Source organism: Phascolarctos cinereus, unplaced genomic scaffold (genome assembly GCF_003287225.1).
Source record: "Phascolarctos cinereus isolate Bilbo 61053 unplaced genomic scaffold, phaCin_HiC Scaffold_4;HRSCAF=312, whole genome shotgun sequence".
NCBI lineage: Eukaryota > Metazoa > Chordata > Mammalia > Diprotodontia > Phascolarctidae > Phascolarctos > Phascolarctos cinereus.
Window position 1 is genome coordinate 81,970,292 of NW_027555847.1, and position 461,708 is coordinate 82,431,999.

At 39.4% G+C, this 461,708-nt stretch overlaps 3 protein-coding genes, 5 long non-coding RNA genes and 1 pseudogene across 20 annotated transcripts; 4 read left to right on the forward strand and 5 right to left on the reverse strand.

The window, feature by feature from the left end:
- Positions 1-46,186: 46,186 nt before the first annotated feature.
- On the forward strand, positions 46,187-91,677 carry RFT1 (RFT1 glycolipid translocator homolog). Its single transcript, XM_020971542.2, is given in 15 exon segments — positions 46,187-46,329; positions 48,961-49,046; positions 50,196-50,312; positions 50,759-50,948; positions 51,295-51,396; positions 54,590-54,724; positions 62,406-62,484; positions 68,459-68,509; positions 69,045-69,175; positions 70,502-70,547; positions 70,550-70,645; positions 75,724-75,829; positions 85,651-85,900; positions 86,302-86,515; positions 87,397-91,677. Coding segments are annotated over 14 exon segments (1,653 nt in total). The 5' UTR covers positions 46,187-46,230; the 3' UTR covers positions 86,467-86,515; positions 87,397-91,677.
- A 17,865-nt stretch (positions 91,678-109,542) lies between these two features.
- On the forward strand, positions 109,543-130,984 carry LOC144456766 (uncharacterized). 2 transcript variants are annotated; one of them, XR_013485852.1, is made up of 3 exons: positions 109,543-125,904; positions 127,041-127,352; positions 130,439-130,984. It is a non-coding gene; the product is annotated as an uncharacterized LOC144456766 (long non-coding RNA). The 2 variants fall into 2 exon arrangements; XR_013485851.1 differs by lacking the exon at positions 109,543-125,904 and adding an exon at positions 126,294-126,734.
- A 21,949-nt stretch (positions 130,985-152,933) lies between these two features.
- LOC144456623 (uncharacterized) lies at positions 152,934-153,696 on the reverse strand. Its single transcript, XR_013485623.1, has 2 exons — positions 153,151-153,696; positions 152,934-153,049 (listed from the first exon to the last, which is right to left on the reverse strand). It is a non-coding gene; the product is annotated as an uncharacterized LOC144456623 (long non-coding RNA).
- A 43,203-nt stretch (positions 153,697-196,899) lies between these two features.
- On the forward strand, positions 196,900-363,223 carry SFMBT1 (Scm like with four mbt domains 1). 5 transcript variants are annotated; one of them, XM_078152289.1, is made up of 22 exons: positions 198,320-198,439; positions 209,569-209,648; positions 290,959-291,115; positions 302,202-302,296; positions 305,139-305,379; positions 309,212-309,300; positions 310,929-311,175; positions 311,934-312,031; positions 312,586-312,687; positions 314,352-314,502; positions 317,455-317,537; positions 318,244-318,370; positions 320,109-320,222; positions 323,824-323,866; positions 327,800-327,864; positions 331,892-332,031; positions 344,575-344,684; positions 345,614-345,789; positions 350,297-350,475; positions 350,682-350,924; positions 352,093-352,221; positions 353,915-363,223. In XM_078152289.1, the coding sequence occupies exons 3-22, from the start codon at positions 291,088-291,090 to the stop codon at positions 354,053-354,055; spliced, it is 2,601 nt and encodes an 866-aa protein (XP_078008415.1). In that variant the 5' UTR covers positions 198,320-198,439; positions 209,569-209,648; positions 290,959-291,087; the 3' UTR covers positions 354,056-363,223. The 5 variants fall into 5 exon arrangements, with proteins under 5 accessions (XP_078008416.1, XP_078008415.1, XP_020827148.1 ...); XM_078152290.1 differs by lacking the exons at positions 198,320-198,439; positions 209,569-209,648 and adding an exon at positions 196,900-196,998; XM_020971489.2 differs by lacking the exon at positions 209,569-209,648.
- LOC110197507 (H/ACA ribonucleoprotein complex subunit 3 pseudogene) lies at positions 273,892-274,139 on the reverse strand (annotated as a pseudogene).
- A 1,281-nt stretch (positions 363,224-364,504) lies between the features above and the next one.
- Positions 364,505-367,740, reverse strand: LOC110197540 (uncharacterized). Its single transcript, XR_013485861.1, has 2 exons — positions 367,086-367,740; positions 364,505-365,424 (listed from the first exon to the last, which is right to left on the reverse strand). It is a non-coding gene; the product is annotated as an uncharacterized LOC110197540 (long non-coding RNA).
- On the forward strand, positions 366,512-434,174 carry STIMATE (STIM activating enhancer). Its single transcript, XM_020971547.2, has 10 exons — positions 366,512-366,790; positions 392,907-392,955; positions 394,617-394,712; positions 402,977-403,098; positions 416,865-416,977; positions 418,063-418,140; positions 419,166-419,315; positions 420,987-421,097; positions 433,029-433,149; positions 433,401-434,174. Exons 1-10 carry the CDS (start codon positions 366,625-366,627, stop codon positions 433,505-433,507), a joined length of 1,113 nt encoding a protein of 370 aa, XP_020827206.1. The 5' UTR covers positions 366,512-366,624; the 3' UTR covers positions 433,508-434,174.
- On the reverse strand, positions 384,756-391,328 carry LOC144456767 (uncharacterized). Its single transcript, XR_013485862.1, has 2 exons — positions 390,920-391,328; positions 384,756-386,202 (listed from the first exon to the last, which is right to left on the reverse strand). It is a non-coding gene; the product is annotated as an uncharacterized LOC144456767 (long non-coding RNA).
- Positions 416,418-451,372, reverse strand: LOC110197539 (uncharacterized). Of its 8 annotated transcripts, none has more exons than XR_013485860.1 (4): positions 451,187-451,372; positions 441,598-441,709; positions 423,111-441,337; positions 416,418-421,062 (listed from the first exon to the last, which is right to left on the reverse strand). It is a non-coding gene; the product is annotated as an uncharacterized LOC110197539 (long non-coding RNA). The 8 variants fall into 8 exon arrangements; XR_013485858.1 differs by having other exon boundaries at positions 416,418-421,459; XR_013485859.1 differs by having other exon boundaries at positions 416,418-422,670.
- Between the last annotated feature and the right edge of the window lie 10,336 nt (positions 451,373-461,708).

Here is a 461,708-nt window from a genome sequence, read left to right on the forward strand (position 1 = left end):
AAATAATTTGGTACTGGATAAAATGTAGAAAAGTAGATCTGTGGAACTTATTAGATAAGCAAGACTTAGACACAGATTCATATAGTAATCCAATGCGTGATAAACCCACAAAAATTCCTAAGGAAGTACTCTTTATTCAAGAAAAACAGATAGAAAACCAGAAAATAGTTTGGCAGAAAATAGGTTTAGACTAGCATTTATGTCATATACCATAATAAATTCCAAATTGGTAGGTGATCTAAATATAAAAAGTCAGGTCATTTTGAAAAATAAAGAACAGAAAGTCAGACCTTTCACAATTCTGGTTATTGAAAAAAAAATCCATAATCAGGTAAGGAATAGAGGTGAGTATAAAAGATAAAACCAGCAATTTTGAGTATGGAAAATTAAAAGGCTTTTTCATGAACAAAATCAAAGCAGCTAGAATAAATAAGAAAAGCAATAGATTGGGAAAATATTTTTAGTTGGCCTGTTTGCTAAAAGTAGTGGCAGTGTTGGTGAAAGGGAAATGAATCATTCAGTAACTTTTCTCTAATGATTCCAAATTGTCTTCCAGGGTGATAGCTGATCTCCTTTGATACCAAGAGAATCAATGAAGATACCATTTTGTGACTCATTGTCAGTTTGCTCTCCAAAAAAATCTGTAGTATATTACTAATAATTTAAGAGTATCTGCTTTCCCACAGTCATGCCAACATTGAATTTTGTAGAGAGTATAAAATAACATCCTGAAAGGCTTAATGCTCTAATGATATAATGTCAGCCTCAGAGCCAGAGAGACCTGATGTCAAGTACCTAGTTTTAAAACATATTTGCACTGTGAATTGTGAACTGTGAACTTTGGGTGTTACCCTAAAGCAGTCTGGTGTAGTGGACAGAATGTTCAGTTTAGAGTCAGATGACCTGGGCTCTACCACTAACTACATGTGTGACCTTGGGTAAGCCTTAACCTCTCTGGCCTTCAGTTCTCTCATCTTTAAATCGAGACAGTTAAACTAGATAAATTCCAAGGTCCTTTCCTTTTTTTAAAAAAAATTTTTTATTAATTTATTTTGATTTATCAACGGTCACTTCCATATGCTTTTGAGTTTAAAATTTTTCTCCCCCTTCCTCCCCACCACCCTCCCCAAGACAGCGCACAATCTGATATAGGCTATATATATACATTCTTATAAACATATTTTCAGATTAGTGATGTTGTAAGCAAAAATTAGAACCAATAGGAGGAACCACCAGAAAGAGGAAACAAAACTCAACAGAAGAGGAAAAAAAATAGCAAATAGTTTCTTTCAATCTGCATTCAAATTCCACAGTTCTTTCTTTGGATGTGGATATCATTTTCCGTGGTCCTTTCCAAGTGTATATCTAAGACCTATTTATCTCTCAGTGCCTTTAAGCAACTCTCTAAAAGTATAAGTTGTAGAATAGTGGCCCATGCGCATTGGTAGAATGGGCTTGCTCACCAGGGTTCCCTTGCATCAATAAAAACAATAAAAAAAATAGTGTCTTAAATTTGTCTTAATGGGTACTTCTATGATTACTAAGGAGTTTGAATATATTTTCATGTGGTTATTAATATTTGCATATCCTCTTTGAAAAATAATCTGTTCATTTCCTTTGATCGTTTCTCTACTGGGGAGTAAGCATTACTCTTGTAGATATATAACAGTTCTTTATTAACTCTAGATGGTAGCCCTTTATCTGCTATGTTGATATTCACAAGATATAGATATGTACATTAATAATAGTATTTTTTCAACCTTCCTTTTCATTTATTTTACAGATATTGCTTTTTTGTCCTGATAAATGCTTTTCTTCGTATAATTAAAACTATCAAATTTATCTCAAATTCCTCCATTTCTGTGATTTACAAAAACGTTCTTCCTCTCCACTACTGAGACAAATTTCTTTTTCTTCCAGTTTTTAACAGATTTTTAAAAAATATTGGATCATTAATTCATTGATTTATTATAGTGTACAGTGTGAGGTATGAATCAAAGCCCATCTTTCACCACCTAATTTTCCCACTGATTCTATTTCATGTGCTTTTAAAAATCATATGTTTATGGAAGACCAATCGCTTACAGACACTTGGTTTTACTTCCAGGTTTTCTATTTCTGGTCCTTTGCTCTATTTCACAATTTTTTCCCCATTATCAGACATTTTTGGTAGTTATTACTGTATAATACATTTCAAAATCTAGCTGGGCAAGTTCTCCTTTGTTTACTTTTTTCATAGTTCTTTTAGATGCTTGCCCATCTGCTTTTTGCTCATCTGGATTTTGTTATGACTTTACTTCTATAAAGTAACCTATTGTTATCTTGATTTGTATTGCTCCAAGCCTAGACATTAATTTTGGGATTGTTGATGTTTTTACTAAAAGTTGTTCAATTTAACCATTTAACTCTTTCATTTGTTCATTTCTTCCCAATTTTTTCAAAATCCTTTAGAATTTGTCTTTTATACAAAGATATCCTTAATATGTCTCGAAAGGTTAATCACCAGATTCGATGCATTTTGTCATTAGTGTGAATGGTATCTTTCTATCAGTTTCTTCTTCTATGTCTCCTAATCTCCTGTTAGAATATAACCTCCAGGATGGCAGGTACAGTTTCTTAACTCATCTTTGTATCCCAGCAACCAGAACAGGGCCTACACAGAATAGCATTTAATAAATGTTTAATGAATGGATGAATGGTCAGGAGGCCAGGATAGTATGAGTAGGAGAATAAGCCTTGAAAGTGACTCCGCTGGTGGAGGGTAGGAGTTGAGGCTAAGGAGAGTGTTTCCTATTTAAGCCCCAGTCCCTACCCCAGGCACAGTTCCCAGAAGTCAGTATAAGAATCAAGATAAGACAAATTGGAAGGTTTTTACTGGCCTGTTTTTGCCCCGCAGGTCAGATTTGACTAAATCCTGGTGTGGACAGCCTCTAACGCTGCCTTTGGCTGGCTCTGGCCCAAGGATGTCCAGAGAAATGCTAGCAACCCAGTCCTGGGAGAGGGGGTACTCTAGCTGGCCCTGCTCTCTTACTCCAGGGGCAAGAAGGGTCAGAAGATCAGAAAGGGGACACTTCAATATAGACTTTCCTCCTGTTTGGTTTTCGCAGAAAGAAGCCGCCGCCGGTTTTTCAATGAATGAAGCCTCCAGCCTACGCTGGTTACTCACTCGAGAGAGAGAGTCTAGGAGCCAGAATTCATGTGCAGATGCAACTTTTAGGAAGTGGAGGGGTAGGAGGTAGCAGCCCCTTTCCTGCAGCCCCCGGCACAAACTCTCGGCACATGGAGCCACTCTCACCCACGCTGGCTACGGCTCCGGCTCCGGCTCAGCCCCCAGCTCCAGCCCACGACTCCTCTGTTGCCCGAGAAAGAGGAAGCTCCTTCTGGTCCCAAGCCTGTTACTCAGCCTCACAGTTGGGGGTGGTGAGGGTGGGGTGAGAGTGAGGCTGGGGCTGGGGCTCTGCTGTAGCCGACGCTCCAGGCTGGCCAAGAGGATGACGACATCTCTGGAGAAAGGCAGCCTGGATTGTAGAGTTCGGTGAACCCTGGGGAGTTCAGGGCAGCTAGAGTCGGGACGGGAAGAGCTCAGCAGCATCGCTGGTTTCTGTATCCCAGAGACTACTCCAAGAACATAGACCCAGCGAAATCTAAAATGTCAGAGTTTAAAGGGTTCTTAGTTAGAGGCCATCCAACCCCGAAGTCCCTTTTTCCCCCATCTCTTCCTCTCACTTCCATCTCCACTGTTCCCATTATACAGATCGGGAAATCTAGGGCCAGAAAAAGGAAGTCACTAAGCTAAGATCACCGTGTGAGGCAGTGAGCCGCAAAGCCAGCACTAAAATCCAGACACTCTGACTCCCAGCCCAGGGCTATTTCCTTTATACCCAAGGATTCAGAGGATTGCCGGAGTTCTTTAGGGACTTTTGAGTAAGAGGGGTGGTGGGGTAGAGGCTAGAGTGCTGAATTCAGGACGACGGGGGTTCCACTCCTAATTCTGAAGCTTCCTGGCTGTGAGACCATAGACAAGTCGCCTAATTTCTCGGATCCTCAGTTTCCACATTACAGTCATTCAGTAAACATTTATTAAGCCCCTACTATGTGCCAGGCACTGTGGTAACAGCCGGGGATACAAAGAAAGACAAAAAAACAGTCCCTGACCTCAAGGAGATTACAATCTAATTGCATTTCTAAAATGGAGGAAAAAATAGCTTTAAGATTATATATAATATACACACGCATACACACATATGTATACACATATATACACTCATACATATATATGTATATATGTGTGTATGTATGTGTATATAGTGTTTCAAAAACTTAGAAACTATTTAAATGTAAATTATTATTACTACTGGGGGTCCAGTAAGTGGCCTGAACTTGTATATGAGGCCAAAATAATCGGTAGTCCATGTAGTATACGTGAAGGACCCTGCTCCTGCCCAAATTCAGTCAATAATAATTCATTCCTTTGGAGTAAACCTTTGCTCTCCAGGCATCCCTTTTACAGTGCAAATACTCTTACAAAGGATCACACATTAAATGATTATGAAAATTAGTTTAGCCTATAATGTTAATGCTTTGGGGGTCACTTAGTCTAACACTACACTTTTTCTGATGGGGAAACTGAGGTGCAGGAAGCAATAGATACAACCCTGGACTTGCATTCAGGAAGACCTGAGTTTAAAACGCGCCTCAGACCATCCTCATATTAGGGGTATGGCTCTGGGCAAGTCACTTAACCTATATCATCTACCTCCCACAGTTATGAAGATAAAATGAGATAACAGTTTGCAAACCTTAAAGCAGAGTTGTCAAACAGGAAGCCTAGGGGCCTAAATATGGGCCCACAACACTCCAGAGAGAGTATGTCAGACTAAAATATAACTGGGAAATATTTAACAAAATAAATAAAAACAAAATAGAACTTAGATAATGTTAATATGTCGTTTTCTAATTCAATAACCAGCCTGCAAGGACGCTTAGGTACAGTCTTAGTAGCCCTGTTTCTATTTGAGTTTGACACCACTGCCTTAAAGCACTATATAAATGCTAGCTATTATTATAACGAAAGGGATTTGGCCGAGGCCACAAGAAGTTAACAGCACAGCCAGGGACTAGACCTTAGGTTTTGCGGACTCTTACTCTAGGTCTTTTTCCACTGCTCCATGACAGTGAATCCCTCCCTTATTACAAAATAAACAGCAAACAGAAAGAGGATTTTGCATCTAGCATGGGAATCCTCTAGAGGACAGAAGGAAGCTTACCCAGTGAACTGCAGCATCTATCCCCTTCCTTTCTGGCCTTTAGAGGGAGGAAGAAGGCAGAGTAGCAGTGGCCTGGCACTTGGGAAATGGCCTGATGGGCTGTGGTGCCCAACCCTGCTTCACTGCCTGCTCCTGGGTCCCAAGGTTAGCACACATCAGAAATCACCTGGTGGTGCAGTTGAGGGGGTATTCCACATAGCACTTAGAATGGCTTCCGGCCCAGTACGGGCCTATGAGGAATGCTTATTGATTGGTCTTTACCCTATGCCCTTTTGATTTTTGGTCAGTGTCACTTAGAGTGTGCCCGGCAATTATCACTTAATTACATTTTCTTGTATTCCCTCCGTAGCTGGACTGTTACCTCCACAAGGACAAAATGCATGGGTAATAACAATAAAAACTTAAGTTTATATAAGCTCTAGAGCCAGGGAGGTATAATGGAAATTGGAGTCTTTGGCTCTTGGCAGGTCATTTCACCACCACATGCTTCTTCTCTAGGACTTAGCTGCTAAGTCCTGGATGGGTTATGATCTGCATTAGAAGAAGTCCCTATGAGGAAATCATAGGGCGAATTTGTCGGTGAAATCCTTGATGAATTCCTCCAAGAATCTCCACTTTGAGGAGAGGCCCAGATCAGCCATCTTTCATTATCTGGACTTCTACACCAAACCTCTGTGGGTTACCTCTCATCCCCTCTTCTCAGCTCCCTCTTACATGCTGTTTTGCCCATTAGAAGGTAAGCTCCATGAGGGCAGGGATTATCTTTCTTTTTGCTTGTTTTTGTATCCCTGGTGCCCTGGCACATTGTAAATTCTTAATAAATGCTTGTTGACTTAACTCTGAAGGCCTTTCCTCACAAGAACGATGAAAATAAGTAATGCCAGTATTATTGTGGTCATTTAACAAACAAGAAAGGTGACGCTTGGAGAGGTAAAAGGACTTGCCTAGAGTCTTCCTGCTTAGTGTCTGAGAAGAATTTGAATCCAGGTCTCTCTTGATTCTCAGTCCAGTCTCTGATCAGTAGCCCTCTTCTCCTCCCACTCCGAGGAACACAGGGGCACAGCACAATTTAGTGGGCTCAGCACAGGTTTTCTAGCTGCTTATATGTTTTCTCTTGTCTTGCCAAGGTTTGGGGGTGCAGCCATGGCTCTTTTTAGTCCTCCACAATTCAGGCCGGGGGCCCAACTCTTGAGCAATAAGATGGTCACAGGTGGCTATCATGCTGGGGCCAAAGAAAGCACAAAGCACTCATCACAATCCCCTAAGTGCCTCCCTGCACACCAAATCACTTCTCTACCTACTAGGCATAATGATTTCTCAGCACTGTAATTAGCAACCCACTGGGATGACTGTCAGAGGACAGCAATAGGCTTCCGGCAGGGAAACAGAAAGCTCTAAGCTTTTTGAAAGTAGCTGGTGGGCAGGCAGCCTTCTGCAGCTAGTGGGAGTTAGCTTTGTCATAGCAGTCACATCAACAATATCATAATTTGCGTTTTAAAAACAAGACAACTTTTCCCTATTTGATACCAACTGCCAGAATAGTTAATGTTCTAAAACTTACATGCAAAACTGTTCTCCCCCCTTTCCTTTCTCCATCATCATCATCATCATCATCATCATCATCATCATCATCATCATCATCATGATGCCAATTTCATCATTATAATCATCCTCCTTACGACCCCACCCCCACCACAGTAACTTCCCTCTACCCACCTCTGGTGTCCTCTGCATCACCACTTAGACTACTATTACGCAAAAGCATTCACTAGATGTCAAAGTGTGTGGTGCTGGGGTTCAGTCTCAGGTTAGCCCTCATGAGCTTACATTGTATGACAAACAATAGAGGAAATGGTGTTGGGACAAGTGAACATGATGGGGAGGGAGGAGGGGGTGGGTAAGGGGAAATACAGAATGGGAGTGGAGAACAAGGAACTTAATCTGTTCAGAGCATAGCCCATTGGGAATGATAAGGATGATGGGAAAGGGAGTAGAATGGAGATTTCAGATGGGATGGGAATGGTGAAGGTGTTGGAGTGGGAATGATGAGTATGATGGAAGGGACTAGAATGGGGATAGGGAAGGAATGGAAATGGGAGTGGAAATAGTTAAGAGGAGGAGCTAATGATTGGGATGATATAATAATATAATAGCTATCTAGTATTCACATATATATTTATATATGGTGCTTTATATTTATGTAACACTTTAAAGTTTGCAAAGTGCCTCACAAATATTTTCTCATTTGAGCCTCACAAAAACCCTAGGAGGGAGGTTATTTTCCCTATTTGACATATAAGGAAACTTAAAAAGACTAGGACTAGTCAACATGCCCGGGGTCACATCACAGCTAGAAAGTGTCTGAGGCAGGATTTGAACTCAGGTCTTCCTTATTCCAGCTCCATCATCTATGCCACATAGCTGCCTAGGATAAGGTCGTGGTATGAATGGGGATGCTAATAGTGAAGGTAAAGATGAAGATGGGGATTGGATGGAAATGGGTAGGAAACGGGAATGGGAATAGTGCTGTAAAAGGGGGCTAGTGAAAGGGCTATGGATGAGGTACAATTTGGCTGGCGATAGTGATGGGGCTAGCGGAAGTGATGGCAGTTAAGTTGATAAGGATGATGGGGGTGGAGACAGTCATGAAGATATGGATGGGAAGGTAAGAGTGATACGGATGGTGATAATGATGAGGATAGGCAGGAAGATGGTCCAAATAGTAGTGATACTGAGGACAAGGATCCTCAAAATGGTGATGAAGGAAATAAGTGTGAGATTTGTCCAGGGTCTCACTAACTAACCATGTTACCTGGGCAAATTACTTAACCTCTGTAAGCCTCATTTTCCTAAATCTTAAAGTAGGGATAAGAATACTTATACTTATACTCCCTTCCCCCCTTTATAAGAAAAGACCTTAAATAAATGTGAATGATGATGATGATGGAAATAATGGTGTTATTATTAACAACATTAGGAGGGACAGTGAGTCATAGTGGAGAGATAGCTGGCCTTGAGTCGGGAAGATTTGGGTTTGGTTTCCACCTCTGGCACCTACTATCTATGTGAACCTGGAAAAATCATTTAACTTCTCAGCATCCCTCAAGCAATTCTCTAAGACTGTAAATTGCAGAGCACATGTGAACCTTCATGGCAGAAAGAATTTCCTTACTGGGGATGCCCTATAACAATGAAATCATAGGTCCAGTCCAAAAACAAAAATAATGGTGTTAGGGATGGTGAGAATGATGGAAATGGGAAGACTTGTATGAACTGATGCAGAGTGAAGTGAGCAGAACCAGGAGAACAATTTGTACAATAGCAACAATACTGTAAAGACAAACAGCTTTGAAAGATTTAAGAAATCTGATCAATTCATTGACCATTACAGAGGACTGATGATAGAAGAATGCCATCCATCTCCTGAAAAAAAAGGTGAGAGATTCAAGATGCAGAATGATACATTACAATTTTGGACATGACCAATGTGGAAACGTGTTTTGCTTAACTACGCATATTTGTTTCAGGAGTTTTGTTTTTCTTTCAATTGAGAGGAAATGGGAGGAAGAGAAAAGCAATACTTGTTATTTGAAAAAAATAAAATAAAAATTACAAAAAAGAGTAATGATGACATGAACAATGATGATGATAGTGATGATGATGATGATGATGATGATGAGACTAAAGAAGGTTAGGGACCTTACTGTAGGATCCTTTTTCCAAAGGGAGAGAACATTGAAGACCTGAGCCTAGGACCTTCACTTCATCTCCAAGGAAGAGTGACTCTTTGGTCATCAACAGTCCACAGGAGCATATGGTGCCACAGAAGTCACTGTCTGGACATCAAAAATAAAACCTGAAAATTGCTATTCCCACCCAGCAACCAAACGGGCAGCGCCCACCACAAATCGTTGGGCGGGAGGTAATTACAGGCAGCCCTAGAGACTCTCTAGTACTGCCCATCCGGAGCTCAGCCAGACGTGGGGGACCTCAAGGACCCAGCCAGGGCTTGGGCTAGGGTTGTTTCCAGCCAGGCAGAAACTTCTCTCCAACATCCCTCACCTCCCGCTACCACTCCCATCTTTCCTGGGCCAAAGGCTCAGAGAAAGAAACAAAAAAGAGCTCCATAGACGCAACCCCTCTGCCTCTTCAGTGACAGCCAATGGGGCGACACACTGTTTAATGTCGATTTCTGAGTCTGACTGGGACAGCCATGAGGACTGTCCTTTTGTATCAGGACCCTGTAGGTGGAACGGTAAGGGTGGATTTTGCATAGTTAGGTGCCCTCAAGGCCGGATGTTACTGACCTAGGAGGGGTTAAAAAATAGTTGAATTTGGAGTCAGTAGGCAATAAATGTAGTGTGCTGGTAAATGTTTAACAACTGACTCTCTGGTTGAGGGGGAGGGGGAAGTACACATGAAACACTTTTAAGTTTAATCTCCATTATTAAAATTTTCTCCATCACTTTCTCACATCAAGACAATCAACAAAACAATAAATCAAGCCCAAATTTGTATTATTTGCCAATTTCAAGGTATAAATGCCAACACTGAAAATTTGACAATTGGCTCTTGAGAGCTGATTTGCACTGGCTCCAGCACACCCCTGAAGTGCTCCCAGAAGCGGTTTCCCACCCATTTCCTCAGGATGTATGCAGTTTTTTGCACACCCCACCAGAATAGAAGCTCCTTGAAGACAGAGGCTGGTTTTTGTCGTGTTTTTCGTTTTTTGCCTTTCCTTGTATCTCAGCCCATAGCACAATGCTGAACACATAGTAAACCTAGTAAATGCCTGTTGGTTGACTGAATGCCTGCCTGCTTAGAAAACCTAGTCCTATTCATTATTCCTGGAGAGAAAGCTCTGAGCTTCACCTGCCCAACCCCAGAGTTTCTGGTGTTGGGTTCCTCCCCCTCCCTTTGTTTAAGTGTTGTGATTTTAGGCCAGTGACTTACAGAGGCCATATGGTGGAGGGAGAAGTCAGGAAATCTGGGTTCAAGGCCCATCTTTGTGTGACCTTGGGCAAGTCACTTCCTTTCTCTTAGAACTTCTGTTTTCCTCTCTATAAAATGGGAATGATGACATTTGTATTATTGACCTCAAAAGGCTACTGAGAGCAAAATACTTTGGAAACTTTGAAATACATGGTGACCCCAAAGCCTCAGTGCTATTTTAAAACTGAATAGCTTAAAACCACACTAAAACAATATAATTATACAATAGTATTATATTCATGGTTGACTGGCTTGCTTGATGGCTCTTGAACACCTCAAGTCCATAGTTTCCTCTGTCTTTGTTGACACCATTTCTAGAACTTTCTATCTAGCCCCAAATCTTCCTACTCTTCAAGGTCCATGTTGAATCCTCAATCCTTGAAGAGTCAGTATGGCACTACTGAGCCCACAGCAATGGCCTGCAAGACCCCATGTCTACACCTCTTACTCAGGAGTTACTATACACTGGCCAGTATTATCTGTCTCATGCGTGTTAAGTCCTGTCTCCCTGGCTACACTGTCATCTCTTTGAAGGTAAGAGTTGTACCTAACCCCTCTTTACATTCCTCTTAGTATTTAATACAATACTGAGCATGTAAGAGATACTCAAGAAATGTTGTGGAATTTAATTCCATTGAATCAGACAAGTACACCTTCTAGGACTTACTGCCCAGGACTCTGCTGAAGATGTCATCAGAGGAATGAACTTTGCCAGAGACCCGGTTCCCTCAAGGACATCTGTGATATTCATCCCAGTTCAGTTGGGAGGGGAATGAGGTCCTAAGAAATGGTGAGGTCACCTATTTCAGAACCCCAGGACCTGGTGTGTCACATATGGAGGACTCACCAGTAAAAATACCCATTGAAACCCAGCCTCTGGAATGCACCAGTGAAAACTCAGTCCCCAAATAGGACAAACCAAGCCCTTTCTGGGTGACCAGAGCAAAAATACCCTCCCCTGAAGGCCAGATCACAGCTGCCAAGCCTTCTCTGTTAGGAACCTAAAATCTCCTCACCTTATCCTCTGTGCCTGTGCAAATGAGCTAGCCACCATGCCTCAATATAACACTGCCTTGGTCTGAATGTGGGCCACATCCCTAAAGTAGGATCTCTTTGAAAGGAAGAAAAATAAATCTACAGACATACAATGAACAATACTACCAACTATATATAGGCCACCACACTCAGGTTTATATGAGCCAGATTTGGGGAAAAAGTGTGACCTAAATTGAGACCAGTCTGGTAACTTTTCTAAGACTTGATGATTCCCTAGTTAGTGGTCTACTCCTCAGTTTCTCTTTTCTAAGATAAATAAGGACAATTCTTTAAACCTTCAGATGAAATCAGGGAGACTGAGGCTTTCGGGGCCTGTGTTTGACATAGGCACTGAACTGTTATACTGTGGCAGCCAGATTGTGTGTATTGATGAGGAGAACAAGAGAGTCAGATTAGAACTCTTCATACCAGGCCCCCTCTCTCCCACCCCAGACTCTACAGGATGGCTTTCCTGTATTTACAATGTGTCTGTATTTTTGTCCCACTACATTGCACACGTCCCTGGGGGAAACCCATGTTGTGGGCCACCTGAAGTCTCCATCCCATTATTTCCTGGCACCTCATTCCTCTCTCCCCAAAATGCTTCAGTAATGTTGACATTGTCCCAAGGCTCAAGAGATAGCTACAGTCTTTGAGGATATCATCTCACCTCATTCTTCAGAGAATATTGAAGTCAGATCCACGGGACCCTGACAATAGCAACAACAACAATAACTTAACGTTTATGTAGTACTTAAAGCTGGAAAAGTGTTTTCTCCGCAACAGCCCTGTGAGTTAGAGAGTGTAAATATTTAATCTTCCTCAAACAGGCAAGGAGTTTTGAAAGCAGAGACTATTTTTGCTTTTTCTTTGTATCCCTAGGGCCTGGCACATAGTAGGCACTTAATAAATGCTTGATGTGGAGTAGCTAGGTGGTGCAGTGGTTAGAGCTCTGGCCTTGGAGTCAGGAGGACCTGAGTTCAAATGTGACTTCAGATACTTCATACTTAGTAGCTATGTGACCCTGGGCGAGTCACTTGACCCTGATTGCCTCACCAAAAAGCAAAAAAATAAAATGCTTGATGATCTACTGATTTCCCAAGGTCACACAGCCAGTAAGTCAGAGACTCTAGAGGTCCAACAATCATCCCACACTACCATTCCACTGAGTTTGGTCTTGGACATGATGGGAGAGAGTATGGTTCTCTCACCCTCTCAGAATTTCTATTGCTCCCCATAGACCTTTTCTATGTTCTTCTAGCCTGTCTTTAGATCAGCAGGGTTAAGGCATAGGTTGAAAGACACCAAAATCACTCATGTGCTATTTAGAAGAGGGGCAGTGTGGGGAATGAGGACTCGGTGTACATCCTTTGTTCTGCCCTTTGTCCTGATTTTTTTTTAAATGAATCGTCCTTAATCTGCTATTCTGTGTCACTTACTAAGGAAGGTCATCGAATTCAGACAAGACCATCTGTCTTCTCCCCTTTATGCTACAGGAAGGATGACCTGGCTAGTGACAAAACCCAAAAGAGCTACAGTGTCTTTGTATAAAAGGCAGTTTGACCTTAAAAAAAAAAAACAACAAACGCAGGCACAAAGTTTGTCCTTGAGATTTGGGGCGTGTGAGACCCTATGTCAGTTTGCAGAGCCTGGACTGGTGACCATCAGATTCAGCTTGTCGGGTTTCCCAAGGCTCTACATTATTTATGGGTTGGCAATCAAATATTTACATGGGCTTCCGAATGATATATGTTATTTATTCCCCTCGACCGGGACTCCTGGCAAGTAAAATAGGTGACCTAGAGCTGTCCCCCCACCCTCCCAGGATGGGAGGGGGAAGAAAGAGGAGAATGCTCCAAACTGGGTCGGGAGTGAGCCCAGCCAGAAACGAGGACAATACTTGTTCTCAGGCGGTTTCTCTTTTCTTTGTACTAATCCAAGGCTGCCCCTGGCCTAGGGCATCTGCTCCAGATAGCCAGGAGCCTGCTATGTGAGTGCCAGGCACTTAACTAAATGCATGGCATTAGGCAGTAATTAGAAGCAATGAACTACAGCTGCTGAAAAGGTTCTCCCAAGTAGCCCTCCACTCTAGCATATACACTCCTCAGATTTTGGCAGCAACCCGCCCCCACTCCCACCCAGAGTCTTTGACTTTGAAAATCTAATGGATTATCTGGGGAAGGAAGGGAGTTCCTTATTGCTAGAGGTGTTCAAGAAGAGGCCAGATGACCATTTTCAGAATTACTGCAAAGGGAAAGTCCAGTTTCAGGGGGGAGTGGACTTAGATAACCTCTGAGGTCCCATCCCATCACTTTGGAAATCTAGGGTTCTTTTTAAATTGGAGGGACTCACCTGCTCCAGAAATGAGAGACCTTGGAGGCTGGAGAGCTAGCTCTCTGTGTGTGTGTGTGTGTGTGTGTGTGTGTGTGTTGTGTGTGTGTGTGTGTGTGTGTGTGTGGTTACAGAAGCAAAAACCTATACTAAAATCAGTGAAAGAATATTGGTTCTAAAAAAAGCCAGAGTTTGGGTTCATATCCTGACTGTGTGATCATAGGTAAATCACTTTACCTATTTAAGTCTCAGTTTCCTCACCTGTAAATTGAAGGGAGTTGGACTTTAATGATCTCTAAGATTCCTTCTAACTCTAAACCCTAGGAATAGTACTTCTAGCTTCACCAAGCTTTTTATTTACCACAGTCCTTTAACATAGAGAGTAGAAATATTATCCCCATTTTACAGGTAAAGAAACTGAGACTCAGAGAGGTTATGTGACTTGACCACTGCTTATGCAGCTGTTCAAGCCAAATTCAGGTATTATGATTTCAGATTTAGTGCTCTAACCCCTCTAATACACTGCCCAAGAACAGCAGATCTTCCCCCGAAATAATTTCTCTGGTAGTCCTCCACTGGGGCAGCTTCTTAGAACGTAGATCCTGCTCTTTGGGCATACGAGTCATCCTTCCCCGGAGACCCAGGCCTGGCTCCTGACTGGGATGCCTGAGTTTTCTGAGCACCAGATATGGATGCAGCCTGGCTCAGTGCTTAGTGGTCCTGGGGTTATACAGAGTTTACCAAGGGTAGAGGCATGAGCAAAGGAAATGGGAGGTGAGGAAGGTTTCTGGGGTCCTGAAGAAGGCATGGAAAGATGCTGTGGTTCTGAGCTAAAATTTGAGGAAGAGCCGTCCAGGCAACTCAAAAGAGATTCTCTTCTCTTTGACCTTAGATTCAGAGACTCACAGATTCAGAGATGGAAGGGAACTTGGAGGCTATCAAGTACAACTCTCCCCTCCCCCTTCCCATTTTACAGATGAAGATTCAATCCTAGGAATTCAGTCTATTTAGCAGGGATAGGGAACCTGTGACCTTCAGGCCACATGTGGCCCTCTAGGTCCTCAAGGGCAGCCCTTTGACTGAATCTAAACTTCACAGAACAAATCCCCGTAATAAAAGGATTTGTTCTATAAAACTTAGACTCAGTCAAAAGGTGGCACCTGAGGACCTCAAAGGCCAGGTGTGACTTCAAGGCCATAGGTTCCTCATCCCTGCTTAGAGTCTCAATCCCTTTCCCAGAGTCAGAGTTGTAAGGAATCCAGGAAACTTCCAGTCCAAACCTAGCTAGGCAACCAGATGTACAGCAGATAGAGTGCTAGGCCTGAAGATCTGGGCAAGTCATTTAACCTCTGTTAACTCAACTATTGAAATGGGGCTAATAAAAGCACCTGCCTCCTAAGGTTGTTGTGAGGATGAAATGATATACCTGTACACTAAGAACACTATAGCAAAGAGAGTAATGCGGAGTGAAAAAAAGAGTAGAAAGATGGGTTGGAATCAGATGGAAAGATAGCCTGAGCTCCCTAAACCTCCCTCAGACCTCAGCAGGTATGAGAGCTGCAGCTAAGTTTTGGGGAAGATGAAATCTCTCTGGAAACTGGTCCCAGGCATCCCCCCAAAGCCAAAACTTTGAGTGAAGAGGAGACAGTAGAAGAAAGAACAATTAAAATAAGACCCTATTGCTGGCTTTCCCTCCTCTTTCTCTCTCCCCAGTCCCTATGGAAACAAGGGCTCTGAGCCCAGGAGTGGAGAGAGGTGGGGCAGCCACACAGTTGGAATCACATCTGGTCTCCAAAGCCACGCGTCACCTGGGCTGTGTATAGCTGGCTGGCCAGACTTGCTGGTGTCTGCAGTGAGGCGGGAAATGTGGTTCCGACCAGCCAGGGGCTAGTGGCCGGATGGAAGGGTGGGGACCACAAGGTCACCCAAGGTGCTTTCGAGGAAGAGAATAGAGGCTAACTGAAGGAGGTCCCATGTTGCCAAGAAATCAGGCAGCAGCACTTTAAATACTGCCTCCCTAGATAGCACAGGAGACAAGGAAAGAAAAAAATCTTTTAAGTGCAAAGGAGGACCTGAGTCTCTGTACCATTTAATCCAATCCCCTCATTTTATGAAGGAGGTACCTGAAGCCAAATTGGTGAAAGAACTTGCCAAAGGTCAGGCTGCAAGGTGATGCTGCTGCCCATGAAGTTCCCTATGGCGACCTCACCTCCCTCCTCAACTCTTAGAACTAAAAGCAACATGAGAGACATTTAGTGCAACCTCCTAGCCTGGGTCAGAATCCCCTCCCTCTCCCTCCCCTCCCCCCTCCCCACCCTTCCCCTTCCCCCCCCCCAGCCATAGCCCCTCTCTCCCTTTTTTTTTCAAAAGGTAATTGGGGTTAAGTGACTTGCCCAGGGTCACACAGCTAGTAAGTGTCAAGTGTTCGGTCTGAGGCCAAATTTGAACTCAGGTTCTCCTGACTTCAGGCCACTGCTCCACCTAGCTGCCCCAGTAGCTATACTCTTAAGGTGAGAAGCCCACACTCACTGTGCCTCCTCTCAGGGATTGGGTAGGGCACAGCTGGTCCTTTCTTCACCACTGCCATTGAAGGTAGGAATGGATGTGTGGAGTGAATAGAGCTAGCTAAGAAGATGGCATAAGATAAGGGAATTTTGCTTTGCCTCAATAGTGTAAGGTACAGGAATGTAACGGAAGATGGGCCTTTGGCCAGGGACAGAGTGCTTTTACAAGGGCCAGGAAAAATGTATTTGCCTGGACATGCATTGAAGCTTTTCCTTGAAAAGGAAAGAAAAGAGGGAGGGAGAAAACTGAAGACAAATCCCAAGCCAAGGAGAGCAACAAGTATCAGATAAGAAAAAGAAATGTTTCAGACCAGTTCAGGAATTTGCAGAAGGAAATTAATGGAAGGAAATTCAAATACAACAACCCAGACCACGAGTATCTACTATGCCTGAATACTCAGAATCTAAATGATCAACTAAAGTAGAGACGATAATGGAAAGCAGTAAATATGATGTCATAGGCCTTCCCCAAGACATGGTCAGATGGGCAATGGACAGATATACCTTATTCACAAAGAAAAAATTAGATCAGCATTTTCCACCCTGTGGACCACAGATCCTTAGATATCTGCAGGCATCACAAGGGGCCTGTGAATCCATGTGCAAAGTATTGCCCTTTTGACTTTTCCTTAGCATCAAAAAAAAGATGCAGTGCCAATGCCACTACCACCTCATGGGATTCTGCAATTCAGATTTTTTTTTAACATTACACGGGCTTCTCATACTTGAAAAGATTCCATTAAAAGAGGAGCAAAATGGCATCCTACATCATGAATTTCTATTTCTATGGGTAAATCCACAAACCTGCGAGAGGAAGCACAACAGAAAACATATAGGTGAAGGAAAAAGAAGGTAAAGACAGAAGAAATATAAAGAGAATGCATTGTAGACTGCCCAGACAGGAGGAATTGTATTGCTACCAGCTCCTGATAACGTAGCTTCACTCTCCCCCCACCAATCACTTTGTCTCTCTGCCCCTCCCATCACTGTATATTTATTTTGTATATACCCTGTATTTACTTCTCTGTCAACATATTGTACTCCCCCCTTGAATGTAAGCTCTACGGGGACAGGAACTCTCACTTTCGTATTTGTATCCCCAGCACCTCTCCCAGTGTCTGGCATAGAGTCAGGACTTAATAAATGTGGGTTGATAGATGGATACAATCACGACATTCAATTATACAGATGTGTTAAAAGTCTCGCTGCTAAAAAATAATAATGATAATAACAATCTTGCCTTGCTAACAATTTTCTTCCTACCTTTCATCTTCTAGAAGGTAGAGGAAGCGGTGCACAAGACTGCCTATAGACCTTTTCTGACCAAAAAGGAAGTAGAAATACCAGGAATCTTGGGGGGAAGTGGCCCTGCCATCTTACAGTTTGTAATAGATAAAGTAGGGGAAAGCCAGGCCCGTTCTGACATGCACCCTAGACTCTGGGAGGGCGAATTTCAATGAATTCCCTAAACCTGAAACTCTAAAAGGGAAATGAGCTCAAGAAAGATGAGAGGCTTTCAAAAATGAAATTCTTATGATGTAATAAAAAATTTTTCCACTAAGGAAGAAAGGGGGGAGGTGCCTGAAGAAGCTGAGCAGAGAGTTCCTCTGTGAAGTCTGATCTTAAAAGGATATTTTCAGAGACAGAAACAAGGGCAAGTAACGAAGGCCGGGATCCCAAAGAGCAGCGAGGCCCAGTAAGAAGAGCATTGGAAGAGTAAAGCTAAGAATGCGCTGAAAGCCCAGGCTCCTCTGGCTGCTAACCCTCTGTAAATGACCTCTGAGGAATCCAGGAGAATGAGAGAGGGACTGTGGGACTAGAGTACGCCAAATGCGGCCCCAGTTTTCAAAGGGGAGGAAGACTTGAGATCCCTCAAATCATAGACCAAGCTCAACCCAGATACCTAGCAAAATGCTAAGATGAATTATTAGGATCAAATCCAGTCAATAAACATTGACTTAATGCCTGCCATGTGCCAGACACTATGCTAAGAGCTGGGCGTACAAAGAAAGGGAAAAGATAGTCTCTGCTCTCGGGGTTCTCACAATCTAATGGGGGAGACGACATGCAAACGGCTCTGCATGAACAAGCCATATACAGGATACGTTTTAAATAATCAACAGAGGGAAGGCACTAGAAGTAAGGGGGATTGGGAAAGGCTTCCTGTAAAAGGTGGGATTTTAGCTGGGACCTGAAGGAAGTTGGGGAAGCCAAGGGTCAGATATGGGAAAGGAGAGCATTCCAGACATTGGGACTACCAGTGTCCTAACTAGAGAGGGAGATGGAGCGTCTGGAGTGTTGTTCATTTGTGTGTGCATGGGAGGGGAGGGTGTAAGATATAAAGAGTGGAAAAATGGTTAGCACAGTTTATAAACGGCTTTGAATACCAAACAGATTCTATATTTGATCCTGGAGGTAATAGGGAGCCATTACAGTTTATTGAGTAGATGGTTGACATGGTCAGACCTATGCTTTAGGATCAGTTCACTTTGGCAGCTGAATGGAATGGGGAGTGGTATAAGGCAGGAGGATCAGCCAGAAGGCTCCTAGGCTCATAGATTTAGAATTATAACATTCAATATTATCTAGTCCAGGAGTTCTTAAACTTTTTTGGTCTTGGTACCACTTCATTCTCTCAAAAATTATTAAGGATCCTACCTCCTTCCCTCTCTCTTGCCCAACCCCACCCCCCTCCACAACTTTCATTTCTATGGGTCATACCTATTGATATTTCCTGTTAGAAGTGAAAACATCTTAGTACTGTGATGAAAATAGTTTTACCTTTGGACTCCCTGAAAGGGTCTCAGGGACCCCGAGGGGTCTCCAGACCATACTCTGAGAAGTGTTGATCTAGTTCAATTTCCTTATCTTATAGTTGAAGAAATTTAGGCCCAGAGAGGTTGTGACTTGCCCAAGGTCACACAGGTAGTAAGAGGCAGAGCTAGAATTTAAACCCAGGTCCTCCAATTCCAAATCTTGTACTCTTTCCACAGCACTGTTCAAAGAGGGATTTGTGAGCACTTAGGAGAGGAATCAGTGATTCGCACAGGCAAGGCTTGGTTCACCAAGAATAATGCCAGACTAGTAATCTTGTCAAAAAAGCAAAATCTACCAGTATTGGTTGAAGGTCAGGGAAATGCCATAGTCATAACTGTACCTGGATTTCAACCAGGCTCTTGACAAGTCTCTTATGACATCCTTGTAATGAAGAGATGTGGCTAGGAGAGACTACAGTTCAGTCTTTTTTTTCTTCTTCAGTTTTGTCAGACTTTTCCTGACCGTATTTGGAGTTTTCTTGGCAAAGACACTGGAAGAAACTGAGGCAAACAAGGTTAAGCGACTTGCCCAGGGTCACATAGCTAGTAAGTGTCTGAGGCCAGATTTGAACTCAGGAAGATGAGTCTTTTGACTCCAGGGTTAGCACTCCATTCACCGCTTAGCTGCCCCAGGGAGGTGCATCAGGAAATAGTGAAATGAGCACCCAAATAATGGATTGATGTCAACATGGATTTATGTCAACCCAGAAGGAAGGCTCTGGGGGAATGACTCAGGGATCCATCATTGGTTCTAGTTGGTTCAATATTTTCATCAATGACTTCGATGAAAGCCTAGACAGCATGCTTTTCAGCTTTGTTAAAAAAACATGAATCTGGAAGGTATAGCTAATACATTTAGATACTAGATTCAGAATCCAAAGAGATCCTGGCAGGCCAGTAACATGGACTATCATTCAGCTGAATAAATTGAAGAGGGATAAATGTAAAATCCTACATTTGTAGTCAGTCAGTCGACAACCACTGATTAAGCCCTTACTATGTACCAAGCACTGTGCTAAGTGTTGGGAACATAAATATAAGCAAAAAGACAGATCCTTGCCCTCAAGGAGTTTACATTCTAATGGGGGAAGATATCACATAAAAGGAAGCCGAAAAGCCAGAGTTGAGGGTGCAGGGGCATAATAGAGGAAGTCTAGAGTGCAGCCTGGAGGGGAATTTATTAAAAAATAAACTGCCCATCATGGGCTGCATTAGTTAAAGCAGAATGTCCAAATTTAGGCTACTCAGAATCATCTTATCCTCTGATTTGATCAGCGGTGGCCAGTTCTTTGTGCCCCATTTTAGAAAGGACATTAACAGACTAGAAACAATGTGACTAGGGTGATCACCCACAAACCATGTCATGTGAGCAACAGTTAAAAGGAGATCCAGGAGAGAAGACTCATGATCCATGGGGGTGGGGAGGAGGAGATAGAGATATGATGGTTATCTTTAAGTACACAAATGGCTCCAGATGGGAGGTGTATTTGTTTTGCTTGGTCCCAAGAGACAGAACCAGGAGCCATGGGTGGAAGTTACAGACAGACAGATTTGAGTGCAAGGGAAATGGGCTGGATGGTCTTTGAATTACCCCATCCTTGATAAAGCGAAGGCCTATTTTTAATACTAGTATTCTTATGGTAATGTTATATGAGTACAAGTTATGAAATATTATGGTCTCTGAAAAACTGATGTTAAGGTCATCCAAAGGGTAATGGAGAGCTACTTGGTGGTGATCACAGGCTGTAACACATTATGAATGAGGAATTACCAAGGAGAAGCAGTTTAAAAGTGTCATCAAAGTGTAATTGTAAAAAAAAAAAGATGGACTGGTCATATAGTGAGAGTGAGGGATGACTGATGGACACAGCCTCTGGACTCCTTTGGTCTCCACACAATATAAAGAGAACATGAGACAAGCCTCCAGCAACATTGGGAGAAATGAACAAGAGTCACATAGGACAGTTAGGCGTGGGCGGATTGTGCATTGTTGAAGACAATACCTCCCTCAGTGAGATAAGAGATCTAACAGAATATTAGAGTATATGGGGAAATAAAAAAATAAAACAAAGCCTTGCTAACAGTGAGAGTTGTCCAACAGTGGAGAGGACTTCCTTGGGAAAAAGTGGGCTATGATATTTAGGGCTGTAAAACTACCCCCAGAGCTGATGAGGTAGACTGTCTGACGGGTGCCATATCAGACATGCAGCCCTAGCCTATTTCAAGGAGGCATTATCCCCATAGACTCCTCTAATAGAAGACTGGCCTCCAAGCAAAGGGGAAGTGGTTACAACATACAGAATGTCTACAGCAAGGGAAACACAAACGTAACACATATACATAGGTCTCCTGGATGACTCTCCAAGGGTCAGCATCCTGGATTTGACATGTAGTAGCATGCTCACATCAGAGAAGTCTTCTAAAGATCCCAAAAGTGTAATTATACCTTTTTCCAAATCCTAGAGCAGAAATTCTTGCCCTTTTTTGCATAATAGACACCTTTGGTAGTCTGGTGAAGCCTTTAGACTCCTCAGAATAGTTTTTAAATGAATAAAACAAATACTTAAGATTACAAAGGAAACAGTTATATTGAAATATAGTTATCAAATATTGAAAAAAAACAAGTTAAGTGACCTCAGGTTAAGGAACTCTGTCTTTTTAGAGGCTCACCTGACTCTAAGATGCCTTCCTAAGGTAACCAAAACTGCTCTGAAGCTCAGTAATAGGAGCCAGCCTATAACTATTGGCTCTGAGTTGCCAGCCTTCCTCAGCCTTAAAGTTCCCCCTATGTATTTCTTCTCCTCAGGCCCTCAGTGGTTGTGCTGTCTCTTGAAAACTTCTGACTCAGTTCTCCACCTCCCTTTGCCCCTGACCAGAGTGCTGACAAGAGATCTTGTATACCTACAAGCTGGATGATGACTTGATGAGGATATTGTTGGAGGGATTCCACTTGGGTATGGGTTGGACTAGGTATCCTTCGAGATCCCTTCTAACTTTGAGATTCTCTTATTCTAAGCCTCTTTGTTTTTCACTGCTAACAGGACAAAATGTAAATTTAACTCGGTGTTCTAGGTCCTCCAAAGTTTGACCCTAACCTACCATTCCATCCTTTTCTCCCAACCCAATTCATCTAACCTAGACAAAGTAAACTGCTCATTATCATCTCCAAATGATAATGCATTTTTGGTTCTATACCAGTGGTCCCTACATAGCCCTTCAAAAGCCTTTCAAAGATTTTCTGTGGTGGTCCAAGGGATTCATACTAAGAATTCTTTAATGGCATTTTAAGCAGTAAATAATTTTCCAATTATGTGACAAATGTATTTTCCCTCTATGACAAAAAGTCATGTGCATGTTTGAAGCATTATAGGTTTGTTTCTTGCAGCAATTAAAAACCATCACAACCATGCATGTGATTTTGGTATTTATACAAAAATTACATCAAACTTTGACCACTTCTGACTAAGTGAAGTGCGTTCTTGAAGTTTCTCAACCTGTCATCAAATTATTTCCAAACCTCCACAAGTGCAAACTGATTCCCAATGGATAGTCAGATACATACATATGCCTTCATTTGTGCTCTGTAAACTGCATCAGAGCAGCTCCCTTATTCCTCTCTGTCACTCTGTAATTGTCTCATGAGCTGTGTAATCATGTGATCAAGATATTATGAATGTTTGTGTTTTTGCAGCATAAATGGCAAGCCATCTGAAAGCCATGATTGCTGGTTATACACATCACAAGCTATCTTGAAACCATCATGGACCATCACAAACATTTTGTAGAAACAAACCTCATCTTGCCTCATTGTAGCATGAAGGATGTTTTCTAACCTAAACTTATCTTCCATTTATGTTACTATTCTTCTATCTGGAAGATTTTCAAGTGAATTGGATGGCAACACTGATTCAGTAATGTTTCTGCGAGAGTGTAGCAGGGGTACCAATGGTGGAATAGAAGAAAGTCACATCTAAAGAGATTCTTTCCTTACAAGGGCTAATTTATATATAAACATGGTTAAATATGCATATATATTTATACATATAAGTATGCAATAGAACTTCAAGTACATTTATCATTTAATACAATGTTTGCCATTAGCTATAGAAAAAAATAAATATTTTATATCATAACTAGCTATTAGTTTCATGGATCTGGTGGCTAAAAACTAAAAAAAAATTGTATCTCAAAATAAGAGCTTGTAAAATTCTACCATTTTCTACCACATATTTGTATAAACAAACATTTTCACTTTATTCTTTAAATAAAAATTCAGAAATAAAATTGATGCAGAACCATATCTAAGACTGTGTTGTCTGGTGTTTGGCCAAATATTGCAAATCTCTGATCAAATAAAAAAGTCCAATACCAAAATTAAGTGGATATGTGATTATGATATTATGTTAAGCACCTTGCAAGTTGTAGTTTCACTAAACTATTATTTATAGTCAACAAAATTTATAAAATAAAGAAATTTTTAACATGAAGTTTTACAAATAGTAATTATTTTATTATTTTGTTTAGAGTTTTCATAATTATAGATAGAATAAAATTTCATGTTTTATAATTATTATTATTATATAACAAATTTAAATTTGAAGCTTCGGGGGTACAAAATTTATCATTGTAGTTATTTTAAGCACTTGAATAAATCTAAAAGAATATTTTGAGAGTATATTAAATTACCCCAGGGGTTCATCACACATTTTTGCTGTTGAAAAGGATTCAAGCAACAAAAAACTTTGGACACCACTGCCATACATTTTTGTTCACAGTATTTCCCTGACCAGGAATGTCCTCCCACTATACAAAACCTTCCCATTCTTCAAGGCCCAGCTTAAGCACCACCTCATCCTATAAGCCTTCCTAAGCACCCCAGCACACAGTGACCTCTTTCCCTTCTGACTATCCATAACACATAGTTTATAATCTTCATTGATCCTTACCATGCGCTGCTTAGAATTGTTAGGCAATTTCTAATATGTGTAGATTTTATCTTCCAACCTAGACTAAAGACTTTGAGAGGGCTAGGAACCATGTTTCATTCATCTCTAGATCTCTCACAGCATTTTGAACATGGTAGATGCCTAATACATATTTGCTAATTGTTGCTTGATAGATTTTCCCTTCTTATCACCTAGTGGCACAGGCATTTCCCTCACGAATGGGAAGAGCAGGGGGAAAAAAATCAGACAATCATAAGAATTCATGTCTGGAAGGAATCTTAGAGATTGTTTAATTCTAGTCATTCAGCTTAAATATGGGGAAACTGAGTCCCAGAGAAGGGAAGGGAAGGCTATTAGGTGTCATAGTAGGAAGACCTGAAATCAAATCCTGCTTCCCTAGATGATTGTGGGCAAGTCACTTAACTTCTCTTGACCTCAGGTTCCTCATCTGTAAAATGGGGATAACAACACCTACCTTATAAGATGGTTGTAAGGATCAAATAAGATAATAAATGTAAAGTCCCTTGCAAAACTGTACTACATAATACTACATAAATACTAGATGTCATTGTTGTTGTTAGTGTAGGTCATGCCACTAGAAAGCAGCAAAGCCATGACCAGATCCCACATGCTGATTCCCCAGACTAGTGTTTTATGCTGGGGGGCAGGAAGGAAGGTGAGATCCATATCATTGTTCCATCAGCTTTTGACTTCTTTCTCTTTCTCTCTCTTTTCTCTACAACATAATCTCAGGTCAAGCTCAACCCCTCTCCTTACCTCCCTTAAAAGGAATCTTGGGGGATTTTAGCCTTTTGGAGTATTACTTGGCCTATAGAGCATTTGGTGTTGAAGGCAACCTACAATAATATCGAGGACCTACTAGATCCCCAAGACAGACCAGTCTGGCTCATCATGAACTTTACCTTTCTGGGAGTTCCTACCACAGAAACTGCTCGAGACCAGATTGAGTGAGAATGGTGGTCATGGGGCTGCTGGTGGTTACAGGGCTGATGGTTTCTGAAAGCCCCAAGATAAACCTGTGAGGTTCTTTTGCATAAGCTACCCTGTGGAGTTCCCCCTTCATCCTGCCTCCAAGGGTGGGTGGCCTCATGTGGACTTTCCCCTCCTGTGTTTCTCAACCAAATATTCGAGTCAGGTGCTTCCCCTGAGAGTTCACACACTTCCTTTCCTTTGCTTTCTCCACTGAGGGAGCATGGACCACCTCTGGAGAGAGAGAGAGAGAGAGCAACAAGCTGGAACCTATGCTTCTTTTGTAAACGGTCTCATAGCCTTTTGACTTTGAAGGGTCTTTGAACTGTCATTGACCCAAGAAACAGAGAAATACCACTTGCCTGCTTGGTCTCCCCTTATCACACAATTCTTCCCTTTTTGAAAAAAAATATTTGTAAACATTAGTGAAAAAAATGAGTGATACACCTCAGTGCTATCTTGATAAGCCAGGGAGCAGACTTTTTAATCAGACACTTTTCTCCAAAGACCTGAGCAACTTACAGTCCCAAGGCCAAAGTCAGGAACGACTTTCAAGCAATCTACCAATCAGCCAGTAAGCCTACTGAATGTCCACCATGTGCCCACCCCTACATTCTGCTATATGGTTAGAGACACAGAGAAGATAAAGACACAGTCCCTGCCCTTAGATTGCTCACAATCTGTCTAGGAAGACAAGGTCATACATTCATGAAATGAAAGTGAATAATACAGGGTATTTTATGATCAAATTACATAGAACAGGCTATAGGTGCAGTAGGAAGTTGAGAAGGGTGAAAATCAGTATGAGATGATAGAGTCAAAGAAGGCATCTAAGAGAAGGTGAGATTGGATCTAGGCTTGAAGGATGGGTAGGACTTGAAAAAACATAGAAAAGAGGGAAATAACCTCAGTATATGATCATGGTGTTTTCAGAGGACAGCGCTAAGGTTGGCTTAATCTGAGCTGTGGGTATGTTATAGGCATCATGGTGCAGGGGTGGGGAATCTGAGGCCTAGAGTTCTCATGTTGCCCTCTAGGTCCTCAAATTCGGCCCTTTGACTGAATCCAAACTTCACAGACATTCACTGGGGATTTGTTCTGGCCTCGAGGCCTCAGGTTTCCCACTCTTGGATAGGGAATAAGGAACGGTATAGGGATAGAACAATAAATTTGGAGTTGGAAAAATGGGTTTGAATCTCTGCTTTGCTACCTACTACCTATGTGATCTTAGTTAAGTCACATCCCCTTTTTGGGCCTCAGTTTTCTAATCTAAAGTAAATTTTACTTGACATTTTACTTCCCTAAAATGAAACAGTGGGACTATATGATCTGAAACATACGTTTTAGCTCTAGGATTCATTAATCCTACATTTTGAGGAGCTGTGGGAAATAAAGATGAACTTTGGGTCAAGTTTGGATGCCTTGGAAAGTCACCTCTTAAAACTACACCCACTTACCCAGTTCCAAGACTCAACCTGACTTCCTAAACACTCTTTTTTGAGAGTTCTGATTTTTATCTGCTAGAAAAAAGGAAGATTTTCTTTTTAACTTTCTGGTAAGGTCAGGCTAATGGTGTAGTCAAGGCCCAATGTTCTAATTGATGCAAGATTCAGTGTGTCTTTTTTTTTTTTTTGGACAACTCTGTCTTTCCTAAGACATATAAATGGAAGCAAATGCCCAATTATAAATACATTGTTAGGTTTTATGTGTCTGTAGCTCAAAGGACACCTCATATTTCGTTAGATCTGAAATCTCCTTCACACTGAACTCATCAGGGCAGGCAGTTCATACAGTGGAACATATATTATATGTCAAGTACATGAGTGTGTACTTCTGTGTGCAATGTCTTTCATCCAGTGGCAATTGAGGAGTTGGTAAAATCCGCCATAGTTCTTCTCTTCCATAACAGTCTCAGATATCCCTTGACTTCACACACACACACACACACACACACACTCCCTTTCGTGCTGAAGGTTCAAAAAACTATTGCTTTTTCTCATCTCTCCTAAGAGCTCTTAAGTCTTGCAGTTATAAATATCAGAGCTAGTCTTATGTGAGTTTTGGTTTGTCAGTCCCTGGTCCAGTTTCTCCTCCTTGTTGTATTTATTTTTCTTATCTTCAAATGATCATATTTGGAAAAGGAACTATTTTCACCCTCTCAGAAAACATATTTTCCCTGTACCATGAGCTCAGCACACTGTCAGCCATGGGACTGACCCCACCGCCTGCCTACATGCCAAAGGAGTTAGCTGGAAGGGGTGAGAGGCCAGGGGAAATGAGGGCCTAGCCAGAAAGAAGCAAAGCCGTCCTGTTGGGCTTGGCTGTCCAGTGTGTGCTGATCTCCCATCTCCTCAATGCAAGCGTCCACTTACACTGCAGCTGTTTCCCATAAAAAGCAATGATATGTGGGCTCTTAGAACATTTCCAGCTTCCTAAGTTCTAACCCAAAGGGACTCTCAAGATCCTTGCTTAACTAATTCCCTTCTCACTTTCTTCCCAGTCATTCCTAGAGAGCCCAAAAGGCTATTGTAAACCCACAACAACGCTCACTTACAAAATGTTTCTTAATCAGTTTAAAAAATTGTGTTTTAAAATTGCCCCCAGTGAGGTCTTATGGTGTTTGCATCCTCATTGAGCCACAGAAAGTCAATGAGGGGGAAGGGGTTGGTCACTGGGTGCCAGGGGGAAACCACAAAGGGGTCACATGATCATGCCTACAGAGCAGATTGGAATGAAAACTCACCTCCTTCCATTTGTCATTTGCGTTCCTTCTAGGGTGGCTGCCTGAACAGAATGTCGGTGCTCCCCAAGCATACACTTGAGTGACACATAATAAGTAAATCCTTTGAGCTGGAAGGAAACTCAGAGACCAGCTAGTCTAACTCTGTCATTAAGACAGAGCAGGGAGAACCTCAGTAGGTTCAAAGAAGGAAAGGGACTTGTCTTAGGTCACAGAGCCAGTTAGTGGCGGGGTCCAGAATGGAACGATACTTTCTGATTCTAAACCCAGGGTTCTTTCACTTGGGAGAAAAGGGACAGTCTCTGTGTTCAAGTAATACATCAGAGTAAGGTTGGCTGGGAAGCTAGCATAGAGGATTTCGAGCATCATGAAAATAGTGTTGAATTTCAATAGATTCGTTACTTTAAAATAATAATCCCTCATATTGTCCAGTAGCTTCATAGCTTGTAAAACCCTCTCACATGGTATCTCATTTGATCCTTGCACCATCCCAGTGAGACAGAATTGAGTCACCAGGGAACAGTGGAGAGAACACCCAACAGGCAATCAGGAAATCTGAGTCTAATTCTGGCTCTGTCACACTAGCTGTGAGGGATTTTGGATAAGACCCTCAGTTTCTACATCTGTAAAATGGGCAGTTAGGTGGCATAGTGGATAGAGAGGTAGCCTGGAAGCCAAGAAGATCTGGGTTCAGGTTCTGCCTCTGATATATACTGGTAATATGTGGATGGATCTGAGTAAGTCACATAACTTCTCAGTGGTTTAAGCTTGTGGTTCCCACTGTGAACCTCTATCAACCACAACAAAAAGGTATTGCAAATTTCCAGGGTAACTTAATATACCATATTAAGTTATATTATGATACTATGTCATATACTATATAAGTAATAAGATACTGTATACTATATTAAGTTATATTATGATACTATATCATATGCTATATCAAATTATGATACTATATCATATACTATATCAAATTATGATACTATATCATATACTATATCAAATTATGATACTATATCATATACTATATCAAGTTATATTATGATAGTATATTATAATGTTCTGTAATCATTTATTGCTTTAGGTAACATTATTTTTAACACAAACCCCTTGGGCCATATTCTCAAACCCCCAAGAAATTTATGAAACACTAAATGGGAGCCCCTGGTCTAGGCAACTCTCTGAACAGGAGTTCTTCATGTTTTTTGTGTCATAGACCCCTTTAGCAATTTGGTGAAACCTATGGATTCCTTCTCAGAATGATGTTTTTAAATTTATAAAATAAAATATGTAGAAGAAAAATAATTATATCTAAACAGTTACCAAATTTTTTAAAAATTCATGGACCAGATTAAGAACCCCTTACATGATCTAAGACAGTAAGTTGCAGAGAAAGTACCAACCTGCACTGGTATAAGGAATGCCCTCTATCTGTAATGAAATCACAGATCTCATTCCTATCTCTCCATTACTTCAGCTTTGAAAACCCCTTCCAGCTTTGACACCCTACAAAGCTATGTCTACTATCCCGATTTTGCAGTGCAGGAAACTTAGACTTGCCTAAGGTAATTGAGAAAGTTTATCTCAGCTAGGATGGAATGTGAGCCATTGTAAGGTAGGGAATAGGTTTGTTAAATTTGTTGTGACCTGTCCTTCTTTCCCAGAAGGAATCCATAGGTTTCACCAAATTGCTCAAGGGCTCCGTGACACAAAAAAATGGTGACAAACTCCCGTTCAGAGAGCTGCCTAGACCAGGGTTCTAGGACCCTCTCCTCCCTACCCCCTCCCCGCCCCCAGCAACATGGGCAGCAAATTATAGAGCAAATAAATACAGATTAATGCTACTAGATCATAATGTGACTGGGGCAATTTATTTGGATCTTACTGATCTTTGAATCCTCCAAGCCCAGAAATAAAGCTACATACAGAAGGCCTTGATAAATGTAAATTGAACCGAATCGCTGCTGTGGAAAAAAGCCAGTCCAAAAATAAACCCCTGACCGTTTCTACCCCCTTTCTCTCCCCTCCGCATTGTGCCTGCCCCACTGGAGGTGTCAGATTCAAAGCAGTCTCTGAACATTCTTGTAACTTCATGTTCAGCAGCTGATTGGCAGGAGGAAAAAATAACTCTCAGAAGACTGAAGGCACCAGACTCCCCATGTTCCTAAATCATTTTTTCTTTAAATAAGCAGGTCCCTCCCTCCATCTAGGCTGGCACTTTCATAAAGCTCTTTTGTGTGTGCAGCCCAAGACTTGGTTTCTATATTTGCAGGCACAGGTGGTTAAGTTGAAGAGGGCCTGGGGTCCTCTTCCTCCTCCACCAACTAAACCAGAAGTCCATACACAGCATTCTTTTGCATTAAGCCTCATGCCTACTGCCCTCTCCACCCACCCAGTGTACTAGTTCTGGGGAGCCAGGCCCCATGGTCACATTTAAGCAAAGTGCATTTAATGTTATAGCAAGGCAGGGCCTCTGAAATCCCTACTGGCTGGCATCTCCTGCCAGCAGAGAATGTGGCTGCCGAACTGACCTCAGTCCCAAACTCTAGCTGAATGATCTTATTCTACCTCCCACACTGACTGCCGGGCCAGAGCCTGGAGCCAAGGTCTGGTGACTGGAATAAAACGGCCATTTCATGTCTATGAAGCGCTTAAGTTCTTAAAGGCACTTAAACCTCTTACTACCTCATTTCCTTTCTCTGTAAAATGACTAATGGGAGCTGCCAGTGAATGACCCCTCAAAGTACTTCGAGATTCTAAAAGGAAAGTTGTTATCGCAGATGAAACCTCCTAATGGTGGGAGGAGAGTTGAACCACTTCTTCTGTAGCCTGGTCCCAGAGACAAAGCCCTGGCTTGGAAGTCAGGGGACACCTGGATTCTGGTCCTAGCTTTGCCAAAAACTTGTTTGGCCTGGGGCGAATCCCTTCCCTTTTCTGGGCCTTAGCAAGCTCCTTTATTAAAAAAGGATGTTGGAGTAGGATAGATTGTCTCTGAAGTCCTTTCCAGATCTAAAACTTTGGGATTTAGCTATTAGGGAAATATGGATGATAAAGTCCATATGTCTTTGGCACATGCGTGGACGTGGCCAAGTAAGGTCATAGACAGACCCCCTTATTCACTTCGCCAAAAAAGGACAGAGAAGTATTTGCTTTGGGATGACTTAATGCTCCCTTGAAAGCTTGTCTGTAAGTGCATATGCCTGAATGTAGAAGTCCTTGGGTCTTGTCTAGAAAATCCCTACAAACAATCCACCATTTGTCTGGCACCTGGCCAGGTATGTGAAGGCACCAGCACTGCTTTGTGTTTTTACATTTAACTGCCCCTCCATCTTCTCTAGGGCCCAACTACACTGGCCTAATTGCTGTTGCTACTTGTTTACAGGTTGTCTCTTTCATTAGAATGTGAATTCCTTTAGGGCCGAGATAGTGTGTTATCTTCCTTTGTATCTTCAGTGTTTACACTGTATGTAGCAGGCCATGAATAAATGCTTGTTCAATTACTGCCCAGCCAGCTACCTATCACCCTAGGAATTTACCCAGTTTGCATTCTGGGAGGTGGTCCTGAGCACAGGGGATTTATGCAAAGTTAGATAGGGGCCTTTGAGACTAGGCCAACACTCTCATTTCCCACAGAGGAAAAGGGAGTTGCCCATGGTTCCAAAGGAGTCAGAAGCAGATGGAAGACCAGGATCTAGGCCATTTGATTCCCAATCCACTGTTCTTCTCACAGCCCTCATTGTTTCCTCCACACCCACTGCCTTGTCACTTATCTACTTTCATCTCTACTCAACAAACATTTATTAGGTGCCTACTATATACATAGCTCAGTAGTGGATGCTGGAGATATAACGATATGAAGATTGAAAAAAGAAAACATCTCTGTTTTCAAAGATTCTGTGTTCTATTGAGGGCAAAACAACATGTCTAAAGATAAGTTTGTTCAAGGTAGTTTTGGGGGAAGAAGAGAGTGCAGGCAAGGAGAGCTGACCTCAGCAGAAACTTCCTCTGGTGAGATGGCACCAGAGTTGAACCTTGGAGGAATCAAAGGATGCTAAAGATGGAGGCAGTAAGGAGGAAGCACCTTCCAGGCCTGGGGACCACCTATACGAAAGGCTGGAGGCCCAGTTTGGGGAGCAGCAAGTAGGTCAATGTGGCCAGAGCTCAATATGTATAAAGGCCAACAAAATGAAGTCTGGAAAGGTAGGTGGGAGTCAAATTGTGGAGGCCTTTAAAGGTCAGATTAAGGAATTTATATTTTTGTCCCAAGGGCCATAGGGAACCACTGACAAGTTGTGAGCAGGGTAGTGGTGTGGTAAAGCATATCTTATTTGAAGTTCTTTGTCAAGACTGAAGCATCACCATGTGATGAGGAATTGTTTTCTGTGTAGACATTTGGATGCCCACAGAATTTTCTCCCTCTAATTCAAATGTCCAGACAGATCCAGTAAATCAGAGATATTTGCAAAAACTTATCTTCTCTCCCATGACTTTTTGGGACCTAAGAACAACACCCAATGTATCACCTAACTGGCAGTAGACTAACCTTCTATGTACCTGTTTAAATGCTTATATTTCTTCTAGATTCCAACCAGACTGTAACCTCCTCTATTTAATAGAACAATAAAACCCAAACATTCTCAAGTACCTATGTCCAAAGAGAAAAAGAAAAGGAAAAGCTCAACATCCCAGCCTCAGCTTTTAGGTAGACCATTCCCCTTCTGGTCTACCCCAATTCAGGGGCATCCAAGTCAATGTTGGTATCTTCACTCTGAGGCCTAACTTCATGCAAGGATATGGAGGCTCAGAGAGTGAAAACTACTTTTCCAAGGTCACACAGCTAATCTGTAAAATGAAGACAAATGGTTTAGGTGAACTCTAAAATCCCTCTAAGCAGCAGATTTTAGGAAATAACACACATTGTGTCATTTCTGTGGTCTTTGGCAAGCATTTCCTTAAATGAGTGCTTGGCAAGAAGCGTGGGGGGAGACACATGAACTGATGTAAAATGAAGCAAGCAGAACCAGGAAAATCATATATACAATGATGACAAAATAAAAATGGAAAGGACAATGTCCAAAGAATTGAAACTGAATTCTGTGTCATTATAAAGACTGAGATTAGATCCAAAGAAGATATATGAGAGTATGTCTTCCTTCCTTTATGACAGAGGCCAGGATTATGGCTGTGGAATACTGTTTACAATGTCAGATTTGGTCAATATGTTGGTTACTTTTATTGAATTTCCCCTTCCCTCCTTTTTGTTACTCATTTTATAAGGAATGACTCTGGGAGAGGGCACAGGTAAAGAAACACTGGACGTAACAGAAGTTAACAGGTTTCTTTATCAGCTTCTTTTTTCTTTTCTTTATATTGAAATGTTTGTGTTTGATGGTTAAACTTATAAAAGAAAAAGCTATATTGGGAAATGTAGTTGATACAAAAACAAAAGATATAAAGAAAAATGTTTAAAGAAAAAATAAAAATTAGTTTTCAATTTTTTAGATAAGGAAATTGAGGTTCAAAGTGCCCATGGTCACAGTGGTTAATGTTAGATCAAGGTCTAACTTCCAAAATCCAGGGCTATTTTCCTTACTTTGTTCTCTCAATGCCCAGCATACTTTCTCTTCCCTGGGGCTATCCACAGTGTGACGAGGTATGTATGTCCTTCAAAGTGAAAGAGGCTAGATGGGCTCTACCATCTAGCTCCTCCCAGGCAATGACCTCAAAAACCCGGAAGAACTGGCGAAAGGTGAACGCTTCTATCACCCACCAGATTAAGGCCACTTTAATACTTTTCATTCTGAAGTTGATGCTTAATCTATTCCGGGGAAAGGGTAGGGAATTGTATATATTAAGTAAAGAAGGTGATATAAAAACAAAAAAGTTTCAACAACATTAAAAAAACAAAACCAAACCACTGTGTGTGTTTGGGGCCCGAGTGGGAATGGAAAGAGGAGAGACCATAACAAGGGGTGATGGATCCAAGATGCAGAATAAAATATACGTTTCCAGACAAGGCCAAATGCAGGAATTTGTTTTGTTTAACTAGGAATATTAGTTACACGAGTTTTGTTTTTCTTTTTTTCAACGATGGGGATGGGGTGGGGGTGGGATACAGAGAGGACATAGGGATAGAATAGAAAACAAAGAAAGATAAAGCAAAGAAGGCCATTGAAGCTTTTGTTTTTTAAATGCACAGAAGAGAACAGGTCAGAAAAAAAAAATCAGGGACAAGCCTTGCAAGCGACGTGCTGAAGCTTTTAACCACCCTGAGCCGAGCCTCAGTCTGGAGTTGTTACTGTATCTACCGTACATCAGCCCGCCTGGCTCCGGGTTCTGCTTCCTCGGGGAACTTTCGCCATCTAGCGGCGGCGAGCGGAGCCGCCAGGGAAGGAATGAGCTTCTGGCCGCCTCGGACCTACCGCAGCTGTGCCAACTTTTTGGTTCCTGTGTGGGACAAACCGAGCCGCCGCTTTCCTGCAGCTTCCCCTCCAACCCGAGAAAGCAGCCTGCAGGGTTTCTTCTTTAATGACTGCCACCCGTGTGCCCGCCCGCTCCCATCATGGTTAGGTGTGCCTTGAGCAGCCCGAGGGCTCCCACGCCCTCCGAGGGAGTGAGTACAGAGGACACGGACCGTGAGGAACCGCTCTCCCTCCTTCCCCAGCCCCCCCCCCCGCCCTTTCGCCCGCCCTTTGTAATCTTTGCATGGAAGGCTTGGGGTGGGGGTGGCGCGAAAGGGAGGAGAGCAGAATTGAGGACTGGGGCAGGGGAAGAAAAGTCTTCATCAGTCTATGTATGTACGTACACATGCATGTATATAAGTATGTATCCATCAATCTACCTACCTACCTGTATCTATCTATTCCATCCATCCATCCATCTAATCCATCTAACTATGTCGATCCATACATTTATCTTATCTGTTTATGTATAATCCATCTAACTATCCGTCCATTCATCTTACCTCATCTATCTATATATGTTATCTTATCTATCCAATTCGTCTGGCTATCTTTCTGTCTAGGTCTGTATAATTCATCTGTAAGGGCAGCTAGGTGGTGAAGTGGATAGAGCTACTGCACTGAAGTTAAGGAGGATCTGATTTCAAATCCAGCCACAGATAACCCTGTTTGCCTCAGTTTCCTCATCTGTAAAATGAGCTGGAGAAGGAATGGCAAACCACTCCAGTATTTTTGCCTAGAAAACCCCAAATTGGGTCACAAAGAGTCAGACATGACTAAACAACATTTCATCCATCTATTTAACTGTGTAATCCAACTATCTGTCTTTCTATCTAATCCATCTATCTGTCTCTCCATCCATCTATCTATCCCACCTATTTTGTATACACATAGTTGTTTGCACATTGTCTTCCCCTTTAGAATATGAGCTTTTTTCAGAGCAGGGGCAGTTTTTTGCCTTTCTTTGTATCCTCAGTGCTTAGCACAGTGCCTGACACATAGTAAGTGCTTAATATGTGCTTCTTGACTTGATTTGGCCTCTTCCTACTGGGGGAAATAAAAACAAACTCTTAACAAATATTCACATTCATTTCTGAAAGGTGCCATCTCTCCCAGTATGTACAGGGGCCCAGAGAAAAGTAGTTTCTCCCTCTGGGGAATGAACTCTGTAGGCAAATACAAGCAGAAGTAAGGCCTGAATAAGCCCCTACTCATTTGCCTTTTCTGGGAATTGTAACACTACTAGTTCCAGAAGCAGAGACTTTAAAGCTATGTTGATCATAGTCAGCCAATATGCTTTTATTAAGCACTTACTATGTGTCAGGCCCTATGCTAAGTGCCAAAGATACAAATGAAAGAGTTCCTGCCCTTGAGGAGCTCATGATCTAATGCGGGGAAAACACCATGCAAACACTTATGCTCAAACAAGCTATATATGGTATAAAAAAGGAAATAATCAGTAGAGGGAAGGCACTAGAATTAAGGCACCTTCCTCTAGCAGATGAAAGGTGATCATAGTTATAAAGCTGGAAAGGACCTTAGGGGCTGTTGAGTCTAGCTCCCTCATTTTAGGAGCCTTAGAAATGGTCGCATCATCAATTTAGAACTGAGAAGGAATTCACAACCATCTCATCCAGGAGTTTTAACCTTTTTTGTGTCATGGACTCCTCTACCAGACCGGTAGAGCCTATGACCCTGTCTAGCAATAATGTTTTTAAATGAAGAAAAATGGAATACATGGGATTACAAAAGAAACCAAATGTTAATGAAAACCAAAAATGCAATTATTTTCTCATCCCTGTTCTTCACCCCTTGAAATCTAAGCATAGACCTGTGGACCCCAGGTTAAGAACCCCTAATCTAGTCTATTTTGCAGGGAAGGGAAGGGAGGCCCAAAGAGACATTAAGTGACTCTCCCGTGGTCACAGTCAGCCAGTAAGTGATAGAATCAAAACTTGAACCCGGTTAGCCAGGCTCTTTGGCCTTACAGTGAAGCATTTTTATTGATGTTGTGTTTGGGCCTTCTCTACTCAAATTATCATGTAAATGTTACAGTACATAACCTACTCTATCCCTCACCACCCCCCCCCCCGCCCCATGCAATAAGTCCCTGGAAGACGGGGACTGTTTTAAAATTTTGGCTTTGTAACATGAGTGAAGAGAACAATGTGTGGAATATAGTAGGTGCTTAATAAATGCTTATCAAATGGAGTTGAATTGGGTCCTTTGGCTTTTTTTCCTGTCTCTCTTGGATCTCCTACACAGATGCTCTACCTGGTGTTGGGTCTTTGGAATTTACGGAAGTGAAGAGTTATGTCTTCTGCATCAACAGACTTGCTTTCATTTTGTGTTGTCACAACTTTGGCCCAGGATAAAAAGAGTGACAAGACCTCGGGAGAATGTTATGGTTCTGTAAACATGGATGAAATTGGGATGGGCTGTTGCTCTCTTTGCAGGGGGTGACTTTTTCAGTTTGGGGCCCATCTGGATATAAAGATGAGAAAATGACAAAGAACAAGGTTCCTGAGAAACCCAGCACCTGTGCTTAGCTTAGGGGAACACTGTTTGACCCTCTGGCACCAGGGAGCCGTACCCCAGATAATAACACGAGAGAGCAGGAAAGGCTCAGAGACACGTTGCCAGTGCCTCTCTTCTCTGTATATAGAGATTCCCCTTTCCCTTCCTAATCAGTAAATCAGGAAGTATTTATTATGTGCTTCCCATGTGCTAAGAGGGGCAGCTAGGTGGTTCACTGGATAGAGCTTTAGGCATGGAGTCAGGAAAACCTGAGTTCAAATGTGGCCTCAGCAACTTACTGTGTGACCCTGGGCAAGTCACTTAACCCAGTTTGCCTCAGTTTCCTCATCTGTAAAAAGCTGGAGAAAGAAATGGCAAACTACACCAGTGTCTTTGCCAAGAAAACCCCAAAAAGAGGTCAAGAAGAGCTAATAGCTGGAGGTACAAAGAAAGGCAAAAAATAGTTCCTGATTGAAAGGAGCTCCCCACCCCTAGACAAGTGTTGATGCAAGGGCAGGTTTCCTAAGGACCATAGAACTAGAATGGCAGGGTTTCTCCTGTCCCTTCTCCTTCCACTCTGTAGCTCTCAGGCTAAATGCAGACAGAGTTTGCTTTGAGCCTCTGATCTCTACATTGTGCAGGAGAAAGAATAGTAATAGCAAAGATGTGATAGCTCATTAGTGTTCAAAGGCACTGGGCCTGGGGTCAGGAAAACCTGAATTCAGATCCAGCCTCAAACATTTGTGACACTGGATGAGTCACTCAACCTCCTTTTCCCTCAATTTGCTCAACTGTAAAAAGGGGATCACAATAGCACCTATGTCCCAGGGTTGTTGGGAGGATCAAATGAGATAATATTTGTAAAGAGTTGGAATGTAGCCTGGCATGTAGTAGGTGTTTACTAAATGCTTATTTCTTTCCTTCCTTCAACAAACATCTATTAAGCATCTACTGTGTGTCAGATACGGAGACAAAATGAACAGAACTGAAAAAACAGATTGAATATGGGAGTGAGAGAGGGGGAAGAGTCAAAGATAACTCCAAGACAAAGCTGGTGACAGGTAGCATGATGGTGTCAACAAAAATAGTGTATTTTGAAGGAAGGATGGGTTTAGGGAAAATCAGAAATTGTATTTTGGACATGATCAGTTTAAGATGCCATTGAGATAGACATCCAGTGGAGAGGTCTAGTAGGCAGTCAGTGATGTGGGACTGTAGTTTGGGGGGCAGGGCTAAATATATAGATTTGGGAGTCATTTGCCTGAGATGATGCTCTTGAACTCATGGGAAGTGATGAGCTAACCAAAGGAGAAAGTATAGACAGAAGAAAAGGTGAATGCCAAAGCATTCATGGTTAGATGCTGGGACCTATGCTAGAAAAGGAATGGTCAGCCAGGTAGAAATAGAACCAAGAGAAAGCAGGATCAAGAAGGCCAAAGGAGGAAAGGATATTCAGGAGAAAGGGGAGGTCAACAATGTCAAAAGCTACAAAGAAATCAAAGATGAGAATGGAGAAAAGGCCATTACATGTAGCAGTTGAGATTTTTGGTAATTTTGGAAAACCTCAAAGTTTAAAAATCCCTGTCCTGACAACTACTCTTTGAAGTAGGGAATTCAAGTATTATTATCCCTAGTTTACAGAAAAGGAAACTGAAACTTAGAGTAGTAAAGTGACTTCCCATGGACATACTGATAATAAGTAAGTGAGCTGGCATCTGAACCCAGATCCCCCAACTCCAAGCCAGCAGCAGTGATTCCACCAATGAGCAAAGAATCATGGAAAAAAGAATGATGAAACTAGGACAGAGATCATCATGGGGGAAAAGATTAGAGACAGAAGGGGACCTTAGAGATTTTTTGGTCCAACTCTCTTATTTTACTTTTAAAAATAAATTTTATTAATGTCTTTTTTTCATATCACTGTCATTTTTGAATATATCCCTTCTCACCTCCAGTAAATTTTCCCTTGTAACAACAACAAAAAAAAGTTAACCAACACACTAACCATAGTTTGACAGTGTATGCAACATTCCACACCCATAATTCCCCACCTCACCAATAAAAGGAGTGAGGAGCATTTCCTCATCATTCCTTCCAGACCAAGACTAATCATTATAATTACACAGTATTATTTCATAGTATTGTTGTTTCCATTGGCATTATTGAAGTCATTGTTTCCTGGTTCTGCTTGCTTCACTCTGCATCAGTTCATACAACACTTCTTACATTTCTGTGAATTCCTCATATTCACTATTTCTTATGGCACAATAATATCCCAGTGCAATTATATAGCATAATTTGTTTATCAGTTTCCCAATGGATAGATAGTTACTTTGTTTCTAGTTCTTTGCTACCACACAAAAAAAAATGCTGCTCCAAATTTTTGGTGTACAGTATATAGGACCTTTATATCTTTGGTCTTCTTGGAGTATTTGCCCACCAATGGAATCTCTGGATCAAAGGTTATAGAGTTCAGTTACTTTTGCATAATTCCAAATTGAAATCCAGAACAATTAGACTCCTTCATAACTCTACCAAAGGGTATGAATGTGCCTGTCTTCTTTGATCATTGATCATTGATCATTCCCATCTTTTGTCATTTTTGCCTAACTGCTGGATGTGAGGTAAAACCTCAGTTGCTTTCATTTACATTTCCCTTAATATTAGTGATCTGGAGAAATCATTCATGTAGTTGTTAATAGTTTGTAATTTTTCTTTTGCAAACTGTTCATACCCTTTGATCACTTAACAGTAGTTATATAGGAATGACAGTTTTATTTGTGAGAATTCTTCATATGCCTTGGATATCAAACATTTATTAGAGATATTTGATACAAAGATTTTTTTTTCCACTTGAGACTTTTCCCTCTCTCTAACCTCGTTAATTTTGCTCATGCAAAAGCTTTTTGATGTCATGTAATTGAAATAGCCCACTTTATCTTTTCTGAGCTCTTCTGTTCTTTGCTTGGTAAAGAATTCTCCTCCTTATCATAGTTGTGAAAAGAATCTCCTTCCATTTTCCTCCAATTTTTCTACTATATGACCTTTTGTATTTAGGTCAAATAACCATTTAGAGCCTATTGTAATACATTTTGTAAGGTGCTGATCTATATCTACTTTTTTGCCAAACTGCCTTCCTGTTTTTTCCAGCAATTCTTGTCAAATAGGAAATCATTACACAAATAGCTTACGTTCTGGGCTTTATCATATCCTGGGTTACTGAGTTAAGATTGTTTCAAATTCTTGCTTTCCTGGTCTATTTCTAATCTGCTTTTTTTTTTAACCAATGTCAAGTCATTTTTGATTACTGCTTGATAAAATAGTTTGAAATCTGGAAGTGTTTCCCCCTTCATTCTTACTTTTAAAAATTATTTTATTTCTTTTTCAATTTTAGAATTTTTGTTCTTCCAATTGAATTTGATTATGTTATATAGCTCCACATAGTAACTCTCTTGGTAGTCTGATAGGTAAGACATGAAATCTATAAATTAATTTAGGTAGTACATATTTCTTATATTAGTTCAGTTCAAACATGAGCAATCAATATTCCTCCAATTACTTGTCTTCCATTATTTTTGTAAAGAGTCAGAGGTAATCAGGGAGAACGGGCTATGCAATGGGATGGTGATGGGAGATGTAATGTCATATATGCGAAACAACAAAGAGGCTGATTTGGCTGGAATGCAGTATATGGGAAGAGGAGTAATCAGCCTGGAAAGATAGAATGAATCCAGATTGTGAAGGTCTAAATCTTAACTTCTCAACACAGAGACTAGATAAAAATATCCATCTTGCATCTTTCTAATACATTTATGTGTCATTGTGTATTAAGTTTATCTGCATTTATATCTTACCAAGCTATAAAATGTTTTCAACTTTCTGTTTCAATTAACAGACATTTAGTTTTTGTCCCTTTTACCTCTCCCCTCCATTGGAAAAACAAAAACAAAACCTTGGTTAAAAATATCTGTGTATATACATATGGGCATCATCAAGCAAAACAAATTCCCACATTGGCTATATCCAAAAATATGGGTCTTATTCTGCTTCCTGAGTCCATCACCTGTCTATCAGGAGGTGGGTAGCATTCTTCACCATCAGTCCTCTGGCATTGTGGCTGGTCACTACATTGATCATAGTTCTTATATCTCTCGAAGTAGTTTGTCTTAATATTGCTATTGTATAAATTGCTTTGGTTTTCGTTCATTTCACTCTGCATCAGTTCCTACAGATCTTCCCAGATTTCTCTGAAACTGTTCTTTTCATCAATTCATTTGGCACAATGGGATTCCATAGTATATACTATAATTTGTTTAGCCATTCCTGAGTTGCCTGGTAATCTCTTAGTATTCAATTCTTTACCACTACAAAAAGAGAGGCTCTAAATATTTTTGTACATATGGGTCCTTTCCCTCTTTCTTTGACCTCTTTGGGGTATGGGCTTAGTAGTGATGCCACTTGGATCAACAGGTAGGCAGTTTAATGACTTTTGAGAGGAAATATAGGGGTTGCCCCCTGAACCAAGGGAGGAAGCACCTTGTGAAGAAGATCACAGATCTATGGTAAAAATCAAAATCTGGGCCTTAGCACATTCCAAATTGCTTTCTAAAATGGCTGGATCAATTCACTTCATCACCATCAGTACATTAATATGCACATTTAGGCCATTAAATTCATGAAAGCAAGAAAGCATCCTTTATTGAAATTTGGGGCTTTCTCCACTGCCTATTATGTGATGTGCACACAGTAGGAACTGAATGTTTATTGCATGAATGAATGAATCTGAACAAAGGGAGAAAGGGCTGCTTAGGTGAGGGTAGAGGGGAGGGTATCGTAAGCTTTCCCTTGCAGCTGGTTTGAGATCTAGTGCAACCTCAAATTTTCCAGGCAAGCATGTATTGAGTGTCTCCTCTGTGCTCGGTCCTGTGCTGAACAATGTAGGGGTTATACAGAAGTAGCCCAAATGTCCTTACTTCCAGCCCAGTGCTCCTTCTGCTACGGGGAGCTAAGGCCCAGATTTTGATTTTTACTATAGATCTGTGATCTTCTGTACATGGTGCTTCCTCCCATGGTTCAGAGGGCAACCCCTACATGCCCTCTCAAACAGTGCAATTCTTGCTAACTTCTTTCTACAAGTCATCCACGTAGGACCTACCCACCAGATTGAAGGCCTCCCTCTAGCTCTTTTGATATTTCATGGATATCAGGGCAAGGCCACTTCTCTTGTGCAAGTCTTCTTTGGTAATGTGTTGTAGCTCATTCACTCATGCTAGCCATTCTTCACTGACCTCAAGTGACCCCTAACTTTAATTCCTCATAAACTGTGGTATTCCATGACCGACAGTCATAGTCATTGGAAGACTATTAATGCTAACAAGATGAGCCATCATTTCGGGGAGAATCTTAGAGTCATTAAGAGTAGTGAGCAACGTTCTAGAGGTGGTTCATCTTGCCCTGCTCTTCAATTCTGGGCTCTGCTTATTGTGTGCAGGAGGAGTTATATAAGGATGTCATTAAGGTGTTGGAAAAGGAGGTAGGTTAGTTGTGTAGTTGACTATGTAGTCCTGCTCAACTAGTATCCCCACAATGGGGGCAGCTAGGTGGCACAGTGGATAAGGCTCCGGCCTTGGAGTCAGGAGGACCTGAGTTCAAATCTGACCTGACACTTGACACTTACTAGCTGTGTGACCTCGGGTGAGTCACTTAACCCCAATTGCCTCACCAAAACAAAAAACAAAAAACTAGTATCCGCACAATGGTCAAGAATCTAGAGGAAGGTCTCCAACCCCTTGGATGGCTCCCCTAAGGTAGCTTTACAATTGAATAAGAGCTCTACAGGATAAGAAGATACAAAGTCTTATAGTTTCTTACATTTCAGCACCTTCTCTGTGAAAACATGCTCAGCCCTTGGGCCCTTCAGTCTGTCTGGATCCAGTCTGCCTTGGATCATGTCGGAGTTCTCAGGCCTAGGGCTATCACAGTCTGGATGACTGCTTGTTCAACTCCTGTTGGCTGCGTTCTGGATGAGTAAGTTTCCTAGTTGTGGCTGCTTAAAATCAGGCAGTATTCCATAGGTTTGTAGGGGTTCACGCCCAGAGTGGCTGCACAAAGCTCTAGGGTAAGGCTGGTTTGGGGAGAGGGGGGACATCACTTTGGACCCCAATGTCTCCTCACTGATCAAAGCTTTAGTCTGCCTGGTTCAAAGGCTAGTAACAGCTGGGATCACCTAGTCCCCAGGCTTTACTCATACCTGGTTCTCTTCCTACCTGTCTGACCTCTCCTCAGTTTCTTTTGCTGGATTTTCATCCAGGTCACACCTGCTAACCATGGGTGTCCTCCCAAGCCTCTGTCCTGGATCTTCTTCCTTTCTCCCTCTATACATTTTCATTTGGTGATCTCATCAGACATGTTTCAATTATCATCTTTATGTAGATGATTCTCAAATCTATTTGTACAACTCAAATTTCTTTGCTGACCTCTGGTCTCATTGTGCCCCACCCCCACCCCCCACCGACTCCATTCAATAAATTCCAGGGACTCCCTATTACTTCTAGATTTAAATATGAAATCCCCTGTTTGGCTTTTAAAACCCTTTGTAACATTTCCATTTCCTTCCTACATTTCCAATCTCACACCTTACCTTGTACTCTTTGATCTAGGACACTGGCCTCATTGCTTCTCCTCACACACTCATCTCTTGATTCCAAGCATTTTCTCTGGCTCTGGCCTCATGCCTGAAATTCCCTCCTTCCTCTTCTCTGCCTTTTGACTTTCCTGGCTTAGAGTCTCAGCTAAAGTCTCACCTTTTTCTGTCCCCCTTAATCTTAGTGCCTTCCCTCTGAGACTATCCCCAATTTTCCCTGTATATTGTGGTCTGAGGGGAGCTAGGGGGGCAGAGTGGAGAGAGTACTGGCCCTGGAGTCAGGAGGACCTGAGTTCAAATGTGGCCTCACTTACTAGCTGGACAAGTCAATTAACTCAATTTATGTCAGTTTTCTCATCTGTAAAATGGCAAACCACTCCAGTATCTTTGCAAAAAAAACCCCAAAAATGACAACAGCAGCAGCACAAATGGGATCACAAAGAGTCGGACTAAACAACAACAAATGTTGTTTGAATATAGTTGTTGTCATGTTGTCATCACCCCCCACCAGAGTTAGCCTGTGAGCTTCTTGGGAAAAGGAACTACTTTTTCAGCTTTTTTTGTATCCCCAGCACAACACTTGGCACAGAATAGTAGTATGTGCTTAATAAATGCTTATTGATCAATGTCACTCCCATCACATCACTTATTCTACTCCCCTGCTCTACTCCATTTTGTTCCCTCTTACTGCAGGCAGCTTGGGAAGGAGGACATTTGTGGATTATATCATGTCTGCCAGTTTGACGAGGACTCTCAGGGCTTACAGCATCTTCATCTGAGGGTCTGATCTGCCTAGAGGTCTTAGCTCCAGGTTCTTCAGTTTGATGACCTTGACCAGTTACTAGTGCTGCCTGTAGATCAGTGCTGGGAGATGAGGACAGTGAGGCTGATGGAGCAGTTGGCACCCACATCCTTAGCAGAACATGGACTTTGCCACTTGGCACCTGCTAGAGCATCAACTACTCTCCTGCAGAGGTAGTATGGCCTGGGGGAGAGATGGCTTCAAGGCTAAGACACAGGTTCAGGTCTCTTCTCTGCCATAAACTGACTGGGTGGCTCTGAACACTCAGGCCAGTGGTTATCAACATTTTGCTCAAGGGACCCCTTTACACTTATTAATTATTGAGGACCCCAAATAGCTTTTGCTTAAGTGGATTATATCTACTGATAGTTACCATATGAGAAATTAAAAGTCATAGGAATAGATATTCATTTAAAAATAATACAGCTATTACAGGTTTTAAAAATATCTATTTTTGTTTGGAACACTAATGCATTGTTGGTGGAGTTGTGAAATGATCCAACCATTTTGGAGAACAATTTGGAACTATGCCCAAAGGCCTATAAAAATGTGCATGCCCTTTGATCCAGCAATAGCATTTCTAGGGCTATATCCTGAAGAGATCACACAAATGGGAAAAGGACCCACACATACAAAAATATTCATAGCAGCTTTTTTTGTGGTGACAAAGAATTGGAAATTGAGAGGATGCCCATCAATTGGGGAATGGCTGAACAAGTTGTGGTATATGAATGTAATGGAATACTATTGTGCTATAAGAAATGATGAACAGGCTGACTTCAGAAAAACCTGGAAAGACTTGTTATGGTCTGATGCTGAGTGAAATGAGCAGAACCAAGAGAACTTTGTACACAATAACAGCCATGTTGTGCGATGACTAATATTGATAAACTTAACCCTTCTCAGCATTATGAGGATCTAAGATATCTCCAGAGGCCTCGTGATAGAAAATGCTGTCCACATCCAAAGAAAGAACTATGGAAGTTGAATCGCTATCACTTATTTTTACCTTCTGTTGAGTTTTGTTTCCTCTTTCTGATGGTTCCTCCTATTGGTTTTAATTTTTACTTACAACTTCACTAATGTGAAAATATGTTTAATAGGAATGTAAACGTGTAGCCTATATCAGATTGTGCACCATCTTGGGGTGGGTGGTGGGAAGGAAGGGGGAGAAAAAATTTTAAATTCAAAAGCATATGGAAGTGATTGTTGATAAATCAAAACAAATTAATAAAATTTTTAAAAATATCTATTTTTGTGAAAACACATTTTCCAAAACAAAAAAATTCAGTGAGAATGGAATCATTCTATATATTTGTGCAAATCTCTTGAATGTCTGGTTTGATTCTTTATATGTTTGCACTATGTTGTTTTGGTTGAAGTGTATGAAGAAAATCTGGTCTCCCACAGATAGGTAGTTGGAAAATAGCGGAGCACTTTAATAGGTAAGTAATGTTTTAATATTATTATGGAAAATCGTTTTGGCCTCAAGGAAGCCCTGTCAGGTGTCTAGGAGATCCTAGAGGTCCTGAGACCCCTTGGAGAATCCCTCTGCTAGGTAACTGTAAGACTCGAAGTTGAAGAAAAGGTTTCTACCCGCATTGGTAGAGGTAATTTCCTCCTCTGGGAGCTCCCAAAATCACTGAAATTACAGGTCCAGTTGCTGACCCTCACCCCACACACATCACACTCTCTGGCCGTGGTTTCTGGCTGTCTGCCCTGTGGGCCCTCCTTCAGGCAGGACTCCTGGATTGGCAGCAGAGTGAGGAGGAACAAAGGCAAAGGAAGACATTATGGTGTTTGGCAAGAGGGCTGGATTTGGAACCAGAAGCCCTGGGATCACATCCCAGCTCTACTCCTAATTGTCTACGTGGCTTTGCGGAGTCTCAGAGCCTCGGACTACTCCTCCGTTAAGGAGAAGGACGATACAACCCCAACGGCCTCTTGCTCGAAGAAAACCCGCGCAGGCGCTCTGAGGAACCCGGACCCGCCCCCCCTTCGCGGTCTTCGCCAATCAGAGGGCCGACCGCTACGTGACGCCATCTCCGCGCGACGGAAGAAGGGCGGGGCGCGGGCGGCGCACGGTGTTTCCTGTTAACTGCCGGCCCGGGGACGCGGAGAGGATGCACGGCCTGGAGGTGCCCAGAGGCCCGAAGCCTCCGGCTGGGCCGGACGTGCTGGGCCAGGCCGCCCGGCTCGCCTCCTCGGGGCTTCTGCTGCAGGTATTGCGCGCCGCCCCAGGACGCTGAGGCGCCTCCTCGCCTTGCCCCTTGTCCGACCCTGCTGGGCCGGCCTGAGCATCCCCGGGAGCCGGGCCCGGGGCCTCTCTCCGCCTTCCCCGGTTTCTCTTGGCAGGGAGGGAGCGGGGGATAGCCTTCGAACGAGCTGGGATGCCTGGGTTCCATTCGTGGAGCAAGCCCTTTCCCCATTTGGGGCCTCAGTGCCCTTGTCGGGGCAGCTGGTGGTGCAAGTGCCAGACCTGGAGTCAGGAAGATCTGAGTTCAAATTCGGCCTCAGACACGTACTAGCTGTGTGACCCTGGGCAAGTCACTTCCCCTCTGCCCGTCTCTGTTAACTCATCTGTAAATAGGAATAATAATAGCACCTGCCTCCCAAGATTGTTGTGAGGAGCAAATAAGATAATAATTGTAAAGCCTGGCACATAGTAAGTGCTCTCTAAACGTTAGCTATTATAATTAGCTGTTATCTCTTAGAACCCTGAGCTGGAAGGAACTTTAGAATTTCTGTTCTGCAGCCCTCTCATTTTACATGGAGAAAGAAAGGAATTTGCCGCTGGCAGCAAGTGAAATGGCAGACCCCGGTCTCTGGACCCCCACCTTTCCTCCCCTTGGAAAATGGGAATTATAAGAGTTGAACATTGACATAGTCCTTAAAGCACTTTATGTAGACTTTTCTCATTTGATCTTATAAGAACCTTAGAAGGGTCTATACTACTAAGCACTATTCTCCTTTTAAACTGAGAGGGAAACTTAGCCTTGCTGAGGTGTTTTTTTTTTTTAACTTTAAACCACACTACCCTGACACTCTCGTAAAATGGTTGTGAAAATCAGATGAACCCATGGATTAAAAAATAAACACCGTAGATACTTAAAGGATTGTGTGAGGTTTTTAAATTGCCAATTCAATCAGATGAATAAAAGTTTTAAGTGGAAAACACAAGTCGAACCATCCCATGTACCTCTAAACACATAAAGAGTTGTAAGAACCATGTTTGTTGTATTTGTTTATTGTTTTTTATCATAGGTTTTAGAGCCAGAAAGGACCTTAGAAATCATCTTCTCCTATACCTTCAAAATATGAGGCCTGAAGATGATTTGCCCCCAAAGTCCCCTGACTGGATCCAGTACTTGTTCAGCTACACCAAGCTGCCTTTGTTTCCTTTCTTTCACATTCCTTTTCTTTATTAATGTGTGTTTACATCTTGTCCTAGATTTACCCATCTTAACATAGTAAGTTGTTGTTTATAGAACACCCTGTGCAGTGCTTTGTGCCAAGTTGTTTAATAAACATTTGATTACGGTTTGTTTCTTAGATCGAGAGGTACAAGGTAAATATTTAAAAGACACTATCAAGGCACAAATGGTACAAGGACACACTAACCAGCATTAGGCAGAAGGCATCATCTCCCCTTCTATCATGTGCATATAGATTGAGAAGATTATGCAATGCTATCTCTTGCTTTCTTTGTACCTACAAGTTATTTAGCTCCTGTGTTCCTCAAAGCCTCGAATTTCCATGAAAATCTTATTTGACTTTGGAAATAGATTATAGATGCATGATTTCCACTAGTTGGGGGTGGGAGGGTGGGGGAGAGAAAGAGGGAAGATAGTAACACTTCATTTTTGTAGTGCTTTTAACTTTTTCAAATTACTCTCACATCTGGTATTTAACTGAGTAATAACCCAGTAAAGGAATCAGGACATTTATTTGCCCTATTTTACAAATAAGGGAACTGAAGCACAGAGATAAGTGATTTGTTGAAGAGGAGATAGTGAAAAAGTTATTACCCTTAACTCATTTATTTATTTATCTGCTTATTTGTTTAGTCAGACTTTGTAATTTGTGTGTCAGAGTTAGGAATTGAACCCAGGTCTTCCTGGTTCTGGAGTCACCTTGCTTATCTACCACAGCATGTTGCCTTTCCCAGTGCTTTTTTCACTATCCTCAGATACCTACTCTTTCATTAAAGGCTTTTAAGCAACGATGGTATGTTACTTTGCTTTAATTGTCATACCTTTCTCCTAAAATTTTCAAAAGATTTGATTTATTTCATCTTAAGAATGAAATGAGTTAAATCATTGCCGAGTATTGAGTTAGAAAGATTGAGATATTCCAAATCCCTATTTTTACAAATGGGCAGTTTGAAGTAAAAAACATATGAAGTGGCTCATCAGACTCATTAAATGAAACTGTAGCCACACCAACCCAGTGATTTCCATATTTCTTGTACTGAGTTGGCTGAACCCTACTGTATCTCAGGTTCTATATGTATTATATTTATAAACAGAATACAACTTTCCAGTTAGAGGGAATGCCAGTATGGTTCCAAAACTAGGTTTTCTCTTACTTGCCTTCCTTTTTACCTGAAAATAACCACTTAATATCCCTATGATGATCTTTTCTGTACATTGGGAATGGTATAAAATACCTTCCAGGGCACCTTTTCATACCTCTTCATAGGGCTGTTTAAGAAGAAAATGAAAATCCAGTTGCAATATTATGTAAATCCATTGTATGTTATTTACATGGTTTAAGTGAGATTGTATCTTTGCTCATATGGCAGGAATGTCAACATTATTAGGATTCTATTCTGACATTTCTTTGTTTTGTAGGTCTTGTTTCGTTTGATTACCTTCGGTTTGAATGCATTTACACTTCGGTTTCTTTCAAAAGAGATCATTGGAATAGTAAATGTGAGGTAAATAGAGACGTACTTTAGCGTTGCCCATACCCAGTGTCTCTAGTTGTGTTTTTCCTTAGACTTTATAACAGCCTGTCATCTTATTTAGGAGCAGCTCATGTGCCTTTCTTTGTCAATTTTTATGTTGTGGTGGTGTCTTTGTTTGCTTTACTGTTGTGGTATGGAAAAGCCACGACTGGAGTAGCTGAGAAGATAATTGATTTTAGTTTGAATGGGCACATGGATTGTTTTCCCTGCCAGGTGTTCTGTTTTGTGTGCTTTCAGAGCCCCCTAGGGGGTTTGTGAAGGGGAGGAGGGTGATTCAGTATGAACATGTGGAAGAAGGCCCATGAGGAGTGATTTCTGCTGTGGGGAAGGACAGGGATTTGGTTAATCACCGGGTCAAGTAGCTAATCTGTCACCTTTTTTAGGTCATTATGATGAGTAACTGAGGAACAATTGGAATAAAATAGTCTTTAGAGTGGCTCTGTCTCCACTTTTGTTACTGTGGCATAATCTTCCTTTGGCTTTGCTAAAGGATAGCATGCTTCTGAAGAGAACTGCTCTTCTGCCATCCTAGCTTTTGCTACCCTCTCCCTCTATTACGGAAAAGAAGCCAAAGATACTTTTAGGTGTAGACAAGGACTTTGTTGTATTCCCCACAGCACTTAGTTCAGTCTTTAGCTCAGTAAAGGCTTACTACTAAATTGAATTGTACTAATCTCATTCTAATTGATAGTTTAAATACCTGTCCAGAGTGTCACTCTGATTCTGTAGTCTCCCTGCTAAACAAAGCATCAGGTACACTCCCGTTGGCACGAGAGCCAGAGAGCTGACATGGTGGTGTCCTTTACCTCTTCATACTCCAAGACATCTTTTCCCACGGCCATGATGTCAGCAGGCTGTTGAATAGCCCTGGACTTACCTTGAGTCTTAAAGCTGACCATGGTCTATATAGGTGTGTACAAAACTCTCATGTATATACTTTGTCTTGATGCACACCTGGATGTGGCCTCTGGAAAAATTCTGGTGATGACAACTATCTTCTCCTCTACACTTCACCAGTTGTAACAAAATCTTATCTTGTCATGGTACTGGCAAAGGCCTAGGAATTATTATTGTGAAGAAACAAGCATGCTCATGCTGCCCCCTGTTTTTCTTCTTTAGGTTAACATTGCTTTACTCAACTGTCACCTTCTTAGCAAGAGAGGCATTCCGCAGGGCATGCCTGAGTGGGAGTGCAAACCGAAATTGGAGCCAAACAATCAACCTCTTATGGCTAACGTAAGTTGGGATTTGGTAGAGAAAAGAGAAATATCTGATTGTTTGAGAAAACTGATTAAATAATAACTCCTGCTTAATTAAAACCAGGTTGTTTGTGAATCGAGTTTTCACATGTGGTTTCTTAGAACATCAGGTTGTGGCAGGAAGAAGAGAAGCTAGTTGAATGTCTGATGAAGGAGCATCTTTGATTGCTTTAATGCATTGTATGTTTTTGGGTTCCTAGGATTTTGTATTTAATAATGTTTTTGGTCATTTCCACATACCCCGTAAGTCACAAGACCAAAATTTTTCTAGCATTTTTAATTTTCAGGTATATCTTGGGAAGTTAATGTAATTAGTTAATACAGCTGAATTTCTTATATAGGTTATATTGATTTTTAAATTTGTATTATAAATTTATGATAATATTGAATTTCCTTAATGCAGATGTTTAAATTTTCTTTTAGAGTCCCCTTGGGTTTGTTTTGGTCCTTGTTCCTGGGTTGGGTCTGGTCTCAGATCCTCGAAGTGCCTGATCCTAATGTAGTACCCAGTTACGGAGTTGGAGTGGCAGCATTTGGTCTCTCTGCAGTGGTTGAACTCTTAGGAGAACCTTTGTGGGTCTTAGCACAAACACATATGTTGGTCAGGCTTAAGGTTAGTACATGGTCTACTATGACAGTATGAACAGAATGCCAAAAGGAAGAGAAAAGATTACTTTGGGGAGAGAGGGATTTTTGTAGTTCTGTGCTTAAATGAAGTCAGGAAAGAAGATATCAGTATGGTACAGGTAAAGTTCATTAAGTTGGATTCTACTCATTTGATGTCTTAGAAGAGGGCTAGGCCAAAATTGACTTACTATTATGATTTATGAAGAACTGGTTTAATAAGCAAAGTAATATTGTAAATAAGTATATAAGAAGTTTGTGTGAGCTTCTCAGATTTTTCTAGCTGTTCTATTTAGTTTTAGGCTAAGGTTAATCTTTTAAAAATGTTTTTGCAGGTGGTTGCTGAAAGTTTGTCAATAATCCTCAGATGTATTTTGACAGCTGTTTTAGTCGTGTGGTTGCCTCACTGGGGACTTTACATCTTTTCTTTGGCCCAGGTAAAGTTCATAGCTTTTTAGATTTTTATATAATAGCCATTTTTAAAAATTCTCTTCTTTTTTCATGTCATTTATTCTTTTAATTGATTTAAATAAATAGTCTGTGTCCTCATAGAAATGTTAGACTGTTAGTTTTGTTACTATTTCATCTTTGGCTGTTACCTCTATGGGCTTGCAATGGAAGCACAGAGATTCCAGGTGCTTCTTAGTAAACAGGCCTTAGTAAGCCTGGCCTGTTTAGGAATTTTAAATAGGGGAGAAAGGGAAATAGGGACCCTGAGAAGCTTCCTGCAAAGCAGTGAACTTAGAATCAGGTCTTATTTAACCACTTAATGAATAGGCACATAGCCAGTGCAAGAGCTGAAACAAGCAAGAAGAATATGCCTTTTTGTAAAATACTTCTAGATCATCTTGGGAATGTCTGTACCAGACTGATATTTTGTAGTGAGTTTTTCTTTTGAAAACAGTAAGCCTGATGGAGAGGGAAAGAATCAGATTGAATTTATGTTTCTTTTTTGGGGTTTTGCACAAGTTCTTATGAATTAGGTAGAACTTCTTACAAGTTAGTTTTATCCTCATCTTAAACCTTGTCTTTAATAATTAGTTGACCTAAGATTTTTCTAAATCTGTGTACCCTTACTGTAAACTTTTTTCCTTAGGGTGCATTCTGATTTTATTAATTTTAAATCTTAAATTGCGCTGCTTATCCCACAAACATTTGGAAAGTTTTTGACCAGTACATGGGAAGACATTTATTATAATATTTTGAATAATAATTTCAATTTCATCTATATTTATTGATAAAATGGCAAAGTATTGGGTTTAATTCAGAAGACATTCATTAAGCACTTACTTTGCCCAAGGCACCATGCTACTGAGGCTACAGAAGTTTGGTAATTGTGAGCCAAAATTAGGTTTTTTAAAAAATACCCCTTGTATCTTGGCTTTATAATTTATACCTAATGCAAATAGAAAATTACAAAATTAAAAAACTAACTTTGATTAAAAAAAATTGAAGAGTTATTAGTTTTGAAAATGGAAAATTGGTGGGCAAAAATCAGTCTTTGACCAATTGAGATGTTAGATCCATTAGCCTGTGAATTAGCTTGTGATCCCAGGAAAATACTTTTTTGACCACAGTTGACCAAGAAATATATGCTGAAAGAATTTGAAGAACATGAATATGGGATGCAGAAGATGACCCTCTGGCAATTGGCTTCCCTGACCCTCTTCATCCTTCTTCAAGGTGTCACTTAGGTTCTGCCTTTTCTACAAAGCCTGTTTAACCATTGCAGTCCCCGGTGAGCTCTGGCCTTCTGTGAGCTGTAGCATGGATTGCCTCTATCACTCATTTGACACCTATCATCTACTATGTTTTAATTTACTTTGTTATCTTTTTAATGTGTATGAGCTCTGACTCCTCAACTTCAGCCCTTCCCTGAGGGCAAAGACCATTTGTATTGTCCGTGGTACTTACCCTGAGGCCCTGCGCACAGTAGGCATTTAATAGATATTTGTTTATAGTTTGATTGATCCTGCTCGATTAGAAATGGCAAAGCTTTAGTACTGTTCTTCATTTTTGTGATGCAGTTCCTTGAATAGCTCTCTTGGACAGGACCACCCCCTGGCATATAAAACTGTTTTTAGGGAAGGCTTAGTCTTCTTGCTTGTTTCAGTCCTTACACAGGCTGTGTGCCAATTCATTAAGCAGTTAAATAAGACCTGATTCTGAGTTCACTCCTTTGCAGGAAGCCTTCCCAGGGTCCCAATTTTCCTTTCTCCCCCATTTAAAATTCATTTCAGAGATTCTACTAGGTTGCTCTGTAAGTCCAGAAAGAAGCATCACACTTTAGTATAATAGTGAAACCACCACCACCTCCACCCCTGCCCACTACAGTAATATAACCTCACTTTCACTAACCTACCTCCTTCCTTTCCTCAAACTAATTATCTTACTTGTTCCCAAGTATTAGTAGCAAATGTTTAGTAAAATATACAGTAATTAAGATACATTATATTTCAAGTGTTCATAGCTTTTGCCCACTTCTCTATGGTTCCTGGCCAAGGGGAATTGCTGCCCACCATTGTGAACACTTGTGATACTTTTAGTAAAGCTGCATCAGTCTCTAAGATAATAGAAAGGTAGAAGGGCAGGAATTTTCTCTTTATCATATTTTTCCCATGTTCAAGCTTCTTGTCCTTAAGAATTGATTAGAGATTCTTTTGTTAAGGTTGGGTGAAGCAAAAAAACCTGTTGTGGGGGGACAGTTTTTCTCTTTTTTTTGGCTGAGACTTCTCCCTCCATTGCATGAGGGGCATCACTGGTGTTCTCCATAAGAAAGGAAGAGATGGAAATAGTGCCCCTATTCTGAGAGCTGCCATTCGGTTCTGTTCTCAGTGGGGAAAGGAGACAAGTGGGCACTTATGAAAACGTTCTTTCTGTCCCCTCACCCAGCCTGAGAACAAACACTCCTGCCTGCACCTCCTGGCTGGCCTCTGTCGCTGGTCTTTGTTTCCAGGATGGGTGGAGGGAGAAGGGACCTTTCTTATCAGTCCTCCTCCCATCCTGCCAACTGTGTACTTGAGAGGAGAGGAGAGGGCTGGCAGCTTCTCTGCAAACAAAGCATTTGTGGAGTCCTTTTTGTAATCATAAATTCCACAGATTTCCGGAATTTATGAAAAGCACTCATATAAAGGTAGAAAATCCCCAGGCCTCAGTACAATCAGGTACTGAAAAGACAGAGCAATTGTGAATGCCCACAATGTACTTTTTGGTGTTGTAACTATACTACCCAGTCCAAACACTAATCTAGTTTGTCTGTTATCTTATATTGCTATGGAGTGTTGAGTAGTAGTATTGTCAGAAAGTTACTCATGTCACTTTGGCTAAGCAAAAGTTAGGACATTTCTCACTGTTCTGTAATGTTCCTGGGTGCTATTGAACGGTGGCCATGTTCTTCTCTGTTGGATATAGCAGTTCTCTATTGAAGTGAACATTTTATCGATAAAACTGGATGAAAATGTATGATTGATGATCACTGGATGAAAAATTCTATGGAATCTTCAATGGCAATTTTATTTCTTGATTAGCATTTGAAGTTAAATTTAACAGATGCAGCAACTTGATCTTACTTTAGTTTGAAAAACCATTTTATTTAAATTCATGAAATTCACTTTTTTCTTTTTTTCCCAGCTTTTGTATACTACTGTTTTGGTATTCTGCTACGCCATTCATTTCATGAAGTTAACAAATTCCCAAGAATCAACCAAGAAGTCTCTTCCAATCTCTAGAATGACAGATCTCTTACCTCACATCACATCAAATGGGGTAAATAACCAAAGTCGTCTTCACTTTAATCACAGGCACTTGTTCCATTCTTGGGGGAAGGAAACTCCCCTTCTAATTAAGTCAGTCTGTTCCTAACTTCACTTCCGCATAGACTCTGTTGCTTATAGAGTGACAAAGGAAGGCCATAAAAATAATGTTACTTTATCGAATGTTCACTTTATCGAAGTATAGGCCTGTCTTTCTACTGAGGCACTGAAAGCATCTACTAGGATTATTTGTTAAATATGAACAATTCCTTCCTCATTTGGGACGTTTGGAATTCTGGATACTGATATTTGAGAATAAAATAGTCTTTTTCTGTTCAAATCTCTACTTCATAGTTCATTTAACTACTAATAATTGCAGTTTTGGAAGTCATAAAATTCTAGAGTTTAAAGGAACCTCAGAAGTCATTTAGGCCAAACCCTCCCCAAAACACAAATCCTCTGTGTGCCATCCCCAGCCAGAGGGCGACTTGGAGTCTCTACTTGAAGCTCTCCAGTGATAGAGGACTGTCTGCACTTCTTAGTGGGCCCCTCACCCTCTCTCCTCCCCAAGGCATTTTGCTCCACCTTCTCAATGCTCCTTTTAAACTGTGGAGCACAGCACACAGTCTGGTCTCACCAGAGCAGAGGAAAGTCAGACCAGCGTTTCTCTCACGATGGAAATTATACTTCTGTGTGCAGAGCCTAAGATGGCGTTGGCTTTTTTGGATACTGTAACTCAGTGCTGACTCACACCGAGCTTTCAGTTCCCTAAAACCCCTACATCTTTTTTCACACAAGCTGCTGCTTAGCTGCACCTCCCCCGTTTTGTACTTTATTTGTACAGATTTTTTTTTTTAAATCTCAATGACCTTATGTTTATCCCTATTGTATTTCATTTTGTCAGCTTCAGGCCATGAGTTCAGTCTGTCAGGATCATTTAAAATCCTAGTTTTGTCATCTAAACCATTAGCTATCCCCCCCAGATTTTTGTCATTTGTATATTTGATAAGCAAACCACCTGTTTATTCATCCATGTTATTGATAAAAACGTTGAATGAGATGAGGTCGAGGACAAAGATCTGTGGTACTCTGTTAGAGAAGGCTATTCAGGGTGATATTAGTTCATTAATCAATTTTTTTTTTGTTTTTTTGGCTAGGCAGTGGGGTTAAGTGACTTGCCCAGGGGTCACACAGCTAGTAAGTGTTATGTGTCTGAGGCTGGATTTGAACTCAGGTCCTCCTGAATCCAGGGCCGGTGCTCTATCCACTTTGCCATCTAGCTGCCCCATTAATCAATTTTGAGAAACCGTTTAACTGTACCATCACCAAGTCCTCTTCTTCCTCTTGTCCACAAAGATATCCTGAAAAACTTTATCATATTCTTTGCCAGAATTAATGTGTGCTTTGTCAAGGGCATTTCCATCTTTGTGTTTGCCATGATCCCTCAGTCTCCCAGTAACAGGTCAACAATCCCATTTGCAAATTCTTACCATACTTTGGGATATAGTTATTCATTCCAGGTGATGTGTACTTAAAATGAAGGTAATTAGGTGTTCCCTGACCATTTCCTTACTTCTCTTGGGTTTCAGTTCCTTATTAACAATTTTTATTCTGCTGTTACTGGTATGAAGGTCATTGGTTGAGAAGAATAGAAGCATGATACAGTTAAACAGTTTCCCGTTCTGCAGATCTTTTTTCATTCTCCCTTCTCACCTGCCCTTCCCCTGAGCAGATGTCCTATCCCTTCTATGTTCTTACCGTTGACTGTTGGCATAGCTTTAAATAGTTTCTTTTGCTGTGTTTGCCATTTATTACACATCTCGGTTCATAATGTGCTTTATCCTTCTTAATACTATGCCGCTCTTTTAATACCTGCTCGTCTTGCCTCATGAATGCCCTTTTAAAGTCAGTCAGTCAATAAATGTGTGTGGTGACAGTAGTATCCTTTGGTGGCTCTCTCATTTTTCAATATTAGATTCAGTTAGAACTCCCTAGCCTTAATTTCCTTCTTGACAATTTCTCATCTGTCTTAAAAAAAATACTAGATTTTGGGGGGATATCTTTTGTTTTTATGTTGTCTAGATTTTGCCCTGCGTCTTTCTCCCTCACTGGCTCCCCGCTTCCAGTTATTCCTTATGGCAAATATATTTTTTTAAAAAATAAGAGGAAAAAAGTCAGCAAAACCAATCAAGATATCAAGAAAACCTGATAATATGTACAGTGTTCCACACCTGTGGACCTCCACCTCTGTCTTCTCACATTTTTTCTTTGGGGCTAAACTTGTTCTTGATACTTTTGAAATACTTACTTTAAATTATTTTATTGTGTTGTTTCTATTTATGTTGTTCCAGTTATTGTTTATATTATTTTCCTAGCTCTGCTCACTTCATTTTGCATCTGTTCATATAAGTCTTCTCTATAGTCATCATGTTTGTAATTTTTTGTAACACAGTAATGGTCCATTATGTTCATGCACCAACATTTGTTTAGTCAATCCCCCATCAATAGCCATCGACTTTGTTTCTAGTTCTTCACGACTATGAGAAGTGTTGCTATAAATATTTTGGCGTGTATGGAGCCTTCCTTTCTTTTTATCAACTACCTCTCTGAGGTTTTTGTCTAGTAGTGGAGTCTCTGGGTCAGAGAGTATCCCATCTTTCTGAAGCCCAGTTTCTGGTTAACATCTCAGATCACTGGGTTCTACCTGTCTTATATCTGAAACCTTATTAATCTGCTTTCCTAAAGTTTTGGGCATATGGCAGACAATGCCTACTGCTCCCTTTTTTATCTGTCAGGAATTCTAAAATTGCATGATTACTACCTCCCAAGGTGCCCAGTCTTTCTAATCCATGGCTAATTCCTCCTTATTGGTAAAAATCAAGTCTAAAGTAACAGTTTCCCCAGTCGCTGCTTCCATCTTTTGAAAGGAGCATCTTTTGCGTACCTCTCCACATAATGGTGCTATTTACTGCTTTGGCATCATTTACATAATTGTAGTCCTAATCAGATGGTTTCTGAAGAGGTGAGGCCATCCTCAGCTAGTCTGCTTTTCCTTTGCCGTCCTCTTTTTATCTTTGTTTTCTAGAAGTAGAACAGTTGGTTGTATGGGGCAGAGTAGGGAAGGGATTTGTACTTATTCTCTTCCTATAGTTCTTGAAAAAGATAAAAGAACATATAGAATTTAGCCCTCCGAAGTTTAATTCTGTTGTAAAGCTTTCTGTGGGAGAACAGGTATTTCTTAAGCTTAAACCTACTTTATTTATATGAAAACAGTCAAGACCAAATGGCTCTTATATACCTTGTCTAATTCCTTATAATTCTTTTCACTTAAAACAGAGTAAGAAAATACAGGGTCTCTTTTTTTTAAACATATTTTCACCTGAGTTATGTTGTAAGGAAGCATTAGAACCAACAGGAGGAACCACAAGAAAGAGAAAACAGAAAAAAAAAAAAAGCAAATAGTATGCTTCGATCTACATTCAAACTCCATAGTTCTTTCTCTGGATGTGGATAGCATTTTCCATCCTGAGACTTTTGGAGAGCCTTGCATTGCTGAGAAGGGCTAAGTCTATCAAAGTTAGTTGTTGCACAACGTTCTCTTGGTTCTGCTCCCTTCACTCATATACAAGTCTTTCCAAGTTTTTCTGTGGTCCGCCTGCTCATCATTTCTCATAGCACAATGGTATTCCATTACATTCATATACCACAACTTGTTTAGCCATTCGCCAATTGATGGACATCCCCTCAATTTCCAATTCTTTGCCACCACAAAAAGAGCTGCTATGAATATTTTTGTGCATGTGAGTCCTTTTCCCATTTGTATGATCTCTTTGGGATACAGACCTAGAAGTGCTATTGCTGGGTCAAAGGGTGTGCACATTTTTATAGCACTTTGGGCATAGTTCCAAATTGCTCTCCAGAATGGTTGGATCAGTTCACAACTCCACCAACAATGTATTAGTGTTCCAATTTTCCCACATCTTCTCCAAAATTTATCATTTTCTTGTTTTGTCATGTTGACCAATCTGATAGGTGTGATGTGGTACGTAAGGGTTGTTTTGATTTGCATTTCTCTAGTCAGTAGTGATTTAGAGCATTTTTTCATGTGACTACAGATGGCTTTAATTTCTTCATCTGAGAACTGCCTGTTCCTATCCTTTAACCATTTATCAATTGGGGAATGACTTGTATTCTTATAAATTTAACTTAGTTCTCTATATATGTTAGAAATGAGGCCCTTATCAGAGACACTGGCTGTAAAAATTCTTTTCCAGTTTTCTACTTCCCTCCTAATCTTGGTTGCATTGGCTTTGTTTGTGCAAAAAGTTTTCAATTTAATATAATCAAAATTATCCATTTTGCATTTCATAATGTTCTCTATCTCCTGTTTGGTCATAAATTCTTCTCTTCTCCATAAATCTGACAGGTGACTATTCTTTGCTCTCCCAGTTTGCTTATAGTATCAGACTTTATATCTAAATCATTTTGACATAATTTTGGTATGTGATGTAAGATTTTGGTCTATGCCTAGTTTCTGCCATACTCTTTGCCAGTTTTCCCAGCAGTTTTTGTAAAATAGTGAGTTCTTATCCCAGAAGCTGGGATCTTTGGGTTTATCAAATAGTAAATTACAATAGTCATTAACTACTGTGTCTTGCATACCTAACCTATTCCACTGATCTACCACTTTATTTCTTAGCCAGTACCAAGTAGTTTTGATGATTGCTGCTTTACCATACAATTTAAGATTTGTCATGGCTAGGCCACTTTCCCTAGCATTTCTTTTCATTAGTTCCCTTCATATTCTGGACCTTTTGTTCTTCCAAATGAATAATACAGAGTCTTTTTGACCTCATTTTTTTAATCAGGCTGTGTTTTCTTTTATCACACTTAAGTAAAAAACCTATTCAGTAAGGTTTCAGTGATGTTAATTATGCCAGGAATGTCTAATTCACACCAGAACGTCAATTTTGAAGACACTAAGAAAGTTCTTTCCAAGATAGTGTGAATAACTCACCCATGTAGTACCCAACAAAAACTGCCTAACTTGTGAGGCTTTTGGAACTGATTCTTCCTTAAGGACATGCCCAGGACTGTAATATGGTAAATGTTTTCATATGGCAATGATAGAGTTAATAGCACTATTCTGTCACTAAGTGATCAAAGCCAAAATATAAGAGGTAAATAAAGTGAGAGGCAGAGATTTGGGTAAACAAAAGGGTATAAGACAATTTTACAATAAAAAATTTACTTTATAAAATTGTCTAAACTGGTTATTTTGTGAGGTATTTGTGTGTGTGTGTGTGTGTGTGTGTGTGCGTGCGTGTGCGCGCGCGCGTGAAGACTGAGAATTTCCTTGTAGAACAATTTAAAAAACATCAAAGAATATTATGTTTAGAACAAACATCTAAGGTAGAATTATTACATCCTATTTCTTGTTCTTCAAATCCCAAATGAATATGTTAATGAAATGAATGAAGTTATTGGAATTTAAAATTGTTTCTGCCTATGAAAATCAGATTTTTAAAAATCTTTTAATCTTAGGGATGTTTTAGATTGTGGTAAAAGGAAACTGAACACCAGCATGAACCCAAAGGCCCGTAAAAATTCTCCAGGGACATTTTGGCCTATGTAGAGAGAGCCCAGGTAATAACACTATCCTCATGGAAAGAAGAGTTTGAGAGTGAGCTTGGGCAGACTCCAGCTAAAGCACCTTGAGCCTCTGAGTTCTAGTTCTCGTACTTTTCCTGACTTATAGCAGATCACGTTTCTTTTCCCAATGTCTTTCTTTCTTCTGTAAAATGAGGCTAGAGAATGGCATGTTGGTCAGATGCTTTTCTCTCATATGCTAAGTAGTACAAGTCTTCTTCCCTCCTTTCTCTCCTGACAAGTCACTCAGAATACCATGAAGAAAAATTAACTTTCTTCTTCCTCTCCCATACTACTTATCTGAAGCCCTAGAGTGGAGTCCAACCTTGGATTCAGTTTCTTCTGTCTTTAATGAGCATTTTGGAAACAGTAAGTGGTAAGGCCATTCCCTCCATATCACAAGTCTACTTAAACAGAAGAAATTCATCCCTAAGTCAGACCTTTTGGATGAAATGCACTAAAGGAGGGCGTTAGTCACCCATCCACTCTTTCCATGGTCATTTCTATTTCACACTCTTGTAAAGCTCTTGAAAGCTTGCTATGCTTTGATAGTTTTTACATTTTAATGGGAAGTTGAACCATAATTTGCTTAAGAAGAAAGTTATTCTACAGATCCAGGATATTACAGTCATTCCTTGTTTTAAAGAGTATTATGTAAACACATCTGATCACCCTAAAGTTTAATGTTTATCTGAAGAAGACATAACTAACAGCTGTAATGCTTAAGACAGCTGATACATTTGGATCTGGTGAAAAGAGTTTATTTCTTTAGATGAAGTACCCTATGATTTAGCATCAGTTAGCAAGTATTAAGCACCTATTATGTGCTGTGTTAGGGAGACAAGTTAAAAAATGTGTTTGTGTTCAAATGGAGGAAACAATAAGTACATAAAAATATGTAGCATAAATAGTCAATACTTACAAATGTTTACATCACTCCCTTAAATCCATATTATTCAACTGCACATTCAGCTACAGAAAAGAGGACCCCAGGAGGCCAGGGTGATATTAGAGGGACCTAGTTTATCATTTGCCTCCTAGGATTCTGTTGAATGGATAGAACTAGTGAGGTTGTTAGAATTTACCTCCCTGTCAGGGATCCCTCTGTACTGCTATGCTCAGTAAACGTAGACGAATATCTGAAGTATTTTTCACTACATGGAGACTGAGATCAGATCGAGATCAATGTTGTTATTGACAGTTCGTGATTTAGGCTGTAACTGAAGAAAAACTCAGTACTGACTCCTTACATTGTAGCATAAAGGTCATGCTTTGGTTTAGCAATCAGAGGTTTTGGTAGATTGTGAGTGAAAGGTCCTGCAGCCGATTGATAAAGGGTATAAATATGGCCGAAATAGTTGTCTGCAAGTTTGGCTCCAGAGAGTAGACAGAAGATGAGCCTTCCCATTTATTGGAGAAATGGGGGACTGTGGGAGTGGGAGGAACATCGCACAGCCTGTCAGTCATCGTGCCAAGTTTTGTAGAACTGTTTGGTTTTTAAAATCTTTGTTAACAAGGGAAGGCTCAATGAATAAGGGGGAGAGGTATATTCAGAAATGAATGTGATATAAAAACAAAAGCAGCAACAGAACTTTAAAAAATGGTTGGCCTACATGCAGCCTCACAACTTCACATCTATTCAACAGTCAGGGAAATCAAAGAAAGTACTTGCTGTTTATTGATTGTGGGGAATGTTATATTGAATGAAGTGTTGCCGATTTACTCTTGCGATCTTTTGAAAGAAGTGAAGCAATTTCCCAACTGTCATCGATGTGTGGATATTTTGATAGGCTTCTTGTAAAGAGGCTGCCAAGATGGAAGAAATTCATATTTATATTTGATAATGGGCACAATTCAGTTTGGCAGTTATTGAGTACCTACTGTGTGCTCAGCATTGACTGAAGAATTGGGGCAGGGATGGAAGGAAGGTGCCCTTGTGGGATTTAAGAATTTGTAGTTTATAGCTTGAAGGAGGATATCTCTCCCTCTGTTAGCGTATTGTATAAAACCAAAACTTTAAATCTCTTTTTCTCTCTACCCTGCAGACTTTTGTTAATTGGAAAGAGGCTAAATTGACATGGAGTTTCTTCCAACAATCCTTCTTGAAACAGATTTTGACAGAAGGTAAGTAAAATAAATAGCAGGCTTTCTTTGAGCTGTCATGGAGGCATAGTTTGATTTGGATAACAAATCAAAGAGGGAAATTTCCTAGGGACTGAAAGTAACTTAAGTCCAAATTAACAAGTTGTTTAGTATTTCTCAATGGAATTTCTGAAAGTTAAATTTTGAAGTAAGTAAAATATAACAACAAATAGGGGTCCTTATTTAACAATGACTTCACAGAATTGCAGAATTTTAGAGTTGGAAACAACCTGTAGTCCAACTTATGCCTCAGAAGAAATCCCCACTACAATGTGATCTTGGGTTGCATTAAAAGAGGCATTGCTTCCAGGAGAGAGGAGGTAACAGTCCTAGTAAGTAGACATCCATTATCTGCTTGAAGACTTCCGTTGAGGAGGAACCCACTGACTCCCAACAGTCCCTTCCACTTTTGCATGGCTCTAATTGCTAAAACATTTTTTCTTAACATTAAACCTAAATTTTCCCTCTTGCAATTTCTGCTTGCTAATCCTGGTTTTGCCCTCAGGTCAAACAAAATAAAGTTTATCCTTCTTTTACCTCTTAGCCATTTTAAATACTTAAAGAAGGCTGTCATACCTTCCACGTCTTTTCTCCTTCAGGCTAAATATCCCAAGTTCTTTCAGGCAACTTTCATGTGACATGGACTCAGGGCTCTTCACCATCCTGGTCACCCTGTTTTGGATACTCTTCAGCTTATCAATGGCTCTCCTAAACCGTGGTGCCCAGAACTTAATAGAATTCTTCACATGGGGACTGACCAGGGCACTGTAGAGTAGGCCTGTCGCCTTTATACTCGTAGAAGAATGCAGCCTCATTCCACGGAACCTGAAGTTACCTTAGCTTTTTGGCTTTTCCAGCACACTGCCAACTCATCGTCATGGCTCCCAGTTGTTTTTGGACAAATTGCTGCCTAGCCATGGCCCAAGTAGAAGACTTTGCCTTTATCCCTGCTGAATTTCATCTGTTCTAGATTCAGCCCAGTGCTCTGGCCTGTCAATATCTTTTTGGATGTTGACTCTGTCATCTAGTTTTTTAGCTCCTTCACGTGGAATAAGGACTTTTATAATTGAAAAGCGCCTCTGAGATGATCTTGTTCAGTCTCTTCACTTTGTATATAAAGAAAGAGAAGGGAAATCACTTGCTCATTGTCACAGAAACTAATTATTGGTAAAATCAGTACTGGAACACAGGCCTCCTGACTTTCTACTCTTACTTCCCTAGAATTCCATTTTCATATTAAATTATGAATAAGCTTTTAAGAACCAGGTTTTTATTTCATTTGCATAGGAAAATGAGATTCACCCACATGAAGAGTCCCCAGTCTTAACAGAGGCATAGTTGGGGTACAGGCAAAATGATGACAGATTTCTTTGTTAGATCATCATAAAGCTACAAATATAGATTCAGGAAATGTTTGTTGATTGATTCTATGACTTGGCTAAAAAACTCTTCTCTTTTTTTAGACTTTAGTTTATCTGTAAACTTGGGGGTGGACCCTTCTAATTCTTTGGTTTTGTGATATAAATCAAACTTGGTGCTCTCAACCTAAATATAGACACTTAGCTTTTTAAAATTAGGAGGTTTAGAAACTTCCGGAGGAAATAAATACAAATACTCATTTGTGTGACACGATAGGAAAAATCAGCACTTACATTTTGTGAACTTGTTAATGAGAGTGCTGATCAGTTTGCCACATTTTAAAATGGGAAGTCCAACTGATTATTTTTTGATAAAGCACATTTTTGCTTATGTGCACCTTTTCTTGGCCCCACATGTTTAATAGCAATTATAGCAAGCCTATAGGGAGCATATTCAACCTAAGCTGTGGCTTATGTTAGTCTTCTAGACCACAAATGAACACTAAATCCTTGTTTATGTGAGGTAATATAATCCATAAATTTACCAACCAAGCCTTAACGATGACAAATTCATTCTAATTGTTGTAACAGTAGCTAGAACTCACTGAAAAAATACCTTATTGCTAATTAAAAGTATGACATTCTTCGAGTCCCTTCCCCTCAGAACTTCACCTTCTTCCTTTGTAAAATGAAAGAGTTCAACCAGGCTTTCTCTGAGGTCTCGCTTGAGTTTTTCAGTGAAAAAATCAGTCTTGGTAATAGTCATTAACAGTTAACTGATTTATCCTTAGCAATTAGGTGTTATAACCAAGATCGGTGTGGCCAGGTGTGAATCCTGTGCTTATTAATAAGGAGCAGTTAGTGATGATACCACATGTTTGTAAAATTTTGCTTTATTATTTTATGGAATTTGTAAAAGCAACTGGAGTCCAACATGAAAAATTTTACAAACATAAAGCATTCTGAAAAGCAGTTTTGAGCTGTATCCTCAAAGTCACCAAACTGTGTGTACTCTTTGACCCAGCAATATCACTACTAGGTATTTAACCCCAAAGAAATTTTTAAAAGATGAAAGGACTCATATGTACAAAAATATAGCATCCGTTTATGTTATAGCAGAGAACTAGATACTAAAGGGGGGGCCCATACTAAGGAAGTGCTGAACAAATTATGAAATATGAATGTAATTGAATATCATTGCACTATAAGAAATGACAGGGGCAGCTAAATGTCACAGTGGATAGAGCACCAGCACTGGAGTCAGGAGGACCTGAGTTCAAATCTGGCCTCAGACACTTGATACTTACTAGTTCTGTGACCCTGGGCAAGTCACTTAACTCCATTGCCTAGCCCCCCCCCCAAAAAAACATTTTAAGGAAAGAAATGACAAAAGAGTCAGAGAAACCTGGGAAGACTTGAAAGAACTGATGCAGAGTGAGATGAATAGAACCAGGAGAATAATTTATATAATGGCTACAACACTGTAAAGAAAAACAACTTTGAACTCCTTGAAATTCTGATTAATGCGATGTTCAGTCCTGACTTGAGAGGACCAATAGAGAAATGATGGAATAGAAGTGCAGAATGAGACATCCATTTTCACACATGGCCAATGAGTGGATTTGTTAATGCTTGACCATACTCATTCATTTCAAGGGAGGGTTGGCTTGTTGTTTGTTTATTTGTTTTTTAATGGAAAGGATTTCATGGTGAGAAGGAAACTAGTTAAAATGTCAAGAGAAAAAAAGAGGGTCATTGAAGAATCTTTTACAAATTCACAGAAGAGAACAGGAATTTCAGAGAGACACATAAGCAGGACAGCTTTGAATTGAATTTGAATCCAGTACATTAGATCTATTACAGTTTGTTTTTTTAGAAAGTCTGTATATAATTGATAGTCACATATAAAATTCTCTTTTTCTGTTCTTTGGATTTGGAAATATTTGTCTTTGTTGGTGTTTGTCAAATTCAGAATGCCAAAAAATAAAAAGTTTTTAAATGTAAATGTAAATTTTAAACAAGATATGAAACAGTTCTGTACTAAGCACTGGGGGATACAAAGAAAGGCAAAAGACAGGCCCTGTCCACAGGGACTGGGGGAATTCACAGTGCAGCTGGGGAGTCAGCAAGCACACAAATATGTACAAACAAACTCCACACGGGATAAACAAATATTTAACAGAGGGAAGGCACTAGAAATAAGAGGCTTTGGGAAACGCTTCCTGTAGAAGGTGGGAGATTGTCTGGGGCTTGAAGGAAGCCAGGGAAGCCAGGAGGTAAAGTTGAGAAGGGGGAGCATTCTAATCAGGGGGGACAGCCAGAGAAAATGCCTAGAGATAGAGTGTCTTGTTCACGGAGTGCAAGGAGTCCAGTGTCACAGGTTTGAAGAGCACATGGAGGGTAAGGTGTAAGAAGACTAGAAAAGAAGTGGGGTAGGGGTAGGTTATGAAGGGCTTTGACTATCAGAGGATTTTGTATTTGATCCTGGAGGTGATAGGGAGTTTATTAAGGAGGAAGGTGACATGATCAGATTGGGGCTTTAGGAAAATCACTTTGACAGCCAAAAGGGGGATAGATTGGAGTAGGGAGAGACTTGAGGGGAGCAGACCCACCAGCAGGGTCCAGTAGTCCAAGTGTGAGGTGATGAGGGCCTGCGTCAGGATGCTGTCGGAAGAGAAGAGAAGGTGGCATATTTGAGAGATGTTACAGGAGTGAAATTGACAGGCCTTGGCCACAGATTGAATCTGGGGGATAAGAGATAATGAGGAGCCAAGATTGGAGCCTGGAGGACTGGGAGGATGGTGGTACCCTCAACAATAATAAGGTAGTTTGGAAAGGAGGAGAGTTTAGGGAGAAAGATAATGAGTTTAGTTTGGGAGATAATTGAGTTTAAGATGTCTAATGGACATCCAGTTCAAAATGTCTGAAAAGCAGTTGGAGATGCACGATTGGAGGTCAGCCAAGAGGTTAGGGCAGTAAGTAGTTTTGAGAATCGTCATCATAGAGATGATAATTGAAGCCATGTGAGCTGATGAGATCACCAGATGAAATAGTATAGAGGGAGAAGAGAAGGCCCAACACAGAGTCCTGTAGAACAGTGGACTATAAGTGGTTAGTGGACTGACCTAGATTAAGATCCAGCAAAGGAGACTGAGACTGTGGTTATAAATGCTTTTTTTCCCTTTTAAACAAAACCTATGATTTCATTGGTATGGGGAGCTTCTTGCTCCCCATAGCTATACAAATCAATATATTTTTAAAATTCAAATTTTATTATTTTTTTCTGATTAATCAGCATATATTTTCTTTCCTCCTTCCTCCTTTGAACAGTTTAAAAGTAAATAAAAAGAAAACCTTCATGACAAATATACATAATCAAGCAAAAAAATTGTAAATTAGCCATGGCCAAAAATGTGAGTCTCATTCTGCATTTTACGTCCATCACCTCTCTGGCAAAAAGTAGTTAGTGTGCCTTCTCTTTGGTCCTCTGGAGTCATGATTTGTCATTGCATTGATCTGGGTTCTAAAGTCTTTCCAAGTTGCTTTTCTTTATTAAATTGTTGTCATTATCTGATTTTTTCCACAAAGTCTGGTTTACTACACTCTGCATTATCTCATAAAGGTCTTCTTGTTTTCCTCTGAAACCATCCATTTCATCATTTCCTGTGGCCCAATAATATTCTGTTATTTTCATATGCCATAGTTTGTTTAGCCATACCCTAATAGGTAGGCACTCCCTTAGTCTTTGATACTCTGAAGAGAGCAGCTATAAATAACTTTGTACACATGGGTCCTTTTCCCTTTCCCTTGATCTCGTTGGGATGTGTGCTCAGATGTAATATCTGGGGGGAGGGGAGGAGTGTCAAAAGATATGCACAGTTTAGTGACTTTTGGAGCATTATTGCAAATTGCTTTCCAAAATGGCTGGACCAAGTCACAGCTCCACCAAGTGTAGATTAGTGTGCCTGTTTTCCTGTAGACCCTCCAATATTTGTCATTTTCCTCTTTTGTCATCTCTGCCACGGATAGGGATGTTCCCTGCCACTTGATAGTCTTAGAGAATTGCCTAGGGCTGATTAAGTGATTTGCTCAGTGTTAGCTTGACAGCTAGGGTAGAAATAGGATGTGAACTCTGGGCTTTCTGACTTCAGGGCTATCTCTCTATTCACTCTGACATGAATAATTTCTATTACATTTAGACCCAGATTTCTTGCTTTGTCTTAAAACTTGAAGAAATTACCTTAAATTGGAATCTTGTCCTAGATTTCATCATAACCTGTTAAAAAAGTTTCAGGGGCAGCTAGGTGGCACAGTGGATAAAGCTCCAGCCTTGGAGTCAGGAGGACCTGAGTTCAAATCCTAGCTGTGTGACCCTGGGCAAGTCACTTAATCCCAATTGCCTCACCAAAAAAAAAAAGGAAAAAAAGTTTCAAAGTATTTTTTATTGCATTTTGAATCATTAAACCTGGACTCATGCACAAGAAATTACACATAGCTGGAGATTAAAACTTTTCACTTTAAAAGTTCTGCAAGCCAGAAAAGAGAAACTAGAACTCTCTGTGTTTTAAATGTTAATTATTTTGCTTTTAAACTTACAGGTGAGAGGTATGTGATGACATTTTTGAATGTGTTAAATTTTGGAGACCAAGGTAAGCTTTACCATAGTTAATATTTATACAGTAGCACTCAATAAATACTTAATATTGTTCTTTCTGGTTTATTGCTTTTTGTGCAAATGAAATTGTCAGTTTCTAGAGATACCAAATTGTTGTTCTTTGTAAATATATGAAAGGTTTAGAATATCTTTGTAAGTGTCTGTCAGTGGCACTAAGGTATTTTAGCTATTGAGGTACTCTCCCTTACTGCTTTGCTGGGCACAGGATTCTGATATCCCCAAAGGGGGTGTGGTTTACATTGGTAGAGGATGGAACCCGGTGTCTCGAGGCTGACTTGTTCTTGAGTATGTTTTTTGTAGCTAGAGATTCCTTTATGTGTCAGTATGTTTATAGATTATAGGTGATTTTAAAATTGAATACCTGTTTGCTTAAAGTTAACAGAAATGGAGACTGAATAGAAAAATAAAATGTGCATTGTATAAGTTTTTAAAAACCTGCCATTGTAGAAGATTAAAACAGGGGAAAAAGATTAGTAATATTGTATTATGTTCCTTTTTTGTTCTGCTAGGTATTTACGACATAGTGAATAACCTAGGCTCACTTGTGGCCAGATTGGTTTTCCAACCAATAGAAGAGAGTTTTTACATATTCTTTGCTAAGGTTCTGGAGAGGGGAAAGAGTGTCAAGCTTCAAAAGCAGGTAGTTTTTGCTTTCACATTAGTTCTAAATTCAGTTCACTTGTTGAACTGAAGGAAAAAACAGAAATGTCAGTTATTCTTTATGCCTTCTGAGTTGTGTTCCTTTGAGGTTTTAACCTCCCCTTCTCATCTTTCTGTTGCATAGTCCCAGACTCCATATGGTTTTTTGGGGATAGTCCTCCCCGTGACCCCATTTTTCTGTACTGCTTTCCTATTTCTCTAGTTTGCCCCTGCTTCTTTGTTACTTTGGGGACCTGTCCTAATCCCATCTTAGAACTAAAAGAGCTGCCCCGCTACTGTGACTCTTCCCTTGGGAACAACAAAAATTGTGTCACATTTCCCTCTTAGATAGAAGGATATAGGACACCAAAGAAGGCCTCAGGATGGTCTGTAGGATGAAGAAGTTTAAGAATCCCAGCTTAGGCAAAATGGTGAGGAGAAGAGGCTGTTAACATGGTTCCCCTCCCTGCTCTAATGCATGGGAGTTACCAGGACTTGGGCAAAATATTAGATGCTTAGAGACAAATATTCATCTTAAGATCGTACATGTTATATAGCAAACATAGGAAGGATTCCAAGAAATGGAAAAACCGTATATTCTTATGAAACTGCTTCAAAATTCTGATTTGCCTTTGAATTATAATCAGGTTCAGTAATGCTTTTGCCCTGAAAAATCCTAAGAGATTTTGTCAGAAGTGTCAAGATCTATAAATTATGTATATATTTAGTTGTTTGCATGTTGTCTGCCCATTAAAAGGTGAGTTCCTTGAGGTCAGGGATTGTGTTCTTACCTGTCTTTATATACCCCAGTGCTTAACAAATACTTAGTGTAGTTGTTACTGTTCAATGATCTAGTATGTAGTCTGATGTTAGTACACATTGACAATGCCTCCAGAATACTGAAAACTGAAAGGTTTGGGGTGGGGGGGATGCTTCTGCCAGCAGACATAATAACCTACTGCAGTTTTAATTTGATGAAAAAGTTAAAGGGAAAAGTGAGTGTTTCAAAGAATTTAGTCTCCTTGGGTATTCTATAATGTAACATTTTGATAGTTAAAGTTAATTTATCCAAAAGCAGGTGGAAAAAAAACTCACCTCATATATTATTTGTTCCTCTCCATTTCTCTTCATTTGCTGATTGATGTGAAAACACATTCAGGGTACAAAAGCTGGTTCTGGAGATCATTAGACAGCTGTAAGAGTGTATGTACTATATATTGTATATTGATGAAGGAGAAAGTCTAGCTTCTTTAGAGTACCAAAAATGGAGATATGTTCCTTTACATTATGATTCATATGGTTTTCTTTACTTTTCTTTCTGCCCCAGGAGGATATTGCCATGGCAGCAACAGTTTTAGAGTCCCTGCTGAAGCTTGTCTTCTCATTGGTCTGACAATAACTGTTTTTGGCTATTCCTATTCTCAGTTGGCTTTGGATATTTACGGAGGGTCCATGCTTAGTACTGGGTCGGGTATGTTCCACATTTTTACCTAGTTTGTAATTCTTCCTAAAAGAAACCATAATTCATTCATTGTGTACACACAGGTTGATGGTTTTGTCAGTAGAGGGAAAAACTTCCCAGTGGATAGGGCCCTTGTATCACCTACACAAACTGCCAGGTGTCCTAATTAGTGCTTGGATGACTCTGAGATTCTTCGTGATACACAGGCCTCAGCCTGGAGGATAAACCCACCTCAAAGCTATTCTTCTTCCAGACACAAAATGTTTCTTGCAGAGTAATTTTCCAAGTTCCTTTAGAATGACTGTAAAGTGCTAATGAGTTTCTTAAGATAATAAATGCCATTTAAGTCTAATGCCTTCATGCACAAAAGCCGCTAAAGGATAACTTGAAGTAACTGTGTAAGAATTAGATCAAACTATGTGAGTGGAGTATTTGTTCCAGTAACTCTGGGTTTAGGAAGAAAAAGATGGTTGGATAGATTTAACTTTTAAGCAACTCAAGATACACAATTTCTCTTAGCAATTGTTTTATATTATTTTAGTTTATGATTTTGTAAATTAAAGTGCATCCATTTCAAACTGTATCAGATTTATCCTCAGATTGGCCATCCATTTGTAGTTTTTCTTCTTAGGTTTAGAAAAGTTACTTTAATTCCTCAGATTAGTAGAAAAGAACCCCAAATACCTTTTCTTGCCATTGAGTTTTTGTGAAAAGAAGTCTTTATAAATCATGTATTAAAGCTATCTGCTGTAGTGGGGCCAACCTCTTGGTGTTGGGGGGAGAGGGAAGACCCCAGTTTGTGTAAACAAGGACAAAGGTAATTAAGTTTAGAGAAACAACCGCTGTTAAGCAGATGAAGTCACTGGCATCATTCTTAGGGTGTGGTATCAGAAGTGCTTGGAGACCTCGTTACCATCAGCCCATTGAAAGGAAATCTCAGTACAGCATTTATGTTCAGAGATTAGTGACTCAGCTATTTCACTGCAATTTTGCCTGTGGAGAGACGCAGTCAACAAGATACCAGCTTTCTCTATAGCATTACCATAGCAAGAGGGGTTGGCTGTATCTGGTTTGGCATTAATGTAGTGAACTTTTTTTGTTACGAACTCCCTCTCCCAATGCAGATCATCATCTTCTCTGCAATTGATAGTCTTCAAGAACTGTCTCAAGCGCTGACAGTTACCCAGCTTGCCCTGTGTCGCAAAGCCAGTATATGTCAAAGTCAGCACTTGAACTCAAGTCTTCCTGGCCCCACAGATAACTCTCTATTCGTGCTTCCTCTTCAGTAGTTTCATATTCAGGGGCAACTGGGTGGCACAGTGGATAGAGCACTGGCCCTGGAGTCAGGAGGACCTGAGTTCAAATCTGGCCTCAGACACATAACACTTACTAGCTGTGTGACCCTGGGCAAGTCACTTAACCCCATTGCCTAGCCAAAAACAAAAAACCAAAAAAAAAAGTTTCATATTCATATCAAGTCCAAGAGTCAAAACCTTTCACCAGAGTGTACCAAGTGATTTTATTTACTGCCCCTTAGCGTGTCTCCTCTGTTCATTGCAAGCACATCAGTTTTGAGTCCAGACCCTACACTCACTTCACTCTTAATTTTCAGCCTTGTCCTGTGCTGCCATGCATCTAGATTGCCATTTCCTTGTTGGTTTACCAAAGCATCCATCTCTTCTCTCTTGTAAGCCTCAGTTTCCTTATCTGTAAAAGGGAAGATGATCTTTGAGGTCTTTCTCACTTCTCGATTCTTCAAGCTACTTCAGTCCTCCTCCTCAATGAGGGCTTCCTAGATTGATCAGAAAAAGTCTGACAGCTTAGCATCACTCGGCCTCAGCTCCCAAACCAAAATATGGTGTACCCCCGTAGCAGCACGCCTCCATGTTCCACCCAATGATGTAACTCTTCCTGTTGTCACTACCCAGATATGGATTTTCCCTTGTCCTATATATAGGGGATATCCTTCCTAATTTTTCATAAATTATTTTAATCATAAAACTCTAGAGTTAGAAGGAAGGCTAAAAGTCAGTAAGTCCAGTCCCTTTCCCAATATGAGATAATCTGAGAAGAGGAAACAGTGACAACTGGAGGAATCCTTTCTTCCATATTGCTGATAATGCTTTAGTTTAGCCCTCTCTCTGTTCTATATAGTTTCTCTGAGTCTGACATAAAACAAATGGCTTGATAGTCAGTAGATAGAGTGCTAGGTTTGCAGTCGAGAAAACCTCGAGTTCAAATTCCATCTCAGGCACTTACTAGCTGTGTGACCCTGGGCAACTCACTTAACCTTCCTTTACCTCAGTTTCCTCATCTGTAAAATAAGGATAATAATAGCACCTACTTCCCAGGGTTGTTGAGAGGATAAAATGAGAATATTTGAAAAGCCTATTACAGACTTTAAAGCATGATAACTTGCACATATTCAACTATATGCCCAGAAAAAAGGAAGAGAGAGAAATACACATACATACGTACACCCACACATATTACTATATAGGATTATATATACAGAACCATTGAGTAGCCCTGGGTGGTAGGTTCCCACACCCCACCATGGCTTGTTTATGATGCTGGCTGCATCTAGACAATGCCCAGGGAAAGCCCAGGGTCACTACCACCAACTCCCAGGCCCCAAAGTGATTCCTTCGTGATGTCCCCAACCAGGGCAGGTGAGGAGAAGTACCAGGTTGAAAGCACCAAGGGAGAAAGGCAGCAGTAAGGGATGGAACAGAGGAACAGTAGAATTCTAATTGATGAAGAAAAATCTATCTCCCTAGAACAACAAGGCCATGATTGTTCTCTATTGGGTAATTTTTACTCTACGTGATTTTTGCTTTCTGTGCTAACTGTAGAACCTAACCCACATGTTAATCACAGTAAGCATTTATGAAGCACCTGCTATGTATTATGCATTGTGCTAAGCGCTGGTGTTACAAAGAAAGGCAAAAACCGTCCCTGCCCTCAAGGAGCCCCCACTCTAGTTCCCTTTTTATAGCAGCTAGCACAGCACTGTACAAAATCAGGTGCTTCATAAATGCTTCTGATTGATGACATGATTTCACTCACTAAGAGTGAAAAGTAGAAGACTATAAAGATTCCGTTTTAGTGTTTCTAATTTCTTATCCTTTGCACATGAAAGCCAACTAACTCTCCTTTCTAGTGAGAAGAGTCGCACTTAAACTTAGTAGCCAGGCATTTGGAGGGTCGTTTCTGACAACTTCACTAAAGAAATGTTGCAAGTATACTTCTTAAAAAAAAAAGTTTGCTATTTTTAAAGAGCTGAGTTTTTATATAAGAAGCCTTTTCCAATTTCCCTTAATTCTAATGCCTTCCCTCTGAAATTGTCTCTGATTTATCTTGTAAGCATCTTGTTTATGTGTAGTTGTTTACTTGTTGTCTCTCCCTTGCCCCCATATCCCCAGCACTCAGCACAATGTCTGGCATATAGTAAGCATTTAATAAATGCAACTAAAATTGTGAAACACAAAGAAATTTAGGAGGCAGAAGTTGCTCATTTGTCTCTCTCTGATTTGTGCCCATCCTTACATAGCCTTTTGCCAAATCTTTTAATCCACATGCTCTTTGGTGTTTTTATAGGTGCTGATGACTAAGGTCCCATATGGTAATTATCTTTTTTTTTTTCCAGAAGCCTTTTCTACCCAACTTCCCATCCCAAGGGAAAACATAATCATTCCTTCATTTCTCCAGGATGGATCCTCATTGTTACCTTACGTATTTCTCTCTTTTCTCCTCCCAAAGCCAGATTGTTCCCAGATCTGGCCCTTCATCATATATCTGACTTTCCTTCCTCTCTAACCTTATAAGTAAGATTCTGTTCCTGGGTCATGCTTGGATATTTCAGCTTCACCGTCTTTTCCCTTAGGGAACTCTAGTATTGCCTCAATACCTCAGTCCAAATCTGTTCTCTCATGTTCTGTGTCTCTTGGTTTTATTTTATTTTTTTACCACTTGAGAGTGGCCCAGTGTTCTCCAGTCAGAGGAGGCTGGGGGCTTCTAGAATGGTGAAAGAAGAGTTCCATTATCCCTCTCTTTCAGTAGAGAGGGTATAAAGAGCAGGTGTAGGTAGTAGCAATGACAATGAGGCTTGCATCAAATATAAAACTCACTCTTTGACCTTGACCTTTTTAAAAAATCCAAAGGGCTAGCACTGTAGATTCTATTACAAGTGGCTTTTTCCAGCAGAGGTGGCAGGCCAGGGTACTTTGCTTTATCTTGTCTCAGGCAGGTACTACTGCAGGCCCTAAAAAGATATTTGGTGGAATGACTCTTTCTTTAATGAAAACTCAAGATTGAGATAGTGAAATAATTCTTAGTAGTTTTTCAGACTGAATTGTTTGTATTCATTTGACAATTTATGATCTTCATAAAATTTTTTGGGGTCCCCATGAGGATAATTCATGTTAACAACCTTTATAAACAGTGGATAAATTCCAGATTCTACAGTTCTGGTGCTTTAATCTCATATAAAAAAGTTCCCCTTGCCTTGATAGTATCATTTAGAAGCTTGTTAGCTAGTTATGAAATTGGATCTGTTTCATCTTGACCAAGAGTAAGGCACAAGCTATGGTTCTTATTGCAGATATGTATATGTTTTTGCCCAGTTGCTTGCTTTTAACCGTTGGCCCTGTGCTTTTTCTCAAAGTCTGTTCTTCATGATGGCTTCTACACTTGCGATCCCTTAGCTTTCAGGGGGAGTTGCTTCTGTGTGGTGCTGAGACTAGCAAATTTCCATGTTTATTAAAAAGTGAGAAAATCCACTTGCTATCCAAACAAGCTTTCAGCTGTCAGGGAAAAGATCTGGACTATTTATTCATAATTGTTCTTTTGCTTTTGGCTGCTTCCTCTGTTCAGTGCCATGCAATACTAGGAATCTTTCCAAATAATTAGATTCTAGATTTGAATATGAAATCTACAGAAATACTGGTCCTAGCAACAACAGAAAAGAGTACTGGTTTGTTGTTGGTTTTCCTGTGGACACTGAGTAGAACTGAAAGGAAGATGTCATGTTTTTTATCTTTGTGTTTGTGGTTTTGATAAACTTTTGTTTGGCATTTTGTTTCCAGGTCCTGTTCTCCTTCGATGCTATTGTTTATATGTCCTCTTGCTTGCTGTAAATGGCATAACTGAGTGTTTCACATTTGCCTCTATGAGCAAAGAGGAAGTTGACAGGTGGGTAACTTAAGAATTGCAAATTTATGGATGCCCGTCGGTTGGGGGATGGCTAAACAAGCTGTGGTATGATCGTGGTGGAATATTATTGTGCTATAAGAAATGACACAGGCAGATTTCAGAAAAATCTGGAAAGGCTTACATGAACTGATACATAGTGAAGTAAACAGAACCAGGAGAACATTGTGCACAGTCACAGCAATATCGTTTGATGAAGAACTATGAATGACTTAGCTGTTCACAGCAAAACGGTGATCCAAGACAATCCCAAAGGACTAATGGTGAAGCATACTATCCGCCTCCAGAGAAAGAACTGATATTTGAATATAATTTGAATACTGACTGAAGCATGCTATTTTTCACTTTCTTTTTTCTTTTATTCGAGTCTTCTCATACAAAATAACTAATTTAGAAATGTTTTACATAATTGCACATGTATAACCTCTATCTGATTCCTTACTATCTCAGGGAGCAGAGAGGGGAGGGAAGGAAAGATAGAATTTGGAACGCAAAACTTTAAATAAATATGTTAAAAAATTGAGGAAAAGAATTGCAAATTTAGATCTTAGTAAAATGAAATAATTTACCAATCCATCCACCTCAGAGTGATGTTCTGTTTATCTTTGTATCTTTTCAAAATAATACATTGTTGATATCTCCCATGATATAGATATGATACAATTAATATTTTCCATTAATATTGCAATCCATTGAAGGCAGGGATTATCTTTTGCCTCTTTTTGCATCCCTGGCACCAAGTACAGTGCCTGGCACAGAGTAAGTACTTAATGCATTTTTATTGATTGAAGATATCGTATCTATTATGTAGGTAGGCAGCAAATCCTGTTACTGTCAATAATTGAACATGAAGAGGGCATCAAGAAATTAGTCAACTTTTCCAAAATCACAAAGTAAATTTGAAGAGCTAGGAAAAGAACTCAATCCCTTCCCGTTCGGAATCTAAACCCGTTAGGGTGGGTCAGTTATCCCTTTTGCCCTAAATTCCACAAGTAGGGAGTTAGCACAGAAGTACCATCTGTAGGCATGTGTATTTGAAAATGGGAAATCGAAAGAGAAAAGTAAGAGAAAGAATAGAAGAGGGGAAGGGAAGAATGTTGCCTACTGTGGCCTGCAGTAGTCATGGTGTGGACACTTCTGAGGCCTTCCCTATTGGATCACGGCCCTCTCTGTCTCTTACTTAGCTTTGTTGTGTAGTGGATCCTTTGGCAGTCTGGGGAAGCCTACGGATACCTTCTCTAAATCATATCTTTTTAAAAATTCATAATTGAAGGAAATAAGAAATTTCAGTTGGAGGTCAGTGAAAATAAAGATGTAATTTCTTTTCCCCTCCAAGTTCACAAGACCCCCTGAAATCTCTTCTGTAAACATGCATCCATAACCTTAACATCAGGTTAAGAATCCCATGTAATATTCTGGCTTGTGTCCATCTTCTTGAATGGAAAAGTTCTTTTGATATATTGTAATTTCAGCGTTATTGAGGGTTTTTTCCTAGTTTTCTCTATATCTGCATCTACTTATCTGTGTGTATGTGTGTGTACACATAGACATGTGTATGCATACATATACATACATACAAACGTATCACACACACACACACACACACATACAGAGAGAGAGAATGAGAGAGCACTGAGTGCGGTATGTGAGAGAGTCAATTAAATGCCAAACCTATTAAAATGGGAGGTAGAGGGGAGACTTGTTGCAACCAAACTGTGGAATGTAGACACTGGCTATTTGCTTTCCCCCCTCATCTATTCCAGCTAAATTCCATTATAATGAACCAAAGGAAATTCCTTTTATTTTTCTTGTAGTGGAGTTCTACAACATCTACATAATTATTTTCATATTAATATTCAACACTAATGCTAAGCAGAGTGCCTTCCTAACGGAGCTTTCATCTAACTTTTAATTTAACTTTCTTGAAAGTAAAAATATTGGGGTTAGTCCAGCAGATTTTTTTCCCAAAAAATTTTCATTTCTATTCTGTCCTCTCTCAACCCCATTCTTACCTGCTCTTCTAGCTTTATTTCAGTAATGGACTTGAATTCATTTTGACAGACATTTATCAGATACCTCCGTTATAGAGAGTACTATACTAGGTACTGGAGAGGATGAAAACTTTTGCCAATATTCAGTCCTTACCTGCTGTTCAGTCTGGTAGGGAAATAAGATACATACACAAATAATGATCACGTACAACAATACAGTAAATGCACTTGAGAGGTGCAAAATAAATTGCTGTGTGAGGTCCAAGGATTTAGACAGAACTAGATTGGTTAATAGTGTTAAGATCAATAGCAAATACTTTGGATGAAAATAATTGTGGAATGGGCTATTACATACCTTATTCCCAGAGGAGTTGTGTGAAAAATAACTAAAATTATTTCATCATTTGACATTATTAACTGTGAATTTTTTTAACTAAATGGAATAAAAACTCTTCCATTTGGAAGATAAATATAGTGTAGTAAAAAGTTAATGGAAAATGCGAAGGACTGGAAAAGTGAATCTTAAATGAACTAAGCGGAGCGTGGTCAATGTGGAAGAGAACTTTTTGGAGAGGCTGTGTTTTTGCCTTACCATTTCAATTTTATTTCAGTCAGCAGAAGATAAACATAGAGCTCGTGTTCTTTACACCTCTCAGTCAGCTGTGTGACTGTGAAGATGCAGTCTACAATAGAGAGCAGGGTGGTAGCGAAAGTCTGGTTATAGGTACCCTTTCTCATACTTTCATCAAGAATGATCTTGGTACCTACATAGATCAGCCTCTTAAAGATTTAAGAGAGATAGGAAAGTGGGCAAATGGATCATTAGGTAAATTCAATTAAATATTGGTTAAGTGCCTACTTCTGTGTGCCAGACACTCCAGGAGGTACTAGAGATAGGAAGGCAAGAACAAAACAGCCTTTGCTATCAAAGAGGCCACTAGGGGGCGCCGCAGTGCACAGCTGTCCCAGCCTGGGGTCAGGAGGACCTGAGTTCAGATTTGTCCTCAGGCACTTACTGTATGACCCTGGGCAAGTCACTTCATCTCTGCCTGCCTCAGTTTCCTCAACTGTAAAATGAGGATAATAACAGCACCTACTTCCCAAGAGGTAGTGAGAATCAAATAAGACAATATTTGTAAAGTGATTATTAGCACAGTGCCTGGGACATAGTAAGCACTTAAATGCTTATTCCCTTCTTCTGGATAAATCAAAACATGCTTCCTGTAGAAAGTACCACCTGAGCTGAGAGCTGAAGGAAGCTAGGGATTCTGAGAAGCAGAGATGAGGAAAGAGTGCATTTCAGGCACGGGGGAGTGCTTGCTAAAAGGTCCAAGGAAGAGGAAAGGAAGGCCGAGTTTGCAGAATAGGAACTAGGCCAGTGTGACTCGAATATAGAGTTTTTGAAGGGTAAATCAATCAGTAAGCATTTAGAAATTGCTTACTATGTGACAGGCGAGGTGTTAAGTGTTGGAGGTATAGAGAAAGGTGAAAACAGTCCCTGCCCTCAATGGAACTAACATTCTAATGGGAGAGACAGTGTATATGTAAATAGGTATAAACAGGAGAGGATAAGTGGGAGCCACTTGGCCTTAAATACCAGGCTAAGGAGTTTATATTTTATCCTTGAGGCAAATGAGAGCTGCTGAAGATTTTTGAGCAAGGGGCAGACATTTTTCAGACCTATGTATAAGGAATAGTAATTTAGTAGCTGTGTGGAAGCTAGATTGGAAAATGAAGAATCAGAAATAAAGAAACCAATTAAGAGGCATTTTGCTTTTACCGGAGCAAGAGGTGATGAGGACTTGAACTTGGAGTAGTAGCTCTGCAAATGGAGAAGAGGGATGGATGCCAGAGATGTTGTAAAGGGGGAATCAATAGCATTTAGGATCTGATTAGATATGTCAGGTGAGGGAGAATGGAGAGTCAGTTACTTACTCTAAGATGGGAAACCTGGGTGACTGGAAAAATGGTGGTGTCCTCGATGGAAATTGAGAAATTTGGAGGAGGGATAGGTTTAGGTGGAAGATATTAAATTCCATTTTGAGCATGTTAAGTTTGATATGCCTAAAATGGCATCTGGGAAGACATGTCCAGTAGACAGTTGATGATGTGGGACTTCAGGAGAAATTAGGGCTGAATAAACCAATAAATACTTACTAAGCACTTGTTATGAGTGTTATGTGCTAGGCACTGTGGATACAAGTCCAAAGAGTGAAATCCCTACCCTTAGTCTTTTTTTTTGTACTTGAAAGTATTTTATTTTTTTCCAGTTAACATAAAGATAGTTTTCATCATTCATTTTTATAAGATTTTGCATTCCAAATTTTTCTCCCCCCTTCCCCAAGAAGGCATGCAATCTGATACAGGTTATACATGTACAGTCATGTTAAACATATTTCCACATTAGTCATGCTGTGAAAGAAGAATCAGAACAAAAGGGAAAAGCCACGAGAAAGGAAAAACAAAAGTGAAAAGAGTACGCTTTGATCTACATTCAGACTCCCTCGTTCTTTCTGTGGATGTGGATAGCATTTTCCATCATGAGTCTTTTGGCATCGTATCATCGCATTGCTGAGAAGAGCCCAGTCTCTCATAGTTCATCATTGCACAGTGTAAGCAGCTTGCATTCTGGTAGGAATTGAACCCATGGGAATGGATGAAGTCACTAAGGGAAGCAGGATCTGGAGAAATAAGGACCCAGGACGGATCTTTAGGAGGCACAGAAGGAAGTTGGGTGATAATGGATCAGAGCAGACAGAGAAGGGGCAAGCAGGTAGAACAGGAGAGAGCAGTATCACAAGCCGAAGGAATAGAAGGATCCAGGAGAAGGATTTGATCAGTAGTATCAGATGATTCAGAGAGTTCCTTGGAAAGAGCAAGTTCAATTGGGCGGTAGGGTCAGAAGCTTGAATTTGAGAAATTGAGAAGTAAGGCTTTGGAAGCAGCAAGACTAGATGACTCTTTTGAGAATTTTGGCTGTGAAAAGAAAAAGAAATAGAAGGCATCAGGTTAAGGGTTTAGCAGGGACAAATAAGTTTTTTGAGGATAGGGCCACCTTGGCATGTTTTAGACAGGTAGGCAGGAGCCAATGAGTAAGGAAAGATCAGCAGTAATCGAAAGGGAAGAAACAAACAAGGGGATGAGCTGCTGAGAACTAGTGCGAGGCTCTCAGGGGTGGATCTGGCCAAGAAGAAGGGACGTGTGTGGAGGAGAAAGCTGGAAATGACAAAATCTGGTAGGGTTAAGGTGTTGAAGAAGAGAAGAGGGAGTTTGTTACAGATGGCTTCTGTTTTCTCAGTAATATATAAGGCCAGGTCCCTTAGTTAGGAGGTGATATTGGAGGTTGAGGGGGGGAAAAGAAGGCTTAGAATAGCTTTTCTGGGACATATTGTAGTCAGTCAAGGCAGAATAAAAGGATTGCTTTGCAGCAGTGAGGGGTCACTTGTAGTAGTTAATATACATATGTAGTGGGTCTACTCAGGATGATTGTGTGGCTTTGTCTAGCAGTGTTGAGCTGCATGTGAGTAGTTGTGAAGGACGTGGAAGGTGGGGTAACACAAAGAGGGAGTTTGGCAAGTTGTGAACAGTGATGGGATGGGGAGGCAAGGGATTCATGGGGTTGTATTGAGGCTCACTTGAAGTAATCTATATGAAGGGCTTGTAAACCTTAAATTGCTATACCCATTTGGTTATTCTAAGCTCAAAATCATGAAGGAAAGAAATGTGAGACAAAGACAGGGGGATTGGACTGGGAGAAAAGAATGGATTAGAGGGAACGAGGCTCCTGGTGAGAACAAAGAATAGATTTAGGTAGAAGGAAGTGGAGGGAGAGATGGTAATATAGGAGGTTATGATCAGAGGATGGAATATCAGATTTCAAGATCATGAAGGTAGCACAGTTACGGGTCATGATGAGGTCTAAGATATGGCCGTCCTTGTTGTGTATGATGAGGAGGAGTGAAAATAAAGGTACTTGAGGATGTTGATTAATTGGGAGGCCAGAGTGTTCAGGTGAATGCCAATGTGTATATTAAAATTTTCAAATATGAATGGGCATGGATTCAGTTGGAAAGGAAAACTGTGAATACTACTGTCTTCTCATTTGCCCTTTTTTTTGGTATTCATGCCAACCTTTTTTTTCCCCATTGTTTTTGTTCTGTTTTTTCTTTGTGATGTCTTCCTGTGCATTCCAGAGTGCCTTTAAATTTCTGTCTGCATCTATTTAGTTTTGTCCAGCTGCTTTTCCCAATCTCATTTTTGTGTCATTTCCATATCCTCATATGATAGACACACACTAAAGTCCAAATGTGGTAGTTCCAGTGTTGCTGAATGAAGATCTGTTCCATTTCACTTCTATTTATCTTTTTTTCCCTTTCAGTTCTTCTGTAACTGTTCTTGGGATGACCAGGCCTTGTTGGGTTTCACACCAGATATTCTGTAGCCTCATTTTCCCCTGCCCTGCTTTTTTGCTGTTTTGTGAGATGATTCTGTCCTTTGGTCCTCCTCCTTCACAGCATTTTACCAGTGAATTTATAATCTAAATTGGTTTTGACCTTGGTTGATATATCCTGTCAAAGTTTTGTGAAAGAAGTAAAACTATGAAATGTATAACCAGAAAAGGAAGTGGGCCAGTTAATTAACAAGTGAGGAGTAAATAGATGGACAGCTTGAATGTTGCACTAGCAACCAAAAAATATTACAAGGCCCAAAGGAAGGCCTCCAGGAGGACATTAAGTAGATCTTCTATAAATTTATGGAAATCACCTGGTCAAAAATTGCACAGCATGAGAAGACATGAATGGATTGCAATCTGCTACCCACACAGATCCACTGAAGTATTACATCAGTCAGTCAGCAACAATGATTTATTTATGTGACAGGCACTATCCAAAGAACAGTGAATGCAGGGACCTAATTGATATAGTCCCAACCCACAAAGAACTGACATTCTAATGGGGGACACAACAACAGTATGATTGTATACATGGTACATGAAAAGACCAAGTAACCTTAGAGGAAAAAGCCCTGTTCAAAGTCCATTCTTGAAGGAAGCCAGGGATTCTGTGGGGTGGCAGGAGAATATTACTGGCAGTAGGGGACAGCCTGTGCAAAGGCATGGAGCTAGATGGTACATAATGTGTGAAGAACATCAGCTTAGCCAGCATGGAATATGTGGAAAGGAGTTATATGTAAGACTAGAAAGGTAGGAAGAATTTTAAATGCCAAATGGCAGAATTTACATGCAGTCGTAGAGGTAATAAGGAGCTACTGGAGTTTATTGAGTAAGGGCATGACATGACCCAGCCTGCACTTGAAGAAAATTACTTTGGTGGCTTTGTGGTGAATGGATTGGAAAAAGGAGGAACTGAAGGCAGGGAGACGCAATTAGGATGCTAGTGCAATAGTCCTGGGAAGAGATGATGTGAGCCTACACTAGCATAGTGACCATATGAGTGGAGAGAAGAAAATAGTGTATACAAGAGATGTTGTAGAGATAGAAACAGTATTTGGCAACAAACTTGCTACAGGGGGGCACGTGAGAGTGAGAAATTCAGGATTCACTGAGATTGTGGAGCTGGATGACTTCAAGGGTGGCAATGTCCTCACCTGTAATAGTGAAGTTTGGAAGATGTGTTTGGAGGGAAAGATAATGAATTATGCTTTTGATATGTTCAGTTTGAGATGTCTGTAGGACATGTAGCTGGATATGGAATAGTGGGTCCTCTAAATAACAAGATTTTTTAGTTAATTAAGTTAACATTAGTATTTTAGCAAATTTAATAAATTTGTTGAAGTCGACTTCTCAGAATATTTTACACACACACACACACACACATACATATGAGTTTTTGTTCCATCTATTAAGCAATCTGTCATATTTAGAACAATGGAAGCAGTTTATACAGGTGGATAGTGACTCTGAAAGATGCATAAAATGACATTTAATTTGTTAAAACTCCCTCAACTGTTCAAGCACTGTTTCTATTTTTAATCTCAATTTTTCTACTGAGTCCCAATTTTAAGTCTAATCTCTTTTGAGTGTTGAGAAAGAAGCATTAAAAATTAATTTTCTGTTTATGTTAACTAAGCCTTAAAGAACAATAATTACTGTTACCATGTAATGATTTTACATTGATTGAGAAAGTGGTATTTTAATAGCTTCTTTTACATTTGCATTTATGATGCTTTTAAGGCTATAGATGGTGAGCTTTGGTTGGAACTAATTGGGAAGTGCTGCAGCTGTAGATTGCTCTTCTGATGGAAGACAGCAGGACTCTTCATTATCAGCTGTACCAGAACAGCCTGAAAGTTGCTCACTCTAGCATTCTGAACTGAGCAGGGTATAATATGGAATTAATCTCTGCTTTCATGGGTTAGTTATTAGTTCCATCCATTTTACCATTTACTGGGAGACGTGACTCTGAGAGTTTTGTTAAACTGTTCATTCCATACCAAGGAATAGTATGTTATTTAGGCCTTCCCAAGGCATCATTTCAGAGAGATAGGGAATTATAACGGGTAACATAAATAACGGCTTTTAATAGGAAAAAATGTCAAAGTAGGCTATGCTATATCTCACTACCATTGGCCTGAGTATTAGCTGCAGTGTGAAGTTGGTCTTTCTAACTGCTGGTTGTTTAATTAAAAAACTGCCTCATGCATTGGGTTCTAGTTCCAGCCCTGTCACTAGCTTGTTCTGTGACTTGGAACAAGTTCCTTTCCCTATCTGGGTTTTGGTGGTATCTTCTTTAATATCAACAGATTAGACTACGTGATCTCTAAGCACCCCTCCAGCCCTGACAGCTCCTTTTCTAGAAGTCTAGACAAAAGGCCGATCATTGAGACTCTCCTTTCAGTTCCCCCTTCAACCAGGGATCCATGAAGTATTGGTCTGATTTAGCCAAAGAAAAGCACAAAAAGAGACGAACATTAGAAGGGCACAGTTCTGCCAAACGCCTTATTATGTGAACCTAGTACATGTTTGAAGTAGCCCTGAAAGTAACTTTATAATGACAGCATTTACAGACTAGAAGAAATCCATGGGATAAGAAGGTTGTTCATAGTTCCACCATGCCTTACTGTAAGGCTCATTTCCTCTGGGTCTTAGTTTCTCTTGTTTAAGGAATTAATGTCTTAAAATGCCTATAAAATCATGTAGGTAATAGAAACAGTGTAAAACATGGATAGAATACAAAGCATTATATATCTCCATTTTCAAGGTTGTAAAATTGAAGAAATTATGCTAGAAAATCTCTCAGGTCCAGTTAACTCTTACAAAATTTGTGAGTCCTTGTGTATGTGATTAGAATGTGTGTTTGTTAGGAAAGCACCAAAGAAAATTCATTCATTAGGGTATTATCTACATTTCTAGTATGAAATTGAATCCTCATTTTAAAATAAAATATTCTGCCTTGATTAAAACTGTCAGTGCCTGTGACAGTTTTATTGAATTTTGCATTACGTTTGAATTTCATATTCATTCTTGTAACCGGAACTCAGCCAATGTTTTTATGTACGCTAATAAATGGAAAAGTTCCACTTATACCATTAATTTTTGGTTTAAAAATTAGGGGAAATTGTGATTTTATATTTCCTGATTCTTTTCTGTCCTACTGTATCTGTAATATGTGTTATATGTGCAAAACATAATATTGTTGAAACTTGGTGATTTTAAAGGAGTGCTAATTTCTTGTGCCTAATTATTTGCAAAGGATCTTTTCTGTCCTTGAAAAGAATAAAGGAAGGCTAAGGTGTTTTTGTATAGGTGATATAAGTAGATCGTTTAGCTTCCTTCGCTTGCCGTTCTCACAGGTACAACTTTATCATGCTGGCTCTGTCCTTCACATTCTTGTTGTCCTCCTATTTCCTGACCAAGTGGCAAGGCAGCGTGGGCTTCATCTTTGCCAATTGTTTTAACATGGGAATTCGAATTGCACAAAGCATACGCTACATCTGTAGGTACTACAGAGAGAGTCCTTACCGGCCGCTGGCAGGTCTGCTTCCTTCACCGTTTCTAATTGTGGTCTTTGTGCTCAGTGGAGTGGTTACTAGTATTTCAGAGGTAAGCTTCCCTTCCTTTTTCACATTCTGGCTCAGACCATACCCCTATTTCTTCCAGCACTAACTTGAGGTGCCTGCCAATGTAAGTGTTTGCCCTATCCCCCTCAGTTTTGGACTTTGTTATACCTAAATGTTTACTTTGTCAGTGATAGACCATGCAATAAAATGTCAGGCTTGCAGGCATAATAGATTAAATCCTTATTAATTGATTTGAATAAAAAACTAGAGATAACAAGATTTTTATTTTTTTCCATCAGTTACTCCTAGAATATGGGCTGTCTCTCAGGTTCTCTAATGGCATAGAGCTGTTTATGGTCCTAGTGGAATTTCTGGAGTGAAATGTTGGGAAGTTTGGGTTGGGCTACAGGCCGCTGGCACTGATGATGTTTTCTTTCCCTGTAGGTGTTTCTGTGCTGTGAGAGAGGTTGGCTGGCCAGGCTTCTGCACATTATTGTGGGGGCTTTGTGTTTGGGAGCCACCCTTGTGACTGTGTTCTTCACAGAGACCAAACTGATATTCTTTATACGGACTCAGTTCCTACCCAAATATACCCAGAAAAAAACATGAACATATAGGAGGACCAGTTCCTATATTTAGTTCTGCAGGCCTATCAAAGGTTTGTGGTACAGAGACTCATTTCCTGTTCAAAGGAAGAAATGTCATTGAGTAAGAATCCACTGAGGTTCTGGTATTAACAAAACCATGTTTATAAGAAACTAGAAAATGGGAACTCATTGGGAAATAATAGACAAAGTATTTGGTTTATGTTTTCCAGTCTACTTAGAGTTTTAAATGTTAATGAAGGATATAATTTTTAAGCAGAGATCAGAATAATAATAGCATTTTCAATTGTCTTTTCATCATTTTGTACCAATTTGCCTTTTTTTTGTTGATGCTGAGCATCATGGGTCAGCTCTGTTCTTGGGTTAGGCTGCAAATTTATTATATTTATTATAGTAACTAAAGGTAGAAATAAGTGGGCCAACAACTGGGTTGGTCATGTGGCAAGGGCAAAATCTTTCAGGAATAAAATGTCAGAATGGTATTTGTTACAACAAAGGAGAGAAAGCAAGGATTAGTAGGTAAGAGCACAGGTTTGGTTTTGGTTTGATCTAGCTTAATAGCCAAGTGTATAATCTCTAATTTCTCTAGAGTTGAGTAAACTTAGGGCTCTCCAAAATAGATTTGATCATTTCATTGTTCTTAAGAACATTGAATTCAGGGGCAGGTAGGTGGTGCAGTGGATAGAGCACTGGCTCTGAAGTCAGAAGGACCCGAGTTCAAATCCAGGCCAAACACTTGACATTTACTAGCTGTGTGACCCTAGGCAAGTCACTTAATCCCAATTGCCTTAAAAACAACAACAAAAAAAACCCATTGAATTCATTTCTCTAAGAAAGGAAGGATGCAGAGTTTTGCTTACAGAGCAAAAACTAAGTAAGATACTTGAGTGATGCTTTTACTGCTTTTAACTGTCAATGTGGTCTTTTCTTTTAGAGAAGAACAAATGTCATTCTTCCTACAAGCCAGGAAGAAGAAGCATGTGGTCTTTCTGAAAAGTATGTTTCTAAGAAGCTTGAGTTATTAGGAAATAAATAAAGAGAAAGTCAAGAAAGTAAGATATATAATTCAAGGTGGAAGAAGGATGGCATTTACTTTAGTTGATTATAAACAACTAAACTAACCATCTTAAAGAACATGGGATTTTGAAGAAAGAGATCATCAAAAATGAGCTGCCTTTGGTTCTTCAAAAAAATGTTGCCTTTGTAGCTGACCTGCACTTTTTACAGGGAATGAAAATGGTATAGAAAAGCACCTTTATTTCCCTCTTTAAAATGGTTTTAATAATGTTCTAACAAATAAGTCAGTAATCAAATGTCTGTGACTTTTGTTGACATGAAAACTCCCTCCACTGATTCAAATTGCGGCCTGTTTATAACTTAGTAGAGAAGTTTTAGACAGTTGTAGGAAGCTCAGATAGATTCAGTGGCTTGCCTGTGGTCACACAGCTGCTAAGTCTTCCTGACACCAAATCCTATGCTCTTACCTACTAATCCTTGCTTTCTCTCCTTTGTTGTAACACATACCATTCTGACATTTTATTCCTGAAAGATTTTGCCCTTGCCACATGACCAACCCAGTTGTTGGCCCACTTATTTCTACCTTTAGTTACTATAATAAATACGATAAATTTGCAGCCTAACCCAAGAACAGAGCTGACCCATGATGTTCAGAGAATAGAATAGTATATAAAACAGTAATGGAAATTCAATCTCAATCATTCAGTCATCCATTTGACTAAGACTTACAGAGCTCATACTGTGTGTGGATGATAAGACACTGTCATGAATTACACCCATGTTGGCCACGTAAAAAGAGATGAAATGTGGTCCTTATCTGGGGCCTCTAAATAGATCTACCTGGCTTTGCAAAAGTAAGTCTTCTGTCACCTTTGCAAGTCTAAGGAACTCTTGTCACCAGAATAAACTCCAGGCCATACCCTCATTAATCATTGTTCTCAGGCTGTCATTCAAAACTTCTCCAGCAACTTCCTAAGTTCCTCAGTGCTAAGAGGCTTATCAACCCTTTGATACACTCCCATCTCTCCCCCCTCCTCCCCCTCTACCGTGGAGGTGGAGGTAGTAACATGATAAGTTCATTCCCACTTCCATTCTCTTCCTTATATTCCTGATCCCAGTGGGATTCAACACATTTTCCCAGCCTGGCTTGTAGGTTTCCACTTGCCTGTGGTCTGTTGGTCCCAGCTCCCAAAGCCAAGCTCTGCATTCACTTGTATTTTTAACAGATTTTTTAATGATATCTTTTGTTTTTATGTAACAAAGATTTCCCCTTGTAACTCCTCCGTCTCCTGGAAAAGCCATCCCTTATAGCAAAGAATTTTTTGAAAAGGAAAAAAACTGAGTAAGAGAATTTGTATTGCTAAGTTCACCAGCTACCCTACTGCTTCAGGGCATGATCCTTAAAGACTTAGAGTCCTGCCTCCAGTTGTATAATGCACTGGGACCATTTACTTTCATTTTCTTTATGCTGGCAATTCATATTTTCTAGAACCATTAACAATAACCAGGGAAAGTCCCCCTTGGCTTTATTTTCCATATCAATCTCCTTTAGCATCTTCTAGGCTAAAACTCCCTTCAGCCTCCTTTCTGTCCCACTGGAGGCTTGCCTGTGGTCATCATATCAGATCATCCTTTTCACTTCTTCAGAGGAGTCTGCTTCTTTGAACTATCCTTCCCCTACTTCAGAGACAAGAACCATTAACTCATTCAAATACAACTGAACTATCAACAGTTGTAGGTCAAGCATAACTCGGGCCATTCTGATGCTTCAGGTCTGAGACTGGAACAAAATGAGACACTTAAAGGTTATGTAAGAATTAACGAATGGTTTATTTAGCCATAGCGTGGTGAGAAAGCTCAGTAAAGATACAATGCTGGTTTAGTTGGATATTCACCCTACCCTACCCCCAATCTCCATATAGAAACCAATCTAGTCATCAAGTATGTTGAGTTTGGTGACTCACAAGGAGCAGAGACATCTGTCCAGTCTGAAGGGCCCTGACTCCTCTTGGACTGACATTTTATACCCTAGGGAACTAAGACATTATTTCAACGTTCTTTATAGCTCTTCTCCTTTGTTAAATTGTTGGAGGGGAGAAAACAACTTTACATTGTGTTTAGCATCAGTTCCATTAGAGGCACATATTTATCATACATAATCATATCATGCAACTGCAAGAAGAGTGTTCTCCCAGATTGATGGTGACATAATACAGTCAGAGAAAGAAAAAAGTCTTTATACACTCCCAAGATTAATCTCAGCAGTTATTTCTGGTTTAACGTTTACATGTAAAATGTTTCAGACAAGGACAGAATTGTCTCAAGGAAGCAAACTCAAAGTTCTTTTTATAGTGTTAACAGTACAGGACGTGAGGTATAATCTCAAGGATCCTGAAATGTAAAACTTTTAACAGTTGCAAATTTCTAAACAAATAGCTTTAGTTTCTTCTTGTTTTGTGTGCAGAACAATAGCTTTAGGGTTGTTGTATCACTGCCTCTCTACTAACACACATTGGCACTTACTTACATCTGGAGACCTAAGTTTTTTTAATTTCTTCTTAAACAATTTCTTTTTTCTCCCACTATGTGGCAGCCCGTTTATACCTGTTATTAAAAATGAGTCTGTTTCAGGGAGAAGTTTGAAGTCATTAATTGTTAAGTTGTATCTAACTCTTTGTGACCCTTATCATACAAGGCCCTTCAGTCCTCCACTGTCTTCCAAAGTTGTCCAAGCTCATGTTCATTGTTTCCATGACACTACCTACTGCATCCTCTGCCATCCCTTTCTTCTTTTGCCCTCCATCTTTCCCAGCATCAGAGTCTTTTCCAATGAGGACTGTCTTCTCACTATGTGGCCAAAGTATTTCAGCTTCAGTATTTGTCCTTCCAATGAATAGTCAGAGTTAATTTCTTTAAGTGTTGATTGGTTTGATCTCCTTACTGTCCAAGGAACTCTCAGAAGTCTTCTCCAGTACCACAATTTGAAAGCATCAGTTCTGCAGTGCTCAGTTTTCCTTGTAATCCAACTGTCACAGCCAGACATTGCTACTGGAAAAACCAAAGCTTTGACTATATGTACCTTGGTTGGCAAGGTGATGTTTTTGCTTTTTAGATGCTCTCCATATTTGCCACGGCTTTCCTTCCAAGGAGCAAGCGTCTTTTAATTTCATGGCTGCAGTTGCCCTCTACAGTGATCTTTGAGCCCAATCATGTCAAATCTGATACTTCTTCTTTTCCTTATCCCTCTGTTTGCCAAGAAGCAGTGGTACCAGATGCCATGATCTTAGTTGTCTGTTTGTTTTTTTTAACTGTTAAGCTTTGAGTTTGTCATTAGTAGGACTCTGCAGTTTTCCAGAGGTAATCTAGCCCACTCCTTTCATTCAGTACTAGGCCCAACTTGTATTCTATCTGTATTGCTTGTTCCAGATACCGATGGATGAATTCCAGAGGTTGTCCTTTCAAATGTATATTTATCTAGGCAAAAGTCATTCTTCATTCACTTGGATTTTCCTCTGTGGATGGTTAAACTAATCTTTTTTGAACTGGGGTGCTGGAACCAGTTCATATCAGCTCCAGAAAGCCAGTTGTTAAATTTTCAGTATGAGCATATGTACCTTGAAAATAGACAAATGCTACAAATCATGACTTGATTTATTTCTGTTGATTGTCAAGACTTAAGAAAGTGATAGAGAAAATGTTAATAATGAAAATTGAACTTTAAACTGAGTCCTCTGTATGTATGTGTATATGTGTATGTATATGTGTGTGTATATATATATATATATGTGTATATATAAAAAACATAATAACTATTATTATTATGAGAGTTGATTGTTAAACATTTGTCAACATAGCCCTGCTTTGAGGGTGATTTTATATTTTCTTTAGGAGGCTCCCAAAGTCATCTGTAGCTTGATGCATTCAGCTCAATTTAGCCACAGATAGGTTAGAAGGCCTGATTCTGGGTGGGATCTTCACTAGAACAATGGGCAAACAGCTTCAGTGAACTCATGTCTTCTTGTCTTACGCCTTACTTGATATTAATGTTCAGAGGGTCATTGAATAAGTTTATCTCTTTTGCTGTCTCAGGGAATCTTGCATAATTCTGACCCATTCTTAGGAGACATCTTGATGGAGAAGAGCACTTATGGTGGCATTTTATTGTACCAAATAAATGCTTTCTGTAATTAGCAAACAATAGTACTGTGTTTGGTATGTCTTTCACTCATTTTTGTGTTGGTAAAGCCATGGTCTGCAGTGGGAAATATCTTGCCAGTCTCCTTCTAATAACCCTCATCAAGGACATCATCAATGCAAACAGATTATTTTTTATAAAAATTGTATGTATTTTTCATCTTTATTGTAAGAGATTATAAACAGAGTTTTACAATCATTTTTCTAAGGAACGTAGAACTGGGGCAGCTGGAGGCGCAGTGGATAGAGCACTGGCCCTGGAGTCAGGAGGACCTGAGTTCAAATCCGACCTCAGACACTTGACACTTGGTAGCTGTGTAACCCTGGGCAAGTCACTTAACCCCATTGCCTAGCCAAGGAAAAAAAAAAAGAATGTAGAACTGAACCACAAACATAGACATTGAGTTGTATGGGGGCATTGGAGACCAGTTCTCTACCTGCCAAGAGAAGATCCTCAGTCCTTGACTACAAGGATCTCTGGGAGATATAGGGATTGAGTAAGTCTTCAAGCAACTTTGTGTTTCCCCTCACCTGAGGTCCCTGGGACACAAGGGTCAGCAGAGGCAACGTGGTGTATTTAGAAGAGGATGGATGATTTGAAATTGGAAGTGAGGAGAGGACCTTGAAGCAACTGGCCTTTGTATTAGGTGTTTCCTTTCCTGCTGCCACCCCTTCCCCTGGGGTAACCCTGAGGAAGAATGGTTGGAGGGAACTTGTGGAACTTTTCTCTTCTAGAAATGAGGTGAAGGACAGTGGCCTTTTCCTTTTCCCTGCTGTGTCTGGGGGCAAAGTTTTCCTTTATTCCAAAATTGATTTCTTAATTTTTGTGTAGTTCATCTTAAATTTGATAGCTATAAAAGTGATTCATCATAGATGATTTGGATCTGTGTGCTGCATTTTCTGTGAAAAGGAATTTACAAACAAAAAAAATACTAGCAAGGCAGCTAGATAGCACAGTGGATAAGAGCTCTGGACTTGGTGTCAGGAAGACCTGAATTCAAATTCGGCCTCGGATGCTTACTACATCTATAACCCTGGGAAAGTTACTTCACCAACCACTAATTGCCCTAGTTTCTTCATCTGTAAAATGGGAGTAGTAGCACTGACCTCCCACGGTTGTTGTAAGAATAAATAAAATAATATTTATAAGGCACTTAATAAATTTTAAAGCACTTTCTAAATGCTAGCTGTTGTCTTAGGGATGTAATACAAAAAAAGCACAGAACATCTGAATATCAGGGGGGAAAGTAGATCTCTCTTGCTGGGATATCAAGAATTATATGGGAATCTTATTGATTTCTTAAAAAATATTTTGCATAAACATCTCACAGAAGAGTAAAAAGCTGAATCTAGACTTTGAGTCAGTTTTCATCATTGTCTAGTGAGTGCTGGGAAGCTGCTTTGAGTCCTTTTGGCTTTCCCCATTCTTCCTTCTCCATAAATTCTCAGAAGAACCCTCTGAAGGAGTAGAACTGAAGCAGTTACTAGAGAGTAATTCATTCCTGATGTCTCGAGGAGAAGGAGAATTGGGGGACAAGATTGTGATGTTCATATTCCAAAGGTGGGGACTAGAGTCAAGGAATGAATACCCTCCCTTCCTGTTGTATTGCTGAAGGTGAATTTTTCTACGGTAAACAAACAACCCTCACAGATAACCTGACTACATAATATCATCTTGAATGTTTAAATAACTATGTATAGATGGGAAAATACACACAGAGGTTATTGGTTATTGATATTTTCTCAGATCTCCTTTTGGGGGTAATAATAATAATGTTAGCTAACATTTATATAGCACCTGCTGTGTGCCAAGCACTTTTCAGTTATCTTATTTAATCCTACCAACAGCCCTGGGAGGTCAGTACACTTTACAGAGAGGGAAAATGAGGATGAGGGCAAATGGTTGTTGAGGCATCCAAGGTGATTGAGATTTGCAAAATTGTTTGAAATATTCCCAGCATGAAGCCTCAGAGCTAGACTGAAAAAAAAGATTTTATTGGTTAATATTTTTATGGCTTCTCCAAAGCAGAGAGAATCTAGATCTATACCTGGACCCAATAAGCCTGAGGCAGTCCTGATGGGAGCTTGGTTTTGAGAGTCTGTAAGTGAACTTGAGTTAACTTTCCTAAGGCATCTACCTTAGCAACTTTCCTTCCCATTGTTTCTCCAGAGCAACTTTTAAACTCTCCACATGGGTAGAGCCAAGAGCATTGACCAAAAGGAATGTCCTAGTTGAAAGGAGGGGGGAAATGGTGCTAGCTGCCTGAATTTGGGAGCTAGTCAAGAGGTGGTAATGAATTCTTTCATATACATATATATATATATATAACTTTTATATATATGTATATGTATATATATATAATTTATTTATTTTTACTTTTCAGCATTCACTTCTATAATATTTTGAGTTTTGAATTTTTTCCCCTACCCTCTTTTCCCCCCTTCCCAAGGTAGCATACAAGCTGATATAGGCTCTACTTATACATTCATATTAAACATTTTCACACTAGTCATGATGTAAAGAAGAATTAGAACTAATGGGAGGAACCATGAAAAAGAAGAAGCAAAACAAAACAACAGAAGAAAAAGAGAGCAAATAGTATGCTTCCATCTACATTCAGACTCCAAGTTCTTTCTTTGTATGTGGATAGCATTTTACATCGTGAGTCTTTTGGAGTTGTCTTAGATCCTTGCATTGCTGAGATGAGCTAAGTCTGTCAAGGTCAGTCATTGCACAATGTGGCTGTCACTGTGTATAATAGATAATGAATTCCAAATCAAATACCTTTTATTCCTACTCACCGTAAGACAAAAATGCAAATGCATGACCCTGACAGAAAATGGGGAGCAAAGAGTAATAAGAACTATACGGTTTTCAGACTGTCTGTAAGCATTAACTTATCTGATGGCACACTAAATGTGAGATCCTTGTCCAATGACCAATGAGTCAACATTGAACTACTGAAAGGATTGAATCATATCAAGCATGGCATCCTCATTATGAATGAAACCAGAAGACAAAAGAAAATTGCAGCTAAATGAAGGGATAGCTCAAAGTTTGTCCTTGAAGAGCAAATAAAGGAGTTGGGAAAGTTGGGTTTATTATGTATCTAAAGACACCAAAGAAATGTCATTTCATCGAATATTTGCTCATCTCTTTTTACATAGCTCATGATTTGCATGAACTATTTGCAAAGACTACTATGTAAATATTTGCAGTTGATATGCCATCTGCTAAGAGGATAACGAAGTTCTATGAAGAACTTGAAAAAATACTCCAAATAAAATCAACATATACTTTGATGGAGAGGCAGTATGACATGGTGGATAGAGTGTTAGCCTTATCAGGAAGACCTGAGTTCAAGTATTACCCCTGACAGAAATTAGCTGTGACCCTGAGCAAGTCACTTCATTTCTCAGTGTTCTAGTCAATTCTGTAAGGCTATAAATTGCAGGGAAGGGGGGACAGTTCGTCACCTGAGAGTTCCCTATACCTGTAAATACTTGGTTACTGCAGTGCAAAGGTAAAAAGAGACAAGGACAGCGTAACATGGTACCTTTACAAAAACTGATACATCATGAAAGAAAGAAATGTAAAAGAGCAGATGAAGTAAACAAATCCTTTCCAGACCAGGAGGCCATAACAATAGTTATTAAGGAAACTTAAACAAAAGCTGCTGACCAAACTAGAGACTAAGAAGAGTGAGTAACAAGAAGATCCAAGAAAAAATCAGGGCAACAAACTGTTCAACAGGATACCAAAAGTGAGATAACATAAGATCTGTAGGATGAGGCTGAAGCAGTCCTCAAGGAAAAATTATCTCTGAATCCATATTAGGACAATGGGAAAGGAAGATTAGTGAAAAGCATGTAGCTTTGGAAAACTAGAAGTATGATGTGATGATGGAAGCAACAATGAGCACCTACTTGATATGCTGATACATGTAGGGTGCAGAAGTAGAGTCTTACTCACTGAAGATACCAAACTTTCACAGGATCAGTGGCATTCTGGCAAGTTTAACAGCTAACTCTCCATAAAAATGTGTGCTTGGGCACACTTTTAAGTGACCTTTTTAATATTTTCTCCACTCTCTTAAGTCTACACAATCAGCACAACAATAAATGAAGCCCTGGTTTTTAGTGTGGCCAACTTCCAGGATGTGGTGCAACTTCCAGGATGCAAATGCTAACACTGAAAATTTAACAGTGGTTCCTGGGAGTCAATGCAAGCTGGCTTCAGCATATCGCTGTCCCAGATTATGGCTTCAAGGTTCATTAGGATTCTGAAGATCATAAGGAGTCTGAAGATTATTTTTCTTCATAGAGAAGCCAGAAGCAAACCAGGAGTAGAATGTCGTAATTGTACATACACAAAGAGATGAATGATGCACCAGTGGGAATTACTATGTGCACCACTTCAACCACCTACTCAAGTGTAAACAAGCTAGCTTTCCTATTTGCCGGCATATCACCAATAGAAGCATGTCCGGGACCTCTGCAAGCACCAGACCTATGTGAGCCACATAAAATAATTTGTGCAAGAGCAGCATTTATTGGTGGGGCTGAAAGGTGGGAATGGGGAGAAACTTTGACAGGGTTGAATAGTCACAGGTACACAGAAGCCCCCAACTCTGCCCCTATCTCATCACCATATACCAGCTAGATAAACACTGCTCTGACCTTTCTTGCTTAAAAAAAAAAATAAATTATCAACCTCAAAACAAGCAGAAAAAAAAAATCTTGAAAAGTATAGGAGCCATAGGTACAACTGAAAATAAAAGAACTATTTTTAAAAACTAAGAGATCATTAAACAATTAGCTAATTTGGTCCCTACCCCTCTTTTTCCAATGGGAAGAGGAAAAAGAGGGAGAGAAGACAGATTTTATTTAAAAAATTTTCCCTTAGGTTTTTCTCAATTTTCTAAACATTTTTATTTAATGTTATAAGTTCCAAATTCTATCCCTCTATCCCTCCTTCCCTCCTCTCCGCCCCCCCCCCCGATGGTAAGTAATCAGGTATAGGTTGTACATGTATGATTATGTAAAACATTTCCATATCAGTCATTTTGTACAGGACTCAAAAGAAAAAAATAGCATGCTTCAGTCTGTATTCAATCAATATCTGTTCTTTCTTTGGAGGCAGATAGTATGCTTCATTAGTCCTTTGAGATCGTCTTGGATCATTGAATTGCTAAGAATAGCTGTCATTTACAAATTCTTCATCAAACAATATTGCTGTTACTGTGTACAATGTTCTCCTGATTTTGTTTATTTCACTCAACATCAGTTCATGTAAGGCTTTCCAGGTTTTTTCGAACTCATCCTGCTTGTCGCTTCTTTTTTAATTTTTTCTTTTTTTTCCCTTAATATAAATTTATTTATTTTTAGTTTTCAACATTCACTTCCACAAGTTTTTGAGTTCCATATTTTCACCCCATCTCCCCCCTCCCCCCACCCCAAGATGTCATGCATTCTGACTATCCCTTCCCCTACTCTGTCCTCTCTTCTATCTCTCTCCCCTTCTCTTTTCCCCTTCCCCTTCTATTTTCCTGTAGGGCAAGATAGACTTCTGCACCCCATTTCCTATATTATTTCCCAGTAGCATGTGAAAACATTTTTTTTAAACATATGTTTTTAAAACTTTAGGTTTCAAATTTTCTCTCTTCCTCCCTCCCCACCCACCCTCATTGAAAAGGCAGGCAACAATATAAGTTGTACATGTGCAGTTATGCAAAACACGTCCATAGTAGACATGTTGTGAAAAACTAACTCTATTTCCCTTAATCCTATCCTGCCCTCCCATTTATTCTATTCTTTCTTTTGACCCTGTCCCTCCTTAGAAATATTTAATTCTGATTAACCCCTTTCCCAATCTGCCTTCCTTTCTATCATCCCCCTGCTCTCTTGTCCCCTTTTCCCCCTATTTTCCTGTAGGGTAAGACAGATTTCCATACCCAATTGAATGTGTATGTTATTCCCTCCTTAAGCCAAATCCTATGAGAATAAGATTCACTCATTCCCTCTCACCTTCCCCCGTTTCCCTTCCACTGTAAGAGACTTTTCTGGGTTTTTTTGTGAGATAATTTACCCCATTCTACCTCTCCCTTTCTTCATCTCCTAGTGTAATCCTCTCTCATCCCTTAATTTTATTCTCCAGATATGACCCCTTAATCTTCAACTCACCCTGTGCCCTCTATCTATCTATCTACATATACATACATATAATTTTTTTCCTCCAACTACCCTGATACTGACAAAGGTCTCATGAGTTATAAATATCATCTTTCCATGCAGGAATGTAAACAGTTCAATCTTAATAAGTCTCTTATGATTTCTCTTTCCTGTTTACCTCTTCATGTTCCACTTGAGTCCTGTATTTGAAAGTCAAATTTTCTATTCAGCTCTGGTCTTTTCATCAGGAATGCTTGAAAGTCCTCTATTTCACTGAATGACCATTTTTTCCCCTGAAGGATTATACTCAGTTTTGCTGGGTAGGTGATTCTTGGTTGTAATCCTATCTCCTTTGCCCTCCAGAATATTATATTCCATGCCCTGTGGTCCTTTAATGTAGAAGCTGCTAAATCTTGTGTTATCCTGATTGTGTTCCCACAGTACTTGAACTGTTTCCTTCTGGCAGCTTGTAATATTTTCTGCTTGACCTGGGAACTCTGGAATTTGGCTACAATATTCCTAGGAGTTTTCCTTTGGGGATCTCTTTCAGGAGGAGATCTGTGGATTCTTTCAATTTCTATTTTGCCCTCTGGTTCTACTATATCAGGGCAGTTTTCCTTGATAATTTCTTGAAAGATGATGTCTAGGCTCTTTTTTTGATCATGGCTTTCAGATAGTCCAATAATTTTTAAATTCTCTCTCCTGGATCTATTTTCCAGGTCAGTTGTTTTTCCAATGAGATATTTCACATTGTTTTCTAATTTTTCATTCTTTTGGATTTGTTCTACTGTGTCATGATTTCTCATAAAGTCACTATCTTCCAATTGCTCTATTCTAATTTTTAAGGAAGTATTTTCTTCAGTAAGCTTTTGGACTTCCTTTTCCATCTGGCCAATTTTGCTTTTTAGGGCATTTTTCTCCTCATTGGCTTTTGGCCATTTGGGTTAGGCTATTTTTTAAGGTGTTATTTTCTTCAGTATGTTTTTGGGTCTCCTTTAGCATCACTCTCAGTTTTTCCTCTACTTCCCCTTACTTGCTTCTCAAAATCGTTTTTGAGCTCTTCCATGGCCTGGGACCAATTCATATTTTTCTTGGAGGCTTTGGATGTAGGGGCTTTGACTTTGTTGTCTTCTTCTGGTTGTATATTTTGGTCTTCTTTTTTGCCAAAGTAAGATAATATAATCTGACTCTTTTTGCGCTGCTTGCTCATGATCCCAGCCAATTACTTGAGTTTTAAACTCTTTGTTAAGGTACGAATCTGCTTCCAATGTGGAGAATGTACTGTCCCAAGCTTCCGGGGTTTGTACAGCTGTTTTCAGAGATACTTGTAGGGACCTGTAAATTCTCAGTTCTTCCAAGGTGGTATGATAAGGGGCGAGGTGTTCACTCCTTTCCTGGCCTGTGACCACAGGTATTCCTTTCTGTCCTGTAACTGTGAGGAGGGGTTTCTCTCCACAGCCACTACAAGCTCCACCATGCCAGTGCTCCTCCTTACCCCAGCAGCGCTGCCCAGAACTGTGACCCAGATCCAAACATGGGCAAAGCAAGAGATTCCTGCCTCAGCACTGGCAAAGAGATCCCTGCAGTCCCTCTCTGATCAGCCACTGGATTCCCCCTCAGTCTGTGGGCCGGAAGCTCGGGAAGCAGCTGCCCCCCCAGCGCCACGCTCTTGGGGAATGGAGCTGAAATCCCGCCTTCCTTCCTCAGCACCGACAGAAACAGACTTTTCCCACTGACCTTCTAAGTTGTCTTTGGCATTGGTGGATTGAGGAGCCTGGAAACCTCCACAGCTGCCTGAGATTCAGTCTTCTGAGGCCTGCTCCATGTTCGCTGTGGCCTGCGCACCCACGCTGCGGCCCACACCACGCTGCGCTGCACTCCCAGCCCCACACGATATACCTTTCTGATCAATCATCCAGGTTGTCTTGGACTGGAAATTTGTTTCACTCTGTCTTTTTGTGGGTTCTGCTGCTTCAGAATTTGTTTAGAGCCATTTTTTATGAGTATTTGGAGGGGTTTGGGGGAGACCTCAAGCAAGTCATTGCTTTCCGCCATCTTGGCTCCGCCCCTTCTTGTCATTTCTTATAGTACAAAAATATTCTATTACAATCATATGCCACAGTTTGTTTAGCCATTCCTCAATTGATAGGCATCCCTTTGATTTCCAATTCTTTTTTTTTTTTTTTTTTTGGTGAGGTATTTGGCATTAAGTGACTTGCCCAGAGTCACACAGCTAGTAAGTGTCAAGTGTCTGAGGCCAGATTTGAACTCATATCCTCCTGATTCCAAGGCCAGAGCTCTAGCCATTGTGCAACCCAGCTGCCCCTTATTTCCAATTCTTAGCCACCACAGAAACAGCTGCTATAAATATTTTTGTACAAATAGATTCTTTTCCATGTTTTTGGATGTCTTTGAGATATAGACCTAGCAGTGGTATTGCTGGATCAAAGTGTATGCACAGTTTTATAGCTTTTTGGGCATAGTTCCAAATTGCTCTCCAGAGTGGTTGGATCAGTTCACAACTCCACCAACAGTGCATTAGTGTCCCAGTTTTCCCACATCCCTTCCAACATCCAACATTTTCCTTTTTTGTCGTATTAGCCATTCTGATAGATGTGAGGTGATGCCTCAGAGTGGTTTTAATTTACATTTCTCTGATCAAATGTGATTTAGAGCATTTTTTCATATGTCTATAGATAGCTTTGATTTCTTTGTCTGAAAACTGCTTGTTCGTCATCTTTTGACCATTTATCAATTGGGGAATAAGTTGTGTTCTTATAAATTTGACTCAGTTCTCTATATATTTGAGAAATAAGGCCTTTATAAGAGATACCTATTGCAAATTTTCCCCCAGTTTTCTGTGTTCCTTATGATTTTGGGTACATTGGTTTTGTTTGGGCAAAAACTTTTTAATTTTATATAACCAAAGTTATTTATTTTACATTTTGTAATGGTCTCTATATTTTCTTTGGTCCTAAATTCTTCCTTTATCCACAAATCTGACATAAACTATTCCATGCTCTCTTAATTTGCTTATGGTATCATCTATTATGTGTAAATCATGTACCCATTTTGACCTTATATTGGCATATGCTATGAGATGTTGGTCTGTACCTAGTTTCTGCCATACCGTTTTCCAGTATTCCCAGCAGTTTTTGTCAAATAATGAGTTTTTATTCCAAAAACTTGGATCTTTGGGTTTATCATATACTAGATTACTATGGTCATTTACTGTGATGTAATCTATACCTGATCCACCACTCTATTTCTTAGCCAGTACCACATTGCTTTAATAATTACTGCTTTATAATACAGTTTGAGATCTGGTATGGCTAGACCACCTTCTTTTTCATGAATTCCCTTGATATCCTTGAGCTTTTGTTCTTCCAAATAAATTTTGTTATTATTTTTTCTAGCTCTATAAAATAATTTTTGATATAGATTAATTTTAGGTAGAATTGTCATTTTATTGTATTGGCTCAGTCTACCCATGAGTAATTAATATTTTTCCAGTTGTTTAAATCTGACTTTATTTGTATGAAAAGTGTTTTATAGTTGTGTTCATACAATTCCTGGATTTGTCTTGGCAGGTAGACTCCCAAGTGTTTTATATTATCTGCAGTTATTTTAAATGGAATTTTTCTTTCTACCTCTTGCTGCTGGAATTTGTTGGTAATATATGGAAATGCTGATGATTTATGGGTTTATCTTGTTTGCTAAAGTTGTTAGCAATCTCCCCTTTCTATTATCCCTATCCCTTTTTAATTCCTTCTAGGGGGTAAGATAAATTTCTATATCCAACTGAGTGTGTATGTTATGTATGTATATATGTGCGTATGTATGTGTGTATGTCCTCTTTGAGCTAATTTTGATGAGAGTGGGATTTAAGCTTTGCCTGACACCACCCCACACCACCTCCACCATCTTCCCCTTCATTATACTAGCTCTTTCATGCCTCTTTTATATGGGATAATTTACCCCCATTCAATCTCCCTCTTTATTCCAGTGCAATTTTCTTTCTCACCCTTTTATTTTGTTTTTTGGGTTATCATTCCATCAAAGTCACCTTATATCCACACCCTCTGTCTACATATACTCTTTCTAATTGTTCTTATAGTAATAAAGTTATTGAATTACAAATATTATCTTGCCACATAGAAATAGAAATAGTTTAATCTTATTGAATTTCTTATGTTTTTTCTTTCTTGTTTCTCTTTTACCTTTTTATGTTTCCCTTGAGTCTTGTATTTGGGGGTCAAATTTTTTTATTCAGCTCTGGTTTTTTAATTAGAAATGCTTAAAAATCCTCTATTTTACTGAATATCCATTTTTCCCCCTGAAAGATTATATTCAGTTTTTATGGGTAGGTGATTCTTGGTTGTAATCCTAATTCCTTTGCCTTCTAGTATATCATACTCTAAGCCCTCTGATTCTTTAATGTGGAAGCTGCCAAATCCTGTGTAATCCTGGCTGTAGCTCCACAATATTGAACTGTTTCTTTTTGGCTACTTTCAATAGCTCTGGAATTTGGCTATGATGTTCCTGGGAGTTTTCATTTTGGGATCTCTTTCAGGCAGTGATCGGTGGATTCTTTCAATTTCTATTTTGCTTTCTGGTTCTAATATATCAGGGCAGTTTTCTTTGATAATGTCTTGAAAGATATTGTCCAGCCTTTTTTTTCTTAATCAAGGCTTTCAGGTAGTCCAGTAATTCTTATATTATCTCTCCTGGATGTATTTTCTAGGTGAATTGTTTTCCCAGTGAGAAATTTAACATTTTCTTCTTCTTTTTTAAACTTTTTTGATTTTGTTTTTATTGTATCTTGATGTCTCATAGAGTCATTAGTTTCCACTACTTCAATTCTAATTTTTATGGAATTATTTTCTTTTTGGTTGTCGTTCAGACATTTATATTTTTGTTACCCTAAAACCCATCTCCTTTCTTTTCATTTTTTCTCCACTTAATAGTATTTTATTTTTCCAATTACTGTATAGATTGTTTTCAGCATTCACTTTTATGAAATTTTGAGTTCCAAATTTTTTTCTCACTACAAGACAGCGTGCAATCTGATATGGGCTATACATGTACAAGTCTATTAGACATATTTCCACATTAGTCATGTTGTGAAGGAAGAATCAGAACAAAGGGGGGAAATCACAAGAAAGAAAAGAAGAGAGAGAAAATAGTATGCTCCAATCTGCATTCAGATTTCATAGTTCTTTCTCTGGATGTGGATAGTATTTTCTATCATGAGTCTTTTGGAATTGTCTTAGATCAGTGTATTGCTGAGAAGAGCTAAGTCTATCAAAGTTGGTCGTCACACAGTGTTGCTGTTACTGTGTACAGTGTTCTCTTGGTTCTGCTCACTTCACTCAGCATCAGCTCATGTAGGTCTTTCCAGGTTTTTCTGAAATCTGCCTGCTCATCATTTCTTATAGAACAATAATATTCCATTACATTCATATATCACAGCTTGTTCAGCCATTCCCCCAATTGATGGGCATCCCCTCAATTTCCAATTCTTTGCCCCACAAAAAGAGCTGCTGTAAATATTTTTTTACATGTGGGTCCTTTTCCCTTTTTTATGATCTCTTTGGGATACAGACCTAGTAGTGGTATTGCTGGATGAAAGGGGTATGCCCAGTTTAGTAGCCCTTTGAGCATAGTAAGCAATCATTTTCCTCAGTGAGCTTTTGTACTTCTTTTTCCATTTGGCCAATTCTATTTTTTTAGGGAGTCATTTTCCTCAATTTTTGTATGTCTTCCCATGCTATTGACTCTTTTTTCATGATTCTCTTGCATTGCTCTCATTTCCCAATTTTTCTTCTACTTCTCCAATTTGCTTTTTACAATCCTTTTTAAAGTTCTTTCAAGAATTCTTTTTGGGCCTGAGACCAAATTACATTTTTCTTTGAGGCTTCACATGTAGCCATTTTGATACTGTTATCTTCTTGTAAGTTTATGCTTTGAACCCACCTATCACCATCATAAGTTTCTATAGTCAAGCTCTTTTTTTGTTTTTTGCTCATTTTTTTTCTATCTTTTTTTAAAATTTGGTGTTTTTATGTGAGAGTTGGACTCTGATCCTGCACTGTCCCAAGGTTTTTTGCATTGGAGCTCTGGGTCTTACTGCTGTCTTTCATTAGGCTTCAGGGCTTAGCTGCTTGCTTTCTCTGGAGGGTAGGCGGCCCTTCTGTTTTGTGCTGGCGTCTCTGTTGGCCTCCCTTGGGTATGAGGTTTAGCTACTGGCCTGCTACAGGGGTGGGGCCTTGCTGCTAGGTTGTTAGGGTAACAGAGTTTTTCTGGCAGCTGGCCCTGGAACAAGGATCTTGCAGCTAGTCTGCCCCAGGTTTGGGGCCCTACTGCTGGGTTGCTATGGAAACAGGGTCTCTCTGATGGAAGGCCCCAGGATCACAGTCTAGTTGTTGGTCAGCCCTGGGACAAGGACTTACCACTGGTCAGCAATAGGGTTAAGGCCTCTCTAGTGGCTTGTGCCATGGGTGTGGCTACTGGGGCAGGGCCCCACTGTGCCACACAAACTGCTGCTGCTGCTGCTGCTCTTGGACCCCACTCCCCTCCCACTCCACTGAGACATATCCTTCCTGCTGTGCTGGCAGGCTGCTTCCCTGCTCCCAGACCAATTCTGAGGTGGTTTCCCAGCTGTGTGGAGGGGAATCTGGGAGGCCTTCAAAGGGTTCCTTCCCCACTCCACTATCTTGGCACCAGAAGTCCTAAAAATTTTTATGTAATTTTAAAATATATGAAGAGGAGATGAGCTGGTTATGTACAAAGAGTGAATGTTAAATGGACAACCTGTATACTCCAGTGATACTTTCACAATTACAGATGATCCAGAAGAAGGCCAATGGCAGATTCGGTGGAAGGATTTATCAGAGGACAATAACAGGAATCAAAGCATTTTGAACATTATAGATTCTACAAATGCTTATGTTCTGTGCGAACAGCCTTCAGGAACCCTGGTCCCTCCACACTGTCACAGGCATCAAAGTAGGAGCTTCTTTTTTGGGGGGGAAATCAGTCTTTACACAGCAGAGCCCAGGCCAGGGCACAGAATTCTGCCCCATAGCAGCTGAGGACAGATCAGAGCTGAAGTGGCCAGAGCCCACACCAAGGACAGCAGGACTAGACAGGTCTGATAAATCAATAATAATAGTAAAAGAATCACAAATTAAAACAACTCTGAGCTTTCACTTTGTACCCAGAAAATAGTAAAGATGATAAGAGAACTGCTTAGCACCCTGGTTCAAATTAGGGGAAGAGACTACACAGAGAACATTACAGAGTGAAGTGAAGTTATGAGCAGGTGTCATTCAGCAGCCTCTCGCACTGTTGAATATACCTAGAGCAGTCCCTAAATTGGTAGCCCAATCAATCTTGTTTCACTCCAGACCCTAGACTCCCAATTACTGTGAACATGGCAAGCCCTGTCAATAAAGCAAATAGGAAATGCTCAGGCTGCAGTCAAGACTAATGATACCTCCACACACAGAGAGACTCAATATTCCCCACTATCCACAAAGCTTAAAAAAAAAGTGAAGAGCTCAGCTATGGAAGAACAAAGAGAAATGAGCAACGCTATTATTAAGATTTTAACATTGTTAGTATTTGCAGTGTTAGCCGAAAAAGTAAATATCTGCAATAATGCAAAACATGAATATATGTACAGGCTGGAACCTGAGCCAAAGCTACTGGCTAGGTAAGTATCCCACTGAGGCTAAGGGAAGAAACTGTATATGAGAGCAGCAAGAATGTTAGCGTTTAGATGAGCATGGAATAACAACACGACAGGTCACATCTATGTAAATAGTCAATATCTGACATTTGATATGTAAGAGTATGTGTAAGTTATCTAAATACATAGATGATGGACAGTTATGATCTGAATTCTGATCCACTTTTGTATAGTAGGAGAAGGGCTGTGCCTGGACCACCAGCATAATAGCTACAGGATCAGGCAGTGTCTACGATGCTGAGGCTTGGCAATCACTCCTCCAGGCTCCAGGAAGGGTATCAGGCTAGAATTTTATCTGTCTGCCACTCTTCAAATGTCTTTGGTTCAGGTACCTGAGTCTGAGTTTCGAAGGAAAACCACTTCACCGAGTCAATCATTTTGATTTATCAACAATCACTTCCATAGGCTTTTGATTTTTAAATTTTTCTACCTCTCTCTCTTTCCTCCCTCCCCAAGATGGCATGCAATCTGATGATATAGGCTATTCATATACATTCCTATCAAACGTATTTTCACATTAGTGATGTTGTAAGGAAGAATTAGAACCAATAGGAGGAACCATCAAAAAGAGGAAACAAAACAAAGGAAGCCCTTAATGTACACTCATCAGCTTAGCTCCTCTGCACCAAACACAAGTTACACAAAAGACGTCACAAATAGTGAATAGCATGTGAACTCATTTATCCAAGCAAAACAGTCAACAAAAATTGAAGTTCTACAGATTAGAATGTCACAGGAAATCAACAAGTTCATTAGCTCTTCAGGCAGGAGCAAGAAAAGACCTTTGCTCAAACGAGCAGAGAGAATCTCACCCAGGGGAGATCTTAGCAGTCTCTAAAACGTCATGCCCTGGAGGCTGGGAAGATGATGGGGCTAGCTTTCCTATTTATCCACAGCTTAGATAGCTACAGCCCACAACTTCTCTGGAAACTACCTCCCAGGAGGCTTTTTCTTCACATCTCCCAAGAATATATGGCATCAACTAAACTAAGTCCCTTATGTCAGATACGGCATTGTCACAGTTCATATTTCCTCAGTCAGTCTGCTATATCATCTCTTTCCTCATTCTCAGCAGCACACAAAACCTCACTAGACTTGGGTTACATATAATACTTTAAAATTGACACAACACTTCATATACTTCATCTGATCCTCACACAGTATCAAAAGCACTTGTTGATCAGCATCTATGTGCAAAGGATTGTGCTAAGAATAGAGAAACAAAAGTGAAGTAGTCCCTGTCCTCAAGGAGCTATATTCTACTGGGGGTAACCTACTATAAGCCTCAGTAAGCTCCAAAGTAATGTGTGTAAATGTGGAAAATCAGTGGACCACAGAAGGGAGTATCTTTCACAGCTATGGTTTAGGAAGTAATTATATTTGACTTCAATTTTTAAAATGGAGCTTAATATATCTCAGGGTCAAAGGTAGAAAGGTCCACTATAAACAAAAATATTGACAATAATACTTTTTGTAATAGCAAAAAACTGGAAATGAAATGGATATTTCCCCATTGATTGGGGGAGTAGCTAAACAAATTATGTTCTGTAAGTAAAGTGGAATATAGCTGCACTGTAAGAAATGATGAAATATGAAGAATGCAGAGAAATATGCGGAGATTTATATGAAATGATGATAAGGAAATAAGCAGAACCAAGAGAACAATAGACATGATGACTATAACAAGAATATAAATGGAAAGAAAAATAGCAAAAAAAAAAAAAGATTGAATACTGCATAATTATAATGATTAAGCCAAAGAGCCATTCTTTGCCGAAGTGGGGAGGGGGAGGCTTTGGTACATTCCATATACTATTAGATTCCTTTAATGTGCTTATTTGTTTTCAAACTACTTTTCCTCCATCTTTTTTATTGTGTTAACAAAGGATGGCTGTCTAAGGAAAAGTAATGTCCAAAAATGAAGATGATGCAAAAACAAAAGATATCAATGTATTTTTAAAAACAGTAAAGCAGTCTACCTGTGTACATGCACACTTCTTTTTTTTTCTTTTCTTTTCTTTTTTTTTTACAGGGCAATTAGGGTTAAGTGACCCAGCTCGTAAGTGTCAAGTGTCTAAGGCCGGATTTAACTCAAATCGTACTGACTCCAAGGCTGGAGCTCTGTCCACTGGAAGTGAATGTTGGAAACTAAAAATACATATATATTTTTAAAAGATATTTCTTTCTCCTAATTTTTCTATCTCTTAATAATAATAGCATTTACATAGCACTTTAAGGTTTGCAAAGCTTTTTACAAATATTGCCTCATTTTATCCTCACAACAACCATGGGAGGTAGGTGCTATAATTATCTCCATTTTATAGATGAGGAAACTGAGGCAAATAAAGGTTAAGTGACTTGCCCAGGGTCATAGAGCTAGTAGGTATATGAAGCTAGATTTGAACTTAGGCCTTCTGGAGCATAGGCCCAGAATTCTATCCACTGAGCCACCTAGGTACTACCAACATCCCATTTAGCCAGCTTCCGACCATTGGGGTTGTTTTCGGTTCCTGTCTTCCCTACTCTACATTGCTATTTCTATTACCCTTTTCATATCTACCTCCAATCCTCATTTCTCACTTTGGCAAACCTCCTAACTAGTATAGCAGAGGACTGGCTAATAAGCCCAGTCCTTATGAGCCTATGCAGAGTGCTCAGTTGATTCTGTCCTTTGGACTTTGGATCATGTGTAGACATTCTGTAACTAATTTGGTGTGTTAACTACATGGAGGAGAGTCTTTGGCTGAATGGCTAGAAATGGAGAAGCATTCCTAAGGTGCTAGCTAGCCAGAAGCCTCCCCTCTCTTTGATTTGTCTACTTTTTGTCTGGCAGTGTTCAGGTGAGGGAAGGGAACTAATATAGGGAAAGAGGCCCTTGGCCCTCTCCATCCAAGACCAACATGTAGCACATGAGTATGGACCTCAGTTCTTTGCCTTGGTATTTGTTTTTTCATGTTAGTTGAAAGAGAGTGGAGTACATGACCTCATGAGTTCTGAAAGGTCAGGAGAACAAGCCTCCAGTATATCTGGCAGTAGAGTCTGGGGTGGAGTCTGCACCATCTGGTCTAGTCTTGGAAGCCCCCAAGAGCTAGGAGCAACCTTGTGGGGCCCAGCCCAGCAGTCTGAAATTAGGTCTCATCCAACATCAATGTCACATTTCAATGTGAACTTAGTGGGACCAGTGCTGTAGAAACCGAGTGAAGTCTGAGCCTGTTATCTTTAGGAACCGAGGTGGTATAGGTGAGAGTGTACATCTAAAGTGTTAGGAGAGGGAAATGTTGATACCCCTGTTCTTGATATATCATTGAAGTAAATAACCTTTTGTAAAAGCTAACTGATAATAATTGGTTAAATAGAACTGGGGTGCTAGGGTCGTTCAGTCATTTCCATTGTGTCTGGCTCTTCATGACCCTATTTGGAGTTTTCTTGAGGAAGATACTGGAACACTTTGCCATTTCCTTTTCCATTTTATTTTACAGATGGGGAGATTGAGGCAAACAGGGTTAAATGACTTGCCCAGGGTTCACACAGCTATTAAGCGTCTGAGGCTAGATCTGAACTCAGGAAGATGAGTCTTGCTGACTCCAGGCCCGGCACTCTATCCATTGTGCCACCTAGCTGCCCAGGGTGCTAGTTAGTAGTCATTGTCAGTTAATAGTAGGGGAAAGCATACCGGAATGGGACCTCAAGACAAGAGCACTGGAGAAGAGACACCTTAAATCCTCAGAGATACTCCTAGAATCCTAAGGGAGCAATGTAGCCAGAATTATTACTACTCCAATGTTCCAGCTCCCAGGAAAATCTATTCCCTCTTCAATCCATCCTTCAGACAGCTACCTGTGTAATCTTCCTAAGGCATTACTGTATCTACATTACTCCTCTCCTCAAAAACCTTTACCTCTGAGACCAAAAATCCTACCCAGGTATAGACTGGGTAGGAGGAATTGATTTAAGAACTCAGTGTGAGTGATAGAATGTCTCCAGTGGGGAAGTTTAAAAAATTAATGTTGGTGATTTTGTTTTTACTGTTGCAAAATACCCTCTTAATCTACTCATCAATGAGTAATCCATTTGGGATCAAGCAAAATTGGCTAAGAGATTGGAATTTCAATGGGATGGGGACAAACCCAAGACAAACCCAGTATGAATTAGAGTAGGATCAAATAATGCTCTGAGATAAATTCTCTGGAACCGACACTGGGTAAAGCCAGGGCTGGTAAAAACAAAACAAACTACCCATTCACACAGGCACCAGAAGGGAGGCCCTATAGTTCAAACTTTGAGCACCATCCAGCGACTTAATCCACCATAACCACCATCCATTTGGATGACTCTTTTATTTGCACGTGCTTACCAAGTGGGCTGTGGCTGTTTGAAGTTAGACCACCACCTTGTGGCTTACCCAGATATCATACTGTGCAAGTGTTTATGCATAATCTTTTAAATCTCATCTCCCGGTGCTCAGTGATGAATAAATTAAACACTCATCCTGCCTGTGTCAGAATGAAATTCAGTAGTTCATCTGGCTAAAGCCTAGGGAGGTGAAGAAATTTGTCTAAGATCACACAGGTAACATGTAGCAGGGACAGGATTCAAACCCAAGTTTCATAGACATCATAACCCCTTCTTTTTCCATGATACCATGCTGCTTCCACTATTGTCCTAAAGAAGAGGACACGGTTTTGGTGCAGAGGAAATGGAAAGAGCCTTCAAGGCAAGGGGATGTTTTGGGTGAAGGCCTACCTTGGAGAAGGGAGCACTGCCTGTGAGGCAGTTTGTTTGGACAGAGAAGAAATCACAATCCTAGGGCAGCTAGGTGGCGCAGTGGATAGAGCGCTGGGCCTGGAGTCAGGAGGACCCGAGTTCAAATCTCAAGTGTCTCAGACACTTGACACTCGCTGTCTGACCCTGGGCAAGTCACTTAACCCTGATTGCCTCACAGAAAGGAAAAAAAACACACAATCCATAAAGCAGTAGGAGAGTAAGAAAGACGTACATCCAGAAGGAGTAGCTTATCCATGAAGGGCCTCAAAGCTCGCTATCAGCCACTTAATTTTGATTGAGAAGTAAGTTATTATTAGGCCTTTGACAAGGGAAGCAACAACAACATGACAGAGAAGAAAGAGTGTTGGACTGGCAAGCAGGGATCATGCTTACAAGTTGTGTGATCAAGAACAAGCCATGTAATCTTTCAGAGTCTCAGTTTTCCCTATCTGTGAAATGGGGATAATAATACTTGTGCTATCTACAGCCACAGGATCATTGTGGGAAAAGTGCTTTGTAAATCTCAGCCACCAAAATCAAATCCAACCAGCCTTTATTTAGTGCCTACCACGTAGGAGGCAAGAAGCGTGGCCTAGTGGATAGAGAGCCAGCCTTAGTGTTGGTAAGGTGCACACTGGCGCTGTGATTCTAGGCATGTCACGACCTAAGCTGCAGAGCAAGTGGTGGTCTGCATGGGCAGAAGTCCCCATGTCCAGAATGCCAATAAAATCCACAGGTCGAGGTCCGTCGATTTTTAAAATGTGCACAGAATTAGGCGTGCTGACGTGTGCCTGTAATCCCTACTCCTGGGAGAGGCAGAGGCAGCTGGATCACTTAAGCTCAGGAGTTCTGAGCTACAATAGATAGGGCTGAAGCTGATAGGACATCTGTGCTAAGTCCAGCACCAAGATGGTAAGCTCCCAGGGAGAGCTGATGGCCAAGCAAGCTGCCTAAGGCAAGGCGGACCAGCCCCAGAGCATGGTAAAGCCTTTGTGCCAGTTGATGGTAGGATCAGGCCTGTGACTAGGAGCTATATTTCCAGCCCGAGTGAGATAAAGAGACCAGATTAAAAAAAAAATGATGGGTAAGGTATAGGAAGCCTTCCTTATTGAGTGTAAATAATACTTTCAAGATTGGGTTTATGTGAGCCTCTTGGGTGTTAGTACTGGGATTGACCTGAAGGGTCTGCTGTGCTTCCAACCTGGGTGAGATAGGGAGACCCAACCTCAAATAATAAAATAAAATAAAAATGTCCAAGATATATGCTGGGAATAGCGCAACAAAAATGAAAAATTATTCTAGCTCTCAAGGAATTTATATCCTCCCAATGAATAGGTAGCCTTTCTCAATAGAAGTACTTTTAAACCTCTTTGTCGGATTTGCATGGAATTGTCTCAGTTCTCATTATTAATGTCTAAATCTCTTTGGCTTAAAGACTTAGGACTGAAAGGGATCTTTGGAGCCATCGAGTTCAATCCCTTTGTTTTATAAAGGAGATATGAATGACTGTTTGTAACAAAGCTCTCCCAGTGTATTTGAAGCACTACAAAAAGTCCAGGTTATGAGCCGGAAAGGCGGAGGCCATAGAACTGCTGGGGAGGGTCCAGGGTCGAAGGGAAGATAGCTATGACCCAAGCGTCAGTGCCACACTCACAAAGTTCCTCTAAGAAAGTTGTTTGATCCCAACTGAGCAAGTCACTTCCGTCCCCAGCCTCTTTCTCCTTATCTGTAAGAGGAGGGTTTGGGATTTTATGGCCTCTGTTTTCTTCAAGTTCTAAATCTAGGAATTAGAGACTCAGGAGGCAGAGCAGAATGTGGGCAGCTCACTCTGAACCACTGCTTGGCATCGCTGTATACTCTGGGAATGTCCTGGCAACAACAGAGGCTGTTGTACTGAACGTGGAACTTAGACTTCTGAGTCAGGCAGATACAGAGGAGAAGTGATCTGTTGTGCCATCATTTAACCCACGTAGTTGGATTACCAGACTGTTTTCTCTCTCTGACATATGTACATGGGTGAATTAGTCCTTAATATTGTAAATACCTCCTTTGCTAATTAAATCTCAAGGGTTGCAGGAAATATGTTGTTTACAAGAATGCTGAACTGGGGAAGGAGGAGATTCATAACATTGATTTGCATCATCACAATTACCCCAATGTACTTCTTCCACTAGTCAGCCTTAGTTTAAAGTCCAGATGCCATTGGATATCAGAGTGGCCCAACCAAAATGTAACAAATGGGCTCATTAACCTAGCACTGGCTCATCTAGGGGCCTAATCAAGGCTATTAAGCAAGGAAGTCCAATGAACACATTTAATAATCCTCCCAATAAATTAGCAGTAGCTCCCTTGACCATTTTTCCCAAGCGCCGTTGTTTCTTCTTCAATCAGCTTGTCCATTCTTCATAGTCCTAACGATATAGAAATTCTGCACGCTGGAGCATCTGTGCACAATTATATCTTTCCTCTTACTTTTTCATCCTTAATCAAGTAATTGCATTTGTCAGTGGAGCAAGAGAGGAAGTTAGAGTTGTCAGGAAATTGATCTTCTCAGGGCAGACAAAGTTAATCTTAAGTACTTTAACAGAAAAACTGCCTGGGTTTCTCTTACCCCGACTGGCCAGAGGAATAGGGCTGCTTAAGGGACTCTCAGGGTCTTGTCATGGCTGGGTGGAAGTTGAAGATGTCCATGTTGGTGCTGGAAGCTGTTTCAATGTTCCATGTGGATAGGGCCTGATCGAATAGGATGGAAACTCCTTGTGGTCAGGGATAATTTTCATTATTGTTTTTATATCCCCGTTACCTACAATATCTGGAGCCTAGGAAATACTTTTTGAATTAATTTTTTAGAATGTTTCTTATTCTTTCTCCACTAATTACTGCCAGTCTACCATTTACAGCATCAGCATAACCATACTGTGGGGCAGCTAGGTGGTTCGGTGGAGAGTGCTAGGCCTAGAGTCAGGAAGACTCATCTTCTCGAGTTCAAAACTGGCCTCAGACATTCACTAGCTCTGTGACCCTGGACAAGTCACTTAAACCCTGTCTGCCTCAGTTTCCTCATCTGTAAAATGAGCCAGAGAAGGAAATGACAAGCTACTTTTTGCCAGTAAAATCCCAAATGGGGTCATGAAGAGTTGGACACTACTGAGCAACAGCCACGCTGTAAGTCTGGGAGGCAAGGAATAAGGCTTTGATTTTGTCATCTCTGCCCCCTAGACTATAAACTCCTGGAGGGCAGGGACTACGACTTTTCATCTTTGTTCCATCTTTTGTTCTCAACCCTCTGCAGTGCCTCAGAACACCAAACATAGTTCTTTGCATGTAGCAGATACTTAAAGGATGTATGTTGAGTCAATAAATATTAATTGAGAGAAAATGCATTAATCAATCTCCTTTTCAGGCACTGACACAGTGATTCAGAATATAGGCTTCACAGTCCTGGTGTCAGGTTGGGAGAGAACAGAAAGTGGCTCACTCCCCCTCCACAGGTTTTATCTTATTAGAGAGTATATTTGCCATTAGGGAAAGTTCTTATCTCAGGCTCTTAATTGTCCTCTTTTCAATATCTTCTTAAGAATGTGACCAGAGCACTTCCCTCTGCTTCTCTGCAGAGGTGGCAGATTCGTAGATGTGGAACATTACATATAACCTCAGATTTGTTTTCTTTTTTTTAAGTTTTGCTGATTTTTTTTTCTCTTCCTATTTTTCTTTAAAAAAAAATTGGTTTGTTATTAGGGATGGCTCTCCGGAAAGGGAAGGGATGCCAGGATATATCTGGGTGATACAAAAACAAAAGATATGAATAAAAATTTATTAAAAATAAATGACATCAGAAGATGCCACAGTGAATTGGCACAAAAGGTTCTTCCAGAATCTGCCTAGAGCACATGTGCTCTAGCCACATAATCTCTGCCTGTCTCAGTTTCCTCATCTGTAAACTAAGGCAGCAAAAGATGCTAGAGAAGTCCTAGAATAGCAAGGACCCTGATCACTTAAGTCAAAGATTCTTGGTAAGAAAGGACCCATGGGAGAACAAATGGATGGGTTTAATTATAACTCCAGCCTGTAAAATCCTGGAGTGTGTATATTTATAAGGCTGTTGTCAAAGTCTAGAATATACAAGTAAAGAAGTGAAGGCCCAGGGAAAAGGAAAAAAAAAACAGACAACCAACCAGACAGATTTGTGAACACAAGGCTGTTTTTTTCCAAGAACATTAAAATTTTTTCTTCCCAAATAGAAAAAAAAGTTGGTTTTTCCCCTCCTTCCTGATATTTTTTGTTTTTTTTTCCCCCAGGTCTTCACATCTTTAAATACTGTAGAAGATCAGAAGACTGAAGAGTGTATCACTCTCTAGGCTACCAAGGAGAATGAAGTAGTCCTTAAAAGAACAGAAATACTTGAAGGCTGAAAACAGAGAAGAAAAAATTCAGGGGAGCAAAAGGGACTCCTAACCTGATTGAGAAGTTAGAAAATGGAAAAATGCAGCACAGAGAAAGATGGGAAGATCCCTGAGCTTTTGGAGCTACATACATAACAAGGATAAGCTGGTACAGCTGAGGAGGAAGCAGCTTTTCATTCTTCAAGGAATGATGATGGAGCTCCACAGGTATGTCTGGGAGCAAAGTTATCCTTCAATGATTGAAGATGGTCGAGGTGGGAATCATAAACTCTATTCCTTCCAATGACCATGAGGAGAAGGACCATGAAGTCTTATCATCTGCCCTGACTCTACTCCCTCCAGGCTTCCATGTCGTTAATTCAGTCGTTTTCCAGTCCTGTTTGACTCTCCTAACCATTTGGGGTTTTCTTGGCAAATATATCGGAGTGGTTTGCAATTTCCTTGTCCAACTCATTTGATAGATGAGGAAACTGAGGCAAACAGGGTGAAGTGACTTGCTGAGGGTCACACAGCTAGGAAGTGTCTGAGGCCGGATTTGAACTCAGGAAGATGAGTCTTCCTGACTCCAGGCCTGGCACTCTATCTATCCACTGCACCGTTTAGCTGCTTCTAGAAAAGAGTAGATGCTATGTACATGGTTATTTCCTTCCATTCCCCTTCATGATTCCAGATCCCTATGCCACCTGGCTGCCTAAAATACACATTTGATGGAGATGTGAATCTGATCAAAAGGTTATTTCTGCCAAAGCAGTTGTGACAGATTCTCAGGCAACAGTGTCCAAGAGTGAGCAGTATTGGAACTCATGGCCAGGGCTGTCTATACACAAATACAGGGGTACAAGCTACAAGGTGAGCTAAGTAGAAGATACCTCATTGAAAGGGCAGCACCCAGTGAAGGAAACAGAATCAGAACAACCTAGACAATGACCATGGTAGTGGAAATGAAAATAAGACAACTCGACCAATTGCTGTCTTTTGAAGCTGCTTCCTGTATCTAGACAGAGGTGGCTGAATGAGATGGGCATTGTCAGACAGCCAACTTGTTTATTTGTTTTGCGTAAGTGCGCTTCTTTGTTATATGGGAGGGCTCTTTGGGAAGTAATTGAAACATTGAAAAGAGCATCAATTAAAGAAAAAAGAAAAGAAAGGGGTGAGATTGGATAAAAGGGGGAGGAGTATGATAGTACGCCGGCATTTTTTTTCTTCCTTATCAAGGCCATCTTGTCTATTTACACCCGTGATTTCTTTGCCTCCCAGTCTCCTCAAGGAATTTTCTGCTTCAGTCATGCCTCCTCTTTCTAATTATTGATTTGTCTTTTACCACTGGTTCTTTCTCTTTTACCTACAAAAATGTCTAGAGTGACCCGGGGTAAGGAACCTGCAGCCTCGATGCCACATGCGTCCTTGATTCCACCTTTTAACTGGGTCCTGGTTTCACAGAACAAATCCTTTTATCAAGGGGATTTGTTCTGTGAAGTTTGGATTCCTTCAAAGGGCTGCACTTGAGGACCTAGAGGGCCACATGCGGCCTTTAGGCTGCAGGTTCCCCACCCCTGACTCTAGACCTTTCTCATTCTTAAATAAAATCTTCACTTGACCTGGCTATCCCCTTAACATATCCTATATCTCCTATCTTTGACAGCCAAACTCCTGGGGGGAAAAAAAAACCCCAAACCCTTTCTACACTTGCTTTCTTTTGTTTCCCTTGCCCTGCCTTTATTTTTCAATCCTTTGCAAAATGGCTTCTGACCCCACTACCCAACTGAAAATGCTGTCTCCAGGTTTATCCCCCACTCCGCACCATGTTTTCTCCTTCCTGGGTTTTTATGACAAAGCTGTCTCCTGGCTCTCTTCCACCCTGATTGCTCCTTCTCAGTCTCCTTGTGGGATCATCTCCCAAATCTCCTCTCTAAGTGTGGGTGTACCCCGGCTCCCACAGATTTCTACAAAGAGGACTCCCAGATCTCCCTCCTGAGCTCCAGTCCCACATCACCACTGCCTGTTGGACATCTCCATTTGAACATGACTTAGGCATCTCAAATTTAGTGTGTCCAAAACTGAATGCACATCTTTCCTCCTAAACTTACCCTTCCTTCTAACTTCCCTTTCTCAGTCAAAGTTAATGCTGTCCTTCCAGTATGTTGTTGTTGTCCAACTCTTCATGACCCAATGCTGCAGTGGTTTGCCATTTCCTTGTCCAGCTCATTTTTACAGATGAGGAAACTGAGGCAAATGGTAACGCTGTGACTTGCTCAGGGTTACACAGCTAGTAAGTGTCAGACTGCCTTTGAACTCATGAAGATGAGTTTTCTTGAAGCCCAGTGCTGTATCCACTGTACCACCTAGCTACCCATCCTTTCAGCAACCTAGGTTTTAATCCTTGGAATTATTCTCAACTCTTTATTTTTATTTTTTTCTTTCTTTATTTTCTCTGAGTTTGTGTACATATTATATTCGATCAATTACCAAATCTTGTCAATTCTGCCTCTACAGCATTTCTTACATCTTTGCAGCCCCCTGGCTCCATTCACATGGATATTACCCCCTTCTGGAGCCTGATCACCTCTTTTTTTTGGGGGGGCAATTGGGGTTAGGTGACTTGCCTAGGGTCACACAGCTAGTATCAAGTGTTTGATCTGAGGCCGGATTTGAACTCAAGACTTCCTGACTTAAGGGCCAGTGCTCTATCTGCTGCGCCAGCTAGCTGCCCCTCCTCATCACCTTTTCACCTGGATTACTGGAATAGCTTCCTAATTGGTCTCCCTGCCCCCAGTACTTCCCCTCCTCCAATCTATCCTCCATACAAATTGATATTCCTAATGAATTGGTCTGACCAAGTAACTAGCCTACTCAAGAAGTTTCAATGATTCCCTATGGTCTCTAGGGCAAAATACACAATTTTCTGTTTGGCATTTAACACTATGGTTCCAACTCATCTTTTCAAACTAATTTCATATTATTCCCACTTCACACACTATATGTCCCATCCAAATTGGCTTATTTGGTATTCCCTGTATGTGGTATTTCATTGAATGTGTTCCTTCCTCACTTCTGCCTCTTAGGATCCCAAGCTCCATTCAAGGGATACCTTCTACTTTCAAGCCTTTCCTGATGGCCCTCAGTTTTAGTGCCCTACCTACATCCAGAAAATTAGATTTTCTTTATGTATATTTTATGTTTATTTATCTGTGTCCATCTCCCACTCCTGCACAGAATATAAACTCTTTAAAGGCAGGGACTGCTTTGTTATTATCCTTGTAGCTCCATTATTTAGTACATATCATGGCATATTATAAATGTTTGTTGAGTTGAATTGAATTGAGTTGAATTGTCCTAGTAACATGTCACAGACCGCCTTCACTCCCCTAAAGAGAATGACTATGGATTGTGATTCACTTGGCTTATAGGATAGGATGTCTCCATCCACATTGCTTTTCCCTGGCTGGTAATGAACATTGAAATCGAAGTGCTAGCCATCCCTTTTGAGCAGCATCCAGCTAAGCACTTGAAACAATATGAGAGTAGAGTGCTGTCTCTATACTTGAATACATGTCCACATCTTCTTGGAATTTCCTGGTGACAGTCCACTTCAAAGCCAAGAACTCCAACTTGAGATGGGACAATTAGTTTCACTGGCAGTAAACCTTTACCGGCAAAAAGCCACAGCTGGCTGATGACCATGGCCTTCCTGGAATAAAATTGCTACTACACTGTCTACATTGATGTCACCATGTTCATATAGTGGGTTTGTTCTGATCTGGAAAAAAACTAACACCACTATGTAAGTGAGACAACTAACCAAGTCTTTAAAGGCCTTCTCATGTTTCTCACTCTGATTTTGCTGTTGATTCATTTCAGTCATTTCCAGCTCTTTGTGACCCATTTTTGGGGTTTTCTTGGCAAAGATACTAGAATGGTTTACTATTTCCTTCTCCAGCTCATTTTACAAATGAGGAACTGAAGCAAGCAAGGTTAAGTGACTTGCCCAGGATCACATAGCTAGTAAGTGTCTGAGGCTAGATTTGAACTCAGGAAGATGAGTCTTCCTGATTCCAAGCCCAGTGCTCCATCCAGCATGGCACCTAGCTGCTCTGGATTTCACTCCAATATCTAACCCAATAAATTGCTATGTACCAGGCATTTTGCTAGTGCTGGGGATACAATTAATAAAAAAGAGAGTCCTTGCCCTCAAGAAGTTTATAATCTAATAGGAGGAGACAACATACAAAAGGAGGCAGGAAAGGGAAAGGGTCTCTAATTAGTTAGAAGTTGAAGTAAAAGCATTGTGATGGGATTAGAGGTGATGAGCTTAACCTGGGAGAGCATCTTGCTCCATGGAGTTGAAAAAACAAGGCAGAGCAGCAGCTACTGTACCAAGGGGATCACTGCTGATTTGCTTTTAAAAGTTATCATTATTGTTGTTGTTTTCAAGAGTTGCTGAAATGGATTATGGAGACATGCAAGCTCTCACGCCGTTCCTTCCTCAGCTGATCCTTTTATTCCTTAGATATTCAAGAGTATCCAAAGCTGACCCTCTCAGAATCTACCCTTGAGTTGGATAATTTGGTACTTTCCTGATTGTCTCTGCTAATACTGTCCTACAAGCTTCTGCACTGGGCCCTGTCTCAGTGTCCATGGTATTCACCCAATATATTGAAGAGACTGGAATTGATCCTAATCAATACTGAAATTCCCAAGATGGTTTATTGGGTCTAACCATCCCAGAGCCACAACATCTACCTTCTTACCAACATCTCCAACTTTCTTAAGGGAGCTTCATTGTACTAGGGGCTCAGGATAGAAGACTAGAAAACCAATCCCTGCCCTCAAAGAGAAACATCATGCCAACTGCCAAAAAGATCCAAGATAATTTTGAGAAGGGACCGCTAAAAGCTGAGGATATCAGATATAGCTTTGAGCAGAAGGTGGTACTTGAACTGAGCCTTGGAGGAAGCTAAGAATTCTAAAATTCTGAGAGGTGAGGATAGAGAACATTTCAGGTACGGGCAAAGGGACACGGACCCTTCTGTTGTGTTTTGTTTCCTCTTTGTGCTGGTTCCTCCTATTGGTTCTAATTCTTCCTTATAACATCACTAACGTGAAAATGTTTAATAGGAATGTATATGTATAGCCTATATCAGATTGTGCGCCATCTTGGGGAAGGAGGTGGGGAAAGAAGGGGAGATAAATTTAAAACTCAAGAGCTTATGGCAGTGATTGTTGATAAATCAAAATAAATTAATTAAAAAAACAAAGATGGAATGTCATATACAGGGAACACAACACATAAGCCAGTTTTGATAGAATGTAGATTGTGTAAAGGAGGAAATTATTCTAGGAGGATAGTCTGGCACCATATTGTGAGTGATTTCAAAACACAAAGAAATTTGTATTTTACCGTAAGGCATTAAGGAGCTACTAAAGATTTCTGAGCAGGGAAAGTACATGGTCAGACCGTGTTTTAGGAAAATTGAGTAGTTGTGAGGATAAATTGGAGGACAGATTGGAAGAAGGGAGAGCAGTTAGGAAGCTATTGGAATAATCTAGGTGAAAAGTGATGAGGGCCAGAACTGGGCAGGTGTGTGTGTGTGTGTGTGTCTGTCTGTGTCTGTGTCTGTGCCTGTGTTTGTGTGTGTGTGTGTCTGTGTCTGTGTATGACACGATGGAGAGAAAAGGGAGGTGAGAGATATAAAGATAGAATCAACAAGACTTGGCAACTGATTTGATGGGGAAATTGAGGAGGGATAATAAAGAGTTTAGATTAGGAGAACTCTGAATTTGCTAAACTAAGTGACCAGACACAGAGTTGCACCTTTAACAAAAGGAGAAGGGTTTGTGGGAAGGAAAGATTTAGGGGAACATAATGAGTTCTATTTAGGATGTGTTGAATTTGGGAAGCTAGTGAGCACCTTGGTAGAGATGACTGGCCAGCAGCTGGTGACGTGGGATTGAAGCTTAGTCAGGTGATTAAAGCTGGAGGGAGGGTGGGAGGTAGATAGGTGGTAGGTAGGTAGGTAGGTAGGTAAGTAGGTAGGTAGGTAAATGGATGGATGGATGGATTATAGAGTTAATATCTGAACCCACGTAAGCAAGTGAGTCCATGTAAAACAAAGAGTCTAGGGAAAGAAGAGCCAGGAGAGAGACAAAGGGTACACCAAAGATAAGGGAGAAGAAGATGGAGGACAATTCATCAAAAGAGATCGAGGAATAGTCAGCTCATTCTGGTTCTCAAGGAGAACCAGGAGAAAAAGATGTCATAGAAACTAAGGGAGGAGAAAGCATCTAGGGAAGAGAACAGTCAACAGTACAAAAAGTTATAGGAAGGCCAAGAAGGATGTGGACTAAGGAAAAAAATAAAGCAAAACATTGGCTTTAGCAACTAAGAAACCACCTTTAACCTTGAAGACAGTAGTTTCAGTTGAGTGGTGAGAAAGACACACTGCATTTTGAGAGGCTGAGATGTGAGTGGGAGGAAAAGAAATGGGAAGCCACAGGCATAGAGAGCTTCCTGGCGTTGGGGAAGAGAGCAGCAGCAAGATGGGAAAGACCTCCCATGGAGGTCCCTGGGAGCTGTGCTCAGAAGGAAGCTCGGATCCTCAAGGAAGAATGAGAAGGGGGACGACAGCATTTCAGGCATGGGAAACAGTCTGTGAAAAGTCATGGAGATCAAAGTCAGGTGAAGGGAAGAATAGGAAGGGACTCTAAGTGGGTGAGGGGGAGTAACAGGAGATCAATGTAGAAAGTTAGGTTTAAGCTTCATTGTGAAGGGCTTTAAATAACAAATACAGGAATTTGCATTCTGTCCTCATTGGCCATAGGGAGCCACTAATGCTTCTTGAGTAGGGGAGTGACTTTGCCAGACCTGTACTTCAGTAATATTAGTTTAATACCTGTGAGGAGGGTTTGGAGAGGTGAAGAGACTAGAGGCAAGGAGAATGATTAGGAAACGATACTGAAAAGCCTTATGCTATCTTTTTTTTTTTCCTTTATGCCTCTCTTCCCTTGCTCCAGTCTCTCCAATAGATTTAGATCTGAAAGGGCTCTTAGAGATCATTTGGTCCAGCTTCCTTACTCTACAGCAGAGGAGACTAAAGTGAGCCCAAAGAAGCTGGTTAATTGGACTAGACATCCTCTAAGGTTGCTTTCCTAATCTATAAACCTGTGATTTGTCCATTGTCTCTTTTCCCCTTCCCCTATTGAGAACTACCAGAATTTACATGTGTTTTTGTTGGTTGCTTCTTTTTTTTCCTGTAGAAGATTTAATCTGCCAAGTAGGGAAGCAAGGGAGGAGTAGTCATGGCAACCACCTCATTTCAGGGAGTTAATGATCTCTAAGCCCCAGTGCTGGTCAAGAAGATGATTCTTGTGAGGGACTGATTGCAGGGCAGGACTAGGCATACCAGATGAAAGTGAAGACCCCTTTCCTTCCCATGGAAGCCACCACCCCACACCTCCACCCCACACACTCCACTCCCCCAAACTATTGGCTGGGACCAGAACTGGGAGTGATTGGGAGCAGCTCAAGTGCAGGGAAGGTCCCTGGGCTGGGAGCTTGGGTTCTAGACCTGGCTTTGTCAGTGACCTTGGACAAATCCTGCCCTTCTCTGGCCCTCATTTTACTTCTCTGAATATTGAGAAGGCTTAGACTAGATGATGTCTAAGGGCACTTCTGATGCTTATTTGTTGTGTTGCCAACTTGTTGAGAAGTGTAAGAAATCTGTGGTCATTTATGGTCATTTTAAACTTCCCCAACCCCAGTCTCAGAACTATAATGAAGAATTCCAGGTGTGGAGGGATGTATTGAAGGTGTGACCACTCTTGAAGCAGCCTGGAAACAAAAGTCATGGGAGTTGGGGAAGTTGAGGGCCTAGGAGGCCAGAGTGTGGCAGGAGTTGGGGTGGAGAAGAGGGCTGTAAATCAGGTACTAAGGAGGACTGACAGGAGCTGGGGGTCCAAATATAAGAGCAAGGATCTGGACAGGATAGAGGGAATTTTAAAGGAGAGATATACTCCAAAAGTTATTAAACTGTGCATACCTTTTGACCTATCAATACCACTAGGAGGCCTATACCTTCAAGAAATCAAAGTTTCTTGAGCAGAGAAAAAGACCTATAAAGTACAAAATTACTTATAGCAGCTCTTTTTATGATGGCAAAGATCTGGAAATTAATAGGGTGTGCATCAGTTGGGGAACGGCTGAATAAATCATGATATGTGAATACTATTGTACTGTAAGAAATAAGGAAGGAAATGGTTTGATAGAAATTTCAGAAGACCTTTTTGAACTGATTCAGAGTGAGGTGAGCAGAATGAGAACAATTTATACAATAATAACATTGTAAAGACAAACAACTTTTAAAGACTTAAGAACTCTGATTAATGAGATGACTGAGCAAGATACCAGAGGACCTATGATGAAACATACTACCTGCCTCCTAACAGAGAGGTGATAGATTCAGAGACAGACTGGGACATTTTTTTAGATGGTCAATTCAGTCATTTGTTTTTCTTGACCATGAATATTAGTTACAAGAGTTTTGTTTGTCTTTTGTCTTTTTTTCTTTTATGGAGGGAGGGGGAGTGGCAAGGAGAGATAAGAGATTGTCTCCCAGGAATAGCATTCAGTTTTGTTTTTCTTTTTTATTTTTTTTGGGGGGGAGGGGGAATGGAAGGGAGAGATAAGAGATTTCCCTCCCAGGAATAGCCTTCAATTTAGTTTTTCTTTCTTCTTTTTTGGGGGGAGGGGGAGTGAAAGGGGGAGATAAGAGATTCCCTTCCAGGAACAGCCTTCTTGACCAGCACTGGGGCATAGATCACTGATTCCCTGAAATATGGTGGTTGCCATGACTACTCCTCCCTCTCTTCCCTACTTGGAAGATTTAATCTGCTCCAGGAAAAAACAAAAACATGAAAAAAAAAATGAACCAACACATTTAAATCCTGTGAGTTCTCAGTAGGGGAAGGAAAAGAGAGACACTGGACAAATTACAGGTTTATAGATTAGATCTGAAAGGAACCTTAGACATGGCCAATTCAGTAAGTTGTTTTGCTAGACTATGCATATTTGTTACAAGTTTTGTTTTTCTCTTTTCATTTTGGGAGGTAGGAGTGAGTGGGAGTTGGAAGGAGAGGTAACAGACTTTTTTAAGTCAAAATAAATTTTGACTTAAAAAATGGATTTCCATGCCCCTCCCCCCCAAAAAAAGGTAAAGGAGGAGAGGTGTACTTATGGTAGAGGGAGGGTATGAAAGTATCACTGGGCCAAGAACAAGGATAAGAAATTTAGAGCTCGAAGGGACCTCAGAGAATATAAAATATGACTCTCTCATTGTTCGAAAGAGGAAACTGAGTCCCAAAGATGTTAAGTGTCTTGCCCCAAATCATAATGGTAGCACATAGCAAGGCCAGGATTTGAAATCCAGGTCTCCTGACTCCAAATCCAGAATTCTGTCCATCATATGGGGGTTGTCTCCAAATTCATCTAAAGTTGTTTCTTTAGACTTACAATTTTATGGGGTCTAGTTTCCTTTGTTTCTTGACCCTGAGTACACATGCCAACTCTTCCTGCTAGTGTGGCATATCAAAGGTATGAAGGAGTAGCCAGCCTTGGAGAAAGTGACAGGAGGGAGAATCTTTTGTAGAAAGTTAGGGTTTTTTTGTTTGTTAGTTTTGTTTTTGGTTTTGTTTTTTTTGTGGTTTTTTTTGCTGTTGTTTTGGAGAGAAACAGAAGAGCTCCAGGACAAAAGCAAGTTTATTAACAATAGAAGAAAGGAAGAAAAGGGATGCACCTCAATGGTGCAGTGGATTGAGCTCTAGACTTGGAGTGAAGAAGTCTTAAGTTCATATGCTGCCTCAGATACTCACTAGCTGTATGAATCTGGAAAAATTCACTTCAATTTCTTTCAACCTCAGTTTCTTCATCTGTAAAATGGAGATAGATAATAAAAAGCACCTACCACCCAGATTCTTGTGAGAACTAAAAGAGATAATACAGATTGAATATCTTACAAACTTTTAAGATCCACACAAATACTAGTTATAAAAAGATGGAAAGAAAGAAAAGAATATCAGTGAAACATTAAAAAATACACAGAGGAAATAAAGAAGTTCATAAGCAGGATAGTATTGGAACTCCTGAGTTAAATTAGACATACAACTATTGATGGTTGTTAAGCTTTTAAAGTTTAAAACTGCACTGAGACTTTTGGGACACTATACTTAAGAAACCGTATGTAACAGAGAGTCGTAGCCTCATATACAATCCTTCTTCTCATTTTTGTTTAAGGAAATGTTCACGTCTGTTGAATTCATATAAATAAAGTAAAGAAACAAAAAGAAAAGAAACGGAATAAGCCCAGACTTTCGAAAGAGAATAACAGAGGGTTCTTGGGGGCATATTAGAAAGGGAGAGCAGCAGACTATGGGATTCTAGGACTGCGTTTACTATGCGGTGGAAGAATGGGTCCCAGAGGCAGATTCTAACCAGCTGATCCGTAGCGTCTCTCCAGGGTCAAGACCGCAGGTGACAAAGAGCTGTCCCTGGAGTATACGCTCCTACTGGGGGAATCTGACAGCTGTAAGTAAGCCTGAGGGGTGGTCACCCTGGTACGAGTCCCATTACCCTGGCACACACCTCTTCTGCCTGAGTCGCGGTGTGAACGCACACCATCATAAACTGGTTTCCATTTCCCATCTTAAAAAAAAAAGAATTGAACTAAAGGTTTATCGAGAAGAACCAATCACAAGCGTTGTTTGGGTGTTAGAGCTTTTTTGTAATCGATTCTCCCGCTTTCTCTTTGCTATCAACTGGGAGCCTAGCTCTGTCTACGAGGCTCCTAGTGTCTCCGCCGTCGGAAGCCACAGAACGAGAGTCAGGAGTGGAAGCTGAAGGTCCGGGACGTGTGGACGCTTCAGTAACGTGACGGGGCCTGCTGGCCCCTCCTTCTCCCTCGGTCTTCTCGGAGGTCCAGTGACCGCGGTGGGCCCCGGGTGCCTACTGCTGGCGGTTGCGGGGGTCAGCGCGGGCCGAGGCGCTGCTGCGGCTGCAGGTGCTCTGGGCCGCCCGAGTCTGGCACAATCAGATCCAGATCATCCCCGGAGCCGGAGCAGGAGTGCGGGGAGCGAGCTCAGGCGGGCGCAGGTTTCACTGGGGCCCTGGGCTGGCCCTTTCAACCCCTCCGGAGGCTTGGGGGTCGGGGGAATAGTGAGGGGAGAGAGGGCTGGGACCAAGGCCAAGGTCAAGTCCAAATCGTGCCACCAACTCTGGGTCCTGCAGCAGCATGCCGCGCTGGCCCTCCTCTAGCCACGGCAAACCCTCCCCTGACTATGGCAACCCCTCAGAGGCAGTTGCCGGTCTTCTGCAGCCTCGGGAGATGCTGCCCGAGAGGGACCAGGACAAGGGAGGAGAAGGAGGAGGCGGCTGGGGCCTCATCCGGCAGAGGTGGTGGGCGATCACACACTGCAGATCGGGGCTCCGAGAGGCCGGGGGCGGGGAGCAGGGGAGGAGAGTGTGGAAGAGCGTGGGGCGGTTGGGAAGGGGCTGGCAGAGACTGCTTTGGGGAGCCGGTGTAGCGGTGACGAGGTAGCCTGGGCCTACCAGCTCAGAAAGGCCTGAAGGCGTTCGCGTACCCCCACAGCCAGCATCCCCAAACATGCCAGCCCCCAGCCCCAGGCAGAACCGCTTCATCCCTTTCCCCAGCCCCGTCCGCGTCTTCCCAGTCAGGACTTGTTCACCTGGAGCTTCATCCTCTTGGGGCAGAGCGAAAAGGTGACCCTGGGGATGGCGGAAGGGAGACCCTGAGATGCAGTTCTGCTCGGTTCTGGCTGGGCTCTTCCAGACTTCAATTAGACGAATCTGAGCAGCGTCTGAAAGGGGAAGGCTTGCTGAAGTAAGGTCTACGCTTGGAGAATGATAAGAGCAGACGGAGGGTAGAACTCCAGTCTCGAGTCCTGAGCAAAGAAGTCTGGAAGGTGTTTGTCGGCTGCTCATCCAAGCCTACCACCCCCACCCCTCTCCCGCCCTGGGGACCCTATCTCTGCTGTGGGGAGGCTTCAGGCAACTTCCTGTACCGAGGCCCAGGGCAGATGGTACTGTGTTACTCAATATCCCCCAAAGAGAGACTTCTGGAGGTCAGGCTGTCCCTGAGCTATCTCAGTTAGGGGCCTTGGGAGGAGACACTACAGCTGTGGTATTCCCCACCCTCTGTCTCAGGGGGCCTCTTCCACTTACTTGTTTATTGTTACATACTTACCAAGTTCTCCCATTTGCCCAATTAGTGGTAATTGGAGAAGGAGAGAAGAAACGAAGTTATGGGGAAGAGGATGGAAATACTACCTTCCTGGTGGCCTCAGGTTGTCTGCTGTCACAGATGAGGCTCTAACAGAGATGCTGCTGTCTTTTACGGAGCTGTCAATGCCTGCATGCCTGTGCATGTCTGTGTGCACATGCCTATGGGTGTGCATCTGTGTTTGGCCTTGGTGTATTTGTGTATTCCTGAGAGCTGAGTACAGTGGAAAGATCGCTGGACCCCAGATTCAGAAGCCCGGCTTTAAGACTGCATTTCGTAGGGAAGGAGTTTATTTGCACTGGTAAGTGAAGTTTCTCCATAGTTACTCCCTATAGCATTATAATCACAGGAAAGAAAGAAAGAAAAAGGAAGGAAGGAAGGAAGGAAGGAAGGAAGGAAGGAAGGAAGGAAGGAAGGAAGGAAGGAAGGAAGGAAGGAAGGAAGGAAGGAAGGAAGGAAGGAAGGAAGGAAGGAAGGAAGGAAGGAAGGAAGGAAGGAAGGAAGGAAGCTAGCTTCAGGTGCTTCATGGCTGAGAGCCATGGAATATCTGTCTCCAAAGGATACTTGAGTATTGCCCCAAGGGCAAGAGAGAGGCATGTGGTCTTGAGCAGACTGCAACACATCCTAAAAAAGGAATTGCTAAAGAGAAGCAGAATAAAGGATGTCTTCGAAGGAATGCATGACCAGCGGAAGACAAAAAGTGAGCTAGTCCTATAGGTAGAGAGACAGATAACCTGTAGATGTATGTATATACACACTGGTATCCTCAAATTTGTCAACACATCCAACAGAAAGACCCTACAGAAGAACTCAAACAAGAAGCACATACTCAGGCAGGAATGGGTGGGTGGTTACTGCATCCTTGCAGGGAATAGGTAATCCAGTGAGATCAGAGATCAGGCAAAGTGTTCTGGGAACACGACAAGGCTGGGTATCACAGAACTCCAAAGTCCTGAAGAATCAAAATTGTGGGAGACTTAGACCGCAAACACACGAACAAGTTATAGCATATAAACCAATGATCTCTTGCTCATAAGAAGCAGGAAAAGATAGCGCTCAAACCAGGCACGGTGGCTTGTGCCTATAATCCCTGTTAATGGGGAAGTGGAGACTGTAAATTTCTAGAGCTCTGGAGTTCGGAGCTGCAATAGGACTAAAGCTGATTGGGTGTCCACACTAAAGCTGACACCAATATTGTGAAGTCCTGGGAGCAGGGGCCTAAAGAGGGGTGAACCAATATAGGTCAGAAATGGAGCAACACAAAAATTCCATGTCAGCCAGCAGTGGGTTCAGGGCCATAACTAGCTGCTGCCTTCAAGCCTGGAAAAAATAGGGATACTGTCTCCATTTAAAAAAAAATGTCACTCAAGAAATATCTGATTGGAGAGGGAGATGAGTAGAGAGAATGAAGAATAACAAATAGTCTGGGTGCTAGCCTGGTACCCCTAAATTTTAAAAGACATAAGGGGAGATCTCTGGTGCAGTGGACACCAAATATTTTGATCATGCACCCCATCAGTAAAAAAAAAAATTGAGCACATACCATCAATATGTATATATTTACTTGTTTATAAATTACATATGTGTGCTAATGTTCTAATAATTATAGGCACATTACATAACTTACAAAAATAGTCATTCTAAAGGAATGAAAGATAAAATAATGTTTGATCCTGGAGTCACTAGAGTTTATTGAATAAGAGGGTGACACGGTTGGACCTGCTCCTTAGGAAAATCACTTTTTAAGTCATGTCCTACTTTGTGATCTCTTTCGGGGTTTTCTTGGCAAAGGTACTGGAGTGGTTTGCCATTTCCTTCTCCAGCTCATTTTACAGATGAAGAAATTGAGGCAAATAGGGTTAAATGACTTGCCCAGGGTCACATAGGTACTAAGTGTCTGAGGCCAGATTTGAATTCAGGAAGATGAGTCTTGCTTCCTGACTCCAGGCCTGGGAATCCATCCGCTGTGCCACCTAGCTGCCCAACCACTTTGGTAGTTGCAAGCAAGGTGGACTAGAGGGAGGAGAAGCAGTGTAGGAGGAGTTATTAGGAGGCTATTGCAAGAGTCCAGGAGAGAAGTGATGAGGGTCTAAATTTTGGTGGGTAGAGTCAGAGAAGGGAGATGTGAGAGAAATTGTGAAGCTAGAGATGGCAAAACTTGGCAACTGATCCAATATGTGATGAGGTGAATGAGAATGAGGAGTTGAGGGTTACACTGACATCAGTGTGCTAAGCCCTTGGGAGCAGGGAATGAATCACCGGGCTACATGAGGAGGAGCAAACCAACGCAGTGGTGACTGGAGGGATGGCAGTGCCCTCAACAAGAATAGAGAAGCACAGAAGAGCCAGGGCAGGTAACGTCAGGAGGTCTTCCATGCAGATTACAACTCATCCATGGCTGCTGGTTGTGTTTAATTCATAACGTCTCACCCAAAATGAAAAGAAGGGCTCTTACTCACTGACCACTGCCTCGGAGCGGGGAGCCCACCCTCCAACGTGTACCTGCGGCAGCCACAAGGTGATAGAGCATGCACATGCTGGGCAGCGGGAGCTTCCTAGGGACACTTAGGCAGTCGCTGCCCTGGCTGCCTAGTGACCGATGCCTGGCTTTGAAGAGGAAAGGTTGGGACTTAAATAGCAGAAGGAGGAAATAAAGTGGGGTGTGTTGGGGAATAAGGATTAATATGTAATACGGTAAAGTTGTGCTAGAAATAAGACCTAAGCCTGGTGGTCACAGGGAAATTGGGATGGAACCATCTCTCTTTCTCCCTGCCTCCCCTTGCTGTCAATACTCCTCAGGTTTTGCCATGGCCCCCACTTTGGACAGCACTACTCTAGTGCATTGGGTAAGCTCCTCTAGGAACTACCAATAATTCCACAGTTGTTTTAATAAGCACCTACCATGTGCAATGCTATGCAATGTGTGGTCACTGGGTGGCTCAGTGGATAGAAGGCTGGACCTGGAATTCAAATTCAGCTCAGACACTTAGTAGCTAAGTCACCCAGGTCCCTTATTTGTAAAATAGTACTAATAAAAGTATCCTCCTCCTAGGGTTGTTGTGATGATAAAATGAGATAATATTTATATAAATTACTTTATAAACTTTTTAAAATTAATTTTGTTTTCAACATTCACTTCCGTAAGATTTTGAGTCTTCAATTTTCTCCCTTCGCTCTCCTCCCCCTCCCCAAGATGGCATGCAATCTGATATAGGCTCTACTTATATATTCATATTAAACATATTTTCACATTAGTCATGATGTAAAGAAGAATTAAAACTAATAAGGGGAACCACGAGAAAGAAGAAACAAATCAAAACAACAAAAGAAAAGGAGAGCAAATAGTATACTTCCATCTGCATTTAGACTCTTAAATTCTTTCTCCAGGTGTGGCTAGCATTTTCCGTCATGAGTCTTTTGGAGTTGTCTTATATCCTTGCATTGCTGAGATGAGCTAAGTTTATCAAGGTCAGTGATCAAGCACAGTGTGTCTGTTACTATGTACAATGTTCTCCTGGTTCTGCCCAATTTCACTCAGCATCAGTTCGTATAAGTCTTTCTAGGTTTTTCTGAAGTCTGCCTGCTCATCGTATCTTTTTCTTTTTCTTTTTCAATTTATTTATTTTTAGTTTTCAACATTTACTTCCACAAGATTTTGAGTTCCAAATTTTCACCCCATCTCGCCCCTCCCCCCCCCAGGATGGCATGCATTCTGAATATCCCTTCCCCTAGTCTGCCTTCCCTTCTATCTCCCTCCCACCTTCCCTTATCCCCTTCCCCTTCTGCTTTCCTATAGGGCAGGATAGATTTCTATACCCTATTTCCTGTATTTCTTATTTCCCAGTTGCATGTGAAAGCATTTTTTTTAAAAAATAAGTGGTTTTAAAACTTCGGGTTCCAAATTTTCTCCCTTCCTCCCTCCCCACCCACCCTCATTGAAAAGGCAAGCAACTCAATATAGCTTATACATGTGCAGTTAAGCAAAACACTTCCATGGTAGTCATGTTGTGAAAAACTAATTCTATTTCCCTTAATCCCATCCCTCCCCCCATCTATTCTATTCTTTCTTTTGACCCTATCCCTCCTCAGAAGTGTTTGCTTCTGATTACCCCCTTTCCCAATCTGCCCTCCTCTCTATCATTCCCCTGCTCTCTTGTCCCCTTCTCCCCTTATTTTCCTGTAGGGTAAGACAGCTTTCCATACCCAATTGAATGTGTATGTTATTCCCTCCTTAAGCCAAATCCTATGAGAATAAGATTCACTCATTCCCTCTTACCTTCTCCTGTTTCCCCTCCACTGTAAGATGCTCATCATTTCTTATAGCACAATAGCATTCTATTATATTCATAACCACAACTTGTTCAGCCATTCCCCAATTGATGGACATCCCCTCAATTTCCAATTCTTTGCCGCCACAAAAAGAGCTTCTATAAATATTTTTGTACATATGGGTCCTTTTCCCATTTTTATGATCTCTTTGGGATACCGACCTAGAAGTGGTATTACTGAGTCAAAAGGTGTGCACAGTTTTATAGCCCTTTGGGCATAGTTCCAAATTGCTCTCCAGAATGGTTGGATCAGTTCACAATTCCACCAACAATGCATTAGTGTTCCAATTTTCCCACATGTTCTCCAACATTTATCATTTTCCTGTTTTGTTGTGTTAGCCATTCTGAAAGGTGTGATTTGGAACCTCAGAGTGGTTTTGATTTGCATTTCTCTAATCGATAGTGATTTAGACCATTTTTTCATATGATTATAGATAGCTTTAATTTCTTTCTCTGAAAACTACCTGTTCATATCCTTTGACCATTTATCAAGTGGGGAATGACTTGTATTCTTACAAATTCAACTCAGTTCTCTATATGTTTTAGCATTGAGGCCTTTTTCAGAGGCACTGGCTATAAAAATTGTTTCCCAGCTTTCTGCTTCCCTTCTAATCTTGGTTACATTGGCTTTGTGCAAAAAACTTTTCATTTTAATGTAATCAAAATAATCTATTTTGCATTTCATAATGTTCTCTCTCTCTTGTTTGGTCATAAATTCTTCCCTTCTCCATAGATCTGACAAGTAAACTATTCCTCTTTGCAAACTTTAAAGGGCTATATTAATGCTAACTATGATTATATTAATGATTGTAATTTTTATGATGAAAGACAAACATGAAACAGTCCCTGTTCTCAAGGAGCTTACATTCTGCTGGGAGGAAATGTGTATGGATAAGTAAATACCAAACATAAATAAGATGAAGAAGAAATTTGGAGAGGAAAGCTATCCATTAGGAGAGACCATTAGGGTAGGTTTTAAGAAGGTGACATATGAGCTAAGGCTTAGAGGAAGCTAAGGATTCCAAGAGGCAGAGGTGAGGAGGGAGAGCATTCCAGGCATCAGGGATAGCCCATATGAGAGTACCAAGACAGAAAATGAAATGTCATATGCAGAGAATAGTGGGTACACCAGTTTGGTTGGAATGGAGAGAGCATGAAGGAGAATGGTGTAAAATAACTCTGGAAAGTCAGATCAGGGCCAGAAGAATTGCACAGGATGAGAAATTGTGTTTGGGTTATGATCTCCTCCTCTGGAGCTGAGAGATCATGGAACCACTGAAGCATTGATGATCTTTTCTTCTTGGCTGCTCATCAGAAAGAGAGATACTGCTGTTGTTGGTAAAGCTCATCTGTTCCAATCCCCTCGGTTTATAGATGAAGAAACTCAGTCCCTAAGAGTACAAGTGATGTGTTCAAGGCCACATAAGTAGCAAGGAACAGAGTCAAGATTCAAACCCAAGCCTTTGGTGGCAGGACAGTGCTTTCTTCCCCATTACATGAGACATCTCTCACTAGAGCAACCAACCAGTCAATCAATAAACATTTATTAAACACCTACTTTGTGCCAACCACTGTACAAGGCACTGGGAATACAAAGACAAAAAAGAAACAGCCCCTGCCCTCAAGGAGCTTACATTTTATTGGGGCAGACAATATGCATATAACTATGTACAAAACATATACAGGATAAAATTTGAGGCTGGGGAAATCAGTGGGGGACATAAGAAAGTCTTCATGTAGGACATGTCAGTGGAGCAGAGTAGCTAGCCTGGGAGTGCATTCCAGGCCCGGGTGATAGACTGCAAAGGTGTGGATAAGGGAGCAATAGCAAGAAGGCCAATTTGACCTGTAGCTTCTTGGAAGGGCAATAATGTATAATAAAGTTGGAAAAGTTGGTTTCGGGCCAGGGTGTGAGGGCTGTAAAAGTTAAACACAGAAGCAAAAGGGAGGAATTCAAATTTAACAGTCGGGGGAGTAACAGTGTCAGACCTTCAGTTTAGGAAAATCACTTGGCAGCTGTGTGGAGGACGGAGAGGAAGAGACTTCGGCCAGAGCGACCCATTAAAAAGCTATTACCAAAGTGTTGGCAAGAGGTGATGGGTGTCTGAACTAGGATGGTGACCCTGAAAAGTGAATGGATTTGAGTGGTATTATAGATGTAAAAATGACATGATCTTGCAAAAATGGGAGTCCAGGATAATGCTGAATCAGAGGAAGGATGGTGGTGCCCTCAAGGGAATACCCCTATCAATAACATTACACATCCACTAAAGTTGTTCCACATTACTTGTCAAATCATTATCTGGCTTCACAATTATGACAAGAGATGACATGTCTGAGTGAATGGAATTTGAGTTTCATGCCTGCCAGCATTCTTTGAATTCTGGCACTTTTTAATCTGTTCCTCTTTTTTGATATTTCTGGGAAATTTTCATGTATGCCTTCCTGTACTTTGGTGGTCAGAGTCTTTTCTTCTTCAGTTTTTGGGTAGAATGATAACTCTTGAATTTTCTTCCCTTCCTTTGTCTTCCAGATATGTTGCTTTTATCTGCATAGATTTTAAACATTTTTCCAATTGTATAATTTTATGGTCTTACTTTTGTGTTTCCACCACTCTTTCCTCCAGTGAAAAAATTATCTTTTTCATTGTCTTTTGGGTTTTTTTCCTTACATATTCCAAGGATATTTTCTTTTTTTTTCTTTTTTGGCAATTGAGGTTAAGTGACTTGCCCAGGGTCACACAGCTAGTAAGTGTCAAGTGTTTGGTCTGAGGCCGGATTTGAACTCAGATCCTCCTGACTTCAGGGCCATTCATTACCTTTTTTTAATTTAATCTGGTGATGCTTTTTGCCAATTTTCTTCAAACAATTTAATGTGCATTTTACTGTGTCTTGAGGAAATTCTTGGTTTGTTTCTGGCACTTCTGTTGATTTTACATTTTGATTGTATGTTTACATTTTGGTGGGTTTTATGTCTGTCATCCATCATATTGTTCTTTTGTGTTAGAACTCATGTTTATTTTTGAAGGTCTGGAAAGGATCTTAGTTTATATTGTTTTTAAGGTTTCTGAAAGTTTTGCTTCTTTTTGTATTTCTATTGCTGTTTTTGAGGGTCTTTTGAATACCTAAGTTGTCTTGCAACTCACTGTGTCATGTTCTTGGAAGTATCTGCTTCCCTTGCTATGAAATGGGGAATAATAATACTTGCAAATACCTACTATACAGGGTTGTTATAGGGAAAATGCTTTGTCAATCTTAAAACCTATAGGAATGGGAGCTATGTCTGCATTTGTATCTCCTAGTATCTGGTATATGCTTTCTAAAAAGCATGATGCCAATGACCAGGCCCACACAGTGGACACAGAGCCTCAAGGTCCTCATCTATAAAACAGGGATAAAACTACTTACACTACTTACCTCACTTGGTTGTTGTGAGAAAAACATATAATCTGAGTATTACTTTAAGTTACTACCTTTCCCACACTGTACTGTCCAGTAGCTAGGAGGCATAGTAGATACAGTACCAGGCCTGGAGTTAGGATGACTTGAGTTCAAATCCTGCCTCAGACTCTTACTAGCTGTGTGACCCTGGGCAAGTCACTTAACCTTCTTTGCCTCAGTTTCCTCATCTATAAAATGAGCTGGAGAAGGAAATGACAAACCACTCTAGTATCTTTGCCAAGAAAACCCCAAATGGGGTCACAAAAAGTCAGACGTGACTGAAATGATTGAACATCACTGTCCAGCCAAACTGACCTTCTTGCTGTTCCTCTCATGGCACTACATCTCTGTCTGTATGACCCTGGGAAATTCACTTAACCACTCTCAGCTTCAGTTTCCTCATCTGTAAAAACAGGGAAAGTAATAATAGCATCCACCTCATAGGGTTCCTATGACAATCTAATGAGTTATTATATATAAAACCACTTTGCAAATCCTTAAGGCAGTATGTAAATGCTGGTTATTCTTACTCTTATTTATTATTATTATATCCATGTCTTTCCACTGGCTATCCCTTATTCTTCAGCTGGAGGAAGAAGAGGGTATTATTCAGGAATGAGTACTTTATAAATATTAAAGCACTATAGACATTGGCCCTATTGCAGTTATTGATGTTTCATTCAGCTTAAATGTCTTGAGGTTTGCTTAGAGGATAAGCAGCATCACAGATCTGGAAGCTACCTCAAAGGCCAACCAGTTCATCCCACTCACTTTACAGAGGAGAAAACTAAGGCCCAAGGAGACTGATGGACCTGCCCGAGGCCATATTGGCAGAAAGGATCAACTATCCTAAAGATCAAATCCATGTATAAAGGGAAAGGTGAATAGAAAATCCAAAGGAGAGAATGAACTCGTTGGTCAGCTCACTTTTATAGACCACAGGGTAGGACAGTTCTTCCAACAACAATCCATCCCCTTGAGTCATCTCAGAGGCAACCACATGATCTGGACCCTCTCGTAACCTCTCCTTGTCTTTTAGGCAAGGAGTCCATGGGCACACCCATGCTCCGTGAGCCTGTCCTTTAAAAGCTTCCAAACAAAATCCCATACTCCTCACTTTCATCAAGTTTACTGGTGACTCATCAGATGAATCAGTAACTCCCTTTCCATACGGATCCCGCCATCTTCCCGAATTATGTCATTCAATCCTGGTGTCACCCTTGATGAGTACAAGCCAAGTTTCAAGAACACGCATGTGATATGCCTCTCTCTGCGAGGCACTAGAGCTGCAATCTTAAGGATCAAACAGCAGTTTTCTAACCTCTTTGAGACAGGATTGGAGAAGACAACCACCCTCAGGGCAGCATCAATTGATGAATCCTAGAATGAACCACAGAACATCAGAAATGAAGACACCTTCCTTCAGTTCCTCTTCTTTCTCCTCCTCCCCTTCCTCCTATCCATTTCTATAGCTCTTTTATGTGGGGAAAGTGTTCCTTCCCTGGAGATCTCTAAGCAAAATCCGTGCTGCCTCCCCCCTCCCCAGCTGAAGATGTCATCCTGGGCAGGGACAGAGCAGTGTATTTTCCCTACGAGATAGGTAGTAGGAGTCATACTATCTTCATGTCACAAATGAAGAGTCTGAGACTCAGGGAAGTCACATGACTTGTCCCCAGGACACGTAGCCATGAAACATCACAGTAGCAGTATTCCAGAGCTCTCTCCACTATGCTGCCTTCCTTCTGGGCAAGAGGACCACATCCAAACCACCACCTGGGGAAGAAGGAGGTAGCCTTTACTGTTTGCTTGAGATTTGTGGTCAGAGGACCTGACACTGACTTCTGCCTCTTATTAGCTACATAACCTTAAAAAAATCATGGCTCCCCTTTGTGCCTCAATTTCTTCACAAAATAAAGTGGAGGTGTTGGACCCAAACACCTTTAATAGTCCTTTCTCTCTCTAAGTAATATAATTCTATCCAAGGATTCTTATAAGGGGGTTTGTGAACACGTTTACTTAATATTTTGATGATTATAGTTCAATATAACTGGTTTCCTTTGTGATCCTCTGTATTTTATTTTATGCACTTAAAAATATTCTGAGCAGGTGTCCATAGATTTCACCAGACTGTCAAAGGAGTTCATGACACGAAAAAGGTTAAGAACTCTCTTATTTGTGTTCTTATTTCTATAAATATAGTCTTCAGGTCCCTATTCTATCATGATCTCCTTCACAAATGAGGCAGGAGATACAGACGGGATGGGAGTGTAGAAAAATCACCTTTAGCTCATTGGGTTCCCCTATTAACTCCTATATAAAGTGGGCAAGTGAGGGATGGAGTGAGAATGTGAGAAACACAAAGTAAGGGACTGAGAGGGAGAATCCCAGAGGGTAGGACCAGGGCCACTATACCTGAACTTGACCTTGAGAGGCTTTCTAGGCTGTGACCACTAGAGGGCAAGACCTTCCCATACTTTCCCCACAAGGAGAGTGACCCACCACAGGCATCCACTGACTGTGTCAATATAAGCCAAGATGGAAAATAAGTCCCCAGTGAGGAGGAGACAGACCCTCTAATCCCTTCTTCTATAGTCTTCAGGGCTGCTTTTTTCTTCATTAGAAGCTTTCGTGGAGATTTACTGCCCTTTCCATGATTAAATGAGTGATTGATTGAATGAATGAATCAATACTTTATGTGTATCTGTTACATGTATTGCTTTGTGTTCTTTCCTTTCAACTCTACTGTTCTATTCTAGAGGCTAAGCTTGAACACAGAGTCATGAATCTATAAAGACACACCCTCAGTAATAACCATGTACCCACAAGTGTGTGAACATAAAAGCACCCATTTTAAAAGAATATTAGCACTCAAAGAGACCTTAAGACCTTCTATTGCATCTCTTTTATTTGAGAGGATGAAAACAAGGCCCAGAGAGTAGAAGGGATTTGCCCAAGGTCACATAGGAAGTCAATGGCAGAGCTAAAACAAAACTTTTTTCCTGAATTTCAGCTCAGGAAGAAGAGTTCCTGACTTTTAACCAAATTGTAATTAGGCTATAACCAGTGGCTCTAGAGTACATACTCACATTGATTGGGAAATGCCATGATCAATGATTTTCTAAGTTACAAATGAGTTGCTGGTCCACATAGGTGGAGGGAATGAAAATTTCCTATAATGATCAATCTATTAGCCCCTACTCTGTGCCAGTTACTATGCTAGGTGCTGCCCTTGAGGAATTTATGATCTATAGAAGGACATAATATTACATAAGTAAGAATATACAAGATACATACAAAATATTATACTCGATAGCAACTGGGGAAATCAGGAAAGGCATCATATATAAAATGTGGTGCTTGTGGTCCTTGACTTGAGCTTTGGAGGAGTCTGAGGATTCTAAGAGATAGATATGAGAAGGGAATACATTCTAAACACAGGAAACTCTGTGCAAAGTCATGGAGATGGAGGATGGTACATTATGAAGCTAGCTTAGCATCCAAGAACTATCCAGAGTATTGCATCCAAGAAGTGGAATAATGTATAATAAGACTAATGCCTTATATTGCAAGGTCCTATTTACTGAGTACAGAAAAGTAATACAGACAGTATGTACTGTAGTTCAGAACAGGGAAAGATCTCTGGAGGCTACATTGGGCAGGGAAGGAAATATGGAAGAATGAATGAATGTATGGGCATTTATTAAGTCCTAGGTGTCAAGCACTGTGCTAAGAGCTTGGGATACAAATAGAAAAAGAAGACAGTCCCTGCTCTCAAGAAACTCACAATCTAATTGGCAGAAATAACACACATAGGAGGGTTCATATTCTAGTCCTGAATGATCAGTAAATTCTAAGGGTGCAGCATCAGGGCAGATGATAAGGCCCAGGTGCTCTTAGGATGTTTAGCAGTGCCCAGAGGAAGAAAGGAAGTAGAATTAGGGTAGATATTAAGGCCTAGAGTACCTTACAGTTTAGTCACAGGACAGATGGTAAGGCCTAGTAGTCCTCCATCTTACCAAAAGGGTTATAGTTGGTTATTTCTATTTCTTCCAAGGAATGTGAGCAGTCCTATCCACTGGAGGCCCAAGTTAGCCACCATCGGAAAGAGGGGAAAGGACCTAAGGATGAGTGGAGTGAGAATTCTGGTTCCTTTCACACTGGGGAAAAGTAAGGAAATCTGTGTCCAACCAGGATGGGAGAAAGAAAAGGGGGCATTGGTGGAAAGGTTGGGGAAGAAGGGAACCCGGCAAGCCTTGATCCACTGCAGCAACCAGTGCCTGGATAGGCTGTCAGTGTCTGGGGCAGCTAGTGAGAACACACAAAGATAGGAGATGAGACATTGTATGCATAAAAGAGCAAATAGGCCAGTATGGCTAGAATGAAGTTAGGAAATGGCTTTTGAGCTGAGCCTTGAAGGATAGGAAGGAGTTGACCCTCAAAATATTAGATTATCGGGGCAGCTTGGTGGCACAGTGGATAGAGCACTGGCCCTGAAGTCAGGAGGACCTGAGTTCAAATCCGGCCTCAGACCAAACACTTGATGCTTACTAGCTGTGTGACCCTGGGCAAGTCACTTAATCCCAATTGCCTAAAAACAAACAGAAAACAAAAAAAAATATTAGATTATCAAGTTCAACCCTTCCTTTTATAGGAGGGGAAACTGAGGCCTGGAGGGAGAAAGGAAATTATCCAAGTTAGAAGCTGACACATGGATAAAAATTCAGGTCTTCTCGTTCCTATCTCAGTATTTTTTACCTTGCAGAAAGGGAAAGATTTGAATCCTCTGAATGAGGGACAAATGATCTGAAGTATTTGGATGGAATTCAAATCAACTCTCTCCATTATCTAATGAAGATAAAAGTAAACAGCTCCTAGGATTCCTGGAACTCACATTTACCTTAGTGGTGACTCAGTATGAGAAACAGAATGAATCTCATCACCTGTCACCTAGATTACTGTCTTTAAGCTTCTCTACCATATAACACCCCACCGCCACCAAAGTAACTTTCCTAAAGCACAGGCTTGACCATATCACACCCCTACTCGATAAGCTCCAGTGGCTTACAAAGATCTCTAGGATCAAATAGAAACTCCTTTGTTTGGCATTTAAAGCCTAGACTCTTCTTCTCTTTCTAGTCTTCTCACACATTATTCTCTCCTCTTCAATCCAACCAAACTGGCCTTCTCTCTGTCCTTCACATAACAGTTCTTCATCTTTCATCTGTGTGTCTTTGTACATGCTATCTCCCATGCTTGGAATATTCTTCCCCCTGACCTCTGCCTCATAGTTTCCCTCGATTGCTTCAAGATTCAGCTAAAGCACACCTTCTAATCTACATGAAGGTGGCTTTCCTGGTCCTCCCTGCCCCAACTGCTAGTGCCCTTCCTCCTAAAACTACCTTGTATTCATTTTGTATCTATTCTGTGTCTATTTTTATACATACAGGTTTGTTAGAATATAAGCTCCTTGCGGGTAGATGCTGTTTCACTTTCATCTTTGTATCCCCAGAACTTAGCACAGTGACTGGCACACAGTAGACACACAGTAGCTTAATAAATGCTTTTTGATCAACTGATTGATGATAGGTATGCATACATGATGCCACATCAGTATAGTATAAAGTAGGTATGGTTATATTTTTCCTTTGTTTCATGAGATAAAAACCTATTCTATATAAGATTATTTTTGTTATTGTTAAGTCGTGTCTGACTCTTTGTGAACCTATTTGGAGTTTTCTTGATATTGAAGTGGTTTAGCGTTTCCTTTCCCAGCTCATTTTACAGATGAAGAAACTGAGGCAAACAGGGTTAAGTGACTTGCCCAGGGTCACAAAGCTGGTAAGGGCATAAGGCCAGATTTAAATTCAGGAATATGGGTCTTTCTGATTCCAGGCCTAGCACTCTATCTACTTCACCACCAAGCAAGAGTATTAGGAAAACTTAATGCTTCAAGGGTAAGCAGATTATAAACCCTCTTAGTGTAAATGGTGTGGATTGTTGCTTGTAAAAATTGCGTCATCCTATGACTATCCTAGTTATGAGACTCTCTCACTTTAGCTAGGTTGGGCCTCATTCCTTTTAGGGCATGCAGCCAAAAAGACTATAGAAATGCTAAACAGTTTAAGAACTAGCTCTTTGAAAAGACTGGCAAATGTATAGCCTTAACCTGATTAAAAAGAAGGCGTAAAACTGAATCAGTAACATGAAAAATGAGTAAGGTGACATCACAACAAAACCAGAAGAAATAAAAAGAATGAGCAGAACCAACTTGGGACAGTTGAATGCCAACAAGACTAAGAACCACAAAGAAACACAGGATTTTCTTTAAGAAAGGAAACACCCCGGCTAATAGGATGGATACCAATTAGAAGTCTAAAAAATTCAATCTCAGAAAAGGAAATAGCATTCGTTGTCAAGGAAGAAAACAAAGAGAGAAAAAAGGAACTGGTTCTGATGGATTTACAGGAAAATTCTGTCAAACTTTTAAAGAATAATTAATATCACAAGTTATTCTCAAAAATTGAGAAAGATAATACTCTACCAAATTCCTTTGATGAGACAAATATAGTTTTAATACCTAAACCAGGGAAGGATAAAGTAAGGAAGAATTATAGGCCAATATCATCCATGAATATCAATTTAAGTTTTTTAAATAAAAGTCTCAAAAATAGTGGGGCAGCTAGGTGGCACAGTGGGTAGAGCACTGGCCCTAGAGTCAAGAGGACCTGAGTTCAAATCTGACCTCAGACATATAACACTTACTAGCTGTGTGACTCCGGGCAAGTCACTTAACCGCATTGCCTAGCCAAAAAACAAAAAAAGTCTCAAAAATAAACCGTAGCAATTTATCCAAAAAACCATTCTTTAGGACCAAGTCGGATTTATACGAGGGATACAAGAATAATTTAATATTAGGAAAATGATCAACAGAATAATATTAAAAACAAAAGCAGCCAAAACCACATGATTTTTTCATATAGAAAAAGCTCTTGACAAAGTAAACCATTTTAGGGGGAGGAGAGGAACGGGGAGAAAATTTTTAACTTGAAATCTTATGGAAGTGAATGTTGAAAACTAAAAATAAATAAATTAATTTTTTTTAAAAAGTAAAGCATTCATTTAGGCTAAAACCCTATACAATATGGTCATAGAGAGATTTTTAAATATAATTTAAAAGAGTCTAAAACCGAAAGGAAATATTATAAGCAATGTAGACCCACTAGAAGTGTTCCCAGGAAACATAGAAATAAAGCAAACTGCTATTATTTGATGTAGTTCTAGAAATACTAACAATCACAAGAAACAAAGAAAGTTTAAAGCTAGGCGAAGAAGAGATAAACAATCTCTGTTTGTTAATGATATAATTTACATAGAAAATCCTAGGAAATCAGGAAAGAAACTAATTGAAACATTGTCTTCAACAAAGTTACAGGCTACTGTTTTGTACACACAAGAAATCAACAGCATTTCTTTGGGATAACAACAAAATCCAAGAAGCAATAATAGAAAGAGAAATCCCATTCAAAATAACTATAAAATACACAAAATATTTGGGAGTCAGTCTACCAATGCATACTCAATACTTGTGTAGATTCAATTACAAAATGCTGTTTAAAGAAATAAAGAATAAATCCTTCTTTACAACATGACCAATGTGAAAATATGTTTAATAGGAAATATGTAGAGCCCGTATCAGATGGCATGCCGTCTTGGGGAGGGAGGTGAGGGAAACTTAAAACTCAAAAGCTTATGGAAGTGAATGTTGAAAACTAAAAATAAATTAATTTAAAAAAGAGTACAAAAAGAAATAAAGAATAACTTAAACAACCAGAAGGATATTCAGCAGTTATAACCGGACCATGCCAATGTGCTAAAAATGACAATACTACCATAGTTAATTTACTGATTTAGTTCTAAGCCAATCAAATTATTAAAGGAATACTTTCCAGAAGTAGATAAAATAATAGCAAAATTCAAATGGAAGAATAAAAAAATCTACAATATCAAGGGAAATAATTTGTAAAGGGTTGGAATGAAGAGAGGATTCAGGGATGGGGATCCTGTGGCCTCAAGGCCACATGTGGCTTTGTGGCTGCAGGTTCCCTACCCTTGAGACAGCACTTCTGGACTTCAGGCTAGATTATGAGTCAGCAATCAGCAAAGCCATTTGGTATTAGTCTAAAGAATAGATCTATAGAACAAGCTAGACAGAGGTGAATCAGAAATAATGGAACTAAATAACCCTGTGTTTGACAAACCCCCAAACATAAATTACTTAAGAAAGAACTTCCTATCTGATAAGAACTACCAGGAAAATTGGAAAGCAGTCTGGCAAAAATTAGGTTTGGACCAACAGCTCATACACAATAAATTCAAAATGGACATAGAACCTGAATATTAAAAATCATACCACAAAGACATTAGAAAGAGAAACAGATCATATACCTGGCACGACTATGAGTAGGAGATGAATTTTTAACCAAACAAGGGATAGAGGAAATTACAAAAGAGAAATAGATAATTTTGATTGCAAGAGATATATAAACAATTAACAATAATATATAAACAATTAACAGAAATATATGACCAAAAGCCACACCCCAGTAGCTAAGTGACCAAAGGACATGAACAAATGATTCTCAAAGGAAGAATTGCAAACTATTAACAACCACATGAAATCACTAATCACTTCTTAGTGATTTCTCATTCTTATGAGAAAAAAATGCAAATAAAAAAACCTCCAGGGTTACAGCTCACACCCAGCAAACTGGCAAAGATAACAAAAGATGAGAATTGTTAATGTTGGAGAGGGTGTGGAAAGATGTGCACACTAATATGTTGTTGATAGAGGTGTTAATTAGTACAACTTTTCTGGAAAGCAATTTGGAATCATGCAAATAAAGCAGCAAAAAAAGTCTGTAACTTTTTGGCCCAATCTCACTGCTAGGCATAGTCCCTAAGGATATCATTGACAAAATAAAAGGCTCCATATACATCAAAATATTTATTAGCAGCACTTTTTGTGGTTAAAAAGAAAAAGGATTGGAAACATAGTAGTTGCCCACCAATTGGGGAATGACTTAACAAGCTATGGCACAGGAATGTAATGGAATATCACCATGCTGTAAGAAAGAATGGAACATAATGAATACAGAGAAACATGGAAAGATTTACATGAACAGAAGGAAAATGAAGTAAGCAGAGCCAGGAAAATGACTACAACAATGTAAATGGAAAGAACGACAGCCCCTGAAAATGAATGTTGTTAGGTTATAGAGTCAGATTGGCCCCAAAGCAGAGATTATAAGAAGACATATCTTTCCATGTCTTTGCAGAGGCGGGGAGGTTTACAGTTGTGGAGCATTCCATATAATGTCTGATTTTTTCCAATGTATTTGATCAGTTTTACTGAAGTTTTTTCTACTCTTCTTTTCCCCACTTTAATTAAGAAGAGAATGCTACCCTCAAAACACCGGCCTCCACCCCTGGAAAAGGAACCCCAGTGGGGCAGAGGGTCTTTGACAAGTGGGATGGATCCTTGGGTGCTTGGAAGGTGGAGTTCGCAGGCTTTAGCCCTAGACACTTAGATGCGAGGCCTTTCCTTCTGAGACAGCCTGGCTGCTCCTGACCTCTCCTTCCTCCACACTGCAACCAACAAGCATCGGGTTATTACTTTCCACAGCGCCCTGATCCACAGTCATATCCCATTGGCCGGGTCTCTACTCTCTGCTTTCTTTTGTAACCAGGGCACAGGGGGAGGTGGGGCTCAGTCAATGACAGAACTGAGCAGCTGAGCAGAATTTAAAACCAACCTACTCCCCTTCTTAACCTTTGGACAGCTGCAGCTCTGTGTGTGTGTGTATGTTTCTTGTTAGCTCGAGCCTATGGGTGTGTCTACACGTTAGATACACAGAGACAGATTATGTTATGGAAAGAGGACTTGAATCAGAGTCAGGGACCAGGCTCTAAATCTGGTTGTGTTGCTAATTCCCTGGGTAACCTTAACTGGCAAGTTCCCCTCCCTTACCCTCAGATGCAGTGCCTGTCTTCTAAAATGAGTTGGGCTTCTTTCTACAGTTTTCCCCAGCATTTCCCTCACAACTCTTCAAGGTAGGTAGTACAAGTAGATGGGCAGATCCCCACTTTACAGGAAAAAAAAATACAGCTGAAGTTGAGATTAGTTATTCAGCTGAGTGTCCACTTTCTCACTCTTGAAATTACTTTGTTTTGCAGCTATTTTTCTTTGTTTTGGTCTAAACTAATCCAAGCTACAACTGTGAAGTCTGGATTCAGTCAAAGGGCCTCACCTGGGGACCTAGAGGCCCACATGTGGCCTCAGTGCTGCCAGTTCCCCACCGCTGGTCTAAACCTCTCATTCTATCTGTACGACATTGAGGAATTCTTGGTGTGGAAAAGTCTTAACTTTCTGCCTTAATGAGCTGCCCTGGAAGTTAAATGATTTGTCCAGGGTCATGTAACTCGCTGGTTAGTGTCACAGCTAGAACCTGAATCCAGATCTTTGGTCTCCAATACCAGTTCTCTTTGCACTACAATGGGAAACCTCGATAACTGACCAGCTCCTGGCTTCCTTTCCTACAGGGCTATGACCTCATCCTGTTGGTGAGTTTGCTTTTTCTGTCAATAGTCAATCCACAAATATTGACTTAGTGCTAACTATGAACAAGGCTGTGCTAATCACTGGAAGATACAAAGAAAGGAAAAAAAACCTCATTATTCTAATGAGGGAGACAATATACAAAAAAGGATGTACATCTAAGATATATGCAAATAGAACTTTCTTTTTAAAGATACATTTAGTCTTTGCACAAAGAAAACCAATATGGCCAAAATTAGAAGGAAAGCAGAAAACTGGGAAATAAGTTTTTACAGCAATTTTCTCTGAAAAAGGCCTCATTTCTCAAATATATAGAGAACTGAGTTAAATTTATAAGACTACAAATCATTCCACAACTGGTAAATGGCCAAAGGATATGAATGGGCAGTTTTTAGAGGAAGACATCAAAGCTATCTATAATCATATGAAATAAATGCTCTAAATCACTATTGATTAAAGAAATGCAAATTAAAATAATTCTGAGGTAACACCTCATAGCTATCAAATTGGCTAATATGACCAAAAAAAAGAAAATGACAAATGTTGGAGGGATGTGGGAAAATTGGGACACTAATACATTTGATGAAGTTGTGAACTGATTCAACCATTCTGTAGAGCAATTTGGAACTATGCCCAAAGGGCTATCAAACTACATACCTTTTGACTCATCAATACCACTTCTAGGTCTATATCCCAAAGATATAAAAATGGGGAAAGGATCTACATGTACAAAAATGTTTATAGCAGCTCTTTTTGTGGTGGCAAAGAATTGGACGTTGAGGGGATGTCCATCAGTTGGGGAATGGCTGAACAAGTTGTGGTATATGAATGTAATGGAATACTATTGTGCTATAAGAAATGATGAGCAGGTGGACCTCAGAAAAACCTAGAAAGACTTAAATGAACTGATGCAGACTGAAGTGAGCAAAACCAGGAGAATATTATATACAGTAATGGCAATATCATAAGAATGATCGACTGTGAATGACTTAATCTCAGCAATGCAAAGATTCAAGGCAATTCTGAAAGACCTATGATATAAAATGCTATTCACCTCCAGTGAAAGAACTGCTGGAATCTAAATGCAAGTCGAAGAATATTTTTTTACTTTCTTTTTTCTTTTTTTTCTTTTGGTTTGTGTTTTCTTTCACAGCCTGACTAATATGAAAATATGCTTTGCATGACTGTACATAAATAACCTTTATCAAATTGCTTTCGGTCTCAATGATGGAGGAGGTTTTAACCAAGGTTAAAAATTGTTTTTGCAAAAATTGGAAAAAAATAAAATATTTTCAAAAAACTATAGATTTGATTGATTATTTTTGTCTTAAGTTCACAAAGAAGCAAAGCTTCCCTTTCTCCAAACTGAACTTTCCCTCATGACAAAGAAATGCAGTTACGCCAAGCTTGGTGAATTTTTAGTAAAGTGTCTCTACTAGGGCTTCTCCTATGCTTGCACAGGATGGGCCAGGGGCAGGACTCCCTCCAGGGCAGCCCTCGGGAATATAGCCACCTCCCCAGGATAAACAGCCTAGCAATTCAACTCGAATTACCACAACAAATATTTACCGAGCCTTGGCTAAGTACAGTTGTGCAAAAGTGCAACTAAGTGCTTTGTATTGGGAACTAGGTATACCAAGTGAAAAAGAAAACCAGTCCTTGTCATCTAAGAACCTTCACTCTCCTGAGGAGATACAAGGAAGTTCACATATAAGCAAAGACAAAGTAAGGTAAAGCATTATGGCCTAGGGATAGAAGAACAGTAATAGTGTCATAAGGATCTGGGTTCAAGTCCTGCCTCTGAGACATTGGCTATGTGAGTAAGTAATTTGACCTTTGAGTGCCCCAGACAATTCCAACAGTCAAGTAATCAGGCACAGTGGATAGAGCACCAGTCCTGGAGTCAAAAAGACCTGAGTGCAAATTTGACCTCAGACACTTACTAGCTGTGTGACCCTGGGCAAGTCACTTAATGCTCTTTGCCTAGTTTCCTCATCTGTGAAATGAATTGGAAAAGGAAATGGCCAACCACTTCAGTGTCTTTGCCAAGAAAGCCCCAAGTGAGGTCACCAAGAGTCAGACATGACTGAAACAATTCCACAATAATCAACAAACAGGTGAGCCAACCATTGATTTCATCGGTATGAATGCAATGTGTCAATGCACAGTTGGTACCTTCTCTTCCACTTATAGTCTTAAGGCAGGAGTTCTTGACTTGAGGTCCATAGACTTGTTGTTTTTTTAAATAAAATATTTGATAACTGTATTTCAACATAGCTGGTTTCCTTTGTAATCCTGTGTATTTTATTTTTTTGAATTTAAACATGTTCTTCTGAAAAGCAGTCCATAGGCTTCACCAGACTACCAAAGGGAACCATGACACAAAAAAGGTAATTTCTGTCTGCCTCAATTTCCTCATCTGTAAAGTAGAGCTAATAACAGAACCTACCTGTCAGGGTGGTTGTGAGGATGTGTAAAGTGCTAGCTATTATTATTGAAGAATTACCTAGAGCACTGAGAAATAATTTGGCCAGGGTCAAACAATATGTGTCTGAGGCAGGATTTGAACCCAGATCTTCCTGCATGGTTCTCTGTTTAATAATGCACACTGTCTCCCCACACAGTACATGGATAAACTCACAGGTCTGAACCAAGACGACAACAATAACAACCAGAATAAAAGCAAACAAATAAACAACAAAAACCCCAATCTCAAATCAAAGTAATTTCAAGAGGCAAAGAGGAGTGACTGAGCATCCTTCCAACTTCCTCTTTCTATCCTGAGAACTCTTGGCAATAATTAGGCTGCAAAGCAAACTGGTCCCTCCACAAATGGCCCTTAATCTACCTCTAATGGGGTTACCCCATTTTCCATTAAGTTAAATATCACAGCTTGGCTGACCTGTTCTGCTGACATTCGGTAATAAGGATTATATTTATGGGAATTGTAAAAGGAATACCTGTACCACTGTAAAAACTTCCAAATTCCACCAGCCATAAATATCTATTTACATTTTTATGACCCCATTAAATGGTCAGTGGGGTTTCCCTATTAGGTTGTCACTGAATAGGACTGAGACCAGGAAGGTAGGAGATCAATCCATTTCCAAGGATTGTCTGGTTACTGACACTTAAGAGAGGCTGCAGCCCTAGAAGCTCAGCTTCAGACCACTCCTTTGGGGAGAATTTGTGCCCAGACACACCTAGAAAGAGGTGGGCTACAAAAAGGGATTTTTTTTTACCTTTCTGGATTTTTAATCTCTCGTTGTAGGGAAGAGGGAGGAAAAAAGGGGGGGAAAGTGAGGGTCTCAGGGTAGGTAGGCATCCTACTTCCTCAGTATTTCTTGGTCTCATCAGTTCAAGTTTAATTAAGGAGAGGAAAGAGCCATTGGCTTCTGCCTTGGTCAGATCACATCTGAAATATTGTGCCCAATTCTTCTTAGGAAGGACATTAAAAAGCTAGAGAGACAGGTGAGAGAAACAGGCACAAGTGGAACTGGGGATGTTTAGCCCAGAGAAGAGAACCCTGGAGGCACAAGGGATGACTTTCTTCAAGTACTTGGTAGAAAAGTAGATTTGCTTAGCTTGATCCTGGGGGACAGAACTGGGTGAGGTTAGAGATGGGCAGACTTTGTCTCAATGTAAGAAAAACTTCTAGACAATCCAGGCTGTTCAATAAAGGAACAGACTATTACAAAAGGAAAGGAAATCCCTATTAATGGAGGTCAGATTTTGCATTAAAGCCAGTAGAAAGTTGCAAGTGATTGAGTAGAAAAGCTACATATTCAATGACCAAATCTGTGTGCTCCTCCTCACTACTATATTGTCAAAAGAAGAAATCTCTTCTAATTCCTCTAGTAAGCCTGCTAACCTCTATAGATGACACCATTCTCAAAATAGGAATCCTGTCAAGGAAGCTAGCAGATCGGAATGTTGAGCAGGAATTCTTAACCCTTTTTGTTTGTCCTGAACCCCTTGGGCATCTGGTGAAGCTTCTGGCCCCCTTCCAGGAATAATTATAAATGAATAAAATGAAATGTGTAGGATTATAAAAGAAGTAAATTATATTGAACTATCAAAATAATTAAAAAATGAAGTTAGCAGACTGGACTATGAGTCCCTGTGGGAAGTCCTGTGTTGGTGGGGGTGGGATTATTAAATAATCTGTGGTTTTCTTCCCAGCACTGAGATTCCAAATGGAGATTGTTGGGGCCAATGAAGACTCCTGTCTCAAGACTCCCACCCCCACTCTCACTCTCATCCTATTGGATAGTCAGGCTCTAGAGCCAAGAAGACGAGTGTGAATTCCTCCTCAGACACTTATTAGCTGTGTGACCCTGGGGAAGTCACTTAGCCTCAGTTTCCTTATCTGTGAAATGGAGGTAATAATAGCACCTATTTCACAGGATGGCTGAGAAGATCAAATGAAATAATGTGTATTTTGTAAACCTTTAAGTTCTATGTAAATGTTAGCCATCATTATTATCATCTGTTCTGGCAATTCTAGTAAGCATCTTTCAACCTGGCCAGGAACTGGACAAATCCTGATTGTTCCAGAGAGATGTTTTAAGTTTCCCCCATTAATAAAGTTGTTGCTGTTGCCATTTGTCCTTTGTTCTTGAAGAGGACTATGACATCAAGGAGGTGAAGAGACCATTCTCTGCCTGTTAACAAAGAATCCATTTGGAAGGATGCCTGGAAACAGAGGGAAGAGGAGAGTACTGGAGACCTGAGTCCTAGTTTTGGTCGCTGAACTAATTGTGTGCCTCTGGGTAAATACATTACACACAAAGACAGTCAGAGGGTCAGGGAATGGAGGAAAGGTGAAAACACAGACAGTTCTTGTGCTGAGAAATTCCCTTCCTCCATACTAGATCATGAGGTGCTTGGTACTGGGGAGAGTGCTGTCCATATCTGGAATGAGAATGAATGAGCATGGGGCTAGGGGCAGAGGCTTCACATAGAACTCACCCACTAGATGAAGTGACAGACTCTTGGTTTGTGGGCTAATGCTGACTCAGAGACCAGTAAAAGAGAAGTTAGTATCCTTTTCCAGAAGGCAGCTTGCTTTGGCTGTCTGTGTACTGTCTGATGGTGGCATCCCTGACTTGTGAGGACTCAGCTACTATCTCAGAGTAGTGACACCAGAGATGGGGAGCTGGTGGTAGAAGAAATAGAATAAAGAGGAAAAGGGAAGAGGGAGGGAAGAGAAATGGGGGGAAGAAGAAAAGTGGGAAGGACAGTTGACACCTTAAATCCCCTGTTCATCCATCTTATCCAGTTATCCATCCATCCAGTTATGAGCACAGAGAATTCCCACTGAGCAGAGTTTTTAGAGAGCTAGGAAAGGCGAAAGCAAGGACTGGTTGGATTTTTTGAGAAAGTGAAATAAGTAGCTGTCTACTTTGGTGTCATTTTGGAGGTACTGAGGGTTTCCCCTTTCCATACCTTACCTACCCCACAGCCTTTCATTCTACTGTTAGAGATTCATTCCTTTGTTCCTTTTTGTCCTAGATTCATAGAATGTCAGAATTGAGAGAGACCTTATAAGTCATGTAGTGTAATCCCCTTTTGGAAAACTCAAGCCTAAGAGGAAGATTCACATGGCAATTCACAGTGGTAGAATCTTTTACAAGCATCCAGTTCTAACATGGGATTTCCAGCACCATTATGTTTAGGGATAGATCAGGGATAGATCAAGGTCTTTGTAGGCCCCAGGAACTTTCAATTCAGAAACCTTTTGGTGAAGCCATCTTTAGTGTATACACACACAAACACACACACACACACACACACACACACACACACACATACACACAGGGACACAGACACATACACAGACACACATATATCTTGCCGCTAGATATCTCTCTCCAGTGTGTGTGGGGGGGTTGGGGAGAAAGAGAAAGAGAGAGAGAGAGGAGCATGGTGTCATATATATCTATGTATTTGTTATATGTTTATATTAGAGAAACAGAGATAGAGAGAAAAACAGATAGATCTGAGAGGAAGCATGGAGTGGTAAATAGAAAGCCTGCCTTGGGGCCAGGAAGACCTGGGACTCTGAGACTCCTAGCTATGTGATCCTGGCCTCTCTCCGTGCCTCAATTTGATACTAAGACTTTAAGATGGAGAATGCTTACCTGTGTTTGGTAAAAGGCGTTTTCTCACTCAAAGTTCCCAAAGCTCACGAAATCACAGGTCTAGACAAAATGTGTGTACATATACAATATGTTTTGCTTTGTTTTGTTTTGTTGGCTAGGCAATGGGGTTAAGTGACTTGCCCAGGGTCACAAAGCTAGTAAGTGTTATGTGTCTGAGATAGGATTTGAACTCAGGTCCTCCTGAATCCAGGGCTGGTGCTCTATCCACTGCGCCACTTAGCTGCCCCTAAATATGTTCTAAAAGTAATTTGTTGTTCATTAGAAAACAGATTTAGAGCTGGAGGAGACACCTTAGAGGTCATCTGATCTAATGTCACCATTTCACAGATGGGGAAGCTGGACTTATCCATGGTCACCCAGGCAGTCAGTAGCAGAGCCAGGAGTTGAATCTTTTCACATGGAGCCTCTTATTCCATTTTCATCACAGTTTTTTTTAAAAACATGGTCAAACATTTATTTTCCATAGGTCCTAGGCCAACGTCTGCTGTGTCCATTGGATAATCCTACCATTACTGAGGTATCTCTCCGCTAATTCCTTAGTTAAGTAGCCTCTTGTGGGGATTAGCTAAACACAAATGCTCCCCAAGCAGTAGCATAGGAGAGAAACAGATGGCAGTGCAACCCTGGGAAAAGGGCAGTACCCAAACTCTCGTTCATCTGGGGGACCTTTGGATTATTTGGGTAGCCTTCCTCCTAAAGCCCTGTGACATCTGTCCAATGAATTGAGACCTCTCTAGGCTCACTATTCCAGAGTTAGGCTGCCAGTTTCCTTCTACACAACCAAACAATTGACAAGCATCTATTAGGCACCTCCTATATTCTTAAATACTGACCTCCCTGGCTTCCTTTAAGTCTCGAATAAAATCCCACCTTCTATAGGAAGACTTCCCCAAGCCATCTTAATTCTAGAGCTTTCCCTTGGTTAATTATTTCCTGTTTGTCCTATACGTAATTTGTTTTACATATAGTTGTTTGCATGTTGTTTCCTTTTGTTAGATTGTAAGCTCCTTGAGGGCAGGGGCTGTCTTTTGCCTTTTTTCATGTCCCCAGCACAGTTCCTGCCTTCAAAGAGATTACATGCTGGCCTTGACACCCCTCCTGGGATGAAATTTCTAGGAGGAGCCATTCAATCAGAGGAGAAGACCACACAGCAGAGGATATTACCAATAAGTGAATACTTGTGGTGGGAATGAGGTTTCCAGATGAAGAACTACGGTATGGTAGAGAAGGTCCAGAGTGAAGCTTGAAGAGGAAAATTTACTTGCCATAGAAAGACTTAACAACAAAGAAACAATGACAAACAGGAAAATAATCTACATAATGACTACTACATGGTAGGTGCTTAATAAATGTTTATTGATGATGATGATGATGATATTTTCTTCTTTCTGGAAAGGAGAAAAACTTCGGATAGGTTTGGGATTAAGCCTCTTGGTACTCAATCAGAATCACTAAATGGAAAGAAAAGAATGATTCAACCACAACATTCTACTAATTCTACTGACATTCTTCTAATATTTGGGACATGTCCTCTCACCAAAGCACACAATACCTGTGGGGAGAGTGGGCACACACTTACAGAACCATAGCATGGAGGCACATGAGCACAGAATATACACTCCTGGGGACGAATCACAAACACTAGGCAGTTACGCATTACTCCATTTCTGGGCTACTGAGGCAATGTTAAGCTTCTTTCAGGAAAGCAAAGCCCTCAGCCTAAGGACTGCAAAGCTCTTCCACATCTGCTCCCTTGGCTAGTCTCTGAGGGACCATGACTTCTCAGGCAGTCCATGGAAATACAAGGAAAGATAAAGGAAGAACCTTTCCCTTCCAATCAGCTCTGTTCAGCCACGATATTTCCTCCCATCTTCTCTTCCAAGCAGCAGATGGCAGCTTCTGAGACCTCACTTTGAGAATTCTTTTCATGCCCACTCAGAGATTTTGTCTTGCCTCTTAGAAGTCTGCTCTTGACCAACCTACTTCTCTAAAGCAAGGTCTCTTGTGTAAAATGACTCACCACTATCTTAGAAGATGAAACCAAAACCCTAATTTCTGTCTGCCATACCACAAACAGACAACATACAATTGTCCTATAGTCACCAGTAGCTGTAGTTATCAGGGTTTTCCAGCGTTCAACCTCAAAACCCTCATATCAGTCATATGCAAATCAGGTTCTGGGAAACGGTAAACTTTGGCTATGCTTATTCTGAGCATCTGTTCTCTGTGGGGTTACTTTTTGAGTGATTCTAACCCAACTGACTTCTTTTTCTATCCCTTTCTATTGGCAAAATCAGACAAAGACACAACCTTACAAAGACAAACATAGGAAGGCTTGTATTAAGCAATACAGAGTGAAATAAACAGAATTAGTTGGTCAGTCAACAGCTATTCAGTAGTGCTTATTATATACCAAACACTGTGCTATTTGGTAGGGAATTCAAGCAGGCAGAAAGAATCCCTGCCTTCAAAGAGTTTACAGGTTGGCCTTGGCACCCCTCATTGGAGGAGCCATTTAATCTGAGGGCAAGACCACACAACAGAGGATACTTCCAATATGTGAATTCCAGTGGTGGGAATGAAGTTTCCTGATGAAGAGCTGGGGTATTGTAGAGAAGGTCCAGAGTGAAGCTTGGAAAGGAAAATATACTTGCCATAGAGAGATTTCACAACAAAGAAACAATGACAAATAGGAAAATAATTTACACAATGACTGCAAGTAGAAAGAACGATAACAAAATGATCAAGACAGAACATCAAGGTTTTAATTGCCAAACTTGGCCCCTGAGAAGAGATGTAAGAAAACATCTTCTTTCCTTTTTTTTTCCCCAGAGATGGAGGTCTGTGAAAACATTGAATGTCATGTCATATTTGGTTGATACGTTGGTTAGTTTTACTAACTTTTTGCTACTCCTTTTTAATTATTTTTATAAGGGATGGCTCCCTAAGAAAAAGATGTATTGGACATAACAGAAGTTTACAGTTTCTTATACAAACATTTTTCTCCTTTTTTGTGTGTGTTTACATGTTTGTGTTTGTTGGTAATTGTTAAATTCACAATAAAAAAAGAGAAAAAAGATATCTTAGGAAATGTATGTTATATAAAACCAAGATATACTAATAAAACTTTTTTTAAAAGAATCATTGTCCAAATTTAAGAGCCTGAGGTTTAAAGAGAGAAAAAGTGCTTATATTATATTAGATTGGCCAATAGGCCAGAAAAGTAAATGACAAATGATGGATGGGATGTGGGAAAAATGAGACATTAATGCACTGTTGGTGGAGTTGTGAAGTGATTCAACCATTCTGTAGAGCAATTTGGAACTATGCCCAAAGGGCTATAAAACCATACACACCCTTTGACCTAGCAATACCACTACTAGATCTGTATCCCAAAAGAGATTAAAAAACAAAAAGTAAAGGGACCTATGTGTACAAAAATATTTATAGCAGCTCTTTACTGGAGGTAAAAAATTAAAAGTTGAAGGGATGTCCATCGATTGGTGAATGGCTGAACAAGTTGTGGTATGTGATTATGATGAAATACTATTGTACTATAAGAAATAATGGGGGCAGCTAGATGGCACAATGGATAGAGCACTGCCCTGGAGTCAGGAGGACCTGAGTTCAAATCTGGCCTCAGACACACATGAAAAACTTACTAGCTGTGTGACCGTGGGCAAGGCACTTAACCCTAATTGCCTCACCAAAAAAAAAAAAAGAAAGAAAAGAAATGATGAGCAGGATTCTCTCAGAAAAACCTGGAAAGACTTGCATGGGCTGATGCAAAGTGAAATGTACTACAGATCAAAGCATGCTATTTTCACCTTTTTTGGTTGTTGTTTTTGTTATTTCTTTCTCTTGGTTTTTCCCTTTTGTCTTGATTATTTTTTCACAACATGGCTAATGTGGAAACACATTTAATATGATTGTGCATATATAACATATATATGTGTATATATATATACATATATATATAAATCTAGAAAAAAGTTTGGAGCTCAAAATCTTATAAAAGTGAATATTGATGTAATTGAAATGTTACATGTAACTGAAAAAATAAAAGATTATTAAAATATACTTACAAAAAAAAAAAAGAACAAGTGCCTTGCCAGTGAGCCCAGTGGCCCATATCAGACTTAGGATCCAAGCTCAAATCTGCTGATCGAAGCAGGGGCGATTTCCATTACACTGTCCCTCAATGCCCAGTACAAAGTCCCTTCCTAGGGCTGTCCACAAACAGTGTGACTATGTGTGTCCTTCAAAGAGAAACAGGCTAGGTTGGCTCAACCTTCCCATCCCCCAGTCATTACCTAAAACCTGTAAGTCCTGGTCAAAAGTCAATGCATACATCACCCACCAGAGGAAACACCTGGCTGGCCTGCTTGATCCATCTCATTCTGTAGATGATACATCATCCATCCCTGGGAACACAAAGCTATTCATTATTCACAGAGAGCTTCAAGCTCCTTGTCCAGGACCCTGAAGCCTGTCAGCTGCCTGTGAAAATTGGATCATTAAATTGTATTTTCCTTATTAACTGGACCCCTTATCAGCCCTCTCATGAAGCTAGATCCCCTTGCCCTACCCCATCCCTTCACAGTCACATAATGGCCTTGAGTCCCCCACAGCTTGTCCCATAGAACCTCCATCAGTTACATTTCCTCCCAAGCAAATCTTAAGCCCCCCCAAATGTCAGAACAACTAAAGAGCCTGGAGACCATCCAATCCAACTCCTTATTTGCACAGACAGGGAAACCGAATACCAGAGAGGGGAATGGATATAGTAAATGTGACATTGGTGAACGTAGTCTTTGCTCCCCTAGGTTTCCATGTCGTAGCCATTCCCATTTTATGGCACCCTTCCCCAAATAAGGCTTGTTCAAGCAGGTCTGTAACAATCCCTTCCCCCTCCCACCTTCCTCTGTCTACCCATCCATGCATAACAGGTAGTGCCAAAAGGACAAAATTTCCTAGATTTAGAGCTGAAAGAAGACTTAAGACCACCTAGTCCTTTCTCATTTTAAAGAGGAAGAAGACACTGAATCAGAGAAGTTAAAAGATTTGCCCAAGGGTACACAGCTAATGTCTGAACAGAATTAGAATGTAGGTACTACCTTTCCAAATCCAAGGCTTCTTCTGCTATTCCATAACGGTGTATTCCTAGATTTTATTCTGCTATAGGAAGGAGGGAGAGGAAAAAGCAAAGGCAATGGTGTTAGAAATTGCTGCCTCTTAAAGATGAATTAAAGATAAAGATCTCAGGGTAAGACATAAGCAGCAGAGTGCAGTGAAAGAGCTCTGCTTGCAGTCAGAGAGCCTTGGCTTGAATCTCAGCCCTGTTACCTGCTCACTACGTGGCTCTGGTCAAGCCATTTACATTTTTTGGGCCTCCAGGATCTTATCCTTAACAAAAAAAAAAGGAAGAAGAAGAAGAAGAAGAGGGGGGAGGTTGATGTCTTCTAGCTCTAAATCTATAATTCAACAATTTGACAATTTTAACTTTCAAAAATTCAGTTTACATGAATTTTTTTTTCAGAAACATAGCTATTTGGCAAAGGAAGGCACACCTAAACTTTTTCATGATGTCACTGCTATGTAGAAATCAAATCCCTCACCCTCGTCAACTGATCATGGGAGGATGCCCAGAGGATGCCCAGCCTGGCCAGCTGGGTCGGCTGCAACCCTGTGTTCAGACTGTTTACCCAGAGCAGGTAATTGTAACATTTATATTAATTAGAGAGGTTAAGCTGTCCCTTAGCTATAAAAGCATCAAACAAACATATTAAAATGCCCTCATTAAACTTTTATGGAATCATATCAATCCGAAGAGCGTATAAGGCACTGTGGAGAAAAAAAAGAGGGAAACAGACACAAATTCTCTTTCTCTCTGTTTCTGTGTGTGTGTGTCTCTGTCTCTGTGTTTCTCTCTCCCTGTCTTTGCCTCTCTGTACTCTTTCTCTGTCTCTCTATCTGTCTCTCTGTCTCTGTCTCTGTCTCTCTCCCTCTGACTCTCCGTCTCAGTCTGTCTCCCTCCCTCTCTCAATTTCTCTGTGTATGTCTCTCTCTCTCTCTGTCCCTGACCAGAGGGATGAGGGACAAATAGATAATCAGGGGCTCTGGGATCCTAGATAAGGACAGAAATGGAAGGCTGTTCCTATCCAATGCAGCCAGACTGGAATTCTAGCTCTGCCTCTTGACAACTGTGTGACCTTGGACAAATCCCTTCGTGTCCCTGAGCCTTTGTATCCCCATCTATAAACTGGTCATAATTATATTTACACTACTCTCCTCACACAACTGTTGTAGGAAAGGTGTTTTGTAAATGTTTAAGAGCTACAGAAAGGTGAACAGATGTTATTACCATTATTACCTTCACCTCTGACTCTCTGCTTGAACCCAGGAAGATCATAATCCCTTACTGTGTACAAAGCACCAGCCAGTCCTCTGACCCTAAAGACTCTCCTTCTCAACAAAAATAGCTATAAATTCATCTCCATAAAGCCTTCCCAGACTAATCCCAGCCAACTGCATCACACCAACCATGTACTGGGGCAGAGATCTCTAGACAGTGGGAATTAGCTATGCATTCACAACATGGCTGGAGTCTTTGGTAGTTTCCTCTGTGTCTTTGTGTTTCATCTACCCACAAAGTGTAAGCTTTCCCAAGGCTCAGTACTGCCCTCTTTTCATACATACTTCCCACACTTCAGCTTGAGTTTAGAAAGTGCTCAAAGGACTCTACCATAGCAGTGACCTCCCAACTGGTGCCTTTGTTTCGACACTGTCCTCTCTCAAATTATCCAACAAAATGCATTACACAGACAACAAAATAATCTTGCTATTGTGCAGGTTTAATTGTGTCACCACCTCCTGCTCAAAAATCTTGAGTCTCTCTGTATGGCCTCTGGTCTAAAATACAAACTTCTTTGCCTTATTATTTTCCTCCCTACTTTTCCAGGCTTTCACACTGCTTCCCTTCTAACCAAACTGAACCACTAACTGTTCTCCCACCTCATCTGGTTTTCACCTAACTCTGTTTATTTGCGTAGGCCATCCCACATACCTGCAATGTACTCCTTCCTCATCTTTACCAATCTAAATCCTTTTCTCAAGGACCTATATGTAGAAAAAAATTGATAGCAGCTCTTTTTGTGGTAATAAAGAATTGGAGACTGAGGAGGGATTCTCATCGATTGGGGAATGGTTGAATAAGTAATGGTATATGATTGTGATGGAATACTATTGTGCTATAAGAAATGATAAGCAGGAAAGTCTCAGAAAAACCTGGAAAGACTGACATGAACAGTTGTAAAGTGAAGTGAGCAGAACCAGAACATTGTACCAGTAACAGCAATACTGGATGATGATCAACCATAAAGACTTAGCTGCTCTGATCAATACGGTGATCCAAGAAAATTCCAAAGGATCCGTGGTGAAAAATGCTATCCGTCTCCAGAGAGAGAGCCAAGAATCTGAATGCAAAATGAAGTATAATTTTCTTAACTTTCTTTATTTTTTGCTTTTTTGTTGCAACATGGCTAATAGGAAAATATATTTTGCATTATTTCTCATGTATAAATGATATGATATTGCTTGCCTTCTCAATGAGTGAGGGAGGGTGGTATAGATAAAATTTATTTTTTGTTGTTATATTTTTAAAACATCTTTACACACTCTTCCCTTTTTCCAGAGAACCATCCTCTGTGACAAATTAAAAAAATAAAAAGAATTAGGGAAGAAAAAGTAATTCAGCAACCTGATTAATTATGTAGAAAAAATATCTGATATCATATGCAATGTTCACACTCCTGGGTCCCCCACCTGGTGCCAATGGATTTCAAAACAGAAAGTTACTAGGCCTTGGTGCAGCAAGAAATTCAAGATGAGAAGAAAGTCTTAAGAAGTACTGGTGGATAGTCCCCTGCAACCCAGGCAGTTAAAACACAAAGGTTTCTGTATTCAGGCACAATTTAAGGCCTTGCACGTGCCTCGAGAGTACATAAAACTGGTACCTCAGGAAGCTCAAAGCTCCTCTGACCTGGAGGGATCCTCACCTCTTAGCAGGCCATGGAAATCCTCAGACTTGGGCACATCCGAGTGAAGAAGCAAGATGGGGACCCCTAGGATTTGTATCATTACATATCCTTACCAGCTCTATCCTTACAGACTGAGTAAATTCACTTTACAGAATCTACTTGTGTTTGCCTGGTCATGTATGGTCCACAGCCTGCTAACAACAAGCACCAATTGGCACATCCATGCCCACTCTAGGGAGATGCCATGCAGAATTCCAAAGTGTCCCAGGAACCTCCCCAAAACCATTTGGGGGCACCTCACAATCACCCCTTACACCGAAAAACAAAGGATTGATTCCTGATAAGTTCATCAAGTTGATTAGAGAGCTTTTGCCTTTGATCAATCTCCTATATTGTTATTTTGATATTTACTTAGTACCTTAACATTTGTAAAGTGCTTTACATACATTATCTCATGTGAGCTCTACCATAACCCTAGGTAGAAGGTACTTAGGAAGGAGGTATTAGCTCCTACATTTTCCAAATGAGGAAATCAAGGCTCACAGGTGTTAAGTGACTTTGTTCATGCTCATATAGCTAGTAAGAGTCAGTAGGATGCAAACCTACATCTTCTTTATTCCAGGTCTAGGGTGCTAGGATGCCTCTCAGAGGACCCTACCTTAAAGAGGTGTTGTGAGGATCAGTTGAAATAAAGTGCTTCATAAAGGTTAAAGTGATGTGTAAGAATCAGCTACATTTATATCTATTTGTTGAGTGAGGTTTTGTGCTGTGCTAGATATTAGGCAGAGATATAATATTAACATATATTAATGTAATGACAATAATAATTTATATAACAAGTAGAGCTAGGCAGAGATGTAATAATAAGACTGAGACTTTAGCTTATCTGAATTAAAAACTTGAGTCAGTCTGCTTCTGAAATGAATGGAGGGGGAGAGGAGGCATACTTAAGAAATGTCATTCAGAGCCGCCTTTTACAGGATGGAGCACAATGGCAGACTCCTATTAGATGTTGGTAGTAGGAAGAAGGGGAGGGAGTACTTTTCTTGAGCCAAAGGGGGTCTTAAGTACTTGGGCCTTATCCTAATTCTGATAGTTTCATGCTAAAAGATCATAGACATAAAAAGTTGGAAAGGACCTCAGAGATTCTATATTATAAGCAGAATTTTAAGGTTTATAAAATGCTTTACAAATATTATCTGATTTTGTCTTTGAAACAATGTTGGGAGGTAGTAGTATTATTATTCCCATTTTACAGATGAGGAGACTGAAGCAGACAGCAGTAAAGTGACTTGTTCTAGGTCACACAGTTTATTCTGTGTCAGGGGCTAGATTTGAACTCAGACCTTCCTAACTCCAGGTCCAGCACTCTATCCACTATACCATCTAATTGCATGAGGTAAACATAACATGTTCCCCCTCCTCAACTCCTTCTGACAAAACCCTGGTATAAAGCCCTATTCACCCCGTGCTAGTTACATCATCACCCTTCCTGCTATCTCTGTGCTTCACCTTGGAGTCCTCCAGAGGTGAGGGGCATAGTGGCCCCTGTGGGACTGTCTGGGGCTATGGGTCACCCCTTTCTCAGTATGTCAGCAGCTGAATTGTCCTGATTGTCCTCTGCCCTGCTGTGCCCTTCCTCCTCCACCCAGATGGATGTATAACATCTGGGCTTGCTCCCAAATTGATTTGCCTCAGGAGCTAGCTACAGATTTGGTGCTCTGTGCTGAGAAGGCAAAGGTCAGAGGTTCCCAAACTTATTTGGCCTACTGCCCCCTTTTAAAAAAAATTACCCTATGCCCCCCTTGAAAATCTACTTTCTTTAACCTTTAACTTTTTTTTAAAATTTGCAGAATTTCAAAAAATGGTGTATCTTAAATTTAATAATTTGTTGTAAATTTGTGGAGTTTTTTCCTACATTGAAATTTTGGTGATGCAATATTGCATTATATAACTGTATAGTATCATATTGTAAACAAGTCATTACATGCACATATTCCTGCCAATGCATGCTGGACTTCACAACAACGTGCAGTAGGTTTGCTTGCCAACACTTGCTTGTTAAGACCTGTTGGCCCATATGACCAACGATTGGTTAGAACTTGCATTTCGTGTATTTATTTGGAAAATAATGTAACCACTAAGACTTTAACTCTATTACACAAGAAATGCAACATGTGCAAATGGTTTTTCAAATTTTTCACATCTTCTTTCCTTATGTTTTCACTGCCCCCTTTAGTTTTATTCAGTGCCCCCCAGTTGCACCCAAGACTACTACTGCCTTCCTGGATCATTCCATCACCTCCCCCAGGGGGTAGTATCTCCCACTTTGGGAACCTATGGTAGACCATCACTGCCTTCAGGGACCTCCCAGCTTCTTTGGGGAGATAAGACATATATATATATATATTAACATGCTTAGAACACAAAGACCCAAATCAAAGTGTTATGGGAGTTCCAAGGGAGGGTCATATGGGGCGTAAAGATTTCCATGAATGTCTACTCAAACCTCAATGCCTCTTAAATTCTAAATATAAAAGAAGCATGCACATTGGGAGATTTAGACTGTCTGATGAAGAGGGTGAGAGTAAAATATCAGGAATAAAAGTTGGAGATTCTCTATAGTACAGCTATCTGCTCTAGTTTACCTGGATTCATCAAAGCTCTTGCTGAAGTAGGGAGCATGGCAGATGGCGATCTGGTTTCTAAGCCAAGAGGACCTGGGATCAAGTCAGTCTTGGGATGCATACTGGGGACATTCAGCAAGTCATGTAACTTCTCAGTGCTCTAGGCAACCCTCTAAGACAGGGGTTCTCCACTCTTCTTGTGTTTAGGTCATAGACCCCTCTGATAGTCTGATGAAGCAGCATGTAGATGGCCCTGGGGAGAAACCAGGAGCTGGACCCAGAGTAAGGAAAACCTGAGTTCAAAAGCAGTCTTATACCCTTACTAGCCATGTGACCCTGAGTAAGTCACTGAATCTCTGCCTCAGTTTCCTTATCTGTAAAATGGAGATAATAGTAGCACCTATCTCCCAGAGTTGTTGTGAGGATCAAATGAGGTAGTATTTGTAAAGCACTCTATAAATGGTAGCTATATTATTAAGCCTATGGACCCCTTCTCAGAATGGTGTTCTTAAATATATAAAATACAAAGGATTGCAAAGGAAACAAATTATGTTGAAATACTCACCACAATATAAAAAACCACCACAGAATCCCTGGAATCTATAGCTTTATTCCATTGGTGGGATAGGGTAGGTAATGACACAGTTTGTGGATACCAGTTTAGGAACCTCTGCTCTAACATTCTAAGTTCCAAAGAAGGTGCTGACTTGCAATTGGGAGAGGGGGATTTCCTTACCTATGAATTCTTGTATCAATGAAATCACAGGTTTAACCCCCATCCCTTTGAAAAAGCATCTCATATTATTCTTGGGGAGGAAATGAAGATATATGGACTAGATGATAACACACTGAACAGTGATTTAGAATTTTGCATGGCTGAACTCAGAGAGTGGCCGTGAATGGTGTTAGCACAGCAGGAGATATCTGTTTGAGTGACTAAGGAATCTGTGTTTGGCCTTGTCCTGTTTAACATTTTTAATCAATGACTTAGATAAAACCAAGAGATACAATACACATTAAATTTGCAGATGACACCAAGCTGAGTGGGGTAGCTAACATTCTGGATCACAGATGTCAAGGGTCTTGACAGCCAAGGCCAGAGGTGTCAGTCAAACAGCCTGCAACACTCCCAAGCATGGCAGAACCATATGAATACGTAACTGGGAAATATTTAACAAAACAAAAATACAATGAAAAACAGATAATACCACATTTAAAAACTAAGTCAATACACAGCCCATAGGGATTCTTATGCATGGTTTAGTGGCTCCCCTTTCTAACTGAGCCATTGGGCTAGACCAGGTCATTGGACTAAACCTAATAAGATGCAGCTTAATAGGGATAAGTGTATAAAGTCTTATGCTGGATAAAATTAAAAATTAACTTCACAAGTACAAGAGAGAGGAGACATGCCTAGATGACAATTTGTCTGAAAAAGAGCTGGGTGTTCTATGATGGGCTGAAAGCTCAGTAGGAAGCGGCAGGGTGACATGGTAGCCAAAAAGCTAATGCAATATTGGGCAGCATTAAGAGAAGCAGAGCTTCCAGGAAAAAGGGGAGGTCCCCCTTTGCACTGTGCCCTTGTCACAGCTCATTACGAGAACTGTGTTCCATTCAGGGTGCCGTGGTTTAAGAAGGATATTGGTCATGGGGCAGCTAGGTGGCACAGTGGATAGAGCACTGGCCCTGGAGTCAGGAGGACCTGAGTTCAAATCCGGGCTCAGACACATAATACTTCCTAGCTGTATGACTCTGGGCAAGTCACTTAACCCCAATTGCCACACTTAAAAAAAAAAAGGATATTGGTCAGCTGGAAAGTGTCCAGAGGAGGGTAACAGGGATGGTGAAGGCCTTGAATCTATGTCCTCTGAGTATTAGCTGAAGGAAAAGGGTACTTTAAGAAGAATAATAGTCAGCATTTCTATAGTGCCTACTATGCACCAGGCCCTGCTAAACATGTTATAAATATTATCTCATTTGATTCTCACAACAACCCTGGGAGGTAGGTGCTATATATTGTTCCCATTTTGCAGTGGGGGAAACTGAGGTAGACAGGGTGAAGTGACTTACCCAGGATCACACAGGGAGTAAGTTTCTGAGGCTAGGTTTGAACTTGGGTCTTCCTTACTCCTGGTCCAGTGCTCCCCATCTGCGAGCACTACCTAACTGCCTAGTTAAGACTTCAGAGTCATCCTCAAGTATTTGAAGAAGGGCTTCATATTTTTTCTGTTTGGCCCCAGAGGGCAAAACTAGGAGTAATGAGTGAAAGTTGTAAAGAAGAAAATTTAGGCTTGTATGTCAGAAAAACCTTCCTGACAACCAGTGGCCAAAAGTGAAAAGGGTTGCTAGGGCAGCAGTTAGGTGGTGCCATAGTGCACAGAGCACCAAGCCTGATCAGAGAGACCTGAGTTCAAATTTGGCCTCAGATACTTAATAGCTGTGTGAGCCTGGGCAAGTCACTCAACCCCTGTGTGCCTCAGCTTCCTCATCTGTAAAATGGAGATAATAATTGCACCCACCTCCCAGGGCTGTTGTGAGGATCAAATGAGATCATAATTGTAAAGTGATTAGCACAGTGTACATGTACCAAGAGCTATATAAATGTTTGCTGCTGCTGCTGCTGCTGCTGCTGCTGCTGCTACTACTACTACTACTACTACTACTACTACTACTACCACCACCACCACCACCACCACCACTACCTGAAAGGGTTGGTGCTCCTCCTTGGGGGTCTTCAAGCAAAGGCTGGTAGACTCTTTATTCTGTATGTTATGGTAAGACTTTCTTTGGTGTTTAGGTTGTATTAAATGGCTGTCAGAGGCCCTTTCTAAATCTCAAATTCTGTGAAAGCTACAATCCTCTAAACTTTGAGAGGATCCCACAGCTAAGTCATTAACAGAACTGGGATTTGGCTGTCAATTCGTATTTCAAATCCAGTGTTCTTTCTGCGTTAGTATGTGCCCTCCCTAGCTGAGATTGCCTCATAACGAATCCCTTTGGCATTTCATTCATGAAAGTGCCCGGGGTTGGGGTTCAAGATTGAACCTCCTTATCCCAAATTCTGCTCCACAGTCAATATGATGAACATGATGGCTCTGGTGGGACCTTTACTCTACAGAGTTTTCAGTGCTGGAACCTGATTGGAAGTCAGGAAGACAGGACAAGCTGTGTGACCCTGGACAGTTACGTAATTCTCTTAGCCTCATCTGTAAAATTGGGATAATAATAGCATTGACTTCACAAGATTGTTGTGAGGATCAAATGAGGTAATATCTATAAATCACTTTGTAGACCTTAAAATGCTATATAAAGGTCAGTTGTTAATTATTATATGGATTAGTTCATATTTTACACTCTTGCATTCATTTCTGAGCCTTCGCTTACAGGGCTGAAACCTACAGCCTAGTACAGGTGAGTTCCCAGGGAGATCACCCAGAGTAGAATCTGTCACTTACATCACTTATAAGACGGAGCCGTTTCCTGGGGTCCAACCATGGGCAAGAACAGTCTGATAAAAGTCCTCCCTGGTGTCTACATAGCATCATATTTTCCAAAATGTTTTCAAGCTCTTAATTCATCTGATGTGGCAGGAGCAGAAAGTGTTGAGGTGTTAGGAGGTGTGGATTCTAATATTGTCCCTGCCCCTAAATAGCAGCAGTGAATTTAGGTAAGTCTTTCCCTCTTAATTTCCTTATCTGTGAATGGAGGAAGGAGATAATAACACCTCCTTTGCCTACCTCAGGGCCTATTTCACTGTTCTCTTTCTTCAGACTCCTCATTTCAGATTGTGATCTGGAAAACATGGAGATCAGGGAAGGATCTCAATTAATTAAAAATAGTGAGTTGAATATTTATTCTGGTTCCTGTAAGGGGAGTATCCTGGCGCTGGTGGATGAGTTGAAATTAACTTGTGGTGTGAGAGCCTCTATCCATCACACTGAACCATCTTAAGGCCCGCCCACAAGGTAGGGTGCTCAATGATCCCCAGTCCCTACCTCCTGATCTGGTCCCAGGAACCAAGACTGAGCTATTCTCCACTGGGGTCCTGTGGAAGACATGACGAGTGTGAACCATGACAAAAGAAGACAAAAGGTCTTCTGGTAGTGCCACACCAGTGGCAGTGTGTGTTGCTGGTTTTATATTTCACTTTAAGGAAGAAGGAATAGTCCAGCCAGCCACATTTGAGGGCATCCTGAGAAGGTGGCCATGCAGATATCTACTAAGCTCCAATGACTTCCCTTCCTTCGGTTCAAAATCTTAGATGCAGAGTTAGAAGGCACCTCAGAAGCCATGTAGTCTGACCCCCTCTTTTTGCAGATAAAGAAACTATGGCCTAGTGACCTGCCCAAGGTCACTTGGTAGTAAAACATCCTCTTATTCCAGAGCTAGTGGTATTTTCATTGTGCCATATTGCCTTTCTGGGGGCAAAGCCAACCAGAGAGGCCATCGAAAGAGTTGGAAGTCAGGAGACTTGGATTCTAGTCCTATTTCCCCTGACCATGTGCCTTCTCCTTTCTGGATCTCAGTTTTTAAACTTGCATTTGGAGCAGGTGTTCTCAAGGGCCCTTCCATCTCTGTAAATCGGTGGTTCTGTAAGCCTCCATCCTGATGTATATCTGTACAGCTCAATGGGCAGGCACTAATAATTAGGTGGGATTTCCCAGTGGTGCAGCCAGAGCCCATGATTAGCTTTGAATCTTCTTGTGGTTGGAATATTTGACCTGAACAATCTTTGCGGTTCTTTTTCCTGGCACAGGGAGCCATCTACGCTGCAAGACTATGGAGAAAAGACAGAATCATCTCTCTCCAACTGAAGGAGGAAGACTGACTGGTCTCGGCCAGATCCTCTTTCTGGACAAAAGCCACTCCTCTGGGAGATCTCTGTTCAGCAGCTCTTTAGTGGAGAAGGGGAAGGAATCTCTCCATGAAACCCTGAATTTCCTGTGCTTCAGAGTTTTAGCCAAAGTGATCACCCTTGGCCTTCAGACCTCATTCCATCCTCAGCTTCTTAGCCAGCTAGAGGAGAACCCTTGGCTTGTAGACTTCTGTCCATCTAGGATGCCCCATTGTAGGAATGAGAAGAGCCAAATGTGAGTGTCCCCTTTTAAAGGCATCAGGAAGATAGACTACTGTGTTGTCTCTAAACTGATGGATGTCCACTGTTCCCCTCACTCACTTGGGCATTAGGGCTTAAGGGAGGGACTGAAGCCAGGGGAGCTTGTATTCAGGAGCCCTAGATTCTAGATCTGGCCTGGCACTATGGGACAGTTCCTACCTCTGAGAATCATGGAATTTGGGAGCTGGAAAAGGACCTTGAAGATCACCTATGTGCCCTGGGATCCTATGAGGTAATGAATGCAAACAGCTTTGTAGAAAAAAAAAGAGCTATAAACACGAGACTATTACTATTAGCTAATTTTGGCTAATGGTTTGAGTAGTGACTAAAAGATGCATTTAGATTCTCAGAAAAAGGATCTCAGAAGATGGCACAGCAAAAAATCAACAATGGTCATATTTGCCTGGGGCTTTTGTTTGCGCTTTCATATCCTCTTCTATTCTCTCATGCTCCTCACAAGTTGGGGTGGGGGGGAAGCGAGTATTTAACAGCCAGCTCTTTGCCTCAGTCTTGGTCTCCTTCCTACTATCCTCCCTAACCAGTGGAGGGAGGCAAATGTTTAACAACCATCTCTTTGCCCCAGCCTTGATCTCCTTCATACTATCCCCCTGGTTAGCGGAGGATCTTGTGAGCTTTGAAGGGTCCAGAGGATTCTGGACTTCCCATCTTCCCACTGATATCCTAACTGTCCCAGGAATAGCTAACAACAGATGCCAAGGATAAACTGGATGCGGATTCTACGCTCTACAAAGAGCTCAGGATAAAAACTATCCCATACCTAAGGGGAACATTTTGAGGACTCGAGCAAAAGTTTCCAGGAGCTGCATTACCTCTTTGTTCTGCCTAGGTTTGAACTCACCTTCCCCTGGACTCTGTATTGTACTTGTGGGAGATGTTTTACACCAATTATATGGCTATTATAAAACATTCCTTTTTAAAAGCTGATTAAGCTGTGGCTGACTAATTGGCATCCCTTGATAATCACAGTGGGAAGCATACAGGTGGGGACTCATGAGCTAGGGCACTACAAAGACATTCCAGTCCCTTTAGGGATACCCCTAGACCTCTGAGGGGAAATGCAGTGGCTGCTCTCTGGTGTGCTACCTAAGTAAGTAAAAATATATACAAAGTAAATGTGAATTTGGAGTGGTAAAGAGAAGTGGGGAGGATATCAGGAAAGTTTTCATGGAGAAAGCTGTGTTTGAGCTGATCTTTGTGGAAGCCAGGAAGGCAAAGGGGAGTCTGTATCTGTAGTCCAGACTCCTCTACTCCCAGCCCTCCCTTGGTCAGGGACTCCATGGGCCACCTTGCTTGGTTGCCTCGAATCCACAGCCAGCTGGGTCCCCCAGTCTGTTGATGGAATTGGTGATGGATTCTATGCAACCCTTCCTTCCTTCCTTCCTTCCTTCCTTTCTTCCTTCCTTCCTTCCTTCCTTCCTTCCTTCCTTCCTTCCTTCCTTCTTCCTTCCTTCCTTCCTTCCTTCCTTCCTTCCTTCCTTCTTACCTTCCTTCCTTCCTTCCTTCCTTCCTTCCTTCCTTCCTTCCTTCCTTCCTTCCTTCCTTCCTTCTTACCTTCCTTCCTTCCTTCCTTCCTTCCTTCCTTCCTTCCTTCCTTCCTTTTTTCCTTCCTTCCTTCCTTCCTTCCTCTCCCTAACTCTCCTTCTGTCCATATGGGGAATCATACCCTTATCTGCAGGTGCTCTGCCCAAAGGAATATGAATTTTGATTGCTGAAATCTTGCAAGATGTCTTAGCCTTTATGGGTTAGATTTTATTCCCCTCTTCCTTATTTACTCTATCATTAAAAAGCAAAACAAAAAAAATTAAAAAGAAAAAAAAACAACCTCTTTTGCCCCAAGTAGTTTCATTTATGGTTTCTTGAAATATAGCTTGGAAAAACAAACTTTGATAAAGACCTTTGGCATTCAAGTGGAGCTACTTGACCATACCTTTAAACCCAAATCGCTCTGGCTTTCACTGATTGTGGCCAACAATAGGTTCCAACCCAAGCCTCACTTGTTCATTGTTTGGACTTTGGTGGCTCAGGGTGAGTGTAAATAGCAATTGCTTTTGTTCTGGCTCACCCCTCCCGGTTTGATTTTTTTTTTTTTAAGTAGGCAAACTAGGCCATCTTTTGCCTCATTTCTTACCTAGCCTTAACTCACAGAATGGTCGTTGCCTCAGACAAACTGAGACCTGGGAAAGACCCCAGCTTAGAAAGGCCAAGGTCTCCCACTGCATTTGAGGCCATCTCCAGTAATCTTGATCTATATCTTGCCACTACACCCAGATGACTCTGGAGGAGAGAGTGAGACTGGTGACTTTGCACAACCCTATCTCACTTAAGTCTGATTCACTTGCCAGTCAAGACATCACCCTCCCTGCTGTCATTGCTCCTCTTTGAGAATGAAGGACAAAAAAGGACAGCAACAAGAAGAATCCATCACCAAAGTACTTCAGGGGCTCAGGTGCTCTAGTCCCCTTGGTACTTGAGAGGAAGCCCTGAGACCTCCCTCGCATCACACTGATCACTATTGCTGGTCCTGGGAGCCACCGGCACGTGGGGCCTCCCTGAGCCCATTGGGAGCAGCCCGGAGGCAGACAGATTAGAGGAGCCTATTACTCACGGCAATTAACCTCGGGAAGTCATTAGTGTGAGTTACCTTTAGCAAGCTGGCTTATTAAAAGAAGCTCTAGGGCAGTCGGGGTTTTGTTGCTTTCTGGCAGCTTTTGCCCTGCTCCAGAACTCAGTGGGGCGGGGTCTTCCCTTCCCTGGGTGGAGAAAAGGTATTTTGTAAACTGCTGATGCCCTTAATTGGGTGTTTCTTGGATAGGAAAACATTACCACACACTGATCATAAAAGAGCTCGTGGCAGACCAGCAGGATCAGTCCTATGGTTCCCCTGGTCCTGGACTTTGCCTTCTTGCCTGATGATTGGGCAGGGAGGGGGTTCTTGGCTTGGCTAAGATAGAGAACCTGGGAACAACCCCCTGGTGAGGGCAGTGAAGGGATGGATAACCCTTGAGTAAGCTCCTTGCTCTCTCTCTCTGGGTCTCATTTTTCCCATCTGCAAAAGGAGATAGTTAGATGAGATGATTCCCAAAGGCTTCCACCGCTGAGGGGGTATAGTCTATGAACTAGAGACCCTTCTACTCCAACATTCCACTTTCTATGTTCTAAAGTTCCCTCCAGTTCTAGCATGTGTTCTTTGTTCTAGGGCCTGCCTATTTTCCAAGTTCCCTTCCCACTCTGATGTTCTCTGAATCTTGGAACATGTATGACCTTGGGGAGAAAGATTCAGGCATTTCTAAAGTCGGGGGAAGGGGGCTCCCCCTCCAGAAGTAAAGACAAGTGTAGGTGCAGGATGGAGAAGATGCCCTACCGCCATACATACATTTACGCAGTCTCAGAGGAGCACAGCAGGCTCACAATGCCCTAGCAGCCTCTTTGGTCAGAGGATTTCCAAGCCCCATGTCACCTGGCCCACTGAGGAAGGTAAAAGGTTATATCTCTTTCAAATGTAGAAACTGAGGCACAGAAAAGAAAAGAAAAACTTACAGAGTCTATACAACTTGAAGGATAAAAATGGAAAAGGAAAGATTCAAGAGGTATACTAAATGTATATGTGGCTATACATACATTTATGTAAACGTACATGCATATGTATATACACATGCATAGGCATACATACAGGCACACATGCATGCATGCACACACACATACACACATACATATCTTGCCCCTAGGTCTTTTTTGGACCCAAATCAGGGAACTATCTAACTCCCTAGGGCCCTGGACCCAGAGTAATGACCTAGGTTTATCAAAACCTGTTGATAGCTCTGCTAGTTAAGTAAATACTATAGATGGAGCATACTATTCCTAGAGTCAGGAAGACCGGAGTTCAAATCTGGTCTCAGATACTTCCTAGCTATGTAATTCTGGGCAAATCATTTAACCTCTGTTTGCCTCAGTTTTCTCACCTGTAAAATGAGGATAACAATAGCACCTACCTCTCAGGCCCACTGAGGAAGGTAAAAGGTTATATCTCTTTCAAATCAGGATCAAATAAGAGAAAAAAAATTGTAAAGTGTGTGGCACATAGTAAGTTCTATATAAATGTTAGCTATTATTATTGTTGTTGTTACTATGTTCAGAGCCCTGTACAGAGCACTGTTGGGGCACAGGATAGAGCAATAGCCTCCAAATTTTTTTATTGTGTATCCACTATTAGTGAAAAATTTTTGAGCCTGTATTCTCAATATATGTAAATTTATTTGTAAATTATATTCATAGACTACAGATATATAATCAGTGCAATTTTCACTAAGACTTTTGGGATACCCTGTATGTTAAAAAAACAAACACAAAAGTAGAAATTTTTAAGGGTTGCTATAAACAGTATTTTAAAAGTAATTAAATATTTCATTTTTAAATTCACGCTGTTAATTTTTGCTTTGGCTAATATTAACATCTTACTAAGAACAGTATAACCAATATAGTTCATTTAAACATTTTTTTTCTCAATGTAATGCTTCATTGCACATAGGTCCTAAGGTCAGTCTCTTCTGACTGTTGGTTTTAATGGCCTTCATAGCTGAAAAGACTACTTCTCAAAGATTTGGAGATCCAGAAAGGAGAAGGCCCTTGCTGGCTCCACTCATTAAACCATGACACTCATTTTATGATTTGTTGTTGTTGTTGTTCCATCATGACAGACTCTTTTTGACCCCGTTTTGGGTTTTCTTGGCAAAGATACTGGAGCCATTTGCTATTTCCTTCTCCAGCTCATTTTACACATGGGGAAACTGAGGCAAACAGAGTTAAGTGACTTGCCCAGGGTCACACAGCTAGTAAGTGTCTAAGGTCACATTTGAACTCAGGAAGATGAGTCTTTCTGACTCTAGATTTGCTATTCTATCACCCATTTAGGCAAAGGCGTTTGTAGAAACCATTGCATTCATCAAATTCCACCTTCCCTGATGCCAATTACTTGTTCTTGCAAACAAATCTGAAAGAGTTGCATTTTTATGTGTTTTTTCACAAGTGAGTTCAAGACCCCCTGAAGTGCTTCATTTGGAAGGTTTTTAAACATGCCGAGAAATGTTGTTTATAAGCTTAATTGGGCAGATAGGGGAGTTGTTATAGGTGGCACACATCATTTTGGCAACAAAAGCCTAGTTTAAAACATCTCACTAATCTTAATGGCTTGATGCCATCATCAGCTAATAGCCAAAGGCACAATTTACACTTAGGCTCAGGGTTATCATTAAGGAGATTGGAGGTAAATTCATTAAATAAATAATAAATTGTAGAATAATGATAATCTCATCAGAGCTGACAAGTAGTTGTCAAAAAAAATCAAAATTTTCAAGAAAATTGTTTGAATTTTCTTTTTGTCACCTATTTATCGTCTCTGATGAGATTATCTTTGTTGAGACTTTATGTTGGTAGAATTATTGCTGTGCTATTTTCTCTTCACTCAGGCTTATGTCATTAGTATTATCTTCAAACCATGGCTTCTTTGCAGGAATCTTATAAAGCTACTTGTCCATATTGAGGTGAGTTTAGTTGGAATTAGATAATATAATCCATAAATTTACTGTCATATGAACTTTAATATATCAAAATATATTGAAATCATAATGATGCCTACCATTTATATAATTACATATACACATACATTATATATATATACATATATATATATGTACATACATATATATAAATGCTTTTTAAAAAAACTCATTGGAATCTCACACTACTAACTCAGAGGTTAGTTAAGTGGCAGTGGATAAAGCTCTGGGCCTAAAGTCAGGAAGACTCATCTTCCTGAGTTCAAATCTGGCCTCAGATACTTACTAGCTATGTGACCCTGGGCAAGTCACTTAACTCTGTTTGCCTCAGTTTCCTCATATATAAAATGAGCTAAGGAAGGAAATGGCAAACCACTCCAGTATCTTTGCAAAGAAAACCCCAAAATGGCATCATGAAGAGTTGGATGCAACTGAACAACAACTAATACTAGGACATAGGTGCTATTATTATCCTTATTATACAGATGAGGAAACTGAGGCTGAGAGAGGTTAACTTGTTTGCCCAGAGTCATACAGCTAGTGTCTGAGGTGGGATTGGAAATAAGGGCTTCTTTACTCTAGTTAGCATTCTATGGATTGTACCACTTAGCTGAAAGTGAAAGAATGATTAAGAGTGCCTTTTCAATGCTGCCATATTGTGGACCTCCTCTTCTGTAAAAATACCTTGTATAAGATACATAATAAAATGACCATTTGGCATTTGGACCAAGTCAAGGTACCAATATAAATTAATATTAAGCATTACATTTAAAATTTTAAAAGTTTTAATATTAACTATTAAATATTTTTAAAAGCTCAATTTCCCCCTAATATTTTAGATGAAAAATATATAAATGAAAGTTCTAATTTATTCCTTTGCTCTTAGGATATGTGCCCCCACTTTGGAGGCCATTGCTGTAAAGCACCTTACATGATTTTATGACGTGAGCAATCTTTTTTATGTCAAAGACATGGTTTTTAAAAAAAATTGTTTTTACTTATTAAAAGCATCTGATTTTCTTCTACAAAAGTTATCTCACCTTGCCTGCATATTCTACATGCTGACTTTTAAAATAGAAATTGTATTGCTATGTTTTGTTTTTGTATTATATTTATTTCTCACTATGTCTAGGGGTGAAGCTCAAATGAGATAATGGAAATAAAGCACTTTGCAAAGCTTAAAGTGACCTATAAATACTTGTTATTATTATAAGCCCACAGTCACCAGGCCTCTGGTCCGGTGATGACACCATTCCCTGAGTGACTTTGTGCTCAAGCAATATTTATAGGGCTATACAGAAATGTGCGGGGGGGGGGGGGGGAAGAGTATATACAAATACACTTTTAAGTTTTATTTACATCATTAACATTTTAGATAATCGACAAAGTAATAAATCAAGTGATGATTTATGCAGATTGCTGATTTCTGAGATATAAGTGCTCACACTGATAATTTAACAAGGGAAGAGAATAGAACAAGTGTTTATTAAGTGCCTACTATGTGCCAGGCACTATGCTAAGTGCTTTACAAATATTATCTCACTTGATTTTGAACAATCATGCAAGCCAGTTGGAGCTGTTTTCAGCACTCCCCAAAGCATAGTATATCCTTTTTCACTCACATTAACCAAGGTCAATATTATTTTGTATACATATTTTCAATATCTTAAATTTTATTAGATTTCATGACCTCTGTGGCTAAAGCATTTACCAAGTAAACACAATGGTCTTTTCTCTTTCCATCAATAACAGTTTTTATGAATCATAATGACAAAGTGTAGCATATTTTCTGGATTTGTCTGTCTTTGTGTTTCTGTTATTCTGCTAATTAAACTATCTCTACTATATTTCCTCCTTGTTGTAGTTGCTCTGGTGGATTTTCTCTTCCAATAAATTACCTATTTTACCTTTTAAAATAATCAGACAAAAATTTAAGACAATTGAATATAAATTTAATCTCTGAAAATTTCAATAAATTATAACTTCTTATTTCAATTTTTTAAAAAGCTATAGTCTCTTTGGAAACCACCCTATTGTGCTATCCATATAAAAATGAATGATGTTGAGAAATATAACAGGTATTATGATACCTTTAACTTCCACAAAAAGATTGTTTGTTTTTGAGTTTACACATCACTTCAGATAGAGTCAGCTCAGGGGAACCTGTGTCTCAAGGCCACATGTGGCCCTCTAGGTCCTCAAGTTCAGCCCTTTGACAGAATCCAAATTTCACAGAACAAATCCCCTTAATAAAAGGATTTGTTCTATAAAACTTGGACTCCATCAAAAAGCCTCACCCAAGGACTTAGAAGGCCACATTTGGCCTCAAGGCTGCAGTTTCCCCACCCCTGAGCTAGCTATATGACAACACAACTTCAGTATGGTGAGCCTATGCCAATTGACAGGTGGTAGATCACACCAAGGGTACCAACTTGAATTTGTCCTTGTTTGCATATACCAAAATAAATAATCTGAGTGATATTCATTGTCAGTTGAATTCATAGTTTTAGTTTTACTTTTATTGGAAAAGAAATTGATACATTTATGCTAGGAATATACCTGAAAATATCCAATAATTTGGGCCGTTGCTCCACATGAGTAAGTCTTGTACCATCATTCCCTGAAGATCACATTCCACAATTTAGAAAACTCTGCAGCAAGGTTAAAGCAAATAATGACACATAGAGCTGGCTGGTGACTTCCTGCTTGGGGGGAGGGTGATACTGAGTCAACCTTTCATTGATCTGAAAATAATAGGGGATTCTGCTGTGTCTTCAAGATATGCATCCAGGATATAATAGAGAACCTCCTATGATATGTCAGACTTGATGATTGTTATCCATTAATTCACATGATCATAATGATACTTCTCAAAGGAATCTAGGAAGCATTGCAAAAACCTGAGCCAAAAACTTAAGACATTAGGTGCAAAGATAGTGTTTCCTTCACTGCCACCAATTGAAAACAAGGGCTTCAGAAGAGAAAGAGATTTGGAAAAATAACAGCCGGTTAAGAAAACAGCATCTAAAACAGAAGTTGGATTTCTGGACCATGGCTTAAAATACATATATTTGTGCTTTGTTCAGTCGTGTCCCCATTTGGGGTTTTCTTAGAGTGGTTTGCCATTTCCTTCTCCAGTCCATTTTACAGATGAGGACACTGAGGCAAACAGGGTTAAATGACTTACCCAGGGTCTCACATTTAGAAAGTGACTGAGACCAGACTTGAACTCAGTACGATGAGTTTTTCTGACTTCAAGACTGGCACTCTATCCACTGTGCCAGCTACCTGCCCAGGCTTAAAAACAGGAATCACAAATTCTTGGTCAGGGATGGAGTATTTCTAACAAAAGTTAGTAAAAGTGTATTTCGTGGGAGTGTTTTAAATCTAAAATCAGAAGAGCTTTCAATGGAAAAGGAAGTAGAAACCATAGATACATTGTAGGAAAAAGAATAGTAATCAAGATAGCCTCTGAGATGAGATACATTTTAAAAAGATATACTTATTCCTTGTACATAGTAAACACTAACAAATGCTTATGAGATTGGATGATATTGTGAGAATTATCTAGGAACCAGAAAGGAGAATCAAATTAGAAATCATCTGGGCAAAGATCAGCAGAACAAACAAAACCAATGTTGCCATGGGACAATAGTTACTGGCAACGTGGACAGAAGAAGGAAATAGATGGAGAATTCAGGAAACACCACGTTTGTCACAGCTTAATAATAGCTAACGTTTATAGAGTGCTTACTATGTGCCAGCACTTCACAATTATTATCTCAGTTGGTCCTTGCAACAACCCTGGGAGGTGGGGCTTTTATTATTCCCATTTTACTGATGAGAAAACTGAGGTAAACAGAGGTTAAATAACTTGTCTTAAGTAACACAGCTAGTAAGTGTCTGAGGCAGGATTTGAACTCAGGTTTTTCTGACTCTGGACCCAATGTTTTATCCACTGCACCACTTAACTGCCTAGCATGGTTTTGGATTGGCTACTATCTAAGTAAATTGGGAGAAATGAGAGGGGTCTAATAGTCCCAAGCATGGCAGTCTTGATTAGGGATCCTGGGCTCTCTGGTCACTTGAATACCAGAGCTCACAAAATGTCAGAATTGGAGGGCACCTTAGGCCATGGAATGGTAGAAGCGTAGATTCGTACATATGACTTAGAAGGTTATAGCAGGACCTCGGGGACTGACTGGACGATCTACTCACTGTAATTACAGGACAAAAACTGGTCCATGCAGGAGAAGGGATTTGCACCAGGCCACACAGTGGATCACCACTAGAATCATGACTTAGATGAACCAGACTTCTTGCCTCATGCTTCAGGGCCCTCTCCAACATGCCATGCTAGTAGGCGTTGTTGCTGCCGCTATAGTCATCACCAGGCTGGACATTTTAATTTTTTGGTTGTTTTTGTCCCTAGGCCAGGTCGGAACAATATCAACCCAAATTTTGTCTCTTTGGAATGATTATCCTCAAGATTTCTTGGCAATTTCTTAAAAGTAGGGCAAGTTCCTTCTCAAAACAAAAAGGTTGGCAGGGTTTCTTTGAGTAGGGGCCCACCTCCTTTTCTGTGACTCTTTCCTCTGCCAGCCATCCACACACAGGGCTTTCTTGTTATCTTCCTTCTCCTCACCCACCAAAAACTACTCCAAGCAGTTACTGCACAACTTATGATGATGATGGTCTCATCGCTTTCAGAAATGTCTCTAAAGCTGTAGTGAAGGGAATGAAGCATGAAGGGTGGAATTTCAGGCATTAGTCCTGGTGTTCTTTCCATCACACCAGCTCAAAATTAAACAAAGTAACACAGTATCTGTTCTATTTCTCAACATCACTCATTTTGGAAAGAACAAAAATAAATGAGTTTCTTTTTTACCCCTCTACCCCTCCCCAAACCAAACTGTTGCAGCTGCTGTCCTAAGAAAGAAGGAACAAGGAACAAAGTTGCCTGGTTTCACATCTGACCTGAAAACACATCTCTCTGGTATTTCCAGCATACCTAAGCAAGCAACTTACTGAAGTATACAAATGTTTCCTTAGAGTCCATTGTGTGTAAGCACCTGTGCTTGGCACTGAGGGAGGCGCAATGCACGCTAAACCCTGGTCCTATTTCTCATTTGAAGCTTTTTGTAAGCTGGCTCCTTCCTCCTTCTCCAGCCTTCCTACAGAGTCTTTACCTCCCATACACTCCAGCTCCACTGGCTTACTTGCCTGGAGCACAAAATGCCATCTTCCATCTCTGGACTCATGCCTGGAAGGGTATGCCTTTTCACGTCTACCTCTCCATTTTCCTGAATTTCTTCCAGACTCAGCTCAAATCCCACCTTCTGCTGGAGAGCTTTCCTACTTTCTATCTTCTATCTACTCTGTATGTATAATATATATCTGTAATGCATATATTATATACAGACATATATAACATGTTATATATTGTATAGACATAATATATAATGTGTATATACTATATATTATACATAATATCTGTTATATAAAATATATAATAATATGTTATATATAAAAACATACGCTAATAGAATACATATATGCTCTATGTAGGGATACAATATGCTACATATTACATATAGGTATATAATGGATAAGATGTTGTACATTGTATCTATATCTTATACGTATTATATATAGATACATAATATAGCATTTAAAATATAAAATCTATATAAAAGTATACATTATATCTACATATAACATATTTAGAGATATGTATATCTCTAGATTATACACACACACACACACACACACATATCTTACCTACTTATCTAATATACACCTAATTATTTACAAGTTTTCCTTTCCATTAGAATGTGAGCTCCTTGAGGGCAAGGACTGTTATTTTGCCTTCCTTTGCATCCTTGGCACTTAATACAGTGCCCAGCACACTGTCCCTGAAGGCCTTAGGGAGCTCACAGTCTAGTAAGGAGATAGACAGAGACAAAAATAACAGTAGCACAAGACAGGGCATGAGAAACACCAAGGAGAGAGATACAAGGTACAGTGGACCTGAAGATGAAGTTGACAGTTTCAGGATGGCTTCTTCTAGGAATGAACTTGATCTAGGGATTGAAGGATGATTAGGATCTACATAAGTGGAAAGAAAGGAGGAGGGAAGTCTAAGCACAAGGAATGCTACCAATGACGCATAAATACCATCAGGACATGCTGATGAATTTTTAACAACTAGCTCTCCACTCCAAAAATGTACACAGACACGATGACACTTTTAAAAAGTCAAGTATGGATTATCAACATTTTCTCAATCACATTCTTAAATCTTGACAATCAACAAAACATTAAATCAAGCCCTGATTTGTAGTATTTTCTGATTTCTGAGGTATAACAACCAGCTTTTCTGACCCAGTTTGAGGTGACTTCAGCACCATCTTGGAAGGGCTGTTACAGGGCAGTGTTTGACAGTGTCCAGCTGGAGCAGAGGGTCTATATCAGGGAGGAGTAGAGCATATGGTAGGAAAGGTGGAGAGGCTTGAATTCTAGATTTGGTATCACAATATATACATAAAATATGTATATATACATATATGTGTACATATATGTATACACCATATATTATTTATAGATGCACACATGTATATATCTATGTGCGATTACATATATACATACACACATACATACACACATATGTGTATATTCCTGTAGATGGTATGAACCAGGCCTCTTAGAGTAGATTTCATGGGATCATAGGATACTGATATAGAGCTGACATTAGAGATTAACGAATCCATTTTCTCTATTTTATTACATCTTATTTTTACTTTTCATTAGGTGTTTATTCTCTGGCACTTTAAGGTTTTTAAAATGTACTTGTTATTTTGAATTTAAACACATACACACACACACGAACTTTTTCTGCACAAGTGGCAGAACACAAAAAGAGGATTCTCTACAAAACTAGGTATGTCCAATTCATACCACTTGCTTTTTAAAAGTGTATTTTAAAAAAACTCTACACATTACTTTCAAAACTGTCCTGCTTGTCTGTGCTTCCTTCTAAAATTTCTTGTGTTCTCTTCTGCGCAGTTTGAAAAATGTTTTAATGGCCCTCTTTTTTTGCATCATTATTACTAACCCATTTCCCCTCCCACAACCCCAATTAAAAACTGAAAAAACAAACAAAATTACCGTATAACAAATAAGCCTAATCAATCAAAATGAATACCTACAATGGCCATGTCCAAAAAAGCCCATCTCTTGCTGCCCTTTTGGTCCACCAATCACCTCAGGAGGTGTGTGGGTGACATGCTTTGGAGGCATGGTTGGCCATTCATTGATCAGCATCTGTCCTGTAATTTATTGTTTTAGAAAGTTGCCTGGGGGCCCTGAGAGGTGGAGTGATGGTCACCCAGTGATTAGATATCAGAGAAAGGCCTGGAACACAGGTCTTCCTGACTCTGTGATCAGCCCTCTTTCCACTATGCCAGATTTCCTCTCATGCTCTCCCTATTATTTACTGCAACTTATTAGTGCATAAAGTGAGCAGGCCATCTTTCTGCAGTATTTGTATTGTCTAGTGTATTGATTCCTGGTGCCTACAGGACAGGTTGTTATTGCTCTCCCCACCCCTCCCCTAGCTGTATTATGAGCATCCTCTGAGCCCTGCCTTGTCCCATTTTCACCAGCCACTAAAATTCACATCTATTATCACTGTGATCCTTACAACAACTCTGTAAGGAAGACAGGATAGGGATTGTTGTCTTCCTTTGATGGATGAGCAAACTGAAGTTTAGAGAAGGAAAGGGAGCTCCTGAATAAATGAAGGAAGGAATGAATAAATGAAGGAAGAAAGGAATGAGGGAAGGAAGTAAAAGCATTTGTTAAAACACAGCATTATAGGCACTGTATTAACCCCAGAATAGAAATACAAAGAGTAAGACAGTAAGCTTACATTCTAATAGGGAGAGGTAACACATAAGAAGGTCACAATCAGAGAAGAGTTTTGGTCTGGTGAATTACAAGGATAGCGAAATGATCCATAGGTCAGTCAACTGACATATGCTTTCCGAATCAATGGCATAATTGATTTGAATACTATTGGATACCAATAATCAGGGCAAGAGGCAGAAAAGCAGGGGAAGGTGTTTGCGCTGTGGCCAGGCAGATGGCAAGATGGTACTGGGTGGGCAGCCAAATGGGAGGTGAAGCATGATCTGGTGTGGGGCCTGCTAGATAGAGCAGACTAGGTGAGTTTGCACTCACTTGTTCACCAACCAAGACAATTAGCTCAAGGGTAGCCACTGCTAAGATCACACAGACAGTAAAATGGTGGATCCAGGACTTTACTCCAGGTTTCCTGAGCCCCAGGGCAATACTCTTTCTAGAACTTTACATCCAGGATGAAGGAAGGTGAGACTCGAAGGGTTTGGCCAGCTGGGATGGTCCACAGAAGGGTGAATGTCAGGTGTGGGTTTGCCCACAAGTTATTTTCTGAGGGGACACTTCTAGCTCACTGTACCTGGCTTCAGACTTCCATCCTCTATCTCTACCTACCCTCTTTAGCATCAGCTTAATCAGATGACTCCAGACATGCCTGTGTTTGCTTCTAGGCATGGAAACTGAGTGGGTGATGGGTAGGGTGCTTCACCACCTGGACCCAAAACAAGGGCTGCATTCTATTGAAGTACTGGATGGCTCCAATGGACAGAGCTGAGCTTTCCAATGGCTCTTATAGCAAAAATGGAGGACCTCAGAGGGGAGGGGGAAAAGCGCCTAGCTAGCCAGTTTTCCTCTTCTCCCTTCAAAAGCCACCTGTTCCCTGAGGCTTCCTGAGATGACTGATGGTCTGTGGATGCTCTTGCCCGTCCTTCAGGTTGGTGGGTGGACAGTCAGCAGGACTTAACAGACACTGAAGGCAGGTTCTTGGGTGGTGGGGGTGTCTCAGAGCCTCATCGGAGTATGGAGCTCACCATGTTCTCCCAGGAAGAAACTGGGAGGTGTTGCTCTGAAATGGAGAATTGGAACACAGCTCTCAGCTGAAGGAATGCCAGACTGGTCACTTCTGCAGAGAGGCTGATGATGGCTGAGGCTTTGCTGTTGGGGGAAGCCATGGGTAGGGCTGAGAGGGTTGGGAGGACTGTTCCAAGTTATTGAGAAGGGGTGCTTTTAGCTTTGGATCCTTCAGAGGGACCCTCAGCTTCCGAAAGTTCAGACTCCTTTTAAAAGAAACTGAGGATGTGGCTGGTGCTCTGTGTGGCTAGCTATCCTGTTCCAGACAATGGAAGAAGGAATGGCAGCACAGGTCTGCCACATCCTGACATTCTGCCCATGTCCTTTTATGCTTCCCAACCTGAACCCAACTAACTCTACAAGGGCTTTTCTCTCAACTCATATTGACCAAGTCACAGAATCACAGAATCTCAGAGGGACATCAGTGGCTTGGGAACTGAGGCTGATCTATACTCGAACAAAAATACCCTGTATGAAGTTCTGCCTTCACCCGAAGACCTCAAGTAAGAGGGCGTCCTTCCCTTTCCTGGGCAACCCACTCCATTCCCCTGAGTTTAGGGGAAGTTTAACCCTTCATTGGGCCAAAATCTACTTGTCTGCAACTTTCACCTTTTGCTCCCAATTCTGCCTGCCGGGGCCAAGCAGGGCAAATCTAATCTTTTTTTTTTACATGAAAGCCCTTCAAACACTTGAAGACAGTTATCATTTCCTGCTCAGTCTTCTCTTCTCTAGGCTAAACATTCTCAGTTTCCCTCTAGTCCTTATATGCCATGATCTTCAAGTCTTTTGCCATCCTGGCCACTCTCTTATAGAAACCCTCCAGCTTGGATGTTTTTCTTAATGTAACAGAGGACTGGCCGATGAGGTCCCAGCCCTCAGAGGATGTGCAGTGCTTGCTGCTCTCTGCTTGCTGCCAACCCAAGGAGGGGCTTAGTGAGCCTGATTCTGGAAATGTAGAATGATGAATAATGGAGGGGCCCTATACTCAGTTCAGAGCAGGAGCAGGAAGTCTGTGACTGCTTTTTGTTTGCTCACTACATAATGTAGAGAAGCTTTTTAACTGGCTGCTAAGCAGGAACTGAATGTACATAAAGAGACAGGAACAGGCCAGACTGCACTCTCTCTCTCTCTCTCTCTTCTCTCTCTCTCTCTTTTTTTCCTAGTGGTGAATGAAGGAAGAAATCCTGTACGTATCTGGGTAGGGAGAGAGGCCCCTGGACCTTATCTTCCTGCCTGAGATGCTGTGGTCTGTGAGTGCATGGCTCTGATTTTTCTTCTGTTCCTATTGTTTATTCTTTCCTATATTAGGTGAAGATGTATTAGAATCAGAACAGCAAGGATGAAATCTTGTAGACTTTGAAAGGTTGAAAGAGCCATCAGAGGGCCAGAAGCCAAGCTTGAAAAGGAGCCAGACTTGAGAGACTTACTTGACAGCCTAGGAGTAAATTAATCTGGCAGCTAAGATGCCATGTCCTGCAAGCAAGATATCCGTTGACTGGGCCATGCGCAGAACTGGGGGTGGGGTGGGGTGGGGAGTGGAGGAGAAGAATGATTGTAGATTCAGCTTAAGTTTGAACTCACTCTCCCCAAGGACTAAAGCAGTAGAAGAGAGAAAGTGTCTCCAGTCTTTTTTGGGGGGGTGGGGGTAGGGAGTGGGGAGGAAAGTAGGAATATTTGCACTTCGGTTCTTGCTATATCTTTTCAGTAAATATCCCTTTATAAAAGCTAATTGATATTAATTGGTTATCTATGATATAGTAAAGATGTTAATAGGTTAAATGAAATTGGCTTGCAAATCAATTATATTGTGGAGTAGCATCAGATAGTGGTTTGAGCCTTTGGTATTAGAAAAATTCTACTCCCTTTCAGGGGGAGCAGGAGAATCTTAAGGGGAGATGTAGTAAGACAATCCATGGGGATTTGACTTGCTAGTGTGTGTGTGGGTTGGAAGAGTTAAGTCCAAAGTCTCTGTACATTAAAATATGGTGCCCAAAATGAACATAGTACTTCAAATGTGGTATGACCAGGGGAGAATAAAGTAGGACTATCACCTTTCTCTTTCTGGACACAACACCTTTTTTTTTTAATTCAAAAAGTTTTTTAAAAATTAAAACACTTTCCTAATTGTCAAGCATTTATTCCCTTCCTCCCCCAACCAATGGGGGAAAAAAAAGAAAAAAAAACTTCTTTGACCAAATATGTATAGTCATGCAAAACAAATCCCCCTATTGACCATTTCCAAAGATGTGTGTTTCATTCTGAATTAAGTTCATCACCTTTCTGTCAGGAGATAGGTTATTGCATTCCTCATCATTGGTCCTCTAGAATTATGGTTGATCACTGCACTGATCAGAATTCTTAAGTTTTTCAAAATTATTGTTTTTGAAAATTAAATGTATTTATTTATTTTTAGTTTTTAAGATTTATTTTGTTTTATAAGATTTTGAGTTCTAAATTTTCCCTCCTACCTCTCCTCCCCCCTCCCCAAGATCCATGCAATCTTATGTAGGCTATACATGCACAATCATATTAAACATATTTCCACATTAGTCATGTTGAATCAGACCAAAAAGAATCAGAACAAAGGGTAAAAACCAAGAGAAAGAATAAAAAAAAAAGAGAAAATAGTATGCTTCAATCTGCATTCAGACTCCATAGTTCTTTCTCTGGATGTGGATAGCATTTTCTATCATGAATCTTCTGGAATTGTCTTAGATCCTTGCATTGCTGAGAAGGTCTTAGTCTATCAAAATTGGTCATCGCACAATGTTGCTGTTACTGTGTACAGTGTTCTCCTGGTTCTGCTCACTTCACTCAGCATCAGTCCATACCAGTCTTTCCAGGTTTTTCTGAAATCTGCCTGCTCATCATTTCTTATGGAACAATAGTATTTGATTACATTCGTATACCACAACTTGTTCAGCCATTCCCCAAATGATGGGCATCCCCTCAATTTCCAATTCTTTGCCACCACAAAAAGAGCTGCTATAAATATTTTTTGTATATGTGGGTCCTTTTCCCTTTTTTATGATTTCTTTGGGATACAGACCAAGTAGTGGTATTACTGGATGAAAGGGTATGTATGCACAGTTGTATAGCTCTTTGGGTATAGTTCCAAATTGCTCTCCAGCATGGTTGGATCGGTTCACAACTCCACCAACAATGCATTAATGTTCCAACAAAATTATTTTTTTCAATGCTAATGTTATAGTATGAGTTGTTCTCTTAGTTCTATTTACTTCACTCTGCATCACTTCATACATTCTACGTTTTTCTAAAAACACTTCATTATTTATTTATTACAGCACAATAATATTCCATTACATTCATTTGCCATAATTTTCCAACCATTCCTCAGTTGATAGGTAACCCTTTAGTTTCTATTTCTTTGCTGCTAGAATAAAAAAAGGCTGCTATAAATATTTTTGTACACATGTGACCCACAATGCTCTCTTAATATAACATGATAGCATGAGGCTTTTGGAAGACTGCTAAATCACACTATTGTATCATATTGCATTTAGAATCCCTGAAAACCTTTAGATATTTTTCAGATTAGCTGGTATATACTTATGCCTCTCCCATCTTATACTTGTGAAGCTGATTTTTTGAACCAAGTATAGGTATAGCATTGTTAAAGGGAATGTTGTTCTAACTGTCTTACATAGGACTTTTGATACTTAACCTTATTACATTTCATCTTGTTAGATTTGGCACAATGTTCTAGTTGTCAAAATCTTTTTTGGATTTTGTCTTCCAACATGTAAGCTATTCCTCTGGGCTTTGTGGCATCTGCAAATCCAATGAATATGACATTGTTCATATCATTGATAGGGTTATAGATAGGGATAGAGACTGGGCCTGTGATTTCATTGATAGAAGGAACTCTCTGGCAAGGAAATTTTCTCTACCATTTCAGGAGGGCATCTTCTCTGCAAGTTATAGTTTCAGAGTTGCTTTGAGCACAGAGAGGTTAAGGGACTTCTTCAGGGCCACACAGCCAATATGTGTCAGAAGTGGGATTTGTGCTCAAGTTTCCCTGGCCCAGAGACCAACTCCTTATCAGCTACACACTGATAAAAATGTAGTAATTTTTAATATTGTTTTCCTGGATCCACAGAATCAAGGCTAGATCCTTAGGGGCACTCTAGGAGAACCATTTCAAGCTGATGTCAAATCATTAATGATTACAGTTATCCCTTCCACATCATGGGGGTTAGGGGCATAATCCCCTATCTGGTAAATCTACATAAAATTTTTTGACCCTCTCTTCATACCAGAAAAGAAGTCTGGATTTTTTTCTTTTTCTTTTTATGGGGTGTTTACAGTACCTTATTATAAAATGTGGATTGATATTATACAATACTATACATATATTTTATGCGTTTCTGAGTTTCTAAACTTTTTCTGCGTCATCTGCTGGCCTTTGAATATCATCTGCATCTTTTGAAAAACTCCCCCAAAATTCTCATTTAATTTCTTATCCTGACCCATGATATATTGAAACCTTGATAGGGAAAGTCGCAATGTGGAAGGGATAACTGTACTCTTTGGATCCATCCGTTTGACCAGTTCTGGATCTACTTATCTATTGTTATCTGGACCACATCTCTTCATCTTGCCTTCAAACAGAGAATAGGAGGCACTGTCAGATGTTTTGGTGAAAACTAGGCAAACCAGTTTTCTTTAGTATTCCCCTGATCTACCAGTTAAAAAGAGATATGAAGTTACTCTATTATGACCTGTTCTCTATTGCTTCTTTTTCTGGATGTTGACTCACCATACTTTTAATAATATATTCTAGAATTTTTCCAGGATGTCCATCCTGGGATGTTGTTCATATTTTTCTGGTGACTTGAATCCATCAAGACCAATCTATCCCTTACTTATCGTGAATATTGGTTCCCTATTAACCATTTTCGTTCAGTCTTTTCTAGCTTAAAGATTATGCTAGAGGAAACAGAAAAAAAACCAAAACAAAACTAAGAGTTATGGAGTCCTGTCTTCTCGTTGTCATCCATTACCTTTGTTGTGGTCCTATCCTTTCTTTGATTCTGCATTACTCCTCACTTAATATAGCTAAAAACAAACAGACAAAAAAACAGAACCCTGTTCTACTCTCTTTAGCACTCATTGTCAGTCTCAGAGCACCCTAAGCTTTAGAGCTGCTGTTGCTATAGTCACAGAACCATGCTGCCCTTTAGCAGGCATCCTCCATTACCTGTCCTTGCTGACATCTTCTACACATGTCTTTTAAAATCTAAGTTGGCATATGAACTGATGCAGAGTGAAGCAATCAGGACCGGGAGAACAGTGTCAAAAATGACTACATTTACAATCATGTTAACAAAAACAAGGCTTAGGGCAGCTGAACTCATACTACAAACAATGACCATTCTCAGGCTGGGAGAGCAGATGATGAAATACACATCCCTTCTCTTGGTGGAAAGGTGGGGGGACAGGAATTATAGGCATGTGCTTTCAGAATGGTTGTTTTGTAGGCCAGGTTTGCTTAACTTTTTTTTTTTGTTACAAGGGCAAATTCAATGTGGGGGCAGGAGGAGGTACATCAGGAAATTATTATGGTATAAAAATAAATAAATCTTTTAAAAAAGCTAAATGGTTTGATGTTTCCTGTGCTAAACTTCTCTCTCTTTAGATAACTTTTATTTTCGTCCTTCATCAATATTATTTATCTTTGTGTCTTCAGAAGTTTATTCTTGAGAGCCCCCATCCCTCCAAGGCTAACTTCCTCTTTAGAATTTTTGTCTATGAAATCCTACCTATACTTTTTCTAAACACATTTGAAATCTCTAGATTTCTAGAGTGTATGTCAGGTAATCACCGGCTTTCCTCTCCTTCTCTATCACAAATTCTAAGCTAGAGTAGCCACTTTCCCCCAAAGTTCCTGTCCTTTCAGCTTCGGCAGCTGGTTCCCTCTTGTGGATCAGAATCACATCTTCTTCAACCTTTTGAAAGATGAAATTATCATTAAGTCAAGCCAAGAAATTGTCATCTATTTTGTCTTGGCTGGAGAGAACAAGAGCTCTCCAGAGAGCCAGGTAATTGGAATCTCCTGTCAATACTATATCATGCTACCATGTCAGGCGTATGTTTACTGAATTCCTCATTTATTTACTCCTTCTGTGTAGGTAGTCCACGTGCAGAAGTGTCAAATTTTCAGCCCAAAGCCACATGCAGCCCAAAAAACTGCCAAGTGTGGTCCAAACCAAATTAAAATATAATTGAGAAGTGTTTAACAAAATAAATAGAATATAATAATAATATCAAATAAAAATAACAACAGATGATGTTAATTTGTGGTTTCTAAATACTATATGGACAGCAGGGATCTGTTTCTATTTGAGTTTGACACTACTGGCTATACAAATAGCATGCTTCTATGACAACACTGTTTTGGTTTCTTCTTTTGTTGACCTCTGCCCAAATGCTCCTTACCATGATTTTCCTCTCTGGTTTCTACATATTCTCAAGCAGTTATTAAGTGTGTAAGGCACATGTTATTTCTTCCACGTATATCATATTAAAGGCTACTTCTATTGCTATTCTTCAGGCTACAATTGTAGTTTTTCTTAAGCTTATCTTTTCAATTGAAAGTCCTTTTGATTATAGATTTAAAAAATATTTCTACTAGCTCTCGTTAGATCTACTCTGACCCTAGTGAAGAGCTCAACATTCCTAGTTTTTGAACCATCATCCAGAAATCCAAGTTCTGTTCTCATACCATCTTCTTAACCAGTTGTTCTTTTAACAAATATGCCTTTCTCTTCTGAAGCTTTTGCCTTCAATACGTAGCAGTAAAGATAAGACCACCTATGGCCCCAATACTTTTTGTTTCTTGTCCAGGATTTTGGTATCCTTAGCAATCCGTTTTAGATTTCTTTCAACTCTTTTGCCAAAATGTATCACCAGCAGCAGGAAGAAGTCATCAGTACAGCCCCAGACATCTAAGGGCATCACACACCTGTTATTGCCACCTGTCCTTCTAAGAAGTTGGGATGCTGACCACAGGTCACCCGTGCCTGTACGAGTATGGTTGGCATACACTGAGCCAGTCAATGTATGTCAATGGGGTGTATGGGCTGTTCAGGAAAGACTGGCACCTCTGGTCTGATGGCTTGCTGAGCCCTTTTTGGGGCTGCTCTTCCACTTTTGGGTCCGCTTGTCACCTAATTCTTGCCTGTGGATCCAAGAAACTGTGGCATGTGCAGTGGCCACTCCCTGGTAAAACCATCTCAGCAGATGGGCTAAACCACATTGAGGGTAATTGATAACCCTCAAACCTGTTGGCGTTAGGGGGATGTCTACCCCTATCATGTGACAACTTCCACCTGTGGAACAATTTTCCCCTTCTTGGAACAATTTGTTCCAATGACCATGAAGGCGGCTGAAGCAGGTACTGTGGAATGCTTAGAGCTTGGTCAGACATGGAAGATGCCAGTCATTCACTGCATCCAGGACATTACCAGTTGTCTTGATTTCAGTCTTGCCACTGGACTTTAATACCTGGAAGAGAGAGTGAAGCTGATGACTTTGTGGAATTCTGCCTTACTTAAAATATCACCTTGTGATGTCTTTGGTCCTCAAACAACAACAACAGACATTAAGCTTGACAAATCCCTTGAGAAGACATCAGAGACTGCCCTACTGTTATTTTCAAGTCAACAATTGGCCACTTTGGTATTCCTCAGCCTCTAACCACCTCTGTGTGTCTCTCCTCTAAACTTTATCGTAGTTATATCCCCCCCAGATGATGTGATGTACTCTGCCCTCTGGGATTAAGTTGTTATGAAGTGTGTTAAGTTATTAGATATTTTCAGGATATTTTTCAACTCTTTCCTAAATGCATGATTTTTTTTCAATGAAAACAAAGTTCACATCAAAGTCTACAAAAACAAGACTAACACTGAATTCACTCTAACTGGCAGTGAATATGGTTCAGGGATTATTTAATATGATATGTGCAAACAAGGTCAATCTGGATCAGTACTCTGGGAGTGCTGGTTACATCTGGTAGTCAACATAGGCTCATAAAATAGATGAACTGAATTGCCACACTGCTTACTTCATTTGAACATGAAGTGTGTAAACCTGAAGTTAAGCAGCTATATGGAAATTGAAAATATCATAGTATCTGGTATATGTATCAGTGTCTATGATTATATTCAGTACAATGTTTTTAAGTTGATTAAAAAAAAATCCAACTTGCAATATAGATAAAATTGAATTACTCCAAGAACAGTTGTAGATAATCATTAAAAAAAATTTCCACAATTAAACTATATTCCTTTTTATTGTCTATTTTTAAAAAGAAATAATATCTTTTTGTGATGGATAAACCTACAACTAGTTTGAAGACACTATCCCTTGGAGCACCTAATATTAGTACAAAGATAAAAAAAATGATTGGATAAGCAGAAATATGGAAACAGAGTTAGATGCTCAAACTCAGAAATCACACCACTATTCTTATCATTGGTACTTATAAGTACTGTTATCGATGGAGAGGAAAGACTGTTGAGTGTGCTATGACTATTTCCAGTAAAAGGAGGCCCTTTGCAAAATTTCTTAACAACATGGAGTCAGGTTGCTAGGGAGGTAGATGGGAAGATAGAGAGAAAGATAGGGCATCTATTAAGCATTTTCTATATGCCAAGTACTGGGAAACATGCTGACTTTTTGTACCAAAGCACTTTGAAAGATGTTTGACCTAAAGGAAGAAAATGTGATTTGTTATGTTTTCACTGTGGGTGAATAAAGACTATTCTTTGCAACTTCTTACTCATGTGAAATGCAGCTTTCTGCTGTAGCTATTATATCAAATATAGGCAAAATATCAATCTCAATCAGTAGTTAAAGAGTATTACAAGTAGCAATATCATCAATGACACTATGTTCTGAGAAACTGAGCTCGAAAACTTGCTCATTTATCACAATAATATAATGATGATTATCTTACGTTATAAATGTGAATATTGCTAAGGGTGTCACAAGAAAAATATATTATTGTTATTTTATTGTATATTTAAGATGTGTTATTACTTTTTTTGTAATTCTTAATTTTATTTGATGAAAATATGAAGCATACTGGAAGTGCCATGTCCTTTCCCTCTGCACTAAGGGGCCCTCTAGTTTGGACCCATGCATGCACTGATAAAGTTTAGTTCTGGAGGAATCTGGCCTTTAATGAGAAAGTTTTCCATTTCTCATGCTCTTGGCTCTTTATACCTAGACTCCAAGAATAGCTGCTTAAAGCTTAGCTTTGGCTTATGTTGAGAGTCTTTCTAAAGGAAGCAGTAGAAAAGTACTCAATTCATAATATGACACAAGTGTAGGATAGATATTTATTTCCTCCATACAAAAGAATTGCTTAATACAAAGATCCAGAAGCATGAATTGATAGAAAATTTAAACAGGATACTCCCAGGAAGTTAAAACATAAAACAAAAAATATTTTTCAAGATTGCTGAATAGACATTTTTACATTTTTCCTTCACTCTGCACTGTTCAAACAATTTTCTTCAGGTCCATGTCTTCTGACAAGCCAGCTCAGGGGGTGAGCTTCTCCACTTGTCTTTGATATCCTCTTCAATGCAGAAACGTCTTCTGCTTTCAGACATCTCTGACCAATGGACCCACGATCTCTGACTGTTTTGAACTCCCAAGGTTGTCTCCAAGCCTGGACACATCCATCTCAAGACTGATGTTCAGTCACCTATGCTCGGGGAAGGAACATTAAGAGGCAACTAGGGGCCTAGACTCAAGTTCATCCAGTTGATCACCCCGGCTCTATTTGCCACATGGGAGCAGCTTGCGGCCATTGTGGGGAAATGGGCAGTCTCTTCCCCTATCTCTCAAGGGAGATAGCAATAACTTGTCACAAGTCTTGGGATGTCTATGGAAGAGAGAGAACCATAAATAGTCTCTTAGTTTATTTGATAAACCCCCCTACGCCCCTCTCACTGTCATGGACCAAATGAGGACTGACAGACCACCTAGGTTTTGCTGTGTCATACCAAATCACCAAGTCCTTTCATCTACAGACATCATCAGCTGGAAGAAAGCAGTTTTGTGCATGCTCCATCCCCAGTAGAACAAGCTAACAAAATTACACATGACAATTAAAAAAAATAACCTAACAAGCATTTATTAAGCATACACTATATGCAAGACACTTTGTGAGGCACTGGGGATACAAAGACAAAATGAAAACCAGTCTTTGCTCTCAAGGCATACAAAGGATGAACTATTTGTAGATGAATTAAAGGCTTCATTTACATATCTGGACCAGATTTGAAGTCAGAGTACTTAAGTCCAAATCTAGGTACTGCCAGTTCCCTGGCAAGTTACTCCACCTCACTGAACTTCAATTTCCTCAACAGTAAAGAAGGTTGGACCAGATCACCTCAAAGTTCCCTCTATCTCTACATCCCTAATCCTATAATCTTGTTACTCCCCTACTCAATAAACTCCAGTGGCTCACTATTGCTTCTAAGAGCAATTACAAAGCCTTTCATCATTCTCATTAACTGGGGAATTGTATTCCTCACACATTTAATTGGACTTCTTACTGTTGCTTATATGCTTTTCCATTTCCTGTTTCCGTTTTTTGCCTAGGTGATTCCCCATCCCTCCTCACCTGTCTCTTTAAATCCCTAATTTCTTTCAAGATTGAGCTCAAGCCTCACCTTCTACATGATTGATAATCTTCTATTATCTATTATCTCTCTCTGGGCTTTACACTTCTTAATGCTATTCACCCTCACCCAGACATCTAATCCCTCCATCATCAGTACTTGCCAAGGTCTTCAAACCTGTGCTAAGTCTCCTCCATTACAGATCTTGACTTCAGTGAAGCAATTCAACTTTACACTGTCTTCTACTCTTGTATGCTCTGCTCCCTTATATTACTGGCACCCATGAATATCCAAACCCCACCCCTGCCTCCTTTGATTACTCCTACTATCTGCTTCCTTTGATCCTACTCAAGTACCAATTAATGGAATTAGAGGTTATCTTCAATTGTGCTAAGAACACTAAAAATTTCTGTCATCTGATCTCAAATGACAAGCAGCTAAGTAGCAAAGTGGATAGAACACTGGGCTTGGAATCAGGAAGACTCATCTTCATGAGTTCAAATGTGGCTTCAGATACCTGTGTGACCCTGGGTAAGTCACTTAGCCTTGTTTGTCTCAATTTCCTCAAATGTAAAATGAGCTGGAGAAGGAAATGGCAAACCACACCAGTATCTTTGCCAAGAAAATCCGAAATGGGGCCATGATTGAAACAACTAAACAGTAAAAAATCTTAAATAGGTTTGTAGCACAGCAATTCTTTTACTTCTAATTGATTAGCTGTCCCACTCACCACAGGGACTATTCAAACCCTCTTTCTCCTCCATATTCACATTCTTAGTGTTTCATCCATTCCTACTGATGAAAATGTAGGATTATGATTTTTTTTGTTGCTGCTGTTAATAAAAAAGGAAAGAGTGATGCTACCTAAGCTTTGGAAACCATGTTCTCACTGGATGATGCATTGTCCTCCACCCAGTTAGGTTCAAATCTCACTCCTACTGGTTTCTCTGAGAGTTAGCATGATACTTAACCTCCCTTGGTGGTTTTGTGTGTGTGTGTGTGTGTGTGTGTGTGTGTGTGTGTGTGTGTGTGTGAAGAGGTTGGACTCAATGGCTTTTAAGGTCCTTCCAGCTTTAAGCTTTAATTTTTTTTCCCTGACGAGCCCTATGGAGCCACATCATTTCTTGGATAAAGAGCTGTTTTCACTGCATACCTCTCCCTTAGCTCTAAGTGTTCTGTCATTTTTCTTTCCATTCTCTGCTGAAACACATGCCCTCAAACTTCTTGGCGAAGGTCAGGCATTTTTCTTTTCCTCTTCAAATGCTGCTTCTTCTGTTTATGCCATGAAGCTCAATCTTCATTCTCCTTGATAACATAGGAGAGTGGAAGGGCATTCCTTGAGCTCCTTTCCCTTCTCCCTTCTCTTTTAGGAGGGAGGCTAGCCTGTACTTTGAGCATAAGTGACCAGTTATTGTGCTGTTGCGGTAGGAGGACAAACATCATGTATTCTACGCAATGACTGCAAGATCACCCTCTATATTTGCTAAAAGCTGGTTCTGCTCAGTCATCTGACATTCTTATTGGTAGCTCTTGTGGCCAACTCATAATAAACTGCTATGGTGTGTAAGTTGATTAAATTCAATGTACGTTTATTAATCACCTAGTATGCAACCTGAACTTCTGCTAGAGAAACAAAAATGAAAAATAACTTAGTCCCTAGCCTCAGGAAACTGACAGGGAACTAATGAACATGGTGATTCATTCACTGGTCTGAGGAAAGCAAAAAGACTTGTACAAACATATGGAAAAAACCCCTAACAATGCAGGAGTCAGGGATCTAGGAAGATGCCTAAACTCCTGCCTGGATTGGTTGGGGAGATTTTCACTATGGATGCTTCTGGAGAGAGCTAAGTAGTGGAGTGGATATAGGGTCAGGAAAACCTGAATTCAAATTTAGCCTCAGACAATTACAAGCTGACTGACCCTAGACAAGTCATTTACCTTTTTAGCCTTCATCTGTAAAATGAGGATTATAGCAATAACTACCTCATAGGGTTTTAATGAGAATCAAACAAGATAATATATGTAAAACACTTCACAAATCTTAGAGTACTGTGTAATTATTAGCTATTAGTTACTTGGATGAAAGCAGGATAAAAGTCAAAGAGTGGTTTGGAAGGAAAGAAATCTGATTTTTTTCTGTATTTCCTGGAGCTGGGTAGAAATTCAGTAGTTTGTGAAGAGTCATTTCCTAATTGATAAACAATTAAAATACATAAATGGGTGGTTCTCAAGAAATCCAAGTTATCTTTAGCCATATGGGGGGAAATGCTCCAAATGACTAATAGAGGAATAGAAATGAAAGCAACTCAGAGATTCTACCTCACACTCATCAAATTAGCAAAAGAGAAAAATGATAAAAAATGGATGGGCTGCAGAAAAATAGGCATGTTGATACACTGTTGGTGGAGCTGTGAATTTTGGTCCAGCAACTCTGGAAAGCAATTTGAAACATGCCCCAAAAGGTACTAAACTGGGTATACCTTTTGACTCGCTGATATAAGGCCATTAATTCTAGGCCTATACACCATGAGATGGAAGAAAGAGGAAAAGAACTTTTATGTACAAATATATTTATAGTGGTTCTTTTTGTAGTGGTAAAGAACTGGTAGAAACTAATGGGGTGTCCATCAATTGAGGAATGGTGAAAAATTATGGCATATGAATGTAATATAATATTATTGTGATGAAGGAAATGATGAAAGAGACAGTTTCAGAGAAATCTTTGAAAACTTGTATGAACTGGTGCAGATTGCAGTGAGCCGAACTAGAACAGTATATGCTACAACAACAGTATTCTAAAAATGAACAATTTTGAAAGAGCTGATCAAACATGATTCCAGAGAAATGATAATAAAGAATGCCACCCCACTTTTGATGGACTAAATATACAGAATTAGATGTACATTTTTAGACAAGGCAAATGTGGAAATTTGTTTTGCTTCACTATATGTGTTACTTTTGTTTTTGCTCTCCCCTCTTCCTCCAGAGGATGGGAGGACTGTTAACTTGGTTGTTTCCTATCTTTTCTAAGGGCTAAAAGAGTAGAATGAAAATTGAACCATAGCAAGAAGAATTCAGGATAACTAAAAAGAATTTTCTAGGTTCTTAAACAGAGGAACAGATTACAAAGGGAAGTTGGAACTCCTTCCCTTGAAAATCATTAGGTACAAAGGCAATATTTAGTTCCTAGGTGTGTTTGTCTTTCTTGGAGGCAGGGAGATGGACTAGAATAACTAGATGACTGAAATTTGCTGGGAAGATCTCCCAGGCCACAAGGACCAGCTGGGATTGGACTCAGTTATGCAGGAACAACATGACAATGCTCAGTCTCCTCCTTCGTAAACATCCTTTTTTCCTTTTTTTTTTTCAGGCTGAATTTTGCCCACTGTCTGGTGGGAAAAATGGCAACCCTAGACAAAAAGGATTCCATCAAGCAAGAGGGCACTGTTGCATCTTAAGTGTATCTAAGAAAGTGTAATTGTGGAACAGGAGGTAAGTTCTAATCAGTTCACTTAGACTTCTTTGTACCTTCTACACTGCTCAGCACTGACTTAGGCACATGGGGAGTGTTCTTCATAGTTTGGTGGTTTACTTCTGAGACCAGTTTTGCTGATTATCATACTTGTTCCAGGTCTGGCAAAGTCCAGTACTGAAGTGGTAGGGTGGAAATAGCACGGGACTAAGAGTTAGAAGGCCTGGGTTCCAGTTCTGATTCTTAAGTCGTTGGATGTGATTTGGACAAGCCCTTTTCTCTCTGGGCCTCAGTTTTAAGATTTTGGCTCCTGCTCTAATACTCTGTGATTCTGAAGTTAAGCAGTTACTCTCTTTATACCATTTTGTAGTAATTATTGCTGGGGAAAGAACAGGTGAAAGAATGAGAAAAGTTGTGGTGAGCCCTATTTAGAATACACTTGACACCTAGGGGAACCTAAGGGCTTATTCTCTCAGATGTAAATTTAGTGCTCCAGCGATTTGAAAAAAGGGAGGCAAGTGACCAGGTCGTTGAAGTTTAAAAGTATGACCTTTACCTCCCAGGGCTGTGTACCTCAAATTGGCTTTAAATATACCCAGGGGCTTTGAATCGAACTACTCTCTCTGTTGTGGAAAACTGGATTTTCATTTATGTGACAATATAGGCTTCGCCTGCGGAGCGAAAAGTGCGTGGGGTGTCTTTCCATCCCTGGATTTTGTACCCTCCTCGAGAAGCTCCGTCTGTTTTTGCACCCCGCCCCCGCCCCCCGGCTTTGGTCAGCGGGCTTTCCCGATGGGGTGTGGGGAACTCAGAAGAGAAGCGGGGAGGGGAGGCGGCAGCGCAGTCTCTTCGCGCCACCCAGTCCCTCGCCCCGGCGCTGACACCCGCTAACCCAGCAGAGGCGTCCGGACCAGCTTCCCCGCGGTAAACATACTAGGGCCTGAGACTGGGTGGGGGCGAGCCCAATTTGGCGCGCAAGCGGGCTGGTCAGTGATTGCTTTCCAGAAGCGGGGGCTCGGGTCTTGGGCGTGCCTGCAGGGATGGCTGGCATCCGGGCGGGACCGGGGGGCTCTGGGCAGGCCTGGGGACGTGCGGCCAAGCCAAAGCTTTCGAGCGCGCCCAGCTCGGCTCCCTCGGGGAGGTGCGGCCCCCGCAGGCTCCGCGCTCCGGGGATTCGTGGGAGCAGCGGCTTTCCCTGCCGGCGGCTCCGGCTCGGGACAGCGAAGGCGGGGAGATTCCGGGGGACCTGCTGTGCCAGCTCGAGTCCCCCCCCCGGGAAAGGAGGGAGCCGCGCGCCTCCCGCGTGCGCCCGCACTGCGGCCCGTCAGGCTCCGGCCTCAGCAGCCCACGTCCTGGCACCGTCTGGAGCCGCTCTTTCTCCCCTCGGGCCGGGGGCGATGCGCGGCCTCCTGGGGCCCGCTGGAAAGAGCGAGGGGCTGCTGGGCGCGCCGTCTCTTCTTGGGGTTTGATTCGTCATTAGCTGGGGGGAGGGGGCGGGGAATGGTGATGGCTCCCACGGGGGAGTTCCCCGCCTCCACTCCCGTCAGCTTCGCCTCGGGCATCCGTCGGTGCTCCTCCGCCCAACTTTCTCAAACTCGGGCGGCGGGGTGTCCCGGCCCTTGGTGGGCCAGGGCTTCCTAGGGGCGCTCGGTGCAGCGCCGTCCGGGGCAGCGTGCAGCCGGTGGCCTGGGCAGGGGGGAGTCCCGGTCAGCTGGTGGGTTTCGGGGAGCGGGCGCAGTGACACCGGCACCTAGAGTGGCTCGTTGGCTGTTTCTAGGGGCAGGGGATACGAAAACGTCAAAAATAAATAATTGAAAATGAAAAGATGACCACGTGTCCATTCTATGCCCCGGGGTCCCCCTACCCCCGTACTGCGGGGCCACTGTGCTTGGGGAGGTGGGAGGTGGTCCGCAGGGGCGGCGAGTTCTAGTCTTGGGGTGCAAAGCCGGCCCCAGCGCACGTGGCAGGGGGGAAGATCGAGGCCGTGGCACAGACCCACGCGAGGGGCGAGGGACCGGCAATGCTGGGGGCGAGCGCGGCTCGAATCGGGGAGCCGGCGCAGGGAGTGGGGTGGGGGGAGCCGGAGGGGCGACGGGCGCATGCGCCCTGCGCGGCCGTGCCATATTGGAATGAGGCGGAGAGCGGAGCGCCGCCGCCGCTGCCGCCGCCACCGCCGGAGCGCGGGGTGGAGGGAGGGGGGCGGGGAGGGGAGAGCGGCGCCGCGCTCGCCGCGCAGCCCAGCCCGGCCCGGCCGCCCGCCCGGCTCCGCGCCTCCCCGCCCAGCAGGAAGGAGAGCCGCGAGCCGGCCCGGAGCGGGGAGCCAGGCAGGAAGAAAGAAAAAGAAAAACCCAACAACTCCCGGCAGGTAAGAGCGGGGCGCCGCCGCTGGGCCTTCCCGCCCGGCCGGCTCCCGAGGCGGCCTGAAGGGGGCGGCGGCGCGGGGGGCCGCGCACCGAGAGCAGCACCGGGGACCGGGGGCCACCGGCGAAGGGCCGAGCCGCTGGCCAGCCCCCCCCGGCCCCCTCAACTTTGCTGAGGGAAAATCAAAGGGCGGGAGCGGGCGCGAGGCGGGAGCGCGGGCGGAGGCGCCAACCAGCGGGCGGAGTGGCGCGCGGGGAGGCGCGCACGGGCGGCCGGAACGTTGGGGAGAGGAGACCGCGGCGCGTGGGGAGGAGGGAGGGAGCCCGCCGGGGTTGGGGGGGGCACGGGAGCGCCGCGCGAGGGCGCGCGCGCGCGCCGGCCCGGGATGCTCGCGGCGCGCGGCCCCCGCGACCGCTCCAAGCCCGAGCCGGACCGGGCGCGACTCCGCGTGGCGGTGGGTGGCGGAAAGGCGACGAGCGCTCCACCGCTCCCTCTTTCTCCCGCCCGCCTCCGCTCTCCCCCCCCACGCCCAGCTCTTTCTGCAGCACCTAGCAGCCCAGCTCTCTGCTGGGGGGTCGGAGGGCGGGCGGCAGAGGGAAAAGAAAAGTGTCGGGCGCCCTGGAATGGTCGGGGAGCAGCCGCCGGGCTCCTTTCTGGACCCGAACTGTAGGGGTGTCGCGCTCCACCGTTCTGCTGCTCCCAGAAACGGCCGCGGCACAAGTTCCCTTCCCCGCACCTTTGCACCCCGTGCCGGGGTCCCCCACCCTCCTGCGCTGCAGGGAGTTGCGTCTCTTGTGCAGAGCGCTTCCCCAACCTTCCTCTTCCTCTCCCGGGGTGCTGCAGGCAGATCAAGACCCCCTGCCCCTGACCGCGCTCCCGCGACTTCTCCGGTCCCCGGCCCGGGGCCCCCGGCGAGGCCCGTGACCCCCTTTTTGTGGCGCGTAGCCGCCGGCTTCCCACCGGCCAGTGGCCAAGGTCCGCCCGACCCCGGGGTCTCCGAGCCATACCAGGCTGTGAGGACAGCGCAAATAGCGGCGGCGGCGGAACCGCTTTGGTGCGGGACGGCGGCGGCGGCCAGTGAAAGGCCTGAAGGTAATCCCCGCACCTGGGCCGGTAGCCACCGGCCTGGCCAGATTGTCAAATCCGCTCCTGCCCTTCTTCCCGGCTTTGATGTGACGCTGCTGCAGCCGGCAAGCGGGCGTCCTGAAAGATGGCCCCGCTCTGGGTGGGCGACAGCCAGCTCCTGTCTTCTCTTCATCCTGGCCGAGTGTCGTCGAGCTCGAAAATATCTGTGCATTAGATAGTTTACGTTTTCCCTTAAAGAGCTCCATTACTCTTTAGAGGCTGTTGCGCTTCAAGTCACATTTTTGATTGGTTGGAAAGGAGGTCATGAAATAGGGTTGGGCATCCCGAGAAGCAAGGGACCTGGGGGTTTTTTTTTTGTTTGTTTTTTTGAACACCTTAAAAAAGCTGAAATAATTATGTCTGGGTAGAAACGTGTCCTCTAAAAGAACCTATTCCACAAAGTGTTAGCTGTTCAAGTAATAAGGAACCACAGGGGCCACATGCAGATTGGATGAAATAGGGAAGGAGGGACAGTAGTAGGGGAGAAAAAGAATACATGCAACCAGGGAGATAAACAAAGAGCATTATTAACACAGTAAGGTGTTAATGAAACCACAGGTGTCCCTAGATGCTGTGACTTCTTAATGGTCCCAAGGGGTGATACTTTTGGATAACCAAGTAATTGTCATCAGAGATTTTAAAAGACATAATATAAATTCTGGTAACTCTTACATATGACTTATCCCATTGGACAGAATTTTAATAGATCAAAGCGTGCTTCATGGTCAGGGTAAGAGAACTGCCCCACTTTTTCCTGGATGGACAGCAAAATGCCTAAAAATGGTTAATTACGTATAAGCTATCTTGAACGTTTGAAAGATACATCATCATGAGACTACTGTGCCAATAATAGAGCCAGTAATATTCATGTTGTGTTGAATCATCTGAGTCATAGGTGGACTCTGGGCTTCAATTCATTTACAATTCCACAACGGGAGTGGCATGGTAGAAAGAGCTTGAACACTAACTAGCTCTGTGACTTACCCCACTGGGTCTGTTCAGTCTGGTTCTGCTTTCTAAAGGATTTAGTCTTATCTGAGTATTTCATGAGACTCCTTTATGAGATGTATTCACCTTCATTAAAACATAGTGTTGTCTGGAGTTGGAGATTTGGGCCTCATAGTTATTTGTTTGATTATTTTCCTCATGGTTTTTAATGTCCAGAAAACTTAGAAAATTGTGATCTCTGTAATGACCTATAGTGGTACAGGTTGTTCTTTAGTCACATTGGTACTGAATTTGAGTCAGTTTTCCTTTATAGTCAGTTTGTGAACCTGTGGTTACTGGGAATTCTACCAAAGACTATCTGTGTGTGTGTATATTTGCAGACATTACAGTTCAGTTGTTGAGATGAATCGTGAGATCTCTAAAGAAACAAATTTAAGTTCATAAGTTGAATCATTTTCTAAAACTCAGCCCTCATTAAGATAAAAATGAACTCACAAATTTAGTGGTTAAAAAAGGACTATAAGATAATGGTTTAGATAAGTTGGTTTGCTCTATTAGATTATCTGCTATTTACTTGCTTTACCACAATTTAAAAAGAAGAAAAAGCAAAGATCATAGAAATTGCTGTTTTCTCATGAGAATTATTTTCCTTAATTAAACTATAAAAAAATTCATAACTTGACTGGGTAACCCAGGATTAATGATGACTTACTAATTATTGATCATTTATTCTTTCTTTTTTTATGTCATTGATTTCCTGACGCTTGTGTTACCTGATTCTTTAACTTAAGAATTATTCAGTAGGCTGCAAGTTCCACTTAGTAAAGCTAAGTGTGTAAAATGGGAAATGGTAAGAAATTGCATACAGGAAGCAGTTGATTTTTTAGTGTTCTTTGATTTTTTTTGAAACACTAACTTAACACATTCTTATCAGGTGCACATCTTTCAGTTCATTGTATTAAATGCCAGGGATACTTGTTTCACATTTGTAGGGTGTATTATCCTTTGTTGGTAACAAACAAGCTTGCAAGCTTGTGATAGTGAGGATGGAGATATAATTTGACTTAGCAGAAAATAGAAAAGTTCAACTGTTCAGACTTATGTGCTACTGTAACATAGTATCTCACTTACATAGAAGTAAACACTAAATGGGAAATAATCTGCAAAGAAGAGTATTATGTTAAGAGAGATTTTTGATGCTGAGTTATCATTAAATTTTTTATTTTGTAATTACCATTTGCTTTATTGTGTTTCCCAAACCCTTCCCTGTGTGTCGTTTAACTGGTCACTGGTGAGTTGTTTATTTTTGAGTGGAGAGTAATGATAGTAATTTAAGTGAGAGAATTAAAGTAAAATGCCAGGGAATCTATAAAATGTTCAGTTTTTCTACAGTAGGATATTTTCATCAGTAATTTGTAATTTCATTAGCATTTGTTGTTTAACTGGGTTTCTAAGAGTGACACAAAAATGTTTGAAAGTGAATGCATACACTTGTTAAATTAGGCAAAAATCTTGGGATTTCTGGTTGCCTGGGAGACTTGGAACAATTACACTTTGGGGATTGGGAGATTAATGCACCTCTACTAGTCTTACTCTAATACTGTCTTTGCTGGAATATACTTTATGTGGTGAAGTTGTTTGTATCTGGAAGGGCCAAAGTATTAGGAATTGGGGGAGGGGATAGAGACTAAGAACAGAGTGTGGGTATCTGATAGAAAAGTTTGTATACTGAAGCTTTATTAAAAATGTTCTCTTGGTCACTGCAGTATTGGAAGTATATGATTAGTCTATAATGGAATCTCATTCATTCTGCTTTCTGATTAGTTCAGAGTTTTTTATAATTTTATTCCACCTTTCAGCCTTTTAAAAAAAAGTCACAGTTTTTGTTTTTGTTTTTAAATAATATGGGCTATATACCTTCAGTAAGTATTTTTTTAAATGTTATATTGATGTTAGTAGTTGTGTAATAGTTGAGTGACCATAATGTGTTTGGCACTGTTCAAGGGATTTTCATTGATCTCTAGGAGGTTTTATTGGAAGGTGGCATTGATGACTTTTTAATATTTTACTGTTTCAGTTTTGTATCTCAATTTGTAAGAAATATTTGCCTCATTTATGTTTTGGGGTTGATGAAGCAATATAAATTTTTTTTTTTTTGGCCAGGGAAGATTTCCTGCCTGTCATGAGAATTGAGTAGCAACTTTTAATGAGCAGAAGGCAGTGATTTGGTGGTGGGTATTGTTGAGTGATATGTGTGTGTATGTATGTATGTATGCATGTATGTATGTATTGTTTGTGTGTATCCCAGTAAGGCAAAAGTCATGATATAACAGAATGAGACAAAGAGCTGAGAAATTTAGCAATTTTTAAAGGGGTATTAAGTTATTAATATATTTTGCTGCTGAGCCAATACATGGATTTTACTATTCATTTTTGATTTAATTTTTGCATGTGTATTTTTTGTGATACTGCTCAGATTAGACTAGTACTTTTCTTCCTAAATTTTGCCAGTGGTCTTATAGGCCAGTAGTTCTCAAACTTTTTGGTCTGAAAACCCCATTACACTCTTAATTATTGGGGACATCCCTAAAAGAGCTTATCTATTGATATTTACTTTTTGAAAAATAGTATTACTATGAAAATAGTTTTGACCCTAGGTATTCCTGGATCACATTTTGAGAACTGGTCATTATCTAATGGAATGTCACTTCCCTTTTCAAAAACAAAATATGGTAGATTAAAGTCATATCTTGAGACAGAGATTATAATAATTTGACTCCTTTCTACTATTAAGCTAAAACTGAAAATTTTACTATGGGATTGGCATTAAAATAATCTATTTGGGAGTAATAATATAAGTACACCAGTATGCCAGCTATTTAGCAAACCCATCTATTGAGAGCACAGCTCAGAAACCAGGAAGTGAGCAAAACAGACCTTTAGTCATCCAAAATATTTGTCACAAAGTCCATGTATTGATAAAAAAAAGTTTTTTTGTGGCCCTCACTCAACCTTACTTTTTTTTGTTCAATTGTTTCAGTCGTGACAGACCCTTTTTGCCCCTATGGGGTTTTCTTGGCAAAGATACTTCAGTGGTTTGCCATTTCATTTTACGGATGAGGGAACTAAGGGAAACAGGTAGGTGACTTGCCCAGGTTCATACCACTGGTGTCTAAGGCTGAATTTGAACTTAGGTCTTCCTGACTCCAGGCCTGGCTCTATCCACTGTGCCACCTAGCTGCCCTCAAACTTACTTTACATATAGCTTAAAGAAGGTTGATGATTTGGTTTCCAAATCCATAGTGGCAAATTAGAAGCAGGATTGTTATGGGCAGACACACTGACAGCTGATGCCTAGAAGCCAGGAGCAAACAGAAAAACTACAAGAAGTAGCCAGCCCAAAAAAACCTTGGGCTATTTTAATGTAAGGGCAGATAGTTCAATAAATTCTTACAGTATAAAGTATATCACAACAGGTTAAAATAATTGATGTTTGCATAGTAATGAATAGAATCTCAGAGTTGGAATATGCCTTTGAGGACATCTAGTTTTTGCTCTACCTGAACAAACAACTTACTTGACAAGCACTCTTCCTGAATTCAAGAAAAAACCAAGTCCTATTCACTAACCTGTTTTAAAAAGTCGTGGAAATATGAGATACATTTTAGAGAGATTTCCATCCAAAAGGGTTAAAATAAAGTTTTAGTCTCCAAAGAGATAGTAAACTCTTAGCCATTTGAGAAACTGAATTATCAAGAATGACTTATTTTGCAAGGTTCTAAATGGTTGAGATTTTGCTAGATGCTTACTGATTAGTATTTTTATAATGCTTTAGTATTTGCAAAGCACTTTCCTCACAGTAAACTTGTTAGTTTCATTGTTGTTATAATTTTGTTAATAGAAAACAAAACTTGTGAGTACCAGTGAGTATTTATAGGTTTAATAACTAATGTCAAGTATTAAACCAAACATACAGAGAGGTATTTTAATAAAAGATCAAAAGAGTTAAGTAATGTGATACATTTTTATAATTGCATGAGAGGAGTGAATTTTATAACCAATTTTTTCTGTAAGGTTAAATTTAGAGTTTTTTTCCTCTATAATTAAAGTCCTTTAAATTTTTCTCATGGCTTTCATTTATGTAAATAGTACAGTACATTTTGACACACATTATAGTATATTAGTATAGTACATTTTGAACCTTTTGTCTCACTGTGAATAGTACTGTCGCCAGCTTGAGAAAGTTAGTGTCTTTGACAAAATGATTATTCTTACTTTTTTTCCATTTTTGACCAAAATGCTTTGGGGGTTGCCTTTTTACTAGTATTAACATACAAGTCTTAGAGAATTCATGCTAAACGTCAAGAAACTAGAATGACTTTTTTTTTATTATGTGTTCAGTTTTTAAAACTGTCCGTGTTATGGTGTTTCCCAGGCCACCTAACTGAAAGTAGAGTTTGCAAATGTCTTTGGAAGTAGTGTGTAAGATTATTATGACAAGGTAGTGTTGCTGTTAGAGTAGTGATTGTTAAGTTCTATGATCTTATTCTGCCCTCTGGACTTTATTCATTTTGTTTACATCCACGGTTATCACTGCTAACTTGTGTTTTAAAAATACAAATAGAAATGTCTAAGATAACTGAATTTTTATAGTTACTGAAAAAAACAGTTAAAAACAAGACAGAAAAAACAAAATGTGATGAAATTGGTTAGGTATGACATTCTTTTCAGGTTGAAGGGTGTGTGTAAACAGGAGTGGTTTGAAGTAAGTAGACTTGAAAAAAATTGAAAAATTTGAGTTGTTCTACCCTAGATTGGTTTATTTCATACTCAGTCTCTGTCTATTAAGACAATTTTTGTTATATTAAAATTCTTTATGTCTTAGTGCAAGTGTGGGGAATAAGGGTTGTTATTCACTGGGAAGATTGTCCGGAGGATAAATACTTTCTTAGTTTGGTAAGGAGCTTGGGGTACATATAAAATGTAATACTTGCTTGATTTTGTATTTCAGGGCCAACTTAATGCAAATGATGCAGTTATTTAAGATTTTGTTACTAGGTTACACAAATTCCTGATCAAAGCAAGAAGGAATTGTCAGTGAATTTTTTTATTTCTGTAAGAACATATGCCTAAATCCTTGAAAATTGGTTGGAAACCAAGATTTGATATTAAAACTAAGTATTACACTAAATCAGTAACTTTTGGGGGGTTTTCTTCTGTACTGTCAAAATAAATTGTTCTTTAAATTTTTGATGAGCACCTGAATAATATTACTAGACTGTGAAACCTTTCTAGATTATTAGAAAATGTTTCATTCATTTCTAAGATAGTTGGAATAGCATTGGTTAGAGTTCAAGTGATCTGAGGCCCCAGACACTTTTACAAATAAACTTTACTCTAAAAAAATAAGATGTGTTTATAAGATAGGCTTGGGTTGGAAAAAGTACTGGGAATAGAGAACAGAAGAAAAGATGAGTGCAAAAGAGTAAGTGGTCTGTGCTAAAAGAGTATCATTAAAAATCTATCATTTAAAATTATTGTGCTTTTGGGAGGCATATTTGCTAAGAATTAACATACATTTTAGGTTTCCTCAGTTAACTTGGAAAACAAATACAGAAAATGAGGAGCTTGTTGCCACTGTCCCTTCCTACTAAGGTAAAAAAACCCCTCATTTAGCATAGTGGGAATAGAGTCCTGACATTGGAATAAGAAGATATAGATTAAAAATGATTAGACCATGAACAAATCACTCAAATTTTCTGGGCCTCAGTTTCTTCATCTATAATATGTTCTTAATAATATTTATTCACTTACCTTAAAGAACTGTGGTGAAGGTCAAATGAGACAATAAGTATGTGAGGGCACTTTACCTATAATGTGTAGTGAAAAGTTAGTTAATACTATGACCATTTTGAATGGAAATCTTTCCAAGATGTTTTGCTTCTTGCTTTTTAAAAGTCATATACTGAGTATAGTTTTTTGTTTGTTTGTTTTTGGTGAGGCAGTTGGGGTTAAGTGACTTGCCCAGAGTCACACAGCTAGCGTGTGTTATTTGTCTGAGCTCACATTTGAATTCAGGTCCTTCTGATTCCAGGGCCAGTGCTCCATGCACTGTGCCACCTAGCTGCCCCAATTATAGTTTTAAAGAATCTAAAATTCAAAGCAATTGCGAAACAGCCTACGTATTGTGGACGTTTTGTTTTTGTTACTACACTTAACAGAACTGGTTTTTTTAAATGAATAATAAGTTTTCTTGGAATCTTTCGCCTAGCAGGATTTTTTTTTGGCATTCTTTCAGCTAATGAAGTAAGCCTGGTAAAAAATATTTTTCTTTATTTTGCTGATTTCTCTGATCACTTTAGAATTTTAGGAAAGTAGTGTAAGAAGTGGTAATTAAACCAGAGTTCCACCACTGCAGAGCCAGTGGTCTTTTCACTGTATCTCATGCAGAGTTAGTACTGTAGTGTTTTATAAAGAAATCACGGATAAAGGTTCCAAGGGACAGGCCCAGAGATTAAAGTACTAAATAGAAGGTTGAAGTTGGATCATTATATGCCAAACCTTTGTATATACATAGTTTAGCAAGAACTGTCTGTTTCTGTAGTGTTCCCTTTTTAACTTTTAAACCTTTCTTACTTCAACCCAAACAAATTCTACCTGTTGAACTCTACATTTGTTCAGATAGTATTGAATTTTGAATTGTTGTTTCTATTATGTTTTTTCATGTACTTTTAGTCTCCATGATATTTTTTCCCCTTAAAATTTGTAATTTCCAGAAAGTGCTAGGAACCTAGGCCTGAGAGACCAAAGAGCTACAAGTTATCTTTCTGTACAGTGTTTTTGGGGTGAGGGCGGAGGGAAAGGCTTTGAAAAAAATTGACTAAATTTTCAGTTCATTATATTGCTATTTTTTGTGCTTGATGTAAAAATAACACTACTTTCTACCAATGATACAGATCCTACCCCACCTATACATTGTCATCCTAGCTATTCCTTTCCTTGTTTTCCTGTAATTCTTCCATGGAAGAGATATCCATTTAATTGCTAGAGGCTTTCCTTTAGATATATTTGCATTAACATTTAAAAAAAGCTAACGTTTTATAAAATTTTTCCCCTTCAGATACACAATTTTAAAATTTCTGCTTTCTCAGATGTGATTTAATTACTTGTTAGGGAAAAACTTTTTTCTAGATGTGTGTCGTGACACTTACAGTACTTATCTAGAGGTCACTTCTTTGGTAACCAATCATCAAAACACATTCCAAACTGGAAATAAGCAAATGAGGCCTCTGAGCTAGGGCAGCCTCATGGTGCAATGGAAGGAACAGGTGTTAGAGGCCCTGGGTTCAGGGTGAAGGACTCTGCCCACTTACTACCTATGTGTCTAATTTAAGCAAGCTTTTTAATTTTTCTGGCCCCCTAGTTTATCATGTTTAAATGAGAGAAATATACCAGATGGCCTCTGACATACCTTCTTCCTCTAAATTTTTGAACCTATGACTAGCCATTACATAATGCAACTCTTATCATATCTTGTTAGCCAATTTTAACTACAAATAGCAACTTAGAAGAGAGTGGAGGGGGCTGCTTTAGACAGACATAACAGAAATAACAGCTGACTGCCTAGCAAAGAAGAATCAGAAAAACACTCAAAATGTTATTAACCACAAAGTACAGTGATAGATCATTATGCTTTTCTTTGTTTTGAAGGGATAAGCTTCAGTACCTCTGAGCTTATTTTTTCTCCTTATTTTTTCTCCCTGTATTCTCCTTCCAGGAAAAAAAGAAAAATAAAACTTATGTAACAAATATTCATAGTGATACAAAACAAATTCCCACATTGGCCATGTCCAAAAATGAGTGTCTCCTCCATGTTTAGTCTGTCATTAGGAGGTAAGTTTCATTTTTGTCATGGAATCATGGTTAGTCATTGTGTTGATCAGAGTTCGTAAATCTCTCAAGTTGTTCATTTTTACATATTGTTACAGAGGATAAGTTGTTTTAGTTCTTTTATTTCACTTTCTATCAGTTCATGTTAAGTCATCCCAGGTTTTTCTGTGACATTTCCTTTCGTCATTTCTTACAGTATGATAGTATTCCATTACATTCATATACCATCCTTTGTGCAGCCATTCACTAGTTGATGGGCATCCCATTAGTTTCTAGTTCTTTGCTACTACAAAAAAGAGCTGCTATAAATATTTTGGTACTTATCAGTCCTTCTCCTCTTTGATCCCTTTAAAAGTATAGTCCTAGTGGTAGTATAAATGCACAGTTTGGGAACTTTTTGGGATAGTTCTTCCAACTACTGTAACATTCTACAAGTCTACCTGGAAAACTCACCTAGGCGAAATACCATATTCCTCCAACAATGTCAGATAATTGAGGCATTACTGTACCTCCAATTTTATAATTAAAGTGAGTAGGAAAACTGGATTTACTTTAGGAATGTGACTTTGTAAACAATATACCAGGAATACTCCTATTTTGTGAAGTAAAGTACAAGTTATAATCATTTGTTTTTCCTATGTTGATGGCATCCTTGACAATATTTTATTTTGGTCTGGTGTTTTTTATAGATCAGATTACTTTAAAATGTTAAATTCAATGATCTTTGACCAAAGTATTAACATTTTGAATTGAATTGAGAATCTGTGGTTGATTTCACTTCTATTAAGTGTCAAAATGAAGATTATGCTTCAAAAGGGGTATTTGTGTTTCATGTTTTCCAAATTCTGAATTTGATGTTAGGATTTTTGTTTGTTTTTTGGTGGTGGGCTATTTTTTATACCACTTCCTCCATGGAACCATGATTGATTCCTTCAGTCTGTAAAGATCATAGCTCTATCTTGGCTCAATACAGCACTTGATTTTCATCTTTCTTTACATATTGTGTACTATCTTTTATTGTAGTTATCATAGGTTGTATGTTATCCTTCCGCTCCCCTCACTTGTGAGCTCAGTGAAGGCAAGGGACCATGCTATATTTAATCTTTGCATTTTCCCCCTCCCAACATCTAGTACTGTTCTTTGCACTTAATAATTATTTTTGTGTTTCAGAATCCCAAGTTGCACACTTGTGTGAATTCTCCATCAGTTACGGTGAGAAATCCTTTGGAAATGGGCCTCTCCAAAATTAGGTAGGCTGGTTCTCAGAGGATATACATACAATCTGTTGCTTGGCCTGTGATCAAACCTTTCTAGTTTGATAGGATCTCCTAGAGTTTCTTCTCCACTGGATTATATGTTTTTAGGATTTAGGTTCTGTACGTGTAAGTGGGGAAAATTGGGTTGTTTGAATGGTTGTGCCACAGTAAGGAAGGGCATAACAAAGATGTGCTATAGTGGAAAGAGCCTTAGATTCTGAGTAAGAAGATCCCAGTTCTAGTGCAGACTCTGCTGTTTACTGCCTGTGTGACTCTATACAATTCATTTCCCCTTTCTGGGTCATATATTCTTCATCTGTAAATTTAGAGAGTTGGACTAGATGATCTTTAAATTCTGGTTCCTTTTAACTTTTTTCATTTAATTCTTCCAATGTTTATTGAATAGTTACCGAGTGCAAGGCACTGGATTGGATACAAAGACAAAAACTATTTTACTAGGGGATACCTAAATACACTGGCAGTTAGGTGGTATAGTGGTATAGTGGATAGAACACTGGGCCTGGAGTCAGGAAGATGAGTCTTTGTGAGAGCAATCTGGTCCCATTCACTTAATTGGTTGTATGAGCCTGGACAAGTCACTTGACCCTGTCTGCCTCTGTTTTTCATCTGTAAAATGAGCTGGAGAAGGAAATGGCAAACCACTCTAGTATATCTTTGCTAAGAAAGTCCAGATGGGGTCATCAGGAGTCAGACAGGACTGAAAGGACTGAAGAACAACAAACCCCCACATATCCAGATAAGTCAATACAAGATAATTTGAAGCTGGAGAAGCAATTGGGTGGCATCAGGAAAATCAGTGAGTAGCGATTAATATGAAGTTGAGCCTGGAGGAAATTTGAGGAATCTTAGAAGTGGAAATGAGGAGAAAATATGTTCTATGTACAGGGGTCAACCTCTGTCCCAGAGGTAGGAAATAGAATGTTAAGTTTGAAGAACAGCTAGTAGGATGTTTTTGCTGGAATGTGAAGTGTATAAAGGGGGAATAATGTGAAATGTTGGGAAAGATTGGAGTCAGCTTGTGTAGGGCTTTAAGAGTTAGGCAAAGGAGTGTGCCCTGGAGGCAGTAGGTTTTTGTCCAGAAAGGTGGCTTGGTAGGACGTGTGCTTTAGGAGGATTATTTTGGGGACTTTGTGGAGAATGGAGAGGAGAGAGACTGGAAACAGGGAGACCAATGCCAGGGTCCAGGCAAGAAGGGATGAGGGCCTGAACTGAGGTCATTAGTGGTGTGAGTAGAGGAAAAAAAGAGAATGCATGCAAGAAATGTTGTAGAGTTTGTTATTGTTCAGTAGTGTCTGACTCTTTGTGACCTCATTTGGGGTTTTCTTGGCAGAGATATTGGAGTGATTTGCCACATCCTTCTCCAGCTCATCCTACAGATGAGGAACTAAAGCAAACAAGGCTAAGTGACCTGCCCAGAGTCACACAATTGGTAAGTGTCTGAGGCCAGATTTGAACAGGAAGATGAATCTGCCTGATTCACAGCCCTGTGTTCTATCCACTGGCCACCTAGTTGTAGGGATAAAATTGACAAAATGTGGTAACTGACAGGATATGGGAGGTGAGGAAGAGGGAGAAAGTTCAAGAATGACTGTAGGTTATAAGCCTGGGTGATTGGAGGAAAATACGAAAGTTTAGAGGAGTAGACAGAATTTATTGGGGAAAAATAAGGAGTTCATTTTGGGAAATGTTGAGTTTGAAAAGGATAGGATATTCATATAGAGATATAGCAGGCACTTGATCCTGTAGGACTGGAATTCAAGAGAGATAGAGAGATCTAGATATGTAGATATCGGGAGTCATCTGTGTAAGAGATGATAGTAGAATCCAGAGGAGCTGATGTAGTCACTGAGAGAGCATACAGCAGAAATCTTAAGCTTTTTTGCCTCGTGGATGAAAATGTTTTTAAATGCATAAAATAAAATATATAACATTATAAAGGAAACCAATTATATTGAAATGCAATTATTAAAAGATAAAAAAAGAAACAAATTCACAAATCCCTGTTTATAAGAATGCCTGGTGTGTATCAGATTGGCTAATGTGATAAAACAGGAAAATGATGAATGTTGGAGAAGATGTGGGAAAATTGGAACTCTAATGCATTGTTGGTGGAATTGTGAAATGATCCAACCATTTTGGAGAGTAATTTGAAACTATGCCCAAAAGGCTGTAACAATGTACATACCCTTTGATCCAGCAATAGCAATTCTAGGGCTGTATCCCAAAGAGATCATAAAAATGGGAAAAGGACCCACATGTACAAAAATATTTATAGTAGCTCTTTTTGTGGTGGCAAAGAACTGGAAATTGAGGGTATTTCCATCAATTGGAGAAATGGCTGAACAAGTTCTAGTATATGAATGTAATGGAATACTATTGAGCTATAAGAAATGATGAGCAGCAGACTTAAGAAAAAACCTGGAAAGACTTGTATGGACTGATGTTGAGTGAATTGAGCAGAACCAGGAGAATATCGTACACAGATATGTTGTGTGATGACTGACTTTGATAGACTTAGCCCTTCTCAGCAATGCAAGAATCTCCAAAAGTCTCATGATGGAAAATGCTATGCACATCCAAAGAAAGAATTATGGAGTTTGAATGTAGATCAAAGCATACTATTTGCTCTTTTTTTTTCTTGTTTTGTTTTGTTTCCTTTCTTGTGGTTTCTTCTACTAGTTCTAATTCTTCCTTACAACATGACTAATGTGAAAGTATATTTAATAGGAATGTCAATGTATAGCCTATGTCAGATTGCTCACCGTCTTGGGGAGGGAGAGAAAAATTTAAAACTCGAAAGCTTATGGAAGTGATTGTTGATAAATCAAAATAAATTAATAGAAAGTAAAAAAAATTAAAAAAAGAATGCCTGGTGTAAAGAGAAAAAAGAAAGTCTAATGGAACTGTAATCTTGGAGAATTATTTAACTAGTTGAATGATGTTGGGCAGTCACTTTCCTTTTCTGGGCCTCAGTTCCACAAACTGCAAAATGAATGCTCTGGTTTAAATTATTTCCAAGATTCCTTCCAGTTCTAACATCCTATTTCCATCCAAAAGCTATATAGATAGCTAAGAATTAGACTCTGATTTAATATAAATTCATTCATGTCTTTGTCCACAAAATTTATAGAAGTTGAATATAGCAATACACATGCAATAGTAGAATTTTGATTAGATCGTATTAGATTTCCTGTTGTGATTAAGCCTTTACCCCTCAGGCAGTTAGGTGGTGTGATAGAATGCTGGGCCTGGAGTCAGGAAAGACCTGAGTTCAAATGCAGTCTCAGACATTTAGTAGCTTTGTGCCCTGGTCAAGTCACTCAACCTCTTTGTCTCAGTTTCTCCATCTTTAATATGGGATAAGAATAGTACCTTCCTCCCAGGGTTGTAAGGATTAAATCAGATAATATTTGTAAAGCATTTAGCACAGTTCCTGGCACGTGGTAGATGTTATATAAATGCTAGCTATTATTATTATTGTTCTTGTTGTTGTTATTATTATTATCATCATTTAGGCTTGGAATTGGGAAGACCTGAATTCAAATCTTGACTTCAAACATTTACTGGCTGTGTAACTTTGGGGCAATTTATTTAACTTGTCTAACTCAGTTTCTTCAGCTATAAAATGGGGATAATAATAGCACAGGTCAAATGAGATAATATTTGTAAAGTGCTTAGCAAGTACCTGGCACATAGTAGGCACTTAATAAATGCCTGTTCCCTCCCCTACCTCTTCTTTGTCTGTTACTAGGACCATACTCAAGGCCCTTTCATTTGTTTCATCTCATTTCTATGGGTACAGTAAATCTCTGATTAGACCACAGAATGTTCTCTGAATTATGTCACCTACAGAATTGTATTTTGTCCCTCTAGATGTGATTGCCCCAGGGGCCACGCTGTTGTCAATGTTAGTGAGTTACTGTTTTGGTTATTGTCACCAAAAATAGCATTCCTGAGCCTTTTATGATTTCTTGTCACTAAACCAAGTTGTTCTCATACAGTTTTTTACAAAGATCCCTTTTTTCACTGTCTTCTTTTCAGTTAGCATCTCTCTTGTCCTATCTTAACATTAATAGAAGTATCTCTCACTTAGTAAAATAGGTGGATAACAAAGTAACTGAACATAGTTTAGTTACTTATTAAATGTATAGGTGATACTGGACATACTGCCATCCCTCAAATCCTGTGCTTCATCACAGTTGGGGTGATTCTGGGTTCTGAAAGACTATGCCAGCTTAGTTTAGCTCTAGCAGATCCTATCAAACTGAAGAACCTCAGAGCAGTGATCTGGTGACAGACTATATATTTTTCATCTGAGGATCAACCTAGTCAAGCAAGTGATTAGCATTTTTTGGATGTAGCAACTCATGAAGATTATCTACTTAATGGGATTCCATCGATTCTAGTGAAGATATTACTTCATGTTGATGACATCACAGATTTTTTTGAAATTTTAACTGGGGTCTTCCCTCACACATGGGCAGCCAGGAAGCTACTACAGATAAGGGACATTCTGTGGGTTGACACCCACTCTAAAGTTTAGAAACTCTCACTACTATGCTATCTTCCATCTTTCCTAGTGCTTCTGTAATAGAATCTTTTTGGTCCGATATAGTTTCTTGTTTTGCTTCAATATTTCCTCTTCTCTTCTTACTTGTTCTCCTTGCTTTGAATCCATTCACCAACTTAACCAACTCTCTGTATTCAGGAAACTATGCTTTCTGCCCTCTGTTGATAGGTAGACTCTCGGGTCTGAGGCTTTCACTAACTCACTTGAACAAGTCTGATAATTATTCTTTATATTATCCATTGCTCCTTTCACTACCCATTTCTGCAATACATGTGTAATACAAAGACAGAAGGCTTTTTATCCCTATGTTAAAAGATATTGAGAGGTAGCTTGGAGTACTGGATAGAGCTCTAAACTTGGAGATAGATTTAAGTTTGAATCCTGCCTCTGGCAGTTATTAGCTGTGTAACCCTGGGCAAATCATTTGACCTGTTTCTTAATGGGGATAATAATAGTACTTCTCCCCCCCTTCCCTTATTTAAGTATCAAATAAGATCATATATAAAAAATGTTTGCAAACCTTAAGATACTGTATAAATGTTAGTTATTTCATTCTCATCTTTTTCATGGGGATCATATGGAAATCATCCTCGGACAAGTAGCTCTTCTGTGATTTTATTCCTTATGGCTTTTGGAGTTACTCTCTTCTGCTTTTGTACCCTGTTGCTGTAATAGTTTTTTATGGTAGAATTCCTTTTTTGTTTTCCCACTCTTCCAGACTACTTTGTGACTTTGGATTTGATATTTTGAGCCAGACTGTGCACTTTCAGAGAGAACATCTAGGCTGTACTACTGCTGTTTTCTTGGGGTTATTGAGTGTTGTGTTTTCCCAAGATCTCAGGGACAGCTCAGGCTAGGGACCTACCATCATTCAGTGTTCTGAGGGCAAGTCATATTGCTTCCCCTTTGGTCTGAGCTCTGCAAGTTCCTGATGTAGGTTTGGGTTTGAAAAACAGGCTTGTGAGCTTATGCCACCTTTGGAGTTTCAGTAGACTGCTGGTGGATCTGGCCACTTTTAGCCAGCTCTTCACGTTTGGAATCACAGAACTACTAGGTTTCCCTTTGGTCTAGGATTCCTAGTCTGATTATTCCTCTGCAGGTTTCAGACTTGGCTAGAAGTTGGATCTCTGACTCTGCTCAGCTCCTGGAGTTAGAGCTACACAGCTACTGTTTGCTTCTGAAACTATTCCTTGTTCAGTACATAGCCTAGGGTTTGGGACCGCTGCTGACCCTGGAAAGTCACCTCTGGGTGCAGGTACCTTCCTCATTTGGCCCTGCATCTGTTACCTAGAACTGGATAGTGGGTGACAAAGTTGCTATTTGGCACCTATTCCGGCATCTTACGTGAGGTTGCAGTACCCTGGCATGGGTCTGGGAGCTCATTTTGCCCCTGGTGCAGAGTCTTGGTCTTCTTTCAGTCTCTGAACCCTGGAATGCTCTCCGAGACCCACTCCTGGCCTTAGCCTGTTCCCATTGTCCACAGATCTCTCTATCTCCCTGTACCAAGATGGGCTAAAAAAATGACTTCCTGTGACATTTTCTTGGATTTACTGATCAGAACTTAGTCTGGTGCATTTTCTGCATGCTTGAAGGAATTTTGTAGAGGGGAGCTTGCTGTACTTTTTCCTGCTATTCCACCATGTTGGCCCTATCTCTTCCTGTTACTATTTTATATTTACTGTTTTACAGTCTGTTGGATAAAGTGGTAGATTAAAAAAAATCTGCCTTTTGTAGTTGAATAAAAGTATTAGCTTATCCCCTGTAGGCTTACTCAAACCATCCTTGGTACAACTCCAATAGCAAACAGGACTTCAGGTACAATATGTTATCTTGTGATTTTGGTTTCCTCTGCAAAGTCTCTAAAACTTTTTCCCCCCATGTAGCTTGGAGTTTGTGTGTATTTGTTATGATTACATGTATTGGTAATATTATTTTTAAGTGTTTTATGCATCAACTTCCAGGTGATTGTGTTTAACATTTTGGTAGGTGATAGTAGGCCAGTTTCAGTACTGTTTAATGATTTGAGTTCTTTAGGATAATTTGAGATTTGCATTTGTAATATGGAGATTTGCAAACTGTAAATCCATGAAAGATGGTGAACTTAATTTACAGTTCTAGCCACCAGGTCAGGTCTTGCTAGGTAGTCAGAAGGTGCTAAATTTTTACAACCTATAGTATTGTGGTGCAAGGTTTCTACCATTTCATTGTATAATATACATTGATTACCAAGTCTGAACTCCTTACTGATAACCCTTATGTAATTTCTGGTGTCAATGACCTGGTAGTGAATTCCTTCATAAACCTCTGTCAGGTAGGAGCAATATAATTTGTCATAGTTACTGGCCTTGGGGGTTGGACTAACTTTCTCCCAAATCCCACCCAATGTAGGTTAAGCTAATTTCTCTTTAAAAGGCATTGAAACTGTGCATGAGATTTAATTGGCTCAAAGAAGTGCAGGTTGGCATAGCTTCTTGCTCATACAAGTGTATAGAAAGACCTAAGGAGTTCAGGCCTTTTAGACTTGATGGAAAAACTGCCTGTCACCACACCCTTCTCTGCTGACTACTGAACACAGATAGGTTTCCTATTGGAAGTGGATGTACTATATCCTTATTGAGCATCCTTTCTATGCTATGGCAAAGTAAATCTCCTTTATTGAATGTTGAATGACCTACAAGCATCTCATTTTCTTATAATATTAGACCTAAATTCCAGCTGGCCTTTTCTGTAATGACCTCTGTTTTTTCTCTCTGTCTCTGTCTCTGTCTCTCTCTCACACATACACACACACACCCACACACACACTGTCTCTCTCTCTCTGCAAAATTCAGTCATTTGATGCGTCTTTGTTGAAATATTGTTGGCCAAGTTTATGTGGATGTTGCCCATGGAAGGTCTTGGTTCTTATTTCATAGACTCTATCAAGACACTTTTGCTTGTTACACCAAAAGTGTTTCTGCAGGTTTTTGATCTGTTGGTAATATACTCCAAAAATGTTTATTAGTCCTCTTCCTTCTTTTTTGTTGAAGAAGTATTAATTTTTCTATGGTTGCCTTGGGCCGATGAACCATTGGTTTTGCTAATATTGTATTGATTTTTGTTAGGATACTTTCCAATTATGTTATGGTTTATTTTTCATTCTTGAAAGCATACATTAAGACTGGTATTGCATAGCTGTTAATTGCTTTAAACATATTCTTTGCACTCAGCATTGATTTCAGCATGCCGGTAAGTCTCTGGTGTATTCACTTACGCAGCCTTGTCTTTGATAATCTTTATGCTTGTGAAGTGTCTTGCCTGGAGGAGACCAAGGTATTTTAGGTATTGCCTTTATCTGTTGTTGCAGTGTGACCTCCAGATTTAGGTTCAAAGCCTTCAGTCTCTCTCTTTTTTTTTTGGGGACATAACATAAAAAATTTTACACCAGTTTATTTTGTGTATACATTGTTTATACACAGTTATTTGCATGTTGTCTCTCTCCTTAGACTCTGAACTCCTTGAGAACAGTGACTTTTTTTTTCTGGACTTTTCTTTGTATCCCCATTGCTTAGTTTGGTGCCTGGCACAAAGTAAGTTTTTAATAAATACTCGTTGACTTGTTGAGTCCAAATGACATCAGGCTGATATCATCGGAGAAAGATTCCATGTATTGAAGAAGCTATTTAATGTGTTGGTTTTTTTTGTGGAACCATATAGCATGACGTCATTCATGTATATCAAGTAATAAGATATTTTAGTTTGGCTTCTTTAATTTAGAAGCCATATGTAATTCTGTTTAGGAGAAATGATGATGGATTTTTAAAAAGTCACAAACACAATGTACTTAAATTGTCCTGAAAAATGTCACGTTTTGTATGAATTGTTCTTGATATTACTGTAGTGATATTACTGTGCTTGAGTCTGTTTTATATTTTTGTAGTACGTGACCAAGTCATGAGTGCAGAACTAAATTAAAGGCTTTTCAATAATCCACAAAGTCATCTATGGTGCTTTAGAGCAGTTTGTCCAGTAATTATTGAATCTATAATAAGTTGCTCTTGATACCTCTGGGACTTTTTGGCATGCCCCAGACAATATATTTTTTTTTGTGTTTGTAGACATTTTTGTTAGTGATGCAAACTGTCAATTAAATGTATAGAGTATATATAAACATATAATTACCCTGTATTATAGAATCACTGTTTTTCTCATTTTTTGGTAATAGATATGTGATGCCTTTTGTTAAGAAAGGTAGGATCAGCCTTGCATTTGAGAACAAGTTTGTAAAATGTTTTGCTGGCAATTTTTTATGTGCTGTTCTGAAGCATTTGAGGCAATAATTATGGGTCTTACCTGGTTTTCACTTTCTCTTCAATCATGCTGACATTACCCTGGTACAGGATCTCATCAACTCACACCTGTACAGTTGCAGTACCATTCTGGTTGGTTTCTCTACTTCAAGTTTCTCCTGACTCTAGTCCATCCTCCACTTAACTAACAAGGTGATCTTCCTAAAGTATAGGTCTGACATGTCACTTACTTCTTCTCTCTCCCCAGACCTCCACCACCTAAACACAATGAACTTTAGTGGTTCTGTATTACTTTCAGTATCAAATATAAAATTCTGTGTTTGGCATTTAACAACCTGATTTCTCCTTTTCTTTCCAGTCTTCTTATAATTTACTCCCCTCTGTGTAGTTTACAGTACTCGTCTTCTTTGGTTTTTCATGTACATGTCACTTCATCTTCCAATACTAGTAGTACCTTTTCATTGCCTGTCTCCTGTGCTTGAAATGCTCTGTTTCCTTACCTCTGCCTTTTAGTTATTCTGGACTTCCTTAAGACTCAGATCACATTCCATCTTTTGCAAGACTCCTTTCCTGGTTTCACCCCACTACTATTTCTCTCTGAGATTACTTTCCACATACACTATATATCTTGTATGTTGTTTTCATGTTGTCTCCTCCATTAGAATGTGAGTTCTTTGAGGGTAAGGGATTGTATTTTTGTCTGTCTTTGTATTCTCAGGAGTTACCATAGTTCCTGGCACACAGTAGATGCTTAATGAATGCTTGTTCCTTCACTCCTTTTATGACCTCGCTTCTGACTCTCTGGACTTCTCTGTGCTCCAGTGACCACACTCTGAAAGCCACTACCCCTGCAGCCTTCTCATGCTATTCCTGTGGCCTTCTCTTTTGTTTGGTGAGTTCCTCCCAGGATCTCCATTTTGAGGAAGTGCCTAAGTAAGCCATGTTCATTCCTTCATTCTGTCATTGTCTTCACTCCTGACCTTCTAGACTTCTCCACCATGTGAGTAGTTTCTCCCTAACTCTCTTAGCACTTCCTTTTTATGTACTGTCTTCCTTTATTAGACTATAAGCTCCTTGAGGGCTCAGACTTTCTTTCTGCTTGTATTTTTATTCCCAGCCCTTAGCATGGGCAGCATAGTAAATGCTTACTAAATATTGATGTAAGTTGTTCATTATATTAATGGTGCACAAGCTTTATGTTTCTTGTTTGGTCCAATTAGCATTTTTTTGTGTGTTAGGCTATTGCAACCATATAGATCAGAAATTTTACATGGCCTTGTTCTCTTCATATCAAAGCCCTTTGACATCATCTCCTGCCTTTTTCCCTTTTCCTTATCTTCTTGCTAATGCCAAACCTTCTGCATGTGCACTAGATTTCATCCTCTCCTGATTTCTCCAGCAGAGTGAATTCTTAATCATCGTCATTTTCTTTCTAATTTTCAGCCTCTCTCTATCAAATTGTTCTCTCTGTCCTACATTCAAACATGCCTGTATTTCCCCCGTCCTTAAAAAAACTTTCACTAGATCTTGCCACCTTATATCTTTCCTTCCTTTCTCAAACTCCTAGAAAAAATTGTATGTACTTGCTACCTCCACTTCTTTACCTTTTGTACTTTTTTCAATCCTTTTCAGTCTAGCTTCTGACCTTGTCACTTAAATGAAAGTGCTCTCTTCAGTGTTACCAGTGATCTCTTAATTGAAAAATCTGATGGTCTTTTCTCAATAGTTAATACTTTCTGATCTGTCTGTTACATTTCACACCATCAACTTTGGGTTTCTGTGATGCTACCTTCCCTTAGTTTTCTGTGTACATGTCTGACCACTTTTTCTTAGTCTCCTTTGCTCTATCATCTGTCATGCCCCTAATTGTGGGTGTTCCCCAAGATTCTGTTCTAGGCCCCCTTCTCTTTTCCCTCTACATTCTCTTGGGTAACTTTATCACCTTCCGTTAATTTAAGTATCATCTCCATGTTGATGATTTGAAGATCTATATATCCAGCCCAAGATCTATATCCAGCCCCAGTGTCCTATATCACTTAATCTAATTGTAATTGCCTAGTTGACATGGGTGTCAAAGTAATTTTCTTAGGTGCATTTCTGGCCATGTGAATCCACAATTCAATCAACTGCATTGGTTTCCTATTGCCTCTAGGATAAAATATAAACTCCTCTGTTTAGCTTTTTTTTTTTTTTTGGTGAGGCAGTTGGAGTTAAGTGACTTGCCCCAGAGTCACCCAGGTAGTAAGTGTTATGTGTCTGAGGTCTGATTTGAACTCAGGTCCTCCTGATTCTAGGGCAGGTGATCTATCCACTAGGCCACCTCACTGCCCCTGTTTAACTTCTAAAGTCTTATACTACCTGACCACAATCTATCTTTCCAGTTGGATGTTATTTCATTTTCTGTCCTCTATCTTCTAACCAAACTGGCTTTCTCTTTGCTTCTTAAATTTGACACTACCTCCTATCAAGGTACTTTTGCACTGTCCGTCCCACATACCTGGAATGTACTTCTCTTTACTTCTGCCTCAGAGTCCCTCTTTTTAAGATTAAGCTTAAAAGTTACTTTACTGCATGAAGCTTTTCCTGGTCACTCCAACCAATAATTCCCTCCTTCTTAAACTTCTCTTTAATTACTTTGTATTTATTTTTATTTATTAACATTATATTTATGCTGTATTTATTAACATATGTATTTGTCTCAACAATTGGGATATAAACACCTGTGAAAATACATTGTTATATTCTTTGTCCTTGTATCTCCAGTACATAGCACAGTGTCTGGCACATAGAAGATAACTTAATAAATGCTTGTTGATTGATTTTGTGATTATTTCTTGTCTCTGATTTCTTTACTTGCCAAACTTCTATAGTAAAGTTTTTGATTGACATCAACATTCCTTGCTCTGTTCTTATACTTCCTGTCATATAGTATTAACCTTTAAATTTTTGCTTTCAATTGCTGATTAAGGAAATCAAGAATTTCTGACATGCTTTTGTTTTCTGGATTTCTTTCTGCTTGCTTATTTTTAGTTGCCTTTAATTAGGCAATATGAGAGTCACATTTTCTGTTGTATATATCAGATATATATTTTAAAATTTTAAAAATTAAATTAAAAATTTTAAATTGTGTTTTCTTTCCCTTTTATTTCCTGGAAGAAAAAAACCTTTGTTGCAAATACATATAGTCGAGCAAAAAAAAAATTCCCACATTGGTCACATCCAAAGATGTATATCTTATTCTTGCATATTTACTTAATCGCTTCTCTGTCAGGAAGTGTGGGTAGTATTTTTTTCATCATTGGTCCTCTGGAATAATGGATTGATTATTGCATTGTCCAGAGTTCTTAAGTCTTTCAGAGTTGTTTCTTTTTACATGTTACAGTATAAATTATTTTGGTTCTGCTTGCTTGGCTTTGCATCAACTCATACCAGATTTCTCTGAAACAGTCTCTTTCATCATTTCTTATAGCACAGTAACATTCCATTATATTCATATATCATACTCTGTTCACTCATTCCCCAGTTGATAAATGTTCCCTTCCTTTCTACTTCTTTGGTACTGCAGAGAGAGCTGCTATAAATATTTTGGTATATGTGGGATTTTCCCTCTTTCTTTGTTCTCTTTAGAGTATAGTACTAGTAGAGGGTATCAGATATCTTTCATTTTTTTTTCATATATCTTCATTAGCCTTTTCAATTTTCTTTTGCCATGGTGGTATTTGATGCTTGTCCCTTATATGTATTCTTTAGCAACTACCTATTTACCTGTGATTCTCACGTAGCAATGGCTGCTGCATATACTGCTGTGTGTGGACCCTGAATATTCTTATACTTCCTGTCATATGCTATTAGAGGATGTGTTTGTTCATGATGGTTTTAGTATGTATTAGGTTTCTTGAATGATTCTGTTTTAATTTAATTGGCCTGCTAGGTTAAATTCATGCCATCAAACTGAAAAACAGGGCTTTTAGGAATTTCAGCCTGAGTATGCCTATCTCCTTTATAACAATCATTTGAGATGCTGGGACTATTTCTGCTCTCTAGTTATTAGGTATAATTTCTGTAGTTCTCATTAAGTAACCACAGGAGTCTTCAACTTTTTGCTCTTTAGATTATAAAGAAATTGTTCTGAACTTGACAAACACCAAGAAATATGAACATTTCTTTATATAAAGCACAGAAAAGGAGAAAGATTATTTTGAAACAATGTATCTTTATTTATCTATACCTTTGTTATTTAAAAAAGTATGATAAATTTAATACATTGGTTTTAAAGCTATCCTAATTGAATATCACCTCAGAAGTTGTGCATTTTAAAAAGATCCTCCATGAAGGCTCTTTTCCTTTTTGTTTTGGCATTACTTTTACAAATCCTTCCTCTTTACTCTCATTATTCTTCCTTCAAAAAATAAATAAAAAAGTTTTATTTACACGATTGTAATTGTATAAATTGTTCTCATTTTATCCAGCATTAGTCCGTACAAGTCTTCCCAAGTTTTTGCCAATTCAATACTTTTGTCATTTAGAATAGAAATTTGCTTTTGAGCTAGAAAGGACCTTAGAGGTCATTGGGTCCAACCTGTGTCTGGGACCCAGAGAGAGAAAGTGATCACCTTCAAAGTTTGGAATAGGCACAGCCTCCAACCCCAGTGATGCTTTATTTATTTCTTAGATTCATAGGTTTGGCTTTATCACACTGGTTAGCATGTTGGCACTATCAATTGCCAGAGCCCAGTTGACTAGTGTTTTAGTGTTCCTGCAGGGCCTTCAACAGCTACTGCAGCAGTCTCAGGGTACACAGAATCCCTGTTATAATCATCCTAGCAGTTATTCCCTTCTCCTTGGCTCCACCTCCTCCAGTCTCCATGGATGATTTATTAGGCTTTGAAGGTTTTATTATTTTTATGGAAATAAACCAAAGCTTTAGGTGTACTCTGCTCCCCAAATCCAGCCTCTCCAAGCACTTTAATACTGTGATCTCATTTGTTTCTGTTTTCAGCATTCAAATGACATCAAATGTGGGTCTCCTGAAGTCTTCCAGTAGTTTCCTCCATTTCATTATATTGCTGCTATTATACCTTGTGTCATATTCAGTACTCATATAGATCCTCCTCAGAAGAGCATGAATGTTTTTCTAGGAGCCTTAGTTTTGCTTAGTAAATACCTTGTGTTTGTGCTGATAGGCTTTATAGTCTACTTTTTGGCTCCAGCAGTTGATACTAGTGCAGATTGTGACTCTCTTCTTCTCCTCTAGCAGGTGTTAACTTTAACATTATGGAATTCTTTACTTTCCGTAAAGTTTTAAGCAGTTGTGCTCCGCCCCCCCAAGTTCTCATTCTTACTAGAGGGTAGTATAGTATTTAATTTCTAGGTAACTTCTTTAATCTTTATCTCTTCAGGGATATTGTAATGTATCCTTACATTAGTCAGTTGGCATTATACAGTCATTGTTCTGACCTCATTTATCAGAACTGTAGCTCTAGAACCTAATATTTCCTTATGTTGTCCATATCACATAAAATCCATTCATTATCTTTATCATTTTTTTTTTGGACTGGGCAGGGTCACTTGCTCAGGGTCACACAGCTAGTAAGTGTTATGTGTCTGAGGTTGTGTTTGAAGTTAGGTCCTCCTGAATCCAGGGCTGGTGCTCTATCCACTGCGCCACCTAGCTGCCCCTTTATCGTTTTTTTTAATGGATATCTCTCAGTCCTCCCACTAGAACACAGCAAAGTTCTGGTTATTACTTAGCCATAGGGCTGTTTTACCTCGTTATAGTTACAATAGCAGTATGCAGCAGCACTTCAATACTTTGCTTGACACAGAGGAGTGTAACAATTATGGTAAAACAACTGGTCTGGTCTGAAAATATTATATCAAAAATCCTTGCTGTCTAGTCACAGCCTAAGACAGGAAACATTTTAAAAATCTTCAGTAAATCCCTCTAAGTACTAGGGCATTAAAATACTGCACAGTTTCCTAATTGAGGCCTCTTTCACCTCTTCCTCTCTTGTAGTGCCTGGAGTCTTCACATGTAGACACTCCATTAAACCATGCCATTCACAGCTGTACCTTGTGAGTGACTTATGTGTGTACTTTTGTCAGACAACTGGAAGATAACATTAGTAAAAAGCAAAAGACAAAACTTTTTTTTTCTTTCAAACAGCCTAACAGATTGAGTGACAAGATAAGATGTGCCGGTTCATATGTGGGATACCCCTCCCAGATATTGCCACACCACCATTGGAGGAGAACATGCATAGAAACAGCATGTTTGATCAAAGAATGTTTATTCGGGTCCAGTAGTAGGGAACATGTATATAGGCGGACACAAACTAGAACCTATGAGGCCAGGGCACACAAATGGCCAGGGCAATTTATGATTCTCACACTGTGAAGCTGCTTCTGATGTCTCAGGTGGTGTCATTATTCTGCTCTTCACTGGGCATCCAGTCTTTATTCTCCACTGCCTGTATCTTTCCATTAAGGGTTTCCTGTGGTCTTAACATTGCCGAACTGCTCTCTGCCATACACTACATTTTAGCTTCTTCAGGCTCATCTCCTTTTCTGCTATTCTGTGTTTTGGTGTAGTGGCTAGTAAGCCTCTTTCTGGCAGGGCTCTTCCTCCTCCCTCTTTTTAGTATGCACTAAATATTCATAGCTGAGGTCTCTGAGCTCCCACACACTGACAGGCAGCTAACAAAAGCTAGCAGAATGCCCCAGTCTTAGAGGTTTTTTTTTCTTGGTGTGTACTTGAAGTTCTTCCTTCAAACCAACTAACTGACTTAGAGTTATAAAATTCTTCCTCACTCTGGTTAAATTCTTGATCATTATTTTTGTTAAATTCCTGATTGTCATTCTTTGTCCCTAAAATCCGTTTCAAGGTCTCCATCCAACAAAACCCTCACTGGGACTATGGGGCAGCTGGGAACTGTGTAGCAGCTGTAACAGATTTACCTCAATCCCATGATACTGACTGATATGCAAAGGAGCCTTGGGGCAAGAACAAAAGATTAGTTGAATCAGACTATTAGGCCTCCTCAGTTTCTTATTCCTGCCGTTATTATGCATATGTGCCAGCAACAAAATCACTGACTTTTGTCTAGCATAAAAGTGCTGGTGTTTATATGAATTATTGAAGTTATTATTGGGCTTTTGGTTCATTATACAAAGTTAGTTTCAGTTTCTATCCTTGACAAACTCAGTGTCCTAGGACATTAACTATTTATCCTAACTGTGGCCTGCAATTTCTCCACCTCAGTACTTTGCCTGGACATCACCTCTCCTCTGTATATGGTCTCCTCCCTTCCTAATCTTGATTCCTTAATGAATCATTTCACTCTGTACTGTTCTCTGCTCCTCAATCCCTTGCGCCCTTGTCTTGCTATTCACAGTTGTCAACCCCAACCATGGATTATTTCCATTATTCACTTCCTCTTTTCCTGCTCCCATTCTCCTGATTGGAGCTTATGGAAGTCTTCTGCTTGTACTTGAATGAGTCCACTACAAATCAGTTATCTGATCTTAACTGGGCCCTCACTGCAACAGTGCAACCTTTTTATTTCTCCCTCACAGGGTTGTTGTGAGAATCAGATGAGATAATATATATAAAGTGCTTTGCAAACCTTAAAGTGATGTGTGTTATTCTTCTTCTTGTTATTTGATTCTTGGTCTTATTCTCCATAGTGGTTCTCCTCAAGTCTTCCACAGCACCCCTTCCTCTCTCAATTAGCTGATGTCCTCATTTCAGACCCGAGCAGTAATTGAAGACATTTATGGAAAGCTCTTTTTCTCTTCTGCCTCATCTGACAATCTCTCCCCCTCATCTTACATCCATTTGATATCATCTACCATTTCCTGCTTCACTTAGGTCTTGGATGACGAGATAACCCTTTTCCTCAAGACCATCCATTTTACATGTATCCTTCTTACCTGTTAATTTATTTATTCAGTTATTTCCTGAGAACCAATTTGTTATTTATTTTAGTGTTCATTTTTGAAAAATTTTGAGTTCTAAATCTTTCCCTCCTAGCTTTCCCCTGTCTATTGAGAAGGCAAGCAGTGTGATACCAATTATGCATGTGGAATCATGCGCATTTTACATGTGTCCTTGATCCCATTTTATCCATCTTTTCCAGTAGATTAGCCCAACTATCATCTTCATTCATTAACCTTCAGTCTTTTCTTATTTATCAATTAGTCAGTCAGTAAACATTAAGCACCTACTGTATGCCAGGCACTAAGCTAAGCTAAGCTAAGTGCAGGGGATACAAAGAAAGGTGAAAGACAGTCAGTTCCAGTCCTCAAGGAGCTCACAGTTTAATAACGGAGGAGACAACATGCAGACGACTCCTGATTCCTTCACTACAAAGATACCTACATCACCACCATTCTTTTTTTTAAAATTAAATTTTTTTTTATCAGAAAAAATGCCTTTTCTCCTTTCTACTCCTTTGCCCCCAAAATTGAGAAAAGAAACAAAAACAAAGCCCTTATCATAAACATAAATATATAGTCAAGCAAAACAAATTTGTATGTTGACCATGTTTAAAAAAAATATGACTCATTTTACACTTTTTCCTCTATCAGGAGTAGAATGTTTCATCATTAGGCTTTAGGAGTCTTGGTTGCTCATTTTCCTCATCAGAGTTGTTTGACTTTACGGTATTGTTGTCTTTGTATAAATTACTCTTCTAGTTCTCCTTACTTCACTCTGCATCAGTTCATGCAAGTTCTGAGGTTTCTCTGAAACCACCCATTTCATTTCTTACAGCACAATAGTACTCTATATTTATTTCCATAACTTGTTCAGCAGTTCTCCAATTCATGCATATCCCCTCAGTTACCATTTCTTTGCCACCACAAAAGAACTGTAAATATTTTTATACATCATTACGGTTTGTTTTGCTTAGGACTAACCCCATCCTTAATCCACCCTTCCACTGACTTCCTCTTCTCACTTCTTCCCTTTCCATCCTGTTTCCCAGTTGAGTGAAATATATTTCTGTAGCTGTGTGTGTTTGTATATATTCTTCCTTCGTTTGACTAGTTTAGCTGAGATTGAGGTTGAAGTGTCAGCTGTTTCCCCTTCTCCTTCCTTCCACTTGGCATTCTGGTTATGTGAGATAATTTTCCTTAACCTTTCTTTCCCTTTTCTCCTCTGTTATATTCCTCTTCCTTTCCTTTTAAGATCAAGACATAACTGATGCACTTCCAGGCTTCCTATCTAATTAAAATTCTTCTGTGACTCTTAATGAAGATAGAGTTCAGAGGGGGGATACCTGTATTATCTCCCTATGTTTGAATGTATGCAGTTTATCTTTGTTTAGTTCCTTGTCATTATTCATTCATATTTACCTTTCTGTATTTTTCTTCACTCTTGTGATTGAACTTCAGAGCTTCTAAATAGCTCTTGTCTTTTCATGAGGAATGCTCTATTTCATTAAAGATTATTATGTCCCCCCTCCCCTCTCCTACCCTTTAGGAGATTATGCTCAGTTTTACTGAATAAGTTATTGTTGACCATAAGCCCATGTCCTTTGCTTTTTGGAATATTGTATTCCAAGGTCTCTGCTTTTTCATAGTGGTAGCTACTAAAATACATATGATTTTGACTGTGGCTTCTCAGTACCTGAATTATTTCTTTCTGGCTGCTTGCGGTACTTTTTCTTTGACTTAGAAGTTCTGGATTTTGGCTATGATGTTCCTGGGAGTTTCTGTTTTGGGATTTCTTTCAGGATGTAACCAGTGGATTCTTTCTATTACACTTTGCTTTCTGGTTCTAAGAGATTTGGGTAGTTTTCTTTTATAATTTCTTGAAATATAAAGTGTCCCAGTTTCCTCATGCCCTCCAACATTTATCATTTCCCTTTTCTATCATATTAGCCAATCTGATGGATGTGAGGTGCTTTTAATTTGCATTTCTCTAATCAATAGTGAGTTAGAGCATTTTTTCACCTAATTATAGATAGCTTTGATTTCTTTGTCTAAAAACTGCCTGTTCATATCTTTTGACCATTTATCAGTTGGAGAATGACTTGTATTCTTATAAGTTTGACTCAGTTCTCTCTATGTTTGAGAAATGAAGCCTTTATCACAGAAACTTGTAAAAATTTTCCCCTAGCTTTTTGCTTGCCTTCTAATCTTGGCTGCATTGTTTTTGTTTGCACAAACCCCTTTTAATTGAATATAATCAAAATCATCTATTTTATATGTCATAGCACTCTCTCTTGTTTGGTCACAAATTCTTTACTTATCCTTAAATCTGACAGGTAAACTATTCCATGTTCTCCTGATTTGCTTATGATATCACCCTTTATGTGTAAATCATGTACCATTTTGACCTTATCTTAGTATATAGTATGAGATGTTGGTCTGTGCCTGATTTCTGCCAAATTCTTTTCCAGTTTTCCCAGCAGCTTTTGTCATATGGTGAGTTCTTGTTCCTAAAACTTGATCTTTGGGTTTATTAAACACTGGACAACATTTCAAATACTTAAACAGTTTTCATTCTCTTCTATACCCAAATCTTTTCTTCTCTAGACTAAAAGTAGGGACAGTTATAGATATTGGTGTGTTCATTCCATAAAGTCTTTCTTCCTGGTTCATTGGGCTATATACTCATGTAAAATTAACTCTGATCTTCAGTACAGTGGAATACAAACTATGATATTTTTTTCAAACTATGATTTCTTAAGAGACCAAAGGAATAGGTGTCTACCTTGTAATGTTGATGTAATTTTGAAAAAAAAGATTTAGCATTTTTTCCACAGATTTTACTGTTTTCGTGGAAATAAAATCTTTTATTTCAGAAACTGGAACTTTGAGGGTTTTTTAAAATGTATTCCACAGGGTATACTTGAATATGTCATTGTACTTTTGATAAATTGAACAATAATGGTCAAATAGCAGAAAATATCGTTCTTCTAGGTAGTAAGCTGACTCAGAAGGACTGATTTTATTGTTTGAAATGCTAATATTTCTATTCTAGGCTTTTCCTTAAGTTATAAATATGAAACTTACATTTTCATGATCTTTTGCATTGGGTTTATGTGTTCATTTCTCAGTGACACATAAGTGTGAAGGTGTGCATATGAAAAAATAGCTTTCATAAATAAATGGTTTGAGAATTTTATTTTGCATTGAATTGTAGGATTTCCATAAAATTTAACCAGCTTCAACTTATGTAATTTCTTTTTTTTCTTCTGTTTGCTTTTTGATGAGGCAGTCATGGTTAAGTGACTTGCCCAGGGTCACACAGCCAGTAAGTGTCAAATGTCTAAGCCTGAATTTGAACTCGGGTCCTCCTAAGTCCAAGGCTAGAACTCTATCCACTGTGCCTGCCACTAGTTGGCTCCTTATGTAGTTTCTTAATAGGATGTTTTAATTTTCCCGCTTTGTGTTATGAAGGGGAACTTAGTTTTAAAATAAGCTGCTAAGCAATCAGAACATCAACCTGCTTATTTGGTTGTTCATAGTTAGTGCATTTTTAATAGAAAGGAACTAAGAATTTCTTGAGGATGCTTCTTCTCTTTTACTGCTGGGGTGGCCATTTTGTTAAGTTTAATGCTGCTGAGAAGCTTTATTTTTTGGGACCTGGAATTTCCTGTTGCAAAGTATTGATGAATTCTAAAAGTGTAGAGATTCTGATTAGGATGGCTCGTGTTAGCTTGTTTTCAATATGCTTATTAGAAATCCCTTCTTGGTTTTAGCCATGAGATATCTTAGTTCTATGAAAGAAAAATAGAAATTGGCAACTTATATTGAGGAAAAATATGTTTTTCTTCTTCTTTCTACATTTTTCCACTAATCCTTTGCCCTCTTAAATTTTTTTTTGGGTGGGATAGTGTTCATGAGAATGGTTTTTAGATTAATAGGCACTGGAGATGCTGAACACAGAATTTCATAGAATTTATGCTAGCATGTCCCATTTTGTAGGTCTGGATATAAAAGATGAAAGGGTAGTTTATCTTCCAGGACCTAATCAGCTCTGATTGTCCTTTGGGCTTACTAGTATGGAGATGGTGTTTTTCATTGAAGATACTTTTAGTAAGTAGGTTATCATGTCATTTAATTTAAATTTCCATGTGTTAGCAATTGTCAGGTAAGTTGAACTGAGTATTATCTCTGACTTCCCTGTCACATATAGGTCTTTAAATAAAAAAAAAAATTTGAACATACACACTGAAGAACAGAAAAAGAAGATTCTGTATGTGGCTGTAAATCTTTGTTTCATATTGCTTGCTTTAAAAAGTATATAATAAATTCTGTACATTACTTTTAACATTGCCCTGCTGTTCTGTGTTTTTTTCTGAGCTTTTTTATATTCTGATCTTTATATTAAAAAAATTACAGTGGGTTGTTTTTTGCCATCATTGTTGCTAAACACTGCCCCTTCACCCCTCTTCATCTCTTTGTCAGGAGGTGAGTGGGTAACATGCTCACCCAAGGACCTTTGGAGACGTTGTTGGTTTTTGCACTGATCAGTAGTTCTTAAGACTATCAAAGTTGTTTTTCTTTATGTTTCCATTCTCTCATAAATTAATTCTCTTGGTTCTGCTCAGTTCACTGCATCAGTTTGTATTATTCAGTATTCACTGAAATAATTTCTTTTTGACATTTCTTAAAGGTCAGTAATATTTCATTATATCCATATACCATGGGGATTCTTTTTTATTATTAATTTATTTTTGGGTTTCAGCAATGACTTCCATATGCTTTTGAGTTTTAAATTTTTCACCCTCTTCTTCCCTACCTACCTCCCCAAGATGGTATGCAATCTGATATAGGTTCTACATATACATTCCTATTAAACATATTTTGACATTAGTCCTGTTGTAAGAAAGAATTAGGACAAATAGGAAGAACCATAAGAAAGAGGAAACAAGAAAAAAAAGAGCAAATAGTATGCTTCCATCTGTATGCACACTCCACAGTTCTTTTTCTGGATGTGGATAGCATTTTCCATCATGAGATTTTTGGAGATGTCTTAAATCTTAGGATATGAATTATTCTTTCATAGCACTATGTGGCCAGCTTCTTTGGGTGTTTGGGGTAGGGGGTAAACCTGTCCTTTTTTTCACTTGTCCCTGAATTTCATGCCTCATTTATCTAAGTTTATGCTTATTATGCCTTAAGTTGCTGAGCGTAGCCAAGTCTGTCAAAGTTAGTCATCGCACAATGTGTTTGTTACTGTGTATGTTTTCCTGGTTCTGCTCACTTCACTCAGCATCAGTCCTTACAAGTCTTTCCAGGTTTTTCTGAAGTCTGCCTGCTCATTATTTTTTTTTAAATTTTTTATTAATTTATTTTGATTTATCAACAATCACTTCCATAAGCTTTTGAGTTTTAAGTTTTTCTCGCCCTCTCTCCCCAACACAGCGCGCAATCTGATTCCTATTAAACATATTTTCATATTAGTCATGTTGTAAGGAAGAATTAGAATCAATAGGAGGAACTACAAGAAGGAGGAAACAAAACAAAACAGAAGAAAAAATATGGCAAATAGTATGCTTCAATCTGCATTCAAACTCCATAGTTCTTTCTTTGGATATGGATAGCATTTTCCATAATGAGATTTTTGGAGATGTCTTAGATCCTTGCATTGCTGAGAAGGGCTAAATCTATCAAAATTAGTCATCACACAACATGGTGGTTACTGTGTACAACGTTCTCCTGGTTCTGCTCACTTCACTCAGCATCAGTACATGCATGTCTTTCCAGTTTTTTTCTGAAGTCTGCCTGCTCATCATTTCTTATAGCACAGTAGTATTCCATTACATTCATATGTTACAACTTGTTCAGCCATTCCCCAATTGCTGGGCATCCCCTCAATATCCAAGTCTTTGCCACCACAAAAGGAGCTGCTATAAATATTTTTGTACATGTGGGTCCTTTTCCCATTTTTATGATCTCTTTGGGATACAGCCCTAGAATTGCTATTGCAGGGTCAAAGGGTATGCACATTTTTATAGCCCTTTGGTCATAGTTCCATATTGCTCTCCAATATAAGGCTTCTTTACTGGGTGCCTGTGAACTTAAAAAATTTTTTTTATGATTCTGTTTCATTTTAATTGGTTTTCTTTGTAATCTTATATATTTTATTTTATATATTTAAAAACATTATTCTGAGATGGGATACATAGGCTTCACCAGACTGCCAGAGGGGTCCATGATCCCAAAATGATTAAGAACCCTTAATATACCAGAATTTGTTCAGCTATTCTGAATTATCTAAGATGCAATCTGAAGTACCCACTCAAATTCTGGTTCTTTATTTTTCATTCCTTTTTCTCCCACCTTTTAATATTCCTTTCAGGATTAGGAAGTTTCTTTTGGTTGTGACTGTTTTCCCTCTGGTTTTATCCTTCATGTCCTTACTTGTTTCTCTGTTGAGTTTGATATATTTCTTCACTAAACTGTGCCTATATGTTCAACCCTTCTTTGTTAATTTCACATAAGAGTGAGGTTCATCTGATTCCCGTTGTTCCCATCCTTTCTGCCATGTTCCTATATTCTTTCCACAAACCTCAGGCACGAAAAATAATAAGTTCCTCTCCCTTTTTCCTCTTAGCTCTACTTTTCTAAGCCTCAAAATCTTATCTGTGGTCACATACTTACATTTGAGGTAAAGTTTTAACCTAGGTATCCTGTCTGTAAGTCTAGTTCTCTTTCCACTATACACATTTTATTATGTGATTGTTAGATATAATGAGAGTACTTTTTAAACTAAGAGCATTTAATAGTGGAAATAACAAAAATTTCATTAAGGGGGTCTTTCTTATAAGTTGAGCCTGAAAAATCAAGATTTCACAAAAAGAGTTAAACAATTAAAAGAATGTGTATATAAATATATACATTTTTTATTGTGGGTAAAAACTCACCCCTGTGACTTAAAGATAAAAAACAAATTATAGGTATTTCTCTAAGTGGAGAAATTTAAAGAGTGGGGGTCCTCCAGAGACAAATGCTGAATGAACCCAGTTTTACTGAGTACTTATAGAAAAGTTCATAGTAGAATTTACAAATTTTCAGGTAATTCTTTTCTTCTGGGTAATGAAATACCAAACTAATGGGAAACATGTTACACAAAAATCTTGTAAAGCTGTACGAATGGGAAGAAAGTAGGCAGTTTATCCTCAGTATGGGCCACTATAAGATACTGAATTTAGGGGGGGAACCTCTAAGCGATGTTTATAGGATGATGATGATTATGAAGTTATTGTTAACAGCCGTAGAAAAGGAACTGTTAATCATTGTTAACTCCTTGAATCATTCAGTAATTACCTTGTATCTACTATGTGCATGGTACTGTGGGAGACCCTGAGGAAGAGATAAATGGTCGTGTGGGGTGAAGAGCTGAATTTGGATTCAGAAAATGTGGGTTTAAATCTTGACTCTACCTATTACTACTTGTGTACCGTTGGGTAAGTTACAAAGCCTCATCTTTAAAATGGTGAGGTTGGACTGGAGGATCAATGTTTATGGTTTCTTCCAGCTCTAAATCTATGATACTATGTTGAAACAGAATTGTTGTTGGTGGGAACTGGCAGTGGGGGAAGATTTCCATTGCACACCTTGGGAATTGGGGGAAGGCAAGAATATTAGGGAGTGTAGAAGTATATTTATTTCTCTTTTCAACTTTTAACCTCTTACACTGCATTTTCTCCAGTTAACTTAGTTTTTGTTCTTGTTCCTCTGTGCATCACTAACCAATTTAATAAACTTACTGAATCTCTAAAAGGGACTGTAGCAGTCGTATAGTATGACCCATACCTGAATAGGTATTCTCCTTACAATATCCTGAACAAGTAATTGTGAATGTTTTTCATTATGTTTTACATAAAACTTTTCCCTATTTCTTCAAACTTTTCCCTGTTGCTTCTAGTTTTACTTTTTGGGCCCAAGCAGAACAGATAAGGTCTCTTCTATGTGATACCTGATAAAGTACTTGAAAGCAGCATGTCCTTCTTCCTTTCTCAAGGCTAAATATCCCAAGTTCCTTTAACCAATTTAAGATTATTGTTGTTCTTCATAGTTAATATTCTTATGTTTTAGCATTCTTCCACCTGCAAAGAATATAATGGGTTTTATATAAAGGAACAAATAGCTAGGAGTTATTTACTATTCATATACTGAAAGAGGTTTGCTAAGTAGAGATAGAAAAGAAGATCCTCTAGAAATCAGTCAAGAAAACTTGTGAATGCATATTCACCAGTCAGATTCATTTGATTAGAGAATTTAACTTTGAAATTTGTTAACATTTTTGGAAAGCTACAAATTGAGGTGAAGATAAGAAAAAAAGATGCCCAACTATTAGTCTTTTCTCTCATGGAGCTAAAAGCCTGCTGAGGATGGGAGTGAAGGGATACATGTATGCAAATGACTCTGGTGCAAAGGTAGAGTGTATTAGGGGTAAAGGAGGGAACCATTATTGTCTAGGAAAGTTTGAGAAAGCAGTGAAGACTTTCAAGGTCACTCAGTGAAGACTTCACACAAGGCAAGTAACATCTGAACTGAATTTTGAAGGGAGTGATATTTCTGGCAGCATGATGAGGGGGAGTGAATTCAAAGTATGGGGGAAATAGCTTATATGGAAGTTGGAGAAGACATGCTGAACTCCTTCAGAGTGCGTGAAGGACAAGTAATATAAAATAAGATTATAAGGTTGCTCAGAGCCAAATTTTGGAGTTCTGTAAATACAAGTTTAAGGAATTTGTGTTTGAGCCAAGGCAGTAGGGTCCTAATTATGTATTTATTTAGGGGAACAATATGGTAAGATTTTTGCAATAGGAAAGACAGTTTTATAAGGGATAGACTTCAGAGGAGAGAATGGAAATGAGGGAACCTGTTAGATTGTTATAGTAGTTGAGGTGGGAGGTATTGAAAACCTGAACTAGGCTGATGGCAATGTTGTGAACAGGGAAGAAAAATGAGAAATGGTGGAATGGAATCTAAAAACTTATAAACTGATTAGATGAGGGGTGGGTGAGAGGGAGAGGAAAGAATCAAGATGATTAAGGTTTCAAGCCTGGAGGAGTGGTAGCGCCATTGACAGATAGAGGGAAGTGGAGAGGAGGATAGGTCTGCATAGTTGAGGCCTTTGTCACCTCTCAGCTGGACTAGTACTACAGCTTACTGACTGTTCTCCCTGCCTCCAGTTTCTCATCTCTCCAAGCCCTACCTCATATCAGTTAATTAAATACCAGTTGTATGCCAGGCACTGAGCTCTGCCTGGCTGCCAAAGCGATAGTGCTAAAGCACAGATTTGATCATGTCATTCTTCTTTTCAAGAAACCATTGCCTCTAGGATCAAATACAAGCTCTCTCTTTTAGCAGTTAAAGCCCTGTGTAATGTTGCTACAAGCTACCTTTCCAGGTTTATTTAACGTTACTTTCCCTCACAATGTTCTGTGGTCCAACCAAACTGTTCTTGCAGTTCTTTACACTTAGCATTCTATCTAGCTTCTCCATGGCTTTGCATACATACATGCATGCCTGCATGCATGCATATATACATGCAAATGTACATATACATGTCTGTCTGTCTGTCTGTATTTCTCAACACTGAAATGTACCCTACCCTTACTTCCTCTTTTAGACTCCCTAGTGTCCTGCAAAGCACATCTCAAACCAACTCCTTGTATAAGGCTGTGCTTGATCCCTCCGCCTGCTAATGCCTTTCCTACGAAATTACCTTGTAAATATGTGTGCACTTTGTATATTCTTATTTGTGTGCATATTGTTCCCTCCAATAGAAGGTAAATTCCTTGTGGGCAAAGTTTGTCTGTCTCTCACACACACAGATGGGATTTTAAATGTGGTTCTGTTAAACTAAACTGTGATGCTTAATTTTTCGTATAGTCTTACAGTATGACTTTGCATGTGTTGCTTGTTGTCTCGTCTTTCTTTTTTGTAATAGGTGAAAATTATTCTTTGTAAAATTTATTAGAGAATCCAGACATGAGATAACTGAGAAATGTTACTTTGCTAAATGATAGGTTTGTTTCTGTAACTAGTCTTCTGAGAACTGTCTTATGTTTGTCTAGATTGCCCAGTACTTAGCATGATGCTTTGCCTATAACTCAGCATTTAGTTGTTTATTTCCTGTAGTATTATATATAATTTAAAAAAGTCTTTGAATTAATTTAAAATAATTAAGCTGATCGCTATTGCTATAAAGTGTCATTGTATTTGTGTAGTCATATGTCAGGTAAAAAGTAGTGTCTCATGAAGTCATGGTATGTTGCTTTGAGTTTAAATAAAAATTACTTTAAAGCATTAATGATTGGGAAATTTTGAATTCACTGAAATTCACTGATATCACCCTTTTTATTCCTATAGAAGTAGTTTGACCACAAAAATAATACTTAGAGCACTGGAGTATTCTTGAGTAATTGCATTTAAAACTTTGTATTTATTAAAAAATTTATATTTATGGATATTCTGAAATTATTTTTCTCTTCTGAATGCTGCTGCTTTCACTTTGTTTAGTGGCTAAAGTATTTCACTGGGAGCTGTCATCACCCTGTTTAAAAAAACAAGGGACGAAACAAATTATAATGTGGTTATTTTTGTGTATTTGAATGTTTTTGTTGATGTTTACTAAATTTAGAAAAGATTTTAAGGAAAGAACCAAGGGACAAATTTAGTTTGCAGTGACAATAACGAACCTTCTTTTTCTGCAAATCACCTGTATCTTCCATATATCTTTCTCATTAACACTTTATGGCTCTCCAGGCCAAATCAAGTTTGGATAATTTTTTTACAATTTGTTAAGTATGTAAGAGCAGAGATTTAGAGCTGGAAGGAACCTTAGAGCTCATCTGTAGTCCAACTGCATCATATGGGAGCAGGCCTAAAATAGATAAGTGCCTTGCTAAAGATTACATAGCTAGTAAGTGCACAGCTCCTACTTGAACCCTAGTCCCATGACTCCAAATCCCCTATTATTTCCACGATATGGTCATGCTTCTAACAACACTCTTTTTCCTTTTTCCACTCTTTTCGTAAGTGATCTTAAGTTAGAAAAAAAATTTTTTTAAGCTACAGGCTTGTTGAAGACGGTCTGCAAAATAGAAGAGCTAAGGAATTCTCATTAGATGGAAATAGTATTTTATACTAATGAAATTAAAGCAGCTAGGTGGTGCTGTGGATAGAGCTCTGGGCTTGAAGTCAGGAAGCCCTGAGTTCAAATTTGACCTCAGACACTAGCTGTGTGACTCTGGACAAGTCACTTAACCTCTGTTTGCCTCAGTTTCTTCTTCTTCAGAATGGGGATAGTAATAGCACCTAACTGTCAGGGTTGATGTGAGAATCAAAAAGAGATAATAATTGTAAAGTGCTTTGTATAGTGTCTGGTTCATAGTAAGCACTATATAAACATTAGCTATTATTATTATTATTATATTGAAATAAGTAATTAAAATATGTGCTAGGAAATCTATTTAAAAACACAACTGCTAAGTCTCCTTTGTAAAGCAAATGATTGCTTATTAACCTAGCTCTTCGGTCAGTTTGCATTTTGGGATATTGGATTTTCTTAAGGCAAGTCACATTTGAACAGTAAAAGCTTGATAAAATGTAGGTAAGATTAGGAAGGTAGATCTGTCCCTTGACACCATCATTTTAATGAACTTGTTTTTGAATAAACCTTGCAAGAATAGATTATGAAATTCTTGAAATTCCTTTGTGAGAGGCCATTTCTTTATCCTCACATCAAAGGTCTGTAGTTAACAATTTTATTGTAGTACTATTGTGAGTGAGTTAGCAAATCTCCTAGCTGTTTGGTATTATTTGCAAATTTGGTATATTTTAGAGATGAGAATTAGGTTTATATTTCTTGAAATTTTCTTCTTTTTGTCTCTTTAAATATTAATCATTCCGGTTTCTGTATTAGAAAGTTTTAGGTTCTCTTTGTTCATAATAGTCATCATTTCATATAGCAAAGTAATTTTCCAATATATTCACATGCAATACTTTTATTAACCATTACCCAATTGGTAGACATGTAGTTTGTTTCCAGTTTTTTGCTACTACAAAAAATTCCACCATAAATATTTTGGTGTATATGTGAACTTTCTTCTTTTTATCAATGAGGTGTATCCTAGTAGTAGAAGCTCTGGGTTAGAGGGCGTAGATATTTTTTAGTCACCTTATTATTGTAATTCTAATTTGCTTTCCAAAATGGTTGTACTGATTGACACATCTACCGACAATGTATTGGTATGCCTGCCTTCCCACATGGAAACCCTTCATGGAAAGATTTATGGGAATTGATATAGAGTAAACTAAGTAGAACCAAGATAACAACATTACACTGTGACTTCAACAGTGTAAATGGAAAAAACAAAAAAAAAGAAAAATAGATGTTGCAAAATTGCAAAGAATCGGCATGGCCCCAACTATAATAGATACGAGAAGATGTCTCTTCCCACTGGTTGCAGAGTTCCCTGGGTATGTAACATGGCTTGTATTTTCAGACTTTTTCTGTGTATTGATATGTTTTATTATTTTTTTCTTTTTCTTTATTTTTTCTTTAAAATGTTCTTTGAATCACTTCCTGGGAGGCAGTAAAAGGAAGGATATTGAGAAATTCAGGTTATGTGGGAACAAAAGATACCCATAACAATTTATTTTTTAAAAAGGAAGTTCTGGTATGTTCAATGATTGTGTTAATAATCACTTGCATTTAAAAAAAAGTTTTACTGCTAAGGATGGATGATAGAAAGACCCTACAACTTTAGATAAAAGAGAAATCAAGTTGCTTGGTGTCCCTTAATTTCATAACTTCTAAATAAACATAGTGAAGGGAATATATTTATTTTCTAACTCACTATACTGAGAAAGCTAAGCATTGCTGTTAAATGTAAGGACTTATCCTTAGTATGGTTCTGTTTTGGGGGCTTAACTTCATGTGTTAGCTTAGAGATGAAGGATATATTTAACAATAATTGTACAATTTATAAGGTAGAACAGATGTGGTATTGTACCCAAGAGCCTTTTGAAGGAGATGGATTGGGCTTTTCAGGGTGAACTGTTGGTGGTAAGAGTTCTCATATGTGTCACCTGCTGTCAGCTGATATGTTCTGTTTTTGATAACTTTCTAAGAAGGGATTTGCCTTGCTTCCCAGAATTGGGGCTTTGGTGAGTTTTTCAAGACTGCAATGGTTAAAACTGTACTTAAGTACTTGTATCCTTATTATTTATGTTAAGAAATTGTTTTTCCTGCAGGTAATTAATGCTGATAATTACCTACTTGTTATATTAGAATAATTTGAAAAATTGACAATTCAAGGATTTTAACAAAATTAGGTAAATTATAAAAAGTCATTTTGTGGAATATAAGGAATTTGATAATCTAAATTATTGTTAAAAGTTAAGTTCTGGGTTTTGATTACTGTTAGGTGGTGGAGTGGTTAGAGTACAGGACCTAGAGTCAGGAGGTTGTTGTTCAGTCATTTCAGTCATGTCCAACTCTTCACAGCCGCATTTAGTTTTATTTTTTTTGGGGGGGGTGAGGCAATTGGGGTTAAGTGACTTGCCCAGGGTCACGCAGCTAGTTAAGTGTCAAGTGTTTGGTCTGAGGCCGGATTTGAACTCAGGTCCTCCTGACTTCAGGGCCGGTGCTCTATCCACTGCCCCACCTAGCTACCCCATTTGGGTTTTTCTTGACAAAGATACTGCAGTGGTTTGTAATTTCCTTCTCCAGCTTATTTTACAGATGAGGAAACTCAGGCAAATAGGGTTAAGTGATTTGCCCAGAGTCATATAGCTCCTAAGTGTCTGAGGCTGGATTTGAACTCAGAAAGATGAGTCTTCTCACTCCAGGCTGGTACTCTATCCACTGCACCACCTAGTTGCCCCCTAGAGTAAGGAAGACCTGGCTGTAAATCCTCCCAAGGACACTGAGCATAGGCAGGTGCTTTTTCTTCTCTGTGCTTCAGTTTCCTCATCTGCAAAATGGTGACATTAATAGTATCTATCTCCCAGGGCTTTTGCGAGGATCAAATGAGCTGACCTATATAAAATGCTTTGGAAACCTTAGAGTGCTATTTACATGCTATTATTATTTTATATTTTTCAATGAGTATTATTTTAAAGTCAAGATTAAGTTCTAAAATAAATGGATACAGTAATAATGTACAACTAAGTTTCTAATAAGGGATAGTTAAGTCCTTTGGACTTTGTTTCAATTTTTGTTTCCTTGACATTTCTGTGATATTTGACATTGGCTACTGGCCACCTACTCTTTGATATACTCGTTCCTCTCATAGTTTCTAGTCAATGATGTTCTCATGTTCTTGTCCTGCCTCTCTGACTGGTTCTACTTTTTGATGACTTCTCATTCTCTTTTTGACCTTTCAACATGGGCACTACCCAAAGTTCTGGCCTTCCATGTCTTCTTGCTACATTTTCTCCCTTGATGATTTTATCCATTTCTGTGATTCCACTTATCACGTTTATGCAAAGACTCACACACACATATTTTCCTGTTTCTGTAACTATTTGCTGAATATCTCCACATGCATTGTCCTTTCACCAAAGCACCTTTAATTCAACACATCAAAAACAATTTTCATTTTCCTTTGAAAATCTCTCTTTCCTTAACTTTCTGTTTCTGTTAATGACAGAATTCCTTCTCAGTCACCCAGGCTTGTAGTCCTGAAGTAATCTTTGAATCTTATATACTAGCTGCCTAGTATGACTACTACTACCTGAATAATCTCACATGACTGCCCTTCTTTCCTTTCACTGCTAGTTTCAGCTTGTATCGCTTCTGGTCTGCATTATTATACTGTCTTCCTAAATAGGTTTATTTTGAGTCCTTTGTTCTGTTTATTTCCTTTCCATTCTGTTCATCATATTGCTGCAAGGTGTGACTTAGTAAAAGAGTGATGGACTTGTAGTCAGAAGAGACCTGGGTTCAAATTCTGTACCTAACATTTAATAGCTCATGATTGTGGATAAATGATATAACCACTCTTAGCCTCAGTTTCCTCAGTTGTAAAACTGGGATAGTAGTAGTCCCTATCTCTGTTGTAGTGATCAAAATGAGATAATGTACATAAAGCTCTCTGCAGACCTTAAAAGTGCCACATCAATGCCAGCTTTTACTACCATTTGGCAAAAATATGTTTATTGAAAGTAATCTTACATCTAGACAATTGATTCAGTAATGTAGCAAGATATAAAATAAATCCACAAAATGAACAGCATTTCTATATAGCAATAATAAAATCCAAGAGAAAATAAAAGGAAGGGAAATGCTGTTCAAAGTAACTAGAGAGTGGGAAGGGCATTGGCTCTGGAATTAGAGGAGCAGGGACCTTGGACGAGTTAGTTAATCTCCTTGGGCCTTAGTTTCCTTATCTGAAAAATCAGACTGTCTCTTAGGTACTTTCCAGTTCCACATCTATGATCCTATTTTCCTGGGAACTACAGAATGCATGAAATACCAGTGAATCTACTGAGGCATACTTAAGACGTATAAATACAATTATACAATTACAGAACATTTCAGAGGAATGACTAATGTTACTTAAATATCTGTACCTTTTGACCTAGAGATTTCACTGCTAGGCTTATATACTTCAAGGAGGTCAAGGAAAGACAGAAAGTTCTAATATACATCAAAATACACAAGTGCTTTTTAGCAGCACTTTTTTGTTGTAGCAAAGAATTGGCAACATAGTAGATGCCAATTGATTGGGGAATAACTGAACCAGTTGTGGTACTTGAATATGATTAAATGTCACTTCATCTTAAGAAATGATGAATGTGAAGGATACAGAGGGATGGAAAGATTTATATGAACTGTTGCAAAGTAAATTAGTGAACAAAGCTAGGAAAGCATTTGACTATAGCGATGCACATAATAAAAAACAGCACAATATGGTTCCTGGCACATAGTAGGCATGTAATAAATTCTTGTTGATGGATTTTGCTGAATTGCTTTTTTTTTTTTTGCTTTTTTTTTCCCACCTCTTTTTCATTCTTTGTTATAAAGGGTGAATGCTGGGTAAGTGATGATGTCTCAGAATTAGAGAGTTAGAAGGGATCTCAGTGGCCATCTAGTTGAATTTGCACAGGAAAGGAATACCCACTATAACATATCTAACATATCGTTCAATCTGAGCTTGAATGGTTCCAAGGAGGAGAGCCAATCACCTCTTGAGGCAGCCCATTCCACTTTTGAACAGCTCTAATTATTGGAAAGATTTTACTGACATCAAGCCTAAATTTGTCTCTTTGCAACTTCTGCTTTGATCATGGTTCTGTCTTCTGGTACCAGATAAATTAGTTTAATCCATCTTCCACATGATAGTCCTTTAGATACTTGAACACAGCTGTCATGTGATTCCTGAGCCTTTCTTTTCTCCATCAGGCTAAATATCTCCATTTCCTCCAACTGATCCCTTGTATGATATGGAATCAAGGCCCTTCACACATTTTGTTTAACTTTTTTGCATTCTTTTCTTCTCCATTCTTGCTTTCTTTTTTCCTTTTTGCTTTTCTCCTTTGCTTTCTTTTCTCTTTTCTCAGCAGAGAGGAAACATGGAGTCCTACCTGTAATAGATATTGGTTATGTGACTCTGGGTAAGTCACTTTATTTTTCAGTACCGTAGCAACTTTCTAACAGTTGCAGATCTGCATTGTTAGGATTACTTTCTGCACAAGGAATCCTCCTATACCAGGGATGGGGAACCTGTGGCCTTTAGGCCACATGTGGCTCTCTAGGTCCTCAAGTGTGGCTCTTTGACTGAATTTGAGTGAATAGTTTGGATTCAGCCTAAGGGCTGCACTTGAAGACCTAGAGGGCCATGTGTAGCCTCGAGGCCCTAGGTTCCCCACCCCTGAATGTCAGTTTTGGACCAAAACTGCTTCTCTGTTTAGAAACCTTCAGTGGCTTCATGTTGCCTGCTATTCAAGGCCCTCTATAATCTGGTTTCAACCTACCTTTCCAGCTTTATTTCAGGCTGTTCTCTGCTTGATGTATTCTATATTCCATTCAAATTGGACTACTCTTTATCTCTCAAATCCTAATCTGCCCTCTTTAGCCTTTGATCCTATGCCATCCCTTTCTGGAATGGATTCCCCCTTCCTCTGCTCCCCAGTCCTTCTGTTGAAATACTTCTGTGTCCTCAGATTTCTTATAACACAGACCCCTCTTATACACCTGTGTGTTTCTCTGTCTTGTAATTTTTTTTTAAATGGGGCAGTGGGGTTAAGTGACTTGCCCAGTGCCACACAGCTAGTGACTGTTATGTGTCTGAGCGTGGATTTGAACTCAGGTCCTCCTGACTCCAAGTCCGGAGCTCTGTCCACTGCGCCACCTAGCTGCCCCTTTGTAATTTTTTTTTTTGTAGTTTGTGTATTTATCTTTCTCTTAATTAGCTAGTAAGCTGCTTGAGAAGCAGAATCAGTGTAGTCTCTATCATTTTGTTTCCAGCCAAATGTCTGGTACATACCATGTCCTTTATAAATATTTGAATATTGTATGTGCTTTAATAATGTATCTTGTAACACAGCATAGTGAATGAGTGTTGTTTTTGGAGTGAGGAAAACTTGGATTTGAATCCTGCTTCAGACTCTTTATGAACCTGGGTAGCTCACTTATCTGAAACTGCTCAGTGCCTCTGTTTTGTCAGCCTCAGTATCCTTGTCCTTAAAATGGAGATATTAATAACAATATTATTTACTTCATAGAATTATTAGAATAAATGAGATAATATATACAAAGCACTTTGCAAATATTACAGTGCTATGTATATATAAATTATTTTATTACTGAATTAAAACATACTCTGTTCTTAATTAAGAATGGTACCCCAGTGAGCTTATGCTAGGTGGTAGAAGCCTGCATTTGTATTATTTTCCAGTTTAAAGGAACCAGTTGCCAATTCCTTCAAAGAAACAACGAAGCCTAGAATGAGAATCAAGAAATGGTTCAGGAAAGAATATGAGAGAGAGAGAGAGAGAGAGAGAGAGAGAGTGAGAGAGAGAGAGAGAGTAAGTAACTGATTGTTTGTCCAGGTTTTTGAAGTTACTTAGCAATCTTACTTGAATAAATCCTAGTGTCTTCAGGGCATTTTTGGCCAGTTTTCCGGATATTAGGTGGCCTTTGTCTCATCATTGGATCTGATTTAGGAGTAGTTTTGACTATATTCATGTAACCCTTGAATATGACCTCAAGGGTTGTTTTTTTTTCTTCTTTTTTTTGAAGATGATTTATTCTCTACATTAATAATGGTAGTAGTTTGTTGTGTAGAGAAGTTAAAATTCTTGATTGGAGAAGAAAATCTCTAGATTTGGCAGATAGCCACCATAGATTAGATAACAATTTGAAATGTACCCAATCAGCACTGTTTTGTGACTTCCCTCAATTTAGCAACATGCAAATAGTATCTTAGGAGGTGGATGGGCATAATAATGGAGATAGGACCAGGGAGTAAAGGGTTCAAGAGTAGATTCACCAGAAGAACTGGTTCATCTGTGGATTAAGATAGGCAAAGGAGGGAAATGTAGTTAATGCAAGCATGATAGTTTGGGAAAGTAATGAGGAGTAGAGGGGAGATCTTAATAAGGATGAAGAATAGGGTTAAGAGCTGAAAAGGCATAAAGAAAGATGGAATGAAAAAGATTATAATTAGAGAAAGGAACTTTGGAGTTCATAGAAATAAAACATTTTTGAATATAGAATGATCAAAGGTATGAACATATCTTTATGTAGTGGAAGAGTAGGTCAATAGAGTTAAGAAGATAGAGGAACTAGGAAATTAAGAGTGATTAAGGGAACATCAGTATGTATGTATGTTGAAGTCCTCTTGTATGAGGGCAAGATCTGGGATGGCAAGAGACATTAAACCAACTACTGAACTCACTTAGAAAGGAAGAAAAAGGACCTGGGGTCAGTATATAATGGCCACCAGTATTCGAATTGGGGGATCTCTGAGAAAGAGAAGTTACTGAGTGATGTTGGTAGAAGGAAAGTGTGAAAAGGGCAGTGGAAAGCAAAGAGTATTCTATGACCAATGACTAGGGTGTATGGGAGAAAGTGTAGCCAGTGTTGGAGAGAGTGGCCATGGAAGCAGTGCATCAGGAGAGACAGTGATGTCAGGAGTGAGACAAAGAAAAGATTAAGATAAAAGGAAATTTGTTGGTTATGGACATATTCCAGAAGACACAGTGTCAGATGTGTAGTAGAGAATTGGGGGAGTAGAGTTAAGGTAAATAAGAAAAAAGGCACAGATATCTGGTGTAGGGGAAAGGAATTTGTTGTTCTGCAAGGAAAGTAGGGGAAATTCAGTAGTACCACTGGTATAAGGAGGTTAAAAAGGGTTGGGAGTGTGCTAACTATTTAATGTTGATTCCAGGCAGAGTATCAATGGATGGGGAAAGTTCTGTTGAAGGAGGCAGATGATTAGTTGGTTCAGGGTTGAAGCTGATATCATGGAAGGTGGTGTGGTGTGTGGTGACTTGTGAGGAGGAGGTATCATACAGGGTATCTGGGACCCTGTTCAGGAGGTAGGAGGAAGTGGTGTGAAGTGAGTTGGAGGGTAGAGTTGGAGTGTGGTTTGTACCAGAAGCTGACCCTGTCCTTAGGCAGCTTTTGAAAAACTTAAGGCTAAGCCCTTAAAGAACCCTGGTACTCCACTAGAGACATTGAACTATTAACAACTACTCTTTGAGCCTGGCTCTCCATCTAATTATAGTGTTATCTAGTCATATCTTTATCTTCTCTATAAAAGTCATATGAGATATTTTATCAAATGCTTTCCTATAGTCCAGGCAGACTATATTTACTACATTATTTTCATAATCCCTGCTTCTTTTTCTGTATATTTGCCAACCATCTTTTTAATGACTTATTCTAAGATTTTCCCAGAGTTGAAGTCAAACTCAGTTTACTTGTATGTGCTATTTCCTATCAAAGAATTTAAGTTTCTTGGGGGCAGTGGCTGTTATTTTTTGTTTTTGTATATTTAGCGCCATGCACAATGCTTAGCACATTGTAGTTGCTTAATTGTTTGTTGATTGATAACTTCTGTTGAAGTCCTCATTGTGATTCGAAGGTGACCCTGAGTTTTCAAAAGCTCTGCCTTCAGAGTACAATCTTTAAATCCCTACTATGTTGAAAAGCCTTTAAGTCTGGTCCTGATATGTCCATTATCCAAGAACCAGTCTAGTTAAGTTTATGTAGATTCATTATCACTAGGTTGATGGCAAGATAGTGAACTTTTTGGCCACAACAATTCACAGAGACTTTACCAAATATAGTGATTGGGATCTTCGTCAGTGGAAGTATTAATCACAATGACAAAATTATATATCCTTGAAGTTAAAATTATGAATTTAGGAGACTTTGTTTCCTCCTTTATAATATGAGTTTCTATAAGGCTGTGAGTATTTCTTTTTTAAAGTTTTATTTTTACTTACTAAAGTACACATAGGGGGCCTAGGAAAGGTAACGTGAAATATGTATAATTTTTATAGCATATAAAAATCCCATTTTTCTGTGTTAGTCTTTGTAGAATATAATTTATGTGTAGGTTGGCCTTAGATGCTGGAACTGATACCCCACTTTGCTCCTGGGGGGTCTAAACCAAACTGCTGTTGCTTCTTTCTGAACTTCTTTTTTTTTGGTATATTATTTTGGGCCTCCCCTGAGAACACTCCACCTTGGTGCAGGTCTCCTTCTCAGGTGAGGCTACTAAGTGAAACAGTGGAAAATACTGGATAGACTACTAGAGTCAGGAAGACTTGAGTTCAGATGTGACCTAAAACAGTTATTAGCTTTGTGACCCTCTGCTTGCCTCAATTTCCTTGACTGTAAAATGGGGATAATAATAGCATCTACCTCCTAAGGTGGTTGTGAGGATCAGATGAGTTAATAATTGTAAAGCACATGGCACAGTGCCTGGCACGTAGAAAATGCTATATAGATGTTAGCGTCTGTTATTATTGTTGTTGTTGTTGTTGTTGTTATTGTTGTTGTTATTATTATTCCCTAAATTTGTTTTTCTTGTCTTTTTGCTCTAGCTAGCATTTCTAGCACTATGTTAGTGGTGGTAACGGGTATCCTTGCTTTAGCCCTGTTCTTACTAGAAAGACTTTTAACTTTTCTCCATTACATATAATGTTTATCTTTGGATTAGAGATATACCACCTAATATTTTAAGAAAAAGTCTATTCCTAGGATTTCTAGAGTTTTTAATAGAAATGTGTTGGAATTTTGTCAAAACGCCTTTTCTGCACCTACTGATGTGTTCATGTTTTTAATTATATAATAATCATGGTTAATTATATTAATAGTCTTCCTCACGTTGAATTAACACTCTATTTCTGGAAGCAGATAAGATTACTCTTTCTCTGTTTCATGCATTGCAGTTGTGTAGCACTTAATGTCATTGAATTCAGTGTTTGAGAGTTCATTGGATGAGCCAGATGAAATATTTCTTACCACTTGTAAAATCTGTTCATCTCAATATCTTGGACATTTTTGAAGTAAGGAGACAGAATAAAGCTATATTTTTATGACTGCTAGACTATACATTGTGAAAATCTGAAAAAAAATTAGTGAAATAGTGGAAACTTATATACAAAAATAAAATTTTATTTCACTCTTTACATACATTATTCACAAGGCTTTACAGACATTTGATGAATTGTACTGATGCCTCAAGGGGAAAGACTAATATGGGTAAAGAAATGACCCAATAGACATAAATGTAGTAGCATTTCCTCTTATTTACAACAAAAGGTATAAAGTGTGCAAGCATATGTATCATTTGATGCATTTGATCCTAATTTGAACCACATTTTTATTTCTTTCATTATTTGAAAAGTCTTTAGAATGTTAAGGAATCTTGATAGCAAAAGTAGGAGAAAAGTCATGAAGTATGAAGTAGAAATACCTAAAATGTTTCAAGTATTTTTAAAAAATTGCATCATTTGTCACACCTGTCTTTCTAATGTTAATTCCTAGCTATTTATGCTTTTTGTATTTTGTTTGAATGGGAATTTTCTTTCCATTGGTTCTTCCTGAGTTATGTTGTAGTGTAATAATGACAACAAATTTTGCTTCTTGAATAATTAAAAATCTGTATTTTCAAATAGCAAGGAGGTTTCTCTAATTAGAATTAGCTTGCTTAGGAGGAGCCCTATTCCCTCCTGGTTCTGATCCATCTCAGATGCTGTCATGCCTTCTGCCAATACCCACTACATTCATTGCCTCCTAATTTGTCTTGTCCCTTGGCTTATCTAGCTGTATTTACCATCCATGTCTGGCTATAGTTCACACTTAAGAGGTTTCTTAACACATGTAAATGGCTGGAGGGAATAGGCCAGTTGGTTCTATCTCCACCACTGAACTACTTTTTCTTCTTCACCTCCAAAAATCCTTGTGTCCCTCTTACAGATCTTGTTACTTTGTAGTATCTGCTGCCTATGTCTGGATGGTAACTAGTAAGTAAAATTAAAAAAAGCACTATAGGAGTACTGGTAGTGCCACATCTCCTTTCAGTGAAAAATTAATATTTCCCACAAATCATGTGGGATATACTTTTAAATATCTGTGAACATACATTATTAGCATTATTATTTAATATATAAGTCACTCTAAGCTACATAGTATAGTACACATGTAATTAATCAATACATGCCAAACATTAATTAAACACCTACTTTTATGTCAAATACTGTGTTAGGTGCTTAGTATACAGGGACAAAAATGAAATAGTTCTTGCTTTTTTGCTGGAAGCAGCATGTATATAAATAAATACATACTCAATACTTATAAAACAAATCCTTATTTTTGAGAAGAGTTGGCACTAACAGCAGGGGTGGGGAATCAGGAAAGTCTTCATGTAGAAGGTAGTGCCTGAGCAGAGCTTTGAAGGGGAGCTAGGAACTAAGTGGTAGAGGTTCTTTTTGTAGTAGCCCACAATTGGACAGTAAGGGGATATCCTCCTGATGACATGGATAATTTCAGAGGCAACTAGGGTGATCAATATGAACTGATATAGAACAAAGTAAGCTGAACCAGGACAACTGTCAATGGTAATATTATAGAGAAAAACAGCTCAGAAAGACTTTAGAACTCTGATCAGTGCAGTGATAACTTGAGGCAAAAAGAATGAAAATGAAGCATGTCACTTACTCTTGATGGAGAGGTGATAAACTTTAAAATGCAAAAAAAGGACATACATTTTAAGACATGGCTAATATGGGAATTTATTTGACTAGACTATGTAGAAATGTATTGAGGGATATGTTTTTTGTTCTTATTTGTTCAGTGGGGACTAGGTAATGTGAAGGACAGGTAAATTTTAATAAATAGTTATTACTTGAAAAGAAATAATACTTTATCTTTAAAAAACAGGTGGTGGATATAGAATCAGGCATGTGGAATATAGCCGTCTTCCTGATCAGGGTGGTTATGTGGTAAGATTATTTCATCCTTGCCAAAGCTAGCATCTCCTTGGGTAGTAGTTTGCTCTCAAACCTTCTGCCTTGATTAGAGTGAATTCTGATGGGAAATCTATATTCAGAGGAATACTTCTCTCCTAGCTTAGCAACTGCAAGTTTTCTGGTTCCTGGTTCCTAACCAGTATGCATATGCATACTGGGTAAGGTAATAAGATGTTGCTTATAGTCTTTCCATGCTTTCTGTTGTTTATATTCTCTGTGTATATAGTTTTAGTTGGTTACACTTGGCCTTGAATACATTTATGATCATAACAGATATGGTCATAACAGACATTTGTTGCCATCTTGGGCAATCAGAATATTTTTTACTAGTCAGTCAAGTAGCATTTATTAAGTGCCTACTATGTGCCAGGCACTGTGCCAGGTGCTAGGGCACTTAGCTCACAGTTTTATATCCTTTTTGGTCCAAGTGTCTCAAATAATCATATAGTGCTTTTATTTTAATAGAGGGAAATGTCTGAAGTAGCTCCAGGCATTTCCTAGTTCTCTTTGTGGGATCAGTTACAGTTCAGGACAGTATTCCATTATGTAGCTTCAACTTCTGCCATTCTCTAAACAGTAGGGTGTTCCCTAGGGAACAGAACTTGAGTCTTGGCCCATTTTATTTCTTACAACCTTTCATCATGTAGCTACTTCTCCAGTCAGTCATCTGCAGGAAATGGACTCTGCTACCATTTGCTTCTATTTTTCTGTAAGCTTCCAAACATGGGACATGGATTGTTAGGCTGTCTAGCAGTTGAACTGCAGCTTGCTGTCTGTTGTGTTCTACTGTACCCTGAATAAGCTGGGGTTGGTCCCAATCAAAGCTGACATTCACTATTCTCTTAGGGGACTATAAATTCATATTGAGGTAGTGCTTGTCATTCAGGTGACAGAGGCTTGCATTGGCTGTGGAGATATACATTGCAGATGTCTTCCATGAAGTGACTGGAATATTGTCCAGCACAGTAGGTACTCCATTCAGTCTTCATAGTCACTGCTGCATGAGGGTCTATAAATTCAAAGGACTTGAACTCAGGAATGATTGTTGTAAGTCTCAGGTTCTTTGGGTTCTGTATCAACCACTAACCCCAAACGTATTAGTCATGTTGCAAAAGAAACACAGACCAACCCCCCCCCAACCCCAAGAATAATAAAGAAAGTAGGGGCAGTTAGGTGGTGCAGTGGATAGAGCTCTGGCCTTGGAGTCAGGAGGACCTGAGTTCAAATGTGGCCTCAGACACTTGACACTAGCTGTGTGACCCTGGGCAAGTCACTTCCCCAGTTGCCTCACCCCCCCAAAAAAAAGCAAAAAAGAAAGAAAGTAAAAAAAAGGTATGTTTCAGTCTGCATTCAGACACCATCACTTCTTTCTGTGGAGGTGGATAGCATTTTTCAGCATAAGCCCTTTGGAATTTTGACATGTTTTTAAAAAGTTGTTTGGAGGGTTGGATTGGGAGAGCCCAGCAGAAATATTCACTTTGCTCTACCATTTTGGCTCTGTTCCCCATTTTGTATGTAAAGGAACTGAAACTCAAAGAGCTTGAGTGACCTGCCCAAGGTCACAAGGATAGAAATAGCATATCCAGTATTGGAACCCAAGTCCTTTGATGTCAATTCCAACATATTTTTAGATGTACCACCATAGTTTTGCCTGTTAGCTTAAGTAAACTCAGAGAGCCTTCTTGCAGGGAATTGCTATTCTATGCCTTTTTTTCCCTTTTGGTGGACCGAAGGTAGGTGCTTTGATATATTTAGGCTTTATTCTTCACATAAATTTATGAAATTCAAACCCAAGAATGTCATTGATAGGGAATAAAAATTAAGAAGAGACAGAAGTAATTGTACCACCCTTTGAAGGAATTCTAGATTACCAGTTTTATAAAGACCAATCTGTTTGATGTTAAATTCTTCTAGTGATGTTATGTGACTGAATCATGAAGCACCATAATCTCAGAAGAATTAAGATTAAAAGTAACCCAAAGGTAATGGAAAGGTGGATAATGGATATAAATAAACAGGTCATATTAAAGAAGTGTGAGACAGATTTCAGTTTTGAATGCTATCTAAAAATATAGTGGCAGCTAGGTGGCACAGTAAATAGAGTGCTGGACCTGAAGTCAAGAAAACCCAAGTTCAAATCCAGCCTCTGACACTTACTATCTCTGTGACCCTGGGCAAGTCACTTAATCCTGCTTCAATTTCTTCATCTGTAAAATGAGCTGGAGAAGGAAGTGGCAAACCACTCTAGTATCTTTGCCAAGAAAACACCAGGTGGGGTCATGAAGAATCGGACAGTACTGAAATGATTGAACAACAACAAAAAATAGAATGAAATACCTTAGGAGGCAAATAATGTTTTTCATCATTTCAGCTCTTTAAAAAATAATTATCATCTCAAATTTTAGCACTTATTTAGTACATCTATAGGCTTTCTTTACAGCAATCCTAGGAAACAAATAGTACAAATATTATTACTCCCATTTTACAGATAAAGAAACTGAGGTTCAGTGATGTTGTTACTTTTCCGAGATTGCTAAACTAGTAAATGTATTGGATGTAGGACTTAAATCTAGGTCAGATGAAGTCCGGAAAGAACCTTTTTTCCCTCTCCTGTGTCAGAAACTTTTATTAACAATTTAACATCACCAGGTACACCATGTACCTACTTCCATTCCCAGAGGAAGGAACTATAGCTTCAGGGACATGATTGGGAGATTTGGTCTTATTCCATCATGGATGTTCCAAACTCACTGGGGAATGAAGCTCATCATGGGAAATCCTGCTCAGGCCTCATTTAAATCAGTTGGTTCTTAACTCTTCTACCATGTGCCCTGGCTCAAGAAACTTAAATTTTCATGAGACACCCAAAGATTATTTAGTTCAGTGGTTCTCAAACTTTTTGGTCTCAAGAGCCCTTTACATTCTTAAAAATTGAGCAGGCCTCCCCCCCACCTCCATTTTTTGTTTATGAAGATTATATCTGTTGGAATTTACTGTACTAGAAATATGAATATCCTAATAGTATTAGTATTATCAAAATAGTTTTGTTATTGTGGTTTTCCCTGAAAGGCTCTTTGGGGTCCCTGGACCACACTTTAAGAACTGCTAATCTAGACCAACCCCTTCCCACTTATTTTACAGACAAGGAAGCTAGAATTCAGAGAGGAAAAATACCTAGCACAAATTCACATGGGACTCCAGTTGAGGTCTCTTGACTCCCAGTCCAGTGCTTTTTACATAGCACTGTGCTGTAGATCTCTGGGTAAATTCCTTGATAATGTGTTAATAATCATTAACAGTATTATTATAAACTTTATAATCTCAATCACATGAACATTTCCTTATATAAAGAATAGCAGAAAAAGAATAACACCGTGAATCTCTATTAAATATAAGTTTTTTTAAAAAATCACAGCGGTTCCATTTCTACCCTAATTTTCTCTTTCCCTTTCTAAACTTTTGATCTTTTCTGTGTATTTTAAAAATATTTCATTGATGTGACATTCTTTCTTTTTAGTATCATTATCACTACTCCTCCACTTTTTTTCTCTCCCCACTAAATAAATACAGTTAAGCAAAGTTTATCACACATTGGCAGTGGTTGAAAATGCATTTTTTACCTTGATGTTCCAGTCTACCTCCTCTTCACCAAGTGGAGTTGGGGGGCTGGCAAGCATGATTCATCACCAGGCCTCTGGAGTCATCATTGCTCATAGTTTTAAATTTTTCACAGTTATTTTCCTTTATAGGATTGTAGTAATTGTCTAAATTATTGACCTTATTCTGCTCATTTCACTCTGCATCAGCTCCTCACAGTTTTCTCTGAATCTGTTTCTCTTACTGTGACTTACGATGTAGTAGTGTTCTGTTACATTCATATATCCTGTTTTGTTTGTTCATTCCCCAATTGAAGGGCACTCCTTTAGGTTCCTTCCAGTTCCTTGTTACAACAAAAATGCTGTTATGAATATTTATGTACATATGGGTCCTTTCCTCCATTTTTAATCTCTCTAGAGTATATGCATTGTAGCAGTACTACAAAGGCCAAGGGTTCAGTGACTTTTTTGACATGGTTCCAAATTACTTTTCAGAATGGCTGGACAAGTTCACAGCTCCACCAGTGTTGCATTACTGTGCCTGTTTTTCCATAGCTTCACCAACAAATGTCATTTTCCTTTTTTTGGGTCACCTTTGCTAATGTTATGGTGAGGGGAAACCTTAGGGTAGATTTAATTTGAATTTCTCTTATTAAAGTTTTGGAACAGTTTTGCATATTGTTGCTGTTTTTCTTTTGAGAATTGCCTTTTCATATTTTTTGACTTTATTAAGGAGATGTAGGTCTTTAGCAGTAAAAACTGGTTGTTTACTTGTGATTCCTGTTTAGGACTGACTTCTGAGATGCCTTCTTGCTCTGAGATTGTAAAATTTTATTATGGAGTGCTTAAAGAAGACATCCAGATTGTGTCTGAATTTCGTATTACAAATTGATGGTGATCCTTATCCCTTAACCATTTGGTAGAGATGCTGCAAGATTTAATTGATCATTTTAAGATAAGTTAAGTGCCTATGTAAATTCAAAATTAAAAGGAGTATTTGTGTCTTTTTTATAGGAGAAACAGAGCTTTGAAAAAATTGCATATTTGCCATGTATTTTCTTTCCATAATGGTTCCTGTTTTGGTAGAGTAATTTAGCTTCTGTGTTAGAAATGATAGTTGCTTCAATGAAAGCTAAATCTATTTCCTATGCTAAGTACACTTTATACTTAATCTGCCATATTTGAAAATGAGGAACTGTCCCATTTTGGAAATAATATTACATATTTTAGAATATTAGAGTTTATGGATACTTAGTATTTTGTATGTAACTTTTGTAGTAATTCACATTTCAAAGAAAACTTCACATTCTAAAGAAACAGTTTGGCAGGGAGAGGAGAAAGGGGCACGAAATGGCTATTTAGAAAGCTTTAGGTTCTTGAATGTTGTACTCTTTTTTTGGTCACTTGTTTCATTGAATGTATTTTCAAGTATTTTTAGTAGTTATTTTTCCCCATTTGTACTATTTCCCAGTTGAATTGGCAAACAAATACTAAAGTTCTAGCTAATTAGCAGGTGGAGAGGGTTCTCTGTCTCCCTATAATGGCTTATGAAAAAGCTGTTCTGTTTGGAAAGCTGTATGAAAATGCTATACTTAGCTCTTCTCAAAGGCCTCCTTTGTGGGCACAGACTACATGTTGAAATATTGTTTTATAAGAGCAAATTGTAATATTGACTTTATCTTGTCCCAGCATAGCATTTTGTGATGAGTATATAACTGCTGGCTATCTTTTTTTTTTTAAGCTTTGATTGATAGTGTGACTTTGGTGTCACGTGATTATGTTTAATAGGATTGGCACCCTGTTCTTGGTCAATAGTTTAAAAAAGAGAGAAATTGAAGTAAACTATATTGAAGCTTCAGAATATTTTGTTTTCCTTCTTTTTCTGTATCTGTTCTTGAGACCACAGTTTGGAGCCTTGCCTAATGAGAGAATTGTTCTAGTCTCTAGGCATTTGTTTTAAACAGTGTTAGAACTTCACAGTAACTTTCACAGTAGTTGGCTACACACAAATTCCTTACTGAGAAGAATAAAAATAACAAGACGGCAAAATGGTCTTCATTCAAAGAAATGGAAGGATGGTAGAGAAAATAGAGACACTAAAAAATACTAAATCTAAATTGTTTTATAGGTACAGAAATTATTAGTATTTAGAAGCACCTCCCCCCCCCCCCGGTTTTTCATCATGAGTCCTTTGGAGTTGTCTTGCATCATTGTTCACAGTTGTTCATGGTACAATATTGCTGTTACTTTTTACAATGTTCTGGTTCTGCACTGGTGGTGGCAGTTTCCTTCCAGGGAGAAATGAAATCAGAGATCCAGATTTTAAAAAAAAAAGCTATTGATCTTAATTTCTGCCTTTTTGCTGATCACTAAATATTGAATTGACTTTAAAAGAAAATAAACTACTTGTTCCTTATGTAAGTATGTAGTAGGAAATACAGTACAGTGAAGTAGTCTCAGATTCTGAGTCAGAAGACCTATGGTTGAGTACTGGCTCCAAAGCTTGATAGTTTTAGTATTGTGTTGATTGCATCCAAGGTAGCAATTATCTCCAAAATAAATAGTTTTTAATAATAAGTGATTGATTAATCAGTCAGTCTCTGTGTTAATGCCTTCATTGATCTATCTGTCCTAATAAATTTATATCCTGACACATTTTATCACTCATTTATTCTTCCGCCAGTTTATTTATCTTTGGTGTCTAACCCAGTGCCTGTAACATAATAGTTAGCTAGGAATTAGGAAGATCTGAGTTCAGATTCAAACATAGACACAGTGTGACCCTAGGCAAGTTACTTAACTCTGTTTGCCTTAGTTTTTTTCATCTGTTAAATGGGGCAATAATAGCATTTACCTTCCAGGGTTGTGAGGATAAAATGAGATATTTCTAAAGTGCTTTTCATAAAAGTGCCATAAAGTGCCACATAGATACTTGCTTATTAATATTATTACTATTGTTGCTATTGCTGTGGACAGGTCACTTAACATTTCTGACTTTTATTTTTTCCTAGCCTTAAAATGGAGATAATTACTGGATAGTTGTGAGAATGTGTTTTGTAAACTATAAAGAGCTAAAAATGCAAGCTATTTTATTACTAATAGTGAAATAGTATAGAAGGGGACCCATGGCTGAGCCTAGAGGGACACTTATAGTTAATGAGAATATCCTGGATAAAGATCCATCAAAGGAGACTGAGAAGGAGTAGTTAGATATGTAGGAGAAAAACCAGGAGAGAAGATAATATCAAGAAAAGGGTGGTTGACATTGTCAAAGGCAGCAGAGAGGCCAAGAAGGATGAGAACTGAGAAAAGGCCATTAAATTTGGCAGTGAAGAGGTCATTAATATCTTTGTAGAGAACAATTTTGGTTGAATGATGAAGTTGGAGTTAGATTGTAGAGAGTTAAGAAGAGAGTGAGAAACCAGAGGGCAAAATAGAAATTGAAAGAATCCATAGATCTCCTCCTGAAAGAGATTCCCAAAGGAAAACTCCTAGAAATATTGTAGCCAAATTCCAGAGTTCTCATGTCAAGGAGAAAATATTACAAGCTGCCAGAAGGAAACAGTTCAAGTACTGTGGAAACACAATCAGGATAACACAAGATTTAGCAGCTTCTACATTAAAGGACCGCAGAGCATGGAATATAATATTCTGGAGGGCAAAGGAGATAGGATTACAACCAAGTATCACCTACCCAGCAAAATTGAGTATAATCCTTCAGGGGGAAAAATGGTCATTCAGTGAAATAGAGGACTTTCAAGCATTCTTGATGAAAAGACCAGAGCTGAATAGAAAATTTGACTTTCAAATACAGGACTCAAGTGGAATATGAAGAGGTAAACAGGAAAGAGAAATCATAAGAGATTATTAAGATTGAACTGTTTACATTCCTGCATGGAAAGATGATATTTATAACTCATGAGACCTTTGTCAGTATTAGGGTAATTGGAGGAAAAAAAATTATATGTATGTATATGTAGATAGCTAGATAGAGGCCACAGGGTGAGTTGAAGATTAAGGGGTCATATGTGGAGAATAAAATTAAGGGATGAGAGAGGATTATATTCTGAGAAGAAGAAAGGGAGAGGTAGAATGGGGTAAACTGTCTCACAAAAAAACAGAAAAGTCTCTTACAGTGGAGGGGAAATGGGGGAAGGCGAGAAAGAATGAGTGAATCTTATTCTCATAGGATTTGGCTTAAGGAGGGAATAACAAACACATTCAACTGGGTATGGAAATCTGTCTTACCCTACAGGAAAATAGGGGGAGAAAGGGACAAGAGAGCAGGGGGATGATAGAGAGGAGGGCAGATTGGGAAAGGGAGTAATCAGAAGTAAATACTTCTGAGGAGGGACAGGGTCAAAAGAAAGAATAGAATAAATGGGAGGGCAGGATAGGGTTAAGGGAAATAGAGTTAGTTTTTCACAACATGTCTACTATGGATGTGTTTTGCATAACTGCACGTGTACAACCTATATTGAGTTGCTTGCCTTTTCAGTGAGGGTGGGTGGGGAGGGAGGAAGAGAGAAAATTTGAAACCTAAAGTTTTAAAAACATATGTTTAAAAAAATGTTTTCACATGCTACTGGGAAATAAGAAATACAGGACATGGGGTGCAGAAGTCTATCCTGCCCTACAGGAAAATAGAAGGGGAAGGGGATAAGAGAAGGGGAGAGAGATAGAAGAAAGGACAGACTAGGGGAAGGGATATTCAGAATGCATCTATCTTGGGGTGGGAGGAGGGGGAGATGGGGTATAAATTTGGAATTCAGAAACTTGGAGTGAATGTTGAAAGCTAAAAATAAATTTATATTAAAAAAAAAGAAGAGAGTGAGAAGAAAGGAAGTGGAGGGCCTTTTCAAGGAGTTGAGCTGCAAAAGGGAAGAGAGATGGGATGATAGCTAGTAGGAATGGATGGATCAGATGAGGATTTTTTTGAGGGATGGGGGTGACATGGGCATGTTTGAAGGCAATAGGGAAGCAGCCAAGAGGCAAGGAGAGTTTGAAGCAGTGATGCTAGAGGGATCATTTAGATGGTAAGATGGGATAGAATGTAAAGACTTAAAGGAGAACAGTCCTGTCATGTTGAGTGGCTTGATTGATTTTTCCTTTACAGTTATTTTTTTAAGATGTTAAAAGTTAGCTTAGGGGCAGTTAGGTGGCACAGTAGATAGAGCTCTGGCCTTGGGAATCAGGAAGACCTGAGTTCAAATTTGACCTCAGACACTTGACACTTACCTTATTTTTAGTTTTCACTATTCACTTCCATAAGATTTTGAGTTCTAAATTTTCTCCCTTCTTCCTTCCCAAGATGGTGTGCAATCTGATGTATTCTGCATATACATTCATATTAAATATATTTTCACATTAATCATGTTGTAAAGAAGAATTAGAACCAATGGGAGGAACCACAAGAAAGAAGAAACAATAAACAAAAACAAAAAAAAAGAGAGAGCAAATAGTATGCTTCCATCTGCATTCAGACTCCATAGTTCTTTCTCTGGATATGGATAGCATTTTCCATCATGAGACTTTTGGAGTTGTCTTAGATTCTTGCGTTGCTGAGAAGAGCTAATTCTATCAAAGTTAGTCATCGCACAATGTGGCTGTTACTGCGTACAGTGTTCTCCTTCTTCTGCTTATTTCACTCAGCATCGGTTCGTAAGTCTTTCCAGGCTTTTCTGAAATCTTCCTGCTCATCATTTCTTATAGCACAATAGTATTCCGTTATATTGATATACCAGAACTTGTTCAGCCATTTCTCCAATTGATGGAATCCCCTCAATTTCCAATTCTTTGCCACCACAAAAAGAGCTGCTATAAATATTTTTGTACATGTGGGTGATTTCCCCATTTTTGTGATCTCTTTGGGATGCAACCCTAGAAGTGGTATTGCTGGGCCAAAAGGGTATGCACAACTTTATAGCACTTTGGGCATAGTTCCAAATTGCTCCCTGGATCAATTCACAGCTACACCAACAATGCATTAGAGTTCCAATTTTCCCACATCTTTTCCAACATTTATCATTTTCCTGTTTTGTCATATTATAGGCTTCAGACTTTTGAAATACACATATTTGATAGTTTAGCTTCATGAGGCATTGAATTTAAACTATAGCAAAAACCATATTAATTTTTTATTTACAAAATTCTGAACATTATTTGGTTTAGCTCATAATTTCAGGAATGTGTTGGTGATGTTTTATATAAGGTACATGAGTATTAGTCATCAGAAATGAACCTCTGAAAACTTAAACCGGTTCAAAGTATGCTTTGTGTTAGTGTATGGTCGAAAGTATAGCTCATGAGTTATGCTCATGGTGTTTTTCTTCAGTCAGACCACATTATAGTACATATTAGTAATCAAAGCAAAAGACATAAGTTCACCATAGGAAGTCCACCTGTTATGTCAAAGCCCTTCTTGACTTTCTTTTGACAATTCATGAGAATATCAGTGGAGCACTGGGTCTCTCTCTACCTGTAATCCCTAATTCTTAACATGACTAGCCCATATTTTCATATCATATATCCCCTTATGACATCTATTACTTTTGTTCTTTAATGTTCCTCATAAGTTGCGCTTTTTTTACATTGACCGTTTACATCTCCATGTAAAAAATTCAGATCTCCATGGGAGATCTCACCTGTCTTCTACATAAGACTTATTTTTGTTTCTTTGGAGTGTGTTGTATTTTATGTCTTTCATATATAGTAACACCAGTAGAATATTAGTATTAATAAGGTGGACCTTTGTTTTTGAGAGAAGTTTGGTTTCACTAAAGTTTTACAGTTTTCCTGAAGGTAATCTAGCCCACTTATTTTGATTAACGCAGGGCCCAAGGAATAGTCCATTTTTATTATCTGCCTCATGTCACATACATACACACAAATACAGTTGTACAAGCTTTATATGTTCTCCATTCAAATGTGTATCGTAAGTTGAGCAATAGACTTTGTTCATCCACTTGTCCCTTTTTATATATGATCAACCTAAACTCTTTTAAGTGATTGTAGATCTCTTCTAGAAGATTTGATAGTATTCTGGGGCTTGATTCAACTAGCATGATGTCACCTGCAAACAGAAGCATTTGGAGAACCTCACCATCCACAGAATTTTCTCTTTTTCTTGGATTTGGTGTGGGATATTTTCTATCATAGTAATGAATATTTCTGGTGAGCATATGACTTTCTACTTTATTCCTCATATGATGTTATTGAAGAAGGGTATTTCTGGTATAGCTTTCAAGGAATCCAGAACGATTTTGATATATGAATGAGAGACATTTTGTTGGATGAGAGTTTTGAATGTAGCATTTAGGTCTACCAAATCAAATTCTTCTTCATAATCAACCACAATAAGCACATTGTGGTTTTGTGTGCTCTACATCTTTTAGTAATTTGCATAATCATAAAGATATGGTGCATTATGAAATATTGCATTAAAGGTCTGCCTGTTCCCTGCTAATAGCCTCATTGAGGATTCACTCAATGCATGTAGCTATGAATGTCATTAAAATGTTGTATAAGTGGGGAGATAGTCATTTAAAATTGATAGTTGTTACTATTGTCTTACTAGTCTTTTAAAAAAAGTGTTATTAAGATCTGACCTTCTCTCAACATTCCTTTGTTATCTTCTCTTCTTTCACTTGCTTTGTGAATTGATCCCTCAGTGCCCTCATAATTGTGCCACCTCCACTGTGGATTCCCTTTATCTGCATTTGGTCTAATTAATCACCTTTTTCCATCTTTGTTCACTTTAGTTCCATTTCTGTCTTCTCCATCAGCCTATGGAACATTGTAATATTAGACTCTGAGTGTGGTAGCTCTATTGTCTTTGATGGTGAAAACAGTTTGTTATAAAAATCTTTGCATAGCTTTTCCATTTTTCTTGTTTGTTGGCTTCCTATATAGTTTTCATCCTTTAATGTCCTTGGATTGACTCTGCTGAATTGGATCTCTTGCCAAACTTTCCTTAAATTGATTTTACATTCTTCTGCTTTATGAGATGCCATTTTTCATAATCATAAAACACAATAGTAGGTAAATCAAGGAAACTGTCCCCATATACATTCTCGTAACACTTGTGGGAGAGGAAACAAACTAAGCACTTGTAGGGAAGATATTTAATCTGGATAACTCATGCTTCTATGGTTTTGTCCTCATTTAAACACTTTACCTGTATTGATCTTGCCTCTCCGTTCAGCTGTCAGTATCAGCTGCTGGCCTATAATGTTTTTTTATGGGCTGCTGTTACTATGCTGCCATCTGGTGGTTCTCCTTTCAGTTACATCTGCTTTCCCTTCAGGAGAGTGCTCTTTTGTGAATGAGCCCCAAAACCACAGCCAGCCATCTAACTGGCTCCATCTTTTAGGTTGTCCTTTTTTTTCTTTCCCTTTTGGGGAACTGTCTTTGCTTCTGTTTCGATGAGGAAGTCTTTCCCAACTCCTCTTAATTCTAGTGCCTTCTCTCTCTTAATTATTTCCCATTTTTATACACACATGTATGTTATATACACACATATAAACACTTGTGTGCATGTGCATGTGTGTATGGCTTGTTTACACATATTTATTTACCTGTCTCCCATTAGGCTATGAGCTCCTTGAGGGCAGAGGCTGCCTTTTTTTTGTATACTCAGTGCTTAGCACAGTGCCTTTCATATAGTAGATACTTAATAAATGTTTATTTATTGACTGAAAGGAACTTTCCTAGACCTGCATAATATTTAGGTTAAGATTATAAAAGTCCTTTAAACTCCCATCATGAAGGTGGCAGCCAGCACTGCGCAATATAGATTTACCCTAGAGTTTTATTTTAACAAGAAAACAGCTTTGCATGAGGTTTCTCTGAAAAAAGATATGATATCCAAGATATATAAGGAATTGATTAAGAATGACAGCTATTCCTCAAAATATAAATGTTTGACCATCGCCAGACAGTTCTCAAAGGAAGAAATCCAAGCAGTCAATGGCTATATGAAGAACTCCTCTACATCACTAGTAATTAATTAAAATAAAAGCAACTTTGAAGTCTGCTTCTTTTCTATCAATGGTAAAGATACCAAAAAAGAAAAATGACAATTGTTGGTGGCACTACAGGAAAAGAAGCACGTTGGTACATTGTTGTTGGAGCTATGAATTTGTGCAGCAGTTTGGAAATATGTTCAAAAAGTCACTAAACTCTTCCTACTCTTTAACTCAGTGATGCCACTACTATGTTTATGCCCTGAAGAGCTCAAAGAAAGAGGGAAAAAACCTATATGTACAAAAATATACAATTCTTTTTGTAGGAGCAGAGATCTGGAGAACACAATGGGGTACCAATCAGTTGGGGAATGGCTGAAAAAATTAAAGCATGTGAATACAATGCCATATTATTGTATAATGAGAAATAACCGAAGGGGAAAGATTTGGGAAAACCTCGGAGGACTCATGAACTGTTATGGAATGAAGTGAGCAGAATCAGAACAATTTATACTACAGCCCTGTAATGGTAAACAACTTTGAAAGTCTTACGAATGATGATCAGTGTAGTAAGCAATCACAACTCCAGAGGACTGATGATGAAGCATGTTGCCCACCCTCAGACAAGAGGAGTGATGGACTCAAGATGCAGAATGATACATATGTTGTACATGGCAAATAGGTGTTCATATTTTGCTTGGTTTTTCTTAATTATTGGAAGAATTGTGTTTTTCCTTTTTTATTTGTTAAGGAGGGATATTTGGGAAGGAGAGGGAGCTAAGGATAGTGTTGCCCCATCTCCCTAAAAAAACAAACAAAACAAGAAAAGCAATTGAGGGTGTGTTATTTAATATCTTGATAAACACAAAAGAACACAGAAGGAATTTCACAGGGAAACTAACAGTACAACTTTGAAAGTACAATGTTGAATTTATTATATCCTTTTTAAAAAAGCATGCTGTTTACAGTTTTATATATAATTCTTTTTTATAAATGAAAATGTTCTCTTTTGGTGCTTAAGAATAAAAATATTAAAAATTTTAAAACATTAAAGACACATGGTTAGCAATTTGTTGCATATTCCTGTAAAGCTCTACTCATATTGGTATTCTCCCTATGCTAGTTATCTGTAGTAGAGAAGTGAGCTTTAATGTAATTCATGTTCTGTTTATAAAGAAGCTGAAGGTTTGTAGAAAAATCAAAACTCAGCAGCTTGTTAATCTGTTAGGGCATTTGTTGTGAGGGCTTTTTTAAATTTAAGTTAGTAGCTAATGGTCAGATTTTCTTTTCCCATCTACACCTTTTGTATTCCATTCCTCAACATGGCATTCTGCTGTTCAGAGAAAAATATACATTAAAAGATACATTACTCAGGGATGGTTGGGCTTAGGATAAAGTTGATGGCTACTGAGGAAAGTAACTCTCCTAGTGATCTTTGCCTGATAGTACTGTACACTAACTAATTGAGCCAACTCATTTAATAACTCTTTAAATAGTAAGTAGCCAGTAAGTAGCCTCAGAGTAAGTAGCCAGATTTGAAAAACAACAAAAAACTTGGAAAGAATGAAAACATTTTCATGTATAGGTTCTATAAAATTTGATTTACTCTGAAAGAACCCTAAGTAACTGGGTCATTGACTGGAATCAGTCATTTGTGCTGTTAACTTGTGAAATAAAATATTACAGTAGTTGAGAGGTTGTTACTAACAATAAGGCATTTGGGGATTTGTAAAAATATTTTATTTTACCATTTTGAAGTAATAAAATGTGAAGTAGAAGTATGTTATGAAAATTTGATACGCCATTGACATTTTACTGGCTACTAGAAGGAGAAGTAAGTAGGCAAATTCTTATCCTGGAAAAGCAGACATTTTATTACACTACATTTTCTTTTTATTAAAATCACAATAATATGGAAAATCATAATTTTGATAGAGGAAATGAGAAATTGAATTTTTTCCTCACCGAATGGGGCTGGGAATTTTAGAGTTCTCAAGTTGTAGATTTGGAGTCAGAGATTAACTATATGATAGGCAAATCATTTAAAGTCTCTGGGCCACTGTCTCTTCATCTATAAAATGAGAGTTGAACCAGACAGACAATGGTCCAGTGTTCTTTTAAACCCTAAATCTGTGAGCCTATGTAATTAACACTTAGTAACTATGTAGCAGACAAGTCCCTTAACTTGTCAAGGTCTCACTTTCTTCTGTAAAATAGGGATAATAATACTTTTGCTACAAATGTCAGTGGATTGTTGTGAAGCAAGCATTTTGCACACCTTAACACACCGTGATGGTGATTAAAAATTGGAAGCTAAGATTTTCTTTATCTGAAACTTAAATAACTTACAGGTTTTCAGGATACTTAATATCTGTGGAGTATTGTAGTCAGTTTGAGTGTGCAAAAGTAAACGCAAAATTACAAAGTGGAAGGAAACCTGTATTTATAGGATCAATAAAGCCATAACCCATTCTGCTGAGCTTTTGACAATCATATGTATAAAGATTATTGTCATTCTGCTATTTAGAATTTTTATTATATGTCCCATCACTATATAAGTTTAGTCTTTTCCTATATCATTTGAGTGTTCTTAATGATCATACTTTATTTTACATAACCTTTTCCTCTATTTTATGGCTTTAACTTTTTTATAATTACAATACGAGTGTATGGCCACACTGAAATGATGTTTTAGCTGACCTTTACTTCATTCTAAATGAATGAACAAACATTTATTAAGCCCCTACTATGTGCCAAGCACTGTACTTAGTGCTGGGGTATAAGTAGAAAAATTAAGGGGGTATCTGCTCTCCAGGAGCTCACATTCTAATTAGAGGATAGACAATTAATAAAAGAAAGTTCAGTTCCAGTATTGATGGAAAGACCCAGAGGGTCCTTTGGTTACATCACTAAGTCATATGACAGTGCTGGGATCCTAGAGGCAAGTCAGGGTAGGGCCTGAAGGGCCTTGGAGGGAGTGGCAGGGAAGATGATAAACTAGCCTAGTAATTAGTTCTCTGATGGTGAATCAGTTCTAGTTAGAAGATGGTATAAGATGGAAGGATGTGGAGGCAGGAGAAGAAAGGTATCAGTCCTTGTGGTAATGGATTTTCCTACCACCTTTTGGTACCAGGTAATCTCTGGTAAGGTCAAGTATCTGATTTTTCTTCCCTGGACAATAAATTATTTTACTTGTTCATTTTTTACAAGTAGTTGGGCTGAGCAAAAAATTGGTCTAGGTTATGTTCCTTTCTCCCCTGCTGATTTGCTCAGTGATCGTGTACAAAGTACTCAATTATCTGGAGCATCAGGTGCTCCATTTCATTTTGTGCTTAGCTTCATTTGAGGTTTTCATCCTCTTCAAGTGAGCCATCTGCTTTTAATGAACCACAATTGTTTTATGCTGCTTCCAGTTTTTACTCAAAGGTCTACAGGCCAGAGAATCTGTAGTCATAATACCACATTCCAAGACAACTAGATTTTTCAGAGGTGAGGTAGGAGGTGTGCACTTGAACTGTGAGAATAAACAACTTGGGAGGTTTGTTTAGTGTGTTTTCTCAGACAAACCTTTGAGTTCTCTTTTTCTCTTTATGTGTGTATTCAATATATCAGAGGGTTTTCCAGAATTTTTAAAGGCTTTTTTTTTCCAGGAAGGGGTAGGTTCTTACAACAAGGTAAACACATACTTGAAAATCTTGGGAGACACATAAAATTAAGTAATGTCTAGTGCTGGCTTTGGAGAGAAACAATATGATGCAATGGTAATCAATGGTTTGGGAGTAAGAAGACCTCGGTACCAACACTGCTTGAGTTGCCCTGAAGCAAGTCCTTAACTTCTCTGAGCCTCAGTTTCTTCATCTGTAAAATGAGGAGGTTAGACTAGGTGACCTTTCACCTCTAAATTTATGATCCTGTGACTTGGATTCAGTTCAGATCCTACTCTGACATATAATTGTTTGACTCTAGGAAATTACTTCATCTCAGTGCGCCCAGACAGTTCTCTAAGATTAAAATTACAAATGAGTTGCTAATCTGTATCATTGGAGGGAGTTTTGTATTTTATGAAAGCACATGTCCACAAAATATATTAATTTGATTAAAAACGCTGTTTCAGAATCACTTTAGAACACTTGAGGAGTGGGGCAGTCTGGGTTTGTTGCTTAACATCCTAAACTTTATTAGCATATGAAAAGTTCTCTAGTATATTTCTAGTATCCACATTTTGTATTCTGCTTGAAGTTGAGCTTTTCTTATTTGTTTTCTTCTTCTTCTTATTTTTTGCCTTTTTTTTTGTGAGGCAATTGGGATTAAGTGACTTGCCCAGGGTCACACAGCTAGTAAGTGTCAAGTGTTTGAGGTTAGATTTGAACTCAGGTCCTCCTGACTCCAAGGCCAGAGCTCTATCCACTATGCCACTAGCTACCCCTGAGCTTTTCTTATTAAAAGGTTTTGGTGTTCTTTCATTATGACCCTTTTAAAAGTACTGACTGCCTTGTTTTAGCCTTCTTTGTTGCTTAATGAAGTATGTGAGGTGTCAGACTAGTCTGCCATTTAACAGAAGAATTGTATTATAGCCAGCTTTATCTTACTGATTTTGCATTTTGTTTTGACACAATTATTTACTGATAGAAACCCTCCCCCTATTTCTTAAAGAAAATAAAATCTTTGTTATAGTTTCTTATTCTTCATTGTCCCTTGTTGCCTTTATGTGTGTATGTGTGTTTATATTCAAGCACACACATGTTTTCATGTACATATATATAAGCATATAATTTTTATGTAAGAATGAGGAGCCCTGGGCAATATTTTAACATGGATAGGAAGGATCAAGTGGTTTTTTTCTTTGTTTTTGAATAGGAGAGACATGGGCATCTTTATAGGAAGTAGGGAATGAGCCAATAGAGAGGGAGAGATTAAAATAAGGGATAGAGTATGTATGACATAGGGAGCAGTCTCTTGAGGGAGAAGTGATAGAGAGGGATCACTTGTACAAGTAGAGAGGCCAGCCTTGGGAAGTAATAAGGCCACTTCATCATTTGAGATAGGGGTGAAGGAGGAGATAAAGCATCTGACTGACAGGAGATGAGAAAGAGGGGAGAGGAGGAAGCTCATGGCAAATGGCCTCAGTCTTTTTCTGTAAAATGAGGCAAGGATCTCAGCTGAGAGGCTGGGAGAAGGGGAGCTTAAGAAGGGATGAAAAGGTTTAGAAGAGCCACTATGGAGTGTTTGATAATGAATTGCTAAGGGAGGTATAATAAGATTGCTTATCAGCATTGAGGGCCCAGTTGAGGTTGACTAACAAATTTGTAGTGGTCCCTGGCAGAGTGGTTTTATGGTTTTTTCCTTCATTTGTAGCTTGTGTGCAAAAGTAAAGGCAGTACCTGGTGGCAGTGATCCAAGGCTGAGGGATGGCAGGGAAGAATTGGTGATGTGATAAGAGGATAGGGATTCAAGAGAGGAAGACTGCACAGAGCTGAATTGATTCATCAAGCGGTCAGGGTAGGGGTACAAGGAGAGAATGGGAAAATGGCCTGGGAGAGAATTGAAGGGTATCGGAAGAGGCTTCCCTTTGGTTAGGGAAGGCAGAGGAATAGGTGAAAAGCTGATAGATTATGGTCAGATAAGAGGATTTTGTAATTCTCGTACCTGGAGGTGGTGTATTTGTGAGTAATCTAAGATCAAAGGGGTGATCATCTTTGTGTATGGCTTAGATGATGAAGAGGTTGTTCTTGGGAAGTGATAGGTTGAGGAACTGTTAGGATATTTGAAGGAGAGATAATTTTTATTTTTTCAATTTTTAACATTTTTATTTAAAATTTTGAGTTCCAAATTTTCTCTCTCCCTTTCCTCCCCTCCTTGAGACAGTAAGCAATCAGATATAGGTTAAAAATGTTCAATTATGTAAAACTTTTCATATTAGTCATTTTGTACAAGAAGATTCGAATATAAGACAGAGAATGAAAGTAAAAATAGCATACTTCAGTCTGTATTAAAACAATATCAGTTCTTTCTCTGGAGGCATATAGTATGCTTCATCTTTAGTCCTTTGGGATTGTCTTGGATCATTGTGTTGCTGAGAATAGCTAAGTCATTCACAGTTCTTCATTGAACAGTATTGCTGTTACTGTGTACAATGTTCTCCTGGTTCTCTTTATTTCTCTGTGTATCAGTTCATGTAAGTCTTTCCAAGTTTTTCTAAAGTTATCCTGCTTGTCATTTCTTATAGCACAAAAATATTTCATTACAGTCATATACTACAACTTGTTTAGCCATTCCCCAACTGATGAACATCCCTTCAATTTCCAATTCTTAGGCACCACAAAAAGAGCTACTATAAATATTTTTGTACAAATAGGTACTTTTTCCTTTTTTGGGGGGGGTTGTCTTTGGGATATAGGCTTAGCAGTGGTAAGTAGTATGTATATTAAGTCTGCTAGCATGAGAACAGGATTTGAGGAGGAGATAAAAATTGTGAGCCAGGTACCAGACTCATTGAGGAAGGAAGGGGAGTGACCCTGGGGATTCTATAGAAAATAGTTACCAGGATTTTGATTGGGTAGTAGATATGAATAGCATGAGCTTCAAAGCAAGAGAGGTTTCTCAGTGGCAAAGGTAGGAGGAAAACTTGGAAGTGGCAGTGGGGAGCAAGGAATAATCCAACTCCTGCCTTGACCAGTGAGCAGAGGGGAATGAGTGAAGGTGCGAACCAGTACTGGAAAGACTGGCTAGGGAGGCTATGTCATTGGAGGAAGCCAGGTGCCAATAGGAGCTAGTAGATGAAGGAGTGGGAGAGGAAAAGATTAGTCCTTTAATGCTGCAAAGATGGGAGGGAAGTGCATTGACATATCTTATCTTTGGGTTCAAGCTTGGTCATTATAATTTCACAGCAATCTGTTTTGATTGTTATCGTTATTTTCATTTATATTATTGTAATCATTGTGCACTTTTTTTCACCGGTTCTACTTATTTTGTTTTGCATCAGTTCATACAATGCTTTTTTCTAGTCATCATACTTATCATTTCTAATAGAGTAAAGGAAATTTATCTTTAGGTTGAACAGAAATCACTAACCTACTGTAGATTGCAAGACAAAATCAGTTTTGCCTTACAGAGCCAATTTAAAACCTCTTCCACATATTTGAAAACAGTTTTTCTTTGTAGTTTAAATTTCCCCAAAAGATCCTTGAGTGTTATTGGTTATAAGTATAGATATAGACCTGTATAGGTATTGGCATAGGCATAGACCTATTTTAAAACATAATTATTCCTAATAAATCTCAACACATATATGAAAGGTGGAGGAGTGTTGAATTTTATTATTTTTAGAAGTTGTTCTTTCTAGTGATTTTGTTATAGGGGAGTATCAGTCTAGAAAAATCTAGTTTCTTGGGTCAGGACTTTGTAGGGATAAGCTAATTCTATCTTAGTGGTACTCCACTTGCCTAGTACCTCACTTTGTTCTTTTCTGAAACCCTCTGTGCCTGGAATCATCTTTGCCTAGAGCTTTCCAAGCTAGAAATTAGCTTCCTAGCTATTAATTAGTACATTTCTACTTGTGATCTTAAAGTTAGGAAACTCCTAGCAGAGCTAGTTTCTTTTCTTTGTTCGTATAAAACACCTGATTTTCAGTTTGCCAAGGCTGCCCTGATGAAAAGAGTGGAAATAGATTCAATAGACTGAATTTTTGAAAACTTGGTGTAACAATATGCTAGTGAGCACTTCTTAGGTGCAGCCTCTTGTTATATATTTGTGGACTTTCTTTATCTTTTTCTTTGCAGTGGCCTGGACATTATGTCTGAGGCTCTCTGATGATAGTCCTTGGTTGTATTCCTTCCCTGAGTTTCCTCTTCCTGCTTTAGAATGTGTCATTCCTTGACTTAGTAAGGAGTGGTCTTAAGGTTTTCAGGTGTCAACTGCTGCCCTGTTTTGTTTTTTTTTTTGGTGGTGTAGTAGTACCTGTTCTCGGTGCTGCCCAGGGTGTCTTCTCATAAGCTACATGGCTGTCATTTAAATGGATCAAATGAGAGGACCTACTGTGTTCAGAATTGACTTGTTCTGTTGGTTCTTCATTGAGGTCTCTAAGTTTGTAATGGTGGCTCTCCATTTGGGAGTGTAAGGGAAGCAGGCAGAGAGGAAAAGACTGAAAAACTTCTATCCCTTGTAAAGGGTCAGTGACTTTTTAAATGTCCTAATTTGTCAGATATGTTTTCAGATGCTGATGTTGGAGTTAATTCTTTTTTGCTATGTACTGCATTTTGTTTAAGGTATTTTCCTTACTGCCCATCAGATATCAGTGGGCAAATTACTTAATGTCTTTAAGTCTCAGTTTTCCTATCTGTAAAATGGTCTATGGTCTATACTGTAGAGCATTTCCTTGATAAAAGAATTTGTCCTGTGAAGTTTGGATTTAGTCAAAGGACTGCACTTGAGGGCCTAGAGGGATGCATGTGGCTTCGAGGCCACAAACTCCCCATCTCTGGTCTGTAGATTGCTGAGCCTTTTTGAGACTGGGAATAAACATTCCCATCTCATTCCATTTGCTTTTCCAATTCCCATCAGATGTTCAATACTAAGCTGCTAGTTTCAGGTAATAAAGAGAATTGCATATTATCTTGCCATACAGTGTGTGGAGGTGTATTAAGGGGGAGAGATTGAAAGAAATTGATTTTTCAGGTTGATACCTTACTATGTTATACTTTTAAGTTGTGCTACCTGTAAAAAAAAAACCAAACAACCACAGCCAATTGCAAACTATTCCTGGATTCTAGTACTGGAGTGAGTCTTTGGATCAGTTAGTCGATCTCACTGATGTGGATGCTCCTTTCAGTGGTGCAGATCACAACCTTCTCATACCTTTTTGTCTTGTAAGATTCTTATTCATCCTTTCTATAATTCATTTGTCGATTATAGATCCAGTTAATTGCTTTAGGCTTTCTCATATTTGTATTGAAATATTGTAATTCTTAGTATTAACATTTTATCATAATATTTTTTCCTCTCAGGTAGTTTCAAATGGCTTTCAGTTTTTTCAGGTATGACTTAGTTACTTGTCAATATTTTAGCAGCCCATCCTCAAAATATGTCACAGACTGGAAATAAACAAAAGAGGACTCCTAGATGGAAAAAATTTGAAGTGGAGGATGGGGGGGTGGGTCAGAGGACACTGTTACTTGCTTGCAGCCTGTGTGACTTCAGGTAAGTTACTCAATCTCTCTGGTTTTTCTGGTCCTCAAGCAAAGACTGATTAGCATTTGTCAGGGATGCTTTGGAGGAGCCTCTTTTTCCGGGACAGTTTCGACTACATCATTTCTGAGGTTCTTTTTAGCACTTTAAATTTTATGATTTTTTTTCCCTCAGTTCTCAGTTTTGTCGTCTTGTAAAATGAGAGAATTAGACTTGATGACTTCTAATTCCTTTGCAGCTCAGAGAGGCTTTAAGAAGACATTAAAAACCCTAGAGAGAAAGGGCCCAGATGGCAGCTCTTGTGGCCATGGTAAAGGCCTATATCCTTACTACATAAGCAAGTGGCAGTTATTTTAGATACATATGTGTTCTTTTAAAGTGTGGTTTTAGTACCATTTCTTTAGAAAGTGAACCACTGACAATATAGTCCCGTAAGAGTTTTCATTTTTATTATTTTGTAAACTTTCAAAGCTCTCGATTTTTACAATATTCATTCTTAAGCCAGAAACTGTCTGATTTTGAATGAGCTTGACTTTTTTTTGAATAATCTTACATGTTGAGCATGCTGTATTGCATATACATATGCTCTAGGTATATTATAACAAAGTTAAAATTGCCAGAGAACCAGTTTTTTAAATTGTACAGTTAAATTATGCAATTTGAGGAAAATGAAAACCCAACAGTATCCTAGCACCCAATTGTGTGCCAAGAATTTACTTGAAATATTGCCTGGTACAAGAGGTTGATTTTCAGTTTCATATTTGTAGTTGCCTCAGATTGCATAGTCCAGTAGGTGTGATTTAGTTGAGATATTCACTTTATTATAACTAATACACCAAGAGAGTTAATTTTAAGGTAGGCACGTTTTACAATGTAACAGCAGGGTCTATGCTAGAAAATATTTAATTCAGTAAGTATTTAATGGGCTCCTACCATAATTTAGATTTAATGTGAAATTTCTGCTATTACAAAGTGTTAGAATTGCTAAGACCAGATGAAGATTGGAGAGAATAAAAGATGATTTAAGAGAATTTTGAAGCTAGTTTTCTTTAAGGGATATTGTTCATTTATGGGTTCTAGATTAGAGAGAAGCACTAAATATAAAGGTTTAAAATTCAGCTAATTTGGAACTGCAGTAAAGCTTCATTAATTTGGTAATTTGGTGGGTTCATTATTTCATTGGTATGAATTATACCTACTATCAATGCAGATCATTACCTGTGCATGACTTCTCTTCCAGTATGATTCTTCTATATATTTTCCCATAAATCCCTCAGTAGAAGAAATACGTAAAACCCTGGAGGCCTTTCTTTAGTTTGTTATCTGTTTACAGGGTATCAGCATACCAAGTGGGCTTTCAAGTTTTTTGTCTCTCATTCCTAATACATGACCTACATAATTTCCTTTTTTGGGGGCCATATGTATTCTTAATGTCTTATGTGCATTATCTTCCTGTATACAAACTATTGGTGACATGCTTTAGCCATCTTACTCCTACCTACATCTTTCCCATTCTCTTTGGCTTATTTGTAACTTTAATTTGTTAAGATTTAATTCAACAGAAATTTATTAAGTGACTACTGTGTGTAAGCTACTCCTCATTCATGAGTATTAGGGATTTAAAAAATGACAGGTGCTGCTATTAAGGAACTTGCAGTCTAACATGGAAGAGACAGGTATACAATTATGTACAATAAAATGGAAGGTGGGTGGTAAGGAGATGAGTCTGTAGTATTCTTATAGTCTACTGTTGTAGAAATATGTCTCTAAGGCGACCAGAAAGAGAAGGTAACTTGAAGATAGGGAGTAGGGACAAAGGAATACTTCAGCAAGGAATGACCCACTTGTCTTTGTAGGCTTTAGACATGCAGCCTTTATTTTTTATTTATTTATTTTTTCTAAATCATTTCAGCTTTAATAGCCTACGACATTGATTAAAAAGATGGGTCAACTTTAGGCTTTTTCATTTTAGGTTGATTGCTACCAAGTACAGACAGGAACACAGACAAATTGAGACTAGATTCTAAGAAGCAAGTGTACAAATGGAGTAATTGGAAGGTTATGAGAATGGGTTAAAGAATCAAAGATATGAGTTCTTTCTGAATGAGGTCTTCCAGATGTAGGAAAAGGTTCTTGCGTCAGAGTCCTTGGTGGCTGCCATTGCTTGGTGATTGGTAATTCAGAGGACCAGTTGTGCTTGTTGGGTCATGAGAACCTTGAATCTCTTCTTGATAGTGATACAGTGTCTTGAATGCTTGTCATCTGGGGAGAATCTGGCTGGGTGAGCTGAACAGGTCTGTCGTCCTGCAGGGTCTGTTTTCTTTAGGTTGTAGACCCGGTCCCCTTGCTCGTTGAGGTAATACTGCAGAAACATTTCGGCCAATTCACTTCACAGTCCGTATCTGCCACGGAAAGAATCAGGCTACAACTACATTTCCACCTCCGTCTCCAACCACAGACAACATCGGAAGCCGACATGCAGCCTTTAGAGATAGAAGAGAGGGTTGAGATTTTTGATGGAGCCATGTCTTGGAGGAAACTCTAGGGAATAGGATCAAGGGGTACATGACCTTACCAAAAAATGAGGACTATCTCTTCCTTCGAGACTAGAGGGAAGGAATTGACAATAGACAAGGACATGGAGAGGTTTGGAATTTAGGGAGTTCTAGAGGTTTTCAGTCTTTCTAGTCAGGTGAAATCATCTTAATGTTTGAAGGAGTGGGAGGTTGATGATAATGGCTTGGGACAGAGTGGAACAGTTGCAGTGGGAACTGTTGTCCAGTGGTTCCGAACCTATGGGCCAAGTGTTATTATTGCAGAGGGTCTTTGAATTCAAATGTGTAGTTCCTAGAATATAATAGATGATTGATACAGTATGTATAGCAAGTAGTGCTATTTCGATAAAGTCCCTGAAAGCTACAAAACAGAACCAGATATTTTGTTAAATTACTCTCCCAGTCTATGATTATTTTTTAAATGTAAATTTTTTTGAATAAAAAATTCATTTTTTTTGCTTCCTGTCCTTTAAATGGCTACCAGTTTCCTCTAGGACAAAATACAGACCTCCTTGGCTCTATCTTATCTTTAGGTTTATTCAACCAAATTAGGATCAATTAATCAACAGCATAAGCATTTTGGAAGCCTTATTGTATGCTAGGAACTGGATACACAGGAAATGATAAAACAGTCCTGGTCCTCAAAGAGTTTATGTTTTAATGGGGACATTCAGCAGTGTAACATGTACATATATAGATAGGTATAAGATAATACATAGCAGATACAAGGTAACCCTTGAGGGGAAGGCACTAGTAACTTGGGTGAACGGGAAAGGCCTCATGTAGACAGGGGTGGTGCTTGGATTGAGGTTTCTTTTTTTCAATATTTATTTATTCATTTGCTTGCTTACTTATTTACTTATTTATTCATGCATTTATTTATTTATCTGTTCATTCATTCACTCATTTATTTATCCATTTGTTTGTTTGTTTTTTTGTTTATTTTTTGGTGAGACAATTGGGGTTGTGACTTGCCTAGAGTCATACAGCTAGGAAATATTATGTGTCTGCGGCCAGATTTGAACTCGGGTCCTCCTGATTCCAGGGCTGGTGCTCTATCCACTCTGCCATCTAGCTGCCCCTTGGACTGAATCTTGAAGGAAGCCAGGGAATCTAAGAGAGGTAGAGGTGATGAGGGTGAGCACTTCAGGAATAGGGGAGATAGTCAGTGCAGTGGTATGGAGGCTGAGTATAAGGAACAACAAACCTCTAAGTACAGCCATGCTGTAGAGGACATTTGAGGGTAGTCATGTGTAAGTACACTGAAAAGATAAGGAGGGGATAGGTTGTGAAAGCTATAAATGCTAAATAGAGGAATTTATATTTGATCTTAGTGGTAATAATGAGCCACTGGAATTTTTTGAGTAGGGGATGACAGACTCAAACATGATCTTTAAGGAAAATTGCTTTGGAAGCTGTGTGGACAATGCATTGGAATGGGGAGAGACTTTGATTGAGGTTAGGGGACTGATTAGGAGACTGTTGGAACAATTTAGGTGCAAGGTGATGATGGCCTGAACTAGGGTGGTGGATGTGTAAATGAAAAGAATGGATATATACTAGAGATGTGGAGATAGAAATGATTAAGAATTAGCAAGTGATAGGTTATGTTGGAGAGAGTAAGAGTGATGAATGGAGAAAAATGCATGATTTGCAAGCCTGTGTTACTGGTAGGATAGTGGCACTCTCAATAGTAATAAGGAAGTTTGAAAAAAGGATTGAGTTGGGAGGGGTATTCTGAATTCTATACTTTTGTACAGACTATTTTTCCCTTCCTCCTTCCAATCCTGAGAATGTATTTTCTCCTCATAGTCTCCTTGTGGAATCCCTAGCTTCCTATAAATGTCACTTCAAGTGCCGCATCTTCCATAACTTCTCTTGATTCTTCTTTATTGCTAGGTCACCCCTCTTTTTCCATTTTATAGTAATTTTGTAGTTTTTGTATCTTGTATCTGTTCCTGTTTTCTTCTAGTAGAATGTAAACTCCTTGAGGGTAGGAAATGTTGTGATTTAGTATTTGTGTCCCTCAAACTAGAACTATGTATGGTGCATAGTTAGTTTTTAGGTTGAAGTTGACAAGGATGTTCCTGGATGGCAAGATGGATTTATTTTATATTATGCATATTTGCTGAAGTTAATCATTGTTTCAATGAATTTTTAATTTACTTTTGGTGTCACTAAGCAAACTATTATGTCATCAGCAAGGAGCAATGATTTTGTTTCTTCTTTGACTATTTCCTCAACTTCATTTTCATGTGTTACTTGCTATAGCTAGCATTATGAACACTTTGTCAAATAGTGTTTATAATGGGTGTGAGAAATGGGGTTCAGTTACTCCTTGGTAGGGTTTGGGGGTTAGCCAAGCATGCAGCTGAACTTCATTGCTCCCCTCGAAACATACCATGCAGAATTCCGTCCTCCCTTAAAAAATGAAACTTAAACTGAAGTGAGCGAAGGAGATGTTTATTTATGGTTTTTGCAAGAAGCAGGTGTGTGTGGTACCCCAAAAGGACCCACACACCGACAGACACCAGAGCAAGCCTTTTATGCAGGTAGTTCTTCTTGTCTCTCTCTTCAAAGCTGGTATTGGTCACTGCTCTTCCAGGTTACAATCTTCCTGATACTCCGGCTTCATATTACTCATTAACAAGTGTCTCCTTCTGTTAAGATATGAAATGTGCCTAATTTTGTGCTATTGCTCCCCTCTGGTGGAGAAGTTAGTATTAATGAGCCCATTATACATGCACACTCTAAGTAAAGCTTAACCTTTGTCCTACTTCCAGCCTCTTTAACTAAACAACCAATTTCGTCTACTTTTAGCTGGTTCTAGAACCTCTGACCTAGAGCTATGGTCTGATTTTTTTTGCAAGGCTTGGTTGTGATCCCAGCCAATTACTTGAGTTTTAAACTCTTTGATAAGATAGGAGTATGCTTCCAGTGTGGAGAATATACTGTCCCAAGCCTAACCCAAATGGCAAAAGAGGTCCAAAAAGCCAATGAGGAGAAGAATGCCTTAAAAAACAAAATTTGCCAGATGGAAAAGGAAGTCCAAAAGCTTACTGAAGAAAATACTTCCCAGTTATAGGAACTCTGGAAATTGGCTACAATATTCCTAGGAGTTTTCCTTTGGGGATCTCTTTCAGGAGGTGATGGGTGGATTCTTTCAATTTCTATTTTGCCCTCTGGTTCTAAAATATCAGGGCAGTTTTCCTTGATAATTTCTTGAAAGATGATGTCTAGGTTCTCTTTTTGATCATGGCTTTCAGATAAATTATCCCTCCTGGATCTGTTTTCCAGTTCAGTTATTTTTCCAGTGAGATATTTCACATTGTTTTCTATTTTTTCATTTTTTTCCAGCCCTGGATTCAGGAGGACCTGAGTTCAAATCCAGCCTCAGACACATAACACTTACTAGCTGTGTGACCATGGGCAAGTCACTTAACCCCATTGCCTAGCCCCCCCCCAAAAAAAAATTGGGGTTTTGTGCAGCTGTTTTCAGAGCTACTTCTAGGGATCTGTAAATTTTCAGTTCTTCCAAGGTGTTATGATAAGGGGCAAAGTGTTTACTCCTTTCCTGGCCTGTGCTCTGGTCTATGAGTGACCACAAGCACTCTTTTCTGCCTTGGAACTGTGAGGAGGATTTCCTATCCACCACCACTACAAGTTCCACCATGCCAGCACTCCTCCTCGCCCTAGGACTGCTACCCAGAACTGTGACCCAGAACCAGCCATGGGCAAAGCAAGAGATTCCTGCCTCAGCACTGGCAAAAAGATCTCTGATCAGCCACCCGATTTCCCCCTCAGGCCATGGCCCAGAAACTTGGGAGGCAGCTGCTGCCTTGGGGCCACGCTGGAGGACTGGGGCTGGGACCCAGCTTTTCTCTCTCACTGCAGTCACAGACCTCTCCCACTGGCCTTCTAAGTTGTCTGGGTTCATGGGTTGAGAGGTCTGGAAACCACCACAGCTGCCCATGATTCAGTCCTCTGAGGCCTGCTCCAGGTTCACTGAGGCTTGTTTTGCCTGTGCACCCAAGCTAAACTGTGTTCCTCTTCCCGCCCTGAGCGATATACCTTTCTGATCAACCATCCAGGCTGTCTTGGGCTGGAAATCTGTTTCACTCTATCTTTTTGTGGGTTCTGCTGCATTAGAATTCGTTTAAAGCCATTTTTCACAAGTATTTAAAGGGATTTGGGGGAGAGCTCAAGCAAGTCACTGCTTTCACTCCACCATCTTGGCTCTGCTGTGCAATACTACTTGTATTAAGGAATGTTCCACTTATTCCTAGGTTTTCTAGTGGTATTGTGGGAAATACTAATACTAAAAAGTTAGATTTCCACAGGATGTTGCAGTTTCAAGGTACCTAAGATTGCAAGCACTATTGACCAATCAGCTTTTAGAAGAAGAAGCTGGCTAACCACAGAGTTTCTGATAAAGGGGGCTTAGGCTGAAATTGGCTCAAACCGGTCAGGTTCAAATGATGGTTATTGACTTTTTGCTAGTAAGCAGGCTTAATAAGCTTCATACATGTTATCCAGCACACCCCAGGGAGTGGTTTTTATTCATTTACATAACATGTGACATATGACAAGGTGTGATGAGGTATGACAAGGGTGGACAGGAGGGACATGAAGTGGGCAAGACAGGAAGGTTGCAACCCAGAAGAGTTTGGACCAGTCTGAGGGAGGGACTGAATAGAATAACAGTCTAAAGCTTACTCTTGCTTCTGTATCTGGATACTTCTCTCATTAAAGGGATCGCATCTGTCTTTTGCCGGAAATGTAATTAAAAGGTTCTTCTTTCATTCTGGACAATATTTTTGTTATTGGCTGGAAACTAAGCCTTCTTACTTTGTGGGGAGGGGGCTTCGTGGGCCTGTTTATAACGGTATTAACAGAATGGTTGTTAATTAACAAGATGGTTAAAGCTTTTTGTGCTTTGAGCTATTGACATAATCGTGTGATTTTTGTCATTTTTTATTAATAAAGTCTGTTATGTTGATAATTTTCATAATATTACTAGAAACAAGTGCCTAAAAATCTTTTACACAGGTTAGGTATTCAAAAAATTAATATATTTTGGTTGAATATATAAAATAGAAAACTTACAGAGGATTAATTGCTATGAAGAAGATATAGTCTTATTTCCAAAATCCCTGCAGACAGTGAAGCAGGACACTATTTAAACAAGTAATGTTGGTATGTTCTTTATGTTAACACCTGTCAATAACAGGCCAGAACACTGTAATTGAGTACCTAAAATCTTAGCTAGCTGTTCAATGGTTTTACTACAACTGTCAAGGGCTTCCATTTTTATAAATGGGAAATAGTGTCACCTTGGTTTGTATCAGAGAACAGTAAGAACATCTTCTATGCTGTCCAAGATCATTGGCCATTGTTCCCACTCCTGAGCTCTGAGATGATCTAAGCATATCTCTCTTCAATTGGCTCTCCACACAAAGTCTATAATATATATTCCTGCTCTGTATCCTTGCACTGGCTGTCTCACATGTTTGGAAAGTGCTCCATCTTTACATTTATCTCATGGAGTCCCACTTTTACTTTATACCCTTTTATTTTAAAAACAAATACCCCTAAGGAGCTCAGGGCTCTAAGTCAAGTGATAGTACTCCAAGTAGAAAATCTTACAGTTTAGTTGAAAAGGTACTTATCAGTGACCGAGAAATTACATTGAAATCTTTTAAAACTTTTAATAATGTTTTCTGTAGACATACCCTTCCCTCAGCAATGTTATACTTGTAAAAAAGATTAAAAACAAAAACAAAAAACCAACACATTGATGGTATCTGATAGCATATGAATCATTTAACACCCATACTCCCCTATGTCTTCAAAGAATTGAGGAGGAAAGTAAATTTTTTCATCTCTTGCATAAGTTCAGTTATTTTTTTATTGCTCTTCCCATTCATATTTTTGTGGCTCTGTATGTATTGTCTTCCTGCTGCCACTTCATTTTGCATTAGTTCACATAAGAAATTTTCTTTCCATAAAGGAAAGAAGTCAGGATAATACATTTACTCTCTTTTCCTCATTAGATATCTTCCTTTTCACATATTTAATTGAGGAATATTGAAGATAGATTAAACACAAATTCAATTAAGATCACATGATATAAAAATATAGCAAAACTATATGAATACCTCATTTATCTGGCACGTTAAAGGAATGAAGTACCTGGAATGCTAAATTATCGTGATAACTGAAACTTAAGCCTTCAAGATTTCCATTTACTTAAAATATTTACTCATAAAAGTAGATGGAAAGACATGTAATTACATGACTTCATAACAGTCTTTCTGCAAAATTAATGATTGAGTCAAAGGTTGAAGCAGCCTTCTTCCAAAGTAGTTCTCAACCTGTAGATGATCTTCAGTGTTATCACTGAATTTTTATTTGTTATCCCTTGAATGTGTTATCCCTTTATGAATATGAATGTAAATATCCCTTTATATATGTTATCCCTTGAATTTTTAAAATGATTTGTATTTTATTCTGGATTTGACAAAGTGAGCATTTCTATATACAAAGAAAATAAGAATATTGAACATGAAACTATGAATCTCTATTACATGCAGCTTTTAAAGAACAGAAATATATTCAGCAAGGTAGTTCCTAAGCTGTCACATTTGTCTGTTTCCCTTTGAACTTGTTCTGTTCTTTAATTGTTTTAAATTATTTGATGCTTTTGTCATTCTTTCCCTCTTTTTTGCATTGCTGTTACAAGCACCTCACTGCCTCTCAAGTATCCCCCCTCCAAAAAGATTCAGACCCTCCCCTGTAATTAATAAGCATTGCCAAGCAAAACAAATGTACAAATTGGCTGTCTGAAAACGTATCTCATTTTTCACCTCTAAGCTATCACTTTGATAGTGAGGTGGCAAGCATGCTTGATCATAATTCCTCTAGTGTCATGGTTGGTCACTGCATTGATCAAGCTCTTAAGTCTTTCACTGTTGTTTTATGCTACAATACCTTAATTACAGTTGTATAAATTGTTATCTAGATTACTGCAGATTGCATCAGTTCATACAAGTCCTTTTCAGGTTTCTCCAGATGTAGATGTGTCCATGGTATTTTTTCTTTCTCTCTCTCTCTCTGTCTCTTTGTCTGTCTCTATCTCTCTGTCTGTCTGTCTGTCTGTCTGTCTGTCTGTCTCTCTCTCTCTCTCTCTCTCTCTCTCTCTCTCTCTCTCTCTCTGTCTGTCTCTCTCTCTCTCTCTCTCTCTCTCTCTCACACACACACACACACACACACACACACACACACACACACACCCATCCCTGCAATTTTTTCAACCATTTTTCAATTTATGAGCACTGTCATTTGTTTTCAGTTCTTTGTTACCATAAAAGAACTATTATAGATATTTTTGTCCATATGCATCCTTTCACTCTTCCTTTGATCCTCTTTAGGGTATAAGCCTAGTAGTTTTATCACTGGGTTAGAGAGTACACACAGTTTATCTACTTTTTGAACATAGATCCAAATTGTTTTCCAAAATGGTTGGACCAATTCATAGTTCTAGCTGCAATGCATAGTGTGCCTATCCCCAACAGATCCTTCTCTTTTCTCAGCTGCTTCCAACAACTGTCACATTCTTGCTTTCTGTCATTTTTGCCAATCTGAGGGGTGTATAGAGGACTGTCAGTTATTTTAATTTGCACTTAATTTTTATTAGTAATTTCAAGAATTTTCCATATGGTTATTAATAACTTGGTTTTCCATTTTTACCCTTTTACCCTTAATCTATAGGGGAATAACTCTTATTCTTATATATTTGACTCAGTTCTCTATGTGTTTTGAATATCAGCCCTTTATCAGAGAAACTTTCTGAAAACATTTTTTACAGTTACTTATTTCTCTTCTAATTTTAATGACATTTTTATTTGTGCAAAAGTCTTTTAATTTTATGTAAATAAAACTGCCCCATTTATCTCCTTTGATCCTCTCTATCCTTTGTCTAGGAGTTCTTCTCCTCTCCACAGTTGCAAAAGATTTCTCCTAATTTGTTCCTCTAATATATTTATGAAGTGACTTTTTGTATGTAGATCATTCATCCATTTGGAACTTATTGAGGTGTATGGTTTTAGGTATTGGTTTAAATCTAATATCTGGCAGACTGCTTTCCAGTATTTCCAGTAATTTTTGTCAAATAGTAACTTTCTGCAGTATTTGGGGTCTTTGGATTTATCCAACACTATGCTACTATATTCATTTGTTTCTGGGTCTTGTGTTTCTAATATGTCCCACTAATCAACTTTTCTATTTTTTTAACCAGTCTCTTGACTTTTTAAAAGCCAAGACATATCTAGCTTTGTTTCTGTATCACTAACACATCTTGTCATCCAGTGACCTCCTTGACTGCTTCAGCCCAAGAACTGATTATATGTACCACATATGGTCTTAGGTGCTGGGGACATGAGTAGAAAACCATAACATTCCCTACCCTCAAGATGATTATAGTCTACTGGGTAAAAGCGACATAAACAGAGATAAGATACAAAACATATACTGAATTACTATAAAATGTTAAAAAGGGGAATGGTGTATTGGCAAGGGGGAATCAGGATAAATCTTGTGGAGGAAGGGGCACTTGAGCTGACACAGGCCACCTTACAGGCAAACTGGCCTATTTGCTGTACTCCACACATTCCCCACCTCAGTATCTTATACAGGCTACTATTCTTTTCTCCTCCCTGCAACATGGAAAGTTGTAGTTAATGAAATAAAGCTGGAGATTACTATGAGTGGCACCAGATTCCAGTAGGAAGTCTTGAATGCCAAGACAAGTCAGCAAACATTTATTAAATGTGTGCCAGGCACATGTGCCATCATGAACTCTTTTTATTAGTTTAGGTAATATCAATTTTATATTAGTTGTGGCTCAGCAATGAGCAATTAATTTACTTTCCGTTATGTAAGTCTTTATTTCTTTAAAGAGAGTATTATAATATGTGTCTTGGTAAAATAATATAGGTTTTTTAAACATTTTAATATAGGATTTTTTTCTATTGTTTTCTCTTTTTCTTTAGTTATTGCTTAACAGAAATGGTGATGATTTCTGCAGGTTTATTTTGAACCCTGCTGCTGATTCTTGATAAATTGTCTCATCTTTACCAATGTTTATCTCTTTAATTTTTTTCTTGCTGTTATCCATAGCATTTCTAGGACTATGCCAGGTTAGTAAAGACAGATGACTTTCTTTTGCTAAGGCTTGTATTTATTGGGGAAACTTCTATTAAATCTCCATAGCAAATGACAGCTTTTATGTTTTAGGAGATACTTTTTAAAAATCACATTAAAAAGTGCTTTTCCATGCCTATATTTTTAGGGTTTTTAACATAACTGAATTTTTTTTTATTTGTCAGAGGCCTTTTCTGCATCTCTGTAAGTGTAATTATGTGGTTTTTGTTATTTTTGTTTTAAATATGATTATGCTAATTCATTTCTTAATGTGAATCCATCTTTGTAATTCCTCATATCTACTTTAGCCAGTGTAATTAAAAAGAAAAAAGCAACTTATTTCCATTGTCTTTTGGCTAGGATTTTATTTCCAATTTTTAATATCACATTTCAGTAGTGATATTGGTCTGAAATTCTTGCTTTGCTTTATTTCATCCCCCTTTTAGGTATTAGGATCACATTTATCTTTCATAAAGGATTTTGGCAAGTGTGCTTTTCTTTTCAGTTGTTGAGAATGATTTTTGTAGCATAGGTTAGCATACATATTAATTGCTCTTTAAACATAATTCATTTGCAGATCCATCTTGACCAGGAATTGCCCCTTACCCCTTCCTTTTTGGTAGTTCTTTTATGGCTTATTCAATTTCACTTTCTTAAATTGAATTAAGAACTTTATTCCTTGTTTTGTTAACTTGGTTATTTCACAGTTATGTAGGAAATCATCAATTCTCTTAAATTCTGTTTTGCTAGTGCTGAATTTTGTCTAGTAAGTTGAAATAATCCTGCTTATTTCCTCTCTGTTGTAAATTATAAACCTTATCTGGTAATTTGTTGTAAACCTTATCTGGTAATTTGATTTTCCCACCCTTTTTTTTTTTTAAAGGATCAGATGTGCTAAAGGTTTAGCAAGGTTTTATTTTTTTTTATGGAATCCTAACTCTTTAATTTTATCGTTTTTTGTTTTCTGTTTTATCTGTTCCTCTTAATTGTCAAGATTTCTTTTATATTTCTTTTGGGTTTGTTGATTTTCTAGTTTCTTAGTTGCATGTTCAGGTTGCTTATCTTTTGTTGCTGATAAGGCATTTTTTCAGATATAATTTTTTTCTTTGAGCACTGCTTTAACTTCACCCAAATTCTGATGTTGTCTAGTCATTATTTTCTTTTTCATAGTTGTTAACTGTTTCTGATTTTTTTCTTTTGAGTCACTTTTTATTCATGTTAGTTTCCTTTTATACACATTTATGTGTATATAGCTTGTATTCCCTGTGCTTATTTAAATTATGCTGTAATTCATAAAGGATTATATTTAATATTTGAGTTTGATATTTCTGCTTTTTTACATTTATTATTCATTTTTCTAAGCCCTAAATCTTTAAAAATCTTTTTAAAAAGATATGCTAAGAAAAAAGTATGTGAATATATTTATTGTTCATAATGTACCTTAATTATGCCTTAGTTTGCTGAATTCTTTATTTTCCTTTTTTACTTTGTAAGATTTACCTAACGCTGAGAGAGGAACATTAAAATTTCCTATAATATTATATATGTCCTAAAATTCAGTTAGCTTTTCCTTTATGAATTTAACTGCAATGCCATTTTGGTGTATATATGATAAATAATAATAATATTGTTTTATCTGTCTTGCCTTTAAGCAAATAAAATTTATCTCTCTTGACATTGTGAATTTTTCTTTTTGCCTTGTCTATTAGCATTTTTGTAATTTATGTTCTTTGAATTTCTTGACAGTAAATTTTGTTTCTTGCTTTTCATTTTCATTCTGTATGTATCTTTTTTTTTAGATGTTTTTGTAGTGGGTAGCACTTTATTTGGTTTTGATTTCTTACATCTATTCTTTTTCATTTTATTTGGTTACTTAATCCATTGATATTTAAGATAATACTTTTAAGTTTTGTAATTTCTTCCATTTGTTTCCTTTGTACTGATTTTTTACATTTTTACTCTTTCAATAATTATGTTGTTTTGCCTATTGTAATTCTATTCTGATTGATTCACACAGGCTTTTCATCTATTCTTTCTTACCTTCCCCATCCCAAGTTCTTGGATTTATTTAACTAGTTCCTTTTTTGTTCTCTTTATTTCTTCTGTCTTTTGACCCTTTCATTTTCTTTCTCAGAAGAGAGTATGATTCAAAAATCCTCTCCTCTGTCCCCAAATTCTATGTAATTTCTTAATTTAAGATTCTCTTATGGTGCTTTTTCTGAAGATGTGTTCATTTACTTTGTTCTCCTTATTTGTGTTCTTCTAGGTTCTTATAAATTCTGTTCTCCCACTTACAGGCTGTATACTTGCACAATGCTTTTTTTTTTCCTGTGTACCCTAAGAAGGTTAGGGTTTCTAGAATACAAAAGTTGAGCTTTTTATTCTTTCCCATTACCATGTTTTTGTATTTGAAATCTCATTTCACCCTCTCCTCATTTTTTGCAGGTTCTTTTCTGCTTTGTTGCTGGGATGAAAATATTAACTGACTTTGCAACTCAGATCTCCTTAATACATGATTTTTTAAAGTTCTTCGTAGGATTTTTTTTTTTGAAAGAGGGAAGGTTATTAGAGGAGTTAGAGGTAGTGATGTTGATGAGAAAAAAAAAGTAGAGAAGAAGAAATATTGTTTTTTTAATGCACAGAAGAGAGTAAAAGGAAATCTAGAGAGATACAACCAAGCCAGCCAACTTTGAAACTATGTTAAATTTATCATATTCTTTAAAAAAATACAGTTAAATAATAAAAAAAAAGAATGCACAATAAAATATATTCTCCAAATCTGAAAGAGAACATTTGCTCAATTTGTTTATTATGTATTGGGTTTATTTGGAGGATTCTCTGCTTCAATATTAAAATTTGACTTGTCCGTTTAGGTTATTTATTTTCTTGTCACTAGTATTGTTTTAGGTGTTTGGCTCTATGGAGTAGTCTTTAAGTATTATGTTACTACAATTCATCTTTATACTTCCTCTATCCCTTTCTTCAAAATCAATGTTGTTTATTAATCTTTCAAATAACGAAATAAATTTAGGGATTTAGCTGTTTGACGATATCTATAATAAGTTGTGAAAGTAAAAAAGGGATCCATTTAAGTAACAATTACTTGACAAGTCAGTATTATTTTAGAAGAATTTCATCAAAAATAAAATAACATTTTTTGGACACTAAAAGAGGAAATATAATACCAAAATGAACTGATAAACCAGTGTGAAATAAACGAAGACAATGAAACTGCTTTATATGAACTGATGAAAGGGTATAAATGAAAGGGAATTAAATTTCCATAAACAAGATCTAGACACTTCACTGTTTTTTCCACTGCATGAAAGGACAGAGCAGTCTAGCAATAAAGAGACAGATGTAACATGTTTCACAACTGAATGGCTTCATCAGTTTACTTCTCTTGGTTCTATTAAGATAATGAACCAGTGTCTCATTGCTTACAGTCTAGGTGATGCTGTGAGCTTGAAAAACGTTTTAATCTCAGATTTAAGCCTTGTAAAACCTGAGTTTGTACTGCCTAGTGTGGGAATTTGTTTTAGCCTAGAAACTCCATTGGGGAAAAGAAAATCTTTCTTTAGAAAATATGTTCACATTACCCCAGTAGGTCCTGTGAGTAATTCGTATTTGTATTTATTTCATAAAGAATAGCTATAGGTAATATCTTAACGTTTATATAGCACTTACTATGTACCTGGCACTGTGCTAAGTAACTTGCTTAGGGTCATGTAGCTAGTAAGTGTTCAAGGTTAGATTTGAATTCAGGTCTGTCTGATTCCAGGCCCATCCTCTATCCACTTTGCCGTCTAGTTGCCCCTCTTACCTGCCTTTCAAAACCTATCAAAATCAAATATTGAGCATCTGTATTGATAAACTGTCAAGACTACATGTGAAATAAATTGAAAGGTTAGCCTTGCTATATGAAACTTAACTTCATGAGTTCATTATGTAGCTTACAAACCTTTCCATTCTCACTCCTGCCCTTATTATTAATATTCACAGTGAAGCTTAAATCTTTTCCATCCTAAAAAAACCCTTCATTTCTTCAAGCTTTCATCCTTTGAACTGTCTGCCATCCTAGGTCATTAACATTCTCAGTTGCTATATCTTCATCTTTATTTAGTTACCCACAATTTGTAATTATATCTTAATATAATAAGACCTCACTGTCATCCAAATTTTTTCCAGGTTTTTGAACTCTGAAATTCTCCTTGCTGCTCACAATCTTCTGTCATTCTGTTCCTCTCTGTCTACTCATTTGTCCTAAACCTGTTCTTTATCTTCATCTTCCTCTTTTCTCTCAGTTCATCATCTCTGTTCTGCCATTCTGGTCTCATTTCTGCCCTTCACTCTCTCAACCCTATCATTAATTGATTCAACAAGACACTGTCCTCCACCCTTGACTTCCTTGATCCTTTATCTTTTCAGCAGCTCAAAAAAGGGAAAAGACTAGGCCAGTGGAGAGGATGATCCAGGGTAAAAGATTGACAGAATACTGAAAAAATAAAGACTGGATCTGTTATAAATTCACATTATCTAACCTTAATTGGGCCCTGATGGCTACATTATGATCATTATTCATTTCTATCAAAGTCCCCAAAGAAGCTATTCCAAACTTGCTATAGGCTCAAGCCACTGATAACCATTTCTGTATCTCTCTACTTAATCCTACTTCCTACTTGGCTGAGAAAATCAAGATCTTGCATAATGACTTCCCTCATCTTCCAGCTCTGGACCTCAGAATGTTTCTACCAAGAAAGCTGTTTTTAATAAATAGTGATTTGTGATTTCACTTATAATAGTCTATTTTGTTCTACTTTGCACATGGAAATATAGTCAGACTTTTTTTTGGGAGAGGGGTGTTTAAATTCAGAATTTAAAAAAATTATCCAAAGCAATCAAAACCATTCTACCCCTCACCAAGCTTCTCTTCCTTTACTAAAATCCCAGGGAATGAAATGACCCTTTACTTTTCCTTTGCCTTTCTCTTAGCAGAGTGCCTGGTCCGTACTAAACATTTGATAAATATTTGTTGACGTCTGACTGACTTTTCCAGGGTTTACCCTTTCTACTTGCATCCTTTTTTCTTTCTTCCTTGGTTTATCTTCTGTCTGCTGGCTTTTTCTTCACTGTCCACAAATAAGCCCACATTTCCCTTTATCCTTAAAACGACAAAAACCTTCCTACCCTCTCGAGTTTTATCCTATATCTTTTTTTTCTCTTTCGTTATGAAACTTGTGAAACATTGCGAAATCTTTTTAGGACTGTTTGCTTCCTCCTCTTCCTTAACAACCTCCCTCTTTTCAGCACCCTATAATCTAGCCTAATCCTCCAATGAAACTTTCTCTCAGAAGTTACTAGGTATGTCTTAATTGCTAAATCCAGTGGTATTTTCTGAGTTCTCACCCTTTCTTCCTTCTTAGATTATTACTGTGACTCTGCTTCAGTCCTTTGCTTACTGTCTGACCACTGCTTCTGTCTCCCTTGTTGGTTCATCATCCATCTTCCATGAAGGTTAGGTGTCTGCCAGGGTAGACACTGGATTGTTCTTTTTTTTTTTGGTTAATTTTTTTTTATTTAAATTTTTTTATTTTTTCCATATGCTTTTGAGTTGAAAATTTTTCTCCCTTTTCCTCCCCCCCCCAGACAGTGCACAATCTGATATAGGCTTTACATTTACATACCCATTAAACATATTTTCACATTAGTGAAGTTGTAAGTAAAAATTAAACCAATAGGAGGAACCATCAGAAAGATGAAACAAAACTCAACAGAAGGTAAAAATAAGTGATAGCGATTCGACTTCCATAGTTCTTTTAACAGCATTGACACTGGATTGTTCTTACAAACATTAACTATTGTACTGCTCCTCAGTAGCTGTTGAGGTCTGTAGAGTTGTGTGCCCCTGGGCAACTCTGCTTATTCAGTTCTTGTTCTTGTTCTTGTTTTTTTTTTTCTTGGCCTTTTTCCTCTGTTCTTTGCCATATCAGTAAATGGTGATTTCTTGCTGTTGTCAGAGTTCCTACCTATAATAGAATCCCTCCTAAGTTGTTCCTTTGAATCAGTTGTGACCTTGAAACAAGATCATGACCTTGTTAGAATTATATGTAAAGCAAAAGTAAAAAAAACTGAGTGTGGGCTTGAGTTCCCCCTTGTATAAATAGCTACTGTATGTAGATCCTGTAGCTTCTCTTTGGATTTTCCTCCTATTTCTTGGCTATTTTCCAGATGGATGAGGTTGCTTGTTAGCTGAGTTCCAGGTAAATGGAATGTATCTTAAATATCGCCTCTATCATAGCAACAAAATGTGAAATTTTTCGGAAAGACAATGAGTAGAAACTGAGGTTGTTGATCATCTTGATTTGTAATCTCAGCCATGATATTTGTTACTGAATTGATATTTGTAATTTGGTTTGATTTACTAATCTGTTAGGCAGATTTGATTATATTTAAAAATATAAGTTTTGTCAATATATATTCTTTATAGCTGCTTTAGGGGGAGAGGTCTCACACTCAGAAATCTGATATAAAAGTCTGTTCAAAAACTGAAATCTGACTGATCCTGATAATAAAAATCTCCTCGAAGAAAAGTTGTATTGTAAACAACTATACTTTGATGTTGTGTTTTTTTTATTTTAAATTAAAATGAAAAGATTGTTCGTATTACCCCATAACTGTGGGTGTACCTGAAGAGGGATCTGTCTTAGGCCTTGTTCTCTAGCAGTGTTCTCTCTATGAACTCAGCACCCAGGGGTTTAATTATCACCTTCTGCAGGTGGCTCACAGATCTACCTCTCTAGCCTAAGTTTCTCTGTGGAGCTCCATTCCTAAACCACAAACTTTATATTGGACATTTCAAACTGAATATACCAGAGACATCTTAAACTTAACATACCCCAAATGGAACTCTTTCCATTTCTATGCACCAAGAAATTCTAGGTATTGAGAATACAAAGACAAAAATGAAACGGACACTTCTCTTTAGGGAACTTACATTCTACTGTAAGACACTACCCCCCCCCCCCGCACATACATATCTATACATATCCATCTATAACTTGAATTGTTTAAAATTGCAAGGAGATTTTTGAAATACCACACACACACACACACACACACACACACACACACACACACAAAATAGATACATAAAAATAAATTTGAGGTAGTGAGCAAGGCACAAGCAGTTGGGGGGTGGGGAATTCAATATGGTGGTTAGAAGTATGTTCTAAGCACGAGGGGCAGCCAATGCAAAGGCACAGATATGGAATATGAAGTGTTGTGTATGAGAAATTAAGATAAGGCCGAAACATAGTATAGAAGTGTAATGGTTAATAAGGTTAGAAAGACAGGTTACCTAGAATTTCTTGGTGCATAGTAGGAGCTTATTAAATGCTTTTTCATTGATATTTGATAAAGCAGGACTTCACCTTGTTTAAACCTTTTTGTTTTTCAGCATTTTACTTAAACCAGTATGGAGGTCTGCTGATCAGAAGCTAGAGAGCTACCGATTAGCATCCCATGGTGACTACGTCTTACAATTTCTGTCCCTGTGTCTGAGGGAGATAGTCTGCGTGCTGTGGAAATGAACGGAGAACAGCAGCTTGAGACAGGTATTAGTATTACCACCCTATTAAAGTGCTTTCTCTTGGTAACATTCATGATCAAATAGAGCCTAGATAGTGCAGTGTAATTTTTTCCCGTCTTTTGGCAGTATGATTATTGTATGATGTGGTGAAGTTGATGAAAAGAGTCAGAACAGTATAGTAGAAGTACACTTTTAATTCTTAGTAATTTTAAGGCAAATAGCAAAATAAACCTATATAGTAGAAACAGTAATGGAAGTAAGTTAAACTTTATATGCATCAGATGTGTTTTTCCTCTGGGAAAAGAAAATCTTTTGGGCATAAGAGCAAGTCAAACTACAGCAAGTATGTTATTTTGCCATATTTTCCTCTATTGCCCAGTATGAAATAATACAAATCGCTATGTAGTGGAAAAGCTCTGGAATTGAAGTCAAGAGATCTGGGTTTGAGTTTTAGCTGTGCCAAGTAAACTCTGGTTCTATTTAGATCAGTCTCAAAGTGGTTATGAGAATCTTCAATGTATTTAATATCAGTTTTAGTTATGAGTCTTCCATGGTCTAGTTAAACCAATTAGTTAGAATGCCTGTTTTTTGTCATCTCTCAGCTAGTGACACCAAGTCCAGTTACTCCTTCCTCAGTGAATTAAGTGTCTGGTTCACAGTCTCACCCAACTCTTGCCCTTATAGTAGGGTATTTTGAGACTCATAGTGTTGTTCCCTCAGATACTCTAACTTCTCAATTCCTTATTCTACTTAATTCCCATGATGTACTCCTTCATTCCATCTCGGCATAGGCATGCTTCTTGCTCCTAACTGCTTCTAGACTTTGTACACTACAACAATCACTTAGTACCTTTTCCTTCATTAAGAGTCACTTCATTCAAATGTAACTCCATATTTAAGTCCTGGTGACCATTATCTGTCACCCCCCCAGGTCATTCTTTCTCTTTTCTCATGGAGTTCAGTGCCTGACTCAGTATTCCTTTCTTCTCCATCCCTTATTCTTATAATTGGGGACTTCAGTTGTCTTGCTTTCTATGAGTTTACTATCACTTCTGCAGTTACAAACAGGGGTTGGTCATACATTAATCTCATTACCTGCCTCTGTTATCCATAACTGAAATTCCTTATCTGACCATAGCCTTCTGTCCTTCTGTCTCTCACTATATTTTACACATCCTAAACCTATTGTCTGCCTTAATCTCCTAGTCACTTTTTTCTCTCTCCCTTCTTTCTTGTGCCATCATTCACGATCTGACCTCACTGTTTGTCTTCAGAGTCTTGACCTTTTAGTTAACTAGTTCAGCTTAACAAGATTATTTATCCTTATATCTTCTTTGTCTTATTATCTGTGGCTTTCCAGATTTCATCCTTGAATCACTCCCACCCCATCTACCTTCATTATTTCTGTTTTGTGCTGTATATCATCAGTGATAAGTCATACAACTGTGCTATCTGGGGCTACTATAAATGTTATGTAATGTTAAGTGTACTTTTATTGCTGCATGCCACTCCTCTGATATATTTAATCAAACCAACCATTCCATAAATATTTATTAGGCTCCTACTATGTGCCAGGCACTGTGTTAAGTGCTGGGGATAAAAAAAAAAGAGGCAAAAGACTGTGCCTGCCCTCAAGGAGCTCACAGTCTAATGGAGGCGACAACAAACAGTATACAAAGTAAGCTATGTAAAGGATAAACAAGAAATAATTAACAGATGGAAGGCACTAGAGTTGAGGAGTTGGAAAGGACTTCTTGTAAAAGATGGAATTTTGATTGGGACTTAAAAGAAGTCAGAGAAATCCAATGAAGTTGAGGAGGGAGAGTGTTCCAGGAATAGGGTAACAGCCAGAGAAAATGCCCAGGGCTGAAAGATGAAGTGTCTTGTTTGTGGAACACCACCCAGGAGGTCAGTCTTACAGGACTGAAGAGTTTGTGCCAGGGAGTAAGGTATAAGAAGACTAGAAAGATGAGAGGGGGCTGGGTTATGAAGGGCTTTGAATGTCAGACAGAGCATTTTATATTTTATCCTGGAGGCAATAGGAAGCCACTGTAGTTTGAGTGAGGGTGGGTGGTGGTGGTGGTGGTGGCAGCATGATTAGACCCAGTCTGTCTCACTTTGGTGGCTGAATGGAGGATTGATTGGAGTGGGGAGATTCTTAAGTTGGGCAGACTACCCAACAGCTTGCTCTTGCATGCTCCAAGTGTGAGGTGATGAGGGCCTACTCCTACTCTCATAGAAGAGAAAGGGTCATATTTCGTTTGTTTGTTTGTTTTTGGTGAAGCAGTGGGGTAAAGTGACTTGCCCAGGGTCACACAGCTAGTAAGTATTAAGGATCTGAGGCTGGATTTGAATGCAGGTTCTCCTGATCTCAGTGCCAGTGCTTTATCCACTGCACCACCTATCTGCTCTGAGAAAAGGTCATATTTGAGAGATGCTGTAAAGGACAGATTGACAAGATTGGATATGGAGGAAGAGATAGAGAAGAGTGAATGCTGACACCTGATTGGGAACCTGAGGGAGTGAGAGAATGATGGTGCTCTATATTGTGATAGGAAACATAGGAAGGGGGGTGGGTTTAGGGTAAAGATAATGAGTTCCACTTTGGACTTGCTGAGTTTAAGATATAAACTGGATATCCATTTTGAGCTGTCTGAAAGACAATTGGAGATGCAGAATTGGAGGTAGACTAGGACAGGATAGGTAGATTTGAGAATCATCAGCATAGAGATGGTAGTTAAGTCCTTGGGAGCTGATGAGATCACCAAGTGTGAAATGGTGTAGAGAATTGAAGAGGGTCCCTGTGGAACACTGATGACTAGAGGGCATGACCCGGAAGAGAATATAGCAAAGGAAACTGACAGGGAGGGTTCAGATGGGTAGGAGCAGAACAGGAGAGAGTGGTGTCCTGAAAATCTGGTGAGAGAAGAGAGTATCAGGGAGGAGAGAGTGATCCACTGTGTATCTGTTGATGTTGCAGAGAGTTTAGAGTGAAGATTAAGAAAAGCCTGCTGGATTGATTCTCTGTCACCTTCTCTTGACATCTGTTCCAAACTTGCTCTTCTTTCCTGAAGTATCTAAACTACTCTTCTTCTCCCACCCTTTTTCCACTTCAGTCTTTCCCCTCTCTAATCCATTCTCTACCTAGATGCCAAACTGTTATTCCTAAAGCACTGGTTTGATGATGTTATATTCCTGCTAAAGAAATTCCCATTGCCTCTAGGATAACATACAAACTCTTCTTTTTGACTTTTAAAGCCTTTAATTTTCTGCCTTCAGCCTACATTTTCTGGCTTATTGCATATTACCTTCTTGCATTCTATGTTCCAGTCACGTTGACCTACTTGCTGTTCTATCTTAGTGCCTTTACACAGGCTGATCTTCATGCTTTGAATAGTCTCCTTTCACCACCCACTACTTTTTAGTCTTTCTTTAAAGCTCAGCTCAAGTGCTACCTCCTTCAAGAAGCAGAGCTTGATCCTCTTGTTTGTCACTGTTTTCCCCTGGAAATTGATTTGTATATATTTTGTATTTAATTTTCTGTGTTGTACATAATGTTTCCCCCAATAGAATGTAAGCAGGAATGGTTTCGTTTTTGTGCCTGTCTCATTGTAGGTGCTTAATAAATGCTTAGTGAATAAATGAGAAGTTGCAGTTAGCTCATGGAAGTATGTTGTGGAAACATGCATTTCCATATGAAATATACTTTATTTTTTATTGTGTTCAGTAGAAGTGGATTTTTAATGTATCTTACTCACTTGAACATGAATTCAAAGATTTAAAGATTTTGTTTTTGATCCAGATAGATGTTCATGACGAGTAGGTTTTTTTAACCAATTTTTTTCAACCATCAGATGAGTTAAATCAACCAGTTGTTGTGAAATGAACCTTTTTTCCCTCCAACTATATATGTTAATGTGTTTATTCAGTTTCATTTTGGAAAACATGTTTCTGTAAGGATAGTGCTTGCAGTTTTTAAAAATAGTAATAATAGGTGGCTGGTAGTAATACTTTGCAACTGAGGCAAAGTAATCTGAGTAAGTTAATTCTGATCTAAGCTTCGAACCCAGGTCTCCTCACTTCTATTTCAGGCGTCTCATGGCATCTAAAAACATCTTATTATACTCTAAATAGTAACTACTTCAAGAGAAGACAACTTGCCTTAGAATTTGTACTTACTGTTTTAACTATTGATATGTCTGCTTTCTGGTAAGACAGTTTATAAGGAATTGAGCCTATAAATCTAATAAAAATTTAGACTGTTGGAGTCTGGGTTTATAAATTAATTACTGGGTATTTTAAAAGCTGGAGCCTTTTGGAAATACATTTTCATTTATCAGGAATTGCCTTAGTAGAGTTGAAGTATATCCATCCTGCTGAAAACAGGGAGGTAGAATAGAGGCATTTTTGAACGTGCTCCCAATTCTAGGATTCTCTTTCATTGGATCCCTTTCTAATTAAGTGTGTAGAGTTCCAGCTTTGAGATATTTTTTAATGATAACATGTAACTTGGAGTTTCCTTGAATTGTGCAAATAGTTTCCAAGTATTTAATTAGGTGTCAGTAAAAATTGGGTAGGACTAATTCCAGCAACACCTCTGTAGATGTGGATTAGTATAAGGCAAATCTATAAAATCCCTACAGTTAATAAAACCTACTTTGCAGAAAAGTAAGGCAAGAGTAGCTGGGAAATGGTGTGGGGAAATGTGTAGAACCCATTGGTTTTCTGTAGGGAGTTAAAATTACAAGGAAATTTCAAATAATCCTACCAGTTTTAGTTTTGGATCTTGAAGATAGGAAACTTTCCAGCTAGCCCTAGAAATTACCGTACTGTGTACTTAGACCCCTTTATAATGAATTTCGCCTGGAGTTGATAATGTAAGAAATATTTATAATAAACATGTATCATGTGTATTTTGGTTGTTTTATGCTGTATTTTCAAAATAAGCCTTATTTGTGCCTTTTTAAAAATATCTCAGTTATTTCCTGATTTTGCTTCTGCTCATTTCTTGCAATATAAGAATCCCTCAGCCCACATGTAATAAAGAAAAATAGTTCAGCAAAAATGACAGCTGCATACTCTGTCAGATACCACTATAATGTGGTATGTCTTAAAATATTAATGCACCAGATGTTGCCTGCATTATTTGTTTGATATGGCTAAAGTGACACTTTGTGAAGAACTTACTTAGTTTGATACAGTGTGAAATAGATGCCAGTAATTATGATACGTAATACTTAAGCGATGAGATCCAGAAAGTTACTATTTTTACAACCTTTTTCTTATTTGATTCTTGAAACAACCAGTATACATTCATCAATCAGTATACTATGTATCGGGTACTGTGCTAAGAGCTGAGGATACAAATACAAATTGATAGATAGTCCCTGCCCTCCAGGAGCTTACTATCTAACTGGGAAAGCAGAAAACCAAGAAGACTTGGGGGTGGGGGAGAGAGGGTGATGGAGAAGGGTCACATACTAACAAACAATGAGAAGCTATCTGTGTGTCAGCATTATGCAGAAGTCCAAAGAAGTTCAAAAGCAGTGGAACTGGTAGAAAATGGGGAGAAGATTGTTCTGGGCCCCCTCCTTCAGTGGAGGTCCTGGAGCCATGGCTCTGCCCTCCAGTCAGAGAGCAGAGGGTATTAGTGTAACAGTTCTGTGAAGGATGGTGGGCAGGAGCCATTGTTCCCATTTTACAGGCTAAGAAAATGAGACCCCAAAATGTTAAATGATTCGTCCCAAACCATACAGCTTTTAAGTCTAGGTCTTTTGAGTCTTACTCCAATAATCTTCCCACTTTAAAATGAAGATATTAGGATAGAATTAGACCAGGGGTTCTTAACCCTTTTTTGATAATTTGCCCATTCTTAGAAGACTGTTTTAAAATGCATAAAGTAAGTACATAGGATTACAAAGGAAGCCAATTTTATTGAAATAAAGTTATGAAAACCTTAAAAAACAGTTCAAGGACCCCAGGTTAAGCCCTGGACTAGACTGTCCAAAAGCCGGAGTTAGGTATATACTCTCAAGTCAGTTTGAACAAAAATATCATCTTGGTGGGGATTGAGGAAGGGCCATAAAATGGAGTGAACTTTACAGACTGCCTATATTTCTAGAATTGTTTCACAGTTATTCCCTTTTATATACACACTATATTGCTGGCCTTATTGCTCTTCCTGAACTCCTTTCATAGGTTTCAGCACCGAGAATGTTTTTCTTCCTCTCATTTATACCTCTTAAGAGTCTCCTAACTTTTCTTGTAGTCCCAGCTCAGCTTTCAGTTCCTACCTAAATCATTTCCTGATGCCTTTATTATTATTTTTTTAATTAAAGATTTTTTTCTTACTCTTTAGTTTTTAGTGCTCTTCCTGTACATATTAATCTTAGATTTAATCTATCTCTTTACCTGTATTCCCAACTAAATTGTAAATTGCTTGAGAGCAAGGAATATTATTACTTTTGTTTTTGATCTTTGTATTCACATTGCCTAATATTGGGCTGTATGTATAGCATATACTTAATATGTGTTTATTGAATTGAATTGTCATGAATTTTGCTCAGATTTATGTAAACTACTTCTACCACATTCCCCAGATCTACCAGGCTAATGTCCCCAACAGGGTTTTCTTAATGAGCTATTCTTCCTGAAACCATATTGTGCTTTAGTGATCACTGATTCCTTTGCTAAATGCTCAACACCATACTATTAATTATACATTCTAAGATTTTCTCAGAATTTGGAGTCCAGGCAAAAGTGTGACAGCTTCTCTGCTGTTTCAGATATCATTTGCCCTTCAGGCCTTATACACTGCTTGTCATCTTTGAAAGACTACTGCTGACCAATCAGCCATCATTTCTGCCAAGCCTTTCTGGGATAGATAGTTGACCTAATCCTGCTCTCCTCTCCTTATCCTGAACTTCAATTCATTACTAACCATTTTTATTTTGTACTTGCTGATCCGAAGGTCATTTTCCTTGGCCAAGACAAAAAGGATCAAACTAAGAGTGACTCTGTTCAGTCATTTCTAAAGACTTTCTCCATCCGTTATCACTGTACCATACTTCTCAGTCAGCGGTGTTGCATGTGCTTTAATCAAGCAATCTGCAAACATTTACTAAGCACCAACTATATGCCAGATGCAAAAAGTGAGCCACTCTTCACTTCAGGAGCTGATGTTCTAATTGGGGAAATGCAATGCTTTCATAGACGAATGTAAAATAAATACAAAATAAAAACAGGGATTTTGGGATCCAGGAGGTGGCATTTGAGTAGGGCCTTTAAGGGAAGATAAAAGTTCCAACACGCGAAGGTAACGGGAAGGGGAGCATTCCAGACATAGCGCCTGTGCAGAGGCATGGAGGAAGAGATAAAATATTGTGTACAGGCAACAACAAGCGAGTCTGTTTATTCAGAGGGTAATTTTTGAGGGGATAGTCTGTAATTAGCCTGGAAAATAGGCAGCAGTTAGTTTGTTAAGTCATTAAGCACTTGTTCTTGTGCAAGGTACTGGGCATACAAAGAAATGGAAAAATGAGCACTTCCCTCAAGGAAGTTACATTCTAATGGTGGAAATAACATGTAAACAATTAAGTTGATAAAATGTGTATATGGAGTAGTTGGAAAGAATTCTAAGAGGGGAGACCACAAAAGGTCACGTTTTAGCCAAGTTTTGAAGGAAGTCAGGGAAACCAAGAGATGTGATTGGTGGGGTTAGAGTGTTCTAGGGGTGGAAGTCAGCTGGGACAGTGGGGTGGAGACAAGAGTTTTCTAGGATCCTAGTCCAGACATTCTCACCTATTTTGCATTATGGACCCCTTTGGCAGTCTGATGATGCCTATAGGCTCCTTTTCAGAATAATGTAATATGCAGAATGAAACACACAGTAGAGATAGAACACTTGTGACTTAGGAGATCAAGTGTATGACTGTCCCTGCTGGTGCCTTCAGTGGAATGAGAATATATAGGTTGTGATGCTCCTTTTATCCTTTGTATAGCTAAAAATGTACTCTTTGTTTTCTTGGCATTCATTGTTAATTTCATAATAACAATTGTGTATTCATCTTCTATCTTTTCTACATGTTTTTAAAATTGAACTTGGTTGTTTTGTTTGTGGACTTAATTTAATAGTACCTCATGGCCTTGATATTTTAATAAAGTATAATTATATGTAATTACAGGATGATAAAATGAGAGCCAAAAGGCACCTCAGATGTCATTGAGTCTGACCTCCTCATTTTACAGCTGAGGACATTGAGGCCTAGGTAGTTTAAATGATTTGCCCAAGTTTGAAAAGTAGAAAGTGCCAAACCCAGGACTTCATTGGCTCCCAACCCAGCATCCTTTCCAGAAAGTTATCAGACATACCTCACTATAAAACACCCACCTTGGCTGAATTGAGATGTTTTTCTATAATTTTAAAGTTCAGAATGGGAATTGGGATGTGAAAGAAATCTGAAATGATTTTTTAAGGTCTCATTTCAATCAAATCTGACTGACTTAATAGTAGTTTCCCTGGGCTTAAACTATAGTTGATCAAAATGGTTCTGATAATGGAACTCAAAGAATCATAGGTTTATCATTACAGGTATATTGTCTTTTGTGCTAAAGATATATTTCTGAAAAATTTCATACAAGTTGAATTCTTGTGAATTGAGTCTAGTTTTAAATACATCAGAGAAATTGCATGGTATAATGGAATGACACTGGATAATATACAGTAATAATAGTAATAATAATAGCTAACATTTATATAGTGCTTACTATGTGCCAGGAACTATATTAGGCTCATTAGTTTTTTTTACAATTGTTATCTCATTTAATCCTTACAACAACCCTGGGAAGTAGGTGCTGTTGTTACCCCCTTTTTACTGAGGCCAATAGAAGTGAAGTAAGTTGTCTAAGGTCACTCAACTAGGAAGTGTGTGAGGCTGGATTTGAAGTCAAGTTTTCCTGATTCTAGCCTGACAGGCTATCTGCTATGCCACCTAGGTGCCATAGTGAAAAGTCCCAAGTTCTAATGGTATCTTTCTCATCTACTACCTGTGTAACCTTAGGAAAGCTACAACTTCTTTGGTTCTCAGTTATCCTATCTATTAAATGGAACAGTTGGACTAGATAGAGTATGAGGTCCCTTCAAGCTTTGGTTCTTGTATATGTGCATTGTAAGAGGCACTGCCAAAAGTTTAGCTGATAGTTCCTGAGCTTGAAACATAATGGGGATGGGGCAGGAATAAGATATCAATGCAGGCAGATGTAATATTTATTCCATTAGTATATAACTGTTAGTTACAGAACAAAATCCAGTCTAAGGTGTGAGGAAGAACATCATAACTGACCAGTGAGATCAGGGAAGGCTTCCTAGAGGAAGTGTTGTTTGCTGGATATTTAAAAGATAAGTTGGAAATTAACACTAAATGAAGGGGAGGGAAGGCATCCTATGTATAGGAAATACTGTGATCAATTGAATAAATATTAAACTCCTGCTGTGTGCCCAGGACTATGGTAAACACAGGGATATAAATATGAAAAAGGAAGAGTGTACCTTTCCTCAAGGATCTTACAATCTAATGGGGGAAGACAACACACAAAAGGAAGTTGAAAAGTGGGGGTGGGGATGACAGACACCAGGAGGTACCCATCGAAACCATTCATAGCTGCAAATGGAAGGTGAAGTGAGCTGGAAGTCCAGTTTCTGCCTTCTGTAAAGGAAGGCTTTGGGAATTTAATATTCCACCCTCATCCCTTCAATCAAAGGGAAGAGGAGGCTGAGCGAGGTGGCCCTAAGGCCTGAGTTAGGAGGATGTTGATGAAATTAAACAATTAAAAATATAGTGGGGTGAGGAGAGGACATTGTGCATTCATGGGGATAGGAAGTAGTCCAGTTTGGATAGAGAGTAGAGTCCAGTGATGGTAGGAGTATAAAATAAGGCTAAAAATGCAGGGTAGCAACAGATTGTGGAAAGGTTTGAATTTTAATCTTTGTCAGTAGGGAGCTGCTGAAAATTTTTGAGTAGGTGAGAGACACTTTAAGATTATTCTGTCAGTAGTATAAAGGATAAATAGGGAGAGGGAGAGAATGGAAGTGAGAAGACTTAAAAAGAGGATTTTGCAAATAGGAAATGAAAGTAACTCATTTCTTTTTAAAAGTTCTTTTCTTATCCCTTACAGCTGTCTTCCTGACTTTCCTATTTCTGTGTAGGATCTCCATTGTCCCATTCATCTAGACTAGTGGCCTAGGTATTATTCTCAACTCCTCCCTCACACAGTGGGTGCCATATTTCCACACTCCTCACTCCCATTTAACCAATTGTCAAATCCAGTTGTTTACTTTCATAATACCCTTTTCTCTTGTGATAGCTGCTTCCAGCACCACCACCACCACAGTGCAGGCCCTCATCATCTCGCACTTGGGACTATTGTAATAGCCTACTGGTTGGTCTTCTTACCTCAAGGCTCTCCCCATTCTAATCCATCTTGCACTCAGCCTTCAGTGATCTTTTTTTTTCCATCAGTGATCTTTTTTTTTTCATCAGTGATCTTTTTAAAACGCAGATCTGACCCTGTCACCTACTTATTTAATCAATTCCAGTGACTCCCTATTATCTTTAGGATCAAATACCAAATCGTTTGCTTGGCTTTTAAAGCCTTTCATAAGCTGGCCCCTTCCTAACTTTCTAGTCTTCTTATACTTTACTCCACGTCATGTATTCTACTGTTCTGTGAAACTGGTCTCCTTGCTTTCTGAAACAACAGCTCTGTGTATTTTTACTGGCTCTCCTTCATGTCTGAAATTCTCTCCTTATTCGTCTCTACTTTCCGGCTTCTTTCCAGTCTCAGCTAAAGTTTTGCCTTCCGCAAGAAGCCTTTCTCAGTCCACTTTCATATTAATGCCTTCCCTTCAAGATGATCTCCAGTTCATCTTGTGTATATCTTGTTTGTATGGCATGTTGTCATCACCAGTAGACTGAGAGATTCTTGAGATCAGGGACTCTTCTTTCTTAGTATTGTCAGTGCTTAGCACAATGTCTGGCACATAGTAGGTACTGCTTAATAAATGCTTGTTGACTAGCAAAAAATGAGAACCTGACCTTATTATTGCATTCTAGATGCTGGATCTGGTGTGGAGGAAGTGGAATTTAACTGGGATGAATATCTAGAAGATACGGGATCCATAGCAGCTCCACATGGATCTTTCAAGCATGTAAGTCATCACTTTATTTTCTTGACTTTCTCTATATGTCCTTTTCCCCTTGGATTCATATATGAGTCTTTCAGAAGAATTAAAATTTCTATAAGTTAGACTAAGATAAGCTCTCTAAGTGTGCTTACTTTGTTAAAAACGGCTCTAATAATCTTTTCAATTAGTTGTTATTCTGCCTCCTAATTCTTGTCAGGTTAGTCAATTGACTCAGTAACCTTTTATGTATGTTAAAATACCTGTAGCATCATGTTCAGAAGCCTATGGATAAAATGAACAAAATTGTATCATTCTTATATATTCATTTGAAATGATCAAGCTTACAGCATGCCACAGGATCACAGGACTTAGAGCTAGCTTAGACTTTAAAGATCATCTGTTTTATCTCCCTCATTTTGCACATGAGTTAATTGAAGCCAGGAGATGTAAAGTGACTTGCTTGATGTCACTCAGCTATTGAGCTTCCAAGCTGGGATTTGAACTAAGGTCCTCTGATTGAGTGTGGATCTGTTTCCACTACTCCAGTCCTTTCTCAGGAGTCCTTGTTGAGATCTTGAGCTAGTGTCTCTTTTGTTCTCTGCCTTGGGGACAGCAGCCCTTCAGGTGGCAGTGATGGGGAGATGGGGGTGGGGAACCAGTTTCCAACAGCCAGTTCATTGTGCTTCCTCTCATTAAGAGGAGACATTTGATTGTTCTTATTACAGTAAGAACATCATAGCTATCCTGTTTAGTCATACCAATGGTCCTTATGGCCATTTGTCTATTAAATGTGTCATTAAAGGAGTATCACATGACATTAACCTCAGACGTTTAGGCATGTATCTGTATAACTTAGATTAATTACTCATGTATATCTAACCCAGGAGTTCTAAACTTGAGGTCTGCAAACTTGTTTTTAAAAATATTATGACAGGGGCAGCTAGGTGGCGCAGTGGATAGAGCGCTGGCCCTGAAGTCAGGAGTTCAAAAATTTGAACCTGAGTTCAAATCCGGCCTCAGACCAAAACACTTAACACTTACTAGTTGTGTGACCCTGGGCAAGTCACTTAACCCCAATTGCCTAAAAACAAAAAAATATAATGATAGCTATTTTAATATAATTGTTTTATAATCCTATTTTAATTTATGTATTTTAAAACATTATGCTGAGGGGCTATTAGACCTCATTTACCAGATTGCCAGGTGAGTGCATGACACAAAAAGAATAAGAACCCCTTATACAGATGTTTTATCAGTCTGTTCATCCTGAATATCTTCTTAAAGTAATAAGTTATTTTAAAAAGAAAACAGCATTCTCTTGTGGGGGGGTGGTTAATGGTACTTTTTCTCATATGCTGGGATGTGGTGAACAAAGCAGTGACTATATATTGTCTGTACCATGTTTTTATACATTTTTATTATATCATCTTTTAGTCTTTGTTTTTACAGACTGAAATCTTTATTATTAATATATTTTCATGCAGAATTGCCCTTCTTTGGAGTTTTGTATAGCTTGTTCATGCATATCCATTTTGGAATTTTCTGATTAAAATTGTATATTCCAAGTGCAGATATGATTTTAATTATCTTTTGTTTTTGTCTTATCAGTTAATAGAACAGTAGAGCCCCCTAGTGGCTATTTGGACTTATACGAATTTTACCCAGTTGGGTTCATTAAAAAAAGAAGCAAATAAAAAGCTTTTAATGAATCTTAATTTTTCATGTATGCTTACATAGAATAAATATTCAAATGCATTACAAGTATATGAGAAATATCTATATGACAGAAAGGTTTTTCTCAGCTAATGATTCATTTCTAGCAATATTTGATGAAGTCAAATTATGGTATAAATTTAAAAAAATTATTGAACAAAATAAAAAATTGAACTGTTTGTTTAGTGGTTAGGATTTGATCTGTATTCACCTAGTTGTCTAACTAACACTAGAGTTTTGGAAGAATCTTACGTTCAAAACCAGTGAGAAATGTGCTAACAAAATCAGAACCTTACAGCTTTGTTCAAATTACCTTCTTGTTTTCATTATCTAGTACAATTTATTACTGAGTCTTTCCATTTCTTTCTGGAAAGATAAATTGGCCATAGAGAGCTTTGCTTTTCCTTTGGATTTGGAATTAACTTAATTCAGGTGTTTGAAGAGAGTGTACTTTCTTGTACCTGACTTATTTATAATACAAATCATATGGAATACATATTACCTGTCTTTGGAAATTCATCAGTAGATAATTTTGGTTCTGCTTTTTAAATTTTTGCCATTAGCCAACATTGGACTTTTAGAAATTTCTTTTCAGTGATTTAAAGAGAACTCCTAAATTTCTTTTTACTTCTACAAGTCTTAAATAGGGAATTCATGCTATAATTCTTAATTTTATCATCTTATTTAAATGTGAGGAGATAGAAGTAGCGTGGAGTAGTGGAGAGCATACTAGACTTGGTATCAGGGAATTCTGGGTTTATATTCCTCCTTTGTGCTTACTGAGTAATTATGGGAAAATGGCCTAACTTCTATGAACCTGAGACACAAATCCTTCACATGCTGAGTAGTAAGACGAAGCACTTCTAGAAACTCATAGGCTCCATAAAAATTTAGTGATTTATGTGCTTAGCAGAAACAAGAGTTCTGTAATCATATGCTTCTGTGGGTGAAACATTTTGTTTCAATTTACTGAAAGTGTTGCCACTCTTGTTTTGGTCTACTTAACATAATGTTAGAACTTTTATTTTTGTTTTAACAAAAATTTTATTTAGGGCTTGTATGTTTAAAGACTTTCCTTGAATGAGAAATATTGTCCATGAGAATATTTTATGTGCCATAGATGGTCTGGTGGTTATTGAGTTTTGTTATTCAGGTGGACACAAGTCTGCAGAATGGATTTGCTCCTGGCATGAAACTAGAGGTTGCTGTAAAATCTGACCATGAAACTTACTGGGTTGCTACCATCATCACCACATGTGGGCAGTTACTCTTGTTGCGTTATGATGGCTATGGAGAGGACCGAAAAGCAGATTTCTGGTGTGATATCAGGACAGCTGATTTACACCCCATTGGCTGGTGTGAGCAGAATAAGAAGATTCTCAAAGCACCTGAAGGTAATAGAAAATTTCCTGTAGGATGAAGAGTACTGTAGCAAAAACTATGGCTACCTAGGACCACTAGAACCTCAAGTCTGGTTAAGAGTTTTCCAAATAAATGAATGTTAAAAGACTACAACATTTTCTTTTTAAAAACCATTTTGAATGAAAATATTTCTAAAATGTATTATCTTCTTCCTTGCTTTATTAAATGAAGGGAGTACTGGATGCAATTTAACCTTTTCTCAAGGTCATAATTTTAAACATCAGTTGTATTCTTCAGTAATGTAGTGAGTGCCTTTGAGGCATGTTAGCTTGTTTTCTCCTACAGTAATGGCTCTCTACTGTGCTTTTGGGCTTCTTATGTTTTGCTTTATGGTCCCTGTAGCCTTCATGGCTATGATTTCTCAGTTTCTTCTTCCATTATGATTTGATGCTTCTAATCTAATTTGCTGCTTTTGTGTTTTCTAAACCAAATAGCTTATCTTGTGAAAACTGTGTAATAAGATTATATAGTAGGTTTTGAGTGAGGACCTCAAACTGTCCTCTTATAAGAAAATACTTATAAGAAAAATTCATGTTTAGCATATGAGCTTTATGATACGTCTATTTAGGTTTCCCAAAGGCTTCTTTCTTTACTTCCTGATTTTTGAGTATTATTGGCATAGATGAGATTACCCAGTACTTATGATATTTATGTATGCCCACTACCATTTCAAATTGGGATAGATGTCTTCTAATGTCTCTTCCAACTTTAGATCTGTGATTCCAATATAAATGGTATTGTTTGTGAGTAAGTATGGTAGCAGTCCTTTACTTGGAGGAAGAAATTGAAGCATAATTCTTAAAATTAGAAATACAAAGAAAAGATGAATTGTATAGTTCTGATGCTTAACTTTAAAATGTAGGCCATTCTCACTCTTTTGACTCAGTATGTTCAATAAGTACTGAGTTCCTGCTATATTTCAGGAGATTTAGTCTTCTCTATTTCATCTCCGGCATCTTGATGGTCACCAAGTTCTACCATTTCTTATTTTAAAATCTCTTGAATTATTCCTTTCTTTTGACCTCCAATATTTTGACCCCTTAATTCTCTCTTAAGCCACCTCCCTGGCACTAGCCACTTTTTCCTTTTTTTTGCCCCATCTTGACCCCTTCATGAACCTATTCCTGCCAAGCCTCAGCCTTGTATCACTCCCACCATTTGTTACCTTTGCTCCTACATATGTGCTGAAGGTGGAGAAAATGAGTCCACTTCAAATTTATGTTATACAACCTCAGTTGCACTATAAATGCTGCTAGGCAATGCTTCTATATTTCTCAGTACTATTGCACTCCCCATAGTGGCTCTTCCAAAACTTTTCATCCTTCCTCAGACCTTCCACTTAAAAAAAAAGTTTTACTATTTTATTTTTTAAATTACACGTAAAAACAATTTTTAACTTAAAAAAAAAAGCCAATTTTGAGCTCCAAATTCTCTTCCATCCCTCAAGCCTTCAATTGAAAAGGCAAGCAAGTTGATACGGTTTATACATGTACAGACATGTAAAGCATATTTCCATATTAGTCATATTGTGAAGGAAAATAGAGGCAAATCCACACCCAGAGAAAGAAGTATGGAGTCTGAATGCAGATGAACGCATACTATTTGCTCTCCTTTTCCTTTGTTGTTTTGTTTTATTGCTTCAGTCTTGTGGTTCCTCCCATTAGTTCTGATTGTTCTTTATATCATGACTAATGGGAAAATATGTTTCACATGAATGTGTATGTAGAGCCTATATCAAATTTTACACTGTCTTGGGGGGGGGATAAGTGGGAGGAGAAGAAAATTTAAAACTCACAATCTTATGGAAGTGAATGTTGAAAACTAAAAATAAATAAATTAATTATAAAAAATGTAAAAAAATACAGGCAAAAAAGACCCCCAAGAAAAATAAAGTTTAAAAAAAGCCCCAGTATGTTTCAGTCTACATTCAGATTCTGTCAGTTCTTTTCTCTGGACGTAGACAGCATTTTTCATCATAGGCCCTTCAGAATTGTCTTGCATTTTTGTATGCCTGACAATAAGTCATTTACAGTTGATCATTGTACAGTATTGCTGTTACTCTGTTCAATGGTCTCCTGGTTCGCTTTGCTTTGCAGCAATTCATGTAAGTTCAGGTTTTTCTGAAAGCATCCTCCTCATCATTTCTTATATGTGCTGATGATTCTTAAATCTACATATTCTGTCCCTCTCTGCTGACCTCCAGTCTCACAACTCCAACTGCTTTTCAGACATCTCAAACTGGATGTCCAGTAGATATCTTAAATTCGGCATGTCCAAACAGAACTCATTACCTTTCCCCCAGTATCCCCCGCCCCCACCCGCATTACTGCAGAGGGCAACACTACTCTTCTAGTTCCCTCTGGCTCATTACTGAGTAGTTTTTGATACCTTACAGTCTCCCTTTTTCCCATCCCCCGTGTCTAGTTTGTTGTCAGAGTTCTCTGCAACGTCTCTCAAATATGCCTCTTTCTCTCCTCTGACACTGCCACTGCTCTAGTGCAGACCCTCATCACCTTATGTTTGGATTATTTCGATAACCTGCTGGTGGGTCTGCCTCCCTCTCTCCTCATTCTCCAATCCACTGTGATACAGCCACCAAAGTGATTTTCTTGAAGCATAGGTTCTATCATGTCAATTCCCCTACTCTGTAAACTCCATTGACTCCCTTTTGACTCCTGGATTAAATACAAATTGCTGTATTTGGCATTTACAACACCTTCATCACCAAGCATAATCTTATCTTATCTTGTTTTCTTTCACCTTAGTCTCTACCACATTGTCTTTGATCCAGTGACACTATCATCCTTGCTGTTCCACAAACAAGACATTTGACGTCTTGGCTCTGGGTATTTATTCTGGCCATCTTCCTTGCCTGGAACTCTCTCTTGCCTCAACTCTACTGAGTGCCTTTCCTCGCTTCCCAACTAAAACCACTTCTTTTACAGGAAGCCTTTTCCAACTGCTCTTAATTCTAGTGGTTTTCTGCTTATCATGTATATAGCTTGTTATATATATATATATATTTGTTTGAACACCTGACGTTTACTAGCTGTGTGACCCTGGACAAGTCACTTAACCCCAACTGCCTATATATGTGTGTGTGTGTGTGTGTGTGTGTGTGTGTGTGTGTGTGTGTGTGTGTGTGTGTATGTATATATATATATATGTATATGTATATATATGTGTGTGTGTGTGTGTGTGTGTGTGTATGTATGTATATATATATTTGTTTATTGTCTCCTCCAGTAGATTGTGAACTCCTTGAGGACAGGGACTGTCTTTTGCTTCTTTTTGTATACCCACAATGCCTGACATATAGTAGGCGCTTAATATATGTTGATTGGTTGATTCCTTATGTAGTTTGTCTGTAAGGTGGGAATTGACCAACTTTGCACCTCATGATGTATGCAGTCTTCATTAAACTGATAAGTATTATTTCCATGTATCCAAATGAGGAATTGAATTCAGTCTTTGCTGAGCTCTACAAGGAAAAATAGATGCCCTAATGCAGGGGCTAGGAACCTGTGGTTTCGAGGCCACATGTGGCCCTCTATGTCCTCCAGTGTGGCCCTTTGGCTGAATTCAAACTTCACGGTCTTGAATTTAGTCAAAAGGCCACACTAGAGGACTAGAGGGCCACATGTGGCTTTGAGGCAGGTTCCCTACCCCTGCAAATCTCTTAGTAGATCTTTAAATGAAATAATAGTCTTTGAAATACTATTTGAGAATTTTAAGAGGTTAAGATTATGGGTGGCTTATTTTTGACAAAAGGGATAATTATTATGCATTTATTTTCCCATTTAGGTATCAAGGACAAGATTTCTGACTGCAGTGAGTTCCTACGTGAGACTCTGAAGGGAGCATATAGTGCTCCTTCTAACCTGCTAGAGGGCGTGAGTGTTGATGCCAGTGGAAGCAACATGGAAAAACTTATTAACTATAGTGATATTTTCTCTTAAAATTTTTGTATAAAGATGCTCATTTAACTTTTCTGGGTGTCCCTCAGTTTTTTTGGGGGGGTATAGAGCAACTGGACCTGTGATTTTATTGGCATAAAGGACTTTGGATGAGGATATTCCTACCACCATTGCAGGTTGACTGGCACCTGCTCTGCAATTTATAATCTTAGAGAGTTGCTTGGGGGCACTGAAATTAAGTGACTTACCAAGGGTCACAGACAGTATGAATCAGAAGCAAGACTTGAACCCAGGTCTTTCTGACTTCTAGGAAGTTTCTCTATCAGCTGTGCCAAGTTGCCTCTCTGGGTGCTTTTAGACTTCCCAAAACAATCCTCTAGTTTGTCTCCTTTGTTTTACAAAGGAGGAAAGTGATTTATCCAATCTCGTATAAAAAAATGTAGTAGAAGTGATCCTGATGTCAGGACCTCTGACACATAGGATGTGGATGTTAACACTGGATGAGTGTCCACCTCTCAGTGCCCTAGGCAGTTCTGAGACTACCAGTTTCAGAGAAGGTACTAACCTACATTGAAAGGGGGAGTTTTCTTTATCTAGGACTTTTTTGTATCAGTGAAATTACAGGTCCAATCCCTACTCTCATGGTCCAGGCACACATGTGGAGCTAGGCATCGCTGGGTTATTTTCATCTTCAAAGTGTAATCCCCACTCCCCACCTCCCTTTTTCATTGTCTATGACAGCAGTTCTTTTTACAAGAAAGAGGATATCCTTTTCTTAGTTCCAGGCTATCCTTCAGGGTTGTATGGCTTACTTTATTGCCATTTTCAGAGCATTTTGCTTTAAAGCATATTTTTTCCTTTGTAAAAAGGAAAAGTAAAGCAAGTTTTTCCTTTGTAGTTTTATTGTTCCTCCTATTGGTTACAAACACTTTGTGTGATAAGTAGTCTTAAGTGGAAATAGTAATACATACTGAGAAAATAAATGTGCTGTGTGTTTTTAAGGAGAGATTAAATCATATTTTGAAAGATTCTCCTGTTCTTAGTGGTTTCATAACAAATAACTAAGGATATAGGCAAACTTTTCCTTTTTGAATGGTGTAACTACCTTCCTGAATGAAGTCAAATAATATAACATACAGAGTTCTCTTGGAATTTTGATAATTTGGTTTTTAGTTTAAGTAGTAGGCTATACTAGCATAAAATCACCTTGTGCATAGCAACAAAAATGTAAAAGAATATTTAGGGTTTTAGTCAGTAATCTTTAAGTTTTACTTAAGTATATTGGTTTTTTTATCTCCTGTGTCCCTGTAGGAACTCACTCCCCTAATCTAGATTGCAGACCAGCTTTGCCTTCTGATTTTCTGAGATTGTTGTCCAAGTCTTTTCATAGATTCTCCTTAGAGGCTCTACCCAAAATGCTAGATGTTTTATTCTGAATCTCTTGTTACTGCATGATTACAAGCATTTTTTAAACTTGTTTTAAAGTCATTTAAAGACTTCGTTTATACTAGCTATTTGACGTTTTTGAACCCAAATTTATGTGTTTATTAATTTTGTTGTTGCTTGTTCTCTTATTTCATTGTGTCTACTTTTTTTATCTGCAGCTTCATAAAGGGAAGAATCCTTTGGATCTCATTGCACCAGGCTCCAGACTGGAATGTCAAAATTTCCAGGATTCTTTAAGCACTTGGATTGTCAATGTAGTGGATAATATTGGAGGAAGATTGAAGTTGCACTATGAAGGTCTGGAGAATTCTGATCAATTTGAACAGTGGTTGTTTTACCTGGATCCATTCCTTCATCAAGTTGGTTGGGCATCTCAGCAGGGATATGAGCTTCAGCCTCCAACAGGTGAAAAACAACTTTTAAGAAGACATTTTCTATGTATAGGTTATTTTGAAGAGACTAATGATTTATCATGTTCCCATGTGTTGTGGAAGCTCCCTTCAGTACATGTAGTAAAGATATCATTAAAGTTTATAGGGCTGTAAAAATGCAAAGTTTATGATTTTATATCTTAAATTTTCTTCCAGTTTTATTATTTCTAAGTCCCTTGGCATTTGTAATTTGTAGTACCAATTTAAGACCACCAAAATGAAGTAAAACATATAAGTAAGGGGTTCAAATAAATGGAATTCATGGAGTAGCAAGTCTTGTCAAAACCCATGTTTTTAAATGAGAATTTCAGTTGCTGTAATATATTTAAAATTACACTGTATTAGGGCTTCTTTTGCTACTGCAGTGATATATTCATTTTCCAGATACATTCAGCTGCTTATTTTAAATTCTGTACTTAGCCGTACCTCCTCAGCCAATAGTAGGATTATTAGCCAAAGTGTTGAAAATTAGTGACAAGTTCCTGAAGTGTATTTGGGAGTAGGTTTCAGTTTTAGGGGTCACTTTATACTCATACTTGTTGTTAGTTAAATTAATAAACACATAAATTTGGGTTTAAAAATGTCAAATATCTAGTATAAATTAAGTCTTTAAACGACTCTAAAACAAGTTTAAAAAATGCTTGTAATCATTAACTCACACTCACACATTGTAACATTTGCACAAATGTTTCTATGTAATTCAATGTGCTTCTGCTTTATTTTTTGCTGAAGCCATCAGACATTTGAAAAGTGAGGCAGAATGGCGGGAGATGTTAACCAGAATTAAAGAGGAAGAAGAAGAATCATTGATACCCTCTGACTTATTTAAGGTAAAAAAGAAAAACTTTAAAGATATTGTTCTGTTGACAAAGTAGTAAATAGCAAGTGGTCGTGGGAGGTATGTATCTGTGTAAAAGAAGTTTTGAAAAACAATATTATTTCTTCTTGTAATGGTTTTGATTTTCATTATCCATTGGTGTGACTTCAGTACATCTTAGGTAGTTTAATTTTATCTTTTATCCTTTTTTATAACTATATCCTTAGCTAAGTAGCTTTAGGTTAAGGTGTATATTAAATATTTGCTTCATTATTCTCATCTCCTCTTCCTCCTCCAAATTTTCCCCATTAATTTAATGTAATCTATTGCATGAATGTCTTCAAAATAATAATTTCTCAGAGTTTATCTTTTGAATTGTTCCCCGGGAAAGGTTAGTGGATTAGCTAGCCTAATTTCTGTTAGAAGATTGAATTAACTAGCATAATTATTTGAAACGTACTTGGGATAATCCAAAATTAGTACTGAAGCCAGCAGACATTTCAAAAACAAGGCAAGAGATTTTAGCATCTGTAGTCCTTATATTTCAACATGGTGTTTTCATTTCAGGATAAATCAGTAATTGGTCATCACACATTCTCTGTAAACATGAAATTGGAAGCACTAGACCCCTCGGCCCCTTTTGCTATTTCTCCTGCTACAGTTGTGAAGGTAAAAAAGAACTTTATCTTTTACTTCTCTTTGTGTCAGAGGCGGTGACTCAAGAGGTTGGTAGCAGCTCATTCAAAGTTTTTTATTCTAGGAAGTGTCACAAGTCAGGGAAATACACTTTTCCTTGTTATAGGCTTTAGGACACCCTGGTCATCTGACTAGGTGTAGGGAAAAAATATTACTTTAATTTTTTTAATTGTATCGGGCCTGATGTGTTAAGTATAATATTTAATGCAGGTGGGGTACAAAATTCTTGAGGTCAGCAGGCTCAAAAAATTTTGTAGTGTAATAATACCTAGTCACAGACAACAACCCCAATTCCGTTCTACAAGGTAGCCAGATGTATCAGCCCAGAATCATTGACATAGTCAGAGAGAGGCGGAGGCATCTGAAGTTGTAGCACAGAGGACGAGAGAAGGCAAAAAATGGCCAGAAATTAAACTTTGAAGATCTTGTTACATGACAACTGAGGGCAACTTCTGTTTGCATTAAAACTTTTACATGAATTGCTACTTATGAATTAAAAACAGCCGAGTAAGAGTGTGTCTCCTAGGAGAAAATGTACAGACTGCATAAAAGGAGACTAACAGAAAGTGAGATTGCTGCTTCCACTTGGCATGGAGAGTATGGAAGGGGCAAAGAGTTTTGTGCGACCCTTCTCAGGTTATGCTGTGTTTAGTGGAAAGAACAGTAGATTTGGAGTCAGAAGACCTGTGCTCACTTATCCTGCCTTTGCACTTACTAGATGTGTAACCATAGACAGATTTGATCTATACACAAATACATACCATCTGGGTGAAAAACAAGGTAATTAGAGATCTTAAAGAAGGTAAATTCATCCATTTTACTGAGATTTGGTGGGATGACATTTATGACTGGAATCTAGCTATTCCAAAATAGCAAAATAAATCAAAGGGGTAGGGTCATGGAATAGCATTGCACATTAAGAATGAGGTAGGTGGTAATCTTTTTGTATTCCACTCTGGATAGACTGCATCTGGAATATAAATTATAATGTTTATTTTTCTGAGTGCCACATTTTAATCAGAACATTGACAAATTGGAGTATGGTGAGGGGACTGAAGACCATGCTGTGTGAGCACTGTTTGAAAGAATTGGAGGTCTTGAGAATACTTGGGGGGGGGCCAAATTATACTATTAAAAAATTTGAAAGACTGTATTATGGAATGAAGAATTAAATTAGACTTCCTTTATTTGGCTCTAGAAAACAGAATTAGGAGCCATGAGGTGGAGACACATTTGGAATCAATGTTATGTAAAGAAAAATTTCCTAATGATTAGAGTTGTCCCAAAGTAGAATAGGCTTCCTCATGAATTGTGGGTTCCACATAATTTGCTTTTATGCAGAGGCCAGATAATACTTTTTACAGTATAAAGAGTTCAGGCGTGGTTGGACTGGGTAATTTCTGAGATTCCTTCCAGTTCTGATACTCTTTTATTCTGTTCTGTAGATATACTTAATAAATGTTTGCTGAATTGGATTATTTATATGCCTGAGGTACCACAGAGTTGCAGGAACTATTTTGAGACTCTCAAGATTTTTTTAAGCTTCCTATCCTAGAAAAGAGTACTTGTCCTTGGAAGTTACATGTAGAAACCATTTAATGTTTGTTGAACTTAATAACTGTTGATTAAAATTACAGGTGTTCAACGAGAAATATTTTTTGGTGGAAATTGATGATTTGCGACCAGAGAATCCCATGAGACGATCCTTTGTGTGTCATGTTAATAGTGCTGGCATTTTCCCAGTACATTGGAGTTTGAAGAATGGTTTACATCTCAGCCCCCCTCTAGGTATATATCTTTCTAGTTGTACCTAGTGAACTTGGATCTTGTTCTTGAATCAAGATTTGTTGTCATGGCGTGTTTTTCAGGATCCTTATTTCCCTCTTTCCATTCCTTATTCTCTGTTCTCTTTGCTGTATTTTAAAAAATAAGTTGGCATAGCTCTAAATGTGCCATAAGGAAATATTAAGGAGTTGAAGAAAAGAGCACATGGGATGATCATTGGCACAGAGTTTATTTAAAAGGCCATAAAGTTGAATTAGAAAGTACATTTTCTGCTGCTCTTAATTCATTGAACGTCATCTATCCCTCAGCAACTATTTTTTAAGCTCCTGTGTGCCAGGCTGGGGAGACAAGAACAAAAGCTTACATTCTGCTGGGGAAAAGAGAATAGACATAGAAGTAAATATAAATGTATATCAAGCAAATAAATATAAGGTAATTTTTTGAGGGAAGGTGATAGCAGCTTGGGGAAAGCAGAAAAAGCCTACATGTTAGAAGGGAGTGTTACATTTCAGGCATGAGGTATAACATATGGCAAAAAACAAAGATGGGAGCAAAATGACATTTATGGAGAACAACAAACATCCTACTTTGGCTGAACTTGAAGAGATGGTGAAGTAGAGTAATTTGTAATGATTCTAGAAATGTAGACTGGAAACAAATTGTGAGGGTCTTTAAATACAAATAGAAATTTATGTTTGTCCATAATGACACTAGGTAACCACTGGAGCATCTCAAGCTAGGGAATGACATGGTTAGGCCAGTACTTTAATGATAACAATTTGGAAGCTGTGTGGATGGTTGACCAGAGAGGGGAAAGACTAAAGGCAGAGAAACCAGTGGTGAATCTGTTGCAAGTAGTCCATGCAAGAAGTGAGGAGGGCCTCTAAGTATTGGCAAGGTGAATGGACAGGAGGGGAAAGATGCAAGAGATGTTCTAGAGGTAGAATCTACAAGATTTGGCAACAAATATTGGATTTGGATATGTCGTGGGAGAGCATGAGACTGTAGAGTTTAGGGAGATTTCTAGGTTGCAAATCTAGGATATGGAAAGAGAAATAAGGAAATAAGAAAGGTGTGTGGGAAAAATTAATGAGTTCTGTTTAGGCCATGCTGAGTTTCAGATGCCATGGAAATGTCCAATGGGCATTTGGTGGTGTGGTGCTACCATTTAGAAGGGCTGAGTATATAGACTTAGAATTCATCTTGTAGAAATGACCATTGAACCTATGGGAATGGATGAGGTATTCAAAAGGGAGATTTTGGAGAGAGGAGAAAAGAGGGCCTGAGGCAGAGCCTTGGGCCACACCCACAGTTAGAAAGCAAGATGTCCTTGATCATCCTCATAGAATGTGAAGATGCCTCTTCTCAGGGAGGTACATTATACTTCTCAGTGAGTGGGAAAGGAGCTGCTCTTCTATTTGGTGCTTATGATCTTAGTACCAAGTGGATGGTTAGACAGTCAAGCCAAGAGGCAACATCATCAAGAAAGATGTTTTTGTTCTGTAGGGAATAAAAGTAGCACTTGGGACTTACTAAATGATTTCTTTCATCTCACCTTTAAAGCAGTGTGTGATCACTAGAACATATTTTTGGATTGGCCATTCCATCATGACAAATTTAAAATTATTTGACTGTTGTGCAATTTCATGATACAGCCTATAAAAATAAGTATAAATCCTTTAAAAATGTTCATTTTATATAGTGATTTTCATTTTAATAATATTGTTGTAATAATAGAGTGTGTGCCCTGTGTGTGTATTCAGAACTAAATCTAACATAATTATATAAATAAATGAAATATAGAAATAAATAAAATATATTTTCAGAAATGAACATTTTATATATACACTCATATAATGTTCATTTCTGAATATATCCTTCCCTCCAACCTAACAATCTATTTTTTGTAACAAAAGGTGAAAAAAACCCAAAAAAGCAGCTCATCAAAACCAGGCAGCATATCAGCTGCCTGTCAGTGTATGCAATATTCTGTGCCCATGAACTTAGGCATCAAAGGGGAGGAGAGAGATGCATTTCTGCCATTCTCCGGGACCAAGCTGCTTAGTCATTATAATCATACAATCTTCCATTTTGTTTTATTGTACTCTCCAATTACATTGTTGCAGTCATTGTGTATGTTGTTTTTCTGGTTCTCCTTTTCAGACTTCCTTCCCATGCTTCTCTGAGCTCTTCATATCAGTGATTTCTCATAGCCCAGTCATGATACTCCCTGACCTTCTTATACCACAAAGGATTTAGTGCTCTCCTGACCCAGGGCTGCTACTTTGTTTCCAGCTCTTTGCCTCCACAAAAAGTGCTGCTGGAGCCTTAAAACTTAAAAGTGCCTTCTTCAAAGCTGTCTCATGATGTCCGTAGTATAAGGGTTTTTATCCCCATTTTACAGATGAGAAAACCAGGCTTTGAAAGGTTATGTGACTTGTCGACGCTTATATAGCTAATAGATCTCAGAGCCAGGATTCAAATCCAGATCTCTTAATAACATTTCAAATTTAAGTTAATGTTTTTTTCTCTAAAATAAAATAAAACAAAAATCTCCAAGTATACATAGTTATTTATATTTCCAATTCGGGATCCTATAGAAACATGTAGACATGCATACAGAGTTATATATACCTTGTTATATAGACCAACACAATATGAATTAAAGTTTGAAACTGTGAAGTAGTAGTCATTTATACCCTAGAGTAATTTTTAATCAGTAGATTGAACTAGAAGTAGAGGGTGTGTGTGTGTGTGTGTAAGGCTTCTGGAGAATGAAAGCTGACATGCTGACATTTTGGTTAAAGAAGACTCACTATAGCTTGAGGGATGTTAAAGTACTTAGATATTTTTAAATATGTGTGTATATATACATACACACATACACACACACACATACATACATACATACATACATACATACATACATTTTTTGTTGTTATTGTTGTTTTTAAGGCTACCCGAATCAGGATTTTGACTGGGCAGACTACCTCAAACAGTGTGGTGCTGAAGCTGCTCCACAAAGTTGCTTTCCTTTGGTAAGCATTTTTCTGTCTGTAGAGTCATTGTTCTTATATCAATTTTCATCTCATTTCCTGTTAAAGTTACTCCAGAATGAATTGTATTTGTTTGGACTCTGACCAGGTTACACATTTCAGCAGTTATACTGGTTAGAGAAAAATGCGTTTGCTGTTGAGTTTAAGTGATTTATTTTTATCTAATCAACTTTATTCTAACATCATAAATTGAGCTCTCATTGACTTTGAGAGAAGTTTAAGTTTAATCTGGAAAAATGATAAAGCTAAATAGGTGAAAACTGCCATGTAAAATGTACTTTAAACATCTTTTCATGTGTTTATACCCCTGAAACTGTGGAGTTGGGTTCTTGAATGGCTTTTAAAATATTGATAGAAGTAGAGGAGAAAAATTTATGGTAGGCTATGCCAAAGGAACAGCACTTTTAGGTTGCCTTTTTTTTTTTAGTTAGTCAGTAAGAACTTATGAAATGCCTACTATGTGCTAGGCATTGTGCTAAGCACTGAGGATACAAAAAAGGGCAAAAAAACAGTCCCTGCCCTTAGAGAGCCCACAGTCTAATGGGGATATGATATTACCTTATTTTTAATTAAAATATTGTATATTCTTAGCAGTCTGGTGATTAGGAGATAATACTTAGAAAATGGCACTTAGAAAAAGTGCATTTTATCTCACTGCAGTGGAATTTTGATTCATATTGTCTTTTAGCCAATTTCAGACCATGGCTTTAAGGAGAACATGAAGCTTGAGGCAGTGAATCCTACTGACCCTGAAGAAGTATGTGTTGCTACTATTACTGCAGTGAAAGGTTCATACCTGTGGCTCCAGTTGGAGGGTAGGTACCATACCAGAGAGCTCTTGAATTTTGTTCTGAGCAACCTCTCTTTCTTCTTTTTTTTTTTTTAAATGTAACTAGTTCATCTATGTGTACCAGAAAAATCAGATCATTAAGAAGAGGATAAAGGAACTTATTCAGACTCTCGTGATGGCTAAGACTCTAAAGCAGAATTTTTAATTGCCAGTTTTTGTCTTCCAAATGTTTGGGAACTATAATGTGTTTCAGTACAAAGTTCCCTGTCGCTTGGAAGGGAAATTCCGCATATCAGATGACAGTTTTTTTGGGGTGACAACATTACATAAGAATGACTATTGGGACCTATGTTTATTCTGGATGTTAGATTTTAGTTTGTCCTAACAAGTAAGTTTTTGTTACTTTTGAAATGAAAAGTGATGGAGAGAAGATATGGTACATTTATACATTTAGTACCTTATAGTACTAGAAGTATCTGCTTCTAAGAAAGCTTCATAGCTGGAAAATACTGTGCTAGGAATAAAGATTATAGTTGTTTTTGTCACATTCATGTTTCCTATATTTCTGCCAAGTCAATAAGTCAGCAAACATTTATCCAGTGCCTGCTATGTGCCAGGCACTCTCTGAAATGCTGGGGATACAAAGAAAGGAAAAAGATGACTCCTGCCCTCAAGGAGCTCACATTTTGCTGGGGAAGACAGCATGCAAAGAACTATGGATTTAGACAGGATAAACTGGAAATCAACTTGAAGGAGAGGCACTAAATGAAGGAGGATAGGAAAAGGCTTTTTGCAGGGGGTGGAACTTTACCTGACACTTGAAGTAGGCCAGGGAAGCCAGGAGGCAGGGGTAAAGTGGGAGAGAGGTCCGGAATGCCAGAAAATTAGTTAGGCTTTGGAAATGTGTTGCAGCTCTCCAGTTTCATAGCAGTATTCTGGGAAATGTTAGAACTGCCTAGAATTTCTGTTGAAATGTTTAATACTGTTTAAATCATTTGCATTGTGCTCTACTTCAAAACAATTAACAATGAATTGAATTACAGTTTCTAATAAAGGAGTTTTTTCGGCTTTTGCTAGGGGTCCGCTGTATAGGGAAAACTAATGGTATTTTAGAGTGGGCTGATTGATTTTATTTTTTTGTTGCCTTCTTATTTTCAAGAGGTAGATTCTTCTTTCTGGTGCTCTCTGTGCTGATCTTTTGAATGGTTGGTGCAGTGGAGAGAATGCCAGGGTTGGAGTAAAGAAAAGTTGAGCTCATCTCCTGTCTCAGATGCTTTCTACTGATGGGACCCCAAGCCACTCTTAGCCTCCAGCTTCAGTTTCCTCATCTGTAAAATGAGGATAACAGTAGCACCTCCCTTACAGGGTTCTGTGATTATAAAATGAGATGACATATGTAAAGTGTTTTTGTGTACCTTAAAGCATTATTAAATGTTAGCTATTAGCCTAATTATTGTTAAATAAATTTTCTGCACATTTTTTCATCTGTAACCAACGGTCACCTTTGGTCCACATTGGACACTGAAATATTAGAATACTCAAATACTTTGTGCATGCTTTATTCTGTGGATGTGGAAAATGGGGAATTTTGTTTTGAAGTAACCTATTAAACAAAATATTTGATCCACATGCAGAGATATAGAATGACACAGTCTGTCCTCAAGGAACTTATATTCTCTTGATGTCATCATTGATACAGAATAGTATTATGAAATAGAATTTAGAAGTACACTAACAGGCTAACTTTTAAAAAATTTTGTTAGGCTCTAAAAAGCCAGTACCTGAATGCATTGTAAGTGTGGAATCCATGAATATCTTCCCTGTGAGTTGGTGTGAAACCAACGGATACCAGCTCCGATCTCCTCGTCGAGCAGTAGGTATGACTGGTTTTGAGGACTATGGGCTGCATGGTATGAAAATGCTTCCAATTATGTTGAGTCTTATTAGCACATCATACGTTAGAATTTCTAACATCTAATACTTAGGCTCTAGAATCCTAATCTAATAAACTTGCCCCCCACCATGTGTTCAGTTATTATGTTACAAAAGTTTGCAATTACAAAGGTAAAAATAAAACCTAGATTAGCTTAATATGAATCATGAAATATGTTATTGTTCCAGTTGGAACATTAGGAATGTATCATTATACAATAATGAAATTTACAAAGAAGAAAAGGAAGCTTTTGTGTCAGTCAGATATCTCTCTTGAGGTTTTGCTACTTATTACTAGGGTAAGATTCTTAACTGTTTTGTCTAAATTTTCTCATTTGTTAGATGAAGGAGCTGGTGAGGTGTTTCTAAGGATCTTTTTAGCTCTAAAGCCTCCAATCAAAGTTGTGTCATTTATTCACTAATGAAATTTTTTTAAGTAGCAGAATTTCTATTAAAAATGGTCCACTATCAAAGCTTATTTTAGTCATAATGTGCTCAAGTAGTTTTTAAGGCCCAGAAATGAAGTATAATTTTAATGAATCTGTGGGATGAAACTGCAAAGTGAAGATGCTAAGTATTGCAAATAGATCTCATCTGTTACTAGCCTGTGATAACTGATGTTCTCTTATGCTCCCTTGTAGCCATAGACACCTCATTTTAATTGCCCAAAAGATATTGTTCCCAGGATTATCGTTCCTTTTCTTAGCTATCACTATGACCCTTTTGCGGGGGGTTGGGAGGGAGTTATCCTACCTCTGGATATATGAAACCTCCCAGGTACCCTAATACCTGTTGGTAACCAACACCCCCCCCAACTTACATTGATAGATAGCATACTTTTAAATTCTTCAAAGTGCCAAGATATTAATTTAATCCAGTGCTTTGCAGAATTGTTTTTGAAATTAAGATTATATAGCAAGTTCTGTTAATTGGAATTCTTATTAATTTATATCATAATATTAGAGCCAAGTTCCTGTGAAAATTATCTTGTGTACTCCAACATTTTTTTCCCTTTTAAAAGGATAATCATTTTTTATTATATACTTAACAACTAACAGTAAAAACAGACATACAGTATGGGACAAATCAGACAACATTACAGAACCAAACAAAATAACACAGCAAACAAAATGCTTTTGTTCTGTGCCCCTTTTAAGGCCCTCTCAAAGTTTTGCTACTTTTGCCCCTTTTTTCTTTTTTCTTTTTTCATAATTGTGTGTGTGTGTGTGTGTGTGTGTGTGTGTTTTTTCTGGTTCTCTTAACTTTGTTCTGTATCATATTACAATATCTATTTTGATCTTTTGAAATCTGGCATGTTACTTTATAATTCAACTAAAACTTATTGCCAGGTTTGATAGTCTTTTCTGAGTTTTCATCATTCTTGCCTTCTCTGCTGCTGTTGACACCGTGGACACACTTTCATCTCCAAGATACTCTTTCTTCTCTGAGTTTTTTTTTTTAAATTATTTTCTCTTAATTGTCCCTACCTATGTGGACATTTATATCATGCCCCTTGTCAGTGTGTGCCAGAGTGTTCTTTTGGGCCTTCTTTTTCTACCTTTTCTACACCTTTTCTTGGTGAGCTAATGCCTTGCAGATTATTTACAGATTTATATATATAAAACCCTAATCTCTCTCCTGAGTTCGTCACCAGCTGCCCATTAGACATTTCATACTGGTTGTCCCGAAGATACCTCAAACTTAACATGTCCAAAACAGAATTCATCTTTCCCTTCAAGTGTTATCCTTTACCAGACTTCCCTATTTCTGTCAAAGGTTCTACTGTTTTTCTTGGCTTAGAAGATAGAATGCTGGATTTGAAGTTTTTTTTAAAAAAGACTTGAGTTCAAATCCTGCCGCAGACTCTTAACTTGCTGTATGGCCCTAGGCAAGCTACTCTTAGCCTCAGTTTTCTCATCTGTAAAATAGGTTCTTGTGAGGATTAAATGAGGTAATATTTGTAAAGTGTTTTGCAGACCTTATAGTGCCCTATACATGCTAGCTAGTCTTCCAGATTAGCTAACTCATTGTTATCTTAGATACTTAATTCCATGTATCCAGTCATTTAGTAAATCTTAGTGTTTCTGCTTCCATAACATCTCTTCTTTTTATTGACTTGTTCAAAACCACTAACTAAGAGACCCTCTGAAGCAAATGCTGCTGTTTTTCAGATCTTCATCGCCTCTCTCCTGGGCTATTCCAGTGGGTTCCAGGGTATGAGTGTCCAGAAAGAGAGAGGTCTTTTCTGAGGTCTTTTCCTCAGTTCTCATCCTCCTTAATGTCATCTCTCTAGCTTTTGACAGTGGGTTTTGTGGCTCCACTGTTTCTTAGTTCTGCCAATCTGAATGTTTCCTTTCGGTGCAATATCCCTGCCTTTTGTGATACTGACTTGACGAGTGAGCATCAAGGCGGGACACTCCCAACTTTAGCACGTGATCCCCCATCAGTGGACATTGCTGATTGGCTAGTGAACACAATTCACTTAAAGCAAAGGCATTCATTAAAATAACATAGTAAGAGCAATAGCTATAAAACAGTTCCGTCATAAGCCTGGGCCACACTCTTCCACAGGTAGAGATAGTGACCACAGAAAGAATTGGCACAAATTTGGAATACACTGGTAGTGAGGTATATGTGAGGGAACGTCTAGCCCAGGCGACTTAAGCCTCTTGTATTATTGTAGGACTTTGATATCCTTTCTTTCCCCATGGAGTTCTCATGCAGCGTCTCTTCTGAGTAGATTGCTCAACTAGGTCTTAGGGTCTGCTGAGGCTCAAAAAGATTAAGTAATTTGCTTAATTCTACAAAGATTACTTGGTAGAACTAAGATTCAAACCCAGGTCTTCTGACTCCTATTTTAGTGCTCTTTTCACAGTACCAACTGTGATGGCCACATTAATACCAGTATAATTTATTTTAGAAGTTGCTGCTTCTTTCTGCTGCAGGCTTGATTAATTCTTCTTAGTGTGAAGTTCCTTCTCTCTATATGCTACAAAATACCTGTCATTTTTCAGTAACTTCTTAAGCTGCTTTTCAAGCTGTGTTCATATACTACTACCTGTGGTCAAGTGGTCAGTAGTCAAGAAGGACAGGGAGTATTGACAGTCTCCATTATAGACACATTGCTTGGAACTAGAGTTGGCTCGCAATTGAGTAAGAGTCTCTTGCAGTTTAGAGGTACCAGGTTAAAAGCAGTGTTTTATCCCTGTTTTCTTTAAGAAAAAAAATCTGCATGATGCCCTTGAATGCCTTTCCACTTTTACTTTGGTAAACTCCTGCTCCAAAAGCTTGTAGCAGATGATTGAGCTGCAGTACAAGGTTTTTTCTCTTCCTTCCTTGCCTAAAAACTTGGAAAATGTATAAGTGTAATAGTTATGTAAACGTTGTTTTGTTTTACTCAGTAATTGGTTTCCCATATTGCAAAGTTGTATAAAAGGATTACAGTATGTTTTTAATATGTTTGCTATAAACTTAACATATATATGACTTTTTTCCTTTATTTTCCTTATGGTATTAGGTGACATTTATGTGAATTTTTTTTTCTAGTGAATAAACAGAGAAAAGTTGCAGTGGTTCAGCCAGAAAAACAGTAAGTAACACCATAGTATTCTTGATAATTGCCATTTAGACTTTCATTTTATAGAAAAAGAAGTCATTTGAGAGGAGTATACTTTCTGTATATTCTCTTCTGAAATATAAATGATTTTTAAACATAAAACTTTATTTTAGCATAGTACAGATTGTCTTCTTATCCTGAAAATTCATCCTTTCTTAGAAAGAGAAGTGGAAAGCAAAAATGCAATAAGTTTTCCTTGACTAGTTCATGCAGCCCCAATATTTGAATTAGAATTTTAATATATCTGTAGACAAATGGGATGGGAATGGGTAGCATGCTAGGTTTTGCTAGTAAAGAATGGGAAGTATCATTCAGGAATATGCTTGACGGAATGAAAAAGATTCAAGGCCTCAAACATAAAGAGGTCAGCAGTTACGTAGAGATAAACATAAACTTTAATTAGGTTATAGAGCTAAACCTTTGCTTGAATATTAGACATTTTCCTGATTGGGGGCTCAGAGCTATTGTAATCATACTGCTAATTTTTTATCCAATATAAATCTTAAAAATGCAGAAGAAGGGACTGTATGTACCTAATAGGCCATTATATTGCCTCTGAGCAAAAAAGTGAGCTAATTGTTTGAAGAAGGTGGTGATGATCAGATCTCCAGAGAAGAATGGGTAATAACTAGAGAAAGGACCACCCCTACGTCACCCTTAGAGACAGAAGAGTTCTCTGTACCTGTCTAGCAGCAATAACAGAGCATAGAAGAGTGATTATCAGCAGGTGAACTCTATCCTTTCTGGAAGAGATGTAGTCAGCCAGTTAGGAAGCATTTGTTAAGCACTCGCTATGTGCCCACAGTATGTAAGTGCTGGGGATACAAAGAAAATTTTTAAAAAATAGGCCATGTTTTCAGAGGGCTCACATTCTAATGGGAAAGTGAACATGCAAATCCCTCAGAGAAAAGGCATAGGGTGGCAAGGAGAACTAGGAAAGGCCTCCAGCAAGGAGTGGAAATAGAATGAGTCTTAAAGGAGGAAGCCAAGGAAACCAGGAGGTGGAGGTGAGGAAGGCAAGAATTCTCAGGGCATATTGGAAAAAGCGTGTGAAAAAGCATGGCGAAGGAAGATGGAATGTCAGTGTTCAAGGAACTAGAAGTAGGCCAGTGTAGCTGGATCCTAAAAATGAATGGAGAAGAGGAAAAAGGTGAAAAAGGACTTTCAGTACCAAATGGGGGAGTTCATATTTCATTCTTAAGGTAATAAGGAGTTACTAGAGTTTAATGTGGGGGGAGGATAGGGGGGAGGTACGGGTGTGACATGGTCAGATCTGTGCTTTTAAAACATTGTTTTGGCAGTTACATTGAGGATGGATTGTAGCAGAGAGAGACTTGGTACAGGGAGACCAACCAGTAGGCTGTTGCAATAGTTCAGGTGTAAGGTGATGAGGTCCTATACCAAGAGGGGTGGTAGTGTGAGAAAAAGGAATGGTTCGTATTCAGATGTTGTGAAGGTAGAAATGACAAGATTTGCCAACAATTTGGATATATGGAGTGATAGTGAAAGAATTGAGGATCACATGGAGGTTGTAAGCCTGGGTAACTAGGATGATTATAATACCCTCAATAGTAATAGGGAAGTTGGAAAGAAGGGGAGGGTTTGAGAGGGAAAGAGAGTGAATTCTATTTTAGGCATGTTGACTTTGATATGTCTATGGGCGTACAGTTTAGTATGTCCAAAGGGTAGTTGGTGATGTGAGACTGAAACTCAGGAGAGAGATTAGGTCTGAATATATAGATCCGAGAGTCATCTGCAGATAGAAATGATAAAACCTATAGGAGCTGATGGTATCACCAGGCAAGATGGTATAGAGGAGGAAAAGGAGAGGATCCAGTTTGAGATTTGATGGATACTCACTGTTAGTGGGTGTAGACTGGATAAAGATCCAACAGAGAAAACTGAGAAGGAATGGTCAGATGGGAAGAGAACCAAGAAAGAACAGCACCAAGAAATTCAGAGGAGTACCTATCTAGAAGATGTACATGAGCAGTTTTAGGTTGTACAGAATTCAAGGAAGATGAAGGCTGAGAAAAGGCTGTTAGACTGATCAATTAAGAGGCAACAGCTTTGGAGAGGGCAGCTTCAGTTGAATGATGAGATTGTAAGCTAGAATGCAGAGGTTTTAGAATCAGCTGAGGAGAGGAAGTGGAGGTAGAGTGTAGATTGTTTTGCAAAGAGTTTTGCCAGGAAGTAGAGGAGAGATATAGGACAATCCCTATCAAGGATGGTTGGATCAAGTAATTTTTTTTTTAAAGGATGGGTTTGTAGGCAGTAGGGAAGGAGCCAGTAGACAGAAAGAGGCTGAAAACTAAAGAGAGAATGGGGGTAATACTGGTTGTAATGTCTCAGCAGATAGCCTCAATTTTTTTTGTAAAGTATTTTGTCAGGCCCTTAGCTGAAGGGTGAGGGGAGAAGGTGCTGTGGAAGAGTCAAGGAGGGATGAAAAGGTTTGGTACAGTTGCTGTGGTGAGTGGGATAGGGAATCCTCTAATGAATCCACAAGGATTGCCTTGCTGCAGTGACGCCCAGCTACGATTACGTAACATAAATTTTTAGTCGACCCAGGCAACACCGTTTCATGATTTGTTTCTAACTCAGTTCAGGGGCACATAAATAGGAGCAATGGAGGCAGATGGTGGGAGTAATTCAAGGTTAGGGTTGGGCCAGGTTATGGGTGATTGGACAGGGGGTTAGGTATTTGAAGAAGTAGTACTTGTTCTTCTCCAGTGGGGGGAAAAACAGCATTTATGTAGTGCTAGGCACTGTACTAAGTGCTGTACTAGCACTTTCAAGTATTATCTCATTTTACCCTAACAAGCACCATGGGAGGTATGTGCTATTATTATCTCCATTTTATAGTTGAGGAACCTGAGGCAAACAGATGTTAAGTGACTTGCCTAGGGTCACACAGCTGTTAAGTGTCTGAGGCCACATTTGAGCTTGGGTATTCCTGACTCCGGGTTGGGTAAGTTACTTAACCTTTGCCTCAGTTTCTTCATCTATAAAACAAAGATAATACTAAAAGTCTACCTCCCAGGATTGCTATGAGGATAAAATGAGATGATATTGAGGAAGCATATTGCAAATCTTAAAGCACTATATAAATTCTAGCTTTTGTTACCACTATTATTATTATGACATTGCTCTGTAGATGAATTGAATACTAATGAGAACATTGATCTTAATTAGGTTATCAACCAAAACAAGTGAGAACATGTTGTTCAGAAAAGAGAAATTATTCAGACTTGCAGTGGGCAGAGTAATTACTGTGGTATTCGTAGCAGTATTATCTTTATTAATTTTTTCTAAGTTTAAACAACTAAGCAATGTAGCCATTGGAAAAAAAAATAGATTTTCCTTGTGGTTTGCTTCTTCCGATTTTCTTTGTTTTTTAAAATCCAAAAAGTAAAAAAGGGGGGGGGATGGGGAGCAGCTGGGTCTCACAGTGGATAGAGCACCAGCCCTGGAGTCAGAAGGACCTGAGTTCAAAATGTGGCCTCAAGACACATAACACTCACTAGCTGTGTGACTTTGGGCAAGTCATTTAACCCCAACTGCCTCACAAAAAAAAAAAAACAAAAAGTCTGATAACATATATTACTCCTTCATTGAAAATGAAAATCACTTTAAGAGTGCAGACTAATCACAAGACTTTATTCATATTGTTCATCAGCCCACCAGGCCTTGTTCTTCTATTTTTGTAACCATGCATTTAAAAAAAAAATCACTCACAGGCATTTTTACTTTTATAGATTTAGCCATCCAGTGCCTTCATTCTCTTATTAATTTGAAGTGCATGGAGTTACAGATTTTTCCTTATCTTGAAGACTCTTCATTCAGACTAAAAGGACCAGAACAATAACCATTGAAAGCTGGTTTGTTCTCTTTGTTTTCCCACCTCAGAATCATACCTTCGAGGATGGTCCATGAAAGTCTGAAGAGTCAGGAGCCAAATCCTCCAGATTCAGGTATGACCTTGGGCAACCTTTGTTTTTCCAACCCCTAGACCAGGCCTTTGTAGAACATGAGAATTGGTTTCATTGATTTGTTAAAGGAAACCACAAATGTAGTTCAGCTGTCCTTATGATCATCCCTAGGTTAGCTTATATGTTCACTTAGATAATGCCTTACCCCATACCTTGGTATAGGACCAAGGATGCAGATTTTGCGGTGTATTATTGACCATAGGCTGATTTGGGTTCAGCACAAAGACATTAACTGATATTCTTCATGTCATCTTTGGGCAGACCACTTGATCTTTTAAAAGGTAAGGCAATACTTTTAACTAGAGTGAATTTGAAAAACGTGATGAAGTTTTTTTTTTAAAAGCTAAAATAATAAGAGACTTGTGTACTATTTTTTCCTCAACCAAGTTAATGCTAAGAACATTTATCAAAAGTTTCTGTTTACTTTTTTTTGTAAAAATGAAACTACTTTTAAATTATCTGAACAACTTGGTGATGCAGTAGCTTTTTTTTTTTAGCAGCAATAGTTGCTATTATCAATAGGAGGGGAAAATTTTGTGCTAGGTGCTGATTGAATGAAATCTGAGCTTTACTGTAACCAAATTTTGCTTAGAATAAAACTTTATATTCTCATTGGTGAAACTTAATTTGTTGGATGAAGTTGTCAAATCTTTATTCCTTTGATATTTTCCAAATAATAGGATTCAAGGCTGCTGCTTCAGTAGATTCATGCAACACAGTAAAGTGGGTATGTAGAAAGCTGTGCTGCCTGGAGAATACCTAGAGAACTGATGGGAAAGAGTAGTCAGTAATTGGCTGATATTAACTTGGATGGATGTCTTTAATGGAATACCCCAGACTCTTCTGTGGAATAAAAGCTTGCCAGATTTGCAGATGACACAAAGGTGGAAGAGGCAGCTAACTCACCAGATAAAAGTCAAAATCCAGAAGATTCTGACAAATTAAAGTATTGACTTTAGTCTAATAAGATGACCTTAGTGGAGATCAATATGTTTGGAATACTAATGATCAAATCAGCTTCATAAGTTGTGATCGGAGGACATGTGAGACAGTAGTGTTGATGCGAAAAAGTAATAGCAATGACTAGTATAATTCAGCACTGCAACATGGCAACCAGAAACGTGAATTTGATTCTAAGTTGTGTGAAGTGTTTGTAATGAGGAAGATGATAATGCTACTGTATACTTTGCCCCTATTCAGAACATATTTAGATTTCTGTGTTCAATTCCAGGTAACACCTCAGAAGAAGTACATTGATAAGCTAGAGGGAAAGGTTGCTGGGATGGGGAAGTCTTGAATTTTGCTATAAGAGGATTTGAAGAATTGGGGATGTTTGGTCTCAGAAAGAGAAGAGAAGGCCCCAGTGGGGCAGGGGTCAGGGGTTGGAGACAAGATAAGTGTCTTCAGGTGTTTGAAAGGCTGTCGTATAGAGGATGGGCCAGATTGGCGTTCTGAACTCTAGAGGCTTACCCAGGAACAATGGACCAGCATTGTAGAGAGGCCAGCTTAGGCTTGATATCCTAACCTCTGCTTTCTGCAAGAATGAGCTGCCTCGGGAAATGATGCTAAATATGGACTAAAAGGACCAGAAAAACAATCACAGAAAGCATAGGATGATGTACTTGGTTTGTTGGAGAGGAGATTCCTGCTCAACTATAAGCTGGCTTCCATGGCCTCTTAGGGGCATTTTCTCTCTGAGATTCTGTAATTCTAGAAGGTTTCTTTTTTTGTTTTGTTTTTGTTTTTTTGTTTTTCATTCTTTATTTTTTTAGGCAGTTGGGGTTAAGTGACTTGCCCAGGGTCACACAGCTAGTAAGTGTCAAGTGTTTGGTCTGAGGCTGGATTTGAACTCAGTCCTCCTGGGACTGGCTTCAGGGCCAGTGCTCTATCCATTGCTGCACCTAGCTGCCCCTCCAGAGTTTCTGCTCTGTGTTTGAATTCCATATGTATTCAGGGAACCTATACTAATTAACAGCACAGTGCCTGGCACATCGGAGGCACTTAAATGTTTGACTTGACTGTGACGACTTGACTAATGTAATGGGATCTATTTGTCATAAAATTATAAACCATTAAAACCAAGCTATGTCTGTCGTAGTTAAGATATTCATTGAAATTTTAAAACACAGTCTGATGAGAGTGTGTAATATAACTAACAGTAAGTCTTTGGATAAAGGCATAAAATAAAATCCAAATAATTGTACTGATTAATTTAAAGAAATTAACCCATGTAGAACAAATCTACTTTTACTGTTGAAAATTACCTGTATTTTTATAGATAAGTCTTTAACCCTAACCCATCTTTGTTTTAGAAATAATTTTTAATATTAGGACCAACTCTATACTAAACCTAGCAAATATTTGTTGTGAATCCTTATGTTATGAACATGTATTTTGTGTAATGTCAGCCATTACTAAGTTCATTCTTAGAAAGACAGACAAAATTAGATTGCATATGAGTGTTTATTTCTTTCAAAGCTTGTGGAACATGCACATAGAAATATGCTTGGGAGCTCATAGTGCAAATGAGCCCGAGGATGGACAGACAAAGCAAATCTTGTATCTTCAGAGAAATTCCCTCTCACCCCTACCTCCCTTCCTGGCTCAGGATGCCTGTATCAGCCAAAATTATGATCTACATATGTGTTAACCATGATATGAGAAAGGAATTTCTTAAGTGGATGGATTGTAAATACAATAAGGTAGGAGAATGTCAAAGTGTCAATTGAAATTACAAATTCAGGATATCCACCTTTCCCCTACATAGCATATGTCCATAAAGTACTAAAATAAGAAAAGGCCCACAAATTCAAGACAATCTCCAGTCCCAGGCACCCTGTCTTTAGTGGTCATAAACAGAAGAGTGTTTCTGGTCAGCCTCATCTGGCCCCTGTAGTTGTTGACACAGGAAGGGGCATTTTGAATTCACTCAGAGAGCAAAGCAAAGGATATCTGTTATGCCAGAGCATACAAAGCATTATGGTAGGTTAAGCTCAGAGTGAGCCAAAATGTCTCTCCTGATTGGCCAATCCAGGTGTTAGGCCTTCTCAGGTCTTGGGGGTTCAAAATGGTTTGGGGTGGGGTCTACAATAACATATATATTCATCCCATACTTTTATTCAAAATCAAAGGTACTGAAGCATAAGTAGGAATAATTCCCTGTTCTTCCTTCATCCTCTTTTGATTCATGTTCCCCTTAATTGAACCTCAACTTTTCTGATGAACTTTGCATATAAAAATACCCCTAAAAGTCAAGCTGAACATTACCATGGCCTTGCTACTCTCCTGGGTTTAAACCAATACTAGTGAGTGGATAGAGTGTCTGGCCTGAATCGGGAAGAGCCGAGTTCAAATCCAACTTCAGACACTTACTAGCTGGGTAACCCTGGAAAAGTCAGTTAACCTGTCTGCCTCAGTTTCTCCATCTGTAAAATGGCAATAATACTAATAACACCTATCTCCCAATGTTGTTTTGAGGATAAAGAGATGGGATTTGTAGAGAAAGAACTATGCAAATCTTAAAGTGCTATATAAGTGCTGGCTATTATTATGTGTAGAGAGTTCTTGGTATGTAATTTGCTTTATTTGGGTTTTCTTAGGGTCTACTTTAAGGGAAGCATGGGATGAGTAGTAACTACATATTTGAATACAATTATCTCTTTCACATTGTGGGGAGTGAGATTAAGGGTATGTGTGGTTCTACCCACCCCAAGTGATCTGGAAAATCCATGTAAAATTTTTTTGGCCTTCCCTTCATACCAGAAAAGAAGTCTGAAATATTATGGTATTAAAAGATAAAATATGTTTATATTACACAATACTGTACATATGTTTTCTGCATTTCTGAATTTCTAAACTTTTTCTGTATCATCTGCTGGCCTTTGCAATATTATCTGTGACTTTGGCAAAACTCCCCCCAAATTCCCATTTAATTGTATGTCAAAACCTCAGTGGGGAAAGTTGTGATGTGGAAGAGATAACTGTGTTTACAATTCTTTTCATTTTCCAGTCACAATTAATGGAAAATACTTCTGTCCAAAGATCTACTTCAACCACCGTTGCTTCTCAGGGCCTTATCTTAACAAAGGAAGAATTGCTGAACTGCCTCAATGTGTAGGACCAGGAAACTGTGTTCTGGTTCTTAAAGAGGTAAGGAGGGTCTGCAGACCTGTGAGTGGCTGCTACTCTGTCCTGGGAGAGGGAGGCAGAACCTGACTTTCTTTTTCCCCGTCTTCTCCCACCTCTCTATCCTTCCCTCCTACCCCCAAGGAAAAAAAACAAAAACAAAAGCAAGAACCATAAAAAGAGGTGAGGGTTGGAAGGGTCCTTAATGGTCTGACCCTTGGTATGTACAGGCTTATGGATTTCACATCACTCTTACAGGTTAGTTCCAAAATGGTGCTTGTATAACTGTCCCTTCAAAAATTAAAATACCGGACTCCTAATACCTGGAAGGGAAATGAGGGAATTACAGCTCAGAATCACTGATTCTTACTATGTTAGAGCTTTATAGAAAATACACAGCATTTTTCCTTTCCTCAGCATTGCTAACTAGTGCTCTGTTATTTTTTGGAGGCTTGCTCCTTCTGTGCATTGTAATCTCCATCTCTGATGTTAAGTGGGTTTTGGTTCAGGATTGAATGTGGCAGTTTAAGGAATCAGGTTTCTTAGCTAAAATGACTTGGTGTGAAAGCTGTACTAAACACCATCTTAGACAACAAACACATCTTATCACACATCCTTATCACCTTCTTATCTTATAAAATGTTTATTTTATCGCATGTAATTGTAAAGTGAAATTAATTTTCAAAGTTTAATACCTGCATTTCTGATAAATTAAACATAAATCGTACCAGTTTAAATTAGTTAACTTTTGAAACCAACCCCATATTCTCTGTAATAAGAATAATCACTCCATAACACATTTACTTTATAAGGTTTGATTTCTAGTTTACTGAATGTATTATTAAGCAGATAGTTTGAGGCTGTTATTATTGTTTAGTGGCATATGTCCATGAAGAACAAATTTTGTCAAACTAATGACAACTTACTAGCCTTTTCTGATAGGTATACTGAATTGACAGATCATGCATTGTTATTGATATAGCCAGTAGTGTGTTGGTAAATGTTTAATAGCTGGCTCTCTGGGAGGGAGAGGGTGTAAGCATGAGACACTTTTAAGTTTAATCTGCATTATTAACATTTTATCTATTGCTGTAAGTCTAGACAGTCAACAGCAATCAAGCTCTGTTTGTTGCATTTGCTTATTATCTTTAGGTAAATGCTGTCATACTGAAAATTTAAGTTGCCTCTCCCAAGCTGGTTTGAGCTGGCTTTAGCATACCACTGTCTAGCACATTTTTATTTCAGGAAGATGTTTGCCCAGGTCTCTCGTGGCCTTGTGTACAAAATAAAGAAGTGTGGGCAGTATGGTAGAGCAATTAGATTTGTAACTGATAAGTGAACGATACCCAGAGACTTGATTAATAAAGCCTATGATGGGAAAATTCCCATTTCCTTATCTCCTTGTCCCTATGCTTCAGAGTTATTATCTGCTGAAAATTCTCTCCTTCTCCAGCCTTTCATTTCTATCCACACCAGTCTTACCCACCTGCAATATTTGTTATCATCCTCTTTCCTCTAATTCCATGGTATCCTCTGTAATCCTCAGTTTCCTGTTAACAAACTCTTTGTTAGTCTACATTTCTTCATGTTCTCTGCATCTTCTAGATTGAATGAAAACTTGGCTCTCTTTCAAGAAGCCTTGAATCCCTGGCCACCCCCTCTAATTCTGGGTATTCCAAGAGGAAGGGTTGACTTACTCCTTATTCCTCACTCCCAAATTATCGCTTTGCTACCTACCATCACACCCAGCAAGCTCTCTCTCTGTGATCTATACTCTATCCATCTCTTGTCTCTAACTCCAGCTGCTTGTCACAGTATTCTGTTGATTTCCAGATTATTCTCCCTCCTTTTTCAAGGAGTTTAGCGTGTGACTCATAGTCTTCCCTTCTTCACTCTAGCCTCTGTCTTTATACTTGGAGATGTTACCATACAGGTTGATGTTCCTTAGGACAGCCTGTTCTCCCATTCCACTGACTTTCTCAATTCCCGTGAACTCCCTTTTCATTCCTCCTTAGTCCTGCAATCATGGCCTTAATCTTGATCTGATCGTAACCCATCATCCTTCCATTTCCAGGACCCAGAATTCTGACTTCCTTTTTCTTCAGACAGTACAACCTGTACTTCAGTCTCTCCTGCTTCACACCTCCTAAACATAGGATCTACATTTAGAGCTAGAAGATCCCTTATTGAATCAAACCCCCTCATTTTACAGATGAAGAAACCAAGGCCCAGAAAACTCATATAGTTTAGTTAGGACCATACAACCAGTAAATGTCTGAGGCAGAATTGGAACCCGAGTCTTCCTCCCTCCGAGTCCACTGTCCTATATATTGTACCACAGTCCTCCTCTAATCTTTTCTTCCTATTCACCATGATTTCCTGTCCTTCTAGGTTATCCTGTTCGCCCAGTCCATCATCCCTGCTGTGGTCTCTCTTGCCTCATTTCATAGTCTTGACCTGTGGCTGATAGTTCAACCATCTGTTATTAGCTACCCTTGAATTCTTTATCCCTTTGTCCTATCACCGCCCACAACAGCCCTGAATCTTTTGCCTCCTTTTGTATCCCCAGTGCCTAGCACTTAGTGGGAATTTAGTAAATGTGACTGACTTATTAAAGAGTGTTTTGGAATTGTGTTCATATAGTTCCTGTATGTCTTGGTAGGTAGACACCCAAGTTATTTTATACTCTCTGTAGTTATTTTAAATGGAATTTCTTTTTTCTGTGTCTTTCTGCTGGATTTTGTTGGTAATATATAGAAATGCTGATGATTTATGTGGGTTTATTTTATGTCTTCTAACTTTGTTAAAGTTGTTATTAGTTTCACTTAGTTTTTAGAAAACCATCATAGCATTTTCAAAAGTAATAATCTTGTTTCCTTTTGCCTATGATTATTCCTTCAATTTTTTCTTGTCTTATTACTGTAGCTAGCATACCTAGCACTATATTAAGTACTAATGGTGATAATGGACAGCCTTGCTTTGCTTTTGATGTTATTGGAAAGGCCTCTGGCTTATCCCCATACCTGATAATATTGGCTCTTGGTTTTAACAGTTACTGCTTACCATTTTAAGGAAAATGCTACTTATTCCTATGTTTTCTAGTGTTTTTATCAGGAATGCGTATTATCTTTCTGTATTGATATGATGATATGCTTTTTATTGCTAATATGGTCAGTTATGTTTATGGTTTTCTTCATTCTTGAAATAAATCCAGCCTGGTCGTATTTATAATCTTTGTGATGCCATAGTTTCCTTGCGGATATTTTATATAAACTTTTCGCATCAATATTCATTAGGAATATTAACCTACAGTTTTCTTTCTCTGTTTTGACTCTCCTGGCTTAGGTATTGACACCATCGTTGTGTTTTAGAAAGAATTTTGTAGAGCCTCTTTTCCCCTATTTTTTTCAAACAGTTTATGTATTATTGAAATTAAATCTTCTGTGTGATTGTAAATCCATCTGGTTCTGTGGATTTTTGAGGGGAGTTCGTTTATTGCGTGTTCAATTTTTTTTTTCTGAGATAGAACTATTTGTCTTCTGTTTCCTGTTCTGCTAATGGGCAACTGACATTCTTGTAAATATTCCTTTCATTGAGATCATTAGTTTTATTGTCATATAGTTGGGCAAACTATCTCCTAATATTTCTTCTGTTCTTCATTGGTTGTCAGTTCACCTTTTGTATTTTTGATACTGGTAATTTGTTCTTCTTTTCTTTTTTTTAATCAGGTTAGCCAATGACTTATCCTTTTTATTTGTTGTTGATGTTGTTTTTTTCAAGAAAATCATATTCTTCTTTTATATATTAATTCAATGAGGTCTTTTTCTTTTTACCTTTTGCTTTCAATTTTTTAGTTTCCTTTGATTTTCAGGATTCCTATTTTGTTTTTTAATGTTGGGGTTCTAATTTTTAAAAAATAATGTTTTATTTTTTCCTCAATTACACATGAAGACAGTTTTTAACATTCATTTAAAAAATTTTTTGAGTTTCAGATTTTCTGTATTTCCCACCTTCTCCTCCTTCCCTAAGAGGGTAAACAATTAGATGTGGGTTATACATGTTCAATCATGCAAAACATATTTCCATGTTAGTCATGTTGTAAAATGTAAGAAATAACTCATGCAGACTCAGGAGGGATGAAGTTGAAAGCCCAGGTTATTATGCAGTTGCATAATAACGGGTGTCACAAGGACTACAACACACTGTACCAAAGAAGGAGTTCACTGTTTATCTCTAATCCAGGCCACAAAGTCCCTCTTCTGTTTCCTCATTGGCTGAATACTCCAGATTGTACAACTTTCTGGTCTGCCTATTACACATTTACTCCCTGACATGTCTCTTCTCCTTCTTCATACATCCTATGTTCAGAAAATGGTGTCTTAGACACCTGGAGGTGGAGAAGCTAATATTCATAAGCCTATTAAACATACACACTCTAATTCTACTTACTAACTTCTATCAGCAAAACAAGATAAGATCAGCTTTATCCCATTTTACTTACTTTTAGCAGTTGTTTCAATTTTATGGAATCTTTTGTTCTACTTAACTGATTTCTGTCTGCAAAACAAGATAAAACCTGCTGTATCCTGTTTTACTTAGTTACTTTTCTAGCTGTTTGCTCCAAATTTATGGAAACAAACATTTTCCTTATATCTCATAAAAGACACAGACCCAAAGGAAAAAATAATGAAAAAAATACAGAAAGTGAAAAACAGTATTCTTTGATCTATGTTCAGACTCCATCAATTCTTTCTCTGTAGCTGGATAGCATTTTTAATCATGAGTCCTTTGTAATTGTCTTAGATCATTGTATTGCTGAGAATAGCTAAGTCTTTCACAGTTGATCATTGTATAGTATTGCTGTTACTGTGAACAGTGTTCTCCTAGTTCTACTTCCTTCACTTTATATCAGTTTATGTAAGTCTTTGCAGGTTTTTCTGAAGTCCATCTGCTTATCATTTCTTTTTTTTTTTTAAATATAAATTTATTTATTTTTAGTTTTCAACATTCACTTCCACAAGTTTTTGAGTTCCAAATTTTCACCCCGTCTCACCCCTCTCCCCACCCCAAGATGGCATGCATTCTGAATATCCCTTCCCCTAGTCTGTCTTCTCTTCTATCTCTCCCCCCTTCTCTTATCCCCTTCCCCTTCTATTTTCCTGTAGGGCAGGATAGACTTCTGTACCCCATTTCCTGTATTTCTTATTTCCCAGTAGCATGTGAAAACATTTTTTTAAACATATGTTTTTAAAACTTTAGGTTTCAAATTTTCTCTCTTCCTCCCTCCCACCCACCCTCATTGAAAAGGCAAGCAACTCAATATAGGTTGTACATGTGCAGTTATGCAAAACACTTCCATAGTAGACATGTTGTGAAAAACTAACTCTATTTCCCTTAATCCTATCCTGCCCTCCCATTTATTCTATTCTTTCTTTTGACTCTGTCCCTCCTCAGAAGTATTTCTTTCTGATTATCCCCTTTCCCAATCTGCCCTCCTCTCTATCATCCCCCTGCTCTCTTGTCCCCTTCTCCCTCTATTTTCCTGTAGGGTAAGACAGATTTCCATACCCAATTGAATGTGTATGTTATTCCCTCCTTAAGCCAAATCCTATGAGAATAAGATTCACTCATTCCCTCTCACCTTCCCCAGTTTCCCCTCCACTGTAAGAGACTTTTCTTTTCTGTTTTTTTTTTGTGAGATAATTTACCCCATTCTACCTCTCCCTTTCTTCTCCGAGTATAATCCTCTCTCATCCCTTAATTTTATTCTCCACATATGACCCCTTAATCTTCAGTTCACCCTGTGCCCTCTATCTATCTGTCTGTATATACATACATATAATTTTTTTCCTCCAACTACCCTAATACTGACAAAGGTCTCATGAGTTATAAATATCATCTTTCCATGCAGGAATGTAAACAGTTCAATCTTAATAAGTCTCTTATGATTTCTCTTTCCTGTTTACCTCTTCATGTTCCACTTGAGTCCTGTATTTGAAAGTCAGATTTTTTCTTGAGCTCTGGTCTTTTCATCAAGAATGCTTGAAAGTCCTCTATTTCACTGAATGACCATTTTTTCCCCTGAAGGATTATACTCAGTTTTGCTGGGTAGGTGATTCTTGGTTGTAATCCTATCTCCTTTGCCCTCCGGAATATTATATTCCATGCCCTGTGGTCCTTTAATGTAGAAGCTGCTAAATCTTGTGTTATCCTGATTGTGTTTCCACAGTACTTGAATTGTTTCCTTCTGGCAGCTTGTAATATTTTCTCTATGACCTGGGAACTCTGGAATTTGGCTACAATATTCCTAGGAGTTTTCCTTTGGGGATCTCTTTCAGGAGGAGATCTGTGGATTCTTTCAATTTCTATTTTGCCCTCTGGTTCTAATATATCAGGGCAGTTTTCCTTGATAATTTCTTGAAAGATGATGTCTAGGCTCTTTTTTTGATCATGGCTTTCAGATAGTCCAATAATTTTTAAATTCTCTCTCCTGGATCTATTTTCCAGGTCAGTTGTTTTTCCAATGAGATATTTCACATTGTTTTCTAATTTTTCATTCTTTTGGATTTGTTTTACAGTGTCTTGATTTCTCATAAAGTCACTAGCTTCCAATTGCTCTATTCTAATTTTTAAGGAAGTATTTTCTTCAGTAATCTTTTGGACTTCCTTTTCCATTTGGCCAATTTTGCTTTTTAGGGCATTTTTCTCCTCATTGGCTTTTTGGACCTCTTTTGCCATTTGGGTTAGGCTATTTTTTAAGGTGTTATTTTCTTCAGTATTTTTTTGGGTCTCCTTTAGCAAGCTGTTGACTTGTTTTTCGTGATTTTCTTGCATCACTCTCATTTCTCTTCCCAGTTTTTCCTCTACTTCCCTTACTTGCTTCTCAAAATCCCTTTTGAGCTCTTCCAAGGCCTGGGACTGATTCATATTTTTCTTGGAGGCTTTGGATGTAGGAGCTTTGGTTTTGTTGTCTCCTTCTGGTTGTATATTTTGATCTTCTTTTTCACCAAGGTAAGATAATGTAGTCTGACTCTTTTTGTGCTGCTTGCTCATGATCCCAGCCAATTACTTGAGTTTTAAACTCTTTAAGGTAAGAGTTTGCTTCCAGTGTGGAGAATGTACTGTCCCAAGCCTCAGGGGTTTGTAGAGCTGTTTTCAGAGATACTTGTAGGGACCTGTAAATTTTCAGTTCTTCCAAGGTGGTATGATAAGGGGCAAGGTGTTTACTCCTTTCCTGGCCTGTGACCACAAGTACTCCTTTCTGTTCTGTAACTGTGAGGAGGGGTTCCTCTCTACAGCCACTATAGCTCCATCACTCCAGCGCTCCTCCTCACCCCAGTACAGCCGCGCAGAACTGTGACCCAGATCCAAACACGGGAAAGCAAGAGATCCCTGCAGTCCCTCTCTGATCAGCCACTGGATTCCCCCTCAGTCTATGGGCTGGAAGCTCTGGAAGCAGCTGCCCCCCTGCCCCCCCCCGGCCACCCCACCTTCCTGTCTCAGCACCGCAGAAGCAGACTTTTCCCACTGACCTTCTAAAATTGTCTTTGGCATTTGTGGATTGAGGAGTCTGGAAACCTCCACAGCTGCCTGAGATTCAGTCCTCTGAGGCCTGTTCCATGTTTGCTGCAGCCTGCACGCGTTCCTCTCCCAGCCCAGCGCCATATACCTTTCTGATCAGCCATCCAGGTTATATTGGGCTGGAAATTTGTTTCACTCTGTCTTTTTGTGGGTCGTGCTGCTTTAGAATTCATCTAGAGCCATTTTTTATAGGTATTTGGAGGGGTTTGGGGGAAAGCTCAAGCAAGTCACTGCTTTCACTCTGCCATCTTGGCTCCGCCCCCCCATTCTATTTTTTTTTGCTGTTGTTTGCCTGAGATCATAATTACTACCTTTGCCTTTTCCACATCAACTGAGGCATAATAAATTCTTCTCCAGCCCTTTATTTTAAATCTTTCTGTTTCAAGTGTTTCTGGGAAACAGCATATTTTTGGATTCTGGTCTCTAATCTATCCTTCTGTTCTCTTCTGTTTTATGGGTGAGGTTATCCCATTCACACGCACAGTTATTATTGCTAATTGTGTATTTACCCTTTCATCCTATTCTCTTATACTTTTCTGTCTCTTTGTTTCTTGCCCCCTCTTAAAAAAGAGTTTGTTTTGTTTTTGATGAATCCTTACCTTAACTTATTTCCCCTCTTTCCCTCCTATTTCTTACTGGAGGAAAATGTGTTTCTGTATCCAGCTGTGTATTTGTGTATATTTCTCTCATTTGACCAGTTCAGAGGAGAGTAAGGTTCAAGTGTCACCCAATCCCTTACTTCTCCTTTTTATAGAGACTTACTTGCAAACCCTATTTATATGAGATAATTTCTCCCATTCTTCCTTTCCTTCCCATCCTCTCAGCTCACTCCTGTTTCTCATACTTTCCATTCTATTTTTGAAGGTTCATCAAAACACATCAGAATTAGTACCAAGCCCTCTATCCAATTAGACTTCTCGAGACAATATGGTGATGGTAGAATTCTGAAGAGGTACATGTTATTATCCCTGTATATAAGTATGTAAACAGATTGACCTTGTTAATCCCTTATTATTTTTTGCACATATTTACCTTTTTCTGTTTCTCTTGACTCCTGTTAAATTTTCTACTCAGCTCTGGTCTTTTTGTCAGGAATGCTTGAAAGTCCTCTATTCCATTAAAGGTCTATTTTCCCCCCGTAGGATTATACTTAGTTTTCCTGGATAAATAATTCTTGGTTGTAAGCCCAGATTATATGCCTTTTGGAATATCATTTTGCAAGCTCTCCACTCCTTTATAATTGTTGTTGTTTTGTCATTTCAGTCATGTCCAACTCTTAATGACCCATTTGGGGTTTCTTCGGCAGAGATAATAGAATGTTTTGCCATTTCTTTCTCCAGCTCATTTTACAGATGAGGAACTGAGGCAAACTGGGTAATTTGCCCAAGGTCACATAGTAAGTGTCTGAGGCCAGATTTGAGCTCAAGAAGATGTGTGTTGGTGACTTCAGGCCTGTCACTATATCCACTGTGCTACTTTGCAGCCCCCTCCTTTATAATAGTAGTTGCTAAATTTTATGTGATCCTGGCTGTGGCTCCTCAATACTTGAATTCTTCCTTTCTCGCTGCTCACAGCATTTTTTTTTCTTTGATCTGGAAGCTCTGGATTTTGAGTATAGTGTTCCTGAAGGGTGTTCATTTTGAGGTTTCTTTTAGGAAGTTAGAGGTAGATTCTTTCAGTTTCTACTTTGCTGTCTGGTTTGAAGAGATCTGGATCATTTTCTTTAATGATTGTTTGAAATATACTTAGGTTCTTTTTTTGGTCATGAGTTTCACGTGTCCAATGATTCTTAAGTTATCTCTGCTAGATTCTTAAATTATCTCTGTTTTTCAGTTCTGTTGTTCTTACTATGGCAAACCTCACACTTCTATTTTTTTTTCACGTTTTTGACTTTCTATTAATATTTTCTTGATGTGTCTTACAGAGTCATTAGCTTCTGTTTGGTCAATTATTCTAATTTTCAGGAAATTATTTTCTTGGGTAATGTTTTGTACCTCTTATTCCAAGTTATTCTCTTTTCATATCTTTCTTCCATGCTCTCATTTCTTTTCCCATTTTTTCTTCTGTAGCTCTCATTTGTTTTTTAAGATCATTTTTTGACTCTCTTTTAACCTTTTCCTCTAATTCTTCCAGGAATTCTGGTTGGCCTTGTATCCAAGTTGCTTTGCTTGTGGATGTTTTTGTTTCATTCTCTTGTGTGTGCCTTGAGCTTCTCTGTCACCATAATATTTCTTTATAGTGGAATTCTTTTTCATTTGCTCATTATGCAAGCCTACCTCTTTGGACTGGGTTCTGAGCACTTCTAATTCTATTTTCTTGTTCTGCTACTTTTACTACTCAGGCTGGAGACCCACAAGCTTTCAGTGCTCTCAAAATGATGTGATTTTAGACTACACCTGCTTACCATGCCCTGGTATGAGCTCTGTAAGTTCCTGATCTAGGTTTGGGTCTTTTGGCTTGTCTCTGTTTGGGAATTTGTGCTCCCAAAATGCTGCTGGACTCTGCCACTGTTAGCCCTCTGGGAAGGTAAGTTCAGAGGAATTGAATTCTGGGCTTTCTTTTGGTCTGGAAACTTGCCGTGGTTACTCCACTTTAAGCTTCATTCAGCCAGTCTGGAGGTTATGACTGAGTCTTTTGTCCTACTTCTGGGATTAGAACCGCACAACTATTCTTTGCTTCCAAACTTGTTCCCTGCTCAGTACATAGTTATGGTCCACTTAGCAACTGTACCTCTTTGCCATCCCTAGGTATAGATCTCTAATTAGTTAGGACGTGATTGTATGTCACCTTTTCTTACCCTAGTGCCCAGTCGTGGCTCTCTTTGAATCCCTGAATGCTGGAATGCTCTACAAGCATGCGCTCCTAGCGTGTGATTTCTCCAGTGTCTGCAGATCTGTGTCTGGAAGAATTGACTCATCATGGCTTTTTCTTGGATTTCCAATCAGAATTTGGTGTGGTCCATTTTTTAGATCTCTGTAGAGGGTATTTGGTGCGAAACCTAGGTTTTGCTTCTTCCTGCTTTTCTGCCACCTTGGTTCTGCTCATGGGAAATCCCTTTTGCATTTACCTGATATCACAGGGGAGTATGGCAGATTAGAAGTCTTAGCCTAAGCAGGAAAAGGAAGTGGAAACAAAAACAAGTATGTAAAACCTTAGCATTAGATAGAAATAGAATTTAACAGGAATAAATACAGTCTTGAATTTAGGTTCAAAAATCAACTTTACAAGTACAGAATTTAGAAGAAACCTGGCTTGAAAATAGTTCACATGAAAAAGACTTAGATATCTTAGATAATTGTAGAATCAGCATGAACCTGGTATAACATGTAATAGCTACCAAAAAAACTGACTAGTTTTGGATCACATTAATACCAGAGAGTTTTCAGGTTATGGGACATAACAGTTCTGCTGTACTATATATTGTTCAATGCCTGGAAATAGCAAGCACTTAATAAATGCTTTTTTATTCATAAGTGCTTTTTTTTTTATTCAGACCACATTAGGAATATTCATTTCTGGGTACTATTTTTTAAGGATGTTAAGCTATAGAATATGAACCAGAAGGTAATCACATTTATTATGAAACCAAACCATGTATAGTTTTGGCAGGAGTATTATGAGGCTTAAATAAAATAATGGATGGGTAAAGTACTTTGCAATCCTTAAAATGCTGTAAAAACATCAGTTATCATCATCATCATCATCATCATCATCAGCTTAAGTCATGCCTCCAGTCTAGTGACAGCTACATTCTCTGTGACTTCTACTGCACTCAAGCTGAACTCAGGCAATGTTTATGAAGCAGTACAGGGATGTGCTGGTAAATGTTTAACAATCACACCCTCTAGGGGAAAGAAAAAATTATATGTACACACACTTTTAAGCTTAATCAGCATGATTAACATTTTCCCCATCACCTTCTTAAAGTTAGAAAATCAAATAAAACTGTAAATCATCCCTGATTAATAGTGATCACTGATTTTTGAAGTGTAAAAGCTCACACTGAGAATTTAACTATGGTCTCACTCCTGTGGAAGTGGTTCCAGCACACCCATGGATTTTGGTGAAGAAAGTGAAGAGGGTTTCCTGAAAGAAAAGAATTGGTGTGGGCTGGGAGTGGGGTTGCATAGTGTGTGACTAGATACTTGAAGGGCTGTTGTGTGGAAAACTAATCAGATTTACTTCATTCCCTCAGAGAACAGAATTAATTGATGGAAATTACAGACAAGCACATTTTAGCCAGTTTAATTAAGAACTTTCTAACAAGGACTATCTAGCCATGGAATGAGCTGGCTTGTGAGATAGGAACTTCCTTGGCATTCTAGATGCTGGATATGTGTGAAATCTGTTCCACAGTCACTTTATTTTCTTCCAGAGAAAGACTGTTGTTCAACATCATCCATTGACTTTTAACTCTTAGCAAAGGTTACTTAGTCTCTCCCACATAGAAGGCTGCATACTTTAAAAGAATAAATGGTCTCATTTATATAAAAATATTAACAAAGAACTAGAGACCATAGGGAAAGGATGAGGTAGAACAGTTTTTAATACAGGAGTTCACTTTTTCACTGTGTTAGGGGTTTTAATAAGAGATTGGAGGAATGAAATATATCATGAGATAAATTCAGAATTCTTGGGGCTTTGTGGGATCTGCTCAGATGACATCATAAGTAAATTGTACATGTACTAGAGGAATTTCAAGTTGATGGTACACTGTTTCAGACAACCAAGTTTTGAAGTTTTTAGCCAGGTTCCATTTACTGTTTGATTTGACTCTCCTTGGCAGCTGCTGCTATCCTATGTAATATCACCACCACTTATGAATATTTGACTCTCAGGCATTTTGATACTTACTAATTCAATTGAATGGAATTAATCTGCTGACATACAGTATAAATCAGGCTTTTATTACCAATAGTCTAATCTCTTTTTTCCCCCCTATTATCCCTGTTATACTTTCTGCCTCTTAAAAAAAATGACTATTAGGTTCTTACATTGCTGATCAATGCAGCCTATAAACCAAGCCGTGTTCTTCGGGAGCTTCAGCTAGATGAAGATTCTGTGTGGCATGGACATGGGGAAACTCTAAAAGCCAAGTATGTTAGCTCCTTTGTCGTTCCCCCCCCCTTTTTTTTTGGTAGTTGAATGCATATTGGTTGTTGCAGGAAACTCCAGGATTATCTAGAATGTCGTTCTGAAATCTGGAGGACCAAAGATATATACCTGGAAATACTATTTAAACCATTAAACTGAATTGCAAACTATTAACTAAATGAAAGAATTCTACAAATAGCTAGTAATAAGAGATATGCAAGTCAAAAGAAAATTAAAGTTTTATCTCACTCTAAACAAATTAGCAAAGATAGAAATAGTCTTGGAGAGGCTGAAGAAACATAGGCACAGTAATACACTGCTGGAGCAACTATGAATTCGTCCAACCAATTTGAAAAGCAGTTTGGAATTTTGCTAAAGAAAGGAATAAAATGTTCATGCCCGGTGTCTCAGAGATTCCATTGCTAGGGCATATACCACGAGAACAGAATAAAGGGTCTCATTTATATAAAAATGTCAATAGCACCTTTCCTGGAAACAAAGAACTAGAGACCAAAGTAAATGTCAATCACTTGAGGACTATCTAAATTTATTGTGGTACATAAATGTAATAGAATAATATTACTGAACTGTAATAAGTGACATTAATTTTTTAAACTATAAGCAAACTTGATTTTTAGAAGCAGTTTCATCTTGAAGAACTTGAGGACTGGAAGGCAAACGTTTGCTTGTTTCCATTTTTTAGCAAGAAATTTTGCTTCTTTATGCGTTATTTTACTAGTATAATATATATATATATATAAGAGCAATCTTTTTCAAACTGAATGTCATGGAAGAAAATTCCTCACTTATAAAGTATGTAAAACATGAAGCATATTTTAAGAAACAGGCTGATTGGTGTGCACAGTAAGGTTTCCTCTGTTTGATTTGAACTAGTGAAATAACTTTGACATTTTAATTCCTCCAATGACAGATACAAAGGAAAAAGTTATCGTGCTACCGTTGAGATAGTGAGAACAGCTGACCGGGTGACCGATTTCTGCCGGAAAACCTGTATAAAATTGGAATGCTGTCCTAATCTCTTTGGTCCTCAGATGGTTCTGGACAAATGTTCTGAGAACTGCTCTGTACTGACAAAGACCAAATACAGTAAGTGATCTTTTAAATATTGGTAACTAGTGACTGGGAACCAGAGTACTTGGTCTATGAAACAGTGACATTTAAAAACATTTATGTAGCATCTAATACAATATGTAATTGTTGAACTCCACACTAAATTGCTTTTGCCTCTGGAGTGAAAAGCATCCCCCTGTTCTACATTCTGTCTCTTTTCATGCTCATCACATTTTTTAAATTAAAGAAAAGGTTTAAGTAAATAAACAGATTATAAGGCAAGATAGTTTTGTCAAGGCCCTGTTTTTTTTTTATCTCTGATTCATGATGCTTAAAAGCAATATGACAGAACCAATGCATCTTGGCCGAATTAATATAAAAAAAAAAAAGACTTCATCTTAGGCTAAGGAATTGTCTGTTAGACACTTTTAATTCATAAAATTAGCTTTCTGAATTCTTTGTAAGGTCAAGTGATCTCTTAATTCATTTCAATAAAATATATTTAAATGCCTAGCAAAATGTTGTGCTAGGATCTGGAGATACAAAAAGAAGAAGTGGCCCAATTTCTGCTCATGATGAGCTTATGGACTGCTGGGCAGATAAGGCATGTGTAGGCAAGGCAAAATATCTCATATATGGTTACACTTATATTGTCTAGCCCTTAGGGTACATGAGTATACATCTTAAAAACCTTGGGAACCACTCAAATTGATCTTTATTTCTTTTCCATAATGTATTTCTAGTAAATAGCATTGTCAAAATTATTGTGGACTTTAGTGGGAGAATCTCTTTTTTAACAGTAATTTGGGTGAAATTAACTTAAATCAGAAGTTAGGAATACTCAGTTTTATTTTTTCCCTTACCATAAGGGCATTCTTGATACATATTCTTTACAACCAAGAGTTAAGGTAGTCAATATTTTAAATAAGTGATTTATTTTGATAATTTTTTCAGCAGATTGTCATTTTTATTATGAAGGCTAATTAAAGCAGACAGTGGTGAAACCACTAGGTGCACCATCTCAAGGTTAATCACTGGTATTTGGATCTATCTTTTTTTTTTTTAAGGCATTTGGGGTTAAGTGACTTGCCCAGGGTCACACAGCTAGTAAGTGTCAAGTGTTTGGTCTGAGGCCAGATTTGAACTCAGGTACCTCTGACTTCAGGGCTGGTGCCCTATCCACTGTGCCACCTAACTGCCCCAATCACTGGTATTTGGGAGATATGTTTGATGTGCTTAAATAGAAACCTATTGTCATTATGTTAGAATGAATCAATAAATGAATTAGAAGTATTTATTAAGTACTTAATATGTGCCATTCCCTGGGATACAAATGCAAAGGCCTCAGGGAACTTATCTCCTAGTAGGAGGAGATCATGTGGGAGAGGTGGGCAAGGGGAGGGTGTTTTGGTTTGGGAGGACACAGGGATGATGAGGGGAGTCAGTTGACAATAGTATCATTGATTTTATTAGTGTACCCAGAGCTAGAGGAATAAAAGGTTATAGAGGGTTTACTTCAGTGACTGGGGATGGCAAAGAGGTGGCTAGAAGCAGCATAGTGTGGGGTCTGGAGCCAGCCAGATGTGGTAGGCCCTATGCTTCAGGACTTGCTAACTCACCTGTCTGGGTATCATAGCACTAGGCAGTAATTCCAGAGCTGAGTGGATTAAGTCTCCCTGGCTTAGATTCAAGAGGGAGCGTAAGCTGGACATTCAGAGGGAATGTGTAAAGCATGGTGATACTTTCTAGCAAAAATTTCCCCTTTTCTCCCTCTCACTTCTTTCCTCCCCACCCATGGAAAAAGAAGGAAAAAACAAAACGCCTGTTACAAACATGTATAGCCAAGCAAAACAGGTTCTTACATTGGCCATGTCCAAAAAAATGTCTCATTTTATACTGTGAGTCCATCACCTCTGTCATGAGGTGTCGTATGTTTCATCATGAGTCCTCTGCAATTGTGATTAGTCATTGTGTTGATCAGAGTTTTAAATCTTTCAAAGTTATCTCTTTACGATGTTGTTACTGTATATTGTTCTCCTAGTTCTGATCATTTCATTCAGTATTAGTTCATACAAATCTTCCAAGGTTTTTCTGAAACCATCCCTTTCATCATTTCCATCACATTTATGTGTTATAACTTGTTCAGCAGTTCCTCCTTATTTGGTACCACAAAAAAAGCTGTTATAAATGTTTTAGTACATATAGGTATTTTTCCTCTTTCTTTGATCTTTTTGGAATATAGGTCTAGTAGAGTGGTATTGCTGGGTCAGTTTGCATAGTTAAGTAGCTTTTTGGGCACAGTTCCAAATTGCTTTCCAGAATTGCTGGTCCAGTTTACAATGCTACTAACAGTGTATTAATGTACCTATTTTTCCATAGCTCCTCCAGCATTTGCCATTTATTTGTCCATTTTGTCAGTCTAATAGGTGTGTAAGATGGTTATCTCAGAATTGTTAGAGCAGTTTTTCATATGACTACTGATAGCTTGAATTTCTTCCACTGAAAACTGCCTTTTCATATCCTTTTCACTATTTATTAATTGGGAGAATGGCTCTTATTTTTGTACATTTGAACTAGTCTCATGCACACACACACACACACACACACACACACACACATCTCAGAAGCATGATGACAATTTCAAAAAAAGGTCATATGAATGTATTACTTTTTAATACCATTTTCTAAAAATTAGCCATTTTCATGATAATGCCTTCAAGTTAAAAATATAAATTAGATCTCTATATACAGTTTTTGTGGGTATTAAAACAAAAACAAAAACAAAAAATAACCGTCCAAAATTTGAAATAAAAAAATTTTTTTAGATGATTTTTATCTTTCCTGACTAGTAAGATAATCATTTTAAATTGGATTCAAATTGTGAAGGAAGGTAGATGATTCAGAACATAAAGCTCAGATAAATCTTATCACTGATCTCATGGAGTTTATTTTAGTAGGACTTGATAAGGCAACAAACCCAAATAATTATGATATACAACATTACATGATAAATTCATTGGAGAATTGCAAAACAATATGCTTTTTGAGGTCTGAGAACTCTATATCAAGTTGACGGTGAAGTTAGAGGAGCTTAACAAATTTGTATTGCAATACATAATGTATTAAAACTTTATTTTTAAGTTCAGATTACTGTCTTAATGCTAACAGCTCACATTTATGTGACATTTTTATGTTTTGCAAAGTGATTTCCTCAAATCAACCCTGTCAGGTAGTGCAGACATTTTTAATCCACCATTTTAAACTGAGGTTTTGAGAAGTTAAGTGATTTATTTATGGCTTATAGCCTATAAGTATCTGAGGATGGATTTGAATTTAGTTTGACACCAAGCTCAGCATTTTTTCCAATTATATCATGCTACTTCTTCCCTTTTAGCCAAGATTGTGGGCTGTATTATGATTAAACTGATTGGTCACATTGTTTCTCTCTTCACCCCAAATCCCAAATAGTTTGTTTCAAAAAGGGGTAGAAAGCAAAATACCTCCTTCACTGTATCTTCACTTTTATCTTCCATTGTTGTCCTTAGAGACAGAACAGAGTCTTATTTCTGTCAAAAGCACTACCATCCTTCTAGTCACCCAGGTTATAAACTTTGGCTATCCTTGGTTTTCCTTGATTCCTCACTGTTATTCCACATATCCATTCAGTTGTCATATCTTGTCATTTCTACCTTTAAAACATCTAGGACATGTGTCCTCTTCTGTTTATATAGGTAGTCTCATCTGGTCCTCATCACCTCTTTATTGGACTAGTGCTATAGCCTATTAATTAGTCTCCCTCCTCTGCAACCTATCCCACACACAACTAGCAAATGACTTTCCTAGAGTCTAGGTTTGACCATGTCACTCATCTACTCAATAAACATCAATGACTCCCTATTACTTTTAGGATCATATATAAGCTCCTCTTTTTGGATTTTAAAACCTTTCACAACCTGGCTCTAGATTACCTTTCCATGTTTACTATATAATACTCCCCTTCACACACTCTGTGGTCTGGCCAAATTGACCTCTTTGCTGTTCCTCACACATTGCATTGCCTGTCTGCAGTGCTTGGAGTGCACCCTCACCTCACCTCACCTCACCTCTCCCTTTTAAAATCTTGTTAATCCTTAAAACCTTTCTCAAGTGATGCCTTCTCCATGCAGCTTTTCTTGATAACCTCCCACCCCCAAAAAATGAGCTTATGTTGATATTCTGTATGTACTTAACTTACTGACATGTTGTTTTCCGCACTAGGAAGTAATTTTTTTGAAGGCAGAGACTGTTCATTTTTGTTTTGGTATCCCAGTGCCTGTCACCTAGTAAGCACTTAATAGATATCTGTTGATAAATTGACATCATCCATTGACTTTTCTTTTTTCTTAGCCTCTGACCTCTTTTGCACTACCAGATGTGATGACATTTGAAAATAGTAGCCTTGAAGTACCATAGTCATACAGAAAAGTATGATACGAAAGTCTCATATCTCTCTCTCTCTCCCCCTCTTTCTTTCTCTTCCTCTCTCCTGGTCACATGCCTCCAGCACACTATTATGGGAAGAAGAAAAATAAAAGAATTGGGCGGCCACCTGGTGGGCATAGTAACTTAGAGTGCGTTATGAAGAAAACAAACAAGAGACGGAAGAGGAGGAAGAACTTCTTTGTTCATAAGAAGAAGCGCTCCTCAGCATCTGTGGATAACACACCAGCAGGCTCTCCCCAGGTATATGGAGGGAGCTTGGAGATGAGAGAACTGAAGCTTGTCTCTGCTTCTCTCACTTTGACAAACATTATTTCATGCCAGTTTCAAAAGGGAACAAATTCTGTAGACCTTGATAATTTGACTCTGACTATTGAGAAATGCTTTTTTGTTGCAAAAACCAATGTTTTTGATAAGTTGTGGGTCATGCCTTGTTTTTTCTGCTGTAGGGCAGTGGGTGTGAAGATGATGATGATCAGGATGAAGTAGATGAAGAGTCTCTAAGTGAAGATAGTGCCTCTGAACAGCAAGATGAGCTGCAGGAAGAATCAGAAGTGTCAGAAAAGAAATCATGCTCTTCTTCTCCTACCCAAAGTGAATTGTCTCATTCATTGGCTCAGGATCGAGACAAGAGAAAAAGAAAACTTCGCACTTTTTCTTTCTCTGATGAGAATAAACCTCCTTCACCAAAGGTACCTGTTTAACAATTTTTTTTCTCCTTTGCCCTAGGATTTTTGTGTGAATTGAACATTTGCAGAAATAAACATATCAGATAAGATTTTCCTCTTTTTCTATATGGACATGAATTTTGAGGAGTTCTCTTTAAAAATGCATTCACAGTGCAACAATTACTTGCCCAAAAATTTTTATGAGGATTGAATAATAGGATAGTAGTCCTAGAACACTGTGACTGCTGGGCTTCCATTAAAAAAAAAATATGTGTATGAAAGATGCTTCCTTGTTTGGCTTATTAGTGAATTAGAAAAAAGTTCTTTGAGTTTTTTATGATAGATACTTTTAGGTTTGTCCCAATTTTTAAAATCATTGACACTTTTGATTTTAATAAAGAAATTTTGTCAAAATATAGAAATAATATAGATTTGATATTATTTTTTTCAAAAGCCACTTCTGAAGTGCCTTGAAAATACAAACCACTGTTCTACCTTTTGGAAAGATTGACATAATTCTAACACGATTCCTAACCCTATCCTTATGGCTTTTAGTGGAAAAATGGCATCAAAACAAAATCTTTTACTTTTATATTTAAAGTCATTTCAAAATGATTCATATTAATAGAAGTGGTCAATCAACCAATAAGCATTTATTAAGCACTTACAGTTTTCCAGGCTTTAAGCTCGGTGCTAGAGCTCCAAAAACAAATGGAAAAAATTATATCTGCTTCAAAGAGCTTTCAGTCTAGTCAGATACAAATGTATTACATACAAAATGGATACAATGTAATTAGAGTCTTAAATGATCTCTTGATTTTTAATTTAAAGTTTTTCTTTTGTTGGAAATACTATTTGTCTCATTTGGGTACACCACTCCAAGGAGGGTTTAAAAAATTAAATGTGTTGCCTTTTTCTTTAAATGGTTCAAATATTTTTCTTAGTCCTTCAAAGAAATTAAATCTTCTCTTTATTTTCCATGATTATCATACTGAATAACACCACAAACATTTATTGAGTACCTACAGTGTCTAGGGCCCTCTGGTCATTTTCATGAGGAGTCTGCCCTAAACCCATTTTAAATATAGACTTCACTGCTTGGCATTGACAATAAAGGATGTAGACATTGTTTAAAGGTGATGGCCAGAATTTATGGTACTATAAAATTTGCTTTTATTTGGTGGAAATGAAGGAAATAAAGATTGAAGTTGCTGAAAAACTACAGCTGGACAGTAACCCACTGGAGTGGAGTGTGGCTGATGTTGTGCGGTTCATCAAATCTACAGACTGTGCTCCATTAGCAAGAATATTCCTGGATCAGGTACTATGGATGCTTTGCATTTTTGTTAACATATCTTACAAGGAAAAAGCTTTAGACATATTTAGTCACTTTTAACAATTCATCCACAAACCTTTAAAAACAAGCTTTTTTCAGATTTAAAAAAAATACAAGAGTTTCATATTAATTTTTCCAAGTTACAAAAGGGAGTAAGCATTTCTGTAGCACTTACTGTGTGCCAGGCACTGTGCTAAGTACTTTACAATTACTATTTGATTTTCATAACAACCCTAGGAAGTAGATGCTGTTACGATCCTCATTTTATAGATGAGGAAACTGAGGAAAGCAGAGATTAAGTGACTTGCCCAAGGTCATATAGCTAATAAGTGTCTGTGGCTGGATTTGAACTGAGGTCCTTCTGACTGTGGGCCTCACAGTCTATCCGCTGCACCTTCTTGTTGCCTTCAGGTATTGGAGATGATATAGCCTATTTCGTTGTTCGTTTGTCTTTTTTTTTAGCCAGTTTCTTTGATTGTTACAGCATGATGTTTGCTAAGCAGAAGGCAGTTTTGTGGTCCAGTGGATAGAGTGCTGGGCCTGGAGTCAAGAAAACTCATCTTCCTGAGTTCAAATCTAGCCTCAGACATTTACTAGCTGTATAATCCTGGGCAAGTCACTTAACCAGTTTGCCTCAGTTTCCTCAATTGTAAAATGATCTGGAGAAGGAAATGGCAAACCACTCCATTATCTTTGCCAGCAAAACCCCAGATGGGGTTACTAAGAGTCAGACATGATTGAAAGGATTGAACAAGAATATTTGCTAAATAGTTTTATTTTCCTAGCAGTGATGAATGCAAGTTCTAAAATTTGAGTTCTGTTTATTTTAAAGCAGTGTCTGTGAAGTGTATTCAGGGTATCCCGAAAACTTTAGTGCAGTTTTAGGTTTATTAATTTAAAATTTCACTAAGAGATTTGCGATTGTGTGCGTGCATACACATCCTTACATATGTATGTATGTATGTATGTATGTATGTATGTATGTATGTATGTATGTATGTATGTATGTATGTATAGACATACATGTGGCATATATGTATATGTGCACGTGTATGTATATGTATATGTTTTTAAATTTATTTATATTTGAGACCTTACGGTGTCCTTTAATCACTGGTAGTCAGTTTTAAGGAAAACTTTAAACAGCAAAAATAATTCCATTGTTCTTAACTATAAAAATGGAAGGATTTTGTTTTAATAATTTGGGAAGTTTAAAAAAGATTTGTATATCATCCCATAGAATATTTTTTTGATGAACAGATATCCTCAGTGTGTTTCATGAGTGTTTTGCTCACATTGTAGAACAAAAAAAATACTGAAGCTTAACACTCTTTTAGGTTTAGAGATGTGTATAATCAATTCCTTTTGGAGGGCTACCATTTATAACTTAACTTTATTGAATGCCTGAAAGCAAGAGAGAAGTCAGTCTGGAGACAATTACTGATGAATCTACAATGTTACTAGATTCTGAATATTTGTTAGTAATAAGCACTATGAAAAAAATTTTTAGTAACCATTTTTTCTTAAAGGAGACAGAGGATAAGAAAAAAACTGCTCCCTTTGTTCAGTAAAGTTTGGAAAGGATAAGACTTAATGGACCAGCCAGTATAAATGGAGTTCATGATGAATGAACACTGCATACAATTAATAGAAAATTCTTCTTTTTATCCTTTGACAGGAAATTGATGGTCAGGCCTTACTACTTCTTACCCTTCCCACTGTTCAAGAGTGCATGGACTTGAAGTTGGGCCCTGCTATCAAGCTTTGCCATCATATAGAGAGGATCAAGTTTGCCTTTTATCAGCAATTTGCTAATTGAGAAGGATGGCCAAGGTGAACTGGACCTTTGAAGCACAAACGCAGCGAGCCATTGGTCCCTCTCTGAGATGGCGTGCTGACTTTGGTGACCTCCAGATGTCTGCTTGCTGTGATTTTGCACTTTCAGGGAAAGAAGACCACACACATGAAGTAAAACAATGCACACTAAGTGTCTACCCTGCCAATGGAATTGTGGTAGTCCTTTGTTCATCAGATTACATTTTTTTAAAAATAAAAGATTGCGGGAAAAGACAGAGACTCCTGTGAGGAGAATAAGTGTTTCACAGATTCAGGTGGTGTGGACTAAGAACTAAGAGTAATATCCTAGGCTGCTGGAATACGCTTTTTCTGTTGCTCCTTTTCTTTTTGGTCCTTCCCATGGTAGATTGATATGTTCTCTGCTTCCTTTTCTTGGGAAAAGAGAACATGACTGTAACTTAGCACTGATATAAGGCTATGCCTTAAGGAAGACAAGTGCTCCATTTTCAATATTCTTTTTAAACTTTTTAAAACTAAAAGCAGCTCATTGGGGAATGTTTTGTGGAACCAGGGCTTTATATATGTATAGTTCCATTTTAGCCCATTTAAAAAGCTTTTCCTGGTGATTTCTCTTTGTTATTAACTCTGTTGACAATTGTAGTTAACAGTTCTGGGTGGAATTTTTTTCCTGTGATGCTTGCTTTGCTGTCGCCATAACAATAAGGAATTATGTAAGATGAAAGTTGAAGGAAGACGTTTTAAAAAATTATAGTGAAAAAATTTGTGGGAGCTTACAACAGTTCCTGAAACTGACCTAAACCCAAAATTCTCATGAATATGAGATTTTTACAGAGATATCTTCCATATTTGACACTGGTCAGCTAGTTAAGTGGCACATCAGAGATTTGTTAGTAATTTAATTGAATTTAATTGAGCTTCTCAAGAGGATTTTATTATTCTTTTCTCCTACAGTGGCTACCCCATTCTGTCCTGTCTCCAGGTTCCTTTCTTCATCTAGCTAACATACATTTGACAAACAGGCAAGCCTCCCTTCACTTGTTCCCAGCCCTACCAAGTAGTCAGTACTTCTACTGAAGCCAAGTAGTTAAAACATTAGTTTTTTCAGGAACCTAGAGTACAAGTTGAAAATCCTCATTCTGTGGAGGTGACTTAAAAATCCTAAAAGAAGTTGAAAGATCACAGAATTGTTGGACCTCTGAACATTTCTGCATTCTGATTTAACTGCAGAGGAATCTCAAGATAGGATGTCATCCACATTTAGGTGATCCTGATGGAACAAATCTATAGCTCTTTTAAAATCTACACCATCTTTTATGGCCCTGCTTTTTTAAGTTAATTGAAAATTAACTTAATTGAAAATTTTTAAATAAATTGAAAATTCAAGTGAATTTGCTTTCACAGTTATGCTGTTGGGAAGCTTCAGCAGAACTGTCCAGCTGAGCTCTCTTGATTTCATTGTGGATGGAGAAAAAAGAAGCATATGCTCACGTCCTGTAAATTATGAGTTTTGATGAAAATTGGGGTTTTTTTTATGAAAATCTTTCTGGACTGTCCCCAGTCACCAACATATTATATTCAGACCATCCATCTTCTTCATATTCTACTTTAGATATCCCCACACCTACTAACTTATTGATTAGGAATTCTTATTGTGGGTATAGATAACAGAGCTTATACGGTCTGGATCTTCTGTACATTAAATATTGAGTGAACTCTCTTAAATTAGATTCTATAGCCAAATGACAATAAGCACCAGTTATTACAGTGCATTTTGAAGAGGCATTCAAAAAGTTATGTCTAGTAAATAAGGCATCCGTTTATTTTTTTCAACATTCAGTAGCTTCTAGACAGTTCTCTTATTACTTGGATACTTAAGTGGACCAGTGATTTCATCAAGGTAAGTGCTCCTTTTGGTAATGCGGGTCACAATCCATCCATGTCCTTGGATCTTTTGGAACTCTTTGTCCTTGTCCTTCCCATAAATTTTCTACAGAGGGTCCATTCAGAGTGCTGGGAACTTCTCTTTTTCTCCTGATACTGCACCTATATCAGTGGGGGCTGACTATCATTATACCTTGCGCTGGACATCATTTCTCTAGGTAAACATCTTGCTGATGACATCCTTTATGCTGCCTTTTTTGTGTAATTTTTGGTTGGTGATGAATACTTTGCAGCTTACCCATCACTGTCCTGACCTTCTTACTTACCCTTTGGGTCACCCTCTCTTCAGGACCTGTGGAACTTCATCACTAGGACTCATTCAGCCTCACTGGAAGCATTCTATTGGGCAAGGAAGGATAATAAGTTCCCTGAAAGTATTCAACTATTTCCTAAAGGCAATCCAACTTACTGTCTTCCTCTTTGATTCTGGCCCTAGCCTATTATCTGTGCACAATATTATTTGTCCAACGTGTGTGCTAATGATGAGGCAGCACTATAGATTGGTTGCATCCAAGTGCATATCATGCTCTAGAGAGTAGACATTCTTCATCTATTTAGTTTTTCTAGTGTGGATAACTAACCATATATGTGTTTCACTGGGACAGATTTGTAGAACCTTGGGTCACCTCCACAACAAGGCATCAAAGTAACACTTTGTAGAGGTCTCTCATATAAAAAAGTTTTCATATAAGTAAACTATAGCATAATGAGTAGAGATAATTGGATATTTCAATATAAAGATTGGTCTAGTGAAGGAGTAGGGGGAAATGTGTGGTATTGGGCATTAACTAGAGAGATCACTTTTTGGTATCCTCATTAATAAAATTTTCTTCTGATCCTAACTACCCAGTAGTGGAATCAATTCAATTGGTAATATTTGGGAAGGTTAAGGAAAATTCCTCTCACCCCCAAATAGTATTGGAATTCTGCAAGTAGAGTTTGGACCCTCAAGTATTTCCCATCTTAATTAGGAAAATTAAACATACCTTACATGTGGAAGTCCACTAAATACAACAATTGAAATGTTACTTTCCCCCCAAATCTATTTTTACTTCTGAAAGAACCATATAATTCTGGAGCTTAAAAAGGGAGCCTTAGGGATGAATGTAGTACAACTCTCCAATTTTATGTTTGGGGAAAAATTGAAGCCCCGAGAATGTGGTGACTGTACAAAATTAAACAAGCTGGTCATTAATAAATATAACCTGAAAGAGGGCCTGGGTTTTTTGATTTCTCAATGTAAGGCTCCTTTCACTGTATCATATTTCCCTCCTCTACCCACTTCCACAATATTTTAATATGCTTTCAATACTTGGAATATACAAGCTAAGTAAAATCTCAGGGCCATTTTCTTGGAAGGAGACCATAACTTAAGACTAAAGCATTCATGCCTGTTAATTTTCTACCAAACATCTGTTGTATCACTCCCTCAAATAGAATTCTTTCAGCAACTGAGTTAAAGATGCAGAGTTAAACTCAAGAAAAAAACTAATTGGAAATCCTACGTGGAAGCAGTAGTTTGGGAATGTTTGGGGTGTCACTGTGTCCTTTAAAATATACATTTCATATTAGCATTAGTGTAAGTAATTAAAGTAGTAACCTCATCTCGTTTTGTGGGAAGGTTAGAAGACTACGATGATGTGAGCCCGGAGGATCAACCCAACGTTAATATTTTGTATCCATTCTCTTCTGTCTCTTGGTGTTTCTTCCTCCAATCACACCGGTTCCACACTGGTGATTCTTATTGAGGTCTTTTCATAGATACTCTGTAGAGGAGTCACCCAGCCTGAGGGAGGTCTTCTTTTGGTTCTTTTACTGTCTCAGGGTTACTAATGTAATTCTTAGGCTGTTCATCTGTTGTTTTGCTGGACAGCTGATCCACCTCCTTTTCTGGCCTGCAAAATGCCTTTGGGATCCCCACTTCTTGTGGGCATGTCATCATAGTGAACATGCAATAGTTTATTTACACTCATTTATACCCATAATTCATGTTTCTGTTGCTCTTCGGGTTACCTGCAACTTAGCTTCATTCAAGATCATGCTGTTCCATTGTTTGCATCCTGGCAATTTGGGATTGTTGAAAGTACTACAGGATTTTCCAGATTTGATTCAACCTAATCTCCATTCTCAGCCTAGCTCATCATTCATTCGCAGCAACTATGCCCAGGATATATATGAATGAGTTGCAAGTAACTACATATCACAGCCTGGGAAATACAAAATTTTTCATCTATTTTATTTTTATACTATATAATATTAGATCTATCTCTTTTACATTGCTGTGATCTGAGGAGGTAGTGTTTTTTGTTTTGTTGTTTTTGTTTTTTAATGTGTTAGAACTTGATATTCACAGTATTATCTGTGAATAGAAGCATTTGTAAAACCTCACTGTGTTTGGATTCCATATAGGGTAATTTTCATTATACCAGAGAACACTTTGGGTGACCGTATGAGTCCCTTTTTTATACCTTACTTGATCAATCAATCAGTAAGCGTTTATTAAACACCTACTATGTGCCAGGCAATATGTCAGACACTAGGGATCCTTGATTTTAGTGCTCAGCAGATTGCTGAAGAAAGATACCTTTAATATTGATGTTAGTCTCCTATATTTCTAATGTACATGTGGAAGATAGCCTTCTTAGAAGCTTTCAAGGATATAGTTTTTTCTGCTGAGTCAAATCCTTTTTTTTTTTAAATAAACAGTAGATATGATCTTGCTGTAGTAAGATTCTTGCTGTAGTAAGACCTGTTTGTTCCTTTTTCATGTTTTCATTGATGATACCTTTGATGATTATGCGGGCCATTCTCCTAAAGATGTTGCAGAACTTAGAAAATGGGTATTTCGGTTAACAATTATTGAAATCTTCTCAGTCACACCATCTGTGGTCTTTTCTATTCTTTCAGAATCTTTTCCTCTTTGAAATAGCTTGAAAATGGACCCCAGAGTGCCTTGACAATGACCACCTTGAGCACAGATTTCTTATATGCATTTTGTCAGATCAGCCATTCTTCCCAAATTCATTTTAAGTGCTATCACCATATCTTTATGTAGTATATTGGGTACTGAAATGGCCAAATACATGGGTGGTAATTAAATTCATACAACTAATTAAGGAAACTAGTATGATAAAGATGCTCATCAGTGTATTCCATTTCATGTCTACTGTCATCCCCACCCACAGTCCAGTTTTGTCTGCAAATGTTCTCAGGATGACCGAGCTCTGCTTGGTCTCATATCATATTCTGAGCCAAATCATTTTTACCCACAATTGCTTTTGTGTTATTTTGTAAAATGATAATGTTTTTAATCTTCCATCATCCTTTTTAGCAAATAAGCTTATACACTAAACCAGTGGTGTCCTTGGCTGCCATTTCTCTACCCTTGGCAAGAAGATTAAGTGTTTGCTGCTGGGGCATTTTTTGGGGTCTTTTGGCCTATTCACTCTAGTGACTGCTTTGCATCATTTAAATTTCTCTTAAAAATCATGACAATACCTTTTTTAGTTAGTTTATTTCTCATTTTTTGAAATTAGTAACTTATTTCAACAGATCAGGTTGCAAGTCATCCATAGGCTTGCTTTTAATCTGATATTTACATTGTTAGATTTAGTTAAGGAAACAGAGACCCAGAGAAGTTAAGAGACCTGCTCACTTACTAGGGATGAAGTGATGGAATGAGGACTTGAATGCAGGCTTCTCTGCCTCTCACATTCTCTTCACACCACCATATTGCTGCTGTTAAAACTGTCTATCTCTTTTCTTTTTTGGCCTTTGCTTTAACAAGCTGAGATGGCTGTTGGATCAGCAATTAGTATTTTCCATAATAAAAGTATTAAAATGTAGTCATTTTCATTTTTCACATTCAGGTTAAGTGCTTACGATATCCAGAATCTTCTGAGTGTCTTAGAGTCACATGGCTTCTGAGGAGCCTGCAGTCCTTTAAATTCTTTGATTTCTTGATATCAAACTATATTTACCAACATGATTTTTGCTTTCTCCTGTACCTATTTTCATATTGAAGTCACCACGAATAGGGATATATGTTGAGTTAATTTTGCAATTTTTGTTAGGTTCATCAAAGAATTTTTCTTTTTCATCCTCTGCAATGTAGGATACTGTGTAAACTTCAGTTATTTTCCTGGTCTGTTTGCTTACATTCATCACAAGGACTGCAAGGCAAGATAACCAATGTTGTTGCCTTTGGAAAAACTATGAAACCAACTCTGCCAACTCCTTTATTCATCTTGCTGAGGAAAATATGCAAGTTGTCCTTCCATTTATTTAGCTGTAGCTTCTTTGTCTTCTGATTTCATTTATAACAAAAATGCCAGTATGTACATGGTTAACTTCCTTTGGTAGTATCCAGCTTGTTGGTAGTTTTACAGAGATGAGTACCAGCTGTTAAATTAATGTTTGTAGACAGTCTGGAGCCATGTGATTCTTAGCATTCCTTGCCACCTTTCCCACTTATCCACCCCTGTTTAGGAGAAAGTAACGATCAACTTTGAATTTTCAAAAAGGATGATTCTTCTTGATTGCATAAAATATTTCTGTGCTAAATATTGACATGTGTGCTCTTCATTTCTTGGGAAAAATTATCTGGTTGCTGTATTCAGAAAGAGTTCATTGTAGAATAGTTATATTTGCCTAGATTTCATTTCCAGGTGGTACTCTTGTTCACTCTAGTCCAACAGGGCAAGTCTTCCATAACTGTGTGCTCATCATGCATTGACAACTTTAGAAATGTATTAATGTGCTGTAGTTTTCCTCTAGGTCCCTGAAAATTTAACAGGGTGATTAATAACTTGTTTCAACTTGGTCATGGTATTAGGTAAATCATTTAAGTTACATATGCTGTGGGTTCTGGGGAATTGGGGTTAGGGCTTTAGGCAGTTGAGCTATCTAATCAAACTGCAGTGGGACTCTAGCTTTCATATTATCCTTGCTTATTTTGCAGTATAGTTAACTCTTGCATATGTTCCATAGTATATTCTGAGGATAGGGCACATTATACCCACTAACCTTCTGGCAGAGACATAAATACTTAATTATTCCACAGGTAAAACCAGTAAGCCAGATCTCACACTTAGCTTTTTTGTGCCTCTTTTTCCAGGAATTAAAATTCAACTCACTGTGAGATAGGGAACATTGGACCATAGCTTCTTTAGAACTTTGACTTAACTTTCTATTTGGTACCAGTTCAGCAGGTGATCTGGGAGCTGAAATAGGCTCAGAGTGATGGGAATTGCTTTGTTGGGACCAGGTCTCAAAACCATCTCCCTAAAAGTAAGGTAAACATTTTGTTTGTTTGGTTGTTTTTCCTGGGGGATGTACAAAGAACATCAGGGAGTTTTAGGAGCATGTGGGTTTGTGACATAAATGGGATAAACTATTAGAGAGGCTTTTATTTATCTGGCATGTTCACCAAAGACTTTTCTTATGATTAAGATGTTGAGAGGTTTGAGTTATTCCTATTCTCATTAATGTTTTGAGAGAAAAGCCAGGAGCTAAGTCCGTGGCAGAAGCCAATACAGGACTTGGTCTTAGGCATGTGTTTGTAGGGAATGTTTGTTGTTTAGTTTTAGTTTTAAAAATTAATTCAACGCTTTTCTGTATTATCAGTAGGAGACTCATTGGCCTTATGAAGCTGATGAGAAGGGAATACCATCAGTCTTGGTGGGAATCAAGTACCCCTTCTATGAAGCTGAACTGGTTGGTTCTGGGTCATTACAGGATGTGGAGTGCTGCCTCAAAACCACTGTAGAAAGTAAGCCTACCATAAAGCCAAAAAAAATATTCAGTCCTTTTCATGCAAATATTACTTATTCTTGACTTTTTTCACTATTAAAAACACTTTACTAATGAACTTTTGTCAATCTCGCTCTTTGCAAGAGACTGTGAGTACTTTGGAAACTTGAATTTCTCCAGATAAGCCACATGTGGACTTGCATTTCCAGCTAAAGAGTTCTAAACTGTATGCTCAAAGTCCAATTGTATCCTATTCTAAGCCCACCTTTTTGGGTGCTCCCTTCAAAACTTTCCCCAAACCATACCAATAGCCTTGTTTTTGAAGGCAGCCTTAGGGGTAAAAGAGTAGAGGGTGGGTGTTGGATGCACTGAAGATTACAAGGTTCTTTATTGCAATGTTTGAAGAATCTTCTATTTTTACAACCAGCAAAACCAGGAATTGAAGTGGGAGAATGGAAAAGTAGGCCTTTAATTCCTATCCCATATTCCTTTTCTGGTTTAAGAGACACGATTCAGTCTGTCCCAGTGCTGTGACCTGTCACAAAGGACTGCTATTCAAAAGGAAATAAGCCAGAACCTTGTCAGATGGGTCTCCAACACCAGCACTGAGGCGCTGACCCTGAAGCCTCCATGGGAGGTAAGGGGTCTCACTTCAACCCACTTTGGAGGCAATAGGTGAAACTGGCATAGCACAATGCCCCCATCTGAAAGATGTTTTTGCACCAGGGTCATAGTGTTATCATATGGCTACCATATGCTAGGTTCACATGTAGGTACCTGCCCTACAACCTTAGCAGAATGAGAGTGGACAAGGCTAAGACACTTGAATTGAATGGAGTGGTGGTTTGAATTCTGGAACAGCCTAATATAAGAAGCAGCTGACTTTGGTAGGTTATGATACTCAGGCAAAAACAATAAGCTGGTTGTATTGTCAGTCACTTAGTTCCACTTTGCAAGAAACCTTTAAGGAAGGTATCTTGAGGTTTTGAGTTTTCTTCCCTCTTCTTTTTCTCCTTTTCTCCTTTTTAGTCAAATAACTCTATGTAGACAATCAGAGGTCTGCCAGGTAGGGACTCCTGGCTGGTACCAGCACCATGTTTAGGCCTCTTTCATATACTAACTCATTGGAACTGATGCACTTTGTTTCCTGTATTTTGCCTTTTTTATTAGCTGCTTGTTTGGAACAAAATGAAATGCATACTGTGTTGTGACCTTCCTGCTTGCTGTTTTTTCCTTAATTTCAAAAGTTATGCATCAAGGGTAAAATACTACTTAAGGAGAAATATGCACAAAACTAATATGCCTATTGAAAATAATGTCCATCATGTTTGGTAGGTGTAGTGACTTCAAAGGATTTTAAAAACTATTTTAGATGGGTATTTTGCTTGTTTCCTTGTAAATAAGAATGTAAATAAGTTTGTGGTATGACAGTTTTAAGTGATTGTAAAAAAAAAATTAAAAAAAACAACAACACAAACTGGTTTCATTTGTGCTGATTTGGATAGCAAGAAACACTGTGCTATCCAGATTAATCTTTTTCTTTTTTTCCTTTTCAATCTAGTAGGGTTTCTCAGAGTCGCTTGAGCAGGGCAGTAAACTTCTTGATACCACCAAGTGGGGCTACTTTTCAGGGTGCTCATGTTCACTATCAGATTCTTGCATTTCTGACCAATGGTACTTTTCTATTCTGGTCCTAATATTTTCTTAACCCAAGTGCTATAAGAGAAAGTAGAAGCCCAGCTTCTCAGCATAATTGAGCCCTGGAGGCATGAGCTGATCTCCAGTGGTATCTAAAGCAGCTCCTGGATACAAACCTACTTGGCCTGAGGAGTTGTGCTCTGCACTAGGCACTAGGCATCACTTTGTGAGATTTTCCTGCATGTTTCAGCCCTGGATCTTCAAATACCTTTTGGTCTAATAACATCTAACTGGACTTTCTACTGTCTTAATTTAAGGCCATTTCTTTCTGTGAAGTTTTCTGTGGATCAGGAGTATAATTAGTTAAGCCTTTGATACCCTATTAAAGTCCTTCACATAATCATTAACTTAGAACTGGAAAGGAACTTTAGATGTTATTTTATGAAAAAGGAAACTGATGTCCAGAGAATTTAAATGACTTGACAGCTTAAGGTCACAGAGATATAAGTGGAAGAGCCAAAATTCTAGTCTAGGTCCTCCAACTGCAAACCTGGCTCTCTATCCACTGTATTCTGTCTTAAAATCAATAATTAAATCAACTTCTTTTCTAAGATAAATAACTATTGCATGTTAATTTTTGTATTTGATCATTAATTATTTTATCATTTAACTGAAAGCAGATTACTGCTTTCACCAAATCTTTAAGATGTGATTTGATTTACATTCCTATCAACTAGTAAAGCTTATGAAGAGTAAATTTCATTTGTATACAATCATTCACTGTGCCTATTCTTGACATGGTATTTGTTATAGAACAAAGGTAGTCCTCATGCCTACTCAAAACTACAGTGTGTTCAATATATTGGATCCTCAGATTCAGCTAACATTCATCATGTGCCCACCACAAAGATAAATAATACTTCCTCATGCAGTAAGTATGCTCTGACTCCCTCTTCTAGAGCCAGGTTGGCCACATTTGCCTCTCAGGGTCTAGGGAGTAACCTTGAAGGATAGGGGGATATCTTCTTTATTGCTGTGGCTAGAGGGCTGCCAGCTGTGTTCTTCTATCTCTCAGATGCCGGTAACTAGGCCCCAGTTCCATTTAACTACTTAATATCAATTAAGTTTTTATAAAGGGACATTTATTTGAAGGAATAAGAACAATCATTTCCACATAATCCTTGGGAGCATAACTTCCTCTACACCATCTTAAATCTAGGTGGAAGTAAGTTCAGTTTAGCTTAATTAGCATTGGTCCCACCAACTCACATCCAAATGCAGTCTCTGTCGGATGAGTCCTTGTCACAGCTGAGAAACAGCAGGGTCATCAATGCTAAACTAACTGTAAAACCTGGACACAGGGAGTCCCAGGTGCTTAGTCTCCTGATCTTTCACAACTCACAGTCTCAGTGATTCCAAAACGTCTGGAACAAAGCAGAGGCTGAGGCTCATTTCTTGGGGCTATGAGGCCTCAATGGGAAGAAGGCACCAAGGTTTCTCCACTTTATAACAATGTCTATCACTGCATGTGAAGGAGTCGATGAAATCCACCCAGAATAAAACCAAAGAGAGTGAAGCTTTTTTAAAATGTTCCCACTTTTGCTTCTTCCTGAACATGTAGTTAGCATATTGGAATCATTTACATAATATCAACTCATACTCCATAGATTGTCCCAGGTACTTCCATTCTACCTGCTCTGGACTCTACCAGAAGCGGGCTACCCAGTCTCCATGTGAGGAGGCACCATGGAAGGCATTCTGCACACGTCCATGTCATTCCCCTGTTACACTTCAAGCACCTAGCTCAATTCCTACAAAGCATTGATTGGTCCCACCAAGTTTATATATCCAAAGGTGGCTTTGCTTCTAGATGAGTTCTAGTCTCAGCTACTGCTGGACTGGGGTCTGCAGACGTCACTCCTTAGTCTTCAAAACATTGATGCTAGGCTGACCACAACACCTATGCTGGAAGCTATGGAACACTGGGCGCCCTCTGGACTTTTCAAACTTTAAAAGTCAGGGAGATTTCACTTTTTCAGCCTAGAATAGAAAATAATGCAGAAGTCTGAGGACTGAGGCCTATTTCTCAGGGCCCACATGGTCTCAGAGGAGAGGAGGCTTTTAATCTTATCATATGATCCCTCACCAGGTACAGTGAGCAAAAGAGTCATCAAGATTCTCCAAAAAGATTGACTCAGTAGAGGTGTAGTGTCTGATGCTGACAAGCCCTTTTGAATGCCATCTAAGCCTGCTCCACAGTCTCCCCACCACACTTCGCTTACACATCATCAGTATTCTTCCTGAAGCAAGCAAGCTTGGTATCCCACCACATGGAAAGCTTGTTTCAGCCAAGTAAGCTGATGGGATCTACTCACGTGTCAGACACCTACGAAGTTCCTGGCTGGAAGAGATTTACAGGGCTGGTATGGCATAAGGACGATGGAAGGGGTAAGGAAGTCTGGTGCTAAGTGAAGGGGGTAGGGTAGGGAGAGTGATAGAGAACAGTTTGAAGGATTGGGTGCTATTTTGGCTAAAGACTTATTTGTTAGGCAAGAGGAAGGGGAAGAGGGTATGGTCAGAAGAGACCTTGGCGGTGGGGAAATCGACAAGTGCTGACTTGGTTTTCTTTTTTTACGGTTCTCAAGAGTGGGAGTGGAAACTTAGATTTGACCTCTGTAGCCTTACAAGAGCCTTTGAACTTTTAAAGCTGAAATGTTTTTCACACAGTTTATCTGAATAGAAATTATATTTAATGCTTAGCACAACGCCTTCCGACTTTAAAGTACACCACCCCCACTCCTCCCCCCTCAAAAAAAAGGCAGCGTCGAATTGATGCTTAGCTCACACTCTGGCCCCTGGTGCTTCTGCCCTTGGCATCCTGTATCCTGCAGCCTTGGGCTCCCTCACCTCACACCTGGCGGCGCCCACCCCGCACAGAGCTTGGGGCACCCCCAACCCGGCTCCAAGCCCCGCCCCGAAGCCCCGCCCCGAAGCCTCCCTCCCGCCGTTCGGAGGAGGCCGTGCCCCGCCCCCCCGGGCGCCATCGCGCCAATCAGGGGCCGGTGATCTCAGACGTCGGCGGTGACGCGCGGCACGCAGCGGAGCCGAGCCGAGTGGCCGGGCTGAGGTGGCCGGCTCCCGGGGCTCGGGGGCTCCGAGCTGGCGGCGGCTCGGGGAGCAGAAGCCGGGCCGGCTTGGGCCGGGGCGGGGCGCCCGTCCCTTCCTCCGGCCAGCCCCGCCATGCAGGGCCCCGCCGGCAACGCGAGCCGCGGGCTGACGGGTGGGCCGCCCCCCACGGCCTCGGCCGGGACTGGCGAGCGGGGCTGCGAGAACGGCGCCTTCATGGACAGCTTCGGCATCTTCCTGCAGGGGCTGCTCGGAGTCGTGGCCTTCAGCACCTTAATGCGTGAGTGACGGCGGGCGGGGCCGGGGACCCCGCGCCGCTGCCTCCCCTCCGCCGCCCGGGGCCCCCCGAGACGGGGGGGTCGAGGCTGCCACGCCCCTGGGGTGGCATTGCTGGAGACCCCGAGAACCTCTCATGAGACACGCTCCATCCCTCGCAGTGCGGGAGCCCCCAAACGGCGGTCAGAACCGACCCCACCCAGCTGCGGACCCCCGCATCCCTGAGGCTGCCCCCCATCCTTTCCGCGAGCCACCCAACCGGGACCCCCCTGCCACCCCTCCCCCGAATGCCTGCTGACCTCTGGCATCTTCCTCGCTTCCTCTGTATCCCCGAGGTCTGGATACTGGGGATCGTCCCTTGCATCCTCGTGCAACAACTTCTTTCCGTTGGGGTCTCTCATCAGGCTCTCCAGACCGCAGCAACCCGGACCTCTCTAGTCTCTCAGGATCAAGGGTCTAGGCACCCACTTTGGTGACACATTCCAGTCCTGCTCCGTCGTGGGCCTTTTACTCTATTCATTAACACTCTCCCACCCCCCGCACAAACAACCTCGCTTCCCGCCGCGATAATTATTCCCGGGATTGTGATAACTTTCTGTCTTTATGCCCGAGTGCCCATCCACTCTTTAGAGCTCCACCCCTTCTCCCTGTCTCTAACTTTCCTAACTAAATTTCAGGCCTTCCCACCTCCTTTCCCATTCTTACCTTGACTACTATTTTCCACCACCTTCCCCCATAGGCTGGAGGGCAAGTTGACGGCAGGGAACCCTTGAAATCGTGTTTCCTAAGTCATAGAGGAGCCTACCTTAAGAAAGCCAGGAGGAAAACAAGGGAAATAAGCAGATGTTCTTCCTGGAAAGCTGGAAACTTTGTTTAGTCATCACTTTTGCCTTTGGCAGGGAGGAGAGGAAGGAGGGGGGGTAGAGTTTTATTTTTGTTGTTCTTTCTTTTTGGTTGGTGTGTGGGAGTTTCCCCCCTTTTTTTTCATTAAAGGTACAGGAAGCCAGTGCTTCAGTAGATTGCATGGGGCGGGGGTGGGGGGGGTGAGTAGGGTTGTTAGGAGATCCTTCTTAGGGTGCACTTGTCAAATGTGAGGAAGCGTCATTCCTCCAAAATGACTTTACTGGTGGAATGGAATGCTGGCCAAGGTAGTAAGGGAGAATGAAAAAGTGGTAATCCATTTGAAGTGCTAGTCAGTGGAGCCACAGATTGTATTGTCACTACTCCCTAGCCATGTATTTCTTTTTTCCCCCTAACTTTGTAAGTTTTTATGGGGCGGGGATTATCTTAGTTTTCCTCATTATCCCTTCCCCTCCCAGATAGCCATCTCTCATAGCAAATAGTATTTTTAAAAACTAAAAAAAAAAACAGGAAAAAAATCAGGGCAACCATCATTGCATTGAATAAGTCCGAAAACACAGCAATTATGTAACACCTGTGGACTTTTCCCCTCCACCAAGAGGTGGGTTAGACTGAGGTGTTCTCTGATATTTATTCATTCAGTTCCGACTTGATCTTTATAATTTTGCTACATTCACTTTTGATTTTTTGGTATGTGGTTGTTCTTTCCATTTACATTGTAGTTACTATGCATGTTGTTTTCTTGGCTCTGCTTATTTCATTCTGCATCAGTTCATGTAGATCTCTCCACGCTTCTCCGAATTCGTCACACACTTTTTTTTTTTGGTGAGGCAATTGGGGTTAAGTGACTTGCCCAGGGTCGCACAGCTAGTAAGTGTTATGTGTCTGAGGCTGGATTTGAACTGAGGTCCTCCTCCTGGTTCCAGGGCCAGTGCTCTGTCCACTGCTCCACCTAGCTGCCTCACACACATTATTTATTATAGCACAGTAATAATACTCTGTTACATTCACGTACCACAGTTTAACTATTCCTCAATCGATGGGCATCTACTCTGTTTCCAATTCTTTTCTATCAAAAAAAGTGCTACTATAAACATATTGGTATTTTGGGGGGCTTTGTTAGGGTATTAGCCCAGTAATGAAATTTCTGGTTCAAAGGATAAAACATTTTAGTCACTTATTTTACTTAATTCCAAATTTCTTTCCATAATGGTCGCATTTTACAGCTCCACCAACAATGTATTCATGTGCTTATCATTTCACAACCCCTCCAACATTGACTATTGACATTTTTCATCATCTTTTCCAATTTTCAGGATATAGGCTGAAACCACCAGGTTGTTTTTAGTTGCATTTCTCTCAATATTAGTGATTTAGAGCATTCTGTCGGGTGATTGTGAATACTTTGCAATTCTTTTTTGGGGTACTATTTGTTTATATTCTTTGACCACTTATCTGTTGGGGAATGCTGAGCTAGTATTTCAGTGTTTAGTAAGGTCTTTGTTTCAGCAGCCTGGCTGCTGGAATTTTTGCTTTGCTTGTTTGTTAAATTGGACCCCAGAGGATCAGATCTGGGCTGACACTGGAGCTCATGAAGTCCAATCTCTCATCCAGTGCTGGGAGTTTCCAGTTCTTTGTCTTCAGGGTCCTAATCTAGGCTACTTTGTTCTTTTTTGCTAGACTTACAAAGGCTGGGCAACAAGTACCCTTCCTTGTGTGTTCATCACCTTCCTTTCCTTTCCACTTCTAACTTGCCTTATTGTTTTTCTTGCTGGGTAAATACCCACTTGTTTCCACAGTAGTGATTTGTGCTGATTTAGCCAAATGTGACTGACTGTACAGCATGGGCTACATATAGACTTCTTTAAGATTATATTCATGGAGGAATCTCCATGACACTCTTATCCTTGCCTCCACATTGACTGGCCATCAATTTCTATTTAAAGGAACTGGAGCCTTGATGTTTGGTTTGGTTTCTAACCTGATATTTTTTAGCCTGATCTTAGCTGTTTTGGTAAACTTCGCTGATACTGACAGTCCAAGAGTTTATTTCATGGAGTCTGGCATTTGTGTTACAGTGAAGGAAATGTAATTATGAATAGAGTGGCTTCCAGTTGAAAAGGATTGGGGAGAGGCAGACTTGGGTGGACCAGTGAGTTCTTAGGGATTTCAGCAAATTTTTATTAAGTGTACAAGGAACAGAGCTTTATGCTGGCCTTGATTTCAAGGAGCTCACAGATTAATTGATAATAACTTGAATTTAAGTAGCCCTTTATAGCTAGCATTTAAAAAACTTTTAAAAATGTTTTATAATCCTTTATGGCTTATAAAATGTTTTTCATTGTCTCATTGGATCCTAAGGTTAGAGTTGTGTTTCAAGTTGACAAGAAGTCCATATAGAAGAAATGGACAAGAAGATCCACTTCCTGTGTCTGTCCTTTGAGTTTTATCACAACATTCTGAGGAAAGTACTGAAGATATTATGTTCATTTTGCAGATGAGGAAAGCAAAGTACTGGGGGTTAAGTGACCTGCCAAAGGTTACACAGCTAGTAATTGGCAGTTTGGATTTGAACCCCAGTTTTCTGACTACAAATCTAGTACTTTTTATTCTAATATTGCCTTTTGTTCCCTTTTACACTCATTTGTCAGGCCTACTTGTGTCCCAAAGAGTAAACTTCAAAGGGACTCTTGGTTTGTTTTAGATTTGACTTCACCAAAACTGCTCATGTAAAGAGAACTTAGAAACACATGTTAAGGGTTTCAGAGGGTTAGAAGCAGGAACTTTGTCCAGTTCTGTGACCTTAAACAGTCATACAAACAACCAGAAAATTTGAACAACAGTCTACCAATCCAGAAGGAAGGAAAGCAGGCCAGAACAGTGGGGTGTACCTGGATCAGGCAAGGCAGAAAGAACACAAGATAGGGAGAGGTATACCTTCATGGGTACCTGAACCCAGACTTGAGGGCAGCCTTTCCAGTCCATATCATTGGGACCACAGACTTTTACCAGTCTCTATTGTAGTGAGAAAGTAGAGAATTCTTAGGCAACATTCTGAACCTTCCCTTCTACCCTGTCCTGAATTCTAGGACTTGTTTGGGGAAGTGAGGAGAATAGTGGGATGATTTTAGGAGGAGAAGGGATCTGATATATGTTAAGACACTGATATAAGTGCTAGGAATATAAAAATTTAAAAAATGGATACAGTCCCTCTCTTTAAGGATTCCTACCTTCCAGACACTCAGGTCTGGAATTTACCAGACCTACTGGAAGAGGTTTTTTAAAAAATAAATTTCCCTTTTTATTAGGAAATTAAACGTAACAAACACAAACATTTCAATATACAGAGAATAACAAAAATGAGATAGTATATGAAACTGATTTTCTAATATGTACAGTTTCCCCTTTTCCCACTACATACAGCTTGTTAATGTTTTTTGTATAATTCAAATTTAATGTGGCAGTTACACTGCTATCACCTTCTAAACTTGCTTTTGTGCTTTCTTTTTTAAAAGATTCCTTGAGGAGCAGGTAGGTGGCGAAGTGGGTACAGCACCAGCCCTGGAGTCAGGAGGACCTGAGTTCAAATCTAGCCTCAGACACTTAACACTTAGTAGCTGTGTGACCCTGGGCAAGTCACTTAACCCCAATTGCCAGACCAAAAAAGAACAACAAAAAGATTCATTGACACTCTTCTTCCTTTTTGTATTACTTTTTTATCCCTTTTTTGTATCTTTTTTATCCCTTCCTTTCCCTCCCTTTCCCTCTTCTCCTCCCCTGCCCTTCCTTTCCCTTCGTCCAGGTCCATGTGGGGTATCACACCCTTCTTCCCTGTGATGCTCTACCCAAAGGGAATGTAAATTTTTAATCTCTGAAATTTTTTCTTTCTCCTTTTCTCTTCAGGAACTGCCTTAATCCCAAATCACTTTGGCTCTCAATGATTGGCCAATAATAGGCCCCAGGCCCATCCCTACTTGGTCATTGTTTGGGCCTCCATTGGCTCAGAATGAATGTAAAGGGCAGTGTCACTGTGGTGGGGTTAGGGGTGGTTAGAAGTTGTAAGAAGACTGGAAAAGGTGGTGGGGGGGGAGCTTGGTTTTGAGGAGCCTTGAATGCCAATTGGAAGATTTTATATTTGATACTGGAGGTTATAAAGAACCACTGGAGTTTATTGAGTAGGGGTTAACTTGATCATCTGCGTTTTAGGAAAGAAGCTTGGTGACTGAATGGAGTATGGACTGGGGTTCAGGGAGACTTGTATTAAGCCAGATAACTGTCAGGCTATTTCACTAGTCCAGGACTAAGGTGATGAAGTTATGCATTAAGGTAGTGGCAGTATCTGAGGGAGAAGGGTGAGTATTTAAGATATGTTGCAGCATGTGGAAGAGGCTGGTGAAAGAGAATGAGGAGTTTAGGATTACACCCTCAACAAGGCTGAAGCTTGGAGAGGGGAGGAGAGGTTTTTTGGGGGAAAAATAATGAGCTCAGTTTTGGACATACTGAATTTAAGCTGTCTATAGGAGGTTATCAAGTTTGAGATGTCTAATAAGAAGTGAGAGATGGGAAGCTGCTGGAGGTCAGCAGAAGATTAGGACTGTATAAATAAACTCGGGAATCATCAGCTTAGAGATTTTAACTAAATCTATGGCTATAGATAGTTCATGTTTTCTTTGCAGAAAATGTTGGGAGGTGTCAGAAATAAAAGTATAAAATAATATCACAAAAAATGAAATTAATTCTATTTTAACAGAGAATGACTATTTGTTAATACAGGCATAATTTCCAAATGACTCTCTGTCGTACAGACCATTGACTTAGAGCAGAGATCACAATCAGTAACCAACTAAAATAAAGAATTTTGAAAAAGAGTAGATTTGGCTCTTAATTCAAGTACTTCTAATCTTGTTTAAACACTTCTGACCTGACCTGTTTAAACAAACTGTTTAATTGAAATTGATTAAAAGACTGTTACCATTTCCTAAGCAAATTCAACCAATGCAAATGAGTTGCCACAATAGGAAGACCAAAAGAACCCAGAAACCATCCCAGCCAGCAAGTATGCTTGATCTCCTTGCCAAGCAGCCAGGAGCAACATAGATTTAAGATATAAATTCATTGTTAACTCTTGTGAAGAAGTATATGGGGATTATGAACAATATTGCCACAAAAATAAATCAAGAAATAGTGCAGGAGAAAGCAAGTTCATAGAAAACTTAGGAGGAAGCTTAGTTAAGCTGTCTGTTCCAAGGATGTTTAGAGATGAAACTGGAGGACAACTGAAAGGAAAGAATATCCATCAGTATTTCAGTAACATAACTCTTTTTCCCCCATTGATAATGTTGGAATACTTCTTTTAGATTCTTAACATTATAGTCCCTAATGTGCTGTATAAGAAGTAGGAATCTCCATAGCTAGGCCTTTTCTCTTCATTAAGATCTAGTCTGGCATCTCTAGCTACTTGCTAGACAGTTCTACCTGGATGTCCTGTAGGCATCAAATTAAAAAAACGCTAAAACAAACCTCATTATCTTTTCTGCTCTATCCCCCCTTTTTCCTAATTTCCCTATTTATATTGGGAGAACCATCATTTTTCCAGCCAAACAGGTTCACAACCTGGGAATCTTCCTTGACTGATCATTCTCTCACCCTTCCCCCATAGCCAATCAATTGACAAGTGTGGTTGCTTCTACCTCCTCACATTCTCTTCCATGTTTCCCCCTTCTCTTTTCACAGAACAACCAACTTAGCTGAGACTATTATCATCTCTCTCATGGACTGTTGTAATAGCATCTTCATTAATTGGTCTCCTTGCATCCAGTGTCTCCCTTCACCAGTTTTTCCTCCACTCAACTACCATATCGCTATTCATAGATCTTATTATGACATTCTTCTGCTCAAGAAACTTCAGTGGCTCCCATTGCTTCTAGAACAGAATAAAAACCTTTCTATTTGATATGAGGGCCTTCAAAATTTGGTTTTGGCCCATGTTTCTAGGCGCACAGTCAGCGTTTGCCTCCTTGCATCCTTTATCTGCCTTTGTACCTTTGCACATACTGTTCCTCATGCCAGGAAAACTCCTTTCTCACCTTAACCTCTTGGAACCTCTCGCTCTCTTCAAGGCTCAGCTCACGTGTCACTTCTTTTAAGATATCTTTCGTGATTTCTCCAGTTATTAGTTTTCCCCTACCGACCCTAATGATTGTATTTGTTTCTTGTATACCCTGTACTTACTTATTTGGTAACATATTGTATCTCCTCTCCCTTCCCCTTTCCCTAGTAGAATTTAAACTCCTCTACTGTCTCACTTTTATATTTCTATCCCCAACACTTGGCTCATGGGAGTTGCTTAATGATATTAAGGGTTTTGGGTTAAGGGTAACAGGGTTACACAATATTAATACTGGTTGATTGAAGTAGAAATGGTTCAATGGTTCTTAAAGAACCTGAAGCCTGGACACAGACCTAGGAGGCTACTGCAGCAACCATTAATTAGGATAATAAGGCACCAAGTCTAAAGTCTGGACTCTGGGCATGCAAAAACAAAGAAATCAAGTCTTTCTCAAGACAGTTACATTTCCTGGGGGAAAACAGAACTTATGTAGATAATTAGGTACAAAATATGGACAAAGTAATTGGAAGCTACTAAAAACTGGGAGAAGTCTGAAGAGTTTCTGTAGGAAATGGTATTGAATGTAAGCATGGAGGCATTGAAGAATTAAGTAGAGGATCCCGTGGTGCTGAAGTGAGGAGGGAGTGCACTCCAGCTATGGCTGATGGAGCCTGGACAAAGAAAGACTCGGCACAGAGGTGAGGTCACCCAGACCAAGCATCAGGTAGGGTCTGCAGGGGGGAGCATGGCATGTGTAGCAAGCCTGGAAAGGTGACTGGAGCCAGGCAGTTAAGGGCTTCGAGAGTCAAACAGAGGAGTTTATCTGTTCTCCTGGAGGTAATAAGGAGCCCCAGATACTTAAGCCAGGAAGTGAGTTAGATTTGTTTTAGGGGTATATCAACTTGGGTGCTGTGTCTAGAATTTATTGCAGAGGGAGAGACTAAATTAGATATCTTATCTAAACAGCCAAGTGATAAGGACCTGAACTGTGATGGTTGTAGTTTGAATAGAAAAAAGAAAGAAATGAGAGAGAAATTTTGTGAACAAGAATTGGCAGCTGATTGTATTTGGGGGTAGTGAGGGTGAGTGAAGAGTTGTGAACCTGGGTGACTAGAAAAATGATGCTGCCCATTACAGAAATAGGGAGGTTAGAAAAGGGGTGGGGGACAGGTCCTCTCCTGGGCAGGAGTGATCCCAATGTTGAGGAAGGGAAGATCATGAATTTTCCTTTGGCGTGGTGAGTTTTAAATGCTAAGGGACATCTGTTGTTGAGTTGTTTTTCAGTCATGTCCGACTCTTCATGACCCCTTTCGGGGTTTCTTGGCCAAGTGGTTTGCCATTTCTTTTACAGATGAGGAAACTGAAGCAGATGGGGTTGAATGAGTTAACCAGGGTCACACAACTGGTAAGTGTTTGAGGCCAGATTTGAGTTTAGGAAGAGGAGTCTTCCTGACTCCAGGCCTGGCATTCTATCCACTGAGGCACCTAGCTGCCCCATAATGGGCCATCTGTGTGATGGGCAATTGGTGATGGAGGCCTATGTAATTTTTTTATTTGTTTGTTTTAAATTTTTGATTTTAGTAATTTGGTTTTCCTTTCTCATCAGAAAAAAATATTTAACAGATCTTAGCTGTTTTAAAAAACTCTTTAAAATTTTATTTTTCCTTATATTTTTTAAAAATTCCATTTTTTGTTTTTATTTGGAGGTTTGTTAATTTTTTTTCCCTTGTTCTTTCAGCCACATGTATTCATTCCTCCATCTCCTTGCTTCTGAGCCTTTTCACCTCTGCCTCTTGGGAGCCCTTAATTCCCTTCAAGGTTTATTAGCTCAAGTGCTGCTTCTTTCAAGAGGCCTTTCCTGATTTCCTCCAGGTGTTAGTGTCCCCAGTAATTTTGTATTTATTTTCTGTGTATCCTGTTCTCTTTCCTCTGTACCAGGCTACCTCATCCTTTATACTAAAAATTGAAACAAAAAAGCATTTTTAATTGCTTACTGTGTGCCAAGCACTGTGCTAGGCACTGAGGATGCAAAATCAAGATAGTCCCTACCCTGAAGGAGCTTATATTGTAATAAGGGAAGACAGCACATACAGGTTTAGGTTGTCTGTAGTCGGAGGGGGTGGGGAATGACCACTGGAGGTGCTGCTGGTTCCAGGCAACATAAGGTGAAAGTTCAAGTATTAGAGGCCAGGGTCTTTGGGGCAGGAGTCGGAGTTGCATTGGGAGGAGTACAGGCAAAATAGTTTCAAGAGGTGAGTTGCCCTGGCTGGGGGATAGGCAAGAGAAGGTAAAAGCACATCTGTCACAGTCCAGAGTCCCAGGAGGGAGATCTTAGTTGCCTTGGAAGAAGTTTATTAATCATTCAGTAAATATTTATTGAACACTGACTATGTTCCAGTTACTGTGCTGTATGCTAGGAATACAACAAAAATAATAACTAAGAATTCTTAGAGTAGAACCAATTTCGCTTCTGGGCTTCTTGCTGATTTTTTTTTTCTTTTTAGTGAGGCAGTTGGGGTTAAGTGACTTGCCCAGGGTCACACAGCTAGTACGTATCAAGTGTCTGAGGCCAGATTTGAACTCACATCATCCGGACTCCAAGAATGAAGCTCTATCCTCTGTGCCACTTTGGTCCTTTTGCCTCATAGTATTTATTAATCAGATTGGAGCTTCCTCTTCCTCCTTTGTTTTGATTTTTCTTATGAGGATTTTTTTTATTGTTGTTGTCTTTTACTATATTTGGGTCATATGTTTCTATTTGATGTGCTAGAGGGGGTCTGGACTTGTTTATGAAAATTTATTGCTAAAATGAAAGGTCATTGAATTGAGCTAGTATTTTCTAGTTCTCCTAAATGGCTATTTTGGTTGAAAAGTTTGTGGTTACATAGTAGTATGTCTACTATCTTTTAGAGCTAAAGTCTTGTGAACCTGCTAGAAGGGAGAACCTGTAATTTTGTTCCACCAGTGAAAAGCATTGCAAGTCTTTTGAGTAGAGAGAACATGGAAGAAGGAGGCAAGATCAACTGACTGTTAGTAACACTAATAGCTGATGTGTATTGATTGTAAAGATTGCAAAGGGCTCTATAGATATTATCTCATTGCAGCTTTACAGAATCTGGTGAGATGGGTACTAGTTGAGAGAGTTGAGGCTCAGAGAAGTAATATGAACTTATCTCTGGTACCCAGCAGACCAGTGTCAGAGGCAGAATTGACACCCAGGTTTCCCTGACTCTTAAGTGCAGCAGTGACTTGGTCTGTGCTGCCAGAGGCCTCATGGTATCTCTGGCTTCAAACCTTGGCTGATCATGGGCTAGTCATTTAATTTCTGTGAATCTCAGTTTCCTTTATAGAATGGGGAACCTCATGTCATTATGGGGTTCATGACATAGGAGACATGAGGTCATCATATGTGAAGTACTTTGCAAACCTCAGAGTGCTATGTTGACGCTTTGTTAATATTTATGATGCTGCCTCTTAAAGTTGCATCATAGGCAGTAAAAGAATCAGAATCAAGACTTGATTAATTTCTCATCTTTCAGCTTCAAGATGGCAGTGATTTCCAAGGACCTTCCTGGACGTGAGTTACCTATTCACAATTGACTTTAAGGATATTATGTAGCAGAGATCTGTTTACGATAGAGATCAATCTCCAGCTCTTCCTCACTGGGTCCTTTGCTGGTTTGATGAGTGCTTCATGTGGCTCACTATTTCAGGTAGTCCTATGCATGCTTTTTCTTTTATTCCAATTTCTATTTCCACAACCTAGCCCAACCCAAATCCCTGTCTTCCAGTTGTGGAACGATAGTCAAATCAGTATTGCTGTTGGAAAAGGTGTGTTCTGCACCTTTATGGCTGTGTTCACCACCTCTGTAACTTTCTACACCAAAATAACCTTTCTAGCCCCTTAGATGTATGGTCTCCTGTTAGAATGTAAGGTTCTGGAGAGCAGAGACTGTCTTTGCTTTTGTTTGATCCTTAGGGCTTGGGACAGTTGTTAGTCACCTTTTACTTGTGTCTGAGTCTTTGAGACCCCATTTTGGGGTTTTCTTGGCAAAGATACTGGAGTGGGTTGCCATTCTCTACTCCAGCTCATTATACAGATGAGGAAACTGAGGCAAACAGGGTGAAGTGACTTGCCCAGGGTTACATAGCTACTAAGTGGGTGAGGCTAGATTTGAACTCAGAAGATGTCTTCCTGACTCCAGGCCTGGCGCTCTGTCCATTGCACCACTTAACTGCTCTTCCTGGCACATAGGAAACACTTAATAGATGTCTTTTTCATTCTTTGATTCATTCATAGGGTTATAACTAGAACTAGAAGGGAGCTCAGAGGCCATTTAGTTCAGTTCCCTTATCATATGAGGAAATGGATGCCCAGGGAAGCTAAGGGATTTGCCCGAGGTCATACAGAGTGAGTAGCAGGGCAGAATTTGATCCTGTCCCATTCTGAATCATGTAGATCTATTTTAACCCCTTAGCTCTCTGCCCTCTGAAAGTTTACAGTCTACTGGTATGAATACTTCCTTAGGTAGTAGGAATTCCTGCCTAAGGTTCCCGCTCTCTGAGGTTCACAGATCTTTCACCTCAACAGTTATATCTTATCTTTATTGTGCTTGTATTGTTCTTTGTCCTGTATATTAAATCCATAGACATTCTGATTAAATTTTAAGGTAATTACCATGACCATAGTCTTCTGAATAGGGAGCTGCCTTTATCTACTAGGAAAATACCTTTCCATTCCTCCTGTTGTTTCCAAATTTTTTAATGAATGAGATGGTTTTATTTCTTTTGTTGTTGTCCTAGTACAGGACTTGTCTTTGTACTTAATTGATGATCTTCAGTGGTTGCGCTGTGAAATTCTGTCACAGTATTGCTGAGAAATAACTTGGAGGTTTCCAGCCAACTGTCTGAGAGTTTTTGCAGTATTGATGAATGGAGCTGCCTGAGGCAGTTATTACACAAATGCAGACTTTTACTAGTCTTCCTGGGGAAACCCTGTTCCTTTGGGGAGATCTGCAGATTTGGGCCTTTGACTTAATTTACGGAAGTTAGGCTTTTCAGAGTTAAAGGTCTGCCTTCTAATACATGTTGAAGAGCACACTGCACTGAGGAACTGAGAATAACTGCATAATGGGGAATGAAGCAAGGCTGTGGGAGGACTGAGAGTAGAGGTGATCCAAAGTACAGAGCAATCCCCAACCAGGGGTGAGGAACCTGTGGTCTGAAGGCCACATGTGGCCCTCCAGGTCCTCAAGTGTGCCCCTTTGACTAGAATCCAAACTTCACAAAACAAATCCCCTTAATAAAAGGATTTGTTCTGTAAAACTTGGCCTCACCCAAGGACCTAGAAGGCCAAATGTAGCCTCAAGGCCTCAGGTTCCCTACCTCTGCTGGGGCCAAGACCATGGCCTAGAACCCAGCTGCCAGGCAAAGAGAAGTGTTCGGGAATGTGCATTTTGGCCTGCTGAGTGTTTGTACTACGGGACCCAAGAATGCAGAGGAAATTTAAGCTTTTTTTCCTCCTTTACCTCCCATAGCCTACATTCTGGGCTGAAATATTTAGAAAATTATCTTTTTGGTATTTAGAGGCACACTTTTCGATTAATATTTCATGTTATAGATTTCTTTTCACAGACCACTGTGCTGGAAAAGGGGATGATGGCAGGTATTTTAGTAAGTTTCTGCCATTTAGCTGCTAGAATTGCAGTACCATATGAAGTCTCTTAAGTTTCCCAAATGGTGAAGAAAAAATATATTTCTTTGGTGTAATTCTATTGGGATCAGAGAGTAAAAACAGCAGACCCATTCATACTTTTTGAGAATTCAGTTTTGAGCAGTGAGCACCTACTGTGAGCAAAATATGCCAGTGTGTGCTGAGCTGAAACACTCTGCTGGTTTACCCTTCTACAAATTGCCTTACTTCTTTGAACATAAAGAGAATAGATAAGCCTGTGATAACTGAATCAGGATAGTAGCATGTTAATAGTATCAGTTTGGAGAAGAAGAATCCTATTCATACCTAGCAGTTACTGGCTTCAGAGTGCTAATTGTTCCCATCTTTCAGCAGAAATTGACCAAGTTCGTATGACTCTGCTTTCACACAGCTTATAGTCAAGGTTAATGTCCAGAGGTTGATGACAGTGTTCCTGATGTGGAAATTAAAATACTGAAGATTTTATTTCTTATGCCAGCTCCATTTCTGTGACCCATCTTCCTGGGAGAAGTTTGGAAATAGAAGTTAGGACACTCTGTTGATAAATTTAGAGAATAGAAGTAGCTTGAGTTAGCCTTTGAGGAGATGTCTGGGTTGGGAAACAGCTACAAGGTACCTTAATACAGATCTGTGCCTAACTTTCTTCAAAAAGGATTCTCCCTTATTGCCATCAGTATCTCTACCAGTCAAATTACTGCCCTTTGGAATTCCTTAGAGGATCCTTCAAGGGTTCACCTTCATAAGCATCATGGACTACTTTATTTATTAACTTGAAAAGTTTTGCCTATTCTGCAGCATTTCTCCTAAAAGTTTGTTAACTTAGGATAGAAGAAGATAAGGGGGAAAATGGACCTTTTCAAAATTAGAGGAAAACTCAAAATATGGAATAATTAATGATACACAGATGAACTCTTTTAGGTATTTGCTGTGTCTCAAATGAACAGTTAACTTATCAGACCATTACTGGTTAAATGAGTAGACCAGAATAATTTTCTTCATTACTTTGAATTATTTGTATTTCTGTGAAATGCTATTAAAGAGGTTTGAATATATAATAGTCCCTAAAATATGTATATGTATATTATATTTATTTACTTGTTTTAATTAACCCTGTTCACCTTGTTTCTCCATCTATAAAAAAGGGAAAATACTGTATCATGTGTGTGTGTGTATATACACACACACACACACACACACACACACACACACACACACACACACACACACATACACAATGTTCATAGTACATATATATATATGGCATATGGAATATATTATATAATATATATGGCAGTTCTAAGGGAATAGTAGGGTAGAATGGGATAGGATCACAGGGAGGGATGAGTATGAGGGACTTGGGAGTAGTGGCAAAAGAAAGGAGCTGTGGCCTAGGCAGCCTTCCCTGAGAATCACAAGGATTCCTAGGTGGGAGTTGCAGGATGGGGAGAACAGAGCAAGCATTTTTCAGTGGGGCGTTGTGCTAAGTGCTTTACAAATATTATCTTATTTAACCCTCACAACAACCCTGTGAGGTAGAGCTGTAGGGCAGTAGATTATTGCGTGATTTACATTAGCAATGGTAATGTTGATTTGATTATTCCTGTACTACTAGTGGGGAGTGTGGGTAAGGGAGTCAGTCCTGGCTGGCAATAATGGTAGGTCAGAGTTGAAGTACTGAGCTTTTAATCCTCAACCAAGTCAGCTCTGCTCAGTGAATCATTCCAGTGTTGAGTAGGTCATCTGGGGAGGGGGGATGTGGAGGAGGTTGGCTAGGTCTTTGGTCCTGGACTGTTAGGGCAGTGTAGAGGTATTTATATTTGTGTAAGTATTCAGGACCTCCCTCCTCCTCATAGGGCAGCTGGATGGTGCAGTGGAGAGAAGGCTGAGCCTGGAGTCAGGAAGACTCATCTTCCTAAGTTCAAGTCTGGCTTCAGACACTTATTATCAAGTCACTTAAACCCTGTTTGCCTCCATTCCTTATCTGTAAAAGTGACCTGGAAAAGGAAAGGGCAAACCACTCCAGTATCTTTGCCAAGAAAACCCCACATTGGGTCACCAAGAGTCAGATAGGAATGAAATGACCAAACAACAAGTCCCCTAGGATTTGAGGACAGGGACTGTGTTCACTTTTGTCTTTCTGTTTCCTGCACCTGGCATAATGCACGGCACAGGGTGGGAGCTTTATGAACGCTTACTGACTTAAGTGATTGGGGATTAGTATATTTTAAGGTGGGCTAAGGAGCATTCACACAACCTAAATTATGTAATTATCACATACATAAGCCCAAATGCACACCATTATTCCTAACTTTTTACCCCATCTGTGTGGTACTTGTGCTCTCTTAAATGACCATTCTGTGCTTTGTGGATTAATGAGATAGGCCAAGAACAGCAGAACCTGGCTGAGTGCCACTAGAGGTTATGACTAGAGCTGGCTGGGGTTGGCAAAGTCTGTTGGATTTAACATTTCAGACTGGAGTTCTCCCCCCCCCCACTTGGTCATCCTCTCCTGTCTTTCTCCCACAGTGCAGATTGCTCTCTTTGCCTATTTTTAGCTCCTGCTGTTCCCAGCCGTAGGTGACTTTATATAACATTTAAAGTAGGTCTTTCCTGACCTTTAAAGAAATCTAAATCATATGAAAACAGTTTTCTGTTTACAAGTTATGAGCACTTTTTTTTTGGGAGGGGATGATCTGGCCTCTGGCTCACAAGGACTTAATCAGAGGTGCTGTGGCTCAGGTGATAATACTTTAAAAATTTTAGACATGAGAAGAACTTATATGCCCTCTTATTTTATAGATGAGAAAACTGAAGCCCAGAGAGAAGAAGGGACTTGCCCAAGCTGATGCAGGTAGTGGGTACCCCTAGGCCTCCTAGCCCTGGGGGATCTAGAATCCAGTTTTCCACACTCCTGATACGGTGTTCTTTCTATTTCCCCATGCTAGATCCTTGCCTTACATTGTTATTGGAATCTTTTTCCTGTGTTCTCCTGGTGCTAAAGTGTTAGAAAACTCTTTAGTTGAAGTAAAAATACTTGTTTGGGGTTAATTTGTCACATCTTCACTTGTGCAGAATCAGTAAATGGAGAGGTTGCTGTGGGGTACGTGAAGCAAATTTTAATATGCATGTATTAAAAACAACAACATGATTCTTTCTTATTTGGTGGTATTGTCATTGATGAGTTTCTGAAACAGCAGATTTTCAGGTTGTGCATATATCATAAATTATACTTACACTCACACTCCTGGCTCTGTGTCTTCCCACGGAAGTGTCTCACTCTCTCCTACTTTTACCTCCTGCTTGACTGTTCTTTTTAAGTCTTTGCTGAATCCTCATATGCCTCCTTTTCTTCTTCCCCCTGTCCCCCAGCATGGATGTCCCCCAAGACCCTTTTCTCTCTACATTCTATCCCTTGGTGATCTGTTCCCCATGAATTAATGTATCATCTCTACAGAGGCAGCTAGGTGGCAAAGTGGATAAAACTGAATTCTATCAAATTTTCAGACTAGCTGTGTGACCCCAGGCAAGTCACTTAACCCTTCTCTGCCTCAGTTTCCTCAGCTGTAAAGTGGGGGTAATAATGGTATTAGGATGAAATGAGATATTTGTAAAGCACTTAGCACAGTGCCACATAGTAGGCACTTGTTAAATTTGTATTCTATCCATCCATCCAGATAACTCTAATTTAAGTATCCAGCCCTAATCTCTTACCTGAACTCCACTTTCACATCCTGTACACTTGCTGGACATCTTTGTCTAGCTATCTTATAGGCATCTCAAACTCAGTATATTGAACAGAGAACTGATTTTATCTTCATCACTACCCCCAAATTGGCTTTCCTCCAAATTTCCCTTTTTCATTTGAAGCCACTCACTTCATGGCTGTCAGGCTTGGAATGCAATCTCCCTTTGCTTCTCAGTGTCCTTGACTTTCTTCAAGGACGGCTCTGCTTGCTTTTCGCTCCAGGGAACATCACACCTTCCCCAGGATGAGAAATCTCTTCACCATGCAGATTGACTCATCCCCTTGATACTCCTTGATACTCAGCACCTTCTTGAACCCTTCAGGTGCCTCTCCCCTTTGATTGGAGAGCTGGAGGGAAGAACCATACACTCCTTTATAGAGGGCTCAACTTTCCAGGTAACTCGACATTCACCTGTACTTGGTTTCCATTCCAGGGAGCAGGGACTATTTTTTGTTTTTCTTCCTATCTCCAGCACTTAACACACAGTAAGTGCTTAATAAATGCTTGTTAACTGATAACCATGTAAGGTACTGTGTGAGGTACTGGGGATACAACAACAAACAGCAAACACTTCTGGCCTCAAGAAGCTTACATTCTACTGAATATGTAAACAAATAAGTATCATGTATAAGGTAATTTGAAGAGGGAGAGAGCACATATTACTAGGAGAATGAGGGGTGTTTTTATGGAAGGTGTGACATCTTAGTGGAGCCTTGAATTCAATTTTCAGGTCAATTCAAGAAACATTTACAAAGCACCTACTATGCGCCTGGCACTGTGCTAAGCCCTGGGGATACAAATAAGAAAAAGAAAAACAATCTCTGACCTTGAGAAGCTTACAGTCTAATGAGGAAGACAATACACAAAAGAAAATGGAAAAGCTGAGGGAGGGCACATTCTTACGGGAAGCTGGCAAAGGAGCATAATGCTCCCTGGAGAGGAGGCCTGTTCAGCACACCAGAGCCCAGTCATGCTCTTCAGTTGCTCAGAGTTACGCTGTTTCTGTGTTGTTGAATTCCTTGAAGCTGCCTCAAAACTGTCTCATCTGTGAGGTCTTGATTCCCTTCTACCCCTCACCCTCTTGAATCCTTTCTATTCAGACTTCTTGTTTTGCAAACTTAATGCATTTAACATGTATGTAATGTATATAGTCATTATCTATATTGAGTCTTTCCCCTGTATTAGACTCTTGAAGGTTTTTTTTGAGAAAAGGAACTCTATCCTAGTGAGGCTCAGTAGGAGTCCAAGAATGTAAGATCTTGGGTCACATGCTAATGTAACATTATAAAGTTACCACCGTGCACTTAGGTTGTGCTTCTTTCTTAGAAGAGAATAAGATCTGGAAGAAACCTTAGAGACTGTCAAACATCTCATTTTACAAATGGAGTTATGAACATTTTAGACTTTGTATCCTGTTGTGCACAACTAGTTCACTCAGCTACAGAGCCTACCCAGGACCTAGGATTTCCCAATCACCTGAAGAATCAAGACCAGCTTGATCTTTCACTCCGAGCATGCACTGATGAGGCGGGAGAAAAGATGGCAGCAACTCTGTTTATTTTTAGCAAAGCACTTACTTATATAGTAAAATAACAGGAACTCTTTCTCAAGTTACGACATATAACCCATGCTGTGCTCAAGGACAGTGCATGCACAGTCCGTGCACATATCTACCACCAATCACAAATACACTGTTAATGACTAATGAGTAACTAGGGAAGTTAGAGATGCATAGAATGGAGCACCGAACCAGGCAGTCTTGCTCAATCACCTGAGAGGGGCCTCCACCCATCAGTGAGACCTCAAGAACAGCCTGTGGTCCTCTACATCCTTACAGATCCCCAACAACTCCCCCTTTTTGTTTTTGCTGGAGATGGAGCATATGAAGCTCAGTCCCAAGGTCCTTTATCAGATTAGCAATGCACCTGAGCAAACACGGTCCAAAACACAGCATGGCCAGTAATAGCAAACATAATGGCAATAAAGAAGATAATAAAGACATAAGCCAATGTTGAAGGTTATCAAAAGGGTTACAGAGTTCATCTAGCCAATCAAGTATATGTTGGGCAGTCTTATCTGGCATCAAATCTTCCATCAGCCGCCCTCGCAATATCATCAGCAATTTCATAATAAATCATCAATATCCAGTGCAACAGTAGAATTCCCAAATAGCCCATTCACGTGTCTGTGTATTCTCTGCCACTCCCATTGGGAGTCATTGTATTTAACATTGGTAAGGCAAATGAATTCATACCTATAATCACGTTTCAAATGTGTTCTATATTCTAAAATATCCAATTCATCACCTATTTCAATAATGGTTTCCTTCATTCCCTCAAGTATGTGGTAAAATCCCTCATCTATCCTTTTTTTGTGCTTGAAAACCCTTTGATACATTGCAAACTAATTGATTCATAAAATCAGCTTGAACCATTTCATTTCTTGCGATAGATATAGATTGAGATAAAGGTACAGAAGCAGTTATAATAGCTATAAGCAATACAATTCCTAATACTACACATGAAATACATCTCTTCTTCCTAACAATTGCTAACTTATTTCTTTGGTCTGTTATTCCAAAAATATGATCAGAACATGACTCATACCAATCTTTGAAAATTAAACTTTACTGTAATTGACCCATTCTTTTGAGGTGTAAAATTAAATTCCTTCCCCAATCCTGCAGATGCATTCTCTTATAAAATAACTTCAGGTGTTGTCTCTCCCCATGTAGCCAGTCTTGGCCATGGTGATTTTGTCACAAAAGTCCATCTTGTTGTATTTCCTGTCTCTGCTGCTGTGTTCTGTACCACTGCCAACAGTAACGACAAGAGTAACAGCTTGGTTACAAGTTCGTTTAGTGCCTTGTTCTTATTCTTTCAACTCCTTCGATTCCTTGCTGGTCTGTGTTTTCTTTTCTGCTTGCCTTGTCCCTTCTGAAAGAATAATGCAGACATCCTTCCTTCTGACCCAAAGTTCTCCATCACCTGTGAAAATAAGAACAAACCCTTGCCCCCAGGGTAGCACATGCTCTGGGCCCTGCCAGACACCATCAGCGTCTCTCCACATGACTTTCATATTGTGTTTAGGAAAAAGGAATTTGTTTGATTTAGTGGTGTCACTAGTACTGTTGTCATTTCCTGCCATTTGATTTAGTGGTGTCACTAGTACTGTTGTCATTTCCTGCCAGATATTTCATTGCAGGAGAGAGGTTACAACTGTCGAATTTTAAATAATTTATAGTATAGAGTGCAGTGTTTAACTGATGCCATGGGGATCCCTTAGCTCCCCTTTTTGTTTTTGGAGTACCATCTTTAATGTACGATTGGCGCGTTCAATTATGGCCTGACCACAAAGGATTATAAGGAAGGCCAGTAGTGTGACTAATAGAGAACTTAGTACAAAACTTTTTAAAACCCTGTGAAATATATGCAGGACCATTATCATTTAAGCATTGAGGTGGGCCAGCAAAAGAAAAACAATGAAGCAAATGATTAATACTATAGTGGACAGCCTCACCCTCTTAAGCAGTAGCAAAAATAAAGCCTGAATAAGTATCAATGGAAACATGAACATACTTTTGTCTTCCAAAGGGAGAATAATGAGTAACATCCATTTGCCATAAGGCATTAGGTGTAAGTCGCTTGGGGTTGTGTACATCAACATGAAAAGGGGGCTGAAAAGGCACACAAGTAGCACAGCGCTTAACAATTTCACGTGCTTGTGATTTTGTTATGCCATATAAAGTTCTTAAAGACCTAGCAGATAAATGTAATTGATTAGGACTATTCCTTGCTATTTCCACATTCATTGTTAAAAGATTTATCAACAAAATCATTACCTTCAAAAATTGGTCCTGGAGCAAGAGTATGGGACTGAACATGCAAAACATAAAATTTTTCTGTCCTATTCTGTATATAATGTGGTATATCATGAAGCAACTGACAGATATTATTACCAGTATTTTTTATTATTGCAGTCTCTAGGTGTTTTAGGATTCCTTTTACATATTTACTATCTGTGATGATATTCATTGGCTCCTTATATTTGTGAAAGGCACAATAGACAGCATATAATTCATTCTGTTGTGTGGAGGTAAAAGGTGTATTAATCACCTGTAATTCCTTTCTTTTAGGGCACCAGATAGAAGCCTTATTCATCTTTGTGGCATCAGTAAAGATATAATTCCATATGCGGGTTCACCGGATGTATGTGTGGGTTGTATTCAAGGCCAATTCTCAAAGATTACATGATATTTAAGGGATTTTCCATACACAAGCTTCAAATTGATATTCACTTGCCAGTTGGGCATTGTTTGTATTGCCATTTCAATTATTTGTTGAGAAAATGGAAGGTATATGACTTCCAGATGCGTGCCACATAATTTTAAACATCTGTTATCAATTTTATGTATTAAGTCCCCTATCAGGACCATATAATTACTTAAAGTGTTTTTTGACTGAGATGGTAAATATACCCATTCTAAAAGCCTTTGTTTCTGATGTATTACTGCTGTTGGAGAATTTGAGGTGTTAAATATAGAGGTTTCCACGCTTTCATGCCTATCAATCCTGTTTGTGTGTGCTCCAACTACTTGTTCCTGAATATACAACAATGTTTGCTTTGCCTCAGGGGTCAGTATCCAGGGTGAATCTAATTGAGGATCACCTTTAAGGCAATCATACAAGGGTATCAGTTTATAATTTGGAATGCCAACCTGTGACCGAAGCCACTGTATATCTCCTATAATTTTCTGAAAATCATTAAGTGTTTTCAATTTTTGTAGGTCTATTGTTGGTGGATGTAAAACTATTTTCTCTTGAAGTATTTGATGGCCTAAATATTGAAATGGTGGATGTTTTTGAATCTTTTCTGGGGCTATTTGAAGCCCATGACTTTGCAACAATTCTTGTGTTTTTTGTAAAATTTCTTCTAACACTTCAGGATTAGGATGAGCACATAAAATGTCATCCATGTAATGTATCATTTTTAGCTTTTTGTAATGGAATAGTAAAAAAGCAATCTTTTAAATCAATAACTATCAAAGGCTGGGAAGTCATAAAGCATCTTAATTTTCCTAACTTCTTTGCAATAATAGAAACAGGTGAATTTTAAGGAACCCAAACAAGTTCATTAGATTTCATTTTGTATTTTGTCAGTTTTATGGATAGAAAAAGCACAAACAGTGGGCGGGAGAAAATAACAGCTCTCAGTAAATGTAAAATATCGCACCCACAAATTAAGGGGAAATGAATTGAGTTTTAGCTATCTGTTATCCTAGTAGTTTAAATTCATCTTAAAATAATTGATTAGTGGTGATTTATTAGACAAGCTAAAAGTAATTAATATCCATAAAAATTGTATGAAACTTATTAAAAATTATCAAGGAATCTTGATTAATTTGTAACATTTTGGTGGTATGCTTGTAGACTGTAGAACAATATACCTAAAGTAAGCAAAGGGTGATACCTTTTGTACCTTGTCAGGGGTAATTATAAATCTATGAGACTGAAAGGCTTGTTAAAACTTGGGCATTAATAAGGAGAGTTTGGTAGTAGTAGGACAACTGCAAAGTTTATCATCCATATAATAAATTATTTTTGTCTGGGAATATTTCTGACTAACAAGTTTAATAGTGTTATGAACAAAATTTCGGCACATGGTAAGAAACATTCCTCCTTAAAGGATCACAATAGGAAAAATGGGAAATACTGATTTAATGAGACAACTATACCCAAATTCAAACTCAAAACAAAATTAATTATAGTTCTAAGAGTCTTTTACCTCAAGCAGTAAGTTTCACTGATTATGGCTTAAAGCCAGATACAGTTAATTATTTTCATAGAAATGCAATAAGCAATAAAGATTTACTAGGTCTCACATATATAAGAAATTTTACTTAACATCCTTTCTTTCCCACATTTAAACTTGTCTTGGTGAGAAAGCCAATTATTAGAAATTATTTATATAAAGTTACAGTTTTGCAGTAAGCTAAATGAATTGTTTAGGAATTCAATAACATAAACAAATTCTTTTCTCAGAGCAGATGACCTTGGTACACAGCTGGTAGGAGCTTTTGGCAAGCTTACAAAGTTAAGGGAATTGCCTTGTGCCCCTCCTTTTCTCTCAGAAGTAATTAAAAATTCTAGGTCTTAACTTTAAAACAGTAACTTCAAATAACTTAGTTAACAATTTGGTAATTTTCCTGAGTGATAGTTAAATTGTTTTAGCTCTAAGCTGTTCTTTAATCATAGGTAAAGACAGAAATACCTGATTTTCTAAATGACAGTTATAAAAAATCATAGAACAAGATTAACCGGACTTGATAAAATAATTTAGCTGGATTTACACAGTTATCTCACTACCTTTCAGTTTCTTTTAGTTCACATTTTAATAACATCTAAATTATTAAAAATTGCTTGACATAACACATAAAAGTGTACCAATTTGTAATGAGACTAGATTTTTAAAACTTGAAACATGCATATTGCTAATGTGAATGAACTAAATTATCTTTAGATTGTGTTCCAATACTTAAAAACTTTTCTTTTTGATCTTAAGAGGAAAACTCGTCCTCCTTATCTTTCCCTCTTTCTCCCCCACCCCAACCTGGCCAGGGTTGGAATTCGAGAGAAAGGAAGAGAATATTTTTCAACATAATCTTTCAATCTTACACCCAAAGCTTTGGCCAGAGCCTTAGAATGCAAAAAAGAAAGAGAATTTTTTTCTCCAAAAGTTTCCAAATCTTTTACTCTCAAATCATCTATTCCTGCTATTCATGCAAACAGATTATATTATTCTTTCTATCCATACTTTTCTTTATTCCTGTATGTTTAAACTTTCTTGCCTTTTGTCAAATTATATTACCTAAATAATGAAGTACTTTTTCTCCCATTCTCTCCCCCATCCACCCGCTCCCGGGAATGCAGCTGGTATTAGGGAGGGGGACGGGGAGAAAGTCACTATCAGCATTTCAGAACCCAGTTGCAGCCCTTGGCTGCCTGGCAGTGAAAGATCAAATAAATTATAAACATTAATCACAGACCATCATTCACACAGACACAGACAAACATAGAACAAAATGACAGAGAGAATCCAAAAGCGAGAAACTTGTCAGAAATTCCCTACACAAATGAAATAATATTATTTTTATTTTATTTTATCTCCTCTTTTCATGGTTCTAAAACCAAGCAAAATTTTTCTTAAGGTTTTGGTTTTTATAAAAGGCAAAACAATCTGTAATTGTATAGGGATCTCTCCTCATGGTGCTTGAGTCTATCTAACAGCTCAGGATGTGGAGAGTGTGGAGGGGGTTTTGAAGCTTCAGCTAAGTCACGATATAACCTATAAATCTTAGGTCTCTTCCGTTAGGTGAGCACAACAAAGAAGTTGTTTGAGTACAGGCAGGGAATTTTCTCTTCTCACCCTGTATGTCAGCTTGCAAGCCCATTTTTATAAGCTTATATATAGTGAAAGTGCCCAGGGGAACTGATTTCAGGCCTTTGGTGTTATAAAATTCTGTCATTTGTTCCCCCACTATCTTCCATGGTTGTAAATCTAAACTCCCTTCCCTTGGAAGCCATGGAGATGTTATATCAATAATGTCTAGAAACTCTCTTATTTTCTTGGGAGTTACCGAGCACCCCTGTTCCTTGATCACTTGATATATTACTCTAACATTTTGTTCCTCATCTGAGAGTTTACCTAGATTTTGCCTCATGGTAAGAAATTCTCTTGCCACTCCGTAGTCTTGCAACGGGGTACGAGTTGGAGACCTCTCACAAGGAGGCTGCCTGGCTCCAACAGACCTCAATATCTTGATGTGGGTGTCGCGTCTTCTTGGTCCAGACGTTTCCCAACTGCTTCATGCAGCTGTCTTACTCTCCATATCTTCAGTGCAGCTTCACGGCAGCAGTGCAACCCCACGTTGGGCGCCAGTTTATTGTGCACAACTAGTTCACTCGGCTACAGAGCCTACCCAGGACCTAGGATTTCCCAATCACCTGAAGAATCAAGACCAGCTTGATCTTTCACTCTGAACACGCATTGATGAGGCGGGAGACAGGATGGCAGCAACTCCGTTTATTTTTAGCAAAGCACTTACTTATATAGTAAAATAACAGGAACTCTTTCTCAAGTTACAATGACGTATAACCCATGCTGTGCTCAAGGACAGTGTACGCACAGTCTGTGCACATATCTGTCACCAATCACAAATACACTGTTAATGACTAATGAGTAACTAGGGAAGTTAGAGATGCATAGAATGGAGCACCGAACCAGGCAATCTTGCTCATAGATCAGTCACCTGAGAGGGGCCTCCGCCCATCAGTGAGACCTCAAGAACAGCCTGTGGTCCTCTACATCCTTACAGATCCCCAACAATTTGTAAAAATATTTAAAAACTTTTTTTTCCAATTCTTGCTTCATCTCTTCCAGGAATCCTAGTCAAGTGTGTGCCCAAGCTGTGTTTTTGTCTGAGACATTTCTTGTAGGTGTTTTGCCATTATTTTATTCTTCTTTTGTATCTTGATAATCCCAATCACTAATCATTATAATAGCCCATTATGGTGGAGTCTCCACGGGCCTCTCTTTACCCCTTTCAGCCTGCTTCCTGGCTTCAGACTTGATGTTAGGGTTGGGCTCCTCCACACTGCTACAGGAAAGTCTGGTCTGGTCTTGTTGTTGCTTTTTTAGGGGTATTGAGTATTATATTATTCCAGCATCTCAGAGACAAGTTGGAGTTTTTTCAGAATCTTTCAGTGCTCCCAGGGTGATTCAATCCAGGGCAAAGTCTTACTACTGCCTCCCCCAGGCTGAACTCTGCAAGTTCTTGACCTAGGTTCAGATCTGTTTAGTAGTAGACTGCTTCTGGATTCTACCCCTGTCAACTAACTGTAAAGCTCTCTTGGTTTAGAGTGGAAAAATTGTAGACTGCCCCTTGGTCTGGATTTCTTCCTTGATTATTCCTCTGCAGGCTGACCTGGATGCTTTAATGAGACCCTGCTTAGCACCTGGAGTGTGAGTCACCCTGCCTCGGCTGCTGGCTCCTGAACTTCCTCTTTTCTCAGTGTACCATCCAGGTCCTCCCCCCTCGCCAATGCAGGTCCCCTTCTCAGTCCAACTTGCAATTGTGACCTGGAACTGTGGGGAGCAATGCTGCCAGTAGGCATCCCTATGGCATGTTGGAGCATCTCTAGACCAATGTTAGTCTGGAGATGCCTCAGTACTAGTACGGGACCTTTCTCTTTCCCTATTGTATAGCCTCTTCCTGGGCACTGGAGTGCTCCAAATGCAGTTTGCTTTCTGCCAGTCCTGTTTCTAATGACCACAGGCCTCCCTGTCTTATCTCCCTATGCTGAACTGGCCTAGAGAAGTGACTCACTAATTTTTTTTTTCTAGATTTCTCCATTAGGATTAGGATGTGTTTTCTAGCTCTGTGGGAGAAGTTTGTGGAGTGAAGCTTACTGTACTGCTTCCTGCTACTCCACCATCTTGGCTCTGCTTCAAAATTATACATTCTTAAAGTATTGTAAGAAGTTATAAACTTTTTGTTGGATATTTCTTATCTTGACACATGTTCGGTATAAAGACTTTAATTCAGTCTTGTGAATACACTTAGTGTGCTAATCATCCATCTTTATCCTGTTTCTTGGGGAATCCACAATGACTGTCTTTACCTTTCTTTCAGTCAAACGCTTCAGAGAACCAAAGCATGAAAGGCGTCCATGGAGGATATGGTAAGTTTTAAGTATTAATGGCTTTAGCATGCTTTTATGTGTGTGAGCTGCTCATTTAGTGAAAAAAGAAGAGTCATCACTAACATGGGACATAAAATACTTGGAAGCCTTTTATAGAGTCAAATATCTGGGGAATATGAAAGATAAAAGAGAATCTTTTTCTCCTGGTATTTAAAAAAAATTCTTTTCTTATTGCACCATCCCTCTGCTTTCCAGTTTTTGAAGACAAGCTAATACTAATTCATCAATTTCCTCCTGCAGGCTCTTCTTTTGATGACTTCTCAGAGTTTGATAGGCTAATGAGTTAGAATCCACTTATGATGGAGTCTGTGAACTTGAATATGTAATAGTCATAATTTGGAGATCAAGTCTGTCATTCCAAATTTATATTAATGCTGCCTTTTGGCTGCTGGTTCTTTTATTCTTCAATGTTACTTAAGTTAAAGGCTGGCCAGTAATACTGCAACTTTTCCCCTTGGGGGTACGATGGTAGTGCTTCTGAAAGAAAGCTGCACAGAGCCACTTAAAAGGAAAGAGACAGTTCTTCTGGAGATGAACTTTTAAACCACTTCTTTGGGTATCTGCCCTGCCACCAGTAAAGCAGGCAGTCTCCACATGGGTAAAATCCTATGACAGAATCACTGCAAGACATCCCTTTGTCAAGTTCTTTAGAGAATTAGCACCATGTACTTCACTCATGTTGAACTTATTGCCAGTGAAAGCTCTGTTAGAATATCTTATATACTGTCTTGGCCATTTTTATTACTAAAAATCCCCTCTCAGGAAATGTGGTCACAAAGAGACCCACTATTAACTGAGACTTTGGGTACTCCAAGAAAGACACCCTCTTTCTCCCACATATGTTGCAACTTTAGCATTCTGTGTTCAAGTCTTTGTTTCTCATCCATCTGCTTTGTAATTCAAAGATGTGGCACAGCTGGAAGCCATGGGAAACCACAGCAGTGGACACATAAGCTTGGGAAGTAAAGGGGCAGTCACAAACAGATCTGTGGGCTTTCTTGGGGAGTTTGTGTCTGTAATGAAAAACTGAGATCCTACACTTTGCCTTTTAGCCACACCTGTGTCATGCACAGAGCAACACTTCCTTCAAGCCCAGTGCAGAGGTCTGGCAACCTCTGATGTTCTTCCGTCGCTCACTCATTGTTTAAATGGCAGCAGCTCAGATTGTTGCAAGGTGTAAGGGGGGGGCAGGGGGGTGATAATGTTGTGTACCTTTCAGTCTTGCACCAAGTCAGACCTTACCAACAAATCTCAAATGGTGAGTCTTTAAAATGAGGTTTTTTGGACTTCAGTATGAAGCAAGTAGGTCACATTTTAAAAATTGTAAATGAATCAGATGGAAGAGCAAAAAGTAGTTTTAATCTTAGTGACTGGTAGTAATGGTGGGCCTGTCAAATGTCATATTGTTGATGGTATCTGAAGCTGGCAAAATGCCAACCATAAATTGTCTTTGACTATCCTAGTGAGAGATGAAATGGGAGAAATATCTCTCTCTAATGTGGGCTTATAGACCTGTTGCATCTCTCAGCTTTCTTTCCATCCAGTAATTCCCTGATACTGTGCTTGTCTTTGGGAGATGAAAGCCTCCCATTTCTTTCAGTCATTGCTTTTGATTGTTCACTCTTTCTTTTTCTGTATAGGTTTCTAGACACTTCAAAACAAGCCATAGGAATGTTGTTCATCCACTTTGCGAATGTCTATTTATCAGACCTTACTGAAGAGGACCCTTGTTCACTGTAAGTATTCTGTGTTTGACATAGCTTTGCCCAAACTTCACTTGCACACACTCTGTTGGCCTCGATCTATTCCTTTCCCAAGAGACATAAGAATTTGGGCTTCTTATAGGCAAATGATGGGTCTCTGTTCTTCCTCTTAGACCGCTTTCAGTTTTGAAGAGCCTTTCACCCATTTTTGTTTATTTCTCATCTGTAGTACATCTCTGCCCTGTTAGATCAATTAATTTGCATTGATTTAAGCATTTACTGTGTGCTGAGTCCTAGGAATACAAATTCAAAAGTGAGTTGTTGCCCTGAAGGAGCTTACGTTTTATTAGGAACATACAGCATGTTTACAGATAAGTGAATACAAGATATGTACAAAAAGAAAACAGCGATTGGCTTGGGGATTGGGGTGGAGTGAGGGACTGAGAAGGAACCTAAACTGCCCCACCAATCAGAAAAGGCCAGTTGAAAGCACTGGCCCTTGAGCTGAGCTTTGAAGGGAACTCAGCATTCCAAGAGGTAGAAGTGAGGAGGAAGAGTATTCCATGTGTGAGGAATAGAATGGAAGTGGAAGCATAGACTTAGGAGATGGGATGTGGCATACAGGAAATGACAAGGAGGCCTAAAGTGTATGAGGGATAATAGCTAAGGCCAGGCTCTGAAGGGCTTTGAATGCCAAACAGAGGGTATTGCACTGAAGGTTCTAGTGCAAAGGAATGACGTGGTTATTAGACCTGCACTTTAAGAACATCCATTTGGTAGCTATGTCAGTGATGGACCAGAAAGGAGAGACACTGGGAGATCATTTAGGTGATTGTGGCAGACTTCCGAGTCATATAAGCAACAAGATAAAAGACTAGACATTTTCTCTGATCCCCACACTCTCAAACCTCTCTAAAACAGAAATTGTAGGCCAAAGATAAAGCAATTTCAGTTATGGATAAAAAACAAAACAGAACCCATGACGTGATGCTCGCTGAAGCTTTACTCATGCAACACCTCTCCCTACCTTCCCCACTACCAGCAGCAAGGCTGCCCTAGCACACCTGGGTACCTGACACAGACTTACAACAAAAACTTCTCCCGTCCCCCAGTCCTTGGTCCCTCTTTTCCAGTGCCATGGAAGCCCCAGCTTCCGTGTGTGTGTGTGTGTGTGTGTGTGTGTGTGTATGTGTGTATGTGTCTCTGTGTCTATCTGAGTCTGCGTGCTCTACTAAGCCCGAGGGAAGGAGCATCTACCTGGGGCTGATTCTGACCAACCAAAAGCCACTTGGGGCAGAGACCTGAGCCAGCAAACTGTGAATCATCCATGATGAGAGGAGGCTAAGATACTTGAAGATCCAGGCACCAAGGAAACCAAGGTCAGGCATCTGTGAATAAATACTGCAAAACGAAGGAAAAGGAGCCAGTACTTGATAGATGAGAAAGAAGTGAATGTGAGAACATGGAACCACAACCTACTGTTTCTGAATGATTCAAAAGAGAAATGAGAATTATGAGAGCAAAATTAATGGCTTGCACAAGAGGCAGGCAATTGCGGTAGTCCGGAGGAGAGGCCTTAGGGCTTGGATTAGAGTGGCCATGGTATGTAGGAGACCTTCACTCAGGGTACTTCCTTTCTACTCCAGACAATGTGAGGTTCGAGTGTGGAGGGGATACAAGTACTGTCACAAAATGGATGGTTTGCCAATAGGTACTTAATTATCCATATCTTATAATCTGTGTGCAGCTTGTGCTGTGCCTCTCACTTAACAAGGAGCCTGGAGTTCTGGTGGAGCACTTGCTCGTAAAACAGGTGACCAGCTGCTTCTCCAACTGTAGCACATTCGACTGAAATTTAGTCTATATACTGTTGCCAGGAGCTGGGAATTTATTGTTCTGTTCTGAATTCTGCCCAAACAAACAACCATCCCTATTCAGTCTGTCTGTTTTGTGGTTCAGTTCTACCAGCACTAATTAAACACCTATTGTGCTTGGAGATAAGAAATACAAAGTTCAAAAACCCAGCCCTTGCCTTAAAATAGTTTACATTTCACCCAGACTTGCCACAGATAAGTAGATAATTTGCATCTTTTGGGGAATCTTCTAGGCTTGTGGCCAGCAAGTGAAATGATGAATTAAAGCAATGGCTTGAGGCAGTTTGGCTGAAATTTGGAGTGTGTGAAAGGGAGAAGTGTCTGATAAACTTAGAAAAGTAAACTGAGACCAGAGTACGCTGGGCTTTGAATGCCAAGCTGAGGAGCTTGTATTTTTTTCATCTTAATGATTATAAGGAACTGTGGAAGCTTAGACTAGGATTTGAAGATTATTTTGGTAGCTGTATGGAGGATGGATTAGAGAAGTGAGAGGCTGGAAGACCAATTAGAGATGGTTATGGTAGAGGTGATGAGGGCCTAATTCAGGATCCCTTCTCTCTCCCCTTTACTTCAGGTTTCTTGAAAAAGTTGTTTATACCACTGTCCCCACTTTTTCACTACCTAATTTTTCTTCGTCTCATTGTAGTCTGGCTTACATTTCTACCGTTTTGCCGAAATTGTTCTCTCAAATTTTTGCAGTGACCTAGTCATCAAATCCTAAGAGACAGCTAGGTGGCTCAGTAGAGAACTGGGCCTGGAATCAGGAAGACCTGAAGTTCAAATTGGGCCTTAGACACTTATTAGCTATATGATCCTGGACAAGTCACTTAACTTCTGTTTGCCATGATCCACTGGAGAAGGAAATGGCAGACCATTTCCGTATCTTTGCTAAGAAAACCCCACAGACAGTATGGGTGTCACATGGTCCACAGGGTCACAAAGTGTGGGACGCAACAGTCATCACATTGGCTGGCCTTCTTCTTGTTCCCTCCGAAGCTTTTGACATGTTAATAGACCACTCCCTCCTACTAGATAATCTCCCCCTTTCTCATGAGATAGAACTGGGGTAAGACTCTCTGTTCCTCATTTATACATCATTTTAAGGTTTTCAAAATATTTTACCTGTGTTATCTCATTTGGCAGCTAGATGGCATAGTGGATAGAACACTGAGCTTGGAGGCAGGAAAATCTGAATTCTAGTCCTGCCTGTTATTGCCTAGGTGACCCTGGGCTTCATCTCTGTCTTGGTTTTCTCTGTAAAATGGGGTTATTGTGGGGTTGTTGTGAAGTAGATGCTATTAAGATTGATAAGATAATGTTTGTAAAGCACTTTGAAAACTTAAAAGTGCTGCATAAACTTTGTTGATGTTACTGTTATCAATTTCATTATTATTCCGTGTGGTTTTTAGAACTGGAGTAGTTGCCAGCCTGTCTGGGATAGTATGGGTGTTGCATAGTATGGAGACAGGGGGCTGGGGCTTTTTTAGGCACCCTATTTCCTCTCTTGAGATACGACATCATCATTGGCAAATTAATAAGGGGAGAATTCTCACTTATTGTAGTCTTAGAGTTTATTGATTTATTTCAAGCAAATAAAATGATTAAATCCTCATATCTTTAGGTAGATCTTACCTCTTTACTAAGAGAGACCAGATGTATATGGACGGTCCTGTTGATATGTTTTGGGGTTGCATGGAGCCCTGAAATGTCAGGGTACAGGGCCACATCTGCCTGGAATGAATTCATGCATTCAAACCATCTTCCAATCAAAAGACAATGTTAATTGTAGCCTATAGTGGCTTCCAGAATCTTAAGGAATCTGCAGCTTAATGAAGGTGAGACTGATGTTTATATACAGAAAGGACTGGGATTAAGGAGTGGCAAATGGGCCAAGAGCTACTTGTGAAAGGAGTATAAGCTAATTAGGTAATCTGGGTGGTCCCGGATGGGTCAGTTACTTTGGGTGGAGGCGGCTGTGAACTGCACTGCTGAAATGTATGGGAAAATTCAGGGACTCGGTTGCTTTCAAAGACATGGTCTTTTCCTTTTAGGGTCCAGGTCCCATCACCCCATCACTGTAATGCTGAGATGGCCAGAAGTACCTTGTACATCATAGAGGAAGCTATGGCTTAAGAATAAAGAAACTTGGATTCTCTGTGATTTTGGAGAGATTCCTTGCTCTCTCTGGGCCTCAGTTTCTTTAGCTGTAAAGTGGGATAATAAGTCCTGACCCTCCCTGCTTCACAGGAATGTTATACAAACTACAGGAGAACAGGTGTATAAATACTTTAAAAATGTTTAAATGCAATGCAAATGTCAAATACCATTGTTATTTTAGGAGAGGTCTGTGATTTAGTGCAAGAAACTTTTGAAGCAGGCTCAAATAAGAGACATATGATGAAGGTCCAAAGGTTAGGGGTGCTGGAACCCCAAGATCACGACATGTGGGTCCTGCCCAAAAGAATTCGACCCAAGCCTTCTTTCAGCCAAAGACAAGGTTTATTAAAGATCTGCCATATTGCCAGACCCTTGAGGAATCTAGGAGTCTGTAAGTATTGGCTAGATTCTAAGAATCTGAACAGTGGCTAGATTTTAAAAATCTGAGCATCTTAATGGAGACAAGATGGACCTTATATACAGAAAGACTATGGGAGGGATCTAGGAGTGGCCAAGTAGTTTGGGGTGATGAAAAGAGATGTCTAAGGAGATCTGGATGGGAGTGGCCAGTAAACTGGGGTGAACAGAACTCCTGGGACCTGGACAGTGGAGCCTAGCTAGGATTAAGTATGGGAAATGGTCAGGGGCCATAGGGAGGGCTAGGCTAGGTTAAGGGTAACAGAATTGGGAGATTGGGTATAGCCACAAAGAAAGGCCAGTTGGTAGGGTTATAGCCTTAGGCAAACTCCAGAGATTTGGCCCTATGGGAAAATCCAGGGTTTTTCCTTTTGGGGGTTTAGCTCCCATCCTCATCAACATAGACTTTCTCTGTCACTGGAGGTCTTTAGGCAGAATTTGTAGGACCATTTGCTGGAGATTCTTATATCAGGTAGTGGGTTGGACTAGCTCTTGGGCCCCTCCCAGCCCTGAAATTGTGTGGTTAAAAAAAATAAATCCTATACCTGAAGTTCAGGGTGGGTATTACTGCTAGTTTATAAACTCATGAGGGAGGTTGTATGATGTAACACAGTGCTTCTCAAAATTTTCCACAGTGGTAGAATCCTTTAGTTTAAACAAAACTTTGGCTGAACCCTTGTAGTAAAATCTTCAAATTATTATTCTTAATGCCTATTAACAAACAACATAATGTTCATTTAAAAAAAAAAAGAATAATTTGGCAAGAGTTTGAGAAATACTGAAAAAAGAAAACTGAGTTCTGATCTTGGCCCTGCCATTAGCTTTATGACCTTGGGCAGGTTATTCCCCTCCTTGGCACCCAGTTTCCTCATCTGTAAAACAAGCAGTGTAGTCTAGATAATCTCTAAGGATCTCTTTAGTTTTTGATATTCTGTGATTCTAGGTTATGATGATGAAAACAAGCTGCTGTTTCTTTTTATCTGTGATCCAACAGTGACCTCTTGTGATTTTTCAGGGGGAAGACAAGTAGGTGGGCAAAGCAACTGTTCCCTGCCCCCCCAACCATCATATTGCTTTTCTGTTTCTTAGAATCCTCTTGCTTCCTTGGAAGCTCAGATCACATGTTACCTCTTACATGCAGTTCTTTCTGAGCCTCCTAGCTCCTATTGCTGCCCCCTCCAAAGACTTTTATATGATTTATGTATGTGCATATTTGCAAGCACACACCCCTATTGGTTCTCCTAATTGCATGTAATCTCCTTGAAGGCAGAGACTTTCATTTTTTCCCTTGTATTCCCAATGCCAAGTATAGTGCCCAACACAGGAAGCATTGAATAAAAGTTTGTTTATTGATGTATCCTTTGTTAATTTTCAGTTGTGATGGGACTGACATAGATTAGAACAAGTTGAGTCTGCCACTCTCTCCATGGAAAGAAATTAATGTTGGGCAAGCTCTAGGGGTTTATGGCTTTCAGCCTGGGAATGATCAGATCATAGGCCTAGTGCTCATAATGCTGGAAAGATCTTAGAAGTCATTTAGTCATAAGGAGGTTCCCTGTTCTTAGATGCCAGAGGAATCCAGGCAGATGGGATAGCCCTCAGGGGCTTTTTAAGAAACTACTGGTTGCTGCTAGAGTAACTTGTGCCTAAATGAGTTTGAGGAGCCCCGTCTGCTTCTTCTGCCTGTTAATGAATGTAGGACAACTTTTTACCTGTGTCAGAAGCCTATGCTGCTCAATATGATGCGGTTCAGGGGTGCTGGGACCCCAAAATCATAACACGCAGATCCTGCCCAAAGAATTCAACCCAGGTCTTCTTTCAGCCAAAGACAAGGTTTATTAGAACATCCTTCATATTGGGCAGACTCTTAAGGAGTCCGAACATGAGTAAGCAGTTGGCTAGATTATAAGAATCTCAGCAGTGGCTAGAGTTTAAGAATCTCAGCATCTTAATGGAGACAAGGTGGACCTTATATACAGAAAGACTGTGGGAGGGATGTAGGAGTGACCAGTAAGCTGGGGTGAACAGAACTCTTGGGACCTGGACCTTGTGGCCAAGGGAGAATGGAGTCTAGCTAGGATTAAGGGTGGGAAATGGCAGGGGGACATGCATAGGGGGGTAAGACTAAGGAAGACCAGGCTAGGTTAACAGAATTGGGAATTGGGTGTATCCAAAAGGAAAGGCCAATTGATGGAATCATGGCCTCAAGGGAACGCCAGAGATTTGGCTACGTGGGAAAGCCCCGTGTTTTGCCTTTCTAGGGCCTAGATCCCATTCTTATCAAATAGAAGGCATGGATAAACCTTGTATTAGATGTGCATTGCCAAGTTTCTCAGGACAGGGCTTTCAGAGTGCTAATTTTATTTGTAGAATCACAGTGTTATATCTGTTAGGGCACTGTGGAAATCAGTTGGTCCTTTGCTTGTAGTCAGTGTTTAAAAATGCAGAATTGAATTGAATGAGGATTTTCTTTTGGCAGGGATAGGAGCCCAGGCCCGTGATTTTATTGGCCTGGGGAATTGCACAGGGATGCGCACTCCCCCCCCCCCAGATTCCCATCTGCAGCTCCTATATAATCTATCTTGAGAGCATTGCCTGGGGCACTAAGAGGTTGCCCAGGATCACACATCTAATGTGTGTCACAGGCAGATCTGAAAGTACTTCTTCCTGATTCTAAGGCCATTAGCCCTTCCACGCAATATCTGTGTGACCTTGAAATGGTCACAATTCCGTGCGCTTCAGTTTACTTGTCTTTAAAATTAAGGGTTTGGACTAGGACTATAAATCCATTCCATCTTTAAATCTGTTACCCTGTGAATTAAGTCATAGGTTCTGAGTCACCCAACAAGTTAGTGACAGAGCTAGTAGAAGACCCTAGATCTCTTGACTCTTTCACTGTGCCATGATGGAAATACTCTGATTGTCCATAAAAAAAGCCCCCAAAGATATGCAGAGCATACCTCTGCTTTATGAGGGTGTTGCCAGCAGGTGGAGCACTGCCTCCTGTTGTAGCCTTCTTTATCCCTTTCAGGGAGAGCCTCAGGGGATGACAGCATTAGACGAAGGCAAATTAGAAGTCATAGTCAGTATAATAGCAACCAGACTGAAACAGAATAAGAAAGATCAGGTTGAAGATGTGATACTTATCTTTACCTTAACGTTCTCCTCTTACACTTCAGGCTAGGGACTATGAACATACTTTGTGTGGTTTCTATCATCACTTTCCTGAAAAGCTAGTATGGTACCTTGTACATAGATGTTGCTCAGTGAATATGTGTCAAATGAATTAATATTTGTAAATCAAACCTGTTTTCCCATTAATTTCTGCCCTCATTTCTAGATGGTTTTAAATTTCTATTAAATCATTTCTTGGTTGGGTGCAGTCATTCTGCTTTATAAATTATTTTTATTCTTTCTCTGCTCTTCCTCCCAATCTAATTCAGTCCAACAGATATTAATTGTACTTAATGACCTGTAAACTAATACCTCAGTTCACCAGGGTAAGCATATTTAAAGGAACGGGATGTAGGTGAATCCTTTAAAAATACAAATAATCACCTCTTACCGTACTTGTTGGGGACTGATTTGGGTATACTGCTGGGTTATCTTTAAAAATGGACAGTTATAATGCCTTTTGAAAATTATGTAACGTCTTACAAATACACACCCCAAATCTAGCAGCCTACCAAGGTGCTTTAACTGTCTGGTAGTTAAATTGGCCATCAATGCTTTGTGGTATACCACTTTCTGGAAGCATGATGTCCCCATAAATGAAGGTCCCTTTGTCTGAGACTAGAAGCTGATGCTTCTGTTTGTCCTGACCATGCCTGTGTACACCTTTTCCTTTAGGTATCTTATCAACTTCCTCCTGGATGCCACCCTGGGGATGCTGCTTATCTACGCAGGTGTGCGAGCTGTTAGTGTTCTGGTGGAGTGGCAACAATGGGAGTCCCTTCGATTTGGCGAATATGGTAAAAAAAAAAAACACCACATGCGCACAAACCTCCTGCTGCTGTATTATGGCAAGGAAATTGACTTGAATGAGTTCAATTCATAGCCCTTTGCTGATTAGCAAGACCAAATGGCATTTCAGAGAAGAGATAAAAAGCTGATTGGTATAGCTTAGCATATGATATATATAACACTTGGCTTGATTCTTCTACCTCCAAGCTAGCAAAATGTAGTTTTTGTGAATGTTGATAGCTCAATGAGCCGTTTGTGTGGCAGGTTTGAGGAGTGTGGGCTACAAACTGCTGTCTGTATGAGATACTCTGGTGTTAGAAAAGAAGAAGGTAGGCAAATCCTTGTAGAATTCTCGTGAGGGAAGGACTCGGGCCAAATGAAAATGTAGAGAAATGAAGAGACTTACCCATGGTCACATAGTTGGAAGCAAGGCTAGAACTACTCCCATTCCACTGTTTCCTCCATGGTTTAGGTTGTCTTCTATGGCCAAATTTCTGTCAGGTCTAGGTAGGCATCAACAGATTTCTGTCTGTCTGTACTGATGATGTGAGGCTGATCAGCTTGCTTAGTCAGAGCAGTGCTAAGGAGGCCAGGGTCAAGTGCAGACTTGCATCAAAAGGGTTGGCTTTGCTCTGTCCTCTGACCGTTCCAGTCACAGTGTACAGGATCATTGGATTATAGACTTAGAGTGGGAAGGGTCCCTGCATAACCTCTGTTAGATTCTCCATGTTGTTTGCCAGTCCTTTTATGCTGCCATTATCATAAAAAAAATGTATATATATATATATTTCCTATAGCAACTTTTCCAGACGTTTTATTCTCTTGTTCCCAACTATATCCCTCCTTCCCATATGGAATAATAGTCTCCAGTGTTAGTTCCCTTAAATCCACAGAATCTCAGGTAGGAAGGGACCTCAAGAGGTCATCTAGTTCAGTTTAGATCTAAACTAGAATCTCCTCTATAGCATCCTGAACAAGTGATAATCAAGCTTCATCTCAAGGGAGAACCTTTTACTTCATGGAGCAACACTTTGCTTTTTGGACACCTCTAATTGCTAGGAAGTTTTTCCTAACATTGAACAATAAATTAATCAACAAGCTTTTATTAGGCGCCTACTCTATGGCAGATCCTGAGATAGTTACTAGGGGTACAAGTACAAAAATGAAGCAGTTCCTGCCCTAAGTAGCTTATGTTTTATCAAGGAAGATAACATTCACATATAAGTGTATACAAAAATTGAAGGAGGGGGCTATAGGTTCTAGACCTGTGATTTCACTGATGTAGGAGGAAATTCCTTCCTTCTAATGCAGGTTGTCAACTCTTCTGCAACTTACAGTCTTAGCTGCCTAGGAGTGCTTAGGGGTGAAATAACTTGCCCAGGAACACACAGTCAAGTATGTGTCAGAAATAGAGCTCAAACCAGGTGTTCTTGCTTCTATATAGAAATGATATATCCACTAAATACAAGCTAATTCCATGGGGAAGCACTAGTGTCTGGAAGAATGAGCACAGGTCTCATGTAGAAAGTGACACTGAAGGAAGTGAGGGGTTCTGAGAACCAAAGGTGAGTAAGGAGGGCAGGCTAGCTGTGAGGGACAGCCTGTGTAAAGGCACTGGGTGAGAGATGGAATGTCATTTGTGAGCAACAGCAAGAAATCGGTTGGATTGAACATAGAACACATAAAGAAGACTGAGTTGAAGCCAGCTTATGGAGAGTTTGTATTTGATTGTAGAGGCAGTAGGGACCCGTTGGATCTTACTGAGTGGGAGAGTGTCAAGGTTAGGCTTGTGTTTTAGAAATATCCCTTTAACAGCTATAAAGAGACGAGGGGATCGAGGCAGACAAATCACTTCTCCACAGTTCCACCCAATTCTCCTCATTCTGCTTTCTGGAACTATGCAGAACAAGACTAATCCATGTTCTCACACCGCCCATACCTATGTACAATCATTACATCTCCTTTTCAGTTCAGTATCTCCTCTTTGCCAGACCCCATGTGTGGGGCAACAGGTACCAGGACAAAACAGGAAATCTTCCCACAAGGACGTTTATAAAACACGCCCAGTTTCTTCAGTTGACCCTCGTATGACATAAACTTCACCATCCTTCCTCTGGACACTGTCTAACTTATTAATATCATCCTTAAATTGTAGGGCCCAGAACTAGACAAAAGGCTGGCAAGGGCACAGTGCAGAGGAGACTACATGACCTCCTTATTCTTGGGACTTGTGCTGGTCTAATGCAGTCCACAATCTTACTAGATTTTTGGGAACTGTGGCATCACAGTGCTGACTTCTTGAGTTTGCAGTCCACTAAAACCCCCCATCTTTTTCAGGCAAACAGCTGTCTAACAACACCTTCCCCATCTTGTACTTGTAAAAATGATTTTTTTTTGTGCATAAGTATAAGATTTTGACCTTTATCCTCAATGATTTTTTTATCTTGAAAGATTCAGCACTATACCCTGTCAAAATATTGTTGGATCCTGACAGTTAAGTACCTCCTAACTTTGTGTCTCCTTTGCAAATTTGATGATCATGGCATCTATATCTTTATATATGTTAAATGTTAAACAGCACAGGGCAAAGCACAAAACTGGTATATAGTAGGCACTTAATAAATATTTATTGATTGAAGTACTCTGCTGGAGACCTCCTGCCACATTAACATCCAGCCATTCATAGCTGCTCTTTGAGTCTGAATAGCCAGTTAGTTCTGAATCATTGGTAGCTTTGGAGAGAGCAATTTCAAGGAGGGGGAAGGGGGCAGTCATAAGTGAGTGGGAGGTCAGGAGGTATTAAGTGTGAACAACTCACAGAATTTGGTGATAAAAAGGAGAAAAGATTTAGAGGGATTTTTTGAGGGGATGGCAGGATCAGTTAGAAAATTTTTAAGAGTAGGGTAGAGAAGAGCCAGTAGACAAGGAAAGAAAGATTGAAGACGAAAGAGGAGAAATGAAGGGGCAAATTGCAGTGGAGGGGGAGGAGTTGAGGGCACAGGTAGAGGGTGTGGTCTTGGCAAAGAGAAGGGCCATCTCTTCTTCAGAAATGGGAGTAAAGGAGGCAAGGATGGGTGAAGATGTAGAAGAGTTCTGAAATATGGACTAACAGATGAAAAGAGCTTTTAATGGATAATCTTGAATTTTCTTAATAAAGTAAGAATCAAGGATGCCCACTAAAGGGCAGGAAGTAGAAGCATTACATCCTTGAGGAAAGTTTTGGAATAACTACTAAGGTGAATGGATAGAGTCAGTTAAGGAAAAAATAAAAGTTTCACCATACAAAAAGTGAGTTCCCACTTGCAGTGAGATAGCATGAATTTTTATTGGACCCAGCCAGAATGGTAATGTGATTTTCTCAGCGGGTCAGTAGCACAAGTTGCAGAGGTTTATGGTGGATGGAGATTGGGGTCCTCCACACTAAATATCTTCCAACATCCCATACTCTTAAGTAGCCAGTTTTTTCAGCCAGTCCTATCAGTGGAATGGTCTCCATTCCCCTCACCCTTCTGGATGTGCTCATTTGTCAGTGTCCTTCTGAAAATGTAGTACTGGGAATAAAAAACAGTATTTCAGAGGCGATCTGACCAAAGTAAAGAACAGTAGGATTGTTGCCATCCTCATTGGTGAACCCTAAAGTCAAGTTAGGTTTTATTTTTTGTTTTAGTTTTATTTGGTTCCCTTCAGTTCATAGAACTTCTCTGCACTCCTTACCCCTTCTTTCTTTCTCTCTGATCACAGATGAGGCAGCCTCCTGACTCTGTAAAGGGAACCCCTCTCCCTGTGCTCTGGATTCCATTCCTTGATGTTTCCTGCAGTCATCTCATTTGTCTCCATTCCCTTTCTTTCCGCTGGTTCCTCCTCATCTGTCTACAAACATTTTCAGTTTTTCTCATTTTTAAAAAAACCTTTCCCTTGACCCTTTTATGCTTTCCAACTGTTATCAGTCAGGTAGCTTTTTATTCTATTCCTGTTGTGTGCCAACCATTGTGCTAAGTGCTGGGCATACAAAGAACAGCAAAAGCCATGTCCTGCTCTCTGGGAGCTCACAGTCTAAAGGGGAAGACAGTATGCAGACAACTATGAACAAACAGATCTGCACAGGATAAATTGGAGATAATCAACAGAGGGAAGGCAGGAGCATTAAAGGGGATCAAGAAAGGCTTCTTGCGGAAGGTGGGGCTTTAGCTGAGACTTAAAGGAGGCCAGGAGGGGAAGATGAGGAGGGAGAGAGTTCTAGGCATGGGGGGGGGCAACTGGCAAGAATATCCAGAGTCAGGCTGTGGAGTGTTGTGTGTGAGGAATGACAAGGAGCTCATTGTCACTGGATTGTAGATTGGGGGGGCAGGGTGTAAGATGTCAGAAGACTGGCAGGGTAGAAAGAGGTTAGGTTAGGGAGGGCTTTAAAAGCCAAACAGAGGTTTCTGTTTGATCTTGGAGGCAAAAGAGAGCCCCCAGAGTTTATTGAATGGGGGGAGGAGGCTATAACATGGTCAGACTTAGGCTTTAGGAAGATTATTTGGTAGCTGAGTAGAGGATGGACTGGAGTGGGGAGATCCTCGAGCCAGGGAGACCAAGGAAATGGCTTTTGCCATTGTCCCAGCATGAGATGAGGAGGGCCTGTACAAGGTAGGTAGTACAGAGAGAGAAGAGAAGAGGAGTGGGCCCCGGGACAGAGCCTTTGGAGACACCACAGTCATGTGCTTGACCTAGATGATAATCTACCAACGGAAACTGAGGAGGAATGGCCAGAGAAGGGGAACTAGGAGAGAAGAGCATCATGAAAACTTAGACAAAGAGAAGAGGGGGATTAACAGTATCAGAGGTTGCAAAGGTCAAGAAGAATGAAAATTGAGAAAAGGTCCTTAGATTTGGCAATTAAAAGATTATTAGTAACTTTGGAGAGAATAAAATCCAGAGATCAGAAGTCAGACCGCTGAATTGAGAATAAGTAGAAAGGAAATGGAGGCATCGTTTGTAGACAACCTTCATAAAGAGTTTAGCCCTGAAATGGAGGAAAGAGGCATGGGATGACAGCTAGCAGGGATGGGTGGGTCAAGGAAGAATTTTTTGAGTATGAGAGAAGCGTGGGCATATTTATGGACAGTACTCTCCCATCTCTGGCTACCTCTTGCTGCAAATCTTCCTGAAAAATGTTATCTACACCTTTTACTTCCACTTCTCACTCCTTGATTTCTCAGTACCTTGTGATCTGACTCTGACTATGCCATTCACCTGCAGCTGTTCTCTCAGAGACCACCTGATGCCTTCCCTGGTCACTCGATCTCTTGTTCTTTTTGCAGTCTGTTCCTTTTCTGTTCTCTTCTTCCTGACTGGCTTCTTCCTTTCTTCCCAAGCCTTTAATATGAGTGTTCCTCAGAATGCTTTCTCTACCCATGCTCTTTTGGTGGTCTCATTTTCTGCCATGGCTTCTGCTATCAGACTTGTCTGCTATTCCAGACTTGTCCTCTACTTCCAAATCTTTATCTCCAGCCTTACCCTGTCATCTCCTGAGTGTCACATCTATATCTCTGACTACCTCCAGGACATCTACAACAGGTTATCCTCCTGTACCTCAGATTCAACATGTCTAAAATCAAGATGTTAATATTTTTTTTGCTAAATCTGTTCTTCCTTTCAACTTCCTTGTTGTCTGTCTATGACACTACCATTTACCTGCTGTGTTTAAAATTTTGGTTCTCTTCCACTCGCCTCTTTACTCCTGCAAGTGATCAGCTCAGAGTTGTTGACTGAACCTCATCAACACCACTCATATTTGTTCTTTCCTTTCTCTTCCACTGATGCTGCCCTCACTGCATAGGTTCTCGCTTTCACTGACCTGGACTGTTGCTGCAGCCTCTTAACAAGTATTCCTGTCTATACCCTCTTCCCCTCTGCTGCTGGAATAATCTTTCTTCTGTGTAGATCTGGTTTATGTTGTGTGTGTGTGTGTGTGTGTGTGTGTGTGTGTGTGTGTGTATTTCTCCTCAAAAATCGTCTGTGGTTTCCTTTGCCTACTCAAAAGTTCCAACTCTTGGCATTTAGGGTCCTCTGTGACCTGGCATCACTGTAACATTTCCCTTCTCCACTGTACCTTATTACGAAAACATCTTCCTCTCCACCTATTTGCCCATTATATTCCTCTCTTTTTTTTTTTTTAAGGCAGTTGAGGTTAAGTGACTTGCCCAGGGTCACACAGCTAGTAAGTGTCAAGTGTTTGCTCTGAGGTTGGATTTGAATTCAGGTCCTCCTGACTTCAGGGCTGGTGCTCTGTCCACTGCGCCACCTAGCTGCAACCCCCACCCCCCTTCTTTTAAAGCCCACTTCAAATGCTATTCCTTCTTTGGTGCTTTTCATAATTCTGGTGTTTCAGGCACTTTATTTTCCACCTTTCCAATGTACTTATGTGATGTTGTGTACCATAGCTGTCTCTTTATGTCTTTCCTCCCCAGCTAGTAAGCTGTTTGAAGGTAGAGACTAACTTACCTGAAGTTTCTATCGCTTCTAGCACCTAGCCCATTGCTTTGCACACAATAAGTATTTAATGTTTGAGTGAATGTTCATTATAATTATATTAGGTAGATTACGAGAAGGGTGATTGGAGAGATACAGAGTGTTGTAGAGATACTCAAAGACCATAAAAGCAGATAGAGGCAGATGTATAAAGTTAGTTGGTACTGAACAAGAATGGGGTGGATTTTAGTTTTTCTTTCAGAGTAACCCGATATAAGGAGCAAATTCACATGAGTGTAGAGCTGGAAGTGCCTCATTGTGAGGCATCTCTGCTGCCCTCTGCTGGCACAGCCTGAGGAGCTTTTCCTGCTAGAAAATGGGCCCTTTCCTTCTGTTTACATTACAGGAAAGCTCTCCATATCGGGAAGAGCTGAACTAATTAAATGCTTGCTGGAGGAAGTACACTAGCTAGGAAGAGAGGTATGCAGCAAGATTTCTAGGTTCTCTTTGCCTGTTCCTCATCAGACTCCTCAGACAGCCTTGTGGCTCTAGGCCCAAAGCCTAAGCCTGCTTTGGCCAGCTAGGGACTCAAAAGGCAGTAGCATTTTCCTCTAGAGTACGTGAGTACATTTTTTAAAAAAAGCTGATCCATAAGCCTCAGCCCACAGTTATTTGTGTATTTCTAGAAGCTGGAATCATGTGTCTCCTGTTAGCTGAGATGAGAGGACATACTTTCTTAGTCCCATTACTTGATGCTTTATGAGTCATCTACTTGAAATGTTTGCAAACAGAAACACTATTCCTGCTGTTCTCTTTGAAGAAGGCTTCCCTGTGGTGAGAAGCCCAGATGCAGACTCAGATCTGAAAAATGGAGTCCACCCCCCCACCTTTGGGCCAGTGATATACCAATTTTATATAGCTAATAATATAGCTAATAAAGAGTAGATCTGAATATAGGGTGGCTGCTTCCTGCCTCCTTGTCTAGTCTTCATTCAGCCATACCAGGTAGTCTCTCAGTTCCCCCCTTTAACTGAATTTGATAAAGATAATTATTTGTGACTACAGTCCTGTAATTTTTGCTTTGCAGGTGTCAGTTGCTTGAATATAATCACAGACACAGAGCTTCTTTCTGTTTGATCAAGATGAATAAGGGGCTGAGCCTCGCACCTCATGCAGTGGTTAATTTATTTGCATTATTACACCTAAATAACATTTTGCCTATATTCTATGGGGTTGATGAGAAAGTAGGCTGTAGTTGGTGTTTTCTTCCTTTTGCTGCTTCCTCTTCTCCTGTTCTGTGAGATCTCCAGGTGAACTATTCCCACCTATCCTCGGATGCCACAGAGCCACTGGTATTCTCCCAGCCTGCAGGCTCTTAGTGAATTTACATGATAGAATTGGTATGAGAAGAGGGACTTTGCACTTGTAACCATATGCAAACCAAGACCCCTGGCAGTTTGGAATCATTCACATGGTATCCCCATTTCTCCCCATTTCTCCCAGGAAGCCTTCTGCTGCTGAGGAGATAGGCTGGCCCACTCCACAGGAGCTCTGAGCAGATTACCTTAAGTAACAGAACTTCAGGGTTGGGAAGAACTTCAGTAACCAACCAGTCCGTCCTGTACTCAGACTGCTGTCTCTGCAGCATACCCAACGAGTGCTCATCTCATCTTGGCTTGAAAGATTCCAGTGGGGGAAGGGGACTGGGGAGTGAATGACTCACCACTTCTTAAGGCAACCCTGTCTCCGGATGCATTAATTGTTAGGAAGTTTTCCTTATAGCAAGCCTTGACTTTTCTCTTCTCCAGACTAAATAGTACCATTTCCTTCATTTAATCTCCATTTAGCATGAACTTAAGGCGCCTCCCATCCTGGTTACCGTCTTCTGGACACTCTCTTGCTTATCAATGCTCTTCCTGAAATCCGGTGTCTAGAACTAAACCGAGTACAGCAGTATTATAACCTCCTTAATCAGTCAATCAGTTATAAGCTTTTATTAAGCTGGGCACTGGGTATGCCAGTGAGATAATTTCTGGCCCTAAGAGCTTGCATTCTACTGAGAGAAGGGGAACAACACAAAACACATTCACTGAGAATTAAAAACAGGATGTAGATAAAGGATTTGGGTGGGCAGGGTGCTCTAACAACTGGGGAAATCAGGAAAGACTCTTGAAGGAAGGGGTGCAGGAGATGAGCCTTGAAGGGAGCTGCAAGTTAGAGCAGGCAGAAGGGAGGAGGGACAGTACTCCAGGTGTGGAGAAGCTCTGTCTCAAAGATTAGATCAGCTTACTTTGCTGCCCAATCTTGCTCTCATTGAGCTTGAAGTCCACTAAAACTCCCAGGTCATTTTCAGACAGAAACTATTAACTAGTCACATATTTTCCCCATATTTTTGTGAACACAAGCAAAATGTTTTCAATTTATCCTTTTTATATTTCATTTTAATAGATTTGATATTATAGTGTTTTAGCCTGTTGAGATCTTTTTGAATCCTGACTCTTGTCTAATGTACTGACTTTCCCCTCATCTCTTTCCTCTTCTTTTCCAAGTAGGATTGAGAACTCTGGAATGTGTCCAGTGAGGAAAGCCAAGGTGTCCTTGATTGCTATGATAAACCTCCCCTTTCTGCAACCAGAATGAACCATCCCTCAGCCCTCCCCTGTCCCAAGCTTCTTCCTGTTTGGCATCGGATTTTCTCTTATGTAAAAAATTGCACTCTAATGGCTTGCTTGCCAATCCTTTTATGTCCTTGAAAAGAAAGTAAGTTTGGGAAAATGACCATAGTGACCCATCTCCCCATAGGCCTTTTCTCTTGTGACCATGGCCTGAGTCATAATAAAGTAAACACAAAGTAAACACTTTCTCAGTCCAGAGAAGCAGAACAAATGCTATCCTTAGTTATTTGTTGTTTCTCTTTTTATTCTATTCTTCCTCCACTCAAGAGAAAGATGTTCATTTATACCTGATCCCTTTGAAACTCCTTGGTTGGACAGCCTTTGTCAAGAGCCCTAGGATCCAGGAAGTCAGTGCATTCAAGACGAAGATGACCCTTGTGATCTTGGCTAGGGCTAGGGAACCTGGGCGCTTCACTGTTCATTACGGGGCACCAAGCTTTCTGTCTGATATTCCAATACTGGTACTTTGGCTAGTCAGAGACCCTGATCTTATCTGAGTCTCACATCTCAATGGAGAAATATGCAGTGATTGAGGCTTGCCAGGTAGGGTAGAGATGCCTAACCTGCTTTATCTGTCAGGAAAGGCAGACCCCTGAATCTACCCTTTCAACCTTCTGCATGCCAGGACCCCTCAAGACAGGAGCAGCAGTGTGGCGTGGCAGAAAGAGCAGTGGAAGTCAGAAAGCCTGGGTTCAAGTTCTGGCTCCAGTACTTACTAGTAATTTGATCTTGGAATGGTTCAGTCATCTTTCTGAGCTCTCTGTTCTTATCTATGGGTTCTCCTATTTTGCCTCCCTCTTGAAAGTGTTAGGGATCCAGTAAGATAATGGATTTGAAAGCCCTCTGTAAACTCTAAAGCCTAATGTAGATGTCAGGTCTTGTCCTTGTTGTAGTACCTTTGGACAGGACCTCAGCGGATCACAGGCTGGCTCCTGCCTCCAGCTCCCTCTTGCCTCCTCACCTGCACATACATAAGTTCTTCCCCCTCAGGGTCACAGAGCAGGTTTCCAAGTGCTGCTCCCTATGTTCATTGGATCTCAGCTGAGATTATATAACTAGCTGGCTGTTCTTTCCCAACATAGCTACAGCCAAGACTAGCCTGTTAGCCTACTCTTACTAGGTAACAGGGTCTCCCTGCTGAGGGATGCAATTGTTTAAAAAAAAAAATTGAGGTTTCACCTCAGAGGTGAGCATACACCAGAAATTATGGAAGGTGTGTGGGTTTTGGTTTTTTCCTGGTAGTGGGATGTGGGTATTTAGCCCAAGCAAACCCCGTGCTCTCTCAGCCAGTTAGTCAGTAAACACTCATGTTTACTTTGTGTAAGGTGCCATGATCCAAGCTGTAAGGGATAGACATTAGAGACAACATAACATGATTTAGATTTTTCTTTAGCTTTGACTAAGAGTCAAGAACTGGGTAAGAGTCCTGCTTCTAAAGCTTATTTATTGTGTGTATTTGGGTCTTGCAGCCTCTCTTGTCTTTTCACCTGTAGAATAGGAAAAAGAAGTCCTGCCTTGTGGGGTAGCTCTCAGCATGGGATGAGAGACTAGATGTCTAACAGGGTTTAAAAATTGTCAAGTATGTGTATGATTTTGTTAGTATGAGAATTTATGGAATAATTCTCTGCCTTTGATGTATTTATATCAGATTAGATAGGGAGATATATGAATAAAAGTTTAATTCACAATATCAGGCAGGGTGTTCGGTAAATTTCAAATGCAGGCTACTCAAAAGGAGAGGTCTCTGTGGGCTGAGGCAGTCAGGGAAGGCTGTGGGAGGGACCCTATTGGACAGTTTGGATTTGGACATTACTGGTAGATGAGCCCTAGGCAATATAACCACTACTCTTCTTTGACTGGCATCTAATTATTGTTGACTGTTATAACATTTGAAAGGGAGGTGAGTTGGTGAATAAGGGTTATTCCACCCTTCTGAAACAAAAACAAATCTTTAAACAGTAACTTCTTTTCAGGGCCCAGTATGTTCATTCTTCCCAGGGGATTTATTCCCGGTCCCTGGTTTTGCCCACCACTCACTGGCCAGGCAGGGCTTCCAGGTGACCGCAGCATCTCCATCCTGACTCCTAGATTTACAGCTTCTCCAAGGGTGGTCGCTACTCCCATAGCTTAGCTAAGGGTCTTCCCTTGCCTGCTCTTTGAAAGTTTGTGATTTTATCATCATCATTAGCAGCAGCAGCAATAATTTCTGATAAAACTTCCGTTGATCTTCACAGTAGCCAAAGGCCAGGCATTTTACAGATGAGAAAGCTGAGGTTGTCAAAGGAGAGAGTGTGTGGTGTTAGTATTGGTAGAGTCCTAGACTTGAAGGGAGAAGGACTTGGAATCAAATCCTACCATGAAACAGTTTTCTGTGTCACCCTGAGCCAAGCCGCAACCACTCTGAGGTTCTATCTCCCCATCTGCAAAATGGTGATTGGAACAGGTTGTACCTGCCTCACAGAGTCGTGGTAAATGTGATCTCTTGCTGCCTAAGGCCACACAGCACATAAGTGACAAAGACTTAAGCTCAGGTCTTCTGACTCCCTGACCAGTCCTCTTTCCACTGCATTATGCCCTTCTGTATTTACTGTCCCCAAATTGACAAGAAACCAGATTTGCCTGCTGGGTCTATGATGGTCGGTTGTAAATAAATGGACATTGCCTGCAGTGTTATTTGAAGATAATAGGGAGTTCAGTTTTCTCGATCCATAGATCACTTCGATGGAATCGGAGTCAGGAAGTGTTCACTCTGTCTCTCTGGTTTATGGGTTTTGCCTCATTGTGACAGGTGGTGTCCTTAAAGTATCCACAAGACTGTGGCTTGGCTATCTTGCTTAGGAGTATTTCTGTCATGAAGCTGGGGAAATCATTTCTACCAGGAAACTTTAAGCAAGTATGATTTGTTTTTTCTTTTGGTATGAAATGAATTTTTGTATTTGGCTATTAATTAAAAACAGACCCATCAAGACTCTGGGCGCTTTCCTCATAGCTCTGTGTGCCTGAGTCTCAGGAGTCTTACTTTGTGGCTTTCATCAAGCTCCTTTGAGTAATAATTTCATGGACTTTTTTTGAAATGGGCCAAGGATTATATAAAAACTACAAAAGTTTATTTTAAAAAGTACTAGCAGGCATTCTGCTTTTATAATTATTCTAGGCCAAAATGTGCACTGTCCTTTTTATTAAAGTAGACAGAAAACTTAAGGATGGAAAATTACTGAATTTGAACATATCAACCACCTATCTTTTCAGGCTTTCCAGAAAAGGGAATGGTCCTGGTCTCTTAGCCATTACAGCTATATAAAGGCATTCACTTGTGTTTCTGCTCTGTACCCTTGGTACATTCCATCTGGCAGGGATGGGGGCCTATTGCACAAATGCCCACAAAGAGACTGCTTTATAAATAGTAGAATCAAACTGTCGTTTTTCTTGTGATAGCCAAGTTTTCATTCTCCAAGCCTGGGCCCTGGAGCAAATTGTCTATTTCTGTTGCTTCTCAATATGAACCTTGCTTAGTCTGTCTGAATAATCTCTGAGGCTCCTGCCTGTAGGACTAAGCTGCCCACAGAGCACGGATCAGGTATTGTCTGCAAGGCCAGCTCTGCCAGGCATGGCATGCCAGTGCCCCAAAAACAGCTGGGCAAGAGGCTGCCATTTGTCTTCTAGGGGATTCTGAGTCCTGCAATCAGCCCGTTTCCTCTCTTTGTAACTTACAATCTGGATTGATATTCCCAGTAGTTGCAGGTCTTCTAGAAGTCATCTTCTTAGAAGGCATTCACTCAGTGAGTAGGGCCTAAGTACCAGTCTAGTTCCTCTGAGATAACATTTGTAAAGCATTTAACTCAGTGCCTGGCACATAGTAGGCACTTAATAAATCCCTCCCTCCTTCTCTTCCCACCCTTCTTGATTAAGTAGCAAGGCCTAGGGCCAAATTGATGTACTGTCCTCTCTTCCACCTTGAATGGAGAGTTTCTCTCTTCTCCCTTTGAATCCTTGTTTCTAAGTCACTATCTTTTACTTAGGACCTCTACTGAGGAACCAAGTCTAAGCCTGGGAGTGAGGGGTCCTGATTTCTGTCCAAAGGACCAGGCTATGGGACTGAGTATTGCCCAGGGTCTAATAGCTTCTTTTAGGATTCAGAAAAAGAGTGAGTTGGTTGCAGATGTTAGAATTGATAGTGGCTTGGAACAGTCAACAATGGGTGAAAATGACAATCTTATTTAATAAGGCTTCTGATGCCAAGTTATTCAGTAATGTGCAACCAAGTGCAACAAATCGACTGTTCTAGAGTGCCAACCAGAAACACCTTGGAAACCCCTCCAGGAAAGACAAAAGAAGAAGGCCACCTGGGGCTCCAGATTAGGAAATCTCTGGCCCTTCGTCTCTGAAGCACTAGGATCTGTTTGTTAGTGACAGTTCCCAGGAGATGTTACTATTTCATTCAGTCACATTGGAATCTCTCACATGGGACTCTTGTGCGCTGTAGGATTTTAGTTAGGAGGCGGTGTGCTGGGAGCAGAGGGCAAAGGAGGGGGACGTTCGTGGGGGGGGGTGGGAGAGGAGGAGATGAGCCGAAGTTGGTTTTGCTTTTCCGTGTTCTTTGGGGAGTGCCCTTTGTGTGTATTTAGTATCTGCCATTGTATTTGCAGGAGACCCGCTGCAGTGTGGTGCCTGGGTTGGGCAGTGTGCTCTGTACATCGTGATCATGGTGTTTGAGAAAACCATCATCATCATCGTCCTCCTGATACCTCAGTGGAAAAAGGTTTGCATGTTTCTTCCTGCCTTAGATGGTTCCCTGAGAGCACCACTGGCCAAGGAAAATATGTCTGTGAACAAGATAAGCCATTGAGCACCCCCTCTGCTGCAGTTCTGGCTTCATCACCTCTGCGGTTCAGACTTGTCTTAGTATCTCCTTGTCTGAGCTCCTTAGGTGTGTCCCCGAAGTCAGCCAGACCCAGCAGTGTACTCACCATTCCTAGGCTGGGCACACCCCTCTCAGTGCCTGATAGTATCCAGAGAAGCAATACTTTTAGGGAAGTTCTTCCTTCCAGCTGTTTTTAAAGGCTGTTGGCCTAATGATATGTACTGTTTTCCAAGTAGCTTGACTGGTTTGGTATTCATAGCCTGGTATTCAGTTTGGTATTGAATGCCTAACATTTAGTACACTGTCCCCATCCTGTGACTTGAAGTAGATGGGAGCCTGGTCCTGCCTAGCTGCATGGTTTCTTTCTTGGGATCTATGCCCATACTCTAATTTGGCTGAGCATCTAGTGTTGGCATTATTTCCCCACGAGCCAGTAGGAATGATGGCTTAGTTCTGGGCCTTCATTGAGTCATTGGCATCATTGCAGCAGGTTCTAGACCTAATACATCCTTCAGGCCGGCCTACCTGGGCACTTACTGAAAAGAGGTCAGCTAAGCCTGTGAAAAGGAGAACCACCAACCTTACCACTCACCTGGTTCCCTAAATCTGTGAAATTGTTACAACTACAGAGTCTAGAGAGGGGACCAGCCACATGAAGATGATGGCCTCTGAGGAAGGACCCTGTGACTCCCTCCCATGAGCTCTGTGCTGTGTCCGACACAGCTGCTTCTGCTTTACAAGCCTGAGCTCACCTGCCAAAAGGGTTGCCGATAGCTCATTTGGAATGCTCCTGGTCTGGTTTTCTTGTCTCTTCACAAAGATAACTAGAGACACAAGCCCTGGCTCACTGAGCAGTCACTGAGAGCAAGACTGGGGAGAGAGCTGGTAGGTTCAGGGGCATGTTTAGCCGCCTTCTCCCTTTCACACCTCAGCTTAGAGCTGGGACTTTGTGCTGACTAAATTGGACCCTCTTCTCTTCACAGGTAGCTCTTTTGAATCCTATTGAGAACCCCCAGCTGGAACTGGCCATCGTCATGCTGATAGTCCCTTTCTTCGTCAATGTTAGTATGGACAGCTTTTTTTCCTCATTTTTCTCCCCTCCCTAAAAGATCCAGGGTTGAAAACTTGAGTCCTCTGAATAGTATCCTCGTAGCTCTCCAGTCCTTTTTCTTGTGACTTGCTCACTGTACCACCCCTTACAGTCTAAATGGGCCACTGAGTGCTTGTCATGGGAGGTCTGGAGCGACCTCCCTATCCCTGCTAGCCCCCACCTCCCCACTCCCGCCCCTTGGGTAAACGTGGGGAATGACGCCCATGTCAGTGTCACTGGCCGTGGCCACCACAAGCAGGTTTATACAATGTTGACCCAAAGCCCTCAATTTGTAGCACAGGCTTCTGATGGGACATTCATGAGACTCCTTCCTCCTGAAGGGTCTCTTGTTGCTGGCCTGTGTTTTTGAGATTTCACCTAAACCATCACCAAAATTCTCTATTTGAGAAGGGGATTAAAGCACCAAACGTGGAACAGGAGTTAGAAACCAGCAAAAGAAGTACAGTCATCATCTAGAATGAACAGAATGCCAAATTAAGACATAGGTGCCAGAAATGGGGAGGAGAGGCCAAGGATGTTTGAATGTAGTAGTGGAAACTGGACTGGGAGTCAAAGGTCATGAGTTCTAGTCTTGGTTCTGTTACCTGTGTGACTTGGAACAAGTCACTGCTGCCTCTGTCATTTTGTGTAACTGTGGGCAGATCGCTCAACCTCCCTGGGCCTCAGTTTCCTCATCTGTAAAATGAGGGGGTTGGAGTAGATGACCACTGGCCAGGGTCACTTCCAGCTCTAAATCTCTGATCTTATCATTTCCACGTGAGCTTCAGTTTTCTCATGTGTTTAAATGAAAAGGACTGGATTTTTAAGGTCTCTTTCAGCGTTAGACTTGCATTATTCTAAAGGTCTCTCACAAAAACTTGACAGAGTGAAGGAAAGGGGTCTTTAAATTGTTTGCAGTTGGTAGTGATGAAAATGTCATGTTTCCAAGTGGCCAACACATGCCAAATCATAACCTTGCCCTTCGTCTTCCTGCAGGCATTAATGTTTTGGGTTGTGGATAATTTCCTTATGAAAAAGGGAAAGACAAAAGCCAAGCTAGAAGAAAAAGAAGCCAGCTTGGACTCAAGAAATGGAAGCAAAGTCCGGTACAGGCGGGCTGCATCCCATGAAGAGTCAGAGTCTGAAGTAAGTAGCCTTTTTGATTGTTCATAAAAGTCCAGTGTTGTTGCTTTAGGACTTGCTGTGGCTGGACTGGCACATCCTCTTTTTTTCACACACATTCCCAAGAAGTATAAACCGTAAGAATTATTTGTTGAGTAAGCAGCGTTGCCTGAAACACAAGACCATCCTCAGCCATTCAGCTGCAGGCTTAGCAACTCAGGTGCCTTACTAATTAAGATGGAAAGGAAAGGGACTGATCTCTTCTGAAGAATCCAGCAAGGACTTGTCTGGTGTTTAGGAATAAATGTGCTTATTCCTTCCATTGTCCTTTGCTCTGCCCCCTTCCACCGGCTAGGGAATGGTGTGATTCAATCATCTGGAGACTCTTAGGACCACTCATCCTCCTAGCAGTGAGGAGATTGCTAAGTCCAAGTGAATGGACTTAGGGGAGGCAGGGTTATATGTTGGCCCTGTATAGCCCCGTGACTGGGCTCACACGTTCAGAACAAGTGGAGTTTGGTCAGAATTCCGGCAGACTCCCCACAGGCTCCTCCTTTACCTTGCCCTGCTTTGGTACATTCTCCAAGACAGCTGGGTTTCAGAGCTCTTGACCTAGAGATGGCTTATCTGCAAGCTTTCCCAGGAGCAAGGGAAGAGTTGTAGATCTCACCCTGCTTTGTGGACCTGTCTCACAAGCCCACCCTTCTCTTTCCCCCTGGTCAGGAGGCCCTTGAATCGTCCTTGGGCTGCAGGGATCCTACTTTGTATATGAATAAATGGGATTTGAGTAGAGATGACTGAAACCTATATTTGAGGATGGGGGGCCCACACTTGTGGTTTGCCTAAATATTTATTTCTATTCAGAATATAAACCAGAGAAGCCCTTAGTGGTGTCCTGCCTTAGATATGTATCACTTCTTATTTGAGGAGTGATCTGGACCTGTGGCTTCCTCAGTAAGGAACCCTTGACCAATGCAGAAAGATCTACAGCTGTCCTCTAGTGTCGGGGTACCACGAGTGTCAGCAGTGGGGCTTGAACCTCTGATTCTAGTTTTCTGCACACTGGGCTGCACTGCCTCTCTTGATTTCAATAGCACAAACCCCAAGAAATTCTCCCTATCCCCTGGGTTTTCCCCTCCAGCTGCTTTGGGTCATCTACTCTGCAAGGTATGTTTGTGGTTCTTGGGTTCAGAGGAATGCTTGGAATTCAAGGCTGGGCCTGCCTACCAAAATGATATTGGTTAGTAATTTTCTGGGGCTTGTCTAATTGGATTTTTTTTTTCAGGCTGAGTTAGTGTGGGAGTAAGGGGGTATACACCCAAGATAGCCAAGAAAGGATAGGATTCAGATCATAGTCCAAATCCCTCATTTTAGTACAGATGAAGAAACTGAGACCCAGAGGTTCAAGGTTCAGGGTCTTCCAGGCAAGTAGTAGAGTCAGAGTTGAAATCTAGATCACGTGACTCCAACCTAGTGCTTTTTTTTAGAGGGTCAGAATGTTGTAGCTGATCATGTGTGCCCTTAGGAAATGTGCTCTTGGGTATAGGGCTGGGCCCTCCCTGACCCTCTCTTCCAAGGAGGCTCAATCCTGCACCTCCTTGGGCATCAAGGACACGGGGTGAGTAGGGCCAAAACATGGCCACCCCAGTCTTGTTTGTGTGACTCAGTGACCGTGCCTTTCCATTTCTGTTCCAGATTCTGATGTCTGCTGATGACGAGATGGAAGACTCAGATGCAGATGAAGACCTTCGAAGACTTACCAACCTGAAGCCTGTGAAAAAAAAGAAACACCGATTTGGGCTGCCCGTATGACACACTTCCTGGCCTGGGGCCTGGCGGGTCTGGGGGCCACGGTCACTCATGGATTGGCAGGTTTTCATTCTGCAGTGTCACTTGACCTTTTCCTCCCTCCTCCTCATCTCTGCCCTTCCTTCTACCCTTTCCTGCCTTCCTGCTGTCCTGCCTTACTCTGACACTTGTGACGTGGAACAGGGGAAGGTGAACAAGTGCCCCGAAGAGGCCGTGGTATCGAAGGTTACAATTCAGTTGCACTACAGATACTGACCGAATATGCAACAGAGGTTTGGTTTGGGTTTTCTCCATCCATCCGGCGTATCCAGTGTTGTCAGGGACCAACACCACACCGGTCTTTGTCTGACTTGACAGAGCTGCCGAAGAGGATGAGCATATGTGTGTGTGCTTGCATAGCACAGACACACACACACACACACACACACACACACACACACACATTCACACTCTGCAGCTGTCTCCTTTCAGTTCTATGGGGAATGACGAGATGTGTCACTTTTGGAGGAAAAAGTAATCAAGACTGATCAAGTTGGAGCCAGTGTGGTTTCTTACTAAAAAGTGGCTTTTGCAACAGTTAATTTCTAGAACCCAGGATCGTTTTATGGTTATGAGCCTTAACCGTGTTGATGTTGTTAAGTCCCCGTCTTTGTTTCCTACAAGGTACCTATGGAATTGATAGGCAACACATAGATTTTTTTTAAAGTCTTCTCTATCCTATATGACTTTTATAATTTAAGTTATATTTTCATACTGTTCTATTTAAGGATTCTTTTTTTAACCACCACCAAAAAGAAAAGAAAAGAGATGGTCTTTTTTACCTTTCAAGTAATGTTTAGGTGGGGGAAAGGTCAAAAGGTTTGCTTCAGGATAATTTAATCATTTCATGACTTTGCAGTTAGGCAGAGGGCTAATGAAAGGAGCCAATTCTCAGCTGTAATTACCTGATCCCATACATGCTACATGTCAGTCCCAAGCAGTGGGCTCCCTGTTCTATCTGGCCAAAGTTCCCATGCTTTCTCTGCAGGCTTAGGCCACAGGCACCTTACAGTAAAAATGGCATGACTTCTGGTAGGGTACAGAAGACTAACTCTCTATGGGAATCGACATTCCCAATCCACATTCCCCATTTGTTCCTGAGCTGCTAGAATGTTCTCAAATCTGCCTCCTTTATTCTCCCCAAATAAAAATCGGACTGAAGTTTAAACCCAGATCTCATCTTGCAGCCAGAGATTCAACCTGCGCAGCTAGCCTGGGGATCCCACATTGCTCACCTCCCTTAATGCTTCCCTGGATCCCAAGATTGCTGACCTGTTTTGCACACCCCAGTCATTCTTTTCCTAAGCTTTCCCCAGGTGACCTTCTCTTCCCCCTGCTCTTTGGTTCTTTGGATTCACAGAGGTGATATGAAGTCCCAGGCTTCTTTGGATTTGCAGATAGGAACTTCTAGGTTTGCTTTTGCCATTTTCAGAAGGCAGACTCATGTGCTCAGCTGGGCTTCAGGCACCTGAAACTCATTTCTTAAATAACATACCACTTTGCAGAAACCTTCTCTTCCCCATGTGGAGCCCTGGGCAGGGAGAAGCAACAGAGGCATTTGTCACAGCTGAGACATCAAGGTGACAATGTAGGAAGAAATAGTAGAATGACTGCTCTGCTCTCTGGATAGCAGCTGTTCCAAGCCTTGAGCCAGACAAATTCAGTGAATGACAAACAACTCAAAGCTTTTTAAAAGATATTTTTAAATGTTTTCCATAGACATATTAGGTCTGAATTGTGGTGTGTTAAACAGGCTGCTACATGGAATCCCACAGGGACCTCAGAGAATATTGAACTATCTACTCTCATATTCTGTTGCTGTTCTAACATTCCTGTTTGTTGGCTTGTGGGCAACAAGTAAGCCTTGGTGGAGATTTCCCAGCTGTACTGCTTTGCCTTGTCTGCCAAGCACTCAGCAAGGAACTTGTTCCCAACCCTGACCCAGAGAACTGAGTGGATGGAGCCACTGACCTGTAACTGTGCGTTTACACATCCTCTTTGCAATAAGAAGTGATCCGTTGTTCCTGTGTAATCTGTTCCATCTGAGAGCTTGGTTGCAGAGGGCTGAGAGTAAAGGAGAATCCTGCTCTTGACTTTATTCCTTCCACCATTCCCTTATTCCGCTTCCCCTCTTGCCCCCTTCCTCCGTGGCTATATAGGCAGCTTCTCCTAGAGGAGGAGAGAAAACAGCATTTGGGGAAGGAAGCTCCAGTGTCACCTCTGGGTAGTCGTCTGTGAGATCCAGGAAAGAGACTGTGTGTGTTTACTGGTGCCAGGATTTAGGAATATTGGAACTGATTTTCCTATCTATAGGAAAGTGACACATGGCCTCTCTAATTACTCACCATTTTCCCTAACCCTCTTACCTGGTAGTTGGAACAGCACACAGACCTACTTTGTTCCCTCTGTCTCTTTGGATTCAGAGCACACAGGGTGTTGGATTCTGAGCTTTGTTTTAACCATGAGCTAAGTCTATAGAAACCATCTATTCCCTATTTTTAAAAAGCCTTAATCATGTAAAATGTGTTAAATATGTGTTAACACAGACCTCAGATGATCCAAAGCTCAGTTTGAGCAGTGGTGTTCTAGGGAAAGGGGGAGGGGAAAGGAGGGAAGAGGTGGTGAGAATGTATATTTTTTTCTGAAATGTTTTTAATAAGTGCTTTGAGGTCTTTGGGTTACAGTGCTGTAGCAGATTAACAGGGTGATGTGGTAAGGCCTTGCAAGCCAAAGACCACTTGGGAATGTGGGTTCCTTGCTCTCTGAGGATAGGATATAGTGTTTCCTTAAAAGGCCCCATAGTGATTGGTTTGTCCAGCATGACTCCACCATTTTTTGGCCATACTTCAAACAGGTAGCCTCCAGGCTTCAATGCGGTATCCCAAGAAGCATTGGAGAGCAGTGGCCAGGGTTTCTTTCTATCCAGGATGTCCTTTCTTTAATAGAATGAGTTCTTTGGAAGCATCCTGTGTAAGATACCACATATGGTACAGCTATTAGCTACAGTGGTGCTCATCTTCATTCTCATAGGTAACATGAAGGAAGCATTACCCAGCATGGTAGTTGGGCTTTTTTTTGAGGAGCAAAGTATTGCTGACTAAATTCTTTTTAGTAGCTTATCCATTGTCCGAGTTTGAATGATGGTCAGTCCCTTGCATAAAGGTTGGATTCAGAGGGTATTGGTCCAAGTCCAGGGTAATGCATGTGATCCTGGTAAGTATGATATATTTGTCACCAACAAGGGGGCAAGACTGTAATATTCATTTGGTGAGGTGTGAAAGTAGCATAGATCTGTCTATAAAGCCTTGTATAGAGAGGGCCGTCTGTGGCTGAGCTTCATTGAGGAAGCTTCAAAGGTCAACTGAACCACATGCTCCATCTTACTATTTCTCCACTGGACTGTCATGTGTTAATGTCAACATATCTTGCCTTTTTCTTCAGGGAAAAAAAATAAAAGACTTAGAAGCAAGACTTCTCCCAGATAGTGCAAATTGGTGCCTTTTGCTGGCACTAGCCCCAGGCACGGCCTGCAGCCAGGCCTCAAAAGGCTCCATTTGGGAGCTTCCAGAGAATGTGGCCACCAGCGATGCCCACCACTGTGCTTCACTAACCTGCCATCCATGGGGCTTTCTTTTTTTTTTTTTTTTTTTTGGCAGCAGAATAAACTGAAGGGTGGAGCAACCCAACTGTGCTACAAAGTAGGGGAAATTTCTTTAGGAAAGTTTTCAAACATTCCCAGCAGAAAAAGGGAAAGCATCTGGTTTTACAAAATTTCCAAAGGGATTGTTTTCCTTTGTTGTGGGACCTAGTTCTTAATGGGGGAATAGGTTGGGTTTTGTCTCACTTGGTTTGGGGTTATTGGTATCTGAACCTTGGGTGCTCAAGAGGTTTTATTTGAGCTTTCTTTTGATGAGTAAATTAGGGGTTGGACCTTTGTGTGAGCAAAAAACTATGATAGATACTGCTGCATTCAATGGTATTGTCCAATCAGTGGTGTTACATTTAAAAAAAATTTTTTTTAAGTGTAAGGGAAGATAATGTACTTACATTGTATAATGGTTTACAATAAAGTTTGACACCTTATTACCATTTTAAAAAAAATTTTCTTTGTATGTTCTTGCTAGGGTTAAACAGCAGGTATGGTAGAATGCATAGAATGTCAGAGCCAAAAGGGGATCCCAGAAAACACCTAGTCCAGTCCCTTCTTTATACAGAGAGGAGAAACAGGCTGGAAGAGAGACTCAACAGCTGTGTTTCTGATTGAGTCAAGAGACCAGCTGCAGAGTCAGTAAAGGGAGCCTAAGGGGCTGGTGGGAGATTCCCAGAAAACTCATGGCACTCTGAGAGAAGGGAAAGGATGCCGTTGTCTATTTTTTGCCTTCTCTTTTATGGAGCTGTAGAATTGGCTCTTCCAAGGAATGGATTACATTAACAAGTTAGGAAGCAAAGGAATGCTGAGAGAAGCCATCTCTGAAACCCCATGGAAGTAGTTCTACGTAGATGGAAAAGACAGGAGCTACCCTTTGCCAAGTGGGATGGACCAAGTGTCAGTTTCATGTTACAGTCAGGAATTAATCACCTTCCCAAATGGTTACCCCACAAACTTGGGTCCTTGGGCCCTAGCCTGAGGGGATGGGGAAAAGAAAGCAATGCCACAAAGGCTTTCTCCAAGGCACAGCGGAATGTCCTCTTATCCTCTGGAGAAAACATACTCTCTTTTTTAAAATTAATTTATTTTTAGTTTTCAGTATTTACTTTTATAAGATTTTGAGTTCTGGATTTTCCCCCTTCCCAAGACAGCATGCAGTCTGATATAGGCTATATATGTGTGATCATATTAAACATACTTTCACATTAGTCATGTTGTGAAAGAAGAATCAGAACAAAAGGGAAATATCATAAGAAAAAAAAACAAAAAAAGAGAAAATAGTATTCTTCGATCTGCATTCAGACTCCATAGTTCTTTCCCTGGATGTGAATAGCATTTTCCACCATGAGTCTTTCAGAATTGTCCTGGATCTTGCATTGCTCAGAAGAGCTAAGTCTAACAAAGTCAGTCATCGCACAGTGTTGCTGTTACTGTATACCCTGTTCTAGTTCTGCTCACTTTACTCAGCATCAGTTCATGCAAGTCTTTCCAGTTTTTTCTGAAATCTACCTGCTCACCATTTCTTATGGAACAATAGTATTCCATTACATTCATATACCACAACTTGTTCAGCCATTCCCCAACTGATGGGCATCCCTTCGATTTCCAATTCTTTGCCACCCGAAAAAGAGCTGCTATAAATAGAAAACATTCAGTCTTAAACCCAAGTAAGCCAGGGTCCTAGCCCCACACAGCAACATGTAAGATGGGGGTCAAATGAGGTCCTCGAATGTGGACATAGATTTTCTCCAGGCTGGAATCTCACCTGGCCCTGGGTAGGTTAGGTAGGGGCCTGGGTGAAAAGAAGCTAGATTGGTAGTGTGTCAGGTAAAGCTACATCTAAGAGAACTATCTCCTGGATTTAGTTCCATCTTTCTGGATTGATTCTTCTTGGGTAAATTTCAAAATAGATCCTCAGAGCTGGAAGGGACCTCCATTATCCAGTCGCTCCCGTAACTGACTCTGCTGTGGCAATGAGCACCCGATGTGGTGCCCTCTGCTTTGAAGACATCTACTGACAGGGAGCTCACTACTAATCTTCATCACAAACTAAGGAAGTTTGTGAGCAATCCCAATAGTAAATTGGCTTCCCAGTCAAGTACTCTTTAAATGTTTGGTGCAAAGGAAGGGAAGAGATTAATGCCGGATGGAATATTCAGAGACATCTCCCTGGAGGCAGAGATAGGGTTTGATATGGGCCTTGAAGGAAAGGTAGGATATAGATGCTCAGAGAGGATGGGAGACAAGTCCCTATCCTGAATCAGAGAGGCACTGCTAATCCTAAAGGCCCATGGTTTGTGGCACAGCCAGGTCTAGAACCCGAGGTGGTGGTTGGTCAGTAACTCTGCATGAGGATGATCAGTAGAGATCCAAATAGAAAAAAGCCATCATCCCCTTCTCCCTCTGAGTAGCCTGCCTTCTCCAACAGGTGGCTAGAAAGTGAAAGACTACAGGACCCCTCAGAAGTAGGACCCCAAGATAGAATAACCATCAGTCCCTCCTCTGACTCCCCATCCCCCCAACCCCACAAGGATACAAAGAGTTCATGGAGAAGTGTTTTGAAAATTGTACTTCCTTTTGTTTTCCCCTCAGAGGAAACTAGGTGACAATGGGTGGGGAAAGAAAAACAAACCATGGTATTCAGCTGTTCTCTCAGGGTTTTATCCCTTTTCTCTATACATATTACAAACACAGAAAAACTTTGGTGTAGATAGATAAACAGTTCTCGGGAGCCTGATTAAGCCTCAGCTATAAATAGAACATGTTGCTCCCCAGGGACTGAGGTCCCCCCCAGCTGTTGCTTCTCATCAAGGCGTTGGGGTCCTAGCGGCCAGACCCCAGTCATCTCTAAGAATAAACTCGGGACCTGAGCAGCCTGTGTGGACTTGACTCATGGGGGGAGCCAGGCCGGGGAAGTGACTTCACAGGGATGAGCTGGCTATATAATCCCCCATGAGCCCAGCTCCTGCTTAGATCACTGTAAACAAGGACACTTCCACAGCTCTCAATCCGAGAGGAGAGAGCCAGACTGCTTGCTGCTGGTGCCCACACGTACCCAACTTAGAGCAATGTCCCAGGTAGGCAAAGACCCAGAATTGGCCACAGCCATTAACTGCCTCCAGTTAGGAAACATTTACTTTCTTGAGGCTGTGGGGGAAGGGAGGGAGGAATAAGTGGTGAAAATGTGAGGTCTGCTGGGAGGGAAGGTGTGAACAGCTGGCTAGAAAGTGAAAGAGTGCTGGACCGCTGGGAAAAGTTGGTTGTTTTTGTTTGATGGGGAACTACTATGTGTAGCTGTGTACCTGTGTATTTGAATGTGTTCATTTGTAAATAAGGGGAGAGATTTGGTCCTCCCCCTGAGCCTTACCTGAATCCCCCTTCCCTTTATGTCTGTGTACTTAAATAAGCAGAATTTGTACTTAATATGTTAAGATTGTGGGGAATGTATGGTGGATAATTGTGGGTAGTTGTGGACCGTCTCTGTCTCTCTGTCTCTTTCTGTGTCTCTGTCTCTGTCTCTCTTCTGTAGCTGGGAGATAGCTGAGCATATGGGAAGCATCACAGCATATAGCTGGATCCACTCCTACCTCTCCAAATCAGAAGTAAATGCCTCTATTCCCCACCCTTCCCTAGTCCTAGGTGTCAGTCCCTAAATCTCCAGGTTACCCTAGAACACAAAGATTCCAGCCAGTACTATATAAAAAAATGGTTTTTTTTTAAGCACACAATGGTGTACACTTAGCCAGATACTGTGCTAAGCTCTGGGGAATACAAATAAGAGAAAGAAAGACAGCCACCCCATACCTCAAACCAGCTACAGAGAAGGGAAAGAGCCCAGCCCAGATTCTGATCATGGAAAAAGAATCTGAGCTCAAATGGATTGTAGAGACCATGTAGAGACTAACCTCATTATATAAAGAAAAAACGGACTTAGGGAGAATGAGAGCCAGAAGGGACCTTGGGATACATCTAATCCAGAGATACTAGGATTCAGACACATGACTAAGAGTGACTGTCAAAATGGGGGCCAGAACCTAGAATCTTGTGCCTCAACTTGAACTTAACCACTTGTGCCCTTTCCCAGTCACGGCTTGAGCATTCTGAATTTGAGTAGGATTTTCTAAAACCTTCATTCAATGAGTTTACAAGTCCTGGTCACTCTACCTAGTCCAGGCCCTGCCTCATCTATAAATCAGGATTGGACTGTTACTGTTTAGTCGTTTTTTAGTCATGTCTGACTCTTCCATGACCCCATTTGGAGTTTTCTTGGCAAAGATGCTGGAGTGGTTTGCCATTTCCTTCTCCATTTCATCTTACAGATGAGGGAACTGAGGCAAAAGGGATTGAGTGACTTGCCCAGGGACACACAGATAGTGTCTTAGGCTGCATTTGAACTCAGGTCCTCTTGACTGCAGGACCGGAGCCCCATCTACTGCATACCTAGCATCCCCAGGGTTGACTAGGTGACCTTAAAAGTCCTTTCCAATTCTAAATTTATGTTGCTATGATTACCTCTTGCCTGAACTATTGTTAGACTCTTCCTGGTCTCACTTCCTCCAGTCTTACCTCCACTCTAATCCAACTTTCACACATGTCAAAATGATCTTGCTAAGTGCATATGCCTTGTCATGTTGCTCCTCTGTTCAAAAAGCTTCAAAGGCTCCTTACTGCCTCCAGGACAAAATGCAAATCCTTTGGCTCATGCATGTGACTTTTTCCAGAGTCCATTCCAAACTTATCTCTTCAGCATTATTTCATGTCTCTCCCCTTCACGTGCTCCAAGTTCAGGAAAACCAAATGCCTGACTCCTGGACACTCATCCAGGCCCTGCCTGTCTCCTGCATTTGCAAGACACTTAGGTCCCTATAACCCACCACTTTCTCATCTCCACCTTTTGAAGTCCTTTACTTTCTTCAGGACCCATCATAGGTGCCATCTCCTCTAAGGAGCCTTCCCTAATTCTCCACCCCCCCGTAATGAACTAGTCCCCCTCAAATTTTGCTGGCTCTTTGAATGGATCTTTCCTCTGCCCCTGTCCCACTCTTACCTTGTCTATTGGTCGTATAAATGTCACATTCTTCCATTAAACTGTAAACAGCTCTCCAGTGAAAAGTACCTGATATACCCTTAATCAGTGTTGAATTAGGAAGCCAACCATTACTTAGGTGTCAGGCTAGGCTGACACATATGTACCAGTTATCTCCAAGGAGTAGGGGAGAAAACAGAGAAGGGCCTAGGGTGGGGGCCGTGGAGATAGATGGACCAACTTTGTGGAGAGAGAGGTTCAGCCCAGCATTGAGATTAGAACCTGGGCCAAAGGCAGGAGGTTTAGGGAGTCATTGCCCCTTGGTCCTTTTCCCACACCTAGGACCAGAGCCCTTGAAGACTTAACCTTAGAACCTGGACACTGGAGGTCCAGAGCTGCCCTTGATCCCCTAAACAGCCTGTCCCTTCTAGGGATAAATGCAGGTGAGGAGAGAACTCCAGAGGACAGAAAAAGGTAGTTTTACCACATATCAACATGACTCAGGCTCTCAATGAAGTCACTCACAAAATGTCCCCAAGCTTCTGTGATAAACCAGACAGACAGGAGGGGTGTTTGGAAACAGGAACTTGGAAGCTCTATCAGCCCCATTGGGTTGGACACCTACACCATCCAGCTGGCTCAGAGCCCCCTTCCAGCCACATGCCCAGGCAGGGCTGGCTAGGAAATTCTAGCCTCTTGGAACAAGAAGATTCTTGGCCTCCTTTAATCTGTCAGTCAGTGTGTCTCTGAGTCCTGAGTCCCTGTGTCCAAGTACTTAAGTCAATCAGCAAGCGTTTATTAGAAGCATGTTCCCCAATTGATAAATGGCCAAATGATATAAATGGGCAGTTTTCAGAGGAAGAAATCCAAGTTATCAATAGCCATGTGAAAAAAAATACCCTAAACACTAATTAGAGAAATCTAGTTATTGTTAAATATTTGATTTTATTAACAAATCATTAATGGGAATTAAATAAATAATTAAATGTTTGAAATTAGATCTAATTATTAAACTAAAACAGCTCTGATCCAACAGATTGGCAAAGCTGACAAAACGTGAAAATGACAAATGAAGGAGGGGCTATGGGAAAACATACATTAATGCACCATTCATAGAATTGTCAATGATTCCAACCATTCTGGAAAACAATTTTATGACTGTGCCCCCAAGGATTTCAAACTGTGCATACCCTTTGACGGGGATGACACTGCTAAGCCTATGTTAAGGAGAACAAAGAAACAGGAAAAGGATCTCTCTCCAAAATTACAGAATTACAGTAGCTTTTTTGTGGTGGCAACTTAGGGGGTGCTCATCCATTAGGGAATGGCCAAATAAGTAATGGCATGTAAATGTGATGGAATATTATTGTGCTTTAAAAATGGATGATGAAAGGGGTGGTTTTAGAGAAACCTGAGGAGCCTTTTATGAACTAATGCAAAGTGAAGTGATCAGAACCGAAGGAACGGCTTATAGGTTAACAACAATGTTCTAAAGACAAACAACTTTGAAAGATGCAGGAATTCTGATCAGCAGTAATGACTAATCACACTTCTAGAGGGCTCATGAAGAAAGGTGCCACGTGCTGCTCCAGAGAGAGGGGTGATGGATTCATAGTGCAGATTGAGAAGGGTTTTTTCGGCCCTGGCCAATTTGGAAAGTTGTTTTGTTTGACTGTGCATAGTTATGCCAGAGGTTTGTTTTTCTTTCTTATGGGAGCTGGGGGAAAGCAGAGATGGAAGGGAGAGAACTCAGATCTGAAAATAAAATTGAATTTTAAGAAGCAAAACCAGAAACAAGCACTTATTAGGCGCCTACTATATGGCAGGCACAGTGCTAAGTGCTGGTAATACAACAGTAATAACGAACATTTTAAGGTTGGCAAAGCACTTATCCCAGTTGATATTCACAACTACCTTGTGAGTAGACTGTTATTATCCCCATCTTACAGATAAAACAGGCTGAGAAGATTAAGTGCCTTGTCCAAGGTCACGCAGCTTATAAATGCCTATGGCAAAATTTGAACTCTAAAAGTCAGTCTAGTGCTTTACCCATGGAATCACTCAGCCAGGCAAAAACAGCCTCACCCCTAAAGGCTCACACATTCTAATGAGGGAGACAACTTGTAAATATGTAGGTGGTGGGTGTGGTTCAGTCAGTCTCTCTGTGACCCCATTTGGGGTTTTCTTGGCCAAGATACTGGAGGGGTTTACCATTTCCTTCTCGAGCTCATTTTTTTTTAAACAGATGAATTAAGTGACATGCCCAGGGTCACACAGCTAGTAAGGGTCTGAGGTCACATTTGGACTCGGGTCTTTCTGACTCCTGGCACTCTATCCACTCCACTACCTAGCTGCCCCCAAATAACTAGGTACAAACATAATATATACAGGGTAGAGTGATGTGGAAAAAACAAAAATAACATGGGCCCTGCCCTCAGAGAGCTCTCAGTCTTTGGAGGAGGAAAAGGGGAAACAGACTTTATGCTGTCAGCTAGGGAGCTACAAGTCTGGGGGGAGCAGGGCACTCCCAGTCTTGGGAGAGGCATGAGGAATATGGAGGTCAGTATCTGTGGAAAAGGGCCAACATGTAAATGTAACCCATGACTCATAACTGAATCTCTGCACTCAAATGAACTGGATTCCGTCTTGTAGGCTTCTTAGTCATAACACTCTCTATAGTTCATTTAGTTACCATCTCGGGCTTTCCTTGGGTACCTTAGAAAGTGGCTTATTTTACCTAGAAGTATAAAGGTAGAGAGCATTGGGCCTGGAATCAGAAAGAGAGAGAGACAGAGACTTGAGTTCAAATGTGGCCTCAGACACTTACTGGCTGTGTGACCCTGGGCAAGTCGCTTCCTTTCTGTTTGCCATAGTTTCTTCAACTGTAAAGCAAGGGTAACAATAGTACCTACCTCCCAGAGTTATTGTAAGGATCAAATGAAGTAATGCTTGTAAAATGCTTAGTACAGTGCTTGGCACATAGTAGGTGGTTAATAAATGCTTGTCTCTTGTGTTTTTGTTTTGCTCACATGCAGATATTCAGTCTAACCAAAAAATCAGTTAAATAAAAGACAGCTTTTATTAATCCAAGTATCCGTGGGTAGCCTCTTGCTTCATTTAAAAGTAACACCCAAGGGAGTAACTCTGGTGTATAAGGAGGTCACTGTGTCTGATATAATGTAAGATTCATTTTCTTTCCTCTTCGCATCCTTAGGAGGCCCCCATCAAAAAGAAAAGACCTCCCGTGAAGGAAGAGGACCTGAAGGGAGCCCGGGCTACCCTCTCTAAGAACCAAGAGATCAAATCCAAGACCTACCAGGTCATGCGAGAATGTGGTAAGTTTCCACGTGTGAAGGTGTGTGCACACATCAAGGACCCTGGAAGGGAGGGACTCCATCCGTGCTGGGAGAAAACAGGGAAGAGCCGATAGAAAGCGTGCCCAAGGATGGAGGAAGAGGGAAGAGCGTTCCTTGCCCTTGGAGCCTTTTCCTGCTTGGAGCAACCAGCCAGGCCTGGTTCCCTGAATGCTTGGGAATCTGTTAGGGACCACGTTACTCACCTCTTTCCCACTCTCTTCTTCTTAAAGAGCAAGCTGGCTCAACTGCCCCATCTGTATTCAGCCAAAGTCGGACGGGAGGAGAGACTGTCTTTGAGAAGCCCAAGTCTGGACCCCCCAAGAGTGTCTTTGGCTAAAGGAACTCCGTGCTGCTTCCTGGCCCCGTTCATCTCCACCCCACCTCACATGTGAATGCCAGCTCCAGCCCTGTCATGGACAGAAAAGCAAACACCTTTTTTTTTTCTAGGGAATTTTGTTAATACATAAAATGTCCACTACTTTTTTCCTTGAAGTACAGGGCCCAGTACAGGAAGTACTTTTTTCCTTGAAGTACAGGAGCTGGGCTCTGGATCCAGGGTCTTAGCCTCCTACTTCCCGTGATTGCCCAGAGTGAGCCCTACAAACACAAGGATGTGTGAAAACCTTTGAATCATCAATAAATCAAAGTAATAAGAGCTGTTTGGGGGCACTGTTCTCTCCTGCCCTTGGTCCAGACCCGGATTGTGGTCTAAGTGACAGGGCAGTAGGAGAGAAGGCTTCAAACGTGTGTAGACCTCTTTACGGGGAAATCTGTTGCTACTATTTGGCCCCAGCCCCAGCCCCTTCCATCCTCACCCCCAATCATCTACTTTCTCCTCCATATTGTTGCTGAATCCCCCGCCATACAGAGGCCCCCCCCCTCAGGCCATTGGGGGTAGGGTCTGCACAGAGAAGATGACACAAGCCCTCCCCCCAGCAGCTCCCGGTCTGGCCACAAAGCCAAGACTCACACCTGAGCACAATAAAGGATAAATTGATGTGTGAGACTGTTGGTTTCATAGTGAGGACCTTCGGATCTTAAAAGAGGGAGGGACCCCCCAGTTGAGGAAATTAGCAAAGTCTCACTGGGGAAATGGTATGTAAGTGAGGCCTTGATAGTAAAGATTAGGGTTAGGGGAAGACGGGGAACAGAGAAAGAAAAGGCGTGGGAGTCTGGAATGTGTGGGGAGCAATAATGACATTGGCCTGGCTGCAGTAATGGGTTTTGTGTAGGGGAAGCAATTAGTAGGATCAAATGAGATAATATTTATACTTTCTGAACTTTGAAATGCTACAAAGGGCTAGTTACTATTATTATTAGTTTACTGTCTGACCCTGAGCTAGATTCTTCATCTCTTTCGTTCCCTGGGCCTCATTTTTCTTGTCTGTAAGATGATGAGGTTGAATTAGAGCAGAGGTTCTTTTATTGGGGAGGGGGAAGAGGCAATTGGGGTTAAATGACTTGCCCAGGGTCACATAACTGGTAAGTGTCTGGAGGCTGCATTTGAACTCAGGTCTCCCTGACTCCAGATCCAAGTTTCTATCCACTGCACCACCATCTGCCTCTAAAGCTTTTAAGAAAGCCTGGAGATCATCTAGTTCAACCTCGTTATTTTACAAATGAGGAAACTGAGGCCCTAAAAGAGAAGTTGACATGGGTAGTAAATAGAAAAAACCTGGGACCACAAACCAGGACACAAGCCCAGTGGCTTACCCCTGCTGTCTCTGGCCTTGCAGCCTCCCACCTGAAAAGGCTGTTCTGGGTGTGAGAGGGAAGGGAGTGTTAGGATTAATTCCTTCCACTTCTACCTTCCCTGGCCTTGTGGTCCTGGACCGATCCCCCTGGCCCAGAAGTTCTTGTTCCCCATAAGGCTCTTTCCCCACAGTCCTTTAAGCAAGTCTCACAGAAGTAGCATGGGGTGGGGAGAAGAGGGGTGGGGGCTGGAAATTAGGAGACCAGGGTCTAGATGTGTAGCCCTGGACAAACCCTGGGCCTTTTCTAGGCCTCACTCTCCTGATCCTTAAAATAGGGGTGGGGTGGAGGTGAGACTAGGTCCCTTTCATCTCAGACATCTGGGCTGCCACCTCTCCACCCCTTATACATACATGGAACTGGTGCTTCTGTGTCCTGTCAGTGAGGATCCCTCATGGGGGTGTATTCCCCAAGGCTTTGTGCTGGGCCCTTCTCTCCCTCCTCCCTCTCCTCTTTCTTTGCCTCTGCCTGTGTCTGTGTCTGTGTCTGTGTCTGTGGTCTCTCTCCTCCTCAGCTCTCACAGATTTGAAGATCCCTATCCAGATCAGTCAAAGATCAATATGTGTAGTTCTAGTCTCTCTCCTGATTCCAGCTATGCAGCACCACCTGCCCAGTGAACGTTTCAAACTGAATGTCACAGAAGGATCTCCAACTCAACGTGTCCAAAATTGAGCTCATTGCCTCTCCCCACCCCAACCACCCCCACTTCCAAACTTCCCTAATCTACCATCCTTCCAATTTTTCATGTCCTTGAACTCTACACTATCCTTGGCTCTTCAGTCTTCCTTACCCTCCCTCCGTCCAGCCCATGGCCAATTTTTGTAGTTTTCACCTCAACGACATCTGTCACACCCAGCTCCTTCTCTTCACTCACACATGACATCACCCCCAGACAAGCCCATCATCTGCTCTTGCTTGGACTGTTGCAATGGCCAATTGGTTTCCCCGCTTCGAGCCTATCCCAGCTTCAATCCACCCACCACATAGCTTGCAAAATGGACTTCCTAAAACTCAGGTGAGATCATCTTGTTCCCCAATTCAGTAAACGTCAGTGGCCCTTCACAACCTGTCCCCAACCTGTATTTCCATCCTCATTATGTATTTACTCTCCCCTCTACACTTCATGGTGCAGCCAAACTGGCCTTCTCTCTCTTGCTCATATTCAGTGCTCCATTTCTTGCACCAATTCCCCTTCGTGCTGGGAACTGCCCTTCCTCCTCACACTGGCTCCATAGAACCCCCTTGCAAGATTCAGCTTGAGCACGAGCTTTTCCTGATCCCCTCAGCTGCTGGTGCTTTTCCCTCCCTAAACACCTTGTATAACTAACTACCTTGCATTTATTTTACATAGATTTATTTTTATATACATATAAGCAAAGTGCAGCCCATTTTGTCAACAAGATTGATATGGTTGTGTTCTCTCCCCTGATAGAAATGTGAGAGAACTTTATTGTATTATTTGAATCTAGCCCTATGTGGCTGGGAAATTGGACCACCTCTACCTGTTGCTTAGAGACCCTTAACTAAGGACTTGGGTTAAGTTGACCAGAAATCCAGTCTGATCTGAAGACTGATGCAAGGAGTTTTCTCACAGTTACACATCTCAGGCAACCCATATGTCTTATCTGAAAACTGGCCCCATGCTGGTCAGTCGGTTACTATTTCCTTGTTCCTCTAATTGAATACAGACACTGGAGTGGGGAGGCAGAGAAGAAGTGGAACACCTCTTTTTCTGATTTTGGGGAATTGCAGCTGTTTGCTCTTCCCCTCCCAACTCAGAAAGCCTCTAATCTTTCCTCCAGTGAGAAATCAGATTATCTAATCTTGTATCCTGTTAATTGTTTTCTTTTAATGCATAAAAATCTGTTTCCCCTTGTATGCTGGGTGTAGCACAGAGCTGAGGAGACCTGGTCTTGATTTGTTATGCAACTGGCATGCATCACTTAATAACCTGATATGCTCAGAAGCTCAAACCTTTGTTTCCTAAGTTTTTTTTTTCAGATTTCACCTGTCATACAGGGAGAGACAGAGATGCCCACAGGCAATAATAGAGCTATTCCTGGAAAGAGATTCTAGAGATTTATTCCAACACCCTCATTTCCTAGATGGGGAAACAGAGAACCAAATAGGGGAAAGATCAGTGGCCTCTGATTGCATAGGTACTAAGTAGCAGAGTAGAGATTCTCTGATTCCAAATGTAGTGCTCTTCTCACTGCAATCTCAAGGTTGAAGCCAGTCCATGAGGTCATAGAATACAAGTATATGCTAGGTGCCCCCCAAGGCAGTCTTGCTCCTGTGGCTATACAGATGCTCATAAGAGGTGTCTAGAGGCCTGAAGGCTTATTCTACTACGTTTCAGAGGTCAGCCCTAATGCAAACTATTTTAGGTGTTCCATGAAAGGAGAGCACAGGATTGGGTATTTAATCTAGCCTTTCTCCCACTGGGGACAGTGGATAAGAAGCCAAACCTCTGTAACCGTAGAAAGGACCTGGGATGGTGCTTAGACATTGTCCCTCTGAAGACTCAGGTACTACGAACCCTCAGAAAGCTTGGATATGCTACGTATGGGCAAGACAAATGGGAATGGTTGGATCATGGGCCAGGTTGGTGTGTTGCCCGTATCAACATTAGCCCATTAGCACAGAAGGCAGGGAGTTGACGTATAGTTTTTAGAAAGGGGTATAGATGAACCAGGGAATGAGAAGATTAGGTCTGAACCTGGCCCCTTCTTCCTTATGGCCAGGGCATATTATATATTTTCAGACCAAAGTGGGGGTGAGGGGGTGGGTCACGACAATATGAATACAGGCTATGACCTATGCCCGCAATCACTGATTTGAGGTGTAGGCTCACAGTGAGCCTCTGGTACCATAAAAGAAACTTTAACATCTCCCTGGCTTCCATCATTCCTCCTCCACCCTGTACCATGCTAACCAGGGCTGCGGCCAACATTGGGAAAAGGCAGTCATCTTGGAGGAAGTAGAGCGTTTGGTTCGAATGTTGGCTCTCGCATTTACTACGTGGCCCTGGGCAAGCCAATCAACCTCAGATTCCTCATTATTAAAATGATGACAATACTTTGACTTCTTGGAGGTAGAGGAGTTCCTAGATTTGCAGTCATGCAACATTGTCAGGCCAATGCTTGCATTTTTTTAATGGGTCTTTGAGCCAGGAGTCAGCCTGGGATCATTAAAGGCCCAGCAAACCAGCTTCTCTGCTTTTTCAGTTCTGGGCCCAACTCCTTGTCCATTTGTCATCACTGTTCCAAATATATGTCCTGATGGACTAGCCACTGAAATGAATGTCGTGGTCCAGACAACAGACATTCTTCAGTTATTTAATGTTTCTTGTATGACTTGTTAGACTGTTCTTTTTTTTATGTTGATGGCTGGAAATCTCATTCAGTAACCTGGATCCCCCTGAGGAGGTCCTGTGGTATTCTGGAGCTTTATGCAAAGACCCCGCTATTGTATTTCGACAGGAGTACTGTCCAGAAGACTATATCATCCATAAGGAAATCTCTATTTTGGACCTTGTACAAGACATTCTCTATGACAGGGGCGAACCCTATCTTAAGGAACAAAATTACAAATGACTGGAAAGTCCACGGAGGAACCGCATGATAGGTGTCAGGAGGCCGTAGGGAAAACATATGATTAGAAAAGGAGATGGGCCAGGCAAGTGGTGACAGTGAGGGGTAACAGACAGATAGTCCGAGTCCTGCAGTGATGCTCAGAAAATGTAAAGGGATCGAATGGAAGATTTCTTGCGTGTTGGGTGGATCTTCTGTGGAAGTTCTGAGGAAGAACATGGACCAGAATTGTAGAGGCTGAGAAAACATGGATTGGTTATGCTGTGCACCTGTGGAGGCAATACTCATGCCAGTGAGATGACAGGTCCATTGGAATATTAAAGTAATGATCTTTGTGTAGGTATAGCAAGGATTTTGTGTCTGGCAGTAATAAAAGACAAAAAATTGCAAGCTCTTGCTTGCCCCTCCAGTCTTGCCAATGAAAACTTTTTGGGTGGTGATTTGCGCAGGCTACAATGGGTATCCCCAAATGAGAGAGAGAATAGGATAAATGGGTGGGTGGGGGGAATAGGATGGAGCAATAACAACTGTAAAAAAATTTTTTGAAGCAAGTTTCTCTGATAAAGGCCTCATTTCTCAAACTGAGTCAAATTTATAAAAATGAGAACCATTCTCTAATTGATAAATGATCAAAAGATATGATAAAGTTTCAGATGAAGTAATCTGAAAGTAAAGCTATCTATAGCCAAATGAAAAAATATTCTAACTCGGTATTGATTGGAGAAATACAAATTAAAACAATTCTGAGGTACTGCCTCATACCTATTAGTTGACTAATAGGACAGAAAAGAAAAAATGACAAATGTTGGAGGGGATGTGGGAAAAAATGAGACATCAATGCACTGTTGGTGGAGTTGTGAACTGATTCAGTCATTCTGTAGAGCAATTTGAAACTGTGCCCAAAGGGCTATAAAACCATGCAAACCCTTTGACCTAGCAATACCACTACTAGGTCTACATCTCAAAAGAGATTAAAAAAAAAAAGGAAAAGGACCTATATTTACAAAAATATTTATAGCAGCTCATTTCTGGGCAAAGAATTAGAAATTGAGGGGATGTCCATCAATTGAGGAATGGCTGAACAAGTTATAGTTTTTGATTATGATGGAATACTACAATACTATATAAGAAATGATGAGCAGGATGCTCTCAGAAAAACCTGGGGAGACTTGCATGAGCTGCTGCAAAGTGAAGTGTACTGTGTACAAAGTAACAGCAATATTGTAAGATGATCAGCTGTGAATGACTTAGCTATTCTCAGCAATACAACGATTCAAGACAACTCTGAAGGACTTATAATGAAAATGCTATCCATCCCCTGAGAAAGAACTGTTGGTATCTGAATACAGACTGAAGCATACTTTCAAAAAAACTTTATTTTTCTTGGGGTTTTTTTTTTCTTTGTTTTCTTTCACAACATGACTATTATGGATATATTTTGCATGACTACACATACATAACCTATATTGAACTGCTTGCCTTCTCAATGATGGGAGGGGGGAGGGAGGGAGAGAATTTCAAAGTTTTAAAAATGAATGTTGAAAATTGTTTTTACATGTAACTGGGGGAAAATAAAAATAAAATACTAAAAAAAATGAATATCCCAGGAGAGGAAAGGAATTTTCTCATAGTCAAATAAGGGACTGAACTCATGGAGTGACCATTCAGACAGAATAGACAAAAAAATTTAAAATACATACTTAAAATGTCCAAAGGACACCCGTCTGGGGTCTGCACTGCAAAATACCTGAAGATATCCCTGGGGCTATAATCTAAAGAGCCTGCAGACCTCTCTACATCCTTGCTCTAACAGATGGCAGTAAAGGCAGGAGCAGTTTAGTAGAGATGCCCAAGGACATTGGTGGCTCTGTAGCATGAGAAATGTGACTTGCCTGAACCACACATGTTCTCTGGATGTGTTCCCTACGTGTTTGCCTTTAACAGCTAATGATGATAGCTAACATTTATGTAGTGCTTTAAAGTTTGCAAAATACTTTACAAGTATTATCTCATTTTATCCTCATAATAACGGTGTGAGGTAGGTGCTATAGTGATCTACATTTTACAGATGAAGAGACTGAGGCAGACAGAGGTTAAGTGACTTTCCCAGGGTCAAACAGTTAGAAATTGTCTGAAGCAATATTTGAACTCAGGCCTTCTTAGCTACTGGGCCTGTGCCCAGTACCACCTAGCTTGCTCCTCCACGTGAGTTTCCTGGCCATATGTGTACACCACCATGCATATTCCATGGCCAAATGCGTTTTTGGCATGTAGTCCCTCTTTCATTAGTAGTGGGGTACCTGTGGGAGAATGCAACTTCTAAATGCATGGGGAGGATCTTTCTTGTCACTTATTTTTTCTATACTATTTAGTCGAATGTCTTTTCTATTGAACTAATAACGTGTCCTCTGGTTGGTCTATTAAGGGAAACATGTTAATTGGGGCTCATGAGCTATAATTTTTGAGCAGATGTTGATCAAAGTACCTCCAGCCTTTCTAAGAGCTCATGTATGAAGGATGTCCTTGGTGTTATTCTGACACTACCTACTTCACAGGGTCATTGGAAGAAAGTACATTGTAAATTTTAATTTGGTGCAGAAATGGGAGTTGTTATTTTTATTTTTGCTCTAATGCTCCTCCCTAATAATGCCAGTGGACTTTCCAGATTTTTATTTTTTCAGTTCTGTGGACACCAAGTGCTAGGCTCTCTTTCCCTCCTTGTAAAAGGGGCTCCTCAACTCCATCCTGCTGTTGTGTGGACAGAGCAATCGCTAAAGTGAATTTGTACGGGGTCATCGCACTCTGTGGTTTCATCTCTGATCCTGTATAAAGTGAGAAGCCACACAGATATTCACACACAGACTATGCACACAAACATTACATATACAGATATGCACAAAGAAATTTGTTTTTCCCCAATCCTCACGGGTTAATTAGTTCTGCAGCACCTCCTGTTTCTTGATGCAGTCTTGGTCTTGTCCCCTGCATGTGCTCCCTGTCTTCCCCAAACTACATCACGCATAGCTCTTTTGTTTCTTTGTTTTTTACCGGGCTATGATATTACTGAGAGCAGGGCCTGTACCTGTGATTCACATGTGAGCCGCTAAATGAAGACTGGGGTGCACAACAGCCGAACTCGGATGTGTTGTCTATGAGATAATCCTGAATCTCTTATTCTCATGACTTCTTCAATCCTGGAAACAAGATACGAGCAAAAAAAAAAGATTTAGGACCCTTGCCTTTTAAAAAAGCATAGACTGAACTGCCAGCAATGTGTTTTTCTGGTGATATCCCTTATACCACTATTGCAGTCCGCTCACATCCACCATGTACCATGTGGGTGACTATCAACTTCAATTCTTCAGAGACCATGATATTCCATTAAATTTAACAATGCAATTCAATTCAACAAGCGGTTATTACTACGTCCCAGACACTGGGGGTACAAAATTCAGACAATCCTCCTCTCAAGTTCTTACATTCTATCGGGGAGCAGGCAGAGGAGCAACATGTATATTAAAATTTTTTTTAATTCAATTTTATTTTATTTTTAGGTGTGCTTTCTCTCTTTCCCATTTACCCTCCCCCAAACCATTTAGAAAGCAAGAAGAGGGGCAACTAGGTGGTTAAAGTGGATAGAGCGCCAGCCTTGGAGTCAGGAGGACCCGAGTTCAAATTCTGCCTCAGACCAAACACTTGACACATACTAGCTGTGTGACCCTAGGCAAGTCACTTAACCCCAATTGCCTAAAATAGTAATAATAATAATAAATAAAAGAAAGCAAGAAGAACAAAACCCACTATAAACATTTCAAGTCAATCAAAACAAATTCATGCATTGGCCATCCCCCACCCCCATCCACCATAATGTTTCAGTCTGTATTCTGAGTGGATCAGCTCTCTATCTGGAGGTGACTGCCACATTTCACTATGAGTCCTCTGGAATTGTGGTTGGTCATTGAGCTGATCAGAGCTCCTAAATATTTCAATGGTGTTTGTCTATACAATATTATCGCATTAATTGTTTTTCCAGTTCTGCTTACTTCACTTTGCATCAGTTCATGCAATTCTTCCCAGGTTTCTCCATTATCTTTTCTTACAGCACAATAGTATTCCATCACATTCATATACCATTACTTGTTCAGTCATTCGCCAGTGGATGGGCATCTCCTTAGTTACCACCACAAAAAAGAGGTACTATAAATATTTTAGTAAATATGAGTCTTTTCCCTCTTTCTTTGATCTTCTTGGGATACAGATCTACCAGTAGTATTTCTGCACAAAAGAGTATGCACGACGTAATAGCCTTTTGGGCACGGTACTAAATGGCTTTCCAGAATGAATGGACCACTTTCTAGTTCTACTAATAGTGCATCAATGTACCTGTTTTCCCATGGCCCCATCTGTACTTGTTATTTTCTTTTTGTGTGTGTGTGTGGGGGGGGGGCAATTGGGGTTAAATGACTTGCCCAGAGTCACACAGCTAGTGAGTGTTATGTGCCTGAGGCCGGATTTGAGCTCAGATTCTTAATCCTGACTCCGGGGCTGGTGCTCTATCCACTGTACCACCTAGCTGCCCCTTCTTTTTTTTTTTTTTCCAATTTTGACAAAAACTTTTACTTGATGGGCGTGGGATGGAACCTCAGAGTTGTTTTAATTTGCATTTCTCTAATTATTAGTAATTTAGAGCATTTTCTTTTTCATATGGCTGTTGGTAGCTTGGATTTCTTCCTCTGAAAATTACCTTTACTATCGTCACAAATGAAATTTAATAAGAAAGCAAACCGAGGCACATTTCTCTGAACAAAATAACATATCATTCATAGGGCACGAACCCTAGAACAAGATGGGTAGATGGCTGCCTCCATTGCCAATATGCAAAACCAAAAGGAGCATGGTAGTCTAATGTTTGATAAACTTAAAGATCCCAAGTACTTGGGCAAAGACCCAGATCAAAAGGATTACCTTCCCTTTTATAGGTTTTGGGGAGCATAGAACAAAGAACAGAACAAGGTAGGTAACATTATGGGGTCGAGGGCAACATGATTGAGTACATAGCTGGGGGAGTGGGGGACAATGTGATTGGCTAGAAGTTGGGAATGGGGGCTAGCAACAACCTCTCCTTCCTTCCTGTGACCAAGAAATGGTCATCGTTTCATTGCAAAGTTAAAAGATAGTCGGCCAGACTTCTTTGGATTGCAAACTAGACATCTTTGAAGGATAACTTAGTGGTGTAAAGATACAAGCCCCAACTCCCTAGTGTCCCCCAAAGATAGCAGAATTCCTTAAGGTGGGAATAGAATAGTGATCAGCAAGAAAACTGGGTTTCTAAACTTGACCCATTACAGGCCAGCTGAATTCTGGACTAAGTTTAGAGACAGAGAACTATTATTTAAGCAGTCATAGGACAAAATCAATGAATTACAAAGCGGATCAGTAAAAAAAAAAATGACAGAATCAATTTAATCTTGTCAATAACCTTTGACCACTTGTCATCTGGGGAATGGCTCTTATAAAGTTGAATCCATTCTCTATCTTAGAAATGAGATTTTTATTAGAAAAACATTTTGCAAAGTTTTTTTTTCCCACTTGCCTGCTTCTCTTCTAATTTTAGCAGAATTAGTTTCATTCATGCAATAACTTTTTAATTTTATGTGATCAAAATCGTTCGTTTTACCTCTTCCTATGAATCTTTCTTTCTCTTGTTTAGCTACGAACTCTTCTCTCCATCGATCTGTCTGTGATCCATGCTTCTCTAATGTTATGCTATGCCTAAATCCTATACCCATCTGAAGTAGGTCTATATTTGGTTTCTGCCACAATGTTTTCCGGTTTTCCCAACAGTTTTTGTTGAATATAGAGTTCTTGTCTAAATACTTGGGATCTTTAAGTTTACCAAACATTAGACTACTGTGCTCCTTTGGTTTTGCATATTGTGAATCTATTTTTTTTTTCTACTGATCAACCTCACCTTTTCTTATCTTGTACCAAATTGTTTTGACGATTACTGCTTAGTATAGTTTGAAATCTGGTACTTCTAGGCCTCTTTCCTTGACACTTGTTTTTCATTAATTCTGTTTATATTCTTGACTTTTTGTTTTTCCAGATAAATTTTGTAATTAAAATTCTATAAAGTGATCTTTGGTGGTAGTTTGATTGATATGGCTTTGAATAAGTAAATTAATTTAGGCCATATTGCTGCTTTATTGTATTGTATTGGCCTAATCATGAGCAAGTAGTATTTCTCCAATTATTTTGATATCAGTTTGTGTAGAGTGTTTTATAATTGTGTTCATATGGTTCCTGTGTGTGTTTTGGCAAGTAGACTCCTATTTTATACTGTTTGTAGTTATTTTAAATGGAATTTATCTTTCTCTTCTTACTGGATTTTGTTGGTCTGACATACAGAAATGATGATGATTTATGTGGGTTTATTTTATGCCTTGCAACTTTGCTGAAGTTGTTAATTGTTTCACTTAGTTTTTTTAGTTCAGTCAGTCTCTTTAAGTAAACCATCATATCTACAAAAAAGGGTAATTTTGTTTCTTCTTTGCCTTTGCTTATTTCCTTGATTTCTTTTTCCTGTTTTATTCATATAGCTAGAGCATTTCTAGCACTGTGTTGAATAGTAATGGTGATAAAAGACATCTTTACCCTTAATCTTGTTAGAAAGGTCTATAATTTATTTCCATTATAAATAAAACTGGCTCTTAGTTGTAGATAGATACTACTTATCATATTAAAGAAAGCTCTGTTTATTTCTGTGCTTTCTAGTATTTTTTTAAAAAACAGGAATGGGTATTGTATCTTGTCAAAAGCCTTTTTCTGTATCTATTGATATAATAATATGATTTTTGTTTTTCTTATTATTAATATGGTCAAGTATGTTCATCATTTCCCTAATATTGAACCAACTCTGTATTCCTGTCATGGAGTATAATCTCTGTGATGTGTCATTCTAGTCTTCTTGCTAATATTTTATTAAATTTTTTTACATCAATATTCATTAGGGATATTGGTTTATAATCTTTCTCTGTTTTCAGACTCTCCATGGTTTGAGTGTGAAGACAATATTTGTGCTGTATAAGGAATTTGTTATGATCCTTTCTTTTTCAAATAGTTTATTTAGAATCAATTGTCCTTTAAATGTTAGATTTGCTTGAAAATCCATCTATTTCTGGAGATTTTCTTTGGAAATGAATAGGCTTCTTCAATTTCTTTTTCTAAGAAAGGGTTGCTTAAACCTTCTGTTTCTTGTTCTGTTAATCTGGGCATTTTTGTATTTTTATAAATATTCATCTATTAAATTTAGGTTGCCATTTTTACTGGCATATAATTGGATGAAATTATTCCAAATAATTTCTTTTTTTCTTCTTATTGGCTGTGAATTTACTTTTTAGTTTTTGATACAGGTAATTTTGTTTTTGTCCTCTTTAAAAAATCAAGTTAGCTAATGATGTTTCTATTTTATTGTTTTTCTTTTCAAAAACCAGTTCCTAGTTTTATTTATTAATTCAATGAGGTTTTTTTCATTCAATTTTGTTACTCTTTGGTGTTATCTTCTTTGAAGTTCATGATTTCTATCTTTGTATTTAATTAGAGGTTTATAATTTATTGGTTTTCCATTGATTTTAGTTATGTGTCCAATTCAATTGATCTGCTTTTTTTTTTAACTGATGAAAGTGTTTAGAGATATGAATTTTCCCCTAAGTACTACTTTAGCTACATTCCAAACATTTTGGTATTTTGTCTCATTTTTGTCATCTTTAATGAAATTATTATTTCAACAATTTGTCTTTAACTCATCTATTTTTTAAAATTTCTAACATTTTTCTTTAAATTTTTGAGTTGCAAATTCTATCCCTCCCTTCTCTCCCCCTCCCTTGGACAGTAAGCAATTGATATAGGTTATACATGTACATGTAAAACATTTCCATATTAGTCATTCCATACAAGAAGACTAGAATAAAAAAAATGAAAAAAAAAGAAAGTGAAAAATAGCATGCTTCAGTCTATATTCAGTCACTATCAGTTCTTTCTCTGGAGGTGGATAGCATGCTTCATCATTAGCCCTTTGGGATTGTCTTGGATCATTGAAATTCACTTATTTTTTAGGATTAAGATATTTAGTCTCCAATTAATTTTAATTTTTGCTTCAAAGGCCCCTTATTGAATGTTATTTTATTGCATTGTGGTCCATAAAAGATGCATTTAATATTTCTGCTTTTCTCAATTTGTCATTCATTTTATGCCTTAATACATAGTGAATTTTGTGAAGATGCCATACACAGCTTAGAAAGTTGTATAATCTTTTCTAGTCTCATTGGTATTCTCTAGAGATCAACTACGTGGTGCAGTGGATAGAGTATTGGACCTGGAGTAAGGAAGACTCATCTTCCTGAGTTCAAATCTGACCTCATACACTTAACCAGGTGTGTGACCCTGGGCAAGTCATTTAACCTGGCTTGTCTCAGTTTCTTATCTGTGAAATGAGCTGGAGGAGGAAACGGCAAACCACTCTAGTATCTCTGCCAAGAAAATTCCAAATGGGGGCAAGAAGAGTCAGACAAGATTGAAAATGACTGGATAATAATAAGTGATCTCTCATATCTAACTTCTCTAAAATTCTGTTTAGGTCCTTCATTTCTTGTCTGGTTAGTCTTTGGTTAGATTTATCTAGGTCTGAGAAGAGATCTCCTATTTGTTGTTTTATTATTTATTTCTCCTTGCAACTCCTTGTAATTTTTCCTTCAGAAATTTAGATGCTATTCCATTTGGTGTATTTTTGTTTAGTATTGGTATTAATCCATTGTCCACGGTATCTTCTAAGCTTCCTAAATGTAGTTTCTCTGCTAGTAGATTTTAATTAGGTCTATTTTTGTTGTTGTTTTGTCTATTTTTTTTAAACTTCAGCTGAAGCATAATAGATTCTGCTCCAGCTCCTTATTTTAACTTTGTGTGCATTTTTCTGTTTAAAGAGTGTTTCTTATAAACAATATATGGTTAGATTCTGTTTTCTAATTCTTTCTGCTATCCTTTTCTTGTTTTAGGAGTGAGCTCATCCCATTTATATTCACAGTGATGATGATTAATTAATTAATCATTATATAAATAATACATAATATAAACTAATTAATAAATAATATGTGAATATAAATAAAAATTAATTAATAATATATACCTTTGTCCTATTCTCATTTCTTTCTTTCTCTTTGTTTCTTGCTTCATCTTTAGTTTGTTTTGCTTTTAACTAATCCTTCTCTTAATCTACCCTCCTTTACCCCTTCCCCACTCTATTGTTTCCCTTCACCCCTTTCCCTCCTATTTCCTTATTGGGCAAAATGTGTTTCTGTACCTACCTATGTATGTGTATATATATAATAGGGGTGTGTGTGTGTGTGTGTGTGTGCGTGTGTGTGTGTGCACATATATATATGTATGTATATATATATATATATATATACATATATATGTATGTATATATATATAAATATAAATATATACATACATATATATGTATGTATATATATATATATATATATATATAAATATAAATATATATAGTCTTCTATCCTTTGACCAGTTCAGATAAAAGTGAGGTTCAAGTGTCAACTGCACCCCCCCACCTCCTCTTTGTTGTATAGATTTCTACTTGTGTGTCCTGTTTATGCGAGATGATTTCCCCCATCCTTTCTATTAACATGTGTATATGTAAATACATATATAATGTATGCAAAACAAAATGAGGGGGGAGGACTCAAATCTAAGATAGTTTGTTAATAATAAATGAGGTTCAAAAGGGCATGAAAGGGAAGAGCAGAATAGAGTCAACATGGATGAGTATGAGGGAACGAGGTGTGATGGTCAGGGAAGGGAGTTTTCGCCTAGGTAGTCTACAATTCAGAATTACAGAGATCTTGAGTGGAACCTTAGGGAAGCAGAGTGTGAGTTTTCAGAGAAGCATTGATGATACTAATTCCACTTCAGTTGCTGAACAGGAAATGGGAAGTAAAGATACACATGCTTCTAGAGTCAGGGTCAGCAGGGCTCTGGAACCAGGGATTATAGAGGAGTGAGGCATACCTGAGGTACTCCCCTTTAATCACTAGCTAGCTCATCTCTTTCCCAAGCTCACTCCAAATGGGTAATGGGGCCCTCAACACTACTCCCCAAATTCCTCTGCCCCACCCCAGCATGCATAGTCACCATTTTAGCTTACTTTAGGGAACTTTGGGGACCAGCTTCCAACCGTGTATGCATTAGTTACTGAAAATCCCCTGATTGGCTACTAAGTCAGAGTCACTGAGGACTCAGGTGATCCTTTGAAAAAGGAAGCAGTTCCCAGTTCCCAGTTTCCTTTTTTCCTTTTTGGCTACAGCTTTTAAAATGACAAGTTGGACCTCTAGCCAGGGGTAGAAGAAGGTTACCAACAGATCTATAGTTCTTCCCTGGGGGTGAAGGTTACCATGGTAATCCTTTTCACATGGCAATTATGACCGAGGGGCTTACCTAGCAGAACCTGTATTGGTACCCTTGGCCACTGTAGGTTCCTTTGTGTTTTTTTGGTAGTTGTCCTTGTGAACCTGAAAGGCCTATTTCCCAAAAAAGGTTATCTCTGTCATTATCTTTCATGGAACTTTCCATGAATTTGACCCACGCATGGTAGACACCTTCTTGAAAGAGAGTCATTAAGGTGGTATTCTGTCCAACTGAATCACATGCTTTTGAATCAACAAGAAATAAGCATGAGTGTATTTTGTTTTCTCTATATCTTTCAGACTATGAAATTGTGGTCTACTATAGCTGATCATTTGTGAAGGCCTGCCCATTCCTTTTTCACATATTTATTTGCCAATGTCTTTCTGTTCCTTTCATCAAAGATGTTCCCAATGAATGTAGGTCATTCTCATAAAGAGATGGGAAAGTAGTCGTTGATAGTTTCTTAGTCACATTTGTTTATTGTTTTTATTTTAAAATATTTTCATTTAAGTATTTTGGGTTTTTAAAAAAATATTATCACAGTTTCCCTGGTATCCATCTGCCTTCCTCTCCCAGAGAGTTTTCCCATATAACAAATAATATTTTAAAGATAAAAATAAAATTAAAAAGAAGAGGAAAAAAATCAACATATATGATCAATACATTGAAAGAGTCTGAAAATATGTGTAATGTATAACACTTATGGCTCTGTTGCTTTAAATCACAGAATGCAAAATGGATAATTTTGATTAAAAAGATTTTCCACAAACAAAATCAGTACAGGTAAGATTAAAAGGAAAGCAGAAAACTGGTAAAGGTCTCATTTCTCAAATATATAGGAAACTGAGCCAAATTTATAAAACTAAGGGCTATTCCCTAGTTAATAAATGGTCAAAGGATATGAACAGGCAGTTTTCAGAAAGGAGAAATCAAAGCTATCAACAGTCACATGAAAAAATGCTCTAAATCACTACTGATTAGAGAGAGAAATACAAATTAAAACAACTCTGAGATACTACCTTACCCCTCACACCTATCAGATTGGCTAATGTGACAGAAAAGGAAAATGACAAGTGCTGGAGATGTGGAAAAATTGGGATACTAATGCACTATTGGTGGAATTGCAAACTGGTCTAACCATTCTGGAGAATAATTTGGAACTACACCCAAAAGACTGTAAAACTGTGCATACCCTTTCACTCAGCAATACCACTACTAGGTCTGTATCCCAAAGAGATTTTTAAAAAATGCTTATAAATGCTTGCTACTATTATTACTACTATTACTACTATTTTAGTTATTAGCTTTCTATGGATGTATTGCCACATATCCAACCAAAATTTGCTTTTTGTAGCTTCCACCATCACTCCTTCTGGGACCAAGAGGCATAAATCTAATCCCTCAATCACAGTATAGCTCTTTCAATACTTGAAGATAGCTATTGTGTGTGTCCTCTCCCTGTTCCTCCTCTCTATGTCTTCCTTTCTCTAAACATCTACACTTCCTTCAGTGATCTTCATGGACCCTACCAACTTGGTCACACTCCTCTGGACATTCTCCAGCTAAGTAAGCATCATTCTTCTTAAAATTCAGCACCCTGAAATGAACACAATATTACAGATGTGGTCTGAACAGGGCAGAATACAACCTCCTTATCCCAGGGAGACACACCGTGCCTTGAGAGAGCAGTCATAGGTGACATTAGCTTATCGGACTTCTCTGTTCCTGCAGTTCACTAAAATGCCATTCTCTATCAATCTAGGTATGTTACTGCCATCTTTTATGTGTGATGCTGAGTTGTAGTTTTAGGAACACAGACTGACAGAATGTGATGATTCTTGGATTGGGAGGAATAGCTCAGATGGACACAATATTAGGTGAGAAAAAAAAATCACTCTCTGGGTAAGAAGGGACTTTAGAGACCATTTAGTGTAATTCCATATTGTATGGAGGAGAAAACACGGTTGAAATACCTTTCCTAAAGTTACCCAGTAAAACAACGTCAGAGCTGGAAATAGAACTCCGGTCTCTTCATTCCCAGCCCAGTCCTCTTTCTATGGTACTGTCCCAATCCTATCAAATGGCTCATCTGAAAGAGGACATAAGCAGGAGGTAGGGAGAAGGCTGGACTGGTATGAAGTGAAGCCCTCCAGTAATTTCTTTCTGCCGTCCAATCCCTCCCCAACAGATACCTGAGATTCCATGGTTAGTGACTAACTCCTTTGGGCTCAGCCATTGACTTTTCCAGGTCTCTCAGGAGCCAAGCAGAGTAGATCTAGTCCCTCTTCCATAGTCCTTGAAGGCAGCCAGCATATCCCCTGAGGCTTCTCATATAACAGAGCTGAAAACATTGGTACAAATTGTTCCTTTTTTCCCCTTCAACTTCTGTCCTTGGGCGATAGCCAGTGGAATTCCTGACAGTGAGATCACTAGGTCAAAGGGCAAAGCCAATTTTATGATCGTGAATCCTCTTGCCAGATGGCTTTCCAAAAATTTCTCCAGGTCACATGGCTACCAGCAATGTGTGTTTCTCCATAGTCCTGTTCTTCTGTTAATCATTTCACACACAAACATGTGTATACCCATATATGTATATATACATGCATGTGTATACATATATTTCCTCTATATATTATATTATATTCCCATGTATTTCCTACATATATACATATATGTATATGCATATATATATATTTCCTATATATAGCTTTTTTGTACATATTTGTTTGCTTGTTGTCTCCCCTATTAGACTGTGAGCTTCTTGAGGGCAGGAATTGTCTTTTGCCTCTTTTTGTGTCCCCAGCACTTAACACAGTGCACTTAAGAAATGCTTTATTGGGCTCAGATTCTTATAATCTAACCAACAGCTCACTAACATTCAAAGTCCTTAAGAGTCTGCCCCAATATAATGGATGTTCTAATAAACCTTGTCTTTGGCTGAAAAAAAAAAGAATGAAATATGCAAAACTAAAACAATTTATATAATAACAACAATGAAATGATTTTGAAAGTTGTTAGAATTATGACTAGTGCCATAGCCATTTGTGAATCTAGAGGACTTATGATGGAACGTGATCTCTCCAATTTGTGGTATATGATTGTAATGGAATATTATTGTGCTATAAGAAATGACAAGCAGGATGATTTCAGAAAAACCTGGAAAGACGAGGACATAGTGAATATAGTGAATGTAGAGAATAGAACCAGGAGAATGTTGTACACAGTAACAGCAATATTGTTCAATGAAGAACTGTGAATAATTTAGCTATTCTCAGCAAAACAATGATCCAAGACAATCCCAAAGGACTAATGATGAAGCACACAATCTGCCCCCAGAAAATAACTGATATTAATTGAATAAATGCTATTTTTCACTTAAAAAAAAAGAAATGCTTTATTGTTTGACTGTCAATATATGTGACCTTCTATTACTTTTTTCTTTTTAGCCAAATTGATGGGCATAGTAGAGTGGCTGAAATCTCAAAACAGTCTGTGACAATTTAAAAGATTTTTCTGGAAAAACCAGAGTTAGAATGGATGGTATATTGGATTTGTCTTTTGGAACCTACTGAATTTTACTGCAAGAAGAGTTGCAACAGCTGCAGGAAGGAAAGCTATCTGGAGGTTTTAGGGCCCTCCAAACTTTGCCAACATTATGCTATGGCAGCCAATAAAGTTCATCTAATTCCAGACTGATCTAAGAGAAGTAAAATGTCCTGGACTAGGGAGGTGAGAGCTATCCTGTACTCTGTCCTGGCCAGATCACATCTGAAGTATTGTAATGAGTCCTGGGCACCACATTTTAGGAAAAATACTGAAAAGTTGGAAAGCATCCACTGTCTTTTAGTAGAGTCAGGTGTCCAAGACTATGAAGAGCCTCTAGTTCATGCTATGTGATGTCCAACTGAATGAATTTGGGATGTTTAGCTTGAAGTCAAGAAGAGTTGGAGAGGGGAGAGGAGAGAAGCAGAGTTGGAGAGGATGATTATTTGAAAGGCTGTCACATGGAATACCAGATCTAGGTTATTTATTTTTCCTCCTTTCTCAGGAGTTCAGTACTTGTGTTAGAGTCTTTCCTTCTGTGTCTCCACTCAGGCTGTCCCTTTTGCCTGGAAGGCATTCCCTTGTCACCTCCACCTTTCAGAATCTAAAACTTCCTTCAAGGATTGGCTGAGATGTGTTGATATATATTTAACAATTGAGCTCTCTGGAGAGAAAATGTATGCACACAATCACACATCTAAGTGTATTTTTGCTCTGCCTGTGTTTATTCCTCTGATTCTTTTTTCTTGTCTTACTGCTATAGTTAGCATTTCTAGCACTATATAAAATAATAATGGCTATAACAACATCCCTGCTTTGTACCTGATCTTAATGGAAAGGACTCTAGTATTTTTCTATAATGTTGACTCTTGGCTTTTTGCTGTTGTTCAGTATTTTTCAGTTGTGTCCTACTCTTCATGACCCCATTTGGGATTTTCTTGGCAAAGACACTGGAGTGGTTTGCCATTTCCTTCTCCAGCTCATTTCATAGATGAAGAAACTGAGGCAAATAGGATTAAGTGACTTGCCCAGGGTTACACAGCTAGTAAGTGTCTGAGTCCAAAATTGAAATCAGGAAGATGACTGTTCCTGACCTTAGGCACTCTGTCTGCTGTGCCACCTTATTGTCCTCTTGCCTTTAGACAGATACTATTTGAAAGTTCCATTTTTCCTATTCTTCATCATGTTTTGAACAGAAATAGTTCAGTTTTTCTAAAAGCTTTTTCTTCATTTATTGACGTAATTGTATGTATGGTTTTTAAATCATTTTTGTCATTAACATAGCTATTATGTTTCTAGTTTTCCTAACACTGAACCAACCCTCCATTCCTGGTATAAATCCAATCTGGTCATAGTGTATAATCTTTTAATATTGTTGTAACTTCTTTGTTAGTATTTTTATTTAACAGTTTTGCTGTGGTAGTCATAAGGGTATTGAATTATAGTTTTCATTTTATGCTTTGTCTTTTCCTGGTATACATATCAAGACCATATTTGTATCATAGATGGATTTTGGTGGGATCTCTTCCATTTTTTGCAAATATTTTATAAAATACTGGATTTAATTATTTTAATGCATATTAGGATTAACTTGTAAATCTATCCAGCCCAGTTTTTTTTTTATTACTTTTGCAATTTCTTTATACATTTTTCAATTTCTTTTTTTCTGATATTTGGGTTATTTAAATATCCTATTTGTTATTTGTTGTTCTGTTCAACTAGTATTTTATTTGATAAACATTGATCCCTTTCATCTGTTTTCAGTTTTGTTGGCATATAATTGTATAAATTAGCAACTTACAGTTTCTTTTATTTCATCTTCAATTATTGCAAATCTCCTTTTTCATTTTTGATACTATTTGGCTTCTCTCTCTTTTTAAAAAAAATTCTATCTCTCTAGTTTTTTTTTTAAATCAACTCTCAGTTTTACCTATCACTTTGCTGCTTTTATGTTTTCCATGTTATTAATCTCTTTAGCTTTTTAGAGTTTCTAATCCGGTGTTCAGTTGTTGTTTTTTTTATTTGTTGGTTTTCTGATTTTTGTTAGTTGCATAATCAATTTATTGAATTGATCTTTTTCTCCTTCATTGATAAAAGCATTTAGAGATACACAATTTCCCTTAAGGACTGCTTTGTTTACATCTTTAGAGTCTCATTGTCATTTTCTTTGATGCAATTTTCTGTTTCTATATTTTCTGTATTATTTTAATAAATATTTATATATTATTAATGTTTATGTATATGTTTCTGTTTCTATATTCTTTGACCCACTAGTTCTTTTAGATTAAGTTACTTAGTCTTGAGTCAAATTTTAAGCCTTTCTTCAGTGTGCTGTAATCAGCTCCCTGACTTGCAAGAGCCTTAAGAAAATTGTTATATTGTTAAATTTTCAGTGCTAGCCTTTACACTTCAGAAACCAGCAAATACTACACATCCACATTTGATTTATTGTTTTGTTGATTGTTTAGACTTAAGGAAGTGATAACAATGCAGAGTAAACTTTAAAGAGTGTGTGCACACATTTTTTTTCCCTCTAGAGAGCCTAGTTGTTAAACATTTACCATCACACTCCTGTATTACTCTATAAACATTGTTTGAACTCATTGAGAGTTCAGTAGAAGGCTTGAGGGAATGAAGTCATTACCAGATTGGAGACCTGGTGACTGTAGGTAATAATAATAATAATCAACAACAATAACTATCATTTATTTAACTCTTAAGATTGGCAAAGTGATTTGCATATATTATATTTGAGACTTACAACATCCTTTTGCCTTTATTGAATATAACTTTTTTTTTTGCATTGTGGTCAGTAAAGGATAGCTTTACTATGTATCCTTTTCTGCATTGGTTTGTGATGCTTTTATGCTTTAATATGTGGTCAATTTTGTAAAGGTGTCATGTATATACTTTTCTCTGTTCTTATTCAGTAATTTCCAGAGACTTATATTTAACTTTTAAAAAATTCTCTCCAGGTATTTAACTTTTTATTGTTTATCTCTTTGTTAGATTCATCTAGGTCTAAAAGGTGCACATTGAGGTCCCTATTATTAAAGTGTTACTGTCTATTTCACCGAGAAATTTGATGAACTTTTCCTTCAAGTATTTTTACACTGTTCCATTATACGTATACATACATATATACACACATAGAAGTATTTACATTGATTCATTACCAATGTTTCCTTTCAGCACAATTTAGTTATCTTATTTATCCCTTTTAGTTATATGTATTTTATACTTTTTTTAGTTCACCTTAAGTATAATGTATTTCTATCTTTTAAGTTTGTGTCAATATTTCTGTTTCAAGTGTGTTTTATATAAACAACATATTGGATTGTTTTCTAATCTATTCTGCTGTCATCTTCTATTTCTTGGGTGAATTCCTCCCATTAATGTTCATATTTATAATTTTTATTGTATATTTCTCTCTATTTTATTCTCTTATCTTTTTTCTATATTTGCTGACAAACTATTTTTTTTTTACAAAGAAAAAGGTGGTGAAAGAGAAGTGTGCTTAATCCTGTATGTAGCTTGCTTTGTTTATGTTTGTTTGCATGTTTTCTCTCCCATTAGATTGCAAGCCCCTAGAGGGCAGGGACTATCTTTTGCCTCTTTTTGTATCCTCAGAACTTAGCACTTGGCACATAGTGGGTGCTTAATAAATGTTTATTGATTGATTGATTACCTACTTTGTGGAATCCTGACTGTGATTCCTTAGTACTTGAACTTTTTCTTTCTGGATGCTTTTAGTATCCCTTCTTTTTATCTGGCTGCTCTGGGCTTGGGTTCTACCATTGCTGGGAGATTTCGTTTAGGGATTTCTTTCAGGCAATAGCTAATGGATCCTTATCATTTTCACTTAGCCTTCTGTTTCTAATAGATCTGCGCTATTTTAATTTATAACTTTTTGAAATATGGTATGCAGGTTTTCAAAAAAAAGTTTTTATCATGATTTTTAGGAAGTCTGATGATTCTTAGTTGAGCTCTCCTTGATTCATTTACTAAACAAGTTGTTTTTATTAGTCTCTGTCTTATATTTCCTTTTTATATTGTTTCCCAGGTGCTGCCCTGGCCTTTTTTCCTGCTAAGACTCAGGTGTGGGCAGCTATGATGCTAGGTCAAGCACAGGCTACCTGGGTGTTAGCTTGGCCCATTCACTATTGTGTGCTCAGGCCTGGCTGCTTAAGTGCTGGCCAGCTCCCATCTCTTGAGCAGTATTCCTGCATTGAATGCTGGGCACTGGTCTAGCCCTGTCTCCTTTTGTGGCTCTGACCTGTTCCTGCCTGCCTGAATAGATAGAAATGCCATTCCATTGTACTTTATTCTCCACTCTCCTGGCCTGGCCTGACGTCTCTGCAGAGAAAGGAGAGAAATACCATTCCATCCAAGCCTCTACCTTGGATTATTCCCACCATCTTCTGTGTTCACTCCTATTCACATGCTGTTGAACAATGATGGAGAAAATTGGGAAACAGTGCTAAGTTCCCTACAAACTTATTTTACATAACCTCAACTGGGCCCTCACTGCTGCTAGGCAATCCCTTTGCACCTGTCTAGTTGACTCACTATCTCATTCACTATAGCAGCTATTCCGAATTTTTTATCCCCCAAACCACTTATAGTTCCCCCTCCTCCCACTATCTCAGTTGATAACCTTGCTTTATATTTTACTGAAAATTTTGAGGCAATTCAGAGAGTTCATTTTTCTTTTCTCCTCCTCATGTCACATCACTCAGATGTATTCTGCAACTACTATTTTTTCACCCGCTTGGGTGAAGAGGTGACCTTGCCAAGACAAACTTCTCCACCAGCTTAAGTGATCCCATTCCATCCTTCCTCTCCAGCAGATTGCCCCCTCTATTCTCCACTCTTTCACTTATCTTCAACCTTTCCATTGACTATCTGTTTCCCTTACTGCCTACAAACATGTCCATGTCTCCCTAGACTCAAAAAAACTCTCACTTGATCCATCCCATCCTGCTAGCTGTCGTCACATATTTCTCTTCCCTTTCTTGGCTAAACTCCTTGAGAAGACCCTCTATGATAGCTGCCTCCACTTTCTTTCTTCTCACTCTCTTCTTAACTCTTTGTAGTCAGGCTTCCATGATCCATTATTCAACCAAAATGGCTCGCTCCCAACTTACTAATGATCTCTTAATTGTTAAATTTAATGGCCTTTTCTCAATTGTCATCCTTCTCAATCACCTTCATCTCCTTGATAATCTCTTTTCTGTAGGTTTTCATAACACTGCTTTCTCAGGGTTCTCCTCCCACCTATATGACTACCTTTTCAGTCTCATTTGTTGGATCTTCATTCAGGACACTCCCATTAATCATGGATTTCCCCAGCGCTCAGTCTTGGGCCCTTTTCTCTTCACCATCTATACTATTCCACTTGGTGATGTCATCAGCTCCCACTAGATGCAGATGATTCTCAGATTTATTTACCCAGCCTTCACTTTTCTGTTGACCTCCAGTCTCACATCTCTAATTGCTTATTGGACATCTTGGACTGGAAGCCATACAGACAACCTAAATACAATAGGTACAAACTGAAGTCATCATCTCTCCCCTACCATCCCCAAGCTCTCTCCTCTTTCTGTCTTCCCTATTACTGTCAAGGGTTCCACCATCCTCCCAGTCACCTGGCCTCAAAACCTAGGTATTTTCCTCAATTCCTCACTCTCTTTCATCCTCAAATGTTAGATATGTTACAAAGGTAAAAATCAATTAGATTTGGCAGCAATCTACTCGATTTTTGCTTTTGTAACACCTCTAGTCTTTGTCTCCTTCTCTCCTCCTGACACTGCCACCTCCCTGGTATAGACCCTCACCACCTTATACATGAAGTATTGCAATAGTCTCTTGGTTGGTCACCCAGCCTCAAATCTTTCCTCACTCTAGTCCATCCCACTTAGCTGTCCACTCTCCTATTCAATGAACTCTAGTGGCTCCAATAACCTTCAGGATCAAATAGAAATTTTACGTAGTGTTCAAAGCCCTTTGTAACCTGGCCATTGTCTGTCTTTCCAGACTTACACCCTCCTGCCCATTTCCTCCAATTGCTCTGCTATCCAGTAATACTGGCTGCCTCACTATTCCTCAGAAGATACTCCACTCCATCTCTCAGATCTATGACTTTTCCCTGGCTATCTCTCAGGCCTTGAATTCCCTCCTTCATCATCACCTTCTGGCTTTTCTGGCTTCCTTCAAGTCCTAAGGAAGATCCCACCTTCTACAAGAAGCCTTTCCCATTCCCTCTTAATGCCAATGCCTTCCCTCTCTTAATTATTTCCAATTTATCCTGGATATAACTTCTTTGTACATAGTTTGCATGTTGTTGTCCCCATTAGACTATGAGTTTTTTGAGATCTGGGCCTGTCTTTTGCTTTTCTTTGCATCCCTAGGCCTTAGTTTTCTTATCTATAAAACAAAGAGGCTGGACTAGAGGACATATAAGGTCTCTTCTAGACCCAGATCTATGATTCTATGATCCTAGGATAAAAGAAAAAGTTATATTTTGGGAAAGTATTTTTGCATCATATAGTCTCATCAAATTCCTACAACCAAAATCTTTAGGGAAATGACATAAATTTATAAGATTAATAGTTACTCCCCAAGAGATTAGGTGGTCAAAGAGTATGAACAAATTGATTTCAAGAGAAGAAATGAAAACCATCAACAGCTATCTGAAAAAATGTTCCAAATCATGAATGATAAGAGAAATGCAAATTAAAATAATACTCAGTTATTACCACCTCAAATCCATCAAACTGGCAAAGATGCTAAATGAAAGAAGTAGTCAATGTTGGAGGAAGGTGGTGTTGTGGCACTAAGAAGACACATTTTTACTTATCAGTCTGTTTCTTCAAGTTTATTTGTGACAGTTTGGGAGCTAGGGGATTCACTTGCTTTTCAGGGCAATGTTCCCTGAGGGCCAGCAAATAATTTGGCATGTGTATATGGTTACGGGCATAATGGAGCTGTGCCAGAGAACAGAAGTGAGCAGACTTCAGTGAGGGCAGAAGCTTTATTTCACATTTAGTGCTCACCCTCACTCCTGGGTCCACAATTCTGGGAACTGACCCTGAGCGGGAGATAGGTTTGGAATATGTCATGTAAGTCAGCTTTACCAGATGAGAAAAGGACAGTTGTGTGACTGCATATATAGGAGTGAATGAGGAGATACGTCACGTCTGAAAGATAGTGTCCTAATATCTCAAAAGGCAGCATTTACAAGAACACAGGGAAGAATAGACAGTGGATACCATTGGGTATCTGAAAAAAAAAATAGTTCTGCCCACTTCACAAATTTCCACTTAAAGATTGATCTTTTTCTTCTTCAGTTCCTTCAGAACAGAAAAAAAAATATTTTTTGTGCATTAAGTTAAACTTTGGTCAGAATATAGAGCATAAAGCAATACAACAAATAGGAAAGCAGGTAAGACTGGTCTTGGGCAGAGGAAAGAATTGTTTTTCTACTACAGGACTATGGGAAGTTAAATTTGCTAATACATTGTTGGTGGAGCTGTGCTTTGATTCAACCATCCTCAAAACAGTTTGGAGTTATTTGAGAGGAATGACTAAATTGTTCATGCTTCTTGATCAGGCAATATTATTTCTGGGTTCATAATCCAAGGAGGCCAAAGGCTGAAAGGTCTCTTTGTGCTAAAATGCTTCTGGTAGAACTATTTGTACCATAAAAAGTTGAAAAGAATTTGTATCCATTGATTGGGATATGGCTGAACAAATTGTGGTATATGTATTTATGTGAATGTAATGGAATATTATTTCACTATTAGGATCAATGCATATGAAGAATTTGGAGAAACACAGAAGACTTGTGTAAACTGATACAGTGAAATAGTAAAATGAGAGGCAGAGAGAGACACAGAGACAGAGACAGAGAGAACGTGCTTTAAGTTTTACAAATTTAGGAGAAAGGGAGAGGTAGAATGGGGTAAATTATCTCTCATAAAACAGACAAGAAAAGGCTTTTACAGTGGAGGGAAAGTAGGGGAAGGTAAGAGGGAATGAGTAAATTTTGTTCTCATCAGATTTGGCTTAAGGAGGGAATAACATACACACTCAATTGGGTATGGAAATCTATCTTACCCTACAGGAAAATAGGGGGTAAGGGGACAAGAGAGCAGGGGGATGATAGAGGGGAGGGCATATTGGGGGAGGTGGTAATCAGAAGCAAACACTTCTAAGGAGGGACAGGGTCAAAAGAGAGAATAGAATAAAGTGGGGGGGGGCAGATAGGATTAAGGAAAATATATTTAGTTTTTCACGACATGACTACTATGGAAGTGTTTTTCAGGACTACACATGTACAACCTGTGCTGAGTTGCTTGCCTTCTCAATGAGAGTGGTTGGGGAGGGAGGAAGAGAAGAAATTTGGAACCCAAAGTTTTAAAAGCAAATGTTAAAAAAATTGTTTTCACATGCAACTGGGAAATAAGAAATACAGGAAATGGGGTGTAGAAATCTATCCTGTCCTACCGGAAAATTGAAGGGGAAGGGGATAAGAGAAGGGGTGGAGGGATAGAAGGGAGGGCAGGTTAGTGGAAGGGATATTCAGAATGCATGCTATCTTGGGGTCAGGGGAGGGATGACATGGGGAGAAAATTTGGAATTCAAAATCTCCTGGAAGTGAATGTTGAAAACTAAAAATAAATTAATTTTTAAAAAGCTTTACAAATTTGATCTTCACCACAAATCTGTGCGGTAGTAAGCACTATTCTTATCCTCATTTTACAAATGAGGAAATTGAAGCTCAGTAAGGCCAAATGACTTGTCCAAGCCCATGTGAGAGAAGTTGACAAAGACCACTACCCCATTTGAATCCTAGGCACACCCTCTTGTGCTATTTTGTTGTGAGCTGAAGGACATAGCTGCTGCAGCCGTATCCTAAGTATCTCATTCCCACCTCTTATCAGAACCAAAAGACTTTGTTACTGAAGGTGGAGGATTTCGGAGTCCCGGGAAAAGCTCTCCTCTCAGGCTTGGTTTAAGTGGGACCAGCTGTACAAACCCCTTATCTATCTCCTACAACTAAGAATACACATTTTTCTCCAACAAGCATGCTATTCTTTTTGTATCTTTTTTTTTTAATGAATAGGCATCTTTCTTTTCTTTGTTTCACACGCTATTACTCTGAATAAT

Excerpts from the sequence above, each read along its gene's own strand:
- STIMATE (XM_020971547.2), top strand. The coding sequence starts at position 366,625 with ATGCAGGGCCCCGCCGGCAACGCGAGCCGCGGGCTGACGGGTGGGCCG. Across the intron at positions 392,956-394,616 it reads AGGCGTCCATGGAGGATATG|GTTTCTAGACACTTCAAAAC; the intron begins GTAAGTTTTAAG and ends TTTTCTGTATAG. Across the intron at positions 416,978-418,062 it reads TGATACCTCAGTGGAAAAAG|GTAGCTCTTTTGAATCCTAT; the intron begins GTTTGCATGTTT and ends TTCTCTTCACAG.
- SFMBT1 (XM_078152290.1), top strand. The coding sequence starts at position 291,088 with ATGAACGGAGAACAGCAGCTTGAGACAG. Across the intron at positions 314,503-317,454 it reads ACATCTCAGCCCCCCTCTAG|GCTACCCGAATCAGGATTTT; the intron begins GTATATATCTTT and ends GTTGTTTTTAAG. Across the intron at positions 318,371-320,108 it reads CCTGTGGCTCCAGTTGGAGG|GCTCTAAAAAGCCAGTACCT; the intron begins GTAGGTACCATA and ends AAATTTTGTTAG.